Source organism: Melospiza melodia, chromosome 1, assembly GCF_035770615.1.
Source record: "Melospiza melodia melodia isolate bMelMel2 chromosome 1, bMelMel2.pri, whole genome shotgun sequence".
Classification (NCBI taxonomy): Eukaryota; Metazoa; Chordata; class Aves; order Passeriformes; family Passerellidae; genus Melospiza; species Melospiza melodia.
The window spans coordinates 139,612,847-140,189,562 of NC_086194.1; the positions used below are offsets into that span (position 1 = coordinate 139,612,847).

The 576,716-nt window shown below is 37.4% G+C and overlaps 2 protein-coding genes and 2 long non-coding RNA genes across 9 annotated transcripts; 2 read left to right on the forward strand and 2 right to left on the reverse strand.

Annotated features, from left to right (window-relative positions):
• Positions 1–21,746: 21,746 nt before the first annotated feature.
• PREX2 (phosphatidylinositol-3,4,5-trisphosphate dependent Rac exchange factor 2) lies at positions 21,747–194,963 on the forward strand. Its single transcript, XM_063169894.1, has 41 exons — positions 21,747–21,844; positions 21,940–22,133; positions 66,012–66,083; positions 66,159–66,281; positions 67,963–68,067; positions 70,770–70,871; positions 72,551–72,712; positions 79,875–80,008; positions 82,031–82,134; positions 89,069–89,218; positions 91,790–91,934; positions 93,487–93,587; positions 97,385–97,488; positions 98,825–98,874; positions 99,430–99,505; positions 100,239–100,311; positions 101,452–101,594; positions 101,744–101,836; positions 103,107–103,255; positions 107,778–107,863; positions 110,060–110,196; positions 113,226–113,343; positions 114,178–114,362; positions 115,248–115,409; positions 119,191–119,413; positions 119,762–119,969; positions 124,820–124,999; positions 127,712–127,806; positions 129,788–129,870; positions 130,194–130,284; positions 131,503–131,631; positions 136,576–136,617; positions 139,264–139,481; positions 142,102–142,204; positions 143,741–143,884; positions 149,526–149,640; positions 162,423–162,489; positions 164,487–164,677; positions 176,353–176,455; positions 186,668–186,735; positions 189,580–194,963. The coding sequence occupies exons 2-41, from the start codon at positions 21,993–21,995 to the stop codon at positions 189,623–189,625; spliced, it is 4,821 nt and encodes a 1,606-aa protein (XP_063025964.1). The 5' UTR covers positions 21,747–21,844; positions 21,940–21,992; the 3' UTR covers positions 189,626–194,963.
• Positions 103,963–125,963, reverse strand: LOC134425368 (uncharacterized). The gene is made up of 3 exons (XR_010029661.1): positions 125,778–125,963; positions 116,391–116,455; positions 103,963–104,032 (listed from the first exon to the last, which is right to left on the reverse strand). It is a non-coding gene; the product is annotated as an uncharacterized LOC134425368 (long non-coding RNA).
• LOC134425373 (uncharacterized) lies at positions 168,912–216,206 on the reverse strand. The gene is made up of 2 exons (XR_010029662.1): positions 216,140–216,206; positions 168,912–169,251 (listed from the first exon to the last, which is right to left on the reverse strand). It is a non-coding gene; the product is annotated as an uncharacterized LOC134425373 (long non-coding RNA).
• Positions 216,207–222,840: 6,634 nt separating this feature from the next.
• On the forward strand, positions 222,841–372,920 carry C1H8orf34 (chromosome 1 C8orf34 homolog). Of its 6 annotated transcripts, none has more exons than XM_063169941.1 (14): positions 222,842–223,382; positions 246,810–246,957; positions 247,894–248,025; positions 256,618–256,746; positions 270,466–270,494; positions 276,537–276,706; positions 280,542–280,708; positions 319,231–319,366; positions 336,486–336,571; positions 341,440–341,513; positions 351,848–351,968; positions 357,221–357,645; positions 363,036–363,129; positions 371,895–372,920. In XM_063169941.1, exons 1-14 carry the CDS (start codon positions 223,314–223,316, stop codon positions 371,900–371,902), a joined length of 1,788 nt encoding a protein of 595 aa, XP_063026011.1. In that variant the 5' UTR covers positions 222,842–223,313; the 3' UTR covers positions 371,903–372,920. The 6 variants fall into 6 exon arrangements, with proteins under 6 accessions (XP_063025975.1, XP_063025976.1, XP_063025995.1 ...); XM_063169933.1 differs by having other exon boundaries at positions 222,843–223,382; positions 357,221–357,699; XM_063169905.1 differs by lacking the exon at positions 371,895–372,920 and having other exon boundaries at positions 222,841–223,382; positions 357,221–357,699; positions 363,036–365,069.
• The last annotated feature ends 203,796 nt before the right edge of the window (positions 372,921–576,716 follow it).

The following is a 576,716-nucleotide window of genomic DNA, read 5'->3' on the forward strand; positions in this document are numbered from 1 at the left end:
TTTTCTGCAGCTTGCACAAAATGTTCCTTCTGGTAGTCAAAATCTGGGTGTTTTACCAGTCTTGACCTGAAAATATGTGTATCATAAATTTATATGAGTTCTAAACCATTTACATTACTTATAAATGCCTATTAAAAGTGCTGTAGACTTTGGCTTCATTTTAAAACACTTGGCTTGATTCTAAAGCAGCTTAAAGCTTTCATTAATTAAAGTGTTTTTCAATTATATTTTATATAAAAAGAAAATTTTGTAGCTAAAGCTATCAAATTCTAATCTATAAGTTATTTTCATATGAAAACCATAAATAGGTTTTTTGAATACATGAAGAGCTGTAATTTGAAGGCAAAGTCTTGTTAATATTATTTGTTGTTGTTAATTTATTCCCTGATTAGACATCAGTTCTGTAAATGCTTATGCATATTTCTGGGTGTGAATTCCTGTGGACCCACTTCTGTGACCAAAGTCAAGCATGTGCAGAGGCTTTTCAGGGCTTGGGAAAGCAATCCCCTGGGTGTGTGTACATTTTTAGTCTGATTCCCTTTTCTGGGTTTCTTCGCTGATGAATCCACGAGAGGGCAGTACACAGCAAGAGTAATGCAGATTCATTTCTAGAGCAGTTTTGTAAAAAACAGCACCCAAATTTCCAGATTAACGAGGATGGTCTCCAGCATCATTCACTTTTGGTATTTAAAAATAGAATTTGTAGTTATTTCGGAAAAAAATTATTGTATTTATTGTAATTTTAGGTGAACTTTGTGTTCTGATGTTGAAATTTGTTTTTATATTTGTTTCCTATTTTCACATCTACAAGTTGTCTATAATTATTGAAAATTGAGGCAAACTGGATTTAGAAAGTAATCATGATACTAAAGGTCCTGTGGCCATAATGACATAAACTGCAAATAAACACAATGAATTAAAACCTGTGAAAATTAGTGAAAATAAATTATCAAAACAAACCCAACAGCTGCTTCAAGACTTAAGATAGAATCAGGCAACTACTGATAAGTGCCTACAATACAAGCAGTTTTGTACTTGGGTAACAGCATTTTTGACATGGATTGTCTCATACTATTAAAAAAACCATGAATACAAAGATCACTGCAGTAACTGGAACAACTGAACTGTTTAAATCTGATGACAATTTCTCATCTAGACCCAAAGGCTTGCTGTGATATATTTCTGATTGCAGCATTTCATTAATTAGTGATTAAATCACCTGTGCTTGTGACAATAGTACACTGGCTGTGCAATGAGGTGGTGATGAAAAGGATGCACCTGACGTAGGATAAAGATTCAGCATATCTTTCTGATTGAATTATTTTAATTCTGTGTATTAATTGAAATTTTTCTCTCCTAATAAAAGTTGATGTTCTGAATATTACTTAGCTAGTGAACTAATGAAACTAAGGATTTAAGCCAAAGTGGCAAGTGGTCTTTTAAGCATTTCACAGACGTAGTAGGTATTTTTGTGTGATCCTGTCACTTTTCTTTCCCGTGGTAGAAGATGTCACACCTCATTTGTCACACGTTAGGCTTGAAGTCTACCTTCAGTTAGAACAAGCATGGAAACATCTCTATAGATGCCTGCCAGAGGTTCCCAACCTTACCTTAGCCTTTGCAACAGCATCAGTGTGTGCCCTGAGCATGAGCTGCCCTGTGCAGTGGCCAGTTTAACCTGTGTGCTGGGCTCCTGCCTGTGAGTGCCACCTGCATGGCCTGACCCATGCAGAGCAGGCTGCAATGTGGCCCCATTGTTTACATGTGCTCTGCACAGAGGTGAGCAGTGTTTATTTTCTGTGTCTCCTTCTGGTCCACCACAATTTGAACATTCGCGCAGAAAGCAGTGACTTGTGGAGGCAGGATATCAAATTCACTCTCTCCAGGAATCAGGTGCAGGGAGTTCTGAGTGCAGGGCTTTAGCCTTATTTTCAGAGTTTGATTATGCTGTTTGAAGATATAATTGATCCTCCTTGAATTTGAGCTCTGCTCAGTTCTGAGAGCAGCAGTAATTAAGATTCCACATGTCACTGCTTGCAGACAAATAACTCTGTTTCTTTCACTTCCTGCAGAGATGTGGGTTTGTGTCCCATTGAGCTTGCTTGCATCCTCTTCTATTCACAGTGCAACACTCTTCCACTCTAGAAATCAGCCAATTGCGTGTAAATAACCACCAAATAAATAAAGAAATAAACACCAAAGCACACAGACAGGTATAGATACACCTACTCACACTCATATTCCCTTGCTCTGCTTTGTCTTTCACATAGAAGGGAAGAAGGATGGGTGTTCAGACAGGGGGATGTGAGCATGTGAAGTGTGCTGCATGCAAGGCTTTGCTTCTTCATGGCTGGGATGAACAGAGGTCAATGCAAGTAGAACTGGGTAGTAGAAATAAGGAGAATGTTCTCCTTGAGAAAGGAGCCAATGAAGAGATTAAAAATCAGCAAAACGTCACAGGAACTGTAAGCATTTAGTGCAACTGAACAAGTATGTTGGGGGGAAATTGGTTATGTGCTGAATTAGATTAACTTAATGCTAATTTCTGCATGAGGTATTTAATGGCACACAGTTATGGGAAAGAAGAAGGGATGGTGGCAGTAGAATTTTTGGTAATTGTATGTGAGAATCATAAGGAGACCTGTGCTCCCTCTGTAATAAGACAGCAGTTGTGAGAGGGGGAGATTTCAGGATGGGTATGTAAATCTTCTGGGGAGAAAGGTAAACACCTTTGAGTGTCCCTCTGTGAAAAATACAGCATTAGCTCTAGGGGAAACAGGCTGAAGGATGTGTGGTAGTGATCCTGACCAGAAGACCATATTATATCATTATATATCATTCCAATGATATATTATATAACTCATTATATCACAGAGGCCAGCCTGAGCTGGGCTGCACATGCAGCTTTGCCCTCAGGCTGGGGCTGTGCTGCCTTTGTCCCTTGGCTCCAGGACAGAGTCAGCCCATTCCCTGTGAAAACAGAGCCTGCAGGCAACTCCCACCACGTACCAGAGATTACACCACCTGTGTGGCCTTGCCTTTATCTAAAGGCACAGTGAGAAGTTCTCATGTGAACATCCTTTCTGTTGGAAATGATGAATGGAGTTGTTTTCTTGCAATAAAATCCTATAATAGCCCAAGTTACCAAAATTCTGTGGATGTTGTCTGCAGGATGCATTACATGTGTATCAGGGAATAATTCAGTGCTGAACATTCAGAATTGCCAGCAGCAAACAGGACATAAAATTGCTTTTATTTTTCTTTCATTATAGTGTTATGCCTAATAAGTAGAATTTTAAATGATACTTTACAGAGTCCAAGTGCTTTCTTACTGGGATCATAAAAGACCAGCAACTCTTTGCTCAAAACAAGGTGTGAGACTGATGGTACATTACCTGGGTTTTCTGAATTATATCCTTGACCTTCCCAAAATGAGTGCCAGAATTTATTGAGAAAGACATGATTGGACTCTGACAACTCTTCGGAACTCTTATTACAGAATGATATTGCTTCACAATGCTAGATTCATTTTTTCCTTTTTTTTCCCCAAATAGGTGATAAATCTGAAAGCATTAATGTTTCAGCTTGTAGACATCCTGAGCAGGGAAGGAAGCGTTCAGCTCCAGCTTGCCCTTTTAGTCGTGAGAGGACTGCACAGGGCTTGAGGTCACCATAAAACCATCTAAATTCTGTGAACTACTCCTGTAATTTATCATTTGAAATGATCTCCTTTAGGAAGAACAAAAGTCTCTGAATTCTTTGACACAATTAATTGAAACTGTGAAAAAATAAATGACCGTATTAAAAAAAAAAAAAAGAAAAGAAGTTTTCCTTTGATTTTTGGACCAAAAAGATAACAGCAGTTTGTAGCTGAGAATTTGACTTCTATAACTTCTTTGAAGGTTTCTTTATTAGTAATTCTTGGTAATTTAATATTTTCCTGATGTTCCAAGACTACACTTTTAATTCATTTTAATCTGTGTATGAATTATTGAGCAGTAGCTTTTATATAGTGTTAGTCCAGTAGAACTACTGAATGTTCCCAAGCCATTTACATGAAAGATGAACAGTTCTGCCAACAGAAGATGATTAATCAAAAGAAACTGTAAATTATGTATGACATACTTCTTTTACTTTTTCCTCAATAACTGTTCAAGTGATATTAAGTAAGTGGCATTAAATAAGGAGAAATAAGTTAATATAAATAGTCCTAATGAAAATCAGATAAAAATAGAAGTGATAGGATATTGTATTGTTTGAGACGTACTTTAATCTGCAGACTGTTGATAGAAATCGTTCTCCTAATCATTATTGGCAATATAAGTAGAATGGATGGACCACATTCCAAAAAACCGAAAACTTTTCTAAGTAATTCCTATTGGAAGTGAGTAAAGAAATTAGTATCTAGGGGTGAATGTGTTGAGGTGACAGATTTATTTTTTTCATGGTTTCTGTATGTGGAAGAGATATTTTGAGTGAGAGAAAAGAACAGGAAAATAACAAGAAGAAGCCAGGACCAATCCTGTGTTTGTACAGTTGGGAGCAAGAACAGGAAAGGAGTAAGACCAAAGCCTCATGATGCCATGCTCTTAATAACTTGCATTCATGAATACCAAGACTATAATGAAGCAATGATTGAAGAGAAAGATAATATATTTGATTAGACTCACTGAAATGACTGGAAAAAGTAAAAAAATCTCTACAGTGGTTATGTGGGAAAGGATGGTTTTGCTTTCTGAGGAGAGCCTTTTCAACTACAGAGATATGTGTGAGTGCCTTTCTGGGCATCAGGATTTTTTCTGTTGCTGCATCTGAAAGTGAACAGTGTTTTAAAGCTGCGTCACAAATCAGCCTCTGCCTGTTCTATTGTGATTTGCGGTGTAAATTTGAACTCCTTTCAGTTGAGCTGAGATGTTGTACTCCAAGTAGCACTGAAGCCATCACACTATGTGAGGAGCTCATGTGACACAGTATTATATGCTTACAGGTGCAAGTAATGGCTGTAAAGCTGCTGAGTCTGGCAGTGCTGGTAGGTGCCCAGTCTGGAGTTTTGTGACTTGGTGGACAAGGTCTAATTATTTTGTTGGTGTAATGGGTAGCGATGGGATGAATGAATCCTTGACTCTTAATCATCGAATCATAGAATGGCTTGTGCTGGCCACAAAAAACCTTTGAGATTGTGCAGTTCCAACTCCATACCCTTCCAATGCCACATCCAGCCTGTCCTCAAACACTTCCAGGAAGGGGCATCCATGGCTTCTCTGGACAACCTGTTCCAGTGCCTCACCACCTTCACAGTGAACAATTTCTCTCTAATAACTAATCTAAACCTGCCCTCTTTTAGCTTAAGACTATTCCCCCTTGCCACTGCATGCCCTTGTGAAAAGTTCCCCTTCAGATCTCTTGTAGACTTCCTTTAGGTACAGATGTGAAGGTAAAAGAGTCCTTGATTTGGCTATCAAAGTACTTTTTATATACATTGTGTTCCCTGCATTCTCCTTTTACTGTTAATGGCCAGCAATCCAGCACATGGGAAAAAACACTACTTGGGGGCAGATATAAATCTTCATTGTTTCTTAATTTTTCAGGGGATAATTTCAGAATACTAAGGAAACAGTTCAAAGGGAAAAAAACTAGCTTGGGATCCAACAGCCAGTAGAATGCCAGCCTTTTCCAAGAATTGTTGATTTTATTATTCTTGTAAACAATTTTAGGAGAGAGTAGATTAAATTAAAAGTGTACAACAATGAACTGTTCTTTGTGTTCTTTCTCTTTTCTTGGTGCCTTTGAAATAATTAAAGGTACATGTTGAAAAGGATGATTAAAACTTATCAAATATAGTGAGCACCTACAATTAAAACCTAGTTTTTTAATAGGTTATTAGGCTTTCTCTGTTTTCAGTGGTTTGTTTCCCTTGGAGTCTTCTCTTTCTTTTTCCTGATGAGTTACTATACCAAAAGATTACTGTTAGAAAGCATACATTTATAAGACTTATGTTACTAGTTTTTCTTATTTGAAATTTTAATCAGGAAAACCCAATCCTGACTAATGAAATGCTTATAAGATGTAGGGTAATCAAAAGTACTGGGGAATGATACAATTTTCTCCTTTATTAATGATGGAAAACTGAATACTTGCCAGACCTCTATCCCCAATTTTTTTTTAGACTTTTCACGTGAGAAATATTATCTTGACTTTTTCCTAGGACTACCCTCCAGTTTTGTAGCTGAGCATGTCATTAGATGGCAGAGAATGTCCCTTTGCCCAGATTGTGTCCTCTCCCAGCATCTTGCCCATCCCCAGCCTGCTTGCTCGTGGTCAGAGAGGAACAGAGAAAGCCTTGACCCTGTGCAAGCACTGCTCAGCAATAGCTAAAATGTTGGTTTGTTAATTAGCTCCATTCCAGCCCGATCCTGCACACCCTGTAGAATCTGAAAGCAGCCACTGCAGCTCCCGTGCATTTTCACACTTAATAAGGCTCTATGGCCTAGTTATTTGAAAAGAAAACAAATTAGAGGAAAGGATGTGATCTCAGATTTAATTTTGCATTTATGTTGAAAACATGACTTCTATATGTAAGGAAGAGTGTGGACTTTAAAGCTTAATTCAATATCACAGACAAAAATCCGTATTCTCTGGTGAATATGCAAATGATATTTGTGCAGTTTTAATTTCTTATCTGCATGTCTGTCCTTATTTGCTTTTCAACTCTTGCTGTTATTAATTTGCATCTGTACACAACTCAGAGATTGCTTTTTATGGTGAGAGAATAATTTTTAAAAAAAGCTTATTGTTGTTTAGTTATTTAAAATGTTTTAGTCGTCATTTTGGAAAAATAACCAAAACAAACACATTTTTAAAATAGATAGTTCATTTCCCAGACTAGACAGCACTGGAAGACCTATAAATACACTGCATGTGTCTGTTCCTCTACTGGGAAATCAAATGATGTTAAAATACATTTTGAAGAGCTGTGATGATTGATATCTAAAATGTGGGTTAATTTCCTACAGATGTAAATCAGTCTGGAAGCTATGGAAAATGTGATCAAACAGCATCTGATACATAACTAATGACCAGAGAGGGGCACCATCACCACTTCTCTTGTTTTAATACTTTAGACACTCTTAAATGTTATTCTGTCCTAATTACAGTTGCTACAACAATATTACAAGATTGGCAGTGGATGGACTACATTTAAGACATATTTTCCAGTGGCATATCAATGATCTCTTGTTCCTCCAGTTGTGTCCTACAAAATGACTCCACTTGTTCTGTGATTTACTCAAATGTTCCTCATGAACATTTTTGATAGTTCTCATGTATTTTTAGCTTTGTGAACCATGGTGGTGATCATTACAATTTCTGCTTCAAAGCTACTTTTTTTATCACTCTCTAGTGCCATGAGAAGCCCTCAGCTTCTGCCTTTTTTTCCAGGTTTTTTTTTTGCATACAAAGGAGTCATATTCAAATCTTTCAATAAGCCTAAAAGTAATTGCACTATCAGAAGTGTGTTTGCCAGTTAGCTGATAAATTACCAGGGCAAATAAATAAAAGAAAAGGATGTTTGGTACCAGCACTGTACCCAGTTAGAGAGATAATTTTTGTGATACTAATCATAGGAAAATCACCATGAGGGTGACTGAACACTGGTACAGGTTGTGCCCAAGGGGGTTGTGGAATCACCATCTTTGGAGATATTCAAAAGACATTTGGGTATGGCCTTGGGCAACCAGCTTTAGGAGGCCCTGTGTGAGTGAGCATGTTGGATCAGATGACCCCTGGAGTTCTCTTCCCACCTCAGCCATTCTGTGATCCCATGAAATACAATATATTTGCCTCCACACACAACCCAAATCAAAACCAATCAAAAACTCCATCAAATTTAAAATGAGCATATTCAGAATAACTCTGTGAAAATACAGACCACATTTTTATAATGCTACTGTATAGACCAATTTATTTAGTTTTAAATTACCCAACACAATTTAATGTTGGAATTGAATTTAACTGCTCCCCTAGAAATATCCTCAGGATATGTAAATGTGAGCTACATAGGCAAATATCATGGCCAAATCTCTGGAACCCCAAGATGTCTGCAAAAAATTTTTTTACTAATGCCTAAAACCTCCCTAATTATTAATTTTAATAAATATTCTTAAGTTATTCTCACACAGATTATATATTGTCATGTTTTGTCCTGAAGTCGATGACTGTAAACACTTAGATGAATGCTTAAATTTTAACTCTGGTGATGCTAATTATGCATTCAAGGATAAATTTAATACTTAATGTATTTAGGAAAGTACTTACACATGTGGTGATGGGTGGCTGGATGATATGGGAAGGGTCAGACATGGCTGGACAGTGCCATGGCAGTGGGACCATGCAAAGGCCAGGCCGGGCCATCAATTCATGGTTGGGCCCGGCTCTGGCCAGGCAGAGCAGGGCTGGGGGAAGCTGGAGACCTTTCCTCCTGCTGCACAACTGGAGCAGGGTGAGGGGAGCCCTGGGGATGACGTGGGGTCCTGGCCCAATGGGCAGCATGGAATGAGCCCTGGGAGTCACAGCACGGCTGGTAAGGAACCTGAGGACATGTATGTCTCTGTACTCTTGACATGCCATGTCTACATGTTTTAGTACTCTTGACCAGATGTTTCTGTCTGTGAGTTTTTAAAGACTGAAATGGCAAAGTAGGGTTGGGCACCATGATGAGTTGGTGCAATGGCAATCCCATAGAATCACAGAATGGCTGAGGTGGGAAGGACTTCTGGATGGCCTTGGGTCCAGAGTGTCCTCCTGGACAGGGAAACCTGGAGCCAGCTGTCCAGGACCCTATCCAGGCATCTGATCTCTGGCAGAAGATTCTTGAAATAAAATGGGATGGATTTTTGTCTTGCCTCAGGTATCCTGAGCTCACTGAAGGAACCAACTGGGGTGCTTTCATGCAGTTAGACAGCACTTTGTGTTTCAGACATTTCCTTGTTTCAGTCACTCCTATGTAGTCTCTGATTGATTTCTATCAGATTACTGATTCCCTGCTGTATACATAATGGATTTTCTTTTTCTTTTGTTGTGAAATAAGTTAGATCTCACATATATTTTTGTTCTTTAGAGCCTCAACACAGCTGTTCTTCTGCACATGCAATTCCAGGGGAAAACACCAGACACTGCACTTTATTCTGAAGGCTGATGATTTCTCTCATGGTAAAGTTGCTTCATCAAATTCTATTTCTCTGGTTACTTTAGACTGGGGAATTGTTCAGTTAGGTGACATACTGTTTAATCACACAGCAGATGTCCTGGTTTTAGGTTTGCAGGTACTGTGCCAATACCCGAGCAGCACCTGTGGGTTTTGGCTTGCATAGGTGCAGCTGTTTTCATGGCTAAATTCTGAGTTAAAATCAGACCAGGGATATTTAGCATTTGGTAGTTTGCAGATGTCTTATTGTTTCTGCTTTCTTTTGTGGGAGGTTGAGAAAACAGAGAGGATCACAACAGTGAGGGAGCTATAATCTGTAGGAATAGCCCTGCTCAGTTCTACAGAGCTAAATCCAGGACAGGCCACACCAGCTAATAGGGCAGCACTGGGGTGAAACAAGACAGAGATAAGAAAGCCACCTTTACCTCCTTGAATAACAATCTGAGACTAAATTCCAGATGTAAGGATTCAACATGCAAACACTTCTGACTAGAGAGACTAGGATACTTGGGTAGTGTTTGATACTGGGGCATTGCTGATGCCATAGATTTGTAGTGGATTCGTCACTGTTGGGATGCTGGTGCAGTTTGGGTGCAGATAAAGGGAAGTTTTGAGTAAGAAATAATGTGGTGAGACTCTGTCTCTGGGGGCAGCTGCTGTGTGTATGCATGTGGGGAGAAATGTCAAGGGCAGGCTTGTGGAGTGGTAGGCTATGGCTGTGCAGAGTCAGAGGGCTATTATGAGCAGACTCCAGTGGGAGAATTAATTGCCATAAACATTTAATTACTGATTTGGGTATTGAGAAAGAAGACAAGTATTGAACGACTTGGGCAAAACGTCTTTATTTCACTTTTCTGAGGCTTAAACTCACTCCAGATACCATTTCTTCCATCTCCCCAGTCTTCACTCCCCTCGTTGTCACTGAGGGTTACTCCCAGTCCCTTTTGTGAGGTAGTGGGTGGCAGAGGTAGTTTGGATCAGTGTGTAGCAGTTTCCTTCTGCTGCTTCTTACTTCTTTTGCTGTCTCTTACATTTTTCCATTGCTCTGTGCTGGTGTTATCCATGGAACTATGGCATATCGTTGGCTCATGTTAATGTTGTCCTTCAGAACCCCCATGTCCTTCTCTGCAAAACTACTTTCTATCTTGTTGGCTGCCAGTTCTTGCTGATGCTTCCATGATGCAGAACTTCACATTGTCTCTTGTCGGAACTTCAGGAGTTCTTTTTTTGTTGAGGTGCCTCTGAATAGCAGCACAATGATCTTACATATCCACTACTCCTCCTGGTTTTATGTCTTACAAAAATCTTCTGAGGATGCAGTCTACCCCATAGTCCAGATTATTAATGAAGTGGATGACCAGTATTAGATCCAGTACCAGCTCCCATATATATCCCTATAAACTCACCTCCACCCAGACTTTGTGCCAGTGATCAGAACCCCATGAGCCTGGCAGTCCAAAGAACCACACAACAGGACTGATATGGGAAGGGACCTCTGGAGGTCGTGTGTTCTACTCCCCTCAAGCGGGCTCAAGTAGGGCCACCAAGAGCCAGTTGCCCAGGACCATGTTCAGATGACTTTTGAATACCTCTAAGCATGGATATCTCTCTGGGTATGGTGTGCCAGTGCCAGGTCAAGCTCAAAGTGAAAAAGTGTTTCCTGATGTTCAGAAGCAGCCTCCTCTGTTTCAGTTCGTGCCCATTGCCTCTGGTCCTGGCACTGGGTGCCACTGAAAAGAGCCAGTTCTCTCTGCTTTAGAATAGAATTATGCAGGTTGAAAGAGACCTTTAAGGTTATGAAGTGCAACCATCATCCCAGCACTACCACTGTAACCCCTGCACCACTAAACCATCAGGCAGATTCAGACAGCTCTTGGACATCTCCAGGAATGGTGGCTCCACCACCTCTGTGGGCAAACTATTCCAATGCTGGACCACCTGAACAATGGAAAAAAAAAAGTTCTTATATCTTATCTGAATCTCTGCTGTCCCAGCTTAAGGCTGTTTCCTCTGGTCCTCTCACTGCAGGCACAGTAGAAGGGACCAGCCCCTATCCCACCAAAACCTCAGGGAGCTGTCAGGAGTGATGAACCTGAACCTCCTCTGCTCGAGACTGTACAAACCCAGTTCCCCCTGATGTTCCTCATAAGACACATTCTCTTATCCTTCCACAAGCCCTGCTGCCCTTTGCTGGACATGCTGCAGCACCTTTACTGCCTCCCTTCTAGTGTATGTACATGGATGAGATCCGACCCTTTCCCTATCCAGAGCCTCCTCTTCCCCAGGCTACAGAGCCCCAGTTTAGGCTGTGCTGACCCCGATTATATATATAGCAATGATACCAGATCAAGTTCCTGTTTTATGAAATGTGTCAAGTTTTATCAAAGAATGACACAATAAAAAGGATTTTCTTCTACCCAAAAGGAATGCAGGCCTTGGGATTTGGAGTTGTGCTTCGGAAGTGGCTCAATATCTTCATTCGGGCAATATGATCATCCAAGGCTTAGTACTCTAAATCTTACTGCAATAACTCCTTTCATTTGCTTGATAAACCTCAGTTCACCAGTCCTTGCTGGAAGTCCAAATCCTGCATCTGGCATTATTTATGGAATTTATTTCACCAAGCATTTATTTATGGAATGAAGTACCAGGGCTGTAACATCACTGTCTCACAGGGAAGCCAAACTGCACTAGCAAGTGGTGTGCAAATCTGTGATAACTCACTGGGACAGCAGGTCCTACAGCAGTGTTATATATGACCTCCTTTGTAATGTAAAAATAAAATCATTTTTATTGAAGCAATTTGAAAACCAATGGAAAAGATAATCATTGAGGCAACATTATTCCTGTAACAGAATAAATTCTGTTGTCTGAGAAAGGAAAGCCTATCAGAGATTACAAATTACACAGATTAACATAGGTGTTACTCTTTAGTCTCCTGTTGTGAAATTCTTGCCAGTGTAGGATTGCTGCCCTTTACTGATAATTCTGGTTTACAACAGCAGCAAATTTTGTCTCTTTTCACTAGGAGGTACTTTGTGGAAACACTGCCAGGTATTTTTGACATTATGTGAGCAAGGAAGTGTGAGTTATGAAGGCCCATGAAAACATAAAAGCTGCCAGGAAAAAAAAAAGCCTCTATTGATTTTGGGGTTAGTGGTAGTCAAGTGTGTAAATGGAGCTAAGAGGTAGTAGGTACCAGAGGTGCATGTAATGAAATGGCTTAATGGGGTTTGCACAACAAATTAGTGGCAAACTTTAAATTCAGTTATTAGGTTACTGTTATCTGGCCATGTGTTTTCATCATGTGTAGTGAAACATTTTTAAAATTGTGATTTCATATGGTTGACAGAACATGTTTTTTTGCTTTTTAGCTGCACAAACATTTCTGCAGTTCCTTCCAGTGGTCATGGAGCACCTGTGCAGGAAACTCTCTGGAGTCCAAACAATGTTATAGCAGCTAAATGAGAATTCTTACTGTGGAAAATAAAAATGCTACTTCCACAGGAAATTCCTAATCACTTATTCCCATAGCTGCCATAATGCACTTATTGCTACATGGCCTTTATAGATGGCCATAAATGGTTGCTGATCCACACCTAGCTTGTACTCAAATTACTGATTTTTCAGCACTCATAAATCAGTGTGCTGTCACTGGCAGACACATTTATATCCTGCATCTAGGAAGCTTTTTTCTCAGAGCAGCATTGTAGTGCTGCTGAACATAAACCGTTCTTTTAGGCATAGAGCGATGCTTACTTAGGTAATAATGAAGAGTAGACTAATATTGAGACACTTCTTGGCTTCTTCTCAGGTTTCATTGCTGCTTGGCAGAACAAAAGTGTTTGAAAATCAGCATAGTTGGCAAGTTGGGCATTCCATTCATAAGGAGAAGTTACTCAGTGATGTTGTACCAGGCTGAGTCTAAGAACGACAATGCAGAAGGTTGAGGGAAGTCATTCTTCCCCTGTGTCCAACACTTCAGAGACTGCTGCTGGAGCACAATACCCACTTTTGGGCTCCTAAGTACCAGACAGAAATTGAAATGTTGGAATGAGTCCAGCAGGGAGCCAGTAGGAAGCCTATAGGGTATGAGAAGTGGCTGAGAGAACCAGATAGGTTTGTTTAACCTGTAGAAGAACAGGCAGAGGTGGTTCTGCTCTCTGTGACTCTCTAAATTAAGCCAAAATCTTCTCAGAGTTATACAGTGGAAGGATGATGGGCAACAGACACATAAGAATATGGAAAATGTTGATGGTACATAGGGAAAAATATCCCATAGGAGTGGTAAAACACTGGAATAGGTTTCCCAGAGTAGTAGATACTACAAACTCAGCTTTGAGCAGGATGTTTAATCTAGGAGCGCTAGTCCTTGTCATCTATATGATTTTTTAAATATATGTTACTGTAATAATTATTCACTTCCTTACAGACTCCACTACAGGGGTCAGGAAAAAGTATTTTACAACTACAGATAAATTCACAGCAATTGGAAAAATCCTGTCTGATGACTTGTCTGGATTCAGAATTATTATTTGGTCCCACAGTGCAGGGAAAGGAGACATAGCCTCCAAATCTGCAATCAACCTAGGCAAAGTATTTTTGAAACACTTGCATCAGTAGCTGTATGTGCAAAATAAAGGAACTCTCTCATAGTCTCAAAGGGCTGCAGTCAGCTTGCCCCAAAATTGGGGAATGATGTTGTCTTGAACAGTTTCTACCTGAAGTGCAAGGACTGTTGCTTTGACTGTCTTTCTTCCATTATAAACAACAATTAGCTAGTAACAAAAATACCAGTGTGTTATTTTTTTAATCCCAACCTTAGCACTTAATATCATAGACCTTTTGCCTTATAGGAAAGGTAAGATAATAAACATGTATACCAGATCCCAGTTGTGTTGCTTAATGCCTGAATGGTAGTCACTTGGATCATACCACAAAGGCTATTTTTTAAATTGATGTATCAAAGTGGTTGTGTTATGGAAACTAAATCCTGGAAGTTAGAGAAGCTGAATGAATAAGTTTGTCTTTGAAAGAAAAAACAAAAAACCTTCCACATCCTTGTTCAATCAGTGTTGCCTGAAAGAAATTTGTACTGCTAGAGCTGACATTTCATAGTTCACTGGGGACAAACCATGTGAATATATTAATAAAGTCATATATGTTACCATGATAGGTAGAAGTGAAAGGGAAGGTTAACAAGAGACTCAGAGCAAATTATCATGGCTTATTGATATTATTCTACAAACACTTAGTATTAATGTGTAATTATTGTACAATTGACGAACTAAGTATATTTATGAAGGCATCTATGTGGTTCAGTTTAGCTCATAGATTTTTTGGCAGTGATTTTTTATTTTCTTTCATTTTTCTACCTTTCTAGGGAAGAAAAGTACATTAAAACATGCAGTAAAATGTCTTTTTCTCATACAGAGCTAAAATAGATGGGTGATAGTTCAAGTAGGGTTACGCTTTTAGTCCATATTTCATCTGAGTCTTTAATGGTCAGTGAAGCTAATGGAGTTATGGTGATTTATGTCAGCTGATGATCTAACCCTGAATCGTGTTGTTTTGTGGTTGAAGCACATGGCTTGGCCTGCAGAGCCTTGTCTTGTTCCTTGTTTGGACAAATGAACAAAGAACATGCAAACATACATGATAGTTTGTCTGAGAACTATCTTACTATAAAATAAAAAGTTGCCACTGTGATAAACCTACCATTCAGATTTTTTTTTTTGGTTAAATTCTGCTTTTAAAAATAGAAAGTTTTGGTTTTTCATATAAAAACTTAGCAAATGAATACTGGAACACTCTGCTATACTTGGCCTTCTTCTCTGGGAATGTCCACTCTTACTCTGCTTTTCTGCTGATAAGCTCTAAATTTTTAAAGCCTTCATTTTGGCAGAGGCTTCATCTTCTGACAGCAGCAGTCCTACCTAGGGAAGAAAAAAACAGATTTCTCTGTAGTAGTTATCATTCTTTCAGCTCTTTAATAATGAAAATGCATCAACTATAATAAAATCCAAATTAATTTTTCAGCTTAAAGTTGTCTTTTCTTGATTGATGGGTTCTTGCTAGAGCCCTAACTTTGGAATAGTTTCAAAATATTTCTTCCTCTGGTCTTGTACTCTGAAGGGCTGGAGATGCAAAATATCTGCTTTGGGTATCATCAGCATTAAATCTCTGGAGTGTAATAGCAGTTTGTTCTGTACTTTCAACTTTAACCAATGAACTCTGTATCTCAGCTGTTTTTTATTATCTGTGGAAGTTGCTGCATGGCAAAAGGAACTTGGAGAAAAGAGGAGCTTAGCTGTCACGTACCTTATAGCACATCATAACTTGACCACTCTGAATTTACTCTTGGTTTGCCAGAGACAGAGACATGGTGCAAGTATTGGTTACTTAAAAGAAAATGGAAATCTTGAGGCCAATCAAATGCTTTTTGTTTTGTGCTGGTATCACCAGTGTGACTTGTTTTCTGCCTACGTGCATGTCTGGACATCTGCTTTATGTTACCTCCCCTTGCCTGCTCCCCACCCTCTCTCTCAAACACATATTTGGGAGCGTAAAAATAATTTCTGACAACGTATGAATTGAGGTGAGCTGGTTTTTTGGGCTTGAACCTTAAGTTTGATATTTGAACATCCTGTATCACTTAATCCAGCAATTACAGCAAAATACAAATTTTTAAAACCAATTAGAAGCCTTGTTTAGTTTAAGATTAATGTAAGATTTTCAGCAAATATTGACAGTATCTTACTCTGCACATGCAGTGACTGGAGAGATTACTGATCAATTTTACACTTCAAAAAAAAAAAAAAGAAAAAAAAACTCTAAGTCATGGTTCAAGAGTAAGAATATTAAAATACCAGAGAAAAAAGCCCCAACCTTTTTGAAAATCAGAACAAAGGTTTTTGTTAAATAAAATATTAAATGTATTAACCTCTGAATAACAATAGTAAGTCTTTGCACTCTGAGGAACAAAAGTTCCTTACTAAGATGTGATAAAAATACCTCCAGTATCAAAGGTACTCAAGCTGAAAAGAGCCTTCAAGTGGGTCTAGACATAATGTACTTGCTAAAATATAATGGATGCCTGTGAAAGCCAGATACAGATCTGTCTTATAGCTTGTCCCAGCTGATGAATCTAATGTTCTTTCCACCTTCTAAGTCCTTCAAAATAGTTGTGCACATTTCTATAACAGTTCAACATGTAGTGTTGGAGTCTTATTGATGATTTACTGCCCTGTGATAAAATATAAGCAAACAAACGTGCTACGCTCTTTAGAGAACTTCCTGTACACTAGCTAACATTATTCCTGAAAGCTAGTTTCTTCTTTTTATAAGATTGTTTTTATTTTTACCCTAAAGTACACCAAATGGAAATTCATTACACTTTTCTTTGTATCATAATTTGTTTATTTGTCTCTTAGCTGAAAGCCAAAGAAGTGTTACTGATTTATTTTTCTGTCATTGTTTCCACATAAATCCTTATTGCTCAATCTCTCTTTGGTTGCTCTGCAGAGATCCCACATGCAGATGAAGAAAAGTTGATCAATCAATCAAGTTAATTGATCAGCTGTGGCCTCCTTCCCATGCAGAATCCATAGTGATATAAAGATGGCTAGCAGCATAGAAGACCTTGCATTTCTTACCAAGATAGGTGTTTCGACAGTATTTGTATAAACAGTATTCTTCTTATTTCAGCTTGCATGGTTTAAAATGAATTTTATTTCAACTTCCTGCCAGCTTTAAAAAGGTTGTTAAAAAGCTAATGTGAAGAAGCTGTAATCAGATGTCCTCAAATTGAGATGAAGTAATTGTGTGCAGCTGTTCTTTCTGTTCTTCTGCTTGGACATTACAGGAGGTGAGGTTTTAGTTTAAATAGCTTTCATCAGGGTACCTAAGTTTGGGCTGAACCTTGTGGAGACTGTTTTTATGTAGTAATGGTGGCTTCAGATAAGGGCAATTTCTTCCTCAGCTAATTAGTTTCTTGAAGAAATCTTGCCATGCGTTTATACATAGTCATTTAATACCAATTTAAAGTCAAAAGATATTTGAACTGTTCTGTTCCTGTCTTGGGATTCTGTGTGCATACTGGCTCATGCTAGATGACCTTCTGAAGAAAAACCATCTGTGGTGATTCCTTGTCATTCTAGGACTTGGGTGGCTTTTACTGCAGGATTTCTTAAGGGTACAATTTATCCCCACAGGGAAAATCAAATACATTCACTTAAGTGAACTGCAAATCACCCTTCTTATTAAGAACCATAATCTCTATATATAATTTTAGCTTTATTTTTTGATAAATCGGGTTTGTTTAATGCATCAGTTGTGCTTTCCATCCTAAGTAAAGCTGAATGCTGAGATTTTGTTTGCTACAGATGTTTGCTATGTTCCTTGTGCTAGTGGGAATAAAATTATTAAAAGCCTTGTGGATAGAGACACACTATCATAAGAAGCTCCTGGAAAAGCTTTGTGGTGAAGTCCTGGGCAATCATACTTGCGAGAGCAATGCTGTAGCAGCTTGGGGTAAAAGAGTCTGGTTTTGGGAAGGAGAGCAGCTTGTATTTAGAATACTTGCAGAAAGCTTTTGATTATATAGGCTCACTTGTTATGTTGATGATTACTTTACAGTGAAGATTATAACTTACTATGCTTGGGACCATTTAAATGTGGTTAAAGTAGCTCCATCTTTCTTCCAAAATGCCATAAAGGAAGATTATAGAACTGATTATTTTGATTCATTCCGTACATATAATCACTTCTCTTTAAAAACCTGTGGTTGACAAGTTGGTTTGGTCTAAATTCTGTGGTGAATGAACAGACATTTATGTGTCAAAAGTGAAGTTTGCAGTTTATTTACTTTCCAACACTTACTTCATAACACCTTACAGCTAGTCCCATACATATTAACCTTTTAATGGCACAGCATGGCGCTAGACCCACCTGTAAAGAAACTGTTTTTATCCTGGGGAACTTTTTTAGTCTTTGTTATCACATTTTTTGCATGGGCCTCTTAGTAATTCTTAAGGAGTTTTTTGTTTCTCTTTTTTTTTTTTTAATATAAAAATTTGTTTCAGCTCTCTCTGAAAAGAAGACAATTTTAAATTCCCAGCTGGATTGAGGAATCCTTTACAGTGCTGCAATACAAGATAATGTGTCCTGCAGAACACTTGACTTCATTCTTGTGTGCTACTGGAGCTGTCTTGCATTGATATCCATCATTCAGTCTCAACACAGAAACGAATCCATGGGGTTTTCCCATAGAGGCCATTAAGGGTCATGGCAGATCATTGGAGTTTAATTACTTCAATCTGTCATGCATAGGATATTTAATATGGAATTTTGGTCTAGATCATCAGATAGGACCACAAAGGTGACTAAGGAAATAGAGGATCTCACATACATGGAGAGGCTGAGGGAGATGGGACTATTCAGCCTAGAAGGGAGAAGGTTCATGGGCAATCTTATCCTAGTTTCTAAATGCTTGAAGGGAGGGAATAATGAAGAGGGACTCAGATTTTTTTCAGTAGTGCCAGCTGGCTGGGCGAGATGCAATGGGTACACATTAAAAACCATGAAATTCTGATTGAACACAAGACTTTTTCTTTTTTTAACTGTAGAATACTGGTCAAACACTAGCACAGGTTTCCCATAGAGACTGTGGAGTTCCATCTGTGGAGTTACTCAAAACCTGGCTGGACAACCTGTTCTGTTGCCCTGGGCACTCTGCTGCAGGAGGGCTGGACTAGATCTGGGGAGGTCACATCCATCCTCAGCAATGTGCATGGGCCATATGTGTTGCTATATATTTTTTTCAATGGAACTCTAAGTAGAAATCCAACTTGAGCCTCAAATACCCTTAGACCAAAATAGTTCTTCTTGCATTCCAGAGTTATAACATTCCATGGGAACAGTATGATTTTTTTCAGTTTCTCCAAATCAGTGTCTTTCCACTTAGGGAACAAGGATTGCTGTCTCCACATGATAGCATAATCAAGACCGTGTTTTACATAGCACCTGTCTAAAATACAGAAATAAGTTATCTTCTAGTCAAGTTTCCTGGTACATCACAGTGTAAAATCAGCTGTTTAGTTGCTTAAAATGTTTTGTCCAGGCTAAATTCTTTTAATACTTTGTCTGTATATTCTATCTTTCTTCTTTTTCATCCTTTCTTTACTCAATTTTGGTGTAGTGAAAACTACAATTGGAGCGATTTAGCTTTTTCCTGAAACTAGGGGAAAAGTGTAACTTGCCCCGAGTCTTTATTACTTCAAGCAGGTTGACAGGAAAATTGGCTGAGCCTGTAGGCACGTATGTTTTCCATAGATTGTGTCTGGTACTTAGACTGACTTTTCCTATCATTGCACATCTGCTGTAGGTTTTGCTGGGTTCAGTGGCTTTAGATGAGTCATAAAAGTTTCTTGTGTGTTGTCCCTAATGCTTTTGCTGGCCCAGATAGCTGGAGCTGCTTGCTTCAATGAAGGAGCATTGTGTGAGGGCAGCAGGAGTGTAAACTAGGACAAGAATCACTTTGGCTCCAAGGTCTCTTGGCAGTGAGATACAAACATGTAAAAGGAGAGGATTCTTTATTTTTACTTCTATAGATGATGGGAAAGAAAGACTAAGCTGCTGCTTCTGCCTCTTTTAGCTGTCACCTTGGTCTGTGCGTGTGCATGGGGATTGTGACAACCAATGGCACACGGCTGAAGCTGAGAGCACAGGGGGTTGTCTGAAACCAAAAAATGTAGAAATGTTATCTCTGCTCTCCTAAAAGAAAGAGAGGGTGCTTTTTGATGGGAAATTTAGCAAGTTTGAGGTGTTAGGCTATGACTGAGGGTAGGGTACCCCTGGAGAAGGGCACCCACATGCATTTAGGAGCGCAAAGCAGTAGCATGTTCTGCTCCAGCATCTTTGGATCTTTTTTCCTGGTTATCACTTGAGAACTTCATCATGGGGTTCCATGGGTGATTAGAAGAAGCCTTCTTGATGCTAATGCAAGCAATTACGAAACACCTAATCTCCTCCATAGGTTCAGGGCAGATGCCACAGAACCTCAGGACTTTGGGACAATGTCTCACTGATGAAGCCCAGCAAGAGGCTGAAAAAGTTTTGAGCTAATCATCAGACAGGCTGTCTATTTTAAACAGGTTTTCTAAAGAAAGAGGCTTCAGTAAGCTGTGTTTGGCTTTTCAACCCATCAGTCCATTTAAACCAAATTTAGCAGGGCCATGAAGTACTAAAAAATGTGAAGTTTTGATTTTCATGAAAATTAGTATCTGTTTTTGAAATGGACTAGCCCCATATTGAGGAAGGAGCTATGTTGAGGTCAGCAGGCAAGTTCCAGGCTTATCTGCACAAGCATAAATGACTGAGCAGGATACATATGGAAGAATTTGCCTGAGCAACTGCTGCTCCTTGCCTTGGCTTTATGCACAGGAGCTGTTTGTGTTTGGGAAGGGGAGGATGCAAGGAAGTAGGTCACATTCAAAGAAATAGGCTTTTTTTTTTTTCCTCTGCTCTTTGGGAAATGTCTTGTGGGAAGTGTATCCTCTGTTTCACAAGAAATGTCTGAGGCAGACAGCCTGATGATGGCTAGTTATCAGAACACAAATGTCTTTGCTTATGCTCTCCTACTAAAGGATTCCTCTCACTGCCTCAACTTGTTCTGCAGCTGTAGAAGAGTTGTACTCTCAGGTTTTCATTTTATTCTGTCCCTTTAGGATGTTGCAGGTTTAGAAAGATAGTTGATATGGAATATGTAAGTTTGAAGACCTGCATTTTCTTTCCGTTCACAAACCGAAGAGCTACCCAGAGAAAACTTCAGCTTTCATCAGTGGTCTTAAAATGCACATGGTAGCATCCTGACATATTGCAGTCTTCAAGAAACCAGCTCCCCTCACCTAAAGCAGCTGTATAATTTTTGCTGGCTGTTTGAAATACCAACAGAATTATTTTTTATCCTTTTAATGTATCATGCAAATCTGATAGGCAGATAGGAAAACTGTATAACCTGGAGAGTTCATAGCACTTTGTTTCAGTAAACAAACAAACCAGCCAAACTAAACCCCCTCACTATCTTCAAAGAACTTCTCTGTACCTGCTCAGCACACGCTTAGCTCTGTATGTTTGCTCGGGAGAATATCACAGCTCGTATTTATGATACACGCTGTAATATACATCTCGTGGGAAGGTGTGGTAGGGGAAGTTGAAATGGCTCTTTGCTGATGATAAAATCAAAACAAAAACAACTGCCGATTCCCTCGCCAGCCAGCTCGCTGGGACATTTTTATAATTCTTTTACTCTGTTGTTGGAGGACTCCAATTAGCCTCAAACTGGAGATCGCAGCTTGTGTGTGAAACAGGCAGCTGGCACGCAATCCTCCCTGAAGTTGTTTCCTTTCCTTTTTCCTGAGATTTAGCGAAGGGGGGGAAGGGGTTGGAGTCACATGGATACAAAGCTTTTGATTAATGTCCAAGTCTCTGCTGCCGCGGAGGCTTTCCAACCTCTCAGCTAGCAGGGCGAGCTGGGAACCAGTGGCCGCTCGTTTCCTCCGGGCTGTGTCCCCTTCCTGACGGGAAAGGAGCGCGCTCGGGGGCGGCTCGTCGCCTGCGGAGCTCGGGCGGCGGCGGAGCGGGGTGAGCGGGGCTGCGCGGTGGGGAGCGGCCGGCCCCGGCCCCGGCCCCGGCCCCGCTGTGTAACTTGGCGGGGTCTTTGTTGTCCTTGTCCGCAGCGCAGCGCCGGGGAAGGCGCCGGGCTTGGAGCACCGATCCTCCTCGCCGCACCATGACAGAAGAAAGCAAGGGGGAAGGCAAGGGGGAGAGCGGGAAGGACTTGGAGAAGCAGCTTCGCTTACGCGTGTGCGTCCTCAACGAGCTGCTGAAGACGGAGCGGGACTACGTGGGCACGCTGGAGTTCCTGGTGTCGGTGAGCGGCGGCGCCGGGCCCGCGGGGCAGGGAGCGCCCAGCCGGGACAGGGCTGCAGCCCAGCTGCTGCCCAAGGGGACGGAGGGTAACAGGTCCGGAGACAGCCGCAGCGTTCCTCCCTCCGCGCCCCGGCCCCGTGCCCCGGCCGTGCTGAGGCGCTGATGCTCTCGCGTCTCCGCGAGTGGAAGCGGATGGGGGCGGTGGGTTTGGGCTCCCCCAAACCTATCGGGCGAGGGGGCCTGCGTTCATTTTAGGATGCCGTAGGGTTTCCACTACTTGCGACAGTCTTGGAAACCCAGCGGTGCAGGGGGGAGGCAGCAGGACAGAGGGGGTGCTGGTGTGCAGCAGCTGCTTGGCATTAAAGGCACATGTGGCGTTCACTCCCGTCTTGTGATAGGGGGTCAGCTGGGAATGTCGTGCGTTCTGCTGAGCTCTCTTGGGACTGTTTGAGCTTCCTTCTACATCTGATGGGATTGTTGGTGCCGGGTAATACCCTAGTCAGAAAGGCAGGAGTTCTCACTCCAAAAGCCAAAGGGACAAATTATTGCAGAACAGATGTGGCCAGTGTTTCCTTTGTGCCTGATCTCGGTAGCATCACTTTAGGGCTCTGATGTGATAAATATGTTCAAATCAGCTGCTTCAGATTGCAAAAGTATTCACAGTAGCCCCATCATACATTTCTCTTCCCCTGTCCCATTGAAGAGGGGAAATCCTTCCAACTGCAAACTTCCTGCCTTGCTGCCTTGAGAATTGTGGACTTTCTGCTTATTACCATGAAAGAGGAAATTCTTAAGTTGGCTGTGACAGGGAGAATAAAAGCACAGATATTGGAGTGAAATAAGATCTACAGAGTAGCTTATTTTCTCCATATGTTTATCCTCAGCAGCACCATGACAAATGGTAAATGGTCCAATGTGTTGGGGTGTTTTGTTTTTTTTAAGCTTAGGATGTATGTTTGAAAAAGAGGCTGTGCAATTATTTTACTTGATTCCATTTAATGGTCAGGTTTTACCTACTTTTAAAAAAACTTTTCTAAGTAAATGTTATTCCATATTCTACCTTAACCCACAAATTTGGTGTATGCCAGAGTCTTGGATTTCAGCAAATTTGAAGAATTTGTAATATCTTTAATTTTGAATTCTAAGGTTTTAGACATAAGATAGATATTTCAGTTCAAGCAGTAAGTGCTCAAATTCTCCCAAGGATCAGAATCTGTAAGTGTTTCAAGTTCTATCCAGACACTGAATTCAGTAATAAGTCTTTTTGCAGTTTGGATCAAGATGATCTAAATAAATCATGTGGAGAAAGGAAGAAGGGTTGGTGTTAAATACTTGGTTCTACATCAACTTTTCAGATTCATTAACAATTGTGGACACGGTTCAAGTGACTGTTCAGAGATGTAAATCCTTCACAGAGAAATGCCACATGTTCTAATTGTACCTCAGTTTTGTTTGAGCTTTCTGAGCTTTCCTTTGGTCTACCTGCTAGGACTGCTGTTGAGATCAGCTGTGGTGGTGCATTTGTGAGGGCCACTGGCCTAGGGCCAGGATGGAGACCATGACACTGATTTTACGTAAGCCATCAAACCCATCACTGAGTGAGGGGCTTATGTTCCCGCCAAAGTTGACAGCTGGACTTCCGAGTCATCTCAGTGTCATCAGTGGAGCTCATTGTGTGGAAACCACCTTTCCTTTATGACTGAGATGGTGAAGCCAGTTATAGTGTCCCTGAGAGTTTGCTCTGAGTACCTGCAGTTTTCACTGTAGTTAATAGGAAATAGGGTATTCACTTAGATAAATGAAAAATCCCTGTGCATGGCTAAAGAATGAAGAGGTTGTAAGGAGGAAGTGACTTGCTAGTCTGTGTCAACATGGGAAATGCTTTGCTGGTTTCCCTACACTGGAAACATACCTACTATATGCTAGATTTATTTAGGTTCTTTTGTTTATGTTGTAATTAAAGAACAGATTTCTGGTTGGTTATTTAAAGTCTTTTTTTCCCTCCTACTCTATGATTGCTCATCCTCCACTTATCAGTGTAGTGAGAAGTAGCTTGGCTTGTATGCTCTGTCAAAATTCTGTAACACTGTAAGGTGCAAATCAGAAGATTTGATATACATGTAACTTTATTAGATAGAAGTAGCTGAGTAGTCATTCCTGTGTGAATTAATTCACCTCTTCTTTTTTGGCTTTGTGCTGTGCAAATACAGTATATTGTTTTACATCTGCACTCATCACAAAACAAATCTGAGTGAAAAAGGTCTGGTTGTATTAATATTATTCTTTTGTGTCTCCTGAATCTTCCAGTAATAAACTGTAGTAGTGTTGAGATCTCAGCAATAACAATTTTGGGCCAATTGCAGTGGGATGTGTAAACATATGTGAGGTGGATAACCTTAAGTCACCCAGTAGTTGCAGCAATGTTGGAAGGAGGAGGCATGCACAGGAAATTATGAATAAATATGCTTATTCTTTTCCTTCAGATGTTTCATTATAACATTTAGAGTGTCATTGCAATACCAGAGTTTTTGTTCCTTCTAACATTTCTTAAAAGTAACAAGTGATGGAAGAATTTACTTAAGACACAAAAAGGCCTTTTAAAACTATATCTGTAGACAGAAGTTTTTATTTTTACTAAGCTACAATATTCTGTTATGAACAGTTGATGCTTTATTGGCTAAATTAGCAATTGGACTTTTTCTGCTTCTGGATGTTTTTGCTGATGATCATACAATTTTCCTGTGGCAAAATCTTTGCTTTCCAATGAAAGAGAAGGCTTACTTGCAAGAATAGAGGAAAATCTTTCTTTCTTATCAAAATTAACTTTCTGGAGGGGACAGAAAGTAATAGTTGATGAATATTTGCACTGTACAAAATAATTCCATGTCATCCAACTGTGTGACTGAATAATTAATAATTACCTTATGTACTTACAGTAAAGTACTTATAGTAAATATGCTTTAAAAAAAGTTGTAACATTATCAATTTGTACCTTATCTCCTTCATGCTTTATAGCAAATGACCAAATATATATTTACTGCGAACTGTGTAAACATAAGGGACATTTCCTATGTTGTCCTTTACCACAATTAACCTGGAGAAAAGGAGACTGAGGGAAAGCTTTATCACTCTTTACAAGTACCTGAAAGGAAGCTGTGGTGAGGTAAGGATCAGTCTTTTTTCCCCAGCTGACAAGTGCCAGGACAAGAGGAAATGGCCCCAGGCTACACTAGGGAAGGTGTGGATTGGGTATTAGGAAAAATTGATTCACTGGATGGGTGTTCAGGCTTTGGAATAGGCTGCCAGGGAAGTGGTGGAATTGCCACCCCTGGAGGTGTTCAAAAAGCATGCAGATGTGGCACCTGGGGACATGGTTTTGTGGAGAACATTCCAGTGCTGGGTTACTGGTTGAACCTGATGGTCTTAGAGGTCCTTTCCAACATTAATGATTCTATTCTATGGCTAGCTAACTGGAGCAAAACTGCATAAACTTTTCTAAGATTCCTTGGTCTGTGATTTTGTGCTGGGGAACATACGATCTTTAAATGAGAGTCTTAAAAATATAGTTGGGTTTTTTTTTTTTGTAATTTGCTGAGTGTTTTCATGTGCAGTTTCATTTAGTGTGTAATCAGGGTACTCACTTGAATCCTCAACATAGCAGTAGTAAAGAGACCAGTAAAACTGTGGTTGATGAGACATTAAAAAGTATTTAATAGTAAAGAGTTGCTAAAACGTGGCTAGGTTAATTTGTCACCTTTTTACCTGATATAAGGCTTAGTTTTTATGTTTGTGATTTACACTAATTGACTGGCCACTAAGGTAAACCAGGCCATAAAGAATTTTAGGATGCATGTACATATATGTATATACACATTTAAAATGTACATGTATATTTTTTGGAAAGAAACTTTATTTTGAAATAGAAATTGGAAATGTAATCAATCTGCTACACTTGGTACTTCAGGGGATATCCATGGAAGTAGAGTTTAATTTCCTATGGCAGCAATTGTTTCTCTGGCACAGTTTTGTGTTCTGACAAATTTGACGTTGATGGGAATAGAAGCAGATGTTGGCACTCCTGAAAGCCTTCCCCACGGCCTCAGCTGGGGTGGCTGGTTAGATCTTGAAGCAGCTGGGGGAAAAAAACAAAGCTAGTTTATTATGTAGACTACAGTATGGTTTACAGAGTCTCTCAGTGAATATATATGTTTCTGCCAGTTAACTCTCAAGTATCAGTTTGATTTTGTTACAACCTACTGTACTGTCTTCTGCTTGCTCTAAAGTGAAAAAATGGTTGGTTTTCTTTAAATGTGCCCTGTTAAGGGAAGCTGAATCCTTGCTTTTCAATTGGTATAAAGAGATATTGTTTATAAGGTTTGTTGTGCAGCCTTTTCAGTGTCTGTGTGACTCCTCGGCTTCTGTGTTCCCCTGCTGAACATTCCCTGTCTCTTGGCTCAATAAATATTTCTCTGATTTTTGAGCAGACTAATTATTTGGAGAAGTGATTACAGTAATTGAGACTTCAGGTAACCTTTATAGTCAAATTCAGTGTTACTAAGCCTGGCTAGCTATAGAGGATTTATGTCGTGGATGAAAGCTACTCAAATAGTTATGCTATATAATAAAGTTAGATGTTGGGCTTTCCACAAAAAAAAAAAAACAACCAACTTATAAATGATCTTTTATGGCTGTGGTTTGATATAAAAACAGTGTGTCTGTGTGTGTTGTTTTTGTGTGCATGTGTGTATATATCACAGAATACCTTAAATTGGAAGGGTCCCATAAGGATCATCTGGTCCCACTCGCTGAATATGTTATATGTATATCTCAATTACAGTGATGATTAGTGGCTTCATAGTGTTTTTCATAATTGCATTTATATTTTATAAAAGGGATTTAAATGAATGGAAGGGAAGGGTTTTAGCTGGCTGCATTTTTTGATAAGGTTATGTGATTTCCTTTCTCTTCAGGAAAAGAAAAACAACATTCTATGGCTACTTCATCATGAAAAGTCAAAAGGAAGTGCAAACACAATTACCATAGAAAGTCAATATCTTTTCCATTCACTTCCAATTTCTGTTTTTAACTTACTGAAGTGTTAACAAAAAATGTGAGTGTGGCATTCTATTTTTATTTGACTTTGCTTGTCTGTATCCATGGCACCACCTGTGGTCTCTATCAGAGTAAGGGTAACTGCTTAAAAGCTGTTTATGTCTTTGTAACACCTGCCCCAAGGTTGAAGACTCTGCTTGATGGAGTGGATTAGCAAGAAAGATTTTTTTTCATGTGAGTGTTTTTACTAGGTGAGCGCAGAATTCGTGCAATGTAGGACAATGGCAAAACCCAGAGTTTTTTCAGAAGAATTTTTGGGTACATATCTTATCTTGTTTGGAATTGGAGGGATTTAGGCTAGACAATGACAAATGTTTCATACTTTTCAATGTATTTCCTCTTAACTGCTCTCAGATGCACTTAGATTGTATTGTGAAAAACTCTTCTTTGGAAAGAAAGGTGGTTTGTTGAGCTGTTCAGTGAAAAGTTTAGAATATTGAAAGGAGAAATCTTTGTTCCATAGCATTTAAGAAACTTATCTGTTCTTAAGACTTATTGTAGACTAAGACTTAATCTTTTGAAGCCTATAATATACTTAGAAATGTTGTACACTTCATGATTTATCTGTATTTATAAATAATATTTGCAGTGTTCCATTTATTTCTTTGCTCTGCTTTACAGCTCAGTCCTAACTCTCCTGGCACATGTGTTTCACAAATTTGTAGTGTGAGTTGCTAATTTAGAAGAGGCTGCTTGAGGGGGACCATCGATCAGAACATCCAGGTTTAAGTTATTCCATGCAGCCTAATGCTGTTGATTAGTATGCTGTTTGCAGTGATTTCATGTAGGGGGATACAATATAAAGAAATAAAGGTAGTATGGAAAGTAATCTTATCCCCTAAAGAGTTGCAGCTGGGTTAATTATTTAAGATTAGGAGCAGACCTGACTTTAACAGGCCACAGCTGTAGCCAATAAGAAGAGTGTTATAAAAGAGTGGATTGGTTGGTTGAGGGATCTGGAACCAGTTGGCTGCTGTGACAATGAAGAGTCAGTGCCTGGAGGAGCTGCCTACAAGAAACATCAAGGAGATACGAAGCTCCTTGGAGATGACAATGTGAAACCTTTGCAATATAATGACAACAATTTCAAGTATTTATGGAGACATATTTTTAAACTGCATTTCGTAGTAATTTTTGCCACCATTTTATGAACACCAAGCTTAAAAACCAGGCATCCCAAGGTTGATTTGCATTTATTTGGTAAGATTAGCATGAAGAGCAATTTTGTCAATTAGACAAGGTTGGTGTCATTGTAACAGTATTACAACATGTGAGAAATTGAAAAGTTCTTTGCATGGGAAACCAAAAGGAGCTGTCCTTTGGCCAAAATAAATCAAGATGGCTGTAGTTGACCTAAGACACTGATTGGCATGATTTGCTAATCTGCAGAAGGCTATAACTGTGTATATCTAAGTAAAGTATATGTCACTGTTTGGAAAGGAATTGGATTACCCATGAATGAAATACAGGCTTGAGCAAGGGTAATGAATTTTATTTAAGACTTTACCTTTTTATACAAGTGTCTTGAAGAAGACACTTGTACTCACATCCTCATGCATAATCTTTTACAGAAATTTTATCTAACTGTTTTTGCTTTAGGACTCAACTATGTGTATATTGATTCAGTTCTCTGTTTGGGGTCGAGTGGGATTATTGCGGTCTTTGATGAACATGTGGGTTGGTGTGGGCTTGGCCACTCAGGAGGAATACAAGAATCAAGATAGCAAAGTGGAGTCACCACTGCTGGAGGTGTTCAGGAGGTGTCTGAATCTGGTGCTGGGTGCTGTGTTTTGGTGGTAGAGTCCTGTTCCTGGGATGGAATGACCCTGTTCACCTGTACAGGCTGGGGGCTAGAAAGCAGCTTTACAGAGGTTACTCTGGGAGTACTTCTGAGCAAGAACTGGAATATGAGTCAGCACTGCAGCCTCTCAGTGCAGGAAAGAATCAGCATCCTGGGACTCTTCTAGCAAGGGTGTTGCCAGTAGGTGAAGGGAGGTGGCTCTTTACCCTCTGCTCTACATGTGTGAGGCTTCTGAGAGTCACATTTTCAGCTCCCTAATGGAGGAAATAGTTTTACCTACTGACATGAGTCTGGGGCTGACCAGCAAGGTGGGGAGGTGCCGGGAGCATATTGCTGCAAAGAGGCTGAGAGAGCCAGGGGTCTTTGACCTTGAGAAGGTTAGGTGGAATTTTTATTGTTGTCTACAACTCCCTCATGGATAGGTGTGGGCAAGATGCAGCCTCGTTCCTTTCAGAAGTGCACAGTAGACGAAGGGGAGGCCGTGGAAGATGGGAAATCAAACGTGGTGTGAAAGGAAAAAATACTGCTCACAATAAAACTGGTCAAAAACTGGTATAAGTTACTCAGAGGCTTTTTTAAAATTTTGCTTGAAGGTCATCTAGGCAAGACTGGACTACCTGTTCTAGTTGACACTGCTCTGTTCAAGCAATTGGGCTAGATGACCTCCTTTCCAACCTCCATGAGTCATCACTTTGCAATTTATTGCTATGACAGAAAAAAGGCTGACTGCCTTGAAGTTTCACCCAGTTTCAGGAGAACAGAATTTTCAGGGTTGCATCTCTACTTCCTTTATACTCTGAAATTGCAATGCAGATTGCCAGGCTGTACTGTTCAGCAAGCAATTATTCAAAATTTAAGAGAAAACTCAGGTACATAGTTTTGGGTTTTTTAAAAAAAAATTCAACTGTATTATTTTTCTCAGGAAACAGATAATCTGGCACTTTTGTACTATTTTCTATTCAGAGATATCTTAGTGCATTGCTTTCATGAATAAATCAAACCTGTGTAGTTCTACAAATGGGAAACTTAGATCTTGATTTTTGGCTCCCTGTGGAAGCTTGTGCCAGAACCAGAAATGTAATCTGATGTCTTGATTCCCAGTTCACCACTCTGACAGCAAAGCAACTCTTTCCCTTCATATATAATTGATGCTAAAAGAATGGTTGTCTGCTTAAAATGTCTGAGAAGCTGCAAGGACAACTGTTCAAAGCCAGCTTCATTTTGTGCAAGCTTGATTGCTCCTGGGATTGTCTCATAGGCTGCTCACAGTTGAGTTTATCCCATTGTAGGGACAGAACTGAGAAATTAGGCGTTGGTTGACACTTATTTTAGACCCCACGAGACCTCCAGATTGTGCTTTTGGCAGTCTGGCTGCCGAGTCATCTGGCATCCCTGATGAGCTTTCAAGTTCAAGGCTGAAGAACATGAAGGGAATGTGTAGGAGAAACAGAACTGAAGTGAGTACTGAAAAAACCATAATGCATTGTAGTAAGGTGGCTTTCTTTATTTCAGTGTAATTTGTATGATGCAGGACCCTTGACCAATTGATAATATCTTGATGAGTGAAGCAGAATAAATAATCTAATCCTTGACCTTCCTAGGGAAGTTTTATATGAATTCTCACTTCAAAATGACATTTCTCTGTGGCTGCTGATACTTGTGCCTGGATGTTAAATACATTATATGTATTGGCATATTTACTTTCTAAATCTATTTTTGCCTATTATAATAACTAGAGCAAGTGACCAGTATCAATCAATATGATGGTGAATTTAAATTAAAACCATATTTCATAATTTTACCTCTGAAATAATTTTTTAATTTTCTAAGGCTGTTTAAAAGGAGTAATTCCTAGAGTGAGGGATGAACGTGTTCCTACATGTTGACTTAACAATCCCAGTCTCTTTATGTCTCAATCAAATCTATTGTGACAGAGTGATTGATGTCTGGGATGCTATGAATTTGTGCAACAAGGCTGGAAAACCTCTTCATTTTATTTCTTAGTATGTGCTAAGTTACTCCATATCCTTAAATTCTTTGGGTAAGGTATCTGTATTCCTAGAAGAAATAGCACGCAATTGAATGCTTTGAGACAATATCCTCTGACTGTGTAGTGTGAGTGTGGTCTTTGCTCTAAGAGTCACAGAGGCATTTGAGACTTAAATGGATGTGGCAGCACCTGAAGCTCTGCAGTGTATAAGCATCACTTTCCTTAAAATGATACCACAGCCTGGTAAGGTGGAGGGAAAAAAGTAAAGTGTCACACACCTGTAGAGTTAGTGTTGTGTCACTTGTAAAGTGTTTATGGCTGAATAGCTTGTATTTATCTTTTTGTTGTCTGGGAGAGAGAGCTATTTTGCAGAAGCCATAGGAAGCAGGAAGGCAATAAATAAGTCCTGATTCAAAGAATGCCTTTGTAAAAATGGCCACCCTGCATTTATAATAAAAGCTGCTTCCTTCCTTCTAGTGTCTGTTGGTTTTTGTTCATGAAAGGTATGATAAAATACTACTTAAAAATGAACTTGCAGAGTATGATAATGACCTAAAATGAGATGGGCTGGAAGGAACCTGTGAATTGCTGTGACCGATTTAAGAAAAGGTCTAGCCCATTGCCCTGATTCTGGCCAGGACAGGGTTAATTTTTGCAGCAGACAGGAGGGGGCATGGCTAGGACATGGAGATTATTCTGTACCATCTCAAATCATCAGTGGGAGAGGGGAAAAGGGAATCTCCTGGGAATAAGGGAGTCCATTCTGGTCAGGGTAGCCTGATGGAGGCAGTGGTCAGGTGCTGCTCTTTCCATCTGAGTAATTCACCTGTTTCTTGTGCCCTCTGCCATTAGTGATGTTGCTGTTACTGTTCATTTTCTTATCTCATTGCTGTTTCCAGTACATTGTTCTTATCTCAACCTGTGATCTTTACCTTTTGTGCTTCAAATTTTCCTCTTTAGCCCACCACAAGGGGAGGGGGGAGCAGTGAATCAGTGATGTGTGGTTTCAGTGGGAGCACTAAACTGGGGAATACCATTGCTAAACTACAACACGCAGTAGTTTTTTTTTAAATAATATTAAGTAGTAGCATCATTTGGAGAGTCTGTGCTTTGTGACTGGGGGCTCTCAGGTCTCTCCTGAGGAGTGTAGGTGTAATACCTTGTTGCAAACTAAGTGATTTCTGAGTTTGATTATTTTTGTATTTGTGTATTTTTTGGCACCTGTAACTTCTGAATGTGTGTCCCGTAGAAGAATTCCTTTTGCGCTTTTTAAATATCCTGTCTCAAAAATGTGCTAAGTACTTACATTGCTATTTTTCTTATTGGAAATCTATTTATTCTTTTTATGAAACCCCTTTCATACTTTTAATCATCTTTCCAATTCCTTTGTGATGAGTTCTTCAGGCGTCAGTATCCTTGATCTTCTGCCTAGTTTTGTTCTAAGTCTCTTGCAGTTTTCAGAGGGCAAGAACTAACTTCCCCAAATGTGTGTGATAGATGTTTGAGGTACTGAATTATGACTTTTCTTGTCATAATTCAGTACCTCATACTTGTCGTAATAACATCTTTCTTGACTGAAAGGTGTTAGAATTCTGTTTATCTTCTGCAATGTGTAGTTAGCACCTTACTTAGGCCCTTTTTTACCTCTTTACTCACTTTTAAATTTCAAAAGTGGCATTTTTAGAGATTGGACAAAATTCTTGAAGTATGACTTGCAGCTGCCATTTGCTTTTTCTTACAATTCTGTTTTGCTGTGTGAATGTAGAAAAGATCTAGAAAGAGATCTCAGTGAAGGATTAAGTAGCCAACCAGGAATAAATAGGAACAGTGAGAGTTATGAGATTACATTTCTGTGCTCTGGAAATAGGAAGGAGAAAATATAAAGAAAAAATACACTAGCAAGGTTGAAAAGGAAGAGGAAAGGGTTACTAAAATTAGTTCTGAAAATGAAAACTTGCACAAAAATCCCCTTTGAAACATGGCAAGTATGTGATGAGATTTCCTCATACTGCAGTATGTGTTAATAAGGCAGGCATCATTGGCTTTTGCAGTGTCAAATTAGATGCTGCTCATGATCCCAGAAGTTAACTATGTTATTGGATGTTTGCTGTGAGTGTGGAGCAGTACAATTGCAGTGTTTCTTAGACATCTTCAAATACAGTCATCTTGAGGTGTGAAAATACCATTATCTTTGAATTTGGTTATTGTGTGCTAATTTGCTTGTATGATAAAATATGAAATTTCAATAATTATCAAGAGATAATTGAGAGTTTTTTTATTGGCAGGAGCAACATGTGAGCTGTCTTTAGTTAATCTCTTTTATCAGTGAAAGAGACCTCCAGGTTTTCAGAAGGGTGTGACTGATGGAACATTTCAAAAGTGCTAAGTTGTAGACTACTTCCATAATGTTGGAAATCTTTTTGGCAGAGCTGAGATCTTTCTGTGGTTTAGAGTTACAGTGGAGACATATTAAGTACAAGGATTGTGTCTGTTGTTTTCTCTAACTGGAAAGGTTCATTTTCTATTAAGATATTGGTTCTGTAGTTCAGTTACACAGAATAGCACATAAACACCGTGAATAATAACAATACTGAAAATAATGAATGGAAATTAATAAATTAATTGGTTGTAGACCGCATTTAAATATCTTGTGATATACCTGGAAGGATTCTTTATGTGGGTAGGGCCAGAAGAGTGAAGAACTGATAGCGATAACTTTTAATTTACTTAAGGGTTCATTTTTCTCTTTGACACTGCATGAGATCCTGTTTATTAAGAATAATGCCTGGAAGTTGGCAGTTATATTCTGTATGAGTGTGTTAATTTCTTCCCATATGCTACAAGGTTGTCTTCACAGGAAATAAAGGGACTTTTCCTCATGTTTAGTTGTACTGAACTGTTACAATCATCAGACCAGACAGAAACAATGGCAAGGAAAGTTTCCTGTTTTCTGCAGATATTGAAGTGGTCTTCGACCCTTACCAAGGAAGATCTTCATTCCCACTGTGGCTGCACAGAGAACTGAATTGTCATTACTGTATGAAGATGCTGCCATCTCTCTTGAAACACAGTGCTTCCCTCTTAAATGTCTTAAGGCAATTTACCATCAGTTCTATCCGTCTCAATTACATCTCAGTATTTGCACTTAGAAATAGCAAAATGATAGCAGGGAATGCTTCTGGTTGCCTCTCTCTGAACACTCAGATTATGCTGTGTTTAGAATAGTTTTAGATAGGTGATGAAATAAAGCTTACGCCTGTCTGATATCCTCAAAAGGAAGGCAGAGCAGAATACAAATTTAGTAGACTTGGAAGATTTCATAATAGTAAGGATTTGAACTGCAAAAAGGAAACATGCTTTGTTTTTAGTCTGCTGTGCCAGGACAAAACTGGGGAAGGCTGGTAAATCAGTGTCTCAGCAAACACTCTGTTGAAATTTTCATGTGAAGGTGAGGATAAATTATGCTGATACTGCTACAATATAAACTGTAGTTTTCCATAGGTAGGGAAAGACAGACTCTGACTGGCCTTCCAAAAATACTGTGAAAATCTTTTTAGTCAATATTCAGCCTGTAAGTTCCAAAGAGATTGCATATCTCTAAATTTCACATACTTGTGCTATGGAACATTCCCATGAGTTGTGGGAGATGACCATCAGCCATGATTAAAGATTATTTTAATTGGAATACATGAAGATAAATTGGAACAGGAACTGTACTACTGGTAGAATTACTTCATAATTTCATTCAGAAGACCAACTTCTTTCAAGTTAAAAATTTATTTGTAGAAAGTAAAATTGGACTTCATAGTTACAGTAGTTTATCATCTGTTACACTATCAATTGCAAGTAATTAAGTTGACTAGTTAAAACTCAATCTCATTAAGTTATTAAATTTGATTTAGTAATGCACTTTTCAACACATGCAATTCAGTAAAGCATAGGTTTTCCAAAGAAATTTGCAGGGTACTTCTTCACTGAGAAATATTTATGATTCCTTCGCACACTTTTTTGAGTCTGAGTCAAAATTTTCTGGTGAAGTGGTTAACCAAGATTCTCTTGTTTCTCTGTCAAATTTATTTGGTGTACAAATGCCACTTTAAAATGATTATCAGTGCTGTATTACATAAAATACTCAGTTGTCCTGATATTTAAACAGATTTTATGTAGATAACTATAAAGTATTTGTGAGCGAGTGATGCTGGAAGTTGCTGTATCGTGAAGAATAAAAAAATGAAGGACCAACTGAAGTTGATTTGGGCATCCTGTGAGAAATGTGTACTGGAAATACACAGCAGCAGCATCCAACACAAAAAGTAACAATTTTTGCACTTGTAGATTTTGCTAATAAAAAAGCTTGGTGTTTGGACCAAATGAGGTATTCTTATTACAGTAAGAAAAAATAAAATATTAAATATGACTGCCATGACGACCATTATGCATTTGCATATTGCATATCTTTGTAATGAGAAATTCCCCATATTTACTTGCCAAGTGCAGTTTGGCTTTTGACTGCGAGAACTGTTAGATGTAAAACAGGGCTTTGGCAAAATGTTATTTTGTGTCTAAAATGTTTGTTCTTTGTATGCTGTTGTCTTTCTTAATGCACCATAGCAGTAAAGGCTGTAATGGCTATTCCAGTCCTTTTCCTGTTGTTTCCCAGCCACCAAACAGCTCTGGGATAATACAGTGCTTTGACTTTCCTATTTTTGACTTTTTCCTATTTTTTCTAAAACTTTTAATTTCACTTTTTATTAAAAAATTAAAATTAAAAGACCCTTTGAATTACTTTTTAACAAGAGTAAATGTTTCTCATATTCTGACTACTGGTAACAAATAAAGCATTTACTACAGTTATGCCACAAACTTCTAGAAGAAATTTACCAGTATATCACAGCAATACTTGTTGCTGACCTTTTACTCTTCCATTTCTGCAAATTTATTTATTTGGTTTTGTCTTGCAGGAGATGGTGAATGGTTATTGGTAGATAACTGGACTTGAGATAGGTGCAGCATTCAATGTCAATAGGGCAGCTGTAACCTTACTGTGCATTACAGATGGGAAACAAATATTAGCATATTAAATATCCTTATTGCAGTATGAAGTTTTGTACAGTGAAATACTGGATTTTTTTTTCCTGGTTAATGAAAAATGTACATGAACTGCAAATTTTCCACATGAAACCAAATTCCACTTCTCAGGCTTTAAGAGAAAATTAAGCATTTTAAAAGAAAACATTTGGCCTTTTGAAAGCTTCTGCTGCTACAATAAACCCCAATATTTAGAGGGGCTACTGTTTTCACAAATTTTCCCATTTAGGAAAAGTGGCTACATGAGACGCTATCAAATACTGCCCTTTTATGTGAAGACTTGTCCCATCACTTTATAAATTAGTTTCTACTTCAGCAGATTGTCATATACAGACATATCTAGCACTCTGTTCCTAGTGTATATTTAATTCTGGTTTACATGCATACACCAAATATTACATGGATTTAAAGCCATGATGAGTCATGACCAGACCTAAGATGTGTAGATATGGTTAACATAAATTATGAGGTAGCCTAATTCTGTGCCCAGGCTAAGACAAAGACCTGAGGAACCAGACTGCTGGTTACATTTCAGATTCTCCTCAGATCTCTGGTGCTTCTGGTGCAGAGTGAAAACTGTTCAGTAAAAAGTGCCAGCACTCTGCTACCCCCCCTATTCACATGGGGACAGGACTTAAGCAAGGCACTTTGCATGCACTTTGACTTCATACCTTTTAACTGCTCTTTTAATAACTAGTACTCAGGCCTTTGCCACCTGGCCTTGGGGAATTAGATACTGCTGCTCCTGCCCAATGGAGGCTTTGATTGTTTTTTTAATTAAAAAGTCTTTGTCTGGTTTTTCCCTTAATGAGAGAGAATGTCTTCAGTGATAAGTACTTTGATAAATGAAGAATGAAAGTACATTTAGACTGTTCCAAATTTTCTGAAAGTGAACTTTTACACAACAGACTTCTAAATTTGTATGCTCATACTTGCTTATGTACGTCCACTTAAATGGAAATTTTGGGAAAACAAACTTTCCTTAGATTTTAAGGCAAGGAAGGGAATGGGCTGCTGATGACATTGTAACACTAATTTTCTTTTCGGGTTTGTTTTAGAGGCAGATATATATATATATATATATAAAGAAAGTGATTGTGGGTTGGTCTTAACCGGAGGCATTTACTAGAGATGCCTCTGTCAGGAGTTGTTTATCTAGCTAGTAAATGGATGAAGACAAACTTGGGTAGGAGGCTTTGTGTCTTTCCTTTTTTTGCTCAGTTACTGAATTAAGTTAAATATCCTCCCTAAAAGCTGAATAATAGACTTGTCCCTTGTTTCTTTATTGGTGTTATCATAGAAAGGTGGTTTTTAATAGTCCTCCCAATCCAAACCAATCTCCAGCCTCCCTGCCATGGGCAGGAAACCTTCTGCTAGATTAGGTTGTTCAAAGCCTCCTTTAGTCTGCCTTCAACAGGTGGAGTCCACAACCTCCCTGGGCAACCTGTTCCAGTGTGAAGTTTGTTAGATCTTCTCGAACCCAGTCTCCTGCAGTGAGTAGTGCTTCACTCTCCCAGTTCCTGCTTCCACCTTTTGCAGCTCGGGTAATGTGGCCGGGATACTTGCTGGTGAAGACAGAGGTAAAAAATTGCATTGGGTCCCTCAGCCTTGTCCACGTCCTGGTAACCAGGTTACCAGTGGTATCCTTCCTGAGAGGACCCCACATTTTCTCTAGTCTTCTGTTGCTGATGTACTTAAGGAAGCTCATTTTGTTACCATTGATGTCCTTGGCCAGATTTACTTCAGCCACTACTTTAACTTTCTAATCATCTCCCTGGCTGTTTGGAGACTTTCTCTGTATTCCTCTTTGGCTGCCTTTCCCTGCTCCCACCCATTTTAAGCTACCTTTTTGTGTTTAAGTTTGTCCAAGGGCTACTTGTTCATCCATGCAGGCCTCCTGGCATTCTTTCCCTATTTCCTGTTACTTCAGAAGATTTCCGTCAGATTTATCTATAAATTTTCCACTTTAGATTTCCATTGAAAACTGTTCCTTATGCTGTGAAGAACTCCTTTATTCGTATTAATTTTTTTTTTTTTTTACTTTCAGTCTGCTTCTAGTATGAATGAAAGAAGACAGCTTTTGCCACCTCTCTTTGGTAACCAAAAAATGAGTTCATTAAGTGACCATGAATAAAATACTTGTTTCCAGAAGTGTACTTAATGTTTGTGTTTGTAAAGGCTTTTACTGGAGCTACTGTATATGCTCAAAAAAGCAAAAAGAAGTTAACATTATCCTGGAACTCTAGTGTCATAATGGAAGTGCTTTGTCTTAGTTTAAATAAATATTTACTTTGAATGTCCAAATTTACATTAGCTAAGAAGACTCTTAATGTGTATTGTAGATTGTGTATCCTGATAATAGTGCTGGATAACACATAATGGTAAGCATTCTCAAAATGCCAGAGTTATTCTGAGACTTGCCTGTTGTTTATGGTGCATTCAGACTTCCATTGTTTGGAACAACTGGAACTCAATCCATACTGTTCCTGTCAGAGGTGCCACTTGCTGTGAGGTGGGTATTCTGACAGCTGGCATCTGGAATCATTGCTGAATCAAAGCTGGGAGGGAGCAGAGACAGATGCTGAGGAATGCTACAAAAGCTCCTAGCCCAGCCAAATACAAATTGCAAAATAGGAGACTTGAGTGTCTAGAATTTTATTTTCTTTGCCCAAGCATTTAAAGAGTTCTGGATAACAAAGTTTGAGTGTGTACTTATGAATGCTGGAGGCTTTCTATGGGTGTCCTGGATTTGGTTAGAGAAATAGCACAAGGGCTAAATTTAATTGTCTTAGTGACGTCTGAACCTCTAGCTAGTTCTTTCTAACATAGATCGGCCTACCACAGTACAAGAAAACATGATGTGAAAGGCTGCCCCACCATTCACTTGAGCAGGATCAGTGGTATGAAAAAGTAGCCAGCAACATTGGTGGGGGAAAGAGGAGCAGGCTTTGAGGGCCTAGAGGAGGTAACTGATTTTTGAAACAGGTGAAGGAGAGGTCTGGTTAATTTTAGGATATTGCAGGGAAAATACAGCAGTGTGATAGGAGAAAGCACAATGCTTCAGGTGTTAACAATATTTAAAATATAAACTGATGCCTTTCAGAGAGATGCATGTGCTCTCTGTTAGTGAGGGGTACCTAGATAGTGCTTTATTGATTTAATTTATAAAAATCCCACTCATTTGATCTCATGGTGTAGCATTTAAAGTTTTTAAGGCTAAAAGTGTTTTTTAAAGTTCTGTATTTTAATAACTTCATAATATTGAGAAAACACAATAATGCTGATTTTGTGCAGCACACAGGGTGTTAACGTCCTTCTGCATGTATTTAAGCACTTAGCACAAATGAAATGCTTATCTTTAGTATTTTGTGGCCAAGTCAGTAAAGCACAGTACATTTGCTTTTAACAAACAGACGCAGTGCAAGAACAGAATTTTCTGTCTGTTTGGTCAGGAAACTGACCCCTTCGTATTTCACAGAATTTCATTAAACATGAGGGAGAGACAAAGTGGAGGATGCAGTGGGGTTATTTTCCTAATGTCAGAGACCAGGCTTTTACTCTTGTGTGCGAATCCAGTCAGCTCAGCCAAGTGAAAAGCTCGGCAGTGCTCAGTGGAGGCTAATTAGGAGCCTCCACCATCACTGCCCACAGAATCTGTTTGCACTCAGTATTCTTGGCACCCTGCACACCACTGCACTGATTTCACTCTTCATCTGCCACCTTGCTGCAGCCGCTGTGCCTGTTCCAGTCCGGAGCCACTGGCTTGAGCAGGATTTTCCAGGCAGTTGCATCTCTGGTAGCCTGCACCCTTTCAGTACCAAACCTGAAAGTTGGATTGGGAAAGGGTTTGACTCTTTTCCCACATGATGAGTATGTTCATAAATGCAGGATCAGGGGGAAAGGGTATAATAGCATAAATCAACAGAGTTATGAGCTGAGAGTGGATGATAGCAGTGGAAATGGTGAGCAAGCAAGAACAGGTTAAAAAAAAAGCCAATGAATTGCAAGCAGAAGTCAAAAGATAAAAACACTTGAGTGCACTCTGCATAAAAAGCTTGCACTGAAATTCTGGGTTTCTAGGTCTTCTTGTTTGTTCCTGGTTATTTGGAAATAGTAATGAAATACTAGGAAAGTGAAATTCCGTGCTCTGGTAAACTCCAAGGCTTACTTAATCTATTACTATTACCAGCTGGTCTGAAGCAGTAGAGACTTGTGCTTTGGATGTAAAGGCTAATGACTTAAGCAGAGGTGAGTACCAGGTTACGTGTCACAATGTATGTTTTTCAGCTTAAACACAGTTACTGGAGTTGTACGTCGCTGCTCTTGTTAATGCAGGTCTGTTGGACGGAGAAGAGCAGGGGAAGATTTGTCCTCACAGTGCCAGGGACTGGTGTCTGCTGAATTTCTGCTAACTCTGTTACTCCTCTGGGGTGATTTCCTTGTCATCATATGTAGTTTTTTTTTCATTGTAGAGCATCTCCCAGTGTTGTAGATAATGACATAATTTGTGCAACAGTGTTATGAGATCAGGGACAACGTTGCCAGTCCCTGTTTTTTCAGTTAACCAAACCAATATACTGATGCTCACTCTGCTTCCTTCCATGGTTGTCTGTGCTTGACCAGTCCCATTTTTCTGCAACAGCCAGGGAATATGTTTTACTGATGTGACATGGAAGGGGAGTGATCTCACTAGAAGTGCACTGCTTTTCCAGTGTATCCTCTCTCTCAACTTTTGGCAAAGCACTTCACACTTCATCTTTAGTTTTGCTAATGCATCTTTGCTAAGGGACAAAGAGATGCCATGTGTGTTGGATGGAGAGAGATGATGAAGGAAGCTTCTTCCTCTGGAGTCCTGCTGGTCCCCTGCTTGAGAAAGGTTCCTTGCATGAAGTAGAGATGAGTAACCTTCCTCTTGCTCAAAGTCAGAAGCTTTCTTCACAGTTTGGGAGTGATCTGTTCATGTCCTCATTTCGCTGTAGGTTACTTGAGACACACTACATTATATTTTGCTTAATAAAATGGGATAAGTTTAAAAGTCATTTAGCAAAAGAGAAATATGCATTAATGAAAACTGTAAAAGCCCAGGGGTTTAATTACATTTACATTTTGAATGGAAACGCATCTGGATAAATTCTTTGGGTAGACTTATACAAAGAGCAGTTCTGGAATGGGACAACATGGATATTATACAGAGAAGTTTCTGAAAACTGAAGTGATAAGCTTGAATTACATGCTAGGCACCTTAGTATATTAATATTTTAAATGGAAGAAAACCATTGATATAGTATTCAACAGAAAAAAGATGGCATTTTGCAGTTCTGCTGTTTTAAATATGAGAGATGCTTTATTGAAGTCAATCTAAGCACTATTTGAACAGAGACTGTAGAAGAGAACTAAACAAATACACATCTGAAACAGACATTGTAATTCATCTTTGGAATTTTTAATAGCATGTATTCCAAGTCTGACTCAGCTCTGAAGTTAATTAAATGAATTACTTAATAGCAGTAGTAGTTAATATGTGAAATTTAGTGTGTTATGAACTTTTTTTGTTAAGTAGGACATCTAATAATAATTTTCAAGAAAATGTGAAATTTTATTTACCTAATAGATTTTATATTGTTTTGTATGTCCTGAAAACTCACTGGATGTGGTGCTTTAATCAGAAGCATATGGTAGTCCTTATGAGTGAATAGAAGAATAGGGGTTTTGCTCCCAGAGGGCTAGAGTAATTGTATGGGATTTTGCTGTTAGAGTAATTGTATGGTAATAAAGTCATGGGTTTGTTTTTTCTTCTTGATCAGTATGTCCTGACACAAACCCAAATTCAAACCTTTGAGGACAGTGGGCTGCAGAGCCTCTGGGGTCAGCAGTAACTTAGGAAAAGTATGCAGGGAGGTCAGAGATCAGCTTAGGGGCCCATTTATCAAGGGAATGAGCACGGGGCGCTCCCTCGCCATTGGTTCATGAGTTGATTTAGAAAGCAGGAGCGAAAGCAGCAGGATGGGAAGCGCAGCTGAGATCTCTCAAGCCGTGCATTGATGGCACTGAATGCCTTTCTGGGTCATGGTCGTTGCACCAGTGAGGGGCTGGTTCCCCAGTCCCCCAGCGCAGGGAAGGGCGAAGGCCCCAGCCGGGGGGGAGAGGGAGCAGGGCATGTGGCTCACGCCGCTCCATTCACAAGCACAAGGATGGCAGAGGGCCCAGACTTTTCATACAAGTCCTGCACAGCAGCTTTCAGTCTAAATTCATGCCACTGATTAGATGCAAAGTTTCTTTTCATTCATAGCAGCCAATTCGTTCCAGCGAGCAGAGAAACATAACATAAAGTATAGAAAACACAGCCAGCGGTTGCCAATTTCTAGGCGGACTAAAACCTTTTTGCTGTAGCTGAAGTATGCTTATCATGTAGATTTCTCTCATCACCACTTGTTTTCAAAGCTAAACACAATGGCAGAGTGGGCTCTAGTAAGCGTTTGGTATGCTTTGAAACTTTGCAGCCTAGCTAATTAATGTGATTTCAGTTTGAAGTATGGGTTGTGTGGCTGTTGTTTCTGTAAAGGAAAAACTATGCAAGGTTTAGAATAAAGCTTTAATGATCGGCGTGACTGTAATCAGCTTTTTGTCAAGGTTTTTTTAACCTTGAAAACTATCCATACCTGTTTTCACATGTAACTTTTTTGTGTCCATCTCTAATTAGAATGGTGAAATTTTTAATTTGTGGGCTGGCTGTTTTTCCCCCACTCCAAATTATGTTAATTACTGAAAACTTAATTGGAAGACAACTGTTTCCAGTAAGGAAAGAGTTTTGTGGGTAGTTGAAAATATTACAAAAGGCCTTCCCACTTACTAGCTATTAATGCTCCAAGGATGAAAGTAGTCTGTATGACTTAGAAAATGAACTTGCTTGCTGGCTCTTTATATATGTGAGCAAATAATCCTCTCCTGTACTATCATTGTCTTGCTGAGATTGAATAGATTTTGTAGAGGTAGGAATGTGACCAGATTTTTTTCTCTACTTTACTTAGATGTGTAAGTAACAGTCTCTCTTGAAATGCTGCTTTTCTCTCTAGTATTGTGGCTTGTTTTGCGTGATCACTCTGATGTATGCAATCAAATGTTGGGTTAATTTAGGTCTCAGTAATTTTGTAAAATGCAATTACCACCACAAAAGATTCATTTTTGTCTTCTGAGCTTGACATCCCACTGGCTGATAGGTAAAGGGTCTCAAAACTTCTTCCAAACTGTAGTTGGAAACATTCAAGGGATGACACAGTTATGGGTTCAGTGCATGAGAAAAAATTAAGTATTTCAAGGAATTAAAGATGATGATGAGTCAGAAGAAAAGATCTTAGTGATCTAAATTCATAGGATGAGCTAAGTACTGTCGTGCCCAATCGTTACTAGGTCTGACCAGAATAAAAGGGTGTTTGTTTATTACTGCTGTCTGAGGACATTCTTCTTCCCCTCTGTTGCACTAAGCTGTCTGCAGTTTCTTATGATGCTTAAAAATGGAAACAAGCCTTCATAATTAAAATATTTGTGTAGCTGTTTTGTTTAGTCCTTGAATATACTCAACTGTACTAAAGCAAAATTGAGAGGTGGTATTTAAATTATTTGCAACCAATAGAAAAGATACTTAGGAAAAAGGACCCCAAAAAGCATATGAAAACAAAGCAGTGCTTACGGCAGTGCCCTGAGCGATGATGATTAGAGTATTATTTTTTGTGGTTTTTCAAGTGGTAAGAAGTGTTCTCATTGTTAGTGGAACCTAATTAAAAATAATTATGCTCTGGCATTTTCCTTTCTGATACAATTTGGGCTGTAGTGGTTCTCCATTCTCTCCATTGAAGTTTAGGAGGGTTTTCTGGGAGTTTAGGAGGTTTTTTTTTGTTAGGTTTGTTATTTTTTGTCCCCCAGATGTGATGCATTAAAGTTGTCTTGAACATATTTGAAATGCAGTGTGCTGCACCTTATGTGCCATAAGTCATGAATTGAACGTCAGAGATTTTTGGAACCATATACATTAATTTACAAAGCTCGCTGTGATAGTAAAATTACTTGGATTTTTAATTTTCACAAAATCTAACGGCTTTTACAGAATTTAACTTTTTTTTTTGCATTTTCAAAAAATTAGGCTGTGTATATCCAGAATTGTTTGTGAATCTTTTTTCCATTGCTTCATGGTGCTTGAAAATTATTTATTTTCTTTGATTCATTGCTATATGATATAATAGTTATAAATGTAAACTAAAAGACAAATTCTGATGCAACCATTTTTTTTCCTCTTGATGCTTAAAAATGTTGCATATAACAACTTGCAGTACTACATGGATTACCTAGTTTTGTACCTATAGCTTTGGGAACAAAATTTTCTAGTTTCATGTTTTTGAAATTTTTCAACTTCTTAAAATCTTTTTTGCTGTAACACCCAAGAATTTGAGAGAAAGAATATATTGCTTATTCTTGATGATGACACAATTTCATTAAAGGGATACTTTAATTGCCCAGATTTAGTTTCATTGCTTTTGAATGAAGCCTTGGATTTTTTAAGATGGTCCAGAAATTCTGAGGACTATGTCTTTAGAATTCAGTGTTATTTAGAGATAAGATCCATATGTGTCAGGTCTTACCTACAGACAGACTTTCAGGGGTAAGTGTCGTATCCAAAGCAGGCTGTTAACAAATGTCTCCAGCACAGAATTCCTGTGCTCCACAGGTAATGAGGAATGCTGTCAGTTCCTGAGCATCATGGTATTCACAAGCACCAAACCTTAGAGGGCTGGGATACAGTTCTTGCTACAAATTTAAACTTAATGTCTTTGAAATTTGATCCACAGGCAGATGATTAGCGTATGTAAGTATATATTTCCTCTCCTAATCTTTCTGTAATTTCTCTTAGTCTTTTTAACTAAAAGCACTCTTAAATCTATTTCTCAGTGGGTAAATTCCTCCACATAGTTCATTAAACTGAGTGATTTGCTTACTGATAGAACCTGTTTCTAGGAGCACAATAAATTTCTAACTCTGAAATATCTGGTTTGTATGTGCTTACTAATTAACAATGAACTGTAGGTATTGTAGCCGATGATGACCTTAGGATTTAAGGTATTTACATAATAGATTTTGATAAAAATGCTCTTTGAATAAATCTGCTACAAATTCTCTTTGTTATGAAGTGATAATAATTTATAAAGGTTTTTCTTCTTTAACTTGCAAAGGAGCATAAAAATTATTTTTTATTAGGAAAGTAATGGCAACTTACTGCTATTATAAACAAGGAACAGTAATATACCTTCAACTCTTCATTTGCTATACCAATCCCCCTTCAACAACAACAAAAAAGTAAAACATACATATATACACGTGTATATATATGTATGTATCTCTTGGCAGCACTATCTTCCTGTGTCAGCCTGTGAGTTCTCCTGCAAAGGAGTCTTTGTGATATAATACCATCTAGCTAGAGATACTATTATTATCAGAAGGAAGTAGGAACTATTAGTACTTGAGAATATGTTAATAAATGGTATATAAGGTCAAAGATAGGCGCTGGCTGTGCTGGTCTTGAGAAAACAAACACACAGCTTCAGACTTGACAGATCATCTGTAATAAGGAATCATCTGTTGAAGGGATTGGTGTATGCAGGTCAGAAATCTCCTGTGAAGCAGATTGAGAGAATTCTCAAATACTGGCCCTTTAGAGGACAAATGAGGATTGTACTCATCATTTGACATTGCTCTTAGAAATACAGTTCTGTGCTGGTTAAGAAGGTCATAGAAAGCGAGTTCTTACTTTTTGAAGAAATCTCATTTCATTCATACTGACATTTAAAAAGTGAAATAAAAAAGAAAATACAAACAGTAGTAATCCACTATAGACTTCCCCTGATTTTTATATAAATTGTGTGTCTGAATTGATGCCTGGCTCCCTGGATGTGATCATAGAGCTGCTGTGATTGGTGATTTCATGCCTAAACTGAATTTTTTCTCATTGCTCTATTGTATGGAGAAGGCAAATGATGAATCTTCCCCTTCTAAAGGCAGCTCTTTCTTATATGTTCTAACCTGGGGTGTTGTTTGTAGGATGAATACTCTGTTTGTACTCTGTTTTGGATTTTTAACTGTCTTCAAGAAAACCTTCATATCTCAATTTCATTTGCTTTTGCAGTAGATGATATTTCTCCTGGAGACTTTGAGGGAATTGTTCTTAGAAAGACAGTAAGATTCAGCAGTAGTCTCAAAATGGCTTCTCACAGTTATCATCCCCAAAAAGTTGTATTCCTCAGCCTTATTGATCCTTAATTCTTGAGACTGAGAATGCATGGAGAAAAACGTAAGGACATTACATCTCTTATTACATCAATATGCTTTTCCAGATAGAATTTCTTCACTGAAGGGGTGGCTAAGCATTGAAATGGGTTGCCCAGGTAAATGCTGGAGTCACTATTCCTGGAAGTGTTCAAGGGACAACTGGATGTGGCATTAGTGGTGTGGTTAATTGACATGGTGATGTTTGGTCAAAGGCTGGACTCGATGACCTGGGAGTTCTTTTCCAAACTTTATAATTCAATGAGCTTGTGGGACATTATTATCAATGCTTATATTTTTTTATCTTTACAGAGCATCTCTTTCTGCTATATCATGTGCTAAATGTAACCCACAGTGGTCTGGTGTCTATAGAACTGTGATCTGTAAATTTAGGAATAGCCCGCCATTCTAGCCAGTGCTCCCACTGTTCTGTGGAAGCAGTTAATTGGTACTATAATATCGATTCATGACTCTGACCTATTTTTTATTGGAAATTCTTAGTAGTTACAAAGAAAGAAAGGAAACACTTGATATTTCCAAGTTAATGACATAAAAATTGCCATATCCCAAAAGCTTGCTTAATGATATTTTAATTTTTGAAGTAAAAAACTTCATATAAAATTCACTTCAAAACCTTGCAGAAGAGTCTATGAGAAATGTGTGATACTTTACTTATTGTATATTTCATGCAGTTGAAAGGAAAAAAAATACAATTAGTAAGAAGTAGACTGGCAAGATCTGCAGTTCAGACTTGCTGCAAGTTTTGTAAAAGAAAATGCATACAAGTAACTTAATCCTGATGCATGAATTAACTGATTTCCAAAATGGGCTTTTTCCTGCACAGAATGCAGGAACACTGAAACATAAGTGTAAAAAGATGGTTTCCAAGTTGCATGCTTCTGAAAAACTTGGGCACTAATGGAAATTCAATTCTGCATGGGTTTTAAAGCACTTTTCTAAAGTTTCTAGCCCCAGATAAATTCTTGCATTATGGACATTATGATGATTTTCTTCCATTTACATAAGCGATAATACTAACAGTTGTCATATGGTTTTTGCTTTTCCATCTTTCCTGCAGGAGGGGAAAACCATGTGTAGTTGATGTTTTTTTCAGGAAGGCTATGTTTTTGTCTTTTTTTTCCTCTTTTTTGCTTGTTTACTTTGTTTTGTTTGAATACTCTTTTTGCTTTGTTTTTTTAAGTTTTGACAAAATGAAAGAATGGGTTCTGCACTTGAGGCGGAAGGTAGCCGAGACAGCAATGTGCTGTATTTCCTGCAGGAACATCAGGAAATCTTCTTGGACGACCACTGACTATGTACTAAATTTTTTTTGTTTGTTATGCTCTGGCTTTTTATAAAAATATGAATTTATAAGATCATTACTTGCAGAGAGCTGTGTGGAGCCTAGGGAGCAGAAATGTCCCATGTAGCCATTGTGCTGAAGTTTAGCAATCTGTTCCAAGGCCCTGTCTGTGTGACTTTCGTGAAGCCATACTGAAATTCTGTAGAGAAGGTGAATACATGTGATGCTTCCAGTTTATTTTGCTGCAGATCTGTGTCTGTGTTCTGTGCAATCTGGAATTATTAGGCACCAAGGACTTCATACCAGTGTATATTTACATTTATGTGGGTCTGTTACAGCAATATGGGCCTTAATAAGTGTTCCAGATGAACATAAGTCCACATAAGTGGATTTGATGATTTTGTGGCTTTAGTCCTCTTAGTTTTGGTTCTTCTTTATGGAAAATTAAGACTTTTAATTGCATCTTTGCAGAACTCACTTTTCTTTGCAAAGAAAGCCAGTTGATTTTACATATACAGCTGTGCCTTTTTCACAAATATGTTGAAGCACCCCTTTTCACTTCTAGCTTCTACAGATACAATATGTAGAAAAAGTTACTGAATGTTGCAAATAAGTTGGAAGCTCATTTTGTTGTTACCATAGGTCTAGATAAGGGACATAATAATTGGTCTCCTGTTATTCCGAAGCTGATGAGTTTTCTACTTGTATTGCCAATAAACCTAAAAAAAGCAAAGCCCAAACCAAACAAAAACCACCGATCCCCCTCCTTCTCCCAACAACCAGAAAAAAGGAGGGGCAAGCAGAAACCAGGAAAAGCAACATCCAAGGTTTATCCCTCTGGGGCTTTGCACATGCTTCTAAAAGCGTGGCTCGGAAGCCTTAAATGATTTAAGGATTGTTTTTGGTTTGTGGTGATTTTTTTTCCCCCCCCATTACTTGGCATTTTACTTTTAAGGTGTAACCTGGATAATCTTTAAAGTTTAATCTGGAACTCTACATTGTTTTCAAACTGCAAACGTAATTGGCTAATACGTAAAAGAGGGTAGAAATACTGATTCCCTGACACTGAATCACAAACATTGGGTGTGCTCTAGTGTGTCCTTGACATTGTTTCAGCCAGGAGTGTTAGCTACCAACCTCCTGCTTTTGAGGTCTCTGACCTTAAACCTCTTTGAGAGGAGTGTTCTTGTTCTTCTAACATGGAAAAAAGGGGTTGAGTTCCTGCTTGCATCAGCACATCCTTATTGTTCTGGCTGCTTTCTCTAGGTCTTTCCTTTTTTTTAACCCTGTGAGTGAAATTGAGTGAAATGTGTGTCAGGGTTTTGTTTTTATAAAGTGTAGAAGAAGATGTTGGACCTTGAAATCTTGTACAGTCCAATGTGTTTTGATGAGGGGAAAAAAGGTAAGAACACACTAGTTAGATTAATATACTCTACTGAGGGTTACTCTATTTCCAGAATACTACATTAAATTATGTGGAAAAAGCAGTGCTTTGTGCATCCCAAATATCTAATTAACCAGCAATTTAATGGGCTTTGGAGACCTGAATCTGACATCTTTAATATACAGTCCTATGGACAAGGAAAAAGAGTAAAATATTGATGCTGGATTTTGCCTTGTAGACTTGGCTGACAGGTCACATTTGAAGAATATGTTTCAGTAAGAGATTCTGTCCTTTTTAGGAGTGAATGATTAGTATACCAAAGTAGCAAAGCAGCTTGATCATGAAGTTCAAACCCAGTAAGAACCCAGTCACATCCTTGGAATCATGTAAAGAAACTTTAAAATATGTTCTAAAATTATCATAGCCAACTAAACCAAATTTCAAAAAAGCCTTACTGTTCACGTCATTTGTGACAGAGCATCAATATTCTAACAAAATCTAAAAATGACACTTTGCTTTCTGTTTACTGTAGTCTGGTGTAACATCATACAGATAACATACTTTAAATGGCTAACATGACATTTACTGAAAATATGTGGCTGAATTCAGTTGTTTTCACCTGAGGTTCATCTGATAGCATGAGATCTACAGGAGTAGGACTCAACATGCAGATGGAATATGTAATATGTTAGGAAGGCCAAACAATGGCACAAACCTGTTCTCTACAGTGGTGACAGTACTAGAAAATCAAAAACCTGGAGCAAAATACCCTCCTAATTATGCATCAATTAAATCATAGGCTGACTAGTTTTACCTATAGGGCCTCCTCATTTCAAACAGTGTGTTTGTAATCTGTATAATCTGACAGTCTAGCCTCCATGCTAGGTTAGATTTACCCAGTGAGAAAATATTCCACTTGCATATTTTGGGTTTTGTAATAGAGGGTATTATACTAATGTCCCATCCATAGCCATTTTTTCTGCCTCCTTGTACCACTTACTTTTTTGGAAGGCTTATTCAAACTGATTGATGAAGAATTCTTTGTGTTATATAAGAGAATTCTAAAGAAAGTGCTTGATGATTGTTATTTCTTAGACTTAAATAGGTAGGAAGTCTGCTCTGGGCTTCTGAAGTCTTTGTTGTTGTTACCCAGGTGTTTGTCTTTCTTGGAAGTTCCAGGTCACTTTTAAATTGCTAGAAGTCCTGTTGTTATTTTGTACTTAAAGAGTGTTGATTTTATTTGGCATGGTAGTGGATCTGGTAACAGTCGATGCATTTGACTCTTTGTCAGCTCCTGTGAGTGTGCAGGCTGCTGACAGAGCCCTTTGCAGTGGTAATCCTCTATGCATACACACAGTGAAAAGTCAGCTTCAGCAACATCCGATTTGATTTATTCATGAAGTGGTCAATAAACAGAATTTGTTGCAGGATAAACATTGAAAAGACCGTTATCAGTTTGCAGAGTCAATAATTTTTTGCCAAAAATCAGTGACATGCAGTTCCTTGCTGAGAGCAGGACTTGCTTCATGGAAGTAAGGCAAAACAGACATGTAGGTCCTCCTGCCCATCAGGGTTGTTGCAAAACTCGCTCCAAACAGACACAAACAGTAAAGCTGCGGATGTTTTCCTGCGGTCAGAAATTAATCCATTGGCGTTCATGGGGATTGAAAAGCACATACATAGTCTAAACATAGGAGCTGGAATGATTGTGTCTGCTTGGCTTGTCTCTAGTGCTCAGGAATCTCAAAAACTAGACACATCAGACCTTTGGGCAGATTTTACGGCACTGGAAATTTTGAGACTGACAAACCTGAAGGAACTGCTGATACGTTTTCTTCCAGAGATCGCAGGACCTTTCACATGGACATTGAACCCACTGGTCCTTCAGACTTCATTAATTTATCAGAATTACAAAATTCTACTGCCTGATCTAAAAAAGTTTTAAAGAGCCCATAGCTCAGCAAGCTCACAGACAATGAATTACCATGATCAGCCTTAGGTAATGACTTCCAACTGAATACAGAAGAGGTTTTGGACCTTAGGAGGCCAAATCTGCCTGTCCTGTCCTATATTGAATGATCCCATGGAAAAAAAGAAGCCTGGTTTGTTCCTAGAAAGGAGGCTGTGGGACACAAGCAGTGAACTTCAAGAGTTAGATCTAGATCATGGAATTCTCACTCATTCAGACATAAGAGCAAAACTTTGCCTCAGTTCCTACATTAACAAGGAAATGAACAGAACAGGACAAATGCAATAAGCAATCAGGTGTTTTTTTTTTTTTTCCTCATTTGCTGTGAGGGGAAGGAAAACACACATCATTTATTTCCAATGAATGCTGAACACTTCAGGAGGAAGAGAGTTTTATTATTTGTTCTCATATAATTCCATGATATGATAATCTGGGGTGACCATGTAAGAATCTGATTGTGAAGGATCAGGAGTCATTTCTATTGACAACTTTGCTTGTTCCTTAGTTTGAGAAATTTCCAGATCTTTGCATGCTGTTTCAGTGAAGAATGTCAAGTAGTTTTGGGATAGCTGCCAGACTGACAACACTGCGTTGAGACTTGTGCAAGGTACATTCAGAAACCCTTCTGGTTTCACAGTATGCTGTAATCCAGAATTTTGCTGTGAGAATTTTTCATGTACAGAAGAAATTTGACAAAAAGAGACACTGTGCAGTTATAATTTACTTATCCATTTGTTGAAAGGGAGCATGTTATGAAATCTTTTCAAATTCATGTCTGGCTTGGGAAGTGAAAATAAAAATACAGATTATTGTGGGATATTTAGAGAATGACTTAGTCCTGCTGCCTTGAACATAGTTTGTTGCACAGGTAGGTATTTGTATAAAGCCATGCCATTCACTTTTACCCATTTACCTACAGGCTATGTGACAGATAGTGTGTGTATTTCTAGTTGACTTCTCAGTCTGATCTTGCTGCTGATCTAATCCTTTTCATGCTTTAGCCTATGGAAAAGGCCCATGGCTAAGACCCCCTTCTATTTGAAAGTACACCAAAACTTGATAATACAACATGACCAGGAAATGGCATTGGCCATTAAATCCTACAAATACTCCCTGCACTGGTCTCAAAAAGTGTGTTGGTGTATTGAGCTCATGAGGTATAGCTCAGCCAAGAGCAGCTGTTTTCACTGGGGATTTGGCTTCAGTTTGGCCCACCTTTTCTGTACATAGAGACTTTAAAAAAAATTAAAAATTATTTTCTGTCAGGATTATTTATTTGAGCACGATCTGATTGCTCTAAATCTTGCCTACTTCCGTGCACTTACTCTTGTCTAGAAGGACACAGTAGTGTTGGGGCCTCCACCCACCTTTGTTCCTTAGGTGAACTCTGATTTTTAAAAATAGACAGGAAATTGTGCTCTTTTCCTTTGGTTTATTTCTTTGAATGACAGTGAAAAAGAAGTGTCCTTGCTGTCTGAAAGGATAGTTGAAAAACAATATCTGGATGTCAGCCATCCTTTCGGAAAATGAGACGAGCTTTACGGTGCTTCCAGATGGGATCCTGTGACCTGTGTTCCTCCTTGGAACTTTTTTCATCTGGAAGTTTCCACCCTCAGGTGCGACAGCTCTGTGCTCTAAGGCCTTGTCATCATATCATTAACACTGTCTGAAGGCATCTCTAGAAGGTTTTTCTGTTGCAATGGTTGTTGTATTTCTATTTTATATGGATACCTGTTCACTCAGGGATTGAAAGGGTGCTGTGCAATATTTGCATGTTATCAAACTTCTTTTCACTCTTATTAGTCCTGGATGCTGAGTTTGATTACACAGAGAGGAAAATGTGATGTGTGCTTACTGTGCTTTGTAGATAATGACAGAGACTGCAAAGGAGAAATGTTCCCTAATACCAAATTAGGTTTTATCTCATGCTAATATTTGAACTCATGTTATTCAGCAGATTTATCAAATACAAAAGGGAGAACAATTTTCTGTGATGACTATTGTGTTTCAAAAGTTGTTACTTTGAAGTGATCATCGAGAGAGGGCTTATAAAATCATGGGTAAGATTTAAATTTTTCTCTTTTTTTTGTGTGATAGAAACAACCCCACTATTCCAGACTTAGAACAGATTTTTAAAAACAACAGTTAAGTCACAGGAAAATATCAATTATGTAGTGAGCAGTATGCCCTGTTGGTCATCAATGAGTTATTCTTGTCACAGAAATGATAGTGACAATATTAGTGCTGACTCTGTATTTTGGATTTGTACTCTTCTGCACATTTGCTGCTGGCAATTCTGGTGAAGTACAGTATTAATGGAAAGGAAATTCCATAAAAATGATGCTAAAAATAGGATTAAAATATATCATAACATCCGACAAATGGTGGTCTTCTTGTAAACATTAAATCTTCTTGTTTGTTGGACCCACAGTGATTTTCTCTTTAAATGAAACTATATCAAACTAACATCCTGTTACCTAAATGTTTGCACTCGCTTGGGTTGGTAAATGCCCAGTATGTTTAGGAAACTTTTTGACATATGTTTTTTGTTACCCCTCTCTAGTCAAATGAGCCACAGTTTTGCTTTTTCCCTAAGATTTGAGGGAAGGTAGGGAGCTCCTTCTGCCCTATAACACAAAATATATGGGCTGGGTAAGTGTTTGGAGTATAGGCAGTGAGATTCCAGTGCTTTCGCCTGATTTGGAGGACATGAGTGGAAGGAACAGGAACATGGTATCCAAACAAAACAAGCCAAATTATAGTCAGCAAACAGGATGATAAACTTCCTGGAAGCTTTTAGTTTATTGCTTAAGTTGATGTAATGATAAGTTCAGTTTGTGCATTTTTTCGAGCTCTTCTTTTTAACAAGAGCAACAAATTCAAGAGTACATATTTCTGCTTCACCATTTAGTTGCTGGAATTTATCTTCTGACAAACATAGCTGTTTGTTTTAGTTGTATGCTTTATTCTTTTAGTTAGTTGCAGTCTGTAGCAAACTTGAGAAGTCAAGATGAGAACTTAGGTCCATAATTCAGTCAAAGATATTTTAAGGATGTGGGCTGCTGCTGCTATGTAATTGGCCATACTATTTTAGGACAGAGGGTTAAGGTCAAATCTCTTGTGAATGATGGTTTTGTTTATCTATAGAGATAGCATCCATTCTGTAAATTATTGCACTGCAATCTTCACAGTAGAAGAGGCTAGAAAAATATTTTGAAATGAAACTCTGTTTTTTTCTAAAAAAAAAAAAGCCTGTGGAAAGTTTCTAACTGTGGATTTGGCAACCTCCCTCTGTTCTTATCCCAGTTTTTTTCACATGCTGCTGGAAAAAATCAAAGTTTAACAATTAGTAATTTTTAACAGGCAGTTTGGAGAAAATGAGATAAAGCCTGAAAGACCAAGCAAGCTGCTTTTCTTTTGTCTTCCTTCTGACAGAATTGTAGTGTCTGCTTCATTTGTATGTGTGAACTCTTAGTTACTTGTCTGGGCTTGTGCTTCATAATTAAAAGTGAACCCATCTTCCTGCAATTTTTTTCTTCCTTAATTTTTGATCTAATTGTGAGAACTGAACACCTGGAATAGTGTTAGTAGAGAGAGCATATTGCCCTGACCTCACTGCTTGCTTGCCTCCCTCTCCTTCCTATGTGTAAGATCTGAGGGAAGAAGGAAGGTGAAGGTGTTTCTGTCAGGATGATGTGGAGACTGAAGACTTTGAAACTTGATCTTGATGTTGGGTCTCTTCTTAAAGCTACTCCATAGCTGTGGATCTGCTCCTGAAGCTATTTTACCTTCATTCCCAAGCCATCTCTACCAATACATTCAGGTGGTCCCACGGCTTGGATGAGTTGTGCCATCCATAACCTGTGCCACCCATAACCTGTTCCTTAAAAGGGATAAGTCAGGCTTCCTAGTGGAGAAGCAACACCTTGTGGTCCAGAAATGAGACTGTGATCACAGTAGCTTTTATTATTGCCCAGCAGATGAGCCTCTGCATGGCTCACTGTCTGCAAGTGCAATGCCTTTGGCTGGCCCCTGTATGGCAAATTATAGTAGTCTATTATGGAAACAAGGAAAACCTGCAGAGGCGTCATTTCCTCATCCAGAGGAAGCATGGACTGCAAGATCCAGAACTATTGAAGATGCTGGAAAACAATATTTGATATTTATTTATGGTTTCTTGATTTCCTGGTCCCACTAACCCCATTGTTCCCTTGTGTTGTTCTTAGAAATCTGGTATCTGGAGCTTTGAATGGTTTAGACAATTCTTGGTTTTACTTTGGAGAATGGGAACTGAAAGGATGTTGCTTACAACAAATTAATGCATGAAGTAAAAGATGTGAATTAAAAACTGTTCCATTTCCTTATGTAACCTTTTGTAGAAAGACTTAGTGAGACTTCAGTCTGTGGAATCAACGTGGGTGTTTTGGTAAGCAGCAATGTGTCCTGGTATGAGTAGTATTCAGTGCTGTCAAACTCTGGTTGAGTATTTACAGATGGCATCTGCCACCAGTGTGCTCTGTTTGTGCTTGTCTGCAGTTATGGTGCAAGGAGTCTGGTGAGGAGGGTGGTTTGCAGGATGCTGTGACTGCTGAATATTCTCCTTTTAGTTTAAATAGTGGCCCTTCAGACTGTCCCCATGGACTAACTGGGCGTGACAGTTTCGTACTATTTTCACAAGTTTAATATCTAAAAAAAATATCCCTACTTCTGCTTCAACCAGAGGATGGTTTAAAGCTTTTGATTGCAGCCTAAAAGAGTGATGCTCTTATTTCAGGAAAAGTTAGTAATAAACTCTGTCATCTTAGGGTCCCTACATTGGAACAAAAATTTCATTAAGGCAAAGCAAATGATATTTCAATCAGGTTTTGTCTTTTGCTTCCCTACAAAAATGAATGAAAAGGGCAAGAACAGCCATGCAGCTTGTGTTCCCGAGGAATACATGCTTCACAGACAGGGCAGTGTGTTGTGCAATTATGCTGGGAACTCATCAAAGCCAAAGACAGGCCATAAACCTACATAAGACAAAAAAAAGAGTCTGTGCTTGAATAGCAAAAGGAGAAAAGAAAGGACCAGTGACAGAAGTATAGCCTGTGAATGAGTGAGGGGTTATTCCTCCCCAGCATGCTTGTAGGATCCTGGTCCATATTTCTTGAAATTAGGAATTTATTTGACAGTAAGACAATCCAGCTAATGTGGATAAATTCAGATGGTGTTCACAATATATTCTCAATGTTAAGATGCTCCATTTAGTTTTCTAAAATCATGTACTCAGTGGTCATTGTGTCCTTCAAGATGTGGGACCTCTTTGATGGATGTAAATGGTGATTAGCATGTAGATATCCTGTGGTATAATTAATGTGCAGCAGATGTACAGATGTGTAGATATTTGCTTTGTGTATAGCATAAAGGAAAGAGAGCTACTTTGTCTTATCATCTACTCTTTTTAATAGTTATCAAACCAGTAAAGAAATAAAAGATGTACTATTCTTTGAATTTGCACAGTTGAACCAAATACAGTCTAAAAAATAATATTAATTATTGGTTTTTCATGGAAATTGGTTCAAAACCATATAGGCACTTGGAAATTCATGAGACCAGCTCAGGATAGAGAATAGAGACATATAACAATCTTTTGTTTGTATGAAACTGTGTGTAAAATAATTTAAATTTTTATATTATTGTATTATTTTTGGAATGGAGTTAAGACAACTAACACTGGCATCTAATTTTCAGAAACTAGTACTTTTCTCCTTTATTTTATCCTTTGTATAATAAATGAAAGTTCTGGTTCAAATTGAAAAACAATAAATACTTATAACATACTGCACTGTTAATTAAATGATGGTTGCATGAACTGAGACATCATTGCATACAAGTATGTAAATGTGGACCTGTTTAAATGGAAAGCAATAGGAATTATCCAAAACATGTTTCCTTATGTAGGGAAGCGTTCTGATTGTTACTGATTGGGAAAGAACTTAAATGGGATGTTTCAGCTTTTTTTCTGTGATCAGGAGCGAGCACTTTCTAGAAGTTCTATACTCACTACAGCTTCCCTGCAGGCTTTGCAAAGAATTGAAATTGGGGATGAAAACTGCTGTTTCATATTCTTCCTTCCTTCATGTTTTTCTTGGCACATGTGTGCAAATGCAAATGGCAGCCAGAACTGGCAATGAACAGTCTTTGAGAGTACATTTTATTTATACGACTCTGAAAATAAAAATTTTAGCTCTCTCAAGCATTTTAACTCCTAATTAGCATCTAGCCATATGAACATTAAATAACTTCATAATTAAGGACTGTGCATTCCAATATTAGAAAAAAAGTGTTGTGTTGAAAATTGAGCATGTAAAAAGGGGTTGGTGGGCTTCCATTATGATTGCCTGTCAGTATTTTCACATTTCCTTAGTTTATATGTAAAAATGTTTTTTTGTTTTATAATAAGCTGCATTAATCATGAAGGACCAAATAATTTGTTTTCATTGGTGCAACTTTCTTCCCTTATTCAGATACAATAGGAATTAATACTTAAATTTAAATTCTGAAAGTGGAGATATAACGTGTTATTTCAGGTTTCCTCCTTGTAATAAGTGATAAAGATCATGGCTTTCTTAATTCTGGTGGATATTTTTGAGTTAGAAAAGACTCACACTGGTCTTCAAACATGTTAATGGACTTTAAAAGGATATAGGAGATGTACAGAGAACGACTTTCTTGTAATATTTTTGAAATTTCAAACCATTATTTTTAAATTGAACCAGAAAATCTAAATATTTCTTTTGGAGAGGTCATTTTTGACAAATGTGTTTCTCATCTTGTCCTCTCATGTACTTTCTCATCTATCACACTTCCTGAAATTACTGATTTGTTTAAAGAACTAAAATTTGTGATGTAGAATTGAAGAGTTGTTTCAAAAATATTCTGGGAATGTTGAGTTCTTCCTAACTGGTCTTCTCCTCTTAAAAAAAAAATAATTTAGGAATATCCTAATTTTGTGAGTAAAAATTGAAAAAAAACATTGGGATTTTTTTCCCAAATTGAACAGAGAAAGATATTCTTGCATAAAAGAAGCAGAAACTCTAGTATGAAGTATAAAGGTTTCAAACATACAAATTCTTTTCTAATTATGATTGCAATATAATGGGAACATACTGTTACTTCCAGATGTACACTTGTTCTGAGGTTTCCTGGATTCTTGTTTTGGTTTGCTGGTAGTGGACACAGCTGAATTCACTGGGATTCCCTAACAAGAACCTAGTGTTCTATAAATTCAGGAAACAGCTGACTTTTATGAGAAGTAAGCTGTAATGGTAGACGTCATTTCTTTTCCATTTCAACTTGAGTGATACAAGATCAGTTATGTGATTAGCAGTACATTATTCACTCCATAACATACACCAGCAGGACCATAGGATGCATTGCCACAGGGAGTTCCACATACAAGTGAATGTTTTTAGTACAGATTCTTTTTTTATATAAAAAAAAAAAACCTTCAAAATGTAATTCAGAGGAATCTTGGCATGCTGGAAGCATTTTGTTTATTGATATGGATGCCTCTTGTTTGGTCAGTTTGTTGCAATCCCAACAGACTGTTCAGAAATTCAAAGGGGTCAGGCCAATCTTTTTTTTTGCTTTCCAGAACCTCTCTTGGCGACTGAAATGTAACTTGTTTGTATTTGTAATGGGATAAAGGCTTGGTTAGCAGCAATTCATGTTACATAAAATATTTGCCAAAAACATTAGCCAAACTGCGTTCTGCTTATCTTGCAGGTGGGGGTACATCGTGTATGCCAGTATATGGCCTTTTACTAAAGCTCTGGTTAAGCTGTATTTTAATTAAGCAAAAATTTAGGTGATCTTCTAGAAGTTTGCTCTATGTGGCATCAGATCACAGGAACATGTGTGAGCCAGCCAGACCTCAGCCTCTGATTTGGTGAGATTTGCAATGATCACAGCTGCAAGTGTGCGAGTGCCTCCATTGTTACTCATCAACCAAACTGCTGTTGACCAGCAAGAGCACAGCCTCACAAAATGAGGGTACTAGATATCCTTATTTTAGTGACAGGATTCTTGACATCTGGGAAGAAAAGCAATAGATGTCTTCTAAACTGGGCCAGGAAAAGGTTGCACTAAATCTTTTTGAGAATGGCTTCAGTGCGAGGAAGAGGGTGGAGACATCGGACATCCTGCCTGGCTGTGTGGAACTGGACTTTAACTATAAATCTCTTACTTTCATCTGCAATGGAGCTGAAAGGAAGGAAGGGATCAAAAGTGAAAGCTCAGGTGATTTTAGAGGTAGGGAACATGAGTTTAGGGGGTGCTTCCTCATCAAAGAAGGGAACTGACTTTAATGTGTCAAAGTGCATGAAAGAAAGAACAATATGTCCAGTAAAAAGTTGAAAAATATCATCAGTGGCCACAAAATGCAGAAAAGGTGATTGAGGGTTGAAGAAGGATGAGCAAAGGTTTTTTTATTGCTCTACTCTTAGAAATTTTCGATACAATAGAGGAAAAAAAAAGATGCATGATGGAGAATGGGTTGATTATCCCAATATGTGTCATCATATTAATAATGTATGAAAATATTATGAAGACACATATTTTTTCAAAGCATTAGTTTCTATATTTGTGTGTGTACTTATGAATTCATGTTTACTTTAAGTCAGGGATGCTCTTTCAGGCAGACTGCTGTCCCCTAGGATCAGATGAATGGAGAAGTGGATTGTTTGGTAGGTTGGGAAAAGAAATTATCGCTAGAACAGAAAACATTGCAGATGTTGCCCATCTATTCCCTCTGTACTTACAGGCACTGGAATATGATGCCAGCTTTGAAAGTAGCACTAGGTACAGCAGGGAGGAGGAATGTATCTGACCTTGGCTGATGCTCTCGCTGCTGGTTGTGATTCATCCAGTCCTGCAGGCAAGACGGGAGAAACAGGTGGTGCCTCAGCTGGTGAATCACTGGAGAGAGAAGAAGAGTCTTTTGTTCAGTAGCAGAAGCCAGCCTGAGCAGCTACTGCCACTGCTGCTGGCACAGGTTAATGGGAAGAGGAGGGTAGGAACACAGTGTTTGCCACAGCTGCTACTGCTGCCGGAGTCTTCTCTATTGATTTTTGTGTTTTTCCTCCTTGTGGCGAAATCAAACAAAAGTGCTTCAACAAAACTGGCTTGGTGTTCTTCTGGGACTTGGAATCTGATGTGCATTAATTATAGTGTGCAAAGCTGCTGTGCTAAATGCTACCTCGATGCCTGAGAACTGAATTAGCCACAACAGCTAGTCAGCTATGACAGAGAGCAGTTTTCTTCCCAAGTATGGATCTTCATGTTCTCTCTAGGATCGTTTTGGAATATTGTGAAAAGACCAAAATATTTTCCACCATCCAGATGCCTACAGTTACATTAAGAATGTAAAGAGAGAACATGGAAACGACAAGTATTTCATATTTGTATTTCTAAATTTGTGAAGATGAGGTTATTATCATAGGCACAGAAAGATTTTCCTTATAATGCAGGAAATAATGAATTATAATTTCCTTATAATCTTTACAGGATTTTGTTTTTGACACTGTGCAAAATAAAATTGCATTCAATTTTTATGTCCATAACAGCTTTATTCAGAAGGCTTTATGATAGGTTGGGCACTTCACTTGAACTGGTAATTTCCTGCACATTTTCACTTTAGGAAACCTTATTAAAAATACATATGTTTTTTGCAGTTCCTTGGTTTTGTTTCTGGCAGTGTAGATTTAAGAGTAGAAATGTGGTTAAAAGAATTCTGAGGGGAAAAAATAACTATTTAATTTTTTTTTTTAAGATAAAACCCACTATTAATTTATAGGCTTAATCCCAAGTAGGATTATTACTTTCAGAAAGACAGTTACATATCTTTTGTGATCCAGGATCTCTGACATAATTTCTGGACTTTTTATCTGTAAAGAATGCAAAAACTCTTTGTGCCCTGGAGTCTTCTGCAGGCAGACTTCTTTGTTTTCCCTGATTTCATTCCAGATGTCAGAGAAGTCATTTGTGCTGTTGGCAGCTCCTTGTGCTATCTGTAGCAGTGGTAGGTTTTTGTTGCTTTTTTTTTTCCCCAACAAAACACAGAGCAACCACCAAGAAAAAAACCCCACCAAACAACAAACAATGCAACTCTTATTTTGATAAGACCAGAAGTCAAAATCCCCATAACAGGAACCCAGTGTGTGTTCTCTGTAAAAAAAATGCTGCCTCACAAAATCACAAAATGGCAGCTGATCAGCAGACAGGCGAAACCATTAGTGTTTATTTGTCAGCATGAACAAATTCTTTTATAATTCTCTGAATTTGGATTTTCAGTGTTTTATGGTTTCCTTTTCATGCCCATTGCTTCCTGTATTATGTTACTGCAATGCCAGGCAAAGGATAAAAGAATTAGACCAGGGAATAGTACAGAAAGTATGTAACAGTTCACAGGTAAGATGAACAAAGTGTGTAATTAGCTTCCTTGCTATTATTAGCATGGAATCATCTCCAAATTATTCTTTCCCACATTTCTCAAAGATAGAGGGGAATTACTCTTCTCTACACCACCATGGTATAGGGATCCTGAGTCACACACATAGGGGCATTTTTATGTTCCCGATAGGACCTGAATGGAGTCAGGGAACTTTAGCACTAAACTGTTACCTTATATATTTCCTATGTAGTTGCTCCCCTATTCCAAAGGACTGAGTTGGACCCCCATGTTTTTGTCTGCAAGTTTGTCAGACTTTTAATGATCATAAAACTTCTTACTATATGACTCTCCATATTTAGAATTTTATCAATATTTTGGGGCATTTCTTCTCCAAAGCAGATATGCACTGCTCATCCAGATGCCATTTTGTGTTAATGAAGTTTCTGGGAGGATGCTTTAGAAAGTTTAGGTTTGTAGTTTGAATGCCAAGCTTTGTGGAGGCAGGAGTTGTGGCACTCTGAGTGACTCAAGAATATTCCTAGAGTGACAGAGTTTTCCATAAACAGTTCTAAAAACTGACAAACAAAACTGGGTGTTGTTTTTTTAATGTGGGTAACAAACATCCTCCTTTATATTTGCTTTTCATCTGGTCTTTGAAATTTTGACTGCTCTTTATGGTAGCCAGCCAAGTTGCTGCTCTGAAATGTTGCATGAAGATCTCTTAAAAGAAAAATCACCAATGGTCTGGCTGTCAGAAAGTGCCAGGAATTGCTGTTTGCTGTGCTGGTGTGTTGAATCCCTGTAATATAGCAAGGTACAACGTGAAAATATAGCAAGGTACAACGTGCTGGCACAACGTGAAAATCTAGAGAATTACATTTTGTTTTATACCATATGTCTTGCTGTTATTTTAGAAAATTAAGAACTGAAAGGAACCTGAGAGAAACTCTGGAATCTGCTTGGAAAGCTTTGAGAAAGTTGAGGATCCCTGTCTATGTGACATTGCCCTGGGATCCTGGAGTGCGCAGAGATATTTGTTATTCTCTGTGTTTGTTCTAGTGCTATGAAACATCTACAGTAATGTAGATGAATAGTGAAGTAAACTCAGCAAGATGTAGTAAACACAGATGAGTCATGATTTACTGACATGCGTGTTTGATGTAATGTATTAGGTTTGAACTGATTTTTCACTTTGGTCATTTTTGTTGTTTTTTTGATTTTTGTAAGCATGGAAATCATGTATGACCATTGATTCCTACAGCTGTTTGGTCAGTTCAGGAACAGGATCTATCCTATTGTTTCCTTGCAGCTTTTGCAAGGAAATAATTGCTTTGTTCCTTCATATAATGTGGTGCTTAGTAACGAGTGTGGACTTGGAGTCTCCTACTTGCAATAATGGTGAAAGTTTTACAGGGAACTCAGTGCTATTTCAGAGGAGTTCCTGACTTCTTGGCTTGGTTTTTTTATTTTTTGGTTTTTTACTATTCACTATTCTTTAGTGAATAGTAAATTGGCTGAGATGTCCATTCTACCTCTATATTTTTAGATGTATGTTTTTTGTATGGTTAATTAGAGCTTATGTGGTATGATTTCAAAAGCTTATATAATTATTTCTTTCCATTAATTGAAGAACTGACAGCTCCTGAGTAGTTTCTGTCCATCCTTATATATTTTCCTTTTAAAGTCTGTAATTTCTGTGCTGGGGTCCTCCTTACAGTTGTTTCTGCAAATTACCTGTTTTTTCTCTGTCTACTAATTTTTGCAGAAATGCTTATGGTTGTCCTCAGTTGATTAAATAATTATGGAGATTTTTTGAGTAGTCAGCCCTCTCTGAGACCTGTGTGTTTACGTGAGTTCAGAGACATTAGTCTTTTCATAGTTGCAGTGCTGGATTGAGGTTATTTTACACTGTAAAAAAAGCAGTTACTTCTCCATCCTCTTGCCTGTTGATGGCTGTCCATTCTCCCTAGGGAAGTACCAGTGCAGAGGTGTTATGTGTGTGGGGTCTGTGGTGTCTCTGTGCTCCAGGAAGGGAATTGATAAGGGGATTTATGTCCTGGAAACCTGGGTTCCATCAATGCTTTGCATTATTCACTCCACAACGGGTGAAGTCAGAGATTGGCCTTGGAGGTGGATACATCCATCCCTACCTCTGCTCCCCTGATTCTCTTAACACTACTCTTCTAGGAAATGTGAATTATTCCAATTACTTTGCAATATGTGCAGTTTGTAGAACTTTATGTAAGTGCTTGAAAAACTCAAATTGTCACATGCATTGATTTTTTGAGACACAGCACAATGATCTTTTTTCAGGAAGCAAATCTGCATTGATAGGGAGAACAATGGAGCACTGAGCAACCTGGTGTGGTGGAACGTGTCCCTGCCCATGGCAGGGGAATTGGGACTAGATGGTTTTTAAGGTCCCTTCCAACCCATAGGCTGTTCCATGATGCTATGATACTGTGAACAGGGGACAAATCTTAGGGAAAAAACTCGCCTCATGACTACTCTACCCCTGCAGAATGAGTATAGCAAAATATTACAGGGGCTTCCAACAAGTTGCAGGAAGGGACTGAAGTTGTCCCAGACCTCCCTACCTTAATTAGTGATTTGTGTCTGGGCTCTGAAAAAGTTTGGATTTTCCTGGATTTATTTTCTGATAACCTCTGCAGATGGGATGTCTGGGACAGTGCTGCTTGGACAACTGTTTATTGCAGCTGATATATTCTCTTCTTGACCTCCTGACTCCCATCTAGCATCTTGAATCACTTGGGAATAACTCATGCCTCAGCTCTCAGTTCCTTCTTAGTTTCACTATCAGCCAGCTCAATGTTCACCTTCCTTCAGAGTTACAGGAAATGAAGATCTTCTTAGATAACATAAGTGCAGATGAGCAGTGTGTTTGGTCTATGGGGAAATAATGTGAACAGAGAGATATTACAGATAGTAAAAATAGATGTGAGTTTCAGAGGTAGTTCTTGTAATTATTTTTTCCTCTTTGATTCTAAAGCATATTTAATGGTGTTGCATGGTTTAGTGAAAACTTCCAAAATTTAACTAAAGTCATGCAGGCTTTCACTCTTTATGGGATTGATTGTACAGATAATATATGCAGCAAATTTGCCATAACCCCTGGGGATATTCTTAGCAAGGAATGATGTAAAGGGCTGTCGTCCACGATCAGTTAACTGCTGCAAATGAGTTAATGGCATTTTTTTAGCACCAGTAAAACATTAAAAAGAAAGCACAAATAGTCAGGAAAAAGATGGGTTTAATGAACTAGAAAATCTACATCGTTGTGGAGAGCGATAGGAAACATACAGTGTGCTGGCAGTATTCCAGACTTAATTCAGTTTATGTCCTGGATAACTAGATTTGACTCTTCAGTAATAAAAATGTGTAATGCCAGTTACATAGTCCTCTTCAGCAGAGAAAGGAGCCTTGCTTGGGAATGAAAATGTTTAAGTCCCAGCAGAGGGCAAGAAGGGCTGCTGTGACTGCTATCTTTCCACACAGGGGTTATTTATTGCCTCTTTTATGGAATTTGCACCACGCCAGAATTTAGATGAGCTCATGTACAGTGTACAATGCACAGTGACTCGGAGCTAAATGGTTCTGAAAGACATGACGTTTGTGCACTCATGGTGCCAGGTTTTAATGACTGAAGAATATGCATGTCTGTGTGAAGAATTATCAATGTAAGATTTTAGTCTACTGGTTGTAGATACTTTAGGACGTACCAATATCTTTGCAATGAAATGAATTAATGAAAATTAATTCTGCTTTTTGTACTTGAAACATTTATTTCTTTAGGAATCGCTTTCTGTATACATCTTTTTGTGTCCAGTTCTTGAATGTAAAATTAAAGAAAACTTAAAATTTTGGTATTTTATTGGTGGTATTACTAACTTCTGATTTGATCACTGGGGATTAGGTTCTTGGGGAGGCAAGACAGAAGAGTTTTTGTTAAGCAAAACCAGGTGCAGCTGACTGTTGTTTAAGCCAATTTACTTTAAAATAAGTTTGATTGTTACTGTGTCTGAAATCTGACTTTTGGTTGCTATGGTAAAAGTAACATGACATAATAGTATCTCCTGATTAGTTTAATTTGGAAATTAGCATCTTATTTTGGCTTTTCTTGTGCTCAATTTGTAAAGTATTAGAGTGAGATTTTGAAAATTAATAAATTTTTCTCTTGCTTGATTGTAATATGAGTGCAGGATGGAAATAGTACTTCAGAGAATGTTCAGTTGCTCAGCTTCATTAATATTTTACTCTTTTTAACACTGTGTAGATAGGTCTTTCTAACATGTTAGAATAACAGGACTACTAAATGATTTATAAATAAAGAGCTTGTTTTAGATTTTGAATAATATTCTGATGTGGCTCTATATCCAGTTTGGGAAACAAATTAAAGCATAACATGCCAGAAGTTGTTCAAGTCTTCCTGAAATAACTTTTTCCTTATTTGTCTTGTTTCATGCAGGCTTTTCTTCACCGAATGATCCAATGTGCTGCAGCCAAAGTGGATAAAAATGTCACAGAAGAAACAGTTAAGGTTAGTCTCCGAATTGCATTTTTTTCTTCTGTTTCGTTCTGATGTTTCACTTATGTATGTTTTATTCTTTTGCAGATGTTGTTTTCAAATATTGAAGATATTCTTGCAGTTCACAAAAACTTCCTGTCCCTTGTGGAGGACTGTTTACAGCCAGAACCCAATGCACAGCATGAAGTTGGAACTTGCTTTCTGAATTATGTACGCTATCTTTATTTCAGCCTTTTTTTCATGTCTTTCTTTTATTTTTTGCTTTTATTAATTACTATCATTATGATAAGTGTGCATAGTCATGAAGCCTAACTATGGTTTGATTGCATAATGAAGTTCATCTCTTGGTTACTGTCATGTCCAAGAAAAAGAAAGAGATGGGAGGACAGCGAAGAAATAACATATTAAATGACACTTTTGGTGTTTCATGATTTTTATATTCACCAGATCAGCTCAGGCTGACAAACTGAGCCCTGCAACTTGGGCAAAGCTGTTCCTATGTGTCAGATGGAGGTACAAGGTTGCATGTAGCAAGAGTAGTACTATCTTTTTATTCCCCCTTAGTGCTATGCAAAAATGTGAATATTGAGTAAAGAATTGTATATACTGGATCAAATACCTCCATGGTTCTGGATTGTGAAGACATTTTATTTCCAGCAACTGCAGTACCTCTACAAACACAAAGTGTGTTTGTATGTCCTGTAGTAATTGGTTTCTAGGAGTATTATTTTTCCTGTTGGAGCAAAACAAGGATGTTACTGTTACAGAGCTCTGCAAAATGAAGACAAATTGGTTTGCTCTCAGTTGTAGACCTAACAAAAAGTCCAGGTTTCATTGTTATCTCCGGTTAGAGTCCCATTTGTTTTTTAAGTCTTTAATTATTCATTGTGGCAGGAGAAATCTATTAATGGAACAAAAGTTGAGTAACATGAGTTTTTAACTTTGCAGAAAAATGGATCATATTTGAAAACAAGTGTTAGCAGCAAATTGGGTAATAATGTCAACAAATTAGCCATTCATTTTGCATTTCCTTCATGTATGTTTTTATCCTGTTTGTTTGTGGGAGTGCAGCACAGGCTGGGATCTATCCAACTGGGGCTCAGCTCTGTGGAAAGAGACCTCAGTGTTCTGGTGGACCACCATCCCAATATGATTGAACAGTGTGCTGCTGTGACAATAAAAATAAAGCCAAGAACATGCTGGATTGCAACAGTTAGAGCAGCAGCAGCAGAGATAAAGAGATCATTATCACTGTCTGCTCAGTGTTTGTTAGGCCACAGCTGGAATTCTGTGGTCCCTGGTCTACAAAAGAGATGTGGACAGTCTGGACAGGTTTAAGAGAAGAGCCACAAGGATGATCGTGGTTCATATGGATCATATGTTCCAGTATTTAAAAGGTGGCTACAAAGATGGAGACTCCCATTTTACAGAATGACGTGGATAATAGGAGGGGTAATGGGTACAAGTTTCTCCCAGTGAAATTCCAATTGGACACCAAAGAAAAATTTTTCACAGTGAAAACAATCAGCCATTGGAATAATCTCCCCAGGGAAGTGGTGGATTTTTCAACATTGGACACATTTAAGATTCCACTGGACAGGATTCTGGGCCATCTTGTCTAGACCATGCTCTTGCCAAGAGAGGTTGGACCAGATGATCCCTGAGGTCCCTTTCAACCTTGTTTTCTATGAATCTGTGTTTGAAATTCCCAAGTGGTACTTCCAGACTGTTCATAATTTGAGACTAGACCTCAAATAATAAATGTATGAAGAAGAGCTGATTTTCTAAAATGAAGGCCAAATTAGCTTTACAAAGAGTTCATTCCATGTTTTATTAATTAAAAAAAATCAAAATGACAAGTGAAAAACAATGTCTCTTTTTGTTTCTGCAGAAAGAGAAATTCCGTATCTATGATGAGTACTGTAGCAACCACGAGAAGGCACAGAAAGTTCTTCTTGACCTGAACAAAATAAGAACAGTGCGGACGTTTCTTTTGGTAAATAAACTTTGAGTTGGTGTTTCTAGCTTCGCATTTTTTAGATTTTTTTTCACCTCCACCATGTAACAAGTACAAGCACACCTGCAAGTGGTTAGCAGGCAATTTTAGGTGGGGGTGGTGTTTCCAGAGGAAGAGGGTGGTTAAATCGTGTTTTCACTGCTGTGCTTGGATCTGTGGGTAATACAGAATTAGGCAGTGTACCTTGAAGATACTGGCTGGGATACAAGGGTGTGACTCTCAGAAAGGGCAAAGAATAGGATAAAATAGATGAGGAGTGATAGGGAAAGGAATTGTAGGAAGGAGCTGGAGAACTCAGCAGAACTTCTGAAGGGATGTCCACATTCCGCTACTGTAGCCAGTGCTGTTGCATACAGAAACATCTTTTGTTATGCATCAAGCAGCCATTTGAATTTTAGATGCTGACTTAATCCAAGGTGAAAGAAACAGCTCCACAAGTAGTCTTTCACTTTATAAGACAAGTGAGGAGGGGTTTGAAAATGTTAAGTCCGATAGTCCTCATGGTTTTTCAACAGCAAAACAAATTTTCATGTAAATACTGAGTTTGCTAATAGTTGACTTTAGTTGTTAAAAACAGGATTCAGTGTGGAATGACTTTTGAGTTTCCTCCATGGTGTCCTGTGGTATAAAGGTGAGCTTTGAAATGAGTGGTCTACTATATTGAAAATTAAATACCTGAGCAAGTGTCCATGGATATGCTATCAAATTTTGGAGTGATCAGATTTGATCATTGTGTTTTGGGACTGGAGAAAAAATGACCCTTTCAGCAAAGCATCACAGATGGGTTTGAGAAAAAAAAGATTCTGCCAACACTGACAGTATCACAAGACTTCAGTTAATTTTATTAATTATTTTTAGCATGCAGTAGGATTCCACTACTGCTGTTGACAGAGTTCTTGGTGAAGTCCTATTGCATCACACTGATGCTTTGAAAGATACCAGAGCTGACTCCCCAGCTGCACTTACTTAGAGCCAAGTTAATGAGCAGTTTGGGAATTTCCTTATTGTGGGAGATACTGTGTGACATGAGTGCACCATCTGCCTTTTTGCTAAGAATCTCTTACACAGAAATGGTGATTCACAGTTAAAAACTGCTTCAAAATTGTTCTATTTTTCCTCAGTGGTTGACACAATATCTGTCACTTTGTCCCAGACTGGGGAGTTTCATACATGTGATTCTTGTATTGGGAGCAGCATGGCCAGACTCAAGAAGAAAGGGTGAATGCTGACTACAGAGGCAAAAAGCAAAATACTGGAGAAAGATTACAAAGAGCTTGTTTTGTGAAAAAGAAGCCAAGTGTGCCATTGTGGCAGTTCATGGTGTGTCTGTTTTAGGTGCTCTGGGTCACATGCAGAGGTCTTTCTCATCTGGTTTGGGTTCCTCATGGATTTAGGGCATGATTTGAAAGCACTGTCAATGCCTTCTGGGCAAACCAACGGATTCAGGTTATTAGACTTGTGGTTATCTATAAATTACTGGGAGCTGAAACCAGAACTTTTGAGGCTTTGAGTATAGAGGCAGTTGTTGTAACAACTATAGTCTGCATTGCCATTATCTTACTTGGTCTTTATCAGTAAAGCTTTTGTGTTTGGAAGTGAAATCCTTTCAGCCAAAGCATCCTTTAGGATAGGCCAGAAGCTGGTTAAGCATGAGTACAAAGCAGAGACTTCAGAGAGGGTGTGGACACGCCCAGCAGCGCTGGTTGTAGGAGAGGTGTGTTGGGTGGCCAGCCAGTTGTGCAGCCTCTGTTCCATCAACAACGTGTCTGCATCCAGATCTGTGGCCTGTGTCTACATCTCATCTGGCTGCCTTAAACTGCTTTTCTTTAGTGTCCTCAGTTTAGACAACTTGTTCTTTGAAGCTGAGATTATCTCATGCCATTGCATCACAATTCCTTCTTATCTCTCCATAAAATAATTGTCATCACTACTTTAGGTCTTTTTGTACTTACACTTTAATTCCAGCAATTCCAAATATTTGCTGGGATGTGCTTTGTGTGTTTTCTTATCCCCAAAAGCCCTTATTCTTTTCTCTTTCTCAGCTACTTTTATTGGGTACTTCCACCAAATGTTTAATTTACACTCTGCTTCCATAATCAGATGTCTTGTCAAAATTTTTTAATAGCCTTTTGCCCATGACTTCAGGATATTTTATTCATTGCGCATCAAATTTAAATATAGAAGCATGAAAATAGAACATTTTTTTGGAGGTGTGTAACAAAAAATTAAATGTTAATAGGATGGCCAAATTCAAACATTCAAACCATCTTTGATACTACTTAATGCTGCAAACACTTTTTAGAAACAGCGTTAGCTGTAGTGGTCACCCTGAAATATTTTTATTTTTGTTTTTTGAAGTCTGAAAGCATACTTTGAGCATTTTCACTGTTTTTTATTTTCATACTGTAAGAAAAAGTCCTCTTCATCAGACTGGATGAAGAAGGTACTAATCTGAGAGGCCTGCATTCTGCCTTTTTGACTTCCTTGCCATGTGTGATAGCCTGTGCATGTGTTCAAGCCTGTGCTTTTGACAGTCTTGCAAACCTCCCTCCTTATATATATATATTTACACAGTTTGTGTATGCTTTAGCCAAACACTGCTGTATACCTATGCCTTTGTCTTTATTTCTGATAATTTTCTTGGGATTTTTCAATAATTTGTGAACCTGTTCCCTCTCCAGAACTGCATGCTCCTTGGAGGACGCAAGAACACAGATGTACCCCTGGAGGGATATCTAGTGACACCAATACAGAGAATATGCAAGTATCCCCTTCTTTTGAAGGTACTCACCAGATTTTTATTGAGGACTTTATACTTCCTGTATTAAACTGGTTGCTAAGCATGTTTCTGAACCCCAGGAACAATCTTTCTAGGCAGTGAATTATCTCTTTATTAAGATATTGGACCCAGCCTTGCTCCCATTAAAGCTGGTGGCAAGTCTTCTGACATCAGTATTAAAAGAACTGAGGAGCTTGGCTGGATTGAGATGATTAGCTCTGTTCTGCTTGTAGTTGTAAGGTTCCCTCCCCATTGTTGGGCAGAAGTGAGCCATTGGGGAGAGTTTAATGAGACTAATTTCAGCTGGGTTCAATCGTGCCCTTGCTTAGAATGCTTGGGATAGCAGAGTTTGTTGGGGGTGTACTTTGATGATGCTAATTTACCATCAACAAACTGAAAATGAAAAATATTAATGGATTTTTTTTACAAGAAAAACTGTGGAGTAACAGGTGCTGTAAATGGTTTTATGTACAATTATATGTTTGTTGTTATCATATTGTGACAGCTTAAATAAATGAAAAATGATAATGTGGTGATAAACAGTAGATATTCAAACATCTGGATTTGCAATTTACCCTCTTAGGAAATAAAATACAAGAAAGAAAGTAAGTATTTTAAGCAAATTGTTAACAAATTAAGATCTTGTATTGCTTATTGTTCCAAACTCTGAGAGGAAAACCAGAGCAGATTCTACCCTAAAAGCTACCTGAAAAATGACTATTGGACAGTATTTTTCACAATGCATTTGTGAGTGTTGATTTGCCACGTTGCGAGTTGTGAGGCATATGACATAAAAAAAATCTAGTAAGAAACAGGTCAGAATAAAAAAGTTTTTAAAACAGATTAAAAATGTAATCATTACAATGAGGTGTGAGTCATCTGAGATAGCTGTGGCTTTACAGTTCCCTTGGTCTATTCTGAAGTTATTTTTCTGTTCTATTTTTGAAAGACGTACAGATAACACAGGGAAAAATGACTAATGAATTACTCTAGAGCAATGAAATGAATATATTAAGAAAATTTAAATACAGGGTGTGGTGGCAGCAGGGTTAGGGCTTTGCTGAAGGCTGTTCTCAGTCAGCCCAGCTGTAAATGGGGAGTTGGTAGCTTGAGATGGGAAATCTCAAACAAATGCTGGTGGCTCCACTTTTGTTTGTCAGCATGGCTGCTACTGCATCTGAAATCAGTGAGTCACCTAAGCTATTGTTCACTGCTTTGCTGCATTGCATGAGGTTAAACAATAGTGTGGAGCTGAAGGAATGTGTTTTGGGCCCTGAGTTGCAGGAAAGGCAGGTGTTAATTTTGACATGAGCGATCTACTGGTTGTTTAAGCAGAGTTGTTATCCTTGCTCTTGACAGTTGTATCCTGCAGAATGTAAAAAACAAACCCAAACCTTGGGGCTCAACATGAAGAAGCATTGTTGGAGGAGAAAGTAGCTGAAATGCAAACTTCCTCCAAAGTCATGATGATTATTTATTGTTAATAATTAGTTACTCTTGAGTGTCCTATTAGGAGCATTTTAGAAGGGTTACTACTTTTCTGCTTAGTAAAAGAGAAGAGTGGCTATTTTCTTTTTGTATGCTGGTTTGATTTAAGTCTCCTGTAATGGACCTTTAGAGATCAAAGACTGGTTTCTTTTTTTCTTTTCTTTATTTTTTTCCTCTTTTTCTGTGTCTAAATAGGAATTACTGAAGCGGACTCCAAGGAAGCACAGTGACTATGCAGCCCTAATGGAAGCTCTCCAGGCCATGAAAGCTGTCTGTTCCAACATAAATGAGGCCAAGAGGCAAATGGAAAAATTAGAATTTTTGGAAGAATGGCAGTCTCACGTTGAAGGATGGGAGGTACTGTCATTACCGTCATGATTTGTTGCTTTCTCTGTTGAGGAGAGAGTAACAGCTTTCCACAAGTGTGTGTTGCACTGTTTTTATGATCCTGAGGTGCTTTCAAGTCCACTGATCTGTGAAGTCACCACATTTGAGATCTACTCTGTAAATTAAGTTTTCCATGACTGAGCAATGCTGTATGAAATAGCAGACTTCAAGGGAAGATAGTTATTTAGCATTTGTATTAACATATATCTGTGCACACAGACACATTTATAAATCCCAATTTAAATGCTGATTTTATTTTACTGCTGTCTATGCTGGCCTAGCAGCACTTGGACAGGTCAAAGAATATTTTGCTTATTGTTTATTATTGGTTAAGCATTGAACCTGTAAGTTTTTGTTGGCTTGTTGGTAGTCTCTTAATATTGGGTGAGCTAACCTAATTTAAACACATTCAATGGAATCTGTATGAGATTTGTGGGGTTTTTTAATGATTTGCAAATGGAAGAACTTTAGTGCTTCAACCAAGTTTTGTGATGTGACCATAGATCTGGTTCTGAGTTAGAATTTTAAGTAGTAACCAGAAGAGCCACGATTAAGTAGTTGTAGCATCAAAATCTTCCTTTTTAACTATTTTGAGCACCATAATTAGTTCATATGGAAAGACAGGTGCAGATAAAAGTGTATCTTTAAATTCCCTTGGTTGTTTTGTATTGATGTGTCTGAGCTGACTGCACTGGAGTAGAAGGCAAACACAAAGTTTCAATGAAAGAAATGTAAAGAAAACAGTGTAACCATATTCAAAACTGACTTAAAAAACCAAAAGTACCCAGGCTTTTTAAGAGGCAGATTTTAACCTGGAAGCAATCCTTTGCTTTTTGAATACTTTGCTCAAATATGCTACTTCTCTTCCTGAGAAAGCTGCTTAAGAACTAGAGAAAGAGGTTTTATCTCTTTAAGCTTTGTGGGAGGCTTGCAGACTGGGAGATGTAGCAAGAAAAATGTGTTTGTTGCATGTTAGTCTGGTACTGAAAGACCTCAGTCTATATAGTGGGAAATTTCCTTTGTAGGGTGCTTAGGAAAGGAAGGGTTGGGGATGTGCATGGGACACAGATGGGACACTGAAGCAGAGAAAGCCTCAAGACAAACCAGTCTGAACTTTGAGAGAGTTCCCCACAAAGTCTGACAAATAACAATTAGAACACTGACTAGAATAGACAACTTTTAAGTAGATATTTGTAGTAGTAGGTAAAAAAGCAGAAATAAGAAATAGTTTGTGCATGGCTTTATTCCCTCCAAACACCTCCTGATTTTACTGTACCTGCTGTTTCTTGAACTTTGCTGTGCCTAGGAATGTGCTCTGGTTCTGCAGTACTGGATTTAGCTCTCCCCTGTCATACAGAAGAGTTCAGCTAAAAAAGCCACTGTCTGAAAGGAAATCTGGACAAAGATCCCCCCTAAATACTACCCATGACACCACATAATTATTTCCTGTATGCTCCATGTTAAATCTCCTGATCTGTGGACTTGTGCAAATGTGTGGTTTGTTGTTAATTGAGTAGTGTAGGAAGATTTGGTTCATTCTAAATGTGGATTAAGTGACTAATTTTACTTTAATCAAAATCCTTCATGTTTCTTCAGTGCATTGTGTGATTTGAAATGTTTCACTTCAGATATTTTTTTCCTTGTGTAGAGGCATTTTCAGGATCTGCTTTTCCATTTCTGGCAAATCATCTCATGCTGGAGCTCAGTGCACTGTAATGTTGTGCTGCAGGATGGTCACTATGAAATACCACTAAAATTCATTGTGCATCATGAGAAGGAATTTTAGCAAGTAGAAAAGTGATATAATTGCTGGTCCATATTCAGACACGACTTTCTGCACTTATTTGTAACCTTCCATCTGAAATAAAAGAAAATAATTCAAAGCAAATGCTATCGTATTGTTTGTAGGATTTTAAAAAAGAGAGGACTAATAGAAAGTAAAATTCTAAATGTTCAAATGGAGAGGAGCTCTAGTTAACATCACTTAACAGCTCCTCCTCTAGACTAGGTGAAAATGTGTTTATTCTTAAAATTACCTTGAAGTTGCTATTATCAGCAGTACCTTGTGAAGGTTAGTATAGCTCAACATTTAAATGTTTCTGTGATAACCTCATGATAGAACCAATTGCAAGTTAAATGCTCAATACTTTATGGCAAGGAAATTTGCTATATAATTTGCTAAACAATCCTTAGAAATTTGCTAAATAATCCTTATTGTCTATCACCACTTTATTCCTTCTGTTATTTTTAACTTTTCAATTAAATTTTCTATTGCACTAAAGTGATTAGAATTCTTCTACTTGCTTCTATTGTCTGAGTCATAGATATTTTTCAAATCCTTCTTAATGAACACACTCAAGTATATAGTTACAGTATTATTAACTCAATGCATTATTAGTCATATCGGTTGGTTAAGAACTTACTGTTCTCAAACCTCTATCCCCGAACAGGGAATGCTCTTTCCTGCATTAAATTTCTTCTGAATTCTAGGTAAAACATCTGGTAGGAAATATGGTTGCTTTTGGAAATGTGTTAATGAGCAAAGGTAACAATAAAGAAGGAATGGTAACAGTATGGACATAAGCATTTGAAAAAGACTTATTCTCTTTGTGCTCAGAATGTATTCTCTACTCTGTAACAAAGTAATTTCCTATGAGCTTTGGTGGGTTGTTTTTTTTTTGGTTTTTTGTTTTATTTTTTCCATCTCCCCTCTTCCTAGATTTCATTTTAGGGTTTCATGTATGCTTGAACTCTGAAAGAGTGTCATTGTCTTAAAATAGGATGTTTCCAGTAGGGTTATGTGGTGTTTATTGTTTTTTAGCTGATTGGGTTTGATATCATATGGCAACCACAGGGTGCACAATCCGGCAAAATTGCCTTGATCTTAAGATGTGCATCTTTTTCAGACATAGTATAAGGTTAGTTCTTGAAATGGTAAGAATTCCAGACCATGTATATGAGCTAACAGTATTTGAAGGATTCCCAACAACAACTACCAAAAAAAAAAAGTTCCTGAATGCAATGTTTGAGAGTGGATTTAATTAAATAAACATCTGGTTTTCTGCAATGCTGAAAATAAAGAGGCAAACTTGTTGGAGATTTCCTTCCAGAAGGAAATGCTTAGCACATTGCTTGGCCCCAACTAGAAGGAAAGGGAAAAAAATAAAGACTATTTTTAGAATCTGATCAAAGCATGACTTGAATTCCTATACTTAACTGTCATAAAATGAAGCTTGTGTTTATTATGATAAAAATACGGATTCGTGGAAAAAAAGGAACATCTGTTTCAAGAAAGATGATTTTGAATATAATGACTTTCTCACTTAATTTCCGAAGTGGTTTAATTTATTGGCCCGAATTCAGAACTTGTGTAGGTGGCTGTCTCAGTTGGAGAATGGCTCAGCAGCTCAAGGAGTCTGTCAGTAAAATTTGCGTGGATGTTTTAGTGAGAGAAGAAAAAATTATTCCATTTTTTGTAAGCTGGAATCTGAACAATGTGAGTCATAGGCCACTTAGTGTAGCATGGGGTATTCTGTTCCTTTCCATTCCAAATAGTACTTGTTGATGTGATTCCATATCATCAAGTAATATTTTACCTGAGATACAGTCTCTGTCTTTCCAGTGCTGTTATTTTTTGATATGGTCATGGTAGCCCACGTTTCAGACCTCTCACCTGAGCTGTTTCCTTACTTAGAATCATAGGTGACACCTGTGGTTATCAGAAAGGTTTTCAGAAGCCAGTTATACCTAAATAGCCAGCAGGCTTAAAGATTTGATGGGCTTTTATTTTCCATACCAGCTATCCTCAAAGGGCACAGAGTATTTGGCTGGGGTGCTACCCACAGAAGAGGGTTGCTGTACAGTCTTTAGTGACCCAGTAGGACAGATTGAGGCAAAATTAGTCTAGATTCACAGTATAAGCCTGCTTTTCAGGTCGTTTTTTCCCCCAACTGAATTATATATGTGATTTGTTGGAAGATGATTAAAATAGGTTTGTTTCTACAATACATGGCATTTTCAAATTGACAGATTACAAAATCGCTGGTTTCACTGAAAATAGCCCATGATTTCTACTTGCAGGTTCTTTAAATATACAGAGGCATGAATGGCATAGTAGTAGTGATTTTACATTTAGGTTGAGCAGCTCTATCATCTCCTCTTACAAGCACTGAGTTTAAATGTCTATGAAAACTTGGAAATAGCAAATTGCTTTTCAAGTTCAAGTTGCTTATATTGGAAATTCCTATGGTAGTTTCAGTGTGAATGCTTAATGAAAACACATTTTTATCAGAAAGCTTTGGTAATGCTTGTTTCAAAGATGTTGTAGGTAGTGTAGTTCAGTTTTAGCTGTGCAGCAGAAAGTCTCACCTGCTTCTGAGATGGGGGTGACTTCTCGTTTGTTACTGCAGCCTTGACCCTTCCCCATGAAAGGGACAGCTTGGGGCTGGATAAGTGAATTGTCCTACTGGGCTGGATATCAGCAGTAGCTTGGTGTTCCTGGTGAGAACCCCTGGGAGGGTTAAGGAGTAGCTCCATCCTTCATGAAAGCTTGTTATGGTTTTCAGCCCTTTGAATTGCACGGTAGATTTGGCAGTGCTTGTGTGTGCTCTCTGCTTCATCCTTCCTCAGGCATGTTTTTCATCTCCAAGGGATGTGGTGGAGAGCCATGCTCACCCCAGATGTAGAAACAGCAGTGTTTCAGATAATGTGCCCTTCCATTTTTCTCCATTTCAGCTCCATGCCCACCTAAAGTCTAGAAACGGGCAAGTCCTAAGTATTACATAGGCAGGGGAGTGACAGGGGATTTTTCTGCACTTGCAGCGTTATGGAGGACAACAAGATGTGACTTCTGGTCCTGTTTTCTTATTCCCTTGGACTTCAGCAAATAAAACAGCCCTAACAAAATTCGCTGACCTGCAATCACACCAGCATGGGTTTTGATCTTGTCAGAAGGTATCTGAGAAGTGACATTGACACTGTTCAGTCTTTGGATGAAATGTCTCAGAGGGAAAAAAGTACCTCTAGAACCTTGTTTTTATCACCTATCAGTATATTCTACAAAGGGAACAAAACTAGGAGGATAACAAAGGGTAGTAATGTGGGACAGACGACCCTCACTGCCACACTGTCACGTTGAACTTGAATAATGAATGAGGTGATTGTAATTAAGTCAGGTAGCCTGAATTATATATACTTAAAATATGTATTAAATGTGTTATTTTATGACAAGATGCTGGCACAGTAGCAGATTTTGTTAGGATTGTTTGGAAAAGGTTGTGTTTTTCTATACTGAAAATGAAATTCTTCAATAAGAAAGGACAAAATTTTTTATAAAATCCTTTCTATGAAAAGAATTCCGTCTTTTTTTTAGAAAGCTGAAACTTGTTGTACAATTCTGAAGCCTTAAGCTGATATTTTTTGGCTTCCTTACAAAAAGCTACTATTTTTCTGCCAAGTTGAAGTTTTGTGTAAAAAACAAACCGAGACCCTTTAGAAAGTATCCAACCTTTTAAAATGCAAATTGTTAGTAAGTACTATTCCAGCAAATTTGAAACACAGAATAAGATATTGTTTACTTTTTAATACACAAAAGCAATGAAATGGAATGGAAAAAAGTGACCTGTTTTTCTGTAATTATAGTCAACAAGCATTACACACAGCCCTAATTTATGCCTAATTTATATCACTAAGTGTGCTTTTAAAATGTTTCAGTGTTCGATTTTGAATAAAACTGTAAAATTAGCATGCTGTTACTGATGCTGTCTTAGGAAGGGAAATGTGCTGTAGTGGCTATAGCTGACATTCATCTTTGGCTTGTTTGATCACTTGATCCTGGCTGGAAGCTGTAGTGGTTAGTTAGTACAGACCCTGCAGTGGCTTTGCTTGGAGACCTGGATTGTGTTCCAGTGTGATGGTTGTGCAATCTCACTTATCTCTGTAAACAGACTGCATTCTCCTTAGGACAGCCTGAGCTATTGCTCAATATTCACAGCTGTGACATACAAAGGATGGACAGAAGGATGAAGAACTGTGAGAGCAGAATGTGTGTTTGCTTCTTGGCTCTTAATTAAATCAATTTTTCTTTGGACTACTGTGGTTAGATCAAGAAGAGGAAGTAACTGCAGCTATCACATGCCTAAACCATTCAGAACATGTGTAAATGACAGGAGAGTCCTGGCTTTTTGCAGGTTTTCCAAGCTGGATTTGACTCCCTCAAGTCAGGAAACTTCAAACCCTGGGTGTGTGCTTGATGCAGCCAGCACAATAGAAAATAAAATTAACAATAGGCTTGCATGTCTGGATGGGCATGCACTTGGACAGCAGCTCTGCCCCACAGGAGCATGATTTTTCAGACTAGCAAAATGCACCTCAGAGTTCAAGGTAGGCTTCCCTGAGAAGTAAATTTCTCTTTACAAGACATAGAAGTACCATGAATTTTTCATATATTGTTTTTGGAAAATATTTTCCTTTGTTAAGGTTGCCTCTCTTTCATTAAATTTTACAAAAATGCCTGACAGCCTTTTTACATGAATGATCTGTCTTGAAGCAAAAATGAGGCATTGGAAGTCTAATCCTAAACATCTAAACCTTACCAAAATTCTGATGTCTTTGGAGTACGTTAGGAGGAAATATACTAGACTGTCCTAGCTGCACATGCCACTCTTAGCTTTGCCCAAGTTTTATATCTTGTTGGGTTTTAATTTTTGCTTCTGTGCTTAGCCTAATCTAGTGTATAAGTATCTCCCCTTAGTGGTGTTCAAGTCCCAGGTTGCTTCAGCTTCCAGTTTCATCTTGGCATAGATTATGTCTTGTAAAGCCCCATTTTCAGGCATTTCTGAATCAAGTTACTGAGGATAGGAGTTATTGGATAGAGTTGGCCTGATTTTCAGGAGAGGTCTTTGCACAAAATAATATAATTTGGAAACTTTTTGTGATTAAACCGTGTCTATTCACAAAACTAGTATTAAGCATCATTACAGATGATTGCATAATTACAATGCAATAAATTACCATGACTTGTTCTTTACAGATAATTGTTATACTTGTGAGTTTGTATAAGAAACTTTTCCTTTGTTGATGCAAAGTACTTCAGTTCTTACTAAAAGATTCATCTCTTTCCACTCAATTTTAGGGGTCCAACATCACAGACACATGTACAGAAATGCTGCGAAGTGGACTACTACTGAAAATTTCAGCAGGAAATATCCAAGAGAGGATATTTTTTCTTTTTGATAATCTTCTGGTCTACTGCAAAAAAAAGCACAGGTAAATGATTACTTTCAAAAACAATGTATTTTTCTCACAGTAGAGCTAATCATGAATATGGTGTTCCATAAGAACCACAGCATAAAAGTTGACATTTTTAGAAGAAACTTACCAACCAAAGAGAATTATATAATTCAAGCAATTTGAAAAAAAAATTTATGGGTGCAGGATCTTAGTAGTGGAGTGTGGGGCAAAAGAATCTGTTTTGTCAGCCTTCGTTAGCAGGTTATATGTGACGGCCTCACTCTCTTCTAGGAAGTGTAAACAGTCTGAATTTTTAGTTCAAACAAATTAGTATTGTAGCTTGTGCAATAAAATAAGTCTCTAAATATACAAGAGTTTCATGCCTTATATTTGTAATCAGAGAAAACAACCAGAAAGCTGCTGCTTGCTGCATTCCAAAGAGCAATTCCTTAGTTCAGCAACAAGCTTCTGAAGATAATGTTGTGAGAAATAAGGGTTCTCCTGTGTACAAATATCCCTCTTGATGCTCAAATTTCTCTTTAATCCAGGAGTTGTTTTAGAGTAGCCACTAAATACATATCCCTGGGTAGATATTTGATAGATTCCTGGATACATGGTTGATCTTCTTTTAAAATTTTCTGCTATTTGTTGTCCAGCAATTCCAAATAAGTTGCTGGTTACATAGTATCTTTTAAGTTGTCCTCCACTAAGTTACATATTTTTGTAGCCATATTCTCATTAAAATACATTATTTGATGTAATCTCAAACTGCATGAAAGGTTGTCTGTGGTTTCTTTAGTTTTGAACAGTCATGTCCTTGGCTGGTACCATGTGGCATCTCTGCAGATATAGGAGTAACACAATTTAGAATATAATTTCAAAGTTTAAAATGGGAAATTATTTGATTATTTCCAGCAAGAGACTTTAAATATTGATTGGCATGTATGTAAAGAGACAAACTGTATTTTGGAAATTTTACAAAAATTGCCTTGCCTTTATGGTATGAGATATTTTATGTCATTTTTAACCATGCTTTTGTGACAAAGTTGTTGGTGTAAACATGGAATGCTATATTTGGGTTTATAGTTTTAAAACTCAGTAGAGCTATTGGATTTACTTGCTTTGGAAAGAAAAAAAATGTAACACTGAAACTTTATGCTTTGTGCTGGTTTTTATTTTTTGCTTTCTTTGTATTTTTAATGTATTACTCAGGTTTTGAATAATAAATTTATGGTGTAATAGAGTTACTCATAAGACAGTAATAAAGTAATAATAATTGAGAGGCAGATAATTTTCTGAAAATTAGTACCTCTTTGGAGTGGATGAAGGTCAATATTCAGGAGATCCTTAATTCTTAGGAACGGACCTTTGTTTGATATACAAATATATTATTGTAGGCAAAAATGGATGGACAGTAATCCCTGGCTTATCTGAGGTCTGAAAAGGTGTCTAGAACTGGTGCTGTCCAAAGGCATTGGCTTCACTGGGAACAGTTACAGCAATGCAAGGTGCTTTGGAACATATTGCAGTGAAACTGCCACAAACTTCAGCACTCCTTAATTGCAATTCTCTGTTAACTCTTACATTAGGAAGAAAAGATGTTGCCTTCTTTCTTCCCTACATAAATCCCACTTACAATGCTAATGCTATCCAAAGATGTCCTCATTTGATTTTTTTCAGTCACATTACCCCCTTGCTGAATTTCTAGACTAACAGGAGCACCACATCAGCTAGGAGGAAAGGCCCTCCTTTTTTTGCTTGGATGGCAAACAACAGCATATAGGTACCCAAGTGTTTGAGCAGAGCTTTTACAGAGTGAGACTTCTTGATGAGCTCTCATTCAGGCAGGAGTTTGCAGCTGGCTCTTACCAGCTGTAGCATCTTTGCATTCCCATCAGCAGCGTCCCATTCAGCAGTGGTTTCCACAGTCCAATTGCACAGGTATTAAGGTGTGGTGATCCTTACAGTGGTCTCAAAACGCTGCATGTACAGGTAGCAGTGCAGAAACATAGAACGGGGGAGTGAATGACAATTCTCTTCTGCTCTTTCTTTTTTCAGGAGATTGAAGAACAGCAAAGCATCTACAGATGGCCACCGTTACCTTTTCCGGGGCAGAATAAACACAGAAGTGATGGAAGTGGAGAATGTAGATGATGGAACAGGTGAGTAAATTTGTGTAGGTAGATGATGGAACAGGTGAGTAAAAAATTTGTGTGGCTCATTTCCAGAGCTGTCTTTTGAGGTGATGAAATCAAATGCAGCTCCATAATTTCTTTGAGAACAGAGAATGCTCCTTGTATTTAGAAGGAAAGTGGAAGATGCTGCTTTAAAAGCACTATTTATTAATATCAAAATTCTGCTTCTGTGACACATCGTTGCTTTCATCCATTATTAGCTGGGCAGCCATAGATGAGTATTTTATGCTTACATGAACAGAGTAATAAAATAAGGTGACATTTATTGCTCAACTGAAATTACGTACTTAACCTCACTTTACAGCATTCCTGCACTCTTAAAGAACTTAGGTACATTGTATGTTTATAGCAGCAAGTGGAAAACCTACCTCTACTGGGATGAAACACTATAAATACTTAAATTGTAACATAAGGAAGGTTTTTAAAAAATGTCTTTAGGGGTATAAGCCATAAGACTACTTGAAATTTTCATGATATGCATCAGTAAACTGAAAACCCAAAGTATTCTTAGACACGTCAATTTTTGTTTTAGAAACTTGAGTTTAACCTTTGAGCTTAACGATATTTGCATTTTTGCAATTAAAATATTTTGGGCTTTTTTAATGTAAAGCTAAAAAAAAAGTGGTATGTGAAGCTTGTAGTGGCATAGCAAATATGTAAGTCTGGAGGGAATTTCTATGAGTTATATATTGCTTTTCCTGATATTTTAAAATAGTGTTAGGTTTGTCCTCTATTATGGATTCTAAGCATTTCTTAATATAATTTTGTTCTAAAATTGAGCATTAATAACAATTAATGTAGTTCTAAGTAAGCTTTATAGGAATTGAATATTTCTTTAAAATTAAGTTTTTCTTCTGTTTTGAGTTTCTTGTGTTCAAAATAGTTTGCTCACTACTTTTTTTCCAGAGTAGACAGTAGAGTTGACTTGGAGAAAAAATGGACTATTGTTCTTGTTTCAACAAAATAGTTTATTAGAAGACTGTTTTCTCTTTGCTCCATCTCTTATTTTAAACTCTTCCAACCTTTTTTCATGTGTTGTGTTTTTGTTTTATCTTATTTTATAATTTTAGTTTTGTCCTTTGGATTTGTGTTTTGATGAGTTTGCTTCTGTCTTTTGTCATTTTCATTAAATTTTATAAAGAAATTACATTAATAAATGCTTGGAATTCATGACTGAAGTGTCTAGAGCTGAAATTTTACCAGTGCCAGAATAATTACTGTAGTGCTGCAACATGGGATGTCTGCTACTAATCCCAGGATTGTTTGGCTTTTCTGAGAGCATTACTTTTCATTGTTCAAGAAGAGCAGAGCATTTTGTGCAGTACTGGTGCCTATCCCATTATATTTTATAGTGTATTAATGTCTGAAAGTATAACTGATAATTCCATTCTTTTCTGTACTGAAGTTTTATCTTACCATTTGAACAATTTGTTAAGTATTCAGAATTCGCATCTTGCAATGCTTCTTGACTTGGTTCCATGACAATGTTACCACTGAACCATTTAAACTATTCATGAAAATGGTGAAAAATGCTGAACATAAGGTAGAGCACTGCGGTGTCACACTTGATTCATTGTCTTTGCTTACCAGACATTTTTTCTAAGAACTCCTTGACATCTGTTTTGGGTTATGTCCTTCACCAGGCCCACTGATTTAGTTAGTGATTTCAAGCTATATATGGGTGCACTGCAGTCAATTTCTTCATGCCTCTTTGAGCTGAATATATTTTATTCAATATTCTTTGCCCTGCTATTCCCCTTTTCCAGCCTGTATCACTGCCCAACGTTTAGCTTTATTTGTATAAAATCTCAGGTTTTGTTTATGCAAAAAAGAGAGTTGATTATTTCAGTCTTTCCTGTCATGTACTGTTTGACTTCCTTTCATTTATTTTCTTTCATCTTCCTAAATGTGCTTTAGAAATAAAAGACAATTTCCCTGTTTGCATCAAGTCACTTTCTAAGACAGCATCTTTTTGCTTCTAAATGTTAACATTACTGTGTCCAGATGATTATATCCACCATCTTCTTCCTGATGAATATTCCAAGAATTCTGTAACTATTCATCTTTAACTGACTCCTCCCCACATATTGTTATGGATTTAGTGTTGGCTTTAGGAAATGTTTCTTTGATCCTCTTTCTGTCCTACCTTTCTTCATTTACTTGTTCTAGCTATTCAGTCTTTGATCTTTTCCACACTGTTCATTTTTCTTCCTGCCTGTTTGTTTTCTTCCTCAATGAATCTTCAATTATAATGTGGCTAAGCACAAATAGTCTTCCTTTATGCAGACACCAGTTGTCTAATTTCCTTCAGCCCCAGGAAATTTGGCTACTGTCCCCATTTCTTATAGCCTTGTACCCAGTCCTGGAGGGGTCATGCTTCCTTCCCCCTTGCTCTCCTGAGCCATATCAGTTCTTTTCACTTTTGTATGCATATTATTTCCAGAATCCATTATTATTTCCATACTCCTTTCCACACTTCTGTGACATCATTAATGGTTTGATTAGTCTGATTTCTAACTTCAAAGAGTTGATGGATGCTCTCTGGAAGCATTTGAAGTCAGGTTGAATGGAGCTTGGAGCAACCTGATCTAGCTGAAAATGTCCCTGCTCATTGCAGGTTATTTCTTAGGGCCGTTTCAACCCAAACTATGCTATGATTCTTTTTACCTGCATTTTTTTCCTTAGCACCACATTTTCTGCTTTTTCCATTTCAGTTTATTCAATATCCTCAAATTTATTCGTCCTTTTAATTTCTGCTGTTTCATCCCTCCTTTCTGTGGTTCTTTGAAATTTCTGTGTTAATTCGCTGGCCTGTGACATCTTTCTGCCTTTTTCTTGTCACCCTGCTTTTTTTTTAATTTAGCTCTACCTCCTCTTTTCCTTCCTTGTGAGACTTCTGTGTTCCCTTTCCTCACACAGATATTTTTTCTTTCACTAAGATCATGATGTCCTTCTTTAAGTCTGTCCTGCTTTCTTTGCTGTTCTCATTTGTTCCACCCAGATGTCTTGTTTCTCATCCCTTGTAGTCATCCATGTTTGAGCTGTAGCCCAGTACTATTCTGCTGTTTTCTTTTTGTCTCATTCCATTCCCAAGAGGAGCGATATGGCTGTCCTGGTGTCACTCATAATAGCTTTTGCATGTGGTTTTTTTGGATATTGTATTATTTTATTCTCTTTAATAATCTATTACCTATCAATTTCTGTAATTCCTGATTTAGAGTGGAAGCTCTGGGTGCAGAGTGCTTATATTTTCATATCTGTGCAGGACTCTTTGTCATGCACTCCAGATGGATTTCTTTAAAGACATCAAAGGCTATTGAGTCTGGATGATACTTCCACCGTTCCTTACTGCAGATTTTGGGATCCCCTGCTCACTATGTAAGGAACCAGGGAGCTCCAGGGAACAGGGCAACTGAGAGTGTTTGCTTCCAGCATTGATAGATGTAGGAATGTAATCTTCGTTGTTTGTGAGTAGAAGCATAGAAATAGCAAAACAGATTCCCAGTGTGGTTTATTATCATGCTAATGACATGCCTACAGAAATTAACAAAGCTTTTTCTGAAAAGCAATTTTTCTTTGATGAAATTAGGCCTTGGCTGAGCAGTACAGTTGGTGTCAGCTTTCTTTTTTTGTTTCAGCACCATGAAGCACTCTGTTTTTTCTTGATTGCACTGATTAAAGTGGAATGCATATTACTTATCAGGGCCAACTATTTATGATCTTAAAATAATGTGGCTACACAATCACTTGCAAGTATTAGAAAGGTGGTTTTATAGTAATTTTATAGTATTCTTTTTTCTGTACCAGTTTCTGAAATTCACTTTTGAGAGAAAAATACATTTCTAAAGGCATTCATCAGCCATTAAATGAATGGTACTTAGTTTATGAAGAAAAGCACTTGAGACTTAGGAAATACTAGATTTATGTTTACTGCTAATATAGTAGTTATGTCCTCTCTAGTTTTGAGCTGAGGCATGATATAGAAAAAATACGACATGATAAAAGTAGCTGGAAGCTGCATCAAAAAGTACACATGGAGAGTGGCAGTTGATATTGTGCAGAAATTATTTCCTTGGCATTTCTGAGCATTGATGCTCCTAGGAACCTCTAAGAAATGTAAAAGTAGTTCAGTACAGAGACTTGTGTTTGTTTTTTTTAGGGAAGAAGAAAATTCTTTTGTATACGGCTGCAACAAATTGCTTCTTATTCATCACTCAAAGATATGAGTCTTGAATTTTGAACAATATATTGCAGTTCAAATTACAAGCTGTAATGTATTACCAATTCACATTAAAAGATGATGTCATCTTTCATCACCTTTCCTAGGGAAGTTGTAGGTTTAATGATTTGTTGATCCTGCTCATTCAGACTTTGCATGGAGCAAACAGCAGTCTCATGCTCTTCTTCCTTCTTAATCATTATGTCAGGTTTTGAAATTCTTTGTTTAGCCTGGCTGCCAGCTGTGATTGCGTTGATGTGAGGAGTGTGCAGATGTGCAGAGCAGCTGGGCAGGCAGGGCACGCAGACCTCCTGGCTGGCCAGCAGCTCTTGACCAGATTTTGCCCAACGGCCAGGTCAGAGAAGGCAGGAGTTTATATGGGATGACAGTGTAATGCTGAACTGCTCTTGACTAGGGACATGGGTGTATTGGGGAGAACACATTGCTCATGGGAGCCTTGGAGGATTGTAGGAATTGCTCCCCTTCATGGGGAGTGTGAAGAGCAAGGGAGAAAGCAGATGTGTTGCAGTTGGAGACAGGCTGAATTCCAAGTGGGCATCACAGCAGGGTGGTACTATAGCAAAGCTGGACAACAGCTACATGTTTTTGTCCCCCTGAGCTCAGTGCCCTCTTGTATACCTTGGGCAATCATAATCCCTGGCTTGGTGATTGGGCCTTTCCCAGAATTCTGTGACTTTGTGGTGGAATGAAGTGAGTGTGGCCAAACAGCCAGGGTGCTCCTCGCCCTGCAGTTACAAATCCTCAGAGGCCAAGGAAGCTGAATATTTAAAAAGTCATCTCTACATTGAGAGATTCAAGTGTTTGGGCACACCATTTTCTTTTCTGAATTAAGCTACTAAGTTGACACCAACTTTTTGTCCAAAGTGGGGCAATCTGAATCCATTTGCAAGTCCTCACTTTTGATTTTTTTTTTTTGACCACAATTTTAACTGCTGTGGTTCAGTGAACCAGTAATCATTTCCCTACACAACATGTCTTGTGCTGATAACATACAGTAAGAAAGACCACAGGGAAATGATGACCCTGTATTTTTATATGTATTCACCTCTAACTTAATAAATAAACAAAGGAACCTTAACTTCCTCCAGTAGTGCTTCTGCCTCTGATCCCCAAGGGTCTGCAGTCTGTCAGTCGAGAGCTTATTTCTTGTCCTTGACTTTTGGGTCTGATTTTCTAAGACTGCAAGAATAGTATGATGGGTAATTTTCAGGAAACAATGTTTTTAAAGGAACAAAGGATACTATGCGTAGGCTATGCAAATGAAAATATGATAAATGAGTGGCATAAACATGATGTTGAAAAAATAACTTCATTTTTTCCACTGTCATAGACTTGCTTGCACTTTTTTACGTGCTTTGAGTACTAGAAAGTTTTGTTGGTTTAGAAATTAGCCATCAGTCTCATGATTTTCTAGTAGTTCCTGACATTTCCCAGCCCAATACACAAAGCTTGGCTGCTTTCCATCTAATTAAAATGCAAAGTTATTGAAAGGATACTAGCATGTCTGCTGAGATTTATGATAAATCTTAGCAAGCATTTCAGCAAGGGTTTCAGTTTCAGAAAATCTCATCTCATCATAAAAAATAGGGCTGAAAATTATTTACTAAATGAAAAGCTGTGTATTTATTGCACTAGTTCAGGGTTGGCCTTAGGACTTTTTTGCCCTTAATGAAAGTTTGTGGTGAGAAAATATTGACCTTTGATTTTTCTTAGTGTTTTGTATTGTAGTTGCTAGCTCTAGTTTTTTACTCTGTGTTTTATGAAAAAAGATTATTTCTTATCATAAGGCATTTATCCCTCACAGTTTTTGCCCCGGGAAAGTCATGTAATCCTAGCGAAGGACAGTTAGGGGATTAGTTTTGGAATTTCTGAATAAGATTTATGGACTAGCATGGTAAAATAAATTGCTATAGAGGTAAATATAGAGTAATAAATAGTAAATAACTTGATTTCTATAGCATAGATATTTTTACATATTGCATGTCAGGAGTTCTAGTTATCTAAGAGCATCAGCAACCCATACCTTCATAATGTGCCTATCAAACATGATACTGTTAGGAACATATTTCAGGAATTATGCATTTGGTTTTTAGATCAGAACATCTTTATTATATTCCAGCTTGTTTAAACTAGTAAGGGTAGATACTTGCTTATTCAGGTAACCAGTAAAGATACTCCAAATGTCTGTGCTTTGATTATTTGTGAAACTGAAATTGTATTTCCATATTTACTCCTTTTTTACACTTAATAGTAAATCCAGTCAATCAACATAGCAACTCAGGGGAAATTTAAGGGGGAAAAGAGCAATGCTGCTTGTTTAAGGAATTATTTATTTCAGTTTAACACAAAAGCACTCCAAAGTACTGTTATCTTTTCTTTTAATAGGACTCTGCCTGTTTTAGTGTTGATTTTATACCTTCTTCCTTATGCTAGGCAAATCTCTGTTACACTTTACAAAGGACACTATTTATAAAAATTAAAACTACAGATTACTAAGTTATAACCTAGTTCATGGTGGCACAGATAACTTAAAATTAAATTTTATTCTTCTGTATTTTCTGGACTTTTATGTGTGGTGATAAGTTTTTTGTAATTGTGGCAACTATTGCTATTGCTTTTTTTATGAATTGATGCTCTTTAAGCAATTTTATCTATTCCCAGCTGACTACCACAGCAGTGGCCACACTGTTATTAATGGCTGGAAGATCCACAACACTGCAAAGAATAAATGGTTTGTATGCATGGCAAAAACCCCTGAAGAGAAGCAAGAATGGCTGGAAGCTATTTTGAACGAGCGAGAGAGAAGAAAAGGTAGGTCCATAAACCTCCTTGTGTTGCTCTGCCAGAAAGCCAAACTGTATTTTTATGTTGAGGTGTAAAGCAAAACCAGCTGGTAGGCAAACTTGTCCTGTCAGGTTCAGCTGAAGATTTATGAATACCAGTCTGGGAAAAATGAATCAATCTTGTACTGGGAAGGGCATAATGTCTTGAATCATATATGCTGGTAGTAAATGCTGTTTGAGAAATGGGGAGATGATTAAATCTGTGATTTTACAGTTTATCCTCAACCAGTATAAATTGTCATAAATTCATTGAGACCAGTGTATTATTATGATGATTTGTGCTATCTGAGGGTCCATCCTAAATGCCTCGTGGGATTTGTATGCACTGATTTCCTTTGTGACTGGCCACTGGAATCACCTAAATGAGCAGGCTTTTTCTGTTGGATCTTAATGCAGATGATCCAAAGTGAAATTGTACACAACACATTCACAACTCCATCTTGGATGTATTACCTCCTACCCAAGAAAGTAATCACCATTTCCAATCACCTTTGGAAACCTACTATCTTTCTGAGTGACTGAATTAAGGTGGAAGAATACTTGGATGAAATATAATCCTGATCTCAAATGTGACCACAAATAACTTCACATGTTCAAGGTGAACCCAGCACCAAGTAGAAGCAGGGAAAGATGATGCATCATCATTTTCTGGAACTAATTTCATTTGAAACCCCAAATATCCTAATTAGTAATGCTATTTGGAGCCTTGATGTTGAAAGAAAATATGACCTTGTGTTCAGATCTGTGATTCTTTTCCTGATTTTTGTAGATTTTCCATCGCCTGTTGCTGTAACTGTTGATTTGTGCCTCTGTTGTAGATGGACACTAACAATATTTTCTTTTATCTTTTAAATTTGAGTACTGGATGTTCTAGAATCTCTTGTAGGATCAGGGTTTCAAGTAGGGTGTCTCAGCACTGGCTAATCAGTCGTGTCATCAGGAATTTGTAGCAGAAAAGCGAAAAAGATGCTTGAGATGTCTAAACTGTCAACACTTTTAAAATATGAAAAATGTTTAAAAAATGAAAAAGCAGTGTGGTAGACATAGTGCCAAATGCAAAAACCCCAGGTTTGTCTGCTTCTGTATAGGACCTTGTATGGTACTAGTTTTCAGTAAATCTTACTTCTCTGTTAAGTTTCATGTCTCCCTTAGGCTCTCGATGCCTTAGGCAAGAAATACAAAAAGTTAATAGTAGTATTTTATGTTGATGAATTCTTACTATTTCACACTAATCAACTGAGCAGCTGTTAATAGAAATGAATTGGAGGCGAACTTTGGCAAGCTGGAGGTCTGAGGTAGCCATCCCAAAGCCAAATGCATGTCTCAGGATTTTAGCATCCTATGATTTGTGGAAGCTTTCAGGTCCTGATGCTCTCAGTGGGTTTGCCACCAAGGAGAAAACCATGAAACCAGGAGGAGGATACGAGACACACATGGATTTAGACTGCAACACAGAATTGTTAAAAACCAAATGCATTGGAAGACTCAGAGATTCAATGAACTGAGAGAAACAAAACCTCTACTTTTACTTGGAATCCATGTAGCAGGAGCTGAAGCAATGCTCTGAATTAAGTGATTTAGCGGAGTTTTCATCTTTTGTAATAAAATTATAAACTAGGACCACTTTGTAGACTGTATTTGCTTGCTAGAGGAAATCAAGATGTATTGGAAACTTCTTGCAGAAATTTTCTGTCAATTTGGTGACTTTCCTGTAAATCCCTGAGGCATTCAGAAATCTATTTCAAAGGTGGTCATCTTTAAGATTGATGATACAGTGATGACCTTACTTGAAATGTCAATACAAATAACAACATCAACATCCTATAAGCTCCAGAAGTAGTATATTAGTTAAGTTTTCTTTTCCCTGGGGTACTCCAAGTTTTATTTATGTGACATCACTGCTATCTGGTTCCTGGATGTTGTTCAGTTCCCAGTATCACCATTTGCTTCTCATGACAGACACATTTCTTCAGGCTGTATTTTCAAAACTAAAGAGTACCTTACTCAGATGGAATATTATAGGATGACTTGGGTTGCAGCGGGCCATGAAGATCTAGTTCCTACGCCCCTGCCATGCCTAAATGCTTTTGTGGAAAAGGGATGAATTATCTATGTGAAACTAGAATATGTATACCTGATAACTTGTTACTACTATTAACTGGAAGTTTGAAAAATATTCCTTTCAGTGAAGATCTTTTATTATCACATGGTAAGTGCAAAACCAAGGCTCCTTATTTTACACTTGTGAAGACATGATTACTCCCTTGCAAGTGTTCATTTACTGATGTCTGTTATTACTGCAAAATAAATGATGATGTAGATAGATTAACAAATTAACTTCTCTGTGAGAAAAATATATTTTGGTTAGGCTTTATGAAGATCAGATGTTCGTGGTTTAACTTGATCATGAGAAAATAATGAAAACCAGCTCTTCAATTTTTTTTGGATGTAAAGTATCAGTATTGCTTTTCCATTTCAGGGAAGATACTGAGATATAATGGCAATATCACTTCATAAAATGTTAATACATTTTTGGCAGGTTTAAAATTGGGCATGGAACAGGACACTTGGGTGATGATCTCTGAACAAGGAGAAAGATTGTACAAAATGATGTGCAAACAAGGGAATCTCATCAAAGACAGGAAGAGGAAATTAACCACTTTCCCCAAATGCTTTCTTGGAAGGTAGTATATGCATTTGTTAGTGTGAATTCTTGCCATCTAAACCCACATTTTAAAGCTTCTTTGGGATTCTGTAGAAACTGCTCTTCATTTGTAATGTCTGTTAGGCCTATTTGCCTCACAGAATTTAGCCATAATGTAAAATGGTCTGCCTGAAATATATGAATGTGTTCTCATTTTCAAAGTAGTTCTATTAAAGAGACAAGGCTCCAGAGGACATGGTGAAAATATGGAAATGCATCAAGTGAATTAGTTTCTCTCAAAAAATAATTCCCGACTTTTAAAATTCATTTTGTCTCTGGAATTACTAGTTTGGAGTGTAAAATTTTATTTATTCCGCCTAAGTAATCTTTGTCTCTTAAAGCAGCTTCTGTCCTCCTCTTGCTTGAAGGTCAGGAACAGAGTTAGTAAGTAAGGTTTACATTTTAAATTATCAGGAGGATGTTTATAATGCCTTATTATGCCTATGGCTTGAGAAGACTGAAAAAGAAATAGATGGCCTTAAAATGTGTCTATGAAAAAAAATAATTTGGGAGACAGAAGAGTTATCACTTATTGTATTTGGCTGTAAGATAAGTACTTACAGCCATAAGTTAAGTGTGAAAAGCATTTTTATAAAATAGCGTGTTTTGCACAAAAATGTTGTTTGAGAAGATACTACTGGGTTCCAAAAGGGGAAATAAAACTTGGGAGATTCTTACGTGCTGTTGGAAGTGACGCAGTTGAAGAGAAATGAAATCAAGATTAAGATTAATGATTCTACCCAACTTCTACCATAAGTTATGGTAGAATCATGATTCCTCAGTGAAGTTGTTGGATGCAGGTGAAGAACACACTCATGCTGAGAAGCCACTTGAATCTACCATCAAATGGCTTCTTTTCAGTGCCATCTTTGGAGTGAACTGTTTTGAAGAATGCTTCTGCTCGTCCCAGGGTCGCCAATTAAAACCCACGAATGTGAAGTGGGTTTGTGCTACCTCATTGCACTTTTGATTTGTAACGTGCCCATCTTATGTGCTGTAGATCCAATGTCTCTGGACTGCATCAGCTGTGCTTTGGTGGAAGCCAGGCATTTTCTGCACATGAATATACACTTAGTAGATAAGCTCTGGATGTCAATATGTTTGAGACACCTTGGAAGTAACAAGCCTACTGCTCTGTCATGCTGTGGTTTTATTTTGCCACCATGGCAGGCCTGCCCTGGACAGGTGCAGTAGGGATGCCTGGGATTGCCTTATCTGTCTGACCAAGTGCAGCTATGCCAGTTGAGGATATCCCAGAAAACATGAAAAATCTTTACTATGTGCCAGGTTAACTTCATGCATGGAAAACTTCTGAGCAGAAAAGACATCTCAAGGGAAACTGTTTGTAGTTATGTCAAAATAAAAGCTGTAAAGAGTGAGTTTTTTTAGAGGTGCTATGACATACAGGTGGTGGATCATTGGGCTAAAGAATCATTTACAAGACTGGTAAGAAACACTAGTAATGGAGAGGAACATGCAGTAGATCTGGTGGTATGAGAGGTAAAGTTTGTTTTCTTTGTCTGTTTTTTCAGCGAATTTGTGTCCTGGCTGTTGGAAATTGGAGAGATACACAAGTCTGAAGAAGGTGTTCATCTTGGCCAAGCTTTACTGGAGAACGGCATCATTCACCACGGTAAATAGAGTTAGTTTTAACTCACTTGTTTTCAAGACTATTGTTGTAACTAGAATGCACTTAATTTTGTTTGACTAAAAGATGGTCTTGATAACACAAGACAGCTTGTGGAATCTGCATTATATCCTTCCAGGGGCCTCATGGGGCCATTGTCCATGTCCATAGCAGATTTGCTGGGAAAGGCTCCACTGATTTAATCAGATTTTCTCTCTGCTGTTGGGATCACAACATCAGGATGTTAAGGAAAGGATGGAAAGGACATAGAGAAACATTGCTGTTCTTTTGAACAAAAAAAAAATTCTGGGGAAACACAGAGTAGTACACTGCTTGTACGGATTCTAACCTTTATTAAGGCCAGGCATTTTAGGGAAGGTGTTCAACTAAGAATTTTACATGGCAGTGAGTCACAGCTGGCTGTTTTGATAAAGGAGCCTGCTCATCTGTTAGATGGTACAAGTGGAGCTGATGAATCTGTAACCTAACAATTTAATCTTTTGCATTTTAAGGCCTTGTCTTCACTACATTGTATAGTTACTAAAATTGCTATTTTGATGCTGAAATCTGCAATCAACTCTCTGCATTTAGTTTATTGTGGAGAAAAGTATCACTCAGAGGTTTCATTTTTTTTAGCCAGTAAGAAGGTTTGATTTCTGCAGGTAGTTTGCATTGGCAACATTTTTCTCCTACTAGAACATGTCCTTATCTCTGTTGTTATTACAAGGTAGAGTCTAACAGGACCATATAAGTAAACTGGAGAAGCTTCTTTGAAGCCATGTTTTACAGAATCTGATATCATAGGTACAATCACTCAAAACAAAGCTGTCAAGTTAGTTACCACACTATCATAGATCCAGGATGTAAATTTAGATGGAATCTTTGATAATATACATTTTAATACTTCTGTGCTCCAGCCAGTAACTAATTTAATACTTAATTTAAGTTCTTTGGAATGATTTTAGTGTCCTTGACTGGAAAGAAAGTGGGAGAAACATAGCGCCACTGAGTTGTGTGTGTTTTAAACATATGCAAAGTAGGAGGAAAAATATTAAGGTTATTAATCAGTAGTCATGTAGTCATCATTTCTTTAATGTCAGTCTACATTATTGTCTTCCACAATCATTCAAATGTCAGATGCTATTATGTTTACTACACACACTGAACTGTTTTCAATGGAATGATTCTGTTGCCAGAGATTCTTCTCCTGATCTTGTAATTTATATCCTAAATACACCCATAGATTTTCTCAATGCAAAGTTAAATGAATATTGTGTAACTTCATGAGATAAAAGGGTAATTATATCAGAGCATAGAAATGTGAGCCAGACATGCTACTTTGAATAGTGAATCCAGCTGTAGTTCACTGAAAATAGCATTCCTAAAATAAAGTTGAATGAACCATCTGTTTTCACAGAGGGAGCAAGGGAGGAAGAACGTTTGGCTGTTATTTACATTGCAAATATTGTAGAGGCCTTTGTTGAGAACTTGCATATTCAGTAGGCTGGCCATTATTGTCACTGTGCTGGAGTTCATTCTAGCAGTGACAGAATCATGTTGTGATGGACATTTTTGTTCTTCCTGATGTGTGAACTCTAGCAAGCAGAAAAGTTACAGTTTTTCCTTTTTTTACCCCCTCCACTTTTATATAAGGGGAAAAATCTGTTTGTATGCTGCTATTTTAAATCTACCTTGTGGAATTCTCTGATATCTGAAATGACTGATACCATTCAATGGAGTGAGGTACTTTGTCCTCTCGCTGCAGCTGATTAGAGATGGAAACCTTGTCTCATTGGATTAAGGAGCTTTGTAGTTACAAAAATAAACTGACTATCAGATAGTTTTAAAATGAATAGGTATTTATGTGGCTGTTCCTTGGACTGATGTAATGATCTGATTTTAAATTGCCTTGGCAAAAAAATTAAAAGAAAAGACCAGTTTAAGTCTTGATCAGTTCCCTTTATGTTGTGTATGCCATATAAATACATATCCCAGCATAAATGTGGGTATGGTGTTGGAAATGGCACACAAAGCAACTTGGACTTCCTTATTTAGTGGTAATGTAGCATTTTGTGAGCTCAAGTTTTTGAAACCCAGCAAGTCCCAGCTCTGTGGAGCTACTCCCTTGGTTTCTGGCGCACTCTGGTAACTTGGGACTGCAGAGACAGAGTTGTGCATGTGCTCCTCAGAGGGCATACCCTCCTCTGTTTGTCATGGGCAGGCAAGAAAGGAAACGTGCTTTGTCATCCTTGTTCCCTCCCAGCACATCCCTGTAAGACTGAGGAATAATTTGGCTTTAAGAAAACTGTCTTGATTTTTTTTTTTTAATTTTTATTTTCAGAACTTCCTGGTTATAAAGAACTCTTTCATATTTCTTAATCTGTTGGAATACATTATTTTTCTTCAACAGTAGGAATATTTTTTAATTATAGAGCTAGAAGACGTGGGGTTTTTTTAGTTAAATGGTCACAATCCATTAAAATCCACATAGATACTTATGTTAGGCATTATATGTGAAAATTTTGTAGTCTGTATCTCATGTATTTAGAGGCAATGATATGTGAAAGAGCTTAGGAATTATTTTGAATAACCATCACTTCAAGGCAATTGGAATAGTGTCCTGGGCTTTACTATTAGTCGGTATATCAAATGCAGGTAGAGATGTTATTTTGCTCTTGCACATGACTTCATATATGAAGTTCAGTTTTTATGTCTGTGTATCAGATGATGTGTGGAAATACTGAGGAGCTTGAAGGGGCATGAAAAATGACACAGATGAAAGGCACCTCACTATACAAATTTTATGATGCCTAACTAAATTTTTGGAAGAGGATTATGTATGATGGCTTAGTCAGTTGTTATAAGAAGGCATGCACAGAATTACCTAACTCTCTCAGGTGTATTACTCTGGTAAATGAAGACATTACAGGACCCTCCTTTATCAGTTGATGACATGTAAATTGACTTTCAAAATTTAAGCTTACAACTGCAAGTGAAGCTGTAATTAATAAAGCAGTTATCTTAGGATGGTGATAGTGCCTAAGCCTGTCCTCAACCATCAAATGGATCAGCTGTTTTTCAGAAAGATTTGCAGCTGTGCAGTTTCCAGGAGAACTTTTGTATCCTAAGATATGACTTGTTTTCACAAAACACTTGAAGTTGTGAGGTTTGTTGCCAGAACCTTGTGAAACTCTGGAATTCCACCTGTTAACATCGTTTCTCCCAGGTCCTTGGGAAAATAGATTATCAACACCTTCATAACAATTGCCAGTCTCTTGCACTTACAACGTTTAGGTGGCTCTATGTAGAGAGATGTTCCTCTCTCCTTTGTTCCCACTGCAAGACTGGTCAAATGTGTTGTGTTTGTATATTTACTGAATCATCTGAGATTGGCCTCTTCAAGAATGAGGACAGAACATAATGTGGAAAAATAATATTAATAGTTGCAAAATCAGGCTTATTAGGCTATTTGCTAGATAAGCTCTGCAAAAGCACTGAAGACTAAAAGGAACTGAGGGCCTCATTTTTCATGCTGTCCCCTGACTGTCCTCCTTATTCTTTGCCCTGTGACTTGAAACTATTTGTTTTCTTCTGTACTACTTAAATGTTGTAAGAAATATTGTCATCAGTGGCTGAAAGGAGCTTAGGGCAGATGATCTCACTGGGCTTCCTGGCCTCCCTGTTTGAAATATACCTACTGATGTGTTTAGGGCTCTTATTAAAAGAAATGATGCTGACCTTCCTCTCTCTCCTTGGTTTCTTCAGAAAGTCATCTAACAATGCCTTTTATCCTTTTAATTTAGTTACAGATAAGCACCAATTCAAACCTGAACACATGCTGTACAGATTCCGATATGATGATGGAACATACTATCCCAGAAATGAGATGCAGGATGTCATCTCCAAGGTACAGAATAAAATAGTTGCTATTATTGGAAAGAGCACATGAGAAACTGAGATTCTGCTTGAAAAGTAATGTAAGATTTGCTGGGATAAACAACATCCCCTCACTGCTACCAATCTATATTTATGTGAATCAAATTCAGTTTTTCATTTGTAAGCTTTTGGTTAATTTTTACACATTTTAAATACAAAATTACAGTTTACTAATAATTTACTATTATGTAGTTATAGTTGCTATTCAGTGGTTTAATATGCAGGATGCTTTGCTTGTGTTTCTGGGTAATCCTGAAGCTGAGGTTCAGTCTGGTTTATTTTTCAGTCTCTTCTCATAGATATGAAGAAATATGTCAGAAACTTCTTTCAGATTTCTCTAAAATCTGAGTGTCCTTTGTTAATGTCCTAACTAGGCAGTAAATCTATAGTCACATAGATGTTTAGACATAATAGGTTATACTACCCATCTATGTTACTGGCAACAATGAAAAGATTGATCAAACTTTCCTTTAAACTCATTAATATTCAAATTTGTCATGATTTGGAGTCAGTAGGAAATGTCTGCATTTGGGTATTACACTGCAGTACAATTTAATTTTTGCTGCAGTTTAATTTAATTTTTGCTCCACTTGTTAATATGAAGTGCATCTAGAGGAATCTACAATACTGAACTCCCTGGCAGAGCAAAGTAGGGTGGAATCTAATTTGACACAACTTTTAGTCATTATACTTGCATATTGTAAACATAATTGCTTTTTGATAGTTTCCTAAGTAATACTAATGTGTTTTTATTTTTTAAAATACAATTTTCCGATGGTAGTTTCTTGAACTACTGCAGATGTATAATTTATTTGCTTTTAATAGAAAACATTTCTAATATTTAAATCTTTTTGCATTTTAAAAATTGATTAGTTAGAATTCTAATTTGTAAGCAAAGTATTGATGCGTATAATGAAATGCAGTGGTAATTACACAGCTGTGTGTAGAATAGCAACCACTGTTTGGGACAGCCTTAATGCAAGGAAATGTTGATTTATTTTTTGTGTGCTTTTCTTTCTAAGTATTTCAAACCTTCAGAATTTTTTAATCCTACCTTGAAGCTAATCTGTTTTGCATGTGTCTCAGTAAGCTTAGGTTAGATAGGAAATGCGTTTGTTCTCATAATTTATTCATCAATATTGTTATCGGGGAACATTGTTTTGGCACATGAAAATACATAGAAATTTGAACATATCTTTTTAATATGAAAATGAAATCCACTAACAGCATTCAGACTTCCTTACTATGTCCCTGCCTCTTGTCTGTGTGAGTGTGTGGTTGACTCACCACCTCTTTCTCTTTAACAGGGTGTACGACTGTACTGTCGCCTTCACAGTCTCTTTACCCCAGTAATTAGGTGAGTGCAATTGGGAAATTCTGAGGGAGTCATTTGGAAGAAGTACATGATCTGAAGATACTGTGTTTGAATGTAGGAACCTAACCCATCCTTTCAATATTGGTCTTTTGAGAGTAATCAGATAAGACTGAAACGCTGTCAAGACAAAAAGCATAACTGAACCACTAAATGGCTGCCAACTCTGCTCAATATAACTTTTTTAATGGACTTCTAGAGCCTCCTAGGTCCTGATGGATATGCTTATATGCTTCCTGTATATGTTAGTGCACTCCTTTATTAATACACCATTACCTCATTAGAATAGTCCCAGAGCGACACACCTGCCTTCGTACTCCATTGACAATATCACCTAAATAAGTTGTGATCAGCCTCCTCCTTTCTGTCTACAAGAAAGGCTTCACTTGCTAGTTTTTTTTCCTCAAGAGAAAACTCCTCAACCATTATTAAGTGCTCAGTTCATGCTTGCACTAACTTGGTTATAAATGACAAGTATTTTTCTCTTTCTTCAGAGCTTTTGTTTGATTTTGAAAAATTGTTTTGTGTTATTTTGAACAGGGATAAAGACTATCACTTGAGAACCTACAAATCTGTGGTTATGGCAAACAAATTCATAGATTGGTTGATTGCCCAGGCAAGTAGACACCTCTGGATTTATGTATGTTTTCATTTAAATTCTGACTTGAAAGCTAGTGATATATCAAGAACAACATACAAACACTTTATGTAGTGTAATCCTCTTAAACCAGTAAAGCAACAGAAATCAGCTGTCATCAACTATGCTTTTCATTGCTGTAGTGCTTATCTTTCTGATCTGAAATTGAATTGAAATGTTTTGATGGCACTTAGCTTTGTGATTCAGCATATAACACTGTCCAGGCTTAAAATGAAATGAAATGAGAAATTCTAAATTACTAACTAGATGAGCAAAAGTCAGTACCAATTTGTTGCCATCAATTCCGTTTCATTTTAAATGAACAAGAAACAAACAACATGATATCCTGCTCACTCTGTCAACAGGCACTAGTTCCCTAAAATAAAAGTTTAAAACTTTGGTGCTTATAGGTTCTATTACATTCTATTTTTATGGAGAATGCAGCCTTGCTGAAGTCTTTTCCTATTTATTTGTAATTATAGAGTGTTATAGTATATAAAGGTCCCTTCCAACCCAAACTGCTCTCTGATTCTATGATAAACAGGTATATACTGTTATATATATATATATATGCTAGAAATGTATACATAAAGTGGTGGTCGCAAATGTAATCTACAGTAATTGCCATCCCTGTGGGATGATGCCATTGTGCACAGTTTCCATTTTGCTAATGTTTTAAAATATATTTTAAACATGTACTGTGTTTTAACAGGGGGATTGCCGGACCAGGGAGGAAGCTATGATATTTGGTGTAGCTCTTTGTGATAATGGGTTTATGCACCATGGTAAGTAAATACATTCTCTACAAGTTATGCTTACTTTCTGTTTAATGTTATCTGCACAGTTGGAAGGAAATGCAGGGGCTGATAAAGATATTACAGAACAGATGGAAAGTTCTTCTATTGTATCACTAAAGAGATTGATGCTACAGTCTTCAAGAAAAAAAATAGCTATTGTATACTCTGAAAATTATATCCAATTTTATAGCATGTGCTGCGGAATTAATCCGCTAAAGGATTTAGTGGGGGCAGTTTTATTAGTCACTTTGCAAGAAATGTCTTAAGAAAGTAATACATGTTGGCACTGATGAGACAATAAAAAAATCATGTAGGAGAGAAATGTGAGATTTTGGGGGGAATTAATAAGATATGAAGGATCATGGCTTCAAAAAAGTGGGAGAAAGCGGATTGGATAAAAATGACAAAGTCATAAGGATAGTAAAGAACAAAGAAGGGAGAGGAGACCAGAGATAAGTGCAGCACCAAAATTAAGGTGAATAAGGACCCATTTAATACCATCAGAGGGAAGATTTCAGTGGAAGGATTGAAGTAGTAGGTCATTTACTGAAATGAAAAGAGGAAGAAATACTTTTTATCTGTTTGTTTAGACAAAGGGTTGAGAACATACTCTCCTGTATTGTTCATTCTTTTTCCTTTGACTTTTGAACTCACAAACTGCATCTACTGGCTGTTCTGCTTGCTTCCACATCCCCAGCAAACCGGTTTCTAATTCTAAACCCAGCATGCTTCACTGTCTGGAGAATGCCAGAACTTGGTTGTGAGCATCTTCAGCAACTGTCCAGCAGAACTTTTCAAAATCATGTTTTAAAATCCCTTTTAGGAAGAAACCTTGTGCTTAGTAGTTTCACTAAAATGATTTCAGGATAATACATCTTTCTCAGCTTGGTGGAATCTAGATGTTTTAGTTGAAAACATGAGCTTAGTGATACCTGTCTCTCGGTAATGAATCCAAGTAACAATTGTTGTCTATGTTAAAAGATTTCCCTAGATTCACACACACAAACAATAGTTTGCTAGCATTCAATATGTGTATGCATGTTGAGTACTTAATGGTTCATGAAAGACATGATATTCAAAAGTTGAAAAGAAAATAAAGATTAATATGTCTGGGTTTCTGTCATACAGTGTTAGAGAAAAGCGAATTTAAAGATGAACCACTGCTGTTCCGTTTTTATGCGGATGAAGAAATGGAAGGATCAAATATGAAGCACAGACTCATGAAACATGATCTGAAAGTAGTGGAAAATGTCATAGCCAAGTCATTACTGGTGAGTGAAACACCATCACTGTGTGCTTTGATGAATAAAAAAATTGGTCATAATGGCAATATATTAGGACAGTTTATTGTTATTTAATCAAGACATACTTCAGTTTTATTAATGCCTTTCTGAACAATAATTTAAAAATTATTTTACAGATTAATTCTAATGAAGGAACCTATGGTTTTGGTTTAGAAGATAAAAATAAGGTGCCAATTATTAAAGTGGTGGAGAAAGGATCAAATGCTGAGGTATGGAATATTATAAATTATCTTCCCTGTTTTATTTACTTCATCACAGATGTATGTTTTGTACATCATGTAGGAAAGGCTAAAGTGGTAGGTGACAGTGAGACTTACCAAGAAAGTTGTGCCTATGAGTTTTTTCCCTTTTTCCTTTTTTAAAATTTGTTTGGTTTTGTTTGTTTGTTTTCTTTTTAGCTTTTTATTTTTATTTAAAATATTGTTTTGACCATATTTTGACACTTATTTTCTGCTCAGCTAAATTTTCATATTGATTGATATTATAAAAGTTGTCATTTTATTTTTATGCGTTTTATAATATTCCAGTAATGACATTAATCATAATTGAAATCAGCATTATTGGTAGAATATGAAATGGGTATAGAGCTAGTCTGTGAGTTGCAGTTGACATATTTCATAGTAAAGGATGTATCAAGCTTTAGATAAAATCTGGGATTAGAGACCCTGAGTGAATATATTACAGCCTTCCTGTAGCATTGCTTTAGGTTCTCTTTGGGTTAATTAATATTCCACTGAGCAGCATGGGAGTCTGTATATGTAAAGATAAAGTATGATGCTCTTTCATAAGAGAAAAACTTGGACTTAGATTTCAAGGCTTTCTAAATCTTATGGTGGAGTATAAATTTAAATTAGAAATAGACATAGCAAATGAATAATATAATTCAGCCACAGAATTATATTATTCATTGATCTGATTTCTATCAGTCAGGTTCTGCCATATTCTCAGATGGCACTTGGGCTTTGCCCATACCCTGAGCCTCTCTTTGTACTCCTGTAGTTCTACTGTAATTGTACTTTTCTTGTTAGACCAAAGTTTAAAAACTCTTTGTTTTGGAGCTTAGCAAATATTCACTGACTAAAATATTAGTTGGGTCTTTATGAAAAGAAACTTTTGTTCCTTTGGAAAATGGTGGATGAAAAATTAAGTACTGTCATAAAATAAATGGCTCAATCAAAGCTGTTGTGTTAATTACTAAAAAAATGATCTGATATTGTAATACTGTCACAAAATCTTGATTAATACCAGGTCTTGTAATTAGCTCTCTGCAGAATGAGTACTTACCCTTCACATGAATTTAACCAGTTTTAGAAACATTTTGTGGTGTAAGTCCCCTATACATGCTATGTGAAGGAGTCATAAAGAATGTAAACAAAATGTGAATGTCAGTTTTTCTATTGGAGTTGCATGCCAGCAGAAGAAAACATAATGTTAGTGGTTATAAAAGCAAACATGTACACAACTGTTGTTATTTTCTAGATGGCAGGCTTGGAAGTTGGGAAGAAAATCTTTGCCATTAACGGTGACCTGGTTTTCCTGCGACCCTTCAGTGAAGTGGATTGCTTCCTGAAAGCCTGTTTAAACAGCAGAAAGCCCCTGAGGGTTCTTGTGAGCACCAAACCTCGAGAGTAAGTTGTCATTCCTTTGGGAAGGTTTGCAAACAACAATTGAAGGGAATTTTCAGACCAGTGGAACTTCAGAGAGCACTACTGTAAAGGGGTTTTAGATGCTGTATCTGATCTGACTTTGCAAAGTCAAGCGATTTGATTTGCCTTGATTTTGTTTTATCCTATTTGTGAGTCAGCAAAAGAATCACATGAGTACTTTAGATCTTCAGCTCTGCCACTTGAAGTACATGCAGATACTGCAAGTTTAAATGAAATTTCATTGACTATATGGTCAGTTTTGATCACTTATCTCTGGCTGTGTGTATTAAACAAATTCCTGTGTCTGGGGATTAGTTGCTGGTTTGTCATTGTCAGACTCTGTGGTCCCATGGGCCCCTTCAGCTGGTGTGTTGGTTGTGTAAACAGCAGGAGGAAATAAACAGCTCCTCATCTTTATCAAACAGATGCATTTCTGTACACAGTTTTGCCAATTCCTCCCTAAACACAAGTTTTGTTACCCAAAAGAAATACAAAGCGGGGCCTAATAATTGGGTTCACTAAGTATGTAAATGAGCATAAGCCTATTCGTAAAGTTAATGCAGTTTTTGCTAGGTTATACATAACAAATAAGAAGGAGACTAAGAAAAATTTGTCAGAAGTAATTTTTTATTCAAAATCCACAGAATAAAGAGGTGCCATTCTCTGTTACCATACAGCATACAGAGTGCCTCGCTCGGGAATGGCTCTGGTTAAGTGGCAGATTGAAGATCTGTTTCTCCTCTTGATAAGCAAAGGTGTCTTGAGAAGTAAAATGGCACCCAAAACAAGAAAAATAAATAAGGCACAAAGATGCTGATCTGGACTGATACTGCAACACCTGTTCCCACCCCCAAACAAACAAAAATAAAAATTAAAAAATCCCCAGACCACAGGATTGCAGAAAGCATAAAAGCATCTTGGCCTTTCTTTAATGCAAATCTTGATTTAATTTCTGACTCAACTTGTAGGTGAATTTCAAGGCTGAGAGAGATGGTCTAGTGAATTTAGAGTTCACAGAAGTCAAATTTGTTTCTCGTGTTCCCTGCTTTTTGTCAGCAGCTGCTGCTAGCACAACTGAGTTCACAGAAGACAATTCTCTCCTGAATTCTTAGCCTAAACTGCCAGTGATGATCTTTCATAGTTATTTGCATCATCTCAAAGCAGTTTCAGAATGTAATCAAATAGATAGTACCAATAGTGAATATATGAGTACATTAAATGATGTTATACTTAAAAAATGTTTCAAGTGAAAAATTATTTATCTCTATATATTATTATATTTAAAAAATATAGACTTCAATGAAGTTTGGAGCCTACCTCTGATGATAATCATCTCCAAATGCCTAGTATTATGTATACTAGAAAAAAAAAGTACAAGAAATGATGCAATTCTCTTATTCAAAACTGCCTGTAAATCAAGTTTGCTACAGTCCAAATGTATTTTAAAATCACTTTTCAGCATCAATTTGAATTAGTTTGCTTTTGCAATGGGAAATGGAGCTTGGGGCAAAGATCCCTGCAATAATAACAGAACTGGCTCTGGATGGAAAGGCTGCAAAGTTAAATCAGTGCACTGTTATGCATGATCTAACTGGGTCTGATAAGGACTAATGCAGCTGTGTTGCTTTTTGTAGACCCTGAGCTGATATCACAGGGGTATGCTAGTTTACTTTGGGTGAACTCAGGCCTTAATTTGAAGGAGTAGATGTGAATTTTGATTTTCAGAATTGTGTTTTTGTTGGTTAGATTTGTTGGTAAGTTTATTACAAGTCATGCAAACAGTGAATGATTGTTATTTTACAAAACTCAGTAGCTACTTTCTGTCGCTGCTCAGAAAAACTGCAATGAAACATTTTTTCAAGAAAACTCAGCAAGGAGAGGCACAGGCTGCTGGGAGTGCCTGATGCCTCTTTGTGAGGATGAGGACTACAAGGAGTTATTTTGCAGAAAGTGTGCTGTGTTTGAGGAGCTGTGTTGCAGGTGGAGCTACAGGAAGAACTGAACAGGCTATGCAGTGTTTGAGTGAATGAGCAAAAGAGAGATCAATTATTTTCAGCAATGCTACAGTCTCAGACTCCCAGGAGTCTTGAACCTCCATTGTGGAGAAGCAGATGGACTCAGAGCCCTGCAGGGTAATTAGCCAGAGGACTGTTAGCTGGGGTCTGATAAAGATGAGGGCTGGAGGCATATCACAGCACGTACCACAAGAAGGTTCCTCTTTCTCTGCATTTGGCAAGTGGGACTGGTACCTTTTACAACAGGTGTGGGGCTCTGGACCTAGAAGGCCAAACAACTGATGAGATGGGGCAAGATCCTTCTGGGATGGTGGGGCCTCCTGAAACAATACCACCTGCACCCTGCATCAAGACCTCCTCTGTTAACAGGAAAAGAAGGGAAGTTGTGATAGGAGACTGCCTTCCAAAGGGAGTGGAGGGTCTGATATGCAGACCTGACCCAACTCACAGGGAAGTCTGCTGTCTCCAAGGGCCTGGGACAAGGGATATTACTGGAAAATTCTCCAGTGTGCTAAGGCCCTCTGATTACTCTTTGCTAATGATTGTTCAAACTGGCAGCGATGAAATAAAACAGGGAAGTCCAAGGGCAATAAAAAAGACTGCAGTGCCCTGGGACAATTTATAGAGGGATCAGGAGCACGGTAGTTGATTTTGTTGATTCTTCCAGTAACCAGCTATAATATCAATAGAATTAGGCAGATCCATTAGGTCAATACATGACTCCAAAGCTGGTGTCAGCAGAAAGATTTTGGGTTTGTTGACCACAGGATGATCTACTCAACACCTTGTCTACTATAACACCTGATGGGATTCATTATTTCCAAGTGAAAATATCTCTGCAGTTGTTGGGGTCCATCAGTTGCTGGTCACTTTTAAACATCACCTCCTAAGGGCACAGGAGCAGGAAATCCCAAATTGAGAAGTCAAGCAAGTGAGGTAGAAGGCTGGCTTGGTTGAACAGGAATATTCTCTAGAAATAAGGCTAAAAAGGAAAGTGTAAGCCCAGTGGAAGCAAGGCCAAGTGACATGGGAAGAATGCAGAGATGCTGCTCACTGCTGCTGGGAGAAAATTCATGCAGCCAAAAGTCAACTGGAGTTGAAGCCGGCCAGAAACGTGGGGGGACAATAAGGAGATTTTCAAGCATATTAATGGCAATAGATAATGTAAAAGTAACATTGACCTGTTATAGGATGGTCACCTCACAGATGGGGACAGGGACAACCCAGAGGTGTTTAATTTATTCTTCACCTCCATCTTTGCATGGGTGGTGGTCCAAAGGGGGTCTCAGTGCCCTGAGCTGGAGGTCCATGACTGTGAGAATAATCAGATCTCAGCCAACCCTGAAATAGTGTGAGATCTGATGCTTCAGTTGGAACTGTACAAGTCTATGGGGCCTGATAAGGGTTATCTGAGAATCCTCAAAGAACTAGCTGATGTCATTGTAAAGCCTCTCTTGATGATTTTTGAACTGTCTTGGGAATCTGAAGAGATGCCAGCTGACTGGAAGCTGGCAAACATCCCAATTTTCAAGAAGGCCAGGAAAGAGGACCTGAGAAATTACAGGCCTGTCAGTCTCACTTCTGTGCCTGGCAAAGTTATGGAGAAGATTATTCTGGAAGGTACTGAAAAGCAGCTGAGAGACAACACAGGCATTGGTCACAGCCAGCATGGCTTCATGAGAGGAATGTCCTACTTATCAAACAAAATTTCCTTTTATGACAGGATACCTTACTGCAGTCTGCAACTTCAAGATAAGGAGGGGTGGACACTGATCTTTTCTCTCAGGGGATCAGTGACAGAACCTGAGGGAAAGGCCTGCAATTCTGTCAGGGGAGTTTAGGTTGGATATTACAAAAAAGTTTTTCCCCCAGAGGGTGTTTGGGCACTGGAACAGGCTCCCCAGGGAAGTGGCCACAGCATCAGGCTGACAGAGCTCAATAAGTTCTTGGACTGTGCTCTTGGGCACCTGCTGTGACTCTTGGGGTGTTTGTGAAAGGCCAGGAGTTGGACTTTGATGATCCTTGTGGGTCCCTTCCAGCTCCGCACAGTCTGTGATTCTGTTAAAATGTAATATGGGTCTGAGTTCTGCAGTCTTCTGCAGCTTCTCTGATCAGACCTGCTGTGATCTCTGGTCCCCAGGCTCTGTCCTCTTGGCTGGGAGAGACTGCCTGCCTTCCAGGGCTTTCAGTGTTGCTGTGCTATGGCAGCTTACCTGAAGATCAGTCTGTTTGGGAGGAATTTTAAAGCTATGGCGGTGTTTTGATTATAACCAGCATATTCAATTTCCCTGTGAAATAGATTGTTTGCTGTCTCAGCTTGCCCTTATTTCTGATGTTGGTGGTGCACAGTATTTGGAATATGAATGCTGCAAAATCTAAAAACTGATTTGAATAAAAGTGTGGAGTTTTACACCCTTGCAACCTACATGCTGCTGAATAACAAAATGTTGCCTTTTGCTACATCCATGTTAAATCTTTGTTTGTATCAGGACAGTGAAGATTCCTGACTCTGCAGATGGACTTGGATTCCAAATCCGGGGTTTTGGCCCATCTGTTGTCCATGCTGTTGGGAGAGGTAAGCTGTAAGAGCTGTCAATGGTACTGCTAAATAAATGTTTAATATCTAAATGACTTGGTTGAGATGAGTCAAAATTAGGTCCAGTGATCCATCTTAGATTTTTTTTCCCCCAAAGTAACAAACAATATTAAATAAACTCAAATGTAATTGTTTTGTGTACTTATACTCTGTAAGCTTGGATACATCTTCCAACTCTCATTTAAAAATGTAGTTATACCAATGTAGGAAAGTTAAGTTAAAGCTGTGCATTCTTTGCAGATTAAGGAGTAGCTGAAGGATGCAATACAACTGCTTGTTGGGAACCTGTGTGTTAATTTGTTAGGTGGCTATGTGGTTCTGCAGTGTTCTGAAAACATTTTACTAAGAAATGTGCATTTTACAAATCTTTTCAAGAGTGTTAGTGGCTTTGTCTTAGTAATTGCAGATGGTTCATGTAAATACTATTTTGGGATGTGATTTTCAGACACTTGCTAACCTAACTCAATGTTTTTGAGCAGTGCATTTGTGCTAAAAGAAGTTGAGTTATTTCTTGCTGTCTCATGTTGCTTGTGGTAGAGCAGACTGTGTTTTCAGTTATTGTGGGACAGTTGTGTCTCATTCCCCCCTCCTGCTTTCGTAACTGAGGCATGAAAAGTGAACTGATCTGCAAAACAGCCAGATTTGAACAGAATTTGATGGCATTTTTTCTAGGTTGTGGTGCCAGAAATTAGATTTTCAAAAGAAAGACTAATAAACTACAGACTTAGTAGCTGATGTGTTAATTATTTCTGCACCTGGATCTCAAGTCAACTGCCTATCATTATTCATTAGGCACATACTTTATTCCAATTAGCCCCAACAATATGCAAGTGCTTATTTGTGTCATTTGCTAAACCTGGAAGATTTTAAGCATTTGCCTAAATAGTTTGCTGAATTGGGACCTTGGTATTTTCTGAAGAGAGATTTTTTTTTTTTTTTTTTTGAGATATTAAATAAGATCTATTTATATGTTTATTTTTAAGTCTTTTTTGGGGGTGGAGATTGCAATAGCTGGTAATAGTGTAATTTCCAATGACATTCTTTTATATTAGATTTTAAACACAGCTTTAATCTAATAGTGATAATTCTGAAAATGAGGGAAGCTCATGTATATTCTGTGAGTTATTTCGTTGTCAGATATGCTCAACTGGCAAGTCGTGAAGTTGTGACAAGCTTTCTACTTGTCAGCTCTGCAGACTCAGTCTAGCCTTTTCTTTCACAGCCCCTAGCTTCTGCAGCCCAGTCTGGCAGTCTCTAGGCAGTCGATTTTTACTTCCTTGGCACCTCTGTGGCAATATCAAGAGACATTTGGAGGCAAATGTTCAGGTAGCTGGAACTAAGGTCATACTCCAGCACTCAGTCTTTCAGGAGTGAGTTTGAATTGCAGTGAAAAGACCTGGAGACAGCTGCTCTTTTTGTAGTGCCGATTCAGTCACTAGTTTCCCAATGTGGTTATTCAATTGTGAAAATAAGCTACTGAACCAAATATTTTATGTAGTGTAAAGAGAATGTTTTGTTTTGGTGTCATGTTGTGTGTGTCTCCCTGTCCCACTCTCTGATAATTTAATTTGAGATACTCTACTTAATTGTCTTTGAGGTTTTGTTTTAAAGCTCTGAGGCCTCCTGCTATAATTGTGTTGATAGAGAAGATGGAAAAAGAACAATATATTTGGAGATGTCTTTGGAATTTAGATATTTCACTTAATGATTAACATGATACTCTAGTATGCTCTTATGCTTTATGTATTGCCAGGAAAATTCTGTTTTGTATGTAAAATTGAAACACCTGAATTAAACAAGAAGCTCATAAGCTTGGGTCGTATAAAAATAGGCTAAGTTGTAATTAGTGACTTTCAAGCTAGAGCCATTTTATCCTTTTGAAGTCCTTTTTTTTTTGAGGTGAATTTCCCACATTTTCTTATTGCTAGTCAATGCTTGCTGTTTTATAAAGCAGCCTTTCAGAAATTGTCTGGTCTCTTTTATGGAAAAATCTGCTGGCAAACTCCATTTTCTTGGCATCCAGCTGGTCTACAGAAGTACTCTGTGGTCAAGGGAAGTATGTAAGGATCTGTCAGACCAGGTTCTGATTTAAAAAAAGAGGTTTTTTGGACTGTAGGCTTGAAAGGAGATGTTTAGAAAACGAAGTTTGCTAACTGTGTGGGTTTTTATTAATAGGAACAGTGGCAGCTGCAGCAGGTCTCCACCCTGGCCAGTGCATAATCAAAGTGAATGGAATTAATGTCAGCAAGGAGACTCATGCAAGTGTTATTGCTCATGTCACAGCCTGCAGGAAGTACAGGCGGCCAATGCAGGTATGTCTCATTTGGTGCCCTTGCACTTTTTTTCTAGATTTCTATTTTTGGTCAAAGTAAACAGTGTGGTGTTAATCTCTGTGCACATATCTGCTGTGTTTGAGTGGGATGAGAGGAAGGAAGGGGTGAATAAAACTGAAGGAAAGCCAATTGAAGTATAAAAGCTGAAGATTGCTCAATGGTGATGTTCAAAATCTGCTTAGTTTCTGCACTGAAATAAATATCATAGATAATTTTTATATGGTGTTTTTAAAGGGCTGTTTCAAGCATTTCTGCAGTCCTATGCTGAAAGAATTTTGAGGTATAATCTCATCTTGATGGAGAGGGAACCACAGAGCTTTCTGCCTGCTCAGCAGCAGGAGAATGAAATACATAAAACTGATTGTCTTCAGGAATTTTGTTACACTTCAGTACACAGAGAGCAGAGTGCATATATTCCATCCATAAAAAAATTCCAATCGCATTCCAGTCTTGAGAATGAGTATGTATTCAAGGACTCAAAATTTCCTTGTTTTAAATGCATGCAAATTTTGTTATCTTTGTCATGTTAGTTAAGGAGAAAATCTCAGGCATCGAAGACACAAATTTAGGAAGAAAAACCAAACTAATCTGGATTCTATAATGTAATTTTCCAATTCTCTGCAAGTTTTTCATAAACTGTGAACCAATACTATTAATTAACTTCACAAACTCTTCAAGTATGTGTTTATTGAGGAGAAAAATCCAATTAAAATTAAGAGTTGAATCCTTCTCCCACACTTACTGGAGAGTTATAAGAATTATATAGTTAGAACTGGGTCTTATAAATACAGTGTTTATGAAAATGTTCTTGGGATGTTTGTGTTCGTTTAACAGAATTTAAATTGTTACATGTCATATAGAGATCAAGCTCACCTGTTCTTTAAAGAAAGATGCACTCTATTAAAGAAAAAATTTCCTGTTCACTAGTACCAAAATTGGCTAGTACAAAAGATAAATTAAATTCATTATAGCAATTTTGTTCTCTCTGTGTATAACTGTAGACTTCCTATGGATATTAGTGACATCCAAAAATAGTTGATTAATATTGGCTGGTGTGAATGCCTGGATGTTAAAAAATTACTTTGGGTTTTTTAATCGACTTGTATAATAACTTGAATTTTTTTCCTATACATAAGGGTTTTTTTAGTTTTAAAAAGTAGCTGATCATAATTCAGCAAATCACAGATAACTGAAGTTCCTTAGACAGGCAAGAAAAACTTCATTTAGGATGCAGTATAATCAAAAAACTATGTGAGAATTGTCTAGACTGAAGTAAATGGTAGTATTCCCACTGGTGAAAAGACAGCTAAAATTAATTTCCTATTCAGAAATTTGGTGGGGTGCTTTTATTATTTTTGGAAAATGACTATGGATTTCTCCTATTTTGTAAGTACAGTGCACACAGCCTATAATTTAATTACCCAGAATATTGCAGTCTCTCCTGTAGTTCCCAATTTCATAATTGAAAGGGAATATTTTTCTGGTTCTTACATCTTTTACTTCTCAGGGTAAAAAGTCTTCCTAATTGCCTGGAGCATGAAGCTTCATTTCAGATTCCTTCAGTCAATAACTGCATAATTTCTGTTGGACAGTGTTTATCTTCTGTCTTGTCTGAATAAAGAAAATTGAGACCAGATTTAACTTCCTGGAATTGCAATTTCTTTGCAGTGATACTAATCATGATGCGCCAGATTTATGCTTAGTTTGTTCTCCTGTAATGATTTTGAAGAACATTGCTCTAAGTCATATTGCATTAGATTGGTTGTTAACTTTTGGAAAAGGGACTTCCAGGTTGAGAAGTGAGTATTTCCTATTAGAGATTGGCACAGCAGTCTCAGTGCTACCAAGCATTGAGTAAGAGTCCACAACTCAGCACCAAGCTTTGAGGTGAACCTGAGAAGAAGTGTGGATTTCAGAAAGATTTTTGTTGATCAGCTTCTGCACAGGTGCCCTCCAGCAATCAACACAGAGCTCTAAAAGTTAAGCTTTCTTGCTCAAATATTTCATGCCATTGAGCGGAAAGCAAGGCATAGATGAATTTAGGAAACCTAGAGAACACCATACCAATGGGGTAAAGATAGAAGCTGATTGTTATATTTTAGCAAAGGATAACTGAATGTATTTGGCACTTTGCATGAACATTTTAACGTTCAGCCTAAATGTTTGCCATCCTTGCCTAACTTTGAGTTTTTCCTGGAACTTCTTTTTGAATTCAGATTTGTCACAATCATGTCATTTATTCTGCTGTAGCTGTTGCAGAAGGAGTGATTAACTAACTGTTAAGCTTGTTTTAAAATGTAAAGGACAAAGAGTAATCTGGGGCTGCCATGCTTGATAGGACCATTCACCAGGGTATGATGGACATGTGGCTGAGTTACAGACTGGGTAGAAGATGTAAGAAATACACATGGCTTCTTCTAAGGTTGAGTGACATGTATAAGCCACCAATGCTGTGCTCATGTGTCACTCAGCCCCAGAAGATGGAGGACTTTTGGAGCCTGTGGTTCTTTTCTTTTGCAGGGCTGTGAGGGGGTGCTAATCTGTGGGAAAAAATGAAAAAAATTTATTACTACACTAGTAAAATATTTGTAGTCAAGGCAGAAATAAGTAATGAAGGCTGTAGTATAGGTTCTTTGTGCCATTGACACATGGTGAAGGATTAACTGGACGTTCTCTGTCATTGGTTGATATTTCATAACTTTTGTTACCAGATTTGTGGATGCACAGCAGATTTGGGAAAGCAGAAGTTGTTTTTTTCCCCATGATTTCTTGGAGAAAAATATTTTTCAATCTGCAATTTTATTTGAAATATCTTAAATTATTTTTGACAGAGACATAAAAATTATGGATGTCATACTGTCACAGACTTCATACTGTCTCATGACAATATATGCCCTAATAAAAATAACTTGGCAAAATTCTCTGGATTTTTTTTTAAACTTATACCTTAAAAATAGTTGCTATCAGTTGCACTTTTTCTACCTGTCTATTTTTTCTTGTTTTTCTAGCAAGATTCTATACAGTGGGTTTACAACAGCATTGAAAGTGCACAGGAAGATCTTCAGAAAGCAAACACCAAACCCTCTGGAGATGATGGAGGTGATGCCTTTGACTGTAAAGTGGAAGGTATGTGGTGCTTGTTTGATCTTGTTGCTGCCGAGAATGCTGTTATAATGCAAGGAAAATGTAGACATTGGGTTTGTTTGCAGACAGGAAATTTTGACCAGATCATAAAATGGGATTTACATAAGAATTTGTTTTCTTATATATTCTAAACATATAAATTTTACATGCTATTCTTTTAAAACCAGTATCTTTCCCATTAAGAGAAAATACTTCCGTGAATACTTGGGGAAAATCTGTTTAATTTCATTTGTAAGAAACCTAAACCAAGGCATTACCTGATTTATTTTCACCTCCAGTAATCATTTATGTCAAATTAGATGCAGTAGTCATTACTGCATGGGAAATAAAAACACAACTATCCTTCAAATTATTTTCAGGCAGTTAATGTTTAGATGAAACTGCATTCATCTGCAACTCATAATTAAAGAGACAGTTAATACTTGAACTGTGCATTCATAAATGCAGTTATTGTGGTTTCATTTCTGAATGTTGACAGTTTTCATAGTGATTTTCTTCTACTTTATTTAGAAATACTCAGTTTTCCCTTTTTTAGGTCTTTCTAAATGTGTCTGGATTATAAATGAAATGGAATTAGCCCTCTTAAATAACTGGGTTTGTAAAGAAAGAGTACTGCCTGTTTGGCAGTCCAGTATTTTAACACCTACAAATCTACTGGTGTTCTGATTTTTTTGTTGTTCAGCCTGCTTCTTTAATGAATGTATTTAAATAGAATGATCAGAACATACCTCTTTCTAGAATGTTTGCCTGTGTTCTTTATAGTTCATTTAATGGCCAGGACTTGTCAACTGATTTGTGTTACTTTATTTATTCTAGAGGTAATTGACAAATTTAACACCATGGCAATAATTGATGGGAAGAAAGATCATGTGAGTCTGACTGTTGACAATGTTCATCTGGAGTATGGAGTGGTTTATGAGTATGACAGCACAGCTGGAATAAAGTGCCACGTCTTGGAAAAAATGATTGAACCAAAGGGATTTTTCAGTTTGACTGCAAAGGTATGAAGCATTTTTTGTATGTTAATGTTTATTGTGTTTAATATTAGCAGAGAAACTTGTGGATTTTTTTACTCTTATGATTATATGTCTTTCATTTGATACCTTATGATTGGTCACCCTTATCTCTCTGATGTTTTGGAGGATGATTGTATGCTCAGGAGGCAAAAAGAGTTATGTTGTAATTATAAATTGAGCCTTTAAATGATAAAAAAAAGTTAAAAGATCTTCAAAGTCTTTCATTCCTCCTGCCCCTCTCCCTTATTTCTTATTTATCAAATATAATTTGAAATAAAGTGCAAGATCTACTGAAATATCTATAAAGGCTATATACTACCCTCATCACTTAACATGCCTTTTAATTAGTTTTCTCTCACCATTATAGCAAGGCTTCAGTCTTTGCTGGGAAGTACAGCTTATCCTGTGCCCTATTTCCTAGCCTTTTTATGCAGAACATACAAGAGTATGGCACTCAGTTTTCTTTTAAGCTTTTTCAATGTGTTAGTATTCTGCCAAATTGAAGGTTTTCTAGAAGTAATGAATGAATCAATTCAGCAGCTCTGCATAATGTGTGCTGATCAAGTAAATACAGCAGATAATGTATTTCAGAGGAGCCATAGTGGTTACATTAGTAGGAAATTAGTAGCAAGTCCATTATCAGACAATGTCATGAGAAGCCAAGCAAAAATACTTATGGGTATAACTTAGCAGGGAATAGATTTAAGAAAACCTCTTTGCACCCCATCCCAAGCTTCATTTATTGTTGTTGTGCACCATTTTCTGTAATGTTATCAGGCTTTTCAGCTTTAGTTAAAAGAGATGATTAGTAAGGGGAAATTTTAGTCAACTTAATTTCATAACACACTTTTTTTGTTTTTATTATCTTAGATTCTTGAAGCACTGGCAAAAAGCGATGAACATTTTGTGCAGAATTGCAACAGCCTCAATTCCTTAAATGACGTGATCCCCACGGAACTTCAAAGTAAATTCAGTGTCATTTGCAGTGAGAAAATTGAGCATATCTACAGAAGAATCTCTAGCTATAAAAAGGTATGCCCTGCATGTCCTAAGCTTGATTATATTTGTCTTGTAAGGAAGAAACGGGGGAATGTGGTACAGTTTGAATAACTCTTCAGTGTGTCAATGGCAGTGACAAAAATGTGGCTGGAAGTTTGCTATTTTGAAGCATGAATGCCTTAACTGAGTAATTGTATCAATTGTTTTCAAGCCATTCTCTTTCTTATCCCTTTTTTAGACTTTGTGTAGTTTGTATTCTTTCTTGTTTGCTGTGTTCAGTTGCAGAGACAATCAACTGCATATTTCCGTAAAAGGGCCGTCATTCTTGTAAATGCCTTAAACCAATACTCTAGTGAATTTGCAGATGTTAACCAAAAATGTAGCAATAGCAACAGAATTTTTTTTCTTTCTAGTGCAACTCAAATACCAGATTTTAACCTATTGATTCAACTTTTAGACCCTAGCATATCTCTTAAAAGTAGCATCTCTGTAATTTATTAGATTCACTTGGTTTAATAAAACATAATAGCATGGAAAAATGGAGAAGGTGCTGATTTTCATATGCTTGAGATCTTAATTAATGATATGTAAATGAATAAATAGCCAGACTATGACCTCTAGTTGCTGTCTGTGCATTTCTCTATAGTTGTTTAACCAAGCAGGGTGCAAATGAATCAACCATTTTCCATTTTGTTAATGCAAACTCATTTTCTCATCCAGACCCCTAATTCCTCTCTCATGGAACTTAATTGTTGGTAGGTGAATTACTTTGTAATAGGCTCAAAATGGCTGCAAAAAAGTGGGTCTGCCCTGTCTTACCTCATTTGGGGATCTGAGTTGTGACGTTTAGAAACTGGTCTGTTCTGAGAGTTTATACATAAAATTTGAAAAGAGGGAAAAAAAGCAAAGGAAAAGGAAAGTGAATACAGGAGCTTCACACATTTGCAGAAGCTAAAAGACTAGATAATGATTTTTCCATTTTCAAAGGAAAGTAGGGAAAACTGTTAGGAATACCTGTAGGTCAGTAGTCAGTAGGATGAAAGCCAAAAAGCAGCTTGTCAGACTTCTCAAGGTGCTCTCTAAAAAGAAATGGAATAAACTGAGTTGTGTCAATGGAGACATCACAAGAATCCTGATACTGTTAGCAAAAATCTGACCTCTCCATTGTTTGCCTGAATTACAAACCTCCATGTTTCCAATTTGGTTAAAATTCAAATTACCATTAAAAAAAAACAAACAATTAGTTGTCATATTAACAGTTACAGTTCAAGTAACATGCAGGTGATTTATATGTTTTCTGTAGCTGAAAAATTTGACTGTGATATATAGCCTCTACAGAGGAGGCCAAGACAGTAAATCAAATTTTGTTGTGCTTGCTGGATGTGAAACAAACAGCCTCAGGGAAGTTTTCATAGTTCTTACACTGTCTAAAGTAGATATTCCTGATACAGACTACACTTTAGATCTCATCTGCTCAAAAATCAGTAGTTTCGCAGCTTTTAATGACAATTAGTAATGCAGTGGATTTCAGGAATAGATGTGTCATTTTCTTGGCAAGGTAAAGGTAACCATAGTTACAGGAGACTTTCGGAGTGCCTGAGCCCAGCTTGGCTCCTGGTTTTACTGTGAAAGTTCTAATTCTATAAATAAAAATCTTGTGGATTTCTGCAGTTCCTACTATTATTATTATCAGAACATTTTGCTCCTAATAGACCTCGATCCAGTGCCATGAGTCCCAGATGTTTCTCAACACATATATGAGAAGAATCTTGGTCCTGACTTATGACCTGATTAAATCATAGCCAGTATTTGGTCTCTCTGGAGCAGGATGTGTGGGAGATTGAGATGTGAAATATGTACTGCTTGCAGAAATATTTTCATCATTGAATGTCCTTAGTAGCCTTCTTAACAATTTGTGCATTCTTCAGCCTTTGAACAACTCCATAATTGGATTTCTTGTAACCCTCCAGATCTTGTTGTGATCTAAAGATTTAAATGTAATTATCCCCGCAAGTGTTCATCAGGCTGAAGTAATATGACACCAAAATAAACAGAAATTTAAGTCCCAGTACAGAAACATCTCACTTTGCAGAAGGAATATGTCTTAATTCAACTGAAGTGTTAGTAAAAAGTTGACTGATTTGAATTTTTAATGACATTCATTAGTGAAGAAACTTTGCAAGTTAACTTTGAAAATATTCTTATGCATGAGCTGTGGTTCATAGCTAAAGTAGGTCTGTGTAATATTTTGACTGGGGAGATATTGTGATTAAAACACTGATTAAATCTTTCCAGAAAAAAATCTTCCCTGACAACAAACTGCACTGAAAATGACACATATTGACAGAAATCCTACTTGTGACTGACAAATAAATCTCTTTTCCAATTGAAGAGCTTGATCAGATGACTTGATTTTGACATGGATGGAGTTGCTGAGTGTCCAGTTCTGTCCTCACCATTTTGGGTTGACATCTTCTCATCTTAAAAACCAAATAACTCTAAGCCTATTCAAGACACTGCACAGAATTTAAGATGTTACAAGGAGAGGAGGCTAAGCACTTCATTAGAATTAGACCAAAAACTAGACAAAAATTAGACCAAAATTAGCCCAAAAATTAGACAAAAAACATTCCTCATTGCTGAGCTGATATACAGGAGGGAGAAGAGGTGCTGGGCTAGGAAAGTCTGAAAAATGTGGTTTTTTTGCAGTTTTATGTACTAGTGCTTGTCAGCTTCCTAATGTCAGTCAAAATAGGAGAATGGTTGAGGTTGGACTGTACCTCTGCAGGTCTTGTCCAGCCAACGCTGCTTAAGCAGGGCCACCTAGAGATGGTCACCCAGGACAATCTTTGAGGAGGGAGATCTGACCTCTCTTCCCTGAACCTCTCTGATCAACTGGGCCAGTGCTCAGTCACCCTCACAGTGCAAAAGTGTCTCCTGACATTCAGAGGAAAATCCTGTGTTTAAGTTTGGGCCCATTGCCTCTGTTCCTGGCACTGGACAGCCCTGGAAAGAGCCTGGCTTTGTCTTCTTTGCCCCATTCCTTCAGGTATTCCTCGACGTTGATGTGTTTCCCCCTGAGCCTTCTCTTCTCCAGCCTGGAGGGTCCCAGCTCTCTCAGCCTTTCCTCACAGGAGATGCTCCAGTCCCTGAATCATCTCAGAGGGCTCACCTCCACTGGGCTCTCTCCAATGTGCCCATGTCTATTTATGTCAAGCCCAGGTTTGGACCCAGGACTCGAGGGGAGACCTCACTGGTGCTGAGGAGAAGAACAGGATCAGCTCCCTCCAACCCCTGCCAATGCTTCTCCTAATGCAGGAGGATAGGATGTATCTTATTAAAGAGGACTTCCTCCTTCCCAAATAGGAAATCCAGAATTCATGGATTTCTGATTTTTTCTTTATTATAGCTTCAGACAAAAATTTCATGGATTTTAGGAAAATACTGGCTTGAAAACATTGGCAGGAGCTTTTAAATGTCATGAGCAGTAGAGCAGTTTCAGACTTCCTCCTCAGAAAAACAATTGATTTTTTATTTTGTTCCATGGGAAATAAATTATATCTCTCTGTTACAAATGTATTTATATGTCTTAAAACATCATTTGCTTCAAAAAACAACCCCTTAAAAGCGTAAAATGAAAAATATTTTTCTTTCCCTTTTAGAGAAAGGTGGAAATTATGGAATCAAGATACCTTAAGTCAAGGATGACTGAAATATTTTAAGCTTTTATTTTCTAGTTAGGTACACAAGAATTGTTAGCTACATGCAGACACAAGAAGAGCTGATAATCAAAATTTGGTTTTATTTCTTCTAGTTTTCTAGAGTATTAAAAAACAGAGCTTGGCCCACCTTCAAACAAGCTAAGTCAAAGATTTCACCACTTCACAGCAGTGATTTCTGTCCAACCAATTGCCATATCAATGTGATGGAAGTGTCTTACCCTAAGACCTCAACTTCCCTTGGTAGTGCCTTTGGTGTTCAGCTGGACAGCAGAAAACATTCCTCCCACGAGAAGGAAAATAAAAACACTGATCAAGGTAAGTTAATTGAACTTGAAAGAGCTACTTCCTTTGCTTCTGATATAGAGTCTTAAAAGGTAATCAGTTTAAGTTTATAGCCCAAATATTAAAATTGAGGACAAGTCTTTCTGAAATGACCCTTCTTTTGATTTTTAGTTTTATTTTACAGCATAATAATGAGTAGTCATAATTTCACAACAACTTTTTCCTAAATAGCTTCACTTTGAAATGCAAATAAAATACAAAATTAAATAAGTACTTGAATTTTAAACAGAAAAATATTTCAGCATCTGTTAGGTATTTTACTAACTTCAAAATGTATGTTGAAGAAAAGATAATGATGAAATCCCTTTGGATTATTCCCAGGTAAACTGAGTCCCATGATTTATGTCCAGCATACCATTACTACTATGGCTGCCCCTTCAGGACAGTCTCTTGGCCAGCAGGAGGGCCATGGCCTGAGGTACCTCTTAAAAGAAGAAGACTTAGAAACACAAGATGTCTATCAAAAGTTGCTGTTCAAATTACAAGCTGCACTGAAAGAGGTGGAAACGTGTGTCTGCCAAATAGATGAGTAAGTAAATGTTACCATCTGGACTTGTCTTTAACTTTTCCATAGAAGAAAATGCTAAATCTAGGCAATGCTTTTGTGTGGCATAGGATTCAATGCTGACTTCAGACAGAATCGAAGTAAAGTAAAAAATTTAAGTGCAGCTAATGTTGTATTTTGATCTTTTTTGCAGCACGCCTGACTTTTTTTCCCCACAGTTTGTAGTTTTTTTCCATTTTGTAGATTTTCTTTAGAATGTGGCGAAGTTAATTAATTTGAAGTGAGGAAAATATGAGGCACACAATGTCACCTACAATTTAACTAAGAATGAAAACAAAGGGCAGAGGTCTAAAAATGGCCTTTATTTAACTCTTCAGGTATTACTGAATAGTCCCACAGATGAATTTTTGGGTGAGACATTACTCACCTACAGGGAGAGCATTAATTTGTTAGAAATTTTTCAAAACCAAATTGACCTTAAGGAAGAGCTATGGATTTAGGGAGAGCCACCCTGGAGTTAGTAGGACATTTGGCTTGAATGTGGGAGACTCAAAGTCTCATCACAGTTAGTCCTAATTGAGGACAAGGATTTATAACTTGCTTTTTCTTTTGCAAAGTGAGTGAGTTGACTCCTGGGCTATTTACTTGGGATAAGGATGAAGAAGGATAAGAATTATTTAAGTTTTGAAAGATCCCATATGTAATGCAAATGTCAGAAATTAATTTTGAAAACAAAAACAGCAAAATTTTTTGAGTTTAAAAGACAATCTGTCAGGATCTGCAGTTTAGATAAGTGGTGTGTCATTGTTTCTCATGCTGTCTTGAAGATTGTAGTGTGATTTGTCCTTTCATGTGTACTTAAGGAGGGATTTCTTTTTTTTTTTTTCATGTTCTCATAGTAGTTGTAATAGTTATGTGAGTAATTGTAATTATTATAAGTAATTGTAATGTATCACATACTGCAGTGGGAATGAAAATAAGAATTGACTCAGTATTTTTAAGAAAATGTTTCCTGTGCCTTTACATAGTTCTGCTACTTATCGTGCTGAAGATGAAGTAAATTAATTAAATTCATGATAATTTCAGTGCTTGGGTGCACTTAGAAATTACTATCTGTAAAGCCTGTGTTGTCTCTCTTCCTCATGGAAGTCAGAATATTATATATGGAATTTTATTCAATACTTCAGGAAGTTCAGCTGCCATTATGCCACACCTTTCCTTTCTACTCCCTTGAGCTTGTGATGCAAAAGCACAGGAAATTCTGAGCCCTTCTTTTGTATAAATGTATATATAAATACACACACTCACAGAAAAATTGTGCACAAACACAAGGGTTCACTTTTTTCATTCCTAAATTTTCTGTACACTGACCTTGTAGCTGATCTTGTATGAGGTGCGCAGATGTATTTAGCAAATTTTACCTTTGGCTGATTGGAAGACTGAGTCTTTGACTTTTCCTGCTTTATTCCTCATGGACATTGAGTGGACTGCCAGTGAGTAATTACTGTAGAGGAAAGCAGTTCTAAAGAGGAAACAGGATAGCCAAGAGACCTACTTAAAAGTGCTGAACGGGGAAGAAGAGTGAGCAGTTCAGAGGCATGTGGTATATTAGAACATTGTTACAGATGCTAATTAACTCTTGAAATTTAGGACTAAAGAAACAAAAGATAGAGTGACATGATAGATAATCCAACAGCCATGCTTTAATTAGAAATTTTGATACTTAAACAGCTGGGAGGAAATGCTTGATTTTGTGCTTTTTATAAGGACAGTAGAATTTATTTTTTCTGTTGTGGCATAGTAACAATAAAATCAATGTCTGTTTTTATTGAATTGATTATTATCCTAAACAATCCTCATTATTTTAATATTCTTGGGATGGATAATATGAACATGGTATCTGTCACAATTTTTAATTTATGTTGATATTGTGTGACATAAAAATTGGACCCCTGGATAAATGGTAGCTTATACTTTGTGTTGAAAACTTGCTCATGCATGTTACCAGAGGTCTCTGCTCTGTGTTGAGGTCAGTGCTGGTCTGTGTTTCAGCTCACAAAATCTTGGGGCAGTGTTATCTGCTCAACTTCTGCTGTCTGTTAGTGAATTAAAAAATGAGTATTTCATCTGAAGAGCAGGTCTGTGAGAGCCTATGGATTATGACAAGGGAACATTTAAGAGAAGATTTTGTACTCCTAATATTTTCTGCATAGGAGTTTATAAGACGGTTTGCTGATGAGTTTTGGCTGGATAAGTGATGTAGTACTAACAGAGAGAGAGAGAGAGAGAGAAATACCCACAAAAATGTATCCCCTTGCCATTAAAATAGTTTAATGGAATCCCAATAGTTCTTTAGTGATGCTGCAGATGCCCCATGTTGCTGCTAGGTGTTACACAGAAATAAGTCCTTTTTTTCAAATTGTGTTCTATATGGTGACTCTGCTGGGTTCTTGGCTCATGCACTCAGTGCTCTCCCACCATCCCAGCTCTTTTTTGGAAAGATGTCTTTTGGGATCAAACAAGAGGCTTGAACATTTGTCAAGCCTCTGTGGAGTGAGGAAAAGGCAGAGGTTTTTTGTTACTGCCTTTTTTAATTCTTTGACTAATCATAGCAGGTTTTGTTTGTCAGGGTTGTGTTGACTTGGGTTGCACACAGGAGTAATTCCACAGGAGAGGATTTTTTTTTTTAAGATTTGAGTTTCCGTGTTTCATTGAAATATTCTTCATAGAGACTCTCTAGCTGTTAGTTACTATTCACTCGTGGTTCTTCTTTGAGAGCTAGATATCTAAGGTAATTTTGTTTGGTCTAGGCCCATCTCTGGAGAAAATGTATTGTGCATGTGTTGTGTTTAAGAAGAAAAACAAAAGCATATTTAAGCAAGATTATTGGGGAGGACATATATCCAGGTTTTTATTTTAAACTCCCTGGAGTGAGTTTATTAGAGCACATCAGTGACTTCAGTAACTACTTTCTCCAGGACTTGGTAATCCAAAGTTCCATCTTTCGCTCGTGATAGTTCAGCAAAAAAATTTTCCTTAGAAGAAGAGCCTGCCTGCTGAGAGAAATGGAAAAGCCCCCTTAGGACAAGATCCAGCTACCTTAATCAGTCTTTTACTGAGCTCTTGGCAGCAGTGACTAAACAGTCACATAAAAGAAGGGGCTATAATAGTCTGTCTGTGTCTTGACAAATAATTACTCAGGGGAAGATATTTTCAGGAGCTGAAATTGCAGTTCATTATACTTGTTTCTTAATCTTGATTATTTTCTTGCAACAACAAAATCCCCGAGAAGTTACTAGAATTAACTTTTATTTTTAAGTGGATGAGAGTGGGAACACAAGAAGAAGCAAAAGTATAGATTTATCTTTGTCCTTATCTCATCTTTCAACAGGCAGAACTAGATGGTCTTTTTGAAATCAACCTTTTGGTTTAAGAGCAGTGTTAAAATTTCTGCCATGAATTTGTCTAATCTTTTTTTGAACTCCTTAGATATTTCTTACTAAGAAAATAGGTTTTACAGGTATGAAGAACTGATTTCCTATGGTTTCTGCTTCCATAACACATTTATTTTAGGACAAGTTCAAAAACACATATGCTCTAGCATGAGATTTACACTGAACACTGATGTAAAATATGAGTCCCATCTCTCTTCCTGTACTCATGGAATTATGCTTGTCAGTGTCTGGAAAGAACTGAGTTGTGATTTCATACTGCTATGAAGTGTTAGGGCATAATGTAGCCCAAAAGAAATCAGTCTATTGGAGGGGTGAGTTTAAATTCTGGTGAAATTATACCTTTAGTATAATTTTTCTGGATTCTAGTTGCAGTTCAGATCAGTATCTTTAACTGTGTGTGGGATAAAATCTGTCTGTTCCCATCAGTGGGGAGAATTTCATGTAAGAAGATCTAACCTACTTTTGAATCCTACCATGTAGTTGGTAAGAAAGTTTGCCAGTTGACCATTCTGACAGTTTCTTCAATAAAAGTCTGTGACTATTTCTAAGTAGTTCAAAGCGAAAATAAAAGTTTAGTTCAGTGTTCTCTGATTTCACGTAGTTAGCAAGTAGTTTTTGCAAGAAAAATGCTACTTTTGAAATCCCAATAGTAATTTGAAAATGTGATTTTAATGGAGTGTTTGAGCAATAGGAATTAAAGGACAATTGCCCATTATTGCTGTTCTGATCTTGAAAGTAAATTAGAGCATCTCAGTATGAATTAATCATCCAAGAATATGAATTTTTCACTGCCAGTATTTCTGCATGTTCTAAAAGTAGCAATCTGCACTGTTCTCTCTTCTTGGCTGCATGTCACTTTTGTGCTCGTCACAGACGCCTGTATATTAATCATCAGTTTTACTAGTGATAATGGCTCAGACACTTTGAATGTCACGAAGTACACAGAGATGTTAATAAAGATCATTAAAATGCCCTAGTAGAATAGTTTGTGGTGCACACTGGCATGTCTTGTACAGTATTAACTGGGAAAATACATGCTTTGCACAGACATACAGTTACTTTCATTTGTTTTCTTGATTTGTGCTAAGTGCAGGATTCATATTTAAAAATAGTTATGTTAATATGCAGTTTGACCCCAAGTGTCCAAGAATGTGCTGTATTTCTTCTTCAGCTGGAATCATTGCTTTCATACATGATGAAGTATTTGGTAAGGTTAGTGGGTTTCACTGTTTCACTGTTGTCAGACTTTCTGACAGCAGAATGTGTCAGTTCCTTCCCTTGTTTCAAATAGATATTGACTGAATTAAGATATTCCCTTCACATATTATAGAATTGGAGGATGCTGATGATAAATGTTGTCTGGTTGCTAGCTCACTTTTGAAAAACATGAATTTGCCTTTATTTTTGTGTGTTTCACAGCCTTCTTTCTTCAATAACATATTCTCCCAAATCTGAACGCAAAACACCTGAGCCTTTAATACCAGCAGACAGTGATAATGAAAAGGGGGAAAGGAATGGGAAGAAAGTCTGTTTCAGTGTAACAGGTGATGAGCAAGAAGATTCTGGTCATGATACCATCAGTAACAGGGATTCTTACAGGTAACTTTATTATTAATATTTTTATTTTTCAACTGAATCAAATATGGAAGCTTGTAAAGTATCAAGTGGTTATGAAGATGACTAGAATATGATTCTGACACTATTAATGGAGGAGTAACTAGCCTCAGATGTGTGAAGTAAAGTCTTATGAATACAGATTAGTTATTGTATCTTAGTTGCCCAAATCTGGATAGGATATCACAACCAAAGATGTAAAACCTTACTTTTTATTACTTGTCTTACAAAAACTAGAAATGACTGGTTATTATGTCCCCAACAACAAACAAAATATCTACCATGGAAAGCAACTGTTCTTTCTGATCTAAAGAAAAATATAGTATTTATCAACATATATTTCTCACCTTCTTTCACTCTAAATACTGTAGCATCAACTCACCTCTGGAATTTGAAATGCGTACTGTGAATGTGAAGATTAATAATTTTGAAAAGGAGTAATTATAGCAAGTATAGTTCTTATATAGAGGATACTCTCTTGCTTAGAGAAAATTGGCTAATGATATAAAAATGAAATTCAAATTTTAGCTGCAAGTAAAATGAGAGTTCATTATTTGTTCAGTATCATTATCATGCTCAGAAATTAGAATCTCAGTAGGTTTATCATTCTTCTACAGAACTCTGTGTTGCTGAGATCTCTTCCCTAAGCTGTATTTGATTACTGCAGCCTGGTAGATATGAACTCCTCATCAGAGTAGAAAGAGAGCTACACAGATGTAAACACCGAGATAGTTTGCACAGAATAAGTTCATTTTGTTCTTACCATGGTGAACATACAGGCAAAGTTCTTGGTCCAGCAGAAGCACATTTAGAGTTTGCTACATGTTCATGATGTGTCAAACTGACTGTTGAGAGCTGTTCCAGTGGTGTGTGCTTGCTCCTGTTGAGAGGTTTCCCAGCTGGCACAGGATTTGTGTGTGGAGAAAGAAGGTGTGACCCAGGACATGAGTGTCTCTTTGTTCAAAACATTTTCTTTATTCTGATTCCTCTCCTTTACAGTCCATTCTGGCTGTGTAGGAATAATAAAACCTAGGGTTCCATATGCAGAACAATCATAAAATTTGTGCCTTAAAGACAAGTCTTGGAGTGAGATTAGAATGTTTTTTTCTTTGCTTAAATAATTGTATTAGTCAATACTTAAAAATCTCCAGCTCTCATAATGCCACAGTGGTTATTATTGGAACTGTTTGGCTAATTTCAGCCATTATAATGCTCTCATTTTGTGTAGAGTCTCCTTCTAAACCTTAGAATACAACACAAAAATCATGCAGAATGATACAGCAAATGCATCTAATCTGTTTCTCATTTTCCTGTGTTTTATTTTCTCATGCTTTGCACAACCCAGTTTTAATTAACCTTCATCTCCCCTTTGGAGACTTTAATAAGTGAATAGAGTTAGTTAGAAAACATTTCTTAATATCCAGCCAGAAATTTTTAATACTCCTTGGGACTGTTCACCCACTATTAGGAACATGTTGTTACTGATGTCTTTTCATCTACTTAATGGTTATGATTGTAATTACATCATATTGCTTCATTTAAAAGTTTAACTCCTTCACTTACCTCGTTGACTACAGGTCCAAAACATGTACATTAGCCAGGAAATGTAAGTCACTCTCCCTAAATTAGTGAAAAGTCACTTCTGTATCTACACAAATAAAGAAAACAAATAGGGAGCACATGTATAACTGCAGTGCTATTTTAAGAATGGACATGTTAATCTTGGCAAGTGGGTACACCCAAATAATAAAAACAAGACCTCTATCACTATGTATAAACCTCCCTTAGGTACACTTTTACATTATCTTACATTCACTTGGGTTTTTAAGACTCCCTCTGCTGGATAATTACTTAAGCATCTCCTGCACTGAAACGAAATGATTTTCATATGGCTAAACAACTCTGAAGACTTTGAATTCAGATATATCTTCATAGGATTTTTAATACAAAAGTCTGTTTTTCACTCTGGTTTTGCTACAGGAGTAGGTATATCTCCATGCATTTTCTGTACAGAACAAATTTTTTTTGAGAGAAAAGAGCAGAAAAAAATTACAAATTTAAATCCCAAAATCTCCCTATTAGAGCAATGTGGGTGAGATTTCATATGCATAGAAGTTTTGACTGAAGCCACAGATGTAAATATCTATACATCTCTAAAAAAAGGAACAGCTGGAAGAGATGGGATCATGAACTGTTTTGGCTGACAAGGCAAATAGTTTGTAATTTCAGTTTCACTGCTACTCAAATGGATCAAATCTCTTGTAAACCCACAGTGAGACTCTTGTTATGCAAGTTGTAAAGATTCAATGTTTGTATTAGCCGTGCACCAGGAGAAAATGTGAAGTAAATAAAACATTTGAGGCCACAGATTCAAAAACTACCACCCATGCAAGAAAAGTTGGTTGTTTTGCATTCAAAGTCTGTATTACTATTCTGCAAGTACTTGTTCACAGGTAAGGGGAAGGGAGATAATTGAAGCATCTATTTTGGGAATCCGGTCTCCTGAGTCTTAGCAGGACTGCAGATTAAATGAAAGTCTAAGCACAGGGACCTTCATTGTGTATAAAGAATTACACAGACCATCTCATCATTAAATTTAGGATGGGAAGGGGAAAGAATTTCCATAACTTTTTTTACAAAGCCTGTGTTAAAGGACATAGCTTTATTTATTTTTTTGTTTTGTGTTTTATTTTCTAGTGACTGCAACAGCAATAGGAACTCCATTGCCTCTTTCACCAGCATTTGTAGCAGCCAGTGCAGTTCTTATTTTCACAGTGATGAAATGGATTCAGGTATGTTTAGAAAATTCATCTATGAATCTGTCTTCTTTTCCTTTTATTAAATTTATTATTTTCATTCGCCAGGCAGTTTTATTGTTTTCATTTTAAAAATCACATCCTCCTTAGCAATAGAAGCTCATAATTTTGCTTCTACCTAGCTAGTGCTTCACTTAGGAATCCTTCTGTAAAAGAGAGCCAACATTCCATTATGTCTGTGAATAGGCTGTATTAGAGCTCCTGGAGTCCTGTTTTTCATGTCTTGGGAGTGCACTGTGTTGCACAGAGTGAGGAGCATTTTAGGTGAGTGTGGAATGAATGCTCTCCTGGCCAGTGTCAGCACCTAGGCAGCAGGATATGGCTCTGTGTGTGTTTACAGGAAGGAATGTGAGACCACATAGGAGCACGTTCTTGTTTATGCCTCGACAAATTGCATTTAAGTAATTGCAGCTGCTAATAGGAATGGGATGGAATTTAACTGCATGGAGAAGGAGGTCATATACTCAGGGACTAATAATAAAAAAAAAAAAAAATTTGCTCTAAGCTGGGAGTTTATCATTTGGGAATGATGTAGGGAAAGAAAAAACTGAGTATATTATGAATATGACCCCCCAGTGAGGCCTGGCCATATCTTTTATTGTTCATTGTACCAGGAGAGATATTTTCAGTTGAACAGGAAAATATTAAGACATTATGCAAGGTATCTGAGATACCTTGTGAATTATGCAGTGTAATGTGAATAAGACAGAATTTCATTTCCAGAAATGATACATGCTTACGCAGCAACGCTAGTACAGAGTAAAGGATGAAGGACATAATAATTGTTAATAAAAGAGGAGAGACCCAGGGTCCATATCTTCAGCTTAAGATAAGAATGAGCTGATACAGTCTTGCGTAGCCTCAAGCTGATGCCTAAAAGAACATGTCTTGGCTAGCCAAGCACAGATGCAGTGCTTTAGATGACAAATACTGCTGCTCAGGGAAACTCACACTATCTGCTGGCTTAATTTTCAGCTGGTTCCAAAGCTAACCTGGTCAACTCCAGACCAGGAGTTTTGGGCACTGTGCTCTCTTGCAATTTAAATCCTGTGAAGGAGTATAATGGTTGTAAGAACTAGAGAAGCTAAAAATAATCAAGGACAAAAAAGTGCCGTTAAAGTGTTTCTCTGACATAAGAAAAATGAGTCTAGATTCACCTTGAATAAATTTGAATAATAAATTATCAAGTGGCTACTTCTTGTCTGTAACCGATATCAGGGAGGAAAACCAGTTTTAAGCTCAATTTTTCAACCTTTTTTGAAAGAGTTCAAGGTATGTTGCCTGTTGTCTGAAAGAGCAAGTGACAGGGAAGTGACCTAAAAGAGTCCTTCTCCTTTGCACTTTCTTAGGAGATGATGTGCTTTGTGCTGCTAAAAGCTTCATGTCAAATAATTTGGGTGCTGTATTTTTGCTGAATTACTGAAATCTCAGAACCATTCAGTTAGCAAGAGCATTAGGACTGTGAATTATCTGTAGAGTCCTTATAGAAACTTCACACTGAATGCATTTCAGTGACTTTGTGGTCTGCTGTGTTAGGTTCACACTACTTGGCCCTTTAGTCTGGAGTTCTAGTTCTAGTATGTTCTCTAGAAGAGAAGTATGTTTTAGAAGAGAAGAATGTTCTAGAAGAGAAGAATTGCGTGTTCTGGTCACAGAGCTGTTGAGGTTTCAAGGGACCTTTTAGGATGATCTGGTCTAGTCTCCTCCTCAAGCAGGCTCATCTAGAGCACTTCTTCCAGAACCATGACCAGTTGGGTTTTGAATAGAGTCCTTTCTTTAAGAGCTATTTCTGTATTATCGGGTAACTAATAAATGCAAAATATGTGGGGAGAACAGTTACTATAGTCCTGACAGTGTTAGCATCAGTCTGTGTGCAAAGCAGATTATCTAAGCTGCAAAGGTTTTGGAAAACATGCTGAAGCTTCTAAACAGTTTCTCATTTTAAAATATTTTTCAGGGGATGAGCTTCCCATAAGTGTTCGAATCTCCCATGATAAACAGGACAAGCTCCACAGCTGCTTGGAGCATCTCTTTGGTCAAGTATGAGATTATTTTTCTTGGCTTTGACATTGATGTCTGTGCTTGAGCTAAAATGTCTTTAGAAAATACTTCTTCTTTTTAATTTTCCTTCCCACTGTTTACTGAGATGGTATGTATTTACTCAGTTTTCTGTAAATAGTCCGAAACTGCAAATTAAACAGGCCCTTAAATTTAGTCTAACATTCTCTAGTTTGTTACTTTAACTAGAGCCATTAGGTTAGAAAAAATCCAAAGTTGGTCGTCAGGAGTCCACATTTCTTACAGAAAGAATTTCTAATGGTTGCTGAAAAAGCATCTTTCTCACAGAACCATGATCCCAACAGGTCGATTCAATCGTCAATCTTTTGAAAGGACCAGCTGTGATGAGGGCCTTTGAGCAGACAAAGTACTTCACACCAGGTCGAGGCCTCCAAGGTAACATTTAATTCCAGCTATGAGAATGAAAAGGCAGCTTGAAGGGTCCATGGCAATGGCTGTCCACTCCTTGAGCTGGTGTTAAAGGACTGATTTTGCTTAATCTTGGTATATTCTGCAATAACTGATTATTGAAGTTTATTTTAAATAGGTATTAATTCTTAGTTGAAAACTGACTCCTTATGTTTTATTGCATAATGTAGGAAAACATTTCAAATTCAACTGAATTTTAGACTCTGAACTGACTGTTGTATTGCTGAGGATTTTGCAGCAAGAAGCAGTGTTGTTAATATTGCAGGTGTTTTTAACATATTTTTGTCACAACTACTGAAGCCATTCCTGATCTGTTTTATTACTAATACCATATTTTTATTATTTTTGTAGTTATATTATGTTTGAAGTTGATTTATAAATAGTTTGTGATTTATAGTCACAGCAATATTTATGCCAAATATATACTTATGTAAATATTGCTGATTGCTTAAAAAGAAATATCCTGTATGTAAATTCAGTCACTCTAGTACCACTTGTATGGTTGCTTAAGTATAAAGGTGTGAATAAGCATCAGGCGGTGGTCATAAGTGATGAAAAAGAGAAAGGACTTCTTTCAGTAGACTGAGTTTAAAAAAAAAAGAAGTTCAATGGGAACCTGAATGTTTTATTAATGTCACTAGTAAAGTGTATTGATTCCACAGGTCTTTTAGCAAAGAATACTGGTTTTAGGTGGTCAGAGAGTTTTTACCGCAATTATGAGGTTTTACAAGGCCTGAATTACCAACTGCTAAATGAATTTGCATGAAAGAACATATAACTTTCTTTTTTATTTTTTCTTTCTTTTTTTGGGTGAGTTTTTTGTTGGTTTGTTTGGGTTTTTTTTTTTTTGTTTTGTTTTGGTTTTTTTTAGTAAGTAATTTTAGTTCCAATTTAATTTTCTGATTGAAACAATTTTGCCTCTGAAAGTTCCAGCGTCCCACTTACCATGCACCTTTTGTGTTATGTACCTGCTTCAGAAAGAACCATGTTTGGGGATGCTGCTGACTCTCTCTTTAGACTTGAGCAGGGAGCTCAGATGACTGTTAGATCTGTCACCATAGCTTGAACTAGAGTTAAATAAGTTGCTAACTCCTTGAGCAGTGAAAACATTTAGGAAACAAAATGTCCTACTGTGACTTTCTCAGGAGGCTTAAGCAGAAAAATACTGTTTTTGTCCCTGCTTAGAGTTTCAGCAAGAAATGGAACCAAAGCTCAGCTGTCCGAAGAGGCTGCGACTCCACATCAAGCAAGACCCTTGGAACCTCCCCAGCAGCGTCCGGGGCCTGGCCCAGAATATCAGGAAATTTGTTGAAGGTTAGTAACAACCTGATCCTAAATAATCACTTCATTTATGATACAGAGGGGAAGGGAAGGGGAGAGGAGAGGTGCAACTGCTTCCTGCTGCTTCTAGGCAGGATTTGTGGAACACAGGGTAGTTATAGATAGGTTGTACTCTCAATAACAAGGTTAGTGGAGTTTATCTCAGCTGTCTTGTACTTAGCCTGTTGGCTTTAGATACTGAAGAGAAAATAGTCTTCTGAAGAGAAAATACTCTTCTGACAAATGGAAACTGAGGAACTGTATGTTGGATGTGCTAGGTTTTTCAGTTGCTAGATTTTTCAGTCCAGTGGGCTTGTCTGATTTATCACAGAACATCATGGGGCTGATCCACCAGAATGAGGCTTTTGTTGAAATTAAACTATTTTTTTCCCCCCCTGTCTTAACTGGAGAGATAAAATCTCTGCAGCTTTGTCCTGTACCTTGGTCTTCTCTGTGCTTTTCTGGAGTCATTATCTCTTTCTGCTGTAAAGCCATGATTTTCATTCAATCCATCCCAACTGGTGGATGGACTCCTCCTCTGCCTCCCTTCCACCACTGTGTAGAAGTTACCAAGTACTCTGCTTCTCTTCATCACCAAGCAACAGTGTGAGCTGAGGTTTAGGTTTTCTCTCATGTCTTGGTAAGAAAGTAATTGCCTTTTCCCTCCAGAATATCTCACCTTTGATTCCTGCTTTATTTCCTGTGCTGCTTGATAAAGAAACAAAGATTTAAAATTATTTTTATAAAAATGCCTATGCTAGGATTCTGTGTGGGAACAAAAACTTAGGACTAGCTTTAAATTATTTGTGTGTGTGTGTTTAGCTGCTTCTGTTTGTGGGCTAGTTGCTACAGTGTCCCTAAAAAAACTTAAATATCAGACCAATGGGATAGAACTTTGTGATAAGTTTTGTTATTATAAACTTTCAAAAGCCAACCAGCAAAACAAAGCAAACTCTTCCCTGTCTGACTTGCCATTTCTGATTTGAGATACATCATATTTTCACACCCTGGGTTAGAAAATTATAAAAACAACCACATAAATGTCTCCTTTTTGAAGTCAATCACAATGGGTTGACTCTCCAATACCAGGAATACTTTTAGTTTAATGGTGGCTGTCACTGAGTGAAAAATTAATAAATAGTTTAAATAGTTTTGAATCCTTTTTTGTTTTTCTACAGGTCCTTCTTCAGCTTAAACTGAAGTATTTTCAAGTATTAATCAGGGTTTCTTTCAAAGTTGAGGAGGAAGGGAAATGTGTTGTGAACAGTCCTTCCTTGGCCCCTTTCAGAAGCTAAGCTTACCAGATCATTTTCCCAAAACTTGTTTGCCCATGAATAGAATTAGTAGACCTAACCCATTTGAGCAGTGGTCATATACCCTAAATATTGAGCTGAGATTATTCAAAATCTTGTGGGAGAGTTCATCAAATCCAAATTATTTAGTGTCCCTTTCTACTACAAAAATTATTTTTACTGTACCCAGCTCAGTACTGAGAAACAACCAGCAGCTGGATTTAACTGAAATCAGGTGAACAAGAAGCAGGGTTCACAATGTTTTTAACAGCTCCATTTTCCCTTTGTATCTTCATTTCTTGATTTCTTCCTTCCTGTCTTGCCATCATGCACTGTGTTCACAGCTGGTCTGGGTACCTAGGAGAGCCAGCAGTACTGCCCTGAGCTATTTATGGCTGGAAACCTAAGACATGGCACAGAGCCTCATCTCCCCATTTCCTCTCTTATTCACTTGATTTAGAAAAAACTCCAAAGGTGCCACCTGATATGACTGTTCAGCTGGTCTTATGAGAACAAGTTGAACAATGTCTTGGGATTTTAGAAGAATCTTCCTGTTTGTTTTTGAGTAAAAGACAATATGTCAGTAATTAAGGAAAACAGATACATTTTGCTCTTCTAAGAGGAAGTAGTCAAAGGAGACCACAGATACAACTTCACTCACTGTGGGCAAAAAAATGTAATTAAAACTTCCATTTGTTATAATAATACTTAACCATTATTGCTCAGTGCTAAAGTAAGGATGAATCCAATAAATTCATCTCCTTATTGAAAACTGACTCATTTTTCTTTTTACAGAAGTATCACAGGATATTTTAGTTTTTTTATTCATTGTTCTGTTGCATTGCAGAATGTATTGAGAATGTATTAGATTCGATTGATTAGTGCATTAAAGCAGGAGACATGGGAGCCTCACAAAGATGAAATGTTTTAAGTCCTAGATACTAAATTCCTTTATTTACTTTGTTTAATAAATATGATGAAATGGGAAAATTCAGAATGCCTTGAGGATGATTGCTCTGATCTGTCAGTTTTCTGTTTATTAGTGTTTAAATTCAGAGAACTACTAAAAAAATCCATGAAGGTTTGCACAGATTGAAAAAAAAAAAAAAGCAAACAAAAGAGAAACAAACCAACCAAGCCTTCCTTGACAGTAAAATTAAAATATAGCTGGACCTTGCTTTGTCTCATTTCATTTGACTTATCATATCATTACAGAAAGAAAAAACTTCAATGGTTACAGTAAAAGTCCAGCCTAGAATGCTGATCTAGTTGCTAGCATTGAAGAGTTCTCTGAAGAAATATGCAGGTTCTAGGAGGATTTATCTGGAGCTAAGTAACTAAAGAAAAGAATTAGGTTGTTTCTTGGATTAGGACTGGGCCTAATAAATTGTTAAACCAATAAAGCTACAGATAAGTTGTTGGCACAGGCAGATCTTTGAAGGTGAAGTACTTGATTTTGGTGGGGAGGGCAGCAGTCAGGGCAGGGATTGGACAGCCACCAAACAGAGGAAGAATAATGTAAGTACTTGATTGTGAATCTGTGTGAGACATGTAACACAAGAATCAGAAAGCACAGGAGGAAAAGACTGGAGTAGGAACCAGGAAAACGAACAAGATGGATGGAAAGAAAGGGACTCAACAACAGAAGGGTGTAAGCAAAATAAACAGAAGGAAACATTTCTGAAGTTGCTTTTTGCTGCAGAAAAAATCAGAAAGATTTTTGATCAAAGGAAGAGATGTTCTGGAGCAAGTCAGATTTCTAGCCAGCTAGTCATGTAACTACATGAGGAAGTGCAGTTGTTTTTCTAGCACTGTAATTTTTTAAGTTTAAACAGGAAATATGATGCAATTGAGAAAGTTCTCGTCTATTTTAAATTAGGAGTGAGGTATGACAGAGCCTTTCGGTTTATGAAGGTATAAAAAGTGTATTTCAATTTAAATAATAAACCATGCAGTGCAATATCTGTCTTTTTGAAACATTTTCAGGTGTGAAAAACAAAATAAAACTAAAATCTAGCCTTCACTGGCAAAGATCCAAATAGCAGGATAACATGGGTTTTATTTTTTAATGAAGTACAAAAGAATATTTAAAATTAAAAGAAACTGAAGGTATCTTGCATTACAAATCAGAATGTAAGAGAAACTGCTAGGGAGTTATTCCTTTCCATACACCATGTAGCAAGAAGGAGTGAGAGCTTTCATAGCATTTGGTATTTGTTGAAAAGCAAATGATTGACATCCAAGGTTCACTTTTAACCCCAGGTAAGTAGACAAATCATCTAAAAATACTCTTTTGCCTGTGGGAATATTTTGAAGCACAGAAGACTTATAGCAGTGATAAAAGGGAGTTGCAGTGTCCTGTGATTTCCCCATAAGCAGGAAATCATTATTTATAGATACCTCAAATTCTTCTGAATACAGAGATCCAACAAATCTTGTGTAAAACAAGCTGCAAGTAATAGCCTGGATGTATCTAAGTTATTCAGATAAAAATTGTATTTCCCCACACTCTCTTTTCAGTTACTAAGTTATGGTTGGACTCCAATATGCCAGGTTATAAATCTCTGTAAGGGGTTGTGTTTTCTTTTTCAAAAGACAGAAGGCAATGACCTAGAACCAGGAATTTTCAGGAATAACTAGTAATTTTTAATGTTTGGGAGTTGGTATTTGAGAAACTGTGGCAGTAACAGTGTAGGGTGAAATACATTATCAAATTATATTTTTGTACATATAGCAAATTTCAGCCCTGCTTGTGCACTGAGCAGGGCTTTGAATAGGACTGTGGAGAAACTTGGGTGTGGGAAAGAAGGTTGGAAAGATGTGAAAAAATGTGAAGTACTGTTGTGTTCCTCCAGGTAGTGCCTGTAGGACAAGTGATGTGCTGCAAGTTTGGCACTCTATAAGGTTATGGCACATTTTAACCTTCCTGCATCTTGCAGCACTGGTTAACATATTTAAATTTGTGCTCTGGTACATAAAGTGCCCTTCCTTCAGCCTGCCTGCAGGCTTTGAAAAGAAGCCCCCTTCAAGGAAAAAATAAAAGGTCGGGGGGGAAGTGTAGAGATAAACCCACATTTTTGCCTGTGTAAATTAAGATTTTTTTTTAATTTGTACTTTTTTATTTCATAGATTGTTAAGTGAAAAGACATTTTTGAAGCAAAAATAAAATCCCGAAGGCAGGAAGCAAAGTGAAAATGCTGATGTACTTTTCCTGAAGGCTTTAGTACACATTAAAATAGGGATAATTTGAGATTTTTGGGTATGAACAAAAGAGTACAAGAGAAGGAGAAGAAAGAATTAGGATAATGTGAGAATCAGTGAAAACTAATCTTGTTTTTCAAAGTTTTGGGGCTGGAATTCATCATGTATGGACTTGGTCTGGCCAGCTGCTCCACATGTGCTCTGAGATAGCAGCTGCCTTTTTGTGTGTCTTTCTCAGTGCTTTTGATTGTTATCAGTTTTTATCAAGCCATATGTACAATCAAGTGAAGTTGAGACTCATTACTGTTTTGTAGGTATGAATCAGCATTGCCTAGAAAGAAGCTGGAGTTTAGCTGGTATGAAATGAGAAACTGCAAATGCAATATTATGTGGATGAAAACACTTTTAACCATTACCTGACAATATTTTCTTCTTTTTCTTTAAGAGGTGAAGGCACGAATACTCTTGGCACTTCTGGAATATACAGGTAATTTTGCTTGTTTGGGAGGGAGGGAAGTGAATGTGGATGGTTTTGAGATAATTTTTGCCTTTGAACAGAAATACTCTGTTTACATTAAGGGGGAAAATCCCAGATATGATAAAACCTGATAATCAGCAACTTCAGCCCACTGCTTAGAGTAAGGATTTCTGAAGAATGCAGCTTCAGATATTTTTAACAAACGCTGCACATTCTTTTTTTCTTTTTTTTTTTCTTTCAATGCAAAATACCTTATCTGGTCACTTACTCTAGATCTTGGCAGATAAAGCAAGAACTAAACACTCAGCTTTAGCACAGTGTCTCAGCTGTCTTTCTTCTTTGGGCGTTTCCTTATTTGCTGTTTTTCTTTTCATTCCCATCTGTTTCCAGATTTATATTGCTATTTTAACCTGTGCCTTTCCTTTTATCTATTTTTAGAGAATATTTAAATTCCTTCTTTCTGGAAGGACTCTGATTATTCTCTGTATTAATTCTACTATCATGCCATACAGCATACAGCTTAAAATACACAAAATAGGGATGTGTGTCTGCAAAATTAGTGTCACTGAATCGGTATTTAAAAAATAATATCTATGGCACTGTAGTTTCCCTACAGTTTGTAGGTGCCTAAATGTTCGAGTAGGCAGTCCAGTTTAACTGGAAAAGTTCATTATTTTGGCCATCTTACAGCACTACATGAATGTGTGATTTAATTATTATTATGACACACAAAAGCAATTTTATAAAGGGGATTATAATCTTTCTTTGTTGTCAGATTTCTTCAAAATATTAGAAAAGTTTTTAGTAAAATAGGAAGTGAGTTGAGAAAATGTCCTAGACTTGATTTTTTAGAAGTAGTTTTCCCTATTTATGTTGTTTTATAACTTGGTAAACTCTCTGGTTTATTTTGTGTAAAAATATTTTTGTAAAAGGACCCCAAAGTGCTCTTGTATTGAGTATCTGATGTTCAAGTAGTATTAAATGAGATTCAGAAATGTGTTTGAGACACAGGAGGACTGCTTCAGGAGCAGGAAATAGAGAGGAAGCCCGCTGCTGTTAGAAAGAAAGAGATAAAACTCAGCAAAGTGAGGAAACAATGTGTGTTGGGCTCAAATCCTGAGCACTGTTGGAACATAGGGAAGTTTTTTGACTGTGGAGAAGCCAGTGGGATTTTTGAAGCTGGAGGTTTGTGTAGTTTTTAAAGATGAAAATCTCTATTCTGGATTTGCACAACTTGAGAGAGACAGGTTGATTTGAACAATCAAAAAACCCCAGAAAATCCACCCAACCATAAAAAAACCCAAACCAAAACAAAAAAGCCCAACAACAAAAAACCCCAACAACAACAAAAACCATTGAGTCATAGTGCATAAACAGTAGTGATTTGGCCATTTATGGAAAATACTCCCAAGGTTCTGAGAAACTGTCAAGTAGAATAGAAATGATAGCAAAAGAGTGTTCACTGTTATCAGTAGCTGAGAAAAAAACTGAAGACAATCTCAGAGGAAAACAGGCAGAATGAGGTTACTTTGAGAAATATTTGGAATCCAAAAAGCACATTTTTAAATTTCGTAGTAACTTTGTGACTACCGAATAATTTCTGCTGATTTATCCAGTCATCAGAATTCTTGTCAGCTCCATAGAAAAGTTGGAAAAGGACCTAAGCCTCTTAGAGGCAGAGCGATCTAGTAGCAAAGACAAATATTTTAGGCTTCAGAAAGACCTCTGTATCACCTGATCTGCTTTTCTTGCTCTGAGAAAGATTAAGTCTACCTGTACCATTGTGATTGATGTTTGCCTAACAGCTTATAATGATAAAATTACTTGAAGACCTTCAGAAAAGAGGATGAGAAAGAAGCACTGAATATTTATCATCACAGTTTTGTTCTTTATTGGGAATATGTTTCCCTTTCTAATTCTTTTGACCTTTAACTAATCTAATACCTATGCCCTTCAGAATAAATTGGTGGGTTAGCTATTCCCTAATTTAAATCACCTGCTAATGTTCCATAGCTATCTACCTACAGACCTTTTCTGGACTTTCTTGGCACCATAAATCTCTGCTGTTTCCTGGATATGTGATGCAGCTCTGTCCTTATTTTATAGATTCACATTCATACAAATTTTATTTGGATAGATTGTGTTCTGGTAACAATGCTGTGCTTTCCAGCAGACAGCCTTCATCTGCCCTCCCCAGCTGGTAGCTGTGGAATAGGCCAGATGATGCAGTCATGTTAAGAGCTTCTCAATGTCGTTGCTTTCTGGTGGAAAGTAAATGTTTGTGGGCCCAGCTTGCTCCCACATTGCAGCAAACAGATCAGACTTGCCTCCGTTGTCCTGTGACATTAAAAGTACATAGAATTTATGGCATGTACATCAAAATGTAGGAGAGAAACGTACATTGTTTATAAAGATATACTTTAAATTCCAGATTTTAAATACACTCATATGCAATTTTAGTATTATAATATTTTAATGAGGAAAATGGCAAATTGGGTCACGGAGTACTATTAACTAGAGATAACATGAGACTGTAAACTTGTAAATTGTGTGACATAAAAAATTAATGTTTTTTAGATAAGGAATTCCAGCTTAGCGTCTTTAATGTTAACTTATCTCCTGTTTAATTTTGCTTTTGGCTTTTACACCTTGCAGATAGTGAGATACAGCTGAGACGAGACATGGTCTTCTGCCAGAGCCTGGTGGCCACAGTCTGTGCTTTTTCAGAGCAGCTGATGGTGGCCTTAAATCACATGTTTGACAACAACAAGGAGTATGAGATGGAGACCCTGGAGGCCAGCAGAAGGTGGTTGGAACAGATTGCCAGTGCTGGTCTTCTCCTTCATTTCCAGTCCCTGCTCTCTCCAAACCTGGTAAGACTCCTCATGTCTCATGCTTGGTCAGAGCCTCTTTTCGTTCCCTGAACCAGGGACATGGTTAAATAGTCTCAGATGTAAATCTGATTTTTTGTGTCCTTTTTGCTAATCTTGGTACTTAGCGGCTATTTGGAAAAGTTACCATTCCAATACTTACAGATTTGGGATCTGATACACATAATTACAGCTTGGCTATGATATGGGAACTAAGTTTTCCACAAAGAGTATTCTGTTTGCTTTGAGTTTACCCTTGACTCCCCACTGCTGTTGTAGCTGTTCCCTGGGATTGAATGTAGTATTAGGTGATTAGCAGAACTTCATTTTGCAATTAGCAACAATACAAGATAAATAAAATACCTGCTTTAGGTAATTTTATCACCCTTTTCCATAAAAAAACTATAGGTGTATTATAGTAGTTGAAGGAGTCAACGTGCTGGTCTGTTTTGCTCCTGTCATATGGAAAATCCTTGTAGCCTGTCAGAGTAATTGGAAATCGACTGTTTCTTCACAAGGCTTGGCAAAGAGCCATAGCTTAAGAAACAATTAAAAATGGGACATGGCTTTGTAATCCCTTAATCCTCAGTTATCCAAAGTGTTTCTTTAGCTATTTAAGATGCTTCTCACACTAGACTGGTTCCTGCTAACTAGAGGAACTGTGAAACGGTCTGCATGGCCTTTTCCATGACAGTCTTGTCTACTTCTGCAGTTGGTCCTTAAAAATAAAACTCCATGTAAATAACAGATGATGTTCTTAATATCAAAGATGTCCTTGTCTGTCTTGGCAGCAAATTGCTGACATAAGAAACCTTAGAAGCAGGAAAAAACAGTACAAATAAAGGTATTTCTAAATCACAGTCATAAAGTCTCAGTCTATCCTATTGTTGGTGAGCCAGTGTGACCACCTACCTCACAGGCAGCTGTGGCACGTGGGTTTGCAAGGGTGTGTGTAGCTTACAAACAGGTATAATCAGGGCCTCAGAGAAACAGGGGAGCTCTTTATCCACATGAGGAGCATGTGAAGAAGGCACTGTCTGGGAAGCTTGGAGTCATGTCTTGAGTCCTGGATGCTTTTTGACAACGTGTAGTAGCAACAGGTGGTGCAATACTTAGAGCTCAAGAGTAAAATCCATTGGTGTCTGTCTAAAGTTTTCCTTGTGCTTTGTTGTTATGTTACCACAAAGCAATTGTTGTCTTTACAGCTCTGAGTAATGATTTTTTTTCCACTGCAGATTGCAGTGATTTCCTTTGTAGTGAAAATGTCTGCTACTCAACTATTTTCACATAATCACATATCTGCAATATGTACTGTCCAATTGAAAATAAAGTTCAGTCTTTTCTGCCTAACAGTTCTTAACCAAGAGAATTGTATTTAAAGGCAGCTTTTTCACTACCTTCTGAGCACTATTGGGCTTACAAATGATCTGTGTTATTTTAAACAAGGGTATTTGAAGGAAATTACACTCATTATGGCCAGAGCTCAGCAAAGAATGAGCAGTTGTGCAAGAGTTTCCCACGCTGCTCTGTGGTATTCAGACTATTCTGCTGACAAAATCACTCTGTCCATAGATTTCATAAATTGAACCAGAAGACAGATATTTCTAGCAGATTTGCTTTTTCATAAATACCAGGGGGAAAACTGTTTCACTATATATAACAGGGAAAATAATGGGGTTTTTTTCTTCTGTTCTATCATTCTGTAAACTGTAATTTATTGTCAATTTATGGACAGCTTTTTATTATTCTTGGTCATCCTACTGTTTCAGTTCTTAGAGGGGGAAAAACAGGCAATTCTGATTTCCTTTTGGCTCTTGCTAATCTAAAGAGCCAGGGGAGGGCTGTATAAGGAATAGAATTATTTTAAGTGATTATTGATTTAAGCTATAACTGGTCTGCATAGTTAAATCAAGATAAACATAATTGTAGATTACTATTTTCCTTTTTAAAGGTTCAGTCAAGTGTCTTGAGAAATCTTGGATCTCTTTAACTATCTCTTTAGCTCAGGGGTACACAGAGTGAACTATAGGTGCAAATCAGAATATTGGCACATCTGTGTACTTGATTTGTGCCTAGAGTTTTGCAGGTGAAATGCAAGTCATCCTGAGCTGTAAATTCTCTGAGCTTCTGGTTCAATTATTGGTGTTTAGAGTGGACACAATAAAGTCTTATATGTTGCTTGTAAGTGAAATCCTAAAGTTATGGAAATTTTAGAAGAAAATTGCTAAAAAACTATAGTTTTCACACATCTCTTCTGTTGCTTTACAAGATAGACCTGGTGGCAAGACAAGGTCTATGGTATTCAGAATCTGGTGTCTTACTGAATAATGACAGAATGACTCAATTAAAAGACATAAGAAATAATGGTAGCTATAAATTACCTATTAATTGGTGTGGTAAAATGGTGTGATAAAATTAATTTTAATAATCCTGAACTAGTAAAGGGAAAATGCCAATAGAAACAAAAGTGTTTACGTCATCTAGGAGTTAAATAGGTTATATGCTGCAGCAGTGAATGTTGTGCAACGCTAGTTAATTTTATGTTCTGCTCTCTTATATTATTTCTGGTAGGGAAAACATCTGGCTGAGATGACCTTTGCAATTTTTATTTTGCCTTTTTTAGGCTGATGAACAAGCTATGCTAGAAGATACATTGGTTGCATTGTTTGACTTGGAAAAAGTTACGTTCTACTTCAGACAATCAGAGCCAGAACCACTAGTTGCAAGTGAGTAATTAATATCTGGGTTTTTCTGGTTTTGTAACATTTTTTATTCCTAGATCACCTCCCACAGGGAATCTTATACAACTTGGAATTATGGAGAATAAGTATATGTATAGCTTTCCAGGTACTCCTAAATGTGCTGAAATACTGCTGTCATGGGTGACACTGCAGAATCATTATCTGGCAATGTCAGTAACCCTGGGGGCAAAATTGTTTGCTTAGCTGAATTTTGGGAGTATATGAACATTGGGAGTATGTGACTGCATCAGGAAAGTCCCTGGAAGACCCAGCTGTTGTTGAAGAAGTGTGTAAAAATAGCTTGAAGGTCTTGGTAGGGAAACGCAGCTGATATGAGACAAAGAAGCATAAACCACATTTCATTTTGTTATGTGAAAAATAAATGACTCTTTGAAGAGTTCCTTGAGAGGACAGGACAGGCACTATTAGGATCACTTTAAATTGGGCAAGAAGTTTTCTCTGAGACCTGCTGCTGCAGATGATCAGGGTCCTGAACCCTTCCTCACAAAACTTGCCCAACTCAGCAGGAAAGGACTGTCTTTGCAGTCTGCTGTTTGTACACTTTGCTCATTTTCAGCCATTCCTTTATTAATATATGTTCAGCCAGTAGATATTGTCCTGCAGTGAACTTTGGTGAGCAAAAAGACCTCATTTTTTTCCTGTCTCATAAGTCCCCTGGGAAGGGAGGAAAGCATGTCTGCTTCACATCAAGCCCTTCTGAAACAATTCCTTTGCTGGATTAAGACCACACTGGAGAGAACTTCTGCAATAACCAAAACCAGAAGACAGAAAGCTTCTCCACAAAGCTGCCTCTGCTTGGGAGAATTCAGTAGCTCAGGGCTGGTAGTCAGGTAGGATTTAGCCTGTGTAAGACCACAGTTATTTCAGTTTGATTCAAGTACGACCCCTGCTCAGAGTGTTTTCAAAAGAAGCCCTGCTAAATCCAGTAGCAGCATGGAAATGCAGTTCCAGGAGGGCCTCCTAGTGTGGACTTAATGCTGTACCTATGTCATGAACTGTTCATATTGCAGGGTCATTCAACTGAGATGTCTGTGCTAATAAACAGGAACACCATGTGTTCAAGGATTGTAATGAATTCTGTATTTTCTTTTGGTTTAAATGCTGCCACCACAGTCACTCTATGTTTACAGTAGCCCAAGAACTGGCAAAATTTTATTTTTTTCAGTTATGATTCTGCATAATCTATGAGAGAAAAGTATTTTCTTATTATCATAAGTAATGAAAATGTTCCTTTGTAATCTTCACCATTTAGGTACAATGTGATTTATGCTCACAGTAAAAAAAACTGTGTAATAATAATACTAATACAAGTCGCTATGTTTGTTGTTACTGTTTTCAACTTGGAGACTCATCTATGGAAACAGTGTATAATGAAAAATACTGAACGTTGTGTCTGCAGTGATTTTTTTTATCTAACTGCATGGATTTTGTGTGCAGCAGTTTCTGGAAAAGAATGTGTCATTGCTTACAATCGAATTGTAACACTGACTGTATTTTTAGATGTACCAATCACATACCAAGCAGAAGGAAGCCGGCAAACGCTGAAGGTTTACTTCTACCTTGATGGTTACCACTTTGAACAGCTTCCACAAAGGCTGAAGAATGGAGGAGGATTCAAAATCCACCCAGTGCTTTTTTCACAAGGTAACTTGAGGCTAAATTCACCCTGCCCTGCTTTTTTCACATAATAGCTAACTCTCTTTAAACTCTCACTTATTTACTCTGATTTGAATCCTCATAAGGATTCAGAAGTCATAAGGGTACAGTGCTTATATTTAGATGTTGTTTAATGTGGGCAATTTTTGAGGACTTGGAATTAAAATGTAAATTGAAGAAATTCGGATGTCTGTAATAGAAATTTATAACCATGCCTCTATTTTTTAAGTTTATGCCAGTTCCATCGTTCCAACCACAAAGAGTGAATCTTCATTTATCAACATTGTTTTGTTCTTTTTAGCCATTAATGGACAATAGTCAGACCATGAAACTTCCCTTAAAAGTGTTTTGCTTTTCAAATGCTATCGTAATCTTTTCCCATTACTTCATATTTGAGGACTAAATTGTTATCCCCCTGAGAATTCTGTCTCCTGAAAACATTGCGAAGAGTTAAATAGCATTTTCAGGCTTGTGTAGCTATTGCTCTGCAAACATTACAAAGTGAGGAATGGTGGCGCTGATGCTCAGACTGTTCATAAATTGCAGGCAGCCTGCATTAGCTGCAGTGTCGTTACAGCCATAAGGAGTGTGAAGTTTGCTCCACTGAGATGGTGAATGTGAGCTGCTGATTGCCCTGAGCCGCCTTTGATTTCACAGGGAGCTGAAAATACTCCACACCTTGTGAAAGGCTTTCAGAGTCTCTGTGGCACAGGCAGAAGTCAGGCATACAAATGAAGTTTTAGCAGGGAGCTTGGTCTCTGATAGACAAGGGGGAGATGTAAAAGAAAATAGTGCACAGAAACATAAATAAATAGATGAACTTATAATAAAGTTAGAACACACAATTTTTAAAAAGTAAGATCTTTGGAGTTAGATTTTTAAACAAGCTAATGAAGACTTCAGTGGTTTTCTTTTGAATAGATTGATTTCAGTCATAGGGAGAAATGAGAACACTGAGCAGGAGGCAAGTTTCAGCAGAGCAGACAGAAAAAGCACTTGAGAGAGAACAGAAAATACCTTGGTTCAGCTGAATTCCTGGAAATGCTGGATTTTTTAGATTGGGGAGGGGATTTGGTGTGCTATGGGATTTATTAAGCAAAATTTTTTCCACTTCTGTTTCCAATAGTCAAAAAAATTTTGATTCTTAGGATAAGCATATCTGTAGTCAGATAAAGGATAAAGATCCATTCAAGTGTTTACAACTGCTTAATATTTTCAGTAGAATGGAAAGTTTCTTCTTTGTTTATAATATCAAATGTCTTTAATTTTCAATGTGCATCCTCTAAAATAGTCCAACGGACTCCAAGAATAAGAAGTCCTGGATAAGTCTTTAAATTCTAGTGTAAAAATCATTATTTTGCAGGTTTTTTACCTCATTAATGAGTGGATTGGGATTCTACTTTTCACTTTTTTCCTATGAGGTTTGGCTGAACTGCCATCAAACTAACTCAGTAGATTCCCATCTGTAACTGAAATTTATTAGCTACTAATGTAGAAATCTTATTTAAATTTCTTTGTGAAGTGAATTTTTGCTCCTCCAATCTAAGCATAGGTAAGTTGTTTCCTGCCTAAAATACAAAGGTTGATGTTATTTTCAAATGGAACATTTAGAAAATCATGTTTTTGGGATACTTTGTCAGAGGCACAGGTCAGTGCACATCAGACTGTTTATCTCTGTGTTTCTCTATTCGGAGTGTCATAGCTCCATGCCTAAAATTACAAGTCAACATTTAACATGCTTTGCACTATCATATTTTTGTTGTTTACCCAGGCTGTATTATCTGTCTCTCCATTTGTAAAAAACAGTTTTGTTCAACCGTATACCCAAATGTGTACACATTCAAAAGGATCCTGGCTTGCAGGACCAGGGCTGTTGAGATATTGCTATTGGCATTTAGATTTCTCCATTTCCTTCATTAGACTTAAGATCCCAACGATAAATTTAAAGACGCTATTTAAAATGAAAATTCTGTTTATTTAAAATTGTTACATAGTGTTTTAATTACAAATAGCTTTAAAATTTTTTTTAGGTCTTCATAGAGTGTTAGAATAATTCAGATGGGGAGGGACCTCAGGAGACCTCTGTTCCAACCTCCCACTCGTAAGAGCAACAGCTGCAGCATGAAACCAGGTGGCTTGGGTGTCTTGCAAGCACTCAGGGACAGAAACTGTAAAACCTCCTGGGCAGCCTGTTACTCTGCTTGACTGCCCTAGTGGTGAAAAGGTTTTTTCTTCCTATTGAGTTGAAATGTCTTTTGTTTCAGTTTGTGTGGATTGTCGGCTTGTACCATTGTGAAGAGCCTGGCTCTTTATGTGGCCCTGCACTTGGGTGCAATCCACTGCTTGTCCCAGTTTGGCATCAGCTGCAAACTTGTCTTACCTCCTCCATGTCGGTGATAAAGGCACTGAACAACAGAGATACCTTTGATGCCCTGCTCAGGCTGCACAGCAGTGGGCCCCTGGGCTGACCAGGTCCCACTAGCCACTGATTCCACCCATTCTTCCAGGTTGCTTTCCCAATTCTATGTCGTCACACCATAATATCCTATCCTGGATTGAAGACTGCCATAGAAAACGTTTTTGTAAGGAAAGCTTCCTTACAAAAGAACTTCCTGATGTACTGGGTAGAAAAATTGTTGAATCCTGCAGAGAGGGCAGGGCCAAAGCAGAGAGCATGGGAGTCCCTGCTGCACCTGTGAGCGTGGCCCCACAGAGGCAGAGCTCCGAGAGCTCTGTGCTCCTGCCAGGCCTCACAGGTGACTGAGTTTCCCGGTTGGATAATCTAATTGAATAAAACCAACTTCATGCCAGTGAAATAAGCAGTAGGGATTATCAATTCTGTTTGTGTTAACATGCTGTTATAAATTGAGTTCAGTGGGTATTTTTGTTTGAGCTTTCTGGTGTGACTTAGAACCAAAGAAGAATCAAGTCTGACTGTTGAAACTTAATATTTTTTGCACAGAAGTAGAATTACAAACGGTGAAAGCACAGAAGGGGAGTGCAATTTGCATGTTCTTTCACAATGAATGAATTATTTATTAACTGGTCATATTAAGCAATACAAGCAGAATTAATATTCTGTGTGCAGCTGAAGCTGTAAGGCAGCAGCATGTTTCCATGAAAACTCTGCTTATGGCTTGCATTTTCTGATGGGGTGATGAGTTCTTAGAATGTGTTTGGATTTCTAAAGTGGCAATGTTCCCAATTGTGAAGCCTTTAATGCTTCTCCACAAAAAAAAAAATAATAAAATCATATTTCACCAAGATTTGAGGTCTATGTTTTAATGTGGTTGACCTCTTAATATGAAGATCTTAATATTTTCAGACCTAATTTTCATGAGAATCCTTTCACTGAAGTTTCTGTTTAGTTCCTGAGTTATTGTAGCAATATTCATCCTTGGTTTGGTGGACACAGAAAAGTATTTGACTTTACTTACCTTGAAAAGGAACTTCTAGGTAATTTTCAGAGATCCAGAAAAATTTGCTTTACTTGATCTAGAAGAAATTTTTCACATTATCAGTGACTATAACTGGAGGAACCCTTAGGTAATGAGTCCCAGGCCTCTGAGGTGCTCCACATCCAAGTTATTAGGTCTCCTTCTGTTAGGGAGTTACATTGATCCTTTATTTCCACTACCCCAGCTCATTCTACTGTTTTCTTCCAGGATGTATCACAATTAAACCTCACATTTGCATTCAAAAGGCAGGAGTACTTTAATTAAAGCAAAGGAACTCAAATTAGTGTGCTCTCTTATATTTTCCACAGGGCAAGAAATATAATTTTTCTTGTAAATGAAATTTTTAAGAGAGATCTGTATGAATTTGATGACATATGGAAACAGCTCAGTGATTCAAAGTAGGGTCACAGCCTCAGGGTTAAAAAGTAATTCACAGAATCACAGAATCACAGAATTTTCCAGACTGGAAGAGACCTATAAGATCATCTAGTCCAGCCGATGTTCTAACTGTTCAACTAGATCATGGCAGCAAGTGCCACATCCAGTCTTTTTTTAAATTCTTCAAGGGATGATGCCTCCACCACCTCACTGGGTAAATGATTCCAGTTTCTGACCACTCTTTCTGTGAAGTATTTCCTTCTTACTTCCAACTTACATCTACCTTGACGCAACTTGAGACTGTGTCCTCTTGTTCTATCCGTTGTCGCCCGGAGAAAGAGGCCGACCCCCAGCTCACTACAGCCACCCTTCAGGAAGTTGTAGAGAGTGATGAGGTCGCCCCTTAGTCTCCTTTTCTCCAGGCTAAACAACCCCAGCTCCCTCAGTCGCTCTTCATATGGCTTGTGTTCCAAGCCCTTTATTAATTTCGTTGCTCTCCTCTGGACACGCTCAAGTAACTCGACGTCCCTCCTAAAGTGAGGGGCCCAGAACTGGATACAATACTCTAAGTGAGGCCTCACCAGTGCCGAGTACAGGGGAAGAATGACCTCTCTGTTCCTGCTGGCCACTCCATTTCTGATACTGGCCAGGATGGCATTGGCCCTCTTGGCTACCTGGGCACACTGCTGGCTCATATTCAATCGACTGTCAACCAGCACCCCCAGGTCCCTTTCCACCTGAGCACTGTCCAGCCACTCCATCCCCAGCTTGTATCGGTACAGGGGATTATTATGGCCGAAGTGCAATACTCGGCACTTGGACTTATTGAAGCTCATCCCGTTTGATTCTGTCCATATGTCCAGCCTTTCCAAGTCTCTCTGAAGAATCCTACACCCCTCTAATTGATCTACACTCATTCCCAATTTGGTATCGTCAGCAAAACTACTAATAAAAGACTCTAAGCCCTCATCCATATCATCAATAAAAATATTGAACAAAGCTGGTCCCAACACAGACCCCTGAGGGACACCACTGGTGACTGGTTGCCAGCTAGATGTGACACCATTCACCAGCACTCTCTGGGCCCGGCCATCCAGCCAGTTCTGAACCCAGCAAAGGGTATTCCTATCCAGACCACGGCCAGCTAGCTTGTGTAGGAGTATGCTATGGGATACAGTGTCGAAGGCCTTGCTGAAATCCAGAAAAACAACATCTACAGCCTTCCCTGCATCCACTAGCCGGGTTACCTGGTCATAAAAAGTGATCAGGTTAGTTAGACATGATCTACCCCTCCTAAATCCGTGCTGGCTGGGTCTGATACCCTGGCCATCCTGCAAATTTTGCATGATGGCACGTAATATGAACGGTTCCATTATTTTGCCAGGTACAGATGTTAGACTGACTGGTCTATAATTGCCAGGATCATCCTTTGCGCCCTTTTTGTGAATGGGTATCACATTAGCCAGCTTCCAGTCATCCGGAACCTCACCAGTAATCCATGACTGTTGGTAAATGATAGAGAGTGGCTTTGCAATCTCATTTGCCAACTCTCTCATCACCCTGGGGTGGATCCCGTCTGGTCCCATAGATTTGTGAATGTCCAAACATTTCAATAGTTCTATAACTGCCTCTTCTTGGATAATGTGGGGACCATTCTGTTCCCTAAAACCATCTACCAGTCCAGACGGACGGGAGTCTTGTTCACTTTTATGTGAACAAAACTACAAAGAAGGCAATTATTAAATATTTAATACTGATCTCTCTCTTTTCTGCTCTCCTTTCTCTTTTCACAGCATTGGAGAGCATGGAAGGATACTATTACAGGGACAGTGTTTCAGTGGAAGAATTTCAAGCTCAGATTAATGCTGCCTCACTAGAAAAAGTCAAGCAGTATAACCAGAAGCTACGGTGGGTAATAAACCAACGTTCCTGGAATTAACTTACAGAGTTCTGTTTTTCAACTCAGTTTCTGTGACACTGCTTTAAACTGAAATCTGTTGTAGGGTGATTGGCTTTGGGTTCACGATTGAGTAAGATCCAAGATTCATGATTCTGGCTTTTTTGATTTCTGTACTGTTTAGTTACTTTTATAAAAATTTTTTTATCCTAAAATTTTTAGCTGTAATTGCCTCCAGGTTGTTGTAATAATGCATGTTGAGAAGGAAATGTCTACTTGATCACAAGTGGAGTATCAGAATTGCTACACATTATGATCTGATTTTATAGACTGTATTTACCTAATTTCTACAGACTAGGACTTGAAAAATAATGTTCTTTTCCTGCTCTTTCTCCCCACTCCACACCATACTGATGGGAATACAGACATATTTGGATGCCTGCATCAGCAATGGCTATGGATTACAGAGTGCATACTTGCCAGTGTATGTAGAAATTATGCAGCTATGTGTTTTGGTACATATTTCATTAAGGAGTTTCATTAAGGCAGAATTTCTATTGCACAAAATAATCTGTTAGTTATGAAGTAAAGTAAGGAAAATGGGTGCATAGATGACTCTTGTGTCTTGCTGTATCTGTGCAAAACACCTGTTTGAGTGTTCTTACTTGCCACGTGAGTTGAAGAGTGCAAAGGCCTGTGGTAAAACCACATCTATTCACTTCTAAAATTCTTGAATTGGATGGAAAAGTCATTTCACCAGGACGATTAGGCAGTTTATAAAGCAGCTGAGAACAGGAATTTAAAAAAGCTCAAGGACAATGGAGAAGGGTGAAGGAGATAAATGAGGATCTCTTTGCAATTCCTTTACCTGTTGGTTCTCTCTGGAGGGTTTTCTTCATGGACCTTGCAAAATCATTTAACTTATTTGTTATTAAAGCAGTGGGATTTCTAGATTCTGTTTTAATCTAAGTATTGCTATAGCAAAAGGGATTTTAAAGCCAATTTCATTCAGTAGGTATGGTATATTTGATTTTTCTGTGTGACATCTCTGTCTGCATTTGTATGTCAATGATAAATGTATTCCTTTAGTCTGTTTTCCATCTTCTTGTACTCACACTTCCTATTGGGGAAAAAATAGGTTTATGGTATAAATCAGTTGTACAGAGAACTTTGGTCATGCCAGTATTTGGCCTAGATGAAATCAGCTAGTTTTGGAAAGGGAGTCTATCAGTTAGACAAGGCAAGACGTTTTGTGTTGTTTTTTTTCTATGAATAGGACCAATTTAACCTCCCATGAAGATCCTTGAAATAAATTCTTCCCGACTCTATGCTCTAATGTTCCTTGACCTTGCTTACCTCATGAGTTATGTCCTTCATTCATGCTGTGGCTATAATGAGGTACATTCCTCTTTACAGTGCTGTGACTCACGGCTCTGATGAGTTGCTAAGCTTCAAGGCCTAGTTTCATAAGAAGTTACCATGAAAAACTTATCATTAACAAGAATTACCATGGGTATCTCTGCCCAGGCAGAAGAACAAGAAAAGAATTTATGTTTTTTTCAGTTCTCTAATGTCTGACTAGAACATTCAGTAATTGATTTGTTTGCTTTCTGGTGAACTCTACCCATTTCTTAAGTGCAGCACAAACAGCTTCAGGAAATAACTGACAAAATGTGAAGAGGAAAAACAGAAAAGCAGATGCTTCGTTCTTGTTCTGCTATTTACTAGCCTGTGTAGGTGTTTGGCCAGGAGAATCTAATGAAGTAACAACAGCAGCAAAAGATATTAACATTTGGATAATTGCTCTAAAGAAAAACAAAAAAAAGGAAATTAAATATTCCCTAGAAATATACTCAAGTGCAATAATACTTCACGTGGAAGAAATCCTCCATGCACCACCTCTTAATCAATAATAAAATAAGTCATCTGAGACAGAACCCTGAAGCTGTTCTTTCTCCATAGAAAAGGAATGTTCTGCTTGCTTGTTTGATGACCATCTGATGACCATTTTATAATCTCTCTATCACTACAGCAGCCAAAAGCAAGTGGGAGCAATGGCAATGGAAAAAGTGTGGGAGAAGAAAAAGTGTGGGACTAGTGGGAAAGAAAGCAATGTTTGGCAGTGACACTGCAGTCCAGGCATCCCTTGATGAGAACTCAGGAAACAATTTCAACTTCTCTTATTCCTGATGCATTGAGTTAATAATGCTCCAATAATATTTGAAATAAAAGAGACCCCTTGGTTGTGTGTGGTCCCAGCTGCAAACAGAGATTTTGGCCTAGCTTGGTATGTGCACAAGCAGGAGAGTAAATTAAAAAATGAATAGCATTTTTGCTCAGCTACCTCTTAATTTCTTGTAGTAAAGTCTTCTTGAACTTTTAGTACACAGAATATTTTTGGGCAATTGATTTCATACTGATATGTGCTTTAAAAGGATTAATATACAGGTTATTTATTTGAATGAATCAAAAGATATATTAGGGAATTTTTAGTGGATTTCAGGAAGGATGGATAGCCATTAAGTCAACTGAACCTTTGCTTTTATTGCGGAGGTCATTCATAACTCTGGAACTCTGACCAGCTTTTCTACAGTATCAGAACTGATGCAATAAATCCAGGTGCAAACTTGTCCTCCTTGACACTGATTTGAACATCATTAAAAAAGCTTCTGTCTTTCATGGTTCTTGCTTTGGGGCTTTTTCAAATACTACCTCAGCTATGAAATAGTCATTGATAAGATCATCATTTTTATGAGAATGCATGAAAGACAGTTGAAAATTGGTTATAGAATTTCGTGCTTATGTGGAATGGAGGAAATGTTCCTCCATCTTCTGGAATGGAATTAACCCTAGCTATTTGAATCTTATTAGTAAAATATGGGAACTTTTGTTCTAAGACAAGCTTGAGTTCTCCTGCAATTCCTGAGGCAACATCCTCTATGCCAGCAGTATGTGGGAAGTGCTTTATTGAAATAAAAATGTTATTTAAAGAAAATCAACAAAACAACCAATATCTAGTTTATGAGATTTCACTCTGCTGAGAATTTTTCAGCATCTAACCTACAATTATTCTTAATCATGCTGGATTTTTTTTTTTTCAAATTGCACTTATATTTATAGTTCACCAATTCTGTTTCTGTGACACTGGTAAGGAAAATAAAGTTATGTTCAAATTCTGTTTGAGAACTGGTCTGGTGCTAGTAGTTGCCAGCAATGTAACTTGAACCTGATCAAATTGTTTGCTAATCAGGAACATTCAGTACATCCAAGTGAGAGTAATTAGGTCAGCAGAGATTTTCAAGATCTTTATTACTAGGTGTTTGATAGCTCAGCAGTTGTCTTCTAATTTAGCAGCAGACTAAAAAGTACCTGTGTATCTGATCACTATGGAGGGCAGTGTTAAATGAGACCTTTCTGTGTTCTCCTTCCTCCTTCTACTTGTCCCCATCTTCCTCCTTTGGCACTCCTTGACTTTCAAACAGGCTTTTTTCACCCTGAATCAATCCTTTTGCTGTTACAGATACCAGACATTATTTTGCTTCAACAGTGCAGGACACAATTGTGTTCAAATCTGTAACTACTACAAATGCTGGTAGGAATAACAAAATCTCACAAATGCACTATATTTACTCAGACTGCTTGGTTGATTTAAATAATTTCCTGCAAGTCTTGAGCCATGTAATTGTAAAAACATGAGGGTAAAGTTAAAGCAGTAATGCTTCAAAATTACAATTTAAGCATTATTTGTTTAAAATACATTCTGTCCTTTGAATATGGTCTTCATAACTGATAGAGGTCTATTTCCTGCAGCAGGGTTCAGTATGTTAGCTCGTACTGCATTGAATAGAAATAAATCTTATGGTCTGTGCTGTGATGGTCAGATTGGTTGTGATGCAAGCCTGTTGGAAGCTGGGGCAGACCCTGACAGACAGGTTAGCTGCATGGCCATAGCTCAGACAGTCTTTGGACTGAACAATAACTTCCAAGTAAAACATTTAATTGGATATGAGAGCAGTTTTTATCCTTAGAGAAATAGGGTTTGGGGTTAGCTTCCTGCAAAAAGTAAGCCATTTTTGAAAATGGACTTTCAGTGTCAGAATGAAAACTTCTGTAATGTTTGTCCAAGTTACTATAGGTTTGGACTTGCTGGCCCAGAATGGGAATTTGAGTGTGCAGTAGGAAAAAAAAACAAACTTGCTCTTTTGGTCTTCCTACCTCTGTTTGACATTTTATCAGATTAATCTTTTTTTTTGTTGGTGGTGATAGTTTTTTAGGTTTTTTTGTAGTGTGAATTCTCATTCTGGGTAAAAGGTGTCCCTCCTATGACATTCTATTAAAATGCAGTTTTCTACAGGTGCTTCTGGTTAGCTGCTTAATCAGAAAAGTCCAAGCACATCTGTGCCATAGGAGGTTTTTTCCTGGATACGTCTGTGCACGGAGGGGATGTATCACAAAGGCAGAGAGGATGATCAGGGCACAGGTCATTCAGCAGGGTGCAGGGCTGTGGCTGTACCAAGCCTCCTTCCAGCTTCTGTGCCTCTGCAGTGTGCTTTGCTTTCATTGCTGACAGTGGTCTATAGGTGCTGAAAACTGCACATCAATAGACGTGCTTAGATTCCAAAACTGTCTATGCAGATCATTTTTAGCTAATAAGAAATTAGAGAAAGTAATGGTTTTTAGATAGATGAACAATTTTAATGCTTCTTCAGAAATGTATGCTCGCATTTAGATATCTAAACCCCTTCAAAATTTGTTTTCTGATGTTATGGTGGCCAGGATTGGGAATGTAGAGAGGAAATGAGAAAAATGATAGATGAAGGTGGGGTCAGGAGAGTTCTGCTTTTCCATTAATTTTCTCTTATCCTCAGCATGGCACTTTCTTTGTGACACCCCTGATTATGTGATGACCCAGTTCTTTACTCCAAAGATAGGATCATGCTGTGGGAAAGACAGCTGAGGGCTGCTGCACATCCCCACCACTGGTGTGGGTGTTAATTACCACTGGATAGTAATTAACTCGCCTGTGCATCAATAGAGAGAGAAAGTTCCTTCCTTCCTGCCTACCATTCTGTGTGATTTGGAACTATTCTTTGAAGTCAGCTGTGTCCAGGCTTATTGGCAACTACTTCTGTACTCTGTTGTACAGCCATAATAGAAGAAAAATTAAAGCAAGCAGTAAAGGGGGGGGAAAAAAGTGGATTTTGTTTGAGTTTTCTTGGGTTTTTTTGTTGGGTTTTTCTCCCTATGTTGCTGCTTTCTTGGATATCATTTTGGGAGGTAAATGTAAGTCTGTTATGCTAAGGAAGCAATTATAATCAGTGAATCTAACGACAAATGATTTAGCTAACTACCCTCATTACATTGAACATCTGATTACACTGAATGTAATATTTGTCATTTTAAAGAGTTTCGTTTACAATGTAACTTCAAACAATTTTTCTGTCTGAAGCCTCCTGTATTTATTTTATGACATAAGTAATCCTCCACAGAGCAATGGCAAATTTAATTGAATTCTTTATTCAGGAATGTTACAATTCAGGAGGTTTTCATGTTGTTGGGGTTTCTTCTTTCTTTTGATTTTCAGAAAGATAAGAAAAGGAAACCATTTCTGTCTCTAGAAGATCTGCAAACATGGAACAAAATCTCAGGAATGTAACATCTTTTTTATTTATACACGCATGTATAAATGCACAACAGCCTCTTAAGCTGCAAGCTTCTTGGCAGGATGATGCTTTCTGTATCCTGTATAATTTAGTCAAGGCAGAAAATAGATGTGATGGCACTCATGGCTTCAGGCTGAACTAAAATTCTCTAATAGTTGCTTTGCTGTAAATGAGTTACAATGACATAAAGGATGTATCCACTTAAAGGTAGTTAATTACTGTGAAAGAAAGAACTTGTTTGTCTCTGAAACAAAATGATGAAGCCTCTAGGCAATACCTGCATTATCAAAAAGGCTAGATCGTGTATCAATTCCTGTAGTAAATACATTAAAATCCACCTTAAGGATGACAGACTCCTTGCCCCACTGTTTCCAGTGGAAAGCTTTTCCGAAGCAAATGCTCAAGTGGTCAGGAAGCTTGTCTTGCTTGTCCTTGTGCTACTCTTACCCTGTGGTGGGTCTTTCCTTCATGTCTGTTCTGCTCAGTGAGTGACATGTTAATGAGCAACTAACAGTTTCTGTCATTGCCATCAAGTTCAGAAGAGTGATGTGAGGAGACTTACGGGTGTCAGAGAGCGATTCTGTGATATTTTCTTTTTATTACAGTGATATATTTCTAAATGACATAGAAAAACTGCTTCCTGGTCTTCAATACTACCTATTTGATACACAGCTTTGTACTCAAAACAGCAGCCAGCAGTAAAGCAGGACTGCAATACTACAAATTTATCATGTATTTCCTAAGACTATAAACATTGGAAATCTAATGGCTCTTAGATTTTTAAGATGTGATTCCAAATGTCTAGAAATTTGACATAACTCTCTCTAAATGCAGTCTTTAATTGAAAATGAAGCATTCACTCTGAAGGATATAACAAAGAATTACTAGCTAAGTTTCTCTCCTGATTAATTTAGTAAGAAGTACTTTAGATAGAACAGAAATTAATATTCATTGCATGTAAGTGAAGCAAGACCAGAGAGAATAGAGAGATCCTGGGAAAAGTAAATGAAATTTGTCTAGCTGGTCTAAAAGATATTGCCAGATGGCTTGAATTTAGCTTTGGGATTTTTTTTTTCCTTTTTCCATGCTGTGCTCATTCTCTGAATGTAAATTAATTGTTTCTTTAGACTTTGGACAGAATAGGATCAGTATTTATTATCAATAGTGTTCTGTAATTGAAAGTTATGAGTCTTGGTAGATTATATGTACTGACTCTTTGCTCACCGAGGCGGACATCAGGTTTATCCTGCTTTCCTTAACTGCTGCAAGCACAGAGAATGTGGATCTGCAGTGATCAGGAGCCTTTTCTTTCCCTTCTGGTCACTGATGGGAGAAGCAGGAGGGCACCTGTAACTGGTCTGTGGTCAAAGAACTTCCAAAGAACCACCACAAATAGGGTGGTTTCAAGTGCCCTTGGATGTAGGTAGAGACACTGGAGACTAAATTCTGGAAAACAGGTGAAAAGTGGGCAGTGTTACATTGAGCAAACTGGACCTTTTTTCCCATTTTTTGGTCATCCATGACTTTCTGTCTTCACATTTCTATGCTTACATTTATGTAATCCCCTGCTCTTGTGTTTACAAAGGTTTAAGAGCAGGGCTGTGAAAGGCCTGTTTTGATAGCAGGACTGTTGTTTGCAAGCATCCTCCTCTGTTTCTATCTCAGATACTTGTGCTCATTCTACTGCCAGTTGCTCAACATACCTTACTCATTGGCTGAAGGTAGTTTAAATTGCTGGGAGACCAGTAGTTTAGCCAGATGCTGCAGTCTTGCAAGAAAATGAGGAGCATTATGGAGATTCCTCCCCTCAGTTTAAGTGTCTAGTTTCTTGGGAATTTGGTTTTCAAGAGCTGAGAGTTTGTGTCCCTGCTGTACTTCCAGTCTAATCCACTAAAGCAGATGTTTGCCAAGGAAGTCCTTAAGTTTCATTTCTTGAAATTTTCTTTATACCCCTCCCCACTTGTAAGTATTTAAATGCATTATTAAACCTGATTAATTTTTCTCTTCTCTATGTATATTTCTTGCCTCACCATACAGTCGCATCCCCTTCACCAAAGCTCGCACTATTTCCCACAGTAGAGGGAAATAGTAGTTGTCCTGTTCCCAGCCAGGACAGGGTTAATTCCTGCAGCAGCCAGGAGGGACATGGCTAGGACCTGGAGATTGTTCTAGGCCACCTTCCATCATTTCCAGGGGCAGGGGAAGGGAGTCTCTTCCAAGGAGAAGAGGTTCCTTCTCCTGGAGTAAATGTGGTGCTGGTCCTGAGCCAGGGGGAGCATGGGGGGGCATGGCTGTGGTTGGATTGTGGGCTCCACAGAGACCATTTTTGTGTGACCATTTTGTACACTTTTGTTATTAATATTGTTGCTCTTACTGTTTGTTTTCTTGCTGCACTGCTGTTTCTAGTAAATTGTTCTTGTCTCAGCCTGTGATCTTTACCTTTTGTGACTCCAATTCTCCTCTCCAGCGCGATGCAGGGGAAGGGGGAGCGAATGATGGTGCATGGCTTGGAGTGGTTTCAGAGGGAAGGCTAAACTGGAGAATACAATTCCTAAACCATGACATCAGTAGGGACTGACAAAAGCTGGTTTGCCACTTTGTGATGGGGTTGTGCCAGGAATCACAGAATTATTTAGGTTTGGAAAAGACCTTTGAGTCCAACTGTTAACCCAGCACTGCCAAGTCCACTGCTAAACCACATCCTTGAGTGCCATATCTACACATCTTTTGAGTACCTCCAGGGATAGTGACTCAACCATGTCCCTGGACAATCTGTCCCAGCTTTTCCTAATAACCAATCTAATCCTCCCCTGGCACAAATTGAGGCCATTTCCTCTTGTTCTGTCACTTGCTTTGTGGGAGAAGAGGCCAATCCCACCTCACTACAAGAACAATAAGGTCTCCCTTGAGCCTCCTTTTCTTCAGGCTAAACAACCCCACCTTTCAGTTGCTCCTTGTATGACTTGTGCTCCAGGTTTTTCTCCATCTTCATTGCCCTTCTCTGGACACAGTCCAGCCTCTCAGGGTCTTCCTCATAGTGATGGCCCCAAAACTGAGCACAGGATTGGAGGTGTGGCCTCACCAGTGACAAGTACAAGGGCTCTAGGACCTTACCAAGGGGTAGGGCTTACTGACATGCTTACTCATGAAATGCAAGTTACATGGTACTAAAGCCACATGGTACTAAAGTTTTCTGTTCTGTACTTCGGTTTTCACAATAGTTGTGAGTGGTCAAAGTATTACTGTATATGCTCTTTGTCAAGTGAAGTCATGGTACTGTCATAAAGCTTTTCAGTTGTTAAAATTAAAACTTTCTGTAACTACTAAGGATGCTGGTGATGCTGTACATAGGATTGTATTGCTGACAGATGCTAGGAGACTTGGTTTAAAATTGCTGAGTCTTAGCATGGGTTGGGAAGGTAATTCTACTTGGTAATCTATCAATTATTGAGATTTGCCATTTAGTGGCAAGAATACATGAAATAATTTGCTATAACAGAAAATGGACACATTGACTACAGAAAAAATGGAATTTTTACATATATATTAGATGATATAAATGTATTTGCAAATGTATATGTATTAATTTATATACACACACATATATACATAAGCATGTTATACACACTCTCACCTGTGTAGTTAAAAGCTAGGTGGCAGAACAGTATTATTAAATTGTTATTAAAGAAATACTTTTGTATTTGTATTTTTGCACACATACAGAATTGTTATTAAAGAAATACTTTTGTATTTCTTTAAGAACAATTCTGTATGTGTGCACATAGATGCAGAAATACAGAGTTACTGTTTATCTGTGTCATAAATCAGTGCTTTTTAATTCGAGCTGAAGAAAATCATTAAGGATTCCCACACTTCCCTACTCCACACCTCTGTTCTGATGTGTCCTTTCTCAGATTGCTGACTGTGCTTTTCTAGATGGTCTTTAATATCTTGTGACTGAGGGATAAAAAAATCTAGTAGAATTGAGATACATTTCCATGCTTCTGTTGAGGACAGTAGGAACTAATTTGTATGTTTGCCGCACAGGTTCTGGAAATAAAATGCTAAATTCTTCTGTGCTATAACATCAAAGCAAAACCTTTCTAGAGCAGAACCAAAAACTCGGTGGTATTTAATGCCATAACCCAGTTACCTACTCCTCTTCAATTATTTTTTTACTATCCTTCTTTTTAAAAAAAGGACTAGCAATACCTAGGATAACCCTGTGGGCTTACTGGCACAAGAAATTTAGAGTAAGACTAAACACTTGGATTTGCTTGAATTATCTTTCTGTTCCAAGTTACTCAGGAATGTGTCTCTCTGCAGGTCTGAAACATTCTTAGGCTTCTATTTGCAAAATTTCAATTTTCAGGACTTTATACATGTCTGTGTCAGCTTTAGAGGGTACCCTGAAAAATGCTTCACTAAGAAAACATCAGCGCTTCTGCATTTCCTTTGTACTCAGGTTGTGGGAAGACACCTTGGGAAAGCCTTTATCTTGTGAGAGATTTTACTTTTTGAACCCTAAGATGTTTGTTACCTTATCCTGGTGTTAGTTTTCCCCGAGATACTTGTCCCTCTTATTTGACATTGCTGTGTAGGGGATATCTTACAAAAGTCGAACACAGCAATAATCCTCAGTAGATTTATTGTGTATTGGATTATCTACCTTTTCTTTTTTTTTAAGGAAGGCTTTTCTGCTGGATCTTAGAGAAATTGCAAGGCTTTAAAAGCTAACATCACATTTGGAGACAAAGAACTATGATTTCATTCTGGTTCATTTCAAATGGATTAGAAAATATTGTCCAAATTGGGCACCATGCCAAGATTGCCATTAACTTTTCCCATAAAATATGATTAAAGGACCTTAACAAGCATTTAGTAATTAAGCGAAGTGCTTTGGAAATTTATATGCTGTCTACAGGTTGTCATGTTCTGTAAAATACTGAAGACAGTTTTTATGAAAAGCAATAAAAATAAAGCACTTGAGAAACATCTGGGAGTGTTATCTGATGGGGAAGGAATAGTTTCACTTGTAACAGGATATTTTTATATTTTAAATGAATGTTGTGTAAAGTTGATTTTTGTTTGGGTTTTTTTAGGTTAGTGAATAATTGCCTGAATTAATGGAGTAATTCCTATAACCACATATTCCATTCCAGTGTCCGTGTTGCTTCATTTTATACTCTTGAGTTAATTATATTCCATGTACTCCATTAATTAGTGTACTGTTCCATATTTGGTTTCTGGTTTTATTTAATGCAGATGAATTTGCTGGAATAACAGTCCAAAGAGATGGGATTGCTGAACAGCCTCTGAATGAAGCAGATTTTCCTATTGTATGGCAGGAAAAGGCAGTGTAGGCTTTCAGTCTGATAATGTTCAGGGGAGAGCAGCATGAGGCTTTGTTTTGTAGCTTTGCTAACAAAGAAAAATGGTTGGTCTGCTGCTGCTGAGGTAGCTTTTATGTGCTGTGGCCACTCAAAGTGATTTATGAGTAATTTTCTCTACAAACCTCTTTTCCTTTCAATGGTGTCCAGCTTCCTTTGACACAGAGTGCATTGCAGATCATGCAACAGGCTTAATGGAATAACAGCACTAGATTATCTTTGCTGTGCTTTCTGAGGGAATTAATTCAAACCTTAAATTTGGGAGAATTTTTTTTCAAAACTACAAACAACAAACAAATAAAAGATGGGTTTATTTAATCAAGTAAATCATGCCAGATTATTGAAGAGTAACAGGTATTCAGATCTGCAGTCTGCACCCCTGCCCAGCAAGTGTGCAGCAATGTAACTTCTCTCATATGAAATAAAAAAATAAGAGGGGGAGCAATTTTATCCTTGTGTACTACATGAATCAGTGCTTTAATGACTGGGGGATCCAGCTGATCCTCTTGTTTGAGAGCTAGAATGCAAGAAGACTTTTTTTTTTTTTTTTTTTTTTAATACTATAGAGCAACTGAAATTTGGCTGCCAAACTCCTTAGTTCCAGCCTGGGCTGTGGCTCACTTGTGGCCTTTAGTCAGGTCTGTGCCTTGGGCACACAGAGTGGAGATAGATCTCAGTGATACCTTGAGGCTGTCACCGGAGAATCTCTTTTTTTTTCCCCTATGTGTACCACAGTTCAGTTGGGTTTCTCTTGTTCTGTTTCATTTAAATGTTGTCCAGAGTTTCTGCATTAGTGGCTGCTGCCTGGTTCTCACTGGTAGGTAGGGAGGCCTACCGAATATTTTTATTTTCAGCTGCCACAGGAGATTTTAGGAGCTTTACTACCAGCAGAATGAATTTTGTGATCAGAGAAACATGGAATGGTTTGGGTTAGACAACCTTTAAAGATCATCTGGTCCAACTTCACTGCTGTGGCAGTGACAGACTTATTTCAGTGTTGCTGCAGAGGCACTAAAACCTGTGATCTTATCACAAAGATATGTGTGATATTTATCTATGAGATGCTTAATGATTGCATCTCTGTGGTGAGCAATTAATGTGCTTATAAGTTGGAAAGTTAAAACAAAAATTCCTCTAGGGTTCCTGAGTTGAAGAAGACATGTATAATGCATATTTGTCCCCTGTAGGGTTTCTGCTTTTTTGTTTCTTTTTATATTATGAACATGTATATGTTTCCTCTGTCAGTACTGTGTTTCATGTTGGGGATTCTGCTTTTATGTGACTGCACTTATATACAGCAGATATAAAAAAAGGTTGTAGAATGTGAAGCTCAGGCACTGTTTCTATACCAGTTTTCCCAAAGTCACTCTTAAAATCTATAGAGATGCACAGACCTTTTTTTCTATGGGTAGCTTTGTTGAAAATTACTTTCAGATCCCTTTTTTCTTTGTTCTTATAACTAGATGTTAAAGTTTTGCACTGTACTGCCAAACGGCAGAGGGACAGTGTTTTGCCTCCAGAATAAAAAAGGGTCTTTATTTTATTGCTTTTTATTTAATTATTTTAAAAGAAGGATTGATTGTGCCTGTTGATTATTGTATTACTCCTTGACCCTCTCTTTCCATAAGGTAAAACACCCTCCAACCTTAGGATGTTGTCTAAGAATAGTCCCTTGTAGAAATTTTGTTCAGGACTTGAAACAATTAGTTTTTGCCTTACTCTATCTGTTTGTTCTTTCAGGGCATTCTACCTGGACAAGTCAAACTTGCCTCCAAATTCTACATCTAAAGCAGCTTATATAGATAAGGTAAATAAAAATGTTAAGTGCCTAATTAAACTCTGCATGTTACACACTGTGTTACTGAGACTTATTCCATCACAAATTGAATTGTTTAAATCTTGGGGGAGAGGGGCAGGCAAGGGAGGAGCTCTCTTGCAGCCTTTTGTCCCCCCTGTGTTTTTTGGGGTAGGTGGTACCATGTGGTTCTGATTAAAAGGTGTGGCAGGGAGGGTATCTGGGTATCTGTATTTGAGAAGAGGAATCATTACCTTCTTTTTTCACTGTGCTTTCAGAGCAATGCTGCTGCCCTAGGAGCATGTGACGTGCAGGCAGAAATTCTTTGTTCTGAAAGCTGGAAGTGCTTTTCCAAATTAAATACTCCTTCAGCATCCTGCTCAGAAGACTTTCTTCTGAATCTTCTTATTTAGGCTTTCTTCAAATGCTTTCATCTGTCTTTAAACCTCTGTGGCAGAGAGATCCCAGGGGCTATAAAAATTCATTTAATGCTCTCTTCTCTCATTGAAGAGTTAATTCCTGTATTGCACCCCAGTAGGGGGAATAAAGAAATTCCTGGGGTCTTGCCTGTGAAAGTGATTGAGCTACTATGGCTTGAGAAATAACAGTGCTCATCAGCTGAGCTATGTCAGACTAAAATTTTATGTCAGTATCAGCCCTGGTTTTAACAGACTGGTGGTTCCTGTTTCTTGGATCCATGCAGGGCTGCACCCAGGGGAAGAAGGACATTTGGCACTCCTTCCCTGGGGAGTCAGCAGCGTGCCTGGCAGTCACAGGTGCAGCAGGGGACGTTTAGCTGTGAGGGGGTTGCTTGTTGCTCCTAAACCTGTTCTCTATCTATTCCAGCAAAAATTTCAAGGGCAAGAGAAAAGCATCTCATAATCCACATCTGACCAAGTGTTGCTAGGTTAAGCTAATGCATTTATTTTGCAGCTGGAGCAAGCCAAGAGTGAGTGCATGATCCACTTTTGGCTGTGCCTAGCACTTCATTGTCCATAGCTTTGCTTTAATAGATGATACTAGCTAAAATCAATTTAGATAGATGCAAGTTAATCCAGTAGGACCTAAACCAAGTTAAATCTGTTTGCACCCAGGTTAAAATATTTTTTTTATAGTTGATTTTCTTGACATCAATGCTTTTTAATAAAGTAACTAGCACCAAGTGAGGCTGATGTTTCTATAACTAGTTAAAACTGTCTTTAGGGAAATAATCTGTCTTTCAATAGATTAATTCTTTGAGTAGCATGGGGATTTGCTGCAATCTTTAAGTGTTTCTGGAATAAAGAGAAGTGGGAATTTGGAATTAAGTGGTCTGAAAATTTGTATTATGAACATCTCATTTACACAAAGCACCATGAGATACTGGTTTTCATTGCTTGGCCACTTTTGAAGGCTTCTCTTCTGACACAAGTTTTTCACTTGAAAGCTGCCTTCCTTACTTCATTCATTCTTAGTACAGTAATGCTGGGATTATTTTAAGTTTTACTACAAAGTTAACCAGTTTTGCTTTGTTGTATGTTTTTGTCACATCTGTTGATTTTTATTTTTTGATGTTAGTCGGGATTAGGAACTAGACATTTGACAAATAAAGGACAGTGTTGTCACAAATGTAAGATGATTTTCTCAGCAAGTCAATTAACAAGTCTTGATATCTGTATCTTCGTATCCTCTATATGTGTACAGTTGTAGGTTGCTTCTTCATGGCTTCCCTTCATTTCCCAGTCCATTAATGGATACAGCATTCATGGGTAAATTGATATATTGAAGTGAAAAATACTTCCATAGGCAGGACTGGGAAGGAAGCAGTCAGTGATGGGAAGAACTGAAAAGCTTTAGAAAGATGTCATGTATCAGAAGACTCTGTGTTTGGTATTAATGTAATGGAATTTGGCTTTCTTAGCCAGACCTGGTGTTCTACATCTCTGCATCTCTGATGACCTGCTCTGGTAGAGTATATCATGTGCTCTCAGGAGCAAATATTCAGACGCCTCTCTGTTCCTCGCTCGCAGCTGATGAGGCCTCTCAACTGCCTGGATGAGCTGTACCGGCTGGTTGGGTCCTTCATCCGCTCCAAGCGCACGGCCGCCTGCGCCTACACCGCCTGCAGCGCCTCGGGCGTCGGGCTGCTCTCCGTGGCCTCCGAGCTCTGCAGCCGCCTGGGAGCCTGCCACATCATCATGTGCAACAGCGGCGTTCACCGGTAGGAAAATTGCTTTTCCCCACCTTTTCTGGCAGTCAGCCACTCTGTCACTGCAGGTTGGAGACTGCTGCTCTTTTCAGAGATGGATCTTACACTAAATACCGAATATCTTACACGGAACAGCCGGTGCACTTGAAAGATTTGTGGAAATTCTAGAGATGTGTTTGCAGTGATTGAGAGAAATGGACAGTATAATTTTTTTGGTTTGTGCAGTTGTAATGAGATTGTTCCCCATTCAATTTGGTAAAAGGCAGAAATCTTAATTGCTAAAGTAGAAAGAGAAATGTTACCTAGATGAATAGTAAGTATGATATTGAACTCTTAATACAGGCAAGAAATGCTGAAATTTTATTTACTTTGTATGGTACAGGGAATAATAGTAGATCTTGACTTAAGGAAGCAAGATGATTGATTCAAGAAAATAAGACACATGTATTTCTGCAGGTACACCTTATGATAATGAGAGGTTCACCCTGAAGGATGGTTGATATGTTTAATACAATACCAAAAAATAGACTGACCTATAGTCAACTGAACTTTGTCATCAACCCTACCAGATTTTAATAGACAAATATATGTGTATGACAATAGTATCACCACAGAACTCTCTAGTACTTAATCATATTTGTCACAGGCAGCAATATATTTATGTTCCATCTGGGGAGATTACAATTTTTTGGGACAGTGTACCAAAAAAAGTAAAGACTAAAATTTGAGAGGGAGAAAATTCCCAACAAACAAAGGAATTAACATAACAAATAATCACAAAAGAATTAACATAACAAATAATCTGATACTAAAAATATGCTCTTTTCATGAGAGTTCCAAACTGTAGATCAGGGGTAGCAGTATGTTAAAAATGCTGCTTAGTTTCTGATCGGTGCAATCCTTATTTTAGCAGACATGGTTACCAATACCTTGTGTTAGAATGAGCAATACTTTCTCCTGATTTTAAGTAAAATCCTTTCTTCCAAAGAGGTTTGAGGAGGGAAGAAGAAAAGAGGCAGTTGCAACATAAGCAATGCAGATTTTCAGGCATGAAAAAAAGGAAAAGCTTCATATAAAGCCAAAAAAAATTAAGTTGTATGAAGACAGTGTTTGCCATTTGAGAGCTGGCAACACAGTATTTGTATTACTCTCTGTCAATGATACAAGTGTACATAACATACTGTATACTGTATTTAATTTTAGGGAATAGCTGGAAAAAGGTCTGCTATGTAACATTAGTCACTATATCAGAGGAAGATGCAAATGCTATGGAGCATGGGCTGTCATGACACTGTTGTTTTGGAAGAATATGAGGCTGTACAGCTTTTCTCTTTGTCTTGCTTTCAGTTTCATGTCTTACGTGATCAGAAAAGGTGTCGGGCATAATTCTGACGGGTTTTTTTAAGCTGAAAAAAGACTGCCTCTGGGTTTCACCAGCATTTCATGAATTTGTCAATACATTTGTGCCAAAAATTCTGATAGTTTAAGACTGTAGTCAGAACTACCCAAATAAACTATTATCCTGTGGGTCATAAATTATTCAGAATGATTTGGTGACTGAATAAGATCTGGTTTGCTTGAATCTGAATATGAGCTATTCTAAGATGAAAATTAATTAATCATCAAATTGCTGCTCAAAACTAGGGCTAATTCAAAGGTAAAAACTCCTAAAATGTCTATAGAAGTGTATTTTAAAACCACAAAAAATTAGAAAACCAAGCATAAAACCATATTGGTTTTAAAGACTGTATTGTGAGCATGGGAATGGGATTTAAAGTGTTATGTGTGGGTTTCTGTCTAGATGTTAAAGGATTCATCATCATCTATTTACATAAAGATGCAAGATACTTTTCTCTAAAGCATGACTAGTTCTACTTTACAGTGAGTCCACTTGAGTTTTGGTACTGCTACTTCATTTGTGCATTAATACTGCCTTTGTGGCTACCATCTGTTCAGAGAAAGAAACACCAACTCTTGGCATTATCAGAGATATTTCAAGATGGGCCCTCCAGGAAAAATGAATGGGCTACTTGAGAAATTGTATAGGTACTCAGGGGTTTGTACCTGGAAGTTCAGAAGAAAACTCATGTATTTAGAGACAAGAAGGGATTAATTCACTCTTCTAAGGGAAATAAATCCCTCTGAGTGGTTAAAGCTAAGAAAGTTTTTTAATAACATTTTCCTGAAGTTGCTGTTGCAGATGCAAACTGGATGGATGAAGAAGTTTTTCCTTAGTATTTGGAGTCATATGAAGTCACTTCATGTGCTGTTTTCTCTTTCTGGTCTCCCTAGGACACATCTCTAGAGTCCAGTACTAAGTGGGCTTTGGTTTTTTGACATTCTGAAATTGCCTTTGCCCAGATAGAAAGCTTGCTTTATTTCCAGCTGGTAGGTTTGCTCAGTGAATTTTGTGCCCAGCATTTCTAGTGCTAAATTCTGCAGTGTTTTTGTGGACCTACTGTTGTTGCTACTCTCAGAGAAACTGTCTTGCAGCAACACAAAGTCCTGTGAGGAGGACACAAGAGGAAAGAGTAAGATGCTGCATGTCATCAAGTCCCATAGACAGAGGATTTTGCTTTATGCCTGCCATCTTGAAGACTAAATTCTTCTGTTTGTTGGAGTAGTATTTAATCAGGGCAGATAATGTTGCAAAATCGTGCTCCTTAGCTTGTTAGCTAGTTCCTTAGAGTTCCAGCTACTGATTTTCAGTTAGAGGGGATATTTATCTCTGGTTGTACTCAGCAGTGTATCTGGCTTTCTGTGCTCTTTGAAACGAAATACTGTGGAGTCCCTGATTGTGATCAGTTGCAGAACTTCACGTTTTGTAGGCCCAAATCAATGGCTCATGATTGTTTTTTAACACTAGGCCACGGATACTAAATTGAGTTAAAACTGGTATTATCTAGAGATGCTACTGGATGAACACGTGGGGGAAAGATGTGAATTTTTCTTGCAGATTGAATTTTCAAAATCTATTCATTTGTCAGTCTTGCCAGCTTAAAAATGAAGCTAAACTTGGAGCAAGACTCCCCCATACTTTCTTTTTAAAAGGCCTCATTTTAACTCAGTTTCTATGATTAGTCTTTAAGGGAGTGAATGTCTGAGAGTCTGGAAGAGTACAGGGTGCTCTACTCATCAGCATCTTTCTTTTGTTCATGGGGAGTGGGAGATGAGCAAGACATTAATCTGTCAAAGTTTAAATACATTTAATAGAATTTAAAATAGAATTTTATATATATATATACACACACACACACACACCTTCCCTCACTCAATTTATTAATCTCTTACTGAACTGATTGGACAGCCCTTTCTGTGTGCTCTGAATTTAGGTGTCATGGATTGACAAGGGGGCAGGGAGAGGTTCTGCCACTGCTCCTTCTAACCAGAAGCAAGTCTCAGATAGCTTGTGAGGGAGGCACTGGGTGACAGTCCAATGCAGAAGAGGCCAAGAGCTATGAAACAGCAGCTTTGTCTGCTTTGACAGTGATTGCTGATCTCTGGATCAGCAGTGTCTTGGTTTCTGACTTCTCTGTGATCCATATTAAATTGCTTTTTACGCTGCACTAGGCTAAAACAGCTTGACAGAGTTCATACTTTCATCCCTATATCCAAGATAATGCTGGGGATTTTGAATTGCTGGTGATTGCTTTTCTTTGATTTTTATTACGACAATATGTTTACCAATTTACATTAAAGCCTGCAATCCTATATCTATTTCAGACAGCAGTTCTTTCCAAATAGATTTTGAGCACCAGAAAACCAAGGATGGGGGAAAATAAGTCCCTTTAACCTTCACTGTCCTAAGTGATGTGTGAGTGCCACAAACCTCCCCTTGGATTATCATAAGCGAACATGCCTTGTTGATCAACAAGAGGAACAGAGCTCTGAATTAGTTTGAGAAATCAATAGTTTGCATTTTTATTTTACCTTTTTTATCTTTCATAATTATATTTCTGCCTGCCAGCCAGCTGTCACCCTGTAAACAACATTCTGCTTTTTTTGCTTGTGTTCATTCTGTTTGAAGTTGCTATCAGTCTGTACAAATGCAGGTGATGAAAGGCACTTTTAAATTTTATTGAATCATGATTCTAGCTCCTGCTTGAGGGAGAAGAGCAAGACTGCACTGCACAGACATGTCCTAGCCTCTTTCTGTGCCAGAATGAAATTAGGTGCAGCAGCTGCGGAAGTCTGTTCAGGGACCATAGGCCTTACAGGCTCAAAGGAATAATTTAAAGCATCCAAATGAAACAAATCCCAAGTTTATTTAAATTTTTGCATTTCCTGGAGGATCAAGGGAAAAATCTTCTATAATCTTGATGAAACCCAGAAAAATCAGAGTCTTATTTTCTTTTCTGAATTTTAATTTCCCCTGCAGAAATTCTCTCCTTAGTGTTGCCATCCTTCAAGCAGTGGGGTTCTGGCTGGCAGACACTTGGCTGAAGAATGAGGCAGATTTTGCCAAGTGTTGATTATGCTGTCTCTTGTAGCTGGCAGTGGTCCTGCAAGCCAGCCAAACCTGCTTCATCTTCCACATTGCAAAGCAGAGTAGCACCATAAGCTGTCCATCATGGCCAGCTGCCTTTCTGTGAATCAAATGAAACAAGGTGAAAAATAGGTACCCTGGATTTGTACTTTTGACATTCTAGCATAAGAATTCTTCCTCTTAGATTCAGAAATTTCCCTCTAACAATTTAGTTCTGAGCTCAATGAGGGCATGCTACAAAGAAAATCCTTGGAGTTTTGCAGCTGTATTTAGGCTATAAACTCCCCAGTAAGAAAGCTTTCAGGGATCAATGGGACTACTTTCAGGTTAGCACAGACTGAAAAACTAATCCATACCCTTCTCCAGCCATCTGGTCCAAATTGGGCTCTTAGTCCTGCTACCTTCCCACTTAGTCAAGATTCTCTTTTATTTTTTAAATTGTAGTTATGTTATGTCTGTCTACAATTAGTATATTTTTATGATACCATACCCACTGAGGCATAAACAAACATCTCTTTGTGTAAAATAATTATTTGGGATAATAGAGTATTATTTAGCATAGTAGAGCAGGATAATTTAGGGTTTAGGATAATAGGGTATTACATTCTGTGCTGGTTACTACCTAAAACCAACTAAATAATTTTGAAATATATGAGAATTTGTTTCAAAATAGAATAGGCAAGACGCTTAGCACAAATAGTGCTATGCTGTTCCTACAGCAGTAATTGTTTTATTTTGCTCTATATTTGTCTTTCATAGACAATCTGGTACGTTTTTGCTTTGTCACCTCTAGTGTGTCTAATACATATGCTGGATGGATTATAGTCTTACTGTTGTCTTGCATGTTTTAAATTCTGTGACACTATTTTGTTTAAAATGCAATCTGAAAATGCAGAGAAATGCATTAAATGCAGCGAGACAGAAAAGATGGATCTAAGTCATTACTAGTATGGATTTCAAGGTATGCTTTTTTCCTATTTGGTCTTCTTTTAACATTATGGATGTTTAGTAGCAGGTTTGAAATACAGTGCTATTACTGTGCTCTGTGGAATCATCCTCTTTTTGTGCTTCAGCTCCTGCACAATTGCCTTATCTGCAGTCCAGTTCTTTGAAACCGGTGTTTTTCATACAAAATCTTCTGCTTTACAATCAAAATAAAATGGGGCCTCTCAAACAATCTGAAATTAAAAACGTAACCAGATCTGCTTTAATTTTTGGCAGAGAGGTAAGTGAATAGCTTGAATTATTACAAGACAAGAAGTAAATTGCAATTTTTTTACCAGATTTACTTGCCTCCTTACAGAGGAAGAAGCCTTTAATGGAAAGACTTTCTGCACAGAATGAGAGATAATGGTCAAAGCTGGGGTTTCAGATGCCTTTAGATTGTGTTTATTTTTGCAAGTATGATGGAAAATGAGTAAATAAAAGGCATGGAATAGCTCAAAATTTTGGAAATGCTCTTCTCTCATCAAGCAAGGAATATTTAATAATGAAATTGCTTCCTTGCAACACTTCCAGCTGACTAGAGGTGCTAAGATCTTACAGGAAAAATGATTGTGAAAAGATGCTCCCTGCAGTTTTTTAACACTGACAGATGATGTGCAGTGAAAAGAAGTGCCTTTTTTTTCTTCCTAATTTTTCTTTGAAAGCCTCTCTGTTTTAAAGAGGTAGATTCTTACATTTATTTATGGAAATAGAGTGGATGACAAAAATTTTTAAATCTACAGGAAAACAATATTAACATAACTTCCTTTGTGTTTCATACTTCATTATTAAAAATTACTAATATTGAATCAAATAACCCTGATAAAAATATGTTTTTAACCTACAAAAAAATTCAGTAACCAAGGGTAGATTTGATATATGACTAATAGATACTTACCTCCCAAGAATGATTCTCTGGCTTGATAAGTTCATGCCATCCACTTAAATAAGTCAGAAATCTACTGCTAGTTTGTGTCTGAACATATCTGGTAGAGCTGGGTTTGATTATCCTGTTGTAGAATAGTGGAGGTATGCCTGATAAGGGAGTTGGGATATCTTTATTCTGAGGTTTGCACAACTGTGTAACCACAGTGGTGCCTTTTGTGAATGAAATCCTGCATGCTGATGCTTAATGGACAAAAGGCAGAAAATCCCTTTAACACAGGCTGCACATGGCCATTCTATGTGGTGATGGTGTGTGTTCCACAGACAGTTACTTTTTGAAGTGTTGGTTTTTATTCAGAGTGGAATTAATACACTTTATGTGCATAATAATTGCTTTCTGTATGTTAAACTGGCCTTCAGTGGACAGGTACCATCCAACACTGATTTTACAGTGGCCCTTCCACACTGGCAACATCTCAGTTTCACAAAGATTCATAAAGGGACTAAAACTAAGTCCTGAACTCCAGCAGAGTTCACTGTAATTGTGAAAAACAGTATTTTAGTTTAGTGTATGTTCATCATGCTCATTTTCTCTCCAATACTTAATGTTTGGCAAAATTTACCTCTGTTGAAAAGCAAGGCTGTTCAGCAAAGTTTCAGTTATGGGTGCAGAGAATGCAAGCTTCAGTTTTATTTGCATGGAGACACATTTCCACAGTGAGAACATCTTAAAGCTTGTGGAAAAATCTAGAATTAGGCCTGCCTATACTTTGTCCAACCATTTTTTATAGTCCTGAACAACATTTGTCTTCCTTTTTAGTTTTATCATGTCTATTTTCTTCTTCAGATTGTTCATCAGAATCAATGCATATTACCCAGACATCACTATTAATTATAGACAAATGGCCCAAAAAATGTTTACCCCAAAGTGATTTACTTTGACACTAAGTTTTTTATTACTTTATGCACTGATTTAAATAATATTCCTTCTATACTTATTAATTTAAATGACAGCAGAAAATAAAGTTGATGTAAAAAGTCATCAAATGTAGGACTGATTACCTTATGATGCATGGGAAGAAAAGTAATTAAAATAATAATAATGGCATTAAATTACATGTTGAGAGAAGCTTTAGTTTTTAATTAGACTAAGCATACATGCATCCTTTTCATATTTTTTTCCTATTCACATAGAACATAATTAATTTTGACATCTCTGACTGTGGTAACTAATAAACCAATTTGTTTCACCTCATCTTTTCTACTCAGGGCATTTTTCTAAGGGATGTTTTGGTGCATTTTTGGATGTAGAATGGCTGAAAGCCTAATTGAAACCTGAGAACAAATTGGATGCTCTGGTAACCTAAATATGCACTTTGCTGCACGGCACCTCTGTAGGTAGTGAACACAAACTCAAAATTATTTTTCCTTTTCAGTGACATTAGGCAAGCTATTGTGAAATAATCAATTTCTCGGAAAATTTCAGTCTGTATTTGTATTTTACAACTCCATTTTTCAGGATTGATGTGCATCTGTCCAGCTGATTTGCAGCCCTTTAGTGAAAATCACATCTAGTCGGAAAAAAAAAGGACTATTGGTGATAGAAAATCATTTAGTCTTACTTTTTTAGCCAAGTTCAGAATGGTTTGATCCAGAAGTTGTTTTAAAGTTTGTATTTAATCTTCACATCAATACTGTCATGACTGATGGGAGACTGGGGATAGCAGGCAGGAGCTGGGAGCAGCTGCAGCCCCTTCTGTTTCTTGGAAACCAAATGGATGAAATGAGGAATTCTCAGCCCTGTTGTCCTGGGAAATCCAAATGTCTCTGCCTTGCTGTTGTAATCTGTCAAGACAGGGAATTTGTCATTCTAACTGACATAAATTCTGAAATGATGAATTTGAGTCTTTTGTTTTTCTCACATTAAAAAAAAGAGGTGAGAGGAAAAAAGAGGGAGTCAGAACAGATTTTAATCTGTTTACACTGTTAAATCTATGGATTTGGGCTTTACGCTTCCCATAACAGTATGTTATGAAGGTTTTTCCCCAAATATTTTCCTTGTTTTGGCTTGTCTGGGCTGATTGCATCCAAATGACCAGATACTTTCAGAGGTCAGGACTGCTTCCAGATTGCTTTGTAAACTTTAATACCATCTGTTTATCAGGTCTCAAAATGCAGGAGAAAAGTGGATTATTACTTACTGCACATATTTACTGACAACCCTTGATATTGAACTTTGCTCAGGCCATCATAACTTTACAAGATGGAGAATAACCAGATTTCATATTGTTTAATAAAATTTTAGAAGTTACATTGGTTTAAATTTGCATTTGCTTTATCTCTCCATGCTTGGCAGCCCTATTGCTGAGGTACTTCCAGTTATGACTTTTCCATGTTACCATCTGATGTTTTGTGTGTGCATTTTTTCTTTCACAGCAGGTGTCTAGGGGAGTTTGATTTGTGAAAAGGGATATGTACTAATTTAAAAAACTATTTGAAGAGCTGGGAGAAAGTACCAGTATGTAGATAAATGAGTCCCTTCAGCATAGTCTCATGCAAGGTTAATATGATCGGTTTTGTTAGAAGATGCCATCTCACTGATCTGGTGTTCGACTAAGATGACACTATTTGAGTGTTACTGTTTTTTTTTATTTAGAAAGTAGTGACCTTATTTCTTAATCATGGGACAAAAGCCAAAATCTATAGTTTATATTTAACTCTGCCATTCATCAGACCTTTTATGCGCCAGAGGAGAAACACAAAATTTGGTGATATTAAATTCCACCTCTAATGAAACAATATATTCAAATGCAATCAAGCCTCTGATGCAATTTTAACAAATTTTAACATCTGTTAATGAATAAGAAGGTTTTTTAAAAGAGAAAATAGATGTATCAAACCAGCATTACTTAGGATTTCACCTCAAACATAAAATGTTCTATTGAAGAGGTGTGATAATTATTAACATCATCACTGCTGTCATTTTGAGTGTCTTTGCTACTAATTTCATAGGACATGTTAAAAATACCATCCTTAGAATTGCTATTCTTACTTGCTGTGGAGAGGGATATTCAATTTTAGCATATGTGTTTCAGAACTGTACTGTAGTTGTTGCCTACCTCCATAACAGCCTCTAAAAGAAATCATTATTATGCTGCTTTGCTCAGTCTGTGCTTTTCTCACTCTGGTTATGTCTCTATCTACACACTTGGCAGTCTTATTTCTGAATCATGGTTGGAATTGCCCGAATGTAGAGGCCTGGTAATGTCCGTGATCATCAGCCATTTCATCAGGTTTGGATAGGGAGCAGCTTGGCAGCCTTCTTTCAATCACAAAATTGCACTTAATTCTTCAATATGACCTTCATTTAGAAGGTTCCTTTGTTAGTTTTGATTCACGCATGCGGAATATAATTTTTTTATGCTTTCAGTCTAAAGGGTTCCAGGAAGATGGGATTTCTGGGAAACTTGGCTCGAGAACTACTTGCTTGAGAGCTTTACTTTGAGCCCATTAATACATATTATACCTACTGAGAAACTTTTTGCCCTTTTTATTTGGCTTAGATTATATCTGTCAAACTACATTTCAGATACTTTTGCTTTTTTCCACTGTCAGTAGAACAAAGCCTCCTTTGCAATCTGGTCTTGAAGGTTGGATGTTTAAATTTTGGTGCTGGAAAATATTAGGAACATGTATTTTGTGCAATATTTCACTTTTCAAAGACAAGATGAAAACAGTGTTTAGAATTTCTAATCTAACATTTAGCTATCTTACACCTTAATCAAACACATAAAAAAAAAGATCAATACACTCTTGCCTCAAGTTAACTGAGGCCAGTGTATACAAGAAACTGGGGAATGAAAATTATCTCATTACTAAGGAAAATCACTTAGCTTATAAATTTTTTATGAAAGACCATTAATAAAGCTACAGATCAAATTTAGTATCCTCTATGCTCACTTCTGTGAAACTTCTTGCAGTCCAGAAATTAGCTTAAGCAGTTTTTAAAATGTGTCATTTTGGGTTTGGGTTTTTTTTCAGTAAGAAAATAAGAACAGACACATTTTTTTCCTCCTACATATCTTCTGCTCAGCAAGATAAGTGTTTGATTGAAACATATTGTCTGTTCTGTGTGCATATTATAAACTATGCAGAACACTTTGGTCAGGATTTTGCCAAACGGGTGCTCAAAATTATATATTAATAATGTGTCTTAGTTTTATTATTTGAACTTGAAAATTACAGCTTTTGTCAGGTTCTGCTGAGATAGAATAATGTTGTGTACAACCCATCTTTCTGGTTCAAGAGATTTGATTATTGCAGCACTTTGGTTGTGAAGAGAAAAATCGAGTGATTTACTGGGGCAGAGTAGAGCCACTCTCACCTCTTGGGTTATAGCAGCCCTCAAGCATGTTCTTTCTAAAAGCACCTGTTTCTACTCAGGTGTTTTGTCTCTATCCATGAGTTTTCTACAGCTGTGATCTTGGTTGCATGAGAAAACAACCATTTTTTCTTGTCCTGATAACAATGAGAATGAGATGGCGTCTTCAAAATTACTTTCCCTACTATTTCTTGCCCGGTGTGCTGGCAGGTTGTCTGCCGTACTGCTCTGAAACTTTTCTGGTTGCTCTGATACAACAGTGACAGCCTTTCTGTTAGATGAGGAACCACAATCAATTTTTGTCCTCAAAAGTTTTTTTGAAAAAGATTGGCAAAACAGCACAAAACAGTTCATTTGAAGGAATGCAGTTTTCATCCATTTTCTTTTATGAAAGGGGTAAATGTCTCTTAATTCTGCGCTGCACTGATGTGCCAAGACAATAATCAAGCTACATTAATTGTAAAAGATTGGGACCCTGGTACAAAGCCTTGGTCTGCTTTAACAGTGGAGGGGGAGGTAGAACATGCAGAAACCACCTGAAAAGGGATTTATATAATTGCAAAACATTTTTTTCTTGGATTGTTACTCTCCAAGTTGTGCCCTTGCCAAGCTATAGTTTTTAGTGTGGGTTTTTGTATGTTGTTTTGTGTTTTGGGGGAGTTTTGTATGGTTTTGTGCTTTTTGGGGAGTTGAGTTTTGTTTTGTTTGGGTTTTTTCCTTAAGAAAGAACAAAACGAATGCATTTGTTTCTAAGTCGGCAAGAACACTTGTTACACTCAAAATCTTAGAAACATTATACTGTTCAGGCTAATACCTGCATGGGTGAGGGAGGTACAGGAGGCACGTTTATTATGTAATCTTTGTATGTATAATTGTTTTAAGAAGAGGATTGATTTAAAAGCAGTTATTTTGAGGAGATATCAGAGAGCTGACCTCTTTCCCCCATTGCAGCTGCACCCTGAGCGTCACCCTGGAGCAGGCCATCACGCTGGCCCGGAGCCATGGGCTGCCCCCTCGCTACATCATGCAGGCCACCGACGTCATGCGCAAGCAGGTGAGGGGCTGGCTGTGCCACAGTGCAGGCACACACCTGTGGTAACTGGGAGTGGGGAGTGGGTGTCCTGGTTCAGGGCAAATTTGGGAGAAAACATCCAAAAGGGGCCCCTCCAGAAAGCAAACCCACACGGCTCCTCCCCGCATCCAGTTCAGCAAGGATTCCTCGGAGACAAGGGGAAGGAACCTGTTTATTTAACAGGCACAGCACCCCCCAGCACACAAAATGAACAATACTGGATGACAACACTCTTTCACCGCTCTGAAAAAGATGACAAATTCAGAAAGTCTCTCTTGGGGGTGGTCGCTTCTGCTATCAGTCCCTCCAGTGCTGGGGGTAGCTGCTGCAGGCCACAAGGTGCAAACTCTCGGTGTTTCCAGGTCCCAGCCCAGAGCAGGTTCGAGTAGTTCCAAAAAAAGGAAAGGAAAAACAGTCCAGGGAAAAATTCGGACTGCTTAGCTATACTAACTAATGAGCAGAAGCAAAGAGCAGGAGCAAAGCAGAAGCAAGAGTGAGAGCAAAGCAAAAAGCCAAGCGAAAAGCAAAAGCAGCACTATGTACCGCCCTGTCTGTGTGTCCTGCTAGCTGTGGGGGAGCGGTTGATAAGAAACCAAAACAAAACTTTCACTCTTCAGAGCCAGTCTTGAAGGCACAGAACATAATATCCAGCATAAACAGAATACACAAATGGGGATACAAGCATCATAATGTCACCCTAGGGCAGTGGGCTACAGCTATGGAAAGCAGGTGAACAGCACTGAAAGCAATGAGCCATGGAGTGGCCAGCTGCACTGACCAACCACCAAAGGGAACAGAGGATGCCCAGGTGCAGTGCATGGACAATCAGGGTTATAAAAGGTTGGGCTAAAGAAAAAGAAGGGCAGATGCTTGCAGCCTTGTGAGGTGATGTAATGTTATTCTGTGTGGGCAGACAGCTGAAGCCTTGGGATGTGATATGGTGTTACTCTGTATGGGTTGGAGCTTTCTGACATTGTATGATGATACTCTGTGTACTGTGGATATCTCAACTGCAATGTATGCTATGACAGGGAAGACCTGCATGCTTCCAAACAACACATGTAGTTATCAAAATGGAATGATTCGACCAAGCATTTTTTAGCCTCCATCCTAATGTTGTGCAGTGTCTATTTGAGTCATCTTAGTTTGGGTTCTTTGTTGTTTGTGTTTTGGTCTTCTGTTTTGGGTTTTTTTTTTTTAATTTTCTTCCCTTATTGTTGAAGGTGTTTTTTTACTATTTTTTAATACAGAAACAGGCTATCTTTAACCAGTTGTTTGCTTTCTCTCATGATTTTACTAAGTGATTTTTGTATAGTAACTGCCTTGGTGTCACCTTAGATCAGAACAGTCTCTTGAGTAAGACAATTTTTATCTTAATATATATGATTGATAAAAACAGCTTAAGATTATTAGCTATTGCCAGTAAAAAGTGACTCATGCACTGAATTAAGGGAAAGTGTAGAAGGGAAGGAGAGAAAGAAACCCCATCGTTTTTCATTTCCAGGCAAGATTCCCGAGGACAATGTCCTTATTACAAAACAGTGGTTTTCACTCTTTGGCCATCATAGTATTTAGGGGCTGTTGTGCATAGATAACCACCTCAACATGAACTCTTGGTGTGAAGGTATGCCAAAAATACTACATTAAAAAGTAATATCAACTGAAAATGGGGGGTTACACTCTACTGTATTAACACAACATTTTCTCTAGTATCTCGTTATCAGAAAATACTTTGACAAGGATGTATCTTGGAAGGAATTCAAGGGAAGAACATGAATGATACAGAGGTTGTTAGACAAAACTTATAAACTGAAGATTAAAGAGCTCAACCTGTTCAGTTGATGAAAGAGAGGTTGAGGGGGGACTTAATCACTCTGCATGCATATGGAACATATATCCCAGCCTGTGGTAGCTTTCAAACTTACAACAAATCATAAGCAAAATACGGGATGCACTCAATCTTGAAGTGAAAAAAAAACGTAATTAAATATTGTAACAATTAATCACGGATAAGACAAGATGCATAATTTCTGGGTTCTAGATGGCACCTAATATATTATGTTCATTAACTTTACTACATATTTTGTGCAGCAATCACAGTTATGAAGATGATTAAAAAGCTGTACTTTGCTTCTAACTTGCTATAGAGAAAAACATGCGTATGCTAAGTGTGACCGTTGGTCTGTTAAAGCAATTTTGTGAAGAGTTTCAAACCATAGATTTGCATCAGTTGTATCTAAGTGTTGCTGCTGAGCATTAGTACATCAGAGTATTTAGTCTCATTCCTTTTTGTATTGGACTTTCACTTATTTTGGTGCATAAATTAAGTTTCTGTGATGAATAATCGTCCTCGAGGTTCTTGAATGTACATCTGCTCAGGAATTACAAGTTTAACTTGACTGGAAAAGAAGGCTACTGCTTTATATGCAGTATATATGCTTTATATACAACCTATACATGTGAGTTATATGGATGAACTTGCATGTATAGGTTGATATGTCTGCTCCTGAAGATTTAGACCAAAGGCAGATCTGTGTATTTTGCAATCAAAAAAGATGGCTGTAGGGGTTTGCATAAATCTATTTATAGGACGTATTCTGTCAAATTGTACATTTTCAAAATGCAGATCTAGGCCATCTTTTAAAATGCTGATTCATTTTTGTATCTTCTGCATTTATGTAATGAAAATGAAAGACAAAATGAAAGAAACTGACATGGTTTTGAGCAGCTGTAGTTGTACTTGCTCAAATACAGATGTGAAAAAAGGCCTTTTGATGAGGCTGCATTCTTTGAAGTAAAACAGCAGGTGATCAATAGCTGTTAAAGATACCAATATCTCAATACCACACACAGATACTGCGAAAATGTGTGCTAGTATAGCTAGACTTTTTTCACACATCCTTTCTCTTGCAGGAAACCACTATGGCATTTAATAGAGTAATAATCTTTTGTCGTAATTTTCAATCAGTCTTGGAGTTCTGTAGTAGAAATATAACCCTCCATTAAATTCTAAATGTTTTGTAGTAATTTCAACAACACACTATGGTATTTTCTAGAAACTTGTTTGGATTTAATGTTTAAATTATCTGTAGGATTTAACTGTCAGGATCATAATGTAGGCAATAAAACTTGGAAGAAAAAGAAATAAAAAGGTTTCTTGGGGCTTAATGCAGAACATTTAGTTAAGAGCAATACCTGCGCCTTTTCCACATAAAACAAACAAAAAAATTTGTTATCCCATTTACACACTAAACCTTTTGTGGAATAAAGATATTAGCCACAGGGAGGTGCAAGTCAAAGGACATCAATTCCATCTGTTACTCAGCAGCACTAACTCCGCAGTACTAACTCTGTCAGTATCAGCTTTCCACAAGAGGAAATTATCTCTACTTGAAGCTGATGTGTTTTCCAACTTGGTGCACCAGAGACACCTGATTGAATGGATAACCTCAGGAATGATTTTATTTTTATTTGAATGAGGTCAAGATCATGTTGAACAAGACTAATAATAGGTCCAGCTGTACTGTTGGAACAATGTTCAAAGTAATTGTCTTGTCAGTTATAATAAGATAGCAAGCACCTGGTCTGTGAGAACTAAAGGAAAGAGACAAACTTGTGAGAGTGGATATGAACTTGGGTCTGTGGAATGGCTTTACTTAAGCAGTTTTGATTTATTTATGAAATAGAGAAAAATTGTCAAAACATCCCAACTATCTTTTGGTAAATTTTTAAACTTACGTATATACTCATGTAAACAACTGCACACACAAAATACTATGTAAAGCATCCTGATAGCAGTGTGAATTCAGGATGCAGCAGAGTGGAGAGAACAGAAGCCTAGGAAAGGAGCTACAGGAGGGTAGCTGAGGAAAAAAAATAACTAGAAGACTGATGAACAGAAAAGGCCAGGAGAGAATTTATATTGTCTTTTAAGTGACTAATCATATTTTCATGCCTTTTTTAAAGTATAATAACAACACTATATTTTGAGCCCACCGGGGGAGGGACTATGTTAGACCTGTTGTTTGCAAGTAGAGATGGGCTGGTGGGAGATATGGTGGTTGGAGGCTGCTTGGGGCATAGGGATCATGAAATTATAGAGTTCTCAATATATGGTGAAATCAGGAGGAGCATCAATGAGACTTTTACACTGGACTTATGGAGGGCAGACTTTGGCCTATTTAGGAGACTTATTTAGAGAGTTCCTTGGGAAGCAGCCCTTAAAAACAAAGAGTCTAGGAATGGTGGGCATGCTCCAAAACAGAGATCTTGAGGGCAAAGGAACACACCATCCCTGTGTGCCAAAAGATAAGTCGATGAGGAAAATGTCCAGCATGGATGGGCAATGAGGTTTTGAAGGAACTCAGGGATAAAAAGAGGAAGTATCATCTTTGGAAGGGGGGTCAGGTCTCTCAGGAAGTATTTAAGGTTGCTAGGGCATGTAGAAAAAAAAATTAGAGAGGCCAAAGCCCTGTTCAAACTTAACTTGGTAACTTTAGTAAAGAATAATGAAAAGTACTTTTGCAAATATATTAATGGCAAAAGGAGGGGCAAGACCAATCCTTGTTCTCTACTGGATGCAGGAGCGAACTCAGTAACTGCAGATGAGAAGGCAAAAGTGCTTAACACCTTCTTTGCTTCAGTCTTTAGTGGGAAGATGGCTTGTCCTCAAGACAGCTGTCCTCCTGGTTTGGTAGATGGTGCCAGGGAGCAGAATGGTTTCCCTGTTATGCAGGAGGAGGCAGTCAGAGAACTGCTGAGCCACTAAGATGCTCACAAATCTATGGGACTATATGGGATCCATCCCAGGGTGATGAGGAGCTGGCAGATGAGCCTGCAAAGCCACTCTCCATCATTTACTGACAGTTCTGGCTCACTGGCGAGGTTCCAGATGACTGGAAGCTGGCCAGTGTGATGCCAAGTCACAACAAGGGTGGGAAGGAGGATCCTGGTAATTATAGACCATTCAGCCTGACCTCAGTACCCGGTAAGGTGATGGAACAGTTTATACTGAGTGTCATCACACAGAACTTACAGGATGGCCAGGGTGTCAGACCCAGCCAGCAGGGGTTTAGGAGGGGTAGGTCGTGTTTGACCAACCTGGTCTCCTTTTATGGCCAGCTGACGTGCCTGGTGGATGCTGGAAATGTGGATGTTGGCTGTGGATGTTGTCTGTTTGGACCTCAGAAAGGCCTTTGCCACTGTCTCCCACAGGACACTGCTGGAAAAGCTGGCAGCCCGTGGCTTGGACAGGAGCACTCTTTGCTGGGTTAGGAGCTGGCTGGATGGCCAGGCCCAGAGGGTGGTGGTGAGCGGTGCTGCATCCAGCTGGGGCCTGTCACCAGGGGTGCCCCTCAGGGATCTGTGCTGGGACCAGCCCTGTTCAATATTTTTATTGAAAACATGGATGAGGATGTTGAATCTTTCATTGGTAAATTTGCAGACAACACTAAGCTGGGAGTGTGTGTCAATCTGTTGGAAGATAGGAGGGCTCTGCAGAGAGGCTTAGAATGTTTGGACGGATGGACAGAGTCCAATAAGATGGTGTTTAAAAAGTCCAACTTCTGAGTCCTGCACTTTGGCCACAATAACCCCCTGCAATGCTATAGGCTGGGGACAGTGTGGCTGGACAGTGCCCAGGCAGAAAGGGACCTGGGGGTGCTGGTCAAGAGCTGACTGAACATGAGCCAGCAGTGTGCCCTGGGGGCCAAGAAGGCCAAGGGCATCCTGGCCTGCATCAGGAACAGCGTGGCCAGCAGGAGCAGGGAGGTCATTCTGCCCCTGTACTCGGCACAGGTGAGGCCACACCTTGAGTGCTGTGTCCAGTTCTGGCCCCTCAGTTTGGGAAGGACCTTGAGAGGATGAGCACATCCAGAGGAGGCAACGAGGGTGGTGAGGGGCTGGGAACACAAACCCTGTGAGGAACAGCTGAGGGAGCTGGGGGTGTTCAGCCTGGAGAAAGGGAGACTCAGAGGTGACCTTATTGCTCTCTGAAACTTCCTGAAGGGTGGTTGTAGTCAGGTGGGGTTGGTCTCTTTCTCCAAGCACCAACTGACAGAACCAGAGGGGACAGCCTTAAGCTGGGCCAAGGGAAATACAGGTTGGATATTAGCAAAAATTTTTTTGTGGAAAGAGTGATAAAGTACTGAATGGCCTACCTGGGGAGGTGGTGGAGTCACCATCCCTGAATGTGTTTAAAAAAAGATTGGATGAGGCACTTGGTGCCATGGTTTAGTTGAGGTGTTGGGGCAGGGGTTGGACTCAATGATCTTGAAGGTCTCTTCCAGTCTAGTAATTCTGTGATTCTGTGAATAATTCTTGTAAGTATTGTACTGATTTAGAGCTTTTTGATTGTTTTCTCTATGTGACTGGTTTTTGCTACCCTTAAATTAGTGTGTAGCTTGAAAATAAACCTATAATTTTTAAACATGGCAATGAGAATACTAGTCCATATAGAAGAGTCCAGATTGATATCTCAGAACTGCCATCATATTTCACCAGTGCTCTGGCAGTATTGGTATGCAGAGGGTAGAGTCATGTAACACAGCTCTCCATTATGCCCATGTGAGACAGTGTCAATTAAGAATAGAATTGGAGAAGTATAAATTAGCAGTATATTGAAATAGAAATGGTATAATGATGCTCAGTGGTTACAAAAAGATGTATGTAACAAGTTGCTAGTAATTCTTGGGGGCTTTTCCTCAAAATAAATAAGAATTTAGTGGTTTTAAGGTAAGGTCTAATTTGTGTCCTAGCTAAACAATAAATTACATGGTTATATAAAGCTAGACTCCTTTGTAAATCAATACATTTGATTTATTATGTGAGCAAGATGCTAAAATTAGTTTGTCTAGTGAGTGATGCAAGTAAAAATAGGCTGGTTTTGTTCTCAGAGGTAGTCACAGCACTGACGTCCAGGATCAGCATGTGATTAATTTAGATTGTTTTTGCAAATATATGAATATTCTGGCTCTCAGTGCTGTTAATTATGTGCCAGTCTCAGCATGGTGAGGTTTCTTATGATAAAATTTTAGAAAAATTTTATAATTCTTTATTATGATAAAATTTTAGAAAATGGCACTGAGAAAATGCTACTGGAGATGCAGAAGGTCTGGAGTCAACATGTCTAACTGTAACCAACATCTGTCCCTATGTCATTCCTGACAGATGTTTGTTGTATCTGTTCTTAAGCCACCAGCAGTAGGGACTCCTGCACGCTGTTTCTCATGTGGTCTGTTCCAGAGTTTTCTTAACCTTTTCATTACAATGCTTTACTTCGTGCCTCATTTAAGTGTCTTTTTTCTTCTGTTTTTCCCCCTTCAATTCCCATTTTCTGTCCAGTATACCATAAACTTAGCAATGAGATTTCCTTCCCTATTTAGCAGTAGACTTTTAGCATTTTTATTGTTCCCAGAAATGGGGCATCTAGCATACTCTGGCCAACCTGTTACCACCCTCATCATAAAATATTTCTTTCTTATATCTATTCTGAATATACCTTTGTTTAGTTTAAAATCATTACTTGTTTTCCTATTGCTACAGCTCCTGCTAAAAAAGTCTATTCCAAATTTGATTATCATGTCCCTGGTAAGCTATCACTTGTATAGATAGAAGAAATCAATTCATCTGATCTATTGTTTTTCAGTTGAATTTTCTTACTGAACTCTTTTCAATTCTTTTATTAAAGATGAGCAGTAACTCTGAAGAATTAGATTTATTATAATAATCTTGCAGGACTTTGTGATTGAGCAATAAAATAGATGAAAATCAGTATAGATTACTCTTAAGTGAAGGGCACTAGGGAAAAAACAAACCCTAAGTTCACATTCAAAATAATTGACTGTGAGTTTGCCATTCCATTTCATGTTGAAGACCTGAGGATATGAGGAGAAAACATCAGCTCAATTTGCAGCAGTTATCTGTAAAGCAGAAGCTATAATGGTTCAGGAGGGATAGAGGACAAAGTAGAAATCATGCTGTCATGACCCTGCATTTGGAACTATCTAATGTTCTTATCCCTTCCATAAGGATATAGCATAATGGAAAAGATTCAGAGAAAGTCAGGAAAATACTGGTCAATGGTTGGGAAAGGTTTACAGACAGAACAGACAGAAAGACAAAATAATGTAGGACTGTTCAGCTTCATGAAGGGGAATAACAGACTTCTAAAGAACATGTGTCACAAGTAGGGACTGACCATTGTCCTCTCCAGTGCAAAGCTAAACACATCAAATGAAACTGTCAGGTTTAAACCAAATTAAAAGAATGGAAAGCTGGAAGGGGACTTTTTGCAAGGACATGTAGTGAAAGAGAAGGGGTAATAGCTTCAAAGTGACAGTGGGCTTAGATTGAGTCTATTTTAGAATAAATTTTAGACATTAGGTATATTAAAAAGTCTTTACTGTGAGGGTGGTGAGGTACTGGAACATGTTACGCAGAGAAACCATAGATGACTCATCCCTGGAAATATCTGGGGACTTTGCCCATGGTGGGAGGTTGAGACTAGATGACCTCTTAAAATTTTAGCAACCCAACCATTCTCTCATTCTTGATATAGCAAGTTAAGACTGTACCAAAGATGTGGACCTTTCACAAGGCTAGTGATGTGTATTTACTACTGAGTACAAGATGAGATGGGAAAGAAGAGAAGAGAATCACTAAAGTTAATTAAACACATACTTGCTGATGAAGAGAGGAAGTATTGAATGACTAATGACTGAATTCTGGAGGAGTTTTTGGGGAAAGACATGTTTATCATGGTCTATAGTTATGTGCCTTTGCAATGTTGGAGACAATCTTACTGAGATGGATGCATCTACAGTAAAATAATTTCATATTGTGCCTTAATTTTTATATGTATTCTAGTTATTTTTTCTATCTTTATCACTCTTTCTTTGCCTTAAAGAAATGTAAGGACACAGTATGCTCTTGTGGCACATGTTGCTTTACATACAATCTGACAGCCTATCTGTGTGTAAGCAGCTAGCCTTTTTCATACACTGTTTCAGCCCATGGCAGTAAATCAACACCATGTCAATTACCTATGTACCTGATTTCAGTCAAATGAAAGGTCTACTTTTACTCGATGACTGGAATCAAGTATTATAACTCTCTTACATCATGTGCACCTGGCACTGCAGCTCTGTTAGAAATATAAGTTATCTTTGATACTTCACATCAATTAAAGATTACACAGTAAGAATTCCGAGGTTATACATTTTTATTCTCTATTATTTTGTCCTGAATTTACATAGTACAGAAGAAATAAATGGAGAGTCGGTATATTTATTATTGATAGAACAAGTAGTTTTCATCTCCTTTAAAATTATAGAAAACATTATAAGCCTAGCAGATATTTCTTTATTGTGACTACTTTACATCAACAAAACTGCAATTTAAGAGCTAGACCTCATCATTCAAAAAGAAATTTTACTAAGTTCTTTGATATATGTAAGCTGGTATGTTTTCAAAAGAGGATGTTTTTCACACAATAGTTCATGTATATAAATATTGTGCATGTTTTATCCATTTCCTCCTTACTAGATGAGTCAGTGAGACAAAAGTACTTTTATTATTGTTTTTGAAAGGATCAATTGAGGTAGAGAGAGACCAACTTTTCTTTTGTCCCTGCTTTAAGTGGGGATTTTAGACTGATCAATCTCAGGAGGTTCCTTCCTATTTGTTTGGGGTTTGTTTTTGAGATTCTCTGATTATAAAAGAAGATCAGGACCTGTAGTTTCCTAATCCTTATTTAGTGCCTGAGTTTAGGCCATTCTTTGTTAGGTTCATTTAGTATTTTCATAGAAAATAATCTGTATTATTTGTTTGTTCCAAAGTTCATTGGAAATAAGTGATGTGTCAGAAAAGACTTCTACACAGAATAGTGACAAAATCAAACAAATTGAAACGAGATGTGTTTGTATTGTTTTAAACCTTAAATGTTAATTTTTCTAACGATTCACTTTTAAATTAGTAAGATCTAGATATGTGCATTTATTTGGTGACAAGTGGCAAGATTTTTGTTTCTTTATTGCTTTAATTTTTTCCTCACCTTAGAAGATACTAGTTGTTTTGGGAGATGAAACATATGTGTTAATTAATTATAATCAATAATTATGTACATCTACAAAGCTCAAAAAATTTCCTAATTTATTGTGGGATAAATGAAGTAAAATTGTTGTTCTTCTTCCACAGGGCGCGAGAGTCCAAAACACAGCCAAGAATTTGGGAGTGAGGGATCGAACGCCACAGTCTGTGCCAAGGTAACTGATTCTTTGTGTCCTAGACCATGATTTTGTCTACTTTGTGCCAAATTCAGTCATAGCTGCTCAAAAGCTAACAGTAAACATTGACTAACAGTAAACATTGGCTCTTAATGTTCATAAAATCAGTTGCACTATTAGCCATACAATTTTGTTTCAGGTGATTAGTTGCAGAAGTCCAGGCCAAGTAGCACTTCAAAATGTGCCCATTTTTGAAAAATGAATCTTAGTTCATGTTTATTATGAAAACACTGGAGTCAGTCCTTCATCACTTCTAATATTTAATGGGTTTGGGTAAATACTCTTAACTAGATCCATAACTCCATTTTAATGAAATACTGTACTGCAGTATCTCAGCAAAATCATGTTCTGGTTGCCTTTGGGGATGATGTAGTCTTTCTTTGTCTCTTTCTGAAACATGCATTACAATGAAAAATGGGTTATTCTATATTTATCCAACTTTTTAATGTTGTGATGGATTGCAGGTGCTAGAAATGTTTCTTTAAAAGCACAATACTTATAAAAGCACAATACTTGTAAATAGAAATAACAAACAATTCTTAATTTGATCTTAAAATGGTTTGAGTAATCCACAACTAATTTAAACTGGGTTTTTACTGATTTAAATGTAATGTTTTTGTTGACTAATGCGAACACATTGGATGAGCTAAACATATATGTAAAATACATAACTGATCCACTGTGGTGTTTAAATTTCAGTAAGGAAACAGGGAACTAGTAAAACCTGATAGAGATGACTGTGTGAATTTGATTAGCTTAGAGGCAGTGCAGGACCAAAGATCCCTGATCAGCTGTCTTGCCTTGTTGGAATCCATGGCAATAAAGTAGCATTTTGTTACATTAAAAGCAATTAAAGCATTAGTGGGTGAAGACTTTTCATATTTTGAACAGTATGATTTGGGACTTAAATGAACTCCTTAATGATATAATTATGGAGACAGCTGAAGAATCCTTACAACCCAAACTTTTCCCATCCCAACATGAGAGAATGTTTATCTAGATTCAGAGTTTTTGTGATAAAGGAAAAATCTAAGTTGTCAAAAATGGAAACTTAGCAATAAGATTTTTTAGCATTGTGTCTGTGGAAAAAAGACTGTCTCTTTCCAGCTGAAACTCCCACAGTGTAGCACTGAAATGCTGAAGAAGAATGATGGGGACATAGAATAGACACAAGTACCTGGCACACTTGCCAGTGAGCAGCAATAGCAAAGTCACAGGAATACCCTAGACCTCCATGTCAGGGCATTAGATGCACAAGTCAGAATTGTCATCAGCAGGATGCTTTTGATGTATAGCTAAACAATACTATGGCTTCTTAGTTCTCTGCTTTGAAAACAATTTTATATTTGGTTTCAATTAACATCACTTGACAGGGTTCTCGTGTTGTCTGCAACTGCCATTGTTTCTGTTTTCTCAGCTGATGTTTGTACCATCTCAAATAGTTGCTCATATATTGACCCAGAACAGGCTATTTCTGCTCTTTAGCAACTTCAGATCCTGAGAGATTTATGCAGCATTATCATAGTTTGCTTCACAGTTCCTTTATATCACATACGCTGAAGAGAATCTTAGTGATTACTGCTATAACCTGAAGAATACACAGACCTTAGTACTTCGGCCTGAAGTTTTCTGCACTTAGCTCTATAGAAATTAAATATTGCTAAAACATCATCAAGTATTAACCCCACTGCAATTACTCTAGATGAGATTCTGACTGTAATTTTATCTGTCTTCTGCCAGCTTTGAATATTACTGCTTTATTATGCCAGCAGAATCAAATAATTCAACCCCTGTTTATTCTTCTCTGCATCCTTGTCTGTATAAAGATCAGACCTTATCTCCTCTCATCAGTATAAAAATATGAGATATATGTGTATTGCCTTATATATAGCTCCCAACAGATGTTTTGGTGTCTGCACAATGTGACCTGAAATGATTTGTGTTTCTGAGTCTACCATATGACTATGTGGAAGAGCCCAATGATCTTCAGAACACATTATGGTGGAGATTTCTCTTTGTTATTCCTCCAATGATACATTTTCCCAGAGGAATATGTGTAATCTCCAAATGAGATCATGTCTATGGCTGGTTCTAATTGCTGTGGTTCCAGAGGAGATACTGTGTGCTGGACAGGAGTACAGAGTTAGGGGTATGAGGTCAGAATGATTACCTTTTATTTTCAGTATTTCTGTTGTTAGGGTAAAGTTTCAAACACCTTTTAATAACCAAGTCCTTTCAAAAGGGGTTAATAGAAGTCCAAAAACCTTTATAAAAGCAGTGGCTATTTCAATCTGTATTGGGGTAATATTTTGAACCAAATCTTACTGCTGTTGAGTTCATCCATGAAGAACCAGAGGGAGAGAGAATTTAAAATCTGCATTTTAGTGTCATGTGTCTGACACCTGTCTCAGGTGCTTCAAACAGCACCAGTTCTTCAGGGAAATATTTTTAGAGAGCTTTGACTGGGCCAAGGCAAAAAAGAATTGGAGGCAATTATATTCACCAAGAAGCTTTTGCAATTGGGAAATCCAGGACAACACCTGCTAATAGGATTAATGAAGACATCTTTAGTGCAGAAATATGAAAATTTTCTGCATTGACATGTGTTTATAAGAGTGCTTATAGATATGTGTTTTAATGATTCCACTTTCAATGTAAACAAAGATTTTATTAGTTTTACCTTGATGGTATTAGACTAAATTCATACCTTTTGTTTTGCAGTGCAGAAAGATGTAGCTTTAGTTGGTGTTCCTTAAATCTACTCATTTTAATAATGACCAAGTTCTCAGAATAATAATTGCTTTGTTTGTTTGTCATTGTCAGATTATACAAGCTGTGCCAGCCACCACCACCTGTTGGAGAAGAATGAGATCTGCTCCAGAAAACAACCTAGTAATGGCCTTTAGGATCCTGGGATTATATGACAAAAATCTAACTGCACTATAGCATTATGTCCCTGCAGCTTTGCTAAATAAGAAAAAAAAAATCTTTTACTCAGGACAAAGGAAGAAATACCCTAAGTGTTACCTACTGGCATTGAAAGATGTCTTCCCAAAAGCATTTCAGAAATCTGTGCACTCCAGCCTTACACTCATAGGACAGTAGTCTTCCTTGGGAATTTAACACTGGAATCAGATTAATTTGATGTGTCTTGTTCAGCCACATGATAGATATAGCCAGCAGCTTGAAAAAACATCTTGGTCAGAGGGAATGTCTTCATTTGTACCCTATGCACAATGTGATCTTGTTGAAGCCTAGATAAGCTTGGCTTGGTAATGAGCATGCACTTCATATGGGGCCCTTTGCACTGAGAAAGCTTTTCTCCTGTCACCATCATAATTTCTTGGAATGTTAACTTTACTGTTTCAAGAATGTCATGTGAGGTTTAGAGATGGAACACTCATTTCAGAATTGTGTTTAATGGCTGCAGGCAGCTGCTGTGGGTGTGTGCTTGTACTCAGTAAACTCAGCCTGGTCTGAAGCAGCGCTTGTCACACACACTGCTTGGAAGGAGGGCCTACATGGCATTAGGAGTGCCTGATGGTGTGGCATATAAGCTAAAGTTCTGCCCTTTTGCAGCTGCCATTATAATGAAGGAGAAGGATGAGTCTGATCTTCATCCATTGTTAGGCTGAGTTTCAGTCTCTATAATAGATGTTTTACATTATTACATCTCTGCACTTCAGAGTTTTCCAGAGTTCATTATTTTCTTCTAGAGTACTACACTAACAAATCTACATAAGGCAGAGATGAGTCAGTGTTGTTAAACTGGAAATGACTGGTTCAAGTTCAAGCATAGTTTGGGGTTTTGATGTTTTATGCTACCATTTTCCACATTTTGTCAGAATTGTTTTGTATAGCATCTCACTTCTTGGAGTGGTAATTGTTATAGATTTATTTTGAATTGTACTAACTATTTAGAGCGCCCAGGGAGAATTTATCTGCATTTGGCTGTTCTTTTGGCCAAAGAATTTTCATTTTCAAATGCCCCCAAATGAGATTTTATATATGAGCACATTAAAACAAAAACTGTATTCTGAAATAGTTCTACTTGTAGCAGTAGCTATGTAATCCATTAGAGCAAGACACATACTGTCTGAATAAATTTTATTTTTTGTACAACAGCGGCCTGTAGTTATGCTGTAGCAATCAAACCTCACAACACAATTTTTGCATATGATCTAAATATTTATGAACCTATCAATCTACAATTAAATAAGTGAGGATTCAAAAGGAATTGTAGTCTTGAACAGAGTGGGTGTTTTTAGAGGATATTGAGGGAACTTGTTACTTTTCTCCAAAGGAGGAATTAGAGGTCCTACCTTTTTCAGTATTCTAAATGTTTTTACATAGACCTTAACTTTGCTAAGAAAATAAATATTTTTATATATCCACAGATACAAATGTCTGTGCATATATGTACATTTCAACATGTATATACATATGTAGTCATATCAATAAAAAGGTAATGCTTGCCTTAAAATATGACAAAGGCATGCAGTAATGAGCACTCCAGTAACAACTTCACCTTTGTGCTTTAAGGTTTACTCTCTTTCATAGTTGCTGGAATCTATTGAACCATGATCTTTTTGATTAAAATACTTAATACACAAAAGCAAAATCAAAAAAACAAAACAACAGAAAAATTACTTTTAAAGGCTTTTGTCTAGCATGACCTAATGCTTACACATAAGAAAGAGTTATGTTTTCCATAATTGCTGTTCTAGTCAGGGTCTCATACTTTCAGATGTGTTTCATTCAGAGCAGCAGTATTGGCTGTGGTAATTCCTGCTCCAGGCAAAAGCACCAGTAATTTCTGTTTCTGCTTGTTCAGACATCAGAAGTCCAGAGAAGCCATAAGCACCTCAAGCCAAGGGTGTGCTGCTGTCAGCCCAGCTCTGAGCTCACATCTTCCTGTGAGGTTTCCCCACAGGAGGTTTGATTTACTATGAGGGAAGTCAGCTGTTGGCTGCATGGAGCTGCTGAGCCTGTATACAATAAAATAACCTAGAGGAAAAAATCTGTTGCATGTACATGCATTATTGTAACTAGCAATTGCTTTTTTTTAATATAGCATTGAAAATGGTAGGAGTGTAAATGCTCCAAAATAGTCTCCCTGTATAATATGATAATTCCCTATTTCATTTTGTTGTTGAAATTGTGGGATAATAGACATTTGTAAGGGACAAATAATTATAAGCCAGTCACTGGACAAAATTTTTTAGCTGTTGTTTCATGAGTGTGCATCAGAAATCTTGACCTCTTATTTTGGTCATTTTATATCTAGCTTTTGGTCCTTTATTCTTTTTTTCCCCCTCTAGAGACAGTTTTCAAAAGCCTATTAAGCATTATGAGCTTTATTGGTGACCCATACTGCAAAGTAAAGTGTTTATTTAGCCTGATATCAAAGAAGCTGAGAAACTTAAGCCCTGATTTTCTGGGATTACAGATAACACATAAAAATATGATTCCACAGCAACACACAGAATCAATTAGGTTGGAAAAGATCTCTGGGATCCTTGACTCTAACTTATAGATCGAATCCAACCTATTTTCAGAGGAAATGGGGCATAAATTCCCCCCTTGCTGTCTAATTAAAAGTAGGGACCCGATTTCTCAAAATGTTCTTCAATGGCCTGTATGAAACATTGTGTAGTATTCAGATTGCTTTTTTGGCCCTTCTACTTTCAGAGCACACTGCACACTAACACTATTCTGCTGACTTCTAATAATGTTAAATGGACTTCATTGTCCATTCTTAAAATATAAATTTACATATGTTCATTATTAAAGCTGTTTATCTTGTTTGGTATATGTATAGGATGTATTTATTCCTTATACAAGATGCACTTGCAGAGTAAAAAAAATATCCATTCTCATCACAGTATGTTTATCCTCTTATAAATCTTTAAACTCACAGGTGACAAGAAGAGATGACCAAGAGTGATGATTTACAAGAATTGTATCACCTATAGCTTCGTAAATCTTTGTTTTGACAGAAACGGGTTATATAGCCTTTTTTTATAACAATGTCTTGTACTGGTTAAGGGAAAGCATTCTGTATGTATTTTTTACTTTTTCCCCCAAGGAAAGTGTAATTCTTCTGGGAATAAATTCAAGGATCTAGAGGCATACATTACCAAATACTACCATGATTCATTCCTAGCCTGGGAAGGGAAGGTTACAGGCCCAGGAACAGCTGAGTTGCCATGTGTTGCCATAGCATCCATGCTTGGAGAAAACAGAGATTTTAAGTAGAGCTGAGGATGTTTGGCCTGTCTTTGTAACCATCATTTATAAATAATAGGATGTTAAACAGTCTTTAGTCTGAAAGGGCCATTGATCTACTCTAGTTCCCCAAATTAGTTATTTTTAATAGCGATTTTCCTTGTAGATTGTAAATGTAAATAAATATAAAAATGTATATAGTCCAGTTTTTCAATGTCAAACTTTATGTTTAGACACCCATTTTAAAGTAAATATTCCTGCTGTCAGCTGAAGCAACCAACCAATTTTATGTCTACTGAGACAGTTGGAATCCTTAGTGGCTTTTTGGGTAGATTTCACTGGGTTTTAGCAAATGCATCAGGTTTTTTGATTGGTTTGTATTTGTTTATTTTAATGCAGTCAGTGGTGGTCAGAACTCCTCTTCTACTGGTTTAGAGCCAAGACAATTAAACTTCAGTCAACAAGAATTTACAGTAGTCATACCTAATTTCATTTGCTAGACTCCTTTAATGGAAAAAAAATTAACCACTTTTATTGATCTGTTTTTAGCCAGAGAAATTCACAAGCAAACATGTTTTATTAATTGATTGTCAAATGTAGTGTATGTGTGTATATTTATATATGTATATGTATTTAAGACAATTGCCTGAATGTGAGTATACACATCATGGTTAAGCATGATGCTCAGAAAAGGAAAGTGTCTTTCATTTAATTTCATTTATATGAGAAAATCAGTAACTGTAGTATACATCTACATATTGTTCCATACTCTTTACAGCTCCTTCATGGAATTGTCTTCCAGCATTTTCCACATGTTTTGTGCCATTTGTGTTTAACAGTATGAAAAGATAATGCATTGCCTTATGTATTTTATCTCTGTACTTGATAAATGCAGGTAGTGCTTTTCTAATTGTACTCCAACAGTACTCTGGCATTGGTAAATTAGATGTGCAGTACATACCTGACTCAGGATACCTGGATTTTTCATCATTAGGTTTTGAAGTATAAAAAGATATTGAACTCATATTTTTGTATGCTGACAATTGTGTAGGGTTTTTTATATACTGTATATATCAACCAAGTTTTCCTGAAGAAATTTTATTATTATGAATGTTTCCCTTTTCCTGGTAGATGTGGGTATATGTTTTCTTGCTATGTATGTATAAATAAATATACAGCACGCACAGTCATGCAGATTTTAACACCAGTGAGAAATTTCAGATTGTCCAGAGGCTAATCAAGCTTTTTTTAAATTCTTCTCTAAAAAGATAGATCTCCATACTAGAAATCTACTTTAGAAATAACTTCTACTTCAGTTTCCAAGTCCAATAGTGCTCAAAGTAGTTGGGACATTTCTGCAAGTACTTAGATTTGGACTTCCATGGGAATACCCACAACATCTTTTGTATGTGTATGTGTGTCCTATCTGCAGTACCATATGCCAGATTAAAAAATCTAAGCAGCCTTATTAATTTCTTTACACCGTGTATATAGTGTATGTATTTCGTTATACTTGTGTTACACTTTTAAAATGAACCTAATTTCTGCATATTGCACACATTTTTCAAATTATGAATATATTTTGTAACATCTCATTAAGCACAAGAGAGCATTTGAAATATTATGAGAAGGAGACTCCTTTGAAATATTATGTGTAAGTAGAGCCATACACAGAATGTTTCAGTCAGCTTTTGTTTGAAAACAATCAAATTAGCAGTTCTGTGGGTAGTTGAGCTTGTTGGAAGTAACTTTTGGAATTAAGATCCTTGGAACATGGATTTAAATTACTTTTTCCTTTATTTTGTAAAGTGCCTCTGTAGCATACTTTGAATCAGTTACTATTATGGATTAAACTAACACTGTGTACTTTTAGATCTATGGTTTATTTTTTTAGTTACATAGTAAAGACTGGAATGGTAACAATGTATTACAAAATGTCAGAGAGCAATAAAACCATTCATAATATGGCCACTGCAAAACTCTTTATTTGTAAGCAAGAAGTTGGGAGGGAGGGGGTTGAGAGCCTTTAGCCCTTTCTATGTTCTTGCCTAGGAATTCTGCTGCAGAACAGAAATTAAATTTCTAGAAATAAACGTTTATAATAAGAATCTCTTCTGCAAACCCAGGTGCAACCTAGGCTCATTGATGGTAATTAAAATATATCTTTATAACCACCGGAAAACTGAATCCTCTATGAGTAGTAGCCCATGGCTTTGGCAGCTGTACTTTGTGAAGGCTGGAAGAGACACAGGCATGGAAATTGCTTTTTGGCCCTGTGGTGCCATCACTGTTCCATGAAGCTCTAGAATATTTACCACTCCTGCACTTCTTTGTCTGAGGACTTTCTGTTTACTGCTGTGCACAAGGGGTAATCTGACCAACATAGTGTGGAGTGTAGTACTCCTTGCACTAAAAAAACACCAATAAATGACTGATCCTTTAGAGGGACCTTTTGGGATGCCAGGGGGTTGAGGAGTAGCACTTGCACTGTTTCTTTTGTAGGACTGAAAGCTGATGAACTATTAGACCTTGAGAGCAGTTGTCTCTATATTAAATGAGTTCTGATTTCTACATGGTTGTGATCAATGGATGTTAGGACTGACAGGAACAGTGGAGACAGGACTGAAAGCAATTACAATTACTTTGTCAAATCCCTTTTGTTTTCCACCTTATGCAAGCAAGGAGGAGGATGTAAGTATTTCTGGATAACTAGATTTGAAAAATTATTTTTTTTAAAATTTTGTCTATGTATTCATCTCTCTAATTTTGTGAAAGAAGGCAGCATGGTACGTTAAAGTATTGAGCAGCAGAAGTGACCACAGGATTTCAGATACAGTCTGCTTTTCTGCCATTACATGTGAATTTTCTTTTTTCAGTGCTCCTCATTTCTGTGGTCTTGCTGCTGTGAATACCTCAAAAATAAAGTCCAAAGAATTATTTTCCTGACCAGTATACACAATGGGAATAAATAGTGCTTTGAAACAACTGAGAAAGATAATCAGTTAAACCATTGTAGCACTTGGGTGTCCAGTAATTTTGCATCTTTCATGAGAAAGTGTTGCTATCATCATGATTTGAAAGTCAAAAAGTCTGCAAAGGCACTTGATACACTTACATGTCAAATGAGCATGGTGTGAGTTCATGATTCAAAAAAGATAATTTATCTTTGCCTCCCATCAAAATATGTGTCTGCTAAGCTTTGACAGTAAAGACACTTTCTTTTGAATGTTACTCATAAACTTACTTTTAGTATGCATTTGATTGCTTTGGAGGCTTTTTTAATAGCTCATTATGTCATGCAGAAAGAGGATAGATGAAGCTCATACCTGGCTTATACTAATGAAGTGGAATTGCTAACAGTTACTTCATTCTTGCTTGTAGAATCTTAATTGTCTGAAACTACTTTCCCAGACAGCACTTGATTCCCTGCCCCCCCACCCCCCCCTTATTTCCATATTCATTTTGCACCGTGGAGCTGCCAGGGTTCTGAGGACACTAAAATGCCCTAACTGCCCAAAACAGCCTCATCCCTGTGCTCACTGGCCACGTATTCTGGGCAGCTCCTGTCAGCAGCCTCATATTCTGGGTGAACCTTGAAACCTGGGCTATGGCTAGCTTTGCCTGTAGTCCCACCTTCTGCTGGTTGTGATAGGACTTTCTGGATGGACCCTGAACCTGCTTCAGTATTTTGCCCTGTCTGATCATCCCTGGACTGTCAAGGAGAGCCTTTTGTTTTCCTGGTCCTTTCAGGGGGAGGCCACTGCACCATGTTCACCCACAAGTGCCAGCTTGTCCTCCTTCAAGGAGTGGACCAGCTCTTACTGCATCCCAGGAGGAATATCCAGTGCTGGTACAGGTTTGTCCATGTGTAACATACTCCTGGCTTGTGTTGAAGCAGACCCATGAGTTAAGATTAATGGGGAGGAAGGGGAAATCCCAATTTCCAGTCCCAACATAGATGATAGGCTTCTTCCATTGATTTTAACCTTGGGACTAAGGGTAGCTTCCAAAAATATGTATATCCCTAATTTGGCAAAAAGATGTTAAAATGGACCTCCAGAATGTAATCAGGATTGGAGAGAGGAGAAAAAGACACTGGGTATTTAGGAGGAGTGTAAGATAAGGCAAATGCTGAGCAGTGTAAACATAGCAGTGGAATGTCCTGAAGATCTGGCTTTAGTTTTCCCAAGTAATTAACACAGTAGATGTTTTATAAACAACTGCATGCTTTATAGAAGACTCAATATAAATTGTTAGAATTTAACTTATATCTAGATATTTTTAAGCTCTGGGTTGTTGCTAGTCATTAATTATTTAGAGTTCTTTATCAGGGCAGGAGGGATTTTAGCATCTGGAATAAATAATCAGTATTTATCCCTATGAAGTATAACAGCCTCTTAAAGTAGGAGGAAATTGTACTGGATATATTCTGGGAGCATAATCAAATGAAAGGAACACCAATAGGTTTTGATTCTGCTTTCATTTAAATGAATAACCAAATTTTCATTGACTGCAGAGAATGAATCCATAATACCAGCACTATTATGCCAGACCCAGACTAGCTTGAATGGCTGTCAACGTGTTTAGTTCACCTAATTAATGAAACTATTCATGTCTCAAGACAGAAAGCTTGACTGGAAATGAGAAGCAGACCACATGTAATCAATGAGGTTTTGTCATCAACCAGCCATAGAGTGGGTCTAATCAAACCAATACAGGACATGACTGCAAGCAAATGAACATCAGCACTGTATTATCTACAGCCAGTGCATCATCACAAAACTTAATGACAAAGTATCACCCAGATTAAGACAGAAATAATGTCTGATGCTAATCAGCTCTACTTGCTCATATTGTAATACATTTCAAAATACGTTGAGTGGCAGCTGAATTCAAAGTCAAGACAAAGTGAAGCTTGATTGAATGCTTAGCAATATATAGGATGCTGTTCCAAAACAGGAAAATACATAAAGCTTTTATACATTAAGAAGTTGAGTAGGTGTTTGGAGTTTTGACAGCACACCCTGGAAAATTAGTAGCTTGGGAAACAGGGAAATAATTACAATCATGTGCCAATTTTAAAGGACATTTGTGGGCCTGATACAGACAGAACAGGCAGGAGGCTTTCGTTTCTGGACTACTTCCCACGACTTTGACAGAAGGCATTAATATTTGAAACTGTAGCATAGGACTAAATTACATTATCTGGGTATTAACCACACAGCAGTCCTGAGGAAAATGAGAATTTCATTTAGTCTTAGGCCTTATATTTAAATAAACACAAATCCCCTACCTAATCATAACTCTTATTTTTATATCTAATGTGAGAAACAATGGCTCTCTACTTTCTTCAGGAACAAAACAAGATATTAAATGAGATTATAAGAAATTTTCCTTTTTTTTTTTTTTTTCATTTAATTAATGCATTTATTCAGCCAGGTGAAATGCCTTCCAGAGGAGCAGTAGAAGCTGGGCTTGTTGTGCCTTCAACACCTCTCTTGATGGCCAAAGTATGTTTGGAGCTCCCTGCATGAGCACTTTTCTAAGTTGTGAGCAGTCAGGCAAAGAGAGGACTCTGAAGATGGAGGTGTGACTGAAATGCTTTCTGCTGAGATTGTGGTAAAAATTCATCCCACACACATGAACGTTCTATCATATAAATGACCTAATAACAAAAAAACTCAGTTCAGTGTAATGAAAGTAGAATATAACCCTTCCTGATCGTCCTTCATATATCTGACTGCCAGAAGAACAAGACAGATATTCTGTACCAGCTAGAATAAAAGCAGCACAACTGTCTGTATTGTATTTTAGAATGAAAGGGCAGAAAATCAGTGGAAATTCCTACATTCTCCCTAGATATTCTCAACAATTATATTTGCCTTAGGCCACATTAGATCAAAAGAACTGAGGACATATCCCTCATGATAGTCAGGATTTCAGTAACTTTCAAAGCAGTTCAAAATTTTCTCCAAAGAAGTAGAAAATTTGATATAAAGCAAGGAACTCCTTCTACTCTTCTTCTACTGAGTTCTATTTCCATGTTTCAAAATTCTAATAATCCCTGTGAACCTTCCTTAAAACAGACTCAGCGGGAAGGACTAAGAATGAGCCAGCATGGAAAATGGACTCTGCTCATGTTCAAAGGAAACAAAATCACAGATGCTGAGGGCATTTCAAACGTGCTGAACCACAACCATTTTCTGTTTCATTCAGAATTGGTTTAAGTGTGTCGTGGAGCAGGGCTGTCAGTGCAGGGTGGAAATACAAAGCTCTGACAGGTTTTTTAAAGTTGTGATACATGAAAGCAGATCTGCTTTGAATGCAATGGGGTGAAATGGAAGAAATCTGCTTCCCTTTTGCCTCTCTTGTGAAAATTGCTGTTTGCCTCCCATGCAGGACTTTTTATGCTTCTATGGGAAACGAGACTTTTTGTCAACCTAGATTTTAACAGTCTGTCTGCTGAAAAATAATTTGCTTCCTGCATCCTGCAGTGACAGCTGTGTAGTGTTTCAGCTACTGCAGAATAGTATGCAGGTGTGGTAGGACAGAGCAGAGGAGCTGTTGAGGTGGTTCTGTCTTGAGGTTTTGTTAGTCCAGTGCTGTATATCTCCTCCTGTATAGCTACAGCAGGAGAGATAGAAAATTGCTCCTTTTCCAGAGTACAGCCAGGCCACTGGGGTATAGTCTTGGGATAAGCACATTCACAGGAGTGTATGTTGTTTAGTCTGGACTATAAACTTCCAGTTGCCAGGCCAAAAACTCTTAAGATTTTTATATCCTCATTTGCATTAGATGTTATAAATGTACGTACTTGGGATCAGACCTTTTTTGTTTCAGATTCCAGAAGCATTTAGATGAGAGTTAGACTGCAACCTATTTGCCTACCAGCCCACTAGGTGTACCTGAAGCAGAGCTACAGTCACTCAGGATTATTTTTTCAGTCAGAAGGGAGGCATCTGGAGGCATTTCAGTCATCTAGGGAGACTCACAAGCCATTTTGAGCAACATTGAAATTATGGTATTAGTACTGAAATTGTAGTTATCTAAAAGTAAAATCAAAAATTGTGTCATGTTTTTCAGAGGTGACTTGGGGCTGGGTTGAGTATATACATATATATACCACTGGTGTTAAGATATGGATCAAAACTTTGAACTTGGATTCTGATGTGCATCCTGTCTTTTCCTCATTTAGGTGCTGGTGTCAACAAATGCTAAGTGTCCAGATATATGTGTCACTCTGAGAACAAAGTTAATTCTCCTGTCCATTAGCAAACTCCAGTAATTTTACAGTGAGCACCTAAGTTCTTCTGGTTTATTGCAAGAAAAGTCTTAAATCCTTTTTTGAGGCATTTGTATTTGGTTACCCAGTCATAAACACAAACACTTGTTAAAATTTCTGAAGCCTAATCCAAAATATTTCCATGGTACTTAGGCATCAGAATGCTTTTTAAAATCCCATCAGGCTATCTGCACTGTTTCTAAAGGAGTAGCTTTAAGAATCTCATCTAGATGACTAAAAAATGTAAGATGAATGAGGTATTAATAATGGTGTCATTAACTACCTTCAGAATAGAAGTGAAATACCAGTTCTTCTAAACAAGCTTGATCTTTCACTTATTGATCTTTCACATACATTTATTATGTATGCACATTTTTCATACTCACATGAAATTCCAGTATTTAACTCCATTCACTATGTATTTGTCTAATTTGGCTTGACTCATTGTTGAGAGACCTTTCCCCTTAGCTGCCAATCCCAGTGTAAAGCAAGCTATATTTAAATGCTTACTGGCAAAATTGTCACTTAATCAAAGATTCTGGTTTATATTCAGAACTTCCTCTTCTCTTTCTTTTAAAAATGTCCTTGAATATCTGAATGTCTCAGCTAAACACCTAATGACAGGCTCTCTGACCAGCTCCCACTCACTGTGAACCTTATTATTCATGCTGCATATGCACTATCAGACACATCAACTATCCAAAGACTTTTAAAAATTGTGCATAATCTGGAAGAGCAGAACTCAAATAGGTCAGTTATTTGTTGAAACATTAGAGATAGAACAGATCCCCAGCTAGTTTTCCTTGAGGATAATGAAATGCATCATAATAATCTGAAAGTATTTCTGGACAGTTGTCATATTTATGTTGTTCAGTCCTTTGGGTACTACATCATTCTTAGATCCACCTGGAAATATCGCATATATTTTCCTTATCCTATTGCAGGGTTGTAACTAACTTAGGAAAGGAGCATAGTTCATTACTTTAAATGAATTAGAAAGCCTTTTCAGACCTAACATGCACTTATGTATTTACTTAGAGTAAATCCCTAATTCATGAAATCTGTTCTGCTTCAACATCTGTAAAACATAAATAATACTTTTCCTTAAGTTTTCTCTTTCCTCTACATAAAAGCATTCAAATGCAGCTTCCAAGCATCTCTATCCAAGTTTTTGATGCTCTTCATGCCAACCAACATCTAAATTCCTGCTATTGCACCAGTAAACTTCTGTAGTCAACTGCCTGCCTGCTTGCTGGCTGTGGGGCATGCCCAAAACTGTGCAAGTCTCAACTGCAATCTAATAATCTATTTAACTTCTTTAAAAGCACAAAGTAGACATTCTCTTGCATATTTAATTAGAAGGAGCTTTGCCAGAATACAAATGTCAGAGCTCACACACAATCTTGAGGTAGTATAACCAGGTCATCCTCCAGGGAATCCAGCCCACATGTGTGTATTGATTTTACTACGAGTAAAGCACTATATGCACTTCCATGAACACGGAAGAGGAAGATCTGTGTCCTCTGGACTTTCTGGAGAATCAATAACTTTTCAGAAGCACCAACTGAGAAAGGGGCTGCAGTAATGAATCACTCAGTTTTTTTGGCAGAGGCTTCTAGGAACAGCTGAGCCCCAATTATTTCAGCACATAACTATAGATTATTCCTATAATAAGGGCTTTTCATGGACCAGACCTGCCTAGTCAGGTGCTTGTCAATACTCTTAGGCTACTAGGTTAGCATTTATTCTGAAGCTATCAAAGGAGAAGCTGTGCAATTTGCTGAGTCTATAATTCTGCTGGTGATAATTAGCTCTGCTTTGCCCTAAATGTTCTAACAAATGGGTGAAGTGCAAAAAAAGAAAAAAAAATGTTCAGCAATGCTTCTGTATTCTGTCTCCATGGTAAGTAAGAGAAGTAAAGTTTTACATCAGTGTACTAATTATTTAGCATGGTCTCATTCTCTAAGCATACAGAATCTTTTTTTTTTTTCCCTCAAGTACCTTGAAATTAAATTACTTAGGACTTGGCAAGGAAAAGAGAGCAGCTGAGGAGGAGGGGGAGGGACAGGTAAGTAAGGTAAGATGAGTAAGGTCTTTAGACAGAGGCCATGCTCAAATCTCAGATCCAGTGGCAAAACCTCATGTGGCTTCAGGTACTAAATGAGCCTTCATTTGAATGAGAAGATGAGAGAAAGCTCTCAATCTGACAAATGAAACTACAAGAATTATCAGAATGGCAGTATAAAATATTTCCAAGTTCAATTCTTGCATTTCATGGGGATTGGAAACTAAGAAAGTACACAGAGAATTGTATATTCAGGAAAAATTTTATTTCAATAGGGTTTGGATTGAATTTAGGGTGACTTTTTTCTCAACAAATTTGCTCAGATAATAGCGTTGTAGTCTTACTGTGATTTGGGCTGAGAAAATTTTATGAACTGTAATTTTGTAATTCTGCAAACCCAGCCAAAACTTAGGTAGAAATTTCAGTATGGTTAGATTACAAATGCAAAAGCAAGTGATTGAACAAAGAAATGGGAAGAACGGGAAGTTTTGTGTAATAAATAAACCTTTAGTTCCAGTTATGTTTCCTTTCTGTTTTTTCCCCAGTAGAATTTGTATAACATCAAGTAACTTTATCTGCTGGAAACAAAATCCAAAAACTTTTTTGTTTTCTATAATAAACAAGATATTGAGAGTCTCCTTTGAGACAAGGACTATTAACTACTGAAAAACTTGAATTACTAAGTATCTGGGATTGAAATTATGAAGACTGTACATAGGACTGGCATTGTTCATTTGAAGTGCATACCTATATTTTTAGTGAAGCATTTAAAATATCAAGGGTCACCCCTTCTAGAAAAAAACATAAAGATATCTTTTCATTGTTGCACAGTATTTTCAAACTTCTAAGACATGTCTGCTCCTACAGATTCTACTCCCTGCATGAAGTTTCCTGACTCAAACCTCAAGATTAAATTAAACACACAAATAGAAATCTTCTTCTTACAGTTTTTTTAAAAATTTCAATGGTTGCAAAAGGAACCAATATGAATGGAAGCAGTTGAGCTGTCACATCTTGTTATCCCTAGAAGAATTTGCAGGCACCTCTATTCAAGTAAGTTGTATTAGTTAAAGTTTCTTGCTACCTATCTCAGAAAAAAACTCAGGGCTGACATCTTAGAGGCTGTGAGCAGGTTGAAAAATCCTTGTAACTTGTCATTTCAGCAGACTTGCAAAGCATTTAAATAAAGCTGTAAGATGGAAACTGCATCAATCGTTTCAGTTTTTCAGACTCTATTGGGGAGTGTCTCCTAGAGCTGAACATTGGCTAATGAATATCAGAGCTTTGTTCTTTAGAAACAGCTACACGCATCTGAATTAGATTGCTGTAATTGCCCCTGGAAAGGAAAGAGCCTCAATAGATTAGGGAGTTTGCTATTCCAGTGGTTCGAGGCAAACACACCATCCTACTATAGATTTGCCTTTTGTGCAGAAGTGTTAGCAAAGCTATTTCTGCTTGGCTCTACTGAAGCAGCAGAGAAAGGGGTAGTTAGCTTAGAGAGTAGCTTGGCTCTGACTCATTAATGTCTCAAGTAACTCTAGTTTTATTACACCTTGTTGAAATACTAGTCATGGCACTTATCCAGAATGTCAAGATGCTTGTTTTGGATGGAATTCATAATGCAGAACTGAATCTGGATGTCAGCATGGTCCATGGCCTCTTACTGGATGCAGGAGTACTTTGGATGGCTTCGCATCTCTAAATGGAGAACTCGATCAAAAGCTGCTCAAGCCCAGAGTGAAAAGGAGTAAGATTTAGGCCCCTGAATGCTTTTATTTCTGAAAATAGAAATATCAGCTGAGTTTGTGAGTCTGTGCAGGGCTGTGTTTTAAAAACTCCAGAGTATTTTACCATAAGCTTTCACATTTAGGCCTGTAGCAAAAAAAAAAAGCTTCTTGAGGCAAGGCATTTTTTGCAGCATGATGGCTATAAAACCAAACTACAACTATGTCTGACAGGTTTTTCTGGTAAAATGAGTCACTGTCAATATCACATCTTGCATCTGTGTTCTGCTATATATTAAGTAACAACACTTTGAATGCTCTCACTCTAAAGGCTTTTTTGCCAGACAGAAGGTAGGATTTTCTTTGATACTCTAGTACTTTGTTAGCTTTGTCACAATGGGAAGGTGGTTTATATTTTGTATTTTAAAAAATTCCTTCCTTTTCTAGAAAATATACATAGTAATAGGAAAAAAAAATTGCTTATGCAGGTTTTTTATGGGTGATACTCTTCTATGGAACAGCTCCATATACTCTAGAGATCTTACCAGACAGCACCATATGCTCATTATTATCAAATTTTGAGGAGTATTGGTGAAAAACTGAACATGAAGGTATAAGGCACATATATATATAATATATATATATATATATATATAGTCTTACTGAGAGACCTCCAAATTCAATACAAGAAATAATGCAATTAAACAGTTTAAAATAAATAGTGTAAGAGAAGAATAAACTCAAATAATAAAGTTTTCTATCAAGCAATCACAGAAATGCATCCTCTCCTCCAAAATAAGATTTTTCTAGACCAAGCCTCATTAGATATTTATTGTATTGATTTCTGTAAAGGGCAGTTCTATAAGGAACAGCTCATTGTGCAAAATATTAGCCCTAAAATTTTTTTTCTATATATTGCCAAACTGAGTCCAAAGCCTTTCATGAACAAAGCTGCCACCAAATGTTGACATTTGATGTCAACATCAGGAGAGAATCAAAATAGGATGAAAGTTGTTTCTGCCAAACTTTAAAACAATTAAAGTGCTTTTGTAATGTATTTTTCTTTACTTGGGATTTTGTTTTAAAATATTTTAGCATTTTTAAACTTTGCCTGACTTCATATCATAGTTAAGTGATGGGAATCAAGACATGTCTACAAACTCTAGAGAGTTCAGCAGAGGGAGACAGGGCTGGAGCTCATGGCAGACAAGGTGAGGTTGAAGGATTGCCACTTACGCAGCCATGAAAGGGGGGGTTGCAGAAGAAAAGCCAGATTCTTCAGATAAGTTTAGAGTTGAAGCACAAGTTGTGATGGGCACAAGATAAAGTATGAGAAATGCAGTGTGATTAGTGTTATGGGAAAAAAACATGCATCACCTTAACTCCTGGCACATTCTACCTCAAACAGGCTGTAAAATCCTGGAGATTTTCAACACTCAGCTGGAAAACCACAACCAATTTGATCTAAGTTAGAAGGCTTTGGTGTCCCCTCTGACGTGTATTACTCTAGCTACTGAATCAATTGCCACTAGATGAAGCCCTCAGCCACCCACATGTTCCTTCCAGTCACGCTGACCCCACGCTGGTGGCCAGTGGATCAGTACAAGCTGTGGATTGCAGACTCCACAGGCCTCCTGCAGGTGCAAGATGTGAGCCACAGTGTCAAATATGTCTGCCTCTGAAAACGCTTGCTAGGAGAGTTGCATCAGGAGTGTTCAACAAATGGCCCTGCTCCTCTGGATTCAAACTTTGTGATGGGAAGCCTGGCTAGAATGGTGTCAAACTGCTCAGTGGTTGGATACCTGGGTTGAAAGACCAGCTGTTGCAGAAAGTTTTTTGTCTACATAGCAATGGCTCATCCTCTGCAATGGTGGAGACTCAGAAAGACAGAATTCAAATGGCATGGACCCCTGAGCAGGAGGAGGAAGAGGGGCAGGAGCAGGCAGCAGTCAGTTCTGCCCTTCAGCTGGCAGCTGTGGATACCTCTGGCTGTGCTGCTTCCCTGATGCCCTACAGGTGCCACGTGAGCAGCCTCTGTGCAGGTGTGGAGAGATCCAAGGTAAGAGCTGTGCCAGCTTGCACTGCAGCTGCTTGGCAGAGCGGGCGAAGCCAGGCTGCTCAGCAAAGATCTAGTCTTTAACTTGACCTTCCCATAAGTAGTTGGGCTCTTGGCCCTTTTATGGATCTCAGAGATATTGGAGACACATATTTATGGTTCTTTCCATGCCAAGAATGTGAATATATGCCACTTATCTAATTATTACTATTGACTTCAGATGTGTGGTGAATGTGTCAGCAATTTCAGTTAACTGTCAGATGAAAGGCAAAAAAAAAAAAAAAGATTGAATATAATAGTTTCTGGATAAAACTATTAGATGACAAATAAAGTAGAAAGGTGAATGCCATTTTGAAACCAATACCACATTTTCAGGCCTTCTCAGATATTCCTGACATCTGCATGGGAGCTGAGAGATGTCATTTTCTGTAGTAAATAACTTAGAGAAAGCATACCAAAGAGTAAAAGTAGGAGGAACAGGGCATTCCAGACTATTAACTATAGTCAACAACCATCAAATAGTTCCCTACAGTAGTTACTTGAACAATGAATATAGCATGACTTTTTGACTAAGAAGTCAGAATATCATTACTGTAATACTGCTCTTCAATCCAAGAGCATACAGAAAAAAAGAGCTGTAACAAATCTTCTAAGTTTTAGCCCTGGATGAGAGATGGAGAACAGAATCCCAAACCAGAGCTTTAAAAGAAGATAAGGTATGCATATAAATATAGAAAGCATTTGAGAACTTAGTTTTCTTTGCTGCCAATAAAAATAACTAACAGGATTCCTCAAGGGGATCCAGAGATGGAAATCTGGCTAATATATGGCCTCCTGGTGAGGACTGGAAGACACTGCTTCCTCCCTTTTAGGAAGGGTCTTTGTATTCTATTATTAATTTTTCAATAGGTGACTGAGATAGTGATGATAAAGTATACATGTTTTCATCCAAACAGTGTAGCAACCAGTGACAGCACAATGATTCAATGAAACTTAGAGAGCCAAGAATAAGCATTGTTTTCTTAACTTAAAGAAAAATGTACTTTTAAAAGAAAAGTTGGTTTACTCTAAGTACACTTTTCTGTTAAATCTTTTTTTCAACCAGAACCCAACAATTTCTTTTTTGTTTGCTTGTTTGATTGGACTTTTTTTTTTGTGCAGTCTTTCACACTGCAAATCATAAGGAGTATATTTCATATGTTACAGATATGGCTTAGTTTGCCTTTGGACAACAGAATGACTTAAAGGATGTCTCAAAACCCTTTTTAGTACTAATTTTCAAAGTTGTTATGGCATTCTAGCATGAACCTGAGCTTGCCCTGACCCACAGCCTGATAAGGAAATGCAGTCAATGTTAATGTTGTATCATTTGGGGGTTCACACATCTGCTGGCATCAATGGAAAAGAAAAGCTCATTCTTTACTTTGAATGTTCAAAGTTCTATCTTGAAACTGACAGTATCTGGTTATTTAGAAAAAACATAAAGTTACTACCATAGCAAGCAGTACCACAAAAGTGTTTTTTAAGACTTGAGCGCAAACTTTGTTTTAGTTTGTGTTAAAGTTATGCAAAATAGAAGTGTGAAGAGACACAATTTTGCCTGCTATATGTAAGAGTGGCATTATTGAAATCAATTAAACCATTTCTGTCCGCTCCAAAATGTTATTTCTTCTTAAGCACTTTGTAACACAACTGTGTGTGCATTACAGGAATGAAAATTATTTTCTGCCATGGCTTTTGGGAAGATTCTTGTTGTCTTACCTACCAGGATTTTGCATAAATTGTGTAGTATATAAGATCTAAATACAGCCAAATGTAGATGAGGGGGGAAAAAGTATAGAAGGTTTACCTTGTGTGAAGATTGTAATTGAAAACAAAAGGAACTGGAAAGTTCCTACTCACATTCTGTTGTAAATATTAATAATAGTTGGTCTAGCCAGTGAAATACGGAGACCCTTCAAATTAATTGTGTTTGGTGTTATTTTTTCAAGGAACTTATGATCAGACATGGAATCTTGTACTTTTTTATCTCTTATTTTGTATTCATCAGGCATCATAAATACAGCCATATATATAGACATATATGTACACATGTACAAAAATGGATGTGTGCATGCACATATTTAAATACTATCTTCTCTTTTGCATTTGCCTTGGCTTTTTTCTTTTCCATTTGTCCTGTTGGTCTCTGTGGCCTGGTCTCACCTTTCCTGAGATGCAGATCACTCAGCTCCTGACCACTCTGTGCTCATGAAGCTACAAGTTCTGTAGAGTTAAGCACATATATAAATACTTCAAAGGAACAAGGACTTGGCTGTCTCTAGGCACCTAAATGTAAACAACTGGATATTACTTCTATTTAATTTTGCAATTTCTATGACTTCTATTACAACAAGGCTAGCCTAATTGCCTATGTGATCCTACTGCCCTTGAATCCCCTATTAGATACTGGAAATATGATGCATTACATGCAATGTGGATTGCCACCTACTTGTAGTAGGCAATTTCTGTCTCTGTGCCTTCGTATTTTGCTTTGTATCTAGGAGTTTCTAACCATTCTGAATTATGCAGTGAATCTTTTACTGACCAAAAAGTTTGTTCTATTTGTCATCACTTTTTAATTACTGAGTTCTCCTTCTCATTTGTAATCTAAAGTAAAAAGTGTTTAGGATGTTTTATATATTGTATGATGTCAGCTTTTTTTTTTTTTTTTAAGGTATCACTTGCTCTCCAGATGCAGAACTTCTTTGGCTTTGCTATTTAAGACCCCCAACCAAAGAAAAATCTACCTGCTACTAAAAGCATTAGTTCTGATGAAATGCCATACATGTACATCTATATGTCTTTTAATAATATGCTTTCCTTGCATAGAGAACATTTGCCTTAAAAGATTTTAAAGATTTTTAAATTAACATATATGCACATTAGAGGAAATGCATACATGACCATGAAGTTGAAGTAATAAGTAGTTACAAATTTTGTCTGTTGACAAATGTTACCTGTTGGAACAACTACCCAAAGGAGACACTGAAACTATTTAGTAGATATTGTGCTAGAATATTTAATCCCACTTGAAAGAAAAATATTTTTTAAAATCTGTCTCATGATTTACCTTTCCAGTTCTGATATTTATCAGTAATCTACCAAATTCCATAAGCTATTATGGAATAGCTGTTTTGCTATTAGATTTATTCTGTATTCTCTGTCATATTCCTCAAATTCCTACCTTTATTCACCTAAGATAGTATCTTTGTCCACAAGAATTCTTGATATATGTGTGAGTGTAAATTTTTATTATATGTGTGGGTGGTAATAATATTACTTAGATAAAAAAGTTGAATTTGGTCAGGAGCTGGAATCCACTCTTCACCTCACAAAGACTTTGTGCAGCAATCTAGTACCTTCTAGGTCATTTGGCATTAAATCATGTCAGATTAATTCTCAAGCTGCAAATCACTAGTTCAATCTTCTGAAGCCCCTTTAAGGATTTTGGATGAGCATCCAAACCTGGTGCAGCCTGATCTAAATTAGTTTGTATGAGCTGATGAGATCACAAAACAACAACAACTATTGTTCATTTCTGCCACCACGCAAAAACTACAATGACCATACCCAGGAAAGCCATAAGGACTTGCTAATTACACTAAATAATTAAGTAAGAATATATGCATAATACCAACTCAATAGTTAAAAGCTGCAAAATAAAGTAATCATTTTTAGTAGAAAACCTTGATAATAGCTGTTCACTGTGAATCTGAAAGTTCATGCTGACTGCCAGACAGAGGAAAGAAAAGAGCAAGACATAGGGCAGAGAAAGCTGTTGGTTTGGGCTTTTTTGGGTGGCAATTAGACCTCTGAAAGCCAAACCCTTTCCTACCTGTGGCTAGCTTCTGCCACACTCTGTGGAATGAACATATAAATGCCCTCATCCATAGACAAGAGTTATTGTTAAAGGTGCTGACTGAAAACTCTTAAGTTTTAGATCTTTAATTAAACTTTAAGGCATTTTGCATATTTCTATTGCAAATATAAATGTGTGCTCCATTGCAGAACTGGGCAAGACAAGGCCAATCCAAGCAATTCATATATTTTCCAAGTCTACATAGTTGTTGTAGCTTTAGTAGTGGTTTACTCTATATTAACTCATAAAAAGGGATAAAACAGTAGGGTGAGTGGAAAGTTGACAACACCCTTCGTAATGCATTAAGCTGTACATTTTTGCTTTATAAGGAGAAACATGTATATCAAAGACCTTTACTACCCTCAACACATTATAACCTACTGGAAGATTTCTACTTTGCACACGTTAGAAATTCCTAATTGGAAAAGGCAATGCCTTTTTCAAATGCTGGTAGAAAGTAACACTTTTATACAGAAAAGTCAGCCCTGGCAGACTCCTGGCCTAGTCTAACACAGAACAGGAAAACTGTTCTTTTTGGAATCCTGACCCAAGAAATTTGAAATTTCTGAAAAACTTGAAAGCTCTCCTGCATTATCCAGAAGTGAAGTTCAGGTGAGCATATACAAAGTGCTGATAGAAAATACAGCACCACAGAAATGTCTTTGTAACAAGTAGCAAATTTTTTTCAGCTGGATTGCACCTTTGAAAGGTGTCACGCATGTTTTAAATGTGATTATGCTGTGGCTGTCACTTTGCCAAAGCCTTGGGTAGCATTTTAAAAATCTTTTGGGAGGCATATCAATATCAGACTGCAAATTTCAATCACAGGTCCTTATATAGAATATATATGAAACCTATTTGATTCCTAGTCTGCCACTGGAGAATTTTTTATCTATATGTCCCAATTTCTCATTTTTATTTTGTCCAAATCGACATTACTTTTGTCATTAGCATAGACCAACCACTGAAATTTATATCTTCCCAAACCTCAGTTCCACTCCACTTATTAAAAGCATACTAGATCTTCTTGCAGCATCCATTTTGCACATATTTTATATCTGATTTTATTGTAATCACTCACTTCTTAATGTTCCTTTGACTCGTAATCTTTTTGCTCTGCTTGGCATGCACCTTGGACTATATCCAAAATAGTCTCTGGTCTTATTTTACAGTAGCTCATATGAGCAAACACAACTGATCTTATCCCTCAGCTCATTGCCACTGTCGTCTTCCACATAAATTTCTTTAGTCATCCTATAATTTTTATTTCCCTTGATCTACACATTTAATGGAAGGTCTGTAGGACTTATGAACTAATCCTTTACAGGTCACTTTTATGACCAAGCAATCTAAAAGCATTGCTTCTCCTGCCCTCAGTGATCAGTGCTAGTGGCAAATTTTATCCTCCTTAATTGTTGAGCTCTAACAAAACAATGTTATTTTTTCATCTCTGAATCAGTTGGGAGATCTTTTTGTCCGCTGGGACCTTTACACTCCAGTCCAGGCAGGACACTGAAGGCTGCATGTGTCCTCATACTTTTGACATTCTGTGTGGGCATAGAGCAAGGCTCATTTACAGCCTATAAAAAGAAAGGTTGTGTTTTAGGGCTCAAGCAGTTTCTTCACTCCATGTTCTTGTGTCAATTCATTTTGAATCTATACTCTGATTCCTTCCTCACATGCCTGCTGAGCACTGCTGGCAGTATGGCTTTCTTTAATCCTCTGTGGGGCTCTTAACTCCATTACCACACTCTGCCACTTCATCCTGTGCCTCGGAGTCTGAGGGCAGAATTTCATATAAGAACATTATGTCTTAATCCACTGATTTTGATGTATATAAGCTTCTCTTTCAACAGTCTTGTAATTATATTATGTTCTCATAAAATAAACTACAATTACAGTCAGTTTCCTGATTTAGCTACTACACAGACCAATTGCATTATATTTGTCTTCAAACATATTGTATACATTTGCATTTTTGATATGTTGTTTTTCAAGCTTCTCAAATGTGAACTGAAATGAAATTACACTCTGTTTTGTACTTGTAAAGGAAAATGTCTTCTTTCCATTTCCTTCCTCTTCGATACACTGCTTTCTGTGAACATTTAAAATTACTTTATAAATACTTTAGGATATATTAAAAATGTTTTTTAAATAATTCCCAGTTGGCAGTTTCTCTCCTGTTCTCTTTAGGTATTATTCTCACAAGGGGTAGAAGTAATTTCAATATCTTTCAGAAGTTTGAACCAGATAATTTTGAAACATAACGTTATGGTTTTTTGTTTGTCTGTTTTTTATATATTGAAAGAAAATCTGTAAAATATGTCCACATGCTATCTAGCTTTTGACTGGAACATACTTATATAAAATGGGAGTTATAATGGAAAGGGAATTGATATTTGAAAGAGCAGTTTATTTAGATGGCAAGAAACATTAACTAGAAAGAGAATACTTTTTGTTGTTTATTTACTTTTAAACTAAGAAGAAAATTTTGTTTAGAATTTGGTTTTGTCATTAAACAGATTGTAACTTGTTAACTTGTGCTGGTGTATATAATCCCTGTTAAAATGCACTGCAGTAGAAAACAACTCATGAATTTGGACCACTCAATCATAACTCTATGAAGAAAATATATTTCTGCATAATGTCATCATGATCATGCATAATGAAACAACTGGACATGAATTTTTAAGCTAAAATAAGTAAAAACTTTGTTGGGATGATAGGAAAGAAATTATTTGGAGAAATATCCCAAATATTAATATTCCAATAAATGAGGCAGAATATAAACTTTTCATTGTTGCAGATTATGGAACAGGTAAATGAGGACACAAAGAGGGAATAAGTGCAGTAACGGAGATTGAAACATTGTAGTAAAGAATGATGAAGAAAAGGAAAATTGAAGGATTTAAATCTCAGTGCAACTTCAATACTAGTGCAGAAGTGAATGGAGCTTCATGACAGAGTAGGACACTTGCAATGCATTAATTCTTTCTACAGAGCTGCTATGGGACAATTACTTATTTTTCTGACTTCAGGACCTTGAGTAGAAAGGCAGAAATGGTGATTCCCTGAAACAAAACTTTACTAGTGGTAGAGACAGAAGACTAAAAAAATAATTTCTTGAGGAAATATCTCCTAATGTCATTGGAACAAAGTTGTACTGAAGCTCTTTAAATTCTTTATAACTGAACTGAAACATTTTGCATCTGCAGAAAGTGCCAAACAGAATAGAAGTATCTTTAAAGAGACTTCTTTAAAGATAAACAGAAGTATCTTTACTACAAATGTTTCATCATAAAGCAGATGAGAATGACATAACAAAGCCTGAAGTAACTAAAACTGAGATTCCTGTCCTTGGAACCCATGTTAGTGTTTGAATTGAAAATACTTAGGATAGATCCTGGGATACAGAATTTTTTCAGTGGGAAGAATGCTTTATATATGCCAAAGAAAGAGGTAGAGGAGATAGTGGGGTATGTAAGAAGCCTTTACTCTGACTTAAACTCAGTGGAAAGTAGGAAAAAAGAGAGAGATGCTGATTTTACTGTAGGAAAAAGTATTATCAGTGAACATCTGGATTATTTTGTGTGATGTGCTTAGGTTCCAAAAATTAGTAATTTTATTTCTTTTTTACCCCCACCTTCTCATAGAATTTGAAGAACATCCTTACTAACAAACAATAAAGTAGATAATGCACTTTTCTACTCTGATAGAAAATGTACTTATCTATTCTGAGTGACTCTTGTTAGTAGTCATAAATTCTAAATAGGAAGTGAACAGGAGGAAAAGAAATAAGAAAAACATGAGTAAAACAAGTACTGCATTCTGAACAGCCTTGTGGATGAAGTGTTTTGCAGAATGTTTACCAACACTTCCATCTCTGTATCAGTCCAGATAACTATCTGAATTGATTCTCCAATCTTTTTGAAGTATTCCAAATACCACTTTCCTAAAGCTCAGTAATAGCTTTACCTTGTGTACGTAGCTGTACCTTGTGTACATGCTCACAATAAGTTGACGATACTGAAAATAGTGTTATCTTTCTTAAATTTTCTCTAGTTTGAACAGACTGCTCATTCATGCTTTTTTTTTCCCTCCCTCCAGTGCAGCATATTGCTACTTTAAAAAAAGGCTGCACCAACAAATCTGGCAGAAACATAAATTTAAAAATTCTGTTCAAAGCTTCAGGTTTTCTGTTATTTTTACCAGTTATCTTTACTGTGGACCTGATACTGATCCATAGTCTCTGTCTTGCAGGTGTGATTCCAAATCTCTTGGAATATTTTCCTCCCCTTTGTAATTTTGGCTAAACTGTCTTCATTGCATAGTATAGCAAGCTTGGCAGATATCTTTTAAAATTAACCATGATACATGGTCTACAACCCTTTCCACATTCTCCAGCAAATTAATGTGGTATGATGCATGATTCTAGTACTTTTCTCATTCACTCTGTTTATGGTAGTTATGTACTCACACAGTTACCTCCCTTAGTGGTTTCCCTATCAGTTAGAATTTATGCTTCTCTCCATGTTATTTTAGCTTCTGTGCCATCATTTAGATATCGTCAAAAAGTCATTATGTAAATTCACAATTGTGAGTATCCATTTCGTTTTTCAAAAATCTCTCCTCTACAGAATTTGCTGAAAAGCCTTGAAAGCCAGAAATATTGTGACAAATTTTTTATGCTTATCTTTGATAATGTATTGAAGTCCCTAAATTACAGTTTTGTAAATCATGAACAAATGCTTACCTAATAATTAGAAAATAGGTCTTGCTGTAAAGACAGACACTATGCTAAATTTCTGTCGCACATAATGGAAAGCCCACATTAATTCTACATGGGTCAATTGACATAAATATTTCAAACAAAACATTCAAGACTGACTTCACAAATCCAACCAGAATACAACTGTGTAAACATTCATAAACAATTTATGTAAATACTCTAGTAAGATTTAAAGCAGATCTGCCCGTGATTACCAAAAAATTAAATCTTGACTCACTCTTATAAAATAAAATTAATAGTTAATTGCAGTATTGTTTATAAGCATTGAATTAATATCTCTATGTGCGGTCTATATTTCCATGCTTTATTCTTTTGAGGCAAAGTTCGTACCAACCCACTTATTACTTTTCATATACAGTCTGGAATTTAAGTTTCCTGATAGGAACGTGATTCAAGCTAAAATATTCCTGTGAAATAGACAATACATCCCTCTATTTGCATGAAAAAAGTTTCCAGCAAAATAACTGTCTACATATTTTCATAGAAAAGCTTAGGCACACAGGTAGTCTCCAAATGAGCCTTTCAATTTTGCTGCAGATAATCCTTTATTTCCAAATTGTTTAGGACAATGAAGCTCATGAAATTTAAATTGCTTTATCAAGTGCTGGAAAATTAATCCTAGATTAAAAATACATTTTAAAATGTTATTAGGGTTGTCATGCTACTAATAACAAGCCAACCTTTTCCCTCTATTTTCAGACAGGAGACAAATTCAATTACACTTTTGCTAATTGTCTGATGTATGTTCTTATTGTAATGCATATTATTTAAAATGTTTCAAGTTCATACTTCCTAGTGGGAGACAGCTGTATGGCTAAGGTGGAAAATACAACTCATTATCAAGGCATCAGCCTATGAAGACCTGCTTAAGGAAAATCAGTGGAAACTTTCTGAAAGAAGTTAGATGCAAAAATGTTAAACACCAATTACTTTTACAGCAGAAATATCATTCTTTCTTTCCAATTAAGCAAATCAGTCATGATGAAGTAACCCTGTGTCCAGTATTTTCCATGAGAAACAACCCAAGGGGATGTGTCCCAAGCCAAGAATTTTTTCCACTTTAGAGAGAATCAGATGTGTGTATGATGGTTGAAACACTGCCAAGGGCAAGCATTCAATGGCACATTCAGTCCAATGTCCTTGTCTTCCTCTTCAAGGACTGTAATGGGCAATGGCATTAATATTTCAAGGACTTCCTCTAATTTCACATCCCTCCAAGTATAAGCAGCAATCACCTAAGGAGATATTATTACTGAATAGTTGCTAAGCTTCCTACTATAGGAAATTAAATGGGATCATTGCTGGCCTCCCTCTTACTAAAAAGCAATACATACATACCTCCTGCCTGGATTTCTGTGTGAAGATATGAATCTTTAGGTTAGTAAATTTTCCGTTTTTAAGCTCTTGTCCCTGGATATTGTCTTCAAATCCAGCTCTGTGAGGCCTGGAAAATAATATACAGTGGCACTGCCAACTCATATATTTTTACCGCTACTCCTTTTGTGTTGTTTTTTTTTTTTTTTTCTTTGACTCTACTTCCTGCAATAAAATGGCTATAGCAGAATCTTTGCCTTCATTATTAAAAGAAAGAGTTACTAGAGATCACAGCTCTGTGTCAGGAGAGCGAACAGGAGAGAAGGGGAGTTCAGAGACCTTGAAATGGTGAAATTTAAAGGTTTAAAATTTATTTCAAGGTATCTCTTGCTCATTTTGGATTAGAACTGCTCCTTTTGTTTAGTTTTGAAGTGTTGGAGGATGTCATTACTGGTATGCTCATTTAACATAATCCTGCTCATTCTTAGGTCCGTTCTGGTAATAAAAACAAGCCTTCTGTATCTTTTAGGGACTCCTGGTGGGTAATAAGAATTATTCACTGGTCTTAACTTGCACTGTTAAGAGCAGAGATGTCGAAGTTGTATAGGCAAAATCTAACTCAACCACCTGAAAATCAGTTGTCCTAAACTTCCACTATCTAGATTGGTTTCTGCACCGTTCACTCACTACTCAGCAGCTTTAGTACCATTACCTGCTTTCAGTAGCTTCCCAAATGAGGGTCTTACAGGCACCTAAGGCTTGACAGCCCTCCTAGGCTAGTTAGCTGTGACTGATCTCTGATGGCCATACCTCCCTGCCCTTGAAAACACCATATTCTGTGTTTAGCGCCTGAAAAACCTAAATTGGATGTGAAATGCTTGGTGGTTCAGAGCCTACAAAACTTTACCACTGCAAATAATTAGGATACAGTTAGCAGTACAAGCATTTATAATAATTATGCAGTGAGTGTACAAACATATTTCAGGTTTAAAGACCCTTAAGTAAACTTGCTGTCTGAATATAAATGTAATGGCTGCAGCATGAAGCAGCATTGCCAGCTGAGTCAGATACAGCACTTGTTCATGGCCATGGCTGAGATGTCCCTGCAAAGCAGTTTGTGATGCAGTAACCTATGTTAGAACAGTATGATTCTTTATTCCCCTCTAGTGGCTAGTCTGCATAGTATTAGTTACTGGTTGAGGGCTAGAAGGACTAGACCAGACTTTTGGGACAGCAGGACATGCCAAAAGGTTTTGGTTCAGTCCCTGCTGCCATCCACACTACCTGAATGCCAACAGTGCACAGAAAAATGGTCTGTGCTCTGGCAGTGATACAGAAGGAGGGGGAAAGGAACAGTTTCTGAAGGTTTGAAATTTTATGTTCTTAGTCACTACCAAGGAATTAAATTAATAGTTTTATTCCTCAGAAAGGAAGAAGAATGTAACTGTCAGTTCGTGTTGCAAGCCTTTTATTTAATTACTTCAGTCCCTGGGTGTCAGTGAAGCTGAATATGAACCTGGCCAATCCATCTCCAGCAGGGTACTAAGAGTTCTGCTTTGTGGCTGAACTGCAAAGCAGAACTCTGAATAAAGCCTGTCTGCAGTCTTCCATACTGCAAATAAAAGTAAATTCTCAGAGCATATTTGTTATTGAAATGTACTTAATATATACAGCCAACTCTATTACAAATATTCTCATAAGTACTGCTACTTCTACTTATGTTTTACGGTAATGTGTAGCCAAACAGAAAGAAAACAACTATAAAGGTGCTAAAAATGGATATAAGCTGCACTAAAGTCTTGAAAGAGTAGTAGTTTCTATTAATGGTTGCAATTTTAATATGATATGAGCTAGATTCTTCAAGTTGAGATGGAATTTTTTTCTGAATAGGATGAGAGCATTCCTGAACAAATCATCGGAAGCAGAAAAGTGAACATGATAAATGAAAACAAGCTACAGAATACATCTGAAAATAAGAGGAGTCAGAGAGGTAGGCACTCATCCTCCTTAAGCACAGTGGAGGTTTATGAATCTTGGATTTTCCAGTGATTTGTTCTTGTCTTTATTGAGAGCCTGAGGATAATGCAAACTTTCAAGTTTCCAAGAGCTCCTGCTCTGCAGAGAATAGGAAATCTTTTACCACAGAGGCTGTTTGTGGTCAAGATCACAGTGTATAAAGGACAAAATATCCAAAACACAGGTTGAATTCTCTATGAGAATGAAGATGCAAAGAAATTCTTGCTCCTTACAACAAGTTTGGGTCAAGTCCAGATCTTGAAGTTGCATGGCTTCTATCTTGGTGTGAATAGAAAAGCATACAAAGGATATTTGAAGTTGCTTGAACTGAAGCTTGTAGATATATTATCATTTACTGAGTACATTTAAAAAAACCCCACCAGATAAAATGAAGTGTACAAAATCAGTCCTCCAGTGATGTTATTCCCAATTCTGTCAGATAACTTGATATGGGATAAAAGGTAAATTGGATATTTCAGCATAAGTAAGATGCTTCAATTTCTTTTGAGAACATGCCATCTGAGCAGGTCCATTTTTAGGGGAATACTAAATAAAAAGCAAGATGACAGCTTTCTAGGTCAGGAACTGCTAGACCTTCATTATTTTAAACAGCTTGAAGCACTGCAATATTTAGCCAGTGTGTGTGTGTGTGTGTGTGCTTTTTCAGAAAATTTTACAACAGGGGTTTGTAATGTTCCAAGGCTATGCTTTGGCAATAAAAAATAATGTCTCATTTATAAAGTGCAGGAACCCAGGGATTTTATTCTCCTGGATGTAACTTCAGTTCCTTTTTTTTTAAGTACAAGGATACTTTAAGAACTGCATTTAGTCAGCTGTTGACTAATGGCTCATAGCTCTTCATGAAGCAGATAATGACTTTGCATAGAATATCAAACTCAATAGAAACAATCACAGTAATGGAAGAAGAAGTCTTTGTTGTAGAGTTATTACATGAAAGGAAACACTGGCAAAACAGAAAGCTTTCTAAGGAAAACATCACCAGGTTTTGATAAATACTACCTCTGTTGAAGTGCCTGCTACTTTTTCTCTTCTCTGTAATTGTTTTCGAAAGGTTAAGAAATTTCTGATGGTTTTTGATAGCTGAAACATAAAGCACTTAATGGGAATTAGAAAGTCATTTAAAGGTTTGTAATAAATTCATATATTGCCACTATATTTCTCTTAGATTGTAATGTCTCTTTTGTACTCCAGATGCCATCTCAAAAAATAAACTTCGTACAGAGCATATGGATCACATTTTAGCCAGAAGGGGAAAAAAATTGTTGACTTGGCACTTGGTATTTGTGACCCACGGAGTACTTTTACAGCCAGCCAAGTCATCAGTTTCCTTTTCTGCTAGGCAGTGGCAGCTCTGACTCCTGAAGAACACCTTTGCATGTGAAGCCTGGGTAACTTAACTCTGGCAATGATGAATGGGCACTGCAACTGACTGTAACTTAAAAAATTCAGTGCTCAGCATTGGAACTGTAGCAAACTTGAAAAACTGAAAAATGGATGGCAGGACTGTAATGATGTAGAATTCTATGGAATTATTTAATGGGTCCCTACTCTAGCAAAGTCCTTGAACTGAGTAAGTCAAACTAGAAATAACCTATCAAAAATGCACACCATTTTCTTGGAGAAAAGACTGAAGGGTGAGAAACCCACCAACATAACAATGGCAGGAATCAGGGAGCTCAGATATCACAGAAACAGTATAAGAACTGATAAGAACTGGTCATGAGCATCTTAAAATTAGCCCTGTTCTTTTGACTCTTTCTCCTTGTTTTTTAGGAAATCCTGTTTTGTGAGAGGAATATATTTTTTAATTGGGATACTTTTAATTTTTTGGTGCCTGTGTGCAAATCCTTTCAGTCATTTCTGTTCTTGCAGTTCACGGCTGAGTGTTATGCAGATGTGCATGCTGTATACTGCTCTTGAAAGAAAAATATCCATGAAATGAAACCAGGACCATAGCAAAGTGCAATACAGAGACTATATTTTATTACTTAGGTAGTAAAGTAATTTAGTGTTCACTTGCTCATACAAAAATGTTGCTGAAAGTAATAAAAAATTCAGGCATGCCTAAACCAGTAATTTTAATCCAAGAGATTTTTTTCCTTTGGTATTAAGATGAAAGTGAATTAAAAAAGACTATATTAATACCAGTTTTAAAAACTTAAAATACTGTAATTAAATTTTGGAAATGTTTTTCTCCTAACAACTAAGAGGACAGCAGGGACATATCCAGCTTTCTGTGCTTATTTGAAAATCACATGTATTTATTAATTGCTAATTTGGTGTGGCTTGTTGCAAACCTAGCAACAGTTTTTGTATTTTCTTGGAAAAAAAAGAGAAAGAGTGCTATCAGTGAAGCTCCTTTTCCTATTGTACGATGTCACTCAGCCTATGCTCTCTGCAGGAGACACCTGAACTCCCATATTTTAGCACTCAGAAAGCTTTACTGTCAGGGAACTGCTGAAGACCTTCAACTAGGTAACAGTATCATGAAGCTCTTGGTAAGGAACTGTCTGTGTTCATGTCTCCCTAAAGTACCTAATCCATATCAAAGGATAACCTGTCACTTAAATCTCATGGGAGCTGTGGGGGTTACAAGATGTGTCTGTTTAGAAAGCTAATTCTACATTTGGCCTTGGAAGCTTTCCCAGCCACAGCAGGGCTGCTACTGTGTCTCCCAAGCCAACTAGAAAATTTAGATTATATGTCTGGATGAGAATTAAGAGAAGGAAAAATGGGGAAAAGGAAGCAAAAGAATTATGACACGAAAGAAATCCAGCTTGATAGATATTCAAAAGTCATCTGGACATAGGGCTGGGCAATGGCTGTAAGTGAATCTGCTGTAGCAGGGGGCTTGGACCAGTCCCTTTCAACCTCCACCATTCTGTCATTCAGTGGGAAGAAAGAAAAACCAAACCAAAACACAGAAATTCTCAAAACTCTGAGGTTTTAACAGAGAGATCTTGGCATCTATCTCATTGTACAATATGCAACCCAGACAGTTATGCTATCTTTAAAACCCCCTTTAATAAATTCTCTTTTCTATTCATATTGCTGACAGTCTTGTTTCTTTTCTTCAGTCCTCTTCCTGGTCTACACAGAGCAGTGACAGTTTGCAGGTGCTGATACAGCCAGGTCCCTGCAGGTCTGGACGTGCTGCTACTTTGAGAAGTCAGGCTGTGTAGGGCTATAGAAACATATGCTGCTCTCATTTTTGCATCATTGGGGGAGCATCATTTTACAAAGTGGGAGACTTTTACTTATTGAAGCAATCTGGGTGCTGGTGAGATTTATGAAATTTTACAAACATCCTCATCTGATGGGAATCATTAGAGCCACTGCAGAGAACCTGCATCACTGGCAATTATCCCTATGATTGTATGATCCTCATTAGGCTGATTAAACCAGCTTAGCACCGTATTATTTAGGTGGCACCGGGCAATACTTTGCTGAAGAAGATAAGCTAAAAGTCTGAGTTGATACGAATTTTAGAAGACTACCCACTGAGAATTCAAATTAAAAAAATGTGCCACTTTTAAGTGACTCCTATGGAAACAAACACTGCCTCAGTAAGGCTGGAATGAGCACATTCCAGCAAACCATTAAAGAATTCTACAGGCTATTGCATCCAGGATGTGCTGCAAGCTCTTTGTAATACACTTACACTTGACCTCCTTCTAGGTAGAAGGTTGAGGTTTAGGTCAGTACTGAGGACTTTGAAGTCAAACAACAGTCAATGTATGTGGGAACGGAACTCAGGATCTTTTGATTCCTGACAAAATTCATCTTTTTCTTTAGTGGTTTCTGAATCAGGATATGCTTGTACTCTCACATTTGCAGAACACTGCTTGATGGGGAACAGGCAGCCTGATTCAGCAGATGTGCTGAATGCTCCCAATAGTCTTCAAAGCTGTTTTGTATCTTTTAAAAATTCCTTATTAGAAAAAGGTAAATTTTTTTAACCAAACAGTTTAATGTTAGTACAGCAGAATCAGTTATTGCAGAAGAACAGAAGTGTTCTTTCCCCAAGAAACATATTTTTGTTTATTCTTCTCTAAATAGAGGGAGAAAAAAAATCTGGTTATGATCCTGCTTCCAGAAATGGGGGGATACTGATTACTTGAAGACAGAATAATTCTTTGATGTACCCATTAACTCACTACTTTCTGAAGCCAGCTGATTATTTCTTACTTGCTCCATCGCGCCCTTGGCTACTTGCTGGAACTCAACACAACCTACGACCAGGATGCACCTGCATAGCTACTTCAATTATTCCATTAAAATGCTGATTGGAAATTTCATTGGCATCTTAAGAAAGGTAGCATTTTAAGATTTAAAGATAATTGAAACAGAAATTAAGGAAAAGCGCTGGCTGCAGTCCTTGCATCCCCCTTCCCTGCTGGCAGCGCGACTCGTTTCACTCCTCCGCGACCTTCCCCAGCTGAAGTTTTCGCGCGCGGCTCAGGGGCCTCACGCCGGGCGGCCCGCGGCGCTCACCCCGCCCGGGGCACCGGAGCCAGGCGGGGGCCCCGCCAGCGTCGGCGGGGAGGGGGGGCTGCGGCTCCGCCGGGGGCAAGCCCGTCGCCGGGCGGGCAGGGGAGCGGTGGCGGCAGAGCAGCCCCCGCCTCCCGCCCGCTCTCCTCCCCCTTCCCCCGCTCCCGCCTTTTGTGCGCCGAGCCCGGGCGTCAACGGGCGCCGGCGGCCGCGGAGCTGACAGGAGCCCGCGGCTATCGGCCTCGGCAGCGGCGCTGTGGCGAGGGCGGCAGCGCTGAGCCGCGGCCGCTCCCGTCACCAAGGCGCTGCCTGGCACAGAAACACAGACAGAGACGGACTGACAGACACACGCAGCGCGGAGCGGCGCGGGCTCGGGGGCCGCCTTTGTAGCTCCTCTCCTCCCTGCACCATGCTCCGCTCCAGGCAGCACCCGCCCGCTGCTCCCTGAGGGCTGCCAGCCCCGCGCCCGGCTAAGCGGGCGACTGGCACCCGGTTCCTTCCCCCGCCCCCAGTTACCTGAGTTAGCTCCGTCCCGGGCACTTCGGCGGCGCCTCCGCCCTCTCCCGCTGTGGCAGCCCTTGTGCGGCGGAGGAGTGAGCCGCCAGCAGCCGGAGGGACTGCAGCCGCCGCCGGGGGAGACGAGCTCAAGCCCCCGCCCCCGGAGCTCTTCATGGCGTCTCACCAGCAGACGAGGATCCAAGCCTACCTGGAGAAGAATAAGATCGGTCCCCTCTTCGAGGTAAGGTGCGCTCTTGCCGGCCGGCTCCTGCGCGGTGGGGGCGGGGCAGTCCCCACGATGGCCGCGGCCCCCCGCGCAGCCCAGGTGAACGCAGGGTGAACGAGGATGAGTTTGAGGCGCTGCTTCGGCTGTGCCGGCACCCCTCACCCTGTCCTGCCGCCCCGCGCCACGCCTGTGCCCTCGTGTCCCTCCTCCGAGCGCCGGAGCTCCCCGCAGCCCTCCCTTCCCGGCTATCCCGAGGCTGTGCCCCGCTTCTTCGCCCCACCACGATCCCGCGCGGGTCGTCAAACAGGTGCCCCTCCGCCCTCCCGCCCGCGGCCCGAGTCCCCGGGGCCGCCCCCGCGGCGCTGCCGCCTCGCCCCGGCGGCCGCGGGACAGCGGCCCGGCCCCGCCGTCCGGCCGCGGGGAGCCGCGGACCGAGCGCGCACCCGCCGTGCGGTGTGAGGGGAGGCGGCGCTTCCAACCCGCGGCGGCTCCTGGGCGGCAGCGCTGAGCGCCGGGCGCCGCACGGCCCGGGGCGAGCTCCCGGGCGCTGCCCCTCCGTGACCGGCCAGCGGTGAGGGACAGGTGGGTGCCTCCCACCGGGAAACACACCCGCTGCACCGAGCGCTCCGAAGGAACTCTGTCCTGCGAAAAGTCCGTGTCGATGGTGTTTTCTGAAATTTTTATCTGCAGTCACACGCCGTGTTTTTGCTAGAGATTTAACGTTTTCTTACAGCGATGCACTTGCAGGGATTTGTAGATGCAGAGATGTGCATATTTTACTATTTCAGTACATAAGCTGTGAATACTTAGAATTTGAAAGGGTGCTAGAGCAATCGTGATTATTACCATTTTATCATCCTGTTTCGCATGCAGTTTTAAACATCAAAATGCACATATATTATGCACTGCACTCTGGCAGTGTTATCACAAGGCACAAGTCTTTTTTCAGTATTTAACTTGTTCTCAATCAAGCTTACTATGTATGAAATCTCTCATTCTGGTGGGGTGGACGCCTCGTCTTCAGTGTATATTTTACCACCCTCCATGAGAAAGGTTCAAATTTTGTTAGAAAATTGTTCGCTAATGGTCTGTTTTTATATTTTTGGTGTGCATAGGCTATTGAAATAGACTGTGCTGGTTCAGTGCTAGCAGTATTAGATGTTTTTATTTTGCAATAAATAAAGTCACAGTTGATGGAACAATAACTGGATACTAGGGAATAGCAGGTGATTTTTCTAGTTAAGAAATTGAATAAAAATGGAAACATTTGTGTGGTTCAATTCCTGAATAAAATTCTGTTCAATCAGCTGTGTTACTAGGTGTAAGTATGTAACTGATCTTGTTTATTTCAAAGGGGATTCAGTGCTTTGGGGTTGTTCAAGGGTTAGGCCCTTGACAGCTCCCATTTTCTTCTAAATTTCTTTAACCCATAGGTTTACACATTAAAATTCAAGTGAACCACTTGGCATCTCTGTTCTGAGTCACTGTGTTTTAACCTAGTTTCTCTGTAGTATAAGATGCTTGTCTCTGTTTGGGTTCTTGTAGGATGTTTCAGTTGTCAATAGTGGAGAGAAAGATTAAGAAGTTGTATTTGTTTCAGCATTTCACGTTTCACCACATATTTCACTAATCTTTGTAATGTAGGAATTTCATTCAGAATCTGTGAAAGGCCCTTTGCATAACTGTGCAGGCTGTCTACAGGTTCTTGGTGCACTCACATATACCAGGAAGACTTTTTGGTGTGAAATCTACTTACACCTGAATACTAGTGACTAGTTTTAGGATCTAGGGGTATAACATTCCTGTAGCTGTTTACAGTTATTTTAATCCATTACACTGGGAAGAAGATGATCATAATTCCTATCTCCTCTACTTCCTGACTGGCCATTTAAAATCTACCTGCATATTTAATTTTTTTATGTACTTTTTGTTCTCAACAGTTTATTGAAGATCTGCAGCCTGTGCTTGATCTTGTAGTCCTTAGAAAAAGAAAGACAGGTATTTGAAGTTGATGGGAATTGATCAAAGACTATGCACAGATGAATCTTGTCCTCTACATTAGTATTACTATTAGATGTGCTTTGTGGTGTTTCAAGAATGCCGTGTGTTCACAGGCAGATATAGTCACTAACACGTCAGTTTTTCACGTGTCTAAAAGTTCTGACACGTTTCAAAATGAGACCTGTGCTTGGTCTTTCATCCAGGAACAGCTAGCGTTTTCTTCTGCTGCTTCTGGTTTGGATGCTAATTAACTGTCACTTGTCATGAATGACAGCCATCTTTTTTTTTTTTTTTTCAGGGACTACTAATTTTCTAATAGCAACTCAGAACAGAGTGGACTTGGATTCAGTTTTCTCTCATGTTTTCTGCTGAGGAGGTTGTGACTATAATTGCTCAATGTATGCTTCAAGTCAACATTTTAGGGAGTGCATGAAATAAAAGTGGGAAGCTGAGGGCAGTCACAGGAAAGAAGGGCAGGGAGAGAGGACCTGTGAGCTTTCTGAGATCAGGGTAGGGATAGTGATGCATAAAGAGATTATATTTCATACTTGCATAATGAATAATCACTGATCAGAGGGACTTTACACCATTGATTTTAGACAATTACAAAGGCACAGAATGCTAAGGGGTGGAACAGTTGGCACTGTACTGAAGGTGAAGTACAATTCCACTGCATTACAGTTAAGAGCAGTAATTGCTCTTGCTAGTAGGTCATTGTGTTCCAGTATCCTGGTTGTGTCTTTTCTCCATGCTGTCCTGTACTTGTGACCTTCTGTTACAGTGGGTAGGGGTTTTGTACTTCATTAACCAGCAGTACCTATTTAAGAACATCTTTGCTGAAGTTTTGTGTGGTTTGACACTTGAATTATATTCCTAATTTGTGAAAGAGAAGTGTTCAGGAGAAGTGCTGACACATGAGATGCAGGAAGACCTTAGGCTCTGCCTTGGTTAGAAGGTTGTTTCCTCCTCTGTAAAGAAATGTGAGGAGTAACCTCCTGGAGAAAGAATTAATGAGCTTAAGCTGACTTAGCAGGCATTGGTCTTCTACTGACTACCAGTATCTGTTAACACATAGTAGGAAACCCTATCCACTCAGCTATGAATGTTTACTCAGACCAGATTCACTTGATTCCAAACATTTTTACAAGGTAGATTCTTATTATGGGTTAGAGGTGGGAAGGAAGGTGGGTGGGAATTACTGTGTACATCTTAGACTGTGTCAACTTTGAGATTTGAGACAGGTTGCAAAACAACTTCGACGCTGCAGCCTCATTTTCCCTTTTGAATGTAGGTCCCCAAGTCATGGCTTTTCAGAGCTGTTACTTCTATACCATCTCATCTTTCAGGTGTCCAAGATTTTTGCAGGTAAGATTGCTGTGAACCTATAATGCAGCTTCTGAATGCCCCAGGGCATCCAGGTCTTGTTAGTGCTGACAGTAAGGTCTTAAGTTGACCCCTTATATTCTGTCAGGCTTCATGAGCATCCTTATCCTGTTTTGTGTAGTTTTTGTGTGTTTGGGTTTCTTGTCTTTTTTTCCTTTGGTTTTGAAAGCTTAGACATCTTTCTGTAAGAGATTGTTGCCATCTGAGAATACTGCGGTTAGACAACGAGTTTAGATTTGAGGAACGCCCTTCAGAAATGCCTCTTTTCTGGGAGTTTTGTGGTAACACATACCATGGCACTACCTGATTTTTTTTAGATTCTTTTTTTTTTCACATTGACTTGGAATGTAACAAGAATTCTAAATATGAATTATTTCTGTGATGAAGCATCACTGTTGTTTTTTTTATTCCATCTTTCTAAAATGTGAACAGGAGGTATGTGCCTAAAATTGGCTGGGACAGAGTATTCAGAATCAGCACCCACTCATTTCTGTCTGAGTGAAGTATTGACCCACTTTGCATTTCAAGCATCCAATCCAACAAGTTCTTTTTGTGTGCTAATAATCTCAATGAATAATCCTGCTGCCTGTATCCATACATCTATTCTTCTGTACAAGTGTATCTCTTTAGCATCCAGTTGTGCTCTCATTTGGGCAACCTGACACTTAGTTTTTGTGATTTTGAAAGCTGGATAAGCACTCTTGAGAACAGATTGCAATAAATCTTCAAGAGCTCTGAGATAAATTTAGCGGTTTGGAATTTTTTTATTTCTAGAACTGCAGCTAAAAAGCATCCAGCAGGTACATTGTTGTTATGCAAACCCGAGAACTGTAATTTCTTCGAGTTATAAAAAGCCAAAATAACTCTTCTCAAAGTAAACATGCCAAACTCCTGTTACTTAGGATTTTTTTTCTCCAAGTAATGTGGGGTTAGAACTGTAATTTTTATTTCAAACAACACAAAGGCTTCGTAATACCCCCCTTAGCTTTTTTTTTTCTTTCTTTAGGACACATAATTACTAAAGCAAATACAATGGGAAGCTGTTCTTTTTTTTTTTTTTTAATCTATGATGGTTTTTCTTTTCCTAAATGAAATAGCATTATTGGTGTATATTATGCAGTGGTGTCAATTATTTAAATAAAATAACTACACTTTACTACACTTTTCACTTAAACGTATTTGGTAATGAACACTATCTCTAGTGTATCTTATGATTGACTTAGTCAAAGTTTGGTGATGAATTTTGGAGTTTTGGACTGTCTTCTGAAGCAACGTTTACCCTTGGTTCTTAAATACACAAAGGTAGATACTGTCAACTTGAATGTCTAATTAACCAGTTCACAATTTCTCACAGTATAACATTATGTTTCAAGCTGCAATATCTACAATTTGAATGATAGGGATGAGTTTAAATAAATGTTTTCTTTTGAGGTTGCTCAAAACTTCACTATTTTGAGTATTTTGGTATTATACTTAGATTCTGTTGCTACTGTGAAAGGGCCTTTATTATGGATTATTGTGTTATTATTATTATATGATTTCAAGCAGCTAGATGGAGCCTTTGAAAGGCTGTGTTTTTCAGTACTTAGACATCACAAGGATTATTTTAGGCACTATCTGATTAGCCAGTGACATTGTTTCAGCCTGGCAGTTCCTGTTGCAGGGAAGCCAGGATTAGCTGTTTTTCAAATAATGTGTGGAAGCCAACAGTGATCTAGAAATGCTGCAGTCTTACACAGTATGGGATAAGGAATCACAATCAAGTTCTAGTTTTTGTTTTTGTTGGTGCCTGTTACAGTAAGGTGCTATTGTAGCCTTAATGTGCACTAAAGTAAAAGACCTATTTAAGGGGAATGTAAGTCAAAGGCAAAAATGGTGTAGAGATGTCCTTTGCATTTTTGAGAATTCGTCATATATTCTCATAGTTGCCTTAGATAAAGCTATCTTTAAGGGAAAACAAATGGAAGACCCTAATTCAAACTACAGACACAACCTTTTCAATTAACAAACAGTTCCATAAGCAATGACTTTATGCTTATTACTTACCTTTTGTGGTGACCAACAGGAGGCAAATGTCAGAAATTTCCCTGTGGTTGAGGCAGTCATAATTCTACTTTCCCATGTAATCTAAGATCAGGAAAAAAAAATGTTTCTGAATGAGGAAAATTACACTATCTTGCTACCTGACTAGTTACTACCTCTCAGCATTTAAAAGGAGTTGCATTTTTGTGATGTCTACTCCTCAGGGAATTTGTCTGAAGTTAGTTGAAGACTTTAAAAGCACATTGGAAAAAGACAGTGAAAGAGATCATAGATATGGGTATGTACTTGTGTGGCCAAGAACATAGATAGCAATCACATAAACCTCGTTTCCATAGTGCTTGAAATGGAAAAGTGGGCTCTCTTAATTGCTTTCTCAATTGTGTTTTTTTTAATTCTTTGGCAACAGACACAGAAATAAATAAAAATCCAAGTAGTAGTTAAATTGGAGGCATTGTATCTAAAATACAGAATGATAAGGCAAAAGTACCATAACAGCATCCTTTTGTTATGTTAAGTTTTAATATTTTTAGTCTCAAAATGACAATTTCTTTGTTTCTTGAGAAGGGGAGCAGAAGGCATAAATATCTTGCATCAAAAAATACCTGGGAAAATGAGAATTAGTTCTTGCTTGAGTTGGTCTCACCATCATGTATCAGCAAATACATGATGGCTGCTCAATGGTAAGGTATAAAGCTAGTAGATATGATATTGATTTTTTTTCTGGTAACCTGTCTAATAATTAATCAGTCTGAATCAAAATAAGCCCATTACTACTGGTCTTCTTTCTTTTTTTATCACATTATGAAATATCTTCAAAGTTTCGGATTACAGTAACAGTATTGAAGTAAGTTCTTCAATTGTTTGTTTTTGCTTTTGATTAGTCCAGTTGTTTTGGTACAACAGATCAATGTTAAGTGGCAAATATAAACCAAAATACTTTGATGGTTTTAACTCAGCCTATAATTTTTTCCAACATTCTTTGCTGTTATTTATCTATGCTTTTCCAAGTGGGCCAGATAGTATCCATAGTGTAGAGTAAGCACAGTCTCAGCCTTCTGAGACTGTTTGGGAGCTTCTGGGAGGGAAGGGAGCAGTGAGTACCTTAACCAGCATTTCTGCCACACGTGATGTCCTGTTTTACTGTTCTGGAGCATGTGGGTTTCCTAGTTATCTGCTTTATCATGGCATCACTAAAAAGAAACACCTAGACATACACCTGGTATTAGTGTTCCTTATTTTAAAAGTGTTACTTAGTAAATGGAAGCTAGAAATATAATATTTAAATTGAGTTAGAAACATAATATTTAAGAGTATTTTTAATATCATGTTATTTTACAATTTGCATCTTATTTTGAATGTCTAGTCAATATTATTTCCTTTTTTCCCCAATATATTTTATTTTCACTTGTGTCTTTTTATTTGTCTTATTTATGCAAGCACAGAAGTGGGAACTAATTTCTCATTTTCAATTGTCTAATGGTTATTTAGAATTTTTTCATCCAGTGATTTTTAATATATTTTTAAAAATCTTATGATATTTTGTTTTTCTGAGAAAGCATATGTGGTTTTGTATGATTGAGGAAGGATAGAGATACTTTTTTACCTCTGGACTACAAGAGGTGTCTGGAAGCATTTTTATGTTCACCAACTTTTGGAACAAATTCTACCCAAACACTTGGGTGTCTGTAATTACTCAGACAAAAACGAGGTGTTCTTTCCTGTATTGGGTATTATCCCCCTTGCACAGATGCACACTTTTTCTCCTAAGAAATGTCATATGAGCTGTGAAGTATGACAGAAGGAGAGGTTCTATGTTAAGGGTCTCCTCCGCCTGAAACCGTAACCTAGATATGGTTAAAAACGAGTGAAAGCAAGAGCATTTGCAAATGCAGTTGTTAGGAAACCCTTGGGCTCCTGCCTAAAGCAGTGGGCTGTCTCACACATTACTAAAGGCGATGAAAAGCAGCACACAGCTGATAGGAGAAACGAGGATTACAGATTTTCGTCCTTGGACACAGGTAAAGATCATGATCACTTGAAATGCACACCTATGCCTTTGCCAAGACCACCCAACATCCAAATCTGCTCTTAGTAGAGAGGGTAATAATATCCTTTAAAAAGGCTTGCAACAGACACATTTTTGATGGCCTTAACTTTTATGTCAGGTCCTGTATGCTGTGCCAGTTCTCCTTTTTCTACTCAGTTTCACTGAATACTTATTTTTAGTTCCATCTATAAATGTTCAGGCAGAATCGTTTGGCTGTAGTTATGATACCCCTCTGGTTTTGCTCTTCTGTTGATTTGGGCAGTTTTCTTCCCTTATTCACATAAAATTCAAGTATTGTCTTTGCCTTAAATGTGGAGTTTCCAGTGAAACACCTCAGATTTTGGCATATATATATTGTATATAGCACTATGAGGAGATGTGTTAAAATGATAAGAAGTGCACATACAAAATGAAGAATGCCTGTGCATAAATAGAAGGCTATTTTACATTAGCCACCTCTTAAAAAAAATCTGTTCAGACAGAGAGTGGAAACTTTTAATTGTGTATTTAAATGAAACATCCTTTCTCCTTCCTTATTTTCCAGCTCTCTGCAATATTCAATAAATGAAATCACTCTATTCATAAATGATATTTCTCTATAGTGTCCGGTACAATATACTTACTCTACAATAGCTCTTTTGTTGGCTTTTGGAGGAGCTGCTTTCTGGGGCAGGAATCACAAAAGTTTGGGCCTTTCAACTGTGTTGGAGCCTTTTTAATTGAATCTTTCCTCCTCTCATAGTTTGTTTTACTCCAGATACTTTGATGGTTTAGTATTCAGGACTATGGGCTATGAGGCTGATTTAATAGCCCGTTGTTGCAGGTCCTGTTAATCTTCATTTCTGGCAGCACATTCCTGCTGTCCTTGTTCCAGAACTGGTGATCGTGTCATGTTACAGTTACCCAGTTTGGGAATATGAAATAGAAGAAAATGAAGTCTACAAAGAAGTGAAAATTGTTCAGGAGGCTGAGCTCAGTGGGTCACCACATAGTCTGATGGGGAATGTGTCATTGCCTTGGGAGAGAAAATGTAGGTGGCCTGAGGGTGAAGGAGGGAGGGAAGGGCAACTGCTTTTCTCCAGTAGCAAGCTACTAAGTGGGCATGAGAGATCTGCTAAGCTTGTGTGCTTTTTAGCTTTGTATGGATCTTGTCTTTTAAAGGTGCATTTCCCCATAGGTTGGGGGAATGTCATGGAGCTCAGTTGATTCAGAGATGGAGCAGAAAAGGGAATTGAATAATTAGGGAGGATGGCTGAACAAATTAGAAGGAAACAGACCATACGAATACACCGAGTGCGAGAGTGAGAAAGGACAGGAAATGGGAGGGGGTAGGATGAAAAAGATTAATGCTATATTGCCAGCATGTTCTTTTTCTTTTCTGTTTTATTTTTATAATCTAATCTTAATCTGTCAAATGGTAACTTGGAATCGGTACTTTCTTTTGGTGGTGGTTGCTAAGAGTATAACCAAAGAGTGGGAAAGACAGGGAAAATATAACTTACTATATATAAGAGTATGTATGTTTTGCAGTGTCTGACTCACACCTCTCGTACTTGATCTTGGATGTATTTCTTAGGCATGGATTTGCCAGAGAGTTAAATTAGGTGTCCTTAGCACCACTATTAATACTGGGTCCTGTACCATGAGCTCCTTCGTTAAGAAAGAGCTGCACTCCAATTTGACAGGTGTTGTGCCTCTGCTGACATTTGTATGAATGGAGAGGTAAACAGATTGTGATTGTGAAATATTCCTCTGGTCGAGTATCTCTATCAAAGAAAGAAATTCTGAATGAACTAAGTTCCATGTTGCTTTAGGTGCACTAGTGCAGGAAAGCTGCTCTGTATTGTTAATAACAGAATTCATCCTGTAAGCCTAAATAAGTGGAAGAAGTCTCTTCTGGAGACATGAGAGATGGTTTACAGAATCTGGAGACATGAGAGATGATTCATAGAACTGAAAAGGAAGGGTAGTTTCAGCTGTAGGTGACCTTTGAAGAGAACCTGTGGAAGCAATTATGCATAGGCCAGTTAGAAAGAGAAAAAGTTTATGGTGCAGACTCTGTGATAGTTTTGTAAAGATGGAACTGGGGGCTTTTGTGCGATTAAGGATATTCTTTCATTTGAAGGAGAAGAAAAGAGAGATGGGATCATTTCCATGATTGAGTGTACTGAGATTTCTCAGCCTGAAATGTGTGCGCATGTGGGTGCTCTATGAAATGCATACAGGCACTCTGAATCATTGGGACAGGCCTGAGAATCCGTGTGTGCTGGACAGAGATCCTCTGTAAATGTGGCAGGTGTTGTGTGTTGCTGTTCAGACACATTGTGTTAATTGCAGTGTCCATTGCGTGTATGACACGCTCAATACACCCAGTGCAACCTGAGTGCTCGTCCTCCTAAGGATTCTGAAGAGCCTTGTCCTTCCTACATGGTGAGGGCAAAGCAGAGATATTCAGAGAAATGCAAGTGGGGAACACCAAGGTTTGCAGATGCAGAAATTCCTCTGGTGTGCCATACCACCCATAGTTGTGCTGATGACGTACTTTTGTGTGACATAGAAACACCAGTTAAAAAAGGTGTTTCAGAGCTCCTCCTAAGTGTGTCATGGTTCAGAATAATGCCATTAGATAGTAATGCCTGTAGTCTAATACAAAGTGTAAGACAATGAAGCTATTTGGAGACAGAAGCTGGATGTAGACTTACCAAATAAGGAGCAATGCGAAGAGATAAACACAAAAAGAAGACTAAATTGCTAGAGTTACAGATTTAATCTTGATTTCTTATTCCCTGGAGGAGGAATACCTGAAAGAAAAAGACAGCAGGGGAGAAAAAGAAACTCAAGAGAAATTATTTTATTCTATGTTTCCCTGTGATAATAGAAAAAAGATTAGAAAAATAAAGTTGGGCAGAATGAAGATCCACTTAACAGGTAAACACTGAAAAAAAGTTAACTAGTAAAGAGAGGAAATAAAATATATAGTAGTTAGGATACTAAAATGATTGTCAGTTATGTGGCTACATTCCTTCTTTTGCTGATGCTGTCCTGCTGCATCATTATGTATTATTTTGTGCTTGTGTTTTCCCTTTCTTTGTTTGTCTGCATAGAGCCTGCAATCCCCACTGGCTCCTACAGTCTTCACATGGTTTGGAGTTTTAACAGCAAGGCTCATTATGGTCTTTCTGCATTCTCTTCTTTCTTTGTGTTGCCTCAGTGCCTGGTAGTGCTATTAATCCCATTAATTGGTGCCACACAATCAAGAAAAAATGGATTTCTCCCTCCTTCTCCACTGCTCAGTGTGGCAATTCAGAGCTCTGAGAAGTCTCAAGGCTGCAGTGCAGTCCATGTGAGCATGCTGTATTCCCACAGGGAGCCCTGCTGCAGTTGGTGAGACCCTGATTTACAAGAGGAAGGTCTTCACTCATAGCCAGGCAGATGTAGCATAATGTTAAATAAAGAGCAATCAGATCATCAGGAAACTTTAATTGGGCAATCGCTGTCAGGGTTGGGAAGTTACTTTGCCATCTCGGAAACAAACAAAATGTACATCAGTGACTCACAGACATTGTTTTCTAAATAAAAGAACATTAGAAAATCAAATTAAGAATGCTTTAAAATAGCTCTACAGCTCCAAAACCCTATCATCATCTAAAATAACTCAAATTTCAGCTTCTAGAAATTAGGTGATTTTTAGTTGCCTAAGCCATTGCAGTCTTGATGGTAGAAGTGTCTGATGGGAAATGATGGGCCTAACTCCAGTTCTAGGTATAATTCAATTATCTGTCCTTAATTGCTGTTGCTACCCACAGAAAGTCTCCAATTGTTAGTACAGTAGTACCTCTTTAAATATCCACCTCAGGCTCTAGCTTTCTTGTAAAATATAGACCTTTAGTCCTTTGTTTGAAAACCTGAGCCAGAGGACAGCTCCTTGATGTTGCAGGTTATGTCCCTGGTAGGCTAGTGACATGGTGACTAAATCCATGTGACAGTTTATATGGAGGAAATAGTCAAAGTGCAAATGGCACTTTCAAGAGACATATCAGTTCTGTGTAAGTGTTGAAGTTACCTTGTTTGTGCTAGAAAGTGACTAGTAAGTTGATCCATATGATATAATTATTAGTACTAGATTTTTTTATGTCTTTAAAATAATTCTTTCTGGTACTTTTTCTTTCAGGAAAAATATATTCATTAGCTTGTGGTTTTGGTACACAGAGACTGATGATAATTTTTTTCTTATTTCATTATTACACTTTGCATTAATGGCTTTAATATTGCCATCATATGTGTAGCTTAGCTAATCTGTAATTTACAGAGTGGAAAGTGTATCCAGTTCATGTAAGCTAGTATTTATTTAGCTGTCCCCTTTATCTCAGACCTTCTTTATTTGTGGGCATGATAGAACTGTCAGCCTTAAGCCAGTGCAGCCAATGCACTTGGCCTCAGAGGTCGAGCAGTGGTGTCCGACATCCTCTCATTTCAGAGCCTTTTTTTTTGCAGCTTGGTACTGACACAGTTCTCTATTTTCACTTGCTCTTTAGAGCTACTGTGAGTTCTTTCACATTACTTCCTTAGGTGAGGTTTTTTAAGGACTTGGGCATGCAAGTTAGTTCTAATGGAACAAATAATGGCATTAGACCTCTCTTCTGTTAAAGATGTGCCTGGATGTAATCCTACTGTGTGTGGTCAACAGAGTTTGGTATTTTTCCTCATATAGGTCAACTGTATGTTCACTTTGGCTCATCAGTTGTCTTTTGTTGAAGATTTCTTTTTTTGGGCATGATTATACAACATCCTTCCTCTAAGGAGGAAGTGTCTTGTCTGAGGGAGGTTTTCCAGTGACTGTTTCTGTATGGGGATGCCTTCTTCCTCACGGTGCTTGGCAATGGGCAATACAATTGTGGAAAGTAGGGAAGTAGAGTGGAGGCTTTAGTCTCTTCTGATAGTGATCAGATCTCTCTCTTTGTTTTGTGACATCTAAATGCACTTGTGCACTGGTTAAGCTTTTTTTTCCCTGTTCTTTGTGACTTTGGGTGAAAAAAAGAGCATTCAAGTAAGAGTTCTACAGTTCCACACAGGATGATGTAGTTGTGTCTAGTTACAGGGAATTGATTTTTGGTTGTGGAAATAAGTTCATGCAGGACTGTCCTGATACACATGTTTAGATTGAATTTTTGACATTACATACTGCAGGATTAAAATAAAATATAGTATTTTGTAAATGAACAAAGCAAAATATTATTTAGATATCTGTGCTGTTCTGATAATGACTACTGAATTATGCCTGATACTTTGTTTTTCCATGCCTTCTGGGGAATACAGTTGTATCTTTTTTCAGGGTACATTCCAAGGTGTTCAAACAGTATGTAAAATATTACCCTTCCTATATGTAGTTAAATCAATTGTCTGCTGCAAATCTGTATTATCTTAATATTGTATTTTCATGTTCTGGCTGTAGCAAGGAAAAAGTACCCTACCTATTGTGACAGAAATTCTCCTGGCATATTGCAAAGGAGACCTGCCTGATGAGTTTTGAGTCTTCTTCCAAGGCAGCACACAGCCAGTAAATGAGGTGAACAAGTAAATCTGAGGAGAGAGGGTCTTGGACCATGCATTTTCAGCAGGGTCATCTTGGTGCCTGCTTGGCAAGCATAGGTTTTCTGTCATAGGAGCAGCCAGCTGGGCAGCGTGGTGTTCATCTTCAGCAGGTGGTGTCATCTCCTGGGCTCAGACCTCAGCCTTGCCAGGTGTGTGTGTGTTTTGAAACCCCAACCCTGAAGGGCCCCTTTTCTGGGGGAATCCCAGACAGCAGCCTGGGAGTGCTTCCCCAAATTGCAGCCATTTTTAGATGGAGACAGACAGTGACTGTACCTTCTCAGGACTGAGGCAGAGCAATGAACCTGCTAGTGCCAGTGGGAAGCAGTTTGGGAACCCTGGAAAGGTGCTGGAGCCATGTAGAGCATGGTACCTCTGCACTCAGTGTTAACCTTTTGGTTTTTTTCTGTCTAATTTTGCCACTGTGTCTCTCCTGCCTGATTCTTCACAGTTCATACTGCATTCTAAACCTGTATACTTCAAGTCTGCTGCACTGTTTAGGTCAAAATGGACACCTGCAAGTCTTTTTCCATTTTTCATAGTCTGACTATGATTGGATCTTCATTCTCAGAAGTTTCTTCACCTTAAGTAGCCGAAATATCTATTTAAATTTGACTTGAAATGAAGAGATAATCCATGAAGGCAAAAAATGTTAGAAATCTGTCAGAACTTTGCAAAAAATGTTAAGAGAAAAGAAAATAATTGAAGCAATTTTTTTGTCATCTTGGTTGCTTATGAGGAAAATCATAGAGGTATTTTGGCTTAACTCATGGATGACAAAAGTCCATATGGAAGCTAGTGGAGGTGGGTTTTGCTTCCAGTTGAACTGGAATTATTAAGGTGTCTTCCTGGTTGGGGCTGAAGATAGATTCAGGTACACTGATATCTTTTAGAAATGAAATAGTTGCAAGTATTGTGTGGTAACATTTAATAGATGATAGTACATAAAATGGAGGAAGATGAGTCAATATTTATTTTTTCATTAGTTACCATAGTTATTTATATATTTACTAGAATATTATTCATTCATGCATTTATAATCAAGTTTGTTATATCTGTGGACTGATAACTTCTGCATGGCAAAAGATTCTTGTATTCTTGCAATAAAGAGACCAATTATTTCCAATTTAATTGTGGGTTTTGCTTTTTTTTTTTCCCAAATAGCAAAGTTCAAGTGTGTTAATTAAGAAAAAGCTTCACCTATACTTAAGTGGACACTGGTTGAAATAACTTAATATAAAAGTGTTACTTGTAATAGTAAAAAGATTTTCCAGTTGCAATTAGAGAAGCACTGAGTATAAGCACTTGACTAAGTGTTCTCAAAAGATTTGAGAACTTGCAGAGAGTCTGCAGTGGTGGTTACCCTGACAAGATGCTGCACATCTTGTGTCACCTGTGACAGGCAAATCAGTGTGACCTTTCCTGTGGGGGGGGAATAGGATACAGGCAGTTTTAAGTGGATCAAGCAACTGCTTACGTGTGAAATAATAATCTATTTGTCTTCTAAAAATGCTGTGTTAAAAGCACTTATTATTATTTAAGGAGTTCCAGGCACAATTGCAGTATATAAATTTTACAAGTATAAAACAAACCTCTTTGTGTTTTGCTGTGGTGAAAACTAATTTCCAGATTTTTCCATGGCAATAAATTCTGACCTTTCCAGTTGAGAAATCTCTGTTGTATTGTTGCATATTAAACATTCAGATCTATTTATAAAGCTGATTACAACATTGGTATGAAATCTTATGAGACCAAGTCAATCTCTCACAGGTAAATAACAAGAAATTAAGATGTGTATCTGAATAGATATTAATCTATTCAAAGTGTATGAATAAAACTTGTAATTATAATGCATATGGCTCATAGTTTTTTGGTTGCTGCACAAAAAGAACTTTTCCAAATGCCAGGATTTTAGTAATTTCTAACAATCAGGGAGCATGTAGTAACTTCTTTGACATTTGTTTAGTGAACATTGCTGGAGCAAACTTAGCGTTAATTTATGTAGGCAGCTAAAGTCAAGGTAATTAAATCTGTGTAAGAACTTCCCCACCCTGGACTCTGGTAACTCACATTCTCCATTTTGTGTCTCTGTAATTGCTGGTTATTATTTGAAGTTCCATGTGAATAGTTTTAAAAATTCTTGGTCAAGATTAAAAAAATATGAAAGCAGTTTTTTTAGTAACCTTAATGCATAGAAGTTACACAGAATATTTAATAACTTTGACTATAAACACTGGTCAGTAGAATGTTTTAAAACATCATCTCACATTTATCTTTCTGTAGAACTTGAATAAATCTAATGGTGTAGTAATGCAAATTACTGGAGGAGTGTTTGGGAGGAGAAAGAAAAGCACCTGGGAAGTGTGGTGGTTGCTGCACACATTTTTAAAATATGTTACTATCAAAGTTTTCCATGGTATGCAATTGAAAGGATTTCCATCAATCTTCAAAATATTAATTTATCTTTTTTTTTTGTTGGCTTCCAGAAAGAAGTGTTTGTAATTCTAAAGTCATAGAGCAGTGATCTAATTCATCTAATTCATTTTAAGCACGTGCATAGCTTTGTAATTATTTACTTCTCAGGCATAAAGAATATCTAAACTTAAGGGCTTTTGCTGAGTCAACTCCTTAATATACTAATTGTTTTTTTCATATATGGCCTTCTCCTGATCACCACTCAGAAACCCTTGATAATCCTTTCTATAGTGGTATTGTACTGGGTCTAACAGGGACTGGATTTTCTTCACACCAGGCCTGTATGTCGATGTATTCCAGATTTGTCACTGAGTCAGTGTTGGTACACCAGCCTTTTAGCTGTTGCTCAGCAGTGATTGCACAGGCTCAAGGCTTTTTCTGTTCTCCTCTCTGCCCACCAGCAAGCAGGCCCGGGGGGATGGATTGGGCGGGGACACACCTGGAACAGCTGACCCAACCTGGGCAAAGAGGTATTCCTTACCATATAGTTTCATGCTCACTAATTAAACCTGGGGACTAAATGTTCAGAAATATCTGTTGCTTGCCGACTGGCAAGTTGGAAGTGGTAAGTGATTGCCTTGGTGTCACTTGTTCTTTGATTTTGGTTTTTTTCCTTCTCTCCTTCCTGTGGTTATTAAGCTGTGTTTATCTTGACCCATTAATTTTTCTTGGTTTTATTCTTTTCATTTTTTTCCCCATCCCACTGAGGGTGGGAATGAATAAGTGGTTGGTGTATGCTTGGCTGCTGGTTGGGGTCAGCCTAGCAGGGGTGGCCACAAAAATACCTGCTACTTCAGTTTCTAGAGTTACCCTTCCTCACAAACGTGTCAGACAGGTTGAAGCTAAGTCAGTGAAGCTCAAACTGGAAATACGATGTGATTTTTTTTTAACAGTTGCAGTAATGAGTCATTGCACATGGTGGAACAAGTGATTTCAACTTAGACCTTGAAATTGAAAGGAGATTACTTCAGCTAATCAGAGAAAGATCAGCTCCAGCCTATTGAGTTAGCTTTTAGGTAAGGCAGTGATGTGCAGTCAATGCTGTTTTATGTCTGTAATTTAAGTCCAGGTTGTAATAGTCTTTCCTGGTTTTTATCTACGAGTATTTCTTTTGATGTAAATCCTACAGGCCTTTCAGAAAACCAGCAGTTTTCATTTTCTTTGGCTGAACTGTGAAGTGCATGCCTCGAGGGCAGAATTTCAGTGGTTGATAGAGTGGATGGAAACTGAGGAAGGCTTCTGAATTACGCTTCAGGGAAACCTAACAGTGTTTCTGCAATAACATGAACCACCCTTATTTGATAAATCCTTGCTGAGTTAAGATAATGATATGGTAGGCATAATTCCACAAGAGTGAGATTGTCATGCAGAGATACAGAATTGCAGAAAGAAGTAAAAGCTATCATTGGAAATCTTTGTGATTCGAAAACTAAACGATGGGAGAAAACATGATAACTGTTGCAATGATTGGCATCTCTGAGAGCATGTCCTTAACCTTTTCTTCTTCTACAGAGAATTATTTAATGTTTTAGAGTAACCTAGTAGCAGTGACTTCTCTCTCAACGGCATTCTTGGAATGCTTAAATGGGAGAAAGGAAATATTTCAATAAAGCCACAGATTGAAGGTGTTTGAAGCTATTTTGTGAATTCAGAAGTGGTAAAATAGATTAGGGACAATGATATTTGAAATACTAAGATTAGGTGAGGAAAAAACCTCAAAGGATAAATAAGTGAAAAGATGCAGCAAGAGGTTCAGATAGATATTGCGTGTTATAATGTGTGTGGTGGAATTTGATGAAGTGTCATGAACTTACTCAGTGAAACTTTGAAATTGTCCAGCAGACCCCATGCACTCCTCAGTAAGATCAATGATGCATATTTTATCAAGTATTACATGCATGAGTTGGAATTATTTCAGATAGATCTAGTTCATCTGAGTCAGGGAACTGATAATATGATCTGCAGAACAAGTCTGCTGTTTCCATTCTGCTCTCCAGAGTCCCCCTAAAAACATGGTTGGTAACATAGCCCCCCAAATTGGTCTTTTCTTATTGAATTGGTACAGATATTTAGTAGATGAACACTTAAGAAAGACAGCTATTCAATGATGTTTGTTTCCAGACTTCCTCCTGTTATTCTCACTCTATGAAATGTTACCTGTGCCACTAGTCCCATACCTTAGATTTCCCCAACACTGCACCTTTAGGGGAATTTTCTTTGCACCAAAGCATCAGAGCCACCATATCAGCTTTGTACTTTCATTTTACTTCAATGTCCAAAGTAATTTCTCAGTGGGTTGTGTTCCCATGCTGTGTACTACAGTCTTGTGATATTAAATTTAACTGCACAGCTGTCTGAAATGTTATCAGCCAGGTTTTGAAGAAGGAATGTGTTAATTGAAACTTTTTTAGTCAATTCCAGATAAAAGTCTGAATATTTTCATGAGCAAGCTGAATAGGACTACTATTTGCTCTCAGCTGTTATTCTACTATGATGAGTTTGAAGTAAATAGTATGGTACAGACATATGAATTTCATTTATGTTGAAATTTATGTAGGATTAAATTATTTTATAGGGAGATGTGATGATAATTTCATGAACATAAAATATGTTGAAGTCCATTTCGTTCATAGTTTATAATGTGATTCTACTACTTTTATTTAAAAATTGCTCAAGAATATTTTAAGCCTGACTGTTTTCCAAAGGAAGAGTGCTGGTATTTTTCATTAATTTCCATAGAAAATAATCTTTTTCTGGTAGAAGCAGTCATTTAAGCAGTCATTTCTGCTCTCATTTAAGAATTTCAGACTCCTAATTTAGTCAGTAAGAATAATATTATAATATACTTTAAAACAATTATTTGTTTTTGTTTCCTTGCTTTGTTACTGCAGTAATCAGAATGGAATTCTAACAAAAAAGTGTCGGTCATTAAAAAGTTTCTTGAACCTACTGTCCTTCCACAAATTTTCCCTCCATTTTGTTTCTTCTTTGTTTACTTACAGCCTGTATGAAGGGGTTAGCAAGTCTAAATTTAGATGTTCAAGTGTCCAAGCTTCACTGTAGTCAATGCATATATCTCCAATAACTCAGTGGAGCCAGGAGAGCAGTTCTCCTTATCCTAAGTGGACATACTCTGGCTGGTCAGCTGGGAGACATCTAGCCCCTCATGACTTCTTTATTGACAAAGTCACTACTGACATCACTGTGAAGACTTGCTGTATTTAATTGTATTTGAACTTCTGATTTAATCCATGAAAGCAAGAGTGTAACCCAGCCAGAATCTGTGAATGCTGTGCCAGAGTCTATAAAGTCTGTACAGTTAAAATGTGATTGTTGTGTAGTTACCATTACCAGTCACAGGGCAAGATAGAATGTCTCTTAATTAACTTAATAACCTAATAGGTACATTTAGACAAGGCTAATTAGGACTTTCTTGTAATTGGGCTTATGATTAATAGACTGTGAAGACTGTTTCATTTGTATTAAATGCCTGGAAAGTTACAAGGAAATAAAAATTTGAGCCTTCATTGAATAAGTAATAGAGTACCTCAGGATAGGAAAATAGTGAAAAATATAAAGAATTCTTTATAAAATATTGCTTATAAATTCTGTATATTCTTTATAAATAATTAATATATTAAACCACTACTTCAGACCTGGTGTTTTTTTCAAGATCTTTTGCAGCCTCATCATGCACGTGCATGAATCTCTCTTGGAAATATCCACAAATAAACTTAAACAAGTTGTTGTTTTTTAAACAGTTTTAGTAACATAGTTCAATAAAACTAGTTAATGTAGGAGCATAGGAAGATAGCTTTACAAACTATGAAGAAAGAAGAACTGATTTGCACAGTGCTAGGTAAAATCCATGAAGCGGTTCACTGAAAGAGCTTATATCACTATCCTGTTCTTTCTCAGTCTGCCCTTAGACAAGGCAGACCCTAATTTGAGGCAGTATAATTGGGAAGCAGCAGTAACTGATGTGTTAATCTGAGTGCTCTAGTCCGTAGTAACCATGGAAGTTTCCTTTGGCCCCTTTTCTGTGCTCCAGTGCGTCTCAAGGGTGCAGAGGGAATTCATAATTACTGACTTCTGAACAGCTTCTTCTTCACTTGTTACACAGCTGGGAGGAAGAGACTGTGTGGAGTCCACTGATAGAAAAGAGAAAGGGACATGGAGTGAAAGGAAGACATGGCAGTAGAAAGGAGATAGGAAGGGAGAGATTATGAGTAGCAAGCAGTTCATTTGGCAGCATGGAGACCCAAACTGCCATGGCTTTTTATTTGTCGTTATAAGGCACATTGTGCATAGAACAATAGACTTGCCTTATTTGAATTGTAGAAAACTTAGAAATTTGAGCTAAAATGTGAAAAGTATTATTAATATTTTTAAGAGACTTATCTTTAGATGTCTTGCATTTTTGTTTTTATGAAGAGTTGAAACTTACCTGATGATTTGTTAATGAAAAAATGAATCTCAGTTTCAATGATCTTGTGCCATTTTTGTTCTGCTTTTAATGCAGAGGTGTCTTCAGTGAGACTAGTTGGTCTTTTCCTTTTTCTTTTTCTTGTGAAACCTTGCCTACTTAGCACATTGTGAGTCAGATCAGACTACTGTTAACCAAAAAGGAATATTATTTTTGTACCTTGGATGCTTTAGTTTTTTCTTATTTAATACATTCTTTTTTTAGAGACATTTCAAACATGTGAAAGTATATTTAGAGTACCATGTAGTATGTTATTCCTACTGTCTATTAAGATGTCACCCGAGCAACAGATGAGGTCATTAAATAAGCTTTTGATCATTTGATCATTTAATCAGAAGTTTAAGTTAACTTTGCTACAGAATGGTGCTTTAGTTGACATTCCTAATATGTAATATCTTTTCACCTCCACAGAAGTATGTGTTTTTACTTAAAAATTAGGTGAGCACTATGTACAGTTAATGTTGGTGAAGCTTTGTACTTTTTTCTTGTTGGGTTGCTTGGGTTTGGCTTTATTCTTGTTTTTGTTGCCCCTCCAACCTCCCACCTCATGGCATAGCCAAGCAACTGAATGCAGGCAGTGAGCATATTTCCATGTAATTGCCAATTTGCTGGGGATGAAAAAAATCTCAAAGGAAATGTGAGCTTGAAGAGGACAGGTTGAGAGGCGAGCAGATGGAGTTGTGTCCCTTGATGAAACTGATAAAAACTGGATGAAACTGGTAATTGTGTCCCTTGGCAGAAACTGGTAGAAGGGCAGAGGCAGTGAGGGTCATGGAGCTGTGATCCTATTTCTGGGATGTCTGGCAGTGTGTGAGGCAGAAGGATACGGAAGAGAGATAACACCTTCAGCATGTGAATGTGAATTTCCACAGAGTATATGTCTGAAGCTATTGTTCTTGGAGTGGAGGTGTTCTTGCACTTTGTCCAGAGTTCAGGAACTTTCCAGGAACTCCATGTAAAGTGGTAAATTGGAGACCACTTCCAAACCTTTCTTGAAGCAGCTTAAGAAGTAGATTCCTAACAGTTTCTTTTCTCCCCTTTTGCAGTGGAATACTTGTAGTAAAGAGTTTTGTCTTCCTTAAATGGCAGATTTTATAACCTGAGTTGCCTTTGTGTTCATTTTAAGTTGCATTTACTTTTAATGACATTTCTGAGAGTGCTTGAGGCAAATCAGTTTGAGGCTTATTACACAAATAAATAGATCTTTTCTGAACTTCACACTCTTCAGTTTATGAGTATTCCAGAAATGTTATATATTTTTCTTTTTTTTTTTTTTTTCACTTTAGGTGTACAGGATTGGTACAACACATTTGTTATTCCAGATAATTGTAGTGTCTATCTACAGTTCTTTTTAATTTTCCAACTGCTGTCTCAGAATAGGACTGATTATTCTCTTGGACAGCACAGATCTCTATATGACTTGGGTCTTATTATCAATATAACAATAGGTACAAAAAGTGGTCCTTTTTAATAGAATCTAGTTTCACATCACCTTGGTCTTTAGGTTTTTTGCTACATCTCAGTAGAGATAAGGAATCCTGTATTCAGTTTTATTTCATTAGATGCATTTCTGTTACTTAAAGACCATTTCTTCCTGCTACAAGCAGATCAGTTTTGGCAGCAATCTAATAGCATTTGTTGTATATTGGTATGTAAGCATTCTAAAATTTCTCATTTTTCTGTATTACCTTTTTCAGTACTATGTTAATATTGCAATTAATCTAAGACAAAAATAATTTTCAAACCATGATTCTGAGAAATTATTTAAATTACAAGTCAGCTGTAACAGATTGGCACTTTTTCCTTTGGTAATAGAATCCTCTCCAGTGGAATTACTACAGCTATTGTGGTCCATTACAAGCACTAGATTACATCTTCCCATTGTCACTAATTCTGCATTTTGGCAGGGGAAAGAATAAAGGTTTGCTGTTAGTGTTGCCAAGCAACTAAAATATGAATTACTGCAATTCCAGAATTTTTCTTGTATGATGTATATCGGAGAGTTTCTCCTACCTTGGTAAGAGGCAGTCCAGATGAAGTTACACTCCATAGCTCCAACAATTCTAAGATTCGTAAGTAGCTTAATTTCTTCCCGTTTAGTTCCAGTTCAAAACCAGAGACAGCCAGGGTTTTTCATTTCACCGAGGATAAGTATCAAAAATGGCGTCACAGAAGATTGTGTCTTAACAAGAAATGTGGGCAGATGGGGCATATTTTCTCCTTTTTGTGGACAAAGAGAACTTGCTATGCCTTAGTAATCCTGTGTGCAGTTATTCATGTTTGCTGCTATTTGGTGTACTTCCTCTGAAGTACCTTTTCCCAACTCTTAATTGATGGTAATGCTAAGTAACTACTGACATTTGAAAAAAAATTTATTACATGAAAGTGTGTGGAAAAGATGAAGTAGTGCTAGAATTAAGTGCATGTAAGTTGTGTTAAGGTTTATACTTGGGAATAGGTGAAGAGGGAATACGTGCTCTGAATAACTTAGTTGTTTTGGGTTGTTTATTTTTATTTTGTTCTCATTTTGTTGTACATTCCTGTAATTTTTTACTTCTGTGGAGCTTTTCCATTTTGCCGCAGCGGCCACAGATCTCCTGTAGAACTAAATGGGTTTCAGGGTCACATCACCTGCCCTGAGTCGTTCATTTCCTCTCAGAGCACATGCGTACAGCACAGCCACAGCTTCTTTCTGGATTCCTAATGTGTTTTATGCCTAGGAAGCCAGAAAGAACCCCAGCAGTAATAATGGAGAGTGTTTCTTTTTTCTGCAGCCCTGCACAGCCAAGGTGCAGAGCAGCAGTTGGATAGCACCAATGCATGGCATAGAAGATGCTTTCCTGTTGACGTTGGCTTTATATCCATATCTGCAAAAATGTAATAAAATATTACTTTATTTCTATATTATAGTGTTTTTGAGGATTTGCTTTAAAAACCATCTATTTGTTTGATCAGACCTTGGAGTTCCCAGATATGAATGCATATTTGAACCAGACAGTTGTTCTGTATTTGGATGAGATGAAAATTCACAAACTTTCCTGAATCTCCAATTTCTAATGAGAAGTAGCTTAGACGTATTGGTCAGAGAAGAACTACTTGCAGTTCTGAAGAGGTCCTGGTTCTGAGTGGTTAAATGGACAGCATTGCTGTTTGGGATAAATTTGAACAGGTAGCAGGGATTGGCTTTTTTAACCTGTGTTCCAGTGGATAAGAGACTGCATAGGCTGAGAACACTTCAGATATGAGCACTTCATAGGACCAAAATAGCAGTAGTTTGAGGAGGTGGGTGTTCCAACTGTTGTCTTCAAATTTGAAAACAAACCTTTCCTTTATAAATGCTTATTTTCTTTTGGCAAATACAAGATTAGTTTGGGTGCAATATCTCACTGATTTTTTGTTTTGTCCTAATTTCCTAAAGGAGTTGATGACCAAGCTGATAACGGAGACACCTGACCAGCCAATCCCATTTCTAATTGATCATCTTCAGTCCAAGCAGGGAAACCGTGGTCAGCTTCAGAGAACATTGTCTGGCTCTGCTGCGCTCTGGGCAGAGAGTGAAACGTCAGGTATGTTCTGTGTGCTGGAAAGGGCTGGCCTCCAGTATAACCTCCCCACACTTGTGTCCATGATTTCCTGGATGCACATGTACCTACTGAACAGGTACTGCTTTATGGTTTTGAGCATGCAGAATAAATCCTGTTTATCTAGCAGATACTGAATTTAATATACATTGCTGTCTGTCAGCACAGCCTAGGTATGTATCATGTGAATATGCATCAGAGTTACAGAATGGAAACATCCCAGTCTCAGTGAGAGAGGTTCCCTTGCTGTCCTCTTTCTTTGTTTTCTTTTTCCCTCCCATGGTGTATTTGTACTTGAGATTAGACACTATTGAGATATTTTCTTTAATAATACATGTTTTTATATACCTACCATCCCCACCCTTAATGAGGAGCTGCTATGCTACTTTATAAACTCCAGTGTGAATAATTTATGATTGTAAAATCTTCAGAAGCATTAAAATAATATTCTGAAGTAGTATCCGCTCTGATTGTAAAGTAGAAGTCTTGGTATTTGTATTCTGGTACAAGCTACTATTACAATATTAGTTTGTGTTTAAAAATTGGCTAATGATCTGTTTCAGACTATGGAGTTTAAATAGTTCCTGTTAGCCAAAGTGTTAATTTACTGACAAATCAACCATTTATATCAAATACGCAGTTTTAACATAGGCAGTAAAACATGTACATAAAATTGACATTAAGTATTTTTCATAACAAAAAATTAACCTTTTTAATGAAAAATATACTAATTTCTAAGTTTTGATATTTTAAAAGTGGAATAAATATAATAAATATAAAAACTATCAGAAATAGGAGGAGAAAAGAGCTGTCTTTAATTTGGCTTGATATACCTTGGGGAATTTTGTGTTAATTGTTTGTTAAGTCTTTGAAAAATTACCCTACAAATGTTATGATTATCTAATTTGATTCTTTTAACAGAAAATAAAGGAACAAGAAGAGATTTTAGAAATTATGATAAGCCTTGGCAGGTAAATGCAAAAAAGCCTAAAAAGTCAAAGAGCGACCTTGCTGTGTCCAACATTTCTCCACCATCACCGGAGTCCAAGTCATGTAAGAAAGCTTCACTACATTAATAATTTGTGCATACTTTTCAACCTATACGATCTTTTTCATTTGAATAAGGTTTAAAATGGAAAGCAAACTGTAAGCAGGTGAAATGCCTATATATATATGTTAGAAGAGAAAGAGTTTGATTCTTGACTTAATCTCACTTGAATTATAAATATTTCATAATGCCCTGTGTTTTCATCTGTAGATATAAAAGAACTCTGAATAGATTGATTGAAAACCAGACTAACATCTGGGTGTCATGTGATATTTTGTGTTTGGATACTGATTATGATTTGATGTTTTAGTTTGCATTGCCATTTTGCATGTGTAAAATCTGTTCTGTTGATATTGGTCCTAATAGATTTTTTTTCTGTGTGTCAGGGAATTCAAAACTGTGAATTATGAACAGATACTGTTCAAGGTATGGGAGTAGTGTCAGCAGAACAGGTGTACTGTTCTGACAGTTGCTGAAGGAATCTAAATGTACACTGAAAGAAAAGGTAGAGTAAAAATAGAGCAGCTGAAGAAAATATTGTCAACTACCTGTAAAAAATTAGTGAAAATGAAGACAACAGGTCTTAATGAAATATGCTTCCTGTGTACTGGCTATTGAAGAAATCTAAATTTTAACTTGATTCTTAATGTTGCGGTTTCTTCACAAATATATATATTTTTGCAATATGCATACCTATATAAATATAGTTACACAACCAGGGAATTGTTTGTATAAGATTTTTTTCTCCAAAATAAATTGAAAAATTAGATTTTCTTCTGTTGACTCTTGTAGCTTTTTGATGTTTTTATAATAGCCAAATCTTTATAGTGCTGAGTGTGACTGGCTGTACCAGATGAGAACATAGATATAGTATGGTGCAATAGAAAATTTTCTGTCTTTCCTCTAAAAGCAATATGGGAAAGTCTAGACTTAGGAGTCCAGGAAAATTGCCCAGTGACCTCACTAAGTCAAAACACTACACAGCAATGGATAAAGTAAATAATGATAAATTTATACAATAGAAATACTGTGCTTTTGAGTGATTAATAATCTTGTATGATTATGAAACATTTTTTACTGAGAATAAATACCTGCAACAAGTAAAAAGAGCTGTTACAGGTAGCTGTGTCCCATTGTACAGGATTTTGTCAGGAAATTGAGCATTTGTCTGTTTTTCTTCTTCATGAAGCCCATTGCCTGCTTCAAAAACACTCAGATCTGATCATCAATTCCATTGTGCCTCTCAATGGGCACATGGATTTTTAAGTCTGTTCAAAAGAAGCTTGTGTATTTTAACTTATTTTCAAGAATAAATAAGAGACATTCCAATAAATACTTATAGTCACTCAGTCTGTCTTATCTAACAGATTTGTTAGAAAACAGCAATTTGTGGAGATCCACTGTTAGATACTGGCCAAAAGGTATTGTGAGCTGTTCCTGTCATCATATTATGTTCCTTCCTTCTGCCCTGTGCTTGCTTTTCAGACTCTGTGGTCTGCAGCAAGTAACTTTCATGCCATCTCCTAAAGATCTCGAGTTCTCTGCCTTTATCCCAGATAAGGGGTGACATCACGTCACTGCCCTCAAACACGTGCCTACTGCAAGCTTTGTGCTTGTTAGTCCTTAGGTTGTCCCGTTAGAGGGACAAAGAGGAGGCTGGGCATTCTAAACTATCAGGTCTCATGTCATGCAAAGAAATATTTTGTGCATCCATAAAGCATAAAACTGGGGTCAAGGATCTGTCTTTGTGGACTGAAGGAAACTTACTAATACTCTTCAGTTGGTAAGACTTACTCTCAAGCTACCCAAGTCTAGAAACAGTGTGTGGGAGTGCAGCTTTGCCTACAAAGGAGGTAGATTTAGGGTGTGCTTAATGCAACTGACATTCATAAATACTTGGCACTACATGGGATTGATTCTAAGCATGCTGAAAGAGGAGACTAATATCATTCCAAGGCCATTCTGTCATCTTTGAAAGGTCATAGTTATTGTGGATGTTCCTGATGATTAGGAAAATGCAAATATCTCATTGATTTTGTGGAAGGGCAAACCTCACCCTCTGCAAGGATTATTGAGCAAACCTTCCTGAAAGGTGTTCCTAGTCACAAGGAAGAAAATGTGATTTGGAACATCAAGCATGGATTTATGAGACCATATATGTCTGATCAGATCAACACAGTTACCCTCTTTGGTGAAATAACTGGTCCTGTAACCAAAGAAAGAGTGATGAATATTTCATACCATGACTTTAGCAAAACCCTTGTCAGCTTCCAGTATCCTTATAACTCAGTTGATAAGATATGGACTCAATAAGTGGATAAGATGATGCGTGGAAAGCTGGTGGATTCAAGGGATTGTGACTAGCCAGAAGGTATTGTGAGCTGTTCCTGTCATCATATTGTGTTCCTTCCTTCCTCCAAAGTCCAATTGGACAGTCTGTCTTTAATGGCATGCTCAAGGGACTGGTACTGAGATTGATGGCATTTAAAAGAATTTCCTAATGCCTTGGATGATGGGATAGGATTTCTCTTAGGTTTGTGGTTAGACCAAGTTGTGGGAAGTGGTTGGTATTCTGGGTAGTACGAGGGCTATTCAGAGGGATAGGACCAAGGAATGGGCTGAGCGGAACCTCTTGAAGTTCGACACAGGCAAATTCAAAGTCCTACATCTTGGATAGAATCAGCCTGAGCAATAGTGTAAACTGGTATGTGTGTGCCTACAAAGTAGTTTTGCAGAAAAAGATGTGGGATCCTGATGGACAAGGACTTGGAATACAAAGCAGCTGTTGCTGTGTGCTCATGCAGTGCTGAAGGTGACCTGCATGCCAGGCTGCAGTAGCAAGAGTAGAGCCAGCAGTGTTTGTTTTTGAGGCGGCATCTGGAGTCCATTGTGAGAAACAGTGATGTACTGGAGTAAGTCCTGTGGAGGTTCAACAAGATGATGACAGGATTGGAGCATGTGATGGACCTGAAAGAGATTGGTTTGGTCATACTGAAGAAATGAAAGCTCAGGGGAGATGTCGTTGTTACCATCAGCTAGTATGCTGGAGGGTGGATGAGAAGGCAAAGTCAGATTTGTCTTCTCAAGAGTGTTTAGTGAAAGGACAAGAGGAAACAAAAATTATAATGCATGGATAGTCAGATACAGGAACAGGTTGTCCAGAGAGGCTTTGTAATCACCATCGTGGGATCTGTTTAAAACTGAACTGAATATTCTGATAAACCTGCCCTCAATGGACCAGTCTAAGGCACCAGGTTGGGCTAGAAGACTTCCAGAGATACTTTCCAGTCTGATTATCCTCTCCTTCCATGCTTTGCTGTTTATGCATTTCAGTTTTTTCCATAACACTGATTTTTTTAAAGCTTAATTAATCCTACTGTTTTCATTACTTACACCTGCAATTAGTTGTGTCTGCAACTTTTTGAAAATAGTTTGTAGATTTGAACTACTTTTTCTTTTAGTTGCTATTGCAGAGATTGGTTTCAGACATGTGCCTTTTTGCCATATCTTGCTTTTCTTATTTTCTGCCAAATGGATCAATATTCTTACATTAATGTATATATATAGATTATTATTCTAAATATGCTTTTGACCTTTCTTTCTGGTTTATGCCAAAATCAGCAGGTACCATGTACCCCTTCAACTACACAGGTCAGCAAACAAGTGTGTTTAGAAGGAATTCTGGCCTAATGTGCACACCATATTCCATTTGTTTTGTGTCTTCAGCTTCTACCTCTTGTACTTTTTTTTCACAAAGCATCTCCAAAGAGGTAGTAAGGACTCATCTGAGAAACAGAAAGTTTTGGACCTGTGGAGAACTAAAGATTTACTCTCAGAGTTGTTTTTTAAAAAAAAGAACAAATCCCCACACCCAAGAATCTAAAAAGCACACCCCCAAAGTGCCAAAACAGACCCAAAATTTAATAGAGTCCATCAACTCTATTATGTTCTGTTTCAGGGTTTTTGTCTTGTGACTGTCTGGTTGAAATGATCACAAACTTGTGCATTTATTCAGAGCTGTCCTTTCATAGGAATGTTTGGGAACATGAGGATATTTGATTTATTTAATTGGAAAATATTTTTTTTCCTTCAGCAGAGTGATGTCGATTGCAGTGTGCATATTATTGCTGCACAAATGTCTCTTCCCTATGCTTTCAACTTTTTTACTAGAAAGATACCTCCACTCCCTCCTGCCTGTTAGGATCTCAAGTGCACCTGAAACACACGAACAGTTGTTAATATCTAAGCTATCTGACCACTTGTTTGATGTGTGCAAAACCAGAATTAACCAGAAGCTGCTGCTGTTGTCTGGAAAGGAAGAAGCTTGGAGCTAGGGGTGTTTGTGAATATATAAATGAAATGTTTAAATGATCACGTTCTGTATCTGAAGAAAAACACATTTGGAAGTTTCAAACTAGTTTGTAAAAAAGACTTTTTGTTTCCTAGCAAGCTACTTTTAGGCAAAGTAGGTTGATCTCTTCACTACCTCCATATTATATCAGATTACAGATCATCCTTTCATACTGCTTCAGTTCAGCTTTCTCACCACATCCCATATGCAAGTACAATGTTGCATGCTTCTAGTTGCTCTCAGTCAGTCTAGAACTGTAACCATCATCCTTTTAGCCTTTTAATATCCAGATACTATGTAAACCATGTTTGGATTTATTATCAAAGAACTCCAACCTCAATGCAAGATTTAAATACATGCGTAATTTTACATTATATGGTATATATTATTATATGATATACAGTAATTTTACATTATATGTTACATATTTTTGTAGTTTGAGATGTAAGATGGCCATACAGTGGTTTAATGAAATGTTGGATTTAACGAGCAATTGCTCTGATTCTGTCTGCAGACCATGCATTGAAAAGACTTGTATGGTTAGATAAAACCAGTATTGATCTTGTACCATCATCCAGTAGAAAATAAAGGTGTGCTGATTTGTGGCAGAATTCATAACACTATTGTAAATGAATCTAATGTGCATTTATGGTGAGGACACACCACCAGAAAATCAGAAATACTGGTAAGTGTGTCTGTCCAGTCTCCTAAGATGAGATGGTGAAATTTCAGCTCCCTAAGGGGAAACTTTACATCTTACAAATCCTACAGTGTAGATGTAATAAATCTTCTGAATTATAGGCAAATAATTTCAAGAGGAAGTGTTATATAATATATAAATCTCTCAAATAACAAAGATGAGGTTGAAGTGTGTAATGTGGTAAGAGAATTGAAATTACTGATTGATTTTGTGGAATGAGTGAGTGTAATGAAGAAGGAGGAAGGTCAGAGTGTAATGAAAGGGTTTTGCTAAGTGTGTAGTGACACATGCGTGTAAACGATTAGTGATGGACTTTGTGCATACAGAGGAGGATCATGTATTTGAGAAGATTCCTAAGAAGGGTCATATGGTGTTTGTACAGTTCTGAATGCTTCCAACAAAGGCATTCATTTAAAAATTACCAGTGCTTGTTGATCCTACAACTGAGAAGGGTTTATGTTTTGAAAAAATCTGAAAGCAAGAAGGAAATGAACTTGAAAGAACAAATATGTGCCACACTGTTCTACTAAATAGATGTTGCTTTAATATCCATTCATTATTTCAGAGACTAGGTAAGTAGGAAGAACTTACCTAGAAGTAAGTTATTACTTCTTCTCTAGAAGTAATAAAAATTTCAGTCAGTTCTAATTCTGTTTAACTTCTCTGTTTTGATTCCTCAGAATGAGCCAAATCATTGTTGAAACAAATTGTATTGAAGCATAGAAATAATTCATGACAGTGTATATATTTTGGTACCTTTTCACTGAAGTACAAAATGGCTCAGTAAAACACAGATGATTGTCCACCAGCATGCAAAGCAAATTTCCACCATGGTTTTGACTGATTTCTCACTGTTCATCTAGTGAGCTGCAGTCTAAGCTTCCTGTGTTTGTGAGACGTTTCTCTGAAATGAGCAACCAGGTCACTGTCTTGATCAAGTGTCCGTACTTTTCAAGAGCCAGAGTCTTGAGACTTTGTTTTTCCTCATGTCAGTTGGTCCATGTACTTGGCAGCTGCTGATCCTGGAAACTCCACAGCTATCAAGTAGCTTATGTCCTATGATAAATTATCATGCTTATCCTTATCCAGCTTATGTCCCATGATAAATTTTGCTTCACAAGCATATGGTTTCTCAAAAATCCTTTTTTATTTTGAAAAAATGTTTTTTGTTTCAAAACATGTGGTATAAAATTCTAGCTTGTGGAAATTTTCTGCAACCTGGAAGCTCCAAGGTTTGGTAATTTTTTATGTTGTTTTCGCTGTATTAAATTGTTGCCTGTTGGTATTCTGGTGGTACTGTGGGAATTTTTTGGAGTGACAAGTTCAGCATAAACATAGAAAGTCTGTCATGCTGCTAATGAGTGATTGCTGTAGAATATAGTGTTGGCACACAGAAGGATGATGGTAAGATGCCTGCAAAAGGACTCAGAAAGAGAGAGCTCATTATAGAATTTCTTTTCTAGTTTATTAAAAAATTTATATTTACAGTTAGTAATAATTTTGAAAAAATACTAGCTGGAACTTTTTTTTCTGTAAATAAGCAAAAAAAAAAAAAAGGATGAGAAGTGCTGAAGTTTAATTTGTATATGCTAAGGTCTTTGAATGGAGTCAACTTTTGTTACGCAAGAATTTATGTAACTTTTAATTGATCTAGAAGTTCTTAAACCAGGGAATTATAAAGTAGTGTTTGAAATTTGTAAGTATCAACAAAAAATTACAAGCTGCTCATCTGAGTAGAGACTATTCGTACTCTAATACCTTAAAGTCTGTATGTATTCACTGGGAACCACTATAGCTCATTATTTACGTTGTCCTTAGAAGGAAATACAATACTTGCCTTTTTTGGACACAGAGCAGAGCAAGACAATGACACTTCAACTTGCTCCTCTCTTCTCTTGTCCTTATTGAGAGTTCTTATGTCCCTTTCCTTCTATTCTAATCACTGTAGGTCTTTTTAAATGTCTCTTTTGTCTTCTATTTTTGAGAATGTCTGTAATTGCAGTCTAATACAATAACTTCCCTAATTAATAGCCAGGTTCCTGAGTGGGTATTACAGATCAGGATGTACTGTGGGTTGTTAGACTCTCCATAGATGTCTGTTTTGAAGATGAGTTGGTTTATGCCTACAGGAGGTAAAATCATTTTATTTGTGAAGGAAGGACTTCAGCATAACTTTATCCCATTTCTTTAGGTGACTATTGACTTAACTCCACAAGGGGAAGTTGAAGTTGATCCAAAGTGGTGCAGATTATGTATTCACACAGAGGAAAGTCAGCATTAAGGCAAATTTCAATACCAAGTTATTTAACACATTTTGTAATAGCTACCAGACTTGATGTCTGAGCATGATTTCCCCATACCATCATAAAAGCAGTCTGAAGTTCCAAATTATCACGAAACCACCTTTTTAGCACAATCTATAGGAGTCTGTAAGTTGCCTTCTTAGCATGTAGTGAAAATGATGTTTATAACCATAGATTAGTTGACAGCTGTCAAATTAGTAAACAAAAATTTTGAAGCAGGCCAAGATATTTTAGGCTTTTCTTTGAAGTTATTTTTAAGTGAATGGTCAGCAACTAGTAAATGATGGTTGGTAAAATTGCAACTGGTCCTTTCAGGTGGAAAGGTGGACTATGCATCATCATCATCACACCAGCATGGTAATGCTGTGTTTGGAAACAACCCAACTGTTGCATTTCTTGGCAAAGACAGCAGCTCACTTAATTCTGAACACTGGCAAAAAGAACATGTTAAACTGCAGTTCCAGAAATGGCATTGTTTTTGTTTTCATTTCTACAAATTGTTCAAAATGTTCACATTGTTCAGAGAAGCTCTGTTCATTGTGTGTCCTACATATCTCAGACACTCCTCTTTGTTGTAGGTAAATTTAGCTCAGCAGTTGAGATACTGTTATTTTAAAATTAAAGGCTTTGGGAATAGATAATGAGCAGCAGATTGTAAGCTCAGGTCTGTGTTTCCCAAAGGTTGAGTTTGTTTAAGTAGTGCAATGAAGATTAGAGGCTGTACAACATGAATGATAAGGACTTTCTTTGTTTCACTGTTTTTTTATGAACTTTATGATTTTTGAAAAAGAAAAAAAAGTTGTTTTAAAAGGTGCATCTAAAATATTTTTTCTTCTTGATAAAATAACTTGCAAAGTCAGAAGTTACTAATTTTTCTTTCAACATTTTTTCTTACTGATCCCTAGGCCACACAATTCTTTTTTGTTGTAAATTAGATACCATCATGTACAATATTTTAAATACATTTTTTATACATTAGTTTTATTATTTTCAATTATGAATGCTAATTATCCTGTTTACCAATTAATTTGTTGCAAGAATAATTCAGGTATGCATTTGTTTACAGATGTTTTTACTTCACATGGACCAAAGAAAATATTTCCAACAATTAAAATAAAGGGATAGTTAACTAATTTCCACCCAAGATACTTGGGCTTGTAAACTCACTGTGCAGATTTTTTTTCTACTGTAGGAGTCTGAACTACCAAATCTAAACTTCATCTATATATCTGTGTATATTTAGTGCCAAGGTCAATAGAGCATCCTAAATGGGATTGGAAGACAAAACCGGAGAACCATGATTTTGATGAACTAAATCATATTCTTCAAGAGAGCAAAAAGCTTGGAAAAGCCCTTGAGAATCTGTCTCGCAGTAAGTTGATTGATTTTAGTTTTTTAATGTAACCATGCAGCCTGAATTGTAATTTGGACGTATGTATCAGGAAGGTGGTCTTCTGTCAATGAAGACCAAGGTCATTGACATCAGCACTTAAATTCCTGTTAAGGTTTACAGATTGTCTGAGATAATTCAGGAGCTCTCCTGGAAACTGAAAATACTACCCCTGCACCACCTTTTTTTATTTTTTTAACTTTAGTTTTCTACCAGTTTAGTGAGCTGAATTAGGTCATAAGGAGATCAATGCAAGAGGCTGGTTTAATGAAAATGGTGGGAACATGCAGCAGGAAGGTTGCTCCTTTGTGTGGTAGTTAAATGGATTAACCTTTGCAAAACCTTAGCCTCATTGATGGAGTTCAGACCTGTTACTGAAAAACATGTAGCTATGATTTCATTGACCTTCTAGTTTTCAAAAGATATTACAATATTTTAAAGCATCTCAAATAAGTACTCAGAAACATGAAATACAGTTATTTCATAATAAACCCCATGTATTATCCCTTAAACACTCATGTGTAATGAACAGCTCTGAGTCTCACTGGATATGATCAGGAATAGATGCTTTTTTTTTTTTCTTTTGCTTTCTTTCCTGTAGAAGAGAATTCTGAAATACATTTGTGGGAGCAAATACTGCTAAGAATTTTTAAAGTATGAAATGATGACAAGTACTCTTTGCCATGCTACATGAAAACTAGGTATGACATGATCTGGGAGATATTTGCGTGAGAAACATTTATTTCTTCTCTCAGGAAATTTTATCCCTGGAAGTTCTTGATTCACTGGAGAATTTACAGATAGTGAGGTCAGTGTGAGCTGAACGAGGAACAGAAGATTTGTTTTGCAATTAATTTTGAGATTCAGCATTTTTTCAAATTGTTCCAAATACCCAAAACTAGTTTTCCCAAATCACACTCTCCCAAATGTTTTAGGTTGATCACAACAGTTATATTCTGAACAATTTTCAAACTTGTATTTTAGTTACAGAGCTTTTTTTGAAATACTTTTCTAGTAAATTGGTCTATCTGCCTGTGAGGAGCTCTAAACCAGCTCTGGTCAGCATCTCTGATTTGCAGCCTCACTGTTGCCTGACTGTGATGGATGTGGGTGTCATTTTCAAGCTTTTCTCCTTCAGAGACTTGTAGGCAAGCTATGCACAGACACAGAAACAAAATTTTGATTTTCAGAAAGGGTTATCTATTCACTCGCTGGAGATACAGACCAATCAGATGTGAGAGTTCAATAATTTATGCCTGAATCCACTCTTCAATCTTACATCTTTGTCTTTCCTTCAGAATGTTGTGAAGTTTCCACTTTTACCTAGAACTATGCCTATACTTCCTTATATCTGAAATAGATTTTGCAGTATTCTGTACCTCTCCTTGCCCCCCAGTTCTCTAACTGGAGTGTAAAACTCTGCAGCTCTGCTGGGTCCTACACTTGGACTGGCTGAATTTACCTGGTCACCATTGTAGGAGTTTGTTCTTCATAGTTATTTCACAAATGAAACATTCACTGTTTCTTGCTTGCACTTGATGCTTTCTGGTGGTTTATCAAGATGATAAGGGAGTTGAATCCCATCCCCCAGAGTGCTTTAAATCACTCACAGCCTGTAAATAAGTTCACTGTCATGAATGTGCTCTCTATTTCTTCATCCAGATCATTAATGGAAATATTGTCAGACCTCTTCACGATCCCCTTTCAGATCTGACAACCAGCCCTTGAAAGCTACTCAGTAAGTGTGTTTTTTCCCACCAGATGTTTTTCTACCTTGCAGTGTTTGCATGTAGATTGTAATTCTCTTTTTTTACTGAAGTATCTTCTAGGATAGTGAAGAGTCTTATAGCTGGAGTATTTTGCATCTGCTTCTTTTTCTTATCCACTAGGCAAGTTTCCCAGTTGAGAATGCAATTAGACTAATTTAATGTGATTCATTCTTGATAAATTCATGTCAGCTCATTCTTATCGCCTTTCTATTCCATTAGATGTTGATACATTATTTATTTAATAGCTTTGTCTATGATTCTTGCTGTTGTCTGATTTAGGCTTGGTAGTTAGTAGTTGCCCACATCTTCCCTTTTTCTTTTTCGAAGATATGTATTTGTCCTTCTCTGGCCTCTGTTCCTGAAAGGCAGTTGCTAATGGATTAGGGGTTTCTTCAGTTAGTTTGTTAGTTAAATGCTCTAGAATGAATTTCACAAGAGTCTGCTAATTTGAATATATATAAATCACCAGCATATCTTTCAGCTTCCCTTGTCTGGCTTGCAGTTTTTTCCTCCTAAAATCACTACTGTTAAGCATCTGGCTGCAACTGATTTTTTTGGTTTTTTTGTAAAGATTGGAGCAGAGAAAGTATTGAACACTGGGAATTCTTTGTATCATCTCTTATTTGCTTCTTTCTCTTTAATATGATAGTTCTTTATTTTAATTTGTTCTCCTTTTCTAGTGTATTTATAGTATCTTTTCTTAAGGCTTTTTATGTTCATTTATAGTTATTAGTTCCTCTGCACTTTAACCATTTTCCTTGTTGGTATAATTTAAACACTTGCATCAGATTAATTCTAAGATGTATTTCCTAGTTTCCAGGGTTTGTTCTTCTGATTTTCACTTCATTTCAAGAAATAAAAAAAATCTTTGCTGTTATTTCTTACCTGTCAGCATGGTATTGAAAAATCAAAATGAAAAAATGTGAAAATTTTGTGAATAGAGAAAAGGTGGAATTTTGAAAATTAGTTTTACTGTTCTCTCAGATATAGAGTTTAGATTGCACATAGGAGATCTTAGGGAGCTTCAATGAATAGAAGGTCTAGGACTTTAAAAGTATAAGGTGCATGGAACTCATTCTGTGCTGTATCCAAACAAACATCCCATGTGGTGAATTTTAAAAAAGCCATCACAAGACCCCACATCTGCCTCTCCTGAAGCTTGTTTCGGACAGGCTAGTTAGTGCCTTTGTTTCTACAAGCATGACATGCATTTAGTGCTGCATTTGATACTGATCTTATTTTGAAGTGGTGTGGGACAGACACTGGGCTCAACAGCTGAGTACACAAATGATCAAAATATACTATTAATGGCTTTTTACAGCACCTTCTCTTTTTTCCTTCAGTATTTCAACAGTGAAGAGTGACACATGAAATGAAGTGTTTGAAGTTAAATGAATTTTCCATCAAGTCTTGGAATTTATTTACATTTTAAAGATAAGCTCTGGATCTTTTAGTGAGTTTCCATGACTTTGTTGCCTTTTAGGTAGCTGACATAGCCTGTGAATTAAATTCCAGTTTCTATTGCTTCATTTACTGTGCAGTCTAGATACATGCTTTGAGACAAACCTGTGCACTTCATGCAAAATTAGAACTGCCTGTAAGATTTGGAAGGTGAGACTTGAGCACAAAGATTCTGGTCTCTTCTATATTCATCCCTAGTGATTAGGGATGGTTGAACTTGCTTTTATTTGGACCCTTTCTCCCAATCCCTGTCAAGAGTGAGTAATTCTGTGCTTTAGTAGGTCTGAGAAACTAGCAAGTGACTTCACACTCTGAGTTGAAAGTATTCTAGGAGTTTTGAGAGTCTGGAGAAGATTATTTTTGTATGGTCCAAGTGTGGTGGAGCTTGCTGATTTAAGTATACAATTTTTCAGAGATTTACCTACATGGGAGAGCTGGATTTTGTTTGCTTCTTCAATCAGCTGTATGTCATTGAACTGGATTTGGAACTATCAAGTTATCTATTTAGGAAAGATTTTAGTTTATAAAGCAATTTTAAAGCATGCATTTCCCTTGTGCATGTTTAATTTTCTTTTATTGCAAGGTCTCCTACCTTTATTGTTGTCATCCTTCTTCCTGTGCTGATCATAAAGAAGAAAAACTCCATCCTGTTTCAAATATATGCCCTTGTATTTCACCTTCTGGCCTGTTTGCCTTTAAACAGAATTAAAATCTGTAAAGCCTAAGGATCTTGCTAATGAATGCCTCTGATCTTGCTTTTGTCATTCCCCTATTTTCTGAGCATGGAAAAATAGATAACAAGATATGGAAACCAGTGAATTATGAGAGTTTTGAGTAGGGGAAAACTGAGGACTAAATCAGTGAGATCATGCTGCAGTTAGGTGGGAAGTCTGCATACTTGATGAACAACTTTGCATCTTTCATACACACAGTTAAGGATTAGGGTGCATATTGAAAATGTGTGCATATTGAAGGTGCTGGTAACTGTATTTGATGAAAAAAACATCTTCTGCTGTGAGATAGGTACTCTTTCATAATCACAAATAGCCTTTTAGTGAAGGTAACTGCCATTTTGTTAGTAGTGTTTAAATTCTTGTTCAGGCCAGGTGTACACTTCAGATCAGAGGGGAAGAAACAAATTTGTCGTGCCTTGAATTCAGTTGATATTCTAAGGTAAAAAAATGGTGATAACATTACATTTGGTTAACATTAACCAAAACTATGAATCCAAGTCAGTTTCAGGGAATCCCAGAAACAATGGTATCTATGTATTACCAACAGGAGAAAAATCCTCTTTTGTTTCTTTATTTTGAAGGGGAGTAATCAGTAAACAATCAGTAAATGAGAAAACCGCGGTTTTCCATCTAGTAGGAGATACTGCTGGAAATTATAAGGAATTACAGAATCACAGAATGGTTAAGGTTGGAAGGGACCTCCAGAAGGCATCTGATCCATCGCTGCTGCTCAGGCAGGCTCGCCTAGAGCCAGGTGTCAGGGCTCTTCAATACCTTCAACAACAAAAGATCTCTAAGTCCCTCCAGAGTATCTCAAACAGTTATTTATCATAATATTAGAATCAGTTGATGTTGTTTATAATTTTGTTAAGAAAGGCAAGCATGATCTTACCTCTTTAAGAAAAGGATAAAATAGTAAAACGTAAAGGCATATGTTCTGTTTATATTTCACAGAGAAGACAAGCAACAAGAGTAAAAATCTCATAACTAGAAGGGTAGAACAAGTTCTAAACAAAATCACAATATGTTAACAAACTGCTAAAATCATGTCCTCAGTTAAGTGGATGAATCTGTGAGTATGTGGGATGTGAGAAGCTTTATATATACATCATGAACTACTTGAATGCATTTAGTAGTCTCTAACAAACACATTAGAATGAGGTTTCATTTAGAAGCTTCTACACTGTAGGAAACTATTAATGATTTACATTCCATGTATGGAAAATGAACTTTATTTGAATGACACTAACAATTATTGAAGCTAGACATTTCTGATGGTAGTGATCATGATGATATAATTTATATAATGCACATCCTCAGGACACATAACTAGACTTTTGTTGATTGCCTTATGAGGGGCATTGTTTTAGGACATAACATGTTAGTATTTTTTTCAATTGTATATAGTTGATGATCTGAAATTGATGTAGAGTCTATAAAGATTACTTCCCCGATATCAGTTGATCATCTAGCCCTAAATGTTTCTGCTGACTGAACCACAAGACTAGTCATCATGTAGAGAATTTTCCCCTTCTTCTCTTCAGCCTGAACTTTAAAATCATGTTATTCTTGCATGAGATCAATGCTTGTGATTTATTTTGAGATCAACATTTTTAGATAAGCTCAATCAAACCTTTAAGGAAGATAATTTTATCTCAGTGCTACAGCTGTTATCTGATACTGCCTTTGCCCATAAAATCGACTTGCTTTTAGTATGATGCATGAATAATAATACATACTGGCTACTGAGTGTTGTGGATTACCCATCTTAACCCACCTATAACAGTGTACTCCTTCCCCTAAAGAGTTCTGCAATTTTGATTATTCTCTTCTGAGATGACCATGGCCTAAGGAGAGTTTCTGGGACATAATATTTGTTGGATACTTTGCATTTTATTTCTCTGTGTTTGCATAATTCTTTAGTCACTAAACCTAATCCTGAAACCTGTATTTCCCATTGGAGCCACTCAGAAATTTGGATATAGGTATTCTGCAAGTCTAAAGCAAAGATTATTTTGCTAGGGATTAATTTTTTTAATCTCTTTTTAAAGGTAGTACGAGGAGGAGGGATTAAATTCATGTTTTCTAGATCGTAGCTGTAAGATGTATATTGTATAAGATGTATATGATGTATATTGTGCTCCTGTGTTGATGTGTGGTGCCTTGAAGATGACAGTTTCTCTTGTTTTAATATGGCCAAGTGTTAGGAGGAATATTATCCTCGTTCAAGATGGATACCACTACAAAAAGTTTAAAGTTGCTTAATAATGAGGACATACAGCCCTCATTGGTAAAAACTCTGAGATTTCATTTCAATATGCCTTCACAGAAAATCTCTGAGTTACTACTGGAGGAAAGTGGTAAAATGACTCTCTGTAGGTAAAGGAATATTATAAGAATGTCTATTATGACAGTCAATGACAAACATATTTTAAAGTTCCTACACAGAAATGAGTGAGATTTTTAGGTTTTTGTGTACTTTTTTGGGAGAAGGAATACTTTGTTTGATGGAACCAGAGCAACCATTTTATGTCCTTTATAATCCAAGAATGGTGTGAAAGAGCTTCAGTTTTCTTTGTTTTCAATACATGTTTCATAGAGGTACAGGGACTAGAACATTGCTGCCTGCTGCAGTGTGGCACAAGGTTTTGCCGTGGGAAATGCAAGTATATCTAAGATGGCCTGTCCCACCAGTAAGAACAACATAAGCTTCCCCTGAGAATTTGGAGTTGGAGAATGCATGGGCCGGTGAACTACTGGACAGTTGATACATGATACAATATTTCTGTGTTTGTGCCCAAAACTGCAGGATTAGTAATGGTAGAACAAGAATGCTATTCTGTCCTGGAGTTTGTTACAGAACCTGTGATATGCACTATGAGGTTGACAGTCCAGCCATCCAGAAGTTCCCTGGCCTGGACTGATCCTGAGAATGAATTTTGTCAAGTTAGTCAGAGTTGCATTGAAGTTGTCTTAGTATGTCTAAACTTTGAATGTCAAAAGCCATGTGTCAAATCCAGAAAGCTTTGTTTGGCAGGTAGGAAAACTGGCTATTGGGAGCTCTGTGGCCATCTTCTGGATGTTTAGGAAAATGCATAAATATTTCCTTGAATATTGAGTTAAATAATGGTAGTCTGGCATACATTAAAGTAGTAGCATTTTATTTTCTTATGATTGGATGCACATAAGTCTTCTCAGGTGTACACTGTGTGTTTAGTAAAATGCAAGTCTTAAAAAATCCCCTTAACAAATTTTTATTATGTGTTATTTCTTCCTGTAATTATTTAAGGACCACAAATAAAAGCAAAAATATTAGATATCCCTGATGTTCCAAAACTTTCATTCTTATCAGAACTCCAGATCTGTAATTTCAGGTGTGTATAGCATATGAAAATATTGCCAGATTTTAAGCTACTTTTAAGTACAGGTGATCAGGAATAATGCAGCAATAAGGCATTTTATACCTTGCCATTTTGTAGAATCATAGAATGGTTTGAGTTGGAAGGGACCTTCAAGTTAATTTAGTTCCACCCCTTTCCATGACCTGAAACACCTTTCACTAGATCAAATTACTCCAGCCCCATATAACCTGGGAACACTCCCAGGGATGGGATATCCACAGCTTCTCTGGGCAACCTGTTCCAGTGTTTCCCACCCTCACAGTAAATAATTTATTCCTAATATCTAATCTAAACACAGCCTCATTTAGTTTAAAGCTGTTCTATCACTACATGCCCTTGTAAAAAGTCCCTCTACAGCTTTTTTTAGCCCCTTTTTAGGTACTGGTAAGGTGCTGTAAGGTCTCCCTAGACCATTCTCTTCTCCAGGCTGAACAACTCCAACTCTTTCAGGCTGTCTTACAGGAGAGGTGCTCCAGCCCTCTGAGCACTTTGGTGACCCTCCTCTGGACTTGCTCCAGCAGGTCCATGCCCTTGTTTTTTGGGGAGTTCCAGAGCTGGACACACCAGGCAGGGTCTCACAAGAGTGGAGTAGAGGCAGAGAATACCTGCCTTGACCTGCTGGTCACACTGCTTTTGATGCAGCCCAGGGTGGGGTTGGCTTTCTGGGTGCGCATTGCAGAGTAATGTCAAGCTTCTTGTTTACCAACACTCAGCAGTCCTTCTACCCAGGGCTGCTCTCAGTCCAGTCTGTGCCCAGCCCCTACTTGTGTTGGGAGTGCTCTGACCCGGGTGTAGGACCTTGCATTTGGCCATGTTGAACTTCCATGAGGTTGGCACAACCATCCCACCTCCTCTCAGGCCTGCCAAGGTCCCATTGGATGGCATTCCTTCCCTCCAGCCTGTCAACTGCATCACACAGCTCGATGTCATCAACAAACATGCTGAGGGTGCGCCTGACCTCACTGTCCATGTTACTAAAATAAACAGCACCCATTCTAATATCATCCCCTGAGGAATGCCACTCACTACGGGTTTCCACTTTGACACTGAGCTATTGGCCACTGTTCTTTGGAGTCTGGCCATCCAGCAATGGCCCTCTGACTGATCCACCCATTAAAGCCATGTCTCTCCAGATTAACAGACAAGGATTTTGTACGGAAGAGTGTCGAATGCCCTGCACAAGTCCATGTAGATGATGTCAGTTGCTCCTTTTGAAAAAGACCTGAAGTTGTGTTGTGCCTTTTGTTTTGAAAATTGATTTTATGCTGTTGAATTGAGAACATCAAAGTCTAAAAATCACTTTTCAAAGAGAAATAATATCGCTGAGTGGAGAAATTAGGTATTGGACAAATAAAGCTCTTCTGCTAAGAAGCGTATGCAAAAGCTAGGCATTTTAAGGACTCATGGAATTGTTAACAATGTTCAGTTTTCTTTGGAAAGAAAGTTAATTTCTCGGTAAGCTAGAAATGAAGCAGAATGTCCTAAGCAGAAAACCTGTATTGTGGAAGATTCTCATTCTAGACTCAGAAGGATTTTATTTTATTAAAATATAATGCAAAGGTTTTGAGAGGTGGCTTTTACATCAGAGAAGATGTTGTAACACTATATTAATTTACATCTTTATTTTTCCATACTTACCATTGTGCTGCTGCAGATTGTCAAACGGATAGAAGACTGGGATGGCCATGTAAAAAATGGTTTTAATAATCCATGCTAATTTTAAGAGACAGGACAAACAACTGATTTAGTGTTTTAAATATTAAAAATGCGTAAAGGTAAACGGCTAATACAGTGTGAGATACACTTTTTAGGCAATCTGCTTAAAGTAGACATGATAATAGTAATTAAAATATAATAAGTTACAGGATGTAAGTTATAAGTTAATAAATGTAAGTTATAAGTTAATAAATTACATTGTTATTACATTCTTTGTTAGATATATTTCGTTTAATTGTAGCATGCCAAACCTTTCTTGCAATCACAGTACATTGTTCTTCCAGTCCTCTTCAGAAACCAAGCTAATGACAGAATGAGTGTTCCAGCTGAGAGAGGCTGTGTTAGCATTAACAGCTCCTCTCCAGATTTGTTGCTGATCAGAGATGGCAGTAGTTGTGGCTGTGGAAAATTTCTGAAGGACTGTGGAAACATGTTCATACCAATTATTTCATTGTTCAGCACCCTTACAGCACAGTGTGTTGTTACCATCCTAAAGTAGAAACAAGTGCCCTGAATTTGTCTTTGTAATTCACCACACAACTGAGTTGGCTGGATACTTGTGATGATGCCTGATCAAATTTCAGCACCAGTAATTACTTGTAAAAGGGAGGATCTTTTTAAAGACATTAAATAGGCAGCTAGTTACCTAAATAATTACCATGTTAAACCTTGCCCATGAGCCTTAGCTGATGCTGGGAAGCAAACTTCTCACCCCTTTATTTGCAATGGTTAGTAAGAGTGGTTGGTCTGTTGTATAGTTGTCAGTCACATTATGATATAAAACTATGGCAAATGTTGTCTGTGAGAAGCAGCTGCTGTAAGAGTAAAGGTAAAGCACTCTCCTTTATTTCTGGAGGATTTGCTTTTGGCATCAGAGGACCTCTCCCAACAAAGGCAGGAGAGCAGTTTTTAACAGTCCACTTCTTATCTACTGCTTGGTGTCTTGCAGATGATGCAGCTTTAAAACTTCCATTCTCTACATTCACCATCATGCAGAGTCAGGCTTTAAATACTCTAAGCTGGGGGAAGTCAGAAATTGTTGTTCATAGTAACTTTTACTCTAACAAAGCCATAGTCTTTAAGGTTGAATAAACTAGATGTGTCAGTTTTTCTGGTGTTAAGAGTTTTTTTGTGATTAGGATTAAGTTTTGATGGAAAAGGTTACAGTTTGAAGAAGTGACTAAATTGTCAGATTGAAAGTTTTTAGTGTATGGGCATTTTGGCTATACCTATGAATGTTTTACTTAAAATTGCAGTGTTGTTTCCATTTACTGTTTTCATGGAATGGGCATTCCCTTTGCCTCTAATGTTCTGTGATTTTATAATGCTGTTTTCCTATTTAGAATATATAAAAGGTAAATAATAACAATTATAGAAAGTCCAGAGAGCATAATCAATTACTTTTTGTCACCTATACAAAGAAGTGACAAAAGGTTTTTCTTTTTGAAAAATGCTGATTTGGATACTAGCAATTACATGAACCAGAGATAGCAACCATTGTTACAATTTCTTTATAGAAATTCAACTATTTTAAATTGTCAGTGTATTATTTGAAAATAAACTAACTGACAGGAACCCTTTTTGACTGCTGAAGTCATGAGTCTGCTAAGGGTTAAGAAATTAACAGGAATCCTAAATACTCCTGTACAATAATGGTGACTGTCTCTAGTTTTGTTCTCAGGATTCGGAATTAAGGTTTCTTTGGTCAGTTTTGTTTGGTTTTTTTTTTAATGTTATAGTAAATATACAAGAGTTTCAATTTTTTGAGGGATTATTTTGTGAAAACTGGAGTACATATTATTCCACCTGACATCTGCACCCGAAAAATGATGTTGCTTTTGGGATTTTCTGTCTGCTGCTCATAGGGTGCAAATCTCCCTCCTCTCAGTCAGCCAAGGCATTCTGTGAGTTTGGAAATTGCAAAGAAAACTGTTAGGAGTTCAATACACACTAACTGTGGTGCAGTAGTGTCTTGGAATGAAATAAGTGTTTTTATATCCAACACTTTTTGGGTTTTTTTATCCTAGTCTCTGCTAATGGAGTTGTGTTATCAGTGACTAAAAGAGTACTGTTAATATTAATGAGGCTCAAGACAACAAAAAGGTCTGTGTGACTGACATGGTAAATACCACCACCAGAAGAATCACTGTGCTAAGATTGCTGCAACAAGTTCCTTAAAAAGTTTCTTCCACAGAATCCTTTTTCTTTTCCTTTGATGCCACATTATCAAGAGAGAGAGCTAAAAAGAGTTTACAGGTTTAATTTTGTGATTGCAAAGATCAAAGATTTCTAAGTTTGTAAAATTTTATTTTGGCAACGTGTCCTCAGAAGCTTCTTTACATGCTTCTCTGAAAGATACAGTTCATTTTAGTGTCTTGCTACTGTTTCCAATTTAGTAAAGAATAAATTTGAGGCATTCTGGGCAATTCAATTACTCAGTTCAATGTCTTCTCTAAATTCAGAGTAAGTTCTAGGGAGCAATAGGATTTACACAAACCATTTTACTAAAAGCACACTAATTTAGATTATGGATATTTTAAAGTTTTATGTCTTTTATGTAATATAATCAGAGAGGTTAGTAGAGCTTTTTGAGTGAGACATATAGTAGTGCATACTGGTTTTTTCCATACTGTTTTTTTTGCTACTTTGTTCTTTTAGTACTGATCTTTGACAGGCAACATAGGCAATTGGGTAGTAAAACACATTTGGCATTTTTTGGAACAGATTTTTGGAAATTATAGGATTACCTTTTATATTTTATTTTACCATACTTGAAAATAAAGGTATTTTAAGGGGTGAGTCAACCCCTTAAAGATAAAATTGTCCTTCTGTCCACTCCCAAGTTACAAATACCCATTCACAGGGATATGTGAAAGCAGAAGAAAAGGGTCCCAGTCTTCAATATGAGGAAATAAGCCTGCATCAAAACCAAATGAACTATATTAACATTATGGGAAATCGCTAAGAAAAATTAATTTGACTGTTAGAGAGTTTATGTGGTTGTAGAATGGATTGACCTTGGTTATGCAAAATGCATCCATGTGATGGAGAGCTGGTTGATGATAGCCAGATTTTGAGAGATGAGGTGAAAAGAAGCTTGAATTAGGTTTTTACTACCTCCAAGAGTGAAATTATCTTCTCCATTTGGGATTGAAGAAATTCATAGCAGCTTTAAGTCTGGTTGATGCAACCTGGCTATTGTACTCTATGGGCATTAGTATTGTGTCTGGGCTAAATAATAATCTGAAGTTATTAAAAACTGTCTAATTGCAGTGAGGGATAGAAGGATTAGTCAAAATAGGTCTTTTTCAATTTGATCCACTTTAGGATTATTGAATTACTGTAAATATTTATTTAACTCCTGTCATATTTCTTAGGTGTTGATGAGGCATTTAAATTACAATTGCAGTTCTCTTAGAGCTTTGTTCCTTTAAAAGGAGAAATTGCTGTAAGGAATTCATCAAAACTGAGAGGCAGCCAAATAGAGTTTATGATGAAAAGCACAGTAAAAACCCCCAAAGAATTCATGTAGTTATGATATATCAAATAGTATAGACTTATATATGTGCAGACTTATATATTAGCTTATACTGCTGCACTCTTTAGTGTGATTTTAGAAGGAGTAAAATCAGCTCTCTACTCAGCTGATAGTACATATCTTGCAATATAATCTCTTGCATTTTGTCAAAGAAGGTGTCTTGATAACATGGTATGATTTGAAAACAATTTTCAAATGTTTTTATGTATTTCACTTATTTTCACCACCAGGAGAAACTTTTCTTTGGATTTGAAGTTCTAATCTGGAAATGTTGCTTACCAAATCTCATAAGGCTCTAAGAGATGCTTGCTTCCAATCTATCAGAGTTTTCAGCATGGTAGAATTATATATATGATAACTTGAGCACTCCTTATGATATACTGATGTTTGTAAAAAGTTAAAAGTTCTGAGACCAACTCTGCATATTTACTGTGCTGCAGAATAGAAATAATTGAACTATGACATGATGGAAGCAAGCATAGGGAAACCTTGGGCAGGCATCTGCAGAAAAGATGAGCAAATTCTTGTTCAGAGGATTTATTTCTTGTTCACAAGTTCTTCTTCAGAGGATTTAGGAAATACTTTGCAGTCTATTGAGACATTTTACTTTATTCTCTGAAGTTCCACCTGGTTTTATAGGATCATTTCCACTTTGTATTGTGAAGAAAGAGATAAGAGAAATGTCCATATTGCCCTGTAATTGCAGTATAATGTGTTATGCATGCTGGCCATGATGAGATTTGCACAATAAGGTGTCCATTGGTTAATCTGATATTGCTGATCTAATTTTAGAAAGCAGATAGATGTGTGCTTAAATTTGTTGTCACTTTCCTGGCACATCTGCCATTTTAATTTCCATAGTTTTTTGAAAAGTCATTTTGATAATATTGCAGCTGAGGAAAATGAAGAATGTATTGTTTCCAGGCAATTTCACTAATGGAACAAAATAAGATACATGGTACAGCAGCATGCAGAGAACAGTATGTATAGTTTTCAGATCTAACCTTACTTTTACTTACTGTAGTAAAAGACATGTAGAAAGCATTTTTCTGAATTTGTTTTTAAATCTGTTTTGTTTTTAGGCATTGCTATTTCTGATGAACTCGATAAGGTAAGACTGATAAAAGATGTCTAATGAGCAATACAAAGAGACAAATGATTATGATAAGGCACATGCCACTGTCCTGGCATACACACCTCTGTTTTTTAGGTTCAGAAGAAATTTGGGTATGGAAAGCTGTATGGGTAAGTACAGTATATGTGGATACATTAAGATCTTGACCAAGGATGAGCTTTCAAGTGTGGAAAAAAAAAATGACTGAGTTTAAGAGACTGTTGGTGAGACCATGGAAATGCGTTTGAACTTGACACCATCTTTGCTTAATATAGTCTGTTGGATTACTTTGCCTACTTTTGGAAACATTTAGCCTTGAATACCTTTTATTAATGAAATAAAATTCTGTATTTCCAAATATGATTTGTGAAAATACTTAGAAATTATTTTTACCACCCATATTTACTCAGGAATGCACAAGGCATAAAATCAGTCTTTACCTCCTTGCTGAATGCAAAAATGGTGTCTTCAGTTCTGGCCATTTTTGATACCTTACACAGTTAACATGAATTTTAATTCAAGATGTAATAAATTCTACATGGAAAGCGTAATCAAGCTAGGTTTATTTAAGTACTTACAGAAACAGAACCAATTTTTTTCCCTATTCTCAGCAGTGAGCAGCAGTGTGCTTCTTGTGCCAAGAAACTTGCATTGTGTTCTTGGTGTCAGAAACCATTGCTGTCAGGAAAATGAGTTCAAAAGGTACATAAGACACAGGAATTATGCCTAATATAGAACACTTTGTTTTTTTAAATAACTTTTGTTTCTGTTGGTAAAATGAGGACACAAATCCTTCTGACACAAGTCATATAAAATACCTTCACTGAGTTCTCCAAGGAAGGCCAGTTAGGTAAGACTGATGAATGTTACCATGCAGTCAAGTGTGTCTGTGGCTGACATTTCCAAACTATGGCCTAAGTCTTCCCCCAGTTTCCATAACTGGGCTTAGAAGTGATGGGAAAAACAATTAGAAAGTCCTTCCATTAGAACCCTCATCTCTAAGAATACTTAAGAACTCAATTTGTTATGGTTTTGTTGTTGGAAAAACCCTAAAAGATACTCTGTGAGGGAGGAAGACAATTTAGGCTAGAGCCTGGTATCACATACTTTTTACATATATATTTTAGCAAATAATTTCTGGTTGGTTTGGTTTTTATAAAACTATGATATCTTATTGTTCAGAAACATTAATGTTTTTTTAAATTTAGTTCTTTAGTATGAAAACTGGATTGGAGAACATAATTGGGAAATTTCCACAGGATGAAGTTTGAGTGAAGAGTCAGGTTTTTTTGTTACTACATACTTTATTTTTTTATAATTTAAAACTGGATGATGGTAGGCATTAAAAAAAAAACTTGGAATTAGGTTATATATATTCAATGAATACATTGAATGTTCTTGAAATCAAAAGCTATTTCTACAAAATCCCCAAACAATTAAACTCTCTAACATGCACCAGTTGTGCAGTACAGCTCAACATGCTTTCAACGTAGATTTAGAGAAGAGGGATTTTTTTACCTCCATGATGTTCAGTGGACTTCATTTCTATTTCTTGTTTGACCCTTTAAGGATTTTTAATTAATGTAAAATCTAGTCTGTTTTAAGAACAGAAGCATGGCCAGGACCATTCTGTGGAATTCTGCCTCCTAGGAATGATCCCTTACACAAGCTAATTCCTGAAATGTTCCTGTGACTTGTTTCTTCATGTATTATTTGTCTTGGGCTAAAAGCAGCTAAAGACAACCTGATAATACTTGTTTTAACATTAAAGAGAATTGGTTCTATTTCACATGAATGTGTTCATGTGTGATGTTTATTTTTCAGGTATGAATGCAGTCAAGTTTTAAATTTTTAATACCTGCTGATACTAGAGCTTCCTTATCTAAACTGTAGCAGCACTGAAGAATTTTTGAAATCACATTCATCTATGGTTTGGATGAACAATTTAACTCATCAGGTGCATGTCTTTGGACTAGAACAGCATAGCCAAACTTGGCATTGGATTCTAGTAAAACATCAGCATTGCAGAGATGTTATGAGAGACATATAAACCTCTTCTGTGTGCTCTTCCTTGCTTTACTGTCTTCATGGACAGGAGTATTTTGGGGAGCTAAGACTATGACAGAGCCCATAATTATGCTATTTTATCTGTGGTTTAGATGATGAATCTAGAGAAAACAGAGAATGCATATGTATGTTTCTTTATTTTTGATTCTTTATTTTTGTTTCTGATTGTCTTTTTTCAAAAAAAAAATTTCTTTCTGAGTTCAGTAACCTCTAGCTGCCTTTGTCAGGGGAGTACTTAATCAGCATTTTTGGCTGATGTAACTCCCCCTCTAAGTAATCCAGTTAATTAGTTAGTTGCTTAGTTACTCTAGCATTTGGATTTGGAAAACCAGTTTGCTCTGAATCACTTTTGTGAAAGAGTGTTTTATTTCAATGGATTCTTGCCAAATATCTCCTAGTATTTTTGTCAGTACTTAGAGCTTTTGTCCGAGGCAGTAATAGAGAAAATACAGGCACCCAAGGTGAGTCTTTCAGTCAATATGGAATTTTTCAGTTTGACATAATCATCTAAAATTTCTGAGTTTAACTGATAACCTTGCAAAAAAAGCCAAAAAAATCCTAAAATTACTGCAATTAAAATAGGTTTATTGTAGCGATTACCTTCTTTTTCATTTACTTCAGGCTTGCAGAGGTGTTCTGTCTCTCTTGATGATACAGCCTCTGTCTCTAGGCCATGGAAGCTATGTCAAGTCAGAAACTGGCACTGCAAGTACACTGTGTAAGGAAAGGAAATAAGAAGGGATGCCTTGTCAGTCACATATTTTTAAATGCAGATTTAATATAATACATATTTCTGAACTGACTCACCCTCACTGCCACTGAACAGAAACTATTGAAGGATTTTAGGAAACTGCACACTTCTATGCATAATGTCAAGGGTTTAATGTAAACAAAGAAGAGCTAGGATGTTTGCCTTTTTTTTTAATATTCACAGAGTTCTAGGCTGAAAAAAAATACTCTAGCGGAAAACACTGAAGAGTGAAACCTGTCATAAGATTGTGACATTTGTCTGAAATTCCCAGTGATCTATAATGGGAGATAATGAAGTAATAGAGATCCAGAGTTAGACCCAAGTGAAGATCTGAAAATGAATAGTAAATTTTGACCCTCAATGTTAATATTAATTTTTTTTTTCTATGCTGTCTAGGGCATACTTCTCATATGTAGTATTCTAAAATGAAAACAGGTTACAATTAATAAAATACAGCAAACGACTATTCTTAAATCATAAAAATAAACAATTTTCTTCTCATCCCAAAGTATTTCTCACTTTGGAGATTCCCTTCAAATCCATATCAGAAAATAGGAATACTGAGCTTTTTAAGTGATGTGTAAATAAATGGATATACAAATGCTGTCCTCTCAGTTACAGGTTGCGTCCAGCAGCCACATCTCAGCTCTGTGTGAAGAGTAGAATCAGCTGTGTGTCAGTCTTTGCCTTCTTCTCCTTTTCTCCAGTTTGGTAGCCACTGATGTGGATAAGTGAATGACACCTAGACTGCACCATGAAATAGTCCTCTTTGTTTTAGTGCAGATTTAAATACCTACCTGTACTGAAAATATTTCTGTGCACATTAATGTCACCGTCAATATCTTCTGCTATTTATGGATGGACGTAAATTGGAAATCAATTAAGATTCTAAATTTATAAGAAAAAAAGCAACTGAAACTATGACATCTTGCTTGAGAACAGAATACTTCATCTCAGTATTTTTCAGCCTTTGAAACAGACTGCCAAATGAACATCCTGGTGTTCTGAATAGAGCTGTCTCTGCTTCACCATTTGGTGCTTTCACTGAGGCTGCTTATGTAGTTGAAAGGAGGACAATAAATTAGGTCAGTGAAACCATAGTGCACTGAACTAACACAATTCAAAAAGGAAAGTAAGGTGATAAAGTGGGGCAAAGCAGGACTGTTTAATGTAAATTACATTTCTGTTAAGTAGAGTATGAAAGTGCTACTTTATCCCTAAAATGCCTACAAAAGAAATTAGCATAGTGAAGACAGTCACAGAGTGCATGTTCTGCTTATGTATATGTTGATTTTGCAGTGTATAGTGTCAGGAAAAACTTATGGGCAAATTTTTTGGTGCTTTGCATTTTCATTTAAGGGACTGAAAGCTTTTAGCAAGATTGACAGTGCAAGTTACTCTAACTAACTCGTTCCAGGAACAATTTTTATTAATTATTAGAAACTATTCTAGGGAGAAAGGGACAGGATAAAATAACTAGAATTACAGTAATAAATCTCAGAAGGGGCCAGATGGTTAATTAACTAATGTAAGCACCTTGTGTAATGAAGGCATTATGAGCAGCGAAACAATCTTTTTTCTAAGCTCACAAGAATTGTTACACTTGTGACAATTTACACTTGTCAAGTGCCCAGAGGTGACTGTCATCTAGTGTACATTACGTGACTATGCCACAGCTCCAAATAGAGGCACAAAACAGGTGTTTGTAAGTCCATAAAAAACCTTAACTCCAGTGGTTAAGTATCCTAAAACATCTGAAGCCATGGATTCAATTATCAGCGGTCCTTGCAGACAAAAAAATTGTGTAAAATTGAATTAGACAGTCAAGTGATTGAGAAATATGGACAGAGGTTTGGGGAGTGGAGTGTGGAAAAACAATCACAGGCACATTGCAGAAAGCAAAACAAAAAAACCAAAGGTGAATGAGTCAGATCCAGGACCTGGGTTACATTTGACTCTCAAAATAGAGGTTCTTGTGCTCAGCAAAATTGTAGCGTGTAGTCAGAGGGTAAATATAGTCATATTGAATGTACTTTGCAACTTTTCTTTTTGGTTGTTTTTGTTTGTTACTTTCATTTCAATAGAGGCCTCTACTTCAAACTGCTTTTACTGTATCTGTTTCAATTAGGAGGAGATTTTCAAAAGTGGTTTGTTTTTAGGAAAGAGATAAAATATGGTTTCTAGGCTACCTAGTCACTGTGCTGTACTTTTTCCAGATGCTTTTTGTTTGGAAAGCATTCTTTTATGGCAGGAATATTTATTGAGGCACTAAGTTAGGTAACAACCAAGGATTTGCTTTCCTGTAATTTTCACTCATTAAATGATAGAAATATATCTCTCCTAATTAGGCACACTGTGTTTGAAATATCTTTAGTAGCCTATGAACAGTTTCATTGAAGAAAAATAATTATTCCTATCCCATAATTTCATATCCTTTTTATTTCTGGTATACAAATGTGTTTTTTAGTTTGACTATGCTGTTCTAAATGACCGTTTATATACAACCATTCTAGTATAATTGAAAACAGAAATACTCACTACATCAGAATGCTATTTCATACAATGTAAGGACAACTTGTTACTTTAGTCTAAGATGGTGCAAGTTATTGCTATTGTTTTGAATATGTCAGTTATATTTTGCTTGCTTCTTGTAATCCTGTCCAGTTTATTGTCCTCCTGTAAGTGATTAAAAATAGTTTCAGAAATGCTTTTTATTCGAATGTTAATACCATTTTCAGAATAGAAAGATACATTATGTAAAGCCCAGCAGGGTTATTTTTAAAATGCAAAATGCAGATGTAGTTACTAGTTTTGCATTAATTCATAATGCAAATAAGAGTGATGCTATTAATCTACAACAGTCTTTTGGTTGGGTTTTTTTAGTACAAGTGGTCTTGTGTTGCTTAGCAGAATAGATACACTGAAAGTTTTAATAACTGTGCATTTATTAAAAAAAGTGATTTTTCTACAGTTGCAGTTAAAAAAAAATAAAGGAGTGATTTGAGGCATCAGGGCATCAGGGTACACAATTATTTCTTGGAATTTTGTTAATGAGGAACTTTTCCTTAGTTCATCATTGTTTCTGGGTATTTTGTAGCCCTCTAAAATGGTAATGCAATGTATTGGTTTTGTACTTCTAAAATATTTTTTTTCCTTTGTTTACATCTATGGTTGAGAACAAGCAGCCCATTGTTATTTTTTGTTATTTTATTTCTGTTCAGGACACAGCAGGTTTTAACACCCCCCTTCTCAGACCTCGTGTTATTGGAGAATGGATTGGCCGTGAAGAGAATGATGCAGACCCTCTGGCTGCTGAGATGCTGCAGCCACCAATACCAAGGAATAAAAATGAGCAGTGGGACAGCGAGGATAGCAGCAGTCCTGGAGGAAGGTGGGTTTTTGATCTGGTCTAGAAACTTTATATTTTGTGAAACAGAGGTGTCTTTGTTACAAAAATCCCATTTCTGAGGGCAGAGTGCAGAGGTTTTGAATTCTCATGCCATAGTGTGGGCACATGCAGAATAAGTAGAAGTCATTAATAAGTGACTTTTTTCTTCTCATGCTTTTCTAAATGATTAACTTAATACCCATTTGCAATCCTATGGATTAATTCCCATGAGAAAAGCTAAGTGTATTTTGACATGGTTGGGGTCCATTGTGTAATAATGTTGTGATGTATAGCTTCATTCAGGTACTTCATACCCTTCCATCTTTCCCAGGCTGGTACTAGCTATTTATTAATCTTCCTGACACTTCAGTGATAAATCTGGTTTTCTCATTTAAAGGAGAGATAGGCAAGGGAAGCAGTATCTATGTTATTTTTAACAGGACTTCCTAAATTCATTTTCATTTCACATCTTAGCTTTTTTGGTGTTAATAACAAGTCTTTCTCGAAGAGAAATTTTGTTCTCTGCAGTAAATAATTTCTGAAGATTTATTGTGCTTGACTGAAAGAGTTTGTGCTTCAGCTACGTGGGAGAGAATATTATAATTCAAGGAGTCAATTTGCCATGATTTAAAGATATGTTTATCACAGAAGGTTAAGTACTCACAGACTTGCTTTAAAAGGGATAAATCTTCTGCACTGCCTCTGTTAATTGACTAAAGCACCTACATTTCTCCCTTAGCCTTGGAGCATATCCCTTGGGTTATAACTAGTACTTTGATTGGAGCAGACATCTTTTTCTTCCTTTTTTTAGAAGGCAGAAACTCTCTGCTTTCCCTTTGAAAAGGTCTGAGGTATTCCTTCACTTCACATTCTTCCATGTACCTTCTACATTGGAATTCACCTCTGTGTCACACTGAAACTAATGTGTCACTGGCTGTGCTCTTACAGACTGCATTCATTAACTTTCCTCACATCTTGGGAATATTTGTTATCCATGAGTACTTCATTTAATTAGATTATCGTGGGGGTAGCTCTGAGTACTACTATTTCAAAGAAGTAGCAGCGTGTAGTAATGATCCCTCAGCCAGCCTTTGGACAGGAACCAACACAACTCAGACTCTGGGTCTCTTCAGTGCAGTTCCTGGGAAAATAATGGAGTCAGCAACTGGCACTGCAGCTTGATTGTGCAGGCCTGGATTTCTTTTTCCTTATTCAGCAGTTCAGTAAGGGCATTGAATAAAGATCTGTTCCATGTTTCAGAGCAAATTGAGGATATTGTATCCCTTCTGTCAATAGAAAGGAGAAGGAATAAACATCTCTGTCTAATTTCCAGAAGAGAGCAAAGAGGTCTAGTTCTGAGCAACAGACATGATTCAAAGCATCACATTCTTCTCTTTGTAGAGGATGGTACACGCTGAGAGAAACCTCACAGCTAATACTATAATTAAAAATGTGATTAATGGCTTTGAGTGTAGTATTTGAGGAATCATGTCAAGTATCATGACAAAATCAGGTCTCCTGGTGTGTGAATAAGGAGAATATAGGGAACTTGATGCCAGGAAAGACTCATGGGATACTGATGTCTCTGTTTGTAGGTGTAGTAAGTGCTGAAGGCCTACTGAAAAATATGTATTGCTAAGTGGGAGTACTGATTTTCAGTGGAAATGAGTAACTACTAAATTACATGCAGCATATGGATTTACATTTGGATGACTGATTTTATGTCTGGGATAATTCTTTGCTTCATTAGCATTTCATCAGCTTTTGTATGGTATTTATAAAAATCATGTTTGCAGTCTTGCAAACGAATCATAAAGTTGCAGAACTTCAATATTGTGGTGATTCTAAAATTGATGTCAACTATATATGGAAATATTAAAGACCCATGTTGATCAGGGTTAATCTGAATATTTAATAATATTTCACTAATAACTGGCAGTTTCTTCAAGGTCTCATTTAATGTTACTGTGAATTAAAGTGCTATTAGCAGAATTTTGGAAATGACCACACACCAAATGCACAAGACAAGTACCAAGTAATAGTAACTTAGTTTTAATGTAGTGAATAACTAGTGCATCTAAAAGTAGTGGGAAGAGTGTATTTTGCTCTCAAAAGAGTGACTTTATCAGTTGTAAAGAAAGTTTGTCTATGTCATCTGTATTGCAGTAATCTATTTCATAGCTAATGTAGCCTTACCTTTTGTAAAAACAAGTTTCATTTTGGAAAATGAAAGATAGAGCAATTTGAAATATCCACATTCAGTGTTTCCAATTTTATCTTGTTAAATTTTATTTAGTAACACTTTTAATAAAGGGTGATAGATTGTTTATCACTATTTATCAGGATTTATGGGATAAACCAGCAAACTCTTAGAACTAATTATAATACTCAGTTAAAATACAAGAATGGGAAAGTCAAAGCTGTAATAATTTTATTTTTTCCAGGTCGTATGTTTTGTTTTACCTGTCTCTAAACATAAGGAAATGGTACATATATGAAACACAGAATAAATATACAAAGGATTAGGCACTGACAAATCACTGGTAGAGTAAGTGGCATTAGTGAGGTGTGACACAATCACCATTTCCTCCTGAAAAACATGCATTCCTGTGATGATGAGCAACGGAAGCGGATGTGTCATGTATTTGAAAGCCAGGCCCGGTAACTCAAAAAGAAAAAAAAAAAAAAGAGCAACTAAAAGGACAGGTGTCACTCCTGCTCTGACTGTGAAGGACAATGTAGCCAGTCTGAAGTAGTTCTGTTAGAGATGTCTTGTCAACTGGGTGAAGGGTCGCCTTTTTGTCCTCAATGTTCTGGATTGCTACAGAGGAAAGATTGTGTTTGTCACTGGTTTTGCACTGCTCTCTGTTGCTGCTGTAAGGAAGAAAGGCAAGGTATTAATAAGTGATAAGAGACCATAGAAAAGTGCTGAGGGCAGTCCTGCTGGTACTGAGCTCATGTTTCAGAAATTTGAAGTCCATGAAAATAGGATTAAACTCATTTCCAAGTCACTATTAGTAGTTTTCTCCATGAAAAATTTCTTGGAGGAATTCTGAGAAGATGTAAGGCTCTTGGGAATCTTCCTCCAGGGATAATGTATGTACACAGTGGGCAATTTGAGTGATTTTTATTAGATACTCTTGTGTCTTCGAGCGTGGAATGAACTAGGACAGCATAACCTGATGTTCTAAACTCAAAGCCTGTTCTTCATCTCCAAGGTGCACTTTGTCTTATTTTTGCTGAAGAAATGAACAATTGTTGATTAAATTAAAAATCATACATTTGCAACAATTCTGCCTTCCTGCAACAGACTGTAAGGACAGTCTGAGGTGCTGGTGGTATGCTCATGAGGTGTCCCTCATGTGGGGCACCAAACTTCTGTCTGCTTTGTGTTGATACAGTAAGGAATGACAAATTGTAGCAAGTCCTGCCTTAGACCTTTCTAACATCTGTGCAATTCCAGTTGTCTGTTATTTAGGTCAGAGGCACAACTCAACAAACCAGGAAAAATGGTACAATCCTGTGGGGTAATGGTATCAAAACCACTCTAGAGAGCAGTTCTTTATTGTCAACTTCTTGCTATGCTTATCAGTATCAATAGCTTATCAATAGCTTAGTAATACTGATTACTAATTGACATCCTGTCATTCTATATGTGTAGCTTATTTAGACTTGATTAGTGCACATAAAAATCAATGGGAAATTTCCCAAATTCAATCAAAACTTTAAGTAGAAGCTGAAAATACTAAATGTCTTAGAACATGCAATGATCAGGGAATGAGTGATGTATTTTGAAGAGGGCACCAGTAAGAGAAAGTTGTGCTTTCCTCCCTCACAGCTTAAAAATGGAGCCAAAGACCAAAGGATTAAAACATCAACAGCAGCAACATAAGAAGCTGCTGGCTGCCATGCTTTCTCAGGACTCCTTTGATTCTGCTCAAAGCACAGCTCCATCTGTAACCGAAGAAGACATTGACAATGAAGATGATGCAATGGAACTACTGGGTAACTGCAAAAAATTATGTGTATTTTCTGAGTTTTTTTATTATAAAAAATCTAACAGAGATTAGTCAGAAACTGCTCCCTATGCTTGAAGCTAAAGTATTTAGCAGCTGTGTGAAGGTACATTGGGGTTTAACATGAAACTTTCAGGAGAAATATAAGGAGGACCATAAATGTGTGTGAATAAACTCCTAGCTGCATCCAAATTCCATGAAATCAAATGCTTCAGGTGGCTTAAAGTAATTAATTTGGTTTCCTACATAAATCCCTTCCACATTTTATTTGCAGAATATATTTCTCTACAAGGAGCAGAGTCAGCTTCACTGTCTTTCATCTGGTTCTACTTTTTCTTAGCTGCATCACAGTTTTAGCCAGTAGTTTTTTTTTTACTTACTAGCTACATAAAGCTTATGTAATGTGAATTTGTAACCTCTTCAGAGGATTTGGTTGTAATTTTCCACTATACTGTATTGTATCTTAAATTGCACTCTAGAAGACTTCATGCTCGTTGCTGCCTCCCTTTCCCAGAATTACTAATTGTATTTAATTAATAATGGTTCTAATTGTACTTAATAATTTCTTTTCTGCTATTTTTCAGATTTTCAGTGTATGATGCTTAAAAGGCAGTCATGGATTTCATTATTTGTTAACAGTTTCTGTTCAATGGAACTTTATGTGGGATCAAAGCATGGGAAATTCACAATCTCAGAATAACTGAAGTTTCTTGAGTTTATGAATTCTGGCATGATTTTTCTTTTTCAGGTTGGACTTAATCTAAAAATCAGGAAAACACATGCTACTCGTTTTACTTTCTATATTTCTTTTGCATCCTTACTATAGTCCTCAAAGAAACACAGTGTAGGTGAAGTTGGAGGGGACTGCTGGAGGTATCTAGCACAACCTTTTGCTCAAAAAAAATCAGCTATAGAAGGTTCTTATGAGTGAGCTTTGACTTTCTCCAAAGAACCATGCTTATGGTAAAAAAAAAAAAAAAAAAAAAAATATATATATATATATATATATATTCTGTTTAATTAATTGCAAATTAATACATTATTTCCTTTAATTTTTCAGTAGTTTTAAGTTGGATATATGCATCTCTTTTACAAGAAAGAAGAGAATGGCCCTGATCACTCATTATTTATCACATACAGAATAGATTTTTTGTTAATTTCTGTGCAGATAGTGAGCAAATATATCCAATAGATGTACAGGTGTTTTCTTCCAGACAGTTGAATCCCTGAAGGTAGCTGGAATCAAGAAGGCAGTATAAAGGAATTTTCTAGTGTCTTGACACTTGGGTAGAAAATGATCTATGTACAAGCTAGTGTTTTGGGGTTTTTTTTTAATAAGTACTTGATTGTAAGAATACATTCTAGTTTTATGCCATGCAAAAGAACTAAGAAAGTTCATGAGCAGGACCTCCAGTTTGAGTAGGGTGTTATATAAATGAATGTAAGATTCTGAGGCAAACTCCTGACATATTTGAGGAGTAGCCATGTTGTAGTGATTATAATATTGCCATGTAATAGTAACACCCACTGAGTACTCAATACACACTGAGCTTTTAGTGGTATTTAAAGTGCAGTGCTTCTGAAAAACTGGCTTTTATTTTAATTCTCATTTTGCAATTTGCTGACAGCATATGTTATATTTGGTATAGCGATTACACTACGCTACATTCCCCAGAAATGCTCAAAATTTGAGACTATGACTGTGTTGCATGGGAAGGATTGTTTTAGTTTTCATTTGAAGGAAACTTAAAGAAATTCAGTTCCTGTCAGCAAATATAGGTACTTTTCATTGCTGTATTTTCCAAGTCAGTAACTGTTACTGTGATTGGTTTTTTGTTTTTTGTTTTTTGTTTTATTATTATGTACCACATTAGTCTATTAACTGCTTTGTTGCTTTTTACACAACCTATATGCAGTATAGCTAATTTTAAGTCATGGCTTTCTGCCATCATTGAATTGCAGAGCATTGTTGCATATAGCTCTTTGATTTGTTCTCTTCAGAGTTCAGTATTCTTTGTTTATTCAACCGTTTCTTAAAAAATTACAAAACTTTATGCTTCTAAGTCAGGATTCTGGGAAAACTGTTCTACAATTTATAGCAGATAATTTAAAGTGTACACTACATTTAAAATGCAGAACACAAACATCCATCTTTAGGTGTGTTCAAGAGGATCTTTTTCAGATTTTGGTTGATTTATTTAGGTATTAAAAGCATGAAGCTGACTTTTTGCATATTTTCTTTAAAAAAACTCCATCGCCTAGGTGAGTCGATGAAGCTTTTAGATAGAAATCTTTTATATTCCAAATAAAAGAAGCAATTACATTGTTATCCATTTCAAAAGAAATTTATGTGCAAAGAAGAAAAAGAGTTTTACAGGGCTATATTCTGATTTCAGTTATCACTTTTTATATGTAAGATAAGATGCATAGGAGAGCTGTTCCCATGCTGGTGACTTTCTAATTGTGTTCAGTTAAGCAGGTGACTGAAATACATTAGTGACTGATAACTTCATAATGGGAAGGATCTTCTTGACTTCAAAAAGCTGAGAACAGTAACTGTCAATTCACATGTGTTTGTAAATCTTGAAGGGTCTGGGACGGCTGGGACAAAATTATATCAAGGGACTAATTTTTTACACATCATAATGCCAAGTATTGTGTTTTGTAAATCTAACCGGGAGCTGGCGTAATCATTTGAGAAATTCTGCAGCCCTTTTTGGAGCTCTAAGACTTTTGGGCTTAAGCTGTCTCTCATATTTTGGTGAAGTCCACTGAGACTTAGAAATTATGTTACTCTCTCAGTATCTCACTGATGTGCATTGGAGAGGGCTGAACTGTTATTTTCCCTGAAGTTGCTGTAAATATTGATTATGCAGTCACCAAAGCATGACTCGTTTGGTTTTAAAAAATCAATTGACTAAGTGTAAAAATATAATTGTTTAAGTGTATTGCTGTGCATAAACATACACATTGTAAAAATATATGGATTTCTGTAGCATACTTGTATACTATAATGCATACTTAAATACACATTCTTAAAGTTTTTACAAGTTAAGGAAGATGAGAAAGACATTCTGTGTTGTTTTACACAGTCATGGCATAGAGAACAAGTCCTGTGAGGAGCAGCTTAGGCAACGAGGGTCATTTGGCCTGGAGAAAAGGAGGCTCAGAGGAAACCTTTTCACATTCTCCAACTTTCTGAAACAAGGTCAGATGGAGTTTTCTGTCTTCTCCCATGTAAGAAGTGATAGGACAAGGCCACAGGTCATGCCAGGGGAGATTTAGGTTAAATATTAGGAAAAGTTTTTTCATGGAAGGGTTTGTCAACTATTTTAACAGGCTGCCCAAGGAAATGGCTGAGTCATTAGCCCTGGAGGCATTTAAAAGATGTATAGATGTGACACTTAAGGACATGGTTTAGTGGTGGCAGTGCTAGGGCAATGGTTGAACTTGATGATCTTAATGGTCTTTTCCATCCTAAATGATTCTATGATTCCATGATATTTAGTCATAATACTCAAGCAGCAATTTCTTGGATTTGCCCAATCTCTCTGTGTGCTCACAGTACTAAAAGTGTTACCATGTGTTAACAGATGCTGTGCAGTTAACTCTATAGCACCTCTGCAAAGGGGACCCAGAAGTTCACTCATACAACTGTGGTTGAAGCCAAATTCCTGCAATTGATATATATGCCAGTCTGTTTGATTCTGAAGAGCATCTCTGATTTCAATGCAAATAATCTTATATCTGAGCTGAACTTAATTGTTTGGAGCATCGGGACTTGTAAAACTCTTCTTTTCTTTGGAGCTGTTTTCACAAAAATGATGGGGTTTTTTTCCATAATGTATAAATTTGAAGTGAAAGTTCAGTGCTTGTTTGCCTCTGTTTATTATGTGTAATTCCTTCTCTACAGTAATAAACCAGAATCTTTAAAGATAGAAATGCACTTCAATTAGTAATAAACTTTCCAATTATTGCTTTGGGAGATACCTGATGTGTTCTTTTTCCTTTAATAACTCTTCTTCTAATCTTTAGAATTTCTTTTTTCTCTTCAAGAGCTTTCAAATGTTAATTATTTAATTATTTTAACACCCTTGAAAGGTTGTCTGGTGATATATTTACATTTTATAACAAGAGAAGATAAATAGAATATAGTGGAGATTGCATTTGCCTGAAGGATGAGACTGTAGCTCAGTGTCTGGTAGTTTACCCCTTAAATATCTATACTGCTTTTTTAATGAGCCTCTGAGTCATTAATGAAAGGGTGTGAAATCTGCAGTGTTTTCAGTGCATTTCCTGTGATTTAACAGATGTTTTCCTTGGTTTCTAAAGGTCTTTGACAACATACAGGAAACTGACTCTAGGCATGATAAATTATACTAATACTAGCAGCAGGTTGTTGTTTTTTGTTGACTTTCCCAGATGAACAAAACCTTCTCCATTATGTGACTAGAATACAGAATTTTCAGAAAAGAGACCACAAAGCCCTGGGAAAGATGATGTGAGTTGTACTACATCTTCCGAACAGTTTTCTGGCCTGTAGCCCGTTTTGTTGTCATTTAAGTAGAATGATTGTTTGAGAGAAAGATGTATGAATTGCTCCTAATGTTCCCTTTCACTGAGTCTTGTGTTTTTGGAAGCTATTGGGAAATCGGCAAAACTACCAGTGGGCATGTGCTGTGTAGGGCAGGAGCAGAGAATGACACCCCTGGGAGACAGGAGGCCTCCTCTGCATGCTGAGACTGGCTGTGCTGTACACTGCAAACTTTTCAGAGGCAGATGCAGTGCACTGGTGTGGGTGTAACAGATGTCCTCTAGAAGAGCACTCAAGCTCCATCAGGTGTGGGTTTAAATACCTTTTTTGAGGTAAAAGTTCAGCAAGTAGCATATTCAGTTTTTCTAGTTTTTCTGCAAATGTATAAAGTCACAGAGCAAGAGAAATGTGCAGGTCTGTTTAATGTCATTCATGGAGTTCATTGATTTCACTTCATCTTGTGGCCTTTTGCTAAGAGACAGAAACATCTGTGAGAATATTTTAGTTCATCTGAGAATAAGAAAAGCTTTAACTTGTTTTCAAAGGAGAGGGATTTGGTGTTTAAAGTCCTAATAGAATCCTGCTCTTGCATTTTACTATGCTTAATACTAGAGGTATTTGATGTTTAAATAGAATTTTTGGACTGACAATAGATTTCAGTAAGCTAAGTTTGTTTGGTTAAGAGTGTGTTAGAATAAATTATTAAATGAATTAGTCACATATTGCAACACTTGTTACAACTGCTGTTTAGATAAGCATAAAATGGATTGAAAGTGAGGTTGATTGTGCTTCATATTGCTATAGGGAAAGTAGAGAGAGAAAACCAATTATAGCTAGAGATACTAGTTTTTCTTGAGTTGAAACAAGTTACATGAGCTAAATAAAAAAGCTTCAAAAGAATGATTAATTATCAAGGAATAGATGTGTACTGAATGTAATGATATGCAGAACCCTAAAATGTCATTCATTTATAGTTTGTAAAAGAAAACCATGTATTTTAAACATGTACCTAAACAAGAGTGGAGAAAGTGTATGTCCACTACTAAACATGTCCTATGCACCACATCTACACCTCTCAAGCCACTTTCCTGGGCATCACCTGGCATGACCTGGATCCTTGTGCTGTCACTTGCTACATGGGAGAAGAACCTGACCCCCACCTGGCTACAATGTCCTTTCAGGGAGTGGAAGAGATCAGGTCACCCCTGATCTCCCGGCAAACCCATCTCCCTCAGCTGCTTCTCATTATAGTTGTGTCCCAGACCCTTCACCAGCTGCCTTTTTCTGGATATGTTCCAGCACTACAATGTCTTTCTTTTAATGAGGGGTCCTAAACTGAACACAGGATTTAAGGTTGGCCTCATCAGTACTGAGTACAGAGGGACAATCACTGCCCTGGTCTTGCTATTCTTGATCCAAGCCAGGATGCCATTGGCCTTCTTGGGCACACAGCTGTTTCATGTTCAGTCATCTATCAACCAGCACTCCCAGGCCCTTTTTCTCTGGGAAACTTTCCAACCACGCTGCTCCAGCTTGTAGCACTGAGTGGGGTTGTTGAGACCCAAGGGCAGCACCCACCCCTTTGCCTTGGCCCATCAATCCAGCCTGTCGAGATCCCTCTGCAGAGCCTTCCTTTGGCAGATCAACACTCCTGCCCAATTTGGTGTCATCTGCAAACAGACTCAGGGTGCCCTTGATCCCTTCATCCAGATTATTAAACAGGGCTGGCCTCAGTCCTGAGCCCTAGGGAACACCGCTGGTGACCAGGCACGAGCTGGATGTAACTCTATTCCCTGCCTTTCCAGACAGTTTTTTATTCAATTAACAACTTATCCAAACTGTGAGCAGCCGGTTTTTTCAGGAGAATACTGGGGAAATGGTGTCGAATACTGATGTCCAGGGGGACACCATGCACAGCATTTCTGTTGTTCAGTAAGTAGGTCACCTTGTTGTAGAAAGACATCATGTTGGTCAAGCAGACACTGCCTTTCATAAACCCATACTGGGTGAGCCAAATCCCTGTGGACATGAGGTTTTCCTTCATGTGCTGTGTGGTGGCTCTCGAGATGAGCTGCTCCATGGCCTTCTCTGGCACTGAGGTCAGGCTAACAGATCTGTACTTCACCAGATCCTTCTGGCTGCTCTTGTGGATGGGTGTCACGTTTTCTAACCTCTCACATTTGCATGTCAATGAATTATCTTTATGTACTTGCCCTGATCTTGTATCATCCCTAGAAATGGGATATCCCTAGGATGTTGGATAAATTGATGTCCAAACTACTTTGTACTTTGTTTAGGCATACTGGGGAAATCATTCTGGGGCAATATATCGAAGGAAATCCAGCAGTGGATGTCATTACTTTTGTGCCTGGATCTGTTTTAGTCAGGGTGCTGAGCCTCCAATATTAGTAATTGGCACTCGCATTCCCATATACTCTGCATGTGTTCTTTAGCTTGCACTGCAGCTCAAAATGAGGATGTTGGAGTTCACAAGCTGGCTGGGGAGATCTGGCCCACTTGATTGACTAGTCTGTGTGCTAAACTTGCTGCCAGCTCCTGAGCAATCCCATTCTCTTTTTGAAGCATGCAGGGAAAGAAAGTAGGAAAAAAGTCAGTTACAACAGTCAAACTTCTAATTTAGTAAGAAATTACAGGGTTTCTTCACTTGGAGATTCAGAAGAGAGCAGGGGAACCCTGTGAGCTCTGGTGAGGGTTCTTTCCCATTCTGTTAAAGACATTTGAAAACGCTGCTTTTGTAATAGGAGGACAGGGTTGATCTAGAGCTGTCCAGACAATTCAGGAAGGTGATAGCAGAGTGAGAGTTACTGTGATTACTGGATTTTGGGTATGACAACCCCATAGAGCTAGTGTTTGAATTGCTTTATAAAATTCCTTTGCTTTGGGGCTCTTTTCAGCTACTGAGGAGAGATTGTTCATCCAAGTAATAGATAGGGAGAGAGATTCAAAGAGACATTTATGAATTTAATTCATACTGTGAGGCAGTGGTGTGAAGGCAAGAAATTATATATCCAAACACAGCAGAGCTTAGAGGTATTTTTCTTGTTAATATGTGGCTTGTTAATTAGTGTCATGTTTTTCTTAATTGCTAAAATATCAACTTCTATGAATAAATTGTCCTTTATTTTATATACACATAATTTACTGACAATAAGATAATTACTGCCAGCAAGAACATTCAGTGAAGTATAAATTTAGAAGGGTTTTGATAGTTGGCCATAGAGATCTACTTATACATATAAAATCACACATATAAGTTCTACAAATCCCAAACAAAATATATTTTTTGCAAGAGTATTTCTTAGGTTTTTGCATGCTAAATCATAGTGCTGTTTATAATAATGGACAGAATTTGACATATATAACAATACACAGAGAAAATTGAAACAAAATTAACCAAGCCAAAACTATGTATGAAATACTTTAAAATGTGCTTGTATGTTTGTCTTCCTAAACTAGAATTTATTGAGAGGAAGGTGTTGGAAATCCATGTAGAAAAACTGATTCCATTGCCATGTGCTGCAGAACACCATAGCAACTTTTTAAAAAATTCATATTAAGTTTTTCTGATGCATTAATTGCTTGGTGAAGCCTTTCCAATTGTTGAAACTGTAATTTAATGCCATTTGCAGAAAATGGGTTTATTTACATTTCCTGAATATAGTTGTATCTAGTACAGTTAGGGGAAATTGTATGGCATTTCTGAAGAAGGCTATTTATTGAATCTGATGCACCCAAAACTAAGACAGTTCTGTTGAAATACTATGGCTATCTTGTCTACTTATGTAAGTGTTACAATTCAAAACTTGTTATGTACTGTTTCCCAGTATTTTATTCTGTACTTGCTTTTGTTTTTCTGTTTTATTTAGTTTTGGTAGTTGAGTTTGCCACTCCAAATTTGTTTGAGAAATAGGTTATTTGTGGTTTATTCCTAACTAGTATATTGAAGTGTATTTTAATTACTGCTTTTCTGCAGTTGTTAATTTACATTAGTGGCTTCTATTAAGAGTTAGATTTGAAACTGTTTAGTCTATTTTCAAAACTGATAATGTATGCCATACAAAATGATCACCAGAAAGCATTAATAATCAAAATATATAATTTTTGCTGCTTCCTAACATTAGAAGCCTAATTTGACATGATTTAGTGGAATTGTGTTGGCACTTGTCAAGACATGAGCTTATATGCTTCTTATGTGGAGCACAGTGACTATTTAAGGAGAATTTTGGAGGAAACTAAAAAATTATATATTAAACTGAGGGCTCATGATGCTCCTTCCTCTGCCATTAAAGAAAAGGAGAAAAAGAGGAGAAGGTCCATTAATGTTACATGTCAATGTAGATAGATATCACTTTTATGAGAACTTCAGCAACCATGTATGAATAGATTCTGGAAGGGAACAGAAGAGTATTTTGAGAAATTATATCCTCCAGTTGTTACAGAAATTTAGAATTGCAGAACTGTGTCCTAATCTCAAAGAAAGAGTCAGCATTTAGGTGATAAGCCCTGAAAAGGCTCAATCTGCTTGAATCTTTTACTTGAAAGTGAAAGCTAAATTATGAAAGCTAGATGTGTGGCTCAAATGCATAGCTGTACTCAATATAGTGCAAGGCTCAAGCAGCTCAGAACACTCAGTGGCAGTAGAAAGAGTCACTTCTTCATACTTTGGTTTAACTGTTTTCTACATCTTTATGTGTCTCAGAAGGGTCAGTTAAATTTGTTCAGCTTTCAGGCGGAGTATGTAATGGAGCTGATCCCAAGTCTGCTAGTGCTAGAATGAGGCTGTGGCTGGGTTTTTAGGTGGGTAGGTTTGCATGCCATCATAGTAAGGAGAAATCAGGTGTCTAACGCATTGCTGCCATCTCTGTCTCCGTCTCTCAAAAAAAGACTTTTGATGTGGAATGTAGCATTTGTTTGCTATGTACTTGATACATTTTAGGGTCTTCATACAAAGTAGTTTTAAGTAGTTTGCCTTGAAACAGTAAGTATTTCTCTTGTTGTTTGAAGTTAGGTTTAGTGTTCTCTATAATTACTGTTTAGGTGATACTCTTAGCATACCTCTTTGCCCCTACATCACTCATGAGTTCATTCGTGTATTAATTATTCCTCTTCTGCCAATAGTATGGGAAAGTCACACAAAGCTAAATTAAAATTTGTTCCCTGAGGACTGATTCCTTGTTTCCTTTCAATAAATGAATGCACCAAAAATTTCTGGCTTTTCTCTGGGCAGGAAAGGTATTGTTTCTTGCTCATTCCAACAGACTATGCATTTGGATTTGGGATTTCCTACCTCATCTACCCCAAATACTTCCAGTTAAAGGTAAGGTGATGTAAAAATTGTGTGCTACTCCATTTTCTTTTTGGTGGGGCTTTCTTTTGTTACAAGGCAATGCTTTGTGATGTTAAAATTAACTTGCATTCTGCAGGGTAGTTGTTTGCCATGTGGCAGGATAACACAGCAGCTGATGTTACCTCTTCCAAGATGTATAGACAGCAAATCATATGATAAAATAATACAGTTACCATCAAAACCTGTAGCAAAAAATCAGTAGCCCAATAAATATTAGTGGATTATCAGGGAGAAAAACCCAAACTTAAACAGTATCTATACAGCCAGTTACTAAAAGCCTTTTAATTTTGGCTTGTAAGGTTAGTATGTGCTGAGGCTTGACATCCAGTTTAGCGACTGATGTAATTCACAATAGTCACTATGGTTTATTGATGCAGAATTAATAGAAGTACTATTCAAAAAATATTGATAAACTCTGACAAATTTCTGAATCACAGAAAATAAGTAGGGAGTACTGACTGTGAGTTTGTTACTTTGGAAGTCAGACTGAAATGTTTATGTTACATTGGACACTCCCAATGTTAGTTACTCCAGAAGATTGATCATTTAGTTGTTAATGTGTAGGTAAATATTTGGGTTTAGATTCACAGATTCGCCCTGTGGATTTGTAAGTATGAGAAAGAGACTGAGAATTAGGTGTATGATTTTACTGAGAAAAAATAATTGGATTGTAAGGTAAAACAGATAAACTGTAAACCTGCCATTTTTTAGAGTGAAACCTAACAAAATGAAATTGGAGTTGACAAGTACTGTACCAGGGTGGGGGAATAATACTATAGCTTTAGTAACACATTCTTGTCCACAAGTGGGATATTTCAAAATAACTAGTATTCCCAGCAGAAACAACATGAACTAGTACATTTGATAGCTCATGTATGTGTGATATTATCTACTAAGAGTAAAATAATAAAATAAGAGGAAATGATTTAGAGAAGAAGTGATAGTGCAGTTAGGAGGACTAATAGAAAAAGAGAGCCTTATCTTCCTTTTTGTTTTTAAAAATGGCAAAATAATAAACAGAAATGTGGGTCAAATAAGAAGCTCAAGTTTTCTGAAGTTTTAACTGCTGCAGCAGATCTATGTACTTTGATGTGATGGGATATAAGAGTTTTGAGATAAGAAGATAGTAAAGAAGTAGGAGTGCTGCCTTTTCCATGCCTTTCACATTCACTTACAACTTGTGTTTTCTTACAATCCTTTAAGAAACAAAAAGAAAAGAAAAATATTAAATACAGGGAGTAGTACACAGGATATAGGTTGTGATAGCAAAGAGATTGAGTAAGTTATGCTGCAGCAAGTCTAGCAGCTAGAAGCAGGAGACATCCCTTTTAAGACTGTCCAGTATTTATAAAGCAGTCCTATCTAAGGGTTGAAGCTGAGGGAGCTCAGCCTCCCAGAGCTGAAGTGGAGGTTCCTGAGAGGAGTCACACCCTTTACTGAGGTGCACAGCAGGAGGGTGAGTGATGCTGGGCAGAAATTGATACAGGCAAAATTCACATTAAATATAAAGGGGAAAAAATCAGTGTATGGATTATTAACTGCTGAAACAAGTTTCTCAGGAGGTTTTGGATTCACTGGCCTTGGATGTTTCCAAGACTCAGTTGTGTAAAACCCTGAGCTTCTTGGATGATGCTACTTTGAGCAGGACAGTGAGCCCTAGACATCCTGAGGTCCCTCTGAGCCACTGAATGATTCAGTGAATTGCCAGTGTAGAGAGGGCCATGACATGTAATTTTGCTGTACTCTGCTTGTAATATACTCAAAATGAGTTCATTAGAAACTCAGTGTTGATCTATGTCTGAGTAAACTACAGTACAAATAAATATTTTACCAAACAAAACATTCAGGCTGAGGCAAAGGGATTAGATCTAGACTTCAGAGAGAAAGTAAGATAGGTAATGAAATAAGATGCTTTCTGTGTGCTGAGAAGACATGCAGAGGGGTTTGAAATATTAGATGGTTTAGATAACCTGTAGGAATTATATCTGTCATGCACACATGCCTGAATGATTGCTGTATGTCCTTATTCCTCTCACATCTATATTACTTAACATAAAAATGCACTTTCAAATATGGTAACAAGTGTTAGAGGTACAAGCTGCACTTCTAACTAGCCAGTAGCTGTTTACCAGTTCAGTCATCTAGGATGAACATTCTTTTACTGATGACAATTGTATGAGCCCTCTAGTATTGCTGAAATTCTGTCAAACCTCATGATTATCTTGAGAACCATGGGGGTAAAAAAGAAGCTGCAGGCTGATTCAAAACGTTGGTTTTGCTTAGGAAGAAAACCAGGTAAGAGGGTTGAAGGGTATTGTCCAGTTAAACTCGCAGAAGTAAAGATATTTTTGTGCCACATTTTAGAAGTTGATAGACCAAAGTAGTTAACAGTAAAATTGTACAGATAGAAAGTTAAATATAAAATGACCTAGACAAGTAATTACAGCACATTACAGTTGTTTACCTTTCCTGAGCCTTTGAAGTGGACTGAAATGCCTCCCTGAAATTATCTAAATAAATGGTAGTGGATGGCTTCCAATTTTTGCTTCCACTTCAGAACAAGTAATTTAAAAAATGGTTGCAGGCTTTAAAGATTGATAAGTAGCTTCGTTAAATTCCTTTAATGTTAAGGAATTTAAAATGAGGAGGTGAAATGCTATGAGTAAAAGTCAGTAGAAGTAATAAATTTTGCCCATTTAGATCTGAATAAACACCTAAGTGATAGTTTTTGGTGGAATAGGAAGATGACAAGATAGATGGAAAAAATGGGTCCTCCGAGCACAAACTGGAGGCATTCCAGACTGTTTGATAGAGACCTATATTTAGATAGAAGAAAGAAACAGTTCCTACAGGATAGACGAAAGTTTAGTCTTAACCAATGGGCTCCAGATAGAGCAATCCTAAAGGAAAATTTAAAAAAAATATAATCAGTTAAAAGTCAATAGAGACTGTATGAATTTATTTAGGTACAACTGGAGACATTATCTGGTGGAATACGAGGTGATAAAATTTGGATATATTTGGTGCAAGGAAGCATCACAGAGTTACACATGAAGGCAGATAGAATTTCTACAGACAGTTAGCAGCACCCTCATGTCTCCACAATCCTTCACAGAGACTATGATAGTTAATTTAACCATGACACAGGTGAGGAGGTAGTGTTATTTAAAATGCAATGAATATAATAATTTAGAATGGGGTCTTACGGTGACCCACACAAGGCAGTCCTGGTTATTGAACAGGTGAGAGATGAGGTCTTAGTGGTATCTTACAGAGAGATGCAGAGTCACACTGCTCACTGCTGCAGTCTGCAGAGAAGCTACAGCATTCACATCTTGGGAGGTGAAAGGAAGCTACACAGCTAGCTAAGACTAGTGCTAGGAAAAGCATAGCCTGGGAGCCTGAGGCATAAACATTTAATCCCTTTCCACTGCTGCACAGCCTGGTCTGGCTACTTTGGAGCCTCTACCTTAGTTTGTGTTGTCTTCAAAATTCATTATTGTTGTTCTAATATTTCTTACATTCATTTATTTGCATTCTTTTTAAAAATGGAAAGAGAGTTTGCAAATATTTTTTTTTCTTCAAATTTGATGAGACTAATAGTGTTTAAGACAATAAATAATCCAAAGGCAAAAAAAACCTCTGATGGATAAGCAATGTTTTCATTTAAATCAGTGATGTAAAAATAGAGAAAAATAAAGGAATATTTCAGTATTGGCCAAATCTTAAGATTTTTACTTGCTTTATACTGATTTCTTACTAAAACAAGTCCCCATTAATTTCATACTGTTCCCTGAATCCAGTGAAACCCTGTTTAAAAGTTTTTGTTTGGATGCAAGGTTACCTCATCTAGCACAATTATTTGAACATAGACAAAATGAGTTGCTCAAAAAGTCATGGTTTTTGCTGAGAATGGTTGGGATGGGTTTCATCTTCTGCAGTTCTCTTCAGCACCAACTCAGTCTAATGCCTCTGCCACTTGTGACAACTGGAAGAGTTTCTTCCCATTTCCAGAAAGGAAATGTTCCTGTAATGCACTGGAAATAGTAGGTGCAATGATCTGGTATGTGCATCAGTGAAAACCCTGAGATATGACCTCAGACACTCTCTGCCTACAGAGATGAACAGAATTCCAGAAGTGGACTGAGAGGCTCCTGAGTTACCTGATATTGGTACATTGGTTCCAAATACTGCTCTGCATTTGGGACTATTTTTCTCATTGGTGCTGCAATGATGTCTTTATTCTGCACCAAAGATTTATACTCTGAAGTCTTTATAACTGGGATACTGAAATTGCTGTTTACCCTGAAATTGCAATTATATAATGGGAATTATGTTCAGGTGGAACTTTTGTGTGATAACTTTAGACTTTATAGGAATCTGCAATGTTAAACACTGTGCAAAGCTGTGAGTGGCACTGGGAACATACTTAGGCTTCTCCCTGCAAGCAGCCTCACTAAAACAAGGAGACTCTTCCTTAGTGCATCTTTACTGATGTACATTGATTATCTGCACTGTTATGTCCCTTTGCACTAGGATTGGACTGTTCAGGTTCAGCTTGTCATTCTTGTGTTCTACAACAGCTTTCAGTTTATTTTAAAACAACAAGCCAACATAATAAATGTGCTTTACTAGTTCTAATTATTTTGTGAAAGAGGCCACTAAAATAAAGAGCGTAGAGGTTATAGTCCTCATAAACCCGTTTCCATGTATATTATAGCAAAAATACGGGTACAAAAGTGAAAGTTTTGGGTGAACAAGAGAGTCCTTGGGCAGTTTACAGGCCGAGTTCCGCAGCCTAGTGGACGATTAGAAAGTATGAACGCAGTGAAATGTCGCTGTGGCCGAGCTGGGGCTGTGGAGTGGCGCCGCTGTTGTCAGAGCGCAGCCGAGCCCACCAGGGGGCGCTGGCGCTTTTCCTTAGGGGTTGATTAGTCGAAACCTAGATGAGATTTAATCTGCTTAAAAGGCGAACAAAGTGCTTCATGTTGCAGGGGAGAAATACCGTATGGGCAAGAAAACGGGGCGAAAAAAGGCACAGTGTAAACCTTTAGTGTTATTTTTTCCATTCAAAAGTTATCAAAATAAAATAGATTGTTTATTTTACTAAGAGTTGTATGGAAATTCACGCTGAAGACTGCATGTGACTGCAAGAACTAATAAGCAATTTTTAATTAGTGTTCTGTTGTCCTCATAAACTTTTTTTTTTGGGGTTGTTTTTTTCTGCACTGATCATAGATTGTGAAACTATCATTATAGAAATATGCGTCAAAAAAAAGTAATGAACAGAAGAAATGAGAATCTGAAGATTTAGTTTTTACTCAGAAGATTTAGTTTTTACTCCTTGAATTAAAAAGTAAAATTTCATAGGAGAAAGCATCTTACTCTTCTGTATAGTCAATAACTGCTGAAAGGTGCAGCAAAAAAATAAGGCATTACGGACCTCCATTTGGCCAGCCTAGTTATAGTGGCTATTTGAAACTGCACAAATTTGTCCTTTTTAACAAAATGGGGGGGATTTGCCCAATTTTCCAGTCTAGGTCAGTGGTGCTGTAAGCCTGTTGCGTTATTCATCTAATGGTACAAATTTTGAATATCTGGTTTGTGTCATCTTGATTAATGTAGAAGCAAGTGAACTCAGAGAGCAACACTTGTCAAAATATGACAGAATCATATCAACAATTGTTGCTCATAAAGACTGCCACTGCAATTCTCTTGTATATTTATCCCAATTTTTGTAAATCTGCTTGCAAGGCAGTTATTTAGGTATGGGGAGGGAATTAATCTGTAGGAAGCAGAAGAATTGCTGATGTTCAGTTAAGGTTGCTGAGTTATATTTTTGCAAGAATAAAGTTTGTTGCTGTGATGAATTTGAAGTTAATTTAATTTTATTAAATTTTTAATTAACTTAGCATGTAGTTAATTATAGACTTATCAATGGTGACATTTAAGTAGTGCTGGAAAATGATTTATAGATGAAGAGCGTGACATAGTATATGATACAACGTGCTTAATCAAACACATGTACAAAACTACAGTTTCTTGCATCAGGCTAAAAGAACTAATTAGTGTGGAATAGAAGATACGTGAAACCCATCATCAAAATGGTCATCTTTCATTCACTCTCCTGCCACAAAATTAATAGAATTATTACTTGTTTTGTTGCAGTGATTATTGTATCCTTTTCCTCAGTGTAACATTGATATTATTTCTGTGAGATGTTTATAACAAAATAAGGTTTAAAATACCTTGTCTGTACAGACCAGAAAAATAAACTCTTAGAAAGAAAATGTAAATGTATAGAATGTAAAAAATGGGCTCAATATCTCCAGCTTCAGTTGTTTAAAATTTTAACCAATTTGATACTTTCTCTTTAAGATGAGTTTTGCTGTTCACATAACTTCTCAGTTGGTGTGTTGAAAAAACATTGCATTGGAATAATAGGGACAGTTTGATTGTTTTAAATTTTGATTAAAAGTATATGCAGTTTTTGCAATTAATTTATGAATTGTATGTTGACCATTGCAGAAAGTAAGAAGGTAGTATTAGAGCTGCTGTCAAACCTCTCCTACTGAAGTTAAAACAGAATTTGTTTTGTTCTAAGAGGTTGTAGGTCAAATGGATTTAAAGGGCTTCCTTCTCTCCAGCAAAGAAAATTTTTCATTGTGTATGTATTGCTTTCTCTTTTCAGACTGTAATTCATACTTTTAGTTTGTAGCACACCTTTTACTTTTTTAGAATCATGTTGGAAAATTGAATTTTAAAGGGTTCTAATACTGACACTATTTTTCTGGCGAGTTGTTTAATGTGTGACTATATTTGCGACTTGAATTTTTTATTATTTGATTTGTTTATACAAAAGCCTATCTCAAATAGTTGACTGAGTTGAGTCTGTTGGAAGAAGGGAGAACTTGTGGTTTAAATTAAGAAAAACCCTAATGCTTGTCTTTATCTTATAAGAGAAAAAATAGTCTGTTTTGCAAATTGTTTTGTAAAAGGAAACAGAGCATTGGGATATAATCATCTACTTTTTAAGGGGTTCTTCCTATAAAATATTAATAGAAGTCCTTGCTCTACAAAAATTAAAGGCTCAAAAGTGGGTAGGGTAAAAGACAGTGCTGATAGATTCTTCTTTTTTTTGTGTGTGTGTATGTGCGAGTGATCACTTCCACATAGAAGACTACGGGCAAAAAAAAGCTAATGCTATTCAAAAGATGCTTTTAAATAATATCTATTTCTAGAGCGTAGGCATTTCTCATACTCCCTTCAGAGAGATCATATCCAATAAGCTATGATGATCCTTGTAAACAGATGTAAGCTTGCATAGATACTGCTACTGAAAATCATCACTAGCTCAACTTAAACCTTACTCTAGAGAGTATTTACCTGAAACTGTGATGCAATTCAACTATAATTCCTGGGAGATAAGAGTGCAGAATGGAGAATAGTATGGATTATTTTGTTGGGGCATGTCATATATTAACTGAAGTGAGTTACAATGAGCAGGAAAAGAGTGCAAGATATAAGAGTGGCATAATTGTAACCTAGCTGGCAAAAAATAAAGTGAATTTATAGGGATTTACTTTGTGACAAATCTACAACTCCAGAAGAATTTCAAGGAGCAGTCCCTTTGTAAGCTCTGTCTTCAGTAAGTGGGTTATCAAACACAGGACTAATTTTTTTTTAAGTATGAATAGAGGTAAAATGGCAGGACATTTAATCACAACTTGAGAAGTACTAGACTTAGGCTTCTATTGCATATGTCATTTGAAGTCCTTGTTAGAATATATGCTTAGAATGTAATTTTTTAATATATGACTACATTTGCTCTTGTGCTCTGTGCCTGTTTGCAACCAAGTCCATCCTTCACTTTTCTCTCCATTTGCCCTGCATGCCATCGGTTGTGATGCTTGGTAAAACAATGCTGGCAAGTGTCCAGCAGAACAAACAGTGAAGAGCTGTCCAATGCTGGAGCCTTTGAAAAGAGTGTTCAGTGTAGAAGTAGGATATTCACCAGGTAGGATACCTCTGTCAGTATCCCTGTATGGCAGGCAGAGTGAGCTGCTAGCCCTAAAAGCTTTTACTAACTTTGGATAAATTTGTAGTTTTAAGGCTGTCACAAGGATGCACATTTACTATGTTTTCCACAGAAGCCTCAATAAGATGTCTGATAGTACTGAAGTTCTTATGATTTGCCACAAAATTTTGGGTTCCTGCTTCAGTGTCTGAAGTTTAAGAACTTCTTGGTAAAATAGATCATTATCTTAACCTGAACAGACATACTTTTGAACTCCTTACACTTAGAAATGATAAAGCCATTTAACTCAGTAATATTTTCTTTGAGATCTTTTGAGAGGTGCAAGAAATAAGGAAAAAAAAAGATGAAGTTGCATATATTCAGCATTATTATAAGAAAATTAAAAAGAGTTATACTGTTGTTCAGGAGTTGAAGGTTTACTTCTCACAAGCATTTTTTTCTTAAGTAACTTTTTCAGGATGATGGGTGAAATAAATCTGCAGAATCAGATTAAGTAATATGCAGAATTATGTTTTTTATTTTTCAGAAAATAAATGTCAGTTTTTCCACTTAAAGTTTAGTATATATTTATGTGAATGACTCCAGCAAAAGTCTGTGATGCATATATACATGTATGTATATATAATCATAGAATTATAAAATGATTTGAGTTGGAAGAGACCTTGAAGACCATTTAGTTCCAACCCCTATGTTGAAGCCAGGGGTGACTTTCACTAAACCAGATTTCTTAGAGCTCCATCCAGCCTAGGCTTAAACACTTCCAGGGATGGGGCAGCCACAGCTTCTCTGGGCAGCCTGTTCCAGTGCCTCACCATCCTCACATTAAAGAATTTCTTCCTAACTCCTAATCTAAATCTACCCTCTTTCATTTTAGATCTATTCTCCCTTGTCCTGGCACTGCATGTTCTTGTAAATAGTCCCTCTCCTTCTTTCTTGTAGGCTCCCTTCATGTATTTAGAACAATGCAATTAGGTTGCCACCCCAAAGCCTTCTCTTTTCCTGACTGAACAATCCCAATTTTCTTAGCCTAATATTTGGGTTTTTCTCCTGTGACTACAGGATTTTGCTTCTTTTTGTTGCAAATAATAGGGTATTATTAATTCATTGCCATGAAAGTGAATATTGCTGTAATTTTACAAATTTGAAGTCAAGAATTAGAGTGTAAGAATGAATGTTGCAGCATTCTCATAATTTGTTGCCAATAAAAGGGTAGGGCATTTCCTGTGAGAAGTACTTACATCTTTCTCCTGTGTTTCCCTGCACCCTGGGGAACACTGAAGCTGGCAGAGTATTTTTTAATTGCAATTTAGGTTTGAAATTTTGACATTTATGAATCACATGCCTATTTAGACATGCCTCAAAGAAAAACTGCATATTAAGGTGGGATGAATAGGAGACATTGTTTTTATTATTTTCTTAAATGTTTTGTTCCAAGTAAGGAATTTGTAAATCTCTTTGTTTGAAGATGCCTGATTCCGCTGCTGCAGGCTGCTAAAAATGGCATTCTTGACAATTTCCCAGCTACTGTTTGTGGAGGAAAAACAAGAACGTCATTTTCACAGAGGAGCTGCTGGGACCTGCAAGATCTGTGCCTCAGGGGCAGCCCCTCTGTGGGTTGTGCAGGTACAGGCTTGGGCCACCTTGCTCAGAGGGGCTCAGAATTTACAAGTGTGGTTATTGTCCAAATCTGCAGTTAAGGACAGGGTTACCATGCCGTGTTGACTTCAGTGTGCAGTGTGAAACCTGATATTTGGTTAGAGCTCTGGCTTCTTTAAACTGCAGGTTTCCAGCTCCTTGGGCTCTGAGAGCAGATGCTGACTGCTGCCCAGTAGGCTTTCTCAGGCTGGGGTGATAGCAACAAGTAGGTTCCAGCAAGAACATCTGTGAGGAATTCCTACCAAAATCATTGCTGCTGGGTAAAAAAAGCTGTAAATCTGTGCCTTATGGGGTAGAAATATAGCAAACCTGGTAATTTTTTGAATTAAATATGCTTAAACCTAATGATGTAGTATTTTTGAATGTGAAACATGGACATCTGAACATCAGTCTTCCACTGTTAGTGTGAAGGCAGTTGTTGCTGAAATATATTTGATGTTCAGCTAGACCTAGATGAATCATATTTGAAATACAGAGCAGGTAGCACCTAACTCATCTTTGTCAGCTCAGAATTGTTTTTCCTAAAAGAAGGAACGAGCATCTGGAGCATTGTTGGTGGTCATCAAAGTAGATTTCTGTTTTCAGTGGTCCAGAAGAGTTGTGCAATTCTGAAAAACCTTGTGGTCTTTTTACCTCTGGAAAGGCATTGCTTAACTAACAGTATGGCAAATACTTCTGTCTGTGGTTTTACATGTTAAACAGGATGGGCTCTGAGCTATTGTCCTTTTGCATGCTTGGTTAACAAAATGAGCTGAAATTTAGAGAATAAATAGTGCTTGTACCCCCTAGGCATTGTATAATTTCTTAAAGGCAGTCTGCCCAATACTGAATGAATGGCTCTTGGCTGTGAAATAGATCATCTTTTCTTGGTGTAGTCAGGCTGCATGCAAAGGAAAGATGCCAGCATTTACAAAACCATTTAATATAAAGAATGGGTCTGACACAATGTGAAGGCAAGGCATAACCACATTTTTTACTATAATTTTTGCCACAGCATAAAATTTCTGTTGACACTCTTGGTGTAGTGTTGCATTTATGCAGCATTCCAAGTAACTTCTCTATGAAGATCAATTATAATCATGATTAGCAGAATTCAAGAACATATAATTATGTTCAGTTTGTGAAGAGTTCAAATCTATTTTGTTGTCTTATCAAGCTCCCCTGATTAAAAAAAAATCAGTGTATATCAGAACCCATTTTTGCACCCTGCAATTCAAAGAATAGTCAAGAAGATGTTTTCTTGAATGTTACTAGCATTTCTTTGGTCATAGGTAAAACAACAGTTTTGTGTCAGCTGTATGAAATGTCTCAATGTCATTAATTCACACTGAATATCTTTGAACAAATAACTTTATTTGAAAATTGTGGAGCCAAGTACTTTTTTATTAACCAGCATCTTTTGTAGTAAAACCAGAAAATATAATTTTTTTATATGTGTTCATTTTCCATTAAAACTAAACCAATTGAACTTATTTAAAAGTTGTTTCAGAGTATGACCAACTGAAAAAAATTGTATTCCAATTTTTGTATGAATTTATGTTTGCAGTCTGATAGATTTGTAGTTAGCTGCCTACTAGATTCAGTTCAGAGGAAGAAGACATCAGAGGAGTTTTCATATAAATATTTCAGAACTTCTCATAAGAAATACATTGTTAGGATGTGAGCTACAACATTGCTTCTGAGGCCAATATTGGTCTCAAACACTAAATATTTACTTATTGCTTCTCTTTCTCTCAATGTTTAGTAAACCAACCATTTGAGTATGAGGGATTTTTCTCTGCTTTTGAAAGATGTATGTTCATAGTAATGTCAAGTTAATTTTTCTCCTTAGAAAACTTCAAAAAGGGAATGTTCCTGGAGACTAGGCTTGAGTACAAGTATATTTTCATTTTTGACTGTGTGTAATTATGATTTATGAAGGTGTTGGCAAAATATTGGCTAGTAGGTACTGGTAGGGATGACTTACTTAGACTTTTGTATAAAACTTCTGCCAATACCTCAAACAAAAGCATATTAAAGAGATAAAATAGTCATAAAGTGAAAAATAAGGTGCTGTCATTGATTAATAACTGCCCATGTGGCAAAAAGTATTAATTAATAAATACATTAAGCATTATAATATTTATTATTTCTGCAATCCAGTAGCAGTGAGTACCTCTATTAGAATGTTATCGTTTAATGGGAAGTAGGTGATAAGAGAAGTGAAATTCATAACATTACTCTAAAATATCCAAGATGGTCAGGGCCAAAAACAAGTGAAGAATTTTCTAAAAATTAACAATGTTGTGTTAGATGTCTTTTGTGGTTGAGAAATGTCCGTGAACAGATTAGAAAGAATGATGTGTCCTACTGCTACATTCTTCAGGCAACTAAATTAAAGTGAATGGTTGTGATGATATGTTTGCAGGCCCAAAACAGCTGTGAACATAAAAAGAGCCAGATACCTTTGACCCATGCTATTAGGTCAAAATAATAACTTTGTCTGCACTGGATATCCTATTTTCAAGTGTCTTTCAGTTGTTCCTGTTTGTATCCAGTGAGCTATCCCCATCCCAGTTTGGTATAAAGCCTTTCTGTTCTAGGCACCCTCATCTCAGAGCAGATACAGCAGAAGGGAAGGACATTGGTAAATGACTGAAGACAGACAGAAGTTGAAGGGTTTTATGGACAGCAGTTTGGAGAAGGAATGAAAAAGGGCATGCAAAATCATTAGTGAGTATAAATTGTTTCTTGTCTGGCTTCTGACAAACTTGCCGCAGGAGATTGTTGGCTGGGGTTGTTGCCACCCTCAGCCATCTGCCTTGCCCTGAGCCTTTAATAGACATGGAAACCCTCAAGGCAGAGACATCCGATCTGCTTGTAAATCAGCTTGTGAATCACTGTTGTTTTCAGCCCAGTGCCTTGAGAAAAGCTGTTTCTGCCTAGGAGAGTAGCACTGTCTGGCAGAGGAGGGAAAGATGGTTTCTCCTGGTGGCAACTTCAGGCTGGGTGAGTCTGCAAGAGACTTCATGTATTCAGAATTTCAAAGACTAAAGCTTATTACTAACTACTGAAAACTGATAAAAACAGGAAATGTTTGTTTTATCTAGGGTTTATTTCAGTGGGGAAATTGTTCACTGTAACACAAGTGATGTAACCCAATAGTGATATCCCCTGTACATAGTTTTTCACCTGATAAGTTTTCAGCCCCTGTTTTCCAGTGAGGTTGTTATTGTGTGGACTTAGATGATTTTGTAAGATGTCCTACAACTCTGTCTTTGAGTTCTAGCCCTTTTAAATCTACTGTCAAATTTCAACTGAAACTGACAATTTTCTGATCCAGGGAATTTCATCCAATTCCCTGGAAATTGGTGTCTGATTAGAAGCCAATCTCATTAGTACCATCCTGAAGCTTCAGTACAAGGTAAAGAGTTACCACTGCAGATCGATCACTATTATGGCTCTGAAACAAACAAAGCATCTGCTGATTTGCTGAAGCATTTTGGGACAAGCTGTTTGAGTTAATGGAGAGGAAAAGAAGGTGGGCAGGATTACTAGAGAGAGGATACGCTAAGAAATAGGGAGGGAAGCAGCTGATATTAGCATGAGGGAATTATTGAGATGTAACATAAATCCCTGAGAATTCAAGATTCATTATGTTTGTGGCTTACAGAGTTACTAATTCTACCTTCATTGTGTATTTTGATTTCCCTGCTAGGCTGAATTTTAATTTTATTATATGGTGCAAGGTTTGTGTTTTTTCCATTCAACATGACAACAAGTGCAAGCCTGAATTTAAAATTTAGAAGATAAATGTAATTTTAAATATTGCAAACAGCAAATAATATGCAAAACCGTGAATAACATGGCAGAATGCAAACTTATTTATTAAATTACCTGTTCTTACTTGAAAACAGGATATTAAACTTAGACTAAAAAGCTGTGGCTTGGACTGACATTCTTTTTATAGAGTATTGCATGTGAAGAACTTCTGAGAATGTTCTGTTTTATAAAACTAAATGAGAGTGGAATACCGGTTGTAATTGCTAAAATGAAAAAAGAGGACAGGAAGAATAAACATGTAGAAGAAAGAGAGTGAAGTAGGAGGTAATTTATAGCTAAGTACAAAAGGAATGAATGTGGGTTTTCAGAAGGGGAGCTCCTCTGATATTTTCAGAAATCAAAAGGCAATTTGAAAAGCTTTGATAAAAATTAGGAGAATGAGTTTGAAAACAAAGAGGTAAAACCTGAAAAAGTAAATAACTGCACTTCAATGCAGGTCTTCAGCCCACCTAAAATTGCAAGTATTCCATTTGTCTGCTTTGATTGCTGTTTTAAGAAGTTGCTTCCATCAGGTAAAATTAGGAGTGCTGCAGTAAAAGTCATGGCTCCCTTGCAAAAAAAAGGATAGTTTCAAACACTCCAAGTCAGATACCGCTACCACTGCCATCTTCTGTAAATGTGAGCCATTTTGAGCAGACCAAGAGTCCCATTAGCCTTTGCTAATGATTCCCAGGATCACTGTGGTACACAGTACCTTGGGTTTGTAAGTTCGCTGTAGTAACTGCACTACACCTGCTAACATCAGAAGTAGTGCTGCTCCCAGTGCCTGTTCTTGCATTTTCTTTAATGACCCAGCATTCATGAAGGCATCATTCTTTGTATGTGAATATACTGGCAGTAGGTGTTACTGTAGCTAAGAAATTTTGACTATTAATGTATCGATTATGATGAAGGGCAAAATGTAGTGGAGACAAAAAGTATTCTGGACATGAGAAATTCACAAATAGAACAATTATTGAAGAGATAAATTGGGATAATCATCACTTTATGTCATCATAAAAGAGGAATCCTTGAAAGTAAATAAAAAATAACCTAAAGGACCATTTCATCTGAAGGCTGTTGTTAGTTATCATAAATAACTTCTGGATCCTGTGCATAATTAGTGACGACTGAATCGGTGAGGGACAAAGTACAGTAAGAATACACTAAATAACAAGTCTATTTAAAAAAAATACATGGCCATGGGCAAAGATGAGGCAAGAAAGAGGAAATATCCTAGATTTAAATATAAGGATCCAAGTTATTTTTGACACTAAATAATTTGAAGTCAATGGAGTTGTAAAAATTAAAAGTAGACACTGGAAATTGTTGTACATAATTCTTTATTTGGGGTCCTTTCCTTATTTCATTTTTTTTTTCCTGCTGTTGGGAGTATAGGTTTAATCTAAATATCAATTTTTGAAGCAAATTTATCTTCTAACCTTTTGCTTTGGAGTTCTGAAAGTTTTGACAATTTCTGTGTGTTTCTCTGAATTTTATTAGTGCAGTGATCTCAAGATAGTTTTAATTTAGGATTTTTATTTAATTTTTTAATTTTACTTTTAAAGCTCTTGCTTTGCATTTAGTTTATGCACAAATATTATATCTATTAAGTCCTCAAATTAATTTCTAATATATACCAAATATTTCCTCAAATTATAGGCTATAGGATTTCAGGGTTTTATTCCAAGGAATAGAAAAATGATATTTTAAGATGACTTATTATTGCTCTTTTCTATATAGATGCTTCCTGGTGATATCTTCTATTTTAGCTTAAATAACAAGACATTACCTTGTTTCAATTTAACTGGTTTTATATTACAGACCCTGAGTTAAATACTAAGCTGTATTTTGAATTCAGATTTTCTGATTGCCTGTTCAAGAGTTCCATGTCTTAGCAAAAACCATCAGGGAAGATACTGCTGAGTCTGAGCTGAGCTCAAAATGAATGCAGCAAGAAAGAGATAACCTTCAGAGAGATGAGCTGCTTAGCCCTGCTCCTTTTGGGCCGCACAAGCTCGGCTGCTGGCATAAGGATGCACAAATTAGTCAGCTGGCATGTGGGACAAGCAGGTCTGACTCTTGCCGTGGCAACACACACTGTGTTTAGCTTAAACTGATTGTGAAATTGCTCCTGGAGTGATTGAGGTCTTTGAACAATAAGCAGCACAGGGAGCGCACTTAGAAGAGTTAAGTGCCGACTCCACTGCAGTAAAATATGAGTTTAGCCACTGATGCATATAAAGCCAAGGTTTTGCTGTGAGGGAGTGTAATCATGGCCAGGAAGATGGTGAGTCACCTTTGGAAGAATATGTAAAAGTGAGGATGGAAATGGTTAGCAAAATGTTGAGATACTGAGCATCTGAAAAAGAAATTAAAATTTACTAGGTTTTGTGTGCATGCATGTGATGTAAATGCATAATGTTGGTACATTCCTGGACTAAACAGTAGTGGTTAGAGTGTGCCTTTGTGACAGAAGGAGTTTCGAACACAAAGGTTTCTTTTATTGGCTTACTGTTTTCTAGGTTATATTGATGTAGAAATTTCTTCTCTGTAAAGAAATGGTATATCTTTGAAGTATCCAATAATGAAGGAATAAAACAGAAATGAAATGAATTATAGATGTTCCATTGTTTTTAATTCTCTTCAGAGAAACTTTACGGTCCTGGGAATAGTGAAATATAAATAAATGTGCAAATAATAGGATTTGTCAGTATTGATTTTTAACCAGATGCAAAGAGAGAAAAATCCAATTGTGCCCTCAAAAAATTTCTCCCTTTATTTTATTAAAACCAAAAGTTACAAGGAGATTGTTTGATTTTCAATATGATGAGAATAAAAACTTGAAAAGGTGGTGTAAATGAAACCATAAAAGAACAAAATTGTTCTTAAAGGCATAATGCATAATAAAACAAGTGATGGTCACTTATTTGTCCTTTTTAACATAAGTAAAGAGCATACTTTCTCTTTGTCCAAAACATTCCTACATTTTTGCAGAATTTTAAAATCTTATTGATTTTAGTATTTTCCTGTTTTTGAATCTATAAATGCTGACATTGAAGTATGGAAGTGATGTTTCATGTAATCCTTTCTTAGTCTTCCTTCAAGTTTCTTCTGATGAGTAATTACAGCTTCAAGTTTGTTCAGACAATTAAAGTATTGTCCAGTACGCTAGAAAAAATAATATTTGTATTATATAAAAATCCATTTATTGTTTTAAATCATTATTACAAATCACTGTGTACTGTTTATATGAAATGCAAATGAAGGCTAACTAATTTTATTTTCCTATGTAATCTTTTGACTAAACTGAAAACATTAAACTTTGAGATTGAGAAGATTAGCCATGCTTGCCATGTGCATGTTTTACAGTTTTTTCATGTAAAATATTCCTCTTGTTGCATGTAATTTCAGAGCGCCTGAAGGCAAATCAGCTGGTTTCATGGACACAAGAGAACTGGGTGTGTGTTCTGCACATCCCTTACTGAGATCATACCATTCACTGTGATAGTTCCCTGTTACAGTACAAAGAAGTGACTAAACATTTGTTTCCTTCAGACATTGAACTGTGAACCAAAGTCCTCATTTCTCTCCTGCATGTAAAGAATACCATCAATCCTAATTAATGCTTGCTTTAATGGAATTGTTTCCTCTTGCTCACCTGCCCCCTCTCTAAAAGGCACATCACAGGAAAATGCTTTTTCTTGACATATGGATTACTCTGTTTTTATTTAGGATATTCAGAAGCGGAGTGAATCTTTGTAATTTTATGTATACAAATGAACTTTATGTATCATTTAATTCCTGTTTCAGACTCTCAGTCAGTTTCTTAGCGTATAATTGACTAAAAGTAAATTTGAGTTAATGTCTGTGGAGAGACAATTCCTCAGAACGTCACAGATTTAAATATTCAATCACTATCACCAAACTGCAGAAGTACTCTAAGTAATGTTGGGAAGACTTGTCAAGGTGTCTAACAATAGTTTCCAGACCTGTTTCTCCATTTGGCTGTATGGGGAAATGTGTCCATGTGGGGGATTTTATGAAATGATTTTCATGCTTACTTGGATATCCTCAGAGGGATAGAAAAATCTTTTGACACATTTGAATATTTCTGAGAGGAACTTGTTTTCCTGATGTTTTTCAGGAAATGGGTAGCAACTGGGTTATGTCAGTCACAAATAATTTGGTTGAATTTATCATTGTGGGGCTTTTTATGAATATTCACAAAATTATTTGATGAAAACAATACTTTTTTGGGTGAGATTTGTTCTAAATATATGTCTGGTTACCAGGGCAAAATATTGCTAAGGTGTCAAAAAGCAGTGGTTATTTTTTTTGTCTTTGAATATTAATTTTCTATTCATGTGTTCAAAAGCATTGGTGAAATGGCTTGAATAATATATTTGCTTAAGGAACCTAAAATTCTTGGTTAAAACTTCCAAATTCTATAAATATTGTAGTTATGCCACCCGTGACTTGGGAATTATCTTTTTGATTGCCTGTTGTTTAGAATTTGCTTGGATTATATGGATTTGATTTCTTTATATTAGCCATAATTTATGGTTTGTAAATGAGGAACAGTTTGGCAAGAATTCACATCATATTGAATGTTCACATGGAGAAATGCTCCATAAGAAATAGAACATTAATCATATGGGGGAGTTTCACTGGTGTGTTGGAAAGTTTAGTCAGCCTTCTGAGCTTCTTGAACTTCTTGTTTTGAAGTGCTCATCTGAGAAGGAACTTTGATTGTACCTAGATAATTGGAAAGATCATTTGGGAGCTGAGGAAAGTGTTTCTGTGGATATGCTGAAATACTCACTGTCAGATGTTACAAACTGCTTCTTGTGTTTTGAGAAACTTAAGGGATGTTGAATTTGGAGGAATGCAATTTAATTGATATGACATAATTTTATGAAGGATCAAATGTATGTGTACACTAGTTTCAGGATAATATTTGTATCTGTAATATGGAAATGGATAAATTACTAAGGTTTGAAAATTTTTTTGAGCCTATGGATCACCTTTCTAATTTATGTTAATTTTCAGAATATCAAGACTCGTCCAGTGGGTCTGCATTCATTTAAAAAACTGTAGCATAATATCAGATATAATTTAATTTATGCACATTACCATATTTCAGGAATTTTAAAACAGATGAGGAAAAGGTGATAAGAAGGTAAGACACTGTGTTGATAACAAACCTGATTTTAGTGTGCTTCTCAAGTTCAAGCTTATTTCCAAGTTCAATCGTAATAGTTTTTATCAGCTTGGCATTGCTTAGTTAAGTAAGAAAAAAATAAAAGGCAATGATTACTTGCCATGTGTAATAGTTTTTTTAAAAAATGGAAAATTTTATCTTTAATGTGGTAACACATCATATTAAGAATCATATGTTGGTAATATATTAGGAATGTGTTTCTCAAGATGTGTATATTCTCATAGAATCTTAGTTTTGAAAAACTTCTGTGTCTTGAGAGAAGCAAGAAGCAAAATTACACTAAATTTTAAGGTCGTTAAAGCAGCAGTGGTGAGTCGCAGATGAGGTATCATTCTATTATTGTGCAAAAGATATCTTGTTTTCTTTTATTACTGATGCTTTGATAAACATGCTCATATTCTGACTTGTTAGTGTTACTTAAATACCAGATGCTTTTACCCCTTAGGGTTATGGCTCTGGGAGAAGAGCTGAGCCTAACTGAATATGAAATCTTGTTTTTGTTGGAGAAGGTGATCCTGCTTCCTCCTCTATTTCTTCAGGCAGAGTCATAGGCTCCTGTTGTTTCCTTTAGATGGATCTTAATGCTTGAACCCTTAGTATGCCGAGGCAGCTCTGCAACTCTACCAACACACATGCAGAAGATTCCACCTTAAATATAGTATTTGTCATATGCTGACCAGAGTCAGGTAAAAATCAAGCACTGATATCACTGGGAATGGTAGAAAGAGGCAAGAATGGGACTTCACTACTGGGAACAAGCCATTGGAATACAGAGCTACATCCTTAGTGGCTGCAGGTTAGCACCTTAGAGTTTGACCTCATTCATCCACCATTTGAGCTAACAGTATTTCAGGGCTAGTGAGGTTTGCTGGTGTGCCATGAATTACTTGGCCTTTTTGTGTTTACATAACTTCTTGGTGCAGTGCTGCCTGTTTCCTTTTGGCTTGAAATGGATCCTTCCTGCTGTTGGGGTTTTTTCTTCATTTTCTCGGTTCTTCTTCCTGTTGATATGGTTTGTACTGTGGCTTTGTTTTTATTTCATTTTTAGGTTTTCTAACAAACTGCCTGCAGCCTAGGAAATTAGAACAGATGGGTTTTTTGAGAAGAAAATACAATAAATTAGTTATTTATCTTCTGTGATACAATGTATTTTTTTTCTGCTGCCTCCATCCAGCATATGATGATTGTGCTTTCTAATGTTTTGCCTTTCCTTCACCTTTTATTCACAGCTCTTAGAGGAACATTTGATCTCTGCCAGTCTAGAGTCTCTGACTCCCTCTTAGTCAGAAAGTGTGAATAGAGTGGTTAGCCTGTGGTTTTTATCCTCCACAGGAAAAGGACAAACAGTGATTGCCAGCGGATGTGGTTTACATTCTGTTCCACTGCTGTGGACTCCAAAATTAAAGATATCTCAAGATCTACCTGAGTTTCACAGCTCTCATTTTAAGGAGCTAAAATCCGAAAGGCAGAAACTTGAAATACTTAAGATAAATTTTCATTCTGTGGAGTCATGGAAAATTCCCCTTGAGTTCAATGGAGTCATGATTAGTATTAGTGTGTCTTGAGAAGCAGAATTGTCAGATAAAATTTGCTGATTGATTTTCAAAATGGTTTTAATCTTCTGAAATGAGATGTTCTGGAGAAATATGTCATTCATATCCAGAAGATAAAGTAGTTTTGAGTAAAAGCAAATGTATCTCTATGATGTTTAAGATACTAGGCTTGAACTAACATTCCATGACCTAACATGCTGTAATGCTTGATTTACTTTTAGGCAATAATCTTGTCCTGCAATATTCAATGAAAGTGTAGCAACAAAATGTATTATATGTACCACTAGGCCATTTTCCATTTCAGCCAGGTCTTTGTCTTGCATTGCAGAATGCTTGCACAAGCATTGCAGTAAAACCAAAAACCCAATTTTCTCCTTTCCCGACCAAAAGTGTGAGGAAACATAAGACAATGAACTCATAGGTTACACAAAGCAATGTAACAGAATAAACAGCACCTATACATCTCCAATTGGACATGTTTTTCAGTAACCTAAACTTTATTTTAAAAGCATTTACTTCTCTTTATTAAAAAAAAAAAAAAAAAAAAAGGAAAACCGTATGGTAATTTAAAACCTTATTAAATGATTAATGTGTTGGATGTGTGGGATGTTTTTGACGTACCTACTAGTTTACATGCTTGACCCAACTGGGGAGATAAAATTAGATTTTTTTTTCTACCCTCTTTGGAGACATGTCAGTGGTATGAATTTAATCAATGAGTGAGGAAGAGCATGTACTGTCAGCTGTGATGCCATTGGTATGCTGATGGCATCCAGCTCAGTGTCTGCTTCTCGGAGTGTAGACAGTGCAGTCTTCCAGATGTCCCAGTGTCTGGCCAAAATAAGAATAGTGATACAAAACAGATGGTCTTGTCTCAGGACCAAGCAGAGTTGATGCAAGTGGATAGAGGGATGGGGCTGGAAGAAATGGCAGAGCCTTGGTCATTGGATGCCATGGTATACTCATTCTCATCCTGGATTCACAGTTAGCAAAAGGTACAAGGAGGGCAGTTTTCCCTTTGCAGCTGGGCAGAAGTTGAAGAGCAATAGAAAAGATCCACAGTATGTTTCTTCTAGATTTTTTAGCTAAGAGCTTTGGTGATTATCATAGAATTATTTATGTGGTTACTGTCTCAGTCAAGACTTTAATGAACCTAGAGCTCACTATGAACTTTCACGTACAACATAGAAGTATCTGTTGCTAAATGTGCCTGTGCACACAGAGAGTTTAGAGATTTCGTTGCTTTTTCCCTGCCTGCCCAAACTGTCCAGTCTGAGATCACTCATCTATTAATCCCTATATTAACTGGAACTTTTATAGCATGATAGGTGCAGTAGTGCCTGACTGAAAGGAACTTTTTCTAAAATGGGAGATCTGCTAGTTTATCAGTAGAAAATTCAAGCTATATAAGCATCAAGCTTCTTACTTATTGTTGTTCTCTTTCATGAAGAAAATTCTCTAGAGGACAAGTGAAATGTTTTACTTAAATAATTTTAAATTTAAAGAAAATGTTGGGGAAATAGAGATATTTGCACTACAGGAATTCTTGATGTGTGTAGGTTTATGAAAGAGAGCACACATACTGACACTCCAAAAATCTTTGGATCAACAGTTTAAATAAAAAGCCCTATTGAAAGGTTGAGTGTTACTGAAAATATTTGGCATAAGATTATTTGTAATTTCTATGCTTTGCCTCAACTTTCATTTTAATAAAAGGTGGATGAATTTCCACTGGCCTCTCAACAACCTAGCTAAGATTAATCTAGCCAAGGGAGTGGTAGAGTAACTTATGTGGCTGCAAAGAGCTATGAATGCGGCACTCAGTGCAAAAATTGATTCACAAAATGCTAAACAGGATAAGATTTTGTCTGATTGGCTGAAAATGCACTGTAGTGCCTCTATGTTTTGTGAGGAATACTGAACTAATGAATTACTCAGCTCATTTTGGTAAAACTTTATATAATCAGCATGCAAATTATCAGCTTAATTTAAAATAGACTTAATAAATAAAGATGTAAGCAATAATGTAATGTGAAGTTCAGTATTACAGATATATATTGTAAGGCACATCTGTATTACATTAACCAAATGCACTTCAAAATATTACAGCTGTCTCCCCTTTGTTGAAAACTAAAAAACCACAAACTGAAACCTTTTAAATATACATTCTTTTCTAATGCTTTGATATTTTTGTTATGATTGAAGAAAAACTTAGGGATTTAAACATGGCTTTTTCTATTATTATGAAAAAGCTTTTTTTGGTGGTTTTCGTTAAGAACGCAGAGTTGAACTGTGGCCCAAATTGCACACAACTATCGTAGTTGCAGGAATGAGTGACATTAGAATTTGAACTAATTAGAAATATTGATCAAAACTTGCTTTTAATTTTAAAAGCTGCTTTACTTAAAATTTAAGTGAAAATAAAAAAAGAAAAAAGAAAAATTTACCAAGGAAAAGCATTAAAAGACATTCCTTTAGATGCCTTCTGAACTCCAGAATTTCAGGTGATTTTGTGTATTATCTCATTATGACCTTTTAGAGATTCTATATTATTATATTGCAAGCACAGGTGTACAGTTACAGCAATTGCTGTAATGCATTGTAGAATGTGATGCAGCAAGTGAAATATTCTATTTTATTGGTAAAAATGTACAAGTAATTAAAATGCTCCAAACAATTCTAGATTCTCATTAATGTAAAAATAAAGTTTTTTTTAAATAATTAATTAGCACTGAATGAAACTTTCTAGTTGATAACTTTGACCAATGAGTATGAAATCTCTACTGGTAAGGAGCAACAATAGTTATTTAGTCAGTTATTGTTGCTGAACTGGTGGGTGAGTAGTGGTTATTTGGTGATGCTAGATCCTTGGCTTACCAATAGGGGAATGATAAGAGAGCACAATGCCAATTCTTTTCAACTGTGATTATAGACTTTCTCATGTAAATAAAATGAGACCATAATGTGCTCTGAAGCCCCTGCACTGCATTTAGAGATGCTCTCATCTCTTAAGTCAGTGTTCCATCAGTCTTGCCTACAAGTTACTTGTTTTCAGTCAAAAATAACTATCACACCTTGTGGAAAAAGGGAGAATAAGCAGTAGCCCTCTGGGCAGTCCTTCATGTAGTTTTATAAGATATTGAAATGTTTAATGAAACTAGAACATCTTCATCAGAAAAGGCTACCTCCTATGTTAATTCCAATCCCAAATGGGGGAAAAAAGGAAGAGAGAGATACTGAAGAAAGATTCCTTTCACTCTTGCTGATTAAAAGTGAGAACTCAAAATCAATGATTCATTCTATATTTCAGTAGCTGAAACAGTAGCTGCTCTCCCTATTCCCATGTTGGTTTTTTGGTTTTTAGACTATGGAGTGAGATTCTGCTAGATTGGCTCTGACAACTGATACAAGTAGATATAAATGTGGAAACTCAAGGACTCAGCAGCATCATCTTTCAGTTGGCTTTCTGTGCAGCCATCAGGGAAAGCACAAACATTTAGGGAATTTATTGTCAACTTGAGATGCTTCTTAAGTAAGATGTCTTTAGAACATTGTGTTCAAAAATCTTAGATATGCCTAAGAAGTGAAAGTCTGTTGATGTATTTATTTAGAATGATATTTTTACCAAAAGTCTATGGCATGAGTCTGAACTAGGTGAAATTCTGGTATTTGAAGATGTTTATGGAAGAACATCTTAGAACATATGTACCAGACTAACAGCACTGTCTGCTCCATGCCATTGAAAAAACAAAATGAGATGTCCTGCACTTAGAGTACTGCAGAGTATAACTCCAGTTTTGCATCTATTGAAGGAAATACTTAAAATATATTTTTCAGGAGTGGAGCATCAGATATTCTAAGTTCTTGATTCTTCCTTGTCTAGAAGCCTGCTTCATGCTTGGCCCAGTATTTTGTTAGGCGTTAATGTGGTCTTTTGTTGGAATGTCTTGATATCTGGCAAGATAAATTATCTAAAACAAAGAGGATTGGTTAACATATTAAGACACTTAAAAATATGACATATAAAGCTGCTTAGATTCCACAAGCAGAACTTCTATCAGCAGTAGTGTTTTGTTGATTTGAGTTTTTTTGGTTGTTTGGTTGGTTTGTTGTTCTATTTTTGGCTCTTTTTTTTGGTTGGTTGGAGGGACCCTTTGTTTTCAAATCAGATTAGTAGAGCATACTAAGAGTCTGTGCTTCAACCAACAAATGAGATGTTATTTTACTGATGCACCAGGATTGCCTGGTAGTATGCATAAATCAGAATTCATTATCTGCATTTTTACTCTCACATGAAAACATTTAGTGCTTTTCTTAGTATTAGACTGAACAGAGAAACTGAGCTGCCATAGACTTGTTCCAGCTTTGAACCTTATACTTCTTGAAGTACTCCTGGAAAATTACTACATGTTTTATAATGGAGGAGGGAGACAAGAGTGACTGGATCATAGAAAACAATACAACATATCTGATTACATGAGCCTTCTGTGCAATTAAGCTTTCACTGTATTTTATAGGAGTTTTGCATATGAAGAGCTCTGTGTGAATGGTGTGCAATTCTTGTGTTTGTAAGATGATTCCACAATCTGTCATCCCAAGACAATAAGCAACCTTGCACAGTTTCTGGAATACTTGGCACTAGTGAGTGCCCCTTCCCCTCTCCCCATCCCTTCCTCCAAAAATGAAAGTAAGTAAATAATTGTGAACAATGTCCTGTTTAAAAACATGACCTTGTTGTCAGGCTATATTCTTATTTTGTTGAAGTAGACAACATTTTTCCCCTCCCCTTTTTGGTGAAAGTTTTCTATAGAAAAAAAATCACAACAAATTAAACTTAGCACAGCATTATTATTAATCCAGAAAACATCTGGTTCTCTGCTATGCTATATTACACTTTTGATCTTTATCTCACTTCCAAGTATTTTTGTGTATGGCTGTGGCAAAGCATAAAGATTGCAGCTGTATGAATTCCTTGTGGTAAATTGCTGATTTGAGGAAAATGTAAGGTTCTTTTTGCTTAGTTCACATGTAGTTTTTTTAACACAAAGAATATATTTAATCGAAATTTCTGTAGGACTGAAGCTGGGTCTTCACATGCCCTTTCTAGAGAACAGCAGACAGTGAACATTAAAGCACAGAAATACAGTGAACAATCATACATTAAAATAGCAGACTTTTATTAGCATAAATGAGATTTGTTTCATTTATGTGAACGTTCAGCCTAGAACTATACAAAGATAGATAACAATTTTCTAAGGATTTGAGAAGTTTCATTGCATTCTTGTCTTTCATGACAGAAGCAGTCACCAGCTTGGCTTTTCTTTCTCGTTTTTCTCTGTGAATTACCTCATTGCTGCTCAATAAAATCACGGTGCCACTCAGCTGTATCATCACTAGTTGGTCTAGCAAAGAATACAAAGAAAGAGAAAAGATTCAGTGTCCAGACCCTGTAACTGTATTGACTCTCTAATGAAATCCTATTTTGCTAAGACTAGTTCTTTCTGATAGAAGCATCTGAACCTTTGGAGCTCTTTTTTTTAACTCTTAAAAAGCACTGTTGCATTTACGGATTGTATTTATTTTAATAACTTTCTTATTTGTGATTAAATATTTTTCTGCAAAGCACACATGAATTATTGAACAATATGCACACATACACTCAGAGTTTAGCACTAAAATTTCTGTATGATTCATTGTTTTATTGCTGCTAGATTTTGTTGTTTTATTGGTTTTGGTTGTTTTTTGTTTTTTTTTTTTAATTAAAAGCCTTTAGTGATGGATGGGGTTGATCTGGAAGATGGCATATAGACTTGCTTACCATCTCAAAAATTCCCATCCAAAGTTGTGGATATTACAAAACAGGCAGCTTCTCAAAGCCCAGTTGCTTTAGTGAGAAAATGTTCAGTATCTGTACTGCAAATCTGAGGTATCCAGAAGAAACTGAAATCATTCCATGTCGATGCAGAGGTGCAGTAATGAAGTTAAATCAAATGCTGCAGTTATTATTTGGATTTGGTACATGGAGTTACACTTCCCTGTTTACTTGTATTATTAACAGCTTTTTGTAGTTTGCCATGGACAAATTCCATCCAGGATTGAATTCAGTCAACTAAAATTCCTTGAGAAAAATAACAGTTGCATATGATGTAGGTTTTTGGTATTTTAAATCTTCATTTTGTATGCACATTACTGCTGTTATTCTAACAGCATCTGACAATCAATCCTGCATACTATTCTGCCTACTTGTCTATTGGCTACTACTGCAGGCAGCTCTTGAATCCACATTTCTTGCACAAAGTTTAACGTAATTTTCTTTTGAGAGAAAAAGGCCGGTAGTTGACTAAAAATGACAAAAAGGGCATGGGTTTGAAATCCAAATTCAAATATAAAATGTATAATGGAGGGCAGCTTATATCATTGCTTTGTCGAAACACTTGGCAGCTGAGAACCAAAAGTTAATCAAGCAGAGAACAGTTGAAAACCTTATTTAAAGAAATCACATCTGCTTAGTGGGAGAAAAACCTGAGGCATATGCTTCAATTTCTTTTAAGCTGTAATTCATCCAGTGGTTTACATCTGTTAAAAAGTATGGAGCTTTTCACACCTCTTTAAAGCACAATTAAACTGCATTTATTTTAATACATAATGTGTTCCAAATATGTAATACCTTTTCTGAAATGACTCATAGGTGGTTGATTTCATGGCTTTCTATCGTATAACCTTCCAGGTCCTTTGAATTAGCTTGTGTATTAACCATACATGAAATTTAAAGGAAAAGGTGTTGAAATGGTGTAAAATGATGCCAGAAACTTCACTACACTTGTCACTTTATATCAAGGCAACAAATTGGCTGGAGGGGTGGTGGTGGGGAGGCAAGTTTTCTTAAGCAGTAAAATAAAACATTGCAGGGAAGAAAATGTAGTTCAAGTACTTTGGTCACAAATTTTTCGTGTGAGTTTAGCCTAGCTGTTATTGACTATTGCTTATTAAAATCCATGTCTCCCCAAAAGAGTGTTGTTAACAGGACATAATCCTGATAATCTGACCACATTGCCTGAAGTTTAAAGCACCGTGGTAAGAGTAGGGTCTATGAACTGTAGAGGACAACTAGAAGTATTTTGGGTAGAGATTTGGGGGGTTGTATCTCATTTATTTGTGTATGAAAAGGAGTTTGGTTCTCCACTGTGGGTTTATAATGACTACTTGTGTATTTTAAATTCTAATTAATTAATTAATTAGCCTCCTCTGATTTTAAAGTTTTCTGTTACTTTCCTCTATCTGATATTGTAATTTAAAATCTTTTTGTTCTTCCTGCTTCATTCAGATCCTTTAACATTAGGTTTCTTTTGTAAATGTAAATATATGAAAATTCATGTGTATAGAATATCTGAAAGACATTTTAATCAGATGATGGCATACTGTGTACCATAAACCACATGCATCACTCAGCACATGGAATGGTTACATGGTCAGTATATGATCATTTAATAGAAGCTATCCAGTGCTTTGCTTGTTTACATTTCAGCTAGAGTCAAATCAAGTTATAAACAACTGAAAATTTAGCTTTATAGATACATGAGGCATAGAGAACTTGTGTTAGCAAAAAATATTTTGTGTTTTGTGTTAGCAAAAATATAGAGATTAATCTCGAAAAAATGGCCTGACTGTAAACCAAGAGAATTCATTTACAGTCCAGCTGAGCTGCACTATTCCAGTGTCATCTTGGGAAAAAAATTCTCTGAGACCCTCTTCTGTCTCCCTTCAAAATGTGAATGATTTTATAGTCATTGAAAATTCAGTTTTTATTGTGAGTTGCCCATATTACAGGAATATGGTAGATTTAAGTATGCATATTATGGTCCCTTTCAATGTGGTATATATGTCCATTTCATATTTTGTGGGTTTAGCAGAATGCTTATTTTAGCAATATTTTTTCACTGCTAGGTGAATAGATGATGAAAAAACCACAGAGAAATAGCATACATTAAAAAAAATTATTTTTGTCTTCAATATGTCCAGTGTCAAATAGAGCTATTGCACCGCATCTCTTGATGACAAGTTTTTTTTAAAATGAACCAGATAAATAAAGATTTTTAAAATATGCAGCATGGTTTGATGTGGAAACGATCTGAATCTTTTTTAAGGAACCCCTTATAAGACGGTGATAATATATAAAAAATAAAAATGCTCTCAAATATCTTTTCCTATTAGTATGCAAGTAACTGTTTTTTTCCCAATTTTTGAGCAGTTCCATTTTTTAGTGATTCTACAGGTAAGGCTTCTTTGTTGCTGCAAAATTTAATCATGTGTTCATCCCATTGTTCTGTCTTGTTGCAGAGGATCTGGATGATCTCAGAATGGAAGGAGTAACAAGTGTGGTGTCTTCTGGGAGCAAATTCAATCAAACTCGAAGTGCTCATACTGCTGAGCCTCAAGCAAAGGTCACATTGAATATATGTGCAAGATGTGCCAGGTAAAATCCAAAAAAAAACCAGATCGTGCTAACCAATACGCTTTTTTCCTCCAGGTATTTGTGTTTTGTGCTTAAGGACCAGGTGATGACCTCTCCTGTGCTAAAAAAAAAAAAATAATTACTTAGCTACTGCCTACCCTATGACCTCTGGCATTTGAATTGTGCAACTTATGTTTATGCTTGATATGTCGCATCGACGGTGAATCAAAGAACATAGTTAGTCTTAGGCCTTGCTTCACAGCTTGAAACTATTTTGAGCCCTTCCGTCTCTGAATTTCATTAGTTATTTGAGCTTCTGTGGTTTTTCGGGGGATGAATCAGGGAATTTAAGGGTTCAAATCCAATTTGAAAAGCACCTGTATAAATGGAGATTTAGTTGCACAGGTGCAGTTCAGGATTTCAAATAGTTGCTTTTGAGCACTTTATAATCTCATCCTGTCTCACCTCTGAGATATAATTTAGTCAGGTTGAACCCCTTTTAGTTTTGACAACTGGCAATAATTTCTGCATTTACAGTATGAAGACCAAATAAACAGGTTAGTATTCCTGTAGCTTAGTCAACTCGAGAATGCAACACTAACAGAAACCCCTTAAATTTCCTGGATGAATTCTTCTATGTAGACAAAAGCTCATTTGGAGAAAGGATTTAAGCCTGTTTAAATGACAAAACTAGCCTTCTCACCCTTCTGTTAATGGTTCAGATTAGCAAGAACAATATAGAGGCATGCCAATTTTATCTGCCTGCCTTTGCCAGTGGCTGCTCTATTGTGTAGTTTGAGAGCGGATTAGCCGCTTGTAAATAAAAAGCAACCTGTGGTGAAATTAAGTCAAAAGTTTGGCCATATGCCACCCTACTTTTTTCTACTTTTTCCCCCATTTTGCTCATAAATTACTACTTTTCTAAAGCTCTTATATAGACATACAAGACATGCTTCAAGACATTTTCTGATGCTCTGGAAGCACAACTACAGGCAGAACTGAATCACTCGTGCAATAGCATCTCTAGCAGGGTTATGGAGCCTCAGGGAACTTCACAGTACTGTCAGAGCAGCAGTGACTGGATGGCCTTGTAATTCTAGAGTTTTGCTTGTCAGCAGTGTGGTCTTATGCTTTAAGAAAAGAGCAAACATGCAAGTCATGGAATTCTTCCCAATTCAAGCAAAAAAAGTGCTTATGTTGTAAAATGTTTCCAAACAACTACCTAACATGAAAGCGTGGCACATTTTTTCACCCGACATCCATAGTCCATGGATTAAGAACTAGAGAAGTGAGGAATATAGAAACCTTAAGTTCTCTAAATTCTGAGGTTCTGAACTTACATAACATCTTTTATGGATTACTATGAAGGTTAATTAAGTTTTGAATTCCCTTAAGTAGCTGCTAACAGCAGGTGCCAAGATAGTATATATTCTCTCAATCCTGCACACCAGGGAACAAAGGGTTCAGATCTTGAGCCAAACCTAGCAACCTTGGCTATTGGTATTGTTCTTTAACTGCATGTAATAAACGATTCTGCCCTTTAAAATAAAATGAGCTGGGAGAAAAAGATCCCTTTTGTCACTTCACTTACCAGAGAATGCAAAACAATGCTTTATTTTGCCTGTGCACCTTCAATGATTTCCCTACCGTGTTTAAGGAAATCGGTGAGGAACTGGGTGATACCTTCATTACTGTGATTCTTTTTCCTCCTGTTGCAGTTTAGCAGTTTCTTTAAACTTTGGAGGAATTAAAAAAATACACCATCTCTTTAGGATCAAGGGAAGTCAAAAGAGACAAACTAGTATTTCTGTTGTGTTCAGTAGTGAGGAAGCTAGCATTTTTTTCTTCAAGGTGATAAAATCTCTCCATTCTTTTGGATTATTCCTTCCTTCTTACTGAGGACACCTTTCCTCTCGTCAAGACAGTTATAAGTGCAATTAGCTCTCTCTTCAGTACCTTCACAGGGGTTTAGTCTGGCACCTTCTTGCAGCAGATGAAGTAGGGGGTACAGACAGTTGCATGAAACAAGTGGCTTCAAAGACATGAAGACAGTTTTATCGTGTTTGATTTCAAGAGCAATTAGATTGTCAGTCAATGAAATAGCCATTGAAAACACTGTGCTATAAAATTAGATCGTCTCACTGAATCAGTTTCTCAGTGTTGGTCTTTGTTTCTGTTGTTATGACAAAGGCTAATAGTTAATGTAAGGTCAAAATATAGAACCTATTAGACTATTAATTTGTTTTAGAAATTATATTTTTATGTTTTCATATACCATTGTCTAGCTAGTCTCGTGTGCTGTGCAGTGTATATATAAATACTTTGTGATTTGATTGTAGACATGTTTGAATACAATTTATAAAGAACTCAATAAAAGCTGTTATGCATGCTTTTGGTTACAATTAAACAGGTATATTTCCTCTTAATGTTACTCTTTTTTCAGTTGTACAAGGGGATTTGAAATGATTTGAGCTATTAATGGCAGTGGTGTTGTATAGATAATAGGCCTTGTCAAGTCAGATTACCAGATTAGGTTTGCGGAAGGTATTTTGGCTGTCGTTAGGAGAAATGCGACTTTTTACTTGAAATTTAATTGGCGAAGTTCCAAATATTAGGAAACATGCCTTGGCTCATACAAAAAGTTGAATTTTACTCATGCATTTGCATGAGTAATTGATTTCTTTCAACCTTGATGTACTTTTTTTAAATGCTTTGCTCTCATTACTCACCACTCAATTTACTTTCTATGATACCTCCTTCAGAAGTTTTCCTGCTTACTTGGATATATTGGAGCTTTTCTGAGAGGATGTTTATTTAAACAATTGAAGGAGTTTTTCAGTACTAGCTTTAAGTAATTTGGCTTAATATTTTGTATCTCACTTGGAAAGGATGACTACTCTTATTGAAGTTCCACCCTATTTCTTCATTAAAAGAGTGTGTTAGTTTTGGATGCTCTTGCTTCTAGGATAACATTTTCTTGCCATAGATCATTAGCGCTCTCTCATTATTTGAGAATTAGAGTGAACAGGTCTATGGCTATGTGTAGGTAACCTTAGCCTGAGAATAGTGCTGGTTTCATTTTGTATGCCCCATAATACCACCTGCTATAGGGTGCAGCTATATATCTTATATTTCTGTGGCTTCTGGAGCTTCCTACAATGAGAGCAATGACTTGTGAAAAAAAACGGACTAAACCAATGGTTTTCCTCCATGCTGAGATACTTGTGATCAGACTTCATTTAGTCTGTATAGGAGCCAGTATAGCTCCTTCCCTTTGTATCACAAAAAAGGAATGCCAAATGGAAATAGACTATAGTTAGAGATAAAAACCAATTTTGTTGCAAGACAAACTATATCCAGTTTATATTGTGGAGGAAACCTGCAATGATGTTTAGACACTACATTTCGGAAAATATTCTCACTTGCCCTAAGTCTCTTAGGCAAAATCACAAACTTAGTTGTGAATCATAAGAAATGAGACTCAGAATTGACATTATTTGAACTAGAATAAAACTCCCAAACTTGTAACTTTTTTTAAAAACTGATATATAACCATTAATCATAATAATTTCACCAATCATCCTCAGATAATAAACAGGTAGATAGTTATCACAGACCAGGTCTGTAATTTTTAAAAAAGGTAAAGTTCTCCACCCAGACATTCAGGAAATAAAAATGGAGAATTCTTTCAAGATATCATACCAAATTGGTTTTTACAGCTTATGATTTAAAAAAATAAAAAAATCCCCCCCAAAACAACCAAGATTCCAAAAAACCTTTGTAAAAAAGTCCCCAGAGGGTGATGAGAAACTAAAGGAAGGGTTAATTCTACTGGAGTATAAATTGGTTTGTAGTCTGGCATATAACTGTAAGAAACAGAGAGCTTACTGTTTTCTGTATAGATGTTTCACACACGATGAGCGAAATGCAGATGGATAACAGCTTTAAGAGGTTTTTCAAATGGGGAAGTAGCTACCAGAACAATGTTATTCCCATAGCTGCTCTTGGACTACAGGGCAAGTTAAGTAGCATATTAAGTCATCTAAATAAAGGGGTGACATCATTCACAAGGTGGAACAAAACAAGGTTTATAGATACAGAAAAAAGGCTACAGAAAATCCCCATCCTGTATTTGGAAGGTTTGCTTTTTTCTATTTAGTCTGAAAAATTGGGAAGGACACTTCTACTAAAATGGATCTGGATTTTGATTATTTGAGTAAAATGGTTATAATAATTCTTTCTTTGTCCAAGGGCACAGTTGCTCTGAGTGGCTTATAAAATAGACTGACTCATTCTGTAACATGTTTTTGTGAATCCTTTCTCACATACAGGAAAAACAAATGCATTTCAGGTTTGGTCAATGAATTATAAGGCATTTTCACACATTAACAAAACTTGTATGGGTTAAATAGATATTTAAATGACAATTTGTAAAAGCCAAACACCACTTCCATAATTCTGATATGTATTGTGACTTGCACATTGAATTTAATGCAAGAATTTAATCGACCATAAGGTAAAAGATAATATTAATGTACTATTGAATGAATTACAGGGGGTTTTCTTTTTTCTTTTTTCTTTTTTTTAAGGACCACCCATTAGCCTTGTATGCCCACTGCCATGCTCAAAAGTTAAATCTTGTTCTTGTGGAGTCTTGCCAATGCATTCCTGAAAGTAAGAAGCTTTTTGTTTTTAATAGCGCAAGGGCTGCATTCATTCTTTTTAACATCAATAGAATACAAAAAAGGGGTTGCATGTGATTAAAAAAGAAATGGGATTATAGAAAACATACTGTGCCACAAGCTTGAAGGCTTCTGAACAAGAATGTTAGGAAGGAACACTAGTCGCATACAAATGTAGGGTTGAGATGCAATGTTTTAGTTAATATTTTAAGATTAGCTAAAGCAAAAGGACAGTATAGTGAGGCCTTTTAACATACTAGAGGAATCAAAAAATATAGATATAAACAAACAAAATACATCTATACATTAAAAAAATAAAATGGAGCTTTTCTTTCTCTCATCCTTGGGATGTGGAGTACAGTTCAAGTGTAGGAACTTGTATCCTTGATCTGTTAATGTAGAATAAATGAGGTACTCTGTGCGTGCTGCCAATGTAGATATTTTTGGAAAACTTTGTTTGAAGAAAGTACTCAGAAATTCTCATGCCAGTTTCCCTTGCTTGTGAAACCTTACCCTGCTCATCATCTCTGACTTTTACACCTTTAAGATATCTTGTCCTTCAGTCTTCAAGTTAGTTTGTTTATTTACCAGTAACCTTTTCTTTAACAATTTGGATTTTTTAAAGTTTGGTTTCCTACAATATAGTCTCCACTACATTGATGCCTGGAATATAATCATATAAACTATGTGGTGCTAAGTGAAATTTAGAATCACATATTAGTTCTCTGCAATAAGTCAATGGAATTTGAGCAGATCTTAATGACATAGAGCCCTGACAACTAGGAACCTACAGAGGAGACAAAGGAAATGAAGGAGCCAGCTGTAATTTGACATAATTTCAGATCAATGGTGGAAACTATGGAACTATTGTTTGAATTGGCCGTCATATATCTCTAGAAAAGAACAGGAATTATTTGGTTGGCTGGGGAATTCAACTGTTTTATAATCTTAGTGTTTGTATGGAAGTGCTTTATCTCAGTGCCACAAAGCTCTGACAATTCTAATGAAACTTGAGGTCATAAAGAAGCATTTGGTGGAAAACTTGATAATGAGCTGTGAAGAAAATAGTCTGAAGCTTGACAAGTGAATCTAGTTTAACTATCAAAAGCAGAAAATCTGATGACTGTAAAGAGAGAAAAAATTGCTGTTAAAAAGCTATTTTACTGTATACACTGTCCCCAGACAACACTTCTGAAACTTCAGACACCAAAGAGAAAACTTAATGAAATTACCTTTATGAGGAAGTTAATAAATACTGATTAAAGTCTACATTTAAAAAACAGACAATGGTGATAGGCTCCTGGAAGATTTCCTCAAGAAAAGAAAGGAAGCCTACTAAGCTTCCTCAGCTTTCACTTTGCACAAGATCCCTTCCTTCTTGTTTATGACAAGTCTACTCTCAATGTCATTGTGTTCCCTGAACAGAAACCACTGGTATGGCTGACTTGTGTTTTGAAATGAGATGGGTTCTCCTACCTTGCCCTGGCATGTAATCCCAAAATAACTCTAGAACTGGGGATGGAAAGGTGTCAGGGAATGGATACTGTACCATGCAACATTGGGATAGAGGCTGATCAGGTAGGGTGAAAAAGGGTTACATCCAGCATCCTCTAGAGATGCCATAGGTCCTGGCAGAAGAAAGGATGTAACTTTTGCTACTGGTACATTTTTTTGGCACTTGGTCTAGGTTTATGCTCTGCCAAATTAGACTAAACCATCACAGTAGATGCTTTTGCTCTGTTTTTAGCAGAATGCTGCTGTTCAAGTCAGGCTGTAAGATTTCTTTCTCAAACTGAGCATTCTGGCATCAGTCACCTCAGAGGGAGTAATACCATGAAAATGCATGCAGGAATAAATGGCACTGAAACTCCATTGGCTGTTTTCCCCTTTTCTTGACCATATGTAACAGTGTGTGCTGCCTGGGTGACATAATAAACAGCTATGTATGCACTGAATTCTAGCAGGGAAAGTTCTGCATGTGCAAATATTCCTTAGCTGCTACATGAATTGTCAAAACTGCTCTGTGAAGGAAATCTGCAGATGCTAACTTAAAGGTGGTTCTGGTATGTTTACATGAGCTATAATCATCCCTTTAACTGCAGTGTTAAGAGGTAATGGAATTAGAGCAAAACTTGATCACAGTGGATATAAAATAACTCCCTCTTTTTCTTTATAGACTCTAATATTAATAATCAATAATACACAGATGTTTCAGAAAGAATAACCTCTCAAGTGCTCCATATAATCCCTTATTTGACTCTGTACACTGTTATGTAAAACTGGGGAATGGGCACAGGTATATGTGTGGTTTGGTACCTGTATTTGCATAAAGAATAGTCTTTGAATGTCTGCCCAGTAGTGGTAAAGCCAGCTTAGTGAGTCAGTTGCTGGCAGAAATTTCTGCTTTGTTAATTTTCCTGAAACCTGGGAACAAATTACTTCAAAGTACCAAGCGGGAAAAGTGTTTCCAAACTGAGGTAGTTGGTACAGAATGAATGTTGGAGGGAAAAATTCTGTGATTAGGGTTCATGTACAGACTTTGAGGAAGTTTATGTCTTCAAATCTAAATCAGAATTCTTGATTACATACATGTATTTTTTTCTTTTCTGTCATGCATTTCATATTACCTTTCTGACTGTGTACTATTTCTAAGTGGCTATTATTATAGGGCAGAAAGTACTAAACATTCCAGATTACTCATGTCACTATTTTACATTATTTTTTTCTTTATCTATTTTTTTGTAACCTTAGTTTTATTGGACCTCTTGTTTAAAAGAGCTGAATTTTCCTCATGTTTGTTTGTGCCAGCTTCACAGACTTTGTCCTAAACAAAATGTTTTATTTGCATATTTTCTCTTTTAATAGTGGCAAACAAGTAAATTAAACTCCATATGGTCCTGCTTTATAACTTTTAAAAATCTCCTTTCGCTTTGGAAAATTGAAAACAAACCCCATATTTTTCCTTTGGCTAGTTAAAACTTCTTGTAAAGTAGAAAAATGAAAATAATTATGGGAAAAGCAAAAGCTGTGGCAAAAAAAAAATTACAAAGTAAATATTCACTTTGCTTTTTCGATGAGTTGCATTTGGGCAGTGGTTAATTTGCCCAGTTTTGATGCCTAAATAGCCAAAATAGTGTATTCATTGTCTTTTGATTTTGTAAGTGCTAAGTATAGCAAAAGTAAATCACTCTATCTTTCCTTCCCTGAAGTGGTGTAGCACTTTGGTATCTTGTGCTTTCAAAACAAAAGAAAAACAGTGAAGAAGAAAATAATTCAGAAAATGTTTTTACTGGCGCTCATGGTTATCAGAGTCAAAGTCCATCAATAATTTTTTTAAGATTTCATAGGCTGACTTGCTAAGTTTTAAGAGTAACATACTAACTTGCCTTTTCTTTCACTGTCTTGTGTTTCTTTGGAACATCTTACTGTATGCAAAATAGAAAATACCTGCGTGATTTCAAATTATTTTTTTGAGTCCATGGATCCAAGTTTGACCTCTGAAGTGCACAAGATAGTATAATTTTTAATCCTAAACCTCAATTAATTTCATGGAAAACTCCCAATGAATTGTGTTTTGGAAGAATGGTCAAAGTCTTTCTGTTTTCAAAATCTTAACAGTGTCTGGGGAGGGCAGCAATACAAGACAGGAGATTTACATGAAGTGCTCAAACAGAAATCCCAGAAAGATCAGACTACTTTCCTCCCTCTTTTTTTACATGTTTTTCCCACTTGGTAAATTCACCAAGCAATAATTTCAGTCCTATCAGAAGTTCCACAAAATACTGTAATAGTACAAATATCATCTGTTATCAAAAATTATAATAAGCTATGAAGAGACCAGTGTTTTCAGATGATGTATTTCCCTCTCTGTTAGATTTAAGAGCTATTTTATTTCCTTATAGTATGCACATGTGAGGTAGACTTGGTTTTTCTTGATTTAAAAAGCTGTCAGTCAGCATAAAAGTAATGGAAGATTTCCATTTGTTTGAAGAAAGATAAGTGTTTAGATGTTAGTGAAAATAGACTTAGACTTGAAACATGAGCACTAGGTACATTTGCATGTGAATCACATATTTCACATACACCTTATCATGATAAATCTAGTTTGGGTAACATGGCAGTGCACCAAGTTTATCTGGAGATAGCCCTACTATGACTTAACTGACAGGGTTTTAATATGTGGTTTTGGTTATGCAGGAAGAATGCAGCACAAGATGCTGTAAATTAGTGGCATGTCACTAGACTATCTTTTGTTAGAACTATTGTTCAGCAGTACCTGTTTTGTTGCTTTTTGGTTTTGTTTTTTTTTTTTTATTTCAGGGCTGGTTGTTAAAGAGAGAACTGGTTTGAGCAGGTTGGTGCACTTGCAAACATTTGAAACTCCTTCAGACAAATTCTAAGAACCGTAGATGTAAAGGATTTTTTAAGGCCTTTTTAATGTCCTAGTCTTGATTTGTAAAAATGAAGGAAGTAAGAGCATATTTGAATATTAAATTAGTACTATTTTGCTGAAAATTATTCTGCTCTGTCTCAATTTAATGGAAGGCAACATCCGATTCATTCTGTCCTTCATTTGCAGATCTTGTCATGACATGTCTTTCTCTTTTCCCCTACAAAACCCATTTAACCCCCCAATAATTTAAAAAGACAAGTGCTTTACCAAGCTTTTCACCCTTCTTTTGCTTTGCTCTCTTTGATGTGTGCTTTGCAAGCTAATTCTCTACGGCAATGTTTCGAGATTCTTTCTGGTTTTTGTACAACAATGTGATGGATATTAGCCACAGAAGTTTCTTCTGGATGAAAAGGATACAGGGAGGAAGCCAGGAGATCATGAACTTGAGGAAGCTTGTTGGTCATAATTTGAGGCTCTGGATAGCAGTTTAATATAGCTCTTAAAGACACAAATGCACACTCACACACAAAACTCTTTCACAAGTCCTAGGAAAAATGGTTCACAGGAGAAGAGAGAGTGTTAAGTCTGAAAAGACTGACAAAGACTGTAATTTTTCTCCTGTGAGATAATGGTTTGAAGCCAGAAGCAGATAAAAGATTGCCATAAGAATGGCCTAATTCCCCATCTTGTAAAAGGATTAGATAATTCAGTCTTGTTATGGATTCCTTACTCTGGGAAATATATTTCCTCTTTTGCTTCTCCTCAGAAATAACTGCAGAAGGTACTTATTTAAAGGCACAAAGACCTGCATTCAGACATTTTGGAAAGGCAAGCAGCACACAAAAAAGATTAATTTGCAGGCTGTGTCAATGTGTAGGTTTTGCTCAGCAAGTGTATATTCTTGATTACCAGCTGAAAACATTATGCTGTGCATTAACTATTGGTGATGTGGAAACTTTCCACAAAAATCTCCAAGAGTGACTGGAAAACAATGTGTTTAGTTTGCAAAAAATGAATTAATGTCAACCAAAATCCATTTTTAACACTGGTTTTATGAATTTTCAAGTAATTTTCTGTGTTCTGATGTTTAAGCACTGAGAGATAGTGTCCTTAAGAAAGTGAGTGCAAAAGCAAGAAACAGACTGTGGTTTGAATGGTATTGGTGAACATGAAGTTAGTTTAGATTGATTGTATCTTAGATCAGGGTGAAACTCAAATAATATAAATTTTGTATGTCTCATATGAATAGAATTGCTGATAGTAACAATGCCTGGTGACCTTGCATCACTTCTTTAAAGTGGATTTGAATGAATTATAAATGTCAATTGGAAAGCATGCTGATTGTATCATTAAGCATATATTCCTACATTTTATTTAGAGATGGTACTACATATTTCTATTTATTTGTGTGTTCTTATAGTTTGATATTGGAAATGTCTGCCTTTCTAGGTAATCTTCTGCAGGATAATCCAATAGTCCTCATCCTTTATTTCTCTTCAATGCAGATGCTTCCTGTATTTTAGTGTAGAGTGAAAACAGAAACTATGGCACTGATTTCTTAATATAACAAGGTCACATGCTGCAGAGCTTTTCTATTGTTGCTTCAGAGGTGGCAGCCACTTTCATTGCTCACCAAATTCTCAATCCTGTGTTAGAGGATCTAAGGCATTTTTCTTCTACAGTTCAGTGATCTAAAAATCATATAAACTTTTTAAAAAATCTAATCCTCATTAAGAAGGCAGTGTGTGTAGCTAAAGCTGATGAGGAGTTTTACGAGATAAAGAGTACTTTTGCCTATATATATTTTTAATAATATTTATTTAATATAATTTTACCATTATATTAACTGGTACAGTCTGTACTGTATCAGTTTGCGTCTCTGTACCTGTGAATACAATGGGAATTTTTATGGCACAGTTTTAATATTTTATATTTGTAAAAGACATTAGTAAAACAAATGGACTAAGTCAGAAATTCCTGGCTTTATATTTAGGTGCTGAAAAAACTTTGGATTTTACAGCAGTCTAATGGAGTGCAGAACTTGTGGAGTCAGTAAGTCAAGGTACATGAGGTCAGAATTTGGATCAGTATGTTTGGGAACAAAGAGTGAAGTAAACTCATTATTATAGGCAAGTCAGGACAGATGATTATGAAGCTTGAAATACTCTTACTGGTGTTGAGGTTGCTAGGGAAAGGTGCAAGAAAACATTCAATGTAACCTAAAAGCGTGTGGGGCCTTTCAGAGCTTTTGTTGTCTGATCTCTGTTGCTATAACTTCCCTGGAGTTATGTATTTGTCCTAGAAAAGTTATAACTCAGTATTCCAGTGCTATCAGAGAAGGTTGGATGTAGATGTGAAGTTTTAAATTACAGAAAGGAAGTAGGTGATTTAGAGAAAAAAAATGGAAGTCCAGTAAGCCAAATTTTCCCTTCTTCTCATCTCTGATTAAAATTCCCTTTGGCTGACAAAGGAACATCATAATGTTATATATATAATAAGTTTCTTTTGTTAATAAGTTCATGATATTAATTAAGTTTATAAAATGTGTATTAGAATTTTTGTTCCAAAATAATAACTGCTTCATAAAGAAACTAACTATAAATCATGGAAGTATTTGGTAGGATTTTTTTCAAGAGAATGGGTAACCTACTTTGAAATAATTTAAGGAAAATAAGTGATTCAACAAGTCAAAATCTCATTAATTAAGATTCTAATTCAAACATGACACTACCTCTGTTTTTCAGAGAACTTTGTTGTTGTGCCCTTAAAAATATGCACCTGTTTTGGCTGATCATGAAAATGACTTTACTGCTCCTTTTGCTGAATGATCTAAGGATTCTTTTCCGAACTTTCCACTGCTTCTCACCATATTCAGCTAAAAGAAGTCAACTGAGTCTTTAGCAATGGAGATCAGGAATTTTCCAATTAAATGTGTGTTTTCAGGAATAATGTTTCACAGAAACCAAAATTTTTTACAGTGTTTATTCAGATTCAATAAAATTTAGCTGACACAAGGCAAAGCAGAGAGAATGGCTGGAGCTGCAGTGCTTAGACATGCAATTTCCCCCTCCTCCTTGGAGAGTGCCTTTTACTGTCCTGGAGCCCCTGAAGGAATTTTTCTTCACTACTAAAATGCCAGCAGAAGCATTTGTATTTTCTTGAAATAGGAGGTTTTCAGGATTTCTTCTCAAGTGGAGTTTCAGTTTCTGTTGTTGTTCACCTCTAGGGAATATCAGAATTTGAACACAGTTTTCCAGCTCTAGTTTGCTACGTTTAAAAATAAAAATAAGTCCTTAGCTATGTATCAGAATTTGAAGGCCAACCACATGTGCATTAATTATATAACTCTTGCCTGTAGTTGTTTATTTGGGATTAAAGGAGATTTTTTCTAAAAATTATAACTGTTCTGCTGGTTCATTTTAGGAAGGAATAGAATGGGATTTTGGTTATTTAAGGGACATATTTCTGGAAGAATAGCTGAAAAGAGCATTAACCTAAATATAATCTAAATTTCTGTCTGTAAGTGACAATCACTCTCTGAATTTTATTTGGCACAGAAATTTCCTAAAGTACAACCTCTGTTATAAACTAGTGCAAGACAATTATTAATACACATACTTTGAATCAGTAGTCTATGCAAAGAACCAATACTAGAGGGCAAAAATCTCACTATGAGGTATTCAAAGCATTTCCATTTCTTCATTTTTAGAATACATTATGCCTTCTCCTTAAGCCCTGATAATAGAAAGTACCTATGTTTGTAATTACATTTATTAATCCCATGTAGTCCTAAGAAGTATCACGTGAAGTATGTTGGCAGCAGAATTCTAGTATTCTGCTGTAACATCAAATTTACTTCAGTTTCTCTAACTATTTATTTTAAGAATGTCATAGAATAACAGTGTTGACATAGAGGAGAATCATCATGTATGTCTACATTTAGTGCACTGGAGGAGTTCTCAGATAGGAATATGTTCTGCATCCAACCTTCACAGGTTGGAGAGATGGGTAGAGAAGAGCCATCTGAAATCCAACAAAGGCAAATTCAGGGTCCTGTACCTGGGGAGGAATAATCCTCTGCACCCCAGCACAGGCTGGGGGCTGACCTGCTGGAAAGCAGCTCTGCAGAGAAGGACCTGGGTCCTGGTGGACAACATCTGTCCATGAGCCAGCAGTGTGTCCCTGTGGCCAGGAAGGCCAATGGTGTCCTGCGGGTGTGTTAGGAAGAGCATTGCCAGTGGGTTGAGGAAGGTGATTCTAACCCTACTCAGCCCTGGTGAAGCCACATCTGGAGTGCTGTGTCCAGTTCTGGCTCCTCAGGACAAGAGAGGCATGGAGATCATGGAGCAGGTGCAGTGAAGGGCTACAAAGGTGGTGCAGGGGCTGGAACGTCACTCCTGAGAGGAATGGCTGCGGGAGCTGGGCCTGTTCAGCCACGAGATAACTGAGGGGGGCCTTATCAATGTTTACAAGGGTCTGAAGGGAGGGTTTCAAGAGGCTGGATCCGGGCACTTCTTGTTGATGCCAAGAAATAGAGTAAGGGGCAATATGCAAAAACTGATGCACAGGAAGTTCCACCTGGACGTGAGGAAGAACTTCTTTCCTGTGCAGGTGACCGTGCACTGGAACAGGTTGCCCAGAGAGGTTGTGGAGTCTCCCTCACTGGAAATAGTCAAGAACCATCTGTACACAACCCTGTGCCATGTGCACTTGGATGACCCTGGTCAAGCAGGGAGGTTGGACCAGATGGCCCACTGTGGTCTCTTCCAGTCTGACCCATTCCGTGAATCATATTTTTAAGATTATACCAGTAGGAGAACTGTGATTCACACATCCACCAGCTTGCTTGTAGTGACAGACCCTGTGTAATGCTTCTGCACTAAATCTGTAGAATTTATTCAGAATATCCTTGGTCCTGAAGTCCTTAACAGTTTTCTTGGAATGCATTTTGGGGTCAAAGAAAATTGAAATATTTACCCGTAGGCTGTTTGCTTTGTAGCTCTTGAAGCTCCAACATGCAGCTGGTTACTATAACTGAAACAATGTCCTCTAAGCAAGAAATCCCCTAGAAACAGATATGGGAAAAAATGTTGGCTATCAGGTATCAAATTTAGACTCACATTAAAATAATTAATAGCTGAAAGAATGCTTTGGTTAAAAGCTGAAGTAGTGCGTCAAGCATTAGTAAGACAGTAATTTTTAGGTAACTTCTAAACCTATGTGTCTTTCTAATTAATGTTCTTTCTGCTTAAGAGTTTTTAAGTGTTTTCATTTTACTGCGGAGATGTCTTATGAATAATACTACTTTTGAAGAAGAAATTGTAATAGTCCAAGTACCAGAGTTCTTTTGTGTGTGTTTGTGACTTTTTTTGTTGCTTGAGATTCATGGGAATCTATTCTGATATGAATCTATTTGTAAGAAATGCATAAATAAATTGAAAATTGGATGTTAATATAAGGTATGGACATGTCAAACATCCTATTCACCCATTCATCCAGTATATTTCTTCCTACAAAGTAAAATTCTATGAAATTGATTTTCTGATTAGATACATTGAAAAGATTTTTTGTGTGTATGTGTTCTTCATGAAGCAATGGACCACTGAAATATATCTAAAATCTAGAAAAAGATGAGCATAGTTCCAGTTATTCATGTCTGGTTTGGATTTATCGAAGCTCTGAATGGGAACATTATAAAATCTTGAAAAATCTGATGGGACAAAAGAAGCAGCTCCACTTCTAGAGATAGTTTTTATATGACTATAATGTAAGCAGAAAAGATTGGAGTAATTATCCTTTTAGTTAAATGTAAATGAACTAACAACATTGCTGGAGAGATGAGTATCTCACTTCTGGTTCCTGCAATCTCATGCATGTCTTAGAAAGACTGAATATGTGCTTGCAGTAAATGTGTATATGTATATAATGAAGGAGGATGGGTGAATTGTACTGCAGTGGAAAATTACGTGATTTTTTGATAGCTTCCTTTTTTTTTTTGCATAGTTATTTCATTTGCAATTTATTTTCTCCCTATTTGAATATCTTTAGGATACAAAGTAATTTGCTTCTGTTTGACAAGCTAGGCTTTAAAGAATTGGTAACTAGAGCATTAGAAGCCAGGTACAGAGCTATGAAAGATTTGTAGAAGTAATTTTCAAAATTAGGTTTACAGCTTCTAACTTTTACATTTTGTTGTCTTGACTTTCATGTTCTGTGGATCTACCACCTTAGATAAGAAATATTATGAATTTACACTGAGCTTTCCATCATAAATAAATGATTCTAGGGGCAATAAAAGGAGATAAAAGTAATTGGGGATGGGGTTATTGGGGAAATGGTTTTGAGGAGTACAAACAAATAGATGACTTTAAGATCCATCTATATTAGATAACTGTGAGAATCATAAAATGTGAAATTTAGATAGGGCAAATAAGGGGAATCTACTTGGTTTCAAAGGTTAATTTCAAGCTTAGAATAAAACAGCTGCAGACGGTAAGAATACAGAGTGAAAAGAACTTTTTTTCCTTCCAAGAGATAAGTTATTTCTTTCCCCAAGGTTTTACTTCAATGCATTTTTATGATTCCTGGGCTTTGCAAAATTGAATTGCATTTTTCTTATTCTTTTCATGTCTGAATAAACCCAAGGTAAGATAACCTTTATGTAAATGGCAGTTATATTGCATTTAGAGCTACAAAGCACTTCTCAGAGCAGAATTTGTACTCAGGATTCATAAGAGCCTGGAGAAGGATGGTGGGACTCCTGGGATGCTCATTTGAAAAAACAGATACAAGCATTATTTGTATAATTGCTGTCAAGGCATTGCAGTCAGCTGGTGCAGCAGGAAAGCCTGAAGATAAAGTCTGCCATAATTACTGTATTTTTCTTTTAACAAGTAACAAAGGAGGAGGAAATATTCTTGCATACATAACCCCTGTGGTGGGTTAACTATGGCTAAGAGCCAGTTTCCTACCCAGCCTGTAGGATGACAGGAGAAAATAGGAAGTAAAAGCTTGTGGGTTAAGATAAGACAGGGAGATTTTTTACCAGTTACTGTAATGGGCAAAGCAGACTTGACTTGGGGAAAATTAGTTTAATTTATTGCCAATTAAAGTAGGTTTAGGTGATGAGAAACTAAAAGATAGACATTAAAACCACACTTTTCCTCCTCCCTTTCCTGGCCCAAGTTCATTCTGTCACTTCAGATTCCTCTCCCCACCCCCTGAGCAGGGCAGGGGAGACAGAGTGGAGTTCTGTGGTCAGTCCATTAGAGGTCCTCTCTGCCCTTCCTTCGTCACCCCACTTTTCACCTGCTCCAGTCTGGGATTTCCATTGGCTACTGTCCATCTCCCAGACACACTCACCTGCCCTGGTGTTGGTTCTCCAGGGGCTGAATGGGATATTGCCTCTGGCATTTCACCATGGGTTGTAGGGGAGTGACTGTTCAGAGTATGGAGCACCATCTCCTTTGACCTTGGTGTGTCCTCTGCTGTTTCCCAGTCTTCCTGTTCCCTGCTCTTCTGCCTGTGTGGCATTGTGACTGGCTCTTCCTTAACTCTGTTTCCTCCAAGGTGCCACCATTTTGGCAGAAGAGCTCAGCTCTGCCCTGCCGTGGTTCCTTTTGGAGCCAGATGGAACCACCTGTGACTGGCTCAGGGCAGCCCCAGCCTCTCCTCACCAAGGCCACCTCACTGCCAACACATTGGCATGGGCATCCACTACAGTCCTGTTCAATTAAAATATTTTTGAAGGTAGGGAAGGAATATTTTTGAAGGGAAGGAAGCTTACAGTCCTCACATGCACACGCACACCTAACCTCCACTTTTGTAAAATATGACTTAAAGAAATGCATAAGCTAGGATTCAGCTGGCTGTTCCTTGGAGTCTAGTTTTGGTTACTAGACAGTCCAGGTTATGATTGAACCCTGAGTGTGGGCTTTTCAGCAAAGCTGCTCTTATAATTAGGGCAATGTTGTGAGCAGGACATGTAGCCAAGGATAATCTTCTTCTGTGTCTTATCTGTTGAATATGATTGCAAATGTTTTCATTTTATTTTTCCATAATTTAGATTGCAAGGGGATAATTTGGCAGAAAGGCCAGAAGATGTCTCCATGGTATCTCAGACATCTGAGCCAGCAGTGTCAGACTCTGATGGTAAGTTATATAAATATTTGCTGCTCATAAAAAAAACCCCAAACATCAACATCTTGAATTTCAGAGTAGGGGTTATGTCTGTAAAAGATGAAACACTTCCAAGAGAGTGTTCCTGGGCATTTGAACTCAATCATTTACACTTCAAATCTGTTCAAAGAGCCACTAACATATTTTTTGTCATGGCCAATTAACACTCCAGAATAATTCCTAGGCTTATTTTGAGAGGTGCACTGGGCCAGAATTTGTTCTTATTAGATAGATTTTATGTTAGCACACTAACATTTAAAACAGCTTAATAGCATAGGCATGGGCTGTTCATTGCTGCTTTTATGCCAAAGAATGGTCTTTGAAATATTTAATTTATTACTACACATGCATCCAGATGATTTAAATGTTTTACAGTAGAAAGAAAGAGTTTATAAAATAACTCTGAAAAACACTTTTTCCCTTCATACAAACATGTTCATATGTTGGGTTAATCTGCAGTCAGGACACTCAGGCTTATTTCAATTTCTTCTCAGGTGTTTGAACTGAGTAACACCTGAAATGTTGAAAAAGGCACTTCATAAGGGACTTCATATCTTTCCAGAGAATGCCCAGCTTTCCTGTGAAAGATAAAATTGATGAAGGTTAACTTTATCTTAGCTGCTGCTGTAATGCAGAGAGAAAGAAATACAGGTTTTGACAGTGGATCTGCAAACATAAATCTTTCAGTCCATTGCCTTACTGTTGAACCAGCCAAGTCTATAATTGTATGTTTTGATTTGCAGTGTAGTCTTCAGCAGTCATGGACAAGTTAGCTATGGTGATCAATTAACACAAAAAAACCCCCCAGAATGTAATTTTTTAATTATCCTACTCCCTGTCTGCTATCTAATCCTATTGTATATACTATTAGATATCACAGCAACCTGAGCTTTCACTCATTTCTCTTGCCTCATTTGTAAACCAACCATTAGTAATTAATGTGTCTTTAAAGACTAATTTTTCAAACTGGTTTTGTGAGAATGTGTGGTTTCATGCAGTCAAGACATTGGCTTTTCCTTTTATCTGCCATTGATCACCTAATTGAACAAGGTAATAGGATGCTCAGAATCTCAAAACATGATGTCCTTACAATCTTCACAAAGATTGTCTGCAAGAGATGCTCAGACAGGTGACTTCATTCAAGCCCTGTGAAAGGAAAGCAAAATTCTATTGTGAGAGTGATTCCCAGAAAGGGAGGTGGTGGTGGCTTGCTTGGGATAAGTAAAGGAATATACATGCATGGGATTATTGCAGCAAAAGCAAATAGATTGGTAAGACAGACAAAGCTCTACAGTTCTCAAAATAATTTTTGAACAGACCTCATCCTTCCTTATTTCTTCCTGTGCACCTTTGCTCCTGAAGTGAAGGTATGCCCACTTTGCCATGTCGTGTTCTAAAATTGCAGATTTAACTACTCAATTAAATAGTTAAGTTTTGCTAAGTGGCAGCAATACCAGGATTAAAGAAGGTGAAACTATCAGAAAGTACTGGATGCTGTGTAATGTTGGAGCTGGATCTTTCATGGTCACAGAATGTAGAGCACAAAAGTGCTACAGCTGTTCTACCTTCAGCCACTTCATGTGCTTCTGAATACTCTGCAGTCAATATGGCTACAGAGAAAATGGAAGATGCTTTCTTTAAAAAAAAAACACATTCAGTAAGATGCAGGGAGTAAAATTTAGATAGGAAGGTGGGGCACTGATATTCATGTTGTTATAAACATCTATCTGATATCTATGAATATACATGGACCTGTTAGTCAAATAGCTAGAAAATAACAAGGCCTCTCGGGCGAAAAGACTGAGGTCAGTAGTAAGGTAATGCCAAATTTCTGTCAAGAGGTGCCCTCAGAAATGTTCAGTGTTTCGTAACATATGGTTGAGTCTTTTTTTCCTAAAATGTTGGCTAGTGCTACATTTCAATTTGAAAAAAAAAAACACAGCTGGATTTCACCAGTAGGTACAGACTATAAACAGACACAGAGCTCAGGCAACTGCCCATTCTATCAATCCTCCCTGTAAATGCAGCACAATATTTGCTCTCTTTGCATCTGATACTTATTTCCAATAAATATTATTATGTATGAGAGGATGATTAAAAAAGCTTCATAAAGATATTGTTAAAAAACCCTAAGTAACCAAGCCATTATTGCAGTGAATTTTTAGTTATGTCCTCTTATAGATGTATTACATCATGAAATAGTGACTAGCAGGCTTCACTTACTAGGTTTATTTGAATTTATGTTCTGCTATTTATCAGTACCAGTGACCTTAATGAGGGGAAAGTGCATTGGGAAGTGCTGATGCAAACCATTCATTCAAGAATAAGCAAGCAAGGTGCTGATGCACAACGAAGTTGGGAGTAGCTTTCTTTAGATAATGATCTGTTTCTGTTGTTAGATCTGGAACATCTCTCCTGAGAATTTCAGAAGTAATTGGCAGAACATCTGATCTAACAGCCCTTATAAATAAGCCTCATTTTAAGCCATTCTACCTACTAAAGGCAATGCAGGAGCTTATGTGAGAAGATCATGTGCAGCATCAGACACTATACTGACTATGCTGATAATCTGGAGCTGGTTCTAATTAACCACCACACTGATTTCCCTCTAGTATAATCCTGCTAAATTGGACAGACTTGTGTTTGATCTAAGTAGTAAAAATGAGAGGTAGGAGTCAGGTCTCAAGATATAAAAACAGAAGACACTTCAAAGCTGCAGTTTCTTTCCACTGTCCTAAACTATACCTCTCAAAAATGTTTCCCTTTTCCATTAGACCACTTCACAGGAAAGAACTAAGGGAAGAATTTAATAGGTTCTTGATTTTGATCAGAAGCAGCATAGATGACTGCACAGCAAACTTTCCCTGTAGATGCCAAGCTTGTCTGGTTTGTCTCTTTGGTCAGTTCTCCATTGAGCCTTGCTCTTGTTCTTTAGAGGTAGATGTGGAGAATTGCTGAGACTTCAAAAGATGCACATTACAACAGAATTGATCCAGAAAAATCTACATGCAACAGACCCCAAAGTGTTTTTCAGTTTGGTGGGATTGTAGAAGCAATTCACTTCAGTATTTTTGGGGGCTTTTAGATATGTAGAAATAGTATCACTTAGGGATAATTGTTCATTTACTCCCAATTTCCTGTAAGTACCATACAACCTTGTTTTACTTGTTTCATTCTCTTCTGCTGGAACGTACTTTACCCTTTGAGTGAAGCCGTGATAGAAGGCAGGAAAAGAAGATGTTATTGCAAATACAGATTTTGCAGTCTGTGCATGCTTTTAGAAGTAAGTTTAAAATGCAGTAATGTATTAGGGAGTAATCTCCTAATATAGGATAAATGAAAAGTATAATACTTCTAAGCCACTCCTCAAATATCTGTGAAAAGCTGTTTATTATGTACTCACACTCACTTCTTTGCATGTACTGTGCAACTCCACATATTTCTGGGGTGTGGGCAAAGACTTGTTACTTTTGTGACTCCCCCTGGAAAAATATTGGACCAAAAATAACAGGTTCTGTGATTCTATGCCACTGTGTAAATGTGGTATTTCCTATTTTATTGTGCTGTTACATCTACAGCTCTACAGATTATATTGTGATATATAATACTTAGTTTGCTAAATAAATTTTGATATAGTAAATTTCACATCAGTAGTTTATTCCCTATCAAACAGGAATCTGTTTTTTTGGGGCGGTGTTTGGATTCTGGTTGGTTTGTTTGTTTTTGTTTGGTGGGGTTTTTTTTCCCTTTTAAGTGTCATTATAGTAGAAAGTTCAAGAGACATTAAGATGTAGAGGAAAAGTTTGGAATTGCAGATGTTCAATAAAAACATGAACATATGAAACACATAGTGTTGTTCTGGGTGGAGCTGCATGACCAGCGTAAAAAATTAAGGATGCAAATATGTAGGAAGTAGGATTGAGAAATAAAGAAGGCAATGGCAAAAGTGTGGCATCATATCTCAATTCCCACACAATTCCCTGACCACAGCTTTGCATTATCGTCACCTCTTTGCCCTCAACATCAATTTGTGTTTGCAATGAATTGGTAACCACAGTTGCCACACTTGACAGTTAAGTTCTGCTTTCATAGTAAGGATAGCCTGGGATGTTTAGCAAATTGGATTCTGGAAACATAAGGACCTCCCTCCTAAGTGTCAGAATAACAGCAGAACACAGAGAAGATCAGGACATCTTCTTTTGTGAGGCTGCTGATGCAGCATCTAAGTGCCTTAGAAGAGTGCTGGGCAAAGAGTGAAACTGCATGGAATGTTACTTGGAAATTTCTTTCTCTGGCAGGGTTGCATAAAATCTGTTGTAAGTCATTACACATGCATCAAAGAGACATTTTAGACTCCCCACAAAATTCTGTCATTTTAAAATGTGCCAATATAGGCAAAAGTTATACTTTCGAGGCTTTTAAATGTTGTCTAAGTTGATGTTAAAAAAAATCCTTTTACTTCAGGAATTTTAACAGAATTAATTTAATATAGTTTTATTCATTTTATTAAAGCTGGAAATCCACTACTCGCTTGTGTAAAGGGTAAACAGTATTTAGTTTAAATAGTAAAGTTAATAAAGAACCTAGAAGATACTTTGGCCACTGAAGGAAGCTTGCTTATCACTCTAGTCATCTTAGAGATGCTGTTCTATGTTGCATTAAGGTTATAAATTAAAATCAGACATAAATTATAATCCATTGAACTGTAACTGAAAAGTAGTACATTTACAGTAGCCACATTTGCCTTCCCAGCAGTAAATTTTTAGGCATTACATTTTCAAAGTGACTAACACTTACTTGATTAGAGTGATTTACTTTTCTCTTTTACCTCTTTGGAACAGCTCAAATACCTGGGGTTGAAACGCTCACAGAAGATGTTAATGAGTTTCAGAGTGCTTCTCAAGTGACAGCATCTGTAAGTACCTTCCCTTATGGGTAATCCTGTAATTTTTAAAATTAGTTTCATAAAAAGTAGATTTTGCATAGAGATGAGAGTTGTGTTTGCCAGCACTGTCATCCTAGAGAGAAAAAAACCAAAATTTACGTAACCCTTCTGAATTTTCAGTTCTCTGCTTTAATTTTTTTATTCTAGGAAAGGGGGCATTTTGAAACGCATTATTATAATCTACAAAACCACATGTTGGGCTTGCCCATTGGAAGTGCAGTAATTTTATACATATTCTGTATTTTGCCAGATAATATTCAGTTTTAAAAATTGAAGAGAACAAAGTAATTCAAACTCTAAATTTCATTCAGAAATATGAAATTGTGATATCTCAACTATAATTTAAATTTCTATTACCATTTGCTTGAAAACTAATAAGAGCGATTTAGTTAAAATTTGTGGCTAGTTTATTTGTATATTTTAAAAGAATGCAATATTATGCTTGGTAATATCTCCATCTGTTCTTTTCTTTTGAAACTTGAGAAAATCTCTGCAGATACGCAGTTTGTGGAAAACATAACCAGCAGTAAAATAATTTTATAAGAATTATATAATCGTAATTTTTATGCTATTAGTATTGCACCAGGAGCTTGAATATAGGCTAAAAAAAGGACTGTGGTTTTTTTTTCCCTAAGGCAAATAAACTTACAATAGTTGTTCTTTTTTGCAAAATTTTAGACAAGTGTAGGTGGACATTAATTCCTGTTCAGTCTGTTCAGCAATACTGCTTAATAGCACATTTTAATGTTGATATAGGAAGTGAAAGAAGGGCTCAGTATTTGTTAGCTAAGGAAGAAAGGGCAATATAAAGAAAAAAGAAAAATGGCAATGCAGATTGGTCTTGCACGCTTTCAGGCATCTGATTAAGCAGTATGAATAAAGCTAGATAGTATTGAACATGAAGTATTTACACCTGGATTATTTATCAAGACAGTTGAGGGATATGGAGTTCCAGATCAATTCCTAAAGGTCTTTGAGAACTTGAAGTGCAAGAACCTCGCAGAGCATTTGCTGATATTGGGCAAAAAGAGTAAAGAACAGAACTACAGCTGGCATTGCTTGGAGCTGCTTTTTCAAATCTCCTTTCTGCTTCCCACCAGCAAACAGAGGGATAAAATAAAATTTGCAGTGGTTTTGGAGCTCACATTTCCTTATTGATTTGGACTTTTAGCTGCAAAGTTTGATTTAGTAATTCTGCAGACATATAACATAGGAAGAGAGAAACAAATTAATTGAATTACATAGAAAAAATACAAAGAAAACAAAAGTTAATTTTGCTTATTAGCAAAATCTTGTTACAGAAAGGTGTAGCCTTCAGCTGAACAGTTTCACATGTATGCTCTGTGTGTGCAGGCTTAGGAGCAAACAAACAATCTGTATCTGTGTTCATTTCATGCTCTGGTAGTTCCAGGCTTATTTGAGGTTGCTGGGAGGATGGAACTGCCAGAGGCTGTAGGGTTCCCTGGGCTGAATCCCTGAAAGCTGGCTGGTGTTGTAATTACCAGGGCTGCAAAGAGGAGACGAGAGCAGTTGCAGCTCTTGCTCTGCCCGTCCATCCTCTCCTCAGGGCAAAGGCAGATCATTTCACGTTCCCAAGCTCTTGAAAAACTACTTTGCCTAAGTTTCTAAGGAGCCAGTTATGTTAGTTCTTACTCTTGGGGGTTTTTCTTGGGTGTATTGTGTCTTAGTGTTCTTGCTTAAATAGAATGTAGCAAGCTGATTGTTTACTTTTGTCTCTTTGTAATAACTTGATATTGAAAATTAAATTCAACTATCCAACGCTTTCTCTGTAACTGTATATCCTTAAAAAGAAACAAATGATCCAACTGTTCTTGCTTTTCAGGGCTCCGAGGGAGCGATCTGTTCCATGCTCCCCTAATAACTTTCAGTGAGACTTTTTCTTTGGCAATCTTGACATACAAAATATAGATATAAAACTGAGATGCCTCATAGGAAGACTGTGTAGGTAAATGTGATCTTGAAATGGATTTCCACAATCTTTCAAAGCAGTAAGACATATGCCTATAAACAGAATTGTTACCAAAATGTATTCTCATGACTTGAATGATTTTTAGATATTTTATGAGATGCAAGATGGGGGAAAAATAGAATCCTATGTTGATCGGACTTTTCTTATAAATTTGACAAATTGATTCATGGTATTCCTTCAAATGTGCATATTGCATGTGAAACATCCTGACATGGGTCAAGGTGTGCAATGTTTAATATTAGTACTGCATTCCAATAGGCTAATTTGTGTTGGTGGCTAGTTAAATAGATGATTGTATAAATTCTTCTCTGCTAATCTATATTTGACAAATTTTCCTCAAAGGTACCTTGGCCTTCAGAGGATAAGTGTTGTGAGAAAAATTGTAGGACAAAAGAGCAAGAATTATGCATAAGGATTTTTAGAAAAAACCTTTGGGTTCTTTTTTTTTCATGTCCCATGTATGAATCCACATGTAAGATCTTTAATGTGGATCCTAAAACAGTCTGGATACTGCTACTCAAAAGAGATATGCAACACAACATCTATGTCTGTTACGTGTTTCATGTAATTTACACTATGGTTATATTATGATTTTCTTGCAGCTTTGTCTATTTTTACTGTTCTATTTCTGAAAACCCTGGTTTTTGTAGTTAGACCTTTTTATTTGTACTTTTAAAAATAGAATATTTTGCTATGCTGTATTTTTAATAAAAAGGGTTAATGTTTGAGAAATTGAAAACTTAGATTTTCAGGGCTGCACAACCCCAAACAAGGCATTCTGGGCAAATAAGTGAGTAAAGCTGGCAAAAATCTGGTTGAAGAATTTATGGGAATCAGCACTTTCCCCAAGTGTTTTGTAAGAATTCAAAGTAGAAACAACCATTCAAAACATCCTTAGAAATCCCAGTTTACTGCGTGGAAAATACTTTTGTGTAACGAAAAGTGTCAGACAAAATGCAAAATCTTTTTCTTGAGATTTTTTCGCTATGGTGAGCACAAAGTTTGATAGCCAAATGTTTAGAAATTTTCCAGAAACATAAAGTAAAATAAGACTCTAACAAAATACAGAAGTTATACTAGGAAAAATTTAAGGGACCTGGAATTCTAGCAGAAATGGAAAAGCAGGGTTTCAGAGGAAGCTGCTAACTTTACCATGCCTATCAGATAGAAACAGGGCACAGGCACTGAGCAGATCACATGGAGTAGCCTTTGCCTTCTCTCTGACTTGTTTCTTTTACCACCTGGATCTAACAGGACTTGTGCTTATTTTTGGGGTGTTTTTATGTCAATCGTGCCTTGCACATGCACATAAAAAGGTATATTTTTCTTTGTAAATTATCCATGTAAGGCAAAGCAATCCAAATGCAGCAGAAACTGGAAGAAAAAGTTGTCCAACTGCAAAAAGCATTTCTGCATGAATGTGCCTTTGGATTTTGCTCTTTATTACTGTGTAAAAAATACTGTAATAAAGTGTTTTATAGAAGTGTTTTGGTTTTTTTTCCTGTATTCCCTACTGCTTTGAAACATATTATTTGCTTTCATAGAAGAAATACAGACATGGGTTTTCTGTGATGAATGCATAAATTCTTTAATTCAGTTTGTAAAAACTTTAAGCTTCATGCACAAGTAAAAACTAAGCCTTTATTCTTGCTGTCAATATATGTTGTATACAATAATATTACAATGTTGCATGATTTCAGTTCTTTTGGTTAGAAATTTTCATAGCTTTTCCCATTTTTCCCCTAGAACAATAATATGAAGTAACTGAATTACTTGTTTGAGTATAATCAACAGAAATCATCCAAACTTCTGCATTTAATTAAATCTATAAACTATTTACTGGGTTGGGGTCACTGTTTGGCATTTAGCAGTTTATTCATTCAAATAGCTCTTTCAAGATAGCTCTGCCACATCAGGAACAACAGCAGTGCAACTTTGTGGTAGTAGGAATTATAAGGATCATATTTAGATCATATTTATTTGCACATTTATGTTCAAATTAGAAATTTATGAACATATTTATGTTCAAATTGGTGCGTTCCGATACAAAAGTTTTCAAATCCAAGCTGAATTTTGTAATTATATAAAATTCAGGAGCTTAGTGGTGAAATTTCAGATTTTAACTTCAAAATTTAAATCTTCTATAAATATAATAAGTTAATATTAGATGGCTTCAACTCTTCTACAGGTAGTAAAAAAATCCCTACACAAATGTGTATGTTTAACCATTGTTAGGTAATTTAACAATATAAGATGGTTAGAAAAGCGTAATATCAAGGTTCTTGGGAAATAAGTGATTATTCCTGCAGCTAATTAGGAAAGGAGTTTGAATTGCATACCTTGGACAAAATTTGGTTGAGGCCTCCCTTATGTCAAATATAGTCCATAAACTAGACATAGATTTTTTATATACAGAAAAAAAAAATCTTGGGTGAAAATATTCTTGTTAGAAAATATTTCATCCTATAGACTATAATTCAAAATTGAAAAAATATTCTGAACTTTAGGAAAATCTGTATAAGAAAAGGAAATCAATGAATGCTTTGTTTACCTGTCTAAAATTTTGTGGTTTTGGACATGACCAATTCAGAAATATTAATCCAAATAACAGTAAATAGAACTGAAGTTTAGAAAAAATTATTATGGTTGCATTTCAAAAACTGAAACAAATGTGATTCTCAGTTGACCAGATATTTCCTCCTTCCTGCTTTCCTGTAAACAGAAAAACTGTGTGTAAGTTAACTCAAAGTACCATTTTTTTAGTGCAAGGTTTAGTGTAAAATGTGCTGCTGGCTGACTGCCACGGGAAGCCAAAAGCTTGTAATTTCAATTACACGGCATTTCAAGTAGAACAGGCCCTAATGTGGAAGAGGGGATTAGAGGTGGCAGCTGATATTGTAACAGAGCTCCGAGAAGCCTTGTATTTTTACAGTATCAGATGGTTTGCTCACCTTATGTCCTTGTGACCAGATTATGGAAGCTGAAACATCAAATATTGGGTGACCTCTTTATAGAAAGTGCATGTTGAATGAAGAATCCTTAAACAAAATATTGTACAAAATAATATTTTTTAATACTTCCTAGACTACAGATGAAATGTTTTGGTGAGGTAATAATGTAAAATTTATTTCAGATAGACTGTCCAGAAATATTTAATTCTGCTGCAGAACATCTGTACTTGCCACTTGCTTGGCCAGAGTGGGAGGGACACTTGTAAACAAATGGTTCAATAAAGAGGTTTTGGGTTGCGGGGGTATTTTTGTTTGTTTTGTTTTAATTTAGAGGGATCTCTGACGAATGTCTATTTAAGATATTTAAGTTATTCTGCAAAGAAAAGCTGTATTATCGTAGAAAGCTAAGCCCAGGTGTATTCCTTAAACTTATCTCCTGAAGCTATCAATAAAATTTCTATTTGATTAGCAAAACCAAGTAGAATCTAAAGTACTATAAAACCACTTTTCATATACTTACAAGTTGCTAACTAATTTGATTTTACGTTTTACTCATTTCATAGTTATCATTCAGTTTAGGTAGTCTCCCACATCTGTCGCAGACATCTTTCCATTAAAATCCTTTTGTTAGGATTTTTTCCTGCTGAAGCTGAGAAGTTTCAGCAACAAAATGTAAACAATGGCTATCTGCTGCTGTGGAATGCAACAGGAGGATCCATGATTGGTCTCCTGTGGATGTTTGGATTTACTGACCACTCATGGCAGAGCTGGCTCTTGCTCTCGGTCTGAGCCAGCTGCCCTTTCTTATCATTCTTTTCTATTCTTAGCTTAGCTAGCCTTCTGAGAACTTTCCTTCTATTCCTTTTAGTATAGTTATAATGTAATATATATATAATAAAATAATAAATCGAGCCTTCTGATCATGAGGTCAACATTCTCATCTCTCTCTCGCCCTGAAAACCCTTGTGACCATGGTCACACACGTCTACAGGGCATGCACAGGAATACTTTGTTTTTACTCTGAAACAGACCAAAATGGCACAGAAATACATGCTGAATAGTTTATTAACACTTTTTTTGTGGCCATTAAGGAAGAATAATTTATTTTCTAACAAGTACTTGATTTTCAGGTGGTAAGCTGGAGCCCTAAATCTTGGTCCTAGCTATTCTGAAAATCTGTATCTCTGTAGAACTCACCAGGTGTCACTGGGTATTGCATAGCCCAGGTCAATTCAGCTCAACAGTAGGATCAAAATATTCACCTCTGCACTGGCTTTTTTTGAGGGACAAAAGCTGTACTGATTCATGCTGTGTCGCATTGTGCTGCAGATTGAAGCAAAGAGAGCGAGCTTGAAAAAACTTTCTTGCCTTTTTTTCCTGTTCCACTGTGGTATTCCTGCTAAGTTATGGTATTTTCCAGAAGTTTGGGGAATCAGTGATGAGAGGGATTATTTCTGACCTTATTGTGTGTAATTTTTTATGTGTTAGCAATTATTTGGCCAAGGGATATAAGGAAGAAAAAAGCAATAATGAATGTATTGTATGTGAAGAAATTATGATGATACGTGAAGAAAGTCACTTAAGAAATTGACACAGAGTTGACCTTCAAAGCTGACAAATGTATCCCAAGTACTTTGTTGGAACATATTTCTGGTGCAGAGCTCACTGCCTCACCTTCAAAGTCTGAAGGTGATGAACAGGACACAGAGTTATTTCTGCAATTTAGAAAGACAAGAATGTCTTTCAGTAACATCCCCATCCTTAGATCTCATTAATCCTGTTAATGCAAATAGGCCATTTATAAATTTTGTGCTAATATTTATAAAGTGTAATGAATGAGCAAGGGCAATGGTAGTTTGGAAGATGCTGAAATAATTGGAAGGATTCTATGCACATACTTCATACATACATGCTGTATTTTTCAACTACATTCAGTCTGCTGTGATTATCACTAAAGTCTAAGTTAACTGACATTAGTGTTTCATCTCTGCAGTTACTGGCCAGCAGACAAGGGATGAGTTTTGGTGAAGTGCAGTAAGAATGTTTAAATAAATGGTTTGCAAACCTGAATCTCTTTCCTAAGTGACATATTTAAGTGCTGCTATGTATCCACTGGAGAGAAGGCACATCAGGGAATTCTGCTAGAGCTGTACAAATTCATTTATCCTTGCATTTGAATTGACCTGCTTCCAAAGCCTTCTTGATAACATCCCCTACTTTCAGCTTGTGTTTATCTTCTAGGAATAGAAGATCTGTTGCATAAATTGTTTGCTGGAGACACTGAGTACCTCTGTCTGTGTTTATGCATTATGCACCTAGATGAACTCATAGTCTCAAAATGTTAAAAAATATTTTTTAATGCTAAGTGTTATTTAGAAATATATACAAAAATGACCTGGGCCTGCGTCCAAAAATGTTGCTGATTGTAGCCATGGAATATTTAGCTTCACAGAAAGAACAAAAATGCTTACAGTACTGTTTTAATGAATTCTTATACCCTTTTTTTCCCAGATAATTTTAATTCTCTTTTAGGTAAGCATTTAATTGGAAGTTACTATTATTACAAGCATATAATTTGTTATGAAATGAAATTGCTAATAATAAATATCTCATCTTCCATAGAAATTATAGCAATACTGTTCTGATCTTTTGTGAAGTTATTGCCTGAAAAAAATGTCGAAAGCATACGATATAACATAAAATAGAAGATGCACAGGAAGAGTTACAAAATTTGGGGGAAAATTCATCCAAAGTTGTCCCGGTTTAACAGGGTGTTGGAACTGTGTATCTGAAAGAGAGTTTGAATATGTAACAGCAGAGAGCTTCCTGTACTCAGTGACCTTTGTTTTGTATGAGTCTTACATTACTACTGTGCATAAAGAGAAGTACAGTAAAAGCAAAATCTACCCAAAACCAGCAGAGGTTTGTAGAAGAGAAAGATAACTCCATTTCCATGAGCATTTCCAGGACATGGAAAGGACATGAAATCATCTCATCAGGCTAACCTTTGGAAATATGTTTTAAGGAGGTCAAGGAATTACTGAAAGCTGATAATAATTTGCTATGATAAGCTTGAATAGTCCAATGTAAGAATATTAGAAGAGCAGTTTGGCTGTCAAGTATTGCCACAGACCACTGACTATTTTTTATTCCATATTTCATCAAAGTTGTATTTATGAATGAAATTGTATCTTCAAAAAAGGATTAATCCTTATAACCCTGGGTTGGTTTTTTTTCCATATGCTTTTTCCCAGATATGAAAATATACCCTATAAAATGCAAATAAAAATGTCCTTTTTCCACCATAAAAATCTGGGGACAAAGAATATCTAAAAATATATTGAAAAATGAAAAATTGGAGTTTTCTTACATACCTTTTCCCCCTTTCCATCTCTTATTTAGTTTCATTTATTTCAGAGGAATTGATCACAAAATAGTATCTTCTTCCATTTAGAGATAGATATTGGATAATTAATATCTGTTTGCAATAATTATTTAGTAATGTAATTTAATAGAGATTAATTTTCTGTAGTGAGCTAAACAATTTGCTATTTGGATGGAGAATTCACAGTGAGGACCCAAGTCAAAAATGCTCAAAACCTCTTAGGGGAACAAGCGAATCAGGTCTAGTGATATGTCTGAAATAAAAATGTTTGAAGGTGCCTTTACTTCTGGGTAATTTACTGTTTTATTCAGCTATTGCTCTGTGTTTGCATTGGATAAAATAGAAGTAACTTCAACCAGGGAAGAATAAGCATTAAAAAAATTTGGAAAATAAAAATAAATGTTGTTACTGTTCTGAAAATTTTATTAATTAATAAGAACAGAAAATTTTATTAATTAATAATAATTATCTGCAGCTTCAAACTGTTTTGTATGCTGGTAAATGTGGCTGGGCTTTTTTGCATACGTATAAACAGCATTACAGTATAGCTATTGTTTTAAAAATATAAATCTGTGTTATCTTTTTTTTAAGATGCATGGTTCACAATGATCACTTGCATTCAAAGCAGAGTTTATTTTGAATGGATTAAGAATGATGTAAAATATATCCCATATTAACATTTTATTTCTAAAAGGGAAGGCAGCTACACTGTTTGTTTAAATCACTTCTATTTTTTTTTTCTTTTTTTTTTTCTTTTTTTTTTCTTTTTTTTTTTGTGAATAGAGATGATACCAAACCTATATTTTTGTGCTCACCCTTTGAACTGTGCTGCACCTTTCCCTGTGGGATAAGAGTCTGGCCAGGGCAGTGCCATCACTCAGGGCAGTGATCCACAGCAGCCCCGTGTCAGCTGTGATGCAGCTCCAGCATTGTGGACTGTGGAGTCCCCTGTGCCCTCTGTGAATGGGGCCACCAGTTTGGGTCTCCCTCCTCTGATCAATCATTCTTCTCCTGAAATTACTTCAGCTTAATGTCTTTGAAACAGTGGCCTTTCTAAATTTGCTCAGCATTTAATGAAAGATTTAAAAATTAGTAAGAGGTGAATGAAAATATGACCATTGCATAAGCCTTGTTTCTTTAGGAAATGAACAAAACTTTCTAGACTACAGATGAAATGCTTTTGTGAGGTTATAATGTAAAATTTATTTCAGATATTTCAGATTCAGTCAAGAATTATTTAATTGATGTTATTGTTTGTTGTTTTTATTTGGGGTTTTTTTCATGAGCAAGTCTTGCACAAATTGGTCATATGTTTTACTGTGCATTTCCCATACACATCTATCAAGTTTACCTCATAGTATGTCTTACAAAAATTTCCTAAAGCTATATTTAGTGGATTCCAGGAAAAGCAAATAACTTTGAATACCACAGTGTTCAATAAAGAAGAGACTGGGGGGCAATGGTCTGTTTGCTGACAACCCTTTCAAACAGGTATGGTAACTGGTAATTCAAACCCTGATGATTTAGCTTTTTCTGAAAGGAATACTTCTTGCAGTGATAAAATAGTACTGGAAATTTTGATTAGGAAATTCTAGGATATTCCCAGAAGTGCAGCTTTGCAGAGATGCTGAGCCAAATGTTATGGTAATTTAAAAAAATGCTTACTAAGTAATTGGGACTGCAGAGAATGTAAATCATTGAGGAATTTGTCCTGTTATGATGTCTCAGCATAGAGCAAGAGCTTATGTGAAGGTGTATATCTGAGTTATTTCAGAACTGCTTCTTTTAACTAATTCTTGCTATTTATTTTATGTACATTAAGAAATGATATTTTGTAGTATTTTGCATAAATTCTGTATATTCTACATAATAAGCTCCAGATTCCTGATCCAATATGGGGACATCACTCTTTTCATTGTTTGTTTTATAAATATGAAACTGGATTAAAAGCATTCCATTTTCTTTTTATTTGTGTAAGTCTCAGACAGTTTGGACCTTGGATGCTGTGAGTGTTAGACCTGGAGGTTCCCCAAGGCAGAAACTCCTAAAGGACTCCTTAGCAGCAAAAGAACTTCAGACCATGGAAAAACACCTAGCTGGTATGTATGGGATCAAGGAACCATAAAATGCCTAGAAGTACTCACCCAGCTTGCTCTGCCAATATTTCAGATGAAGGAAAAAATTATCTAACTCACATGCTGATGAAAACATATGAAAACTTTATTTTTTAATTGAAGGAAATACAGTTAGTGTTTTATTTGTAGATGTAATGAACTTCACTGTAATCACAGTAAGTACACTGCTTAAACAGTAATTAAACCATGTTAAATATACTGTGGTCTGAAAGCATAATTATGCACCTTTTTTTTGTTTTCATGTTTCACCCAGAGTTATGCAATAAGGAGGTACTGATGTTTTACTTACTGTTAAATAGTCTTTAAAAGCAGGCTGCAGTGGATCTTTAACTGGAGAACAGATTGCTTTGCAGGAAAAACTCGCCTTGTTCGTGACAATTCTGGCTGAGTGAAATCTGTTAGTTTGTGTGTCTTGGAACATCTGCAATGTCTTTGATGGGGTAACCATTTCTGAAAAGTAAGGAAAAAAAGTGTGGGGTTATTGGTAAAGAGATGTTTCAGAGATTTATAAAAATTAATGAGGAATATTCTAAAATTTAGCTTGCAATTTGTTCTTCTTTGTAAGCAAGGTTTTTTATCTTCAGCTTTTATTAAAAGGTATGACATAGACCTATTTGTGGTAGTCCTACATTATGCATGCTATTTGTCATATGGTGAAAGCTTCATAGGCTAATTCTATGAGAAGTAATTCTTCACTGGGACTTAAAGAATGTATATGTAAAATGAAGGTAGCAATGAAATTTATTTGATCATTCTTCTAAGTTATTTAGAGAATGAGGCAGAGAACGCTTTTGGTGTGATATTTTAAAATACTTTGGATATTTATCTTGCCAATAACAATGGTGAGAAAGCTGTATCCTCTTTAGAAAGGGAGTGTTGCAGCTGAGGTCAAGGCAGATGACAAAGCTGTAAGCACAGTTGAGGGAAGCTTTTTAGGAACAGGTTTTGCTCATAATGGAGCACGAACTGCAAATTACAATATATGCAAATGAAGCCTTTTTAGGTGGGTTTTGTGTCAGACAGTAAAGATGCTGTAATTCATTTTTTTTATAGGTTCATAAAGCTAACAGCTATGAGAGCTGCAGCCACTGCCAAACTAGATTTAAAAATATATGAGCCCTCTCTCTAAACTCTAAACTCTCCCAGGAACATCTAGTGGGAATCAGGAGAGCAGCAAAAACAGTTTCTGTAGCATAGCAGGGACCTGTGTAGCCCAAGGGCCCTGCTACAAGGTACCACTTGTTTTCCCTTATGTTGTCACTCAGGAGGAGTTTGGTGAAGATCTCCCTACTTTGATTTATGTCCTAACTGGTCTCACTTCCATGGTCATACAAGCCGTTCTTGCATGTATTATGCTGCGGAAAATGCAGTCCCTTGGCAAAGCTGACAGTAGTAACTACAATATTCAATAGAATATGCAATTTTAAATACTTAATTGACTGTAAAGTAACTAGGTACCTTTACTTAATCTCGGAGATTCCTTCTGCAGTTGTGTGACCCACAAGATTTTCTCTCTCACATCAGTGCTGTTCCTGTCATTTGACTTTTGGCCTGATATTTCAGTTGTTACATGAGGTTCAGCCGTTCTACTATTCAGTAATTTTTGTCTGACTGAGAACTTCACATTAAAACAGCCCAATTATTAAACATTGGACTATTGTATTCCAAATAATTCATGCCCTATTATAACACCGATGGTGCTTGAGACAATTACTCCCCTCAAAGACAAGAATAACATAATTTCCATGAGTAATCAGTTCAGAGTACCTCAGATAATAATGCTGTGGTTTTGCTTAGCCTCGTTTATCTTATACATTTGCAAAAGTTCAAGTGTCTGTAATATCAGCAAGTCTCTTGTTTCAGTTCTCTTAGCAAGTGCAATGGAACCTATTAATTCCACCAAATGGCTGCCTATCTAGGCAGCAATTTAGATGCCTGAGCTATGACTTGGATTACCTGTGTAATGATGAAATATGGCCCCCTGTCTCACATGCACCTTCTTAGGGGGCCTGGCCTTCCCTTATGGACAATGTGCTGGATAAAAATCACTCCTAACATAAGGCATAATTTGGTGTCTGTGCCTAAATTAGGAGCTAGCACCAATTGCCAGCAACTGCCTCAGTACCCTGACATTTGAAAGCAGCAGTTTTACAAAATCAGATACTGGCGCAGTTTTCCTTCTCTACATATGGCTCATATCTTTTTTTTGTCTAAAATCCAGGCTCTCATGTTATTATGGCTGCTTTATATCACAAGCAAATGGAGATTATTATTTTCTTGGTAGTTTATTCCAGCATCTTGCCAATTTGGTGTGTTGCACTGATTTTGTGGTCTTCGTATACTTCTGGAAAATATTTTATCACAAGAAGAACTGTTAAAAAAATAAACAGTTTATAAGTCCGTATGAATCATATCCTTATTCTGGATATTTTTTTATTTGAAAGCAAGATGTTTTTGTGTGGCTCTGTTGCATTTTATTTTCCTTTAAATGACCATAACAAGGATTTTTGAAAATCCTAAGTCATAATTCAATTGTGTTAGTTAATATGGATCAGATAATACTGCAAAGCTGGGAATGTATGACTTTTTTTTTTCTTTCTGGCTGAAAAGCTTATATTAAAGCAAAATCAAACAGAACATGTGTAAATAAAACTGAGTAATTATGGTATTGAAACATGTTAATTATGTGTAGAGAAATTATTATAATTGGTTTATCTGCAGGCCTGATTGCTATATGAAATTAAGGAAACATGAGCCAGCATATAATATTTATTTAACTCTATTAAATCATTCAATGTTCGTACTATTTTTTAGCATACTGAATTCACTCTACAGGAGGTCTGTAATTTTGCAAAGAAATAGACTAGGCTGGTTCTTTGCAAGACCATATTCTTCATTTGGTTTAAATCAGTAGTCCACAGTATTGTTTATTTGCCCCTGATTTTTTGCCAGGCATCTTACACATTCTGCACCAGAAGACAAGCAGGGAGGAGGTTAAGGGAGCTGCTTCTTCCCCCTCTAAGATCATCTCAGTTGGTCAGATCCTGGTGCTAGTAACATGGAGGTCACCGTCAAGGTTTGATCCTCACGTGGGCCAGATGGGAGAGTTGGACTTGATAATCCTTGTGGTTCCCTTGCAATTAAGAAGATTCTGGGATTCACTACTCCACAGTCGTGAGACCCCACCCGAGTGCTGCATTCAGCTCTGGGGCCCCCAAGGTAAAAAGGATGTGGACCTGTTTGAGCAAGTCCAGAGGAGGCCATGAAGATGCTCAGGGGGCTGGAGCATCTCTCACAGCCTGAGAGATGCTGTTGTTTGGCCTGGAGAAGTGAAGGCTACAGGGAGAGCTAATTGTGGCCTTCTGCTACCTAAAGAGGCCTGTAAAAGAGCTGGAGAGGCACTTTTTATATGGGTATGTAGTGATAGGACAAGGAATAAAGGCTTTAAACTAAAAGAGGAGAGATTTAGATTAAATGTTGAGAAGAAATCCTTGATTGTGTGGGTAGTGAGGCACTGGAACAGGTTGGCCAGAGAAGCTGTGGTTGTCTTGTACCCAGCAGTGCTCAAGGCCAGGTGGGATGGAGCTCTGAGCAACATGATTTAGTAGGAGGAATTCCTGCCTATAACCAATGGGTTTGGAACCAGGTGATCTTTAAGGTTTCTTCCAGCCCAAACCATTCTCTGATTCTGTGAAGTTACAAAGTGAAAGCATAATCAAAGAGTAGTTCAAGATGTCATAATTTCAAAATAGAAAGAATTAATTTTAAGGGGTCAATTATAAATGTTCTTAACTGTGTGCTAGAAATATTGATTATGTTTTGAAATTTGCTAACAGTAAAATATTTAATCTTTAAAAACTTGAGAGACACTTTTATCTGACACTTTCACAACTATTTCAATTTTATTAGTTTTTCTAGCAATAGCATTTGAATTGTGTGAAGGTTGTATTAGACTACTAACATGAAATTGGCATGGCTTATTTCCTGTTTCCAAGATCTTATAAAATATGTTGATGTTAAAGGATCTTTAATTATTTAACATACAACATTCCTTTTATACCTACTGGTAAACACAAGTGGAAAAAAATCTCATTTTCCAATATGCAGTTTAGAATCTGTTTCTTTTAGGACATTTAGGACCTGAAATAATTGATGTAAAATAAAAAAAATGAAATGCTTATTTTTGACAAGTTGACTTAATGGGTGTTTAAATCGGTAGAGCCTTGCTACTTTACAGCTTCTGAGACTGTGACTTGTTAATGGGAAATGGCATTCCTGTTTTAAAGATAATCAGCTGTCTCTATGAAAATCAAGTACATGCCAGTGAAAGTGAAAATTCATAACAGTAGTGTAAGATAAAATAAACTTGATTAAACTGTTTCTTAAGCTCTACATTTGTACTTGCAAGGACTTTCAATATGTTATCAATGCCAACCTAAGTTCCAGCTACCCTCGCCTGACTTTGATGGCTGTATTCTGATTTAATTCATTAGAAGCATTAATGTGATTGAAATTATTTCAGGAAACAATTTTCATTCACTGTCCTTAACCTGTTGTGGTTTAAAAAGAGATCTTATTTCTTATGGCTGTGTGCAAGGCAGGGGTTGGACCACCCAATGGCTGTCACCTTTTCTCCTTGGGCTCTGGACATCATGACCCCATCACCTGCTGTGGCACTGATGGCAGGCCAGAGCACGAGATGCAGGTTCAAACAGGATCACAAATCCAGACATGCCAGAGTTCAATTGTTAATTCCCTCAGAGTTTTGGTTGGACAGTAGACAGCAGGGCTAGAAGCAAAACTCTTGCCTTGAGACAGTTTTGGATTGCAGTTGAGGATGGCAGGTTTACATCACTGCTCTATCTTGGTTTGATACTAATCTTGATTTTGCAGTAACTGCAAAAGCCACAGAGACATAATTTTGATGACACAAGAGGAATTTTTATAGGTTGTGTTGATATTCAATGAAGAGGTAATATTTCATTGCTGCAGGGTAGCTATGTTTGCAGTGAATCAAATGTAAATAAACTTCAGGCAAATGCTTGCCAAACATTTGCACTGTTAATTCTGATGCTTTTATTTTAAGCATGAATAGATTTTCTCTGCACAGGTTCAGGTTTTCACTGACATTGGAGAAAATCATTGAGGGTTTTGAACCAGAGAGAAACAGACAGTGAGTTTCTTTCTTTTCCATTTGTTCATGTGTGTGTGCACAGACATTGAGAAGGACCTCGCACTGTGGGAAGAAGCAAGGCTCTCAAGAAGCCCTGGTGTCCAGCATCCCAGTGTAGTTACCTCTGACCACCAAGGCACTCTTCAAGCTGCACAGGGCCCAGCCCCAAGGCCTCAGGTGCCAGCTCCAACAGGGAAGAACGTTCAGCTCCAAGGAAGCAAATCGCCGCCGCTGCCCACCAACAGCAGAACACAGGTCTCCAGTGTCACAAACAGCAGTGCACAAACCAAGAGGCCAGCAGCTCCAGGGAGCAGACCTATGACCCCAAATAGCTTGTTGTCACGGCCTCTTACCCCTAGCAACCAAGGAAATAGGGAAGGCATTATTAGCATTCAAAGAAGCAGATCTTTGTCATCCAAGAGCCAAATGGGGAGGACCCTCAGTGCTGCTTCAGGGCTTTCTGTGCAAGTGAGTGGAGATGTTGTTGGAACTGTCACTACTCAGAGAAACAGTTTATCAGAAGTAAGATTTTCAATTTAATGTTTTTGCTATGTTTAATAATGCCAAGACTTTATTGCATTTTATGTTCAAGTAACATCAGTATACCTAATGTAACTTACTGTGCTGAAAAGAACTTGAAATAGAATGATCAGAAAATTAGCAAGGAAATACTGCTCAGCTTTGAGAGGTACTCATTAGAGAATGTCAGTATTATTACAGAAATCATACTGAAACACTTGTGTGCCCCAAATTTACCATGAGCTCGGTAGGGCTTTGCCTGTACAATGCATAGCAGTTTTATTAGCATTACAGTTTCAACAGGTGCATATCTCTGGAATATTAAAAAAAAAACTTTATCTAATCTTTATGATCCATGATATTTTTTTTCCTGCTGCACTGGCAGTGCATGATATTTTCTCGATCTACTTTTTATTTCATGTTTTTGGGCAATTGGAATGATTAGATAGGCATCACTGAAAGGACAGGTTTTTCCCAAGCACCAAACTGAATGCAAGAGAAAATGTCCAACATTGTTGAATCGCTGTCTAATACTGTCTAATACTATATGCATGGTATCTAGGCTAATTTGCAGCATAAAAAATTCCTGTCACATATTATTGGCTTTATAGGACTAGTCTTTGTTTAAAACAAAACAAAAGAAAAAGTTAAAGTACCTTGTAAATTCTGAGTAGGATTCTCCTCTGCTAACCTTAGCTGCCTTAAAGATAACTTCAGTGTGTGGGCAGTGGAAATAAAAGCACCTGTGAAAGAAAACCCCTGCTGTCTATCTCTATACATGCCTTACAAAGGTGAGTCTTTTCTCAGGATATGCCAGTCCTTCTATACTGACTTGAGAAGGAACTATGTGTCTAGACTGCTGATTTTTTAGTGGTGGAATATGTTGGTTCCCACCATTATTACCAATCTCTTTCTAATCCATTTGTCAAAACCTGGAGACCTTTTTTCCAAGACTGAAAATAATATCATACCTTTAGATTGTTTCTGAGGAGTATCATCTGTTTTAACAATCTGTTGGGTGTGACACTTGATACAATGTGTTATCAGTCTCATGACTTCTAAAGGAAATTTCAAATGTTGTTTATGATAGTGTTGCTTAGGGTTGCTTTTAGAAAAATTAGAGATTAAATACTTAGTATAACTCTTCAATTAATTATATGACATCCTTTATTTGTTGTGAAGGAAAGGAAATGAGGCACAGACTATTCTAAAATTTGGGGAAGAAATCTTACTTCAATTTGGTGGTGAAATAAATACTCATTATTTTGGTGTTTGAATGACAGTGCACTAATCCCATCACTTGAGCTGTTTCTTCACTTAGAATTGAATATCCAGATTAAAGACATGAGGACTGAAGGTGACTACAGTTCTCCTGAAAGTGTCTTCACTGCCAGTTGATATATTTTCAAGCCACATTTCCCATTTAAAAAAAAAGAAAGACAATTTTAACAATTTTTTTTTACCAAAAATCACTTTGTGTTCTCTTTTGAAGTATGGGATGTGTTTGTGTGTTAGAATTTCCTCTCATACCAGAAAATGAGAATTGAAATTAATTTTTAACTAAAATATGTTCAGAAGAAATGAAGGGTTTTATTGTCTCCCAACTAAATTCTTGACCCCTCTTTTTCTTCTTTTTTAGGCAGTCTTGTTCTTAAGTGATACACAGTCATGTGATGCCAAGTAAAATGATTGTATATGCTCATGAAACTATGTGTATGTAACGTGTGAGAGATTTCCAGTCTGCCCACCACTTTTGATATTTCCTGTAAAAAGGCAGACAATTAAAAATGCTTTCTTCCTGAGCCTTTCTGTAGCTATGGTAATAATAAGCAAGAGTTCCATTTAATTTGCTGTGTCTTGTTACTTCTGTTTGCTGATGGCTCTCACAGTAAGTGTCCTGTTATGCCTTTAATATATGTATATATTTGTCTCAAGAATTTTAGGAAGTGAGCAATATCATTATGCTATTTTCCAGTTAGAATAGCATGTCCAGATTCAGCCAGCAACCCACTGTAAAGCTGATGTTAAACCTCAGCATTTCTATGCAGGATCTTATCCTCTGTTAAAATCCCTTCTAGAAGTGACAAATTCTTTTCTTTCTCTTTGCTCACTGGGTACAATAGTACTTTGGCTGCTAGTGACCCAGCTCAGACCCTATTTATCCTTTCTGACATTCACAAGTGACCTTTGACATAATGGAAACTCAGCTTGGGACTAGCTCTGCTTCCAAAGGGAAAGCTGATGGTACGAAGCGTTCACACTGAAGACCAGGTTGGGAAGGCCCATGGATATCAGAAAGAAGCTGATGGAGATGTGGCCAATCTGCCACTCCCAGCCTCATTTTTGAAGTGTTATACTAGAAGCTTTCAAGCTGTCTTTTGCCCACTTAAGTTCCTGGTCACTTAGAGAAGTGGATTTAGACAGAACATACCCAGGAAATACATCTGCTCTGTGACATTTTTTGCCACGTTAGACATTTCCTCCCATTTGTGGTCATATGATTTCACTTTCTTGTGTCACAGCTTGTCTCTGACCATGGAGATATATTTTAAAAAGGCAGAGATGGTTTGGGGTAGGAGAACAAGAGTCCTGCCTGTCTTTGTACTATTACAGATCACAAACATAAAAACTCAAGGCTGATACTGTAATTTATTTTGCAACTTTCATTGCAGATTTTGTATCCTCTTCCTGTATACAACCAGTAAAATAAAAGAGGGGACATTATCTTTATTCTTATTAGCCTTATGGTCTCAACTGGGAATTTCTACTGGATGTAAATACACTGTGGTTATATTGCCAATCCTATGGAAGATACTATGATAAAATTTTTTGCAAATAACTCTGCTTCCTTACTTTTAGGTGATGTTAATGGAATTAATCAGTAGAATGTTGATATATATTTGATGAGAATAAGTCAGTTGAAAAGAATGTGACTACTGGGTGCCAGGAGCATGTTTTACCCTAAGGAGCTTGATACACTTATTTATTTACTTGCTTATTTGTTGGGAATTTTAACATATCTCTCAATGCCTTATGTATGCTTCCTAGATTGTAATGTGTTTCAAAGTAACATAACAAGTCTAAATAGAAAAATATTACTAATAAATACAATTCAAAGTTCTTAAGCTTTAGTAAAATTCATGCTGCAGCATGGGTGGTTCAATCTTGTTACAGCACAAATCTTAAATAATTTGGCAAGTACTTAACATATCAGCTGTTAAGAATGTTTTGGGTTTTTTTAATGCTCAAGACTTATAATGATCTGAGATTTTGTGGACAAGTTTCTGCCTCCTGGCACACATAATATTACTAAGTTCTAACAGGTGTGTTTTATTATCAGCTCTGTTCAAGGCTGAATTGAATTATAGCAAAGAAATGCTACCTAGAGAAATAGTTTTATTATCTCTATAAAGGTAATAAATCAGGGTTCCAAATCCTTTGGCAGAGATACTTTTATTCATGGTCCTAATCCTTTGGTGTTTTGTATAAATTGGCAAAGAAATGTTGAACCCTGCTTATCTCTTTAGGATGGATTCCATTAAAGTGACACAATTCTGTGATACTTGTCAATAGCTGTTGAGATGAAAATACCACTGACTCCCTTGTTTGCCATATCATTTTCTGAACAGAAAAAATTTTGCAATCATTTCATTTATTCAGATAATTCAAAGTGGTATTCAGCAATCCTCATTAGTCTTATTAGTCTGTCATTGTTGAGAGCAGGAAAGTTTGTCTTATTTGAATACAGCCTTGATTAACAAAATTTTTACTTCAATTTACTGGAGTATAGAGCATAACTTGTGATGAGGACTCTCTTTTTGGTCAGATACTCTCATTCTGTTCCCCTGCCTGGCTCAGGACTTTGCTCTGTGTTTTTGGAAGATTAAAAAGTGTGTGGATCAGTGTGAGAGTCACTCATCCCTACTGCAAGAATCCTGTTCCTTGAACAAAAACATGTTCAGTGTTGTAGGCAGCAACATTCTCCAGCACAGCACATTGGAAATGGCCATACGTGAGTGAGGCCTGAAGCTCCTGCCTGAATTTACTGTTGGCCCATGGCAGCAGTGTTTGTGAATTTTTAGCACGTTACTGACAGAATTAATAATTTACTCCCAGCGAGCTAGATCTTGATTGAGCAGTCTCCCTAAGCTGATTTAAACAAGCCTGAATTCTGTATTTAAATCAGATAGCCTAAGAATAAAATTTATGTTGCAATACAATTTAAATATGTAGATTCTCATTTCAGCTGATGTAACACAAAACAGGGTTATTACCCCCCTTTTTTTTCAATAACATATATAAATCTGGCCAGTGATTTTATGATATCTGGCCAAGGTTAAAGTTTTCTTTTATAGACTAAACTTGCATGTTTGAACTGCCTTTGAAAAGAAAACTGTGCATTCCAGTCTCATCTCTCCCCATGAATATTTCAAAGGAATGTGTCAAAGTATTTTATATGTCTGTTTGTATACCTGTTCACATACATATGTGTGTGCCTGCATGAAAAAATATTCTTATACGCATACATGTAAACATTATATTAAAAAGTAGGGCATTTTAAAACATTTTCAAAAGCTATATACAGCTGCATATGCATTTTTAACCATGTAAAAGATTTATACTTTGATTTTTCACATTTAACATGTAAAACTTTTACATTTTGATGTTTTAATGGTATCTTAGAGACAAAAAGTTTCCATAACATTTTTTCTTCCTAAGCCTTCTCCTTAGGCAGCAAAACCATAGGTTCTAAATCAGGTGTCAGATTCTTGTACTTATTAGACTAGAAACAGTGAAAGTTTTGACAGATCAAAGCCTCACTTAAGCAAATTGCATTTGAAATGTCTGTTCAGTGCAAAAACTGCAGGATCAGATGTAATATCTGCAATTTTGTCTTGTCATTGCATTTCCAAGATGAGTATGTATGTATCTTACATATTTATAGTGTATTTATAGTGGAGAGGCAGTGAAATAAATCCCTTCATTTTAGTGTGTTTAGGTTTGATTTTTTTTTGTTGTTTCTTTGTTTGGTTTGTTTGTTTACTTTTGGTTATGTTTTGGTTTCTATTTTGTGGGGTTTTGTTTGTTTTGGGGGGGTTTGTTTGTTTTGGGGTTAGTTTTTTTGTTTGTTTATGGTTTGTTTTGTTTTGCTGAATAGATTAAAAAAATTTCCAACGAGCCTGCATCCTCTACATTTTGGTTTTATTTCACAGCAAGTTGTTTATTTGTTTTTAAAGGCTTTCTCCTCTCTAGTTAATTGAGGCTAGTGTTTGCTGCAGTCTTCATTTGTGCAGAAAAATTATCTGTCATTTTATCTAAAATAGATCTGTTTGTGGCAGGATGAATTCTTGCAACAGCTTCAACTTGCTCATCAACCTTGGATATTGCCTAGTGACACAGAAAGTGAAGGAGTGGAAGCTGACCAAGACAAATGTAAGTATATGTGTAAGGACCAGATAAAATGTCAAACCCCTCAACTGTACTTCTATTTTCCATTTCTTCAAATACTGTGGAGATGTCATGCCTGCTCTCAGGAGCTTTTCTCACAAATACCAATAACTTATTTGTCTGAAGGCTGAACCTTCTAGGACTGATCTGCAGAAGCTTTCCTGTAGTCACTGAACAATGACAAAATGATGACAGAACACTGTTTACTTAAGCTAAGTGAAACAATTTGTCCTGATGTGTTAAAGTAGCTGTTCCAGAAAATAACATGAACTTGAAATAGATAATCTGTTTCATAAATCTGTATTTACCAGCAAAAAAAAGCAAAGTAAAAAAACTCCAGGTCTGAAAAGTAGAGCCTCCTTCCTTAGGTGTGACACTCAATTATCTGTATTTTGCTTACATTCTTTGTAATTCATCTGTATAAATAAAAGTTCTTAATCATACCAGTAATCCTTAATATCATACACTCTTCAAAGTATTTGTCTAATCATGGAATAGAGGGTCAGCAGGATCAGAGCCTAAATGGCAGAACAAGTAACAGGCTATAAATTGCAATATTCTCAAATTGTAGCAAATTCTCCCTGCCTACAAGGTACCTGTAAATGATCTTACTGTTTCACATTATCTCTCTTAATTCACAGTAGTTTTGTGATCTTCAAGGGTGAATATGCAAACTTCTTCCTAAGATATTTTAGGTGATGTACTTGAAAAAGAGCAGATGATTTAATCAACATGTTTAGAAAACTCAATCCTGGTTTAAACATCAAGAGTTAACATACGAAAAAGATGTTTTCTTTATAGAAGGGAACAGTTCTGTAAGGGATTAAGTATTCATAAGAAACATGCCAGATAAACAGATTTTTTTTTTTAATTATGCCACTTTAAATAATTGTTTTGTACTCATACATCAGTTTCACAAATTCATACATATCCCAGAGTTTGACTAAAATTTAAATTTACACAGTGAGATCCTAAAGAGCATGTGCAGGTCTTTTTGAACACTAGTAAAATGTTACAATGAGATTCTGTGCATCCATCTGATTTTAGTCCAAGGCTGTAAGTCCAATTTGACTTGCACCAGAGCCTTTCAGTTGCCTTTGAGCTGAAGCTCACCTTAGGTGGCTCAAGAGAGACGCTGGGACCTGCCTTTTATGTCTATGCAATTTTTCCTCAGTATTTTCTGTAATGAATTTGCAGTCCCACAAACATTGGTAGGACTGGCTGTGAACACACAGTGTGTGTGACCAGGAAAACTGCTGCTCCAGGACATATCAGATGCACACCATGGTCTTGTGTAGCTGCTGTACTGGAATTGTGTGGGTGTGAGGACTTGTGAGCACCCAAAATCTTGTGCTATAATATTCCAAGAATATTACAGGTCATTGCAATTGCCCAAAAAACAAAGTGGCAAGTTAAATATTAAAAGCATGTTGTTAAGGTCAATGTCCAAAAGCCTCTTCAGCAGTGACAGACTTGAGCAATTGACCATCTCCCTCAGAAGCCTGTTCAGTCTTCACCCTCTCAGTAAAGGAATGCTCCTGATGTCAGTCTGAATCTCTCCTGGCACAGCTTTGAGCCATTACTTTGGCTCAAAGTGTTCTGTCACTGAATACCAGGGAGAAGAGATCAGGGCCTCTCTCTCCACATGCCTTCCTCAGGAAGCTGTGAAGTCAATCCTCAGCTTCATTTTCTCCAAACTAGACAAGCCCAAATCCTTAGCTGCTCCTCACAGGTCATTCCTTCACCAGCTTTGTTGCTCTTATCTGGACCCACTCAAGGGCCTTCACGTCCTTCTTAAATTGTGGTGCCCAGAACGGCACACAGTGCTCGAGGTGAGGCTGCACCAGTGCCCTACACAGTGGGACAGTCACCTTTCCTGAGCAGCTGGTGGTTCTGTATTTGATGCACCCCAGGATGGGCTTTGTCCTGTTGGCTTCCAGGCCATGCTGCTGATTCTTGCTGTGCCTGCTGCCAGCCAGCACCTTCAGATCCATTTCTGCAGAGAGGCTCTCCAGCCACTCCTCTCCCAGTTTATACTTTTGCTTGATATTAGTCTGTCCCAGCTGCAGAATCTGGTGTTTTGACATGTTAAACTTCATGCCATCGATCACTGTCCAGTGTTCCAGTCTGTGTAGATCCCTCTGCAAAGCCTCTTGTCCCTCCAAAGAGTCAGCAGCACCTCTGAGTTTGGCATCATCAGCAAATGTGCTAATGGTGGATTCAACCCTCCCTGCAGGTTGTTGGTAAGTGTTTTTGACCAGAACTGGCCCTAGAATTGATCCCTGGGGAACACCACTGGTGACCAGTGGCCCCCTTGGAGCTGTGCCCTTCAGCCAGTTCTTCACCCAGCACAGCCTGCAGCCACTCCTCCCACAGCTGGACAAGTTGTCCTGAAGGATGCTGTGAGGGACAGAATCAAAAGTATTCCTAAAGTACAGAAAAACCATGTCCACCAACTTCCCTCCATCCATCCATCCATCCATCCATCCATCCATCCATCCATCCATCCATCCATCCATCCATCCATCCATCCATCCATCCACCCACCCACCCACCCACCCACCCACCCATCCATCCATCCATCCATCCATCCATCCATCCATCCATCCATCCATCCATCCATCCATCCCCAACTGGTGGGTGACCTTATCATAGATGGCTATCAAGTTAGTTAAACAGGTTGACCTCAGTGTAGTTAGCTGGTGCACTCTCATATCACTGTTTCTGCTACTAAAACTAAAGGGATAAAACAGAAATGTTTTATTAAAGTAATATCTCCTGTAACTGAAATCTAATAGTGAAAATTTTTATTAAAAGTAACTAAGGATGGTAACATCCCTGTCTGAGTTTTTGTGCTAGTGACATTGTCAAGAAAGTGCAGAACTGCCACTGCTGACAAAGAGAAGCTGCCAATTCCTGGTTGTGAAGTGGAGCCAGCAAGGAGCTTTGGCACACTTGCTGTTGCCACTGCTTGTAGGTAGACCAGCTGGCAAGATTACACATAATTTTTCCCCCCAAAGTAATAAATCTGTGCAGGTATTTTTTGTGTGATTTAGTGTTGAGAAGGCCCAGGAATCCATAATTTGTGAGTTTGAGCAGAAGAGCTGCAAAATTAATCTTTACAATAGCAACACCTGTTCTTTGACTTAGCCTTTGATAAATTACATGTGGATAATATTTACCACATTCTTTGACTACTTTGAGATAATAGCAGCCAGGTGTAAAGCTAGTTTTTGGTAGTGGGAAAACAATGCAGAAAGAGAAACTGTGTGAGTCACCTTGAGTTCTTTAAAAGTAATATCGTCTGGTTAGAGTTTTAGAAGAAAAAGAATGAAAAAAATAAGAGGGGAACAGTTCCAAATGTATTCAGATGTAAGAGTTTAGGGAGACTATTTTCAAAGTAAGTGATAACTGAACAGAACTGGGTCACTGGAATCTCAGTATCTCTTGACAAGCATCATTTGCAAAACAGATACAACAGCACATATCTCGTCTTATGGAAATAAGATCTTGGTTCTCAGTTCTTGTACCTCAGACTTTACATTTTAAATTCTCCAGGCTCTCTGACAGCATTTTAAAAATTTATCCTTAGCATCAAGTTTCAGTGATAACTAGAAGTCAATAATTGTTAAACCTTCATACTAATTATGACAACATTTTAAATCAAATAGCTACTCACATAAAAGAGTTAAATTATTCTAGCTTAAAAGATTTTTTATGTTAAAGAAGAAAAGAAAAATATTTTTAAGAAGCTTTGTTGATTTTTTAGCATACTCCTTCCTTTTCCTCTTTGTGCACTTAATTAAGTTTGTGGCCATAGATCAGAGAAAGAGATCAGGTATAATTATTTGCTCTTGTAATGTACATTTTGTTATTAAAAATAAAAATTAAGACGTGCATTTTAAGAGCTATTATAATTTAGAAACAAAATCTTTTCTGCTTGCAAAATGTGTTTTCCTTTGAAACTCTCTACACAATGAGAGATGAAAATTGTCATGCAGCATGATCCAAAATCAAGGACCTGTGGTGTCCTTTTAGAGTGACTAAAAATGTCTCTAGACAGAACCTCATGTGTGTTCTTCCTCTGTGATTCTGGAGACAGTTCCCCATTATTATCTGCAGTAGTTTGCGTGTGTGCTGATTCTCTGTGAAGAGTTTTCAGAGAATGCATAGAGATCATTCTTGGAAAAAGGAGGGATCTGGAGAAAATATTTACCACTTGCATAATCCTTCAGTTTGATGAAAATTCTTTGAGCTGGCAAGAATAGATTTTCCTCTTTATGGGGTACTGATGCACAGAAACAGAAGAACCACCACCAGAACATTTTTTAGACAGCTTTTATGAGAAGAAATTCATCCCTTTCAGGGGTCTGACAAGAGTCTGCTTGAATTTTCCCTTGAGAAAAAGACCTACAAAGATTGAAGATTGGAAATTTCTAAGTATCACTAGCTTCCAAGAACCTTGAAAAGACAAAAGACAGGGATTTTGGTATAATTTGACCTGCCATCTCTAGTCTTGGCAAGGATTGCTGCCCAAAACACTAAGTCTGCTTTCTTGGATGCCAAACTCAAGAAGTAACCCATACAGCAGATTTCTCCAGGTCACACAGCCTTGGACATAAAGGGTCCCAGCCTCCAGTCAGTCCATCTAGCAGATGTACATGATAGGTGAATGAAGTAGACTCTTGAAAAGCTTGCTACTTGTTAAATCCATATTAAATATACCCACAGAACATTTAGGACTGGAAGGCACCCTGAAGGATCATCTGTGTAAAAACATTCCTTTGTGCTAATCTGCTTAAGGCATGCCAGTTTCTGTAGTTAATGGCACACAAAGTTGTGTGTCTATTATCACTTCATTCCAACTTGCCAAAAGGAGCACTAGATGCTCATTTCTAGCTCAGTTGATCTGGGGCAAGTCTTGAACTCTTGCCCTCTGACCTCTGGGTTTTCCTACTCTTCATCTGCAAACTCTTTGCTAAGGTTGACTGTGAAAGGTCTACTGCTGATAAATCAAATGTTCATTGGGAATAAGTGGGATTTCTACTCCATTCATTCTTGCACTGGTCTTGCAACTCTGCAGTCAAAGACACTCTGCTGATGACTTCAACAGTTGTTGAAGGAAACCTTCATTTTCCCATTTGCACGTCTGCCTAGGGAAAAAAAAACTAAAAGAATGAAAGATCAGGGATTTTGTAGACTTGAGAAATTCAGACTGTCTTCTAGTAAAATTCCAATCCATACAGTATTTGTCCATGGGTAAAGATCCTTGCACTGAGTAAATTCACATGCCAAAACAGTCAATTTATCCTAATTATGCAAGTAAGTTTTCATAAGATTTGGAAGATAGTTTGGCCAGAGTTAACAATAAGGAGGAATCTACTGTTGGAATAGGTTTTTGCTGTGAAAGTTTGCTTTCGCTAGGGCCAGGTGCTATTCAGTATGAGTAAGAATGACAGAATCGGGGTTAGAGGAGCAACTATTGATTGCAGGCATCTATGCAAACACATTCCATTTCTGTAATTCAAATTCAGCTGTTTGTATTTGTGCTCTGCTCTGATAGAGCATTGGAAATGTCTCTTTCAGTGGGTTTGAGTTTAGGACAAGGCTAGATGTGGTTTCTCTAGAAAGTAAGGTGCTTATCAGGCATCACTCAAATGTTACTCAATTATATGTCTGATTAGTAAGAGCAGAATTGTTGTAGTTGGCAGTTTTTCTCAGTGAATAATAAATTCACTATAAATACGCACTTTTTTTTTTTTTTTTTTTTTTTTTTTTTTTTTTTTTTGTCTCACAAGTGAATCTGTCCCAAAAATAAACTTTTGGGAGACTTTTATCCCAATTCATGAATCTTCTGCAGATGTTGATGTCCTTCTTTCCTTTAATATTTAGAGAGTGGTAATACAAACTGCAGTAAAAAATTCGTATCTCTCCCTTCCATGTAATCTCTGCAGAGGGTGTCATAAAGCTTTTGTCTGCTTGGGATATGAGTTATTTACTAAATTTCTGCAGTATGCACTTATGGTTGTTAAAGAATGTTGTCTCTCATGCCTGACATTGGCTTGCCTACGTATTTAGCTTGAGACAGTTCTATGTCCTCTTCAGAAATAGGACACCAGAAAGGGGATTGTGCTTCTTTTAAACAGAATTTCTCCAGGCCTATTGGATGGTATTGGCTGGATGTCTTGTGACACTCGTGGCTAAAGCTGCATCACTTCATATAACTGCTTTCTGAGTCTGAAAGTAGATGAGAACAATTCTCTAGCATGGTAACCTGCCCATTTCAATTTAATTATTTATTGATGGTGAAACAAATGTAGAGATTCACATTATTTCTACTAGAAGTCAGATGACTTTTGGACAGTGAGTGGTGAGTTCAAATGCAACTAGATAAAGTTGAAGTTAGACTCAAGTTTCCTATTTTTTGAATGGATGTGCTTAAATACAAACCTGCAGTAATCTTCTTATATTATTAAGGCTTTAAGGCACATTGCTTTATTTATCCTGACTAATATTTGGTTTCACTTTGGAAAAGTTCACATTTGACTAAATATTTAGTATGGGAAGGGAATTTTCCATTGCAGGGAGTAAAAAAAAATAAATTAAAACCTGTTTTAGTGCAGAAAGCTTTTTTCAGTAAAGCTTCCAAACCTACAGATATCTTTTTCTACAGCTTTCCTTATTATGCTAAACTTGGACTCCCAATGACATTTAATGTAATAAAAAGTGACACTGTAATTTAAAAAATGGCCTAGAGAATTATCAGGACACACATTAGGTAAATTAAAAGCTGGTTCAATGAGGAATCAAAAACTTGAGTTTCTAATGGGAAGATGTAGATGAATGGGGCTCATTAGGGTCTGATAGGTTTGGATAATGGGTGGGAAGGACAAGTTGAAGTTATTAAATGATATGAATCCCCTGGTATAATGGCCAGATTCCAGTAAAATGCACTTTATTATAACCAGATGAAGTATATTTAAACCAAATGAAATATATCTGGCACCAGAGAACCATATCTGTCTCTGCTGCAGAATAATGAGGCTTTGTCCTGGAAAGCAGTGACCTAATGGATTTAGGATGGTCATAGAAGATCATCTCAGTGTGAGCTCTCAGCACAATGCTGTCACGAAGAACAGTAGACCATTTCTTGAATGCCTTAGAAGTTAAGTAGCAAAGTAATTATTCCACATAATATCAGTAAAAATACCCATGGGTTAGGTGTCTTTCCATTAAGACAGACTGGGATTGCTCAATGGACTTCAGGAGGTGGTTAAAAATGACCAGCATTTGGGAAACCCTGTTAGGAATTTGCCTCACTCACATAAAGGCATTCAACCAGAAACTTCAGAGATAACATGATTTCTGTAGATGTTTAAATAAAAAAGATTGATCAAACTGTGACAAAGGAAATTAAATGTTCTGTCCTAGCAAGCAGGAGCTTCAAGTGTTATAAGCAAAAAATAAAGGACACAATGAACTCAAAGCCATTAACATGTGGTTAACTTCTTAAATTAACTCCTCCAGATAAGACCAGTCCCTGGGTCTTCTGTGGGTAACAGTCACAAGAAGAATCTGCAAATGAAACAGGCTTACACATATTTGCTTTTCTTTATCCCACCATAAGACAAGTCCATTACTTATAGATCAAACTGTGATACAGCTTGAATATCTGCTAAAAGAAGCACCTCCAAGGAAAACAGCTGAACATTAGGTATAAATGACAAAAAGCCCTCAACTATATAAAGGTAATCAAGGATAAGAACTGTTGCTAAGGTTTCCTAGGCTTTTTGTCTTGTGTTTTGTTTGTTTGGTTAATTTGTTTTTGTTGTTGCAGAGGTTTTCATGGTATGTGCCTTGCTTTGTTGGTTATCAATACAGAATCACATGCAAATTCCAGGTTTATCATCTGACAAAATGAAAATTATTCCAATTGTATTAAATTAATTAGCTGGAGACAATGGAAAGAATTTGTTCCTGCCAAGTTTCTTAAATCTCCCAGAAAGGGCTTGCATATTTAAATGTTCAAAAGGAGTGAAACTGCTGTGCCTGATTTCCTGCAGTGTTTAAAAAAGGAAAGGTGGAGGCTTCTCAGGTAACACACAGATCTTTGTGCAGCCACTAGTACAATTAAATGAGGTTGAGGTGTTTATTTCCAGTTCATAACCTCGATTCTCTCACTGGATCTATGTAATAGGTCCAGTTACAGCATTATATTTTCTACAAACTATGGAAAGGGCAGGTTGTGTTCCAGTCAGCAACATTTGCAAAACAGTCCATTGCAATCTGCATCTGTAAATATTTTTTAAAGCTAGATTTCCATTTGCTTTGGGGAAGGTTTTCAACCTGAACACAAGGAGAAATTAAAACATTGCTATCTCAGCTTCTCTGATTCATCACAGGTGAATATTATATTCCACGTTTTCTGAAACACAGGCTACTTTTTGCAGTCTATTACCACTATTGAAAAAGAAGTAGCAGGAAAAAACCCCTCAAAACCACTGAATAATTGGAACAAATAGTATAACTAAGGGCAGTGTTGTTTGTTTCTGAATGTTTTAGAAACAGCAAAAAATAATTGAGATTCACTAACATACTCATCCACATTGCTTATTTAACTGCGAATTCAACATAATAGAAAACTCTTACAAAATGAAAACATGGTGAAGGATTAATTTTCCCTTTTCTCCTATTTTTGTGTACATTACATTTGAGCCCTAATATCTGTGTTTTTCTGTTTGATTTCACAGGTTTGTGAAATCAGTGGAATTATTGAAGAACAATTTAATAAAAAACAAAAATATGGTGATCAAAACTACACCTGAAAATTTGCTTTAGTTTATTCATAAAAAAATTAAATAAAGTTATTTTTCTAGTATCAGCAGCACATGAGTGAAACTGCTCTGACATGAGGATGCTGTAATGCACTGAATGAGACTATTTACTGTGGTACAGTGGCCTTAGGAAAGAAGGGTAATTGTCACCTTTTAGTATAAATTTACTACAGTATTTTTTTTTAGTTTATACCCCTATTGTTTTGGATTGACATTTGATAAGCTAAATTCTGCCTGACCAAAACAAACTTTGCCTAAAGATTGTATGTATTTTAACTTGTCTAAGGTTTTCTACTCCTTATATTTTTGTAATCTTTGCTCCTTTTTAGATTAATAAACATTAAAGTATTTGCTGCATCTGCCCATGTGTATGTCCCATTCAGGTCTCACAGAGAACTGGCTGTTCACTCATAGTCACCTGCAGAGAGAGGTCAGACAGGGGAATGAGTGAAAGAGTGTGTGTGGGTAGCAGAAACAGGTGCTGCTTGTGCTGCATAGCTTTGTATTGAATTTATCTTCTTTGATCTTTAAAACAAATAAAGACTCTGTTAAAAAGGGGGACATAATAAGGAGTGGTGCATGCATGCAAAAATAAAGCACCTAAAAGGAATTTCATATATTATGATAAAGTGTTAGTTACCCATGTGAATTACTGAGACAAACTTGCTGTTTAAAATATTCTATCTGGTGTGTGCTGTGTGCTTGGAACTTTAGAGGATGTGTTAGCACAGACATCAAATGAAGGGATGTGGCAGTTGGATTTACTGATTTCATTTACCTGTTAATTCTGTCAAGTGTGTTCTCAGTTTCCTCTGTCTTCAATTATGTATGCTCGGGTCCTGTATCTTTGAGAGAATAATGAAATTGCTTGCAACTATTAAAAAATACAGTATTACAAAGCATCTATTTGTTTAAGAAATAAAAATGAGTTGTCTGTCATAAGTGTTTCATAGTGTGAACTTTTTTCTGCTGTCTCACGAATGCAGAGTGCTAAATACACAGAAACACTATTGTCTGTGTTAGTCGTGAGTGAGTGAGTGAGTGAGTTAAATGGAAGTTAACATTGTGGTGAGCAAGTATTTGCTATATGTGTCATCATAGTGTACAGTTCCTATATGTAAAATGTTTGGCATACTGGCATAGTGCCTTTAAGTTCATTTCAAGAAGGTACTTTGTTAATTTGTCATCAGTAAAGGAAATCTGTAATGCTGTGTGCATTTGCAATATGCTTGAGGGCTCGTTTCCATATGGGGGGTATATTGTCATTGATTAGTCAGTTGTGCTCAGAAAAGCATTCCTGTGAAACTAATGTCTCCTTTTCATGGGTTTTGTTCTTCCTTAGTGGTCCTCATTTCACATTTTACCTTGACTTTACTGAAAAATATAAAATAGGATTGCCTAATCTTCTTTTGGTTGCTTCACTCAACATCTGCTAAGCTGCATGCTTTCTGCTTCATGTCATTACTGGGTGAAATTATGATTACATTTAATCCTTGGGAAAAATTTCATTGACTTCAGGAGAACCAAGATTGCTCACAAGTTGAGAAAGAAATTGGAATTTGGCAGCATCTTAATTCTAGAAGTTCTGCCATGTATGAGAACTTGAAGACAGTTTTGGCCCAGTACGGCAGAGATATTTGGTCAGGGATGTGTCTGGTTTGAAATTTTGGTTACGGATGAAGAGGTACAAGACAGGCTTTATTCAGAAAGGCAGAATATCAATCATGTCCCTGGTATTCAGAGGGGAAAAAGGCTTTTCAGTTACAGATATAGTGAGTGCACCAAGAGTTGTTAGAGTGATTAAGAATTTAGCACATGCTAATTGTACACAAGTATCTCAAGGTGTTATAGGATGACTTGGGAGGTCTCAGTTGTAAAAGCTGTGAAGCCCTGAGCTCCTGAGATATATGGCTGTTTTTGGCACTGGCCAGAACAATGGTATTTTTCTGGGACACTTTCTAAGCTGAAAGGCAGAGGATAAAACCACGGAAAGTATGATTATTTTTTACACTAAAACATACAGAAAATCATATGTGTTTTTGTTGTTGTTGTTGTTTTAGTTCTCACAATTTTGACATGATTTCATGAATTTTTAACACTCCTGGTTAGCTCTACTCCCTCAAAAGCACATGGCAAACAATTTTGGCTGATATTAGTGCTCAGCCCAGCAACCAGCGCTGGCACTGCAGAGGAGAAGCAGCCACCTGGTGCCCTGACTGCAAACAAGCTGGCAGTGAAGCATAGCAAGTCAGGAGAGCTCCAAGGAGGAGCTGAGATGCACTTAATAGGCAACAAGCAGCTGGGCTTAGGGGGCCAGGGAGCACAAGCAGCAGCTGGGCAGCCCATGCAGAAGGCATGTGTGATAAACTTGTTTTCACCTCCAAGCTGCTGGAAGCCTTACTCATTTTCTCTTTGACCTTTTTGGCTTTGGGAAGCAGTTTCTCAATTGCTTATGGAATAAACTGCCTACATGGTATCTAATTGAATTCAGAGTCAGCTGTGGATGCTCTTGATGCTGCTCTAGTTAGTTTGGCAAGAATTTCAAGGTGGAGGGGTTTTTTGTTTGTTTTTGACTCTGCACCAGGCACTTCAAAGTCATCCAAATAAAGCTATTGTAAAGCTGCACAGAAATGTGCTGCTGTCTAGTTGCATGGAAGAGAACAGATTTAACACTTTTTCAGAAAGATGCTTTATGGGTCATTGCTGGTGCTATTCAGTTACTGCATTTTGATGGAAAAAAGAGTCATGAGAAACAGATACATTTTTCCCAGCCATATGTTTGCAACTTAATTTTTTTTAATCCTGTATGAATGCGGTGATGTAGGGATCCATGATTCTAAATAGCACTTGTTAATGAAAAAAACCAAATATGTCTCAGTATATAAAAATGGATGTAGCTTTTCTAAAAAGCAGCTGTTTTTCTTTCAAAGCCCAATTTACCATAAAATAGGCTTTATGGCTCTATTGCCATATGAGTTACTGCTACTTCCTTTTAAGGCTTTCATACCCTTAATGCTTTATCTGGCTAATCTTAAAAACAACCTTAATGTATCCGTATTAATTTCAATAAAACAACATTATTAATGGATTTCCTTCTGTACTGCTCATATCAAGTAATTTCATCACTAGTCAGATTTTAAAGATGGCCTTCTTGCTACTCTTACTTGCATAAAGCTATTATAATTAAACAATTTCTCTTGAAATATCCAGTAGAAGGTTTCTATGAGCAAATCCTTATCTTGAAAACTTCAGCAATAATTTAAAAACACCTACACAGCAATCAGTTGTACTCTGTATTAACAAAATCTTCTGGCCCTGTGGGAATATGTTTCCTAAAAATCCGACCTTATTCGCTGTTCAAGTGTCTTTCTTCTGAATCAATACTTACAAAAGAGGGAGAAAAATAGTTTCCTGCTTCCTGGAGTATTGTTTCAGGTATATCTACATTATACTTAGAGAAGTAGCGAGATAAGAGCAGGGGAAGTCCTATAATCCAACAACTAAATTCAGAGAAAGATATGAATTTGATGAAAGCCAACTCACATGCATGAATGTGATGCTATCGTTTCATTGCTCTGTCTGTACATGGACATGCTTCACATTTAATCCAATAAACTATTCATGTAAAATACAGAAAAGCTCCCCTGGGTTTGGGATTAATCAAAAAAACGTTTAAACAGACCACTGGTTTGACAACATTAGCTTACTTCTTGCTATATTGCTGAATTTAATTGTTTTTAATTATCAAGTTGCTGGTTAAAAGAAGATATATATTTTTAAGTTAAATTTCTGACACAACAGTTCATTAGAACTTCGGTTTCTGGTTTTTTTTTCTTGGTATGTTATATAATACTAAAGCATAATCAAACATGCTAAACTAAGGCATAATCAAACAATCAAATTTAGTTGGATGACACACTTTTTTTTTGATAGTACAGTCAGCTACTATTTTCTATGGCTTGTCTGCCCTAGCTATGCAGCAAGTCTAAAATGTACTGTCTGTAGAGGTTTCCTCTACATCAGCTTTAAACCTATCAAGGTGCATCTTCAAATGAAAACACTGCTCTAGACCATAAGTTCAGTTCAATTGGCAAAGCAGTCTAGTGATGTTTTCACTTACACAAACATAGTACAAAGGTAGAAATTTCACTTTATTCAGGACTGAAATTTAATCTACGAAGCTTTGTAGATCTTTGTTGTTGGAAGATGGCAGTGCTTTAGTAACTAATATTATACCAGCTGCTATTCCAGAAGTTCTGCTGTAGAATTTGCTGCCCTCTCCGGCTCATGCATCTTTACTGTATGAAGAGTATCTGTGTTTGAATCTCACAGTATTGAAGAAGTTTGGTCATTGTTTTTCTTTAATTATTATTAGCCAGTCCTGGAGAATGCTTCTAGTTCTAAAATGGTTAGGTAAAATCACTGAACCAATGTCTTCTCTAGATCCCTCGACCTTCTTTTGAGAGCTTGATGATAAAATATTGTTCTAAATTGAGAGACAGAAGAGATCTTTTTGCCCACTACAACCAGCTATGACACAGCTCTGAAAAGACCCACAGGAGAGTAACTCTTGTGAGTTACTTGAATTCTGAGCTGCTGATGCTCACCAGGGACCTCCTCTCCATGTACAAAAATGTACATGTTTGCCTAGAGAGGGAGTGTGATAGGAAATGGGGCTGGGAAGGACCCTCAGATATCAGGTTCTTGCTCTCTCTGATGCAGCATCTCTGGAGAAGGAGAACCCCTCTCTTCATCTTTAGAAAACCATGTACCCAAGAGCTTGTATTTGGCATGACAGCTCTTTCTCAGAACAAAATCTTGTCTCCTTGAATACATTATGTCTTAATTGTCTCCATCTTGCTTCAGCTCAGATAGCAATGAATTGAGATGCCACCCAAAGCAAGAAAATGAATTAGTGGTCCTGTAAATCCTTTTGAATTTTTGCAGTGTTGCAAATGTGGCCAGGATTTCATTCCAAGTTACAAAGAGTGCTGAAGTAGCATTTTTACAGCCCCACAGATTTGTCAGGAGCACACAGGGTAGACATGCTGCTGCTCTGAGAAACCTTGCTTTTGCACTGAAAACGACATGAGATGAAACAGCAAAGAGTCCTTTGAGCATCCTTGCTTCAGCTGTTTTTGCTGTCTCCAAAAGTGCATGAGGATTTTGTGAGTGCATTTCAAAAACTTGCCAAAATACTCCCTGGGGCCTGGTAAGTACAATAATTCAAAATCTCTCCTAAGTGCCCCCAGAAATCATTCTCTTCCTCTTGATGTGTGTAATCCAACACCTACACACTCACAACCCCAGGTTTAATAAAGTCTGGGGCCTTTAGCTGAGATTCCACAGCAACTTATTCTTCCTATCCCCCCAGGTGAAGTTATATTTCTGTGTCCAGAATACATTATCTGTTATTGACTTTTCATCTGGACACAGATCTTGCAGAATTTAAAATATTTTGCTATGAGGATGTGTTGAAAACATCTGATGGGCTTGCCTGGGGTATTGTGATGCAGAGGCCTTCTGGGAAAGACTGCATCAACCTCATCTGTAATTGTGTCTGCTCTGTGCAAAGACAGGAAGCTATTTAAAAAACAGAGCTGAAGTTCCTGATGTAAGAACAGCCAAAACTCCAGAGACAGATGTGCGCTCACTATCTCTCTTTCAAGCAATTAATCCAAAGTGTGAATTAATGTTATCTTCTATCTTCTATCACTTTTTCTGCACACAAAATGTTTGTAAGAGAAATACCGTGTTCAAATGGTGGAACATTGATTTTTCAGCATTTAGGCATGTCAGAAGAAGGCTGACTTACTTAGGAAAAGTAAATGTTGTACCCTGTAGATTTTAAAAGGGTAAGAGAAGGAATCCAAAAGTGTAGGAATGTTTGTTCCAGTATTGTGATTAAGTATCTATATTCAGAATGATTTATTTGTCTAGCTTGAGGTAAAAACATACAGTATGTCCTTCTCTGCTCCATTCCACTGGAACCACATTCAAGTACATAAGATAAACTTCAACAACCCTTCAAAATACTTTTTATGTTACTTCTGTCTTCACTAGTGATTCAGAAATCTGAGAACATTGACAAGTGTCATGCAGAGGGGTCCTTAACTCTTCAGAGTGGTGCAATGAGAGATTACCAATACCGAGAAATAATATCTACAGAGAATGTTGATATGTTTTTTGCTTGACTTTGACCTGTGATGGTCATGTGGTGTCATGCTTTTGTCTCAGCTGCTTGCCTGACCCATGATACTTTTCAGTTCTTCCTAATGTAGTTATGAAATGCTATACACTGATATGTAATAACAGAGAGTGAGATAAAGTTTTATCCTGTAGTTAATACAGAGGAAACATTGATGTTTGTGTATAAGGTTATCACATCTGTGATGTGCCACATCCTTTAGAATGGTCTTCTCTTATTCACAGCATTAATAAATTCTGTGTTCAAAAAGCTGCACTCATTACTGAACAGTGAAAAGCATCATATCTAAATTGCCCTGCTGTCTTTTTAACCTGGTGTGTTCTCTTCTTCTCAAGGCAAAGTTATCCTAGCACAGAGCAGCCTCCCAGCAGCTGCGCCTTCCTGGCATCCTGAAGGATCATTTGCATCCTTGATGGTGTTTCCAACAGATTCTGTACACACTTTACTGTATACAGTGATGTTCCAGGTCTTGTAGTCCTCATGTTTTATGAGCTTGGAAGACATTTAGTTTTATTATTGTACATTTTTTAAATATCATCTGAAGGTTTTCATAATGCTTTCTAAAGTATTTCTTTTGATTATAGGTGAACTTTGACGTAGATTAATTACAGGGCTACATTTTTTCCATTAGGAATATCTTTTCTCCTCCTTCTTGTTGTCTCCATATGAAATACTTTTTTATTTCTTAATTGAGGTGGCTACTCTAATCCAAATATAGCATTTTTGAGTGATTCTGAGAAGCAATGATGGTTTTTCCTCCTATTAATTGTAATTTACCACTACCATAGCATGTTGGGGAGAGAGTGTGATAATTGAGAGACTTGAATAAAAAAACTTCATCTTTTAGCATGTTGAATTTTTGATTTTTAAATTCTTTGTTATGTTGTATTGCTTGTAAAAGCTACATTTTTCTATTTGAAACACATTCATAAGATCTGCCAGTAAAAAAATCTCTCATTTCTCTGCTTAGTGTGCCAGTAGTTGGCCTACATTTTGATTTCATACCCTATGATATCATAGAAATACTGTAGTGTTCTGTTTTATGGCCTTCATGCTTCTTCAGTGTTGAAGAAGTTTGGTCATAGTTCAATTTAGCAAACTAACTAACCTCATAGCAAACTAACCTTTATGGTTCTCACAGGTTTATGTGAATTTCTAGAGACTGTTCTCCATTCTTCAATAAAAAATTAGTAGTTTTGGCTTGTGTTTTAGCTTGTGTTAATTTGCATTTCTCAGTAGAAAAATACATGCCACAGGACAAGAGGAATTTTCTGGGATATTGTTTGTATAATTTCTTTTATTTTTAAAATATAAAGAGGATGGCATTCAGCCACCCAGAATATGTAGCTGAGTGTCAGCCAATACGATGGCAGTCTGATTGCCTCCAGGTAGAGGCAAAGGGGCATTTGCCAAGAGTACTGAAATGCAGTGAAATGTTCCCTGAGAACCACAAGGTTCCATTTCTTCCAGCAAATCAAGCTCTTTGCATTACTCTCCTTCAAGGGCTCTGTGGGCATTTTTGCTGTCCTTTTTTTTGCCCTCTTCATTGCCTGTCCTCAGTACATGTCTTTCCACATGAAGCACTTCCTCCTGCTTATAGGCTGGAGTGCTCTATTTTCATTGTAGCCCTCCTTGGTGGGGTGTTGGAATGGCCTCAGATGTGCCTTCTCAGGTGGAGAAAATTTTCAATGTGTTGGGAAGGGAAGGGAGTTTGCACACGGGTGTTTCTGTGCTGCTGTTTGTGCTGTGTGAGTGTGGGGACATTTCTGTCTGAGCCAGTGGAGCTGGGTGGGCATCTCCGCTCCAAGCTGCTCTTTCTCAGGTGCTTGGTCACACATTTCTGAGGGACTCGCAGCACTGCTGCTGGGCTACCTCATCATCCCTTTGAGCTGAACCCCTCCACTGACTGCAAGATCAGTTTGGGAAACAGAGATCCTTGCTCACACCCTTTGATGCACCCCAGATCCTCTGTGCTCTCCGTTCCCACATCCTGTTGGCAGCACTGTGACACTTCTGCAGCCACCTGACACTGATGTTCCAGGAAATGTCCTGCTGCTGTCCTGAGATGAGCAGTCCTGTCTCATGTTTGAGAATAAGCTCTGATCCACAAGTAAATAATGCAGTTCTCATCCTTAAAATGATACAATTGTTTACTGTTCTGCTGCCAAAAAGGTATCTGGCTCTGGACAGGGCTGTAAGAGAGCATTTAAAAGTGCTTTCTGCAAACCCCGTATTTGATGCTGATGTGCTGAAACACTCCAGAAAGTGCTTCTCTCAGTCCCAGAACTTGACTTACAGACAGTATTTACTGCAATCCAGTTGTGACCTACAGAGCTTTCAAATCTTCCCTTTGCTGTGTGCATTCTGTACACAGAGGTACCAATTTCCTCTCTTATGAGGGAGAGAAAAGTTATTCATATGGTGATAGATCCTGTAACTTTACAGAATGAGAAAATAATTTTATTGCTGGCAATGGAAAGCGATATTTATATCACAGAGAGGAGGGAGACTCTTCAATATATTATACAGAATTCTAAATTTATTATACACATTCAATTTTTCCATTCAAAAAGATTCCTTTTTGATATGATTTAAGGTTCCTATGGTGAAATATTTGAAAATTGAGACTTTTTTTATTGCTTGTGTTGCCTTGAAGGTGAAATTGATCATGTAATAAAATATATTTGTTCTTTACGTATGATTGTGAAGCTTTCTTCTCTACAGAATAATTTTGAATTACTATTCTACTGGCATATTTCAGAGGAGTAAGATTTGGTTAGGGCAAATTTATAGGAGGCAGGTAGAGTAAACAGATACAAAGTTTAATTTACCAGTATACACCTAAGTGTCTTTTTTGTGGGAGGATTAGAAAATTAGTTTTTGAGCTGTAGCCCAGTGCAAACCCCAAACAAATAGCAGGGTTTGACTCTTTTGGAAAGTGATTGTGTATTTCCAATGATGACAGGCAGTATCATTCTTTGATTTATAGCAGAACAACTTTCACTTAATATTGACCATATGGCAATTTTCACCACCTACATTGTGCAGGACCTGTGTCAGCAGCACACAAAACAATGAACCTTATTCCCAGGAAATGTTTTGTGTGATAGAGGATATTGCATTTTGGCATATTGATTGATTGATAGCACAAACCAGTCATAATTAGATATCTCTTAATCCTTTGTAAACATGTGGCAGGCTTTTGAACCTCATTGCATTATTTGGACATTATTGAATTATCAAGTATGCCAGCTTGTTTTCAAATTGTAGATTTGAAGCAGATTACAACAAAAAGACGTTATGGAACTAATTTATTTAATATAACCCACAGTACTATTTTATACATAATCTATATTAATCTATAGTTTTAATGCCAGAAATAGGGAGGGAGGAATATTATTGGGAGTACTTGACCTTCATAGAATCATAGAATGGTTTGGGTTGGAAGGGACCTTAAAAATCATCTAGTTCCAAATCCCCTGCCATGAGCAGAGATATCTTGCACTAGACCAGGCTGCTCAGAGCCCCATCCAACCTAGACTTGAACATTTCCAGGGATTGGGCATGCACAGCTTCTGTGGGTAATCTGTTCCTGTGCCTCACCACCCTCACAATGAAGAATTTCTTCCTATATCAAATCTAAACCTACAGTCTTTCATTTTGAATCTGTTTCCCCTTCTCTTGTCACTACATGCTCTTGTAAATAGTCCCTCCGTTTTTCTTGTGGGCTCCCTTCAGGTACTGGAAGGATGAGAATATTGCAGATCTTTCACGATTAAATTTTTCCTCCGGCAGTTTATTTTTACAGTTCTAATTGTTGTACTGCATATTGGAACAAAACTGGAAGCAGGAACACTTAACCTATATTTGGAGAGAAAACAATTTTTTTTCACTCCTTAAGGAAATATCCATTACTGGAATTCTCTGGTAGCAGTGACTTGGCTGATATGCAGGACTGTGGGAGAGTGTTGTTGATACAAGTGAAGAGAACTTGACTTGGTACCTCACTGTACCCACATTATTTATGCACTGGGTATGTGTGGCCAGTTGGAAAGGGAACTTCTTTGGTCTGCCTAGCAGCAGTGCCACCAGACATGCCAAACATCATTATGTAGGGCATGCTGTTCAAGACATTAGCTCCCATTTGGCAACATGTCTTGCCAAAGGGCTGTGTAGAGCTCTGCCCTTCAGTTGACTGATATTGGATGATTTATTGAATACCTAAAGATTTGTGAGCTAGACATAACAATTTCACTGAGGCTGGATATCATCTGGCTCTGTAGCTGGACTGCCTAGGGACCAGTATGTGCCTCCTCAAGCCATCAGGGCCTGTTCTGTTCATGCTGAGACTGCAGCAGTTACTGCTCACAAACTTCCCCTTTCCTTGTGCCAGGGCTTATGTGTTGCTGGCTGTGTGATGACCTGAAAATGAACCACTTTCTTTTGTCAATCACTTTCAGCCAGATTATTTCCCAAAGCACTAACGTACTAAGCCTAAAGACTAAAATTATATTTTGGGTCAAAGATGGAGCTGAGGTTTACAGAAAGCTGTAGCTAGTTGAAATGCAAATAGCAGTAGATCCAGGAAACAGTAGGATTGTACTATAGGCATATGGAGGCGGGGCTGGAGAATGGGAGGTGAGGGCTGGGAGGGAAACATTCTGATCCACTATAAACAGACAGTGCATATAAATAAACAGTAAAACTGTATGTGGAACAATATGGTCAGTATGCATTATCGACAATTACAAACTCTCACCTGATCCCAGATCCTTTTGCAATCAGTTATGAGCTATTGACTTTACTAGGACTTTACATGACTTTCTCACATGTGCTTTCTGATAATATAATTGCTTTTATAATAGAAAATGGAATTAAGTGATAAGAGACAGAGAGAGAGCTCAAAACACATTTACTGTATCTGTGGTGAGAATGAATTTCTGTGATGATAAAGTAAGAGTAAAAGTAAGTTCTGGGAAAGACAAGAGTGGTAATTTTTGTAGTCAAGGAGAAGAAAAATAACCTGATAGAAAAAAATTATGTCGAACTCCTTCTGCCTCAATAATGCTAATAATGGTTGGCTAGAAACCACTTAGCTCTCAGTGACACTCACTCTGTCCTTTCAGACATTCATTTGTTTGCAAGTCCTGCACACCAAGTTGTCCATCAATGTATGTTCAAGGAGCCAGCACTTGGGTTTGGTTAACAATCTCTCCTGATAAGTCTTACCAAAACCTGCTGCATATCCCTCCATAAGTCTCCAGAACACTTACGTGTCAAACTTCAACAAATTATTCTTCCTGATTTTTTCCTTTTTTTTTTTTTTTAATAGAATGAGGTACTTTCTTTAGACACACCCTATGGTTTGCATACTCATTTCAGCCACATGAAATCACAGTGATTTTCTATAGTATTATCTACAGTTGTAAACATTTACTAAATTTACAAGAATGGACTGCTTTCATTAAAAGTACCTCAGTCCTGTCATGGACTTTTCGACATCCTTAGGCCCTAAATATATGGCTTGTAAATGTGTAGTGTTTAAAGTGCTACTTATGTTTTGTTTCATATTAATATAGGTGATAACAGACTTCTAAAGAATTCTGCCCGCATTTTAGGATGTTGGATTATGTGTGCATTTCTTTAGTCTTTACATTAAAAAAACATAAGAGCCACATTTGGTAGAAGTCAGTGCAGCTACAAGAGATTTATCACTGGCAAACCCTTTACTTTTATGGTTTACTTTTATGATTTGTCATGATGGAAAAAATATTTCTGTTGCTAATGATGATAATATTGAATATAATGTTTCTTTAGCAGAATTCTGATGGGAATTCATTGTTCTTGCCTGACATGCTTTTTCAGAAAAAGGTATTTTATTTTTTTGGAAAAAGAATTTTAAGTTCTACCCAAAGTATGCCAAATATGTCTCTATAAATGTAACATATACTGACTGCCTCTATATTAAACATCAGTGTTTACTAGCAGCCAAAACAAACAATACTGCAATAAAAGTAAACAAATAAAGAAACTTGTTTTTTATTTTTAGTCTTTTGCCATCCAATCAGGTAGGACCAGTTTTTACTGCCTTTGATGAAAACAGAGTACAAAGAAAACTTGACTGATTAGAGAAGTGCAGTTCTTAGACTGAAATGATGAGAAACTTCAAACTATAGGCTGTAGACCAGCACCAGTAAAATTTAGGAGCTTTGATACTGATTTTCCAGCAGTGAGATTTCACACCTTTTGCTTTCAGATTTCATTAGTGGTCTGGGACTAAATTAAAAGGGAGAGGCTTCTCTTAGATGCCAGGAGAGTTGACCATCCTTCAAAGTTAGTAATTGTGCTGCAGCAATTAAAATGATACTAACAGCATTCTGGGGTCCCTTTTTAGCAGATTAAGAACTCTGGTTCTTCTTCACTTAAAAACGGCTTTAAATTGAACATCTGAAGTCAGATAGATTGCACGTTTCCCTGAACATTTACAGACTTCCCAAAATTGTTTGACCCTTTATCCAGAAAGGAAGAAAGGAGTTAGTTTACCTACTGCCAATGAGCTGAGTAACATAACTTGGAAGATTAAATAAAAGGGTCTCTGGAAAATTGCCAGGCTTGTTTTAAGACTAATGACATCTATTTTTAATAAATGTTGACATGGCACTATCTTCTATACAATTAACAAGCAGGTTAATTGTCCTTCCCTCATGTGACACAGTCCCTGATCCCTTTCAGCTTCCAGTTTGCTGCTACTAGAGGAGGTTGTAAATAAGAACTTTTCTGAGAGACTTGATAGAGGGATGTCTTGTGTAACATGCAAAGGGCTTCCCCATGCTTTATGAGTTGTGATGGTAGAATAGGAATTCACTGTTGACAGAATTAAGTCCTAATATGCTGTCTATGGTGGAAAGGATGCAAAAAATAAGGCAAAGAAGAAGTCACTTGAATTATTTCATTTCTCCATAAAGCATGCATTATGATTACATTCACTGTCATACCTTTAGGTCCACTTCCATTTCTGTGACCTGTAATTCTGCATGCAAGCTTCTGGGGTTTTTTTCAGCTACTCTTCCTTATTAGTTTGCCAAGGGCCATTTAATGTCCTTGTTTCAGGAGATACTTTCCTTGCTCATGCCTACAGTTGGATTGAAATAAAAGAGAATTCAGAATTTGGTGTAATAAATGGGCTCTGTCCTCCAGACATACTTAGAACATACTTTTCTCGTATATGAAAGCATTAAGTTGCTAAGTGCACTGTGTTCCATGTTTTGAAGGTATCCCTCAGGTCTTGTGAACTGAATTCAATAAGCCCTGATCTGATAAGATTACTTTTTATCAGGGACGCAGTATTAACATTATTTATCCTGATGGATGTGTTCCTTTGTTTTGATGTGCATATGTTGATTTATTGACACTGCAAATGAGCAGAACTCTACCTTGACTAGCAATTATCTAAGATATACAATGTCAATAGTATTTTCTTGTAATAAGCATGTTTGAAGAATGTCTATTACATTTCACTTACCCTTTTCCTCAGCAAGTGAGATTGTAACAGCATTTTGTGACATGGCCTTTTTGTTCCATGTGAGTTCTGCACTCAACTAATCTGCTGTGATTTTAGGGTACAGCACTGGAAAGTCAGGTCCTATCAAAATCTGGTTTTAGCAGCTCTGATAGGTACCCCTTGTAGTGTGTCCCTCATATTTATATTGTAAACTCTTTGCCTTTGCCTTTGAGTAGAATCAAATAAAATACGGAATGTGGCATGGCTTCAGTAATAATTAAGATGGGATCTCAGCTGGACGTACGGTTGCAATTCATAGTAGCTTCATCCATTGGCTTCTTTCTCTATCAGCTGGAAAAAAATCCCTTTTGCATTTATGCAGTGCTAAAAAGCACACACAAATGCATGCTGGGATGTAAAGTTTTACACACATTTTAAAAACTCAAACTGAACTTAACATTTAAAAACATTTCCATGCTAAGGGCAATAATATTTCAAAAAGCTTCATCTTACTATCCTGCTCCAGATGAGTATGCATGTGAAAATGCTGAATTAAATTCCCTTAGAGATGATAATTAGATATGATTTTGTTTTTTTATAAATTTCAAGATCTTTGACTGGTCAAATCAGCCGATATGATAAGTGCTGTTGGCTCGGGAGACACTATCATATTCCAGGAGGGTAACCACTAGCTGCTATCTTATTCCAAGACAATAACCTCTAGATGAATACCATGAGACTGAAAGAATGCTGAATAGTTCCTAGTTTTAGCCTGCCTCGTTTTATAGCTCCCTCCATTTGATTATAGTATTCTTGGGGCATGCAGGATAACCCCAAACAAAACTAGACTTTTTTGTAACTTATCCAAAAGATGACACATGCAATTAGTTTGCTATACTTATGGTTATATTAAATCAGCATTGTAACAATGACAAATCAGTCCATTTAAATGTTACAATTCTAAAATATTTTTAAAATATTACTAAATGAGATCTGTTTTCAAATACACAATATTGTATTCACAGTGTAAACATAAAATATGAAGACGGTGGCAACCAGATTCACAGCAAGGCCTTTGTGCATTACTGCCTGTTTTTAAAGAGGCTGTAAAGACTATATGGACTATACCATGGCTCACATTGTTAATGTTAAACTATTTAGTGACTTAGCCTTTTATTAAAGAACAATGTTTGAATAATGGACAATAGGTGTGGAAAAACTGTTATTCTTTAGCTAAGCCAATGCACTTAGAGTTTGTGGCCTCTCTGTTCTTGTTCATCTAGAAGATATGAAAAATAGCTATATTGTGAATCACTCTATGGAATACTTTAGAATACCATGTTATTGAATTCCCCATGAAACCTGGCTGGATTACAACACTAATTCTTTTCCTATTCATTATCAGTAAAATCCCAAAGAGACTATAGTAGACTTTTAATGACCTTTGGTTATAAAACCATCAAAACAGTATCTATACTAACTTGACAGCTAATTAAAAAAGGTTTGTCTCAAGTTTGATGTGGACATTGGTTAAATAGCCTCTTCAAGCCCCCTCATTCATACTTATACTGTATCATGAAATAGCAAAGTTTAATAGTTCAGACACTTTTCCTGTATGGAATGCAGGCATTTTATCAAAACTAGAACATTAGAAACACAAACCAGCATTGAAACCGCTATTTCTCAATTTTGACATGACTACTAGCATTTGCCAAGTGAAATTGTAGTGATCACAGCAAAAGTATTGCCCTTATTTATGCTATGCTAATATCAAGTTTCATCTTTTGTCTTTTAAATCTCCACAGTAATATTCCTACATCCACTGAGAAAAATAAGAGATCTGGATGTGGGATCAAACTTTTTACAAGAACATTTTTATATACTGTTTCCTACAACCCCACAGTTTAGAGAAACCCACTCAGTCTTCTCTTTTGGCTACCATTTGTTTCATTTCTGTCTTTTCAGGCAAAATGGAATAAAGACTGCAAGGTAAATTTCTGACTACACATGGACACTGAAGCAATGAAATTCAAAGAATGCATGATTCCTTTAATGGTCATGTCACTGTATGCACATATAGATCATCTCACAACTAAAAAAGTCTTATTTTCATATCCAAAACATACTGAGTTAATCAAACAGACCCCACTTTACCGACTCTGCACGTAAATCTCAAATTTTAACAGCTCTGGTTATCAACTAATTCTAAATGTCCTGAAACTTTTCAGGCAGAAAGCCAATGAATAGATTTTAGCACGGATAGATTCTAAATACAACAAGATCCTCAGCAGAAAATTATCTATCCTGTTTTTTTAAAAGGCTGCAAATTCAGAAAATGTGCTAGTTCTCACTGAGCACAAACCTTGGCCTTAAAAAAGACAGAGAAATCTTCACTCTGTAGCGCACTCTGGTGTTTGGGGTCCTGCCCACAAAAAGCCAGTGGCACGGGATTGCTCTTCTGGAATCAGAAGAAAGGTTTGATTATGATTTTCCAACATCTTGACTGCTCTAGGCAGAGAGATATAGAACCCAGAACCTCTCTATTGTTTGTTTGGGGTTTTTTGTTTGCTTAATTTTTTTTTATTTTTTCGTTTTGCTTCAGGTTTTTGAATACTGAAATGTGGAACTGCTCTGCCAGACAAAAGAGCAAGGTGAGAATAGTTAGTATTCTAGTTGTGATGACAGATGCTTGGATGAGTTCATGGCCTCTCACTTTTGCATCTGATCTTTTGGAAAAGCCTGTGCATATGCAGGAAGATTCTGTAAATATTTCCAACAATCAAATTTCTCAGTGGAAGTTTTGGCCCTTCTTTCTTTCTCTGTGCCTCCATGAAGGAGCTGAGAGGGTTTCTAAAATTTCTTTAGAACATTTTTTTTCTGTTTAAAAATCAGGAACTAGCCCTGGTAGGAAAAATAGGTGTATGAATGGCCATCTTTCTGTTTTATTCTGTACCACTAACCTCCTGCAATGTGTTTTCCCTGAGCAAGAAAAATCTGTTTGATAGTGTCTAGACAATGCAAACTTGTGAAATTATTAGTGTACACATTTCTAAACAGCATTTCTATATCGTACTGCCGCGAGGTGTGGCCTTTAGGTCAAGCGTCCGGCTAGCAGGAGGGCGGCCAACACCCAGCTGCAAATCTGTGAGCACCCCTCGGCATCTCATGGCCTTGGGCTGTGCTCACTGCGGACTGGATTCGCTGCTATCAGGACGAGAAGAAGGAGTCTGGACACTCACTGAGGACTGTCGGATTTATTGATAAACCCAAGATGTCAGCCAGGGAGTGACCCCGAACAAGGGGTGCAGCAAGGTTATAAAGAGAGGAGGTGTACAAGGGCGGGGTTTGCAAGGAACCAATAGGGAAAGACAAGGGAGTGAACTTAACATAATAGGCATCAGGGAAAACCCAATCGATACAAAGTAAGGGAGGGGCCCCGGGACCACAGCCAATCATAACCCCCATAGGGAAGAAGATTCTAGCAAACTGGGAAGAGTGGGGGTGATTGACTGGGGCCAGGGAGGAGAAACCAGTCTACATAAAAGGGAATAAGGGGAGGGGAGAATTATATAACATAAGGAATTGACAAAACAAATGGCGGGAGTTGCCATAGGAACAACATAACTGGCAGGGCTAAGGCGGGAAAACTGGGAGGGCAGAACCATTACAGAACGTGGGGGGGGGGCCAATACAGAAAATAAGGGAAACAATCAAACAAACGGATAGAACAAGAGGACACAGTCTCAAGTTGCGTCAAGCTAGATGTAAGTTAGAAGTAAGAAGGAAATACTTCACAGAAAGAGTGGTCAGAAACTGGAATCATTTACCCAGTGAGGTGGTGGAGGCATCATCCCTTGAAGAATTCAAAAAAAGACTGGATGTGGCACTTGCTGCCATGATCTAGCTGAACGGTTAGAACATCGGCTGGACTAGATGATCTTATAGGTCTCTTCCAGTCTTGAAAATTCTGTGACTCTGTGATTCTGTGAAATTAACAAAACACACTACAACATCGTACCATTTTCCTTATCAATCAAAGCAACTGCTAATCATTTGGTCATGCAATAAATCATTTAGATTTTTCAATCATGCATTAATTCAAGGAAGTGCCATGGTGACCATTTAATCCACTGTAAAGCCAATCACTACAACGAGGATGTAGTAACTATGAGGTGTTCTTTGGAAAGGCAATTTAGTTCTTCTGGTAAGGACTGCATAGCTATTATTTAGCCAAGTGCAGTATTGTACATCCTGTGCCTTGCATCACGTAGCATTGCACAGGTACATGTGCATGCACAAACTTACCTGAGAACAAATCCAATACTGATTTGAAGGCCTTTGTACTAAGTGGATGGAATGCCAGCTTCTGTATCCAGAGCATGGAGTGATCTCTGCACAGTCTCCAGAGAGGGCAGAAAGACAGATGACACATGATAAGATCCAGCACATCTAGAAAATGATGCAGAAAACTACCAAAAGAGAGTTAGGAAAAATGCAATAAGCTTGGCTCTGCACTCAGTGTTCAGACTGGGATGGATTGGGATGGATTGGGAGAAGAAATCATTGAGAACAGCCTGTGGGTTCTGGTGGATGAAAAGCTGGACATGAGCTAACAGTGTGAGCTTGTTTACCCAGAAAGTGAGTTGCATCCTGGACTGAAAGAGAAGAGTGGCCAACAGGTTGAAGAATGTGATCCTGCCTCTCTACTCTGCCCTTGTGAGACCCCACCTTGAGTTCTGTGTCCAGGCCTCAAATCTTCAGCACAAGAAAGATGTGGACCTTTTAGAACAGTTCCATATGTGAGCCACAGGGATGATCAAAGGGCTTGAGCATCTCCCCTATGAAGATGGGCTAAGAGAATTGGGATTGCTCAGTCTGGAGAAGGGTCCAGGAACACTTCATTGCGGCCTTCCAGTATCAGAAGAGTGTTTATTAAAATAAGGAGGGTGACATTTTATGAGAGCATGTAATAATAGGGTAAGGGGAAAGAGTTTTAAACTAAAGGAGGATAAATTTAGATTCTATTCTAGGAAGAAATCTTCACTTTAAGAGTGGTAAAGCACTGGAATAGGTTGTGTGAAGAAGTTTTAGATGCCCCATCCCTGGTAGGGCTCAAGGTAAGGTTGCATGGGCCTTTGGGCAACCTAGTCCAATAGAAGGTGTGGGGGGGATTGGAAAGAGATGATCTTTAGGGACCCTTCCAATCTGAAACAATCTATGATTGGCTTGTACAGAGATGTTTCAAACCATCGAGATATTCATCTTGAAAGCAGCGTCTGGAGGGGCTTACCAATGCCATCCTGAAGAGTTGAACAAGTGTCTTTCTCTCTTTGGTTTCTTTAGTTTGGTTTGGTCTGGCTTTTTAAAATAAATTGGCCATTTGGTGCCAGTTGGTCCTGCTTGTATTTGCTCCCTACCATATTGTGTGTATTAAATAACCACTGAGTTACTGATTATAAACAATCAGTGATTGTTTCTTAAGACTGCCACAAAATCCATGGCAGAACTTCAGATACAGCAGAGGTTAAGTGTGTCTGTTCCTATTATAATTTAATCACAGGCTTTGTAGATATACAGGGCTTGGTTTGGTGAGCAGGCTCAGTAGTTGCCAGTGCTGTGAAGGTTGAGTTATGCTGAAAGTGTCCTTCTGGTTATTGCACATGGGTAGGTCAGAGGTCTTGTTACCAGGATGGATATTTGTCTGGGTTCAATGCCCTGATCTCTCTGTTGAATCAGTTTCAAGGAGAGACTTATTTTGCAATAAGATATGATTGCTATCACACAGGAATAAAAGATATTTCATTGGATTATTCAGTCATGATCAATTTTTTTATATAGCGAGGTGAGGGCAGTTTCTTGTGAACATACGGTTGCTGCAAGCCTGGTATTGTAGTCTCAGTAGCTGCAGAATAGATTTTCCTTTCCAACTACTTCCTGACAAAGAATTACCAAAGAAATATCCCACCATGTCTTCTGTTTAAAATTCATTGCCAAGACCAGGTACTCCAAAAAGGGGAAATCAGTGGAGTTATCTTAATTTGTCCTCCTACATAAATAGACACTGCTTTCATAAACAGGAAGAACTAAGCATCATTAGGAAACACATTTGGCCTAAGTGCATTTTCTGGAAATATTTATGCACTGCTCCTTGTTTTTTGATAGTCAGCCTGCATAGCTGGGAGAAAGTGGTCTTGGGTTCTTTGCTTCATTACAGGCTGCAGGCTGATCTGTCACAACCCCAAATTTGTTCCTTCGATCTATTTTAATATTTCTGGGGGAGAACTAATCTCCAGCTGTATGATGGCTGATTCCCTTACTTCTTATATACCTCTAGGACATCCATTCAGTTCCAGGGGGATTCCACACTGTGCAGCAATTTGGATGACTTTTATGGATTACTTACTGTGTTTAGCATTGTGTGTATGGGAAGCCTGTCACAGATCAGATCTGCCGGAAAGGAGATGTCAATGGGGCTAATTGCTTTGATGTAACTGTATTACATATTGGATATAATTGAGCTAATAAAATTACCCTTTTATGACAATTAAACACCTCAAATCTAATTTGCTGCTTTTAGAGTAATATGCTTTGATTTAGTAATGTGCTGGGAAGGGCTGTAGTCATGTAGATCCATGAAAATACTTATATGTGGTGGTGACACTATGAGTGTAAACTTCTAAAATATATGTTTAATTTGATGTTGAAGACATTTACATTTAAAAGCAGTTTTACTAAAATATTGAGCTATATTCAGGTAGAAAAGGCATTCAGCTGTTATATTTTAAATTTATTTTAACTCAATGTCCTCCAAAGCATCTGCCAGTTATGATGGACTGCTCTGGTGTTTGCAAGTTTCAACATCTGCTGGACTCCTTATTTTTCCTATATAATACTGGAACGAAGCTCATTTCTACTTGAGAATCAAATCTCTATCCATCATAGCAGTACAACGCCTTCAAACGTTGCATGTATGGCAGTGACTTTGATCTTTGTAATCTTTCCATATAGTTTTGTAAGTGGTGAACAGTACTCATTGGTTTGTTCCGAGTTTTGTTTTTCCTTTTCTATCCTATATTCTGCCTTCTTTGCCACACTTTCTAAATGTATTCTTACGTCTCTCTTGACTTAGTCTGTGATTTAGCATCATGAAAGCTTTTGTGTATGATAAAGACACATTCATAAACTAAAACCAAATGAGACCTTGAACAAAATGTCAGTGTCTTGCAAAATACCTGCCCTGGCCATCAAGGCAAACATCCTTTTGACTGCAAAGCTCAAGCCTCAGAGCTTTTCTCTCCCCATTTCCCCTCTTTGCCTCATTTCCTCTTCCCTTTTTAGTAACTTTTATTAGGGAAACAGCCTTTGTTTTTTCTAAAAACCTGAAGACTCCAGTCCTGCTCGCCTTAAGCCCTGTTGTTGTCCATTACTCTGAAACATGCTGACAGGAGAGCATCCTTCTCCCAGGCTCAGGAGCCAGGACAGGAAAGAGACCAAAAAGCAGTTGTGAAGTTTGCTTGCTCCTCCCAACAAAGGCTGGACCAGGAAGTGTCCACTCAAAGGAGAGGAGTAAATAACAGTAAACCTGGTGCTCTGGCAGCACTTATTTAGGATATGTTGCCATGGAGCATTTGCAGCTACTAACTGGGTCTTGGCCTTGATCTGTCCCTGTGTAAAACTGTCCTTGTTTGCATTCACAGGAGCTTAAACATCTCCAAACAAAATGAGTTATGTAACATCTCATAGCTTTTTAATGGTTTTGCAATCTTAATTTTAAGAGGGCAAGAGTTACTGCATGTCTGCTGGAGTCTGCTGGTCATGAAGATCTGGCCTCAGAGCAAAGTTTTCTCAGGGTAGTAGAGAGGCTTTTGGAGATCTTTTTGCTTTTGTCCAGTCCCTGCCCTTTCAATTGTTTAATGGAGGCAAACACACAGGCAGGAGGTATTGGTTAAACCTTTGTCAGCTCTTTCACTTCCCAGCCAATTTGGAATCTGAATGCTAGCCCCAACTCCATTAACACTGAAATCATCAAATGTGTGTTATTTTGGACCAACTCAGTTTACATTAGTACTGTTATCTAGTCTTCTTGAGGCACATGGCCATTAAACTCAGCCATGTAATGGATCGTGTAATAATGTTTGCACAGTTTATGTCTTATTACAACTGATTATGTACTTGGGCAATCAGTACTGTACGAGCAGTCCCAAGAGAGGACTTTAATTCAGCAGTTCTTCTGAATGCCCTGTGAACAAAAACATGCCCACATGCCTTCTCCATCTATACCCTGTCAACATGCCAGCACTGAAGGAATCAAAATTTGCTGCAGCTTCACTGCATTTTTGTGCTTTTTTTGGAGCCTGAGATGAACAGCCTGAAAAGTGGATATTTTTGTTATTTTATGAGTTTTCTCAGGATGTAATTTGGATCAATCACTTCTTTGTTTTTTCAATGTAGTTTGATTTCAAACCCCTATTTTTCCATTATATTGCTGAGCTAGCTTTTTGTTTTCACTAAGGATTGGAATAACCTCATATTGTCTCTCTGAACGTGACAGTTGACATCCTGAAATTATATATTTATGTATGTTAAACCACAATTAAAACACACTATGTTGCACTTTAAAAGCTGATCTCATCATCTTCAGTTTAGCTCATTTTTCTCTTTCTTCACCCATGCCCCCATTCCAATGGTGGATTGAAACCAGGCTTTCTGGCTGCAGCCTTTGAAATCTGAATTTCATCAGTGATAGAGCACTGGAATATCTGATTTGAAGCAGAAAAGATTTATTGCAATCAATGTTAGTGTGCACAAAGTCACGCCATCCCGCTTTAAAAGTCACCTACTGCCTCTCTCTCCCCTCCAACGACTCCACCTGACTTAGACCTTACTGTAGATCAGTGTACTTGCAATCCCATCTCAGACAAGGGTGGGGTTTTTTAATGATTCATTCAAATATGTAATAATTATGATCAAAGCATATTTCACAAATTGAAATTAATCACATTTTTACTGTTGGCCCATGAACAATAAACAATTTCTTGTAGGGGGCCCTATTAGAGATCAGTGAAAGTTCAGAACTTAATTTGTCTTTAGTGCATTTTTGGGGGGTAGTAAATGATTTCATACAGACTTTCTGGCTCTATGCGAGCTTTCCTTTTGGCACAAGTTTACTTAAAAATAAAAAAAAAGTAGAACAGACAGTAGCTGCATTTCATAAACCATTCTATTATTTCAAGTTGATTTTTAATACTATATCTAAAAATTGACAGAAAGAAAAGTCTTGGCAAGTGTGTTAGATCAATTATCTGTGATGCTTTTAATTTATAAGGGAGATTGTGATTTTCTCCTAAGCACGAAGTCATGCTAGCATCTGGCAACTAAAAAACACATTTTCCTATAAACTGTACATGGAGTAAATGAGAAGTGTACAATCAGGAAGAAATCTTGTGGGACTTTTATTTTTCTTTTTGTAACATTATATAAGTACAGGTAAATTTTAGACAACTGGGGGCAGTTTGTTTATATATCTGTTCAAAGTGCTTTTAAACGTAGGGTTTATCTCACATACTGTGAGTCTATCTGGTTTTGCTGTCACAAGGATTCTTATGGCATTCTCATATTGTAGAGATGAAATTTGGTTCCTTTCCTGAAATGTGGGAAAGATTCCACAAAATGTCTATTGTTCACAATGAATACAGGAAGTAAATCAATTTACTGAGTCACAGATCTCTTCAGAAAGTGCTAAAAAAGCTATGAATTATTTGAGGAATATGACCTTGCTATCCTCTTATTGTCTCAGAGGATGACGAAAGGAGAGAGAGTTAATTTCATGTATATCCCTCATGTAGATATTTATCATCTGTACTGATACAATCTTAAATTTTCTTTAAACACCTCCAAGATGAGTTTCTAGTGCTGGCCAAACATTCCAGATTAGTTCCAACAAAAGGAAAAACTTAAATTCTGAGAAAAAATATCCCTGTGAGGGAACATGTTAGGTTCTTCACAAGGTAAGGACATGACAGGACAGAGAAAAATATAGGGCACACTGGAGCACAAGCAGAACAATTTTTTAATTTTTTTAATGTATTTTTATGTAGCTTCAGAAATGTTTTTGGGTAAGAAAATCCAAATATGATGGGTCCAGCACAGCTGTCGGTGTGGCTGGATTTGCTATGTAGTGAGGCTCTTAGCACCGTGAAGTCCCGGAAATTCCAGATGTTTTCAGGATGTACTCACACACCAAATAGAAATGTAGTTATAGGCCATGTGGGTAGCCCAGGATCTCAGGGTTTTTATAATTAGGCTTTGCCAAGAGTTTTCACAAAGTATCATGAAAGGTAGATTAAAAACAGGAATATGAATGATGGTTCCTACCACCAGTGTGAGTCCACCTTTACAAGAAATTCTGCTATGAACAGGCCTTTGCCAGTGAATTCTCATTCCTGTTTTTTTTTTTATCTTAGTAGTAGCCCTGTTTTTTGAAGGAGTCCAGGGAATCCCTTTTCTTGTGCAGAAGTGGCAGTCCTGCCACTCTGTGTCCCAGAGACCCTGTAAAATGATAAGGTAAAGCCCCAGATTTGAGCTGGTAGATTTTGGAGGTAGAGGAGTACACAGACTTAACATCTCTCCCCACAACACTGAGTCATGAAGATTAGGGCAGAGTCTTTAATTGACTGTTTGGTACTTTCAACACATTCAAAGCTGTAACCAAGCTAAGCTTGAGAACAAAGAACCTAATCAGCTCCCACCAGTTTGCAAATTTTCTGTTTAATTTACAATTAATACAGTTTTCCCACAGCTTACACTGGAGAAAGTTTTCATAATGCTGACACCCATACCTATTGACACTGTGTTTGACTCTAGGATTTATGAGTGAAGGCTTTTCTGAATGTTTTTCACTTTAGCGTATGTGTGATCTGCCATGAAAAGATCCATAGAATTAAAGGGCAGAACACCTTTGAGAAGATTTTAAATTGTATTCAGAAATCAGTTCAGGAGTTCATTAGATGACTGCTCTTGTGGCATAAAATTGTGTCCCTTTTTTGAAGACACTATTGTAATTGTTTTGTTAGTTTTGGACTTAATGGCTGTAGTAAAATGCTCAAGACTGGACTACTTTTACTTATTATTTACTAGTTATTAACTAGTGATTAACTATTTACTTTTTATTTACTTATTTACTATTATTTACTTATTATTTACTACTATTTTACTTTACTTACTAGCTTTACTTATTTTACCTGTATGTTAGCTGTGTTTTAACAGAATGGGGATGCACTTGCTGCAAGAGTTAATGCCACTACTAGTTCACAATCTGAAATAGTTTCTGTTTATTTTCCTTTGAAATTATTTCAATGATAAAATCTGTGCTATTGCCTTTTGGTCTGTGTTTACTAACCTCAGTGCAATGCCTTTAAATCACAGTGGCTTTAATAGTACATGCAATTCATAACCTTGTTGGGAAGTGTCTTAGTTGTTTTACCTGTTGTAGCTGTAAATTATACCTGCTTAGGTCAGAGAAGAAATTCTGTTTAATCTGTTTCAGGTGGTTAATCTCAAAATGTCACCTCTAGGATCCCCTTTCTAGTTTTTCAATCTCCTCTCTTTCCACTCTTTGTTGATAAAGTCTGTTGATTCCCATGCTGGACAAAACTTCCCCCTTGCAACACTTATGTTCTGCTGGTCTGTCCTGTGTCTGACCTTTGTCTTGGCTAAGCCATCCTTGCTGCCATCCTGAGTGGCCATCATCTGTTGTTTTTACAGGTTTTTATGCATTCTTGGGAAAGCTCCAGCCAGGCTTCCATCTATTCTGTTTAAATCCCTGCTGCTCTGCTGCAGTGCTCTTTACTAAGCAAGACATCAGTCAAAAATTGACTGTTCATCTAAACTCATCCGCTAAACAAGCTTCCAATTCATATTTATGGTCCATCTCTGTTCATTCTTGCTGAGGAGCTGCCTTACCTTATTTCACGAGCTGAAGTAGCCCATTGTGCCCCTCACTTATTAATATTTATTTGGACAGCAGAAGGGAAGCTGACTGGGTGGTGCTTGCATAGCCTGACCCACTGGAAGGTACAGGTGAGTGCCTGGGACACAAGGAAGGCCTACAGGTCTCTCCAGGGAAAAAGTCTGGGACTCTGTGCTGAGCTTGCTGCAGTGAGGAGCCTCAGCCTTGTTTGAAAGACTTACATGCTTCTCTAATAGAGAAATAGTACAAATAATAACACCTTCAACATAGCTCTCATACTCCTCTGAGCTTTGTGTTTGTAATATATGAACACAGGCAGGCATTGATGAGTATTTTCCCCCATTTATTTTTTGCTGTGAAAATTAATCTGCAAAGGTTAATAAATGGATATTCTGTATTTCTGAAGTAATATGTAGTCAAGTACCAGAAAGTCTTAATTATTTATGCAGGGACTACTGGCAAAATGAAGGGCAAAGACTGTGACTGAGGCAGTTGTGCGTATAAGGTACAAAAGTGCTTGGATCTTTCCATGAAGACAAAGACATGCACAGCTCAGCTCTCTTACTTCTGACACACATGAGCCCAGGTGGACTTATTCTCCCAGTATGCGTGCCTCTTATTAATGCTATTAAAAATTATTGCTCCAAACAAGATGAAAATACGCCCTTAAGCTAACAGTTTAACATTTATTTCCAATCTTATATTTGCTTTTTTGGAAACACAGAAGAGAAATATCCCTCATTTCCCAGGTGGAGTAAAGGGGAACAATATAAACTTTGTATTTTAGTGTGAAAAATGTAAACACAGATGAAATGTACTTCAGAACTCATTTTGCCAAAGCTTTTCTTGGATGATTTCCATCAACATAGTTATTGTAATTATTTTCCAAATGTTTCCCATGTGATTCTCATTTGCTGCATGTTTAATTCCCTACCTTAAATGAGGGCACTCAGGTATGACTAAAGATGGCAGACATCTAAAGATTTGTAGGTTCAACCTGCATAATGGCCCCACAGTGGTCACATAGATGCCCATGTGCTGTTACATGAAATATAACAAGAACTGGTTAAAATTCTATGTGTGGATTCTGTCTTGTGCCTTTTGAAGCTAAAAAGCAGATGTTATCCATGGCATGATACTTCAGGTATAAAATTAATATTTAAAATTAATTTTTAAATTTATATCTCTTATTTGGCATATAAAAGCCTTAGTTTTCCCATCAAAAGTAGCTAAACTAAGTAACTAAAGGTCAAAGCAGTTGCAGTAAAATTAGACCTACTATTGAATTATGTTATTCTCATAATTTACTTCTCTTATTCCTTCTCCTCCTCTCAGACACCAACTGCAGAAAAGCACTGTGTCTCAAATGCAGGTTAAGAGACAAAACTTGCCAGCTTAGATGCTAGTCAATCAGCCAGCAATAAAAATTTTGGAGTTAAGGCTCTTTTCACTTATGTTTTCTATGGCTAAGTAATTTCAATAGATTTAATACTCTGAGAAGTAAAATGCAAACTGTCATTAAAATTTTTCATCCTACATGAATGTGGCCTTTCTCCTCCTCTTTCACTTCTCTTAATTTAGAAATGTCTACTTGGATCACAATGGTGTTCCAGATTATCCAGGAGTTGGGGAAACTGCAATGCTAACACCGAGGTGACTTTCGTGCAATCCTGAATGAACATTAAAAAACCCCAGAAAAAGTGCAGACCTGGGAAGAATATTAAATGTGAATCAACTCTGTCAATTCTAGGCTAAATCTCAAGATAGAGGACTACCTTCTCCTGCAATATTTAAACATTCTGGCATATTAATGGAGGTCATGTAATTCCCTGAAACATGTTCTGCACAGAACTTTTTTGTTTAATGAACCCTGAATTGGTGTCAGAATATCTTTTTAGTTTCATGTAATGCAGCAAAATGCTCCATTTATTGAAGCAGAGGGTAGAAAACAGAAAAGCCCAAGGATGACAACTGTTGAAAAAGCAACTGCTTCCATAACTATCCCTACATCCCTTCCAGTGCAAGAGACAGAGGGCAGCCTTGCATTTCTTTTTTTTTTTCTATCCTCCTTGGCTTTGCCTAATGTTTTGATTCCAAATGTTATAAGACACAAGGTAAGTTATTCAAAACTATTTATTAGCTTGTTAAACTGAAATGTCTTTGCTCCTTGGCCAGGTTTATAGGAACCCACAAAACATTGAAGTACCTCACAGGCAGTGCCCCACCTTTGCAGATGACATCAGTGCAACAGGACTTGATTTTTCAATATATCTTTAAAAATATATTTCTAACAAGTACACATTCTTACATGTATTTTCTTTCACTTGAATCAGCCAACTTATATGAAGTCATGATTTATGTCTCCCAAAGGATCTCAAGAATTTCGAATCTCTAAGCCTGATCCTAATGTCTTTACTCAGGCAAAATGCCTGGAATAAACCAGAGCATATATAAGGCTTCATATAGCATTTGGCCATGAATTAAAAAACACCATTAAGAAAAGCATTTGCAGGTATCAAAGGTGAACTTTGCTTCATGTCTAAAAGTGAAGGAGCATTAAGATTCACCACAGTTTATTCCACACATATCACTTCCAGCAGTTTTCCTGATGGACTCTATCATATATTTGTCAATGTCCATCTAGTCCATCCCAGCAGGCACTGGTACACACACCTGGGTGTATCTTTATGAGCCCTTCAGCTCAGACCAGGTGAGTGGGCATTCCTGAGGAGACTCATCCTGTTCTCTATCAATCCACGTTGCAGAGATTTCTCCTTGTACACAGGCAGCTTTTTGAGCTGAGCCATAGCAGAAAATGTGCTTCAGGAGCTGAACTAATGCAGCCCCACAGCTCCTGGGCATTTGTTCTGCATGGGCAGACCAGATCTCATCTGAACCAGCACCCTCTCCTCCCAAACACAGGGAGTTTGGAAGTTGGATCCTTGGCTCCGGCTGTTTGGCTTTCCAGATCTGCTCATGTTGGGGTGCTCAGCTTGTTGGGCTGGATACACTCACATGTTCCTCATGATCCTAGTACAAAGCAGACTGTAACTGCAGCCTCAGCAACTTAGCCACATGTCTGCAGCACATCTGTACAGTGAGCAAGTCTGTGACAGGGGTTTTCTGGGGGGACTGTTGTTTTCTTTCTTTTTTTTTTTAAACTTCTATCAGAGAGTCTTAAATCTGGAGTTGTGGTTTTCTGTTATTGAATGTAATTTCAATGAAGAGATCTGTTGCATCTATCTGCCCTACTCAGTTAGTGCCTCAAGCTCACCACAATCTCAGTGTTTTATGGATGAACCATATGTTATTTTAAAATCTCTTACCTGGAAAACTGCCCTTTTCTTACTGTGGCAAGATTTATTTCACTGAAACCAACACAATTTAGCCTTGTCAGGCAATAAGTTTCAGTGACGTGTGTCAAAGATCCCAGAGTGGATGGAGCTGATTGAAGTCCAGGCTGCCCTGCTGAACTGGTATTCCCTCTGCCTTAGGCCAGCCACACTGAGCTGCCCAAATGCTTGAACAAGAGTCCTTCAGGAAGATCCCCCTCCAAAGGTTTGTTTTCAGCCTGTCAGCCACCTAGGCTGGGTCACTCTGGCATTTCTCAGCCACACAGATATGGCAAGGATGACCAGGACAGGAGCAGAAGTGGTGTTGAAGCCTGGACCATGCTAATTCAGACCTAAATAGTTTTATACTGCAGTGGATTTGTAGGCTTATGTAAATGGAATTACATTGATTTGTAGCTGTGGAACAGGGTTTGTGAAATTTAAATAAAAAATCTTATCTGGTAACTATTTCAGAAAGCATTCCATACTCAGTGTGAACCATTACAGAATTGGGGTTGTTCAAATAAGCAGAATAAATTGTGATACAGATCCTAAAACCCACCATCCTTATAATGCAATCCGTTCCCTAATTCCTCTCTGTGTTGCCCCTTTTTCCTCTGGGTAGAAAGTTCACATGGCACCATTAGAATTGAGCACTCCAAAAGGCAGAGAGAGGCCACTTCATGTACTGCTTTGGAAGTTCCCTAAAGTGAAAAATGGTATTCTTGAGGATGAAAATTCCACAATGCCTTAAGGTACAGTACATTCTCTAAAAATGACGCCTAAGCATATTTTTTACTATCTGTAATACTTCCAGCACAGTAAGATTACAGACATGCTCGTAAGGATTTGCTGAGAGCTATAACAGTCAAATCTTTCCATAAATTATCAGCACAAGAAAGCAGTCTTTTACTAGAAATTGATTTAGCACTAACAAAATTGTGCTTATCTTAATGAGTTAATTTGGTGTTCTCATGCATATCATATACACTTCCTTGGGGCTTTAAATAGCATCTAAAAATACATTTAATGGATATTTAAAGTGAATTGTCTCTCTCTCTCATCTATGGAAATATTAGTTCCATGTCTGAATTAGTGCAATAGATATATAAATAGGTGAAATGGAAATTCAAAATGGACTTATCAATATAGAGGTATTGATTGATGGCTTCCTTCATTAATGTATATCAAATAAAAGGCTATAAAATTAGAAGGTCATGCTGACATCACTTATTATGATCACTTGCTGTCCTGGACACTTTTATTAATGTCTTAATGCTTAGTAGCTTTAAGCAACCTATCATTTTGCAGAATAAAAGACAATTGATCCAGTTATTTTTAATGGCTGTATATATATAGCTGTATAGTGGTGGTACTTTTTTTTTTCCAGCAGAAAAGGATCTTCAAACTATTCAATATTTGTAATGAATAAAGATTTTAAAAGTAATTAATCTGAAATTCTTAAAAATAATTAAAATTTCAGCTTGGAGAAGGTGAAACAGTTTGTTTCTGGCTTGTTCTGGTTTTGTAATTGGGAATGACTTCTGGGTGTGAAGTTTGCTCAGGTGATGATGGCAGAACCTGAGTAATCAAAGTCAGCAATAAGCCCTCCAGTCACAAAGAAGGACAAGTTCAATTTCTTGAAGATGTAGCATTCAGGTGAATACTAAAATCCTCAGTGTAAATGTGGGACACATTTAGCTATAGCATACCCCAGATATTTTTTAAAAATTCTGTTTACAGCAATCTGATATGCATTTACAGTCTGGTGACAGATTACATTTAATTATTATTCTCTTTCTCAATACAAGTCTCCCCAGTTCCTCTAAAAAAGTTAACTTTACTTTAGCTGCATCTGTCAAACAGAGGCAATACTCTTGTGAGCAAATGCACGCTGGTGACAATTGAATGTCAATACTGCAGAGAATTCACATAAAATCGTAATAGTTCAGAGGAGCTTTCTTACCCTAAAAATAGAGATGCTTTGCTATTGAACACTGGCAACATACACAGGGAATGCAGCCAACAGCCACTGCAGAAGGACAGTGCTGATGTCTTTCTAATCCACTGTTCCACAGAAAAAGCAAAATCATCTGACTTCTTAATATGATAATGTGTTATTAGCCAAATGTTTTAGTAGGCACATCCAAATCTTGTTAATCCATGCTACTGTATTTCTAGGGACACACAAGCTACCTTAAACTTTGCACTGCTGTTTTATTCGCTAACATTGTATACTGAGAATACAAGACTGTAAAGCAAATAAAACAGAATCCTGCTCAAAGCAAAATATAGCTAAACCCAAATAAAACTTCCAATAAATTGAAGCATGGGGGAATATATGCAAAAAATTTTCACCGTATGCTGTCAAAATAAAAATGGAGTAGAGTTCCCCCATATATAACACCTAACCACTTATTTCTGTTCCCCTTTCCACTCACTTGGGCACTCTGTTTTAGTATATTGAAATACTGGTTAGATGTTTATTTTAAAAATTAAGAAATGTTTAGGAAATGACACAGTTTAGCCAGTGGCAAATAAGTGAAATTAAAAGTTGGCCTTCTGCCGCTGAAAACAGAGACATGCTCCTAATGTGTTGACTCAAAGCTCATAACATTTCTGGCAAATGAAGCATGAAGCATATTGTCAGATAAGTAAAGACTGTTACATCCAGAAAACTACTTTACATGAACGCTAAGATTCCAAGTCAAGCACTGAGAAGTTAATAATTGCTGGGGTTAAACTGCCTAAGTAATATTAATTCAGCCTACTTGTACATGTTATGATGTTCTTTAATTACATGATAATTGCAATACCTATTAAGTGCACAGAACATAGTGAGGGCAAGATCCAGCTGCCAGTCCAGCTCTGTCTGGAATCTTTCCACCCAGCCATTTGCTGTTCTTGCATCTGGCCAGGTGCTGGGCCCTGGCGGGGCTGCCTTGATGACATCCTTCTGGGAGGAGGTGGTGGGAGGCACACGTCTCTCCTTGCAGCTGGGCTCAGAGCCACAAGTCATGCTGCCAACATAACCTGCAAAAAGAAATCCCAAGGGCAGGAGCTAGTCCTACATGTACAGAGCTTTGTTCACCTGATTTATTGCATGAGTCTGCTTGTGGGAGCACTTGATATGTTTTTACAGAAGCTGAAAGGTGTCAGTGAATAAAACGGAGGCTTTCAAGAAGAGAAGGGACAATATTAGTACTACAAGAAACTGAAAAACACACCAACATTGAATTGGTCCTTATCTCTGTTTCTGTCACAGAATTCTTCATACAAAGAATTGATGATAATCAAATCTTTCAATTTGAAAGATGATGATGAAATAATTTCAATTAACTTTCTCACAGCTGCCTACTGCCAATCCCAGCAGTAGCTGTAAGAAATGGAAAGAGAACTTCTTCAGGAGAAGAAGTTCTTCAGGAAAATCATCCTTGTTTGTTAAGCATTGTGATAGTACCAACAATAGGACTGAATTCAAAGATGGGGAATAAATACTTGTACTGTATTTAATACATTAATCTGAGAAAAACTATTGAACTGTGAGCCATGTAGTAGCTGTTGTCTGTTTGATAATGCTACAAAGAGGCTGTGCAAGAAATGGGCAATTAGAGACTTCCATAATGATCGAGTATAAAGTGTAGATTTTTAACCATGTTGATTCTGACTGTTGTCACTTTTGCGAGGGATTCCTTGTTTTGATGTGTTCCATGATACATGGTTGTCTTTAACATGGGAAGCTGAGGGAAGGAGCAGGGGAAGGAATGACTCTCCACACGTGCAGGGCCAACAAGACTGGAAACTTCAGAGCTCAGCTAAGACCCCAGTCCACACTTGCAGTGGCTGGCTATTACCTAGTGTTAAACCACACATTTTAGCAGTGGTTTTCACAGCAGTGTTTCATTGCACTACAGAGGGACCCAGGACTGCTGCTTTTCTTCCCAGATTTCTAAAGGGAGCAATTTCACCACTTGTCTATAGACATGCTTATTTCTGCTTCTCAGCCCTCTTCTGCTTTCGTGCAGACCCTCAGCTTCTGACCTCTCTCAACACATGCCTTTTGTTTCCTTGTCTCTCTTTCCCCTTGGATCGGATTCTTTCCTTTACTGCCAGGACACCAATGTGAATGGCATGCCTGATGGATAGAAACTGGTTTTCTGTCTTAGTTCTGGACTAATGGCATGACAAAACTTCTCCATCCCTTGCAGCATTTCTCCCAGGGAAACATGCATATTTCCAGTATTCTCAGCCACAAGCATTTGAAATATCAGGATGTAGACCATGACAGATCATGAAACTGCCTTCACAGTCACAGGACTGTGTCAAAAAAACCCCAAACCCCAAACTTCTCTTGTTCTTTTTATTAGACTTCTTGGCTTTTATTTATTCTCAATTAATTTTTAAGATTTTACCATGTACTTACACTGCATTTTCAGCTTTTCATTATAAGAGTGAGTTCTGGAAACCTTCTCTTAAAAATATTGACAACTAAAATTTCCTTAAGCTCAGGAGGGCTTCAGAAGTTGTCATTTTTAAGAATGTAAAGTGGTGCAGAAGGTGGGTTAGAACGAAGAGCATTGTTAGCTCTGCCCCTTGTCCATGTATGGGGATAAGACATGCTCAAGGCCCAGAGAATCCTTGGAAAATTTATCTGCCAGGCTTCAGCTGACTGTCTGGAGCATGTAGCAATGTGCTTTCCAGAGCTGTCTCCATCAACATTTTAATTGACATAGATTTTATTTTTGGCAAGAAACCTCCTGAGCAGATTCATGCCTCTACTCCAAGCAGCAAGGATAACAGACTTCTTTTATGAGGCAGCTGGAACGATTTTTACATGGACAGCACCATTTTAACCTTAATACTCTTCCTGGAAATGGGTGAAGCATTTAAGATGACACTCTAGAAGAACTCAGACTGAAATAAGCAAACAGCAGTACATATTTCAGGGAGAACAATTGAAATATTGCAAACTTCTGAGACACTCAAAATAAAAGTCACTGTGGAAAAAAAAATACACAATAAGGCATTGTTACCATTCATGTTTAACATGAGGTGAACTTGGGGATTCTAATTAATTTATTCCATATTCACTTTAAAGTTTCTTTCAACACTTAACTATGTATTGATACTGTGAGACTATGTTTATATACTTCAGTTATATTTCTGGATTTAAATACCTAATTTTAATTATGTGTCTAAAAGGTTCTGTTCTTTCATATTAATGGATGTTACTTTTGTTTTAAGTCACATTTTTAAATATAATTTCAAGTCATTTCCCCATTCTAAAATTCTGGAATATACAAAGATATCCTTCTGATTAACAGTACTACTCAAAATCTCATTTTAATATATAATAATTGGAAATAAAGGTGCTTGGTATTAAGAATAGCAATACTTTTTGTTTTTTTTTTGTCAGTTGTGGCTCCAAATTATGCCCTGTCACTTTGGAAAATCTCCTTTACTTAGTGGGAGTAGACAGCTTCAAGAATGGAGAAAAAGGGGCAAAATATAATTGATAAGCTTCAAAATTACACTTCTTGACTGTTTTCTATTTATTTGTATACATATCTAAATTCAGTTGGTAATTAAATTTCTTCATACATTGTGAGTATCACAGGTTCTTTTAAAATCCAATGTTTGAAACTTTTCGAATCTTTGAAATTATGATGGGCCAAACCCTACCCTATCCCACTGGACTAAATGCAAAATAATTTTGTGAAGAAAATGAATATTTGAAGAGAAGGACCTGGAATTCAGACTTACCCCAATGAACTCACTTCCAGATTCACATTAAGGAAAGGCTGACAGCTCAGTAAAGTATCTAGCTGTGAATGCAATTTAATGAATAAAACCATGGTTCAAATTAGGCAGTAGGAGGACTTAACAGATGGCTGTTGTGGTACTTGTGTCACACTTGTATTATATTCCAAACATGACTTTCTTTTTCTGCTTCACCTCTGAGTCTGTCCCAGATACAGAATACTTAAACCTTTGTATCCTCTAAACCTACAGTTAGAGCTCTCATAAACGGTGGAGAATTACATCAGTCTTTCACACACAGCTCTTACAGCTGTTGAATGCCTACAGTATGCTGCACACAAGTGATAAAAGTGTGCATGTGTGACACTATGTCTGCTTGGTAGCGGAAAGGGAGAGAGAGATGCTGAAATACCCAATTCTGCTATTAAATAATGACTTGCTTATGAGACTCACTGACCTATTAAATGCAAACATCTGGCCTAGGTGTTCAGGATCCAAATGAATTACCCACCAAAGACTAACCAGGCATATCAGACCTCAACTCACTCCCAACAACCAAATCACCCAATATTTCACTTGTGGAAAAAGTAAGTGTTTTGTTAAAGTGGGGCTAGTCAAATAAAGGTTTTTTCCAGTACTGACAATAAGGCTTTATGATTTGTGTTACTGTATTTGTCAGCTGTGTTCTGTTGGTATTCTGCTAAACTTACCAAAAGCTCCAGATTTCTTGTGACTTTCCTCAATCACACTCTGATCCCATCCTGTCTGATAATTTATGGACAGGTCTTGTTGGAACAGGGAAAGAACAAAAGTCAGAACTATTGAGAAGGGTTTGTTTATCACTTGAATTTAGGATATATTTTTGTGTGAGCCAGTATTAAACAAGAACTTGTGCATGGTGTTGAAGCAATTGTGATAAATGGTAGTGCCAAAAACTTTACTGATACTAATCTGAGATTTGATTACTTGTAATTGTTCTATTTTTATTACCTTAATGGGCATGTGCCAGGCTTGGTTCACCACTTACTTGGCTAGTTATGGCCATGCCATAGAATCTTCAATATTGGTCTGTGACAAAGCAGCTCGAATCTCCGTTCTTGCTGATGGCTGAAAAGGAAGAATGATCAGTACGCCTCTCTTTACTCTTATCTTGTCTGATATTTATTCTTAACACATTGTTTTGTTGCTGCTCTATGGATCACTGAGAGACAATTAGCCTTGCCTTTGGGAAAGCAGAAATCAGACCACTGGCTCTGTGTTGCAGGGAACAAAGAAGAAAGTGTGTGCCACTGCTGGATGTTTGGCACCTGATGAAATGATGTTTTCTCAGAAGCCTGCATTGAGCTTGCCTCCCTGGCAGGGCAAAAGCTGTGCCTGTGTGAAAACCAGGTGGCTGCAATTCCTGTCTAGCCATGCTTAGGTCTCAATTATCCAGTAAAGCATCTGTGTCTCCTGTGGTCCTGGGTCCTGTAACCCAGGGGGAGAGACTGGATTGTTCAAGTTAGAGAATATGAGCTGGCTGCAGTAGTCACAGCAAAACTCCTGCCTCCAGCAGGTGAGCTGAATGGCTTTTTCTAACAGGAGCAGCAGTTGGCTCCTGGCACTACCTGCAGAATAACATCTGCTAGGAGCCTGGCAGAGAGTAGTGGGAAGAGTTGGCTTTGTGGATTATAAACCTTGGATGCCTTCTTACCCAAATTTTGTCACTTTCTCCTGCTGGAGAGCTAAGTGTTGCCTAAAAAGAAAGGAGTGTGTTCTCTCACATAAAAATGATCACTGAAAGGAAACTCTTAACCCTGACGTTAACACAGTTAAGCTTCCTCTGTCCTGGTGAAGGAATGCAGAGCTGTGTGTGAGGATGTGAGGATGGGGAATAGAGAACAGGTGGAAATATACTTTAGCAAATGCATGACATCTGCCTTCTTACATGTTGTCTAAGTGAGAGGTGCTTTGCTAATGACTGTACAGAATTTTCTTTCCTCATCCACCCCCACTCATCTTCCTCCTGACCTCCATAACTTACTCTACTCCTTAATTTTCATCTTCTGGCAATGCTTTGTAAAGATGGTCTCCAGTCTCACTAGTCTATAGAGGAGAAACTTGCAGAGAAGAGGATGCAAAAGAACAATGTTTAAGAAAAAGTCATTGTTTGCTATCACTGCTATACTAACTAGTTACATCTTCTCTTTATATGTTTTATCCACTTATTTTAGATTGTTGGCATGCTGGAGCAGGAACTGCATTTTATTATGACTTTTTAAAACTACACTGAAATTGCAAAGAAAAGAGTTCACATCAATTGGGAGACATGAAAACTATTTCACAAAGAGGGATGTCACTGTACTTTTTTTGGGACCTCAAGTAAATTTTCTGTTACTAAACCAGTCAACTCTAGGCTGTAGTGCAAAATTAGCAATTCATTATGTTCTTTTCAAGAAAAGTTATACATGAAGGTGGAGCCATAGTTATGAAAACTTTAAACTCCTCACAGTGAATTGTCATACACTGCAGTGCAAAAATGACTGTATTTACAGACAGGAAACCTTCTCAGATAAACACATTGATAGCTGTTTAACATTTCCTGTTGATGCTGTTCCTGTTTTCCTGTTACTCTTCAAACAGGTTAAGTTGAAAATGCTAATAGGTGGATTAACATTGTGCCACAAAATGTTATACAAGGTCCCCAAACATAAATATGTAAGGCCAAGCTAATTTAGTAACCTAATTTAATAACTGATATTTAAATATACTTATGGACAATGCAATAAACCAAAACAATTCACATACTAGAGCTGTTTATCCTCTGTGAATCTGTTTTCAATAGCTGACTTGTTTAAGCAACATAAACAACTCCCTTATTAAATCATGTATAATTTTGGAACTTGGGTTAAAACATTCCCACAATATTTGGTGCAGATGTTATAAAGTTGTAAAAATCTGCAGAATACCCTGTTTTAAAGCTGGTTATTTTAGGATTAGGAACAAGATGAGTAAACTGAATGAATGTCAAACACACTATAAATTATGAAACATTAAGTAACCGCTTTTTACCTTATTTGCCTTTGTGGTGAGGGTAACAAGTACGAGGACAACTAGGAATCTGCTTGATCACACATCACCTGACACAGAATTTTGAAATATTATGGATTAAAGTCCAACACTGATGAATAAAAAGTCATTCTGCAAAATAGTTGAATCCTATAGGCACCACCATTTGTTAGGTATCATGAGTATTTCTTGTGTGATTGAGTTTCTTCAGTGTTCACAAGCCCAGAGATACCTCCAGTCTCTGCATCTGCTCCTTCCCTTTGTTCAGTGGAATTCAGGACCCAGAAGGACTAGAGGCTTCTTCAACTGACTTTTCTCACCCTGCACTACCCTCCCAGCTCCCTTTTCTTCTCACAGTTTTGCTGTGTGGCAAAGGGAAACTTGTTCATTACTGCCCCAAAATATTCAAAAGGAATGTACTGTTCCTCTCAAGTATGGTCAGCCAGCCTCACAGCTGTGAGGGCAGAAACAACTCTTAATTTTGACCTCATTCTTGCTTACCTGAGATACCAGGTCTAACATTTTGGGCCACATTCACACTCTGAGCAAACCTGAATAAGACAGGATGAAGGGCCATGCTCTTAATGCCACCAAGTGAGGTTTGAGGATTGTGATGTGATAATAAATTGAATAGAGCAGGCTCACATTTCGTGTTGTGTTCCTGTAGTTGGGCACAGTGGAGGAGTCATGCAATTCATCAGTGATGCTGGGACACATCCTTGAACTGTAGTGTAGTTTCAGTTACGTTTGGAATATGATGATTTGTAAAACTCTGTCTGAAAATATTGACTAAGTGAACAGTGATAATTATGAGCTGTGCATGTCAAGGAGCACAAACTCAGGGGCTGCCTGTAAGATGCTATTTGGGGCATTTCTGTGCCCAACCCAAAATTTCTTTACAAGCTTCCAATGGGAAATACAGTGTCACAGACTATGTACCAAGGGAGAAACTTAAGGAGCTTCAGTTGAAGCAGTAGCCTGGTCAGGGTCCTTGATGAATGAAAAAAATGCAAGGTATTGGGATAATATCTTAAAATAGATACTAATTTTGGTTTTCAGTTTAAACACTTCAGCATTTTGATAAATCGTTAACAAAACACAAAAGCTAAATCAGAATGTGTCCTTTTCCCCCATGACCAGGAACGAGTGTATCACATGTGGATTAAGTAAAAAGAAGAAACACTATAAGCTGTGTGAGTAATTCACTTTACCAACTCTAAGTTAAAGAAAGACTAAATTTGAACCTCCATTTCCCTGTAATTTTGTGCCACACATGCCATACAGTAACAGGTGAATTATGATCGTGAAAATCCAGTGTCTGTGGGACAGTCTGTCAGTCTGTGTAAACTGATGGTAAGGGCACAAATGTACAAGGGTGCTGCCTCTGAGTTTGCAAGCTCCTACTCCCAACCCAGTGCTGGATCTCTCTTCGATGACTGAAGTAGCTGAAGCTAGTAGAATGTTTCAGTCAAAGACAAATTTTGGAAATTCTTGCCTCTGGCAGCCACTACTCCTATCTATATGTTACACAAGTATCTTCAAATATCCCTCAGATAAATGAGTGGGAATAGCTGCCCATGATTAAGCAACATCCATACTTTCCTCCCACTGGCCAGCCTTTGCCCAGTCTCTCCTAAATCCCCATCTCCTAGCACATATCCCTAAATTTTCCCTTCTGTCAGACACACACTTAAAACAAGTTTCTTCCTCTTTCCTGCCTAAGCTGTCAAGTGGATCTAGTGTGCGTGAGGACTCCTGAGAAGTATTTAATAGATGTGGTCATATTTGCTCCAGCCAGCTGCACTGAAAGTTATGAAATACCACCAGCAGCACCACCACGGTTCCCTCAATCCTTGTGCTCCAGACAAACTTGCTGACAGTCGCTTGAAGGGTGGCTGTTTCCCATTGTGCTCCATGACAGCAAAGCCAAATGCCCCCAGGGAGAAGGATGACCTCGTAACTGGTGAGGAGATGGAGACAAGAGAATCCCATTAAGAACAAAGAGACAGAAATACCACTTGAAAAATCACAGCCCACTGAGGTCAGCTGGGAAAGAATAAGGGGACGTGGCAGCCATGTTGAAAGGCGTCTTCAACAAGGCTGTGCTGAACTTCTTTACTGACCAAATTTGTCATGGAGCTTTGTTTGTTGGTGAAAATTGACATAAAAATATCAAAATCACAGAATTTTAGACACTTTTTTCAAAAACAAACAATTCTAAATGAGGGTTGGAACACTTTTTTAAACAAGTGTGACACTCTGATAAGTCTCTGTCTGTGAGTGAAATTACTCAGAAATCTCCAAATTACTTTTAAAGCGTTTCTTGCAAATAGTATGCACTGTCCATTGAAATATAAAAAGTGTATTTTATTCCATGTAATGCATCTATCTCAAATAAAACCAAAAAAACCTAAACCAAACCAAAACTAAAGACTGCGTCCCAAGACACTGAGAGACAGCGAATAAATTAATTTGTGGGTAGGAAAAAAAAGATACAAAGACATGGACATATTTTTTATGTTATGACTTTAAAGAACTGATCAGAAAATAAAAATCAACTACTTTATTTGTTGAAGAGTTTTTTGCTTTTATAGTGGAAATGATGATTTATTTATAGGCCTGCCACTAACTGCTGCTAGAACCTAGTGTTCCTTCTCAAAATTAATACCTATAAATAACAGACATCAGGGAGAATAAAATCCAGGCTCCTGTATGCATTGTATTTGTACATCTTCTTTACTTATTTTCTTTGTGTTTCGACCTCTGTAATTTTCCTCTAGATGGCTAGACAAATTTAACTTTAGCAAATTAAAACTTGGGATGACATTTATTTCTGTTAAACAAATATGTAGCTTTGAGAACATAACTGAATATGTTATGAATTATAACTGCAGTGCACTGAGTCGCATACTTGCTTGACAGAAATAAATGTTAGCTAGAATCAAATTGTTGAACTCAAAGTGTACTGTCTTAAAAATAAATAATTAAAAGCCTAGATAATTTTCTTTGAGATGTATTGAAGGATAAAAGGAAGTGCATCTTTCATGTAATTGTATTAGCTTTCACACACTCATTTGCGACTTTCACAGAGGGGAAAATTCAGGAACACTGTTAAAAGCATCTGCTAAGCAGATACTTGTAAAAGACTATGATTCATTTCTGTGTACAGTACACAGCTTTAAAGGAAGATTTTTGATGCATTAAATGTTGATCCTTGTAATCCTGGTTATCCTTCCTTGTCTCAGCTGTTTATTTCTAGTTACAAGGTCATTCAGCTCTTTCTGTATCTCATGTTGAATTTGACATTAGAAACACAAAGCATTTATTTTCCCTTTTTTTAGCTGCACAATTTATTTAAAAAAATCCCTAAAACATGTAGATAGAAATTATTTTGAGCTTTAAGAAAAATCTTAGAGATTTTGAAAAAAAGAATTCTTTTTTAATATTTCTGCCTGAAATCTTGCTTCCTGTGATATGGATTATGGCTTGGCTTTCAGGACCATTCTTATTTAATCATCTTGTTTTAAGTCCAATATTGAGATAAATTTGGAGCTTTTCCCACTTATTTTGCTGAGACATAATCTGTTCCTTGTTGCAATAATTTTTTCTGCCCTGAACATCTAACTTTCTCCTCTGATAATTTAAAAGTGAATTTTTTAATATGAAGTTAGATGAGCAGACTGATAAAAAAATCTGTGGTCTTACTCAAGAAATGAGCAAATACAGAAGTAACATTTTTGTTTGTTCCTGAAAAAATAATGTTTTGCCAATATTGCAGGAAGTACAGGTTTTTTCCTATTATTTTTAGCTCCAGGAATTTAAACTGCAATCCTGAAAGCTGCATGTGCTCTACATCTGGATGATGAAATTACCTTAACTGGGACCACTCACTTCTTTTTCTAAACAGCTACCTAAGTATGTTTGCAAGATTGGAGTCCTAGAATATTTTGATTTTAAACAATATGATAACATCAATCTGTAATGGTGACTTGGGGCTGCCATTCATTTAGAGAAACAGAATCTAAATTGTTTCAGCCAGGACTAATCTTTCTCTTGAATGAAAACAATGGGTTTGGCTTTTTGTTGTTCACAGTGTTGTTTTGGAAGAGCACTTGGTCGCTTTTTGAGGGGGGATTATATGTCATATTGCCTGTGATAGCAGGGGATTCAGTTTTATGGCTTTGAAGACCCCCTTCAATACATGAACCAAGTCAGTATTATTGCTGCTGTTTTGATGGATATTTTTTGTTATGTCCAAAATTTTAGTTGGTGTATTGCCCTGCATGGCAGCACTCATGTTAGAGTGTAGGCTGAAGAGAATTCTACAAAAGTAACCTGCTGGAAGAGATATTCTGTGATTAACAAATTTACTGGTATATTCTTGCAATGACAAATAGAGAACACAACTGTATCCACTGCTTTCCTCTCTTTTTTTTTTTCTAGGTTATCCTCTTTAAAAATGTACTCTGTAGGTGTTCATGTTAGCTGGTATTTCCTTTCAGTGTCTCCAATAAGTTATCCTTTCATTGTGGGTAAGTAAGAGTTTGCAAAACTTTGCACCCTTATTCTTAAATTAAATACTGACAAGGAATGGAAGTGTAAAGCATGCTAATAAGCAAGACCTCCCTGTGGGAACCTGTGATAGAAGACTGTTTCACATTGAGAGGCAGACAGCGCTGTTGACACAGGCTGTCAAAAAGGCTTCATGTCTTTGAAAGAAAATCTTAATCTTCTTTATTCATGTGTGAACAGGTCCAGGCCTTCATCCCGTAGCTCATATGCATTGACTGTTTAAACTGTGGGTTGCTAGGCTTTGGGTAGGGTTTGTTTGCTTGTGTCTACATTGTACGAATGGATGAGGACTGAAAATTAAAATCTGTCTGACACAGAGCACTGCTTTTCTGTCTCTGTTTGAAGAGACATGGCAACCCAGGGTGAAATGAAAAGGAATTTTATTGAGCGCAAAAACCGCTCAGTGTTTAAATGTTGGATGCAGGAACTGAATGGTCAATTTGGGAGGCTTGTAGGTTGTTTATAGACATTGGGATGGCTGTCAATCACAGCACAATGGTGAAATTTGTGTTGGAAAAAAAGTGCTTTTTAGTGGCTGAACTCCTGTTTCCTGTTAAAATGCTCACATCAACAAACAAAAAGAGGTTTTGTCTGAAGTTTACAAGCAAGAAAATTTCAGAATAACAGAGATGCTGCTACTGTTGTGGCATCTTTTGATCATTGCGGCACTGACTATTTAACATTTAAAACCAAATTTTACAGAGAAAGATCCTATTGCTCTGTGGATCAGATTCTGATCTACTTCTGTGGCTTGTAAATCAGGAATAAAATTCAGGAATATGTTGATTAAATGAATGGCATTATGCTATTGAAAAGCAGCATGACAGTGGATTCTGAGACTTTGTGTATGTCTGTGCTGTTAAAAACTTCACTTAGATATGTTTTACATGTTCTTTATATGTTTATAAACCAATAACAAGGAGAAGCAGAAGATAAATAGCACCTATAAAAAAGTAATCTCTTCCAGCACTTGTTAGTAACAAGTAGAGGAAAAAGCCTTATTTCAGAAGCAACTTCCCCCTTTCCATTTATTGTTAAAGCTAACTGGAAGCATTTTCCTACTTCATTTTACAGAATCTTGTATTATCTCAGCTATAAAATTTCATGCTGAAACTTGGCCAAATGTCAAACTTGCCACTATAGGCTTTGGAATAATTAAAAAAAGAAGAAAAAAAGAGGTAACTGAAGGAAATAGAAATAAGCCTGTTTTAACAGAATCAAATTTAAAATGTTAATGCTGTTGGCTTTTTCTGGTTTTATAACATGAAAAATCATGTTTTACAGAACACTGGCTGAGAACTCAGCCCTCAAAATCGGATATAAAATGTGGTTTCTGGGCCCCTGTGGGATTTGTAGGAGGAAAGAAAAAGAAGACTGTTGCTCCCATTGTAATTCTTTCACCTCCAAGCATTTCAGCCCCCAGCCTCAGTTGTAGGGGAAGCAGGGAGGCTCAAAATGGCCAGGGCAGGGCAGAGCTACCATCCAAGTGATAGTTCAGATTAAATTCATACTCACCTTATGAGCATTCAGCTCTTATATTTTCCATAATCACTGGGAGCTCATAGAGCACGGGAATGTCGTGCAGTTTTCTGGTTCTGAACAACAGGGCTCTTCCTTTGTGTTCACCTTCATATTTTCACTAACTTCCTCAATGTATGTATAAGTGTTGACAGTACTTTTCATGTCTTTCTGAGCAGGTTTTTCATTGGCACATGCAGCAATAAGCTACTTGCCATTTTGTAGACATGTGTCTATAGTTAATCCTGAAATAGCTACCACCTTCAAATGTCTTCATTACTTGTTTCATCCTTCCCCTTGAATATATAGCCTTAAAGCCTATGATGTAGACAGTTACTGAAATATTCATCATGAGGAGCTCTCCTCTGTAATTTTTAAATGAGAAAGTACATCTGAGTACAGTCTCAAAACTAAATTTCCTATCACTTTGCTGATTTCTGAAATTTGTTTTGTTTACCTTTTACCAATTTTTTGCCTAATTCCTTCAGTAGCTTCAGTTACAGAGCTCACTCCAATTACCAACAGTTACTCATATCACTGCTGTCCAAACTGGAATTTCTGTTTTTTGAGATGCATCTTTCTTTCAATTTAAATTTAACATAGTAAAACATGTACAGCCCTAATTCATTGTTTAATAATTGGCTATTTACTGCAACTCTCTCTCTTTTCAGGTTTTGTTGTCTTGACAACAAGCCCCAAGATAAACTGTTGTGGGTAACTGAACAGAAAAACAAAACTAGAGTTTACATTTGGAGAGAGAGTGATTTTTTTTTAATCCCTGTGTTATATACAGGAACTATGCAGGCACTCAACCTGCTCAGTGGAAATTCACGGAGGGATGTCTCACCTGGAAGTTCATTTTCTCTTCTCAAGTATCCCACATCGCTTGTTGCAAAAGAGCTTCCCCCCTTCATTCCTTTCAGCTGTGGCTGCATTTGGCTTCAGCAGGAGTGCAGCTGCATGAGTGAAATGCTGTGGGGTTTTCCAGGCACTGTCCTTGGCTGTGCTGCCACACTCAGCAGCCTTGGGTGATTTGTATCACCTAGCTGTATGCCATTTTCCTCCCTTCTGTAAAATGGGATCAGTGATAAGGGTTCTGCATAAAAGCAGTGATGAAAACTGATTTTATGAAAAGCAAAGTTGCTGTTGTTTATTACTACTCATAAGTCTCAGCTGAGTAAAGCATTTCAATGTCTTTATAGTTTCCTTCACCAGTATATCAACACAGCTTGTGTTGCTTCCTCTGTGCATGACTAAGAGGTAAATATGTCCTCTCTTGCAGAAAAGTAGAACACTTACATTTTTGCTTTCACTTATCATCTTCCAGGTTAACTCCTGTAAGGTCCTGCTACTTATTATTCTCCCTGTTTTAATCTCTTAGAAGCAGATGTCAGTATATGCTGTTCTTGCATGATCAATACATCATTCTTGTTTAGTACCGACCTGCTGCCCCTTAGCATGCTCGATAGGTACAGCTGCCCCTGGAGACAGCTTCCTCCCAGCTTTATCTCCTTCTGCCCAAGGTCTGCTCCCTTTGCCATCAGGAATGTCAAATACAGAGCTTTCTTAATATGCTAACCCTATTCCCATCCTATTGATTTCTTCCTCTCTGCCATGACCAGCTTTTGAAGTCTTGATTTGCCAAGGTCTTCCCATCTTAAAACATCTCCTAAGGACTGACTTTTTCTATGAGGATTGAAAAAGGAAACCATTCTTGCTCTTCTTTCCAGGTGTGCTTTAGTCTTTCCTCTGCAATGCAGGGTCCTTGAGGGCAGGGACTGGGTCAGAGTCTCTGGATGTGGGCATGAGCTTTATTTTTTAAGGAATTTTATCTGGTATAGAGGAGCTGCTGCAAACTGGACAGATAGCCAGGACCTGTATTCTGCATACAGTGGTCAAACAACAAACTGCATCTTTCAGGCAGCAAGTGCTCCTCTCCCTCCCCCCTTCCTCTAGGCTTTATTCTAGAGGTCTAAGTTTGTAACAAAAGAAACAAAAAGGTTTTTATATAAATGGAAAAGCAAACGGAGCCCAGCTCATGTTACAACTCAGCCTTCTGACAGCCCGGAATGGAGATCTGCCCTACTTAGGGGCCTCTCTTTGCTCTGAACTGCAAGGGAGCTTTTAATATTCCCTCACTTGCTCTGAGTGCTCTCTGATTAGACCTTCACCTCCAGCTCAGTCTTAGCCCAAACTGTACATTTGGCAAAGGTTGCTGCAAGAGTTTTGTCTGTACAGTAACTGCAACAGTGGAGCCATTATCCACTGCCTCAGTGCTGTTGGGTATAAATAAGAAGCAGGGTGTGTATGCACAGTGTTGTGATTGCTCAGAAAACTCCACTGTGTTGCAAGTCCTTTAAAATAATACAGTGAGTAAGTATTTCAACTTTCCATTAGTCATAAAAGCCAATATTTTTAATATGCATGATTAAATTTAGTCAGGGAGATAAATGTGTGTTATTTTTTCTCTTTTTTTTTTCTCTTTTTGAAATAGATTAATGGAAACAGCCCAACACTTTTGGTGTTGGTGCTTAAATATGTTTAAATTTAAGAGGGTGCTTTAAATTAACAAAGCAGGTGCCAGAATGCCTAAATTCAGACTTCTTACTCAGGTGCCTAATTTTAGGCAAGGCAGTATTAGTAGGATTAAATATCTTTTATTGGACTATTTAGAAAAAACCTCAGACTTGGGAACACAAATCATTCTCTTGTTAGGTGCTTGAAACTTTAGAGAAATCATTCACACTGTAATAGATGGTCTGTGCTGAAAATAAACCTCATTTGATACTTTATTTCTTGCAGACTTTCTGCAAGCCACGTAACAAAGGTGGAACACAATTTTAAAAGCAAATGCCTGGAAAATCTGCAAGATGTAGTGATGCCTGAATTAAGAGTCACAGATTACTGCCAGACTTTGAGGTTGAATAATTGTCATTTTATGTTAAACTGACTTGCAGGTGACAATATTTTTGTCTACTTTTGCCTAGTTTTAACATAATTTCTTCCTTTAAAATGAGAGCTTCCAAAACTTTATGGTTGTAAAATAATAAAGATTTTGGAGGGTGAAGGAAAACAGCTAGATTACTCTGTGGCCCCAAAACAAAATGGAAAGTGTGGTCGCTGGCAAGAACAATTTGAATCTGGTACATTTTATGGAATAAATCACTATCTGGCTTCTTGTACAGTTATCTCAGTACATAAAAATTACTAAAGAGTAGAAGAAGCTTGGGCAGGTCTATTCAGAGTAATAACATGGCATACAGAGCATCACACAATCCTTCCATGCAAGGTTATACAATGTCATCATCTCTTTCTAAACTTCCTTTGCCCTTTGTTATGCTTTCTGCCTTTGCAGGACAGAGAAGCATGAGGAGATTTCAGGGATATTATTTTCTCTGGTTTTATAAAGGACCAGATAAAATGCCAAATGACCTTTAGAGCTGCAGGTGACCCTGTTTGATGAATGCTGGGCACAGCACAGTATTGTGATGTGTCCTTTCCACTTAGAGCCCATAAATTCCAAGTCCCCAAAAAGCATAGCTGCAATCTTATGCGAGTGAAGAAACAGATGGATGTGTCACTGATATTTGAAGCCAACCATTTTCAAGATGCCAACTTCCATGCATTGTAAAAATGGCTAATTGCTTTGCCTTCCTAACTGCCTTTTGCTTGGTGGGATGCCATTGGCCTTTATCTCTTTGTTTTTATATACGCAGCTATTTTGTTAGTGCTCTGCACTCCACACCCCTGCTTCTGTTTCTCATGAGGTTAGACAGTGAGTTATATATTCACTTGAGAGACAACTCCCAATTTAGAGAATGAATTCAAAAGAGAAGCTGGATAAGCCCTTTGTTTCTGTTTAAATTTGAAATCTACAAAGAAGTATGTGTGGGTTGTTGTGTGTGTGTAAGAACCTTCAGCTTTACTAACAGTGCAAAGATTTATGGGGGAAAGACTTCTTTAGAAATCGCTTGCTGTGTCATGAGAAGTACTATAGATAGATAGATATACAGATGTATCTAATTTTTATGCCTGTACACTCCTCGTTAAAAGGATTGCCAGCTTTGTCAAACAGTGAGGTTTGGGTACAGTCAGCTTTTCCTTCTCCTGGGAAGAATGCATTGACTTTGACTGGTTTGCCCTTTGTGAGCCTGGTCTTTAGGACTCTGAATCCCATCCTAAAACACACTCTAGACAGCAAAGTAGAAAATGCCTGTTCATTGCCTGAGCACTGCACTGCTTCAGCTAAAACTGAGAAGACTTCATTCTACATTGTAATAGGTCTGGCAAAAGGAAGCCAAGAGCCTCACAGGGGGCCAGCAGGTTTTTGGATCTCAGTCTGAGTTTACTTGTGAGCTTTTTCTTAATATCACAATGGGCTCTTGCTGTGTGCTTCTAATGCCTCAGCAATGAAGTCAGGGTATATTATGCCATCTGTCCAGGAGTCAACACTGCAGGTCAAGCTAATTTAAACTGGCACTTTTCATCTCCCTATGCTTGTGTGCATTACATTTAATAGTTTAAGTGAGTGATTGTATCTCCTGACCCTGCGACAAAGACAAAGCACATGTTTGTATTTTTTCATTATCTCTAGTTGTCAGGAATAAGGACATTTGATCCTTTAATGAAAAGTATGGTTTAATCAGAGGCTGATAGACAACTTTTGTTTCAGGAGTGGTTATGTTCCTTTAAATTATTTTTCATGCCCATTTCTACTTTTTTTTTTCTTTGAAAGGTAAGTAAGAAGGAAAGCTTACATATGGTGGAACTTCATGAATTTAATCCTGGATTGAAGAATTTAAATGTAAAAATCAGTTAGATCAGTCTCACATTCAGAGTTAAAAAAATTATTAGGGGAACTGTTTGCCCTGCGGCAAACAGAAGAGTTAAGTGATGGTCCTGGAGCAAAATTGCTCCCATAAATACTTTGAATGCTGTGAAAAGGGTAACCTCTACATCAGTATTTCTCCACTGAGCTCTGCAATGAAATTAGAGAAGTTAAATGTATAGAGATGGTGAGTGAATTTTTAGAATGGAGGTTTGATAAATGAGAAATGTGCACAACAGTATAATACATGTTGAAAAACCCAGAGAAACCTTTCTCAAGGGTAGTAGTCAGTTTGCTTCATCTGTCATATTTTTCCTCCTTCTTTGTGCTATTTCTCCAACTTGCAATTTCTCCTCATCACCATGTTTGCAGTGTTTTCCTTTTTCTGACCTGGAGGAATAGAATCATTGCTGAGGAGGGAAAGGGAAGAAAGACCACACACAAGAATTTATTTCTTAAAAGCATCTGAAGTTTGGAACAGGGATATTGTTCATGTGATTAGATTGTCAATATACTATTTTACTTATACTACTTTACTTCATTTCCAAAAATGTTGTACAATTATGATAACATAAATCTATCTCCTGCAGCCATATTAGCCCAGGGCACCAAAGCTATGACTGCCAAACTCAAGATAATTTCAGAACCAATTGAGATGTATCCATATAAATTAATTCTGTAGACAGATATATGAGTTGTTTATTTTTGTTACAATAACGACACTTAGTGTAAACCTAGATGATGACTATGGTCAGCTATTGGTCTAATATTTTTGTGATGTGAACTTTTTGTCAATATAATATAATAAAATAATATAATAATAAATATACAATAAAATAATAAATATAATCAAAGGCATGGCACCATTCAACAGACACATAAAAAACCACACAAAGTCTAAATATTAGGAAAGGAGAAAAAATACTTGGAGTTTCAAACACTGCACTGAGGCAGAAAGAAGAGACACATGTCTCTCCTTGCCGACCAAGGGACCCTGGAACTGAGAGAAACCAAAGGGCAAAATGTGACTGAGCCAATAGCCAGTGTGCAGACCTGAAGGTACAGCCTGCCCAAGGTACAGCTTATTGCTGCAAGTGTTTGAACTGCCAAAATTAATGTTTTTACAGAAAGGTATTAATTTCACACCTACTTTCTGTACTAGTGAAGTTAAACTTGGGACAAGGAGCACAAACATACTAAATCAGTCATTAACAAGGGTAAAAGGAAAAGAAAACACAATATGCAATAGATATTTTTCATATAATACTGAGTGTAATTTCATATGCATGTCCTTATACATGGAAATATCTGTGTTATAAGTAGGTACAAGCAGAGCAAATAACAAAATTTTGAACTAGGATTTAAAAGCTGGAAAGAAATATGATTCTTTCAGAAACATGTGCAACATTTACTATATTAACCCTCATATTCTATACTGTTTCTCTTCTCTATTGCATCTAAAATATGCTGAAAATTGCTAATACTGATATATGGTTAATTAATCAAAGTGAAACTGTAAAGTATTTCTTACCATTACTGAGAGTTAAATATTGCATTCTAGGTAAAGGTTACCTGTCCAGAAGCTAGATTCATAATTGAGAAATAGGAATAATGGCATATTACACCACTGGTGAAAGAAGAAAATTATGAGAAGCTATAATTGTGACTTCATTGGCTGTTATAAATCTGGCAGGGGAATGATGTCACATAGAGCTGTACCTTTAAAAAGACATTAAATTAATCCAGTAAGGCAGGACAAAAGTGGCTTAGAATTACACATTAATATTAATTCAGAGCAAAATGTATTATAAATTCAAAATCAATTCCTAAAGAAGAGACTTGACAAATTTAATGAATAAGTACAGAAACTCCCATTATCAGTAATAAAACTATTAAAAAAATTGAAGAATGAACATTTATTAGGTTGAATGTGTTGTACTTACACGGCATGATAAAAAACTGAGGTACTTCTTATTCATCCTTGCAATTCTAATGTATATAAATCACAGGAAGGACCATTGCAAAAGAGCATTTAGAGAAGAGGGAAGGGACAGATAGTCATTAGCAGCAAAATAAGTGAGAGGATTTTGTGGGAGAGGGAGTGCTGGAGAGTGATTTAACCTCCTTTGCTTCCAGCAGACTAAATGATGTTATTCTACATTATAAAAACAGACTTAACAACCGGGCATTTCCCTTTAATTCAGGTTAATTCCTGCCTGTTGTGCTGTTCAGCCCATGCTGCCATGGCAGCACATTTCAACCCATGAAGCACCAGATCACTGATCACAAACACTGCCCATGGTGCAAACTGCAACTCCCCTGTGCTTCCCGCAGTGCGCTGCCCCGCAGGAGAAGGCATGCTCTGATTTCTGCCTCAATCGGCATGGCACAGGAGCTGACAACATCCCACACAACATTCTGAGACCCATTCTAGCTTTGTTTTCCTAAGGGGAGGCTTTCTGCTTGGTAGTCTCAGCTGAACTTAGGTATGAGCTTGCCATTTTCCAATTCCTAAGTGAGAAAGTCTCTTAAGGGAGTTACCCTCAAGGACACCAAGCTCCATGGAGCTTGACTCCCAGAAGACCTTTCTAGAGCACTAAGAGCAGGAGCCAAGCCCATGGCTCTTTCTCTCTCTGTCTGTGGTAGTTCACCGGCCCAGTTTGTCTCAGACAGTCTTGGATTGATGAAGTTTTACACTGTATGTATACATCATCCACTGATTTTTGAGTGGGTGAAGGCAAAATTTTTTATCTGTCGTTTGCACGATTTGTTTTGCCCCCTGAAATGCTGAGTTTTGACAGGGCCAATAGCAGAATGGAGCCTTACTTCTGTGAACTACTGGTTAGTAATACAGTACTATGTTCAATTTTTTGTTCAGCAGATAAAAATGCAGAACCAAAACTCTCGTGTTGTGGAGACTGAAAATTCTTTTCCTTTGCACTAGCTTTTGGGAATGGAAGATTTTTTCTTCCTGCACATCTGACCTTACAAGAATTTTGCTCTTTAGGAAGGAATGGCATACTGTGGTTTCATTTGCAGATGGCTAGAAGCATAATTGTCCCTTAGGCTTTACAGAGCAGGCCTTTGGCTTGTTTGGGAATACTGTCTTAGGAGATTGATGCCAGTTTTGCCTTGTTTATTTTTTTCATATTCACTCTACTGTGCTTGGTGTTCTGTTGATATATCTTTGGAAAAAGTCACATGTGAGTTGCTTGAGAAAGGAGATCTGTTGGTAACTGACATTAAAAAGAGTCCACAGAAGATTAAAAGAATATTGTTTTTTCTTCTGTTCTTCTTTTATCTTACTCTCTTCTCTCTGAACTTTTGTAAGCTTGTTTAGTAGGCTGAGTTATGCTGTGTGTATTGTATAAGAATATTATATAAGAGGCTTCTGAACAAAAATTTATTGCACTTACTGAGACTTGATGAAATGTGAAAGAAATAAAGTTACGAATGCTCAGTAATATTTGGCTAAGTATGGACATTAACAAATATTATTTGTTGAAATTCTTTCTCTAAATCAGTAAATTATTGTAAATGAGCAGAAATCATTAAGATTGATGCTGCTGCAATATTAATATATTTCTTCTTTGTTAATTTTTTATGCACACTTTCTATTATGTAGAAACTGCAGGAATGTAAATCTTACTGTATGTGATCAATAAACAAATTAGCCAAACGTGACTTTCAGTCTTAATTCTTTACTCTGAATAAATTGAGGAATTTAATTTACTTTTAATATGATATTAAAGGGAAGAAAGAAAAGTGAAAAAATAACTATATATATATATCTTTGGGACAGAATAGATTATTTTATTCCTGTAGTGACATACTGCCATGTAGTGTCACCTTACTTCAATATTTACTTATGCTATGATTAACAAACCTGTGGGGGATTTTTCCTCAGTCAAGCATGCCTGGTAAGCAGATGTTGGTTTAAGTAGTATAGCCAAAAATTAATTGGGTGCTAGAGGCTCAGAAGACTGTTCTGCTTTCAGAAACTGGAAAGCCCCTTTCTGATTTGGGAGCACGTATAGCCAATCCAAGTTCAGAGCTGGAGACAAGTTGTGTCCTGCAGTATTATTCTCTTCCTGACATGCTCTGCTTCATGCTGGTGTTGCAGGGCTTGTTCTGCACATCCCACTTCTCTCTATGCCATCCAAGTGCTCGGGATGATGACCTGAAGCTGTGGTTTACTGTGCCTCAGAGGGGTGGCAAAGTCCATTGCTCTCTTTGAGACATTTGTAAAAAGCAAGTTGCTGCTGTAGCACACTAGCACACAGTCATTGTATGCAGGAGCACCTTCTGAGGGGTTTGGCAGCTTCCCTTCCAAAAACAACTGCCTGCTCAGCTGGAAGTTTTCTTTACATGCTTAGTCATTTTGAATTTTTTCCTTTGTTTTTTTCTAACAAAGGTACAGCTGACCTAATAAGTCTACAAGCAGTAGGTAATAATACTTGCATGATAATTAAGGATATAATTTCTATTCTATAATCTGATTTGGTTTAATTTTAATAAGAGCTGAACTTGATCCTTCTGCAAGTGAGGGATTAGTTCCTTCAAACAGATAAACATGCTACAGACTTTGTATAGCTAAGATGTCTGCAATTTTTTATGAGCTAGCAGAGAGGCTGTTTTATTTAACATAGTTCACACTGAAAATACAATTTGATTTAAAGTTTAAAGGAGAAGTGCAAATTCTAAACCACAGGCTTTGTTAAAGCTTTCTAATTCCATTCCAAGTATTATGGAAGTCTGATGTTTGAATAAGGCCAAGTCATCTTTTAATTCCTAAACTGGCTCCCATAAAAGGCTGAAAAGTCTTTGATCTGTGTAAAAGAGAAGATCACCAGGGAGAAGTCTCTGCTTCTGTTTGTCCAAATGTTGCAAGCAGAGTCTCTAGGCTATAGCTAACAACTCAAATTATATTTGTTTGTGTCTTAGACAGACTTTTTGATTTGCATATAAAAGGAGTTTCAATGGCAATATCAGCTCTTTCATGGGATTTGCAAAGGAGGAAAAAGGATAGTCAAAGTTTGATCTAATAGACTGGCTTGCAACGATGTCATGTAATTAGAGTGTGGTAGTATAAATATTGCCTGATATCATAATTCTTTTTCTCAAATTATCTGGTATGTACATACCAAATCTGATATTTTCAATGCAAAACTGGAGAAAGAAACTTCTTCAATATTAGACTGAAGCATGGAAATAAAATACACTCTATGGAATGGAATGAAGTAGAATAGACTAGGATGGGATAGAATAGAATAGAAGTTTTCCTGAAAGAAAGAAAACATGTATCTGGAAAATTATTCCAGGAGGAATAAGGGAAAATCACCTTCATATATGTGTAAAGTTTGTAGAATGCAATTTCTAGCAAGGTCTCCTGAATTTTTTTACTGGTCATTTTAGAGAAAAATAGAAAATACAAAAATAGGCTGAAGAGCTGTTTTGGCTATTTAATAGCAAAAAATATGAAGTAAGCACAGGAATTAAAAAGAAGGCTCCATGCTACAGCTTATGTTGATGGCATCTTGTTTTATTTTGAGTGAAGTGGGAGGCACAGCACCATGCAATAACACTGTCATATGTCTTATGACTGAAGTTATACTTCTCATAAGCAGAAAGGTTATTTATAATCACCTGTGAAAATTGCCTACCAGCATTTTTTCTACATAGCACACTCCTGTAATTGCCTTTTTTTTTCCAAAGAAAGTCAAAGAGTGCTTAATGAACAAACATTTCCAGCCTTTGTCTCCTCCCATCCATAACAGTCTTATGTGAGGGCACAGACAGGAAGAATTGTTCTTGCAAATCAGACTTTATTGTTCTCTTCTTGAGCATTTATCACAACCAAATGCAGATACCAGAGACAGTCCTGCAGAAGAACCCTGCTAGATTAAGCTGGTGCTTATCTCTTCATGTCACTGGAGCCCTTGGCTACATGCTAGAGATGATTCTTGCTTTTTCCATTGTCCCCATTTGGCCATCATTTTAATTCCCTTTTAATGTTACAGGAAAAAAAAAAAAAGCAATTTTTTTAAATTATGTGAGCTAACTTAACATGAGCTAACTTCATCCCTTGAAGCCTTGCATCTTCCCTCTCAGTATGAAATATGGCAACTCAAGAGGTAAATGTATATTTTTAACAAATAGTAGAGATGTTAACTAGATTAGAATTTTTTTCTAATATTATATATATTGCTTCAGCATATTAGGTTTTATTGTTCTTCGTGAGAATGATGTCATATCATGACCTCATATTAAGAGCTAATGCAAAGTACAGCTGCTCTTCTCCAACAGTCCTTTTAAACAATGCAAATGTGCTGCTTTCCTGTCTGCTCTACTCAGAAAGGCACATGTGCTCCAAATAGTGCCTTTTTAGCCTGATGTAGTTGGAAAAATAAAATATGTCATCTCTTCCTGCAAATTTTGCCTTTGTTATCTATGTAGTGAGTAATGGCTAGAATAAAGGGTCTGGACAATCTTAATGACATCCAAAGAGTTCAAAGGAGTCTGTAAAGTTTGTCATCACTGCTTAAGTTGTCAAATCATAGAAAATAGTCCTAGAAAAGACCTCAAGAGGTCATGAAGTCTCTAAACTAATATCAGCTATACCTATCTGTTTTTTTCCTGAAAGATGTTTGTCTAACCTTTTTCAGTGATGGAAATTCCATGACCTTCTGAGAAAAATCTATTCCAAAGCTCTTTCTTAATGTTTAACCTTTGATGCTGTCACTGCTTGTTCTTTCCACCATGAGCAAGTAGAACAGATGATTTTCTTCTTCTTGACAAGAGCTTTTCATGTAATTGAAGGATGCTATGATCTTTTGCCTCTTTCCCAGCATACTATTTTTCTGTCTTTGTGTTTCTAATCTTTAACCATTTTCTTCGCTCTTTTCTGGAGAGGTGATGAAGCAAGAAGATTTGATATCCTCATTCTAACCCTGTTACCTTCCTTTCAATCTTCCTGCTAGTTTAGCAAGCAGAATAGAGATAAGACTCTTTAGATCATCATGTTCTCTCCCAGGCTACCTGAAGAATTTGCTCTGGTTGCTAGCTATTTTTCACTTTTGTTTAGTTAGCTCTTTGCTTTTGTCACTGTTTTGTGGGGCTTGGGTTATTTTTGGGGTTTTTTGGGGTTTTTTTGGGGTTTTTTGCTTTTTTGGTAATTTTAAATGTAAATGAATATATTTATTTGAATATAAAAAAATGTAATCTACGTGTTGAACGTAGAATCATTGATGTAAATAAAAAAAATTACTCTTCAGAGGAGTTTTGTCACTTCTTGTATTGCTGAACATATTCCCATCTGCCTGAGCAGGAAAGGCTAGACATGCTTGTTTGCCTTGAAAGCTTTGATTACCTTGGTTTCCATACGATCTGCATCTATAGTTAATTGTATTAGTTAACTTTGGTTAAAATATCCTCACCAAGGATCTGATTTAAACCATTACCATAAAAAAACACTTTCTTTTCAAGGGACATCATTAGGGACATCATATCCCTTTTGCTCCTGCAGGCTTTTTTTTTCCTAAGACATTTTGCCTTCTTTAGAGCTTCAGAATCACTTTTACATCAAAACTCTATGTTTCTTAGCAGTGGGGTTTTCAGTTCATTTTGTGTCTGTACTTTGTCTATTGACTGAGCTGCACCCATTTCCTCTATGAAGTGTAGGTCGCTGCTTTTTTCTTTTGCCCTATGCAGCTGTCCTTCTGGCAGTCCTTGTGGGGAATTCTTCCAGTTTTGTTTCAGTCCCTGAACTTTACAGGACTGAGCCAAAAACTCTGTCATGCAAGGACCATCAATAAATATCTGTTTCTTAAGCTCTTGGGATCAGTCCCTTTTTTTTTGTACTCTGCCTGGAAATTCCAAAGTTTCGCCTGATGGGAGATTCCCTTGTAACATCTGTTCTGGGACCACACCTTTAAGTCATTAGCAATGGATGTCATTAGCTAATGCAACCTGTGGACAAGAGAAAAAATGGATGTTGAAATTAGATATTGAAATAAATTCTGCACTGCCATCACCCCAATAAAATTATGTAACACTTAATATTTGCTTAACTTTGGGAGCATTTTGTTGCTCTGAATTGTAAGCAACACAGTTGTGACACCTATTGGAACACATTAGTCCTGGGCAGGGGTGTTGGAATTCCATATAAAAATGTAGCCGTGTGGCTCAAAACAGTCTTTTGCATAAAAGAACATAAAATTAAATTTTTAAAAGACTTAGGACAGATAGCAGTTCAGGATTTCACATTGCTTTAGCCTAGAAAATCAGTTTCTGGTCTTGAAACAAAGATGTGGCTGTCAAAGTTAGCTTTCTGTCTTTATGGACATCTATGTGACCTTTGTGGGGTTGCTTTCTGATTTTCCATGAACCTCATCTGGAAGTAAAGGCAATAATTCATTTCTCCTCCCCTTTTCCAATGCTTTTTGAGATGCAAATATTCATGCATGGGTCACAACAGTTCTGAAGTCCAAGAAAGCAAAACCATGTGGTCAGGGACTTTGAGAATTGTCAGTAAAGCCATATATACGTCGTGCTTTTATATATGGAAAAAAAATAATGATTTCCTCTCATATTTGAATTTGAGGGGAGAAGAGAATTTTCAAAGGCATGAAAGAGTTCAGTCTTCTGAGCTTGAATATCTAAGCAAGATGTGATCCTAAAATGACAAGGAGTCAACATCTGGGTATGTTTTCCCACATTAGCAACTGCTGTCCTAAACTGCTGTTGTATGTGATGTTAAACAGCTGCTCAGTTTCACCCCAGAGGTAAGACTATTCTGTATTGGATTTACATTTAAGTCTCTTAGAACTTTCCAGATAAAAAGGTCTTAGAGAATGTGTAAAGTAGAGGCACTGAATCTTCACTGTACTTGGTACCTAGAAACTCATGTTTTAATTCAATAAAAGGGTGCTGACATGTTTTAATGTTTGTTCTTGGCACTACCGTGTTCCAGTATCCAAACACCGTTTCTCATTATCTATGTACTAATTTGTTCAAGTCAGTAATTTCAGTCTGTCCCCACCATGTTCTACCGAAATACCATACAAATAGCTGCTACAAATATTAACAGCTGGTCCATTTCAAGGCAATGTACCTTTGTCTTCTATTTGCAGTAAGATTGATCTCTGTCCTCCCAAGAGCATCAAGCATCCAGCAGGCTGAAAAGCCTGATGACTTTTGAAGCCCAGTGTTTTGAGTTGGGTTTCTTACCATACTACTTTTTTGGAGAAGAAAAAAGGTTGTATAGGATCGGGGAAAGAATTATTTGGAATCTGTTCATACTGAATAATATTATGATCAGGAAATTTATAATGGGTAAAAAAGTTGAATGTTTCATAAGGCATTCTTCCTACAGCGATTATAGACAGGATACTGAAATGTAGCACACTAATTCCTGCAGGTTTTTCTGCATTTCTGTATCTTAAATGAGATGAATCATGCTACTAGAAAGAAAAGGCATGACTAAACACACCTGCATTGTATGGGACTGCAATTCCCCAAAACCTCCATGGCATTGTGTAAACGTGTACATAAAAAAGCAGATATATGATTTTCTATGCACTTGCACAGAGAAATAAGACACAATTGTGGTTTCTTACAGAAGAATTGCTGACATGAGAATTATGGATGCCACTTCTTCCAAAAGTTTCATTGTAAAAGGTTCTTTTGAAGGTGGCCTTCTTTTGTAAGTCCAGATGGAAGCAGTTAACCATTTTCCTGATTTCTAAGACCAAACTGAGTTCCAAGTGCACTTGCAAAATCAGTGGCTCTGAAGTTAACTTTCTGTTTACTAATGTCATTCAAAAATTAGCTCAATTGTATAATACATTTCCTTCAAAATGAGTTCAAAACTTTTTTCATAAGAGGACATGGTGAGATGTGGCTTTTCAATTTGTCTGAATTACTGCAAAATATCTGACTTTCAGTGTAAGATCTGCAAGCTATATCCTAAAAATGTTTTCATGTGTATATCTGTGGGTATCTCTCTCCTAAAGTCTATTGAAGAACATACCTGAAAATGGTATGGAGACATTTATGCTGCTTATTAACCATATTGTGTCTGAATCATTGTCATAAAAGAAAAATAAGAGGCTGGATTCAAAATAAGATTATTGTGGTAGCTGGAACTATATTTTGAGCTGGTAGAACCCTCTGAGTATACTAAGACTGAAAAAGTTTTGTCCATCCCCATTTCCCTCTTTTGCCCTAGCCTTGTTAAACAAAGGCATGTGAGTGCTTCCACAGAAAATCAGACAGGGCAAACGTTCACTTATTTACTACTTCAAAATTATCTGCAAACAGCCATAACTTACTTGACATGCATGTTAATGAACTACTGAGCTGTTTACCTTCACTCATTGTAAGTATTTTTGCACCTGCAGTTCGGTGCTGTAAGCCTTGCTCCACAGTAAGTGTTAGTTCTAGAGTAACAAGGAAGCCTTACAAAGTGTTCTCTTCCCCTTGAGGAATATCACTCTGTATTCACCTCACATAACAGAGACTCTTTACAGATTACAAACGTCATTCAAGTCAAGCCAGTCTGGTAGTGAGTCTCCTCTAAATAAACTTTCTTTTATTTCCCTGGTCTTAAAGTCTGCTCTCTGTCTCTTTATTTTCTTTGCTCTTTTGTTTGGAGGTGAGATTTATAAGGACTGCTGTTACAAGCTATACGTTTTCTTACATCAGTCGTTTTGGTCTCAAGACCTTGGAACAGAGAATTTACAGTGGCCATAAAAAGGACCCCCCAAAAAATACAATTCACCTTTGCAAATGTTCTGAATTTGATGTAGAAAACTAGTGAGAGGAAAGGTTGTTCCTATTATTCTCCTTGAAGAAAACCAGCTCCTGGCTACCATTAAAATTAGTGGGGAGCTTACACCAACTCTCTTTTTAAAAGCTAGAGGAAATTCTTACCATTTTCAGAGTCTTCATCTGTACCTTTGCAGAGAGCCAAGCTGGCTTGAGATCTGAGAAACTTTCATCTTCAGGAAAATTCAAGCACAGCTCCCAGGGTTTTTCTTAGGTCTGTATCTAAGGGAACTGTATTTCTTCATGGAACATAGTGGAATATTCTAAACAAAATATGAAAACCTGGTATAAATGAACCTAATTAAGCATTTTCAGATGAATAAACAGTAGTTTCATAACCCTTGCTATGAAATCTCATAATCTTATAATTAAGTCCATGTTTAATATCAAAATGACAGCTCAATGGAGTTCCTTTGAGGATTAAACAAGGCAATGCACCACATGCAGTTTTCCTGATCCCTGCACTACAGATTTTTCATGAGGATAACATCACACTAAGTAAAAAGACAGGTGATCTATTACCTGTATAATGTGTGCTAAATAATGTTGAACCTGGTACATTGCACGTGAGATCATTTTTTGGGATTGAGCTCCCTAAAGTTCTCTTTGTTTGCATTCCCCCAGTTTGGTCATCTCACTCTGAGGCAGCATCTGTATAGTCTATGAAAAGTAAGAAAGTGAAAATCGGACTTCGGTTTTCTTAGGATGTATTCCAGGATTCTATGACTTGTGTGAGGTATGTTTCCCACTGTTACTAGCACGCTGGATGAGATCTTAATTGATCTCTTGTTCTTTATTTTCTGGGCAGAATGGAGTCTTTGAAGACGAATACTGGCTCATAAACTAAATGCTTTCAGCTGTTGCTGCTGAACACAACAATTCCTAAGAAGATTTTTGTCAGTTGCTGAGATATTTCCTTGTTTTTATGGAGAAAAAAACGTTGTAGTTTAACCCTTAAACAACTTCTGGATAACATTACGAGTCACAGTAAATGTATACAGTAGAAATTTAACAGCTGGAGAAGGAAAGCATTCTTTAGTAAGACAAAGCATTTAGAAATGTGAACACTGTCTCCTGATTACATGCAGGATAAATATGACATGTTATGCAGGAGGTCATATTAATTGTGTAAGTTGGTCTACTCCAAACTTAAAAAACATGAATGGATAAACTTAAATAAATTGAAATAAACTTAAATATTACTACTGCGTGTATATGTAGTAACTAGGTGAGAAAAGGTTGCAGGACAAGACCAACATGCAGCATGCTGACGCAACACAAGGTAGTATCAATCTTTCACAAAAGCCCTTTCTTTCCTGTATTCCAGAAAGGAGCAACATGTTACATGGTGCAGCTGGCAGCTTGTCTTGGCCTGATAATGCATGATCAGAGCCTCATGAAACAGTTTAGTTGGAACGCCCTTCCAGTACATAAAATATTCTAAATGAAAAGCAGAAGCACAGTGGGATTAGAGGAGTGTGTTTGGGAGTGAAGCCTATTTGAGTCCAAATTCTCCCATAACAGAACTTCCCCTCCCTGCCCTTCTCTCTCCCCAGCTGAGCAGGTCACAATATTCTCTGGCTTGCTGGAGTAAATGTTAACAGTCTTTTGAACCTCTCCAGCAAGACAGAAGATTACTTCAGGAGCTTTCAACTCTACCCACATCACATTAACCTTGCTGCCAGGCCGCAGGAGGCTGGAGAAGAGCTGACAGGAACAACTAGTATGGGAGCCTTGTGACTGCTGCCTGGAATTATTGCAGGGTCCACAACCAGGGGGAAGGGAAAAGAAAAACCAGGATCTCCAATATAGCCAGGTTGGATCCAAAACTCACATTATTGTATAAAATGCTATGGATGAAATAGTAAGATCTGGAACTTCAATTTTTTTTTGGTTTGTGTGTTCTCTGTTGGGAAACCATTTGAGCTGCCACTGTAAGTCTTTGGTGAGATGGGAGAATGAATGTCTGGTAGGAATAAAAGAAAAATCCATATTAAATATAGCAGGAAAATTCTTGTTTCCTCTAGGGAACTTGCTGAGGTTCTCAGAAGTACCTCACTCTCCCTGTTTCTGTGCTGAAAGTAAGACACCTGAGCTGTTTCCCAGCCTTCCATCAGATTTTGTCCCCTTTTTCTGGTATACATAACAAGTGACAACCCACTCCACTTACAGGCTGCAGCTCAGACAGTTCATACTGTTGGCTGAGGAATTTTTACCTTGATAACACACTTTTTAAGAATCCACAGGGAAAAAAAAAAAAAAAGTAGATTTAGCAGCCCCCCTCCCACCCAGAAAAGGTAAATTGCATACATTGAATTGCCTTTGGGTGCAAACTCTTGCAGCTGCACTCTAAAAAATACCAGAATTAAGGGTGTTGCTTGTTTGTTTTCTGAAATTAATTTAATTTTCCAGTGATTAGCTTTTAGATTATCTGCAGCTTCTTTGTTCATGTCATGTGCTTCTTTCCTGCAAGATCACTGCCTCATTCAGTGCAGGGTGTACTTACTCAATAAGCAACTGCTTAATCTTTACTACCTTCTATGTTCCCCATAGCACTGCTACGTACTACCTTGCTATACAACTCACTCTATTCATCTCATGGAATTTCTGTAACTCATTGCTTTGGGTTTTCTTTTTAAAGCACTTAATTTTTTTTTTCCATTTCTGTGAGATAAAGAACTAATTTTATCAATATTTTCTAGAAAATATTAATCCAAACCTTAAAATACTAAGGTGGACTTTTTCTTAAAAGCAGCCTGTTCATTTTGAGTACCCAGTTCCAGACTCAAACAACAAAGTGATAAGCAGCTTTCACCATGAGAACACCCAGCTGTGGAACAACAGCTAGGGTCTTTGCACCAGGTTGAATACAATTGTTCAAAGGAGCAGAGTTGTTTGAGTTTCTTTCAACTTCTTCCATCAAAAGCAGAGTTCTTGCAGTCAAGAGGTATCTATTTTCAAGAGACTCTTGGGCAATGGTCTACTCTGCTCAATCAATTGGACAATTTAACTGAAAATAGTGCCTTGCAGTCTTTAACATCACAGTTTATTGAATGTACTTGCAGAAGGATACTGGCTTACAGCTATGTGGACAGTCTAATCATTGACTTCTCTTAATTATTGCAATCTTAAATTGTTTTGTAGTGTTTTTGTAGTCATTTTCTAAGTTCCGCTTGTTTTTCAAGAGGTTTGCTAAATTATGTTTGAATGTGGAAATCAAAAGAAGTGCTCTAATTTCCCTATTTTTTGCACATATTTGTAAAAATTTTCTTGGATAACAATATGGAAAAAGCTTTTAGAACTGAGAACATCTTCTACCTCTTGATTTTATTAAATGCTTCAGTTCTCCTGCATAATGCTTTCATGAGAGTTGAGGTAGAAGGAGGAATGGACCATTGTTTAGTAGCTATAAATTGTATAAAATGAGATCTTAATGCACTTTTTTCACAACATTCCTCTTACAATTAACTTTAAAACAAGACACTACAAGAACTTTGTGGATTGTCTGCCAGCTTTTACTGTTCACATATTGAAGAATACACTGAAGATGTCAATTCTGTACTTACTTGTGAAACTTCCAGCAGTTCATAACTAGTTCTTTGCCTCAGACGTCACAAAATCAAATCCTTATTAAATCCCATGAGTTCCATATTAGGCTGGAATTCCAATGGAAATTCATGAGGGACTTTCTGTCTGCAGGGTTTTGTAATGTGGCTATGAATACCACTAAAAATGTTTTTCTTAAAAGCTGGATATCCACACATGCCCTATTGGTAAACCACTGGGTTGCTGAATTAAGGTTTTATTTACCACTGAAATAAATATACTACCCAGTATACACAGAGTCAGGAACCACATATGGGAACCATTCCTGGGCTATATCAACATCAGTTAAGTTGTTTGCTGTCTTTAATGCTGTGTGTTAGCATTGGGAAGTATGATTTAAAACCATTAGCTTTGCTAGTTAACCTCCTCATCTCTTCCAGAGATCTGGAATCTGTGAGAATCTTGGTCTTTCCAAATTTGGAAGTGTTTGACATGCTTTGAACCCAGTCTCAGAGAAAATTCTACCATCTTTCTTGGATGTCTTTTGTGTGATATTTGCTTCAACCTTCGTGCTGTCAGAACAGATTTTGCAAACTTAAGTTTTCATAAAAGGAAGACATAAACAAAACATAGGTGTGTTGTTTTTTTACTGAACTTTCTTATTTGACAAAAAGTAATAGTGTTCTTTAGTGTTTTTTTTTTTATTCTACAAAATTCTATTACTATTCTAGGCACCAAAGCTTAATCCTGGAAAAAAGGAGTAAAATTTATTGACCTGACTTAGCGTTTTACTTCTAATTTGTTACCTGATGAGATGAGTAATGAGAAATGGCTGTCTGAATAAAATTTTTTCCTGAATATTTTAATAAACCATATACAGTTTTTCCAGGTTATTTATGGCTCTAGCCATTTGATACCATATATTTTTTAAAAGTTGATCGTTGGCACTGGCTGATACACCTGTCATAGTATCTATTTACAATATATACATCCTCACTGCCAAGTTAGGTCATAGTTTGCAATGTGGTTAGCACTGAATTCACAACATGGCATGATTGTCTATAACAATCTGAACTTGTGAAACCAACTAAATGGTGGTAATCTTATAGGAAGTTTTATTAAGTTGTAGCTACACATGGGGATATAGGAAAAATGTTGCTGAAACTCAAATTTATATTATTAATCATTTTAAAATGAATTTTCTTCTCGGTGTGTGTATTTTTGTTCAGGATAATTAGCTAACCACAGTTTGTTTATACAAGGTGTGTGTAATCTGTTTATAGAGCATGGCAGCTGACATAATGTAGCTCTTGGAGAGCTGTGACATTCCCTTCCCACAAGTAACATTTGAAATGATAAAACAACATTCAGATGAATAACTCCCCACCAGGTAAAAATCATTACAGCCCACATTCCCCAATAATATTTTCAATCCACCTTGTTAAACCTTTCCACAGAAGCAACCCCACTTGCTGTAACTGTAGAGCTATTCTTTGGCGAGTTTGGGGCCCCAAAAATGTGTCTGAAGTAAATTTACTGTTACTGAGAAGAGTGTTTTTTGTAGACCAAAATGTTATGATTTGGCTCAGACAAAAATAATGAGATTTGATTAGGGGATTAGGAACACGGACACACAAGTCCCCTGTCATCTGGATGGAAATATGGCAATAATAGGGCATGAGGAATTTGAGCCCTAGTAATTGCCATCTTTGAGACTCACATTGTGCCTGGGCTCTGAAAAAGTTTTCTCCAAGATCACTGCATGCTACTCAGAGGAGAGCTTTCAGAAACGGCAGGGTATCAGACTTCTCTCTTTGATGGCCCCCCAAAGTACGCATCAATTTTGCACCAGGGTCCATGCAAATGTCTTTTTTCTGGACTGGTGTATTTTTCCCCGCAGAGTGACAAAGCAGGGAGCATACAAACATAATTGTGGGATCTGCTCTGCATGGAAGTGTTGTGCACAGGTGGACAATATAATTAGTGCCTACAGTAGGGACACTGTGCCAAGAGGACTTAGAGTTGATGTGAATGGCTCTGGCTTTGATTTGCAGCAGAAGCACGGATTCCTTTTGTATGGGTAGAGTGTACCTCAGCAGTCCTGTATTTGATGGACTCAAACTCCCAGGGGAAAGGTAACCTGGCAGAAGTGATGTCTGTTGAGGATCAGATTTGTTGGCATTCAAAAAGTTTAAATACATATAGTGGATAGATCCAAAACTAGAATAAATTATCCAGGGAAATAGTCTGGCATGGGTCTGAGGTTGGGGCTGTGCACACATCCTTCCGCAGTCTGCAGTGGTAAAGCAAAAGATGAAGAGGGAAGAACAATTAAAACAAGCAACTGTCTTAACAAAAAAGAGTGGAGAAACACTGCCACTTCTTGTGCAGACTCTTTTCCCCCTAGATAGCAGCTTTCAGTTCCTCATGCTTACAGCTTGGCTCCCGCGACACACCAGCAAAGAAAGGAGACAAAGAGATGGGGCTTGCTTTGGTTACAGATCTCGGTCAGTGAGGTCCTCCTCCCACCCTGAAGGAAATCCATGGCCATATGGCATGTCCCAGTGCTGAAACAGTGCCTGTGTACATATACAAGTGAAGATTGCTCTGGAATCCCTGTGCTCTCCAGCCTGTGGAGCCTCTCACAGTCACACCAATGCACAACCTAGAGGGCCCTTCTGATTTGGAAATTCAGCATGCAATGTGCACTAGAGCTGCTCCTACACATCTGTGGAGTTATTTACACTATAGTTTCTTCCTATAAGTTCTATTTGCTGGTGATAGCACCTCCTTCATCTTACTTTGGCTGCACATAAACTAGGTGCAAATGAGCTAGATATTTACCTCTTTGCCAGCTTTGAGCTGGGAACTCCATCAGCATGCCCAGATTATCTGTTTCTGCAGAGATGTGACTCCAGCTGAAAAGTTAAAAGAGAGTGGACAGGATAATGTTCTGCAAATAAGTGAACTTAGTGCTGAATTCTATAAATGCAGTAAAAGTGAGAGGGTGATTGCAGTTAACCTTTCCATAGCCACACTTCTGTAGTTTGAGACCCAGCAGGCACAGGTGAAATGGGACAATGACAGTTTTTCTCTACTGGAAAGACACATCAGGAGAGACTCCTGGCTGGTAGAGGGGCTACCTGGAAGTGAGTAGAGATGTATATTCAATTGATCATATACTCCAAGGAGAAAATTTCCAGTTTTATTGAAATAATAGGATATTTTGTTATTTAATTCAGTGAGACAGGCTGTAAGTCCCAAATCCTTGGGGACATAAGAAGACTGCAATATGACACTGGAAGAGGTGTTATTTTCTTACTGCCTGTAGGGCTAGGATGGATGTCAGAATCAGGTAAGAGGCAAGCTGGAAGGAAGAGAAGTCATTTTTTCAGTAGTTTGGACAGTGAGATGTGCACTGTACCAAGCACCTGCTGCACTGATTGCTGTATATATAGCTGGTAGCAAATGTTCCTTCTGCTGAATCCAAGCTGCTGTGGCAATGATACAGGATGCAATGTATGCTGGTTTCTCTGTGTAGGATGTTCTCATGCAGCTCTTTAGTATCAACCTCTGACTATTTGGTCCTCTAAGTAGTGGGTGGATGCTGAAGTTTCCTCATGGGGTATATAATGCAAAAGCTGCAGTTATTTTCTTCCTAATACTTTTGTTTTGCAGGTATGATGTGTATCTGAAACATTTGTCCTTGGTTTTTGTAGCTTTTTTGTGACATATTTGTTGTCTTCCAGAAATGTCCAGTATTTTACCAGAATATTGAGAGAGGGAATAAGACATGACCTACTGTGTTCTATTTCTGGGAACATTTCTGTATGATAGTTGTGTTTACACTGACTGTATCCTCAAGCCCACACTTAAAATGCAGATCAAACAGTATTGCCAACATGTTTTTTTCCTTGAGAGTTTTTTCCAAATATGGAGTCATATTTGCTGCTCTGCCAGTATTCTTGCAGCTAGTGTCTGTTTTATATTTCTGTGCAATTCATCTTGTTAAAGAAAGAAAGGAAAGCATAATGGCCAATGTCTGGCTAAAATGTGCAATTGAGAGTATTGACTCTGCTGTGATATCAGATGGGTAAATGATAAATAAATATGCAAGGAGCATGCAGCAATGAACTGTTGGGTATAGTGTTGCTATTCTACCATTTCTTTTATGTTCAGATGGCACTAAGATAGTCTTGTAATGGCAGTGAATAGAAATTAGGTGGTTAAGAAGTCTGCTCTCAATCTATTTAATATGCAATGTACTGCTAAGAATCCTGCTATTGTGGGAATACAGATATATAGCTAGGTCTTGCACATTTGATTCATAGTTTGTTAATAATATGTGATCAGTTAAACAGTGCAGAATGAATGCATAAAATTATTTAATCATTTAGAAATCACAAAATTTGCTAAATAATAGGGTAAGGAAAATTGAATTTGTGCAGCTTTTTGTCATTGCAGAACAGTCCAAGCTGGGCTTTAATTTTCATTATTGGGTCAAGTTACAGTGTCAGGTCTAATTCATGGGCACTTATTAAAGGCACATTTTAACAATCTTCATTAGGAAAAATGCTGTAATTTTTCCTCAAGGGTCATAAGACATTGCACAAAAAATGAAATAATCTTAGGCCACTGATCTGAAAAATGCTTTCTTTTTTGTCATTCTTTACACCATAAGAGGGCAAAAGCCCAGTATCTGCGATGTTACTCAGTTTGGTACATTTCATCCTCTTCAAAAGGCTTCTTCTCTCTGGACAACCAAAACCATTAATCTAGGGAAAAAGAGTCAGCACTTAGTAGCAGAATGTAACTTTATTGAGCACTTAAACTGTGGCCAGGAAAAGCAAATATACTCTGAATCAACCCAGTGCAGTGAAGTGGAATATAAATGTTACAGAGCTTATCTATGGAAGCATGTTGTCATTTCTCTGAGGTTTCTATCAAACTTTTAATCAAAACCATAGCTGAAATTGGCCCACGTTACTGTGATCATTTTTGAATGCCCTGTACTGTTAAGTCTAGCACACAGATTTATAATGTTTGAACACTAGCACTTTTGCCAAAAGTTGCAAGAAAGTTGCAGGCTTCAGACACACATCATCAGTACGTGTAATAGATCTACTTCAGAAGCAAAGAAAAGTCCTCTGGAGATGGCCACAAATGCACTCCAGTGGCTAGAACCAATGAGCCGATAAAGCTGCAAGGTGATCTGGGAAATGTATTACTTTAATGAATAAGGAGGAATGTATTCACAAAGACCAGCTGCAGATCAGGTAGGCTAAAGGCCTGTATTAGCTCCTGGAAAAGCCAGTTTGGAAAACCTGTAGTTAGAGTTCAACACTAAATTGGCGTGTGGAATGCCAGCTCTGATTTAGTACATTGCTTAGTGATGTGTTGTTTTCTATTCATTCACTTTTCCTAGCACAGGTGGTCATCGTACCTTTTATCTTTCTTACATACACGTTGTGAGAGTCATACAAAAATATTGGAGATAATCTCCATACACAGTCCATAATGCCTACTGCACATACCTGAAGTTCATGCTTCAAGCTTCAGGTAGAAAGGTGCTAGCTCTGCCATAAGCTGTATTTCAGGCTTAACTTACTCTTTTGTTGTCTTCAGTGCACATAAACAAGCACTTGCTCATGTGTTCTGATAGCCCATGGAAACAGACATGTCTATAGGCAATTTTGGGATTTTTGTCTGATAATACATCTACTAGAATAACTGTTAGTCTATAGCATAGACTATATAGTTCATATAGCACTAGATTTTATATACAGACATCAAAAAACACACATAACTCATATTCCAGCCGTCTTTGGTTTTTATTAGAAACAGGAAAGAATACAAAAAGCAAAATGAATACCAGGAGTGGTTCACCTAGTATCACAGTTGATACTTTTCTATGATGGTAATACCATAAAAATGCTGCAAGAAGTATCAAAAGAAAAAATATGTTTGCACATAATACATAATGTTAGTGAAGTACTTATTTAGTAAAATATACTAATTAATCATGCCCTCATTAAAGGGTTTTGAGAAATACAGGTTGATCAAAAACATATAAAGCATCATAAACTAAGGAAAGGATATTCTAACATGGTCATGTATTCATAGGTTTTTTTCCCAAGGAGAACCCCGTATGTTGTTTGTTTTGATAATGGAGTAGGTGTGAAGAATAAACTTCATGTAAAGATCAGCAGGCAACGTAAAATGTGTATTTTACTAGTGGTTTGACAGTTTAGTTGCTTGTTTCTAACTTTTAAAAGTTGGAAAATAAAAATAATATATTTATGGTGGTAAGATGAAATATTGAATTAATTTTATGAGGCATGCTAAATTAGGAAAAATGTAATTAATTTGATTCTCCTCTTCCTAAACTTCATCTCACTGCACACTGGTCTTGGAAAAAAGCCATTCTGTACGCAATTTTCAAAGGGTTTTCCATTTGGTTTCATGATATTTTCTCAGTCCTTTAAAGGTAAATAGGCCTTCAAGCACTCCAGATACTTCACAGTTAAGTGACCATGATCAGGGTTTTCTGAGGCAGTCACATAGTTGGGGGAAAAAATGACTCATTTTTATGAAGCATCCAAGTCCATTATCCTTTTTGTAGCCAAGACCCCAAATTACCCCTGATGTACTTGGCTGAGTATGTGATGAATGGGTTGGCTGGAGGAAGGAACTGGTAGCGCTAGTAATTTCCATGTATCTCTGGGAGGTCCCTGTGAGGAAGTCTCAAGCACTAATTTGAAGACTCTTCATACAAAGTAGTTCAGGATTATTATTTTTCTATCTTTTGAAATAGATTGCATAAGGTAATTTAAACAGGAGGAGTAGTAAATGAAAAAATCATTCTAAATGGAACTTTGTTTCCTGCTTAACACGTACTTTTTCCATTTTGATTCTTACTTCCTTCCTGTCACTCTAGAGTCTGAACGACTTAATGTTTCATGCCTCTCTTTTAATATTTGCCCTGTAAATTAACAGAATAGTGGTGTCTGCATGTAAATTACTGGATGGGGGGCAGGGTGGGTCTTCCAGGTTTCTGTGTGCTTGGTAAAACCCTGCCATGCACCAGCACACTCCAGGATTTCTGGAGAAATAAAACCCAGGCATCCTGTCTAGAAGTACTCTCCAGTGACCACCACCTTTGTCCCAGCCAAGCCATGGTCCATGCTATAATCCACTCATCCAGGTGCTGCCATAATTGCCAACAGTGCTTACTCCATACAAAAAGAGGGAGACACTTAGCAAGTTATCTAATATTCAGTAGATCTGTTAGCAGAAATACTATTTATGTATTCAAAACCGAAAAGGTCATGCAGCTTACAAATACGTTTTATGTTTATGTCACCCATAGAAAACCATTAGGTAGCACGGATCACAGAATTACTTTCAGCTAAGCCAAAAATACAAGAGTCAGATGTTACAAATAAACTCCAATTTCAATTGATTGAATAATTATCTTATTCAGCCAGTTTTCTTTAGAAAATGGTTGCATCAAATGGTTTGAAAACTGTTCCAGATGTCAGTTGTTGTTTTTCATTGGGAATGCATGAGCAAATGGAAGGTCATTTGATTGATACCAGCATCATACATAAATATGACACCGTCTTCTATCTTAATATATGTGACAAGCAATTTCACTCCTAGCAAAATTAAACCTGAGTGTCTTTTTTCCTAATTTAAACAAATTTAAACAGTTTTAATCCTATTTGTAATCACAGAATACACTACTATGTCCCTTCCAGCAACAAATACCTCTGTATGTGTGAAGACAAAATCTTTAATCTGATACAAGTTCATCCTTCCTGGTATCATTTAACTTAATGTCAGGCTTTACTGAAAGTCTTCAGTCAAAACTATTAAGAACACACTGTTTTTTGATGGAATAACTCTTTTGTGAACCACACTGCTTCCTATAGAAAATGTTGACTCTTGGTTGAAATTGCCGGAAAACCAAAAGTGCTACGTTGGATGTACTTTCTCCGTTCTTCCCATTCCCACTTACTTCTGTGTCCAGCTTCCTTGGTCGGATTACACTGCCTGTAAAACATTTAAATGCCTCTAAGAGCAGTGAGATTCAGTGGACTGTGAAGGCAGACAGGACAAAATGTTGGAGCACAACATTTGCAAACAATTGTTTTTCTTCCTTCTTCTCCTGGCTTTTAGATCTGTTGCTCTGAAGCAGTGATTTACAACAAGATCACGTTACTTCTTAACATATTCATCATACTTTTGACAGCTTAATAGGTTTCAATAGCACATTTTAAAAAGCTGACAAACATTTCAAAATATAATTCCTGATATGTCATTAAAAATAATGCTATTCTAGGATACTTCCTTTAAAAACAAAATAAAAGCAACACAAAACTTCAAATAACAATTCACCATGCTTTTAAGGGCTCAAAACAACTTTTTATTTTTCTTTGAGGTTTCACAAGTTCTGGAGCAGTAAATAAAGCATGATTTCTAGTGTCTTTCTGTGGCCAATAAGAAAGCAGATGCAGTGAAACTGTAGTTTACACAGAGCAGTAGAAGAAGTGTTAATTTATGAGGACCAGTCAGCCCTATTGTCTAGATTTGCTGCTTAACAACAAAAAATTCTGGTAAATCCTGACTACCTTGAATTTAGTGGGAATTTAATCACTGACTTCAACAGCTTGGACTGTACTGGTAAATACAAAATGCTTGGAGCTCTCCTCTGCACCACTGCACTGTAGTTGCCCACTGGGACTATCTCCATGCCCCTTCCCAAGCCCTGCATGGGAGTGCTGGGGTAGTCACCGGCCCAGGACAAAGTCACACCAAGGACTTTTCTGGAAATCAGCAGCACAAAGTAGCATAGCCACAAATGCCGAAGCTAGAAATTCACCTTCTCCTTCCAGTCTCTTTTAACTAAAATATACTTAACTCTTGTTTCTCCCATAATTTCAATATCTGAAAGACTAAATCATAAATATAGGCATCACCTGATTTTTTGCCAGTGCAGTTCAAAGGGACCAAGAACTTTTCCAGTGAAGTTGGTGGTTAGTCAAAAGCTGGATTTGACTGAATTCCCCCCCGCCCCAAAGTAAAAAAAAATATCTGTGGAGTAATAAAATGTTAAGTGTCCTTAAAACTGTAAATGTTAAGCAACTATTTGATGTAATTACTTACCATATGCCACATTTGGCACACACTAAAATCTGTAGGGTTTTTATGTGTTTCTTGCAGCTCAGTAACTAGTAATTAGTTAAATATTTAATCTAAAACTCCTTAAATACAGAAGTGCCCTGCATGAATTTATAGTCTCCTGTCATACAAGAAAGGAGGAGGTAAAAATTTGCAACTCTATAAAGGTTTAGGGAGTAAGAAGCCATATATAATGAATAGGAATCACCTTCCCTCTGGATCACTGAAACTTAGGTCATATGCTCCATCCAATTTGGCAAAATTTTTACAAGTTAAATTATCCTGTAGTGCAAAGCTAATGCATCTTCCTATCTGCCATGTATCTATTTGAAAGCATATATTCAGTTCAGTTTTCATGTACAAATACATGCTTTTTTAGGCTGGTGAGTCTATAAATGTTTCATCTAAATGCGCAATTAAGCATTTAAATGAAATTTGTGTTTTTCCTGTTGATCATCTGTTGTGTATCTTCCCTCAATTATGATGACTCCAGAGAGTTGAAAACAAGGCTTTGTCCTGTATTGTAATTATGGCTTTTCACAGTACGAAAGCGTATAAGATTTTGAGGGCAGAAACAGCTGTATGGCATGCTAAATCAAATAAAATTTTACTACAATTATTTTTTGTAGCCTTATTTAAAAATAAAATTGTTGCCAGAAGGAAGCGTTTTAAACCACACAGAGAAAGAATTTCTGCCTTTTGATTCCCTCTTTTAGATTTCAATGCTATTAAAAAAAAAAAACTGGGGACGAAGAATGGGACCAGAAGTATTCACTTAATGAAAATAATAAGAAAATTAAATAAAATACAAGCAAAGCCACAGTTTTCCTGAGCCTGAAGGACTTGAACATAGAGCCTTCTCTACCTTTCCTTAATAGTGACAGATTTTCATAGGTGAGATGGAGAACTATGGGAAATGTTTCACTTTTATTTTGCCTCAAGAACCTGCATTTTTTTTCTTGAAAGTGATTCCATTGGAAATATGGAAGCACATGGAAATAAAAGTGAGATTTCTTTTTTCTGAAAAATTAATAATTCAAAAGAATTTGTTATTACTTGTGTGCTTTCCAAAGGTACAATGGAAAAGATGTCTCTCTCCAGGATTTTTTTCTTGTTGTTGTCATTTTTTAAGATAGATGAAAATTACAAAGCTTTATTTTGTCAAAAAAAGTCCTAAACTCTTCTTCAATGCTGGTAACATATGGCCTTCTTTAATTTTTTGTCTCTCTGATCACCAGGAGCATTAAATCAAACCATGATCTAGAGTCATCAAAGGGATAATGTACCATGAAAAGATGAAGGTAATTGAATTGCGATAACTTTATTAGCACTACATGGTACCCAGGTACAGTAGAAGTTAATGAAGGCAATGAATAGTCAACATCTGTTCATTGAAAATAATTTAGCCCTAATTTAGTGTAGAGAGATAACTTCTGCACTGAAACATCAGTTGTTTTTATTGCTGCCTAGTATACAAAATCAGCATAAAAGTTTGGCACAGATTTCTAATGGAACAGTCCTGACCTTGTATGGGAAATGAGAACAGTGATTATGAGGAGTAAATAGTTGTTGTCCGAAAGTTTGGTGTTCTTTGAGCGTAACTTTTAAAATTGCTCAGGAGGACATTCAGCAATGATCAGCCACAGGGCTTAGAAGGGCTTAGAACAGTCATGAACACTGTGCTCATCACTGGGGAAAAGGTCACTTGAAACTCAAAATTTGTTCCTGTCCTGTTCTTTTTCTTTTTTTCACTATCTCTTTATTTTTTATTTGTAGCTCCAGATTGCAAATAGATACTCATCTGCCGGGTAGCCTGCTTACCAAGAGACTTTGTTGAAATCTGACGATTAAAAGTGTACTGACCTTGTGGCATAGAATATTTCCTTCTGATCTAAAAGAGTAAATATTCAATGCTTTTAATTGAAACTTTAACGAAACAGATAGTGTTTCCTGTTGCAGTTGGTTTAGTCTATAATTTTTTAAACTTCCTTGGAAGCTGTCTTAATGAAGCCAGTTCCTCACAGTGAACTGGTTTGTTAAAATATTTGTGCAAACCAAACATCTGAAGCAGCATGTTGCAAACATGAATCAAGCGGAAACTGAGGGCTTAAGGCATATTTGAAAAAAAAAAAATATTTTCAAGTTATCTTCCCTTTTTTGCTTAGAATGTTCCACTAACATCATAATTTCTGGTAGGATAATGTCCAGGAAGAATTCAAAGCTAGCTGTTTCATGTAAACTATCTTCTGATAGCTAATAGTGGACTGTTCATTGCTTAATATTTAGGAAACAGAGTGAAAGAACTCAGATACTCATGTAAAGTCCTGTAAGTGAAATACATGTTGGAGTTTAAGCATAATAAACTATTTGCCAAAAGGTAGCAATGAGAGGAAAACTAAAGGTACGTCTAAAATTGCTTCTATAAGGAACTGAGAAAATTTTTATTAGGAAGTATTTCCCTTCTATAGCAGCAAATGCATGAAAGACAGTGCATCAATATTTTGTCAATGGCAGATGAGATTATTTATGACTAAATAAGTGTTAGAGCTGCAGTTATTCACATTTAATGATATCCTTAGGAAAGACACAGTGTACATTTTTTCTTTGAGCTTTACTGCAATCGCTTTCTCACCCATTAATTCCTGAAGAGACCTGAACACTGCAGCTCTTACAAGTGACTGATGTAACAGGCTCAAGAGCCAGCCAGACATAAATCCCTTTTTTTAGATGCCTTCTGTGGGGCTGACAAACCTGAAGTAAGGAACACAACAGTATGGTATGTTTAAAGCTGTGGATGAGCCTTTCTATTTAATGACATATTTCTTGTAAGCAAATATGCAATGGAAACTGAGCTCTGTATGTGTGTGTGTGTGTGTGATTTTGTGTGCTTTAGTGTTTAATGGAGCTGTTAAGTACAAAGATTAATGTCTCTGTACAAACCTACTCAGTTAGCCAGGTCTGAGTAAATAATGTATTAAGTCTTTTTCTGAGTCTCCTAATAAAGCACATTGAACCATCCCTTTTTAATATTGCTGTTATGAGTTAACGTAAGAAACAAGTATTATTTCTTCACAATAGGGAAGTCAAAGATTAACAGAGTCTCAAGTGGAATCTTTGTGGTAAGAACCAGGAACAGTAGTTTGAAGGGTTACCTTAAATTACCCCAGCAGGAATTAACTTCCAGAAGTTCAGATTCACCAGTCCACTTTTAAAAGACTAAATTTACTCAAATAAGCAGGTAATTTCATGTCTGTAAATAGTATAAAATGCAATGGATTGGGAAGTTAGAAAGAAAATGCTGATTTACTAGAAGATTTAATGAATTTGCTTTGGAAAAAAAGAATCAAAAATATAGTGCTTGGCTTAAAGATTTGGATTTTGACTTGGGATTATAGAAAGAAATCAGACTGTTTCTAATTCCTGACACATGGTTCTTCCAGTCTACTTTCAGAAGCTTTTTGTAGCCCAGAGTGATGGACAGCAGAGAAATGATTTTCTAATTTTTATTTGTTTTAGCTGATCTATAAACAGCGCTTTGACCTAAAGATTGAGATTCCAGAGACTTATTCTCCTTGGAATCAGGAAGCTAAAGAAACCCAGACAAAGTCACGAACAGGGGCAACTTTTTTTTTTCACTTGTCATGAGGAGAATAAAGCTTTTATCATTGCTGATAAAAAATGACTTCAACACTTATTGCTTTCGGTGTAAGAAGCTGCAAGATCAAGGTAATAGGGCATTTTCCAAAGGACACAATGGGAAGTAAAAGCACTATTCTAGTATAGTGAAATAGAAATTCTTACAAAAATGTGGTCATCCATTTTAAGCTGAATGATACTCAAGGAAAGAAAAAGACCATAGCTGGGCTTTTTTGGTGCATTATAATCACAGTCAGCCAAAAGCTCTGAGTAATGAAGCAGATGATACTGTGTGAGGTTGTCCACCTAAGCTTCCCAGCAGTAAGGAATTTACTATAACAATTTATGGACTTTGGTTCCCATGGAAGGAAATATGTGTATGCCGATCGTGATGTAACTGAAAGTAAAAGCTGAAAAATAAAGTAACTGTTCCCAGGGCTGTTCACGTTCGACTTGATTTCTGCATTAATCATCTCTATCACAAACAGTCCTTGGCTGTAGTCCATGAAGACAAAGGAATAATTTCACAAAGCAAAGGAAGACATTATTCATTCACTTGTGGACATCCTCGGTCTGAAAGGTAATCTTTCAATAACAGAGAAATCTAATGTGGAAGCAGTGATATTGACAAGTAAGGTTAAACAGACTGAAACAATGTTGAGTTTCACTTCAGATGCTGCGTAAAGACACCTCTCTTTGGCCCAATGTGTTTGAAGCTTTGAATCCTGTTCAAAAGTTAGGGCTAATCTCAATTTTTTTTTCCTTCACATGCCTTTTCTGTCAAATGCCAGTTTGACAGAACCAGACAGTTAGAGAACCAATCAGGATGCTTATCATGTAACTTAGAAGGTTTCCCACAAAATTTAAAAGGTTTTTCACGAAAAAAAAAACCCCACACCAAAATCCCCCCCCCCACCCCCCAAAAAAAAAGGCAAAAAACCCCAAACCAACAAAAAAACCCCCACCAAACCTATAAGGTAGGAGTCTGAGAAATAATAATCTGTATTAATGGGCAATGTCATTGACAACCCTCTCCCCCACAGCTGGGTGCCAAGATGCTCAAAGCCTGGAAGCACAGAGAGAGTTAATCCATGTAAACTCATTTCTGAAGTAAAAGACAACTGATACAAAGTTGGAATTTCTTTCAATGAAGAGTTCTGTCGGAATGACTATTTAGGCAGAATGCGTAGGGAAGTTTTTCCTGCTTCTAACAGGAACATTTTGCTCAGTGATGTTGAAGCCACTGAGTTTGGGTTGTGTTTCCCACAGCACTTTTGGATGCAAGGTGGCCTAGGAGGACACTGAGCAATGATCAGCTGCAGGGCTTGGAGCAGCCTGGTTCCCATATCTGCCCACCCACTGGGACACCTGTGGCATAAGGAGTGCTCCTGCTACAGACAGGGAAGTGCTGGGAGCACTGGAGGTGAGCACACAAGAATTTAGACAAAGTTTCTAAAAGAACTCATTTTTCATCAAAAGTTTGCCTGATCAGCCTAATATCATAAAGCATTTTGATTACTATATTTTTCAGAATAAAACCCTTTCACTAGAAGTTTTCAATTACTTCAGAGAGTGGCAGTATCACCATGTCACCTAGCTTCTGTCTTATCTTTTTTTGCCATAAACACATCTCTAATTAATGAAAGGGTTATGATCAAGAATGCTTTCCATGTGCCTGAATTGATGTATTGTCCTCTGCAAGATGAGGGTATAGAGCTGATGAATGAAAGATTCTGGTTGTTTTGTTGTTTGTTTGGGACTTTTTTGGTTTCTTTGTTTTGGTTTGGTTTTTTTTAGGGGGAAGAATGTGAAAAGAGGGATAAAAGCAGAAAAATTTTGGGACCTTGGGAGGTCATGGGTTCACAGCCAGACAAGATTGCTCAGAGCTTATTGAGGAAAGTTTTGAAAATCTCCAAGAATGCATATTCAACAGCCTTTCTTAAGCAACCTGCTGTTTTTCCCTTGCTGCACTTTGTTTCTGTTTCCTCTTGTAATAGGACATGGTGTCTCCAGCACCATTTTTTCTGTAACCCCTTGGCAGGTAGCTGAAGGCAACAAGAATGCTCCTACCTCTCCCCTTTCCTCTGCAGATTGACCAAGCCCCCAACATTCTGTTGGTTGCTTTTCATGCACCAGGTGTTCCAGCCCCCTTGTCATCTTGGTGGCCCTCCACTGGCCTTGCTCCAGTTTCTCAATGTCTTTTTGCCTTTCTCATGCTGCAGAGCCTAAAGCTCGAGGCATAACTCCAAGCGTGGTCTCATGAGTGCTAAATATAAGAAAACAGATGCTCCCCTTGGCCTGCTGGCAAGAGTACACTCCTGCTAATGCAGCCAAGTAAGCAACTGTCCCTCCTCCCTGCAGAGGTAAACTTCTGGGTTTTGTTCACCAACACCCCCCAGTTCCTTGACTTCTTTCTTTCCCCCCAGTGCCAAGCCTTTACTGTTACATGCTCTTCTGTCATCCCAGATGCAGGATTTTGTTCGTGTCCTTGACTTGGGAAATGGTGCCTGCAGAAGGGTATTCTTCCTCATGCTTTAAACCCTGGCTGTATTCATTAACACATTACTTGAGTAATACAATCCAAATACTACTGTAGTCCTTAAGTACTTATAGTTGTGTCTTTTTTCAGCCACAGAATATGGCAGAGGAAAACAAGAAAAAATAATTTAGCTTTCTGAAGTGAATGTTGTCCCTGCAGGAATTAAACTGTATCCCTTTGGATAATATTTTTTTTCAGTAGGGTTTTCATTTTAGCACCCAAAAGCTATAAATATTAAATGCACATCCACATTTATTGCAAATGTTACTGTGAGTGTGTTTGGACAGCTATTTATTTATCTATGCCTGAATGAGATATAAATTACCTTATTTGCCTGAGTAAGCACCACTAAAATTCCTGCCACACATTCAGGCACTGAATCCCAGTGAAAGCTTCCAAGACATGGTCAGCAGCTTCTGGGCTTGGTTCCCTCTGTGAACTCAGCATTCAAAGAAACAGGATGAAGACTCTTTGCCAGATAAGGGAGGGAAAAGCATTTTGTTACTAGTGTGCAGAGATGAGGGATTGTGTGAGTTAGTTTTTATAAAAACAATCTGAATAAGCCTGGGTGACACTTGGCGGGTGAATCCACCAAAGCAGCCTTTGAGAATGTCCCTACAAACCTGATTGGTGACACAGCAAGATAAAGGAAAAATAAAAATGGCTGTGATGATTTTCCTTTCGACCTTTCCTGGCAATCTTTCCAGTGCCCCATAAAGGGCCAAAAGGCTGCAGTTCATAAATCCTTTTACAAATCATTTGCTTTTATTACTCTTGGTTAGTGTCAACCTTATCTTGCATTTAAGACAGCAGGTGTGATGAAGTCTCAGCAGGATTGAGATCAGTAGGCATTTTTACTATGCATTTTCACTCCAAGGGTGGAATTAACACTTTGACACAGGCAGTTTAAAACTGACTTGTTTTTCAAGATAGCCATCTGGTCTCTTTTATTCTCAGTGTTGAGGACACAGGTACCTAATGTTCAGCATATTCCAGCAGGTTAAGTCTCTGTCTTGGAGACCTACTCTGCTGGTTTCAGTCTCCCATTCTGGAGACAAATTCTACAACTTCGTATGGGCTTATAAAAGAGCCTGAATAACACTTAACACAATTTTGTGCACTTTAATCTTAAAATATATATTCACAAGTAAGATGCTAACTTTTTTTTATAGGATGGCTTTTTAAACAGATATGAAATATGATTCTTTACACCACAATGAAAATACAGTTGTTCAATAGGGAGGCAAGTGAAGTCTACATCAAATCCATTTCACTGATCCATTTCATTGCTCAGTTTCAGTCTACCACAAAGATCAGGAAAAGAGCTGTTAAGATAAGGAGTGGGAGTTTGTGTGTTTGAACTTCCCTGGACCTGATCTTGTTCTGAATTTGATGAGGTTGTTTTACTGCCTAGTGGAAAGGATTAATAGAGAGTACACAAAACTGTTAACAACAGCAAAAAGCTTGTCTATATAGAGTTGAGATATCAGTTTGGGATGCACAAATAGAACTGATAAAAAGCCTAATATTTTCTGACCTCCTTCTGTATTTGTCATTGTCCACCCAGTTGTTTCATAATACAAATGTTTTGCTGTGGAGTAGGAAAGTCCTTGTTTGACTCTTTTTCTTGTCTAAGTTCATAATGAGCCCTTTGATAGTGGAGATCTAAGGCAAGTACAACAGGAATCAGCCTCAGAACTTTCTCCCAAGAATTTTCAGAACTTTCAGAAATTAATGCTGTTTCAGCTTCTCAAAAAAAAAATAAATTGTTTTTGTACTGTGTTCTCAGAAACGCAGGCTGCATCACTCCCATACTAGCCCTATCTCTTGGCTATCAACTGAAATTTTATAGAGAAACAAAATCCTAAAATTTCTGGGAACACAGCAGGTTATAGGTTTGTACTTTTTTCCAAGGGCTATTTCTGATCTTGTGATGCAACTGTGGTGAGCATTAGTGGATCAGAAAAAGAGGAGTCAAAAATTATAAGCATAGCACGTGATTCTCTATCTCAAGCAATAAATGCAAACTTCTTAAGGCACTGGAGAATTCCAGTGACTTACTGTATCTGGAAGGCTCTGATAAGCTTTAATATAGCTAAAAACAGTCATGGTGATCTTTGTAGTACAGAACAAAATATGTAAAATATTTATCCCAGACATGTACTGCTAGAATCATGAAACTTTTGAAGTACTGAATGTTTGAAACAACTAGTGAGCAAATCAATCAGGTAAACCTGCCTATTTTATTCTGTCTGGGCAGAGCAGACAGTGATTTGAAGTAATTATCTTACACATTTTATGTTTGTGGGACCAAAAATCTCATGAGATAACAGAACTGGGGGAAATCGAAAGCAGAGGATATGTTTGCATATTTCAAACACTTTCCCCCATCCTTCCCCTTGGCTGGTTGGCTTGCCCAGCTCTGAGCCACCACTCTGCTCTTCGGGGTGGGTTGAACCTGGCCAGGCTGGCAGGGTGTGACGCTGGCGGATGACAATGCAGAGTGCCTGCTGCATGAAGGGCTGCCCAGTGCCGTGGCAGGTCCATGATGAATGCACCAATTCAGGGCTCGGGATTCCCAGATGGGAGCGCAGCGGCGAGGAGCTGCTCCGCGGACGGGATAAGTGCTCTCATTATTCACGCTCTGGACAGAATAAGTGCCGCCACTACTCACGTGTGGGTCCACTGTATATTGAGTAAAATATGTATCTTTATTGTTTACTCAATCATGGTGCAGCTTTTTATCAAGGTCAGTGTTAGTGAATTAAGTATGGGAGCACGTGGCCTTTTTAACCCTTTTTAATTTGCTCCTAGCATGCCTGTAGGTGGTCTCAGGAATAAAGTCAGAGTGATCCATTATGTCACCAAGGCAAATGCTGTGCCAGTGAAGAATTTATGTCCTTTCGTGGGGATTGTGTTCCTAGGTCCAATGGAACAGCTCTTGATTGTAACAAAATGAAAATTATAGTTAAACTGACATTTTAAAATTTAAAATATAGTACAAGATTAAAAATTAAAAAAAACAAGATTAAAATATTTTGAGATATTTTAATAGATAAAAGATATTTATTTTCCCAAATAATGACCTCATGGATGGTATAAAGCCATCTATTTTACTGTTATAGAGTACTAATGAAAGTTTTTCCTGTAGCCTGATTGTATCACTTTTAGTTCAATATATGTTGAAAGACCACAGTCTATATTTCATCTCTGAAATATAGATGAAATTACATCTGAAATATAGATGTTACATCTGGAATATAGATGCAATTCAAACTTTGAAAGCTCTTGGGGAGAAGGAGAGAGTAAGGGAAAAGTCCCTTTTCACCTTTTTACATAAGGTTCAATTCCAGTGAAGACATTCCAGTGAAGGACCGGCATTCACAAGTATTGGTTGCTTGGACATGACCCTTGAAAAAATTACAAATTGGAACACACAAAACCAGAGAGAATTAAGATGAAGGAGACAAGATCAGCAAAGCAGCCACAGGCTTGATCTTCTGCAGAATAGTACCACAAATCAAAAAGCTGTTCACAGACAACTTACCCAACAGACAATGGAATGTTAATTCAACTGCAAGAGCTGGCACATATAAAAAGTACTGTCAAATTGTTGGTGACAGGGATTTATGTCTTCCTTTCCTTAAATTTAACCCATTGTTCCTCGGAGCCCTTTTTGACAGCATTTCAAAATTAACTCAAGTTAAAAAGCCCCTTGAATAATTACTCCATAATGTAACTGCATCCATTTTGGCAGGGCCAAATCCTGCTCATCACTGTTACCCAGATCACAGGTAAAATTGGAAAGGACTGGCTTTTTTTTCTTTGCTCTACTTTTACTTGAAAATGGAACAGAAATGACTGATGTATCTGCTAGAATGATGGAGTGGTATCAGCTTAAACAGCTTCTCTTCTGCTATAAACATCTTAATTCTGGCTGGTCATGTGAAGAGATATATGTCATTTTTTTTCAATTCTAGTTTCAGTCAGTGGAAGAATTTAGCCAGGTGTGGTGTGGAACACCTTCAAATTTAATGCAGGCATTTACCCAGACTGAACATGCAGACTGTCTAAAGGGGAATGAGGATGCTTAGAGTTCAGAGGATTTATTTTGGGGATAACAAACAACTATTTAGACCAGTTCACTTAAGAGACAAAGCAGAAAAGTTGAGATCTGAGCCTCTGGTGGTCTGTGCAGCCTGAGTCCCTGTCTTGCTGTGCGGCCTGTCTTGAGCTGTTTAGACAGAACCCTGCCTGCACAAGGCAGTAATACTCATCATCTTTCTCTGCAGTCCTGTAAAACACGCAGATACCTTTTTATTGGAAAGAGGCTGTGTGAGAGTGCTTTCTTATTATATGAATCCAAATTTGTTGTTAATATAGTATTTGTCCCATATGGCCTTGGATTTTTAAATTTTTAAGTCCCCTAGACCAGGCTCAGATTTATTGGAAGGTCTAACAGACCATGTGAATGTTCCCATTTACTGCATTTGTATTTAATAAGTCAGATTCATTGCTTTTCTTGTTATTTATGTGCAATATGAGGCACAAATGCACAAATCACTGTTATATGCAATACTTAATGGAGAGGCAGTGAAATTGCCAACAGATATAAAAGATAATTTTTCCTGCCTTTTCTTCTGCAATCTGTCTCAGCGTAACACCTAGTGCCATTCCTGCCAGCTAACAAGCCTGGCTAATCTTGTTGCTGGTCCTTCTGCTGATTAGTATTGATTATTCCTCTCACCTGAAAATGGGGAGAAGTCTGCATTTCCTTATTGAACTCACCAGGCCATATGCTGAGAATGCAAACTTTTTCTACTACCCCTGCAGTAATACTAAGCATTCCAGAGACCTGTTTCCGCCCATTTGAAATGAGGACCAGGTAACTGCCCAAGGCCTATTTAAAGCAGTGTTTCAATTGGCGACAAATGGGGAATTGCTGTCTGTGGAGTGTAGGCAGAACTGGTGCTCATCTGGGAAGTGCTGCAGCTCTACTCAGGAATAGAAATCTGACACTCACAGGCAGCGTGAGTGTGTCCAGCAATCTGTCATGCAGTTTGTCCTAAAAACTTATATAAATTAGCAACTGACCTGACCAAAATATCTCCTTCGGTGATATTTTGGTTTGCTGTTAGCTTACAGGATGAATTTTGCTTTCTACCCATTCTTAACTGTGTCCTGCATAGACAGATACAAAATGGGGAATCCTATCTCCCATATAAACCAGAGTATATATCTTCCTGTGTTTTGATCTCTGGAAGGAAAGGAAACTAAGAATTACTGATGAGAAAAGTGTCACTTAACTGAAAATGCTGGTTATATTTCAACAATGAAACAATTATACCCAAAGCTATCAAATTTAGGTATTGAATTCACCCTCTTTTACAGCTAGAGGGTTATAAATTTTTTCTACTGGGAAACATTAATCATGGCTGAGGTTTTTCAGCAATGTTGAGACAGGGCAATAAATGCTAGGGAAGAGAAACACAAAGCCTAAAACTTGAGCTGGCTCAAGTCACCTGTTCTGTATTGGTTTGAAACAGTCAAATTACCTTAATTTACAAACTTGTAGCTTGCATCTTAATTTCACCTTACAAAGAGCAGAGATGGATGTCTCTGTTTATGCTGTAGATATTGACAAATTTCTTCTCCTGCTTTGTCACTTGAGCAGTTAATTGGAGCCATCTCTTCCCCAGGTCTTTTTCTAAGCATGGGCTCAAAAGTTGGCCCTCTTTGTGTTGTCTGTATAAACTGTACTGGGAGGGACCTGACTGTTTCTTTCCACAGGTTATGAATAAAGATATTAAACAATGCCATGGTCTAGTTGATAATGTGGTGTTTGGTCACAGGTTGGACTTGATGGTCTCAAAGGTCTTTTCCAACCTAGTTGGTTCTGTGACTTTGTAATAATAATGAAAAACACTTAAAATCCTTTGGTTGTGAATCGAGTGAGGTGTAAGGGTCTCAAAGAATGACACAGTCCAGTTTTTGGCTTGTTTATTGCATTAACCCCTGAGGCTGCAGTTACCAGATATTACTGGTGTCTGAGGTACTCAGACACTAACAGATAGATGTAAAAATGTCAGTATTTCTGGCTTTCACTTGTGAACTTTCGCTTAAGGATTTATTGCTGTATTAAAAATGTATGTATATATGGCGATCATTAATACCACTAAAAGTGAGTAAAACAATAACCATCCCTAAATTTTGCTACGTTTCACATAGTCCAAATAGACACTTTGAGTCTTAACCAAGTCTCTTGGTTAAAGCCATTCTTTTTTATTTTACCAAAGAAATAATGAATTCAGATAGTTACTACAAACTTCAGTAACTTTTGGGGAAGGGAGAAGTAATTAATTTTTTGGTTTTTAACACACCAATTCTTTAAACCTCCCTGAAACAGCCCTTCTCTTTCTGCTAAGGCATCCTTTGAAATAGTGTGGGTTGTGGCACTAATCTTTCCATGTGACTTTTTATAGCTAGCTCCTCAATCCCTCCATCTTCATCTGCTTTCTACAAGCCAAGAAGATTTAATTCTTCTCAGCTGCCATTTAATTCTTCATTTTTCAAAGGTGCAAAGCTTCTCATTAGGGTATTGTCTAACTGACAATTCCCCCAGTGCGTTTCTGCATGAAGTGGGCGAGGGGTTAAGCACCAAGTTAATGTGATGACATACAAGCAAAAAATAACTGGAGTAAGTGTGGGTTATTAAAAATCTGTTGAGCCCCAAGGTGTTTTCAGAGTTGCAGTTCTTCTTGATGACAGGTAGTAATGGTTCCAGTGAGCTGGAGGCTGGCATGCTGTTGAATTAATAGCTCACACCAATTAGATTTTTCCTTTGGACCATGTGGGCGATAAGAGATTTTTAAAAATAACTGTGGCTGACAAACAAATCTGCACCAAAAATTGTTTACGTGAGTGGTCAGGTCATCTTGTCAGAAATGCAGACCAGCTCATTTCTTCCGTCAACAGCTTTGTGAATGCTGTGGCTTTGGTTCTCTCTTTTATTCTGCCTGAGTCCCTGCTCAGAGACTATAATTCTGTTGTTATGCCCACCTGAGAATTATTTTAAATTAAATGGATCTTAAGACTTAGGGCATTCAATTTGGTCTTTTCCATAGGTTCTACATGACCTTAATGTAGACCTTAAGTTTAAGGGAATGAACATGACTTCAGACACCTGAATGAAGTGCTTTAGTGCCAGTTCATTTATCAGGGCTTGTCCAACAGTCAAATGTCTTGCCCTGGCATTAATTTAGAAAGTATATAATGAGGAGGTCTAAATGGAAGGTGAATTGGTGCACTAAGTTTTCTCACTTTATGTTGCAATATCTATCAAAAATGTAGTTAGAATACAGAATACATCTCTCCTTCAGACAGGGCTCAATAGAAATACTGAAGAGGTAATGTTAGATGTTATTCCTTGTACCCATCACTCCTCCACAACTTTGCAGTCCATTATCATGTTACAGTTTGCTGTATCTTGCTTTAGTTTTATCTCAGCTACATGAATCCCACTTTTTGAATTCCAAAATGAACCTTTTATTTGCAGGTTGTCCTTCAAATAAATCAAATAATACCCTGTAGCCATGAGAATGGCTACATAAAAACATGAGAGGCCCCTGAGCAATACAAGCCCCAACATTTTAGTCCCTTTTGGGTCAACTGGTATGATTTACTGCTTTTACTTGGGAGAGACCTCACTTTTCTCGCTTTCTAGGATTTGTTTGGGATGGATTTTTATGTGTTGCTTACTCACAAAAAGGCAAAAGAATGTGCCATATCTTTTTGATAATCCTGAGTAACCAAAAGATTACACAGTTAAATAACAGCACTTCATCAAGTCATTGTGAAATATTTGGGTAGCCAGCTATCCCTCTTCAATTCCTATCTTCTCCTTTCACCCCAGTTCCTTCAAGCTGCCTCTGCTGCCATCTCCTGCTCAGAACATGACCAGGGACCGGGATCTTGGCAGGTTGCATCAGGATCAGCCTCGATCCATCTGAAAACCTGGGGGTGCTGTATGTTTTGCACTTAATTGTGTCAGGACCCTCCTCAAGAGCGCACCTGCCTCCTACCTGGAGCTGAGAGGTTGCCTCATTACATCATTGTCTTAGAAAGGCCACTCAAATGTAAAAGCTGTGGAGAAAGTGGAGAGATGGGAAAACCAAATATTGGGTATAACTGCTCCTCTCTCTTTTCGATTTATGCTTTGACTTTCATGAGCCAGAGAATCAGCATGTTTGGCCAAAAATCTCAGATGCAAAGGTCAAGCAATAAAGATACATATTCTATTATTGTAAGAAACCATAGTTATTTAAGATAGAGATCCTTCTGCAATACTGAGGTTTTGTCTGCTGAAAATGCACCCATTTTTCTGTATCTTTTGCTGTGAAACTGGGCTTATAATTTTTGTGTGTATTTAGAGGTCATGTTGAGCTGAAAGAAAATATATCAAAATTGGGTTCATATAGTTAGAATCAGATAAAGCTTGAAGTTGGTTTTTTAAGGTGTAAAACATCTATTATATGAGAACAAAATACAGTGCAGTTAGTTCAAAGATAAACTGCTGTACTCATGAAAAAAAGTGTCTTCAAAAGATTTTTTTCTTGGGGACCCAGCAGGCTATTTATTCAGCCTTCCTTCCTTTGTCTCTTCCTCTTTCTCTCTTTCTCTTTATTTCTCTTTCTCTCTTGCTTTTTCATCTCTCTCTGCTCTTTTGTCTTTCTTTCTTTTGAAAAGCATATCTGCAGGCTGAAAAATTCCTAGCTTGAAAATGCTCATGAAAATTGATCAAATATCAAATTTGATAAATTTTTGGTTTTATAAAAAATATTTTCAAATTAATTTTTTCCAGTTCCCTTTTAAATTGAGCTATTTATTCTATAATTTTGCAGCAGGCACTTTATTCCAGTTTATATGGTTATATTGAAGTTACATGAACTGGGACACCTAAAGGAATGTTTTTATGTCAGAAAAAAAATGGGCTGGATTGAAATGCAGCATGAATCATAAGAGAAGTTTAGAAGTACAAGAAGATAAATGTGTCCCTAGTGGCTCAACAGAGAACATCTGGTAGGTGAGATGCCTTATAAATAAATACCTGAAAGGACCTTGGTTTTAACAAATGTCAGCAAAACATGAAAATGTAGTCTAAAAATCTGAAAAATGTACATTATTAGTTTCATTTAGGAAGGACAGGACATACTGTGTATTTGTCTGATCACACAGGGAGATTATGGAATTTCCAGAACAGCTCCCTGGGATGAAGTCAATTTAGAGACTCCAGGTTGGGCCTGTGGAGGGATACTGGTGCAGAGCAGCTCATGGCACTCATCAAAACATTGGGCACATGGCAGCCACACTGATAACTGGAATCCCTCTCTGGGAATCTCCTCTCAGGTGATAGTTTTAGGATGGGCATGCAAGTTGAAGGCAAATACATGTCCCAAAAGTATGGTGGAGATCTTTCTGAAAGTGTGGTGGACACCTTCCCTTCTCACCTGGCTCCACCTGGTTACTGACCCCAATTCCTTGGTTCTGCCACCTGCATTTTCCAGCCGGGATGCCAAAGGAGGCACTCATTTCAACTCCCAAGATCCTTTTCAAGACTGTCTATTTGAAGAAATATCAACAATTGAACTAGCAGATTTTGACCAGATTACAGTTTGCAAGACTGCTCACTGGAAACCAATTACAAACAGATAACTCAAAAACAAATGCAGACTTCGCAATAAAATATCTTATTTACTTAGTTGGGTGTTATTTTCTATATCTGTCACTGCATAAAAAGAAAGATTCACAGGGTCTGGAAAGAGATTTGTTTGTCCCTTGATTAATGCAAAAAACTCGAGTTCTGATACCCTTTTCAGGGATTTCTCAATGTTTATTTTGTGATAAACAAGCATTGAATACAATGTACAAACATTTTATGCAACAGAAATGAAAGCCACAGTCAGTGTCTATTCTAGGAAGATGTGCCTCCTACGTCTTGCTGGCACAAAGGCCAAATGGCAAAAAAGTGACCCATATTCAGGCTACTAAACATTTTCATGCTCCAAAACTTGTCTTGTGGGGATTGTTCCTGGCACACATTAATTCCCAGACAATGTCTAGGATCTGTTTGGAGGAGAGTGCCAAAACCAGTCCAGAGCGCTCTCTGACAGTTCCACAGTGTGGATGCTCCAGCCCTGGTGCCCAGGTCCTGTCTGTGGTACAGGCTGGTTTACTGGCATGGGCAGAATTGAACCCTCCTCCCTCCTAGGTGGGTGTCACTGGGACAAGGATGCTATAATCTGGGGTTTTCCTTCATTTTCATTGCAGAAAGAGAAAATGCACCTTCACCCACCCACCATGACAGTCTCCAGCCAAATTTGTTGTCTTGAAGAAACCCTGTGGATTTGAAACCTGCTGAGATAAGGAAGCTGTTCTTTTGCTAGAGCCACCATCTCCTCCTCTGGCTGGTTTTACTTTTACATGTTTTTTTAATGCAGATCAGTTTTATCTTGATAATGATACAGTGAAGACCCATCTCTCTATTACCTGCACTTCCTCAGCCCAATCTGGTTCTATTTGGTGATGCTGTGGTCTCACCTTTATCTGCATCTCACTCTGAGTCCCACTGGGAGATGCATGCTGTCCTTTGTTTTGTGCCTGATCTGGTCCTCGAGTGAGTGACTATGTGAGTTCATTCTGGGAATTGATTCAGACAAAACTTAAAGTTTTGGTTTAAGGATTAGGTTTTCAGCCAGATAATTTCCCAGAACTGGCTTGCTGCTACAGTTCATGTGATCTGAAGAAGTAGGAATAAATGCCTGCAGGCAGCTCTTAATTATACAGACACAAGCACAAATGGAACTTTTGCAGAAGGTAGGCAGGAAGAGCAGCACCAAAGCAAAACTTCATGGGAGAAAGGAGCTCAGGGTCTCTTTCCTCCAGGCCTAAGGTTGCTGAGGCAAGCACTGAAGCAAAATCTGAAGCACTTCAGGATTTTATATCAAAACCTCTCCTCTCTGCAGCCTTTAAACACACCAGAGGTTATTAATGGGTTTCAGTATGATACTTCTGGAAATAGCATGTAACTGTTGCCTACTGTCAACTTCAGGTGTCTGCCTTTTGTGAACGTGGGCCTAAATACATAAGAAAGCCCAGTTACCAAAATTCTGAATCCCTGATTTTTTCTGCAGCGCCCTTCAAGACGCTACATCTTCCCAGACAAGCTACTGCAAATTGTGTAGGGTGTTTTAAAGTAATTTATTTAAGGATTGCTTTTCAGTATAAACAAAACATTCAATATTTTAGTTGACATGAGGTCCAAATTTCTTTTTCTTTTCTTTTTTTTTTTTTTTTACCTTCCAGAAGTACCTTATATTGTGCAGTTGGATTTAAGCTCTTTGTTCAGTCATCAGGGAAAAAAGACATGGTATTTTTTTGTGATTTACTTGGCTGAGTATGTAAGCAGCATTTTTTTCAATACGAGAAACTACAAGAGAAATGGGGCATATAATATTTTCAAATTTAAGAAATTGCAGCCTATATTTAGGGTGTTTAAGGCTTAGTAGCCCCCTTGTTTATCTCTGTAGCACATTCAGGTCCAGTAATCTGAAGACAGGTACTAAATCTTTTTGCCTACAGACTCTGAGAGACTTCTGTTTATTGACTAAAATGGAATGAAAAATACCCCATTTTTTGATCCTTATCAAAATAAGCTGTATCCATGTTAATTCACAATGTTATTCCATAAACATTTTTTTAAAGCAGTAAGGAGGGGAACACACACACACACAAGTATTCAGCACAAAAATACTGTGGGTACTCTTTCTGTATATATTAATCCCCTAATCATGAAATTCTCCTTCATGTGAATCCAAAAGAACTATGTCTGGGCAGATACTACCATTTTCTTTTCCATGAATAGTTGAGTTTTTTCAACAAATTCATTCTGGCTGTATTAATGGCTGTTCTGTATTTTCTTTGTGTCAAAACTCAGACAAATGCTCTTATTGTCCAGAAAGTTGGCAGAAACACTGAATATTGGAGAAAAAATTCCATGTGACCTATAATTCCAATCAAAATGAGTACTGCCACTCAACAGGGCCAATCCAAAGCCTATTTTAAGTCAGTGGGAGATTTTCCATCAACTTCAATAGGATTTGGATGAAGTCCATGCTGTATACTGGCAACAAACAGCTCATTCACAAACTACAGACCACTGCTTGTTTGCTGAAATTTTGAAACGAATAATTTTGAATCATGAAGTAAAAGTCCTCAAAATTGTAAGCAGCTCATGGGCAATTTGTACACTCTGAAAACAGTTGCTGTGCATTAGTAAGCTTACTTTGACTCAACAAAAGTACAGCAGTGAACTGCCTGGTGGTTGATGTCTAAATTCTGTAAGTGTCTGTCAGGTGATAGGAAACATTGAGTTTTAAGTTTAGGTTTACTTATTACTAGCAGTACCTTATATATGTTTGTATATATATTTCAAATGAAGCTTCAGAACAAGCTTGAAAAATAATTGGTGTCTCCTGCAACTGGCAACCATCTAGTGTTAGTCTTTCCCAGCACCAGCAGCACCAGCACAGCTCACTGAAATGTTTCTGATCTTCTGCATCTTAGTTCTGCTTCTGTTCAGTTAAAATATTTCCACTCCATTCAATCTTGTAAGCACGTAGATTAGTCATTATGAAATTCCAGCAGGCAGACTGAAGCTGGTTGAGTGTCATAGAGCCCTAGCAGGCTCTATATAAAGCTGGAAGAAACCTCTTCAGTCTTCCGACCAAGCCCCCACCTCTAAACAGGGCCAGCTTATTCCAGTTTGTTGAGAGTATTGTCCAATTTAGTCCTGCATATCTCTAAAGCTGGAGATTTCACAATCTCCCCCAGCTTCTTGGGAGCCCTGTTCTCATCATGGGGTTTCTCATGGTTTAAATTTCCTTTCTCCAATACTGAATAATGATTTTCATTGCTGCATCTTCTACCTGAGGCCTTCTGTCCTATCAAAAAAGGACAAAATGTGTATGTGGAAGGAGAGTCTGGCTCTGTTTTTTTTCTTCACCTTCTCCTTATGTCACTGAAGATCTGCAGGACCTTAGACTTCTCTCTTTAGGACTCTCCCTGTATGTTGTAGTCTGCAGGTGCCTATCTGATGGCCTTCCACTGTATCAGGAGCTTGTAAATGGATGCAGTATTCCAAAAGCAGTCTCTCAAGTGCTGAACAGAGAAAAATAATCTGTTGGAAGTGCTTACACTGTTCTTGAAACTCATGAGGTTCCTGTCAGACTGTCAAGATCCCTCATATCTCTCCACCTAAAATAAGGCATCAAAATGCAGCCAAGTAAAGCAAATGGCATATTTTCTGCTGATGAAGACCATATGGGATCCATTTATTGCTGGTTAGACATTGCCAGAAAATGATACCTGCTTTCTGTCTAGCTTTTTGTTGTTGATTGCCCGGTCACCAGGTCTTCACCAGTAAAAATTAGGCAATAGTATGGCAATGAAGTCTTATAATGTCTAAAGCAGCTTAGCAGATCCTGATGAGTCTACTGATACACTGTGCCAAGAGTAATTCTATCTCCAAATAACTTTCTTGTTACCTTGAAGAGCAGCTCAGAAATCTTTGAGCAACTAGAACTTATCAACTTTGTTCCTATTAGTATGCAAGAAATACTGCAGTTTCATCTTTCTTGTATGTAGGAGCTACAATAACACTGAGAAGATTTAGAACCCTGCACTGCCTTGCCTCTTTAATAATAATCAGCCTCCTTTCCTGGCCTGAACTCTTTTTAGGACAGAGAGGAATGTATATATTTAGTAAAACCATAAATTCAAAATGTTCACTTAAACAAGAAGGTGGATGGAAGAGGGGAGATCCATTAAGGATTTTTCAAATCATCAGATTTGTGGGTGTGATGGCCACAACTTTATTTCAGGCTAATTTTGGTAGCTGACTGAATTTTATGTGATTACTTTTGCTGTCATTAAATTAGAAAAAATTATGAAATTCTTTAAATAGCCTAGACATTCCATTAGCTGCTTACAATGCAAGGCTTTGTCAGTCAAAGCTGAAAGTAAAATTTCGTGATAGCAAAACCAAAACGTAACATTTTCTTCTGAGTTGACTATTTCTCCACAATATCCAAAGCTCTGTGTTTTGAAAAGTTTCAGCCTCCCATAAATCTAGACTTTTACATAATAGCTATATATATAGAAAATAAGATGGTGGAGGTTCTCTTGTGCAGAAAAATGTAATTTGAGCTACTCTTGAGGTGAAAAATCTGGGTTCACACTCATATCACCATTGTTTACTTCAGAACCAATTAAAATAAAATAGGTTTGCTTGCTTTAGGTAGACATAACTGTTATCTAGGGATTACTGTGTTTATTTTGCTCACACTCATGAAAACTGAAAAAAATAGGGGCTATGATTCACAGAGAGTGTCACGTTGTATATTTCTAACTATCTCAACTTACTTGCTTTCTACTTATTTTTTTTACTACCAGCTTTCTTAAAAATCCAGTGTCTCTTCGTCTAAAATCAGTGAAGATTACGCAATGTAATTTTGGGAGGTAGATATCTTTTTTGTTTCCTTTAAATGTGAAGGTATTTTGCTTTTAAAGTCATGTGCTGGGTGCAAATTTCATGTTCTTTTCCATGGAATGCCACTGTCGCAATTTATGAGGTTACTGCTGTATTTCGGTATTTCCTCACCGTCCAGACTATTAAGTTCCATTTGTCACATACTGATGTTCTTAAAAGCTTTTCACTTGTCTTAACCAGGCTCCAAAGGCACCTTTGTGTATCATTATTGCTATTTTCAGCAGGATCTAGGTTATGAATTTTGATGAGATGTTCATATATATTGGTTAATTACATGCATCTGATTTGAAATGTCAGTGGTTTAAGTGTTTTAAAGAGAACCATTGTTCTATCTTCAGGCATGTGCATACTATATTTATTGTTTCTCCCTACACAAAGCTATTTGTCCAAAACCTGGTTATTTATCCCATAATTCTACTAAGTTCCCATAATCTCCTCTGTACCACAGCCAACTAAATAATGCACAAGAACTATTATTGTGGACAGGTGTATTTTCTGATTTCCTAACAGACCTCAAAGCTATGTTTTGTACTTTTCTTGGGGTTGGCCTAGGGAATCATGACTGAACAGACATGACCACACTCGGGATGATCATTGACAGATGTCTCATTTGCTGGTTCATTGTGTACAATTCATTGCCCTCTCTTGGATGTGGCTTGGCATGTTTTATTAGGCAAATTCTGAACAACTTGTGCTGATGTCTCAAACGCACAAACAGCAATCCCAAAAGAAGAGTGCCAGGTCCCACTGAGGTAGTTTGAAGAGCTTGTGTTGAGGTGCCCAGGCAGCATCCTCTCAAGGCAAAACGAATCACCTTCAAAAAGAACTCACAGTACTGAAAAGGACTTGATTCCTCATCATGATGCTATATAGAGGTGGGTTGCCTGACTCTCTTCTGGGAAAGAGGCATGATCTTGTTCAAGATGGAAAAATACCCACCAACATTTCCCCACATTGCTTTGGTGGAAACTCAAATTCAAAGTTTAAGTATGAGAGCCTTGGAGACAAAAGTTGACATTGCTTTTGTCATTGCTGACATTTTTTCTTATTGGGGTTATATTTTCCAGATTAGTTTTGTTGAATTCAAGCCTTCACTTTTCCTAAAAGGCCCCCCATTCTGAGGTAGTACTTTGCCTTTGTGTCCATCTGGAAGGTGTGACTTATGTAATGGAAAGATTACTGGTTTTCTTTACTGTTTTGTATATTTTTTAATATATTCAAGTGTTAAGAATATTAATCTAACTTTTCCACTGTATGATGCTTATAGTTAAGCTCTCCAGCTTGGTGTCTGTCATCATATAATTGGGGATTATGAGGCAGTAAAATGGCATTTGATCCTAGATCACCAAAATAGAAGACCTTTATGCCAAATCTCTCCTCAGTCCTTACTCCATCATTCAGAGAGCTTTCCTGCTCCATTGCCAACTTGTCTTTTAACATAATGAGATGTGATTGACGGGAGTTATTATTCCCTTCCTCCTCTTTTCTGCCACACTGTCAAGTACTACCAATGAAGGAGTGAATGTCATGAGATGCTGACTACCTAAGTTAAACTGAGGCCTTCTAACAATAATAAGTCTATTACATGCAATATTAGATCACTTCCTGCTACTCTAGGCAACAGTCTTTCCAGAAAAAAATAACATTTAAATTTCCAACAGCAAAATTCCTCACAACATTTTCTTTTAGTCTCATGGTATTGCAAATACAGCACTAGACTGACAGATGAGCCTAGGAAATAGCAACTGGCCACCTACCTTAACTCACAAACCTCAAACTATGAGCATTAAAAATGCCATCACATTACACTTCTGGCTTGAGCTGTGAAAATTATAATTCTGTGGGAGCCAGAACAGCCATGTTGCATGATGTCATTTTGTAGTAGAGGAGACTGTAGTAAGATATTTCTGCCAGTTCTCTTTTCAGTGTGGAATTTGTGTGTAAAATTAGTGCTCTGTAATTAATAGAGTAGTACAGGCTGGATAACTGAGACCATAAGGGAATGTGGTACATCAGGAATGTAGACATGCTGAAGCTGTATTTCAGTCTGCCTAAAGAAGAAACAACAAAAATCTTAGGACAGAGGAGGCCAGCTGAATAAGGCGACTGAAGTAATTTGTTTACATTATAGTTATGTCTCTTCTAGAATAAAAATCTGCTTTTACTGAGGCACAGGATTTGTTCAGTAAAAGCACCAGGAACAAATGTACTTTGTTCAGAGTAGCTGTGGTGCTGTTTTACCTCCTTTGCACTTTTCCATATTGTGACATCTGCCTTTTAGATATCTCTCCACAATACATTCTTTAGCAGTGACTTTGAGAGATTTTGTCTGAGGTAATTTATACATTTTTGGGGGGATTATGGGAAATAGTAGTACCCATATATTTTGTTTTAAGTAATCAAGAACTTGTATAATTTTTCTTCTTGGAAGAAAATTCATCTTCTTGTTTTCCAAAGTGAATACCTGCTTGGAGATGCTACTCTCACTTTTTCCACTTTTACATGGTCCTTGCTGGAACTGCTGAAAAGCACTGCTGAAGGTTTGGGAAGGTAGAGTGAGAAAAGTCACTGGCAAAATTAGTCATGGCCAAATTATCGCTTTTGCAGATAAAATCTGACCAAACGGGGTGTTTACTCAAGGAATATTTGTTTTGTTGTACCACTAATGTCCTTTGTTTTGCCTGAGACTAGGGAACCATAGAGTAGTAAGAATTTAGTTGTTTTTCTTTTTTAATTATGTGTATGTGCAGAGCCCTGGTAGATTGCATCATTCTCTGATTCTTTTTCTCAGATATAGCCTTTTTAATATGGAAGAACTTCACATCTTGTCTAGCTAAGAACAGTTGTTTAACTCAGAGCTCATGGCAGTCCATGACATGAGTAAGATCTGTCCATGGTCCTCACATGGTGCTGCAAAACAGCCAACGTGCTCTTGCAAAGTCCCTGATTTTAGCTTGGGTGACTCTCTGTTCACACCATAAGTCTACGGTTGACCAAGAACTGTTACTGAAGGAAATAAAAGAATTCTTATTTTTGGGGCAGATGTCAGAATGTAAGATATAAGCATACAAAACCCAGGAGAATAAGCAGAGAAAACAATTTGTTTCATTGAAAATCAAAAACAATGAAAGACTATTACAAAGAGAGAATTTTTGAATTGCAAAACACAAAATATGTGGAATGTATGTATTCTAAGCAGTAGTAAATTAAGTATCCATAAAAACTCAAGTCATTCTACCTTCCTATCTAGAAGACATGAACAGGACAACAGTGGAAAGTTAGTTTAGGTGCTGAGTAGGTTTGACCATGATATCCCAGCCTCCAGATTTTTGGTTTACTCTTAAATAAAAGCATCCTTAGGAGTGGAGTTTTAATGCTCATTATTTAATCTAATGAAAAGCAGTATGTTTAACTCATCTCCTCTGGTATCCTGAATCTTCCTTTTTTTCATTTTAAAATTAAGATGGAAGATATCTATATTCTAAGACAATGACTTAACAATTGAATGAGCATGCTACCTTTGAACTCTGACTGAGATGATCTAGCTGAAAATGAGGGTACGCAACAAAATAGTATAAAATAATAAAGGCTTAATAGGAACATTCTGAAAATTAAAAGAAAATACTATGAATATAGCAGGCTAAAAGAAATAGAGACAACTGCTTTTTATGTAGTAAAGCAGTTACAACACAAGTTTTTTAATGCTAGAGTTTTTGAAAGGGACCTAAAACCTTATATATCACCATATTACTCAGCCTCCAGTTAGAAGCTTTAAGAAAAAAAAATCCTACTGGCAAGCTGCTTCTTAACTTGCAGAAATTGAGTAGGTATACACATAGACCTACACTTACCTTCCCAGGCCAGTTTGTGCAGTCTAGCCATCATCAGTGTGAAATTCTTTCCTCCCTTTTTCTGCAGGAAAAAGAATAAGAAAGGATTATTATCGTAATATATTTTTACATATTTGAAAATGGATATTTAGAATTCTTCCTGCTGGTGGAAAGATACAGCTGTCTCTCCTAGCTGTTTCTCATATGGCTGTCTTCAATTGATTTTATCCTCAATGACATCAATGTGAATGTTTCCTGAGAAAAGTGTTTTTGCACTTCTGTTTTGTACTTTAGATATATGAAGAATAGATGGGAAATATAAGTAGTATATATAGGACCTACAAGGATGCATATTGTAGAATAATCCAGAACTGCCATGTATCTTTACCTAATACCTTGCTTCTTTCTGACTTGTTTCTCAGAAAATCTTTCTAAAATTGAGAGGAATTTCACGGGTACAGCTGACAATAACCTCAGTTGTTCTGTTCCTTGGACTCCTGTCTGTGCTCCTCCACAGTCATGATTTGTCATTGTTTTTCAAATAATAGTGTCCTGGAAAATTTACTCATATAAGTACCACTTTGAGCTACCTTATGTTTTGGCTGGGCATGTTTGGATGATGACCACCTTAATCAAAAAATAACCCTTGTAAACTGGACATTTTTTTCAGACTCCCAAAGAAACAGGAAGAAAAGACTCAGAACCTATGAGGAAAGGAAAAAGGAAGCTCTACTTAGAAGCATTATACTTTTAGTTTTTGGTATTACTCCACACAAGCTACCAGTTCTAGTGGTGAAAATCTATCTTGGGACTGTTTATGTTATTCTAAAGTGTTTTTGAAAACTGCCTCTGAAGTCTGTCACTTACTAACTCCACCAATTTGCCTTTTATGGTTCAGCTGCTTGCTGAGCTCAATCCTGCACCAATAAGAGAACAAAGCTGCAGTTTGAGTCAATCTACGCAAGAAGGACAAAATTATATTGAGAATCTCGTTGAATTGGATTTGAACAAAAAACTATTTATTGGCATTCCTAAGTGATCTGAAGGATTAATTGGTGAGAAAATGGTGCATAGAAATTATAAATGAGAGAAAGTCTTCATTTCAGCTTATAGGCTATAATACTTTTATTTCCACTTCTGAAAGACACTTCTGTAAGGAATTAACCTTTGTATTGACATTTTCAATCCACAAACAGGTTTTAGGTTACACTTAAATGAGGCTTCCATTGCTGACTCTGGAATTTAACTAGTGAATGAGCAATTCAGCAGAAATTCATAAACATGAATGTTACAAGTTCCCGGTATCATATTCTTGTTAGAAAAACCTCAGTACTTACAATTTCTCCAGAACATTTTTTCCATAATTGACTTTTAAAATCGTGACAGGAGAACAAAGGATTGGCTGACATTTAAGGTGAAATAGGAGGATTTCCTCATATTTTATTACTAAGTTTGTTTTTCTTTTATTGCCGACTATGGGAGGAATAATTTGTGTCTGTTTTTAATCAGCTGGTATCAACATGAGAAATTACTAAGAGTGTCACTTGACTGGAAGTGGAAACTGTTTGTTTCCTTTCAAAAAAATCACAATAATTTATCATTTTAAGACAAGCATTCAGAAAATGATATCATAGCAGTTATCGACTCTTTTTTCATAGCGTAAGAATTTCACCATGCCTGTGTGTGCCTATATAAGAGGAAAGGAGAATTTGTGGCTCAGTTTTGTGCCTTCCATTGTATTTGCTCTTTTTCTTTTGGGAAATTATCTGTTCTAGAGGATTCCTGGCTTTGGCACACTTGTTCAAGGACAATGTAATTTAAAAAATGGAAGTAAAAATTGTTGTGACAATTTTGGCAGAAAGTAGAAACTATTAGTCCTGGGTCTCAGATCACAGGTAAAACTACTACTTTGTGCAACAGCATTAATTATATGTGCTATCAAAATCTCATTTATAGGACTCTCAGTCATAAAACCAACTCATGAGTTATTTCCTATTAATCCAGTTCTCTGTGTCTGGGCTGTCAGTGCACATAGGCAGGAAACAAATCACCTAAACAGTCTGTGTGGAATGAATTGAAGAATAAAAGCATGTAACAATAAAAATGGTAGTCTAAACATCTCAGCAAAAGACCAGGATTTAAGAGTACAGTTAGTTGATGGTTGCTTAGACAAAAAGCAGTAAATTAGAGACCATAAATAACAGAACAGTTACAGGCTTTGTAATAATGTCCTGTAACATAATTTGAGAAGCAATGGTTTACTATTATTACCTCTAATGACCAGACTCTGTATAAAGAAAAAAATCTGTAAAGCACACTATACCTATAAATTTAATGAAGCACGTTCAGTCTACAAACACACACCACAAATGTAAATGTCCATTTCATGTATAGTAAAATGAGAAAGACAGAGAAGACCTGAGACAGAAGAATGACCCCAAAGCTGAAGTCTGAGAGAGTTTATTACAGCTCTCCTTTGTGCCTGTCTCACAGATAACACACGTTGCCACCTGAGCCTGGAGCTAACATAATTAGCGCTCAGAATCTCATTTATCCTCAGAGGTCTTTTCCAACCTAAATGATTCTATGATTCCATGGTTCTTTCTTTCTGGAACTTACCAGTTAGCTATCAGATTTCATTCCTGAAGGAATGTGCATGTGTGTGTATGGTAAGGTTTAATTTGTTTTTGGCCCTCAGAAGATTTTAGGTATTGCAGATCCTAGTTGCAGATTTTTCACCCTTTACCTCAACCTGCACAGCTAATATTATTTTCTCTACATGTTTCTTCTTTGTGGTGCCCAGAAATGGCTAGAGCTTTGACAGCAGATTTGGCACTACTTCTAAACATCAAGATTTTCTCTTCCCAAATAATTAGTATCTCCCTGGATCTGTTGCCAGGAAAAAAGGTCATATTACACTTCCATATTACACTTGGGTTCAGTTCAGAGTCTCACTTGATGGCTTATAAGGCATCTCAGTTTCTTTTTCTTTTTACTGAATATATGAAGCTCTCTGCTTTGGTTTATGTAAAGTTGATAAAGGTGACACTGTTTACTGGTGACTGAAATGCTCCTGTGTGTCAGCTGAGGCGGCTGGAAGGATGGAGCCACATGCTGAGGAGCAGTCAGGGCATGAGAGCTGGTAGGAAACCCTCTCTGCTCTGTGGATGATGAACAGTGCTGTAGTCCCAGTTCTGCTCTGGGACCTGACCATGCTGGGTGGGTAGATTCAGCAGGAGATGAAAAGAGGCTGAAACCTATCCCAGGAAACAAGTGGGTGTTGTTCACAGCTGAGAAAGAGGTCTGGAAGTACTGAGTAAAATTATGGGGAGAAAAAGATCTGCTTCCCTGGAGGAAAGCTTGCTCTCCAAGAAAAGCTTACAGGAAGTTACAACTCAGCAAACTTAAGCAGACAGTTTCCGCTGTAGTGAAGCTACAGACCCAGCAGCACCTTGACAGGTCTTACCTGACAAACTGAGGCACTTACCAGCACACATCTTCTGGGCAATGCTTCTTTCTCAGTATGTTTTAGTCAGTGTTTCAAGATGTGGCTACCACCCTCTAGGAGCATTCAGTCATGGTGATCTCTCACTGAAATGGGCTGCTGATCTCACTTGGTGACCACAGCTCATACAGCAGGACAGCTGCCCGAGCTAGGCTTCCTTACCTTTAAATGGAATCATGTGAAATAAGGGAATAGCTGATGTAAAATATAGCTATGTGCTTTGCTCTCTGCATTTAAGGCATTAGATAAACAGATGGTTTAAATACAGATGATGTGGTAATTCTGGATATATTTACCAGTGCGCTTTATTGAGAGAGTCCATGTTTATATTGTGTGCATGTGATCCCTAGAATGGAAAAGTTGTATCCTCTTTATAAAAATCATGGGATCTCTGAAAAATTATCATAGACATCGTCCTATCTAAAACCTCTTCCTCCTCTGTGCACACATCTTTCAAGGTGCTGGTGCTGTTCAATGACATAAACACTTCTCTGTGTTCTAGAGCATGTGACAGGACAAGATCTAAATATTTTACTTTTGAAATGACAAAACCCCCCAACAGTCTTTCAGCTCTTTATGGTAAATTGTTCCTTAGGTGCCAAGAAGTTCACAATATATGCATGAACATTTATGAGAAAATGCTGCATTATAAACATGCATTTCTGAGTGAGAGCAAATTAACATAAACACCAGCAAAGCAAATTAACATAAACACCAGCAACTTATCACAGTATTATTCTAAGATTTTTTTCTATTTTATTTTATTTTATTTTACTGACAGATAATATAGGGAGAATGAAAGACAGATGACAACTTTTCAATTTAGTCAAGAGAAGATTTCCCATAACCATTCATTTAAATATTTCACTTGATGCAAGGGAATTATTAATTGTTCTTTAAGTAATGAGCTTTGACATTAATAGCTCCTTAAAATCTGTCTTTGATTTTCCAAGAAACTATGTTCATGCTTTGGATTAACATAAAACAATAAAATAATTATGTGGAATCATGATTCAAACATTTCTGATCTCCTTATTTTTAACTTGATTTTAAAGTTGTCAAACTATATGACCTGTGCATGGAAATAGCCAGCCTTACAGAACTTTACCAAAAGCTGACAAAGTTGGATACCATTTAATCATTTCAACAAGACATTTGTTCTGCTGACTTTGAAGGCAGCTTGTAATGGTGCCTGCATAGTACCTGCAGTATATATTATACCCCTGAAGTTGGTTTTGAATGACAGGAACTCAGTAGGTGTCTCTTTACCAGGATGAAGGTGGTTTTTCTGTTTCCCTGCCTTCAGCAACCTTCACTGTTTTCTGTAAAGAGGCTGTGTAAAGTGGGGATGGAGAGAAAGAGGGAGACAGTCCTACTTTCACACACTCCCTTCCACCCTGATGTATGACACCTTGGCACATGCAGCAGCCTTTTCCCAGAGTATGACTCAACTGTATTTTCATTTAAAAATGCAGATGGGAAATTGCCTCATCAAACCCACGGGACAACGTCAGGCGTTGAGAGCAGCAAGAAGTTTATATCTTGGAGCAAAATTAGCTAGTTTTCTACATGAGTTTTAGCTTTCCTGGCCCAGGTCTTGACAAGAATAAACTTTTTAAGCAATAGAGAGAAATCTGTAGATTTAAATGTGAATGTAACTTCCTTCCAATTTGTCATCAGCATTTAGGGGAATGGGAAACTCTGAGAGGTCAGTTTGCAGAAAGACCGTGAGAAGAAAATCGGCAACCTTGCTGGCCTAATCCCCTCCCCCTCCCAAGGGAATTCTTACAGACTGTGACATTGCAGCTATATATATTTAACCCTGCTGGAGAGCATGTTGAGAGGACTTATTATTGGTTATTTGGTTTAGGCATATTTGCATTATACAGAAAAAAAAAATATATCTGCTATTATTTTTTCCCTATTTTTTTGCTTTTTTGTTGAAATATGTGTCTGTTTGTGAAATCCTCATGCATTTTCAGTTAAGCACAGTACTTCAAGAGCATTCTCCATCTTAAACTTCATCCCAGTGCTTGTGTTTTTTTAAAAAACTGAGCCACTCTGTGACAATGTGGGTGGCTGGGTATGTCATAATCCTGTCATGCACTTGGGTGCTCAGGCTGCAAAGAATCTCTTCATTTTCAAGTAGGCAGGAGAATTTCTTTACCTGAATGAAAAGAAGGCTTTTCCTTCCTTGGTGGAAGATGCCACCCAAGTAGGCTGTGAGGAAAAGGCCAGTAAGCCTCTCCTCTTAACTCAAACTTGCCTCTTGACGAACCATTTGATTTTGAGTTGCATCTTATTGTTGTGGTATTTCTGTCCCGGAGCATGGGATACTGTGTTGTTATTAAAAACATGTTAGCAGAACCAAGCATTTGATGGTACAGAGAAAGCAGTAAGCAGAGCAGGCTATGGAAATGCCTGAAAGTCAAAATGTGCTGTGGAAAGTAGGTATATTTGACCATGTGATCCTAGGGAGTCTGCTCAGCTGCCAGACAGTTTGGGAAGAAAGAAATTCTGGGGAAGTTGACGGGAGACAGGCTTTGACTGCTACTGAGTGAGTTGATCCAGATGAGCGAAAATATTTTGCTGACAGGATTTAGCATGTGTGACAACAGTATGGAAAACTCTCTGGGGAAAAAAAAAAGCCTGAAAGGATTGCTTATAGTATCATCCTACAAACTCTTTTGTTCAAAGCCAAAGGAAAAAGTTGCCTGCATATTCTAAAAGGGCTGTATCTTTTTTGGGGCTCGACTGTGAGAAATCTGAGCTGATGAAGTTAAAAAGTATCTTTTTTTATTTCTTCTTCAATAATAAAGGAAGGCTGAAAACTGTGTGAAGGCTGTGTAGGTGGATATTTCTCTGCCAAGTGAAGTATCCATCCCAGGGGGGTGGGTTTTGAAGGAGGTCTTGCTAAATGTCAATTATAATTTAGATGTTCCTTTTTCTACTCCATTACTTCTAAGAAAGCAGGAGTAGCTCTCAAAAGCTATGGGCCAGGTATTTTTTATTAGATTCTGGTCTGTTTTGTTCCGTTTTTCTCTAGCTCAGATAAAGGGATTGGTTTTCTTAGTCCCCTAGCTGATAAGCATCTCAAAGATTTACTGTTTGTATTTATTTTACAAAGAGAGCTCTTTACTTTGACTGGTACTTCAGTGAGAAATTGATCCAATAAATTAACTGACACAGTTATGTGGGTTTATCCAAATTGAAGGAGTTTTAACAATATACTTGAGTTCTGTAGTGTGACAATCACTCATTGTGCATTTTCTTGTAGCTTCAGCACTGTGGTTCTCTGAGTCTGTTTTGCATTGTTATTCTCGACTGAAGACAGAAGGACCCTGCAATAAAATATCTGTCATAGCTGATTCTTTTATATACTTTGCCTTATTATGCTCCCAAAATACTTTTTGAAAAACTGTGCTGGTTTTGCAGAGCTGGAGAGTTGCTGGACACCTACAGCTTGTATGCTCTTGTTGCTTAAGTTAAACTAGTTCTGTGATTGATATTCCCCATTAACAAGCTGTTATCCTAAACAGATAATCCCTCTTGTACTTGCTGTTTGTTTGCAGCTGAATTGATATCCCATGTGCCATTTTAACATGCATCTGTAAGTGTCAAATATTCTCAAACAATGCTATGATGGAGCATGATGGAATGTCATTAAAAAGTGACATTAAAAAATGAGTTTCCATTTCACTGCTGTGGCAAACCTATTCACTTCAGAATACTCCTCATGGGCATGGAGCCACATGGAATGTGACAGGCAAACCTGAAGCAACAGCAAAACACAACTTTCATGATAAATGTAGAACTGCAAACCATGGGACTATAGTGCCAAATTGTGGTTTATGTCACATTCTGACAGAACCCTGTGAGGTAGGATAATATTTCCAAGCATTAGCAACAGTCAATTCCTATGTGAGGAATTAAAAGTTACATTGAGAAATTGTTTGCATCTGTACAATATTCTCTATTTTCGTAAGGCATTTTGTCCTTAAAATATGGCAGAATTTTCACTTAAAATTCAGCTACTTTATCAACATATGAACAGTTTAAACATGAACTGTGCTGTGGTCTGTGTTGTTAGACATAAACAATTAAAACCAAATTTAAAAACTGTAATTCACTTTAAACAATCTTACAAGCTTTTTTAAAAATTGCTAATGACATAATTTAATGGCCAAAGAATTATAAGATATTATATACTGTTTTAAGCAGTGGGCACCAGTTTTGGAACTACAGATAGTTCTTCACTTACATGACCATGATAGGCAGAATAAATAGCCTTGCAATTTTATGGTCGATCACAACTTGTCCATTCAGTTTGAAGGTATGTCTAGTCAGTTCAGAGAATAATCTTCACTAATGACATAGACAAAGGGATCGACTGCACCCTCTGAATGACATCTGAAAGACAGAATGCCATTCAGAGGGACCTGGACAAGCTTAGGAAATGGGCCCTTGAGGTTTAACCAGGTGCAAGGTGCTGCACCTGGCTTGGGGAAACACTTGGTCTCAACACAGGCTGGATGATAAACAGTGGGAGCATCTTTCTGAGAGGGAAAGGGGGTGCTGGTGGGTGAGAGGCTGGACATGAGCTGGCAATGCCCACTTGTAGCCCAGAAAGCAAACAGCAATCTGGCATACATCAGAAGCAATGTGGCCAGCAGCTCAAGGCAGGGATTCTGCCCCTCTACTCTGCCGCCATGAGACCCACCTGGAGTGCTGTGTCCCAACATGGGAAGGGCATGGACCTGCTCAGCAAGTCCACAGGAGGGACACCAAGATGCTTGGAGGGATGAAGCACCTCCTGTCGGAACCCAGGAAATTCCTCTGGCTGCCCTGGAGGACTCAAGCCCCTGCCCAGGGGGCTCAGAGACCTTGGCACAGAGCCCAAGACCCCTGTGCCTTTGATTTAGCCCGTGGAAAAAACAATTACCAACCTTATATGAAGAATTACAAGCCACGAAAGTTCAAGTAGAAGGATAGTGAATTTATCACAGGGTGAAAAAGAGATTTTTTGGGGTTTTTAGAATGGGGCTTCAGGGGGCAAGATGGAGGAATCTGGACATGTCCAGCCTCTCTCCTTCTTCTTCTTGGACACCATCTTCTGCTGTGATGTTGGCACTTTTAGATTGGTTTGGAGTAGAAGCTCACTGTCTAACATAGGTGATAGGTATTGGAAAGTAATTATAAATATTGTACACATAGTTTTTAGTATAAAAAGATAACACCACCCTGGAGGTGGGCAAGAGTGCCTCGGACTGTCCTGCTGAGTGGACCTTGGCAGGTCAGGAGAAAGAATTTTATAAATAAGATACAATAAACAACCTTGAGACTGAGAAATGAGGAGTTCTGACTACTCCTTTGAGTGCTGGGCTGGGAAAAGAGACTTTCTAACACATCTCAGGGTCACTCTGACCAGCTAGAGTCCTGAGAACCTCCCATATGAGGAAAATCTGTGGGAACTGGGTTTGTTTATCCTGGAGAAGAGAAGGCTTTGGGGTCACCTAATTGCCACCTTTCAGTACCTGAAGGGGCCTACAAGAAAAATGGAGAGGGACTTTTTACAGGAGCATCAGGAGGGGGCATGGGCTCAAACTAAAAGTGAGCAGGTTTAGATTAGACATTAGGAGGAAGTTCTTAGCTGTGAGGGTGGTAAGGCCCTGGAACAGGTTGCCCAGGGAAGTTTTGAATGTCCCATCCCTGGAAGTGTTCAAGGCCAGGCAGGATGGAGCTCTGAGCAACCTGGTCTAGTGGAAGGTGTCCCTGCCCATGGCCTGGGGGCTGGAAGCAGATGATCTTTGAGGTCCCTTCCAAAACAATTCTATGATACTATGAACAAAACATTAAAATATACTAACCGAATAACTGAAATAGACAGTGCTAAGGTAATTGTAAGAGAGGAAGAAAAATTCCTGAGAAAAATAAGTTTGAAGATTAGGTGTTCGTGGGAGCAGTGAGTTATATGAGTCAGTAGTAAAGGAAGGGTGAACTCTGGAAGGTAAAATTTTTAAAGATCCCTCTCCATTTAGGAATGTCTAATGAGGAAAGAGGAAAAGGACAGACCAAGAGATTTCCTCAAAAACTACAAAGATCAAGGGAGATAGACCTGAAGAAGAAAGAAAGCAGATAAATAAGTTTTGACAGCCATTTTAAAAAGATGCACTGGGGAATAGATAAGTGCACAGTGATAAGCATTTGGAACAGGAAGACCTGCAAAGTTTTGAAAGCATGAGGGAGAAAAGTGAGAAAGCATTAAAGTGATAATGACGGAATGAGTTTTGAAAACAAGATGGATAACAACTTTGGAATTTGGTGCAGAAATGGGAAACACTAGACAGAAAACAGGAGCAAACCAAGCAGCTTTCTGAGGTGGCAGTGGTACATTTGCAAGACAACTGGAAACATGGATTAAGCATAATGCAGAGTGTGACTTGTAAAGTGCAAATGTGGCAGATGAAACTCTGATAAAGTAACAAAATGGTAATGATGAGGATCTAACAAGAGAAGAAAGGATAATCTTTGATTCTCATCTTAAAGGATTCTATTTCAGTAGGGAAAATAAAGACTCTTGAGGGTCATGAAGTGAGATAGGCTAAAAATCAGCACCCACGAAGAGTAGGAGATAAAACCAAGTAGATTCTATAATCTAGGCCATTTGTATTCTCTACTTGTAAAAAGGAGAGGTTTTTTAATGCAGTAAATATCTTGCCTATGCTAAGTAGTGATACTATTCTCCTGTGTCTTGTAGCTATTTTGACAAGTTTAAAAGTTTGTTTTAAAATTACTACTATTTACTTTAAATGGTAGCATGTTCTATCTTTGTATTTAGGTGACTTGAACTCTCTCAGACTGATGTAAGTACAGCCTTTATCATAAAATTAATTTTTTTACTGATTTTGTATATAAATCCTTTGAGTTGTTTCATTACTTGCTGCAGCAGTGATCACAATGAAAACTATATCTACACTGCAATTACCTTTAATGCAGAAAAAACTCAAGGGGGTTAAAATTTTTATTTCTCTATTCCAAGAAATATTACATGGTAGGATGTATTTCTAAGAATGGAGATGCTATTTTCGGTTGTAGATTACATATACTATATTACATTAAGATAATTTTTAATTCCTGTAATTAATTCTGCTAAAGTTTAAAATACAAAGGTTGTGGTTCTCCTAGTTAGTATCATAGTATTGCTTTCACTGTAAAATAAATCATTCAGAAAATATTTAGCCTTGGTGCAGACAGGTCCTAATTCACCGTTGTGTTGATCCTAAAATGAGGTTAGATTTGCTTAGGCCAGATCTCATTTTGGTCTATTGTTATAAATGCTTTTATAAAGTGAAATGCACAGGAACCAGAAACACTAAGCAAGGATGCCAGCAGTACAGCAACCTCCACAGGGTGCAGTGGTGTCCAGAATGATATCATGGTAGTGAGTGTATCATAAACACCTAGTTAGCTCATCTAAACTGACACTGCAAGAGACCAGCATGTTATATAGCATGAAGCAAATGGAAAGATGCATTAAAGGACCAAGTTTAGATAAAAATACTGACTTTGCTAAAGAGATATTTTCAACATTACCAAACTCAAATACTCAGAATGAATGTTTTGAATTTGACTTGAAATGCGGGCCGTATCTCTATGTACACTTCTACTTTCATTAGTCAGTGGTTTGGGGTTTTTTTAGAATTTGGATTTGTAAGAACAGGACATATTTTAATTTTTTTTTTCTGCACAACCATTACTGCCTTAAAACTTCATTAAAAAAGACAAGATTATTTTAGAACCTCAAGAATCTCAGAACATGGACTCCAGGTAAATAGTGAAATGATGAAACTTTCCATAAAATTTTAAGGCCTGAAGTACCATTTGTGAGAGATATTGTTTTCCACCTATATATTCCACTTTTAAAAGTATGATAATACCAGCTTCAAGGCTGGTGGTAAAAGCCCTGCAAGCAGGGACATGCTGTATTAAAAAAAATCAAATAACCTCTGAACACAGCTGAGGATAAAATTAGTCTGGGCAATGGAAGTCAGAGGAATCTTATTAATGCTTGATGGCTTGATTGGCCAATATGTAATGTGATATATTGTTATGCCTGCGATAAGCTCTAATTTCCTTTTATTTTACTGTCTCTTCAAATTAAACCTCTGCTACTTCACTTTTTCATGTCACTTATTCTAGTCAAGCCCAAACAGAAGAGACTTGATCTAGTTGATACATATGCTAAGAGCATACCGTGAAAAAATCTAGATGGTCAATATTAATATTACTGCTTTACAAACTCTTCTCTGAGCCTTACTAGATCCCATAGAAATCTCTGAAAATTATTCTGGTTTCGGAAATATGTAGAAATCACATTGCAGAAATTGCCAAGAGGGTAGGATGTACTCAACATTCAGTTGTCATTTTCAGTAAATTTCCATTTTATCATAGTGCCTACAATTCTCCTAGGGTGTAATGTAACCACAAGAAAATCCACACAGGCATGAAACGAGTTCTTGATGCTGTTGTTTGGGGTTTTTTCGCATTGAGCTTTTCTGTCATGTGAATATTTGAAATTGAGTTCATTATAATCTTTGTTAAACATGTTTTAGTCCAAGCAGAAAAATTCAAAGATACCTGATCATGTTATTGTTAAATAACACAACCAGGGTGTAGAGGGGGTGCTGCGCAGAGTGGGTACGGACAAGAGCTTTTGGCAATGGAGCAGAACAAGGAAAGCCCAAGAATATTGAATGTTTTCACCACCAGATGTAATACCCAGCATCACCAGCCACAGGAACCTAAAGGACAGAGAATGCACAATTCATCACTCCCTCTCCCCTCGGCAGGGAGTCACTGCCAGGCAGAATCTATCTCACCCACTAAAAGCCACGGGCATGCAAAGGTGCACGAGTTCTCAAGGATCCCTTCAGTGAAAGATCTTGCAAGCAGAACCTGAGGCTGCTGGTACTGAATAATGGGATTTTATGTGTGAGGAGGAGGACAATTTAGTTGGTATTACAATTGTAAGTACTTCTCTGGGTACTTCTAGGGAGATGAAGGACAAAGGGATAACATATCTACCACAGTTAGATTATTCAAAAATAAATAAGGAGGAAAATATAGAGTTTATTCAGAGATCCTTTTTTCAGGGGGGACACAAGAACAACTATTCCTTTCTCTCTCTTCTTTGGAGGACAATTGCTCCTAGTGGAAGATCCTGAAGAAACACCTCTAGAGAGCATGTGTCCTTAACTCGTTACAAAAACCACTGAAGTTGTGATCAACAGAAAGGACTCTAAGGTAGCAGCATTTTAATATTATGTCAGTGATTTTAACCAAAGAAATCCTTAGAACAGGCCATTTACTTTGAAAAGAGTCAGAAAGATCAGTCCTGTAAGAGCTTAATAGTCAGGTAACAGCTTCAGAAAACACCTTTTAATTCTTCCCTGTTCTTGGTGGTCATGAAGGTAGAGGCACACTGACTGCTGGTGTGTCCAACACTGCTGAAACTGTTTAATGGAGAAATAAAACACTTTACTTTCCAGGAAAGCCAGTATATCTCACAAGAGAATACCTATATTTCAAAGCCCTTGCCAGACAGGCACATTTGTATGAATGATGATAGTCAAAGTGGAAAACAGAATACAACCTGGAGTTGGATTTTTCATGTATTTTTTTAATGAAAAGAAAGAATGTTTTCTGCTTCATCATCTGCATAGTCAAAATCTGGAATTTATTAAGGCATTAAATATGAACTGGGGGATTTTGTTCAGTATTTTTTCTACTATTTCCATTACTCTTCAGAATAAAAGGCATCCTAAGATTGTACAAAATTGAAATTTATATATTAAAGACTGGCTTTCCTGTATAGAATAAAGAAATCGATATTCAGCATGGGAGGGAAGAAAAAAGCAACTAGTACAGATCTTTTTATAAAACAGTAAAATACTCCAAATGAACTACAAAACTTGGCCTGTTTATTAAAGATAAGGTCCTACATTTTAGAACCACATATTAAGAGGCAGATATTCAGTTTTATTTCTGCAAGAGCTGGTCCAGTTATTTCTGATTAGTTGCTGAGACATTTTAGAAACTATCAGATATATTTATCCACATTTACTTGGCTGACTTTCAAGGAGAGGATCAAGAAAGGAAATGGAGAACACCAGTGATAAATATTCCCAGGAAAATTCTGAAGTTGGCATGCTCTCAAATTCATGTTTCACTGAGATTCAGATGAACTGCATATTATGTACAGTCTTTGGAAAATGAACAAAATGAATGCATTCTGTGCTGTGGTTCCTGTGTTAAAGATGAAATGTGTACTGAATCTGCTGTGCCTTCTGTAGCTATTTGCTGGTAAGAAGTCATAGCATAAGCTGACTCCAAAAAATTTGTGGAACTAAAAGCCATACTTCTGGAAGTATGAAGAGCCCACTGTATCAGCTGAGCACACCCAGCTTGTTGAAATAGGCTGGCTCAGTGATGTCTACTTGCAAAATTATGGTTTTTCTTAGCTTTTAACTAAGTATTTGAAAAGTTTGTATATACACAAACTTTTATATAACCATATACACAAATACTACTCCCTTATTTCAGAGAAATTACCTCTTCACATAACCTCTACAGAAATGCTCTTATGGCATGAGTAACTAATATTTTGTCACTATATGCCCACTAAGTGAGCAGAAAAATGATACTTGGGAGCAATTCCTCTTTCACTTACTGCATGGAAGATGAATTGTTTTCAAGTGGAATGATTATTGGTGACAACAGAACTGCATCTACCGAAAAATATTAAGAGAAATTGATATTAAGTAGAAAGACATCTGTTTTATCTACATTGAAGCAGCACTATTTTAATCCCAATAATGTCTGTAACATGATCTCTATCATAGTTAAAATGATATGAGGGAGGTACAGAACTATGTGCCACGGACATAGTTCTGGAACCATGGACACTGATATACACATTCTGTTGTTGAACTAGCCAAGATTTTCTGGTCAAGACTGTCTTCAGTGTGGTTCCTCCACTTTCAAAATCTGAAAGAAAAGGAAGGATCACGCAGTTTGATCATATTCATTGCTTCATCTGTATTTTATGTGTCATTTGTAACATCAGATTCACTTAAAGGAGCTGGTATGTTAGATGATATGCTGCAATTAATTTTTAATTAGCAATAGCTCATATATACATGACCTTTTTTGCTGCTACAAGTTATTTATCCAAGCTAAAATTATAAAACTTATAAGTCAGGAATTACTAAGTCGCACTTGCTATGTTGCTATTCAGCCAAAACAAGACTTTAAAACACTTTATTAAGACAGGCATATTTCATTACAGACCTGTCAGTATTGGAGTGATTGTGTTTGAAAAAAAAGTCACCCCCATTGGGTTTACTTTCCTGCAAATTTACAGTGCTCTTGAGAAGTACCCAGAAGCTAAAGCAGTTGTGGTAGGCAGGTATGAGAGAATAACTGCAAAATGGATGAGTATGACATAAACAAAGAGAAAACAGACATGTTGTTGGCAAAATGCATCTCACAACATAAGGAAAGACCAGAAGACTGGTCACTCATGAGGGAGATAAAGTGCATTCATTTTGATTAGATTTGACTGTTGACTTTTCTTTGTGAAAAAAAAAAAAGAAGCAAAAAAGGAGTACTGCAAATATTATCTATGGAAACTGTTGAATTGTGAAGTAGATTATAATAATAAAAAAATCCCAGAAGATGCTTCTTTTTTGATGTGTGGAAATTGACTTTCTATGTTTTTTTCCTGTGGGATCTTCATGAAATATCAAAAAATCTATGCATATCTGGCATGCACAAAAGGGTCTGTGCATGTTTTTCCAGCATGCACTGTGTCTTCAGCCCCCTCTTAAATCTATCTGGAGCTTGAATGCGTATCTTGGTCTGGGCCCTCTGAAGTCAAATGATGTCTCTGTTTCCATCTGGGATTTCACCAGGAAGTGCTTCAAGTACCAATCTGTATGCTGATACCATGAGATTTGCAGACCTGAGAAATTCAGATAAGCCCATACTAACTTTGAACATCCAAACCTTTTGAAGTTTGCCTGTCATGTAGTGTAACTCCACTGCTGTCTGCAGACAACATTGAAGAATGAATGGAAACAGATCTCTGTTGCAAAAAGCTCCTGTGGGTGGCTTAAGGACAAAAGGAAAAATAAAATTATATATGGAAATATAATGCCTTTCAGAGAAGCACTCCATCTCTTTGCACACTTGAGTATTTCTCTGCATCCATGATGGTAACAAAAGCCCATAAAATCAGCTCATTTCCTGCTTGCTCCTGCAGTTTCATTGTGGTTGATCCAACGCAGTGATGTGTTCTTTAAACATTAATTTCTCTATTTATACAGTCAAGCTGTTGTTGTTTACCATATTCCCATTAAGCTGGTCAAGGGTGTATATTCGAGAGAAAATTCAGCAGTAGCCAGAAGTTGCTGCAGTAGAAAGAAGACTAAACAACCAAGAGGCATTGACAGGGGTGCAGTGTGGAGCAGAGCCTGGCCCAGGAGCCTGTGCCAATATTTCTGTGTCTGTGACTAAAGTCATAGAGTGTCATGAGACCTGCGTCAGCCATTAGATCACCACCCTGTTTTTTAACAGCAACAAACAGCAGATGATACAGAAAATTATACAAGGACTGGGAAAGTTTAAGGTGGTGCTTCCTCTTGCAAACATTCCCAGATTCTAACAGTCTGTGAACAAGTTGTTTCCCAAATTAAATGTGGCATGGACAGTATATAGACACGTTTAAAGCTCTTGTAGATCTTCTTCACAAATTGTGGGCTCAGAAGCCTATTTCTAGGAGACAAAATCATGTGGCAATTATTTCTGCAATGTTGCAAATTGCCCCACTTATGCATCATCTACAACTGTATATTTTTCATAGGAATAAAAAAAAGTGATTATATTTTTTTTCAATAATCTCTCTGTTAAAAAAATTTGTTTCCTGCCTTTCATGTTATGAAAAAAAGGAGTAATCGTTATGTTACTGACCCAAGATGGAAGAAAAGATTTCATGCAGACCTAAACAACCTTCCAATATCTAAGATAAGGTCACTGAAAAAACTGTGAGGCTCTTCACAATGTGAGGATGTGGAGATGATGAACATATGCTGAAAAAATAAATTGTTAGATGAGTTATAAATAAAAGCTTTCACACCATGAGGGCAGTGCAGCAGTGTAAGAGGCTGCCCAGAGAGGGGCAGTTACCTGTAGGGACACAGTTTGTGGTAACTGGAGAGGGACTGTGGCCAAGCCTCCTCCCCAGTGGGCTGCAGCTGTGGAAAGCAGTGAGCAGCCATGGAGGTAACGAGGTGCTGAGGTGCCTGCCCAGTCACCAACGGGAACAGAGGGCTCACAGGTGCAATGCATGAACCATCAGGGGGATAAAAGGTCGGGCTGAAGAGCAAGAGGGGCAGATGCTTGCAGCCTTCTGAAGTGGCATGGGTGAGTGCCTGAAGCCTTCTGCTGGGATGTGGTGCTACTCTGTATGGGTGAATTCTTAAAGCTTTCTAATGTATGATAACGCTCTGTGTATCATGGACCTCTCAATGGTAGCAGATGCAGCAGCAGTTAACATCTTTGGAGGTTTTTCAGATCCACTTAGATGAATCCCAGAGGTCACCCTGTTTAAATATAGGTGGGTGGCCTAGAGTCATTCTGAGGTCTTTTCCAAACTGAGTTTTCATATGCTCTTATGTTGTGTCCCCTGCTGGATTTCTCTTTTTCTGAAGAAAAAGGTTCTCCCTTATATGGAAACCATTTACTACCATTGAGCATTTTTGTTGCCCTTCTACCTTTTATTGTGTCCTTTTTGATAAAGCATAACCAGAATTAGGTGATGCTTTTCAGAGGAGTGTGCACTGACAGCGTTCAGTGCTTTGTTCCTTAATCCCTCAGTAGTAGCTTTGGCCTGATTTGCCTCTTTGAACCTCTCTATGCAGTAGATATTTATTATACAATAGTCCAACTACTGTGGGTAGATGAATACCTGTCAAATGGTCGCAGCAAATTAACAACCTGTTATTTTGTATATACAACGAAGACTGGTTGTACTCATTGACCCAAATTTTCACCTGTTGTTTAGTGTCTAATATTGTTAACTCCTCTTGCAGTACTTTCAGTCAGGATAGCTTAATCTCCTCTGATTTTTTTGCTTTGAAAGTTTCATTACAGAATAAACAGTAATGCAAATTATTCATTTATTTCATATTATGTTTTTGCCTACTTTCAAGGCACCTTAAAATCTGTTAGAAAACAAAAGCTCACTGTCATAGGAGAATGAAGATGTAAAGTTCTGTTACTCTAGTCCGGCTTTTATTCTTCTATTGTTTTTTCCCCTGATATTGTTTTAGATCTAATTTTCTTGATCTTCTAGTCAAACATAGCTTCCATTTCCAAATTATTTGTGTATTAGCCTTCTTTACTCTGATGTTTAGCCTTGATGTTATTTGGCTTGCCAGAGCGTTTACTCAAAGTCTCTGCTGTGATGTCTCCATAGCTTTTGGCTATTCCTAATAAATTTCTGTTGATAAAACTTCTACGGCATAATTAATAATTATGTATTAGACCAAGTCACACATGTCTCAGGAGGAACTTGGGAATTGCTTCTCCTTTTGAGTATTCCCTAATTTGCTGTTCATAGAAGAAATCAATTATGGCATGGAAAACCACAGCCTTTGTGTGTGGTTTTTGTGACATCTACTTAACTCGCCCAACAGACTGAATCCCCCTTCAGCTTTCCCAGTCTCTCCACTTCTGTGGCTGTGTGGCAAGTTGTACATACTTATTGTGGGACCTCTGATGGGTTGTGAAGGGAAGGGTTGCAAGATTTAAGCTACTGTGGAAAACTGTCTGCTTTTCTAAAAGAAGAGTTTACCATGTCAGGAGTTCTTGCATCATTTTTATCCTTCAGTGGTTCCTGGTGTCCTATTAATGTGGCATTCCTTCATTGAAGGCTTATGTTTAAGGCTGGTAATGTAATATGGCAAGCAATGTGTAAACACTTTATTTCTCCATTATTATTGCTTTTATTGTTTTAATAAGTGTAAGGCTGACATTTGGGTTTGTTCTTTCCTGACTGAGGCTCTGAAGCCATTCAGCTCTTTCAGAGGCCAGAATGTTGACACCGAAGCAGAACCCCAAAGCCAGAAGGCCTCAAGAGAAAAGCACTAATCAGTAGCGAAAAGAAAAAACCCTTAAGTTTCATTTACATAAATTACATCTTTGCCAAGAAAGCTTTTTCCAGTGTTTTCAGTTATGTGTTTGTAATGTCTTTGTAATCTGGCTATGGAAAAACAGAGTCATTGCTGGATAGGCAGGTACAAATGATGTTCATGGAATGGGGGGAAAAAACATAGAGGAGATCCTCAGGCACTTGTGTATTCACAGTACAGAAATGTAGTATATTAACTATCACTTTGTCTTGAGCTGTAAAAGCTATCCAGATGAGAAAATGAAAAGACTGACCATAGCCAGATGTCTTTGATTCAAAACCACAAGAAAAGATGTATCCACCAACCAAGGAAAGTTTGAGGCCATGAGCAAATCTTGAAAATTATGTGAATTTTCTTAGATCAGAACATGCTAATTGTTGTAGTGCTGCAGTACTTGCATCTATGGACTAGGCATTATATATCAGATAACTTTTATAAATAGTCTTTTCAGCCACTTCTATGGAGCCTTTACTGAAAATGTGTAACCCAATAAGAGACCTGTGAAAAGGGAAGGTCATTTGGTTCCTATTAGTGACTGAGGCCACCTCTGTGTTGAAGTGCAAAGGTGTTAAGGCAAGAAGAGAAGCTCAAGACTTTGAGATTTTGGTGCTCTGTTACCAAAGGAGAGAAGTTAGTGAAACACGTCCTTAGATTCAGGCCTGTCCAACAATTGGCTCCACTGAGTGCTAAGGCAGTACATGTGAGCCATTTACATCCTGGTTGGAGAGAGGCTTAATGGGCATTTGTCCCTCCATGACAAAAGGGGCCTTGGTCTAGGAATATTTTTTGCTCCCTCAGTCTACAAAGGAAGTGGTTTAGGCTGCTGACTGAAAGGGAGGGATATATACCATTTTAGGTGGCAGTGGAGGAAAAACATGAAGAGATTCCTGTGCTGGGAAGGAATAAGATATCCTTTTTATTAAAGGGATAGGGTGCTTGGCAGACACATCTGCATGTGGTTAGTTGATCCTGAAAGAGAAACCTGTCTGTTTCCTCTGCTGTCAGCTATCTCCTCAAAATAAACTTATTCTTACAGATTGAACAGTAGAGATAGAAGGTTATCATGAGACAACTATTGCACATCTGGTAACCATAGGTCATGAAGCAAATTGGCCAGCCAAGTGTGCTGGCACTCGTGCTGCAAAGACTGTCAGCAGCACTCCATTCAAATCCATGCACTTGTGCTAGGGTCATCTCCACAACATAATCTTGTAAGCTATTCACTTACTGCCCATGTTGTGTCACTTTAAATAGGTTTAGCATTTAGTCTAATAATTGCAAACCATCCTGGAAGTTTGCTATTGATCTCATTTGGCTATTGTGGGGAACTAAACTATTAGTTCAGGGTTTCTGGTTTGGTTGTTTTTTTTTTTTTTTTTTTTTAGTTTTAACCTTTTGATTTATTAAGATATTAAGAGAGGTAATTTAAAACAGGACAGCTTTTCTTTCTGTTTGTTTTTGTGTCTTTTCCTTCTCCAGAGTCAGTGAGGTTGCACAGGTGATCCTGTGGGCCTGTCAACAAGCTTGTCAATGTAAACATTTTGATTAAATCCAATCTGTTTTAACCAAGTCTATCAGGCACTTCTGTCTTCTGTGGTCTGTTGGGAACTAAAACAATTGATCCAGTTCCTGCTAAACATCTAAGCCCAGATCACACTTTGAAGTGAATGGCGTGGCATCCACTGTTTTGTGGGAGCAGACTCAAGCAAAATTACTTTTTACAGAAGAACACAGACAATTTTATACTTTTAGTTTTGCAGTGGCAGACGTCTTGATTGCTAACATTCCCAAATTCTTCAGAAAAACCTCCAATTACAGGACAGTTAAAAAGCGTCTGGGTGAATTTCAGAAATGTTGCAATATGGAGAACATAGTGAGACATATGGAGGACAGTGAGACAGCTAATTTGGCAGCCATGAATCTATTCAGCAATTTATAGCAGGTCTGCTTATGGACATCTGACCTCATATTCACAGTAAACATCAGGCTACGTTCAATGTAGGAGGTAGGACTAGCACAAAGATGAGACATGCAATGTGGCAGAGGTGTATAGCACAGCCATCTAAGGCTGGCTGCATTTGTTTGGGACCTTGCCTTTTAGTGCGCCTCCTGGATGTAAAGAAGTACTTGTAGGCACTTGATATCTGATTGACAGATATCCTTCTGGAGGATCCTTCTGTAAAGTGTAAGTATTAATAACTGCTTTATAAAAGGATCAAAGTCTGCAGAAAGATATCTTTCTCTTTTTTTGTAACATGAAATGCTAACCTGGTATACAGAGTTTTCTCTCAAAGTGTAAGATCTTGCCACCCTCTCTGATGGTAGGCACCATGTCTGCTCACTGTCACCCTCTCTCTCTGGGATGATGAATGTGGAACTGATGCCTTCACAATGACAGATCTTCAAAGTGGGAGCCTCTCCCCTCCCACCCCACCCTGGTGCATTGTTTATAGCCTGATGTTTATGGTCTTGTGGTTAAAGAGCTTCCTGGGAAATAGGGGTTTGCCTGCCTGCATGACAGAGGATATTGCACTTCAGCTTCCCAATTACCACTCTTCTACTGTGTGAAAAAGGGAGGGGGTGAATAAATCTCTGTGGTCTCTTTCAGAAAGGCAGGAAAAACTAGAGAGGTCTTGAGGGCACTGCCTGAGCAGCTTTCAGGTGGCCATGGCAGAGACACTGGAGAGAGCACACTCCAGCCACCAGGTTCTTTTAGGTTGCTGTGGTGGTGTCTGTTTCTCTGAGCTTGACTTCAAGGTCCCAGTGTGGTGCTCATCAAGTTAAGGTGGATGATATATCAACTTGATTAGATAGGTTTAAGATTAAACTTTTACTCTTGATGCTCCATTTCTGGTATTTCAGATGCTTGTGATTTTTTTTTTTTCCCCTAGCTCCTAGTACTAACATTCATCTAGGAAAGTAGGGAATGGCTGAAAGATAAATAGATGTATTTTAATAAACAGAGGTAAGTGGATTAGTCTTGTGCTGAAATGAGATCTCTTTTGGATGTCTCCTTTGGGTTTTACTTGTGTACTACTGAGCTTCTCATAGCATGAATCTTCCCAACATATTTAGCAAAGATAAGAGAGAGGCTTTGGGCCTCTTACTGATAAGATGTTGAAATAATTTTCCTTCCTCCTGTAAACCAATATATATTTGCAAGTTGAGGAAACTGGTGGAACAGAACAGCTTTACATTCCATCCACTTTTGCTAAAGCTGGGAACAGCTGGCTCATGAGCTTTGTTCATCATCTAATTTGGGGCACTACAAAAAGGAAAACTTCACACAGACACAGGCTTTCCAGACCTCCCTCATAACATGGAATTTTCTCTGTTGTGCCATCAAACCCTATGTCCTGTATAAAAAGCACACAGGAGATAATTTTTTCCATATTTTCCCTGTTTGTCTCCTATCTATTCTTTCCCAGGCTGTGGCTCTGAGAACATAAGCATGCATAGTGACAGAGAGAGGGAAAGAGGGTTTCAGCATTCCTATTTTTTTATAGTTAAACCCTAGCATTCTTATACAGCTACTTTACATGTTTTACCCTATCAATATATTACAGTTCAAATGTGCAAGGAAACATTTAAAAGAAAAAAGAAAGAGGACTTTTTCTACCATCAGTAAAATTTTCTATCAGCCTCTCAGGGCTTCTCGTAACTTTAGCAAAGACTTTGCTAGTCGCTCACTGCTGCCTTTTTTTTTTTTTTTTTTTTTTTTTTTTTTTTTTTTTTTTTTTTTTTACTCTGCTCTGATATAAACAGTTTTCTGAGGGACAGAAAGTCCCAGGTGTATTCTGTCTTTGAGATGTTGCATTGAAGTAAGACCTTGGTTGTTCTTTTGCTCCTATGGTATCAGGATTTTTGGCCCAAGGGAGTACATGTCATAAATTAGTGGTCTGTGGCATTTAAATGCTTATCATTTCTCGCTTCCTTAAGAAGCTAAGATAGTTCAGTGTATTAAACTGGGACTGGGTGGAGTAAGTAGGAACATCTGCATGTCTTATGTTATGACTCCCCTAGCAGTCATCTGTAGTGCTGTATGGTTCCAGAAAGTCTCTCAAGCATATAGATGGTGGTGTTCCAACAAGCTGGAACTGCTGGCTGCAGCTGATGTTTCAGCAAGTTACTTTATCTGCAGCTGCCTTCATCTGTTGCTAGATTTAGGGAAGAATATCTTTAGATTTTATATGACGGAGGGAAAAAAAAGTGAAAATACAGAAATCAAAAGAGAAAAGTTGAATACCAAGTCTAACACTCTGGAAGTGCAAGGAAGTTTTAGTTGTCAGTGGCTTCTTTTTAAGTACATGGTAAGATAACATTAGTAGGATGAGCTCCTCCAGTTCAGTTGCTATAACAAAATCCACTACTGTTGAGGATGGATTTAAATGATCATGCAATCCCAGTAACTATGCCTAATTCTTATGATAAATCCATAGTGATGGTATTGATCAACAAAATACAAAGTATTTAAAGCAAAATCGTGCTATCACCCTTCTTCAGATCTATGAACATCTATTGTAATAGTTAACTTCAGCTCAATTTCTTTTTTTTTGTGTGTAATATTAGTTTATATGCCATGAAAATACATTGCCTCACAAGAGGAAATAGCTCACAAGTTCCAGCAACCACAATAGCAGCTGTCGATTTGCTCCGTTTATGGTTGCTTTCTCAGTAGATTTATCTGATCTGATAAGAAGTTTCTAACTGCACAATCCTATTTTATTTGGGAAAACGGAGCACAATAATAGAAAGGTGTTTGAGAGAGGGTTTGCAAGTTGAGTAGCACATCTCAGGATCATTCAGCTGCCATTTCCCCTACTGCAGTTCTCACCCTACTCTCTTTCCTGCCCTGGCTCAGCCCAGTGAATGATATTGCCCCTCTGCTGCTTCATTCTCTCAGTTCTACTCTAACTGAATAATATTTCATTCTAAACTGAGCTTTCAAGAACAGGATTGCTAGTTCATAAATGGAAACTGAATTGGTTGGATTTAAATTAAGATCCTTGGGGTTTTATTGGCTTTAATTGATTTGGAGGACAAGGTGATTTGTATGTTCAATTGCATCTTTACTGGAAATGAGCCATCTTCCTCCTTTGATAATTTAATGCATAATGGAGGGAAAAGAAAGAACATTCTGTATTTCTACTTGTCAGGCTGCAAACAGCTGTGAAGGTACATGGGCCATTCAAGAGAAATGCCTTTTACTCAGAAATGGTGGATGCTGATGAAGATCAGAAATTCTGCAGACAGTGAAGAAGCCCTAAGTAATGAGCCCTAAAGACAGAACTGGGATTTACAAAGGGATTTAGGTTTAGAAATGGATATCGTCGTGTGTCTTGAAGATGGGGATAGTCATGAGGTAAATTTTTCTGGGTTTTCCATTCCCTGTAGTATTCCTAATCATATTGAGTCCAGGGAATTGAGGTTTCTCCTCTCTGTTAAGAACACAATTAGAAATCATGCTGTTAGTAAAAGTCACTACAACTGTGAAGATCTGAGAAATAAGCCTGCTTGGTCCACATTTCTATTTGTAAAGCAAGCTTTTCCAAAAACCAATATTACATGTTAAACCAGCTGAAAATTAAAAAAAAAAAGAAAAATAAAGTGACGTATTCTCATGCTACATAAATTTTGCTTTATAATTAAGCATATTTTCTGTAAGTGGATTTTCCTTCCTAGAGAGACTGAGATCTGATAACCAACTAGTGGAAAAATTAATTTATAATGGCCAAGATTCACTCAAGATGTTGCTGTTATTACTTATGGTGTAGGTGTTATTACTTATAATAAATATCCTTTCATTCAGAACATGAGTTTGTAGTTCATACCTCATAAGAGAAAAACACTAACTTAAGCACAGCACAGGGCTTCTCTCCTAGTTTGTCCCTGATGTACTGTTTCTTTGTGTTTTTAGCTGTGTTATTACAGTGCAAATCTGGGCATTAGCCCCAGAAGCTGTTTCTCACTTTCTGCTTGTGTTACTGTCTAGCAAAACTGATGTGGGAATTAGATGCCTGAACTATTCTAAAAGTATGAACCCAAGCTGAATGCAATAGCTGCAGCTTTCCTGCTGAACTCAGATGGTCACTTTGTCTCAGAGGGTGGCAGCTGTATCCATTAACCTTATGAAAGGTTTCCTAGAGACAGCATGAAGCTACAACATAAGTCATGTAATGCTCTGGTTCGAAGTGCAAGTAAATAGTTTGGGGTGTGGTTTTCTTACTGTTCATAGCAACCTTTTAATCATTGCTTCTGGCTTTGGAGTAGACAAACTGCCAGTAAAGGTTCAGTTCTAGGTCTTTTTCATTTCACAGTTAATTTCACACTGATATCCCCCAATAGCCACAAGGAGCTATTCTGACAGCTGGATATAGCTGGAGCATAGTGGTAGCCAGACTTTAGAAAGGGGAAATTCCCAGCAAGTCAGTTAAGCTAAATCTGCCTCATGAACTTGCCTACAAAACTTCCAAAACTTTTTGGGTCCAACAGAGCACACATCCTTATCCCCAAATCAGGTATTTCATTCTTAGTGGTAATTGATAAAACCCTGTCAATCAATTGATTCTGTTCTCAGCTAAACCAACTCTAATCCTTAAGTTCATGATACCCATATCCTTAGGAAGCAGGGCTCTGCTCAGTGTTATCTTCCTACCTCCTTTAACAAGTTCTCCTCTATGACATGAGTCCTGTCTGAAAACTGTGAGGAAAACTCAGAGAAACTCTTACATTAACTACTATTTTAAGCCTGTAATGTTGGATCAGGGAGAACATGGAACAATGTAATCTTTTTTCTGACTCAATCAATAGACAAAGACTGCAACAGTGGCTTCAAATTTGTAGTACATGATGCTTCAGCCTGCAAACCCCACAGCTTTTGAACAGTAGCTGAGACTGAGGCATCTTTAATGATTGCTACAGAGGCTGCTCCCCAAACTCCTGGTAAAAATAGATGAGGAGTGTTCTCCATGTCTATATAATTATAATGGAATTATGTTAGTAAATATGTGTACACTGGCCCATATCAAATACAGGAGGACTCTTAAGAGTTCTGTAATTTTTCTCCAGAGGGGTAGGTTTTATCCTAATTATGTTTTTTCTCAGTGGGAAAGTAAAGCACTCTAAAAACATATTGACCAAGTTAGTTACACATAAAAGGACTTTGGAGCCAGAAAGAAGAAAAGCGCTTCTAATTATAAATCAAAGAGACTCCACCAACTTCAGAGAAGTTGGAGAGAAAGCCAGGATGAGAGAAGATCCATGTTGTGGAGAAATTGAGCCCAGCAAAAGGACACTGAGAGGATCCTATCCCATCTATTTCTTAAAAGTGGTTAGGGGAGGATGATGAGGTAATGATACAAGTATTTGTTTTGTCCATGCCTACGAGTACCTTATTCTTCTTGAAGACTATTCTATTGGCCTGAATAAAATTTTGCTGCTTTATGGTTTTTGAAAGTGTACAAAATCTGTCTGTAGGCCTTGACTAAATGCCCCTTGAAAAGTTAGTTTTAAATTAAAGTGCCAGTAAGATAGGAGATACTAAAAGATAAGCTTAAAACTGGTGGGCAGTTTTAACAGGTACTTCTAGTATGAAATTCTTCTCATGAAAATGCTTCAGACATGAAGCAGTATCAGGATTATGAGAAAATATGTGCTATATTCCAGTTTCTGATAATTGAATGACTAAGCAAAGGATCTTAAATAATCTGTGCTACACAGGAATCACAATGATTGTATAATTTTATTGTTTGTGTGTATGGTGGCTCATTTTCACCTTCATGAAATGTTCTTAAATGCAAAGAGGTGGACTTCCAGGAGGATATTATGGAATAACAGGAAATTTGAAGTGTTTAGGACAAATGGAATTGCTTTTCTGTTCTTTATTTTTTTTTTGATGTTTATTACTTTCTTCTTGCCCTCCTCCCTCATAAATAAGTTCTCAATCAGAGATTTATTCTTCTTTAGCAATTTGCCTGAGAATTTCCAGTAGATGACATACTTTAAAAACTCTGAAGGTCCTTGAACTAGTTTTAGTTTTGTTCTCATTATTTTTGCACATATGCATCTTTCTTTATGTGACTGTCACTTAGCAGCATAATTGTTCCAAGCCAGTTTAACAAAGGAAAGCTCCTTTTAGCACATGATAAAGACACATTTGTATCCTTTCAGTTTTCTCCAGAAAGTTGATGCCACTTGGTGGTTGAATATAATAATATCTGTCTCTGGGTAGATTTAACATCAAAATAAAGTAAAGCAGTGTGAACATCTGATTAACATATGGAAAGATTTTTTAAATAAGGCTTTCTTTTCAAGTGCTGAAAGTTTGACAGTCTTTTATACTGTTTTATGACGCTGTGGTAGCAACTCCATGGTTATAGATATAATCCACTTTCAGACTTGATTTTGAAAGCCCAAACCCTTCTGTATTTCAGTGTTGAGAAACAAAAATATTGAGTATCACATTTTTCACGTGTGGTCTTCAACAAGAGACAGAATATACTTATGGGAAATAATCAGATGAGATACAGAGAAATGAAAGTTTGAATAGCCAACCATTTCTTCTTATGAAAAAGTTTCCAAACCTATCATGAGCACAGACCACTTTGCATGCACATATAGAACATGGGCTCATGTAACAAGGTAGTATGGCACTAATAAAAGAAGTATGGGAAAGGGTCCTACTCCAGTGAAGTCTTATGGTTATATTTAGAAAAAAATTAGTGCAGAATGTACAGATGTACAGAATATCCAGCTTTAGGCTTTAGAATTTAAGTTCCAGGTTTTAAATATAAATGATCTTGTTTTTAGTCATGCATCGTTGATTCAAGTGAGCAAAATTATTTATAAAATTTTGTTTTCCTGAGATGGTCAATTTAATCTGAACTTGGATGGTTCTGAAATACTTTTAGAAGCTTACTGACTGAATAGTGATGTCCAGTTGCCAAAATAATGGAAAAAAACGTACTAAAGATATGACAGAAAAAAAGGGTAAAAAGGAATGAAGTAAAGAAAGAAAAATTGTCATACAATAAAATACTCTATAGGAAGGATTTTAAATAAGTCTCTAATAAGCCCTCTTTTGTGACAGCTAGATAATCTGTTTCTTATAAGGCTGTTAGGTAACCCTTCAGTTTTCCTGACTTTCTTTTCCCCAGCAGAATTTCTGGAACCAGAATTCCACCACTAATTAAATAGAATAATAACAATATTTCTTTTATCAACTGCCTAACTGGTGGAATTGAGAAAGTAATGTGTATTCACCAATTATACATGCTATTTACTGTCTGAAACTTGTCTGGCACTGGGTCCAGCAATCTTGTCCATGGAGGAGGAGCTCCAGTTTCTCCTGAGTGCAGTCAGTGGTGTCTCCTTTGCTCTGTGGCAATCCCTGTGCCTGGTGTCCTCCCTGGAAGCTGCAGCCCTGTTGTAGCTGCCCTTGAGAACACATTTACCCAGAGGCCAGTGTTGGGGTCATCCCCCACTAGGACACTGGGACATGTCAGCTTGTGGAGATGGATCTTGCACTCAAGAAAATATTCCTCAGTCCACTCCTCCATTGAATGTAACATCAGGTAAAAATAAGTAGATATGTTTCAGTTTGTGCTCTTGTTAAGAGGAATGTTAAGAATATGTTCTTTTCTTTTAGGTACCCTCAAAATTATTTTTTCTCCCAGTGGCAGGTATACTCTTAAGAAACTTTTGAGTAAATTTTATACTACATTTGTGGTAAAAAAATGCTGAGGACTAATGGTATCATAGATTGTGATTTTAACTTTTTGAAGATTACTTTAAAAGGAAGTCCTTTCAGATGACTTGAAAATATTTTTTCATAATATTCCATATTAAATACTTAAGATGTGTTCTAAATTGATATAATCAATTGTAATTCACAAAATGAAAGAGCGTGTGAGGCAGTCCCAAAGACTATGAGGATATTTTCCTCATTCCGGACAGGGAGCCCATAGGGTACACAAGTTTACACAAGATTGTTGTATGTGCTCCTAGTAAGCTTAGTACAGCTTCTGGGGGGACTTGAAAGTTCCAGAGGGAAAATGTATAGATATAATAATGTCTATAACACCTGTGTATAGATATAATAACATCTGTGTAGCTCTCGCCCTCAGCACAAAGAGGGCTCAGGGTTAAATGATTAGATCTCTCACACAGAGCCCAGCTTTGCGTAGGAGAATACAACAGATTTAAGGTAGGAATGTAGGAAAAGGAAAGTAGATGCCCAGGAAAAAGGGAAATGTGTGAGTGCTAGACAGAGAGAAGCCAATTCACCTGAAACACCACAATTCTCAAGGGGTGCCCAGATTTTCAAATGCATGGTGGCTCTGCATTTGGGTGGCTTGTTACAATTTACTCTTCCTGTGAGAAAATTTTCTTTCCCTTATAAGAATGAATGAAAACAGGGATTTGAGATTACTTCACCTTGAGATTCTTTTAATCTGAAAACTGAGATATGAAAATCTGAGTGTATGCCATCCAGGAGTGTTCCAGGGAAGAAGTGCTTTTGGGGACTTCTGAGTCAAGACCACAGGGATTTACACAATAATGAGAACGTTTTGAATAAGCATTCTGGGTTAGTTAGCTACCACACCACCAAAGCTTTCCATTTTAGATAATATAAAAACCAGAAGCAAAAGTGACAAGGAAAGCATGTTAATGGAGACTCTGGCCGAGAAAAATGTTGTTGTTATTACAGGACTGGAGGAAGAGTTGAATAACTGCTTCTTGTCTAGCTTGCTATCTAATAATTAGGGTAGAATAGAGGAGCAGCTATACCGGATTGAGTTTTGCAGCAAAATACCTGGGAGGACGTGAGATCTGGTTGCTAATTGGGATGGAGCATAATTTACCAAGATGAAAAACATCACAGTAGTAAATGAAATATCTGGATAAAAACAGCCATTCTATTCTTCAAATATCTGCTTCAGGTAAAGTGAAATGTGCGTTGTAGAACAAAACATTACTGTGTGCCTTATCCGCAGTCTAGCACCAAATCTATAAGCAAATATAGGTGTTTGTCTGGGTAATTATTTTTATAGTTATTATGGTAATTATTATTTTATTATTTGTATTTCCTTGGTTTTTTCTATTTAAAAAAGAGAAAAGGATTAAGCTGTTAAATATCAGGGATGGCTCTGCAAGATTTTTTTAAACTTTAAAGGGTATTTAGCATTTAGACTCCCTCTGTACAGAAGAATATCCTCCTTATTTTAGAGCCTTTGGGACAAAATGAATTGCCCTCTGGAATTACCTACATCACTTCAGAACAACTGAGGGGCCCAGATTACTTTTTAGAATAAATTGGAGAGAGTTAAATGCAATTCATCCTGGATAAATCAATACTTGTTCTGTTCCAAGACAACAAATGTAATCTCCAGCTCTGTAATAAACTCCACACAGGTGAAACACATGGCAAACTGCATCCCTTCTGGATATTGTTGTGAGCTCATGATATGCTGAGGGGTTTTTTTTCCAGTTAAGCTTCAAGGTACCTGTTGTAATTCTTCTGCTTTTCTCTATATTGTCTCTTGCTGAACTGTTTTAGCAATAGGTAGGACTTTCCAGTGTGCGTTTTATAGCCCAGCAAGGAGGAGGAGGGGAGTTCAGCCAGGGGAGGGGTAGGACCAGACCCTTTGTTCATGGCTGACAGAACAAATTAAGTGCTCTTTCAGATTGTATATGAAAGGATAAAAAATGAATTTATGCTCTTTTCCCTTTTCTGCAAGCAGGCAAAGTATTAGAAATGATTGTTTATATTATAATAGACAGTTAATGAACTGTGTCGGTACATTAAATGGAGTAATCACTTCAAAAGCTGTTCTTCATACTTTTATGATATTTCCAGGATGCTTGGTCTAAGAGCCATGTGGCACAGAAATTAATGATGGGCCTCAATTCTGCTTCAGAAAAAAAGACGACTTAACTTTGTGCTGTTTGAAAATTGCTAGGATGACAGCATTCTTACAGGTGGACTTGGAAGGACTCATTCCTCTATTTGTTTACCATGGAAACTGTATTGACCTGACAGGTCCTATGGCAATCCTCCTTTAACCATGATATAAACCTCTGTTTTTCAAAGAGATAAAAAACTCTTTCCTGGAAAACATATCCCATCATTCTTCTTGTTTCTTCTGCTTTGTCTTCTCCTGGAATGGTCAATTGCAACTGGTAGTACTATGTTGGTTAGCCAGCTTTCTTCCTTGCTGTTGCTGTCATCTTACTTCCTGCCTCATTGTCTCTTATAAAATGATCAAATTATCCCCAAATTATTTTCCCTTGTGGGTGAGTTTCAGGACCTATCAATTTTGGCACACAGCTTTGTTCTAGTTGTAATCCAGACCAGGAGTGATTGGTATCAAGCCTTTGCCATCTTTCTCCATATGCTGCACTGCCTTTGCTCCAGCCCAGAATTGCTGCATCACCTCTTCTCCAACCTCATCTACCCCTCCTACCCCTTCAGATTAGAATGGTCCCTTTCTTTGGATGTGCAGCCACTTGTCTGAAGAATGCCAGGCATTGTTTAGGAACCTCAAATGTTCCATAATTTCTGTTTCGTTAATGGGCTAAATACCAAAAAGAACCTGGTAGGTTTTTACACAGCCTGTGGGTAAATGATAAGAAAGGCATGTTGTGGCTACACAGAGCCATAAAAACTCTGTGGTGTGAGGCAAAATGCTGGAAACCCCTCTTCCATTTGGCAGACACAACCTGCATTCAGTTGTGTTCATGCACTAAACACTGAGAAAAAGGTAAAATAATGTTTTCAGCAGGGATTGCTGATAACTTGTTTGCTGAAGCTCATTCATATTTAAACTGTCACCTAAGAGTTGCACTTATATTAATGAGCATAGTCCATTCCTTGGTTTACGTATCCAGAATTCTACAAGGAATGTCTCAAATTCACATCAAGTTTTCATATATATTATATTTTTGTTTAGGTGAAAACCAATATCACACATTGCAAACTTCCTGCTAATGGAGAGTCTTATCTGTTCAGTCCTCTATAGAGATTAACGTAGAATTGGAGAATTAACTTCTGATGCTCATACTTGTGAGAGTAGGATGGGGAAAGGTGCAAAGCACCAGGACAACATGAGACTTGTAGTTGAATGACATCTCGGTGTTCTTTCAACAATGCCCAAATCTACTGTAAAAATTCAGAAGAGAAAAAAAACTATCAAACAGAAATAATTTCAGAAGTCTGTGTCTGTATATATAATTGTGTGAGCATGCATAGGCGCATCAATGTATATAGTTCTGTGTCTAGCTTATTAATATGGAAGATGAATGAGTTCTAGTTAACATAGAGTGTGAATCATAGTTATTTTGTTCTGTTCTGATCTTATTCCTTAGTTTTCAATCAGGTTTTGAAGAATACATCTAAGAAAAAACCCTAAGCCTTTGTGAAAACTATCGAAAACATAATTATGGCAACTATAAAAATTATCTAATTTGATTTTCAAGCTTAGGTGCAGCTTTTATAAGGCTAAAATTGAACTACAAAGTAAAAATTCAGACATTTAATCATTAATTTGATTTTTAAAAGGCTATATAGCTATATAGGCTATATAGCCTGCAATTGTTGTTTTCATGTCATTGTCTTGCTTCCTGCTTCATTGCCTCTTATAAAATGACCAAAATATCCCTGAATTAAGATTTGGGGAAGAAAAAAATTCATGTTCTTTATAAAATGAAATATACTTTTAAAAATTTGTCTTTTTAAGGTTTTGTACAATTCTCAAATTAACTTAATAAATCATATCTAATCAGTTCAAGGTTTCTAGAATAATTTGAAATATTATTGGACTACCAATTGCATAATTTACTTTCATTCTGCTATAAAAATGCATGGGAATTTAAGTGAAAACTTCAATAAATGAAAGATTTTTTAGTTGCTGGAATGGATCAAGAAACTAAAATTTATTTACTGTCATGTATAACTAGAATTTAACAAAATTTTCAGGTCAAACTTGTTAGTGTTGCAAAATTGCTGCACTACAAAAGACGCTGTATATCAAATACTCTGCCTTTGGAGCAAGGGAAAACTAAATACTTGATTTAAACTAAGCAGGTAATTTCTAGAAGCCTTTTATGACTAATAGAAGAATCATCAATCATCCAGAACTCCAATCATTCCACTTAGTGGAGCTGAAAGAAATCATTAAGATGGACATTTGTTTTTTCATGCTGGACCCCTGTGCTGAATATCACTTCAACAGCTTTGCAGGTGGTTTCTGGACAGTCTCATTTGTTATGGAGTTGTCTGCTGCGTAGTTAAAAGGTGCCTGTTTATTTTGGTAGTGCAATTGGTAACTGATTAGCAGGATTTTTAGAAATATTTCAATGTTGTTCTGCTCAGTTATGTAGTCCTGAGTGAAATGAAGGATTTATACTTCAGGCAAAAAAGAATGCATTAGCTTGGACATTGGGGAGCTTAGGCCATGCTGCAGCCTTGGGCTCTTGTAGACATACTTTCCTTCACCATCATTATTGTTACAGGTATAGTATAGCATTCCTTATAATCGAGAATTAAAATTAGTTTTCTTCCCTCAGAAACGATTTTCTTCTAATAGCATATGTAACTCTTCTGTCTTCAGGAATGAGTAATAATATTGGACATAACCATATAGAAGAGTTTAAAGTTAAGGGAGAGTATGCTAACACACTGAAAGCCAGCAATTTGTGGTCTTGTATTTGAAGCCTCAGAGGCCTGATGAGACCACCCAGTAACCAAAATGTGTCATCTCCAGGTTCTCCAACAATGCTGCATCCTGATAAAACATTAACATTCAAAACTCACTGACAAGTCCATTAGTGGCAGGAATAAAAAGGAGTTTCCCCCAAATATCTGAAGAATCATTATTAGGAAACTGAATTGGAGATAAGTGGTGTACACTACATGTGTTCAACAAACAGCTTTGGTTTTGTAGTGTGATTTTCTAGGGCTGTGAACACTAGAATAGCTGACACCCAAGAGCAAACCCCAAAGTTTTGGCACAGTAGCTTCTCATCTAGATCTAACTTCAGTACCCCAGGGACTGGGAATTGTGATCCAGGGACATTTAAGCTGCTATGTAGAAGCCAAGACTCAGACAGAGCAGCCAAACTAAGTGAAGTTTATCTGACTAAGATGTGAAGCTGATCTGTGGTTCACACAAAAATTTACCAAACTCTTATCTGCTGTCAGTTTGCTGCACTTTCTCATGCCTCAAACATGACAGGTAATCATAAGGAAGATCTGATAGATCTTTATTTTCTGTTATCTATAAGAAAGATAACAGAAAATAAAAACTCAGCAATGCCTTTTGACCCTGACAGGTAGATTGAGCCTACGTACTCGCAAGAGACAAGATAATTATAGCTTGAGTGTCCATTGAAGGATCTGTGACACTTCTATACTTGACCACTAAAAACCACTATAACACTAAAATATTTTTCCTCAAATTCTAAATTCATGTCAAAATTGCCCACTATGAAGCATATCTCATGGCCTTAAGGATCTAGACAGGAATTCAGGTTCTTCCTAGAGATAAAATTCTGGCCTCATAGGCAACAAAAAGACATCCAGTCAAGAATGATAGTTTCAGGAGTTGAGTCAAGTTAAATACGGTCTGAAGGACTAATACAAGGGACCAGAAAGAATCTGTTTCAAGTCTAGAGCATGAAACAAATTGGACACTTTTCAGACTTTACTGGCACAGCAGCATGAAGCACTCATTCAGTATTTATTCAAGAGCAGGAGACTAAGGAGACTGTCAAATCTGTAAGATTTCTCATGGTCATACTTATATTCCTAGTGCTAGACTTACCTGGCTTGTGTCATATAAGTTTTGCAGCCTTCAGTCAGAGAGTCTGTGAGTGTATGGAGAAGATGAGTACACTCACAGGACATGGGCTTGGTCATTCAGATCAAACAGAACTCAGTTTCATGGGATTCTATTTATATCTTCAAAGACTCATCAGCCAAATAATTGTCTCTTCTTTGCTCAATATTTATTTGAAATTGTATTTGTAGAACTTATAGAAAAGTCTTTGTGGAATAAATCATTGATAATATCCAAAATTATTTGTCTGTTCAGCACATAGAGGTTCAATGTAAGCAGAGCACACTCCCAGATGTTCTCATGCTTGATTGGGATCAACACTTGCATAAAGAACATAAGGGTGAAGATAACTTTGGGATGATTTAGGTGATCTTGATAGAAAGAATGAAGTGACTACAAAGTTTTTCCCTTCAGAATCCTCTCTGTAAGAGCACATCCTCCTTGGGGAGATGCATTTGGAGCCACTTCTGCTTCTTGAATGTTTGAATTACTGAAAGTGTTGCTTTCCACACATTGTGTGTAAGAATCCCTTTGCTCAGCCTTAGACTTGCTGACTAACCATCATTCCAGGATGAAATCATAGCAATTATCTTTTATTAGATATGAAATCTCTAAAAATACCTTAGCCAAACATTCCTTTACCAACTCCATGATTGGTGGAAAGGACAACAGCCAAGTTGTTATCTAATGTTATCAGTGTTTCCAAAATGTGACTGAAGTCCCTCTTTGGGGGTGAAACAATCACCCATAAATGGCTGAGTAGAATCCCTGCATTTTCTAAGAAGGAATGCTGTGTGCTAAACCAGCTGAACTTCTTAAAAAATATTCCTACACTGGATAAAATTTGCTTTATAATTAAATTGTTGAAGTAATCAATGCCACTCTTAAATTCTGTTAAACACAAAAGCTTTAAGGACATACAGTGTGCTGAAGAGCTCCTGATAAACTGCTGGCATGCAGGTTGTCCCAGTGGGCCAAGTCGCTGAGACCTTAATGTCATTCAGTACAATCTTACATCATTGCCAGGGGATAGGGGAAAGGGACTCTCTGTCAATTCCCAGAAGAAAGGTCGTCCCTTTTCCAGTTGGGAAAACATGTCTGTGGTCCAGTTGGGTTGGGTTCTGCAGTGAGCATTTTCGAATGTGAACAATTCTCTCTGTATACTTTTATTATAAGTCTTGTTGCTGTTGATTATCTTGTTTCGTTCTGTTTCCAGCAAATTGTTTCCAATTTTCACCTTTTTGTGCCTCCAATTCTCAGCTTCATTCCAGAAGTGGAAAGGGAAGGTGTGGGGCAGGAGCAAGTGAGTGTCTGTGGATGGGGAAGTTTCAGAGTAGGGCACTAAACTGTGGAGGAGCATTCCTAAACCAGGACAAAGGTTTACTCTAGTGTCCTGACAGGACTGTCAGAGAACCAAAATGCAAAATACCATCTGTTCTTCTGTCACAAAACACATTAGACCCTAATAAAGTTGATATCTGTATCAAAAATGCAAAATATAATCTCTAAAGATTATAAGGAAGAAGAAGAAAGAAATAGATTTTATGTTACATTGCAACATTCAGAGATGGAATAATTATCACATGAAAATGGGAATAGACTGAAGGATGAAATTATAATTAATTGGCCAAGGAATCAGTCCAATTCTCAGGTAAAGGAAATGAGCATTTTATAGGCAAATACTTGAAAGTGCATTTCAAACCACTATTATAAAATTACCTGTACATAGGAGCACAAATAAACCCCTGGAATCAATAATAACTTTTTCATGTGTTTGTGTTTAAATAATAATTTTGATTATATGTTTTCCAAAGCAAGGAAAAAATACAATATCCAAAGCTACTATAATTATAATTTTCAAAACATGTTTGAGCAGATCACTTCTACCAGGCTTATTTAAGGCACACAATGCAAAGCTAGCTAGTTCTGTACTAGCAAAGCATCAGATCATAGCCAATTTGCAGCAGTGAAAAGGAGAGCTGAAATTCCAAATTGCTTCAAAATCTATATTTTCCTCCCTCTCATTTATTAAATGTTAATTATGTCTTCTCTTTTAGAGAATTTTTTTGAATTAATTGTGCGTGAAAAGAAACAGTTGCTTGGTTTTAATGTTTTTCTTCCATGCATTCTGAAATGCCTTAATCATGTTTTTGAAATCATAATCCCTATCTGTTGATTAGGAATGATTTAGCACCATAATGAAATAGTTAGAAAGGGCTCCATAAGGACCACATATGGGAATTTACATCAAAAGGCAAAATATGGAATTCATAATGTATATAAAAATATATGTATTAGATCAAATAGACTCTTTTCCGTGAAGCTTTTACTCTACCACTTACAGTGAATAGATAATATTGAAAGACTCATTAAGTGTTTGATCCTTGAGCTTCAGAAAGAATATTTTAAGCAGAAAATAAAGGCATTAGACATTCCTACAACACAGCAGTATAAAATCATTCCTCATAAAAAATGTGTAGTGGTCATCAAACTTGGGAGTGCACTAGAATAAGGGTCTATTTGTACTATTATCTGTTGTGGGTTTTCTGACATGATTGGTACTGCTTCAATTTCAGCAAAGGAAGATTGCATGTGTTGTTGTTGCATTCAGTCCATCAGTGATGCACTCTGCCTCATTGGCCTCTACTTCTAATGGCTTAAACCCAGCATAACTCTGTGGCTTCTTTTGATCAGAGTGGATATAACCAATACCTCAAAAACAGATGGCAGAACCTTGTTAGCCAGCCTCAGAGACTACTGGAGAAATTATACCTGCTACTGGGGATCCTTGCTGTTAAACATAACCTTGAGAGTCTGATTTCCTTTTATGAAGCTGTTCTAACATCCATCAACGATTTCAGTAAATGTATCATTTTACCTTAAAATCTTTACAGAATTCATGGATCTGATGTCCTAGGCATCCAATTCCACTGGGTGTGGAGAATCCAAGATTCCAGGAAAGACAAGTCAAACTACACTCCAGCACTGAGTTTGAGTTCCTAAGCATTCCTTGTTTAACTCATGGCTGAACACTAAAGGATGCTCAGTTGACTGAGAACAGATGATCCTTTCAGCATTAGCCTTTTTTTTTTGTTTCCAAGAAGTAAAATAAGAGGAGATAACCCAGGACTTTGGGGTCTCCATGAGCTCCCTTCTGTCATTCCCCTATGCATAGTCCTGTTTCTTTGCACTACTCTCCTGCATCTTCAAGAATGTTTAGTGTTCCTCTACGACATCCGGAGCCTTCTGTAAGGCTCACCTTTCTCTGTTAGACTTGCTTCCCTCTGTCATTACCATGGTATATTCCTCTTTGTTTTTGGTTTTTTTTGGGGTTTTTTTTGGGTTTTTTTTGGTTTTTTTTTTTTTTTTTTGTTTGCTGAGTCCAGTCTCAGCTGAACAATAACCTTTTTGAAGCAGGAACTTATCTATCAGTGTATCATTTTTATCTATCCACAAATCTTTTGGATTTTTTTCACTATAATAGATTTGTGGTGATATAAATTTTCTAAATTGCCTGCGCTCTTAAAGGTAGCATTTAATTATGAATTAAAATTTTAAAGGAATTGATTTTGTGCCATAGCAGTCCAGATTTTATTTTCATAGTTATCTGCTCGTTCAGGCAGTAATGTTGATAAGAATGTGTTTTGGGTTTGGTTTTTAATCTTTGCTATTTTATGAGCATTAATAATTCACAACTCTTGATAAAAATAAAATTATTTTATTTTATATGATTTATCATTTCGTGTCTGAAAGCATAATACCCTAGATGATGAAAGATAGAAGAATACTTACACAGAAGCAGCATTCACCATACTCCTCATTACAAATATGTTCCAAGTCCTTTCAAACATGAAAACATTTTTGAATTAGTCAAAATTGAGTCAAACCCATCCATTCTAAATGGATCATTGCTTTCGTCACAGATTTAAAGTTCATTACCTTTGTAACAAATAGCATTATTCTGAATAAAACTGCTGTCTTGGCTTTTAAAAACTCTAAACATAAGAATTAATTTCTGGAAAAAAAATGTTTAGCTTTTGTATAAACTGTCTATGAAATGTCCCCCTTTTAGCTACAGTAGCCTGTATTCACCAAGATATTCTCTTTTATTACCAATTTGTTCCCCCCATTGAAATGGTAGTACTTAAAGTTTGGAAGGGCCAATTCCTGTGCCCTGTCCCTCTGGGGACACTCCATTAGAGTGAGCCAGAAAAAGCACAAAGCTCATTCTTCAATTCAGCAGCTAATCTATATTAGGAAATTAAATGCTTGCAGGGTCCCTTTTCCCAGCCTGGATCATTGGCATATTCTGGCCATGACCAGGCTGTGTAATGCCACTCTGGTAAGGAATGGGCCATTGCCAGCTGACAATACTTCTAGGACTGTGCATATTCCCAAACTCTATTTGGGAAATATTTTGGTTGGTAAAAGATGATTCAGGTAAAAGGATTAGCAGTGTCCATTCTAAAATATAATAATTTAGCCTATCAGCACGCTGAGAATGTTTAATTTTCTTATTTAGATACAGCCATCATGGCTGAAGTTTATGAGAACATTGGAACCAACTGCATAAACTCAAGGGAATTTAGCAGGGCTGGGATGACAACTCCTAGCTGTGATTAAATCTTTACCACAAATTATGTGTGAGTCCTTTACACGCTAAAATGAAAAACAAGGTTTAGTTCAAGCCTAATTAATTAGCAGGAAACTTTTCTAATGACTTTATCTGTATCTGAATAAAGCAAACCCTCAGAATGTTACTGTTCTTCTGTGACACGTCCATCCTCTGTTGTCCTCAAAGCCATCCCGTATTTAGGATAGTCTGTTCATTCAGTAGGACTTTCATTCTCCCTGTGGAACCATACTGCTTTCCTTGGAGTCTCTCTGCATCTCTCATTCATCTGCCTTTCATCTCTATGCTTCATCAGATAAAGTTTTCAAAACCCCAACTGTGGTTTTCTCTCCTTATTACACTTTTTGAATGGTTCACCTGCAGCCATTTCAGAGTTTTGCTATAAGGTCATTCAAGGAACAGCACTTTCTTTATGTGAATTTTATCACAAATGTTTATTCAAAACCAGAAAGTGGTACTAGAGTGAAAGACAACTCTATCCACAGCATTTGTTGAGTGACATAGTTCAGCTTTACACTGGCAGGCAGGGAGGCTCAGAGGAGTGGGTTAGCAGAATGCAGTGAGGCTGAGGAGCTAAAGATACCACTGTATAAGATTTGAGTATTCATTTATTTGCTAGTGTTAGTCTGGTCATGTATATTCAGTGGTCATTCGTGGTTGTAACAAATTATTCCTGGTCTTCCAGCTTAATTTTATGCAATAGTATCCAAAATGCACACTCTAAGGTGATTCAGTGATGACATATGGGGACATCAGTTGCAAAGTACGCCCAGGTTCAAGCTCTAATCCACCCATAACTTTTTTGTGTCAGTAAGAGATCTGATGTTATCAGAAGAAATTTTGTATGAAGGTTTAGCAAATATTTTAAAAAAACACAAATGCAGACAATACTAAAATCAACAAAAAGGCTGTAATATTTACCCAAATAGCTCAAGTGAACAGCTACTGTCATATTGAAACACCTTTACCTAGTAGCAGGTAGGATATTGGAATCAAAAGAGTGAAAAAGAAAAAGTCAAAAAACCCCCCAAAACATTAGGCATTGATTAGTAAAAATGAAAAGCAGTAAAGAAGGAACATAGAAGTGAAGCTCAGGAGCTGATACTTAAAGACACACATCTAGTCTGTGCTAAATTGCAGATCCGAAACAATAAAGTTTCAACTAATTTTTAATAAACTATTTCTTAAGGTAATTTAATTTAGCTTCATACCAAGACTTTACTGTCTATATATAGCACAGCACACTATAAATACCGCAGACATAAAACAAAATGAAGAAGTTATTAGCAGCTGTATCTCCCTTGATCCACTCAACTACGAAACATCTGTGGTGTAGTCAGTGTTCTTTTCCATAATTGCTTAATATGGGACAGGATGATATGAAAGCAAAGTATGTGTTTGGGATTGTAGCTCAGTAATTTATCGTGCATATGTTTTAAATGTTTTTAAAAGGTGCATTTTCATCATAGAAAGAAATCATACATCATGGAAGCCACTAAGTTATAGGATGTCAACTGCTTCCAGCTTCAAAAGCCAGGCTCTTTTCTTGATCAGTGGGTGGTGGAAGTTAATATTTTTTTAAGTGAAAGTAAAGTTAAGGGATGGGATGCACAGACAAAATTTGGATTTATTAATATAAAGTTGCTGTTTCTTTCTGAGGAATATTTTGCATTCAGGTCTTGTAACACATGATTTTTAAATCTCCTAAAATGGCAAAGGCCTCTGAGAAAGTGATAACACTGTAGATTAACAACACACAAAATTAAATCTGAATTCCATGATTTTTTTTCTGTTGAAACATGAATAGTATTAATTTCTAAATGCACTTTTCTACCATGCATTTGTTATACCTAGTAAAATAAGTCTATGTACTGCTAGTTAGTAATACTCAGTGTCAGAAAATGATTAAAATTTAGTGCATTTTTCTCCCACTTATAAAAAAAGCGAAGAGATGAAAGGAAAAAGAAGGGAAAGCTTATTTGTGAAGAAAAAAATGTAGGGAATGAATTTACCTGTGAGTGTCTGGGCTTGGTAGAAAAATATCATATTACATATCTTTAAACACTGATTTTGTTCCTTCCATAACAACAATAGTTGCCACCCTTTGCAAAAACTTTCGTTTCATTTAAGCTTCCATGTTCTTTAAAAATCTTAACAGAAATTAACTGTGTACCTTTCAGCTAAGATAGCTATAAAGCATGGCATGTCAACTTTAAGACAGAATGATCTTAAAGGATTTGAATGAATAATTTTGGTTGCCTGATAATTTCTTTGGTTTTGTACTTTTTTTTCAGTAGATAAAATATGTAGGTCAAGCAGAGTGGTAACCTTTTAGAAGGGAGGGACTGTGAGATTGAACTTTTATTGCTCTTATCTTCCTCTTGTTTTCTTATGGGCTGGTCTCAAATATTACTTCCCATCAGTTTTTGATCTGTGGAAAAATAATCTTGATTTAAAAAAAAGGAAAAAGAATGTTGTTTGACCTCTCATTTATTTGTATTCACGTGATTCTGTCACTGAACTGTTGAAAAGCCCCCAGAAAAAGTGCAGGATGGTGGTGAGGGGAGGCACTGGGAAGACTGGAGTCAGGGAAGAGGTAAGGAGTCAGTCAACAGAGCCTGTAAATTTTGAGATGGCTGTCTGGCTGGTTTTGTTTTGGGAGTATAGACTTTCTCACTCTTAAGTGACCAAATTATTTTTCTTTTTGTCCGCACTGGACTGTGGAATGATGAGGGCCCCTAGAAGAATAAATTGGAATTTGATGGCTGTGGTAACAGAGGGCTGAAAAGTCAATGTGGTTGTTAAAACAAGCCTTTCCTCCCATGTGTTGCCATACATACCAGCATCAAGTGTTCCTGACAGGAGTGAGAAAATAAGTGAGATAAAATCCCAATTGGATCAGCTTAATTCAGTGATGAAGGTGATGCTGTAAACACCAAGAGAAAGGAGTGAGACCAAATAGCAAAGGTGCAATAAGATAAACTCCAAGTATAATACATGGATAACAACATTAAAAAAATCTTGTGGTTTTTTTACTTTCTTCTTTGCTCACAAGGAGTTTTTTTTTCTAACATGTTTTTCATTCACAGTCCCCTCAGACTTTAACAATGTATTCAGCAGGCGTCAGAATTGATTCTTAGAGAGTGACAGCTTCTTGTAAATACAATTAAAAATCACTACAGGGTGAATAATGTATTTTGAAGTAATCTAATACAGAGTCAGTGGAATTTTGAAAAATAATATGAGTAAATAACAAAAAATTATTATTGAAGATTTAAATTCAAAATGTCTTAAATAATCCCTCAATTAAGAATTGTGCCAACCTAAATAAATAGAGGGTGGCAAAAATTACAAATATTGTTGGGCAGATCTTTCAGCAATATCTTAGAGCTAGCTCTATCTTCTGCCTAAATCCAGTTTTTGTTATTAAGAACTAAAAGAGAGATGAAGAGTTTTCTAATGCAGGTTTTATTCTGTCTCTACAGAAGACAATACCTCTCCCACAGTCAATGTCCTAAAACTTTCCACAGGCTAAGTGCTTATCTGAGGCAAATTTGGACAGTGCAAATATTTTATGAAGGTGTTCTGTTGATAGAAAGGCACATTAGGATGTAATAAGGGCAGTTTTCAGGCTTCCTGTATTTAAGTCTGAGTCTCGGCACATACATAAAGAAAAGCCATAAGAACTTGTGGGCTTTGTTTTACCTTGTGCCTAGGACAGCAATTTTAAAAAGTCTTCTAAAAAGATAAAATAAGAAAATACTTCTCTCTATTAAACATGTTTATTGCCTATTGTTTATTTTTTTTATTAATCCAAGACTTCAGACTTGTCCTTGATCTGCAGCAGGAATCGAGATGTTATCCTCTTGCTTTATAAGGGAGAGAGAACAAATGGAAGAAGCAGTAGCTAATGACCTGCTTTTATGGATTCAGAAACTTGCCATTCTTTGAGCATGTTGCATGGGGCAAGGTCATTCCTTAACAATATTAAAAATCTCATGGAGTCCAGCAGCACTTTGGAAAACTACATTCTTTCCCACTGAGGGGTCCTTTGGGGTTGTCAGTGGTTTTCTTTTCTCCTGCTGTTTCCCTGCAGCATAAAACAGCTTTGGAATTTTTTTTCTTTTCTAGATTGTAAGTCTTCAGCTATCAGACACTAGGAAGCAGTATTTGGCACAGAAATCCTTCAAACCTTTTTTTTATTAGGTTTTTGCTTGGTGGTTATAAAAATCTTAACTTTTTTATTACAGTGGGCAAAGTGTGGGTCACTAGCTATGTTTCTAAGAGCTTTTGATCAATAAGAATAGTGATGCTGAATATGAAACAGAAGCATGATAGCAGTGGCAATGTGAAAAAGGAAATTACAACAACTGAGGTGGAAACCAAAAGTTAAGCAATCTAATGTACTCATGTTGGGGGAACTAGATAATCTCCCTGCAGCACCGCAAGAGCTCACACGTGAAGAGGCATATCTAGTAGCAGAGCTTCTTTTAAATAAATCTTTTAAATCAGGAAAGGTAAAACTGGAAACCAGTCAACATAGGATATGTATTTATAAAATAGAAAATAATTAATGACATACATAGTATGTTACTTATGTGCAAGACTTTAGAACACTCCAAAAATGTGGAGGTAAATGAAAATGAAATGAAGCATAGATATACCCAACTTGCATTTTACCAAAGCAATAAAATGTCTTTTGTGGATTGGTTCTCAAAGACAGTGACATAAAAATCAGTCTAATTTCTTAGAAATCCAGTAAATAATTTTATGTGACTTCATGTAAAGAACACATTTCGTTACAATAGAAAAAATTCAATTAATTTAAGAATGGCCAGACTTTTCTGAATCAAAATATCTTTATCAAAACTTGCATGGTATCAGATATCCACTAGTGACGTTGACACAAAAAATAGGAGCATGCAATGATTTTTATTAACAAAGATACAAAGTGTTATTAATAAAGAGAAGGGCAGGAATATCTTATGAAGGGATTAATAATTCTGAGTGCACAAAAATTCCACACATGTAATGCATGCAATAGTACAATAGTGACAGACTGAGTATTATTGAATTAAATGGACTTTCTGCTGTAAAATGAAATGACTGAAACAAATGAGAAGCCAATTAATCTTGGAGAACTAATTGATCATGAGATGAAAATGTGCCTGTATCATGAAGTATTCTGAAGCTAGAAATTTTAATGAAATATTTGTAATCTTATGTGGGAGCTTTTGAAATATTTCTAGGAGGTTTTTAATAGGTATGCCATTATCAGAGGCCTTTTAAATAAGGGAAATTTCAGAAGAGCTTCCCAGCCTGACATATCTGCGCAGTATTCTGCTTTTCTCTCTATAGATTAATTCAGTCTGGATGGGAGCAGCAGAAAACTATTAGCAGAGCAAAAATATTGAAGAGTCAAGCAAAAGAGCTGGCTTATTTTCAGTGCAGAGAAATGACTGATGAGAAAGCATATTTTTCTCTATCGGTAAGGAGAGAAAAGCTAAATGAACTGAAGGATGTAGCTGGTATTAAGTTGAAGGGAGAGTAAAATGGCTGGTAATTTATGTAGGATGGAAAGCCCTTAATCATGAGAAGATTTCTTGCTCAGTCTTCTTATATTATCAATGGGTGTTAAAAGCACCCCTGTGGTTTCAAGATAGAACTTGGTAAATGTATTAAAGAAAATAATATGTGATTATGTATGTATTATGGCATTTACTGCCTGGAAAGTGGGATCCACTATTCACCCATCAGTCCTATATTTATTCCAAAACTGGCTAAATCATAAGCTCTTTAACTTAACAAAAAAAAAAAAGTAATAACTTTCACTTTTCTTTTTTTGCCCTCCAGACCTATTTTGTTTCCAGCCAAGCCTTCCAAAGGTTGAGGGCTACAATCCCACTTATATTCTGATAAAATTCTCATTTCTGAAATCCTAAGCGTACTCCAGGGTCTAATAATTAGAATTCTGGCTTATAATAACACCCCAAACCCAACCAATTCTATATGGTCAGAAGAGCCAAGAGGCTGACACCTTATGATGACAAGGAACAGACAACTTATGGAGGTTTTTTATACCTGTCCACAAATCTCTGATGTTCACACGTTTTGGACACTGCTGTGCCATCCTGTTTCCCCTTCCCTAAGTCAAGTAAGATAGTGTAGCAACAAGTACATATTTGGGGAAGGATGCCCAGGGATTTGGAAAGGCATCCATCCATGAGAGACACAATAAATTAGAAAAGGATCCTTCAGCCTGGGAATAGATTAATAAGGAATAATATCACAGATGTGTGTGAAATATAAGGAAAGTTGGTATGTATGCTTCCACCAGTTAAAAAAAGAAATAATATTATATGAGACTAGAATGGGACAGATTCTACACACAATTGAGAATAGCTTGTTTGTCAGTAGCTTGCAATCAAGATAGGTTACTCCTTCACTCAGGATGCTGCCAGACCTGGCTCAGAAAAGCTCTGAGCTGTCAGCTGCTGGAGGTAAGCCAGTATCCTGGAGAAGCATTGTTAAAGCTTGACCTGATCTTACACTTTTCCAGCCTTTGCTTCTGCCAGAATCAGCTGTGCTGCATGGACTTTTGTTTTGACCTGACACAGTCTCTTTTCAAAATAATTTAGATAAATTGAGGAATTGGTCAAGAGAATATTGCTGGGCATTTCAACAGAGTCTGGAGCAATGACCAACTAAGAATTCATCCTTTCTCCAATATGCTACAGTTTTTAAAAAAATCCTCTACAAACCTGCTCACTGATCTCAGCTGCTTCCTCCCCCATCAGAAACAGCTCTAACTCTTGCTTTTCCTATCTCTCAATTCCCACCAAACCAAGTTAGGAGGGAGCTGCAGTGCAGCTAATTGGAAGGAAATGAAGGAGGTTCAATTCATCCTCCTATTTCATTGCAAATAGAATTGTTCCAGTCAGCATCTCACATGCAGTGCTGGTGAATACGTGTGACAGAGCAGGCTGAGCCTTTGACTGGTGATTATTCACAAGAAACAGCAGACTTGGCTTGCATTTCAGAGGGCAGGCTTTGCTTCCAGTGCTTTGTAGGAAGAGAAAAAAATTATCTGTTTACTTGCAAGCTGGACATACTTTATGTGGAAATTGTGAGGAGATAATCAGTGTGAAATCCCATGCCATGGTTTTCAGAATAAAGCCACAAAATAAATTAGCAAGGAGAAAGTTGGCTGTACATTTGCCTTACCCTGTTTAATGGCAATACTCTAACTGTTTTCTCAGTATTTTCAAGCTGTAGGATTTATGATGCACTCAGATGGTTTTGTTTCATTTCAGGGGTTTTTGACGTTACATAAGAAGGAAGAGTTTTGATCTTCTTTATCTCCTTTTTCTTTTAAACTTTTCTGTGTATCAAGCAATATATAATTGCGACTCAGTGTGTTTATTTATGGCATGTCATCTGATAGGTCAAATAAATGTAGTATCAATGTTATTTGACAGTTTTGACTTTGAAGACGGCTATTACCTCCAAGAAGTGGAGATCTTTTAAGTTACTTTGAGAAATTTCAGAGGAAGATGCAAGCTTTACTTACTTATTTTTGTGTCCAAATACTAGATGCAACTTGCTACCCATTGACTTAAAGCCATAACTTGCAATTAATGCAGAAAAGTTCCCTTTATAGTCATAGCATTTGTAGGTGCCAAGATGTACACCTGCTAGTTTGCTTGATCCTTGGGGCATAGTACTTGATTTCTCATGCATGTTTAAAAATTTATCAACTTGAAGACCAAAACTAATCAGGCAACTCCTTTGGTTCCAGTGCACCAGTCTTTCATGGCTATCTGTTATACAACCAGCTTTAACCAGGACATTTATCCAGCATGGAAATTGGGAGCTACTGTAAAACTCTTCTATCAGTAGCAATGTTAGCAATGTTTGAAATATGTGCCTTGGTCCCCTGCTGCTAAAGCATTGCAAATTGTCAAATTATATGTGACAGACTGATTGTGATTTGTCTTTTTCATGACAGGAAAAAGTGTTTTCCTAACCCCGGGGGAAAAAACCCCAAAACATTCAGCTACACTGAGAGATGGTTCAGATCCTATTTAGATGTTATTTTGTGAAATGTTAGGGGTGTTTTTAACAGGCAAATATAAATTTCTCCCAAGATAGTATTTTATAATTCATGTTTTTCTTTCCTGTATTAATAGTGCTGTATAAATTTCATAAAAATTCTTTGATTGCACAACCTACCTGATGACTGGTAGTAATGAAACCATTTGTCTCTTAAGGGAAAATTAAAATATTTTATGTTTATTGCCTCTACTGGTGTTCTACAAAGAGAAAGTAATTCACTGAGAGCTACACAATCTGCAAAGGAACATCCTGCAAAGGAACATCCATTGGTGTCCTTGGTGGAAAATACTTGTGGTGTGAACAGTGGATGAAGCAAGGCAGCACATTCCAGTGGGAATGCACTGAACACCAGGGATGACTGTGCTGGAGTCATACCTGGGTGCTGGAGTTGCAGAACTGCCCCAGAGGCTTTACTTCTTAGGCAAGATTATTCTTCACATAATGACCGTGTTATAGCAGGCAGAAAATATTCTCCTCTTTTTATCACAGTGTAGGATAGACAACATAGACAACATCTTTTAAAAAACCCTAAAATAGAGCTGGTGTGAGATATAAAGGTCTTCTAAAAAATAAAACAGGAAGAAAGGAGATACAATTTTTTCAGACAAATGCAAGTATCTTATTTTTCTTTATTGATTAGTTAATGGAACCTGTATATAGTGGAACAATTAAAACAAAAAATCAAATCTTCATTACCCACTGTTGCTGGAACATAGCACAAAAGTAAGCTGGAACAATATTAAAAACAAGTCCTTCAAATTTTTGTTAAAACATTTCTGTTCAGGATCACATTTTTAAATAACTAATTGAATTAGTCAAGCCTAGTATTTGCTGACATCTTAATTAGATAATTATATGTTAAATATTCGCTCACTATAATCTACATCTATCTGTAACTGAAATTCAGCAATTGTGACTAATTGAGAATTCTGCAATGAATCTGGAGTCCAAACTGACTCAAGTGTAATTTACAACATGACTGTGGATGCAACATGGCATTCACGACTTTTCTGGGCAACACGTTCTAGTACCTCATCACCCTCACAGTAAATTTCTTCCTAATATTTAACCTAAACCTACTTTTGGTTTAAAAGTTACCCTTTGTCCTGTCAAACTATAAATATAATACAGTATGATAATTATACATAACATTTTGGGAATTCAAATTTAGTGTTGGCTCTGCTTAGACTATTCTAGGCACAGCTGTTTGTGTTCATTACCCAGTAATTTGTAATCTACTCTCCTCAGGTTTCCACTGTGGCTTTTCTTTTTTTTTTTTTTTTTTTTTTTTTTATCTCATTGTGTCAACGAGCTTCCTTTTACAATTCTGGAAGTCTAATATCTGCCATTTGTCCTATCTCCTGATGTCAACATCCTTGATGTGCTCATTAAAGCACTGCAGCATGCAGCATACCAAGCCCCACTTCACTGGAGTCAAACATGCCATCACATCACATCACTCTCTGTGACTGAGAGAGGAACCCTCTCAAACGAGGCACAGACTGCCAGCCAGCAGTACACCCACACAACAGAGAGAGGCTTAGAAAACTGGGTGTCATTCTTCTAGTCTTGATATTTGGCCTATCCCTTGGAAGGGGGAATTGATGAGGCAATGTGGAGACAGTTGTATGAAACCAAACCAGCCCGCTGGGGAGGTGCTCTGGGATGCTGCTGCGTTTCTGACACCTGCATCCACTGGCCATCCACAAAGGAATGCTTCACTTGGCTGGGCTCAGCCCAACCACACATAACCAGAGCTGCTTTCAGCTGCTGTCATTTGAACCTCTGCTTGTTAAGCCCTTATCAAGGGACAGGGCTGAAAAATAATAGAACTGTTGCTAGAGACATAGCATATTTTACACAGAAAATTCATTTGACCAAGTTTGAAGTGAAAGCACTTTGAAATTAAAATGTACATGGCCTTTTAATGGTTTCTGTATAACAGCATTTACAACTGATCTATTATGTAAAAAGTAACTAACTGCACTTAATTCATATCCTTTTACCAGTGCTTGCCCTTCTTGTCAAGAGTGCAGGATGCATCTCTAATAAGATGGTTCAGGTCCTCACCTGCTGTGAAAGACTTGCCAAGCAGAGACTGAGTTTTACATTAACTAGACTGTTCTCTTTTGGAAAAATACCCCTGCTACCTGTTTGGGATAATTTTAAATGTCCTTCAGGTCACCATTATGCCTCAGAGTGCAGTTTGATTTAGAGAAAGAGTAATACCAAAAGCCTATAAATCTAAAAATATACTTCATGTAAACTCAGGTGTGAGAAGTTCTCAGCTGATAGGGAAAAAAGTCCTCTTCAAATAGAAAATGTTGTTTGTTCCTCTTCAGGGCAGGTGGTAGGCAATGCTCTTGAGGAGATAAAAATGACTTTTATTTCCTTTCCCCATGCAGAAGATCAAAAGAAAAGTAGGCAACTGCCAGACTTAATGAGCCATGCTGAAGGGCTGCATCCTGACAGAATTAATGCATCATTTATAAAGCACTTCATAGGAAAATGATTTAGCGAATCACATATGACTTTGATGTCTTGTAACACTACTGCATTTTAATATTCATGCAAAGAATTTAGCAGTTACAAATGACAAAACCATGCATGCCAATAGCTGGAAGAACACGTTGTGGGATCACTGGTGTGGAATGGTTGCAATTAGGAGAGTTGGGATGAATCAGTGCACACTGTAAGTTTTGGGACCTGCATAGGAGTCCTTGACTTGGACCCAAATAAATGTCACTCAGTGTGGTGGAAAGATAAAAATGGTCTCTGGCAGGCTGTATGCTGCCTTTGAATGGTACTGCCCTGCTCATTGCAGCTGGGGCTAAAAGTCTCTGAGCAGAGAGCTGGCAATCCTGCTCTTGCCCAAAGCACAGGGCCCTGCAATGCAGATCTGCTGTAGAATATTAAATGCTGTAGAATATATTGCTGAGCAATAGACTTCTGTGAAGGAGACTGAGTACTCCCAGGTCACCCTGTATGCAGCTGCACAGGTCCTGTTTCCAAATACAATATTTTCTTCTGTTGATCAGAGGAGTGGAGCACATCTCCTATGAGGAAAAGCAGAGAGAATTGGGATTTTGCAGCCTACAAAATAAAAGGCTTCAGGGTGACCTAATTGTGGCCTTCCAGTACTTGAAGGGGCCTACAAGAAAAATGGAAAGAGACATTTTTACAAGAGCATGTAGTGTTAGGACAAGGGGGAATGGATTCAAACTGAAAGAGAGTAGATTTATATTTGATATTAGGAAAAAAATGGTTTTTACTGTCAGGGTGGTGAGGTACTGGAATAGGTTGTCCAGAGAAGTTGTGGATGTGATTTTCTCTAAGTGTCTATGGTCAGGTTGGACAGGACTTCAAGACACCTGGTCTAGTGGAATGTGCCCCTGACCACGGCAGGGGATTGGAACTAGATGATCTTCAAGGTCTCTTCCAACCCAGGCCATTCTATAATTCTGTGATAGCCTACTGATTTTTCTTTTTTTTTTTTTTTTTTAGTAAATATTCTGCCACCTTTTTTCAGTAATGAGGTTTGTAGGGTACTAAACAGAGCAGTACTTTTGAAATTTTTCCTTGAGACACAGGACTCCAGAATGCCCAGACCTATGCCGCAGGTGGCCTCTTGCATTGGCTCAGATATTTTCCTCTAATTTCCATCCCAATCTAGGAACTCTGGCCTCTAGCTTACACGTCTTCAAACACAATTTGGCAAGCAAGCAATGAACATAGCCTTATACAAATTCTTAACCCTAGTCACTTTGCTCTTAAAAAGGCACAGATGAGTCAGAGGGCTCTGGAAGAACATGCAAGTCCTAAGGCAGAGCTTTGCTTAACCTATTCTTCATCTTTCTGCAGTGAACACCCCAGGCTAGGTGAAGTTCCTGTTCCCTTGTCTGCCCTGGAAAATTCTAATTAAGCAACAGCACACCTAAAGTAGCACCTTCTAATGTGGTCTCAATCCTGTGTCTCCTTTTTCCATAAATCCAGCCTAAGGACATGTAGTTATAACATGCAAGTTATATTGTTTTATCCAGCAATTGAATACAAGTTCCCAATGCCTCTGTATGGTTTTGCCATTCCCTTTAGCTCTAAATCATTCTTTCTGGGCAAAACAGCTGTCTGAAGTACTTCACAGCACGTTCCTTCATCTTCAAATGGACAGGATTCCAGCATATTGCAGAAAGAAGTGGAATTCCTACTTGGAGTCAGAAATACCCTAGCTTATCAGAGAGGAAATTGGGCACTGGGCTGTGTCTGGATTCGTGGTGCATCCCTGACATTTGCTCCTGAACCTGTCACTCTGCCAATATACTCAGTTTTGTGTAAAATTTTGCTAGAACTAAATGTACTGGCAATCCTGGTGTGAGAAGTTCCAAAACACAGTTTTGAGATCACTGCATGATTTCCCTGCATCAAGAATAGCTTAAGAGGGACTCCTCTCTCATTTTTTTTGTACTTTGCCCTGGGGATAAAAAAGTATTATCTTTTTCCTCCTCCCTCAGTGAATATGGGGACTTATATCTTCCTTGGAAAGATCTAGCTGATGCTGGAGACGGCTTAATGAATATTTTTTCATTTCCTGTGGTCTGCACTACATTCTCTAGGAAAAGGCAGAAAGAAAGCTCTCAAATAAAAAACTATAAATTGTTCGCTACAAAACCACAGCAAAATGATTCTTTTGACCCCTTCTGGCAGCCTGGTTTTTACTGATTGTGCCATTTTCTATGCCTCTGGAGAAATTGTTCTTTCAACAAGTTAAAAGCTTGCTTGGTTTACTTGCATGCTCTAATGGAAAGATAAATATGACTTCTCTTTTCCCTTAGTATGTAGCATGAAAATAGAAAAGATCATTGGGATTTATGTGGAAAAGTGTGGCTGGCTTCTAGTATTGGATTATGAAATGCAATTTGGGATCACTAAAAACAAACATATATTTTGAAAACCTGATTAAGTACTTATTTTGGTAGGTCAAATATGACAAGTAATTTTTTTAACTATTTTTAATGGTCCTTTTTAAGTTAAAACTTTTGCCATTTCAGAAGAAATCACCTTCAACTCTGTTTTGGCAGATAGTAGTGCAGGAAAAGTATTTTTAATGCCCGTAATTGCTTGAGGAATACCATTGTTTAATGGGTTTTAGAGAAAAATAACTGTATTTAGATGAGGGCTTTTCTTATAACTGCTTTTCAGCAAAATCAGAATAAACATAGTTCATTCAGAATGTCTTCATTATGTAATATGTCCTGGATGACTGAATAAAGAAATAAAAGCATCTTACTGTGTAATACAGAAGTTTAGCCTTTTACAATATGACGAAATGGAGAAGGATTTTGAGAACTTAATTTCAGGTACTGATTGTTTAACAATTTATTAAAATCTCTTCATGCTTCAATGGACTTTGCATATTGTGGCTTCCATTCATTTCCTCCTTGACAGGTTGAATGAAAATGTACAATACAGCTTTTGTATATTCATCTCTACTCTTTATGTTTGTTTTCCTTTAAATGAACAAGTATTATTGGCTTTTATTCAGACCTATAAATGAAAAAAACCCTGATAATGCATTTCAGGAAACACAGGAGGATGACACATATCTCTGAATACATCTGGAGACAAAGTACTTAAAATTGAGGACGATTTTAAAATCTGCTTCTGTTAATAATCATATTTCTAGGCCACATTCATTCACATTGGGTAATGCACCCAATGTGTTATCTCTGAGTAGTAAAATTGCTCTTCATTCACAGAAATGCATCATAGTATGGCATTTCTCAAACCTAAATTGTTCTATTGCTTAAATTGTTCTGACTTAAAAAAAAAGCTCCATCAACACAGCTTTAAATAGTACATATGTTTGTACTGATAAAAGTGAATAAATGAAAATACTCATAGCTGAGAAGCACTTTTACATTCTGTGCGAAACTAAACTGTGTTTTTCCATTTCCCTAAAATAGTATATTATTTTGGTTTTGAGCTTTCTGAGCAGACTGTTATTTTTCAAACAAAAATTTTACTGATCATTTGTAGAGAGCTTGTTTCATTTTATAGAGTAATAGTTGCATTTACAGTTCTACTCATATGTTCTGAGGTGTTTGGAAGTGTTCATAATGATAAAAATATTTCTGTGGGAGCACAGAATGTGCAGTCTAGTTTGTTTGGGTTTCACCTAACAAATAGTGGGATGCATCCATTTCTTTGTCACCTTTGCTGATATTTAAGCAGAATGGATACAATCAAATAGAGGTGTACCCATTCATTCATGAGAAATAAGTTTAATTTTATTCACACCTTTTCTCTAGCTCCTGTTTATCACATACTCTCCTGTGCTGGTCAGCAGCAACAAGAAGCTTTTGTTAAGTCAACGGAAAACATCCAAATCCTAGAAGATTATCTATCTTCACAAGTTCATTTGGGGTTTTGACATTACTTTGTTAAGGGAAAATTGAAACTTTTCCAAAATTTATTTAAGTTTTTTTACTTAATTAACCAAGCAGGTTATCATGTTGCCTAACACCAAGAAATGGAGCTCTTCGTGTGGTAAATTACTTTTCAGAAGGGAGTAAATACTGGGGAGATTAAGTGTAAAACAGGTGTCATATCTGGGACCAAATTCAGAGACAGTGTCAGCTGGTGAAAACCACACCTCACTAAATGCACACGCGATGTCTTATACTGATTAAATCTTAACCCCAAAAAGAAGGATTAAGAACATATGCAGAAGCATAAATTAAAGGCTGCAGGGTTTTTCCCCCATTTACTCTTAGATCTTCTAAAATCTCTCTGGCAAGTAAATGAAGTGTAAAGGCAAACTGAAGTGTATTCCAAGGTTTTTCCTTATGACTTTCTCATCCGGGGTGGCTGCAGCAGACTGAGGCTCAGCCACAGGGGTGTGTGACCAGACTGGCCTTTGCTTGTAAAGGACCCATGAGAAACAGAGCACAAAGCCAAGCAGCCCTGAGGATATCACTGCTTTTACGAGAGGCAGAGTAGCCCCACAAGACAGATCAAACTGAGGCCATTCTTTACCTCTCTGACATCCTTTTTATCTAGTCGTAGATGCATAATTTCAACTTTCCATCTCACAGGCTGGTTTACAGTCTTCTGGGATTCATAAGAAGGTCCTTCAGTGCACAATCTTCTCCTTCCTCATGACCAGGCCCTAATCGCACAGCAGCTCTAAGTCATGTTCATGCTTCACAAAAGAGCTTCCTTAAGCAAATGACTAAACTTCAGGCATTTTATAGCTCCTGTGGATTTTTCTGACCACTTAGAGACATGAAAATATCTGGGCTTAGAACTTCTCCTTCATTGCTGAAAGATAGGGAAGCAGAAAAGATGGGAATGATGCACCTTTTTCTATCCAGCTACCTTTTTTCATTTTGGACAAGACCTTCAGTCTCACTGCAGTACAGAGAGTTGTTACTCCAAAACATTTTGCTGTAAACATAGAGGGAAGGACTTGACTTTTAGTTCCATTCAAATGTCACCCCCAAGTAAATTGTCAAAAACTTTGTCTTTAAATCACCAGCTAAGGTTATCTGAGAGAATTTCAGCATCTTGGTGGTAGAGTGGAATGAAGTCTGCATCTCTTTGATGTGTGGCTCTCATGAAATCCTCTGCCATGAGTCTATATCCTTTTGAGGTTACTTTCTGGGAAACTTGAAGGTCAGTAATTGCTCACAATCACACAGAGCTGCCTTTTCAAGACAACGTTTGGTTTTAAACTAGAAGGCTTTGTATTTCTATACCTCAAAGTAGAGTAAATGGCAAGTCAAATGAGCATATTTGTCACCTGACACTGCTTTCTCACAAGTCACCTTACGGCTTTCTTTTGGGAGGCTGGCTTAGTGCTTGCCTCAAAAATCTCCTAGTTTCACTGTTTCCTCTGTTACACCTACTGCTGCATCAAGGTCTGTTCAAAACTTTGTTCCTTGTTTTCACTTGCAGTCCCATTAACTTAACATGAGCTGTTGAGCTGTGCTTTCTGGTGTAGAGAGAAAAGTGGTGCTGGTCCATCAGCTCTCAAGCTGTGCTGTTCATTTGGTGGCTGCCTGGTCACAGGGAAAGCCATGAGAATGGCCTACCTGTGTGATTGCTGCTTGTTCTTTGCATTGCTTTCTTCTATTACTATGAATGAAAAAAAAAAAAAAAAGAATCCCTTAAATTCAATTAGATAACTGTGTAGAAGTGCATGGGGGAAAGCAGAGTATATACGTATGTGTGCATATAGATATGTGCATTATAGAATATATATTTATAACTATATAGATTTGCCTTATATAATGCAAATAGTTATGTTCTTTGTGGGCCTGTTTCTGTCACAGAAACTACGTGTTCCCTGTAGCATGTTCCCTGCATAATCTTGTTGCTCTCCAGTTGAGGTGAGAATTAATTAGCCTTTGCTGTCTCCTCTGTCACTTCTTGTGACAATTCTCTTGGGTTACTCTTTAGTATGGATCTATCTACTGCCAATTCTAGCAATCTCAGTGCTAAACAGATGTCATTTTTTGCTTTGTAACAAGACCCCAGCTCTCTCACACCAAGTGACAGCATTTCCAATGGACTTCCAATCAGAAGTTTAGTGATACAGCATCTCTGCTGGTAAAGTACAAAAGAGGCTCTGAAGGGTTTTTTTTTTTCTCACTAGGGTTCCAAACCAACAGATTATTTGAATATAAATGAAAGAGCAGAAAATTAAGAATAAAATTAATTCCTTTTCTGGATTGAATTTTCCTCCGACTATTTTTCACAATTTTGGAGCTACTTCAAACTTCTTGATCATTTTAAATACAAGTGTTTGTGGGCGTACATTGTGTTCTGTTGTTCTAAACATGACCCTATTTATAATTAAGGTGTAGCATAAGTCATGGACAAACACAACAAAAGCAAATAATTTATCCTAGAGATGAAAAATTTCAAATAGAAATTTCCTTTTAGAGTTGGCATACAATTCACACTTAAGAATAAATGTGATTATGATGTAGATAGTCTGGGAAAAACAATATATGTACAAACAATCTATACTGTTGATATTCTGAAATAGTCATATTTTATTTTAATAATTTATTCACTTGAGCCTGAGGTGCAAAAATAACTTTAGATCTAAGAAGCATGAACATAACCACAATAAGGACAGTCTTAATAGACATATGTTGCAGTCCTGAAGCAATGGTGATTTCTATCCTCCGCCATAGTTCCGCTTTTATTCAATATCAGACTGTACACAGACATTTCCTCCACAAGATGGTGAGTACAGTGTTTGTGTTAAGTAAATGACCATGCAGATTATTGATCAATGATGGTGTAGAAGGCTTTTGCTAGCTTATGGGGCTGTGGAGTCTTTTAGAATTACAGTAATACTAACCAAGGTAGTTGTATCTCTGCTCCCTTTGGGCACCTGTGCACACATCTGTATTCCAATCAGATGAAAGTTATTGTCCAAGTATTGTCCAATAAAAAGGAATTTAATAAATTTATCTCATCAAGTTCTACACAGCCCAGTTTTGAGTGTGTTTTATCTTGGACAGCTTATTTTGTAATAAAATCAGGGATCATTAGAGTAGTAAAATCATAGAATATGCTGAGTAGGAAGGGACTCACAAGGACCACGGAGTCCAACTGTCAGCTAATTTTACCAAGCCTTAACTCTAACACTTTCACTAGGCAAAAAAAATAGATTTAAACAGTCTCACTTGGACGCTCTAATTCAAATAAATCCAAAATGCTGCAATATTTTACTTATACAGAAATCCAAAACCATTTGGAAAGCAAAAATAAGGAATTGCATGTTTCAGTTCCTAGAAATTAACCATTAGTGATACACATACTATAATAAATAATGTGTAAATCATAGTATTGCAATCATTCTATTGCTAAATAGCCAAAGAAGCAATTTCCCTTCAAAGGGAAAATAGATAACTCAGGTTAGTTGATGCTCTGTACCCAGAGAGATCACTGTTGATGTTTTTTATTTTAATCTGTGACCTAGTGCTATCTCTAAATCAAAATTCATTTATCTTTTTTCAAATAGAAAAGTTTTCTTTCATTTTTTTAGGTGAAGCTAGTAATTTTCCTTCCTGACTTTCACTGGCAATCCCTATGGAAGGTATGAAACATGGGAGAGTTATATTCTCTTTTTCCCAACACAGCAAACTTTCTAGATGGCAACTCTTTCCATTATCATGACAGCATTTTTATCAAAACATCTAAACAGAGATGCTCACATGGATTTTGTTTTAATTTTGGATAGATTAGAATGAATTCTAAGACTTGAGATTTTATAATGCTACCAGATAGAACCTCCAAGGAGAATACCTTGTTTTTCCAGGGCCATCTTTCTTGATGTATTACAACTCCCAAAGATGTGAAAAGTACCCTCCCATTCCTATTGAGAACACATTCCTAGCAAAAGATAATTAAGAAAAGCAAACACTTACTTTTAAAATACTTGCCTTTTATAACTACATCAAAAGCTGAAAGTTGTCTAAAGACTGAAGAAAAATATATTGTTTTCTTAAAGCTGAAGTATTACCAATTCTTCTCAATAACTCAGAAAAAAATAACTTCAGGGAACTCTAGCAAGTACCAACTTTCTGAAACTTCAGCAAGTTATTTTAAACAGGTCTCTTAGTTTCCTCCACTTTGCTGAGTATTGGGATATTTGAATCATTTAACTTCTTGAATTGAATTATTTTGTGCACTACAAGCCAGATTTTGCAATATCAACAGCTCATCATGAAACAGAGCCAATGCAGCACCAGGAAATAGCTAAAGCAAGAGAAGAAACAGATTTGTTTAATTTTGCGCACATATTCCTTAGAAATCAGTGATGAGGGTAAAGAAAATCCAGAACACGTATAGTTTTCCTAAAAAATGTTTGGATAAAATTAATTTCATATTTGTGAAGTTTTCCACAGACTACTGAAGGCTTAGTAGCAACTGTTGCCAAAACTTTAACTTCAGTCAGTTTTATGGCCCTTGCCTTATTCCTAAAGTATTTTTTTCAAAGAAGAGTTTCAGAAGACAGTCAGCAGTCAGCTTTTAAAGTAGCAGGAATCTTTAGGAAGGTTTTTTTAATGCTATTTGAGATTTTGAGATTTTTTTTTCTTTCTTTGGAAATACAATTAACATCCATGCTTAAATTTATTAATTATGAGTACTGAGTGCACACGTATTTGTTGTCTACCTGTGTATCAAATTCTATAAGAGCAAATAGTTTTTCCTCAAAAATGTTTTCTGCAAGAGTTACAGGAAAAAAAGTATAATCTAGACAGCTTTCTGTGGCAGAGTTTCACACAATTTCCTAATTCTATATAGGCATATTTGTAGAGGTGCATGGATAAGAGACAATTTTCTCATTTGACAGTTTCCAACTATATAAAAAAACCACTGCAAGGGACATGAGAAAGATAACATACATTACTTCTGTGTGAGGTTCTTTTCACTCTTTTTATCTGTTAGTACCAAAAATTGTCACATTTGGAATATGTAATTATTTAATCTGAAAAAAAAGAGATTTTACAATTTCCCACAATTTTGGAAGTGTCATCTTCGCATGACTTCTCTTGCCTTCTGGAGCTAGTTTATTTTATGTGTATATATAAAAACTGCAGTACATGTCTCCTAGAGTACCCCATGGCTAGCACTACATTAAAAGAAGCTTTCTTCAGTTTAAAGTGAAGTAAAACCAGAGAGAGATGTGCTCTGGAGTAATAAGGAAAACATGAAGATTGCAAAGTACTTAACATTACTTACTGCCGTGTTTGCAAATGTCAAAGACCATTCACAGATGGAGGGTTTTTTCTGTGTTTAAAGTCTTTATTGAAAGACAAGAAATATTTCCATGAAGATGTCAAGGGATACCAGGATGGTCATTAATACTGGTGTACTGAATGGGAAAGAGAAAAGGCAGAGTCAGGAATGCTTGAAATGCTGCAGTGCAAACATGACCTGCAGCACAGAGCCCAACAGCGACAGGCAATGCTGCAGAAACTGGGCCCACGAGTCAACTCCTTTTCTGTCACCATGGACTCATCCCTTTAAAGTGCCTTTTAGCACTGTCTAGCTGAGAGAAGCCAGAATTCCAACAGTAAACACATAATCTCAGATATCCCTGTTGTAGAAAAAGAAAGAAATGCTAAATGTCTAGTTTGCTAGCCAGCAGAGTGAGGGTACACCTGCTCCCACCTCTTTATAGAATTCTCCTAAACACCAGAGATTTTAAAGGAGCGGGGAGATTTACCAACACTTCGTTACACAGTGTTGTAGGACTAAAGGCAGATGCAGTCAAGTAGAGTTTAGTTTTTACCACTAAACATAGGGGTTGTTTCAGAAACATGACTTCCAGGGAGGCTGAACAGTCCAAGATTCAATTCCAAAACATCTTCAAGGCCAACAGTTTCTGTATGGGAAACAGAAGGTCACAAAATCAAGTCTTTAGACTAAATAAATGCAGCAACTTCATCTAAGAGATCTGTTTGATAGATACACTAAAACACAGAACAGCATTATCCAAAGAGTAATAATATTCTATCAAAAAAGACAAAAAAGGGAGGGGCAGGTGAGGAGGTTTTAGAATCATAGGATCATTTAGATTAGAAAAGACCTTTAAGATCAAGTATAACGGTTTCAGTAGTGCTGACAAGTCCACCACCAAACCATATCCCTAAGTTCCACATCTAAGTTCCTCCAGGGATGGTGACTCACCCACTTCCATGGGCAGCCCGTTCCAATGCTTGAAAACCCTTCCTGTGAAAAAATTTTCCTAATATCCAATCTAAACTTCCTCTGGTGTAATTTGAAGCCCTTTTCTCTTGTCCTACTGCTTGTTACCTTGGGAAGAGGAGACCAGCCCCCACCTTACTACAGCCTGCTTTCCGGTGGCTGTAGAGAGCGATAAGGCCTCTCCTGAGTCCTTTTCTCCAGGCTGGACAACCCCAGCTCTCTCAGCTGCTCCTCATGAGACCTGTGCTCCAGACCCTTCCCCAGCTCTGTTGCCCTTCTCTGGACATGCTCCTGCTCGATGTCCTTGCAGTGAGGGGCCCTGAACTGAACACAGGATTTGAGGTGTGACCTCACCAGTGCTGGTCTTGGCTCATGTTCAGCTGCTGTCAACCAGCACCCCAGGTCTTTTCCATTGGGCAACCACTTTCCACTTTCCAGCCACTCTGCCCCAGATCTGTAGCAGGACTTGGCGTGGTTGTGACCCAAGTCCAAGATTCAGCACTTCATCTTGCTGAACCTCATAAAACTGGCCTTGGCCCATCATTAAGGGTGTCCAGATTAATCTGCAGATCTTCCTGCCCTCCAGCAGACCAACGCTCCCATATATGTGCCAGGTCATGACAGTCAAGATAAATTTGTTCCAATGTTGTGCTGGTTTTCACTTTCTCTTAAAGACCATAGAAAAGTGAGACTTGATTATTTCAAGTTCTAATGTTAAAAGTCCATTTTGAATGGATGGATAATCAGTTGCCTGGATGTATACCACCTTTCTATTATCAGAGAAGCATTTCTTGCCAAGACCTTTATATGGGTTACAATTGCCCTTCCATTATCATGGTTTCTCAGTGCCTGACAGTAATACTCTGGGAGACATGAGTGGCACCTGCCACATAAGGTTTTTATTTTCTTATCCTCTCCCCAAAGCAGAAATTATTCATGAAGAAAAATATTTTTCCCTGGTAGGTTTTACTTTGTCGTATGTACATGCAGCAAAGTGCATGTGTTAAATAGAGCTAGGTCAAAGAAATTATGGCTTCTGACTCCTGTAGGAGTTCATATCACTGTCTTGCACTGGATTTGAAGATCTCTTGTCTGGTTGAAAGACTCTTGTCCTTGAGGAAAATAGTTGCAACTATAGTAGTTGAGGAAAAGAATTGCAACTGAGGGTCAATAACTTGAATGGCAACATACCTGTTTCATAAGACCCAGAAGCTTTTAATTTAATGACAGAATTAATCCTTGTTCTTCAATTAAAGATCAATCATTTCTTTCCTTTTTTCTCCCTTTTTTTAACAGAAGATATTCAGTGAGGTTTTTTTCCTTTTTGATCCAAGCATCTGAATGACTGGGTATGATGTGATGAAATTTTACAACTATTCAGTGCTGTTCTGCAGAGCTATTGGTCTGCCAGTTCACAGCACTTTTTGTTGTTTTAAAAATTTGCTATTTCATTTTATTTTCCTCTACTCTTTTACAGGAGAGAAATATATCTCCTAAATTAAAAAGGCTGAAAGGATTAGGAAAGGAAAGTTTCAAGGTTCTGAAAAGATATAGCTGATTACAAGATGAAAACGATAACTGAGTAAATACCTATACTTTTAATACATATTTGTCATGCTTTATGCACTGCTTTTTATCCTGAGCATTATCTTTCTTCTACCAGTTTGCTTATGGTTCCACTCAAATAAAGTAGATTCACTTTCAGCATGATTTATTACAATAAGTAAAGATAGATATCATATGCTATTAAGTCACTTGTATAGTGATGTAACAGCACAAATATTTTGTGCCACTGTGAAGAAATATTGGGATGGAAGGACATTAGAGTTACCTTTCAACTATTGAAATATGAAGTCCCTAACAAAAAAAAGAAAGAAAAACTGTGACTGAAAAAATATAAATTAATCTAAAGGATTTTGAGTTCACAGCAAAGTAGCAAAATGTAAGCAGAATGTGCACAGGTAATTCTCTCCTCAAAGTTCTAAGTTTACCCAAAGTGAAATTCCAGCCCTCTGAATGTAGGCAGCACACGGGGTTAGGGAACATTTATGTGAATGAAGCCATGCTCCTGTACCAGTTCTGCTTCCTTCCTTATCTTGTTCTCAGGCTGGCTAAGAAAGTTAAACACTCTGCTGTCTTCAGTGTGAGCCCTGTTTAGGAAGAACTTCCACAGTCAAAACACATGGGGATAAGGTCTAAATACATTATACCCAAACCCCTCACTCTATAGATGACAAATAAGACAGAATGATCAGATTTACTTAGAACAGGCAGAGAACATGGTGAGACTGTGATATACCTTAAAATGTATTTTGTACAGAACCAAGGCCAGCAGGTCAAAATAGATGATCCTCCCTATCTTCTACTCTAGTGTTGTGAAATCCCACCTGGATTTCTGTATCCAGATAAGGGGCCTCAGCACAGGAAAACATGGATCTGCTGCAGCAAGTCCAGAGAAAGGGCTGTGGAGATGCTCAGAGGCCTGGAGCACCTCTCCTGTGGAGGCTGAGGGAGCTGAGGCTGATCAGCCTGGAGAAAACGAGTGTCTGAGGAGATTTTATAGCACCTTCCAGTACCTAAAGGGGCTACAGCAGAGCTGGAGAGGGACTTTGTACAAGGGCGTTTAAATGACAGGACAAGGGTTGAAGGCTTTAAACTGGAAAAGGACAGGTTTGGGTTCAATATTGGGAAGAAATTTTTCTCTGTGAGGGTGCTGAGGCACAGGAACAGGTTTCCCAGAGAAGCTGTGGATGTTCCATCCCTGGAAATGTCCAAGGCCAGAGTGAGGGGAGCTCTGCCTAATCTACTCTAGAGGAATGTGTCCATGACCAGGGCAAGGAAATTAGAAATCAATTATCTTTAAAGTCCCCTCTGTTCCAAACCATTCTATGACTCTGTGCATCACTCCAGCATTGTACATATGTCTAATTAACAATTAGCAGTGAGTCTTCTAGACGGACTCTAGTCTTACTTGGAGAAGAGGTTTTGTGTCCATACTAAAGGAAAGGAGAAAGGAGTTATGCATTTCCCTTTCTATATCTCTAAAAACATAACTTTGAACAGTGAAATAGAAATTTATCCCAACCACATATAAAATTGTTTTAAAAGTCTGCTTTTCCTCCAAATATTTCAGTGATTTATGGATTTATACTAATCACACCCCTTTGAACTTTTTGATGTGTAATTTTGGATAAATACCAATATTTTAATCCCACTGTCTATTAACAGTTTTGATACTGACGCATTGCTTTAATGTAAGACCTAGGGTAAACGAAGTAACCAAAACTTCATATTTTCTAGGAGTTTAGACTGTATATATGTGTGTGTGTATATATATATATGTATGTATGTATATATGATATATATATATTATATTATGATATATATGTATTTTATATATATGTATATGTATATGTATAAAATGATAGCTGTAGTATTGTTGTGGTTGAAATCAGACCAAGAAGAGGCACCTACCCTCATTTCATTTATATGCAAGGAGTGATACTCCTATCAAAATCTCAAGTCATACAGTCATATTGTCAGAGTGCTCAGGAGAGAAAAGTAATTGGGCAGGGACCTTTTCTGGCTGATGTTCTTGATATGTAAGAAAGGCGGAAGATGAGAATAAGAGAGATGAGAGAAAAAAAGACAAAAAAATCTGCAAGCCACAGAAGATATCTTTACATTGTGTTTTGAGAGATGTCCAGATAGTGAACATGGAAACATGGCTCCAGGTATTGCTTCCCTGACAAGATGAGGCAGCGCCTCTTAGGCACAGTGAGAGGTTTGTGTGCTGTTGATGTGCTGTTAGCTCAGTGTGAGGCACTTTGGATGCTCTCAGGCACTCCTCCATTCTGTATCTGCTGGCTGCCTGCAAGCTTTTCTGCAATCACTCTAACTGCTGCCCAGGAGTTGTCTGGAGGCAAGCAGAGCTGGAAATATGCCACGTTTCTGGCTTCTTCAAGGCTCCACTTTAAGACCGATATTGACAAAACCAAAGACTGGTAACATGATCCCGAAAAAAACTCCAGACCCCCTAGTGAAAGTATTTGTGCTGGATGTTGATTGCCAGAGATTTGGTTTAAATTATGAAGGATTTTTGAAAGTAAAAATATATGGAGAAAATAACCTGAAATGAAAGAAAGTCTTCCTTAAAGACAAATTGATCTGAGGACAGGAGAAAGAAAAGGTGTGTAAATACCAGTAAGCGTGGCAGATGTTCTGAGATACAGTGAACAGTTCTTAATGCCATCTCTCAAAAGCAATAAGCAGTAATAATGCTTAACTGACATAAATAAATCCTGTGCCTATTTTATAATATTAATATAGTGTAAATCTGCCTACAACTCTGTGAAAGGAGAGCTGCATCCTCAGCAGAGCTGTGCACGTTCAGAGACATGCAAGGCCTACAGCCAGGCAGGCAAGACAGGTCTTGTCTTTCTCCAACTGTGCTGCTGCTTGTGGGTTAGCAGAAGACAAAGGGGGATGGCATTTTCTGCCCTGTGATTTTAAGGCATGTAATTAACCTGCTTCTGTTTACTGGATAAATGAATGCTCCTGGGAGAGTGAACTCTTCTTCTTTGAGGAGTGTAACAAATAAACAAAATGGACTGGCTGTTTAATCAAGTAATTGCCCTAACGATGCCCTCCTAGGCACAAACACTGGTGGGTTTGGGAGAGAGCTTGAGTGTTGTTGACTTTTGGTCATGTTACAAAGGCCATTTATTTACTCAGATTTCTCCTCAGAGAAGAGCTAAATGGGCAGAGTTATTTCCTCTAATCACAGAGAACAGGTTTTAATATTCTGGGCAATTTGGTTATGTTTTACCACTCTACTGTTTTTCTTTTCTTAGCTTATTTTAAAAATAATATTTTTGGAGATGTATTCCGGCTCACTAATAAAATAAAACAATGTTAAGATGAATGTACATATTTTCTGGGTTTAAGAATTGTGTCTATGAATGAAATTAAAAAGAAAAATTAAATATCAATTCAATGGGTTGCCTAATTTCAGATCAATATGGAGTCTGGAGGGCCATATTTATAGGGAATTCACAGAGCCAACATAAATCCATGGCCAGTTGTATTCAAAGGCAGAAGTGAAATAATTACAAGACAAAAAATACTTGATGTTTAATTATTAAATTCTTACTGTCTTTCTTTTGAAACTTTGGTCATCCTTGGCAATTTTTTAAACAGCTGTAGTCATAAAGTAGCAGTCCTCAGCAAATACCCACCAATAGCATCGCCCCAGGAGTATAATAAATCCAGAGAAATTCTTTACACCAGCAGAATAAACAACATGCTCCTACATCTCCTTCAAATCTGAAGACTGAAACTGGTTTTTCATGGCATAGAACTAGAAACTAATGGAAAGGTTGAGAAAGGACAAACTGAAAGAGCTTATGTGGGAAGGGACAGCTTAACAAGACAGCCCCCAAACTGTACTCCCACAGGAGCTGCAACAGGCTGCTGAATTGTTGTCTGCATCTGGAAGAAAGGAGATCCAACATCTCCTTGTGCAAAGTCTAATAACCCTCTCACAGGGACGTTTTTCTTGTACACCTTTGGCTGCACTTGCTCTCTGTAGTTGCAATTAATGGCTCCAGCTGAACAAGTAATTCATGGTCATACACACTGATCATTCCCCAGCCCATGAAGGAAACTGCTATGTGACTTTAGATAAGAGCAATGAGATGGACAATGATCTAATCCCCAAAATTGCTTCTCCTCAGACAGTCATTGCCATTTTCCTCTCATTTGGTTAGAGTATGTCACATCTTCTCTTTCTCCATCAGGCTTTAGAGCTGTTGATCTTTGAGGAACTCTTTGTGTGCTCAAAGTGGGCAGCTGGTGATTGTCTGGGGGAAGTGGGCTCTCTGTCAACAAGAGCAGAACCTACAACACTACCAGCTTCTTGTCAGTTTTAATAATTTAATTTCTAAGTCCTGGAATGCAGTACCAATGTGTTACCCTGTCTCATTTTTAATCCCATTGTGCCTGGTCTGTGCTCACTTTTAAGTGCCACTGTAGTGTTTTTCAAATGGTAGCTGATTGTTTCTCCTCTGACAAAGTGATGTCTGTAATTTAGGGCTGTGTGACAAATCTGCCTCCCTGGTCAGTGGCTTAGCAAATGGTTCATCCAACCAGCCAGACACAGATGCAGCCAGCAGGGCAGAGACAGGAAAAAGTGTGGGAGTTTTTAAATAATGTGGTATCTTATTAATGACACTGCTTGCATTTGGGACTTTTGTAACTCATGAGGGAATCCTGTTATTCACAAGAATATAAAAGGGGGATAAAAATATATATTGTCCTTAAATCCAGACTGAGAATAACTCAGTAGACTGTCCCAAAACTTGATCTCATCAACATTTTTGTCAGATAATGTGATACAAATAAAAAAAATGCAAACCAGCTGCTTGCCATTGTTCGCAGACCGTTTAAAACCAATTTCAAAAAAATTAATAAAAAGTTCCTGTAGCTTTTGTAAGTGAAGATTTTTCCTGAGCATATGCACACAGACTAGTGGTCTATATTAGGGGAACAGTCATCTGTGTAAGGATTGGAGTTATAATCTCTTGTGCTTATCCTTGCTAGCTGTCCAGCAGGTCATAAACTGGGAATTTGTACTGCACATTTGCTAAAAGTTTATGGATGCAGTCCAGTGGCTCTCCTGACATTGCCTCTCTTACTGAAGCATGCTGTAATGGCTAAGGTTGTGCATAACCTGCTAATGAGGTCATATAACAGTTGCTCTGCTACTCTCAGTTGTTACAGGAACCACAGTTCATTCTTTCAGGCCTTTTTGTAAGGCATTTTGTGGTAGTTTGACAGTGAAGGAACTGTGTCTGACCAAATTTCATGCAGGCATGGAAGAGTTGTAAAGAATACACACACCATGTGTAGCAGAAAAACACAATACAGAGTTCTTTGGGTGTGGTATCTATTCTTTCTTTCAAGGAGTCCTCATGTCTAACTGGTAGGTATTTCATGATCCCTGTTTTTCTTAATTTGTTTATGTTAGTATGTTAGACTGTTTTACTCCAGCAGGAACTCTTAAATGAAAATATGGAATTCAAATAAATTAAAGTCTTCACACAAGATGACATCTTTGTTGGTATTACTCAGGCAGATGCTAAAGAAATGGATGACTTTTAATGCTTATAATGAGCACCACTCTAGAGAATCAGAGGATGTAAAAGGTTTTATTTTATTTTATTTCACAATTTTTTTCCATAGAGGAGATGGCTAACCATTTTCACAAACCTACTGCCTTGTTCAGCAAGTTGGCACAAACTTCAAGGGGCTACTCCAGCTGCATCTGATCGATCCTTGCCACAATGAATAGAGATTAAATGGACCTTCTGGTATTATGGGTGTCTGTCTTTTATTCCTACTGGACAACAAAAACTGCCCTTCACACTGGCCAGTTTTCAAACATGAGAATACAAAGTGGGGATTAATCTAAGGGGGAAGTGCTTTTTATTGGATCTAAATGTTTTTTGCTATACAAGCAGAACACAAAGATGTAGCAAGAAAAATAAACACACATTTTCTTAATTTATCTTGACATGAGAATTCAGTGTATCCAAGAGAAACTTTGTTTACTTCCTGTTCCAAATACATTCCTTTGAAGTCAGAAAAACTAAAGGTATTTGATTTGTGTCCAATATTCTCAGGATCCTATGCCCAGTTACAGTAATCTTTTTTCACATATTTTCTTTTAAGATGAGCTAATGAGTCACATTCACTGCACTCATTTATGTTATATGATGGCATTTCAGAAGTCATGTTGTACAGAGTTACACACTCAGGCTCACACCTATGCAGAGGTAGTGCAAATTGGCACCACGATTATGTTTGCCAGGAAAGGGCACATTTTCAGAGCATACATAAGTTTATCTACAGTCAACAAAGTAACACAGTGAGAGGTGTCCACCCAGCTGAGCAAGACACTCAAAAAATACCTTTACATAATGAAAGGAAAATTCTGGAAGGCAGAAGTTCATTTGCACAGGATATAAGGTGGAAAAATTGTGCTATTGTCTTAATTAAATCCATTTCCACTACTGGAAGTTCAGGATGTCCTGAAGGGAAATTCGGAAATTTGACTTAATTCTGACAGCCCAAAAATGGCAGCTCTGAGACCCAGATAACAGAGAAGGGGGCTGAGGGTATCAGGATATTTTGCACAAGTCTTCTCCACTGTCTTTACCTCAATAATTGTTCAGGTGCCTCTGCCCCCCACACCACCACCCTCTTCTCACAACAGTCCTGGCTTTCCCTTACTGCCCCATGTGTGCTTCCTCCAATGTACCCATGTCTTCCCAGGGTCAGATCCCCACGGAGTCTACCATGTTAACCCATCTAGTCAACCCATATTATTGTATCTCCTTAGTTAAATTGTGTTGGCAGCATTAGAAATTGTACAGTGTCAAAATGTCCTTAGTCAGATAGATTTCAATTAGCTCTACTCATAGATTAAAGCGAGTGAGAAGAGATACAGGGATTTAACTTTTCATAAGAAGCATTGAGAAAAGAAGGCAGAAAGCCTTCTAGACAAGATGATTTTTTTTTTTGTATTGTTTATTACTGGATTTGAGGGTCCAACCTAAACCTAGCTTAAACAAAAAGGAGTTCATTCATTAAATTCACTGGCTTGGGATCAGACTCTGAAACATAATCTTACCTTGCAGTCTACTAGCCTGTTGAATTAAAACATTGTGAAAACCAAATCAACATGAGGTGTTGGTTCAGAGACACATGAATTTAAGATTTAAGAAATCTAAAAAAGTCTAAATGTCTTGTGATAGCAATATTTTCATCTTTACAATTACAGCATGGTCAACATTCTTAGAAGTTTGATTTATTATATGACAAAGTGTTATGCAGGTCCAATAACCTTTGAGGTCCCACAGATATCAGTAAAACATCTAATGTGGGGGTTTTGTGACCTTATTGCTCCTTAAAATTACTGTAGACCACTTACCACAAAATCTGGAAGTAGGTGCAGTACAATTTACTGCAGAAGGGAAGATAATGAACTCTAATTAATTCACTACATCTCAGATTACTTAATGACATCAAAATCCTACTATTAAAGATAACACTAAGAATTTTCTACTAACTAAAAATTTCCTTTTCATCAAGTTACCAAATGTGATTTATAAAATGGGAATGCTCCTGATGCACTAATTTTTCTCAGATGTTTTCTCTGACTCTGGGGTAAGAACCAGTTTCTGGAGGGTGTCCTGCATTTTTCAAGGAAACAGCCTGGACAATCAAGTTGTGTCTTAAGAGTTTCAAGACTGGCTTTGGTACACAGCCACTGTGGAGAAATCCCAGTGTATACAGTCCAATACTGAGAAATAAAAGTTTCTCAATCACTGATTTATGACTGCTCACACCAGAGTCACTGACAGTTAAAGGAAATAATTACATCTAGCTTAACTGGAAAGTATGATTATTCTTGTTTTGATATTACTAGTGTTGGTTGTTGTTGTCTAGCAGATATTTATAACACGTAATTTTTGTGTTTCTGTTCTGGTTAAGTGCACCTTCTTCCTGACAAAACCAGAATGTTTTGTTTCAAGCATTGAGATTAAAAATTGAAACTGAAGGGAATTTCTAAAAGAAAGTTCATCCATTCTTGAACAACTGGAAAAAGAAAAAAAAAAGAGAAATTACAATAGAAACCAATGAGATTGGATTAAATTATTAAATTGATATTCCTTCAGCACAGAAATATACTGGGACAATGTAATCAAACATTTCAGGTTAAGCTAGTTCTTATTTCTTGAAAATAATTCAATAACAAAATAATTTTGGCAAATATTTTGGCCCAGTTCTGCCAGGAATCCTTTCTGAATCAGTACAAAATAAGTCATTGAGGCCAGAAATTCATTATCCCAAATGATCACAATTTGAAGGAAAAAGGTTAATCTTTACAAGTGGGTCCTAGATGACTTACACTTATAAAAAGATGCTCCAGCTGTGCCTATTGATAATTGGAAAGATAATATGTATCAGATTATGTGAGGCTTTTTACTCTATTTTGCTTAAGAATAGACTGTAGGCAGGTATCAGAAAGGAACATCACAGCTTGGTGCAAGATGCCAGGCTGAAATTTGTGACAATAAGAAACATAAATCGAGGGGGACTGAATCCCAGAAGACATCGTAGTACTTCTTCATCACTGCAAATAAATATCTTTACACAAGGCCCTTTGCCAAACTCCTACACTATCTGTGGTTCAGTGCAAAGTTCTTTCAAACAGAGATGTTCCCTTCTGAAAGCACACGGAGGCAGTCTGCATTAACAGCCTTTGGGTCAGCTTTAAAACTCTTTCATGGAACTGCATGTGGAGTCTTGTACCATGCTGTCCCTGTTCCTTGGATAATGCAAAATTTCTGTCCCTAAGCCTCTTATGTTTGCACATTTCATGAGTTATGAGTATATGGAATTTAGGAAAAGTATGAGAAATAGAAACTTTTAGGCAATAAAAGACTATGATTCAGTTATTTCTTGAAAACATGTCTCTCTGATCATTTAATTTTTACTTTAAATGGTGTAAGTACTTTGCAAATTGTTAGTTTTTATGCACTAGGGCAATTTCAAATGAATTTTATTTCCTCTATGAAATCTAAAAAAAAGCACATTGGTACAAAAATAAAAGTTGCTGACACTTACAGAAAAAAAAAATTGTGAGTAGTTATTTGAAGTAATGATCAAGTTATTATATGTAAAAGTTTTATGCTGCCATTGCAGTAATTTTCCATGTTTTACTCTCCAGTATAGCCATTTATGATGATGAGGATATTTCAGACATTTAGACATTACTGTGTTAACCAGTTACCCTAGAGAAGTGAGCTCTTTGCCTCTTCTCCAAAGTCATCCATCACTAACCTTAAACACTTAAACACTTTCTGGGGAGATTAGCACTGTGTGAGTTCTAAAGCCCCACTTAAAAAGATGGGAGCATTTAAGGTGTGACAGGGGAAATAGGGAAGCATGAGTGATCTGAGATTTCCAGATGATAGTCGATTACAAATGACAAAAAGCACAATTTGTAGGAAACCCCAGGTAGATTGTCCTTAACTGTCCCTTCTTTGTTAAAATCCCAGGCTTTCCTCCCTCACAGAATTTCTCTTTAGTAATGTGCTTGACACCTATCATATCAAATAAGTTCATTGTGAACTGACATTTTTCTCTGCATTTACAAAGCAGCTGTTAAAAATTATTTCAATTCCTTGTATTACTTTCACAGTCCAACTTCACTAAGACTGAATACCACAGCAGCAAAACCTAACCAACTACTCACTTTTATCATTGTGAAGTTATGTAGTGATACAAGCTAAAAACCCCATAAAATTAATTTCTACTTGCATTCCTGTAGTGTCAAATTCTAACACCTATCCATCTGCCAAGGAAGCATCTGTAGCTTAAAACAGAGCCCTTCCCAGTCCTCTCTTTGGTGTTTTGGTTTGCCACTCTTTTGTTGTTTTCTTTTCTTTTTTTTTTTTTTTTAATTTCAATTTATTTTACTGCATTTTGATTAGCAAACAATATCTGGTTCTTCTTCAGTCTTCACCTCTTCCACAAAACTTGTGGATAAAAACTACAATTCCTAAAGCAATAAATGACTCCTAGCAGACTTTTTGTATTTTATATCTCAAAGATGAGAGAAGTGGTGTTACAACACTGCAGAATTCCATCATGATGTCTTAGGTACTCAAATCCAATAAAATATATAATTCTCTTGCTAAGGGGATTTTTCTTTGACTTCTCCAAATCTTCTCCAAAACATACAGTGCATACTACGCAAAATAACATTTGGATGTTGTAACTTCCAAGAATCCTATCTTGGACATTTGGACATTTTCACATTTTTCAATGCAGATAAAAAGATGTTTGAGATCACTGTCCTGCTAGATGACAGTCACTCTCATGAACATAAAAGTGGTATTTTAAAGACTGGGTGATTTATTGGATACATTTCAGAGGTTTCTTTGGAGAGATGGATCTTGATAAACGTCACTTCTTTTTCTTGTGTGTTTTTCCTTGTGGGTTTTTGGGTTTATTTAGGGAGGCAGTGGGGGTGGAGTGTTTTTGCTTTACAAGACCAAACAGCATTTTGTGCTTTTCTTCCCAGTCATACCTAAGAGTTGAAGCCAGGGGAAAAAAAATAGCAAATTCATGGTAATTCATTTCTATCTAAACAGCAGATTTGTTAATTAACATTTCCCTCTGAGGGGAAGTGTGTTTTCCCAACCATCACAAATATCATCCTGTGGCCAACTCACAGTTCTAGAGTTCAACAGATCCAGATTTCATGGGATAATGCAGAAGGTATTTCAGAAAAGCTTAAATTGTGCTTTTATAAATCCTCTACTCCTTTATATTTTGCTGATTATGTGTGTTTGCTAGCACATAGAAAGTAAATTGAAAAAGAAATAAATTCCATGAGAATAGCTTATTGTCTGAATGGTAAATTGTTGAGCTTTCTGTACTTTTTATAAGTCAATCAAAAAGGTTTTCTCTTGCAGAGAATGTATGGCTCATACTCTTTTACTGCTGTCTCACTGATATCAAGCAGAATGGAGTTATACAAAGTCATACAAAGTGTTGTTATGCAGCGAGAGACAAGGATTTATTAGGTAACTATGTATGAGAAACAGAAAATTATATGTCTTCATAAATACCTGAGATTTTGTTCCCTGACTGGAACACTTTCTGAACTTCACTTTCTTGGTTCTCATCCACTCTCTCGCCTAGTGATCAGCTGAAAGAAGCCTTGAACAATATTACTGCAGGACACCATTATCTCATATCTCCCATTCTGTTTGAAAATATTTTTTGACCTTTTATGCTCTAAGTTTACCCAAAAATTTCTAACACTGATTTTCAGATGATAAACATAGATCTTAGTATTCACTAAGCTAAATAGAGATCCTCATTATTGGGCAATCAGTCACAGTGCACAAATAATAAACAGGAACTCAAGGTCCACATTTCATTTGAAGCTGTGAGCAGCTTCCTATGGGTAATTTTTGGGAGGAATTTTATTTATTTTTAATCAGCTTGTGCTTCTTTGGCTCTCTGCAGCTCACAGAGTTGCATACACACACAAAACTCCCTATACACAGCAGGGAGCAGCTCCTCAGTTTTGTTTTATTTAATTCCATCTGTTTTTTCTCACCTCAACAAGAAGGGATAGGAATATCACTTTATTTTCTTCCTGGTGGTTTATGGGTATCCAGTATAGTTCTAGTGTCTCCTCTGGATTTTAGCAAAAAACAATACCTAAAGCCATCCCGGCCCCCACTCCCCACTCATTACTGAGACGTTTAATTTATTTGGCAAGGTGTTGACATTCTGATCCTGTTCAAAAAGTTTCCCACTGCAGCTGATTTGGGTGAGCAAGAAAATAGAAAAAGACTTATTGTTTTCAAAATAATGCCTGAATTACAGGCATGTTTAGTACAATATTAATCCTTTAGACTGAGGCATGCCAGAAATGGTAGTTTCAAGCTGTGATTAGGAAGGAGGAGAAATAGAGAAGGAGACAGGTAGGAGCAAGGAAGTTGCCTGTGGGCAATAGCAAGACTGTAAAGAAAACAGGCACATTTAAAAGATAGGAGACTCACTGATATAAAATTACAGCTGGCCAAAGCAGCCATTAAAAAAAGCCAGTTTCCATATCATGTAACTGTCCATCCCTTTTCCAACACAAAGGAAAGATGTGCTGAGAAATTTCCAGGAAAAAAAAGTATTAGAAGTATTTTTTGAAGTATAAAATCGAATTCATCTTCCTGTGAGGTGCAACACAAACTAGGCAATGCTGTGTTCCATGGAGCAAGACTCTTGTTTCTAGCTCTAGCTAATGCCAAATGCTGTCTGAAGCATAGGACCTTGTGGTAGATAGACAGTACCAAATAACATATTTTTAGGAAAAACTTCTTCCTATTGACATTAGTCTTAAATCTAGTGTCTGTTTCCAAAGAGAATCTTTTTTCCTAGTGGGTAGGCTTATTTTCTTTCCACTGTTCTGCATTTTAGTCAGGAAGTATTTCGCCTCTATTTTGAATTCTCCCAAGGTTTTTAGCTTAGTGGTACCTTGCAGTGACAAGCTTTAGTCATTTTTGACTTGTAGAAATTTAATTGTTTCTATTGATTTGGGGTTTTCTCTTACTTTCAAAGAATAGCCTTTTCTTTCATGGAAATGGGAACTCTCTTGGCTCTATCTGCCTTCATTTAGCCATTTATTATTCTTATTCTCTCCAATTGAACCTCTTCTATTTCTCTCCTTTCTAAATAAAGAAGTCACAGACAGTTTCAATCACTCTTCCTGTGGAATGTTTTCTGCACCCATGACATCTTTTATTAGGCACTTCTATTAATAAAGAATTAGGGAATTGGAAATTTAGCACTAAATTTTGTGCCTGGGTTCTTGCTTGTAAAATAAGGCAAAATAATCCTAACTTGCTCTCATGCTTATTACAAATCTGTGGGCCAGTTCTATTGTTTGTTTACACTTTTATTGAATATTTTGCTATTTTTGTTTTGAATCCCACGGCATCCGCTGTCTCCATTTCCATGCACAGTCCACCTTTGGGCAGAAGACACCATGATAAAAACTAATCTCAGGGTATGAAATTTTTTTAATCTTCCTTTTTGTAATTTATTTTGCCATAGCATCATCAGTGTTTGATAGCTGACACTGGTTTTGTTTTTCTCCATCACAAATATCACCTGGGAGGTCTGCACAGTCATTTCTGCTTCTCCTTTCCTACCCCTACTGGCAGTGTGCTCAGCAGGGATGTAGTCAGGAGATAGCTGCTGGAGGATGGCATCTCCAAATGGGATGAATATTGTCTGCAATTCCTGTAAGATTTTCATATCTCCTATTTCAGTCTTCTTTCATCATGCTCATGAGCATTTTAAAACAAACACAGCTACCATCAGGCTTTTATGTCACTGTTTATTAAGATTGTACATAACCAACAAAAGAAATTGTTCACAGAAATTAGACATAATCTCAGTACACAATCCATGACTGAGTGAGCTTTTCTAAAATCTGAATCAGGTTTTTTTTTTTTACATAGTTGCCTCATGGACCCAGCCAGCAAGGCTAACTCAGTACCACCCAGAACATCTCGGCACAGCAAGTTTATAAGTTCAGCTAGCAATTTTCTTCAACACAGGTGACAGGGACAGGATTCTTGCAGCAAAATAAAGGGGGACATATTTAAAGGCATAGACACAATTTTAATTTTTTCCCCAATGTCTGCCAAGTCATTCAAAACAAAAGGAGACTGTTGGCAAGACTTCAAAAAGAGACTTGTGGATGAAGTAACTCATGATGCACTACTTTACCTGGCTAAGCTTGTGGAGACCGAAGATAAAACACATAACTTTTGGGTCAGCCAGGAACCTCTTTGCAAAACTACAGATGGAAAGTTGTCTGGTCATTGTAAAGTAACAAGGTATTCAAAGATTACAAAGCAGTACATTACCCTTTCATTTTGGATATTCGTTTCTGTAAGACATAAATCAAGCATATGCTTTAGAAATGGGAAATATCATAAAGGTGAAGCAGAATATAACTCCACATGACTGTTTCCTTGCTCTAACTGCTAGTTATCAATTTTAATTTTCTTCAAACTACAGTTATCCTAAAGTATTGAAAGTTCTAGCATAAAAAAGCAAAATTTACATAATGGACAGTAGAACTGGCCAACTTCTTTTCCTTGGTGCAAAATTTTGATATTTGATAGTATTCTAAACTGAACCAAAAAGGCATCTCTGAGTGTTTTGAGTCACCAATGGACTAAACATGTTCCCAGGGAGGTATGGTGATAAAATATCAATTGAATCTGGTGGTGCATAACCATATCCTATAACCATGAAAAAGGAGGAAAATAATGATGACTGAAAAAAAACCCAAACCAAAACCTCAAAAGAGGTGAACTCAAAATGCCTATGGTAATTTGTCATCATGGCCTATTGTTTGTGGCAGCATCTCAGGACAAGATTAGAGCAGGGATCCTAAAGGGGATAGCATTCCAGCTTCAGTAATGGCATAGGATAGGGCATGGAAGAGTTACTGGAAGAAGAAACCGTGTTAGATAGAAGAGCACAAAAATCCTCAGGTCTTCATAAGGGCCACATCAAGAAAATCACTAAAATGAAGCTAAAACTTACATTTGTTTGACAGCTAGAGAAAACTAGTAAAAGAAATCAAAGGAAAATATTTTTTCCTTTGCAGCAAGCAACAGGCAAAGTAGTGGTGGCTGCTAACTGCTGGCTGCCTTAGGATAGCTGAAGGGAAGTTCCAAGGCCAGGGAAGTTGCAGTTACTTGATTTCTACTAGATGGTATTGCTGTGAAAGAATGACAAGGTGAAGCTATAACAGCAGTTAATCTTGTTTATAAATTCTGCTGTGTCATAACTATAATGTGCAAAATTGGCCCAGAAGTGCATTACAAAGAAGCAACATACTATTTTCCCATCATAAATTAGTGTAACCTCACTCAACAGCAAACACATTTCAAAATCTGTTTTATTCTTATACAGAACTTTGTCTTCCATTGTGCTGTGGCTACATAGCCTCAACCCACTTGGATAAAACAGATTCAGTATTTCCACTAGCCTTTTCCCCTGTCAAATGTTCCATAATTACAGTTAAAAGTTAGAATTAAATAAGACTCGTTTTAATCTCATAACCTATTTTATGGCAGGTAGATAGGGAAAGGGAGTTGAAGAGCAGCCTCTTAATCACGAGGCAGGAGAGACTGTCATGTATTTCCCATGTCTCTTACAAATGGAATAAGCCGGGATTGTAAAATACTGTCTTAAGCTTGTGTCCATACACAATGTGGTCTGTCATATTCAGCAGATTGGCAACAGCATTGAAGTAAATTTAGTAACAAATTGTTAGATTTTTGACTAGTTACACTGAGGAAAAAAAAAAAAAAAAAAGGCATGCTGAAAAATAACCAAGCAGCACTTTTTATTTGATAACCTTGCTTATAGGCAATTTTAGCACCACATCAATCCAGCAGTTCCATAGCATTGTGTGGCAGTGTGAGTGAGAGAAGATGGCCAGGCTGGTACTGAAAAATAAAACCACAAGATTTATGGAAGGGAAGGCTGTCATCAGTAGAGATCTGTATGTGTCCTTGACTAGCAGCAGAGGACAAAGTGTGTCAAGACATTTTGCATCTTTCCAACCAGGCAGGTCTGTTTCATTCAGTTATTCCTCAGCTCCTCCTTCTGCCCAGCCCTATTGGCTCCAGTGACACAACTGAAATCCAAGAGGAGTCATCTGCTGGGGACACTGCCTTGGGGGTATTTTACACTCCCTTAAATAGAGATCGAGTGCACGGACTCAGAATTTTTTGCAATGAGAATGGAAAACTCTTCATCTCTTGGTATTTCTTTCAAGGGTGTTTTTTCCAGGGTTGGGAGAAGGGAGAGGGTTTCAAAAGCAATGTGGCCTTCTGCCAACAGCAGAGATGTGTTTCAGTCACTGGATGACCTGTTATGATACAGGGAAGTATTTGATGAAGCTGACAGGACTGTACTAGAGCAGATGTCTTGGTTGGGAGACAGGTGTGACAGACAAGAGTCTTTGCACATGTGAGCCAAAGTGGAACTGGAGAGTTACTGTTATTCATCATCAGTCTGTCAATGTTAAGGTGGAAAAAAAAGAAGTCATTTTCACCCAACAGTGTGGGATGTCCTCTGGAGTGATTTTTGAACAGGTCAAAATTTATATAATAGTGTCACAACTGTATGATTAACTTCTAGCCAAAAACAACCTCAGAAAAACTTAAAGATGAAAGTCTGAATTTACATCTTCAGAATTAAAGACTGGACAGATGCTTTGCACATATGGATGATAATTTATTATGCCTTAATCATCATTATCTTATGTTTACTAGAAAAGTCATATCAATGTGTCTGAAAGGTTTTTAAAAGATGTTTGTCTTTTACTTTTAGAAAGTGAGGAAGGTTTAAAAATACTTTGATGAAGCAGGAGATTAAAAAGCTAAGGGAGGCTTGGATCCTTTCAAATGGGTCTCTTTCTATCCACGCTGAAGTTTTTACAAAGCATTTTTCTGATCACACATTCACAATGGGGATGATTGTTCATGCTGTAAATATCTCTATTGTTCATATTCTAAATATCTCTAGTCTTTTTCTGTGTGGTCTGCCCAAAATTAAGGGGCTCGCTGAAGTACAGCAGTGTTAGACTGACACAGATGGAAAATCAGACTCCTGGCCATGTAAGGGTGACAGAGTCAAGACAATGTCATCCATAAATATTGTGCTAATGAGTTATGTGTGGGTTGTAAATGTGAATAGCTGTACTTCAGAAAGGTTTAGATTGCTGAAGGACACTGGTCTCTCCAAAGTCCTGCAAGTCAGGAAGTAGCTGTAGCTCAGCTTCCCTCCCAAGGTATCAGAGGAAAAATCATATCTGTGGGAGCTGGAGAAGGAGACTATTCCTTTGTCTTACAGCCAGTGTTTGCTGAAGTATATTGGTCCCCAGTTCAGGGAAATTTTTCTGTCTTACTTTTGCTCAGAAATAATTTATTTTGTTGTTTTAACAGTCCAACTTTCATAAAAGAGATATTGCTCAGTACTTATAGTAACAACTCTACTAATGAGCCTGATACGGGCAAAAGTTTTCAGTGAGAGAGCGACTGTTGAAACTTTGATCTCCACTGGAGACTCCAAAAACAAACTCCTCAGGTTTCAAATTTACTGGCAGTCTGACACATCACTGCCATAAACACTAGGACAAAGAGAAAAGATTTTTTTATATGTCCTCATATAGAAGGATATTAATTATGAGTTGTGACTGCCTGCAGAGCAGCTGTGGCTCTTTTAATGAATAGTCTTCCAATGGCTGAAATAAAATGTCAGGACTGGTGAAGATTTGCAATTGGAAAAGCCATATAAGCTATTTATAAAAGAAAATCAACTGTAAAAAAATACTTGCTAAACGTTTCTGGCTTCTGTAGTGCAGCTGTACACTGAGCTCCTTAGTCAAATGTCTATCCTCACGTCTGGTACTCCCATAAGTGACTTGGATTAGAGTTTGAGGTCATTTAGATTAGAGTCCTCTCTCCTGAAGCTGGAGAATAACTTTTGTCTTTTCTATAAAACGATCCCCAAAAGCATCAACCATGCTGATGTTTTCTAAGCAACTCATTAAACAGTGGTAGGAGTCATACTTTACCAAGGGATTTTCCCCAGGGTGACAGAAAGGTATCAGGACAAAACAGCTTTACAAACCAAATCTATTTCAATATTCTAAAATTTCCCTGAGACTACCCCAACCCATGTGAAATTGCATCATTTTGGGCAAGCTGACATATTTCTGCACGATTGCAGCCAGGTGCACGGCGGTGCCTCAGCCACAGCAGAGCACAGCGGCCTGCAGCGTGACCTTCCCGCCGGCGGCGGCGGCGGCGGCGGCAGCGGGGCAGGGCGGGCCGGGCCGGGCCGGGCCGGGCGCTCCGGGCACCGCAGCTCCCGCAGCTCCCCCGGCCGGCCGCAGCCTCCGCTCCCGCAGCTCCCCCGGCCGGCCGCAGCCTCCGCTCCCCGCCGCGCCCGCCGCCTGCCCCGCCGCAGCCTCCGCCGCCCGCCGCGAGGTGAGTCCGCCCTCACCCTCTCCTTCCTCATCCCCCGCCCCGTCCTCATCCTCGCCTCGCCCCTCTGCCGCGGCCGCCCCGGGTGTCTGTGCACCCCGTGCGGGGGAAGCTGTTAGACTCTTCCTAAAGAATTTCCCAGGTAAAGCACGCCGGAAAACCCCGCAAAGAGGCAAATAATAAAACCCCCAATTACGTTAGCTTGTCTTTATTTATTGCCCAGTTGAAAATGAGCTTCAAATGACATGTTATGGAGACAAGAGAGGGTTTGGGAAGGACAGCGAGCACTGAGGGACTTTTAAAGAGTCGGAGAAATTCATCTTCATTGTGGAGGAAATTAAATGTTTCTGGTGGTTTGTTGTTTTTGTCTTTTTGTGTTGTAATGGTTTGGGGTTGGGGTTTTTTTTGGTTTGTTTATTTGTTCATTTCCCAGTAAGTCACCAACAGACATTTTATGATGTTAGCCACAGCTCAACACTCTGTTGGAAAATATTTTTGTTTCAGAGTGGATAAAGCATCAGGAGTGCAGTAAACATTTTAAACTTAGAACTGCAACAGATACAGTAAATCACATGTTGTTTGCGTGTTGGAGCAGGAATCCCTGGAGCTGCAGCAAGTTCAGTCCCCCCAGTTCACCTTGGGACAGTTCCCAGAGCATCTTTGGCTTTTGCAAGGCACTTTTATATGGTTCATTGTATTTTCCCTATGGCACACAGATCTCAGTACTGGCTGATAGGTAAAACTGGCCACATTTTAGGCCCCTGACTTGTGCCAAATGCAGGAGATGAGAAAAACTAAGGTGTATGGCTGAGTTCCTTGGCGGTGGATGGAAACAACAGATAAATCCAAGTGAGCCTCTTTCCCTCCAGATCTACTTCTGGAGGTGGTTTGCCCTCTCTGATGGTAATACAGGGAGCCAGCACCCCAGCACAGCACCCTAGCACAGATGCTGCAGTTATATGTCCTCACTCGGGTGACATCTAGCTCAGCTGTCATCCCACCGTGTCCCTCTCCTCCGCAGACAGTGGTTATTGCTGGCACACAAAGTACCTCCCAGTCTGACAGCTGTCAAAGAGAGGACCCCTGTCAGCTGGAGAGAGCTGTAGCTGTCTCATTTCTAGACAGCAAATAGAATGAAAAGAAATGAAAACCTTCCATTCCAGTCTGTTTTTTTTTTTGTTATTATTTTTTTTCTTTTTACTTCCCCACTGAGTTCATAGACTGAGTTATTGTAGCTGTTACAGAAATATTAGCTGGTTACTGGTGAGATGGGAGGTGTCCCTCAGTCTGTATAGGAGGGATGTGGTCTCATTTAAGATGTGGTTCACAAAATGGAAAAGTTTGTGTAAAGGGAGTTGCCTCTGTTCCGCTCTTTTTTGAACAGGTGCCCACATTACAAACACCACCACAGCCTGCAGCCTTAGCAGAGAGGTTAACAAATTGGCTGATCCCAGCTATTCTTGCCAAATATCCTTGTGCTCTGAAATGTAACAGTTCTGTTCAGTGAGAGTAAATCAGTAAGATGGTGGCCTGCCTGCACTGCCACATCTTCTGTGTGTAGAGGAGTTTTAATATTGGCTTCATTTCTTGTATTAGATGCCTTTCTTTAGGTTAAAAGATCTCTTCTTCCTTAAACTCCTTTCATAGCTTTTTGCATTATTAAGGCATAGAGAGAGGCATCCCATCATCAAGTTTTAAAGGACCTATTCAGGTTTGCCTGTAAATTAAGATTGTGTCACACCAAGGGGATGGAGGAAGAGAGAACAGTTCTGTGACAAAGCCAATTTAATACAGCCATATCTGTGTAAAGCGGAGACTGGCAGGAGTAAGCACCTCAGAGTCTAAGCTTGTTAGTTAATTAAGTTATTAGCAAACTATAAAAGTAAGCTTTTCTCTCAGGAAATGAAATCACTGTAAAAGAATAGCATGATAGTAATCTTGCATGATTTTAAGAGACTAGAAACTATTTAAAGAAACTTTCACTGATGTGCACACAGTGCAACTGGAAATTTTCTTCCAGTTCACTTTCAGTATGTTTTTTTTTTGGCATTAATTATAGCCTATAATTGTTTTCTTCATTAATTTTATCATAGTCTTTGTGCAATATATTTTGAAATTATTTATTATTTAAATGCATATGATCATACTGGTTTAAGGGCACTGTTCAGAGTGTTTTAGAAAATGGAAAAAAGTCTTAATCTAATACTTTTCCAGATAGCTGATCACAAATATAATATTTTTTGTTTGTTCTGAGTGCATCCTCTACTAGTGTAACACATTTACACATGCCATATGTATTTAATGTGGTACTGCTTTTCTTGTTTGCTTTCCAGACAAAAATGTCAGAACTGTGAGGGTCATTTATCACCACATTTTCCTTTCTCCAACTAAATTCTGTTCCACTTGTTCTGGTTCCTAACCTGTTGTTATGGACATTGATAAGACACAACAGAATTCAGTGATACTTTGAGGTTGTGATGTCCTCCTTTGTATTTTCTTCAGCAAACACAGTCAGTGGTATAGCATAGATAACTCTGCAGCTAAAAAAAGATGAGCAAGGGGAGTGGAAGAGCTGCTGGCTCAAAACCACTTGTATGATGTTATCTAAAGAAGAATGAAGAGTTGGGAATTTTCCAGGTCCTGGTTCTAGGTGCCATTGCAGGTATCAGCTGTCTGGCTTTTAAGGTGGCATCCAGAAACATGCTGGACAGCAATAATAGTAATAATATTAACAATGGTAGTTTGTTACTTCTCTGTTTTCCTAAAGACCACTCCATTTTCTAGACAGAAATGTATTTCTCCTCAGATTGAATTATTGCAAGTCATTCTGTCACAGCTACGAAAAGTAAAGCCAAGGCAGTTAAATATGGAAGGTAGACCTAGTTCAAATGAGCGCTTCCATGGCAATATTTCCCTTTCTATTGCTTCCCTAAGCAATACTTTCAGTGCTTGTATACATTTCATAAGTGTTAGCAAGTGTGCATGGTATTACAGCCCGCTGGTAAATGGAGACAGGATATTAGACATAAACACGGAGGTCACTCAGCACCGGAAAGAGCCGCCAGGCACGCTCTGGCTACGGGAAGGAACCAGCTGATACTGAAACCAACTGCTGCCATCAGTGTCTATCTATATACATCTCAGGCATGAATAGCATTCAGAGTCATGTGAAAGAAGGTGATGTGATATTTTGGAGAAAAGTACACCAAGGGCATATTAAAGACACTTAAGAGAGTTTAATGCAACAATTATTTTCTCTTTTATTAAAAAAAAAAATAAATTAAGCTTAGATCAGAATAAATCAATTTCTTTGACAGAGTGAGGAGAGTCTTCCAAAGTATAGTTCTGGAGGCCAGTAGATGCCAAGAAGGGACACAAGAAAACATAAAATTATATGACTGCAAAAAAGATGCCAACACACCTAGGGAGGTCATAACTTAAGCCGTCTGGTTTCCAAGAATAGGCATTTGAATAGCACATGGTTTCTTGTTTCAAGACAGGCTTCAAAGTAGCAGTTCTGATATATTAGCAGACAGGCAGACTGAGGATGTCAATAAATGCAGCAATCTTTGATGAGATGCTTTTCTCAAATGTGGCATGTTGATTAATCTGCTAATTAAAAGTGGATGTATGGAGCGACAACGATCCCAGTCTTGTCTGCCCCACAGCTCTGCCATTGCTGTCACTGGCAGAGCACCCCGCAGCACATACTGTTCAAACTGACAGAAGGAGTTTTTCTGGCATAGTTATACCACCTCCCTAAGTGATGTAAGTTGAGCCAATATAAGCTCTCTCCTTCTGGCAAAGTTACGTCCACACCAGGAGTTCTGCAAACATAGCAATATCTGCTGGGGATGTGAATTTTTCACACCAGCAACTGACATAGCTATGTTGGCAAAATATTATAATTTGGAACAGGCAGGGGAAAAAATGCATTTATCACCCCATCCTCAGCCATTTGCAAAGCATTAAAGAGTCCTTAATACTTAAATTTCTCTTAATGGTTGTACTTTGCAGACAAAAATTCTTATTTCTGTGAGAGGGACTGTGTGTTGTTATATTTATTAAAAATGCGCTGCTTCCTAATTCTTAGTGATTTCTATCAGTGAGGTGTCTCGTGATGGCATCTAGGGTATTTATAAAATATGAAAATAACTCAATACAGTTTGAGTGTTCTACAGAAGCATAACACTCCCAGTGACAGACTGAATCCTCTGTTTGGCTGGTATCTGGGTCTCCCATCCTCACGCCGGCTAGGCTGGGAGTATGCAGCATGCACAGCCACGGTACCTGGCACTGCACCACCCAACTCCATGAGTGTCCTCCTTTTCAGAGTTATAGTCACCATCTGTAGTGGACAAAACATGCACTTTTTTTTTCAGAAGAAAGTAATTTTACTGTAAGCAATCTTGTCAAAGTAGGTGAAGCAGCAAGTTGTTCATGCAATGCAAACCAGAGTGACTTTTGTGCAGAGCTCAGGTAGGCACCTCCAGCCTGGAAAAAATGCAGCTGTCTCCTTGCAATCTCCAATTGTCTCATCACTAGTTGTTCCCAGTTTCCACAGAACACCAGGAGCAGAGGGGGAATTGGGAATGCTTGCATTGGTATTCCCTTTCTGCTGCATCAAAGGTCACCATCACCTTGTTGGGGGTTACCATCCATCCCCTGGGCTAGCTGAGATGGAGCTGGGAGGATTGTCTAGCCCATGTCAGCCAGAAAGAGAGAGATGGGTAAGCAATAATTCAGTATTTAAACAGGCTTTAAGTAAATTGGCTCATTTTAAGCAGCAATTCTAGCAATAGTTCAGCCAGAAAATCAGGAGTGGGAGGGTGTGCATAACCTCTGGGAAGAGGGTGGTGACAAGTAGCTGGCTGAGGGCTGCATATGGAAACCACTTCTAGTGGCACAGCAGCAGCCAAAGAAGTATGACTATGCTGACTGCTAGCACTGCTGGCAGCTTGCTACTGGCTTTATCTGGATGGAAATTGTCTAGATCCCTCACTCAAAAATGCCTATCACTGTAAAAATGGGGAAGGGAGTGGAATTTTTAATAGTCGTGGGGTATCTTGTATCTATCACACAAAAAAAAAAAAAAAAAGAAAAGGAAAGAAACTTTCTTAATCAAAAGGAATAAAGTAAGGGCAAATGTAGGCAGGAGATCAAAAGGCATCTCTGCCAGTGAAATCCATTAGCCTTGAAGTAATCTCCTAAGGGAACTGAAGACATTCCCATTGCTTGAGATATTTAAAACTAGGTTAGACAAAACACTAGGAAGTGTACAATGGAGGACAATCCATAATCAGCAGGGAAAGGGATTAAATAGTCTTAATAAGCCTTTAACATACATTCTGTGATTTCAGTGCCAAGACTTCACATGTTCCTCTGCTCTGTCTCCTCCCTGCAGCTGCCATAATGGGAGATTATGAAATCACTGTAAATGTGAGCAATTAACTATTGTAATAGAATTTGGTAATGTAATGGTGCTGCATTTTTATTCCTTTTAGACTCAACTAAGACTTCTTTTACCATGGATTTAAGTTGATTTTTTGGAGAGCTATTGCAATCTTCCTGTACAGAGATTTAGAGTGATGTGTTTCTAATAATTGCTTTGGGTTTCAGGAAGTGATTTGGTTTTTAGTTAAATATATCCTTTTTTGCCCACTGAATTTCAAAATTCCTGAGTAGTTTATCTAAAAATCCCATCTTTTACTTCTATGTTTAAGCACTCATCATTATTATCCCACAGCCTGCTAAATTTTTTGTCTTTTGAAAGCTCGTAAGTGCCAAGAGCTTCACCTTAGTAAAGCAACAGGTAAAAGATGTGCTTTGTGGCATAAAGATGAATTAGTATTTATATCTCTGTTCTATAAATATTAAGTCACTGTGGAAGTATTCAGATCAACAATGTATGCTTATAAACACTGCCTAAGAAGAATTTATTGCTTCACAAATACCACTGTTTGCTATGATCTCTGATAATTTTCCGCGTTTCCTGTTGTGTCAGTTTGATACTGTGTCCTTAGGTCCAGATGACTGCTTGAATCATGTTCACACTGGAACGTGGGGTATTTTGTTTAGTTTCACCAGGGGAGAGGCCAGCACTGTGGTTTAGAGAGGTCCTACCAGGGGAGACAGCTCAGTGAAATCAAGCTTCATGCTTAAGGTAAAATGAGTTACAATGACTTGAAGTTGACAGCTTTTGAAGTCCTTTTAGTTTGCACTCTAATGGAATTCCTGTGAAGAATTGCTTTGTATGTACACATCCAAAAAGCCAAAGTCACATTGCAAATGAATTAAGTTTAAATAACATGTGACATTCTGTGGTTTCTTTGTGTAATTTTGCATGAGAAATATTGTACCCATAAATCAGTGCTAGTCAGTTTTGGTCTTTTGCATATTTAACAAATTTCTATAAGTAATACATGACATTTAACTTGGGTATAAAACTGTCTTCAGACAGCTGGGAATTCATAGCTAGAATAAGAATCTTATGCAAAAAAAAAAAAGTTGCTTAAATCAGAAAAAATGGTGATTTATAAATGGCTTTTTAACAGAGAGGTTATTACTGTTCTGTAGAGTTACAGCTGGTAACACAAATGATAGATGTGGCAGTGGGGAAGGAATATGATGATTGAAAAGTGGGCTTCGTTTTCTTTTTCACACCCAAGTGGTGCTTAAAGCAGCAGATTCTCTCTTGTGCCATCATTTTCAGGGGGATTGAGCAAATGGTTACCTGCAAAACTTTCAAGTGGTACACACATAAATCTAGAAGAAGCCCTGACCATAATTTCAAGATCCAGATTGAATTTTCTGTACGTAACATCATTAGGAACAAAGCGTTGTGCTAGGTAATTGATTTTTTTAATGTCTTGAGAATTAATTTTCACCCGGAAAAATTATGGTAGCCTTTTTACAAATGAAGTAAACAACTATATTACACTGCGGGAGGTGGACTCTGACATACCTATTCATCTTAAAAGGATTCATTTTTATCAAACTACTTCAATTCTAGCCTAACTTTTTGGATGACAAAGCATTGCTCAAAGGTTGTGAGGAACTTATTTTATGTTACTTGCCAATATTTTATTATTATTGATCTAAAATAGAAATAAAGGTCAGTGAATTTAGAGCAAGGATGAATTTGGCCTTTAAGCTGTGTCTATAACAATATGATTGGCAGCCTATTTTTCCCTTGCACCTTAAAACTCAGTATAGATTGATATATTGGCAGTTGTTTTTAATTTTCCTCATCCTATTCTTTTGACAATGAGAAAAGGGAGCACATGGCTTATACTTACTCTAGTAAATTTAAAAGTGCCAAAAAATGCTCTCTGGTATTGAGGAGCCTGGCATGGAGCATTCCACATCTACACAATTACATTATTTTCTGAACAATGACCACCTGCAAACTGCCTTTCTCTGTATTGTGACAGCTCCCAGACTCTGCCCAAAAACTGCCAGGAGAATTCAAGCTGTCCCAGATTGAAATCACTGCAAAGATTATTCTTGCTGTTTAACTGTATATGTGCATACTACTGAACATCAATTTTTCCATGTTCAAAACTAGTTATGAGCTACTACCATGTCTTTAGGATTTGCTTTGACACATTGGATGTGAGATCACAGATATGTTTGAAGCTTTTTTTTTTTTGTTTGTTTGCTCTCTTGGTGTTTGAAAATCTCCTAAAGATAGAAACATTAAGCCAGAACACACAGATGTTTCTTGGCAACATGCTTGATGTACAAAAACAATTACAAAGAGGCATAGAGTCATAACTTCTGCCATATTCCTGTTCAGGTAAGAGAAAGTGCAGAAAATTTATGGATAGGTAATATTTTTCAAAGGTAAATAAGCTGTTCTGTTTCTGTTTAGGTTCTCAGGCATGGAGACAGATGACTTTCTATTTGTCTTAGCAAAACAAATGCTGGTTTTTCCCAGATAAAGCAATTACTAGAGAATATACATCAATGCATAACACCAATTGGAGTTATCCAAATTCTCTTCTCTTAATTCAGAGAATTTGATAAATATTGACACATGAAAATATTCTGTCTCTGTGATATTTGGTTGCGTTGAGATCTGCTGTCACCCTTTGCACCACTGAGGTGACTCCAACAGGAAGATTTTCCAGTATCTAGGAATCCCTCCTCACCAGGAGAGATGATCCTGCCCAAAGCCTTTTCTAACCCTGGAAACTGCCCTCACTGGTATTATTGTTGTGCCATTTCAATGGTATAATAATTTACTTAGAAGTCAAATACGTCTGTGGTTCAAGTCAGGATCCTTTATAAAATGACTCATTGTGTTTAAAAAAATGTAGTGATGTGAACTTTAAAGAGTTTTCCATTAGCTTGTTGAGTACTATTTTAAGTAAATGTAGTTTAACATTTAGCTATTTGACATTGTTTTTGTCAATGTGATAATATTTCTAGCTTAAATCTGTGCTATCTAGGCTAGACTTTTCTCTGAGTTTTAACACAAAAAATAAAGCAGGAGCACACACAGCTTGTGTGACTTCTGGAGAAGAGCCCCTAGCATTGGCATAGCTGTATGAATAGTTGGGAGTTGCCATAAGTTCAGGTGGCTCCAGGGTACGATGAAGAACCTGTCCAGACACACATTTATTGCAGCCGGATGGTTTTGCTTATAGAGCTGGGATCCCAAAACATCCATCTGGAAAGCATCCTGAAGGCTTAAGGAAGCATAAGCAGTGTTCCTGATGATTTTAGGAAAAACTGTCTAAGGAAATTTGGTAAGACTCCAACTCACGTTTGCATTTCTTTAACCCCTTTGGCTTAAAATCCTACCTGGCTGACTAAGCCACAAGGAAAATTAGCTGGGGTACATTCAGACGTTGCCCAGCTATTTCATCTGGGTCACTCAACCCCATAGCAAGCCAATCAACTCGTCATAAGATAAGAATAAAAGTGAATTAAATAACAAAATGAAGAAACTGGATTTTAATCATAGAGAGTTCACTGTAAACTTAGAAAGAATGTGCAGAGTAACTGGCTGGATCATAGCTATATTTGCTATATGAACTTGCTATAGGAACTATATTTGCTGTATGTGCAGTCAGAAGTGAGGTGATCAAACAGCACAGGGAACTTGGAGCTTGAAATCACCTGGGGTGCCCAGATGAGTAAAGGTACTTTGGGCATTGTGTCTTTCCTGTTGATATGGCATAGCCAGCTGCATGAGGATTTTAGTATGCTGGGACAGGTTAGATCTGTCTTGATAGGGCTTTGCAAAGGATGGGCCCAATTGGAGGGACTGGAAGGTGCTCTGGGCTTCTTCTGTGCTTGTGTTCCTGCCTGACCTTTGCTGTGTGGCTGTTCCATTTAAACACAAAGGATATTTTGTCCTGGCATTCCTGCAAGCCTTATCTGGGAGTAAAGAATCAACCCAATACATCTTGTGCTCTGTATTTTTATGAGTGGTCATTCTGCAGCCCACACTATAATCACAGAGTTATCCTCAGTAGGATTTATATAGATGCTTCTTTTAAAAATGTGACCTTCAAGTAGAGTAAAAACAAAAGACATGTGCGAAGATGTTAAACATATTGTTTTATTTTAGCTGTGCTGGCTGTAGAAGCAATGGAAATATTAAAAGTGTTTTTCTCTCCTTTAAAAACATGCAGATTTGAATACCTTAAGAGCACAATCTAATGGAAAAAGTGTTCTTTTCATGTAACCCATTCTTGGAGTAAGAGTAATTTTAAACAAGCAGATTATCAGTTTTATTTTATTTTTGATAAAAACTCCATGCATACAAGATAATTGAAGGTGTAATTTTAGACTTTGTATCATTTTAGCACAATAAAATATGGTAAAAGGTAGAAAAATAATCTGGTGATGTCGTCCATTTAGTGGAATAATATTACTTTAAATACAGGTAATGAAAATCTTTGTTTCACTGAAATCAGTGGGAAAATTTCAATGGCTTTTAAACAGACCTGTGGCTTAGTTCTTCCTCCTGCTCTGCTTGTTTTTCAAATTTCATAACTCACATTTACATTTGAGAGGGCTCTTAATAATTCCCAGTTGAGCATGCATGCATACGGATTTATACACGTGTGTGTGTGTGTTTGTGCAGAAATGGGCTTGAAGAGAGTTATGTGTTTGCTTTTTTTGGACAGAGCCATTACAATGACCCTGTTTGTCAGGGTATACCACAATTACCTCTGATTTCAGTGACTGGAGACAGATGAGCATTTTAACTCCTGTTAAACAAATACCGAGTTGACAGGACAGCTTCCAGGTTAGAAACCATGCTATATTGCTAAATAATCTAAAAATCCATCTGTGCCATCCAGGGAGAAGACTTGGGGTGAAAGGGTGAGGTTTTTGGTAGCATCACACTGGTTTGTCTCCACTCCCACCGAGCTGATGGGAGCACTGCCCACAGCTTCAGAAGAGCAGGGCTCAGCAGTACTGCTCACAGGAGTCACACCACACCATTTGCTCTTTCTGCTTATTCCAAAAAGAAAAAATGGCTTGACCTATGCATAACTTTGTTGTGCTTAATTTGCCAGCTGGTGAGTGTCACATGTTTAATTTGGGCAATGTAAATAACAATCTCTTCAGTAGCTGAGATTTTCACTGACAACACAGTCGCTGAGCTTAGACAGCCGATTGCTGCTGCTGTAGAGCTAAGTCGTTAAATATTATCAAACTAATACCCTTGTATGGTCACACTGGATACAGATTAGTGAAAGCCATAATCCTATTTAATTTAACACAGTCCCAGGGATTTTCCTCTACAAAGAATTTGGTCACATGCATACTGCATAATTTGCATAGTTCTTAAATATATGGACCCTCTCTAGGAGCAGGGCTGTCTGCCAATTTAATGGCAGTTATTAAATCCCATTATACTTTGTACCACAGTCCAGATGCAGGTATATGCTAGAAAAAGCTCATGGTTAGTTAGAATTTGTTGTGGCTCTGAGCTATGCCACAGCTGGTTATCTCAGGTCATCTGTTTCAGCCTCAGAGGAGGGTGTTAACCCTCAGCAAAGGTAATATGACAAAGGACTGCAATTAATTTTAACCACAGTGCAGCCCAGCCAAGATCCAGCTGTCCAAGGACTCAGACATATAAAAACTGACTGTGCTTGTACTGTCACAGATTCTGGGGTTTGTGGTTGAGCAACTCTTATCTCAGTCATAGGAAAGGTCTGATTTTTATGTGCCGAGCACAGTTAAGTTCATTTGCCTTCAACAACATGTGATATCTTTGAGATTAGAGCTGATTAGACTTGGAGAATTAGGGCTACCCCTTTTCATTTCCGGATTATTATTTTTTTTCTTTTCTTTTTTAGTTGTCTTCCTTTTTGTCCCCCCATGCAGAACTATTGTCTGAATGGAAAAAGGAGGCACTGGTCCCCTTGTCAAGGTCTCTTAGCTAATATCATTGCTTATCACAGGCCAGCTGCAGATTGCTGGGCCCATGTACTTGGCAGTCACAGACACACTGCAGAGCTCACAGGGCACAGATGGCACAGCTCTGCTGGGTGACCCTGGGCAGAGATGTGGGGGTCTAGAGGAAAGGAGATGGGCTGAAAGCAGTAAGCTATGAGGTCAGCTCTGTGTCTAAACAAGTAGTGAATCCCAGCAGGCTGAAACCACAGGATGCTCTGCCACCTAGTCAGGAGCTTCCTTTCCAAGCACAGCATCAGTCCAGCTAATCTTGCAGTGCTCTCAGTTCAATTTTTTTTTTTCCTGTTACGCAATGTTTGCAGCCTTTTATAGGCTTTAGGTATTTATTGCAGGGAAATGATGGTGAAATTTTGATCAACAGATTTCAGGGTAGTCAAGCAGCTCCAGACACAGGGAGCAATCTTCCACCTTTATTTTCCTGGCAATTTCCAAGCATGCTGGGACAAATACGTGGCCTGGCTGATTTCCATGTGAGAAAGTGGCCCTGCTCTCTTTATGAGGGCTTGGTATATAAAAACAGCTTAGGCACAGAAACTTCTTCGCCCTCTCTAGCACCATGCTGGAGGTAGAAGCTTTCCCCTCCAGGGAGCAGAGGGAGTGGTTTGAGCTGATTAGGTTTCCAGATCATTTTCAACAATTTAGGCACCAGCTGAATGGCTGTTGGCTTAAAGAAAACGGAGTAATTATTAATATTATTACTATTATTACCATTAGTAATAAAATAATGCTTCTTCCAAAAGTGCCTAAGGAGCAAGCTGAACTTAAACTTCATCTTGCTAGGTGCCCCACAGTTTTGGGCTGTCATTCAAGAACACAATAAATCCTACCTCAGGGTTCCCACTACTGGATCAAAAGCACCAGAGCCACAGGAGCCAAAGTGCTGATGCTTTATGAAATAATGCTTTCCCCAGCCATCCAGTGTGGTACCAAACCAACCACAGCCTGTTTTCTCAGCGCTGGCAGAGTCAGCATAAACCGCAGATCAGGTGCTCCCAAAGCTCAGTTGTGTGACCTCCTCTGGGTCAAAACCTCACTGATGACAGGTCTGCTGTTACCTTTCCTGGCAGCAGGGTCTCAGAAGAACCAGTGGTTTTCTCCTGAAGAGCTTGTCAACTACACAGACAAGAGATGTGTCAGAGTAGAGGTTTAATGGCAAAGTGAAGGGAAATGGAAAGATGGTGTTTGGAGGGACAGTGAAGGAATTAAAGATTGTGAGGAGAATACACCAATGGAAAGGTGAGGGAGAGCAAGGACACAGAAAAGCAAGAGAAATTAGAAAAGACAGAATGATGGAGAAGCTGTTAAAATACCTTGCTGAGAAAGAAGAGACAGAAGAAAGAGACAATACAAAGGGAACTGGAAAGACTGGGCATAACTCTGGGAAGTTGCTGTGCTGTGCATTTCCCTAGCTGGGTTTCCCTGATATCTTCCGGAGAGAAAAACCCAGTAGTCATTTGTCTTGCTCACAAGTAGCAGAAATACCTCACTGAGACTCAGAAACAAGCCCTTGCCACAACCAGAGCTACAGTTCCTCCTTTTACCTACTCTTGTTGCTGGTGTTTGCTGTTCTTACAAACGCTTCTTTAGTCTGGCAGAGATCAATAAGGCATAAAGGACAGCAGCTGCCTCAAGAGTTTGCTCATCACAAAAGGATAAGCTACTCTGTCTTCTAAAACTGACACCTTATCAGAAAAGCAGAACCTGATGACTTTTAGCTCTTGTTACAAATATTTGCATGTATAGTTGAGATTTGTCAGTTTTACTGCTCTCAGTCATGCATAGCAGAGTTTGCCTTATTTGCAGTATGTTTTCACGTGTCATACATCTTTAATCAGACTGGAGCACTGGGGGCTGGTTTAATTTTTTTCCATTGATGGTTCCTGCATGTAGACTAGAAGCATTGTTATTGCTTTGGCTTCTCTGGTGTCACATCCTGAAGAAATTATAGAAGGTAACAATTAATTTTACGCCTCCTAGCTCCTTCAATTTGATTATAAATTTGGATTAGTGACATATGTGTTGGCTGCTGCATCAAGATCCAATATTAGACTTCTTTTTTTTTTCATAATTTCATGTGAAAACTAGAAGACAGCAATGTGTATGCATCTGTATGATGAAATCTATTATCATAAGTAAAGTGATTCTAAAATGGTATTATCTGATATCAAGGTTACTAGGCACCATCATAGAGTTCTGTCATCTGCTGTATCCATCTTTTGCCCTGTTCTGGATTTCCCCTCCCTTACCTTCTGCCCCCATCTTCTGCCTCTGACTGGGGACTGTGCTGCCCCACAGCTGTAGGAAACCAGAGCTTCTATGAGTGTGAGGTGTGCAGGTTAGAAATCCAGTATTTGAACTCCACAGTGCCACCTTGTTTTCCTTAAAGGTCCTGTGATACTACTGGAAATATCTGAGTTGGAAAATATTAAAATGCTGTAGTCTGTATCTTCTAGAGGCCAGATTTTCCTGCATACTTTTTCTTACCCTGCTGACCTGCTGATTTTTGTGTAACTTTTAATGAGTTTGGGCCTGCTATCCCTGTTTCCAAGAAACAAACAAACAAACAAAAAACTAGTGGCTGCTCACCTGGCATCTTTTAGTCTCTTAGAATGTGTATAACCTCAAAATGCTGAGGTAATACACATTGCCCAAGGAGAAAATGGCTCCTGAATTGTCCTGGCAAGCAAGCTGAGGAACTGGCTTGTGAAGACAAGGGAAGAGAGAGAGGGGATCTGGCAGAAAAGCCACTGTATGCCTACCACAGTTGAAATATCTTTGATTTATTAAAAAGAAAGGGAAGGTAGCAATTTAATTTAGAAAAGCTTTTTGTAAGATTGTGTAATTGTAAAAATCTGAAGTAAGTAAAGTCAAAGAAAAATGCTTTAATAAGTAAATAATAAGTGATTTATTGCGCTTGTTAAAAAACATGCAGAATATTACACTGCAAATAGTAACTTCTAAATCTATAAACTAGTAACAAGATCACTGGTCATAATCTTTGTTTCCTCTCTGCTTTTGAAATGCCTCAGTGTATAGTAATTTCTTTATCTTAAAAAAGGATCTGTTTTACTGGAAACAGTAATGAAGCATTAGTTGCTATTAATGTCAGCTGAATGTCCCACAATTTTATTGTTTCTTCACACTGAAGTAAACTATGAAATTCTATTCCTTGAAATATATATGGATTATTTTGTATTATCTGAATTTATTTTACGATCCCGCTTCTATTGGAAACAAAGCTATACTACAAAAGTTTAAAAACAAAGGGGATTGGCATGTTAAGAATAAACTCAGAAAAAAATTACTGTGATCAGGTTATCTGTCATTGTGAGATATGTATCTATATATACACATATGTATTCCTGTCCTCAAGATTTACATGGCTTTATGGAAATTCTTAACCCTTGCTCCTTCCAGTTTTTGAGGAACTTGTTTTATGTGGTGGCCCTTTACCTTCCTTGAGCTCTGGTGTGAGTTTTCAGAGCGGTGGACCAAAATCTGCAATTCTGTGGGGCTTACTCCCTTCACCTCCCTCCTTCCCAGTGGGACTTTCCCATTTTTCTCCTAGAAAGCCTGTTTTATTAAATAAATCAAGCTTAGATTCACAAGCGTATCGAGCATGCCAGCGGAGCCAGGAGGGCCAATAAAGGAGCCCGTGGGGGCAGCGCCGGAGCTCTCCGAGAGCAGCACAGGATCAGCTCCACATCCCACTCTGTGAGGGAGAGCCTGGGGGGAGGAAGGCAAAGGGCTCCCTTCAGCCTCTTCAGCTTGTGTTACGAAGCCTGAAAAACATCTGGTCTTCACAGATTCGAAAGGAAAAACTTTTACATAAGAATACAAATTGGGAAACATATTTCTTCACAAGCCCTTGAAAATGAGTGTCACCCACCACATATATTATGTCCACCACATATATTGTGTCCCTGAACTGAGCTAAATTGAAGCCAGACATATATTTCTCTTTGATGACTCCATCAAGGTATGTTTTAACTCCTCTCCCCAGTTCTTCAGTCTCTCAAAAGATACATGTGTAGATAAGGGAACAGTCTCAAACTCATGCACAGGAACAGCAGCCAAACAAATGGCTTTCAAAAGAAAAATCCAGCTTTGTAGATCTCTCTTCCTGCAAACAATTTCCTTTTCCAGTTATAAATTTCAGTTCCTAAAAAAAACTTCCCTGGAATAGTCAGAGGAGACAGGGAAATAAGAGTTCGAGTAATCCTACGTATTTTGAAACTGGAGAAACCTGACTCAAAATTTCCAGCCATCCCTCAGGTAAACAGATGCAAAGACCCTCTAATTTGCATTCTTGTGTGCCCTAGTTAGTAACTCAGACATTTTTGGCATCTGCACATACTTATCAAATGTAAGTTGTGTTCAACAGGCTTGCTCCTTGCTTTGCAGGGAGTTTGAGTAGGGTACAATTGTTTGATAGCATGGTTAGTGTTAATGAGATTACTACAACTTGAAAACACATCTTATTTTCTATTACCTCTTACTGAGTGTCAAAACCAGCCTACGAGCTTATATATATTTAGCAGACACTGCCAGGTCTAAGAACCAAATCTTGTTGTGAACTATATTTTGAAATACTGGACCTGGTGAAAATAAGCCAGACATCCTCATTTGAGGTGAAACTTAGACCTTGCTTTCACTATTGCTTCCAAAGGCTTCATCATTTTTTTCACAGAGAGATAAATGGCTATAATGGCCCCTTATAAAATCAGGAAGACAGGATGAATCAGGACAAAATGCACTTCCTCACCAATTCCCATCTCCATAGAAACTCCTCAACTCTGCTATGCCTTCTGCCTATAGAGATTAGGCAACCCTGTTTTCCAATAACAGACAGTGAAGTCTGACGCCTGCATTGTCTCACAGAGGGCTATCTTGAAGAGCAGAATCTAAGTTTAAAAAGAGAACTTGGCCAAGTATTTAGTGTTGCATTTCCCAGCTTTCAAATTCTTCCTGTTGCTTTTCAGGTTTGTAAGAAGATTTCTCATGAGAAGCATCAGTATTTGCTGCCACGGTACCCACAAGTCTGGTGACACTTTTCTCAAACTATTTTTGCTTCAAAGAATGTAGTGTCATTTAAAGACTAGTCCACAGTACCCAGGATTACAATTCATACCACTTATGGGGAAGATAGTGAATCATCAGAATCAGACTGTGGGATGATAATTTAAACATAAAGCTTTATTTTCAAATTCATTGAATAGTTTATGCATGAATGAATGTGCTTTCCCAGCAGTTTAGATAAGCAGATAATGGTTTTTTAATGAAGTGAAATATATGAAAAAATGTATTCATTGATTATTAGCAAAGGAAGAAGTTATTAAACCTCAGTAGATAAACATCAGCTCGCAAAGTTCCTTTGTTAATAAGAATAAATTGATAGATTTATAGACTTTAAATTTGGTGAGATCATTTGATTGTCTCATCAGACCTGTAAATCAAAGACACTAAATCTCACACAGTATTACCTCTGAGCTGAATAGAGCTAGACAAAACATGTTGGTAAAGCAGTACATGAAACAAAAGATGCAATTCAGCTTGACAGAAGCTTTATAGCTTTGGGTCAAATCTACCTTCATTAACTTTTAAAAACAGAGAGAACATCTAAAAGTGTGCTGCTTTCCAAAGTTTTCCAGCTTTGACTAAGCATACCTATTGTCTGTTGATTTACCTGTGAAAATGGCATTTCTCTTTTCCTTGTTCTAGACTTAGTCCATAACACTCATGCACACACAGGAAAATCATATCCCTCTGAAAAAAATTATGATTTCACACAGGACAAGTTTCAAATTTCTGTTGTTTCAAAGGCTGATCATTCCTTTTGTGTGAAGAGCTGAAGTGCATAATTTCTTATATAAATATGTCCAGCTTTAGCATTTAACCTTTATGATACCTTCTTGACTGCTGAAGGGCCCTCTATTTTCTTCTTATTACTCTACTGTAGTCAAGTGTCTCTCAGTTTTATTTTTAATGGACTAAATCTGTTGAAGTGTTTAAGTCTCTCCCAGTAGGGTATTTTCTATGGCTTTTGAGTAAGTCTGTGACTCTGCTTTAAAAGTTCAATTTTTTTCCAATATATCTTCCTTTCTAATGAATTCATCTTTGCTACAGAGAAAAATGAAGATGTCACCCATTTTTCCTACATTTACACATCCATGGATTATATTAGCCCTTTTGTCACAGCCTCCTAGTGAACACTTATGTTTTATTGCTTACCTACTTTGACACCAAGTTATTTCAGAAAGATTGCTTTTCAAGATACTGCTCTAACTTGATTTCAGAATGCCATTTTAACATATGTCCTAGCTTTATAAGTCTGCAGTAGCCAAAACTCACAGCAATATTGTCTTTTGAAAAGATTGTCTTATCCAACTGTTTACACCACTATGATGCACATTTGCCCTGTCTTCATTAATATATGCTAATGTTGGTGTTATGTGCAGATTTTTTCTGAAATACTTTGTATTTGCAAGTTATTAATTGAAACAGTAATTTGATTTAGGTTTCATGCAAACATGACCAGAAACATGCCCATTTGGTGCATATTTTGTTATTTAAATGTTTTGGGAACAAGAAAATCACATGTTTTGATTTCTTTACCCATGTATATTTACTCCTGCACGCGCATCCTGATCCCCAGCAGTCCTTGTGCCTCCATGAGATGTGCTCCCTAGCCCATGGTCTCTGATTCATTGCTCATGTTCTCTTCAGGTTCTTGTCTGATGCACAAACTCTTCATCATATCTCCATTTTCAGCAAAAATTCTCTTACTTTTTTTCTGTTAATGGTTATATTTTTTTCTCTTGATGGAAATGCCTTTCTTTGCCTGTCATTTACATGGCTGGAAGTACCATGTAGAAATAATATTGCTGGGATGAAAGATGAAGAGTTGTGCACTGATCTCACGCTTCACCTCTGAAGACTTTCCTCTCAGTCCAGAACCTCAGTGTTTGGGCAATTTATGCTGTATTGATTCCAAGGAGGAAAAATTACTGTCTGACAGCTACACCACATCCTTTATTAGCATCCAAAGTAGAGCTGGGATTTAGCTAATGAAGCTTAACTATCTCCTTTTGCAGCTGCTGGAAGAAGTAGTCACTTTGGAGGTGCAATTAATATCAGGGTTATGTCCTCTTGTCACACTTAAACACCTGAAGCACATCGTCCTTGGAGAATCTGGACCCTTGCCTGAGCACCACATGGGCAGAGTTGTAATTTCTCTGTCTCTGCTCTGGCATTGTTTAAGGATATTAAAAATATGGAAAGAGATAGGACTTTAAGGATTTAGAGGAAATTAACTGTTATTTTTGCCTGTGTGTAAAGGATTTTCTGCACTTTCAGTCCTACAGAAAATGCTGATTATCTATGGTACCTATACCTGTATTAGTCAGAGATATCATGAAACTGACCCTTGCTGTATTCAGTATGCCCAAACCAAAAGGCATTTTTAGTTGTTTCCAGCAGCAGCCATAGGGCCCTGCTCTGTGCTTACACATGATAAGAATTTCTTTCTGAGTGATCATATAGCACAGGACAATGTGACAAAATTTCTTTCTATGTTGTGCATGAACAGTACATGATAGAAAGTATTACAAGACTAATTGGAATTATTACAATAGTCTGCTTGGCTCCCTTCTCCCTTCTCTTGACTAATTAGCCTTTTAACATTACAAAATGGCTCTGGCACAAGCTGTCAGAAAGCACTGCTCCAGTCACTACTACACGTGAAGCTGTCTGCACACATTAATAAGGAATTTACCACTGCTGTTAGAAATCCTTGTTCTCATTCTTTTCTTATTTTTCTTTTGCCTCTTTAGGGTGCTCTGGGTCACTAGATGTTATCATTTATATCTTCTCATTATTTGCTCTGTCTTTCCACATGCTTAGGGAATTCACATGAACACCAACTTTGTTATTTCTCTTGCACCACCATGGGTCAGCTGTGGCACTCCTTGCAACCAGGAAAAAATGTGGGGTACATCACTTCTATATTAAAATACTGAGCTAGATACAGAACTGTGAGCCTGCATGAGAAAATAGTATTTCCACAATCAGTCTCATCATAAACTGCAGCTTGGTGTTTGTTTTTGCATTGCACTCTTTCTCTTCATTCCCCGATTTACTCCATCAAGGAATATTGAGTTCTACTGTTTTAGAAGTACTCCTAGTAATCAGAGACCCTGCCATGGTCCTGCATAAATATAGTGCCACATTATCTCTTGAATAGTTTTATATTAAGCAGAGGACAAACCAAACTGCAAAATAAGTTGGAAGGAGCTGTTGCCACAGAGTTGGAACTTTCTCCTTCCTGAGGGCAGGGGGCAAAATGAGAGAATTGACAGCTGAGAGAGATGGGGTTGTTCAGTGTGAAGACAGACTGAAAGACATTAGACCCTAGAAAGCCAGAGAGACCCTAGAGCACCTTCCTGTACCTAAAGGGATCCTGCAAGTAGGCTAGAGATGGACTTTTCACAAGGGCATGCAGCAATAGTACAAGGGGGAATGGCTTTCAGCTGAAGAGGGCAGTTTTAGATTGGATATTAGGAAGAAAATCCTTCCTGTGAGGGTGGTAAAGCACTGGAAGAGGTTGCCCAGGGAAGCCATGGATACCCCTTCCTTTCCCCTTTGGACTGTACTCATTTGGTCCTCCATCCTCCCTGTGTTTGTGCTGGGGAGTGCCCCAGCTCATAAACAGCACCTTGCACTTGGCCATGTTAAACTCCATGAGGTTCTCACGGGACCATCTCTCAAGCCTAAAGTGGTCCCTCAAGGAAAAGGATTTTATTGTGCACTGCTGTACCACTCTGTAAAAATTGCACTCTGCTGTCTTTTTTTCAGCAAGTGTTCCTTTTTCTCAACTTCACCAGTGAAAATTCAAACTGTCTCACTTTCCAATTTACGATGCCTTCAAATGGTTTTCAGCCTCTAGAGAATACTCAAACAGCAACTATATATTGGTCTTTCCTCAGGTGATGCCTATCACTGCCCCTTCCTCACAATGTTCCCTGTGCTCTCCAGGCCAGCTTTTTAATTTATTACCTAGAGCAGACAGTTACCAGAAGAGTTCCTCTAGGGGAACCTAATCTGCAGCAGTTCAGATGCTTTGCCAAGAAAGCTTTTCTCAGGTATCCTTTCAAGGTACTTAAAAAAAAGAAAGAATTGTCTGGAAATTGCATTTTCCCTATTTTTCTTTTAGCTAATTTCAGCTTCTTCTTTGGAGAAAACCATCATTATGAACTCTCAGATACATAAATTATTATTATTTTTCCAAAAAAACCCGTTTAACACTGAGTCAGTTATGTCTCATTAAATATATATCTTGGAAACAGCTGCAATGCACAACCAGAACTTGTTCTGAATATTTTGCAAAAAGAGTTTTGTTTCTTTCCATGGGCAATTGAAATGGAAATCTTTCTATTGACTGGTCAGGCATTTATAAAATTTGTTAATGATTTTCCTAAGGGACACATTGGTGGTATTGATTTACAGATGAGGAAAGGAAAAGGTTCATTACTGTGTTTAAACACAAGTGCCAAAAAGATGACTGTTAAAGGTACCAGGGGTTGGCTAAACACAGACTCTTCGTGACAGGGTTTCTTGTATGTTACTTCTTCCAGAAAGTCAAACTAAATGCTATATGCCCAATTTCCCATGTGTTTTCATTCACCATGACAACTAGCTAAATGTGACCTTGACTTTTAAGTCCATGTGTTGCCATCTGTAGTAAAAGAGAGCTAAAAATGAAAAATTCCTCAGCATTTTTCTCCCAAAGGAAAGATAGAGGTATTATTTGATTTTTCTTCTTTACTTTCAGACAGTGTGATAGAAAAATTTTAAATATAAGACAGAAAGAAAAGTGGTGCATCTGTGTTTAAGGCAGAAAAACTCAAATTCAATGTTAAGGCATGTTTTACTAGGGTAGTTATTAGGATTGGTCAAACAATTTCCATTGATTCTGTTTTCCATGGAAAATAGGTTTTCAGCAAATTATTTTGTGACTGAAATATTTGTCTTTAATAAAACTTTCTCCACTCCTTCTTTCTTAAGATTCTCAAGTATTGAGTTAGAATCCATTTTCCAAATCAGGTTCATTGCAATTGCTGTCAAAGACTTTTTCATCCCATATGAACCAGGTTTACAGCTAGATACCACCTGCTGTGGGAAGTCATGGGTACCCCCACATCCAAATTGTCCTTGAAGAGAGGAAAAAGCATAGAAAACACCTGTGGGATTTGGACTGCAGGGAACCCCAAAAATAGTTTTTTTCTAACTAGCATTTAATTGGAGAAAGCCAATGAAGAGGAATTTTAAGCACGTTAAATAAGGTTGGTAACCTGCCTTTTTTTTTTTCCCCAGAGAGCCTACTAGGTAAGTCTTTCTTGCAAAACTGGAAAGCTGAAATCAATTTTCTTCTCCTCCAGAGGGTTAAAACATGTATGTATATTCCCAAAGAATGTCTCAGCCATCAAACATTAGAGATGGGATGTTCTTCAGCTAAAAGTTCTCTAGCTTGCTACAGCAATGGTGTTCTCATATAGGTATTCTGAGGTAAACACTCCTCAGTTGCCCATATGGAAGGATCCCATCCTGTATAATACCAAAAAAAATGCACATTTCTGACACAAAGTGAAGTGACTCAGGCCAGCTTTGTGTCAAAAGAGGGCTCTGCTATTTCATTGCCCAAATCTAAATTTTAAAGTCTTTTTAAAATGTAGTTTGAAAACTCTCAGTTGAAACTTTTTAAGCTTTTGGTAGCTCTGTTTCCAAAGAATATTTTTGCACTTGAGTTGGGTATGTAATTGAAATAGACAGTTTTGGACTGTTTAGGCTATCAAATCCATTTAACCATGTCCGTAAGGATTTCCTGCCAGGACCCAGTGGCATGGAAAAAGAACATGTTGTATTTTAATGAAAGGAAAAAAAAAAGGCTTGTACAGTTGAGCAGCAATGAGAGTACTAGAAAGAGATAGCAATAGGAATTAAAGAGGGAAAGAAATTGGTTGGAAAAATAATACTGCAAGAGGAATTGGGGCGGGCAAGAGATTTGGACCTAAGGTAACTGGGCCTTCATGGGTTGTGGGGTAGATAAGATGAAGGGATAGATGGAGATCTCTGCACATTTCATCACACCATTCTCTGGGGAACAAGAAAAGATCACAATGCTTCTGAGTCCCACTTGTCTGCAGGCAGGACACAGCTCTTGCACACCACATTAGAGCTGCCCATGCTGGATGTGCTCTGGCTGGTGCAGATCCCATAGCAGCAAGCAATTTTCCACTCCACAAGTGTTGGTACTTACTGTGATGGCACTAAACCTTCCAGCTCTGGGGACATCCAGCACAGGTTTTGATAGGAAAACAGAAGGGTATTAAATTCCCAAAGTATTTCCTATTTTTAATACCAGCTTGGAAGACTATAATGTTGTAAAGCTAAGCCAAGAATGATGCCAGAAGGCAATTTGCCTGCAAAATTTCTTTTTCTCAAGTACCACTAACTGGCGCTTTGAGTCCACACGCCCATCCTCCTCCAATTCAGTGGGCTCCTAGGGGGATCCAGGGGAAGTGACACTGAGTGACACTGGCCTTCCACCCCACTGAGGTGTTTGGAATTTCACTTTGGAGACAACTTACCTCTCTTCCTTCACAATGCAGGAGCTTGTAAGATAGTTGCTAAGTGTAAAGGCATCCAGATGGTCTTGATTCTACTGTTATCCCACAGGACATCATCTGCACTATACAGAGAACTTACACTTTTTCTGAGATATAATCAAAATTATTTAACAAAAACACTGCTGTTTGTGGGGTTTCTCAGTTTGCTGAGAGCAAGAGGGAATGGCAAGAAGGGGAAACAAACCTTGTTTTTAAATTTTGGGTTGCTCTAAGGTTTGTGACCATTCAATGAAGAAAAGAATTTTCAGATGGTCACTTGTCTTTGGCATGCCTTTCTGGAGGGATGTGGGCAGATTTATAGAGAAAAAAATACTCCCTCTTGGAGATGCAGTAAACAAAGTAACTCATTCTTCAAATAGATAAAGCTCTTCTTAACATAAAGGACTCTCAAAAATATCAGGTCCTGCTTCTTTAAATTATATGGCCAAAATTCATTTGGCCTTTTGACCTAAAGTTCCCCCCTAATGAAAGGATGATAGCACTTTCCTGTTGCAGTGTGCTCCCGTCCTCAGAAACATGCTGTAAAAATAAATTCATTGTGTTCACAAACCCCTTAGATACAATATTGTGAGTAGAGCCATGAAAATGTTCATGGGGAATTTAATAACTCCGTCTTCAGAGCAGGATATGAATTGTGTATAGTAAATAAGGCCTCTGGGCGCAAACATTGTGTAGCTGCTCATTGTTTGAACTCTGCCAATCCTGTGCATTGAATGAAAAGATAGGAATGGAAAAAAGAGCCGATTTTACCTTTTCTATTTGCCTTAGAAAATTTTACTTTTGATACTTCTCAACTTCTGAGAGCTTTCCTTGCCAGTTCTTGTAAATTTTTAAGATATATTTAACATGCAATTAAAAGATTTTTCTTCAAATCAGCAGGAGGTTTGCTTTGCATGTAGCTCTCAAATTGCTCCTGGCTACATCCATGTTTTGATTCAGATCAGATTTTAGGCAGCTGAAAAGGGTCCATAAATATATTTGTTCTTCAGAGCAGGCCTTTTCACTGCTCCCTCATCTTGTTGTCAAAGAACTTCAGCTGACTTCAGTAAGAAAACTTACTGCTAATAGTGCTAATAAGAAAACCTTATTGTATTTTTTGGCACTGAAAGTAGGCACACTTCCTCACAGAACTGACGGCAAAATTCAACATAAATCAAATTTTTGAAGAACCTTGGTTTATTCCCAATAATTTTTTTGTTGTTGTTTTTAAAATTATTATATTCCATCTGAAGTTTAACTGACAGGTTTTTTGCTTGGAGTGTCCTCTTGTCTCTGAGTTATTATTACTGTTGTCCTGAAAACAGTGCTGTTCATGATGCAAACTCTCACATGGAATAGGGGACCTGCTCTTCCTAACAGATATCAAGAAATGAAACATACACAGAATGAATCTTTCAAAATCAGAACTATATAACAAGGTGAAATTTTATTTCATGTCATTTCTTTCTATGTTCTATTTAGACAGAAATCTTTGCAGTCTCCATATATCTGTCAAACAGATGGTTCTGATAGATGAGCTTGGGTATAGTTAGCTTTCACTGGTCCTGTTTGTTTCCCATCTTTTTTTTATGTAAGAGTTAAAGATATACTTTTGTTTGGTCCCTGAAAAGGTCAGAAGTGTTCTGCAGAAATAACTAGCTGATATGATGAGGTGAATTATCTGCCTACCACAAGACAGCCAGCATGACTGGGACTGAGCCCTGCCCAGGTACTGTGCAAAACAACAAAAAAAGTCAGTCAGGTTTTACCTGTTCAATTTTGAAAAGATAGCCTCCTGTAGAAGTTCTTATCTGGGGTATTCAAGTCAATGATTGCAGTCTGGTTTTCTTGAAACAGCTGCATCATGTCATGCATCATCACACATGCACCTCTCTACTGAAAATGGAGGAATTTCTGTTAAACCTAAATGCCTGCTTATTATATACCAAGCCTATTAAAGCCAAAGAATATCTTCCTCCGAAAATCCCTTTTTCCCAGTTAGCCATTTCAGACATCTACAGAAATAACCATCTGTAGTACAGATGCTAGAAGTTAAAGATCAAGTGGTAGACTTAATGCTGAATTTCACTTTTATGTTTAGACTTGTATGACCAGGTCTCATTCTCTAGTGGATTTATATGATTCTATTTTCCTTTTAAAAATATATGAGAGAAATGCTCACAGGCCCTTAAATGCAGCAGTATGAATACACCACTATAATTAATGCCCTGGTCTACTCCCTCTTTTTCTTTTTTTTTTATTTTCAGCGTACAAGTCCTGTGGAGTTTGCAGATTGATTCAATTGCAAAGTTAGATTCCCACTGTGATAGCCGTTTTCAAACCACTGGGCCATTCTGCCTGTCCTGCCAGCCAGGGAACAATGGGTGCTAATTAAAACCCTGCTTAAAAGGTTCCCCTTTCCTTCAGCATTGAGGCTTTCAGGGGGCAGACGGGGGAAGGATGCCTTGTTCTGTTTATGCATATGCAAGCACTTAGTGAGCTGGGCGGCCGACTGTGGGTCGAGAAAACACTACAAAAGCCTGGTGCTTATAGGAAAGGGCTGGATTTCAACCTGATAAGGTTAGTTAACAGACTAGACTGAAGAGGGCCCAGCTGTAAAATTTGAGGCACATTTCGAAATAGGGATCGAGTTTTTTATCATTTGCTGTTACTGACATGCTCGGGTCTCTCTGTCTTTTTGTGAGCATTTTTCTTAAAGTATAAGGATAGGAAGTAATAGTTTCTTTTATTTTTACTAATGAGATTAATATTTTAAACAACTGGCTTTCAAGTGAAGTGCTTGTGCCAAAATGTATATTTGGAGTAAAATTGCTTTCTTACATCAAGGGTCTGTTTCTTGAGCCAGTTTTTTTAAGAGATTTCATTAGACACTTTTGTTGCTCAGTGGTATAACTCAGTTCTAAGAAGTATATAAACCTCTACCATTTTCAAGGAGGAAAAATGAGAAATGAGCTGTACCTTAGAACTTTATTTGTAAATTAATATATAAAACTGCTCAGTTCCAAAATATGGCAGATAAAGAATCAGTTTCATTATGTCAAGCAATTCAATATGCTTTGGTTTTCAGCAAGAGATGAAAAAGAAAACACAACACTGCAAATAAACTCATCAATAAGCCACACAGGTTTTTGTTTGATGTCATTTGTAACTGACAACTTGATCAATCTTGCATTGAATAGTCCCTTAGAAATACAAGAGAAATAGGAGCAGAATCTGTCTCATTTCTTTTGTTGAATAGCAGTTCACTTGGTGGCATTCACAGACCTGTCCTAGCCTTCTTCAGCTGTTTTTCTTGTATAAAACTATCTCATCCATTGAGGTAGTAGAAAATATTTAATGGGACAAATTGCATGTCATTGATAGTGAATGGTTGAAATGAACAATTCACAGATAACCTCATAGTTTGACAGGTATTATTCTAAATCTTCTTGCTTGTTTCAATCTCTATGAAGAATGAGTGTTTGTGCAGAAATCAGGAATGCCTTTCAAATTAGTCACCCACCAAAAAGACTATTAATTTATATTTTTTTAATGTCTGCAAACACTGAATAAGTTGTTAGCTGTATAGCTATTTTAATTAAAGGCCTGATAAGACATTTCTCATTTTTATCTTCACAGCCATATGCTTCAATAATTAATATTGCTTAATAGAGCTGCTTGCATACTGAAGACTGCTTGAAAGACTAGAGATGTCTAGGATCAGGGCATATGGCCTTTGTTGTGAGCCCCGTGCGCTGAGGAATAAAGACAGTGAAGCCCAACCTCCTACTCTCACTTTGTCACTCCATGGCTGTTCACACTGTGATTCCTGCTGTGGGGAGAAGACAACTGCTTTTTTTTTTTCTCTTTTTTCCCCTTTTTTCTTCTCACTCTTTTTTCCTTTTTTTTTTTTTTTTTTAAGTTGTTGTTGTTTCCCATAGAAGTGGAGAGGGGAATGAGGCTGTTTAAGAGAAACCTGTCTCTGCCCTTGCATTTGTCTTTCCCATTTACTCTGCTGGGCAGGCAGAAATGTGAAGGTTCTGAGCAAAGGGGACAGGACCTGACTCAGTGTGCCACCCCAGCCACCCTTCTCATGAGCACAGCTAAATCCATGTCAATGGAAAAGCAAGGTGCTTATGACAAAACTGCCGTCCCAAGCCCAGAGGCACACATTGGTTCGTGGATAGACAGGAGCTTTGCTAAGGCCCTACACAAATATTCAGCTCAGAAAGAGCTGCCATGCAGCCTCCAAGGTCTGATCCTGTACCCCATGTACCACTCTGGCTCACCATGATGAGGAGATGGGAACCACCTGAGGAGCCTCTCTCTATAATAAACACCTACAGCTGCTCTGTAGGGGTATTTGAAGACCTCTTGAACAGGCACTTCAGAGGGTGAAGATAATTTTAGGAACACCTCAGCAAGGATGTTACTTCCTTATTCCCTGGAGCTTTTCCAGGGATTGCTCAACAGTAGGAACTGAAATAATCAAATCATAAAAGCTGTTGCCCAGATCCCCACTAACAAAGAGTGAACAGCATTTTCCCTGGTCACGGGAAAAACGGTGTTGCTGTGGCTACAGGCAAGAATCCAAAAAAGATTAACAAAACCCTGTTAGTGGATAATCCCTGGAAAGGTACTCTAACAGCAGATTTCTCTGCTTTCTGCCAGCATCACCCAGTATTACCTAGCTTCCAGCTTTGATAGCTAAACCTCAAGAAGGTGTTAATTTCAGCCAGACAGCTGGCCAGCGTCACAGGAGCTTGCTGAATGGAGATGTAAAATCCAGGACTAGGTGCCTTTTGATCTCATCATCTCAGTAACTCATCTTCACATCTGCTCCTGCCTGTGCCACCTCAGGAATGGCTGATGCCAGCTCAGGGCTTCATTTCTCATCAGATGAATAGATCTGAATGGTCTCATTTGCCTCAGCCCATCTATGTCCATTTTCCTAAAGGATCATACCATCTGTTCCTCAGCTGGATGCTGAGGATAG

What these genes read in the sequence shown, in the direction of transcription:
- PREX2 (XM_063169894.1), top strand. Translation starts at nt 21,993, where the DNA reads ATGACAGAAGAAAGCAAGGGGGAAGGCAAGGGGGAGAGCGGGAAGGAC. An exon ending in AGAAAGGATCAAATGCTGAG is followed by an intron (nt 101,837 to 103,106) that starts GTATGGAATATT and finishes GTTATTTTCTAG; the next exon opens with ATGGCAGGCTTGGAAGTTGG. An exon ending in GGCACTTCTGGAATATACAG is followed by an intron (nt 136,618 to 139,263) that starts GTAATTTTGCTT and finishes TACACCTTGCAG; the next exon opens with ATAGTGAGATACAGCTGAGA.
- C1H8orf34 (XM_063169905.1), top strand. Translation starts at nt 223,314, where the DNA reads ATGGCGTCTCACCAGCAGACGAGGATCCAAGCCTACCTGGAGAAGAAT. An exon ending in AGCAGCAGTCCTGGAGGAAG is followed by an intron (nt 276,707 to 280,541) that starts GTGGGTTTTTGA and finishes CCTCCCTCACAG; the next exon opens with CTTAAAAATGGAGCCAAAGA. An exon ending in TGATGCAATGGAACTACTGG is followed by an intron (nt 280,709 to 319,230) that starts GTAACTGCAAAA and finishes GTCTTGTTGCAG; the next exon opens with AGGATCTGGATGATCTCAGA.